The sequence below is a fragment of the Sardina pilchardus genome, chromosome 3, assembly GCF_963854185.1.
Source record: "Sardina pilchardus chromosome 3, fSarPil1.1, whole genome shotgun sequence".
Lineage (NCBI taxonomy): Eukaryota > Metazoa > Chordata > Actinopteri > Clupeiformes > Clupeidae > Sardina > Sardina pilchardus.
This window is the reverse complement of record NC_084996.1, coordinates 40140759-40717474: the sequence shown is the minus strand read 5'-3', so window position 1 is coordinate 40717474 and position 576716 is coordinate 40140759. Positions and strand designations below refer to the sequence as shown.

General features: G+C 41.4%; 4 protein-coding genes across 6 annotated transcripts; 1 reads left to right on the top strand and 3 right to left on the bottom strand.

The window, feature by feature from the left end:
- Positions 1–126740: 126740 nt before the first annotated feature.
- On the bottom strand, positions 126741–396894 carry LOC134077594 (collagen alpha-1(XI) chain-like). The gene is made up of 67 exons (XM_062533297.1): positions 396605–396894; positions 392041–392205; positions 368203–368416; positions 348602–348764; positions 326151–326276; positions 324191–324283; positions 322552–322662; positions 321383–321661; positions 320715–320771; positions 320363–320404; positions 320122–320184; positions 313660–313734; positions 311067–311150; positions 309602–309658; positions 309320–309373; positions 309033–309086; positions 305989–306042; positions 305116–305169; positions 296553–296606; positions 296402–296446; positions 296203–296256; positions 296066–296110; positions 291489–291542; positions 291267–291311; positions 287621–287674; positions 286489–286533; positions 284556–284609; positions 284422–284466; positions 283376–283429; positions 281946–282053; positions 280337–280390; positions 252322–252375; positions 251998–252042; positions 251814–251867; positions 246490–246534; positions 245587–245640; positions 243352–243405; positions 241883–241936; positions 233032–233139; positions 228202–228291; positions 227975–228028; positions 226912–227019; positions 226645–226752; positions 226192–226245; positions 214453–214506; positions 214104–214211; positions 212096–212149; positions 211917–211970; positions 211767–211820; positions 200014–200067; positions 199036–199143; positions 198886–198939; positions 162497–162550; positions 162280–162333; positions 158570–158623; positions 156936–157043; positions 156802–156855; positions 156657–156710; positions 145877–145984; positions 145096–145149; positions 143921–143956; positions 143776–143829; positions 143346–143607; positions 141569–141681; positions 132611–132679; positions 127663–127896; positions 126741–127552 (listed from the first exon to the last, which is right to left on the bottom strand). The coding sequence occupies exons 1-67, from the start codon at positions 396723–396725 to the stop codon at positions 127406–127408; spliced, it is 5454 nt and encodes a 1817-aa protein (XP_062389281.1). The 5' UTR covers positions 396726–396894; the 3' UTR covers positions 126741–127405.
- A 53532-nt stretch (positions 396895–450426) lies between these two features.
- On the bottom strand, positions 450427–453028 carry LOC134076306 (uncharacterized). Its single transcript, XM_062531290.1, has 4 exons — positions 452957–453028; positions 451823–452017; positions 451657–451736; positions 450427–451515 (listed from the first exon to the last, which is right to left on the bottom strand). The coding sequence occupies exons 2-4, from the start codon at positions 451985–451987 to the stop codon at positions 451134–451136; spliced, it is 627 nt and encodes a 208-aa protein (XP_062387274.1). The 5' UTR covers positions 451988–452017; positions 452957–453028; the 3' UTR covers positions 450427–451133.
- A 40939-nt stretch (positions 453029–493967) lies between these two features.
- Positions 493968–496536, bottom strand: gper1 (G protein-coupled estrogen receptor 1). Its single transcript, XM_062531289.1, has one exon. It carries the CDS (start codon positions 495808–495810, stop codon positions 494746–494748), a length of 1065 nt encoding a protein of 354 aa, XP_062387273.1. The 5' UTR covers positions 495811–496536; the 3' UTR covers positions 493968–494745.
- Positions 496537–529813: 33277 nt separating this feature from the next.
- On the top strand, positions 529814–557242 carry elovl1a (ELOVL fatty acid elongase 1a). Of its 3 annotated transcripts, none has more exons than XM_062533294.1 (8): positions 529814–529953; positions 544038–544119; positions 544297–544487; positions 544591–544671; positions 547770–547826; positions 549965–550070; positions 556381–556520; positions 556630–557242. In XM_062533294.1, the coding sequence occupies exons 2-8, from the start codon at positions 544059–544061 to the stop codon at positions 556939–556941; spliced, it is 948 nt and encodes a 315-aa protein (XP_062389278.1). In that variant the 5' UTR covers positions 529814–529953; positions 544038–544058; the 3' UTR covers positions 556942–557242. The 3 variants fall into 3 exon arrangements, with proteins under 3 accessions (XP_062389278.1, XP_062389279.1, XP_062389277.1); XM_062533295.1 differs by lacking the exon at positions 529814–529953 and adding an exon at positions 542937–543106; XM_062533293.1 differs by lacking the exon at positions 529814–529953 and adding an exon at positions 542937–543116.
- The last annotated feature ends 19474 nt before the right edge of the window (positions 557243–576716 follow it).

Sequence of the window (576716 nt, the reverse complement as noted above, 5' to 3'; positions counted from 1 at the left end):
ATGAATTATGGTGCAGCCTATGCAAGTGTATTATTCTTGCGAGTAGGCCCTAGCGTAGCCTATTTTAACGTGCGGTTTTTGATTGTCATTTAGCGATCACGTTCATTTTTGAGAGCACTGTAGCTATGCAGTAGGTGTTTACATTTCCAGGTAAGGTAAGGTAAGGTAATTTTTATTTATATAGCGCATTTAACGTGCACTGAGTGCAACCCAAAGCGCTTTACAGAACACAGAGCCTGTTCACACTAGTCATTAGAATGCGTTTTGGGCAAATCTGATTGCAAGTGATCAGCCAAGACGCATTTCGTTCACACCAGTATTCTAATATGCGTCTCAGCTGATCACTTGTATTCGGATTTACCTGTAGAATGTACCTTTAGAATTTAGAATGTTTATCTATTGTCACGCGTCATTTGGTTATGGTTATGGCTATGGTTATTTAGCAGACGCCTTTGTCCAAAGCGACATACAAATAAATAACAATACAAATTAAAATAACAGTGAACAATTACAAACTAGGGAGAATAGTAATATTATCAGTAAAACAATAATTTTAAGCACTAACCTAATGAGAAATAAAACAGTGAAATGAGAATAGCAATCAAATAAGTCACTCAGTTAATTATATATAATAATAATAACTAAAGCATGGTATTGCTAAATTTAAGGACAATAGCAAAATAAATTTCAAATTCTATCAATAGACAAATTATAACAAAACAATACTATTATACAAACCATAACACATCACAAACTCAAAGGACTAAGTGCATATTAAATAAATATGCCTTAAGACCCCTCTTAAAAGATCCAAAGCTGTTGCTGGAACGGAGAGCACTGGGCAACTCATTCCACCAACACGGAACCACTGAAGAATAGGATCTACAATTTGACCTAGCATGTATGGTTGGTCGACATAACAGACGCTCCTCAGAAGATCGCAATGGGCGGTTGGGAATGTACATCGTGATTAAAGAACTGAAGTAGCTGGGAGCAGATCCAGTCAGTGTCCTATAGGCCAGAGTGAGGGATTTAAATTTAATTCTGGCTACTATAGGGAGCCAGTGGAGAGTAACTAGGAGAGGGGTTACATGTGTCCTCTTTGGCTGATTGAAGACCAGTCGTGCTGCAGCATTCTGAATCAACTGTAGTGGTCTTAATACACAAGCAGGTAGGCCAGCTAACAGAGAATTACAGTAGTCCAGCTTGGAGATAACCATTGCCTGTACAAGAAGCTGAGTGGAATCTTGTGTCAGATAAGGTCTGATCTTCCTAATGTTGTACAGGGTATACCGACATGACTTTGCAATTGAGGCAACATGCTCAGAGAAAGTAAGTTGGTCATCAATTATGACACCCAAGTTACGTGCCGATCCGGTTGGAGTCAGTGAGGATGAATCAAGCTGGATATTGATCTGTTGGGGAATAGCTGTTTTTGCTGGAAACACCAAGAGCTCAGTTTTGGAAAGATTAAGCTGAAGGTGCTGATCCTTCATCCAGATTGAAATGTCCTTCAGGCATGCAGAGATTCGATGGGAAACACTAGAGTCCTCAGGTGGGAAGGATAGGAAAAGTTGAGTGTCGTCCGCATAGCAATGATATTCAAATCCATGAGAGCGAATAATCCCACCTAAAGAAGTGGTGTAAATAGAGAAAAGGAGGGGCCCTAATACTGATCCTTGGGGGACTCCTGTAGTGAGGTCATGAGACTTTGATATCTGTCCCTGCCAAGACACGCTAAAAGAACGCCCTTTAAGGTAAGACTTGAACCAGTCAAGAGCTTTCCCAGAAATTCCCAGTTCATATAGTGTAGAAAGGAGAATGTCATGGTTAACCGTATCAAAGGCTGCAGATAAATCTAACAGAATTAACACTGATGACTGAGCAGAGGACTTAGCTACTCTCAATGCTTCAGTCACAGATAGAAGAGCAGTTTCAGTAGAATGACCACTCTTGAAACCAGACTGCATTTACGTTGAAACTACCGTAGCCTAGGTCTATCGAAAATGTTATCGCTACTGCAGTTAACTGTATTGCTTTCCCTATTCCAACTAATTAGAGCTTCAGGTCAAAATAATTTAAGAGTCGCGATTGCAAACCGGAGGAGGAGACGGAGAAGGAGAGTGAGGAGAGCACTCGCTTTTGCTGCTGCTCTAATCAGCGATAGGCCTAGATCGAGATCTATCTTTGATGCGCGAAAGGTCTCAACACTGGTGGGATAGCGTAGTAAGCCGCTTTAACGAAGACCAATGGCTTTCGCATTTTCGTATGCGCAAAAATACCTTCGTCCAGCTTTGTTCGTGTGTCCGACCACTCATCGAGAGACAGCAAACGCAACTACACTCACCCATCTCAGTTGAGATGAGGGTTGCTGTTGCGCTCTGGTACCTGGCAACAGGTACTGATTTCAGAACCCTCTCTGAACTGTTCGGCATTGGCAAATCCTCTGTGCACGTATGCGTCTGGGAGGTGTGTCTGGCGATACAGTCAATGAAGAGCCAGTTCATTAATGTTCCGAAGGGGGATAGGTTACGAGAGGTGTAAATGGGTTCGAGGAGATGTGGGGATTTCCCCAATGCTATGGGGCTATACATGGTTCACACATTCCGGTAACTGCCCCAAGACAAAACGCGAGAGATTACTACAACAGAAAAGGCAGCTACTCAATTGTACTGCAGGCACTTGTGGATCATCTTTCTCGGTGAGCAATAGTTACGCCGACACAATGTAGGCATACTGTCTTTCTTGCATTCTATTTGTTCTTGCAAGTTGCAAGTTGCAACGCATCATCTTGTATCATTTACAGTTTTACTAACATCAACGTGGGTTGGGCTGGCAGTGTACACGATGCTCGAGTGCTCAGAAATTCTGTCGTGTTTGAGGCTGCTCAGAGTGGGACGCTTTTTCCTCAGGTGAGAAATAGCTAGGCCTACTGCTTCCCCCTACACACACACACACACACACACACAGAGAAAGAGAGAGAGAGAGAGAGCGCGCATACGTGTATAAATCATAGTTGCCAACCCATGCGTATTCGGTCTGTTCGCAAGAAAAGTATAGGTCGCGATTGCGCAAAACAAACAAACAAACAAAAGAGTAAGATGCATGTGACACCTCTTTTGCCAGATTTCAGATCTGGTATTACTGTGGTATGCCTCAAGTGGAGACCATCACTATCGTGCGTAATGCTGCAGAAAGTCTGCACAGAATACACGGCGGGTCACAGGAGGGTACGCTTATGTTTGATTTAAAAGCATGTAAATTCCCACCTTTATGGAACTTTGAAGCACCCTTTGGTGAATTGCAGTTAATGCAGACGCTTTTTAACAGTAGGCTAACTTTGACATTGTAGGCCTGGTCGGTTTTATAGTGTAGGCCTATAGGCTACAATGCGCCTCTTTATATAATGTAGGCTACACATTTTCCCCACTGAGCTCGGTTTTCCAACATTGTCATATACAGCAAAATAAATCACGCAGCTTTATAGCTTTATATCTTTGAATGGTTAATAGTAGGCGAGCCTAGGCTATGAACTGTGAGTGATTTCGTAAAAGATTAATAGACATAGTAATTTAACGAAGCCTCAAGGCAAAGCCTAATCAAAATGACTCGAGTAATTGTTTCAGCCATAATGTAGGCTAGAGAACTAATTCAATAACATACTATTTTTAGTCTACAGGATAATGAGTTTGATGAAATGTTGTAGTTGTTTCAAAAACTTTACGCTACCCATATCTCCTCTTGCGTATCGAGCACTAAACGACGCATGCTACAGTTTACAGATGAAATGTCTGTGAGAATGTCCCGGACCAATCAGAGAAATTGTTAGAAAGCAGAGGCGATTGGCATAACCAACACTCAACCTACAGCCTGTAGATCTTAAAACATATATATATAAAAAATAGTTCTCACACATACACACACACACACACACACACACACACCCCTACAGTATTCATCTCTCAAATCAACTTCCTCCATCCAGGGTTGAAAAATGAATATTGGGGAAAAGTCCATTTCTTGTCATTCATTTCAAAAAAGGAAACTTGCATGTTATAGGCTATTGTTTCATCACACTCGAAGTGAAATATGTTGTTGAAATTGATGATCATGACTTAAAACTCCAAAATTCAGTAGTTAATAGAATTTTTACACTATTTTAATTGAATGTACACTTATTACATCACATACAAATACAATGACTTGTCCTCAATGCATTCATTTTTGGCACATACCTGTATTGTTTCAGAACAGAATTAAAAGTTTTTTAACAAAAGTTGATTTAATTTGAGAGGTGTGTAGGTCTGACCCTGTTTGGTCTTGAAGGGTTTTTGTAACTTTTTGCCATGTAGGAAACACGGGATGGCAAAACATGCTGCATATTGCACAATTTATGTGCTCAGCAAGGGTACGAGGGTTTGGCAGCTTGGTTTCAGGACGAGTCTGCAGAACCTGTAGAATTAGCACCTGATGCTCCAGCAGAGGAAAGAGAGCAACCGATAGTTGTAAGACAAGCCCTTACAAGGTACTTTGCCACACAGAATGATTAGGCAACATTTTTAAATGTTAGTATTTATTACAGATCTCTTACACAGTGGCAAATACATTTTAAATACATGTACATGTTGATATCAATGTCTTTTTCAATGTGTGTTTTATGTGTCTATCAACAATAGTAGAGAACTAAATTCATGAATTAATAGGCATTAGACTACAGTTCTGTGTACGAAGGATTATCAAATTGCTGGGTTGTGGCAGGTTGTGGGAGTTGCAGAGGATACCAGGGGAAAAGGCCTGTGTGAGGTTGCTGGGCAGGAACTTGCTGAGCAGGTGAGAGACAGGTTATGGCCTGCATCATCATGCCGAACAGTCTCTCTTCGTGCCTGTGTTGGGCCTGCTGCATTGCAATATTCGCCTGGTCATCTTTATCATCCTTAAAAGTGCAGGAGAGTAAAAAAACACAGAAAGGGCTGTTCCCATCAAGTCTGTTACATTTCAGCAAACATGTGGTTAAACTAAACTTATAAATTCACCAGCCTACCTTTTTAAGAGCTTTAGTGAACTCCTCTATGGTGCTCTCAAACCGGGTTTTCTTCCCCCGAGTGCTGAAAGCCTTCTCTGCCATCCTTTTTGGAGGCTCTTTTCGACCTGAAGTTGGCGCTGAAACACACAAGACACACCAAAAAAATCAACATGTTGGAGCCAAAGCCTTTGGTTGGAGCATGCTAAAGACCACTACAGTTAATACAAAATAGAATAGAGTAGCCTGCTTAGTAGATCACATACAACATCATGCAGTGAGCTACTTTAATAAAAATAAATATGGTTGAGAGCTACACTATTCTGTATTGGAAGTGTGACCCACTCCTGGGTGAGTACACCTTCGCACTAGGTTCGTAAGGAGGGGAGTTCAAGTGCAATAAGCAGACACACACCAGGTTAAAGTTACTGGTACTTTAGTAACCAATTTGTATGATTGAAACAAGTGCAATTACATTTACACATGTAAACATGAAATGAGCTCTTTGAAATAAAACAAAATGAATTGAATTGTCCTTTATGTTGACTCGTTGTGTTTCCTTAAATGTAACAAAGTCCTTTTTCAATCCTCGATGTGTGTGTTAAGTCAAGTCAGTCTAGTCAAATAGTCAGTTGTATGGATATCCAAGAGTGATGACCAGTGGAGTGACTGGTACAATCCTACCACAAAGCAGATAGGGCATCTGGCTCCTTCAGTGGACAGGGTTCAATGAATCAAATTGGGTTGGCTCGCCATGTATTGAGATCGATGAATCATCCAGGAATTTCGAATCCAACAAAAAACTTGACCTGCATCATAATCAGGTTTTAACCTTTTGTTAAGTTGCATAAGTCCTTTCCCTAATGCAGGTTGCTTTTACATTCATCTATCACATACTCTCATGTTCAAATGTTGTACAACAATAACTCCAGTGTGAGTGTCGTGTCTGGGAATAAGGGGTTGTAATTGTTATGTGTACAATGATTGATTGTCTGTATTGCAATGTATGTTATGTTGTATGTATGCCCATTGACTTTCCATGGACGGGGGGAACCCTGTGTTTAATAAGGAAGTGTGCTTGGTGACATAGGGCTGATTGACTGTTTGCCAGCCAGACGTATGCAATTGGGACTGGGCTGGTGGGCAATCAGCTAAAGACACTTAGATTGGCTGGCTGCCTGATAAATACGGCCAGACACTTCGGGAAGGAGAGCGGGGTGAGGAGACGCACCGTGTTGGGGGAACGCGGCGGTTGTGCATGTCTTTCAGTAGCCCTGGACCTGTGCCCTGGCGATCGCCGACAGGAGGACCCGGTGTGGACGTTCGCTGCAGGAGGACCCGACGTGGACGATTGCTTGCCCGATACACTCCTCCTAAGGAACGTTGGAATTCTACGTGAGTGGCTGGGGCTAGCTACGGGCTTGGATGGTTGCTCAGTGTTTGTTTACCTCCTTTCCAGGCAGCGGTTCCTCGAGATGGTGATCGGTCGATCTACTGGTGGAGCAACGAGAGAGAACGAGACTACGCGATCGTACTACATCTGAAAGGAAAGTAACTGTGCCTGCTGTTATGTGTGTGTGGATTCTGCTGTGATTCTGCCGGTGTCTTTGGCCCTGAGAATCCTCTCTGCCTCCTCCAGACGATTCGCTGCCGGATGTGTGGACTTCCTGGTTGACATCACGACCAGCTGACTGATCCGGAGTGGGAGCGTTCGGGAAGAGCCGCTTTGTGCGTTCCCGCTGCCGCAAGAGCACGTTGGACGGTTGGTGGACAATTGGGAGTCACTGCAGACTGACTTCGGGTTATATCCTGTGGAAGGGTGGGTTATTTGGGTTGAGTGTTTGCTTTTGGGGGTCTAGCAGTAAGCTGTGGCAGAGCCAGCTGACCCCCCAGAATTGTATTTTGCTTTCCTTGTTTGTATGTCTTTTGTAGCCTTTTCCACATAGACTGTAGAGGGCTGTAGCAGTGGGCCATATTACACTGGGGAGTTGCTGGTTTATTAGTGCTGGCCATGTGTGGGGATTCTGGCCAGAGTGTGTTGCAGTGTAATGTTGCTCTGTGATGAGATGTATCCTGTTCTATACTAAGAGCCCTTTTGGTCACGTGTGTCCCTTAATGCAAATTATTTATCTATGCTATGAACTGCTGTGTTTTGCTGTGATTTACCCCTGCTGCGGATGGACTGTTGAGAGTGTCGTGGAGGCCTTAATAAATAACTGTTAAACTGTATTACGGTCTGGTTGTCTATGGTCTGGGGGTCCTAAAAAATGTTCCTGTGGGGGACAGTCTGGTGACGGACGGAATAGGTCTATTCTGGGGTGGTGAATCCCCCCAAAAGCAAAGTGGTTGTTTGGCCACGACATGAGTAGCTAGAAATGAACAGAACATCATTTTCTTCTAAATTGCTGAAAAATAGTGAATACCAATCAGCTATCAAGTACTTCAAATCACAACTGCAACGAGCTTACAATTGTAACAAAAGATAATAGTTCGTTTTGCATAATAGTAGGGCGGCTAAGCGCGAAAATCGACCACTTTGCGATAAAAGCATGACATTTGGTACAAAGGCTCACAAAGGGGGTCTGATCAGATTTAGGACCGTAGGCGCTCAAAATTTGACCCCTGGGGGTCATGGCAAATATGGATTTTGTAATGGGAAAATGGATTAAAAGCTGCCAGAAACTTAAAATACAATTCACCATAATGCATTTAAATATGAGCACTTTCACAAAGAAGGCCTTTCAACTTTAAAATATGAAATATGTTTTAAAAAAAATTGAAAATGGCTTTTTAATGTAGGCCTGCATAACAAGAAACAGAACAAAGAACCAGCAGTTAAACTATTTTGCAGTTGAACTTTGAATATTTACACAATTTGATTAATAACATAACATATAAGATTCCATGCTGAATTCAATGACCACTTTTGTCTCGGTCAAGAAACAAAGAAATGATTAACACAGCTTTACACTCTCTGACATTCTCACTCACAGAAACATCAAGCAGTAGGCTACACTGCAGTGATGCGTCCCTGCATTTGCATTGGTTAATACAACTTTTTGTACATTTGCAGGCAATAAGTTCATAGAAGGCTTTAGATGGTTCAGCAAGTGAGGTCCAGTATGGTTCAAAACTGCCATTCTCTGTTTTGACCCACCCCCTCTCTAACTTAAAAAGCAGGGCCACAAACACTGATCCTGGTGCTTCACATGATAATGAACGGTTCTCTATCAGTCAAACTACTCAGCGTTAATCAATGGGAATACACTCCTGATCACCACTGAAGTCCTCTAATAGGTCCTGTTAAGGTTCTGCGACGTCTATTTCCACTGGTCCGAGAGTGGAAGAATAGGATTTAAAACAACTGACAGAAGACAGAAGAATAAACAGTTTCTCTGACAAAAATGAATAAAATCACAAAATAGTAAGTATGTCCGAGGGCGCCCAAATGAAGCGGTGTGTCCAGGAGTGTGGGCAGTTCATCTCCACCCTGGACCCACATTCCATTTGCAAGTTGTCTGGGTATATCTCATGCCAGGACAGAGATGGCAGTACCGAATTCTGCTCGCACTGCGAGAGGCTGTCCTCTTCAGGGCTCACTTGCTTAAGAAGATGGAAGCCAACAGCCCCCTCCCATCCCAGAGCCACTCGCGCTTCCTGAGCAGCTGCTGGTCGAGCAAGGGGAGGCAAATTTGCCGGTCTGGCTGGCTGCAGAGCGCCTTGCTGGCAATTTTGCTGTGGCCTCTCCAGACAGCTATCTGGGGTCTCACGATGATGACCAGGTCAGACCAGATCTATCATGGCCTCTGAGAGCAGCTCGCTGGAACAGAACCTGGAGGAGAGTGTCAGGGACGATGCTGAGCAGGAGTCTGTCCCCTCTCCCGGGAATTAGCTATAGTGCTTGAACATACCACCCAGCTGCTGTCATATCATGAGCAGTGCCTGGAGAGGCGACACCACCCCCTTCTCAGCCTTCCCTGATTTCCTTGGCAAGGTGCAGCGCTCTTGGGGGAAACCCTATTCAGCACAATCACCCGACACCGTCCAGGGTTTTGGGCCTTTCTCTGCCCTACACGGGGCTGAGGAGCAGGGAATGACCCACCTGCCCGAGGTGGAGGAGGCGCAGGCAGCCTACCTTGCCCCCATCAGCACATATCCCAAATTGCGTTCAAGATGCTGAGACTGCATCGCATTGTTCAGAGCGTGCAGCAGGGGGATTGGATGGTCACAATAGTTGTAAATAGTAAAGGATGCACATTTCCATGTTCCGATTCACCCTTCACCCTCGGCACAGTAAGTATCTTCATTTTGCGTTCGAGGGCAGAGTTTGGGACTTCTCTGTCTTCTCTGCTTCGGGCTAGCGCTATCACCCCGCACTTTCACCAAAGTCATTCAGGAAGCGTTAGCCCCTCAGGAGACGGGGTATTAGCATATAAAATGACCTCGATGACTGCGGTCTGTTAGTAGGCTCCAGGTCCCTCCTTCCATTCCATGCACACCCTATCAGGGACAGGAACAAACGTGTTCGAGTGGACAGGAGATGCTGGAGGGCTCTTGCCTATTGGCACATCCCCAAGAACCTCTCCATTGGGGAGGGTATCTCACAGGCACGTGGTGACTATGGATGTCTCCCTCCTAGGTCGGGGAGCAGTTTGCGAGAGGCAAGCAGAACAAGGAACATGGGACAAGCAGTTGCAGCAGCGGCACATAAATGGGTTGGAACTTTTAAGGGTGCATCTAGCTCTCAAGCATTTTCGCTGGCTAATCATAGGCATAGCTGCGGGAGCGAATACTGCCTTGGCGAGCCTATATGAATCGCCAAGGCAGTATTCGCTCCCGCAGCTATGCGGTCTGGTGAAAAGATGGCTGTTATGGGCGAGGTGTCACCTCTTAGTCCATGCAGTTCATGTTTCGGGAGAACAGAACAGGGCAGCAGATATGCTCACAAGAGACCCCCAATCACTAGCCTGGCTTCGCCTTCCTACTTTCTTCCCCTCAATTTTCATTTCCCTTCAGTAAGTCGCCCGGGTCTGCGGTATATTCATGGGTTTTCTCTGCCCAAAAATGAGCAGGCCCAATCAGCAAACAGAGGGAGTAGCTGAGAACGATGTGCACTAGTTTGAGAATTACATAAATCAAGACCAAACATTAGCGATTGGTTATGGCATATCCAGAGTGGCTCTGGGCAGATTCAATAGTTTTAAACTTCAACAGAGTACCCAGATTCAAGGAAGTCAATGCTCGGCAATAGAAAGTGGCCAGACTCTCTGTGTATTATGAAGTATGTACCAGAGTTTGGTACCCTATCATCAGGAGTGGCGTCTTCACCCACAGGTGGTGGAGGGGATGTGGCAGAGCTCGGGAAAGCTCATGTTGATCTCTTTGCCTTGCGTGAGATGATACACTGTGTGAAGTGGTTTTCCCTGACCGAGATGCTCTGCTTGGAGTGGATGCTCTGGCACATGAATGGCCGAAGGCTTGCTGTATGCTGCCTAAGGCATTGATCCCAGCGATGTTGCAGAGCGTGAGGAGAGGGTGGCACGTAGTGATTCTGATAGCCCCTCATTGGTTTCTGGTGCTGATGGCACTGCCACACAGCGAACCGTGGAGGGACCTGCTGTCCTAGGTGAGCATGGTGATTTGGCACCCAACTCCGGAGAGATGGCAGCTAACTGCACTAGCCAACAATTCTACAACCAAAGAAACCATTCATTTTCATGTGAAGCACCAGGGTCAGTGTTTGTGGCCCTGCCTTGAGACTTTTTGAGTTTCAGCTTTGACCCTGGTTTGGTCTCAACCTCTTTATGGACAAGAACTTATGTTCAACTTCACACAAACAAGAATACATTTGTCTCTGTCTGAAGCTCAGGCAACAGATGCAGATCAAATAGAAGTGGTCAGACAGTACTGACAGGGCCAGCAAAAGCAATAGCAAAGGAAACCTCAGAGGTTGGCAAAACTACCTTTCTTCGAAAAAGTGGCATGCCTGATATAAATTGCAGTGTTTGCATTTCATATGTCTGATGCTCCCTGATGCCACATGATTAAAAGTAAAAAATATGATTTTGGCAAAAATGGCAGGAACATGTGTGTAATTAAAAGTTTGAAGAGCTCCAGGGTCGGCTGTATTTGTCCAAAGTGTTGACAAAAGGATTTGAAAGATTGTCCTCTGTAAAATGATACCCAACATTTTAAAATCAAATATGTAAACATGTGTATAACAAAGGCCAATAGCAAGATAAAACACATTATCTATATTTTAAAGTTTAAAGACCTTCTATGTGAATGTGTGCTCATATTTACATGTATTATGGTGAAATGTGTTCTTGCATTTTATGTTTCTGGCAGCTTTTAATCAGAGAATGTCTAATAAGGGGAGAAGGACCACTAGCGAAATACTTCCGCATGGTACTGCAACTAGAGGGCGATCGCGAGCAAGTGATGAATGAATGGGTAGCAATGGAGCTGAACCCCCCAGTACCACATTTCTCGTTATATATTTTTTTCTCCTAAAATTGCATTAATGCATGCGATGCAGGATAACTTGACTTGACAATCAGCTGACCAATACAATTTTCAATATGTGTTGTTATTCCTAAAAACCCTTTCAAAGTTTTCATGTCACGTGACACAAGCGAACCACTTTACGGCCATAGACCTAAAAGAAGGTTCAGCTTCACGACGGTCGTAATCGGTCGCGATTGTCGCGAGCATCCATGAGCTAAATGCTAGCATGTTACAGGGAAAACGGCCCATCCTATGAAAAGCAGAAAGGACATGAGTGCCTTTTTATTTCATTTCCAGTGGAAAACCTATACTCGGGTAGCTACTACGACAATGTACATTAAGAAATGAAGTTGTCAACTGTGAAAAAAACGAGTTCTAGCCGCTTAGCCCCATAGACCACAATTCATTTATCACTTGCTCGGCAACGCCCCCAGCGGAATTTCAACAGATTGCATGAACAATCCGGTACAATGGAGTTAATAGGAAGTGGACCGGCTCTCCCTAAAGGGGCTCTGTTTTAATCCATTTTCCCATTAAGAAATCCATATTTGGCGGCCATTTTGAAAAATGGCCGTCATGACCCCCAGGGGTCACATTTTGAACGCCTACGGTCCTAAATCTGATCAGACCCCCTTTGAGAGCATTGGTATAAATGTTTCACATTAGCAACTCATATGCATTTCACACATGAAACATACACTTTGAATTAAGTTTAATCTTTCAAACAAAAGTACACGCTTATATCAAACAAAATATATTTCCGTTTACTTAGTAACTTTACAATTACCATACCACTCGAAGTAAAAGTATAACAACATAATACACATCTTTCACCTTTTAGCAAGTATTTCTTAACATACATTTAAACTAAAACATGATATAAATGATTCAAGCCGTTATCTACCGTAAGAATGAACAGGCTAGCTTACCGAGACAGGGTTGCAACAACGAAAACTCGACGAATTCGGCACCCGTCTTCATCAAACACCTTTCAAAGGTTGAAACTTATGATACTGAATGTTTCCGTGAAACTATTACAATGTTTTAATTAACTTATCTGTTACTTTTCTTAAGTTCAGCTCTTCTCAAAACTAACCAAACATGACGATTGCAAAAATGGCTGTCTTCTTCTCTATTGCTTCTTCTCCAACTACAGGTTCAGCTAGAGAGCATCGCGAGATTTCAAAATAAAAGTCCTACTCGCAACTTAAGGCAGTAAAAGTACCTCTATGGTACTTAATGTTTTAAAAGTACCTCTATGGTACTTAATGTTTTTTTTTTTTTAACATAGTTAATGTTTTTAACTATGACAGCTTAATTCCTATGAACTTTCTTATCACAATTATGATCTGTACCTATTTAATTACTTATTCTATTTATGTATTTATCACCTGGGTTACACCCTCCCCCTCTAAATAGGCATGAGTCCCTTCATGGCAGTCTGTAATGGGAAGGATTACCCTCAAATGTTTCAACTAGAACCTTATTAAAGCTTTCTAGAATGGTCTGGGCAAAAGAAATTAGGGGTTTACCTAACTGGGGGTAAGTAAACTTTCCTGGTGCTCTTCTCTGGCGTTCAGACCTACGTAATGTGTTATGATCTTGCTCACTAACACTATCTGTACTTTCTACAGGATCAGTGTCAGTAACTGTAGGGGCTTGATCGTGTATCTGAGAGACATCTGCCAGATCAGATGGACTTGGCAGGGGACAAGGGATGTCAACTCTTTCAGTTTGAGCATCTTCTATTGCATGATCACTCTGCTCTTGAGAAGAAGGGCTTGTCAAACTCGGCTCACTCGCAATCACTGGGTCCTCCTCTCTCTGTTCAGTGTGCAGCTCAGTTTCAGTACTGATGTTCTCATTTTCAGGTTCAGTTGAGCATTCAACATCAACAGGAGGATCATCAGCTGAGTGCTGAGTGAGGTTTGCATTTCCTTCTTCTGCAGCGGAGTTCAATGAATCAGTGTGTCCAACATCAGGTGCGCCATCAGGTGAGTTTCCTGACAAGCTTCCTGAAGCTGGTGAAGAATGAGAACTTGTTTCATTCCCAGTCGGAATCAAGGAAGAAGGTTGAAGAATTCTTGTCTCCATCTCAAATCTTAGAGGATACGACTACGAATAGTCACAGTCCTCTTTATCAGTATCGAGAGGTTGCTCGGCAGACTGAGGATAATTCTGTCTGGTTCTAGGCCTAGAGACTCGAACAGGCTGTTCGGTTTCCTCTTCTTCATCAGCAAGGAATCCACACGGAAGCAGCAGATCCCTGTGCAACGTACGAGTGGGTCCGTCCTGACCCGCAGGACATACGGTGTACACTGGTAGCTCTCCAGCTCTCTTCTGGACAACATACACAGTCGGCTCCCATCGATCAGCAAGTTTGTGTTTGCTGCGAAGTCTGAGGTTGCGTACGAGTACTCTATCGCCTACATCCAGACAAGACTCTCTGAAATCTTATCTGACTGAAAGCTACAATCTAGCTGTTAAAAACACCAAGAAGGTGGCTGACAAGAACAAGAAGAGGTTTGACACGAGAGTAAAGTTTTTCACATATTGTGAATGTGACGTTGATGAAGCTCCTTTGACGGGTAATCCAAAAGCTATGTCGATCGGCAATCTGGGCTGCCGCCCAAACATGAGCTCATATGGGGAATACCCAGTCACCTCATTCTTAGTACAGTTATATGCGTGGGTCAAAGGCTTGACATATTCACGCCATCTTGTCTTTTCATTCTCTCTCAGAGTACCCAACATACTCAATAGAGTACGATTAAAGTGCTCTACTGGGTTACCTCTGGGATGATAGGGCGTTGTTCTGACTTTCTTCGTACCCACTAAGGCACAAAGCTCTTTGATTAGCTGAGAATAGAAATCACGGCCTTGATCGCTATGCAGGCGCTGGGGAAAGCCATAGTGAACGAAAAACTGTTCCCATAGACAACGAGCTACCGTGATGGCCTTCTGGTCTTTAGTGGGTATCGATACAGCATATTTTGTGAAAGAGGCCCTCAAAACTTGGCCGAGACCCCACACCTTGAAGGAACTCCGTTCTTTTCTCGGGTTTTCCGGTTATCCAATCCAATCCAATCCAATCCACTTTATTTATATAGCACAATTTAAGCAAACACAGGGTTTCCAAAGTGCTGTACAACACAACAATAATGACAACAGTAGAACAGTAGAACAAATAAACAGGATAAAAGTAATACAATAAAATAAAACAACACAAATAATAAAATAAGAAATAAAACAAGTAAAAAACGAATCAGATAAATAAGTAATTAAATAAGGACCACTGCCCACACAACACATATACATCACAACAATAAACACGCTACCTGGTGTTAAAAGCTAGTGAAAAAAGGTGGGTTTTTAGTAGTGATTTAAAAAGAGAAAGTGAAGGGGCTTGTCTAATGTGGAGTGGCAATACATTCCACAGTTTTGGAGCGGATTTATTACCGGAGATTCGTGAAGAACTATTCGAAAATTGTCAAACCCATGACCAATCTTACTGCGGGTTATCCTCCAACTCGTAAGTCCCCTGTGAAAGCCAAGTCTGATGCTAAGTATTTCCATCCCAAAGAGCCATTCGGAGAAAGATGGACATCAGCTTGCCAGAATGCTTTCGAGCAGATCATTGAAAAGCTCACTTCGTCTCCAGTCCTGGGGTTTGCGAATCCGCAGTTACCATATATCCTGCACACCGACGCAAGCACCACTGGACTTGGAGCCGCTTTGTACCAAGAGCAAGATGGACAGACCCGAGTAATAGCTTACGCCAGCCGAGGCTTGTCACGCAGCAAAGCCAGATACCCAGCCCATAAACTGGAATTCTTAGCCTTGAAATGGGCTGTAGTGGAGAAATTCCATGATTATTTATATGGAAATGTTTTTACTGCAGTGACTGACAACAACCCGCTTCGGTACATACTGACAACGGCTAAGCTAGATGCCACCAGCTATCGTTGGTTGGCTGCTCTGTCCACCTTTTCTTTTGATATTAAATATCGCGCTGGTTAGCAGAATCAAGATGCGGACGGTCTGTCAAGGAGGCCGCACGGAGAATTGACTGATGACAGCTCATCACAAGAGGAGAGTCTAAGGATTCACGAATTTACATCTCATCACTTAGCTCCAGTGGATGTTGTCAAGGCAACGTGTCAGTACCATGCAGCTGTGCGTGAGGAAGCACCATCTCACTGCCTGGTAGAGTCTCTTGCCATCCACCCGGATGCTGTTCCTTCTGTGTTTGAGGATGCTGATTCGTCTTTCCATGGCCTTTCTACAGTCCCGAAGCACAGTGACACTGACTTAGCCAGACTACAGCGAGAAGATCCCTCAATTGGCATTATCATCAAGTCACTTGAGTATGGAGAATCTGCACCTGAACTCGAAGTGAAATCACCAGAGCTTCTCTTGATGCTCAGGGAGATGAGTCGCTTCAAACTCAAAGACTCAGGTCTGCTATACCGGAAACGACAGAGTGAAAACAGGACAGAATACCAACTTGTTCTTCCACGTGTGTTGAGGTCATCCGTTCTCACCAGTCTCCATGATGAGATGGGTCATCTCGGAATCGAACGCACACTTGAGCTGGCAAGGTCCAGGTTTTATTGGCCGAGGATGTCATCAGATGTTGAATCCAAGGTCAAAACCTGCCCAAGATATTTAATATTATATATATATATATATATATATAGTATATATATATATATATATATAATAGATACAGTATATATATATATATATATATATATAATAGATAAAACCAATCTTACAACATTAATACGTATCAGAGCTCACCTTGAGGTTGTGATGTAGTAGGAGTAGGTGTAGGTGTAGATGTATGATGTACCTCATCCTCAACATCAGCCTCAGAACCATCCTCTGCACCATCCTCCGCACCATCCTCCGCACCATCCTCTCTTGAGGTGTTGGCTCCTCTATTGATTTTTCAATGAGCTGTCAAGTTCAAGTTTCAAGTTTCAAGTTCAAGTGACCAGTGTGCGGAGTATGTGGGGAGTTACTGTAGGTTAAGGGGGGTAGAATGGCAGTCGCGCGTGTGCGTGAGTGAGGAGGAAGAAGGTAATAAATAATAAAGTAAATGAAATAAACGCACGCACGCACGCACGCGCGCGCACACACGCGCACACACACACACACACCCACACACAAGAAGATAGTAGATAGTACAAAATAATATAAAATAGTACAAAATAATATAAGCATATAAATCAATTCACACAATAAGGTATCACAACATTAGTTTTTCTATAAATTTACTTGCAGACTGTACTTACAAATCTCCGATTCATCCTCATCTAAACTAGTACCCCTGTCCATCCGGTTTGGTCCAGGATTATTCATGGGTCTACAACCTGAAATATAATTGGAAACCACAAAAAGGTGTGTTTTTCAAAAATAAACGCATCTTACAACAGATTATCTCAAACGAGATTGCCATTCTGCTTCTATCAGGTAACATCGCTAAACATATGGTTAAGTTATCCTTAGCATTAAGTGAAAGTAGCATTAACGAGCTAACAGCTAGCTGCTAGCAGCTAATTTGTAAGCAGCTGAACCACAATGTTATAACTTACCCAAAACTTCATCCAGTTCCTCAAAATAAGGACACTGAACAGGCGCGGACCCAGTCTTCCTGTTATTTTTCAGGCTGTCTCTGTATCGTCTTTTCAGGTAGTCCACGCAATCTTTTATTTTGGTCCAATCGCCAAAATCCTCCACGGTGGGGCACCGCGGCACAGGAGGTCTTCATAAATTCGCTCCCAAACCGTATGGTTACCATGGACTCGAACTGCCTCTGGTATCTAAGCTCCCCCCACACAGAAATTAAATTAAGCGTTTCATCCCGCGTCCAGTGCCTGCTCTTTTTTTGCCTTCGTGCTCTACCCATGGTTCCAGGAGGATTAGCTGCAGCCATCTTGAGTAGCCTGAAAGCGGATGTGACGATATGACATATCCGGCTGTAATGTCGGTGAAAAAAGAGTAATTTCTATGGTAATTACAGACTTCGCTTATCCCGTGCGAATGCGCTGCAAGTAACACAGAGGTGGGGCGGTAATTTGAAAATTACCAGAGGTCCACAGGTAATACTAATCCCGTGCGAATAAGGCTCTTGGCGGAGATAATAATTAGGCCTATCAAATTAAAGGCACACTACAGCCCTATTCGCATGGGATTAGTATTACCTGTGGACCTCTGGTGATTTGTGATAATTGCGGAGGATGACTGAGATCTTAGTCCCGTGCGAATGTGCCATGTCTGTAATTTGTAAAGTAAAAATTCTGCCGCAAATTACCTACTGTATTTCGCAAACACAGACGTCCGGTGATAATACTAATCCCGTGCGAATCTGCATCTCAGTGATTGCCATTGCAATTGCATATCTTTTCTACTTTCTGCGTTGTTTTGGAACGTTAGGATACGACATATCCGTGTAATGTCAGTGAAAATAAAGTAATTTACAGACTTTATTCTTACTTACTTATCCCGTGCGAATGCGCTGCAAGTAACACAGAGGTGGGGCGATAATTTGAAAATGATCAGAGGTCCACAGGTAATACTAATCCCGTGCGAATAGGGCTTACGACAGGTATACTTGTGTGATCACGCAACACAAGAGAGCATTTAGCGATGGGACAGTTGTGAATGAGTGCTTAACACCCTGGAGTCTAAACTCCCCGGGGGATTTGAAAAACTGTTCCAAACACACATCTCAATCTCTGCTTTTATCATATTATAGAAACACCATTAGAAACCTTTAATCAACTCGTTTTCAAATATATAGCCTATGTTTTAAGAGAATATGGCAATGATAATGGCACTTTGTAAAATCAATAAATTCTGTCGGTCCGCGGTTGCTTGGTCAATTGCGCAGCAAATTATCAGATGAAGCACCGGACCTAATTTCACTCCATGTCTCGCGGCCCAGCAGCAGTCTCCACATTTCGCGGCCCATAGTTTGAGAAACGCTGCATTAAAGTGTCATTAGGTTGTAGGCTATATGTTTAGCGTTTTCTTTGTGTGTTTTTCATTGTAGTGTGTGTGCATTGAGTAGTTCCTTAAAAAACGGAACAAAGAGCGTCCCGTATCTGTTCAATACGGAAGAAGACTTTAACTATTACTTATATATTTCTTATAACGAAACATGAAGCAAAAATACGAGGACTGACCATCTCGTTTCCCCCAATACCATGGCGACAAAGAGAAATAAATATGATTTGACATTTAAGCTGATTGTTGACAAATTTGCCAAACACAATTCGGGAGAAGCAGCGGACAGGAGCGCCACCACAAGCAAGGACTTCTAGCCCAAATTAACATGGCAACGTGCCTATATGACTAAAGCGTCTAAGTAGGCTAGTCCTACTAATATTACATTTGATTGGTAGCATGTTTGTAGCGCGCCAGTTTACCCATCCCCTACATCAAAACAGCTTAGAATCAATGAAAGAATCAGCTGTGTCGGCGTTAGGCTGTAGGCGATTTTCTATAACCATTTTCATTATTTCAACAGTGGTTTATTGAAACGTCGTTTGATTAATTTCGCCAGTCATCACCTTCATTTTAATGATTAAATGAGATTAAGGAGTCGACTATTGACGGATATGCGATATGTCTTCATCATTAAATGCATGTGGGTTGAAACTTTCTGCCACTTGGTGGTTGTTTGGGTACATTGCCTTAGCCTCGAAAAAAATCGGCTTGACAGCCTGCAGGATCTCTTCGGGAGTCCCGCGGGAGAAGGTGCATTCTCAACCCGTACCATCTGTAATTTGCGTGTTTTCCAAAGACATCTCTAACACTTGATGGATGCGTTGACAGTGTTGAGTGATAACATCATTTTGTTGGGAGATTTTAATGTAGATGTGAACAAACCTAATGATCACATTATGTTCATGGAAACCAATAATTACACCCAACTGGTTTCAGGATCAACCACAGAAGCGGGTACATTAATAGACCATGTGTATATAAAAACACATCCACATATAAAATACACACGAAAGTGATGCCTTTATATTTTTCAACTCATGAAGCTATTTTATGTAATAGGTGTTAGAATTGCTGGATCTTTCTAGCCTGGGTTTTCCCATACTGCCTTGCGCGGTGATTTCAATCCCGCTGCTAAGCCAGTCTGGAAACTAACGCCCATATGTTCGCCTGATGTTGGCGAACCAATCACAGAACATCCGAGAAGTTTCCGTTGCCTTCTTGCGTCTACATTCGACGCCAAAGGAACACTGATGTCAATGGCAGCCCTTAGCGTTGCATACGAACGAGTTGGGTGAGCTGTGCGCATTTGATAGATATCCGTGGCGCCCAATGAACGGATCTGGGCATTTTTTCAAATACGAGAAAATGAACGTCTGGTTGCCAGACCACGTCTCATTTGAGAAGTGGTAGGCGTTAGCCACAGGCATGCAAACTCCTCACCTTTTGGCGAAATTCGCCGTTTTGAATCAAAAATAGGTGACTTACATGGTTCGTGCAGATCCGATGAGAAAATATTTAGGGGGGGGGGGGGGGGGGGGGTTCAAGGTGAATTGAATTTACAGCTGAGTTTAGAAATCATGCGCAGACGCTAACGCATCTTGAGGTGTTTCTAGAGCCGCATTTAAAACGTCTGATCAGCAAGGGATGTGAATGTAGCCCCTATGCGTTTAATAAACATTAGTGGAAGCTAATGGTTGACAAAGACGCAACGCGAACAGAACGCGCATGCCAAGTATAGCCTCTGTTGTGAGCGCAGATAGATGCGTCTGAGATGTCAGGTGGAATATAGTGATTCTGGCGAGAAGAGATGCCAAGGAATTTCACAGGTGGGCTAGTTAAAACGTTCAACTTCTATTACAAAAAGACGCTGAGATTATGTAGCAAAGCATAGGTTGTTTTCTTCTAATGATGAAAGTTCGCGAAATTAGACAAACATGTAGGCTAGACATAACGAGTTCTTTTGATGAAGAATGCGTGCAGTTTGAACCATCTAGATCGGCAAAAGGTGAAGCAAATAGGCAGACTTTATCAGCAGGCTATATCAAAGGCTAATGTGACAGTTGAATTAAATGCTCATAAACTGGGCTGGTTCGTTTTGTCCGGAGACGTAGTTGATTGACATGATAATGCTGTCTGTCTTTAAGAAAAGTGGGCCCTGTTACTCGAAGCACACTGCGCATAGACCTTACGCAAAGCCTACGCAAAAGATATGCAACTCAAAATGATTCGCTATAGTAACGTAGCCAAAAAAAGTTGAGACTGCTTCAGACCACACGTAACGCACGTAACCGTTTGAGTTATGTGTGTGACTTGCAACAATTTTCAGTAACACCCGGATCATTACGAGTTCGTAAGCCATGCGTAAATTAAATTTACATTTCATTGTCGAGTTACAGGAGGACATCAGTAGCCTAGTCTGTGCCTACAGGTAGCCTACAGTTTAACATGTAATATGAAGACAGTTAACTTTATTGGTTGGTTGCCTAAAAACCACAATCTGTAGCCTAGGCTGCATATTAAAACGTTTTAAAACAATATGAAAAATTAAAGCCTAGCTGCCCTATTTTATATTATAGGCCTAATATTAGTTTGAAATAGTGTGTCTCAAGCAAGATTATTGATTACCTGGTTTGGTCCAACAAATATTCAGACTTTTCCTTATTCTGATAGTTTAAGTGTCCATTAGGCCTATGAAATCATCAGAAATGTGTAATAAGTACATAATAAGTACATAAGTACATAAGCACAGAGAAAGAGAGAGATAGTAAGAAAGAAAGAAAGCGTGTCCCTCTCACTTTGGAAGATTTCTTTTTTTGTTTTTTGTTTTTTTTTCGGGGGGGGGGGGGGGGGGGGGGGGATGTCGGAGAAGAGTCTCACCTTTTTCACCCCTGACCAGTTTGCATGCCTGTAGCCAGGCTAGGATCTTTCTGAAATCTCTCTGAATTCAAGTTGAGACTGTCATTTTTATGACACAAATTGACTGTGTGCAATAAAACACGTAATAATGACCAAAAATGGTCAATTACCTCTGTTGCTGCCATGAAATGAAAAAAAGTCAATAGCCGCCATTTTGAAGATAAAATTTGTGAAATCTGTTAACCCAACCCACATAATTGTGGTATCACCAGAAAGCCCAGGATGTCCTCTTGAGAGTACAAAAGGATATGAATAGTTGGCATGAATGGTATTTCATTTATAAGACACAGACTGATGTCCCCTACAGAGGACAAAAATGAATGACCGGGTCTCAGGAGGATATCCAAATGTTAAGGTTGAATCATATATATATATATATACACAGTCTTTGTTGAATAGTTTAACGAAGCCGTTTTAAAACAGTTGTTAAAGAAATAACCCGTGAAAGGCCGTGGTTTATAAGCAATAATCCCCGATAGGTCCTGGTAAGCCTATATGAGGTACTGTAGGCTATAATCGAACACCAAGTTGCGTTGGCACAACGCGAAGCTGTTCGATTATACAGTTAACAACTACAGGCTAAACCACTTACTCGAGTGGCTTATTGATTTTCATAAACGGTTACTACATCGATCTAGCAAGATTTCATGAAACAAAAACACAGCAACGACAAATGTGACCATTCATAGCGAAAGCAGTCGTTTTGCGCACAATGTTATTTTGAGAAAATCAACAATAACAAACTTCCGGGTTAAAATGTTGAATTTCACGTTTTCGCCTAATTCGATTGTATACAGTCTACAGTTTCATATCGTGAACGCATTTCACGGAAAAACATACGTTTTGACTGTTAAACCCGGCGAAGATTCAACACATTTGCTGTCATTCCCGTTGTGCACGCGCCACTTAAAAAGGTGATTTCTCCTCTTCTGGCATATCGTGACAGGAGAACCATGTCAACTTCGGATGCTGTTATCTTAGCGATAGTTTGTGTAATACCCTCGATATACATATCGTTGGAAAGCTTAGTTTATGGCCGTTCATGTGAGCACAATAACTTAATTTAATTAATTTTACCGAAACGACTGGTTCCGCTTTACAGGGTCACAAATATTAAGCATTCTTCAGCCAAGATATATTCCCTCTATAGGCCTATGAATGATTACCATGCAACAACCACACGCAACCACTCTAACTTTTGTGCTAGTAGTTGTGGTAGCGCGTTACTACAAAATGCAGTCAAGTTTATTGCCAAATTTACAACGGCATCGAACCATGCATCAAACACAATTCAACCAGCGACGGTTGACCAACTACATAATCTTCGATTAAACCATTCATAATCAAGGACGAGAACTATCCGTTTTAGCTACTTGCGCAAGCCAAAAAGGCATCCTAATAGCTAGCTTGGGACAAGATTTAAACCAGGTCGAATTTACTACGGCTGGCCCTGGGTGCCTGTTCTCTTTTCCGCCAGACATTTTCAAACCACACCAACTAGGCTATTTGGCGTTCGTTATCGCACTGGGACTTGTTTATTACCGAACGTGTCAAACTCTGGTTAATGTGTTCGCCTAAAAACCTGCCTAGCTATAACTTTAGCATACTCCCAAACGGTAAGCTACTCCCAAACAGTGACACATTTGAACTTCACGTTACATTTTACAACTGTCGAAAGTTTGGATTATGTGTCGGTAGGCCTAGTTAGGCTGTGACGAAGGCTATCAAGGCTCTATTTGTAAGCTAAGATAAACTAGCTAGTAAACACCATTATCACTAACGTGCATCACTTGGAGTTAGCTAAATGAAGGAAACGAGCGCTTTAGCCTTATGGAACCGGATCAAATAGCTTGCAAAGTTGTGCTTATACAACTTCAGTAGCGTTTCAACAAAACTTTACCTGACTTTCAAGAATAACTCCGTACAGAAAAAGTAAAAATGATTGCACGATTTCCACGATAAGTCCACGAAAACACTCAGTGTAGACCTACATTGAGTCTTCTATCAGATCGCCTGCATTTCTACTGACTAACAAAGCAGATGGTAGTGGGCGGGACAGTGCCTCGACCACAGAATGTCAAATGATTGAGAGACATTACATAGTGACTTCATTCCCTAGGCCTAGGGCATCAAACAAATAACCCTAAATAACTCACTTTCTCATCTCATAATACTTTAGGTAAAACTATGTGTCAACCACAATCATTAATATGCTATTAAGTCACAAAATCACAACCACACCAAACATCAAAACTTGAATGTGACTGTCACTACAAGCACACTATCTAATACATCCAAATTAGTCACTGCTTTTTGCCTATAACACCAACTCTCTCTTTCTTGTATAACACACCTGGATTCAAAGCTTCGCCATTTCAATATACTTTGGAAATTCAAAAATCTGGTCGCAATTCCTCTTGGCCAACCCCTCAAGATCATTTTACTGCTCATATGACATGATTACAATAAACCCTCTAGGAGTTTTCACAATACATGATGTGCAAAAATCAAAAAATCTCACATAACTTCAAATCTTTTAATATTCACTATATAGTTTAAATGTAATACTTGTTCATATGCATACAACACACATGTCCACCAAATCTGGAATTTATGTGTCGACCACAACATACAACGCGCTAGGTGGCGCTACAGAGTCCCTGAGCCACACCCTAGACCAAAGCTCTGTCTCTGACTAGTGTCACAGTTCAGCTCTCAAACCATGACAAAAGGGAGACAACACGGAGGGTAACAATAATAGTAAATATTTATTAAAGATTAGTAGATCTACCAAAAGGAAATAGTTAAGAAAAACAAGACGCCTCAGCCATCATCTGGCTTGCTTGAACACAAGCCATCCAGACAGCTCTCACAGGCGGGGTGAGCAGAGAGACTGAACACTCAGCAGACTGGCCATTAAGACCAACACCGGGCCCAGGTGCAGCAATCAGCCAGCCTGCAAAACAGACATGAACAAAGACAGGGACACCTAGTGCCCCGGTGGAGCCCTGCGGACTCTGGAGAGAGTGGCACAGGCGCCCATGGTAGAGGGGCCGTGACATACCCCCTCCCTTAAGAGCAGGGTTCCCACCAGGCACTCAGAACAATTATTAAAACAGTACAACCCCCAGACATTAAACATTTACACCCCCCCCCCCTACAAAGTTACAATAAGAACATTTAATATACCAACTGGCATTTAATACTGACTATGCAAGACTCCAAGACTCACCAGATCCGAGAAAGTTCCCCATTACCAATCTACCATGTCCACCAACTACTCAGCAACCCCTGGCGCCTGGGGAAGCAACGTTTAAGAATAGGAAGAGGTAAAGGCAGAAACGGTTCAGGACAACTTCAAGGACATGCTGCCCTTGACAGAGCATCGGCCACAATATTTTCGGAACCTTTAATATGGCGGATATCCAGACAATATGACTGTAGGAACAAAAACCAACGCATCAGTCTTCGGTTGGGGCAAGGCAAAGAATGAAGGAAAGTGATGGGGTTGTGATCGGTGTAGACCACCAGAGGAACACCAGAATCAACATAAACATCAAAGTTTTGTAATGCCCACACCAAAGAAAGTGACTCCTTTTCAGTAACAGAATAGTGCAACTGATAAGAATTAAACTTTCGTGAAAAATAGCTCACGGGACGTTCCACACCATTACCATCAGTTTGAAGTAGCACAGCTCCAGCCCCAACATCACTCGCATCCACCTGCAGTGTGAATGGCTTATCCAGACGAGGAGCTGCTAGAACAGGAGGAGCACACAAGAGAGCTTTCACATTAACAAATGCTTGCTGACAGGACACAGACCAGATGTACTTGGCTTTAGCTTTCAAGAGATCTGTCAAGGGTGCCACCACAGTTGAAAAGTTCTTGCAGAAACTGCGGTAGTAACCTACCAACCCGAGGAAGCGCATAAGCTCTTTCTTGGTTGCAGGCGCAGGATACAGCTCAATTGCAGCAACCTTGGCCTGCACCGGACGCACCTGGCCATGACCAACTTGCTTGCCGAGATAAGTGACAGTGGCCTTGGCGAACTCACACTTCGCCAAGTTTACAGTCAGATTCGCCGCACGCAAGCGATCAAAAAGCTGCTGGATACGTTCTAAATGCACTTCCCAAGTATCACTGTGGACCACCACATCATCTAAGTACACAGCGCATCCCCTGAGACCAGACACCACCATGTTCATTAACCGCTGGAACGTAGCGGGCGCGTTCCGTAAGCCAAAACTCATCACAGAATAAGAAAACAAACCGAAGGGTGTGATAAACGAAGAAATCTCTCTGGCTCTGGAAGTCAAAGGGACTTGCCAGTAGCCTTTGAGTAAATCAAACTTACTGACGAACTGAGCAGCCCCCACCTGGTCAACACAATCCTCCATCCGAGGCAGCGGGTATGCATCAGGTTTGGTGACCATGTTAACTTTGCGATAGTCGGTACAGAATCTGGGACTTCCATCAGCTTTGTCAACAAGCAGACAAGGCGATGCCCAACTAGAAGAGGAAGGCTGTGCGATATTGTTTTCAAGCATATAGTTAACTTCACTCTCCATCACACGTCTTTTGACCTCAGATACCCTGTAGAAACGCTGACGAATTGGCGAAGACTCACCTATATCAACATCATGCTCAATTAGGTGTGTGCGAGTTGGAACATCACTAAATAAACACATATAATCCCTAATCAGAGCAGACAATTGAGCAGAACGCTCTGGAGACAAGTGCCCAAATAAAGACTCAAGGCTAGACAAAGTTTCGGAGTTCCTGAGTCTACCCCGCAACCGACTCTCATCAGGTGCGGTCACACCGTCATCATCCAGCACAGCCAGACTGCTAGACACATACCCTCTCACTGTACCTGCCATCAACACTGGATTAGCAGTCTGCTGCTGCACACTCCCTCCCGCCATTGAAGACTGTGCCACCCGATTGTAATATGGCTTCAACAAATTAACATGGCACAGTTGAGTTTTCTTCCTACGCCCTGGTGTCTGAAGCAAGTAATTATAATCAGTGGTCTGACGGAGTACAGTATATGGACCATGAAACTTTGCTTGAAAAGGGGAACCAATAATCGGCAGTAAAGCTAGAACCTGGTCACCTGAGCTAAACTTAGGAACCTCAGCCTTTCGATCGTAGAGATGTTTCATTTTAACCTGGGATGAGGCCAGCTTCTCCTTAGCCAACTCACCAGCCATAAACAATCGATGGCGAAACCCATTGATGTAATCGATCTAATTCTGCGGTGGTTCAGATACAGTCACAGAGTCACAAAGCAGAGCCAGAGGACCACGCACCTTATGTCCAAACACCAAATAATTTGGCTGAAGCCAGTGCTGTCTTGAACAACTTCTCTAGCTGCTAACAACAACCAGGGCAACCCCTCTTCCCAATCACCCTGAAGCGCAACACAGTAACTACACAACAAAGCCTTCAGGGTCTGATGAAACCTCTAGTGCCCCCTGACTTTGTGCATGATATGCCGAAGCTTGGTTATGTTTGACCCCGAGCTGCTTTAACACTTGAGCAAACAAATGCGATGAAAAATTTGAGCCTCGATCACTCTGTATAACCTTTGGAATCCCAAAGATAGCAACAAACTGTGTAAGGGCCTTAACCACTGACTTAGTAGTAATTACACGAAGTGGGTATGCAGCTGGATATCTAGTGCTTTGACACATCACAGTTAACATGTATTTACTACCCGACTTAGCCTGAGGCAAGGGACCAACACAGTCTATTATGAGATGCTCAAACGGCTGTGCTAACGCAGGAATAGGAACAAGAGGAGCTGGCTTAATAACCTGATTAGGCTTTCCTGTGACCTGACATGTGTGGCATGTTTTAATATACTGAGAAACATCCCGTTTCAATTTTGCCCAAAAGAAATACCTGAGAATGTATTCATACGTCTTTCGGACGCCAAGATGTCCTGATTGATCATGTGACATTCTCAGTACTTCTTGCCGGAACTTGCCTGGAAGCACAATCTGGAATACAGGATTCCCCACAAAATTCTCCCCATGTGGCACCCATTTCCTTACCAACAGCCCATCTTGCAGAATGTAACCTTTGACAGCACTCTTCCCATCAACTTCGGACAACACCTGATCGAACAGCTCACCAAGAGTAGAATCAGCCCTTTGTTCTGCTGCTAAATCACTACGTGACACAGACAAGAGAGACTCCGGCACAGGCACAGAAACACTCACACAATCTTCAACACCGCTCTGCTCAGGTTTCAACTCAGACTCTGCACGACACATAGCACGGGTAACAGCGCAAGCTGTAAATACATCAGGAAAATTCTGTGAGCTACTGTCAGGTATAACCAAGACAGGAGAAGTGGTTACAAGAGGAGATGGTAAATCAGCCCATACCCGGCTACCTGCCAAGCTGTTACCCTAAAGGATATGCACCCCTTCGATAGGCAGTGCCGGTCGGACACCCATAAACACTTCACCCTGAACAAAGCCACAGTCAAGTACAAACTTATGCACTGGAACAGACAACACATTCAGACCCATGCCTCACATCAAAAACAGGTCCCCTGTATCAGAACTCTGAGAAAATGGCAACACAGAACTCACCACAAATGAATCAAATGAACCCGTATCTCTCAGTATTCTAACCGGTACCTTAACATCACTTCCCACCAGCGATGAATACCCGTCAGATAAAAATGCTGAGAAATCTGGTCGCTGCAGAACACCATCCTCCTTAAATAAGTAGCTATGTGACCGGGAACTGAGTTTTTAAATTGTTCCAAAACAATCAAATCACATAGTGCCTCATATGACTGAACCTCTAAGGATAAACACCACCTATTGAAGTGCGTTGTTAAATCCCTGGCAAACTCCATGTGCGTTTGCTTACCTAATTTCTCCCAAGTCCTAAACTTTAAACGGTAAGCCTCTGGAACTAATTCAAACGCCTGCAACACCGCTGCCTTCACTGACGCATACACACGGCTTTCCGCCACAGTGAGAGAAGAATATGCAACCTGAGCTCTCCCAGTCAACATACACTGTAACAACAAAGTGCGCTCTGCATCGGACCAATGCCTATCAACAGCTACGCGTTCGAACAGGGAAAAAAAGGTATCCGGGTCACGCTCAGAAAATGGCGGAACCAAGCGTAAATTGGTTCGGACATCAAAAGACCGTGCAAAAGGCTCATGCTGCCCATTACCAAGTTGACGCACCCGCTCTTCGAGTTCCAGCCTTTTAACTTCTTGCTCCCTCATTTCAACTTCAAGCTCCAGCAATCGTTTGCATTGCTCATATGTCAAACCTGAACTCTCTAATGCAGCAGCTGCCCCTGAACCAGAACCAGACGGCTGTGCTTCAGTTTTAAGGACCCCCGTTTCAAGCAGTTTCTCTATTAAGATCTGCCTCATATTGTCCTTCATTCGCTTATCCCCAACGTTTACCTGAAAATGCCCAGCTAGTTCAATAATCTCCTCACGAGAGCACAACTCCAACAATGCCACCGACGGCGTTCTCAAAAATTCCTGCACAGACGCCATAACTAACAAAATTGCACTAACTTGCCTTAACTCGAAAACTGATGGAAACCAGCACTCTGAAATGATAGGCCCACTAGACCAAGCGTAACCGAAGCCCCGATAACTTGTCTACAGTCAGATATCACAGTCCAATCCCTCTAAATACCTAGCCAAGAGAAAAAATAACTAACTTACCCGCTAGCTCTTCAGGCGCTCGGCGGTGGGTACTAACACCAGATACCGCAAGCCCGGTTGGCAACCAGCAATTGGCGACCCCCCTGCAGCCTCGGCTGTGCTCCCGAGTAAAACTCTAACCACCGATAACGCCAAACTAAACCACCCACCAGGACGAACACCAAAGGGAGTTCGCCCCTAAACCTAACAGAGATGGACAGTGACAAACAGTAACTGAATAACAAGCCTCGGAACCCAATTACAACTAGATAGGCCTATCGCCTTACAAAACTCAGTACAGCGATACAAACTTGCACAATCAAACTTTTATCTGCCAGATTACATAGCTTACTCACTTTAAATAACAAAGCAAAATGTTTCACTTACCCTCTCGATATGTCCCCAAAAACAACCAGACACGCATGTTTCCCTGAACAAACGCTACAGCTGACCGGCTACTACTACGCACTGACGTCACGCGGCCTGCTACTCCTTTCATAAATTTAGCAAACTACTAACACAAACAGACCGAGTTCAACTCTACGAGCCCCCATCTGTCACAGTTCAGCTCTCAAACCATGACTAAAGGGAGACAACACGGAGGGTAACAATAATAGTAAATATTTATTAAAGATTAGTAGATCTACCAAAAGGAAATAGGTAAGAAAAACAAGACGCCTCAGCCATCATCTGGCCTGCTTGAACACAAGCCATCCAGACAGCTCTCACAGGCGGGGTGAGCAGAGAGACTGAACACTCAGCAGACTGGCCATTAAGACCAACACCGGGCCCAGGTGCAGCAATCAGCCAGCCTGCAAAACAGACATGAACAAAGACAGGGACACCTAGTGCCCCGGTGGAGCCCTGCGGACTCTGGAGAGAGTGGCACAGGCGCCCATGGTAGAGGGGCCGTGACACTAGCCATAGCAATAACACACAAGTCCACCAAATTTGGTTCATTTTCGGGAATGTTTGTGTCAACCACAACAGATAACGTGCTGCTAGGTGGCGCTATATAGTCCCAAAGCCACACCTTAGGCCAGAGCTCTGTCTCTGACTAGCAGAAGCAATTCCACATGTAGCTGCCAAATTACATCCAATTCATAACCTTTTTTCTGCCTATAACACCAACTTCCTGTTCCTTAATAAAACGCCATAATTCAAACCTTCGCCATTTCAATATACTTCAAAAATTCAAAAATCTGGTCGCAATTCCTCTCGGGCAACCCCTCAAGATCATTTTAGTGCTTATATGACATGATTTCGATAAACCGTCTAGGAGAAGTGTTTCAAAATATGTGATGTGCAAAAATCATAATCATAATCATAACTCAAATTCTTTTAAGATTCACTATATAGTTTAAATGTAAAAATTGTTCAGATTCATAAAACACACATGTCCACCAAATTTGGTTAATTTCCGTAAATGTATGTGTCAACCATAACAGACAACGCACTAGGTGGCGCTATAGAGTCCCTGAGCCACACCCTAGGCCAGAGGTCTGTCTCTCAATAGAGGTATCAGTTTTAGAGCATGCCAAGTTGGTGAAAAAGGGCAAAACATGTCCGGTAAGAGGAAAATACTATAAATATAGCCGCAAGCGGCGATGGCGGGCCCGAGCACCTGCGGTGCGGACCCGTGACATTTCGGAATCTAACAAAGCAACACGTACTTGTTGGATGGCATGTGCATGAGCAACACACATGCCCACCAAATTTGGTTAATTTTCATCAATGTATGTGTCAACCACAACAGACAACAAGCTAGGTGGCGCTAAAGAGTCCCTAAGCCAAACCCTAGGCTAGAGCTCTGTCTCTGACTAGCGATAGCAATAACACACAAGCCCACCAAATTTGGTTCATTTTCGTGAATGTATGTGTCAACCACAACAAACAACACGCTAGGTGGCGCTATAGAGTCCCTAAGCCAAACCCTAGGCTAGAGCTCTGTCTCTGACTAGCGATAGCAATAACACACAAGCCCATCAAATTTGGTTCATTTTCGTGAATGTTTGTGTCAACCACAACAGATAACGTGCTGCTAGGTGGCGCTATAGAGTCCCGAAGCCACACCTTAGGCCAGAGCTCTGTCTCTGACTAGCAGAAGCAATTCCACATGTTCCACTGCCAAATTACATCCAATTTATAACCTTTTTCTGCCTATAACACCAACTTCCTGTTTCTAAATAAGATGCCATAATTCAAACCTTCGCCATTTCAATATACTTCGAAAATTCAAAAATCTGGTCGCAATTCCTCTTCAGCAACCCCTCAAGATCATTTTAGTGCTGAAATGACATGATTTCGATAAACCGTCTAGGAGAAGTGTTTCAAAATACATTATGTGCAAAATTCATAATCATAATCATAACTCAAATTCCTCTAAGATTCAGTATGTAGTTGAAATGTAGAAGTTGTTCAGATTAATACAACACACATGCCTACCAAATTTGGTTCATTTCCATGCATGTATGTGTCAACCACAACAGACAACGCGCTAGGTGGTGCTATAGAGTCCCTGAGCCACACCCTAGGCCAGAGCTCTGCCGCTGAGTAGCGTTACCAATTCCACACATAGCTGCCAAAAACTTTTTGGTGAAAAAAGGGAAAACGTGGCCCAGAAGAAATTTAAACTGAGCAAAAACAATAGGGCCTTGCACCTATGGTGCAGCCACTTCAGTGGCCGTACCTCGGTGCTCAGGCCCCAATAATAATAATAATAATCTGAGCAAAAATAATAGGGCCTTGCACCTACGGTGCAGCCGCTGCTACAGCGGCCGCACCTCGGTGCTCGGGCCCTAATAATAATAATCTGAGCAAAAACAATAGGGCCTTGCACCTACGGTGCAGCCGCTGCTTCAACGGCCGCACCTCGGTGCTCAGGCCCTAATAATAATAATAATCTGAGCAGAAACAATAGGCCCTTGCACCTACGGTGCAGCCGCTGCTACAGCGGCCGCACCTCGGTGCTCGGGCCCTAATAATCTGAGCAAAAACAATAGGGCCTTGCACCTACAGTGCAGCCGCTGCCACAGCGGCCGCACCTCGGTGCTCAGGCCCTAAACATGCAGGTAGGAACACAATGGAGCTTTGTAGCTGCACAGCTTTGCTGCTTGGCCCCCAATTAAATCCCATGTATACTTTGTATAGACAAAGAGGGCCAATACCTTTTGGTTGGAAAAATAAGGGGGTTTTGGCATGCAGGAGAATGAAAGATAATACTACAAAAGAAACATAGTCTTTTTTATTAGTTATATATCCAGGTTCATAAACCTTACAATGTATGTCTTCTGAATGAATAGTATAATGAATAGTAAGACCTGCTGTTCTGAAATGAGAGATATTTTAGAAAACCAAACCAGGCCCACCACTTCTCTGAGGGGTCCTGTATCTAATCTGTTTGCACTATGCCCTGTTTTTCTGGAGTAGAAGCAAAGATGGTAGTAAATACACCAAAGGTTTGCTTTGAGTGTTTAATAGCTTTTCTCTGTGCATGTCTGATTAGCATGATTAGGTGAAATCAAGCTTGAATTTGAGCACTGTACAACATGATGAATTAAGTGGGAAACAGGAGCCCTTGTGTTTAAAGATGCATGACCAATCTTGAGAAGGCTCTGAGCCTGCAGTTTGTGTGCCTGTGTCAGTGAGAGTGAGAGTGGTAGGCTATATTTGTTTTTGAAACTCCTGGAGTGAAAGTCATTGCAGACCATTTAATCTGTGCATTCTCTATTGTGGCCATTTGTGTATTTGCAGAACCCAAGCAGGTGGGGGTTCCACCTGCTGGATGAACGCGGTCAGCATTGGGGAGTACCATGGCCTACGGGTGGGCTCTGCCCTGCTCAGCATTGTGGCAGGGTGCATCATTATTGGCGTCTCTAAAGATTGTGATGCTGATGCTGTAGGAGGCATCTTCCTGGGTGCAGGTGGCCTGGGTAAGTTTTCAGTTTTCATGATTTGTAGAGCCTATTGGGACATCAACATTATATGTCCATAAACCTATGGGCAACCTGGTGTGAGTGCTTATTGTGGAATTTCTAATTGTTCCGTCTTCTGTTAATGAGAATCAAAATCTTTCTCTTGAGAAGATTGCAGTCGTTTTTTCTGACATGTTTTTTGTGTGAAGAGAATATTTATTGTTCATTAGCAGGGCTATAACTTGAAGTGAGTAGGACTGCTCTTTCCATGAGATTCCATCTGACACAGACCTCAGGTTAACATATGATCCCACGCTGTAATCTAAGATCCACAGTTGGCAGTGGCGGTGATCCCCAAAGAGCACTGATAAATGGACAAAAGACAATTCTTCTGGCAATACCAGGGAAACAGTGTTGAACAGTTCTCATAAAGCAAGGCATTTGTGAAATGTCAGCTCTTAAAAACTGAAAATACAGGCAGATGACTGCACCATAAGCTACATGAAAGGCACAGTGTCATACTTTTATAATTAAGTAGGTCACCGGACAAACATCTCCTCTTTGCTTTGGTGCAAATTCATGTAGCTGACAAACTTATTGTTAATTAAACTAATTTGTTTGTCCAACATTGTATAAAGCCCACCCTGTCAATTTGATTTCGCCACAACAGAGCAATGGCAGACCAAACATCCCAACCTAAAACGTTGTGGGAGGGGTTAAATTCAGCTGACACTCAGGCTAGAGAACAGCCTGGATATTTAAACTATTTATCATTTACTGTCTGACAAACTACTATCATTATATCACTCTATCATGCTATCCCTCCATCACTCTATCCTTTCATCATCCTATCACTCTATCCCTTCATCATTCTATACATCCATTACTCTATCCCTCCATCATTTTACAGTATATAACCCTATCATTCTATCCCTCCATTACTCTATTCCTTCATCATAATATACCTCCATCACTTATCCATCTACTATCCTGGAGTGTGTTTCCCGTACAACTACGTAGGTTAGCTTCTTACCAACATGGTACGATGCATCGTTCAACTAACCAACATCCAAGTTACGACTGTTTCCCAAAACTGCTTTGTTAGTTTGAACGAAGTTGGTTGCTACCAACATAGTTCGGACAACAATAGTTGCAGATGTTTTCGGAGCATGTCGGGTCCTATCGGCTAGAGCCGAACGCATGAAGTCTAAATGGTAGGCTAACATTGCCTGACATGAGTTATGATTTCTTGGGCCCAGCCTAGTTATGATATCATAGACCTACTGTAACCCATTATTAATAATAATCATTAAAATAATTTGTATTATAAGAGCTAGAATTTTTCATATGCTATGTTTTCATTATTATTATTGATGATGATAATAATTAATAATAATAATGATGACAATAATGGGTTAAAATGAATAATAATAACCCCAGCGTGTATCCTATTTAAAGTAGGCTAGGCTACTTGATCAGTGAAGCCTTCAAATAACCAAACGAGGAAATGTAAACAAATAATTTATGCATTCATTGAGACACACCGGTTACATTGGCCGATAAAACATTAACTGATTGTATTACTTACATTTCCATATGGTGGCATAAAAGGATAGACATTAGTGCTTCTGACCAAACAGACGTAGGTTCCAACCTGGACGACGCTCACTGCATTATAATGTTGGGATTTTGATTTTCATTCAATCATTAAAAAGGTCTATTGATTGCAAACTATAGTACTGGTGTTAACTAATAATTGGAGCCCTAACCATATGCTTACTACTTACCTTATAGGCCAACATGCAGGAGCCTAGTTCTGTTGTCTAGGGCCTAGGCTAAATCAACAGTGTACATTATGTTCTACTAAAACTGGCATGGTTGGATTAGATTACATTAAATTGTATCGTCGTACAGTACAAAGACAACCAAATGCAGTTTGCATCTAACCAGACGTTGGGGGCAGAAAAAAGCAGAAAAGTGCAATGTCATAGACAAAGTGTAAGTGGTGCATAGACCGAAGAAAAAATATAGTGCAGTGTAGACAGTATCAGGGTGTCTGCAGGTTTTAACAAGTGCAATTTTAGACTTTTTTAGACCTTTTTTAGACCATCATGGGTTAAATTTAAGACCATCACGAAGTATTAAAAAAAAGAAATAACAAGCCAGATTGCGGCCAATTGACATCCTGTCATCATCCTGCATCTTGTGACGACAGCAGGGGGTCAAAATGAACTTTTTGGCTTACCAGCCAATGTGGCTGGTAACTGGAAAAAGTTACCAGCCAAGCAGATTTTTTACCAGCCAAAATTAAAAAACTTATTTTAAAGCTATTGTTAAGTACTAATGATATAGTACCTTTAACTATTGCTTGTTTTCATGTCATTATACACTATATTTGGAAAAGATTTAACAAAGACCATTTTTTTTACTTTCCAGTCATTATTACACTAACCATTTTTATACCTGCAGTATTTTATAATACCTTAATTTTCATTTACGTGTATCTCATTCATACTTGCTCAATCATAAGGATGAAAGAACTGAACATATGAGGCAAAGTAATAAAATTAACTAAATTCATGTGTCTGTTCTTCATCCACTATGCCCTCCCTCATTCGAACACCATTTCACGTGACTCTCAGCAGGATATAGTTTTCCGCCTCACTTATGGATACAATGTTTAATTCGGGCTCTATCACTCCCTATCACTGACACAGAAGTTGCACGATTGCTGTCTGTTTTATTTACTTTAATTTTGCGTCATATATCACGCCAGTCAAGAAGTCAATAATTTAATAGGCTACAGAACGGAAAATGGCAGGGGTGGACAGGATTAGCGGACAAATCTGTGATGCTCGCTTATAGTTCTTGAAGCTACAAGCTCAACTAACTCTGCAGTTTTCGAGCGGCCAGATCAGACCGCTGTCTAGCATTCACTGCCACTGGACAGAGCAGCCACCTACTCTTTAAAAGCACGCGGCTGCCTGCGAGCTAGCAGCCGCTGCCGCGGGAGAGAGACGGTGAGCCAAGGAGGGGCTAGCGGCAATCACACACACACACACACACACACACACAGTAGGCTAGGCTATTTCGTTGATGACTAGTGGCCGTTTTACACACGCCAAAGTGGCGGATTACTTGTCATAATTCACTCGCCAGAACAGAAATCTACACATTGGCCATTGGCGCTTGGCGGGTACTAATTTTGAGCCCTGTAGGCTACATTTCCGTTTCACATCTGTAGTTTTATTATTACGTTCAACTAACAGCAACATGTCATGTAGAACTACACGGACCATAACTGCCACCATAACAGAAAAAGAAAAAAACAGAACGGCGTGGAAAAAGACGTAAAACAAAACAAAAAAAACATTAATCCTTTGTCGATATTTTGAATTGAAACGTAGGTCTTAAATTACTCAAACTCAATTTTAGACTTACAGTGTAAAATATCTCTATATTTTAGACTTTACCTTATAAGAGCAGAATAAATATAGTATAATGTTGAGCATGTGTTTTCATTGTGACACTGAAAAAAAAAGATTACTGCTACACACATATTTTAAATGAACAGATACAATGTTTTATCTATGAGTATTATTCATTCATTGTAGTTATGAAGTTGTGTGTTGAACACACACACACACAAGTGTTGCCCATGTTGTTGCCCTGCCTCTCTGCTGCTGAGATAGTAGCAAAGTCTATAATGTTGTTTTCAGCCAGTGATGGGCAGTAACGCGTAGGGTTGGGTATCGTTTGGGTTTAGGGATGTAACGGTGTGAAAATGTAACCCCACGGTTATGACCAACATTATCACGGTTTTCGGTGTTATCGCGGTATTTTAGAAAATGTGTGTAGGGCCTACAATATGTTAAGAAAGCACTGATAGGTGTACACAAGCTGAAATAGTTTAAAGAAAAATGTGACAGTGTTTATTACATTAAATATATAGGCAAACCCTTACTGCCTTCATCAGGATACCGATCATTCACAGCAGTGGCAATCCTAGTCTCTGCTCAACCCTCCACACACAGAGACAATGGATTGTCTTGCTTCTATTGCATATTTTGAATTCATAAACTTTATATATTTTGCTAATAGTTTATAATATTTTAGGATCTGCATAATTACTTATAGCTAAACATATATATAAAAGTATCTTGAATACTTCATATTGATGTTTAAACTATTACACTTGTCTTTAATGACATTACAGGGGTGTTGTGTAGGTCTAATTGAGTGCCTGTCACTTTAACAGATACATGGAGTAGGCTAATTATATTAACCTTCATTCGGTTTTAGGAAAGTTGTCGTGCATAGTTCAAGGATATCCGTTTTCATTGAATAAAATGAGTGCTCAAAAAATTAACAAGTCAAAGAAAATATTGCGGGAATCATAGAAAAGATAAGTGTCTTGCAATGTTAACTTCTATGATTTTGGTGAGCACTAGACTACTGTAGGCTACTGATAGACATGACGCGTGAGCTAACGGGATAGTTACCTAGATGGAATTCTCTCAAGATGTAAAAGTTTGCCAATGGGCTGTGTAGCTTTTTTCGGAAATTTTATTAAACACAACAAGGCCTAATGAATTAAATTCCATAGCTCACTGTAGGTAGGTTACCGTGGCATTGTGCTCACTTTTCCTTGGTTGGAAATGTTAAATTGGCTGCTTATAGCTTAAAGCAACACCATGGAGTTTTTCAACCTTTTGGGGTTCGGGTACGAACCGGTACGAACCAAAGAACTACAAAATTCGACTGCTTTACGGCATATAGGGCACACTTCCCCCACCACTTCCTCAAATTCTGTGCGAGCGTTGAATAGACAGTTGATGCCTTATAAACATGAGCTACGTGATCTTTTGGCGTTTGAAAAAAATAAAACCCATGAAATTATATTCATATGATGATATGCTGAAATGCATGCTATGGGCTAGGCCAGGGGTCGGCAACCCAAAATGTTCAAAGAGCCATTTTGGACCAAAAAAACAAAAAACAAATCTGTCTGGAGCCGCAAAAAAATTAAAAGCCTTATGTAAGCCTTATATGAAGGTAACACAGGCTGTAAGTGTATATTATCTATATTAGCCTACTATCAAAATGACTAAGTAGGCTACAACGAGGCTACATAACGAGCTTTCATGATTAAATGTTTTTCCCTACAGCGCATCTCGGAGAGAATGACACACCACGTGACTACTCCGCTGGTGCTTTAAGTTCAACTTCGTGTAATCACCGTCCGTGAACCGTTGTTTTCCACGTTTTAATATCTCTCAGGTTGCAACAAAATTTCTCCAGAAGTAGGCTACTGCAATCGCACTTTTTCCCTCAGTCCCAACTGGGTAGTCGGCTGCAAATGTAGCATGCCTTCCCTGAAAATGTCTTTCTAAATGTCTCTCTTTTTGTTGTTCGCCAACTTCTCATTACAAAGCAAGCAAACATGCAGGCAATCCTTCCGCAATGGCAATGAAAGCAAATGATTCGGTCCATTCTGCCTTAAATTCTCTGATCTCATCGGCTATCTTTCTCTTTTTCCCTTTGGGATCCATGCCATGGCACGGCGCCGCTCTGAAACGTGTGTCGTAGGCTATCAAATCTTCGTTGACAGAAATGTTGAACTTTAATATTTATTATGCACATTTTTACAACATTGGAAAACGTTAAGAATGTTTGTCCTGATACAGAAACCATATTAAAACAAACAAACAAAAATCCCCCCATTCATTTTCATACATTGTTGAAGACGCTCAGGGAGCCACCAGGGTTGCGCTAAAGAGCCGCATGCGGCTCCAGAGCCGCAGGTTGCCGACCCCTGGGCTAGGCTACCTGGAATAGCTATAGCCTACATTTCACACGCAACGCAGGCAGTCCGAGTTTGCCCAAGACGTGAGAACTCCTGCAGAAATCGGCTTATCAACAAAAGCACGTGTATCCTAGCTCTGTCATCTAGTGTCATCATGCTGCCAACCAAACTGCACGGAGCTGGTTATGTGTGCTAGTTATAGCTCAACGTGTAAATCTACCACCTATAGGCTACTGACCAAACAATTATCTTGAAAAACAAAGTTATCACGTGTAAGATTCTGTCATCATATTATAAGAGCTCTGCCTCTGCCAAACATTTTGGGCGTGCAAATATATGCCACTATGGACGTGAATACCATAGAATACAATATCTGGTGACCATCGATTTTTTTTATGTTATAAAGACACTAAAAATGACCACCCTAGATTAGGCTACGCTATTGCTCATAAATATCGTAATCGTTTTTTAAAAAAAATAAGTATTTGACCAACAATGACCAACATCATCCCAATACCGAGAACGTGCACAGACCTGAGCTGAAAGCCTAGTTTTACAAATGTATCACATAACTGGTATCATAGGCTACCACATAATTTAATATTTAATGTGCAGCCTCAAGTCTAGCCTACTGCACGCTATGTCTAACTTGCTTCTGGTGTAACCGTGACAGATTTTACGACATATATAAGAAATGACCGTCTCCCAACTGTAGGGGGACCCCGAGAGCAAAACTTACATGGTGTTGCTTTAACTTATGATTTGGAGTTTGGTATCTGTTATATCCAATGAGTGACACCCAGCACTCAACATAAAACTTCACAGCATTCTCCTGATAACGTTAGTGGAATAGATTTAATGTGAACATGTAGGCCTACATAAAAGACGCAGAGTGGCTACATACAGCGCACGTTTTGGGGTGAAAATGTTGCGCCCTTTAAAAGCAGGTGTAGCCTAATCCAAATCGTGGTTAAATCCATAAATTAGTCAACAGAATTAGTAAGGTAATGTTTTGTTTCATAGTAGCCTACCAACTTGTGTCAAAAACAGGCTCGGATGAAGCTGGGAGGAATTAAACACACGGTTACCATACCGTAGTATCAACCGTGCTAATAATGATATTCGAAATGAACACGGTAATTGTTATCGTCAACATTTTTATCATGGTTTACCGTCACACCGGTAATCATTACATCCCTATTTGGGTTTTATCCGATACCGGTGCCAAATCGATACTTTTAAAACGATGCCGGTGCCAAAACGGTGCCTGAACCGGTACTTTTTTTTTTTTTTTTTACAATGAAATGGACTAGCATGAATACTTAGGCTATATGCACGGAAGGCTGTTCAAGTACCTCATTTGTTTCCGGCATTAGCTGTGTTGTATCTGCATCTTATCTTATATTTAGCTCCCTATATGTTCACTCCAATAAGATATGGTTACCCCAATAATAACAATTTTATCACACACAAAATATGAAATTGAACTGTTATACTCAATTTACTATCAATATCTCATTGCTTCTATGCATAATATATTTAAATGTTAAAACAGTTTGCCATGGGTGCACACACAATGGTAAGCTCTGCTTTCATGTTCATCCAATTTAGGCCTAGGTGGCTTGCTATAAGGTAGGCTATGTTAAAATGGCTTGCCATAGAACTGCCAGGTGAAACGTTCTAAGTAATCTAATGTAACGTTGAGGGACTCTATGTCAAAATTGAACGTTTTAGGAAAAAACCTCTGGCGCCTAAAGGGTTAAGGCATTATTTATTCGTAATTTGGTTAATAAACCACAATTTATTGTTTAAACATCACGCCTCCGTCCTCCCTTATTGTATGGCTCCCTAGGCCATTACACAGCTAATTAGCTAACAGCTAATAACTGACATTAAAGGGACACTTCACCGATTAGCATTAAGCTTTGTATCTTTAGAAAACCAGTCATGTTTTTGAATGGCCGTGCAACATTCCCTCAGTTTGCCTTGAGACGGGAGAAATACGGTTTTCAATGTTGGACTTCCTGCTTTCAATGATGTAAAAATCATTGAAAGCAGGAATCCTATATCTTTGTCGAGTAGATGAAACTACAAACACTTTCCTCATTTTTCCAAGAGGGGGCGCTAGCAGTGAGACTTCACTTGCAGAAACTAAAATATATAGTCGCCATCTTTTTTGGAAGCTATAGGCTCCCGGTCTGTGGAGAAAGCTGATAAGTAACTACGATTTAATATTAAATACTAATTCATTGAATGCTGATATTGAATCTGATATGCACAGAACATCAAGGCCTCCATCAAGGCCTGCAGCAAGCCTGGACGTCGATTAGGATCATTGGCTGTCGATTAGCCTTTTCCTGGGCTACCTCCGGCTAGCTCAAACTAGAATGGACTAGCTCTCACAAGGTCAGTTATCCTAATGTTATTCACAAGTTATTGCACAAATAGTATTAGCGAAACTAATACTTGTTAAAGGTCGGGTATTCTAGCATATGCTGTCAATTTGCGGGACATTTGACATGGAAATATGTTAATTAAGTTTTGTTTTTTTTTGTGATTTTTTCGCTAATTCCTTTTGAAGACCAGCAACATTGATATATGGCCACAAGATTGAGTACAACATAAAGCAATGATCGTTTTAATTTTAGAATCGTTATTAATGCCAAAATGTTACATTAATGAGTCCTTCTGTGTACTTGTCTACTTTCTGGTGGGTGCTGGTAGTGAAGGCAGTGAAAGGCAGGGAATTCTGGGAGTTGTTGGATTTTATCCACATGACCCAAAAATACATTTTTGGCTTTTTTCTCCCATCTCAGGCGAAAATGAGTGAACGATGCACGACCATTCGAAAATATGACTGGGTTTCTAACAATAAAAAGCTTAATGTAAATGGGTGAAATGCTCCTTTAAGCATGCCAAACTCTTAGTATGTGAAGGGTATGGTGTTGATGTGGGGCGGAAATCTTGGCAGTTGTACTAGAATCTCGGCGCGCTCCCGTCATCTAAATTGTTTAGTGTAAGGTGGCAATCTTAGCGGTTTTAAGTCCGTTGGAGTCAGTCTTTTTCTAGTTTTGCCGTTATGACAATATCAAACATGTTTGATATTATCGGAAGTCTTTTCAGTCGTGGCTCATGCAAATAGTGACGTGAACATTAAAGACCAAATGTGACCTAGCTCCAACACGAAACAGGAAAGGGCAAAATAGGCAACAGCTGTAGCTTATGATTTTTTGTTATTTCATTTCTTATAAATTATTAGTCTAATTATTCTACGTGACAGAACAGCTTTATATCTGTTAGGGATGTCACACATGAAACAATGCTGCAGAAACGCGAAAAAATGACTTTGATATGAGTAGGCTATCACGTGAGTTCCTGCTGATGATGACGTGTAGCCTAGTGCACGATGGAAATAATTTGAAGGAATCTAGCAGCAGTCTTGTAAATAGTGACCCACAGTCTTTGCAAAATCCTAATCTGAGACTGGCCTGTGACTAGTCTGTGACTAAAAACTCAATGAATTGTCTTTAGATGTGAGAGGGTCTGAGACTGTAGTCTTTCAAAAATCTTTTCCAAATCTTTGCAAAGTCTGGCAATGTAAGGTAGGCTTAAATCGTTTAGTGTAAAGCCTACCTTACACTGACAAGATTTGGGAAAGATTTCTGAAAGACTGTAGTCTTTTAACTAATGCACCTCATTCAAGCTTTACTCAAAAGACTACAATCTTTCAAGAATCTTTCCCAAATCTTGCCAGTGTAAGGTAGGCTTAAGGCTGGCTTACATTGCACGATTTTGGTCTGTTTTAACAGTCGGCGACTACTTTTCCAAAATCGGGCGGAAATCTTGCAAGTTGTACTAGAATCTCGGCGCGCTCCCGTCATCTAAATCGTTTAGTGTAAGGTGCCAATCTTAGCGGTTTTAAGTCTGTCGGAGTCAGTCTTTTTCTAGTTTTGCCGTTACGACAATATCAAACATGTTTGATACTATCGGAAGTCTTTTCAGTCGTAGCTTATGCAAATAGTGACGTGCACATTAAAAACCAATAGTGACCTCGCTCAAACACCAAACAGGAAGTGGCAAAATAGGCGACAGCTGTAGCCTATATGCAGAGGCGATTGCTCATTGAGTGCAGGGGAGGCTCAGCCTCCTCTAAAATATCACAGAAAATTGCATGAAATAATGCCTATTATGAGCTACATTAGCAAGCCTAATATTCCAACTAGAACATGCTAAAAACGTGTTCAACTTCATGGCTTTATCGTTATAGTTTCGTTTTGCAACAAAGTTTTGCCTGTCATTGTGGTGGAAAATTCCACGCTCCTGGACTTCTCGACTATTAGCACTCTGGAACCAATTAACTCTTGTAAAGAAACCAATTATCACTCTGGACCAAGCATCCGAAGAAGACCACGTAGACAGAGACTTCCCAACACTGAAGATCTTTATTCACTGTATCACAATGATATTACAATCCAAACAATGTCTGAACTGCACTACCAAGCAATAGAGTGAAGGCGGCGCTACCAGCTGGTACCTCGACGAGATCGATCTGAAGTTCTGGCTGCTCTGCTCCCCCTTTTATTCTGTTCAGAAGCGCCTCCTTCTGAGACGTCACCAGATCGTGTTTTAGCCAATCAGAAAGGCGGAGGAGCAAGAGGATCCAATCATAATGGTGGAAGTTTCACCCTCCTCCATTTTTAAAGAATACGAGCACACCTCTCATTAGGTCACTATGTTGAGTCATGGTTGTTTGTGCTCTTTTGCTATAGTTTGGGTTTTCTGGTTCTTTCCAGTTTTCCAGTTTGCATCTGTTTTACCCTTTCAACCAGCTGGCACATTGCCCTCACTCCTGCTTGAGTGGAAAGTCCCCTTTCCCCTATTTCACTCTGATCCAGCACATGTCCGTACATGCCTGTACATGCCTATAAATGTTGTTTCATGTTGATCCTTTTCTTATGAGTATATGGCATTAAAGGTTATTAATGTATCTTACCACTATGTATTATTTAAACAATAGTCAAGGAAAAAAAACACCACATATTCCCCCCTTTGAGGCTAAATTAGCCTCACCTATGAATTATGCAGCGAAGCAGATTTAAACATATGGGCGTGTCGTGAGCTATTATATGGTCCCGGCACCCTATGACTAGTGGCACATGAGCATGTTAACTCTAAACAATAAACACACCACTTAAGTAGTACCTATGCAATGAGCATGTAAGTATATTTGTGAGTATACAAGTAAAGGAAATATGAGTATATAACTGAGTATATAGGCGTGACTATGTGAGTGCATTTACATGTAGAAGAAAATATCCAGACAGAGCGACAGAGGAGACCAATCGTTACTATAAATATAAGGCTAGGGCCCGAGACGGTTTTCGCCCCTAGGGTAACCACCAGACGTGATTCCCTAACGCCTACGGGTCAAACAACCCAATGTAAACGCAACGGCCACCATGCCAAATAGGAGATATATAGCAACATGCTTGATTCTGCCAATAGACCTCGCCTTCGTGTACGTAATGGTAATAATAATAATAATGATATGTTATGGACAGACTGCATTGTTGGCCGTCGAGCCCTCCCCGTACACTGACCCAGCCCCCTTTGTTGACACCTAGATCAGGTGCGAATCGATCCCTTCCGGACCTCGTGTGCGTTACTGGCCGCAAGTACACGCCACACTGGGGTGGGGCGCTTGTGACGACCTACCCTGCCTTAGGTTGCCCCTGCTGGCCATAAGGGTCTTACCCGTCGTTGGATATCGCCTGGGCCACTCACCCCGCCACGCCCTTCGGGCGGGCCCAGGGGTGGTCTGTGACAAATGGGGCAAGGCTACAGGCATCATAAACAAGCAGTACTGTCGTGGGCAAGCATCTATCCAGGTTTTTCTAACGTTGGATGGCCTTGCTGGTGAGGGCTAATCCTCTATTACACTAAGTTACCTATGCTAAGCGTGTATGCCTTATGGGCGACATTGTGTCGAGCCACAGCCTTGATTTTGACCTTGTCTTGTCTCCATCGCTCGGTGTGGACTGGTATGTGTCTTTGCAGTTACTTGTTAGTGTACGTGTGTGTGTATGCGTAAGTTCCAGTGGGCGTATGTTATGTCAGAAAAACCTTAAATTCCCAAGCTCTCCCATTCAGGAGACGGCCACGGTGGGGGTGGGGGATAGCCGGCCCCACCCTCCTTCTCGTAGTCAGGCAATGTGAGCATCTCGTATTCCTCCTCCATTCCCTGGACGAGGAATTGTTTGGCAATTGCCTTAGAACAGACCCTACTGCAACACTGCGTGATGCAGCAGAATAGTCCCACTACTAGGGCTATTCCCAGCAATACTTTCAGGAGGAACGCCACTATAGTTCCCCCTATTGACCCGAAAGTGTCCCTAAACCATTGGCCCACAGAATCAAAGAAGCCCGTTATGCCCGTCATATCCGGAAGTTCAAACGTAGGCCCTTTTCCTGAAATGGAGTGAGCCTCCGTACTTAGATTCTTAAGTCTTCCTAATGCGTTGTTGAAGTCTGCAACTTCGTCGTCTGGTCCTGGGATATATGTGCAGCAGGAATCCTTCCCCACGATTGCACACACGCCACCATCTTTGGCTAATATCCAGTCCACAGCCATTCTTGTCTCCATGGCCATTCTTGCTGTGGCATTCAAGCGGCGTTCCATTGCATCCATTCTGCGGCCCACGGCAGTGAATGTATCTATAGAAGTGTTCATGAACCGCAAATAGTTGTAATTGATCATATTGATCCAGTATGCATTTTTCGTTGCTGCTATGGATGGTCCGATCCACCAGATGGCGGCTTCGAGTCCCGCCATCACTTCATCTCGTACTTTAAATTCCTTGGGAATTTTCTTAGGCTGACCGAATTGGTCCAGATACACCTCTCTTTTTCTTCTTTTTGGTGGCCCTGTTACCGTTGGGGGTCGTTTGGAATCCTTCTCATTCCATGGAATGATGTGAGTTCGCTGGGCTAGCTCCACCTTAGCGCACATTCCTCGCCATAGTTTTGGTAGGGTGTTACGTATCCCCCACTTCCTTCCGCAGGCCCACCATGAGCCTTCCACTGGGATGTCCTGGCCCTCCATAAGTAGGAACGTGCTCACGTCCTTTTTGGGCTTAGTGCCGTCACTCCTCTTTTGTAGGTGGAAGTCATAAGGATGCTTCGAGCGGACCCATTTCGTCGCACAGAGTCCTTCAAACATCCCTACGTCTTCTCCTGCACCTATGGGCCATTTCAGTTCCGGGGAGCCCCCCAGAGAGATGACGTCTTCTGGTCTTGGGACCCTGTCGTTAATCTCAGCAGAGTACTTTACCATATCTTGATCGGTTAGGTTGGATATGGTGAGTTCACCAGATGTCAAGTTCACCATTGTTCGTCCTTTGAAGGTTCCATAATACATCACTTCTCCAGGTTCCTCGACTCGGGGATCGTGCTCGGCGACAAGGTTCCATCGTACGTCACTTTTTCCCTTGACCCTCCACCTAATGCTCCTAATTGGGCCGTGTTTTCCTACAGGGGAGAGAGTAATATTTCCAGACACATTTCCAGACAGCATCCCGCCCTCTTGAACTACCTCTCCTCCTTTCCACATGCTTTCAAAGCATTCGAACTGTACTCCTTCCGGTATCTCATAGGACCAGTGAGTCTTTTTCATCGTTCTGAACCCCATGCTTGGGTATTCCCGTCTGCATTTTTCCGAGTTGTTCATGCGCTGCTCGTATCGTCCCGTTGTCATATCTAGCCCACGCCACTGGCTGCCTCCCATGTACATGTAGCATTTGAATGGGGACCATAGAGCATTTGCAGGCGGGTTTCCTTCAGGCGGGTAGTCCTCTTCGAGTTTGGCGGATGCTGGTACGATTGTTATTTTGGGCCTGATTGCCGAACACACATAACAATGTCCTTCAGGGTGTATCGACTTTCCAGTGAATTCAGCCCACTTCATCCAGGCATTGTTTTCGAAGGCCTCATAGGTGTTGCTGAGCGACCTCTTCCGTCTTCCTTTACCCTGTTCTAAGGGTGTCAGCGTGCTTTCCGGGGGAGCCCGCGTACTATTGGTTACAAGTGTGCCCCTTATGTTAGGCGTGTCTTTTGTGATTATATATACATCGTCTCCTGACCCTTCGCTGTACATAATCATTGTCCCATCATACCCTTCAAGGGTACTTCCTGATTTGTTAGTTGGTCTGTTATTCAGTTCTTTGTACATTGTATCATTCAGTCTTTGTTTTTCTTTTGGACGAGGAGGCAGGGAGCCTCCTCTCTGTCCTCTTCCTTTGCTCTTCCTATTCCTCGTCTCCTTCGCTTTCTGGGTGTGGAGGGAACCATTCACCTTCGTATGGGTCTTCGTAGTTACCCCAGTCTCTTCCAGGATAGTTATACCGGTAGAGTTCTGTGTCTTCTTGCCCAGCGCCTTCGCTGGTGTCTGGGTATCTGTAGCTAACGTAGGGGCTACTCTGAGAGGGGCGGTCTCGGTTGGGTGTATTTCCAAGAGGGCTGAGTAGGGGGGGAAGGGGTTTGTAGGCCAAGACATCGTCAAGGACGTCCTGGACCTCGGTTCGTTGCGTCGTGCTGTCCATCCTCGGTTCTTCCTCAGCTGGAACACTGGTACTGGGGCGAAGGTCTTCCCAGTTGATAGTGCCGTAGTCCTCGTAGTATGGGGGTAGTCCGTGGGAGAAGGGTAGCGCTGCTTCTTCTTCCCTCCTCTGCGGCCCTTCCTCGGCTTCGGCGTAGCCTCCTTCGTCAGGCGTGGTGGCTGAGGAGTCGGTTGTGGAGCTGTCCGTGTAGTCAGCGGCGGGGCGTGCTGCTGCTCCTCCGGATACCTGGGGTTGGGAAGCGGTCTCAGCCTTGGGTGGTCGCCGCTCGCCAGGCCCCATCCTCCGGCTTGGTCCTGCTTGGTTCTCATCAGCGTCACCACCTGTAGAAACAGATAGGGGAGAGAAAACAATATCCCTCCCAGGCACACCAGGCCCAGGGCCATGATCAGGAGCCGGCATTGTCCTCCTCGTCGTACTCCCACTCGTACTTGGTTCTCCCCTGGGCGGCCCACCACCATCATCCTCCCCTGGGGGGCTTGGGGGTCTCCCATCTCCGTCGTCGCCTTCCGGTTCTCCTGCTTCTCTCGGTGGAGGTGCCCTGTAACAAGAGTTAAGGTGATACCACAAATCTGACCCCTCAACCCTTACCGACCTGGGAGTGGTGTGAGTCACTTTGTATGGTCCCTCTGCCCTGGGGTCGAGGCACGATCTCTTGAACACCTTTAGGTACACCCAATCTCCCACCTGTATGGGTCCCCTTTCCGCCTCTCTCTTCAATCTCTCCTCCCTCTTCCGTTGTTCCTTGTAAATTGCCCTGTGAACTTGAGAGAGTTGTTTAATGTAGTTGCCCACCTCTCCCTCTAGTATTGCTAGAGGGGGTCGCCCATCCGTATGGTATCGTGGAGTGGGCATTGCCCTTCCTGTCACCATCTCGTGTGGTGTCAGGAAGGTGGTTCGATTTTTCTCACAACGCATTTTCATCAGAGCAATGGGCAGTGCATCCACCCAATTTAGCCCTGTATGCTGGCAAATTTTGCAAATTTTGTTTTTCAATGTTCCATTTGCTCTTTCTACCATTCCTTGGCTCTGGGGGTGGTAAACGCACCCAAAGCGAGTCATGATCTGTAGTTTCTTAGCAATTTCCCTCCATGTGTTAGCTGTGAATGCTTTGCCATTGTCACTGCTTATTGTCTCTGGAATGCCAAACCTGCTAATCACTTCCCGTGTGAGGAAGCGAATGACAGTTGCCTCATCCTGCCCAGTGGTTGGACAGGCTTCCACCCATCTTGAGTATCGACATACTATGACCAGGACATGTTTGAATTTCCTGACTGTTTTGCCCATGTCAATGTAATCCATTACTAAGTGTTTGAATGGGCCGTCTGGGAGTGGGATGTGTCCCAGAGGTCTTGGTCCTATGCCTTTTCGTATGTTATGTCTTGCACAGGTGTCACAATTTCTGAGTACAAAACTAATACGATCCTGCAGTAGTGGTGCCCAGAACCCCATATTAAGGATCTGATCCTTGACCTCCCCCCTTGCGCAATGATCAATGTCATGCGCATCCTGAATGAGGAAATCTAGCAGCCGGTTCGAGGCCACCACTCTGCCGTCATGGGCCCTCCATAGACCGTCCCTGTCCTGTGCCGCCCCCCTGTCTCGCCACCTCTGCTTTTCAAAGTGGGGGGCATTCTCCTGCATTTCCTTAATTGTGTCTAGTTGGTGTATGGGATTGAGTATAACTACTCTCACCTCATCTCCCCCTGGCATTGCTGCTGCAGCCGGGACCATCATGCGCCCCACCTCAATGGCAGGAGCCTGTAGTGCCAAATGTGCCATGTTTTTGTTCTGCTGTAGTACCAACTTATCGTATGTCATGATCCGATCCATCAGTCCCGCTGGGTACCTAGTGGCACAGGGCGCATCCCAACAGATAGGGCAGCTTGCCCTCTGACATAGGGCACAGCAAGAGGGGTCTGGCTGGTGGTGATGCTCAGGGTCGTACCACTGGGAGCACCACAGGCACTCCATGTAGGGATAGGGGCAGGGGGCGGGGCATGGCATTGGCCGTGGCCACGTGCCATGGCCTACTCTGCTGAGCATTACAGTGTGAGGTTCATTCTCCTGAGGGGGCTTTGGAGCCTTGTTCTGAAGCCTAGCCTGAAAAGCTGCTTCTTTTGCTTCCTCATCTGCTTTTGCATTACCTAGGGTAATATGGTCCTGCCCCTTACAGTGTGCTTTGCATTTGCATATTGCTAATCGTGTTGGTCGCATCATAGCCGCTAGGAGTAGTTGAATTTGTTCGAGATGTTGGATAGGTCCTCCATCTGATTTTTTGAAACCTCTCTGTTTCCATTGTGCCCCATGCACATGGCAGACGTTATGTGCGTAGGCACTGTCTGTGTGTACTGTTGCTTCCTTTCCTGCTGCAAGTGAACACGCTGCTGTAAGAGCTTTGAGTTCTGCCAACTGGGCAGAACATGGTTGTACGCATGGTTTGCACATGACTGTGACGAAGTCTTTTGGTCCTAGCATTTGCACTACACTGAACCCTGCATGTGTTTTGTTGTCATAGTTGTGACTAGATCCGTCCACAAAATAGGTAACTCCCTCTGACAGGGGTTCACTCTCTAGGTCTTCCCTAAGTTTAGAGAACGCTATTGAGTCCGTCACGCATTCGTGTGGGCTGCCTTCATACTCGAGCGGTATGAGGTCAGCTGGGTTTCCGGCGGTGTCGCATGTTTTTATCGTGACGTCAGGACAGAAGGATAGGTTGTAGTATTTGAGCTGTCTTTGTGGAGTTAGGCAAAACTTTCCCTGTTCAGCTAACTGAGCCACTGCATGGCTGGTGTAGATCGTCACAGGCCAACCCATTGTTATGCCAGACGCTTTGACATAAGCTAAGTATGCCGCCTCTAGTCCCTGAAAACATGGTGGGTAGCCTTGTGCTACTGCGTCCAGTTTGGAGCTGTAGTATGCCACTGCTTGCTTCCTTTTTCCATGGCATTGTGCTTGAGAGACAATGGCTGCCATGTACGCATCCTGTCCTGGTTCCTTCTTCACTGTCACATACAGATGGAAAGGCTTGTTGTAGTCAGGTAGCGCCAGTGCTGGCGCCCTCTGCAGCTCTTTCTTGATTCTCTCAAAGGCCTCATCTCCATCTAGAGCCCATGTGACTCGATTCTTGAGGCTGCTGGTCCCTGCTCTGACAATCATAGAACGTAGTGGAGCTATCTTTTGCTCATAGCATTCCACCCAGTCACTGCTAAACCCTATGAGACCTATGAATGACATCATCTGTTTCACTGTGTTTGGTTTTGGGGCCTTGGTGATGGCCTCAATGTGTTCTGGGGCAATGCCCTTGTGTCCATGAGTGATCAGTCGCCCCAGGTAAATGACCTGGGGCTGTGCAAATTGCAACTTCTTCCTTGACGCCTTGTACCCCCCTTCGGCCAAGACAGTTAGTACAAGGACGGTATCCTTTTCACATGTTTCCTGGTCTGGTGAACATAACAAAATGTCATCCACGTATTGTAGGATCGTACTTTGGCATTTGACATGTTTCAGATCCTCCTTCAGAGCTTGGTTGAAAATATGTGGGCTGTGTTTCATGCCTTGTGGGAGGCGTGTGTATTGGAATGTTTTCCCTTGGTATTGGAAGGCAAAGAGCTCTCTGCTGTTTGGTGCCACCCTTATGGTGAAGAATGCCTGAACCAGATCAATGGCAGAGAACACTGTTGCATCCGATGGGATGTTGGTCATCAACACATTGGCGTGCGGAACGTCCGCTGGGTAGTCTTCAATCCGTTCGTTCACAGGCCTGAGATCTTGTACCATTCTCCATCTTACTCCATCTGCTTTCAGTACTGGGAAGATGGGCGTGTTGCATCTCGCCCTTGGGACTTCCTCTAGAACTCCCGCCTTCAGCAGCTCCTCAATCGTTCCTCTGATTCCTTCTGCTGCTTCCGGCGATATTGGATACTGTGGCTGAAACGGCAGTGTGGCCCCTGGTTTTAGTCTGAACTCCACAGGGCTTGCTGATTTGACCAACCCTATGTCTCCATCCCCCTGAGACCACACTGAAGGTGGGACTTGCCCTAGTATCCTGCTGGTCCTTTCCTCGGTTGTCTCCGTCACTTCCTGTATCAGCATCATTTTCCAAGATCGTCGGTATTCCTCCTGTTCCGCGCAGTCGCTCACGAATCTTTTCCAGTCTGGGTCAGATATGGTGAGGGGTACATGATTCTTCCTGTCCCAGCATTTGTATCCTGCTCCTCCTATCAGGCCATGCATGCAGTACGGGTTACCGTATGGACAGTTTTTTACATAGGGTATGTTGGCCACACCCTGTAAGGTCTGTTCCTGCTCTGTTAGCTCCCGTTCCTCTGCAACAGGCTCTGGCCCTGTAAGAGGTGTTGAGTCTTTCTTTGAGCGCCATGACAGATGCTGCTTGTATGTTTCCCATTCAATGTCTTCACTGCTGAAAGGCTTGTGTCGCGTCTTGTCCCAACATCGTCGTCCTGCTCCTGGGAACAATCGCCACAAGCAGAACTCATTTCCGTATGGGCATCCCTTCACGTAGGGTACTTCCTTTTGTTCTTGGCACTTTGTTTCTGTTATCTCAATCACCTGCGGGACACCCCACACCGTGATTGGGTTGTCCAGTTTTATTCTGAACATTGGGCCGCTTCCGGGATCAATGGCTGTTTGGAATCGGTCGTTCATGGTGTATTTCCATTTAGCACATCTGGCCCTGAGCATTGCTGGGCCCATTTGTCTTGACCTGTACCCTACTGCCACTCTTAGGGTAATGTGGGGCATTGTTCCGGGCATGTCAAAGTGCATGCCCATGTCCCATCCTTCCACAAATTTCACTTGTGCAGCCACTCCTTCCTTGGCTACTATTATTGCGTGTATGTCCATTGGAATACGTTTCCACACACCCACTTCCTTGTTCCATTTCTTTTCTCTTTCCTCATTGGGTGTCGTGTCGAATTTTACTGTACAGTGGAGAGGGCACCTTGGTGTCCTCAGGCGACCATGGAGGTCATTGATTTGGTGTCCGTATTGTGCACAGATTCTTCGTTCAAGGTCTGGTTCCAATTGCCCAATCCAATAGACCTGTTGGATATCGTTTTTTGGGGGTTCACTTATCATCAGGGCCATTTGTGTGGCCAATCCTGTTATCTCCACTCCATGGGGAGAGCATTCGATTTGGAGTTTTAGGTTGCACAGGGCGTCTCTTCCTAGTAGGTTAACAGGCGTATGCTCTGCTACTAGGACTGGTATTCTAATTTCCTTATCTTCGATTTGAATTGACACTGGTATCGTCATTGGAATGAGCTGCGTTTGTCCCGAAAAACCCACTGTCTTCATAAACTTTCCCGAAGATCTGGGGAGGTGTTGGGCATCTTTTGGGTGAAGACAAGTGTACGTTGCTCCTGTGTCTACTAAACATTTAACTTCTTTGCCCTGTATTAGAACCTGCAGCATTGGTTCCTTATCAGCTCCCCTCGTTAAGATGGGAAACTGACCCTCCCCTGGGTTTTCTGGGCCTCGTCAATTTTGGTAGAAGCCTCCCCCATAGGGAGAGACTTGCATCTGTCCCTGTGGTTGGGCTCCTCCCTGAGTTTGTCCTTGCTGTGGTGGCATTGCACCACCTTGGCCTCCTCCCTGACCTCCATTTTGGGGTCTGTTTCGGCAGTCTCTTGAGATGTGTCCTTCACCCCAACACACCCAGCACCTGTTATCCATTGGCTGGTTTCGGTTTTGTTGTCCTCTTCCATAGCCTCCTCCTCTTCCTTGTCCATATCCTCCTCGACGAGGCCCTCCACGGCCTCTTGGTGGGTACCACTGTTGCTGTGGTTGCTGCTGTCCTTGCCCATACCATCCCCCTGGTCCCTGTTGTGTGGGCATCATTGGTGGCGCTGGTTGGGGCTGCTGCATGACCACAGGCTGCTGTATTACTGGTGCTGCCATCTGTACTGGTGCTGGGGTTGGAGCTGGCATTGCTGGGGCTTGGACCGCTGGCATCACTGGAGCTTGTGTGGCTGCCTTCTTTGAGCCTTTTACCTCCTGAATTTGCATTTGGGTTAGTTTTCGCAGGGCCTCCTTTTCCTGCTGTTCTTTCTTATCCTCCCCTTGTCTGTACAGAGTCACGTGGTGGGCGACTGCCTGCCTAAATTCGTCCTTTGTCATGCAGGCCCACCTCCAGTCATTCTCCAGCTGTGTTTTTACTGGTCTTGGCAGTGCATCCATTACTGCCTGCCTGAACTGTACTGTGGTTGCGTACGTTTCTTCCGGCCTCTGTTCCATTCTGGCCGTCCAGTCCTGGGCTGCCTTTTCCACAAAGGATGCTGGATTTTCACTGTCTTTGAGTTTTTCCACATGGACAGCTGTGGGGCTGTACTGATTAGGGTAAGCTGCTCTCAAGGCCTTCCATATCGCATTTCGATGCTGGTCGAATCTGTCTTCATCTGTACGAGGTGTCAACATTAGTCTGCCCAAGTTCTCGCGCTCCAGCACTGTCTCGGTCTCGGCTTTGCCCAATATCATGCTGAGTACATATTTGATGTCTCCCACAGCCAGGGTTCTCCCCTGGGTTTCATTTTCGAAATGCGTAATCCATCTGCCGGCCCCTTCGTGTAACACTGGGAGCCTTGCCAAGAGACCACTCACATCTGAGTGGGCCCATGGCTGGTAATGGGAGTTGATACCCTTGTATATTAAGGGCGCCATTATGGATGTTTCTTCAGGGTCTGACTCTTCTTGGACTTCTTCCAATGTTCTCCCCTTCTTTCTGACCCTTTCCCTCTCCTTTTTCCTTTCTCTTTCCATCTTTTCCAGCTCTTTTCTGCTTTCTCTCAGACTTCTTTTCACTCCTTCTTCAATTTCGTCCAGTCCTTTCTTCATCCCTTTCCGAATCTCTCCTATGCCCTTTTCAACTCCTTTCTTGACTTTGTTGATTCCCAGCAGTCCCTTGGTTATCATTCTGGGTGGAATTAGCATTGGGCACACCTTTACCACGAATCCTTTGTTTCTACAGTTCTTTTTCATGCCTTGGTGGATCCTTAGGCCCTGCATTCCCTTACATGCCCTGTGACAGCCTGCACATTCCTTTTCGTTCTGTGTTGACTCGTTCAATTCCTCGAGCGAGTCTTCCAGCTCACCATAACGTTTCCTCATGTGTTCTGCCCTGTCTCTGTCCCCTTCCTCTGTCGCTGTGTAGTAAGCCTTGCTCACCTCGCCCATGGTTTGTTCGAGGTCATTCAGGGTTCTTCCCGCCTCTTCCTGTATTTTCCTTGAAACGTCGTCTTCTTCACTGTCTTCACTTTCTTCTGCACTCTCACTGTCACTTGCCACCTGGAATCTCACCTGGCATTCCCCCTGTTTCCTTTTCCCTCCTAGGGTCCTCTCTTCTGTTTTCCCTCTGGCATGACTTCTGGTTTTCCTTTGCTGGGGGATTTCCTCTTCATCCTCTTCCCCTCCAGGGGTCCGCTCCTCCTGACCTGTTATTTTCTTTGTAGGCTCAGAGGAGGCCTTTTTTAGTTTGTCCTCTTCCTCTTCACTTTTCCTCTGGATGCTGATTTCCCCCAGGGTTTGCTGTACTTCCTCCTTTACCTTCTTGAGGAATTCTTCCCAGTCCTGTCTGTATTCCCTGTATCTTTTAGTCTCACCCAGGCTCCCTTCCCTTTCTGCCCATCTTTCCAGTGGGTCTATTTCAGCCAGTATGTGGTGGGCTATTTCTTCTTTTTTCTGTCCCCGAGTCATGGGACTTCTTAGTTCTGTCAGTTTCTGTTTTATCCGTGTTCTTCTTCTTTCACAATCTTTCTCAATCTCTTTCTCTTGCTTCCTTATCCCTGGGTCTTCTGATTCTCCTTGTTCTCCTTCCTCTTGTGTTTCCTGTTGGTGAGTTTTCCCTGCCTCCCCTTTTTCAGCGTAGACTTGATTCAACTGCGCGGTGGCTTCTCCCTCAGCCGTTTCCAGGAATTTCAAGTAGGGTGTCATATTCTGGCCCCCCCGCTTCTCCCTGGTATTTGCTTCTTCTATCTTATCCAGGATGCGGCAGGCCAGTTTCTCCTTCTCGTGTCCTCTTAGGTCTCCCAATTTCCTCAGGCTCTGTTTTAGCCATTCTTCCTCTGTTTCACACAGAAGGCTCTCGCTTTCCTCCGTTTGTTCTTTAGGGGCTCCTTCTCTTGCATGTGGAGTGCTTGCGCAGCTCACTCCCTTTTCCCATCTTGGCCCCCCTCTCCATTCTTCACCCACTCCTCCTGATGCTGCTGCATGTTCTTCCCTCGTCACTCCATTCTCACTTGCTCCTCCCCCTGGGAATCCAACTATTATGGGGGTGGAGGGTGACTCTGGTGATGACGGCTGTGACGCCTGGGGCGACCCCTGTGGAGATCCATGAGGGCTGATCCTCCTCAGCTCCAGTATCCTCATTGCTTCCTCCATTACCTCGTCACGAGATCCTTTCATTATGATCTCTCTCAGCATCAGGGCTGCCTGTATTGCGGGGAGCGTGGGGCTCCCGACTTCTTGGACTGCTTGCAGTGTTGGAGCGTATGGACCTCCTGCTTTGATATGTCTGATTGCTTCCTGTAAGCTTGGAACTTCTGGGTACAGCCTTTTTGTGTCAGAGTATGGCGGTGGTCTTTCCTCCAATGGTGGTGCCTCTGGAGCTGAGGCTGTATCCTGTGATGTCACTTCCTTCTGGGTTGGTTGTGGATAGTGCATCTTCTCTTTTTCTCCTGGGTTTGGCACATGGTCAGGAGGGCTCTGCTGATCAGCCTTTTCCTTTCTTCTCTGCTCGGCTATTTTTGCGAAAGCTTCCCATACTTGGAGCTCAGTTTCCCTCTTTTTTCTCCTTTCTTCTCCTTTCTTGCTGCTCTTGTAGTTCATGACCTTTTCTCTCATTTGGGTCAGGACTATGGGGTCGAGTGTTCCCCTTTGCGGCCACGGGGAGGCGTCTGATTTTGTCCGGCTGGCCCATTTCTGGCTTACCTTCTCAATTTCTGGTTTTGCTATCTTGTTCTCCCTTACCACCTCCTCCAGTGGAGTCGGCTGTCTGGTTGTCATTTTGTTGACTCTCTTTGTTTTTCTTTGCTGATTTTCACTGTTCTTCAGGATCTGCTTTGCCACTTCCTTCCTTGGGTTCCTGATCCTTGCTTTCTCTCAGTTCTGGATATGACACCCACGTGCGGATGTTGGGGTGTTCCACTTCTTCCCACTCTGGCAATTCCCCTGGTTCTTCTTCCTCGGGCACGTTGAACCCTCCTCGTCTGGGGTAGCGCTTATACTTGTATGTCCCTTCCTGGACCTCCTTTATGATGCTATCTGCAGTGTGTATAGAGCCTTCTCCCCTGTTCAGGCCTGGGATCCACCCAGTACGGCTCCCTGGGACCCAACCTCGGCGTATGGCTTCCTCTACTTCCAAAGGGTCTGTTTCTCCTTTGTGGTATCGTTTTAGGGCAGTGTTAATATCTTTATATAGGAGATCTAATTTCCTTTCTTCTTCGTATTCCTTCTGGTATATTTCGTGATGTAGTTTGTAATACTCCTCCTCCACTATGCGCATATGGTTGTGTCTCTCTCTCTGGGCGACACTGTCAGCCTTGTACTTGCAGCAAATGTTCTTTTTGTCCTCTTCTAGCTCAGCCTGGTGGTGCTCTTCTTCTACTTTATTTCTTCGTAGCTGCTCGGCGAAGCTCTCGTAGCGCGCCCCTTCCTCTTCTGAGCTGTCTTCCCCTTCTGGCTCGTCTTGCTCCTCAGGTTCTTCAGAGCAAGCCCAATCTGGGTACAGGTCTCCTACTGTGTATAGGACGGCGTCTATCAGGTAGCTCCAACTCTGACAGTGAGCAGGAAGTGACACTCTTTCTCCTGCAAAGTGTTCCCCTTTTTCGTTTGTGACGTGTAATCTCCACCTTGTCCCTGTTCCCTGAGTAATTTTTAATGTCCACTCCCTTCTTTGTTCGCTTTCTGCCATACGCTTCCTATAGTTATCTTATTTTGCTTCTGATTATGTTATTTTATTTATTTGTTTATTCCTTATGTTTTACCTTTTTTTGGTTTTATTTAGTAATGTTTCACGATGTCCATACACACTCCTGATTCAAAGATATAGGCTCTCTCTACCAGCCGCGCTACTATCTGTGTAAGTTCTGCGTAACTGTTGCACACATGTATCTCACAACAAATATCTGCGCTATTCCCTATCATCAATTGCCACTTTCCTCCTGGTAGTCGGGCGAATACTATGGACCACTTATCACTCAGGTCCATGTATTATAGTTCCACAATTATATTTTGGTTGTTTTTGTTATTTTGGTTGTGTTTTTCTTTCTTTGTCCACTAGATGTCCTTCCGTCCTTATTTTATGTCGCCTAAGGGGTGTGTGGGCGTGTAGTTCCCCTTTCCCCACTTTGGCCGTGTCCTCTATTCTGTATGTGTGTGAGACTCCTGGTGCTTTGTGGACGCGTTTTCCTTTTGTCTCTATTTCCTTGTTTTCCTAATTTGAGGTAAGTCCTAGTTTTTTACAGGTAACGTTAGTGGTCTAGCTGTTTCTTCTGTGTCGTCCTGACTGCCCTTTTCCAGTTCTATGTAGGCCTTAACCCCTTTGTATGTTTTAAAATTTATGTTGAAATCTGTGCCTGTGTCTCGATCCTTCACTTCCACGAGGTACTTGCTACCCTTTTCAGTTGTTTTTTCAGTGACGGTGATGGTTTTTGCCTTAACTTGTATTTCTACACTCCCAGTATTTATAAATGCCTTCATATATGTTTCTCTTATTCTAAGCTATGTGTCTTTTAGACTGTATGCGAGTAGGGAGGAAGGGGGGCCACTTCTCCCTTTTTCTGGGCAGTCAGCCAGCTCACTTCCTGTTCTCTGTGTCTACTTTTAATAACTTTCAGACTAAGGCTCCGATTTCTCTTTACTTCTTTATTTTATTTTTGCAGTTTTAACATTCAGCAATTATTTTCAAAAATGTCGTATTTATTATTTTATTCAAGCAAACAGTTTATTGATCATATACTTTATTCAGCAAAGCGGCTGTATTACAACTTATTTGCAAAGCACTTGTAAGGTCTTATCAGGCCCACCACTCTCTGGCTCTCTTTCCCTGTTCTGTTCTAACTCTCCTCCCACGCTTTCTGCTCTCAGGCTGCAGTCTGAACAGTTGCTCAACTATAGGTTGGAACTTGTATCCCACAAACTGAGATGCGTGTTGGATCACCTCCTGCACTACTAATGGCTCCGCACCTGTAAGGAGTTTGGACGAGATTGTTCCACTTTTTTCCACTACTATTGTGTCAACCTGAAATCCCCCTTGGTGTGGCTGACAAATTGTTATTTCTAACACCTTCTCTATGCACCTTGGCAATGGGCGGGATGTTCTTGGGTCTGGCCGTCGCCACTCACTAGAACGCCACTCCGTCCACAAGGACCTCTCTCTTTCTCGGTCGTCTGGGACAGTTGGGGAGTAGTCTTCTGGCTCTGAGGGTCTATAGGGGTGTTGTTCTAACTCGTCCTCGCGTTCCTGCTCAAAATCTGGGGTCTTTGGGGAGTAGATCTTTTCTGAATAGGGGCTATAAGTATCTGGGGACTGTCCTTTCCTCTCGTACCCAGAGTTGTGACTGCTATTCCAGCTGCAGCCTACGTCTGAAGACTGAACTATCTCTTCCTCTTCCGCCTCAGACTCTGATTCTTGTTCCTCTTTGTTTTCACTGTCTGTCACCGGGTCTGCTAAGTCTGATGCTTCTGTCTCCCCTCCTGCCTCTATCCACCCTGGATCCTGACTAAACCCACACTTCCACTGCTCTTCTCCCTTTTCTCCTGTGATTCTCTTAAAGTAAATCTTTGGGGGTGGCTCTTTTATTTGAACATGGGGACACTCCTGTCTAGTAGATGGATCACCTTCTGCTTCCCAGAAAGCCCCTTGACTGAACGTTAATATTTCTATCAACAGGTTTACATCTAATGCGTGTGATGTCTGTAGCGATTGGACCACTGCTCCCACTGCTGCTTCTATGGATGTGCACTTTTTTCCCAGTTCCTCTATGTAGACCTCTCGCTGGTTTCCCAAGCTTTCCACAATCCTCAGTGTGTGTGTGCACTCTGGCATCTACATGGGCCCACGCCCCACAACAGAAACAAGCAAAGATGGTATGCACTCAGTATTTTACCCAATTATCAAACAGTTTAGAATAAAAAATATTATGTTCATGCCTCTTGTATAGCTCGCAGCTATTTTCCACGGTTTAGTCGCACTTCCCGTTTTCTCTGTCGCACAGAGTTAACACTTTTTAATATGCAGCTGTATTTACATCCAGCTATCACACAAAACCACCATAAGTGTCGCACACTTTACAGACTAGTTTCCTCACTATCTGTCTTCTCTGTCGCACAGAGGAAATACCATATACTCATAAACGCAAACGCTTTTGAGATCAACAGTATAACCCAATCTCTGTCTTTGTGTCTTCACTATTCTTTGCAGAGTGTTAGGTGAGACAACCCGTCCCAGGCTACCCACCAGCCCCAACAGTACAGTTCTCCCTAAATATAAGCAAAAACTGCTTACCTTGGGCCCGTTGGAGAACTGAACTGCCGGAACCTGCTTCACCCGGGGCGGAACTGCTCTCCTGGTTGTCTTTCCTCAAATCTCGGTAGGAACCTCCAGATCTGTGGTGGAAAATTCCACGCTCCTGGACTTCTCGACTATTAGCACTCTGGAACCAATTAACTCTTGTAAAGAAACCAATTATCACTCTGGACCAAGCATCCGAAGAAGACCACGTAGACAGAGACTTCCCAACACTGAAGATCTTTATTCACTGTATCACAATGATATTACAATCCAAACAATGTCTGAACTGCACTACCAAGCAATAGAGTGAAGGCGGCGCTACCAGCTGGTACCTCGACGAGATCGATCTGAAGTTCTGGCTGCTCTGCTCCCCCTTTTATTCTGTTCAGAAGCGCCTCCTTCTGAGACGTCACCAGATCGTGTTTTAGCCAATCAGAAAGGCGGAGGAGCAAGAGGATCCAATCATAATGGTGGAAGTTTCACCCTCCTCCATTTTTAAAGAATACGAGCACACCTCTCATTAGGTCACTATGTTGAGTCATGGTTGTTTGTGCTCTTTTGCTATAGTTTGGGTTTTCTGGTTCTTTCCAGTTTTCCAGTTTGCATCTGTTTTACCCTTTCAACCAGCTGGCACATTGCCCTCACTCCTGCTTGAGTGGAAAGTCCCCTTTCCCCTATTTCACTCTGATCCAGCACATGTCCGTACATGCCTGTACATGCCTATAAATGTTGTTTCATGTTGATCCTTTTCTTATGAGTATATGGCATTAAAGGTTATTAATGTATCTTACCACTATGTATTATTTAAACAATAGTCAAGGAAAAAAAACACCACATCATCTATCGCGATTTCGCACGTTTAATGCATTGCTGTGACGACACGATCCATTAAAATCCCCATAGAGGCTCGGCCTCACTTGACTTCGATGGCACTACGGAGTGGGCTGGTCTTAGTGCAGGAAAGGCTAGATTAATATTGGATAAACGCCGCAAAATCGTCATATCCAGGGAAGCCCAGCCTCTCTGGGGGTGAATGGGACAGTGGGATGGCTCGGATGCCGAGCTTCTGTATGATGATTGGAGGAACAGTCATTTTTTTTGATTGACAAGCATATTTCGCGATTGCACAGGAAGTTTCAACAGAGACGGGCTCTGGTTTCAAGTTCAGGGATGCGTGAAAGTTACGGAACCTTACAGGGTTGGCAGATGAACTCGAGAGGCAAGGCTCACATTTTTAATTTTATTGCATGTTGTACACATCATATCCTATCAATAAAACCGTAATGTGGAGTTACAGAGTTCGTGATTTGCATTTGTTTCAGTTGTGTATTTAGGCTAAGTTGTAGGCTAGCCACATAGCTCGCTATAATAACTGTGTTGCTTGGCTAAATTGCTAATGTTTACTTCAATTTTATAAGCTATTTGATAGCATTCCCCACCATGGGAGATTCCAAATAAAACAGCAAGGCATATGAACGTAGAATAGTCACGTACTATAACTCCAGTAGGCTACCAAATAGCATATTTAACCCCCCAAAGTGAACTGGTAAAATGTAAGCTTAGTTCTAATCTAACCAAGCCAGCTGCAATGTCTCAGAACCCTACGTATCTGTCGAATCCAGCGCCGGTGAAGCACCCGATTTGGTTCCCCCCCAGTTCGTGTTTCCCCCTAGTAGGTCTTTCTGCAGAAGCTCTAGTCGGCTACCGTAGCTGAAAACCGGAAAACGCAATTCAGTACTAAGAATACGTACGGTAACCTAGCCACTACGCAAGAACTTTAGTATAGTGGCGTAAAGGAAACACGAATTGGGGGGGAACCAAATCGGGTACTTTACCGGCTACTGTTTGGTCTATTCTGTTTTAGGATATATTTCCCCCTCAAATAACAATATTGCAGCAATAATATTAATTTAATAGTTGACCATTTTTATCAGAGCTTCCCCTATTCCAATGAGCAGCAACCGCCACTGCCTATATGATTATTTGTTATTTCATTTCTTATAAATTATTAATCTAATTATTCTACGTGACAGAACAGCTTATATCTGTTAGGGATGTCACACATGAAACAATGCTGCAGAAACGCGAAAAAATGACTTTGATATGAGTAGGCTATCATGTGCGTTCCTGTTAATGAATACGTGTAGCCTATTGCACGATGGAAATAATTTGAAGGAATCTAGCAGCAGTCTTGTAAATAGTGACCCACAGTCTTTGCAAAATCCTAATCTGAGACTGGCCTGTGACTAGAAACTCAATGAATTGTCTTTAGATGTGAGAGGGTCTGAGACAGTAGTCTTTCAAAAATCTTTTCCAAATCTTTGCAAAGTCTGGCAATGTAAGGTAGGCTTATCACGTCTTATCAGGGTCTGCTAAGTTCCAGATGAACACCTAAACCCTATTAAACATTTTTCATAACACTGACATTAGGCAAAGGATCCACGTTTGTGTTTGGAGTGACTAAACTCTCACGTTGTCCAGCTGCATTACTGCTAGACAGAGACGCATGAAGCATGGTATTGATATTCATGATATTCTCCTTCAGAATCACTGTCAGCGAACAGAAGACCCAATACTTCATTCCTGGTAAACTTTTTTGATGGGTTTAGACGATTATCTAATGCTAGGCTCTATCACGTTTCCGTTCTCGCAATTATGGAGAGGCACACGGAGGACGGAGCAAAATGGCTAGCGCGATAAATAAAAGGCAGTCCCCCGACGCTATTTTCATTCTCTACATAACTAACACGTCTTATGAGGGTCTGCTAAGTTCCCGATGAACACCTAAACCCCGTGAAACACTTTTCATCTAATGCTAATAGTCGTTTACGTTAACAATACCGCTCTGGTACAATGGCTCACAGCAAACTAGCTCAGCTGATATTTTGCACTGATTTAAAGCGCCCTTGCTCGAATATTTTGTATAGAAGCATGACGTAATTCTGAGTCAGGCACGTAGTATGACATGTCTGCCAACTAGTGGCAGGAAGTTTGAACGAAGTTTGACACCCTATTTGACTAAATCGGCCGTTTTATTCAGTACCGCATCTTGTTGACTATATCCGCCTGTGGCGCTTAGAGGGTTAACACCATCTTGAGTTTTTTTTTTAATGGTGTTCATATTTTGAGTGTTTCATGTAGCCATTAATCAACAGTAGTTGTTAACCTGCACTATGGCCTTTAAATTCTGTGAGGTGGGGTTCACACACAGGGGTCAATATTAGGCCCTATGCTATTCTCCATCTATATGCTATCCCTGGGTGCAGTCATCAACAAATTAGGCATAAACTTTCATTGCTATGCCGATGACACACAATTGTATGTTCCCGCACTACAGAATGACTCCCATCTCCTGAAACTACAAGCCTGTCTTTTAGACATTAAGAAATGGATGTGCGAGAACTCTATTACTCAATGCTGACAAAACTGAGCTTCTTTTAGTGAGACCACCTAAATCTAACAACCACCCTGAACTGTCTGTCACTAGGGGTGTGCAAAAAAATCGATTCGCATTACTCTACCGATTCAGAATCGATTCATAAGATTCAACCCCCCCCCCCCCAACGGTGTTTAAACTATTGTTCTAAAATTAGTTTAGTTCGCCATTCCCATAAATGGCGCCGCGTCTATTAGAAACTCCAGATGCCTGAGCACTCTTTACTTGACAGCCTACTGTAGATTAATGAAAAGAGTTCAGCTGAAGCGCTGAGGTAGCCTAGTCGGCGCAAACGCCAATTTTAGTTTTCGGAGGTCCTTCATTAACGGACCGCGTTAACAGACCGCTGTCAATGGCAACAGGTTTTGAAAGTGAAAGCAGACGGGTAGGATCATTCTAAAGAACATTTGAGTCAAGCTCAGTGTTGTGCATGGCAAACTATTTGCAACAAATCGATCTAAAAAGACATAATTTATGCACTTGTGTTTTCATGTGTTGTTTGTCCTGTCGGTATTTTCCGATAGGCTAATGATAGCAATCTTCTGCCGTGTAGCCTATTGGCTTACCGTGCTTGAAGTTAGCTGTGGCAGACTAGGCTCACTGATTTTCATAGTTTTAACCACAAAGTCTGTTTAGGCGTAGGCTTATTAAATAGTTTAACATCTTACCATTTCACGTTAGTCCAGCCCTTCACCTCAGTGAACCAGGCACCCCATGTCATTTCAATTTCAATTTATTTATTTTATAGAGCGCCAAAACATTACACATGTCTCAAGGCGCTTCACAGAGCGTCAAACCTTCAGAGAGAGCCCATGAGCAACAGGGGCAAGGAAAAACTCCCTAGAATTGGAGATACATATAGGAAGAAACCTCAGACAGATCCACGACTCAAGGGCCCAACCCATCTGCCTAGGGTCAGTTAAGTAGAGTAAAGTCATTTGTAGTATCAGAAGGTTCAAGCAGTCCAGTATAGGGAATAAATAGTCCATTAGTAATCCATTAGTAATTTTGGAGGGTAATGGGTCGCTAGGATGTGTGGGCCAGGGATCCTGGCAGGGAACCACAGCAGGCGATGGTAGGGCAATCATAGGGATGATGATGGCAATGGCACTCAGGGGGATGGGACTTCAGGTGTGATGAGGGCCAGGCCCAAAGATGGCTGATGACTGGTAATGGTTCACCTCACAAGTGAGGTATAGGGGAAAGGGAAGAGAAATAAAGTGTGTTAGTATTACTATAAGTCATAATGGTTGGTATTAATAAGTATATAAATGGGGATATAAATTATTATACTATAGAGGGAAAAGGCAGAGGGGAGAGGGAGTTGAACTAGAAATGCAATTCCAAGGAATTACCAGTGCATGAAAATGCAAAAATAGATAGATAATGTAGATATGCTTACTAAGGTGTAGCTAGGGTAAACATGGTGGTTGCATAGTTTACAGAGAGTTGATAGTGTGAAGGTAGACAGTTTAATGATGAAACATTCCAGTTCTAACTTAACTAATGATTTCTATTCATGTTAAAATGTTGATTAGCTAACTTAACTAATGATTTCTAGCAGTTACGTTAAAAATGCTAATTATGCTAGCAATGCTAACTTTACTAACAATGCTAACCAGGTTGATTAGCTAACTTAACCGATGATTTCTAGCAGTAATGCTAAAAATGCAAACTATGCTAACAATGCTAAATTTGCTAACAATGCTAACCAGGTTGATTAGCTAACTTAGTTGATGATTTTTTGCAGCTATGCTAAAAATGCTAACTATGTTAACAATGCTAACTATGCTAACCATGCTAACTAGCTAACTTGCTAGTGAGGACTTTTATTTTGAAACATTTGTTGCTAGGGTATCCATGGTGGCCACTATCAGGAAACAAGAAGTTACTGCAGTATAATCATGTTGGTTGCTATGGAAACAGTCATAAACACTTAATTTTAATGGTTGCTATGTTGGTTGCTAGGTACATGGAGGTTTCATGTAGTTGACTGGAGGCATAGTGGATGATAACTGACAGTTGGAATGGTTGAACAGTTCAATAGTTGAGTAGTTTCAATGGTTAAATGATTTAATAGTGTATTATTGCAGTGAGGACCTTTATTTTGAAACAGTTGTGGACAGAGGAAGTAGTGAAACAGGATCTGTAGTCTTAATGAGATTGTATGCTTAAAGCCTGAGACAGAAGGTGCCTCTCATAGCGTTTACGCGTCCTCTCTCGCTCCTCACTGATCTACATAAAGAATGATGGAGCGGCAACAATGGGATAGTCTAGCCCTTCTTCTATCTTTCTTTATGTAGATCATTGAGGATCGAGGAGCGAGGGAGGACATATAAACGCTGCTTGAGAGGGACCCACAGTAAATACTTTAAAAGTTGTATGTAGATAGTCTAATTAATGTTGATAGACAGAATGTTTAATGGATGTTGATAGGCAGATTGTTTAATAGATATTGATTGACAGTTTAATGGGTGGATGAGTGAATGGTCTGAAGAAGATGAATGGATAGAAGGTTGGATGGAATGTGCCTTATATTCTTGTTAAGAGAGACACTGATACAGCTCTCTGAGAGTAGTTGACACAGGTGTAATCAATTTAACTGGCTAGTCTTAAGAGAGCCAGAGTACTCTTAAAGCCTGAGACAGAGTAAATAATTTAAAAGTTGAATGTAGATAGTCTAATTAATGTTGATAGACAGAGAGTTTAATGGATGTTGATAGACAGATTGTTTAATAGATGTTGATAGACAGTTTAATGGGTGGATGAGTGAATGGTCTGAAGAAGATGAATGGATAGAATGTTGGATGGAATGTGCCTTATATTCTTGTAGAATGGAGAGAGACAGCTCTCTACTGAGAGTAGTGGATACAGATACAGGTGTAATCAATTTAACTGGCTAGTCTTAAGAGAGCCAGCCTGAGACAGAGTAGATTGTTTAAAAGTTCAATGTAGAGCGTCTAATTGATGTTGTTGATAGGCAGACTGTTTAGAATGGGTGGATGAGTGAATGGTTTGAAGAAGATGAATGGATATAAAGTTGGATGGAATTAGGAGGACTTATTTTGATACTGTTGTGCGCAGAGGATACAGGGGAACAGAATATGTAGTCTTCAGAGAGGAGCCTGAGAGAAACTGACAGTTGGTGCCCAGGTGGCTGACCAGCTGGGGTAACATTCTAATTGCTGCCGTGATGTCATAATGAGCAATGTTAAGTCTATGGGGAAATTGTTAATAGTTTTTAATTCATAGTTTAAAAAGTATAAAAGTTACAAAGTTAAAAAATACATTGCGCTGATGTCCTAAGCAAGACCTTCGTAACACAGTTTGAATGAAGTTTCTACGTTAAACGGTTCAAGCTGAATTGCGTGCGTTAGAAGAAGAACTAGAAATGCAATTCCAAGGAATTACCAGTGCATGAAAATGTAGATATGGCTACTAAGGTGTAGCTAGGGTAAACATGGTGGTTGCATAGTTTAAAGAGAGTTGATAGTGTTAAGGTAGACATTTTAAAGCTTAAACATTCCTGTTCTAACTTAACTAATACTTTCTAACAGGTATTCTAAAATGTTAACTATGCTAACAATGCTAACCAGGTTGATTAAGTTAACTTAGCTGATGATTTCTAGCAGTAATGCTAAAAATGCTAACATTGCTAACTATGTTAACAATGCTAACCAGGTTGATTAGCTAACTTAGCCAATCATTTTTAGCAGTTATGCTAAAATGCTAACTATGCTAACAATGCTAACTATGCTAACCATGCTAACAATGCTAACTTGCTAGTGAGGACTTTTATTTTGAAACAGTAGTTGCTAGGTTATCCATGGTGCCCACTATCAGGAATAAAGAAGTTACTGTAGTATAATCATGTTGGTTGCTATGGAAACTGTCAAAAACGCTTAATTTTAATGGTTGCTATGTTGGTTGCTAGGTACATGGAGGTTTCATTTAGTTGACTGGAGGCATAGTTGATGATAACTGACAGTTGGAATGGTTGAACAGTTAAATAGTTGAGTAGTTTCAGTGGTTAAATGATTTAATAGTGTATTATTGCAGTGAGGACTTTTATTTTGAAACAGTTGTGGACAGAGGAAACAGTAAACAGGATATGTAGTCTTCACAGAGAGATTGTATGCTTAAAGCCAGAGAAACTGACAGTTGGTGCCCAGGTGGCCGGCCACCTGGCGTAAGATTCTAATTGCTGCCGTGATGTCATAATGAGCAATGTTAAGTCTATGGGGGAAATTGTAATAGTTTTTAACTAATAGTTTAAAAAGTATAAAAGTTACAAAGTTGAAAAATACAAAGCCCACATCGCGTAAGCAAGACCTACGCGACAAAATTTGAATGGAGTTTCTACGTTAAGCGGTTGAAGCTGAATTGCGTGCGTTAGAAGAAGAATAATAACTAGAAACGCAATTCCAAGGAATTACCAGTGCATGAAAATGCAAAAATAGATAGATAATGTAGATATGGTTACTAAGGTGTAGCTAGGGTAAACATGGTGGTTGCATCATTTACAGAGAGTTGATAGTGTGAAGGTAGACAGTTTAAAGCTGAAACATTCCAGTTCTAACTTAACTAATGATTTCTATTCATGTTAAAATGTTGATTAGCTAACTTAGCTAATGATTTCTAGCAGTTGTGTTAAAAATGCTTATTATGTTAGCAATGCTAACTTTACTAACAATGCTAACCAGGTTGATTAGCTAACTTAACCGATGATTTCTAGCAGTAATGCTAAAAATGCTAACTATGCTAACAATGCTAGATTTGCTAACAATGCTAACCAGGTTGATTAGCTAACTTAGTTGATGATTTTTTTGCAGTTATGCTAAAAATGCTAGCTATGCTAACAAAGCTAACCATGCTAACTAGATAACTTGCTAGTGAGGACTTTTATTTTGAAACATTTGTTGCTAGGGTATCCATGGTGGCCACTATCAGGAAACAAGAAGTTACTGCAGTATAATCATGTTGGTTGCTATGGAAACGGTCATAAACGCTTAATTTTAATGGTTGCTATGTTGGTTGCTAGGTACATGGAGGTTTCATGTAGTTGACTGGAGGCATAGTTGATGATAACTGACAGTTGGAATGGTTGAACAGTTAAATAGTTGAGTAGTTTCAATGGTCAAATGATTTAATAGTGTATTATTGCAGTGAGGACTTTTATTTTGAAACAGTTGTGGACAGAGGAAACAGTTAACAGGATCTGTAGTCTTAATGAGATTGTATGCTTAAAGCCTGAGACAGAAGGTGCCTCTCATATAGCGTTTACGCGTCCTCTCTCGCTCCTCACTGATCTACATAAAGAATGATGGAGCGGCAACAATGGGATAGTCTAGCCCTTCTTCTATCTTTCTTTATGTAGATCATTGAGGATCGAGGAGCGAGGGAGGACATATAAACGCTGCTTGAGAGGGACCCACAGTAAATACTTTAAAAGTTGTATGTAGATAGTGTAATTAATGTTGATAGACAGAATGTTTAATGGATATTGATAGGCAGATTGTTTAATAGATATTGATTGACAGTTTAATGGTGGATGAGTGAATGGTCTGAAGAAGATGAATGGATAGAAGGTTGGATGGAATGTGCCTTATATTCTTGTTAAGAGAGACACTGATACAGCTCTCTGAGAGTAGTTGACACTACTCAATTTAACTGGCTAGTCTTAAGAGAGCCAGAGACAGAGTAAATAATTAAAAAGTTGAATGTAGATAGTCTAATTAATGTTGATAGACAGAAAGTTTAATGGATGTTGATAGACAGATTGTTTAATAGATGTTGATAGACAGTTTAATGGGTGGATGAGTGAATGGTCTGAAGAAGATGAATGGATAGAATGTTGGATGGAATGTGCCTTATATTCTTGTAGAATGGAGAGACACAGCTCTCTACTGAGAGTAGTGGATACAGATACAGGTGTAATCAATTTAACTGGCTAGTCTTAAGAGAGCCAGCCTGAGACAGAGTAGATTGTTTAAAAGTTGAATGTAGAACGTCTAATTGATGTTGATAGGCAGACTGTTTAGAATGGGTGGATGAGTGAATGGTTTGAAGAAGATGAATGGATATAAAGTTGGATGGAATTAGGAGGACTTATTTTGATACTGTTGTGCACAGAGGATACAGGGGAACAGAATATGTAGTCTTCAGAGAGATTGTGTGCTTAAAGCCTGAGAGAAACTGACAGTTGGTGCCCAGGTGGCTGACCAGCTGGAGTAAGATTCTAATTGCTGCCGTGATGTCATAATGAGCAATGTTAAGTCTATGGGGGAAATTGTAATAGTTTTTAACTAATAGTTTAAAAAGTATAAAAGTTACAAAGTTGAAAAGTCATAGCACACATGTCCTAAGTAAGACCTACGTAACGCAGTTTGAATGAAGTTTCTACGTTAAACGGTTCTAGCTGATTTGCGTGCGTTAGAAGAAGAACTAGAAATGCAATTCCAAGGAATTACCAGTGCATGAAAATGCAGAAAAAGATAGATAATGTAGATATGGTTACTAAGGTGTAGCTAGGGTAAACATGGTGGTTGCATAGTTTACAGAGAGTTGATAGTGTGAAGGTAGACTGTTTAAAGATGAAACATTCCAGTTCTAACTTAACTAATGATTTCTATTCATGTTAAAATGTTGATTAGCTAACTTAGCTAATGATTTCTAGCAGTTACGCTAAAAATGCTAATTATGCTAGCAATGCTAACTTTACTAACAATGCTAACCAGGTTGATTAGCTAACTTAACCAATGATTTCTAGCAGCAATGCTAAAAATGCTAACTATGCTAACAATGCTAAATTTGCTAACAATGCTAACCAGGTTGATTAGCTAACTTAGTTGATGATTTTTTGCAGTTATGCTAAAAATGCTAACTATGCTAACCATGCTAACTAGCTAACTTGCTAGTGAGGACTTTTATTTTGAAACATTTGTTGCTAGGGTATCCATGGTGGCCACTATCAGGAAACAAGAAGTTACTGCAGTATAATCATGTTGGTTGCTATGGAAACGGTCATAAACGCTTAATTTTAATGGTTGCTATGTTGGTTGCTAGGTACATGGAGGTTTCATGTAGTTGACTGGAGGCATAGTGGATGATAACTGACAGTTGGAATGGTTGAACAGTTCAATAGTTGAGTAGTTTCAATGGTTAAATGATTTAATAGTGTATTATTGCAGTGAGGACTTTTATTTTGAAACAGTTGTGGACAGAGGAAACAGTTAACAGGATATGTAGTCTTCTGAGAGACTGTATGCTTAAAGCCAGAGAAACTGACAGTTGGTGCCCAGGTGGCCGGCCACCTGGCCTAAGATTCTAATTGCTGCCGTGATGTCATAATGAGCAATGTTAAGTCTATGGGGGGAATTGTAATAGTTTTTAACTAATAGTTTAAAAAGTATAAAAGTTACAAAGTTGAAAAATACAAAGCAGGCATGGCATAAGCAAGACCTACGCAACAACGTTTGAATGAAGTTTCTACGTTAAACGGTTGAAGCTGAATTGCGTGCGTTAGAAGAAGAATAATAATAACTAGAAATGCAATTCCAAGGAATTACTAGTGCATGAAAATGCAGAAATAGATAGATAATGTAGATATGGTTACTAAGGTGTAGCTAGGGTAAACATGGTGGTTGCATAGTTTACAGAGAGTTGATAGTGTGAAGGTAGACTGTTTAAAGAAGAAACATTCCAATTCTAACTTAACTAATGATTTCTATTCATGTTAAAATGCTGATTAGCTAACTTAGCTTTAGAATGATTTCTAGCAGTTACGCTAAAAATGCTAATTATGCTAGCAATGCTAACTTTACTAACAATGCTTACCAGGTTGATTAGCTAACTTAACCAATGATTTCCAGCAGCAATGCTAAAAATGCTAACTATGTTAACAATGCTAAATTTGCTAACAATGCTAACCAGGTTGATTAGCTAACTTAGTTGATGATTTTTTGCAGTTATGTTAAAATGCTAACTATGCTAACAATGCTAACTATGCTAACCATGCTAACTAGCTAACTTGCTAGTGAGGACTTTTATTTTGACACATTTGTTGCTAGGGTATCCATGGTGGCCACTATCAGGAAACAAGAAGTTACTGCAGTATAATCATGTTGGTTGCTATGGAAACGGTCATAAACGCTTAATTATAATGGTTGCTATGTTGGTTGCTAGGTACATGGAGGTTTCATGTAGTTGACTGGAGGCATAGTGGATGATAACTGACAGTTGGAATGGTTGAACAGTTCAATAGTTGAGTAGTTTCAATGGTTAAATGATTTAATAGTGTATTATTGCTGTGAGGACTTTTATTTTGAAATAGTTGTGGACAGAGGAAACAGTTAACAGGATATGTAGTCTTCTGAGAGACTGTATGCTTTAAGCCAGAGAAACTGACAGTTGGTGCCCAGGTGGCCGGCCACCTGGCCTAAGATTCTAATTGCTGCCGTGATGTCATAATGAGCAATGTTAAGTCTATGGGGGAAATTGTAATAGTTTTTAACTAATAGTTTAAAAAGTATAAAAGTTACAAAGTTGAAAAATACAAAGCAGGCATGGCATAAGCAAGACCTACGCAACAACGTTTGAATGAAGTTTCTACGTTAAACGGTTGAAGCTGAATTGGCTGCGTTAGAAGAAGAAGTTTAATAAGAAGACTTGGAATAACAGTACAGTGCATTTTCATGCACTGTAATAATAATAAGAAGAAGCCTAGGAAGAACAGTACAGTGCATTTTCATGCACTGTAATAAGAAGAAGACCGAGGAAGAACAGTACAGTGCATTTTCATGCACTGTAATAATAAGAAGTAGTAGAAGAAGAAGCCTAGGGATAACAGTACAGTGCATTTTCATGCACTGTAATGACAGGACAGAGAGAGAGGGAGGAGGGAGAGTTGAGAGAGACAGAGGGAGAGGGGAGAGAGTTGTACGGCATGACACATGAGAAGTCCATGACAGTGCTATGCTATAGCAGCATAACTAAGGCATGGTGGAGGGTAGTCAGCACCAGCACAGGTGTGGTCGGTAGCCACCATGGGAGGCATGACTGGAGCACCAGTCACACAAGTCCACAGCAGAGGTGGTCCGTTCCAATGAAACCCTGAAGTGGTTGCAGTTCCACACTGCACCATACCTAACTATAGGAAGCACTAAAGAGATATGTTTTAAGTCTAGACTTAAAAATAGGGAGGGTGTCTGCTAAACGGATTGAGGGAGGAAGAGGGAGGAAGAAGAGGGAGGGCTTCAATATTACGTGAGAAAACTTGTGGTGACAGTGCCAGTGGTGACAGTGCTTAGAGAAAAAAATAACGTTGCCATGCTCGGAAAACGTCAGTCTTGTATGTTAGCCTGGATGCCAGACCGAAGTTTAGCCCCGCCTCCATTCTTTTTCTGCAGGGAACTTCGGTCTGGCACTGCTCCGTTCAGCCAAAGATCCTTAAGGCGGAGCAAGATACGTCGTCGTAATTCATGTCTATGGGCGCAAAACGGGGATCACTTCCTCTGCATAAAGGGGGTGTGTCATGCGTGTCATGTCCATAGACTTCAATGGAAAAGAGGCGGAACAGCTCTGCATAAAGGGGGATTTTGCCCCCCTCCCTCTTGCGATTCGGGTTCCAGGAAGTGGCTTCTCATGAAGTATCTTGCTCCGCCCTTAATGATCTTTGGTTCAGCTGCTACTATTCGAGATACAGATCTGTTCGGACCAATCACATTGTCAGGGCTGGCTTTACGTGATGATTGACAGATGAACAGCAGTGACGTTCACGGCTGCATGCGTCCTCGTTCGACGAGTTGGGTGTGAGACCGTGTTGATTTTGATTGCAACAGAAACGCTATGGCTATGAATGCATAATTTGTTCATGCAGTTTGGCCTTTCGTTTATCTTAGCTATTGAAACGGAGGTTTTATCACGGATTCACACAACTATTTCTGAACACATAGACCAACGTGGATATGTGGGAAAACTTCAGTTTCACTTTCACCAAGTTAAAACAGCATGTTTGGGTGATGTTGTTCCCGTTTGTTTAAAAATGTCTGTTTGCTCGTTGGGTAAACGACACACTTCCCCAGCTGTTCATTGCATACAGTTTGAAGGAATTATTTTTAAAAACGAGGGAGGATGTTTTCCATATAGCCTACCCTGCTACATATTTCGTTGTCTTAGATTTCGCAGATACTGACAGCCAATAACTTGTTCTGTTTGGTTTGGGCTATCCAATGAGTGCAGAGCTATCCCCTCCGCCCTGTATCAGTTGAATCACGCCCCATAATCGCAGCTGAATGGAGCAGTTTCAGACTCATATTCTGACAAGAATTGAGTATGACGTCGTCAGGCTACTTGTATGTAACATTGAGCTGAAATTTTGTGAAAACAGCCCACAGCGCTTGTAAAACTAGTGATGTAGCCTACACAACCCTGGCGCAGTATAAAAACAGTTAGGGCCAACCATTTTACTTTGGGGGAGGTGTAGGCTAGGATCCACAGTGTTACTTTGACAGCAGAGGGAAATGTGTCATTTGATTCCATTTTCAACTGAAGTATCAACAACCTTCAAGCTGCATACTCTTCTATCAGCATCAACATCAGAAGGTTATATCATATGATTTCTTATTTTATAAATTGGCCCAGATGACAGGGGGCAGGCTATATAGTATCATTAAGTAGGTTATAGTAAATAATGTAGTCAAAATTATAACTTCATGTTGCCCATCCTAATGAGTGGACAGAATGAAAGCAATACATCTTACCCAAATAAGCTGACATTGAATAGAATTAAACTTATTTAATGTGTTGTGCTTCTTTTCTTTTAAATTGTATGTCTACTGCAATCATATGGGAAAAGTAACTATACTGCGAAACGTTTTCTGAGTCGAGAATCGTCTTTGAATCGAAAATCGATTTTAAATCGAATCATGAAATTCTCTGAATCGTGCACCCCTATCTGTCACTATTGATAATTGCACCATCACTGAGAATCAAACTGTGAGAAACCTTGGCGTCCTGTTTGACTCTAACCTAACCTTTCAGCCATACATCAAAACAGTCACAAAATCTGCTTTTTATCATCTCTCAAACATTGCAAAAATCAGAGCTATGCTGTCCCGACATGATGCTGAAACATTAATTCATGTATTTGTTTCATCTAGGCTCGACTACTGTAATGCCCTGTTGTCTGGCCTTCTGGCTAGCACGACAAGAAAACTTCAGCTAGTCCAGAATGCTGCCGCTAGAGTTTTAACACTAGAAGCGCCAAGCGGCGGTCATTTGACCGCTGACGCATATTACTAGAAGCGCCGTGTGGGTTTGACCTAGATATACCTAGAACTGCCGGGCTGCGGTCTTTTGACTGCAGCGATTACAAAAAAAAAAAATCTTTTCACTCGATTAAATTCCAGAACCCTACGTTCACAACTTTTCTTAAATACGCGTGTTTTGTCACCAAGAATTTTTACATGATCGAAAGCACACCGGTACAAGCTAGTTTAGAGCTATTTTGCGCTCACTTATGTGACAACACTATGTTGTCTCGCGTTCGGCCATGTTTGTCCAGGCTGCTATTCTCTTTTCTCATAGCAGATGTCGCAAGGGTTTCCTGTCAGTCAGCCTATTTATGTACGTAGGGCGCGTATGCCTACGTTAGGGTGCATCAAAAAATAAAATTTTTGAATTTTGATATGGCTGGGTGCTAATAGTGTTCCAATATAGGTAGAAACAACACATGCAAAATATTTTTCCATTACATGATGATTTAGGGGTGCCACCACACATCTGTTTTTGGTGGATAAAGTGGCTGTGGAGCTCAATGGTCGCCATGGCGACCTGAGGTAAAAATGCTATAGCTCACTATTATAGCTTATTATTACATTACTACTATCATATTGTTAGTTGTGTCTTTGTATACTTATTTATCACAAGTTATTTAAGTCATATTTATAGGTATTTGGTGCTCATTACATCTAGCTAACGTGAACTAGCAACAGTTTGCTAACCACACCACCTCCATTGTGCACCCTACACTGGGACAGCAAGTTAACACTGATGCTCAGCAATGTGTGCCAGTTGGAGGAGCGTCCTACTGCACAGTGGAAGTTGGAGATACAGAGCGGCTTCAACTGCTTGGTATCCTGGCGTATTAGAAGCAGACCAATAAGTCATGCCCAATGATCATTGCCCGGTTGACATGCAAGTTGCTGCAGGACTGGTGCTGCATTGACCAGGGCCGGTTTCCCAAAGCCTTCTTAACGCTACGTAGTTCGTAACCTCTATCTTAAGCTCTACCTTAAGTACCTCACGCATTTCCCGAAACCTTCTTTGCTACGAATGTCTTTCGCACGTCGTTCGTTGGTAAGAGTGGTCTGGAGCACTCCCAGACCTCTCTTAGCTGCACCTTAGCAATGTTTCGACTCGCGACGCTAGTCGCCGCCACTGTACCCTACAGCAATTTCCGTTACGCATGCAACTCATATGATACAAAATCACTATTTTGGTTCGCCAATGATTTTATGTAAGTATGCTAATTTAGAAAATAGTTTCTGGAAATGTTTTCATGCAAATATGAAACGTGCACGCATTTGAAAATAGTTAAAAGCGCTTTATTCTTTGCTTCCCCACACCGTCCTACAATGTGTAGGCCTAATGTGCGGGCTTGCTGTCATGTTTAATGTTAACCAAAGGCACACAATATTGAATGAGGATGTTGGTCAGCTGTGATTAAAAAAAAGTCTACATAGCCTATTTCAACTAGAAAAGCACAAACCTCCCCCAAGCAAACACATGTAGCCTACGCCTCCTGCATCCAGACGGTGATACGAATCACTCACAAAATTAAATAGTTTCTTCCTTGGGTCATTTCAGATCTTTCCTGAAAATTTAATCGAAATCCATCTTTAACTTTTAGAGTTAGCCTATCTTGCAAACTAACGGACAAACAAACAAACAAACAAACTAGAAAAGCACTCAGAGAGCGCAGACCTCTGCTTTCAAACATGAAGCGTTCGAATCTTTTTATCCATGCGGGAAACAAACCAACACACCAACAAACAAACCCAGATGAAAACATAACCTACTTACCTACGTAGATCATTTAATTTCTAGACTACGTTTTTTATCATTGTGTGCTAATAAGTTCATCCACGTTGAAGTTGCGTGAATGTTGTGGGGGCGATAGGCTATTATAAGCAATGGTTTTGGTGCAAAGAACGCTTTCATAAGTCTGTCAAGCCTCCGCGTGAAATAAAAAATCGATTTCTGAGCAATCGATGTCACCTAATTCAGCACCTTCATGGTGGACAGTGCCTTATACGTCGGACGTAAGGAGCTCTTCGTAAGAAGACTCCTAAGTGATAGTTCGGGAACCACAACTAGAAAGGTAAACAACTTTGGTAAGTTATACCTTTGGAGTCTTCGTAGCTCGCTAAGAGTGAACGTTATCGGGAAACCGGCCCCAGGTTGTCAACATGGCATTTGACACCACTGCGTCAAACACCGGCCATCTCACTGCAGCCTGCATTGCCATACAGCTCTCAAAGGGCCGAGCACTGCTTTGGTCTGGGTGCCGGCACCACATGTGTCAGTATCACCCCATGTGTATACCAATGAAGTAAATTAAACTTTATATCCCTGCTGAAAAAAAAAACGCCTGACCAGCATAAGATGGTTTGCTGGTTAACCAGCTTGTCAACCAGCTTGTTTGACCACCCTATGATGGTTGACCAGCTAGACAAGCAAAACTCTTGTGAAAACATATTACCTTCAGCTGGTTTACCCAGCTTAAATGCAGCCCTGCTGAAAAAAACAGTTACAATAGAAGTCAGCTTATGCTGGTAGCTGGTTTTAGCTGGTCTTTGCTGGTTTTCTTCCAGCTATTGCTGGTCTTTGATGGTGTAGCTGGTTAGGCCACCAGCTAGACTGGTGGCGTGACTATCTGAGGAAGCTGGTTGTGATGGTATGACCAGCCTGTCGTGTGGGATACAGCTGGTTTAAGATGGTTATGCTGGTGACCAGCCTGCCAAGCTTGACAGAGATGGTCAAGCTGGTTTTCTATAATGACCAACATAAGCTGGCATGGCCAGTAAAAACCAGCAATGTAGACCAGCAACACCAATTAAAATGACCAGCTTGAGGTGGTGGTACGACAATCAAAACCAGCTGAATTACAATTGTAAGATGGGTAAACCAGCTAAAGGTATGTAATAGTTTTCGCAAGAGTTTTGCTGGTCTAGCTGGTCAACCATCATAGGTTGGTCAAATAAGCTGGTTAACAAGCTGGTCAACCAGCAAACCACCTTAAGCTGTCAGGCTGTTTTTTTCAGCAGGGCAGAATGACCATCTTACACCAGCTGTCCCACACAACAGGCTGGTCACACCTGCACGACCAGTCACGCCAGCATGTCTACCTGGTGGTCTAATAGCTACACCAGCAATAGCTGGAAGAAAACCAGCAAAGACCAGCTAAAACCAGCTACCAGCATAAGCTGGTTTCCTGCTGGGTTTTTTTTTCAGTTGGGATGTGTGTCCGACATCCATCACTGCTTTCACAAAATTCAGGGTAAGGCCATGTGAACAGGTCCCATTGACTTCCATTCATTTTGTCCATAGGACATTCATTCCAAATGAATAGAGACTCTTCAAAGTTGAATTCTGAGAAATGCCCAAGTTGTAAAAGCAGACAACTTTTACTTTGATAACCCTACAGAACATGTTACTGTATAAAAGTTCACTCTATTCAACATTTCCAGGTCAACCTTTTGCCAATTAGGCGAAAATTGCGCATTTTTCGAAAATTCGCCAAAGTTCATGTGTTAGGTGGCACCCCTAAATATCAATGAAATTCCTTAAAACTTTGCAAAAGTCATTTTTTTCTTGATTGGAACAAAATGCAATGCCAGCCAAATTGATATTTTGAAATTAAAATTTCCCATTCAAATTTGATGCACCCTAGCCTACGTACATTCATAGTTGTATATCTTATCTTCTATTTGTAGGCTATCTTTTAAAGCTAAGACTAATGTATAAACATTTTCTTACATGCTGGACTGACTGTGTTACGTCGCGTCAAAAAGCTATGGTATTTCCAAATAAACAGCGTATAAAATGTTTAGTGGCGCAGCGTTAACTCCCTTGACTGCTACGCAGGAGAACCGGGTTCGCACCTCAGCACGAGTGAAATGTTGTATCTCACATTGACTGACTTCACTGACCATTTTTCAACGTCGACAAACAATTATTTTTTTGTTCATGGTTTTTAATAACAAACTATCTGAAATAAACGGATGAATCACAATACTGATTAGGCTACCATTAACAAAAAATAATTTCGCCAGCCAATAATTTTCTAAGCCAAATTGAGCCGCCATCTGACAAACTTTGGCTAAGCCAGTTAGACTTTTTGCATCTAAAAATAATGATATCATAGAGACACACGCGAAAAATAAACGATAGCCTATAACCGATTACCACTGGATACACCACATCAGTATTGTGCTCGTTGCTACGATAGGCTACACAGGACTCAGTTGCATGTTCTGTAGACATGAAGTGGCAACTAAAGCCATTATCATTCAGCCATGAAAACTTTGGCGGCTGCAGCAGCATTTAGCTTTTGGCTGAGCCAGCTAGCCAGCCACTAACTTCATCAGCCAGCCGTTATTCTCAAAGCAAATGGCTTCGGGGTCTATACATAACACACTATCCATTGCAAACATAGCCTATTTGAAACCGATCATTCTCCCTCCCCCATACATGTCTAACCAGTCATTTTGCTACGTGTGGACATGATCTTAGGATACAGACATCACTGCTGCATTGACAACTGCCTCCCCACCCCCACCCCCTCTATCTGCCTCCTGCATAGGCTGTAGGCTGGCTGTTTGTTGTTTACATGCAACTCGTGGAAAAATGCGCAATCATGTTTCTTCGCATATGCGCGTTTTAGAATGTTCGAATTCGCCAGCGTGCTTGTAGTTGTGTGAATAGAATAGAATAGAATAGAATATACTTTATTGATGCCTTGCTCAAAAGAACTTCTGCCATACACAGGTCGGGGATCAAACCGGGAACTCTTGGGCGTAGGGACTGAAGCTCTATCCAGTGGGCTACGGCTCTGCCTCCTCATGATGTGAATGTGTGTCAAAATGCTGAATCACGAATTCACATAGAAGTTAGCTTAAATTGTAGAAACAATAGGCCTATAGCTTTTTTTCAGCAGACATCGAAACATAGCCTACACATTCGCAAAACGGAGAATATCTTTTTCACTCATCATTTTTAATTAGCCTACTTCTCACGCCTATGCCTGCTCAGCATTTCTGCTCTCTGTATCTCCCTCCCTCCGAGGTAGCTAGACCCTACAAGATGCTTCTCCCTAAATGAATGAACATTGTTTTAGAAAGTAGCCGCGGTAGCCTGTAAAATGCGGCATGAAATCCTGGCTACTGTGTAATTGAAACCAGACTAGGTTAGGCTCTTTGTTCCAGGTCCGATTATTTTCGGCGGCGCGAACATAGCCTATAGGCTACCTTAAACTGCGGGTTACTGATCTCAAGATCCAACAACACCGGTGTTGGGTCGATACTTTTCATCCTTCCCCTCCCGTCGGGTCAGGCTCCTAATCACAGAACGCGTATACCTCCGTTGTAAAATAGCCAACATTTCTAAGTAGCATACAAAATGTAAAAACTCTTCCAGAGTTTTTACCTCAAACAACACAAATCAACACAAATAAATGAACAGATAACTCAAACGTGCTGTATGTCATAATGAAACAACCACGGTCTGACAAATTTATGACCAAACGATTTGATTCGTGCATGAAGCGCCATCTAGCTATCATTATGTGTAAGTAACAGCCTCCCAGTCTAAGGACTCAGCGGTCTTTTGACCGCCTCGCCGCGCTTTAAGTAGTTCACACCAGCACGGCGCTTCTAGTAGGTTGTCAAAGTGGTCAAATGACCGGGGCGCGGCGCTTCTAGGTATAAGTGGGTCAGAACGGCACAGCGCTTCTAGTGTTAAAAAGGTCAAAGAAATTTTAACACATAACTCCTATCCTGGCTGCAGCTCCACTGGCTGCCTATTCAAGCCAGAGCCGATTTTAAAATTATTTTGCTCACCTATAAAGTATTACATGGGTTAGCGTCAACCTATCTAAGTGAGCTTCTGTCACCATATATACCAGCACGCCCTCTACGACCTACAATAGCTGGTCTTCTGACCATCCCAGAGGTGCGGAAGAACTCCGCCGGCCACAGAGCTTTCGCCTTTCGCACACCCTATTTATGGAACGGCCTCCCACTCCATGTTAGGGAGGCTGGCTCTGTTGACATTTTTAAAACTAAGCTGAAAACTTATTTGTTTTCCATACATTATGGCAAGGCCTAGATGTATATTGTTATGTAAATGTGGTGTTTATACATTTTTATTTCTTCATTTTATCTTCATTAGAGGTTTTATTTTATCATTACTGTGTCATTGTATTTATGTGCATCAAAGTGTTTTGAGACCATTGCCAATGGTGATATTGCACTATAAATACATTGAAATTGAATTGAATTGATATTGTAAACTTGATGATATAAACTTGTGTGTGTGTGACGGTGTGTCCACCGTCATTTTGTATGCTGAACATAGTTTTAATAGTAATCTCTTCTTTTTCAGGGCTCCTGATATCCGTTTACCCTTTCATAAGAGCTTGGTTTAACTTTCATCACATCCTCCCCACTGTGGGTAAGATATGCCTCATGAATACAAATCTAGCTGTATAATTTGCAGTGTTTCCCCTATATGCATTCAACAGAAGCATACCACTGCATTATATTATTAGGAGCAATCCCGTCGAAATTTAATGTTTATTGAAGAAACTTAGCGTTAACGTAGAAACGCTACAGGCTTAATCTATGGGGGCAAATAACTGATGCTTGTTAGAAGTTAATTTAGTGAGAAATGTGTGTGCCAGCAATGAAGTGGGAAATATTAAAGGGAGATATTAACAGTGAGTCTAAGTGGTACACACACACACACACACACACTAGTTGTTCACCACACCCCTTTAGAAGACATTACATTTTTTTTTCATCTATAATGCTGCGTTCCAGTGCCAATCCAAACCAGTGGGACGTACTGTAGGACTTATCCTACCTCCAACTAAGAAAAGTGCACTGGAATGCTTGTCGAAGTGGAACCTCCTACCATCAAATTCAGGAGAGCTTTCAGTGGTTGCTGGTTATTAGCACACAATGTTAAGCAAATTCACTAACTGAGACTTCAAGGATCATGGATAGATATTTTCTTTATAATGAACAAAAACAGAAAGGAGGAGGCAGCAAACCTAGCAGAGTTATTTAATATAGGCAAGGTGGGCAAAATTGGTGTGCTTGTCAAAACGCTAGCATTACAGCTTGATAATGTTAAAGCTGACGCGCTGTTTAAAGCCATACACAACGGTAAACTAGATCTAAGTTAGATAAGTGTACGTAACACATTAATTCCTGCATGCGGTACGTCCCGAGCTTCTCCTCAGCCTTCCTCACTCATGTCGTCAACATATCCACGTCCACGAATATGGATATGCGCTGACAGGAGCTCAATAGCGCCCCCCTACCGCCCCATATAAAACAATGTTAAACGGTGGCTAGATAGTGAACTGTTTTTGAGTTTTTTAGTCGACACAATGTTGAGACAGAATGAAAGAATGACCAGAGCGCGGGCCAAAAAAAATTTGGGCAGCCCTGTTTCAGACACTGTAATTTTAATCTTTAATCTTTAACAATATCGACTGCTTTGTAGTCACTACTCAAGTTCAAATTCCAAAAATAACTTGTAATATTAAAGGGGACATAGAATGGATGAATTGAATATTGTACTGTGTTTTCTGATGTTAAAATATGATGTATTCAACTTTGATTTATAACAAATCAACTCAATTGCAATTTTACTAACTCAGTAAAAAAACATATATTTTGGCTGGATATTGAAATGGTCCTTTTGACTAAATGACGCCCTCTTTGGCAAACACAATTGAACTTCAATTGCTTTGCAATATTGATATTTGACACATATCAAACACACATTTGTATATTTAATCATTTAAATCAAGCTTTCAAACAGTCTTTCAGAGCTACTAGCTCCTGACCTGCAGGTTGTTATGAAAGACAAACCGTGGATCGTCAGGATTCCTGAGAACAAATTTGGCATAAAACACAGACATAGAAACAACCTTTCTCAGCTGTTGTTGCTTTGGATGCTCAATCATTGAGACAGTAACATGGCAACAAATGACATACACTGAACAAAATTATAAACACTTTTGTTTTTGCCCCCATTTATCATGAGCTGAACTCAAAGATCTAAGACTTTTTCTATATATGAGGCATATGACAATGAAAACTTGAAAGTCAGGATCAACTTGAGAAAAGGTTTCTGGATCTGGACAATTTTCGACCTCCTCAACTCATAACTCACATTCTTCTTAGATTCACTGTAGAGTGTAAATGTAAGTTGTTTTAATGCAACACACATACACACACACACACACACACACACACACACACACACACACGTGTTGAGACCTTTTTAATGCCCTCTGAGCTTTATTTTGTGATTTCACCATTAGATGTTGCTTATTTTCATGTGTGAAAAACTTTGTGTAAGCTTTACGGACGGTCGAACGGATGCGTAGAAATGCGCATCTTTTCCCGCATAGATTTTCTTTATAAATCCCGACGTTGGCCCCAGCCGTGGCGCAGCTGGCTGGGGCACCTGCACCGCACGCCGGCGACCCGGGTTCGATTCCCGCCCCGTGGTCCTTTCCGGATCCCACCCCGACTCTCTCTCCCACTCGCTTCCTGTCATTCTCTCTACTGTCCTGTCGAATTAAAGGCATAAAAAGCCCAAAAAAATAATCTTTAAAAAAAATAAATCCCGACGTTGACGGAGAAAGATGCGTACGCAAATTTCAGCCCCGTTCTTGCAACTTGAGGCCCCTGGTTCGCAGAATATTTTGAACTCCTTATTATGAACTCCTACAGCAGTGGATCAGCATTGTGTCAGGCGTCTCATGTGACATAAGTCCTCCCTGGAATCTTCTCTCATAATTAGGTAATTGACTGTAGTCTGTAGGGTCCCACACATTTAGGAGCCAATTTAGCAGAGAAACTATGTGATGCCTATGACAAGGAATAAGCCCTCATCCAGACTTATCAGGACTGAGAAAACGAGGGTGAATGCAGTTGTCGCGCAAACATGTAGTTTTATTGACCAAAGAGTGACCCCAAACACAAAAGGCAAAAGCAGGACACAGTTCACAATTCACAGTTGCACAGTTGCACAGGTCACAGTTGCCTAGAACAAAGAGTCAGGTGAAAACTAAGCACTCAAGATCCAAGAAAAGGTTACAGCAGTTAAAGCTTTTTAAAGAAGTCATAAGGTTAACAGGTCAATCCACAATCGTTGTCGGGCAAGCAATAGTTCATTAGGGGGAAGACAGGTGTGTCAAAAGGAATCCATGAGCAGAGTTGAGAGAAAGCCAAAGTTCCCAAACCAGAGATCCAAAGTCAATGCAGGTAGAGTCCAAAGTCAATGCAGGTAAAGTCCAAAGTTAATGCAGGTAGAGTCCAAAGTTCAAGTAAGTAATCCACACCACAGCAATCGTTAAGAGCATGTGCGTTCATGACCCGAGGACTGTTGCAACTGCGCCAAAGATCATTAAGGGCGGAGCAAGATACTTCATGAGAAGCCACTTCCTGGAACCCGAATCGCAAGAGGGGGGTCTAAATCCTCCTTTATGCAGAGCAGAGGCAGCAAGTGTTCCATTGAGGTCTATGGACATAGATCAGAATTTCATGTATATGCTAAGATCTTGGTTCTCTAGAGTTAGTAATGTGAATTTTGGGCACGGTTTCATGGCCCTCAACCACTTTAGGTACATTTTGAGCATTTTTGAGCATCCCTGTCTGGAGAAAATCGACTTTATATCAGGTGTGCCCCTCTTGTTTATTCTGCTGATGGCCGGTTGCTACGTACGCTCTACCTTGACAACACACCAAATCCTGATTTGTGCTAACGACGATCAGATGGCGCTGGGGTAACTTAATGAGAGCAGCAACATATTTCCATTATTCCATTGATGTTTTTATTCAATTCCTTGAAAGTGTACATGCATTCTGTTACTTTCCATATCAGAATTAATAAATGTAGAAGGCTTGAAAGAGCAGCAAGATATTTTGGAACATCATCAAGCAACTGATAGCAATTGCATTGATAATTGACCGTTTGCAAAAGCCGCGCCCCCTAGTTATTGTTACTACGCCCGTCAAACAAACGAGAGCAGATGTTCTACAGGGCTCAAATGCGCCCAAAATGTATTAGAGTGAGCCTGAAAAAAATCTAGGTTGCACTGGTGCACCTGACGCTGCTTGGGTGAAAGCATACATTTCTTTCGCAAGTTTCATTGTAGACTATGCCTGCAACTTCACCAAACAGTATAAATCACCTCTCCTGGGCCCTCTTTCCCTCGCTCTCCCTCTAGATCTCTCATGCGCGCTCAATGGACGCGCCCCTCGACATGCAGTTTTAATCCAAACATTCACAATCGTGAAAGCAAATGACGCGTAGAAGACGACTAGCTACACTATTGTTAAATCGCGGTTAGCATCAGCATGCTGCACAAATGTGATTACAATTATTGCATTCAAGTTGACTGATCATCTCAATAGTGTTTTTCAACTCCTAGACTCAAAAGGTTCAGATGCAAAACCCTCTAAATCCGTCTAACCACTTTTCTTTTAAATGAACATTTTGTATCAGGCTCCTATAGGGTTTTGCATACGAATCAATATTTCAGACCAGGAGGACAGCTGTTTAGCGAGTTTTGAAGCTAGATTATTGAATTAATTTACAGCCTAGGCCTATGTGAAGGGCATTCACTCACCATTATTGTCTAGCAGTAATTTTTGACAAACGTGGGCAGAGGCTTTTACAGCTGAACTCTCCAGGGCACGACAGAAAGGGCTGCAATATGCAGTGGAGGGATGTGTTGAAATGTTAAAATAAGCAAAGACGGGAATATTACAGCAATCGAGTCAAAGGTGTACCGATAGAACCGATCTTGCAATGCAATCAGCATAACCTTGTGGGCCAGTAAGTTCCTGCACTGCCGGGTAAGTAGCCCACTTTTTAAATTGGGACCATAATGTACATATGCCAGATAGCTAAAAGTTGACGATCAACTACCTAAGCAGCAAAACACGTTATTTGAACCAAAACAAACGTTTTATTTAGGTTGTATTTTGGTTTCAAATAAAACAAATGTGCATAGTACGTTCTTTAAATGTGTTTTCTGGCACCAGTACAAATAACCCTGTTAAAAACGTCCATTGCACGTTGTAACCTGGTGCCAAAAGACAAGTGCAATATCCAACGCACCTAGCACTGATTCCAACGTCAACAGAAGATGCATATTTGGTTTTAATTTACACTAACTATTACCAACTAAAAAACAACGTAAATTACACATTCAAAACGGGTGTAAATAACAACGTTTTATAACGAACGTATCTGACACTTACTTTCAACAATGAATGAAGGTGCTGGTTAACACCAAATACTAACGAGGGGGAAAACGTGTGGAAAACGTGTCAGACACGTCTGAAAATATAAGCTGATATCTGATAACTTCAATTACATTTCGTGTAAGGCTATTGAGATTTGCTTCCCAGCATGCATTGTAATTCAGTTGCTTAGTTTATTGGCTATACTATTAGTTTGAAACAACGTTGTTGGGACATTTTAGCTTAGGCTAGCCTACTCAGTTGATGTTGTTATCTCCGGATAAGACCACTGATGTAATTGTTTATTAGGAAAAAAATACACCGTAGACATGAAAGTATTATACCTACACCGGTTTAAATATCCAGCTGACAGTTATGAATAATATCCGATCATGGTCGTTGAACTTCAAGACGTATGGAACGGTGAGTTAGCACAACGTAATAATTCAAATCTAATGTCGAATCTGCCATCATGAAGACGTGCGGTTGGTTGTTTCCCTCCCAGGGTTACCAAGGTAACAACATTGTGAAATAGCCAGTCAACAGCAAAGATTCTACAGTGAACAGATGGCATTGCGGTGTTGAAAACTAACAGATATGCACGTTCATTGAATGTTTTTTTCACAACCATTGTGTTTAACACCCTTTTTCAACGTGCCCAGAATGTACATGGACACTTAATATGAACTATTCTGGAACGTGTTAAAAGCGTAATCGGGAACCTACACATTTACCAAAAATGAACGTAATTCTGAACCAATTCTGAACGTGTCTGAAACCAACTGAGCACCGGAAAAAAACGTGTACAACACGTATGTTTGCTGCTTGGGTAACAACCACCACCCGAGAGCAAAACGCACCACCCCCTTGTTGCATGGTACAACAACATGGTTACCGCTTGATAGTTAGCAAGTATGTTACTTTGCAGACAACACTGATTTGTTGGTGAAATGTTAAGCACTGCTTTCGCAAGGCTAGATGGAACCTCAACTACGTTCAGTTTTATAGACTTCAGCCTCTAATGACCGTCAACCTCTTGCTAAAAATTATCTGTGTGCTAGCAACATAATCAATCAGTGCATTGACAGGCGAACAGCTAGCAGGCTGCCTGCATTTCCTACTACGGGATATTAAAGGTTGGGTACGGAATTAGCAAAACGGACGGCAGAGTTTGAACATATACAACCTCAAGTCCCGCCCTCCATGCACCAGCGACAATTCAAATGCGCAGCGCGAGAGCGAGCCAGGCTAAATGAAATGCCAGCCTGGCGTCTACAGCACTATGAGCTCTAGTCTCCATACAATCACTCACATCAACTTCCCCAATTACATTCTTTATTCACCTCCAAAGGGTTGTAGTACATATGGTTCAGTAGCCATAGGTGTGTATATTTGAACAGAATCTGGTTTGTTCTTACCAGGGCGATTATCTCCTGAAATATCCGAGTTTAGTGCTGGCCCGTTGGTTCGCCTATTCCACCGTAGCTCCAAGCTGTTAAGTTTCGATTTCATGTTTACAGCACTCTTCATGTCACGGTAAAATGTAATTTTTGCTACATAGCTTATTTATTGCGTGGGTGATTGAGTTTCCGTAGGTATCCGCTGCCTTAGTTAGTTTGTATAGAAATGAAGTGACACATACAACAAGAGGGGAACATGGACGTGCAGCAGCAGGCAGTTGGTTTCGTTTCAGCACTGACTCGCGGTCACCAGCTTTCGAAAGGGTCGCGCGCGGTGGGGAGGAGTAAGACGTTAGATTGACGAACGAGCTGTGAAATGATGGTATGGGGTGAGGAATTCTATTGGCTGGAGTTTTTCGAGCCCTGCCCGTTCCGCAGATGATTGACGTGTTTAATTTCCATTTCAGTGCTTCCAACTTAGTGGCTATAAGTGGGTTAGGAATAGGATTTCAAGTGATTTTGCAAAAATGGCCAACAAAGCTCATTCCATACCCTACCTTTAAGTAGGCTTTAGGTATGCTGATCAGTTAGTGTTCTAACTTTACTACTTTCATATTGTTATAAAGAACCACTGTTAACTTAAATCCAGTTTTACAGATTGTATGTACTTAGCTACTTAAACTACTTATTGATAATTAATATGCTAGCTTTGCTTACCTTCGAGCGTAACCTCCAAGCAGTTTTGTAGGCTACAGGCATCTTTCAACACTGTGTTCGTCACGGTAAATTGTCATTTTAGGTAGGTAGCTGATTTAGATACACTTGATGTGTGGGTGCTTGTGTTTCTTTACGAATCCGCCGTCTTGGTGTGAAAAGACATTAAATGTTAAGTGCCACATACATGTAAGAGGGTGATAGTGTCGCTGATATGTAATGAGTGCCACATGTAGGAGGGTGGGTGTCGTTCCGATATGGAAAGTTATGAATCTTTGAGGCATTTAGCTGTGATTAAGGCAGCGTTTCTCAAACTGTGGGGCGCGCCCCACTAGTGGGGCGCAGAGACATGCCAGGTGGGGCGCGAGCTGACGTGAAAAACCGGAGATTTCTTTTTAATCTGTAGCCTGTGCCTTCCTTTATTGATAATTACGAGAATGCACCTCCATCTCACAAAACAAACACAAACAAGGTAATCTAGACTCTTGTAGGCCTATCATTGACCAGATGAGAATGTCTGTCCTGGAACCATAGTCCGAAAAAAATGATTGATGTCGGATTTAATTGCAGCGGGAAAAAAAAACCCGTTTATGTTCGAGACGAGCGCAGTAAAATTGAAGGATATCTTGGCTATCTGTCCGACGACACAATTGCTGTTCTGCAATCTCGAAGAACAACTGCTTGACAAACGCAAACACTCATGTTTTGCCTTGCAAGTGGACAAGGTCACCACAAAGGTGGTTTAGTTATTGCTTATGTCCGCTTTGTTAACTTGACAGCGGGCGAAGATATTCTATTCTGCGAGTATGCCAAAAGTAGGGCCACTGCAGATGAACTATTCAACATTGATCTCAACAATTAGTCTACCTGGCAGAACAGGACATCAAATGGGAAAACTGTGAGGGACTTTGCTCGGTTGGCGCACAGACGATAGCAGGTAAAAGAAATGCTATCGTCGTGATAAAGAGGGTAGTGCCCGATGCGCAACAGACGGACTGTTTCATTCAGGGAAGCGCTCGCGTCAAGGCTCGACCTGAATAAGATTTTGAACGAGGTTGTGAGAGTGTTGAACTTCATTTATAACACAATGGTAGCATATAGTTGGCCCTTTTGCTGTATTATTGGAAATCAGCTTGATTGTCAATGACAAAAAACTGACGTTATTGGTCATTGATTTAGATTTTTATTTTCTCTATTTTTGAACTGATATTTATCTTTAGTAGCCTAACTGTTATTTGTTAGGCCTACTGATGTATATTTAGCAAGTGACGTTATAAATATGACAATTTTGAGCTTGACCTATACTTTCTATAGAGCGATGATGGACAGGTGGGGCTCGAGAAAGCCCCCTTGATCAAAGTGGGGAATGAAAGAAAAAGTTTGAGAACCACTGGATTAAGGTCTCCCACACTGCTTAAACAATTGTCGGCATCTTTCCACTTGGGTTTTGGGCTTTGGAAAAGCAAAAAAAAAAACGCCCCTTCCCTCTAAACTTTTGGGGTACCTGGTATGACTTTCTCGTGCCATAGGCGCATCATTGCACCGTGTGGCTGAATTCTCAATGTTTGACGGGCGTCCTTCTACTTAGTTACCGTTGCTGAGCTAGGATTGGACAATGGCCATTCGAGGGCGGGGTTTTGCGAACGGTCAATTGAGTGCTTGATTTTATACACCTGTGGAAAGGGACCTGATGAAACCCATGAATACGTCTGACACGCAATGACGCACCTCTTTATGCAGAGGAAGTGGTCCCCGTTTTGCGCCCATAGACATGGGGTGACTTTCATGTAACGATTTATCGGTCCTTCCTTCCTCCCTCGATCCTCACCCCGGTCATAGCCCCTCCTACTAGTGCATTTTGCGAAGGAAACGACGAAGGAATGAGCGGAGGATGGAGGAACGAAGCTCAATGAACTGCGCAAATGAGCCGTCCTCGCCTGCGTACACACCATTTAGCAAACGTGCGTCGTCAGTGTAATGGGGCGGATCAAAAAGACGCGCCGACATCTGTATGCAACTCGTCAGCTCTTCTGCTGATAAAAAAGGACATTCACAACATTGTGTTTTGAACTCAACACATAGGCCTAACAAATAATTAAAAAATCACTAGGTCCGATCATGCTTTTTTGTGCAGATACACACAATGTTTCAATGGCAAATGTTGATAAGGACGTTCAATGAAGTTATTGTTCATTAGGCTACATTTATGTTTCTTCATGAGCCCCTAACATAATCCCACTATATAGCTTTTAGCATCAACTTCACACGCCATAAATAACAGACAACATTTCTATATTTCTATATTTTTAAACGTTATACAGGATACGTCATCCATGCGTAGCCACAGAACACCCATCTCCGAAATAACACTTCCGTGTAGGATGGTCTTGTGTTTCCTCTCGTATCGGGATTGCCACTTCCCTCCTCTGTCCTCGGTCTTGCCTCCTCTGGTTGCAATTACATGAATGAGATGTCCTCGGGCCCTCGACTGTGAGTGATTTCGAGGTGAACAAGGATCGAGGGAGGAAGGAAGGACCGATAAATCGTTACATGAAAGGCACCCATGAACTACGACGACGTATCTTGCTCCGCCTAAAGGATCTTTGGGCGCAGTCAAAGATCATTAAGGGCGGAGCAAGATATTTTGTCGTAGTTCATGGCCCTGGTAACACTCCATAATAAGGGTCCTTAATAAATAGCAAACTAGCCATTAACACTAGAAGCGCCGCGCCCCTCTGACCCACTTATACCTAGAAGCGCCGCGCCCCGGTCATTTGACCGCTTTGACGACCTACTAGAAGCGCCGTGCTGTTGTGAACTACTTAAAGCGCGGCGAGGCGGTCAAAAGACCGCTTAGACTGGGAGGCTGTTACTTACACATAATGACAGCTAGATAGCGCTTCGTGCACGAATCAAATCGTTTGAATACATTTGTCAGACTGTGTTGTCTGTGGTTGTTTCATTATGACATAGGTCTACAGCACGTTTGAGTTATCTGTCCATTTATTTGTGTTGATTTGTGTTGTTTGAGGTAAAAACTCTGGAGGAGTTCTTGAACAAACCTTGAGCAAACTTTACTTTCAACTTTTTCATAGTATTTCATTTTTTATATTTCGTTTTTACATTTTGTATGCTAGCCTACTTAGAAATGTTGGCTATTTTAAAACGGAGGCATAGCCTACGCGTTCTGTGATTAGGAGCCTGACCCGACGGGAGGGGAAGGATGAAAAATGTCGACCCAACACCGGTGTTGTTGGATCTCGAGATCCGTAACCCGCAGTTCGGGTTTGGGCAGATAATCTAAGCTCTAAAATGAATGGATGGCTAGTTCTAATTCACTCCCCAAATTCACTTCTATTCATTTAATAGGTCTATGTTCGCGCCGCCGAAAATGAGCGGACCGAACAAAGAGCCTAACCTAGTCTGGTTTCAATTACACAGTAGCCAGGATTTCATGCCGCATTTTACAGGCTACCGCGGCTACTTTCTAAGACAATGTTCATTCATTTAGGGAGAAGCATCTAGGGTCTAGCTACCTCGGAGGGAGGGAGATAGAGAGAGCAGAAATGCTGAGCAGGCATAGGCGCGAGAAGTAGGCTAATTAAAAATGATGAGTGAAAAAGATATTCTCCGTTTTGCGAATGTGTAGGCTATGTTTCGATGTCTGCTGAAAAACAGCTATAGGCCTATTGTGAATTCGTGATTTTGAATTGAGACACACATCCGCAATTTGAAGGGATAGAGCCGTAGCCCACTGGTTAGAGCTTCAGCCTCGGAGCCCAAGAGTTACTGGTTCGATCCCCGACCTGGGTAGGCTATGGCAGAAGTACTTTTGAGCAAGGCATCAATAAAGTATATTCTATTCTTTTCTATTCACACAACTAGCCTACACGCATGCTGGCGAATTCGAACATTCTAAAACGCGCATATACGATGAAACATGATTGCGCATTCTTCCACCAGTTGCATGTAGCCTAAACAACAAACAGCCACCTTACAGCCATGCAGGAGGCAGAGTGGGGGTGGGGAGGCATTTGTCAATGCCACAGTGATGTCTGTAGCCTAAGATCATATCCACACGTAGCAAAACGACCCCCCCCCCCCCCCCCCCCCCCCAGTGAACTGGTTAGACGTGTATGGGGGAGGGGGAATGATCGGTTTCAAATAGGCTATGTTTGCAATGGACACTGTGTTATGTAGCCTATAGACCCCGAAGCCATTTGCTTTGAGAATAACGGCTGGCTTCATGGCTGATAATGGCTTTAGTTGCCACTTCATGTCTACAGAACATGCAACTGAGTCCTGTGTAGCCTATCGTAGCAACGAGCACAATACTGATATGGTGTATCCAGTGGGAATCGTTTATAGGCTCGCGTTTATTTTTCGCGTGTGTCTCTGATATAATTATTTTTAGATGCAAAGTCTAACTGGCTTAGCCAAAGTTTGTCAGGGCGGCTCAATTTGGCTTAGAAAATTATTGGCTGGCGAAATTATTTTTCGTTAATGGTAAACAAATTTCAGAGAGCTTGTTATTAAAAAACATTAACAAAAAATAATTGTACGTCGACGTTCAAAAACGGTCAATGAGCTATTATATTACGCCCCTGCAAGGATGTGAACCCAGGTCTTCCGCGTCGCAGTCGGGGAAGATTACGCTGCGCCACTTGCCGTTTCACTGGCCCTGCGAAACCCATTCAGTCCAGCAAACAACTAATGTCTCAGTCATGCTCTCAGCAAAATCTTGCTGGTGTTGCTCTTTACATCCACCAACGACAATGAGAGTGGTTGTGTGGCGATGACGTATTTTGACAGTTCAGTCACTTGTGCGAAGTCGTAGCCTACTCATAAATGAAAGCCTACCTGTAATTTTTGAATTCGTATTTTTTCCCCATCCGTATTCTGATGGATAAAATAGGCTACACACAATATATTTTATGCACGACTGGACTCATTTGAGAACTCACAAATATTTATTTTATGCACGACTACAGACAAATACGAACGTGCATCAAATCTATGACACAAATATATTGACAGCTATCTCACTCCATACAAATAGAAGATAAGACAACTATGAATGTACGTAGGCATACGCGCCCTACGTACATAAATAGGCTACGACGGACGAATTTCAGCTGAAAATATTGTTTACACAACTCGCATTTTACCACTGTAAATCGCCTCCATAGACTATGCCATGTAAATGAAAAATAGTTATTAAAATACATCACATGTATAATACATATTGCACATATATAACTATATGTTTTATGGTAAAATATTATTCTCATGCCCGACTGTCAGGAAACCCTTGCGACATCTGCTGTGAGAAAAGAGAATAGCAGCCTGGACAAACATGGCCGAACGCGAGACAACATAGTGTTGTCACATAATGAGCGCAAAATAGCTCTAAACTAGCTTGTACCGGTGTGCTTTCGATCATGTAAAAATTCTGGGTGACAAAACAGGCGTATTTAGGAAAAGTCGTGAACGTAGGGTCCTGGAATTTAATCGAGTGAAAAGATTTTTTTTTTTTTGTAATCGCTGCGGTCAAATGACCGCAGCCCGGCAGTTCTAGGTATATCTAGGTCAAACCCACACGGCGCTTCTAGGAATACGCGTCAGCGGTCAAATGACCGGCGCTTGGCGCTTCTAGTGTTAACTAACCCTTTGTTAATATTTGTTAACTGTTACTAAAACATCTATTTGCCACAAGTTAATGTTTTTTTCATCATTAATTAAATATTAGTTGTTTGCATATAATCTGTATGTTAATGTTTTAACAAATAGAAAACAATCTATTAACTAATATTTAATATTTGTTAATAGTTAACTAAATGTATTTTTTGGCACAAATTAACAGTTATTTCTTCCATCATTAAATGTTAAATGTTTATTTACAAACGATATGTTAATATGAAAGTTAATGACATATTATTATTTAACTAATTGTTATTAAACTGTGTTTCTACCTATCCCAATATTAACCACTCCTTATAGGACCCTTGTAGTAATTGGTTAAGCTTAATTAATATATTAGTAATATATAAATCAGTATGGAGGACCCTTATAATAAAGTTGGTTAAGCTTAATTAATACTTTAGTAACATATAACTATCAGTATGGAGGACCCTTATAATAAAGTTGGTTAACGTAATTAATGTATTAGTAATATATAACTATTAGTATGGGGACCCTTATAATAAAGTTGGTTAAGCTTAATGAATACATTAGTAATATATAACTATCAGTATGGGGACCCTTATAATAAAGTTGGAACAGTAATTATTAATCATTTACAAATATTTATTATAACATTTATCAACGATAGCAAACATTTTACACTGGATCTCTCTCACTGGAAATGAATGATCTCATCAGCACACATTGTTGGGAAGGAGGATGAAAATGCTTTATACAACAGTTAGGTCCGGTCGAACGATTTAGCAATATCTGATTGGACGAGACGCGTTCTATCAGTGGTGATATTAACCGATATCACCACTGGTGACTCTTCACAGCTAATAATCACTCCGCGACGTTGATTCTTCGCTTTGGAGACGGCATTCCATGTTCTTTGACTTAGCAGTTGCATAGCAACCACAAGCGTTCTGAGCTAGGCCTACTTCGCATAGCGGAGGAACTGGGCTAAATAAAACGATGGCAAATAATAATTATCCTTCCTAAAAATGCACTCGGGTATCTTTTTTTTGTTGGCAATGGAACTGTTGTATAAAAGCATTATCGCACGAGTGGGAGTGGTGTTGTTGGCCAATATCGCCACGGCTGTAGTTACCTACGGCACTCAGCCTTCGGCTTCGTGCCTGCGGCGAACCACAGCCGTGGCGATATTGGCCAACAACACCACTCCCACTCGTGCGATAATGCTTAATTATTCATAAAGTCAAAGAACTCTCAAATAGCTTTTTGCTTTCTACTGGAACACTGACCACTGATGGTTCACCTGATGGTCTCCTGGAACACTGACCATGTAAACGCAGTCAATGATAGTTAAACTGATCAAAAAAGATTAACTAGAATGACAACAGAATGTATAAAATATTAAATAAACAGAGAAAGAGCGAGTGGGTTCAACCAGAGAGTGAGAAAAAGAGAGAAAGACAGAAAGTGTTAGTGAGGAAAGGACTTGGAAATGGAAATGTTGGTTTTGGATGGAGTTGATTAGGCTAAGTGGCGTCGGTTAGCACACCCGTGATCGAAGCAGTTTCTTCCTTTAATTTCTTTTATTGCGTTGCCTTCAACAATTGCCATACAACAATAAAGTTATGTGTGGTCTGTAAGGAACCAAAGAAGCCATCATTAGTAATACGGTCACTGTACCACATAATCACTGTCTAATAAGGCAGGCCACATGTTACACTAAGCACCCCATTTGCATCCAATGCTCATTGGCAATTTACTGTCACATAAAGATAGCCTAAATGAACTGAATAGCTGATATCTTTGTTATATTCTATGAACATAACCATATTTCAATCACACACACAACATAAGACAGGATACATGCATTGACATTACTAACCAAAGTGAAAGTATAAGTTTCCCTTAAGGCTAATCTCCGCTTAGCATAACTAAAGTTAGCATTCCAAACGAGCATGATACACATCCATATCCCACAAACAACAGGCCCTACACATGACTCAGCCTAAGTATCTCGGTTACTTTCACTTAGGCCTACTTCGTGTTTTGCACGCACACAAGGTGTTCACACAACTCAAACTGTAGGCAATAGGCAGCAAACTCGTTCAGTGATAGCTGCTAACATAATGGCATGGACTCCACCAATGCTGTAACTAACATGAGGCTAAAGTACACAGGAGGACGTTTCTAGGCAACCACACCCTCTACAAAATAAGAGTCTTTCATACAGAGTGAGAGAGACAGAGCACAAGAAAGAGATCGAGGGAGAGTATGAGAGAGAAAGACAGAATGAGAGACGGGCAAAAATAAAATAAAAATAATAATGTCCTCTTTGCGCACAGGATTGATTTGCACTGACTTCTTTAGTGTAGGCTAGTTTTCGCAGCAATTTGCTAGCCTACATCTTTCAGGACCTTGGTGAACCTTGTGAGTTTCCAGTGTGAGAGACCCATACATAGATTTCTCGAAAACATGCGCGTGCACGCAAGGGGCAGAAAGCACCATGAACAGCATTAAGCAGCTGCTCTCCGTGAAAAGATTAAAATGAATTTTAGTGCCGAAAACAGCACTATTCGAAATGACGATGGTTAGAGAATGTTCAGGAATGTAAAGTAATGCATATTTGCCAGAAACCACCAAAACCGCCAAAAAGACGATGTTTTATAAATAATGAAAACGAACGACAAACTCTGAAATAAGCTCATAAATGAGATGTTATCATCATTTAGACAACAGTGGCATACAAAAAATGCCGATTATAGCGTACAGCAGCTGGTTATTAGGTTAACTTTATAACGTTAAGACCGGCCATTCGGCGTCTTCTGCCCCGTGGGTGCGCGCGCATCTAGTTTTGTTAGTAAACAGGAAATCTGTCTTATAGTTAGTTACTAATATATCAATTAAGCTTAACCAACTTTATTATAAGGGTCCTATGAGGAGTGGTTCATATTGTGATGAAGGCAGAAACACAGTTTAATAACAATTAGTTAATAATAATATGTCATTAACTATTATATTAACATATAGCCTAGCCTAGTTTGTAAATAAACATCTAACATTCTAATTTAAGAAATATAACTGTTAATTAGTGCCAAAACAACATTTAGTTAACTATTAACATAATATTAGTTAATAGATTGCTTTCTATTTGTTAGAAACATTAACATACAGTTTACATGCAAACAACTAATATTTAATTAATGATGAAAAAAACATTAACTTGTGGCAAATAGATATTTTAGTAACAATTAACAAATATTAACAAAGGGTTAGTTAATGATTAGTTTGCTATTTATTAAGGACCCTTATTATGGAGTGTTACCGAATTAAGATATTTCTCAATGTTGTAATTCACTAGTTACGAAATGAACTGCAAATGTCTTTACATGAAAATTTGTCTTTAAAATTGACAAACATCATGTGTAATTCATGGCACAAGACGATTGGGACCAGAAAATCATTTATATTTCTCCATAGACTCTCATTTATTTTTTTTCGATCTTAGGTCCAGTGGACCGACCGGAAGGGGCAGTCACTTAGGTTCCCTATAGACCTCTGAAGTTCACCTACAAAAAGCTACCATCTTTGCCCATATAAGGAGATACGTTATCTGGCGATTTTTCCTATGGGAAATTAACATGGGGATTAGGAATTATCACACCTGTTAAACTCTCGCGGGGATGACAAAATCGAAAATTCAGGTGTTTTCCTTAACACACTTTTGTCCTCTGCCTTCGAGAGGATACTGGGATCTCCAGTACGCGAAGGCGACAGACTTTTATTTTTGCTACCAGCTAACTTGCGATGCAACTTGCCAGTAAGTTAGCTCTGGGGTAGCAGAAATTAAAGTGTGCCGGCTTCACATACTGGTGATCACAGTGTGCACAAGAAGGCAGAGGACAAAAGTGTGTTCAGGAAAACGTCTCCATTTAAGACTTTACCGTCCCCACGGGAGTTTAACAGCGCGATAATTCAAAATCCCCATGTTATTTTGCCATAGGAAAAATCGCCAGATACCTAATCTCAAAAATGGCATCTTTTTTGTAGGCGAACTTCAGAGGTCTATTGTCATACGTAATCCAGACTCTTTCCTAGTTGTCATTTCCTGATGAGTTTGGTCATAGTTTCTTTGCTGCTTTTCTTTATGCAAATCTTGCACTCTGCACAATGACAATAAAGTTGAGTCTAATCCAATATTTTGATTATAGTACTACTAATAATGGCATCGAAATATTAAATTGAACAAAAGCATTGAGGGTTCAGAACTGTGGGATAACTGATCATATGTACATCACTGGTGCTCAAAACTAAAAATTAAATGTGGGGGAAACACTGCTTTGCATGACCTAGACAATACTCACCTTGTACATAAAGTTGTTCATATTTGAAGGGACACTTCACCGATTAGCATCAAGCTCTGTATCTTTAGAAAACCAGTCATGTTTTTGAATGGTCATGCATCATTCCCTCAGTTTGCCTTGAGATGGGAGAAATACAGATTTCAATGAAGCCCATGAATAGGACTTCCTGCCTTCAATGATCTAAAATGATGATTTTTACATTATTGAAAGTAGGAAGTCCTACTTTGAAATCCGTATTTCTCCCATCTCAAGGCAAACTGAGGGAATGATGCACGACCATTCAAAAACATGACTGGTTTTCTAAAGATACAAAGCTTAATGCTAATCTGTGAAGTGTCCCTTTAATATCAAATCATTTTACACATAATAGTTACTAATAGCGCAATCTTTCACCACCAGGGAACTTCAGAGTGCACCCAATGCCTTCAAATCCAGTCCTTGAACAAGCAGTGGAAACCATCAGACGAGAAGGTTGGTAGTCTTTCGGTTAACACTTTGAATGCCACGCTGTTTTCGGAAGCTTTGGCCCAGAGTGCCAGCAATCTAGATCATTGTTGATGATTTTTGTAGAGCCACAGTGTATTCTATGTTATAGCTATGGACACATGCTGGTTTGTTTGAAAGGTGAGACTTAGGGTGTTTTCACACTTGGTCCCTTTCAGCCATCTAAACGAACTCAGATCGATGACTCAGCATTTTTTTGCGAATATGTGAACACGCCAACCGTTCCCAGACCCCTTTAAATCGAACCGAACTGAGACCACCTCGGGAGGGGGTCTCAGTACGGTTCGCTAAAAAGTCAGCGGTACAGTTCGCCTAATGCAGGCATTGTGAACACAAAGCGCACCGGGTTCCCTTCGCGTTTTTGCACTGTGGTTTAACCTTCTCCGTTTGCCGTAGCTTGGTCACGTGACCATCGCAGCCGGGAAATTCGCCGGTCACCAACAAACACAGAAATGAACATGGCAGCAGCCGGTCGCGGCCGAGGCAATGGTCGTGGTCTTGTCAGACTTGACCGAGAAGAAGAATATTCTCAAAGCCCTTCTGCAACAATTCCTGGACGCGGCGTAGTTTGGAGAGAAGACGAGACGGAATGTCTTTTGGACATCTGGAATGACGACAGCATAAAAGCCATACTGTCTACGACCCACCGTAATGCCAAAGTCTTTCAGGAATTTGCAGACAGGATGAAGGCAGCCGGATACAACAGAACACCAATACAGTGTAGAATTAAAGTAAAAAAACTAAGGCACTGTGTCTCAAACCGCGCACTTCTGCACTTAAAATACTTAATTTGAGTGCGTTTACACTGAAATTTCGAACGAGACGGAGGGCACTGCAAGTCCCCGGATGGTGCACTCATAACGGTCAAAAAGTTGAGTGTGGAACGCTGGACACTTCTCGCCCTCAACGGACGCCATGTTGGCTAAATAACGGAAGGGGAGGAGTATTTTCAAACTCGTGGAAATCGCGGTAGAGAAATCTGAAGCAGCAGCGGTGGAAAACACACTTTACAGAGGTACAAGCAAGTTACAACATAAACTGTTCATGTTTTGACACAGTACGACCATGTCACGGTGGAATTGAGGACACCAATAAAAACATATTTAAACGTTACGATCGTCATTTCCGTGAAGTGCACGGAGGTTAGCGTTTGATATGAGACGACACTATTCTGGGGATACGACACTATTCTGGGGAGACGACACTGGGGATATTAAAGACAGCTGCCCTTACTACGAGGAACTTGACGACATTCTTGGAAATGGCGCTTGTGCAAATCCACCAAACATAGTAGAAGGAGGAAGCGTCGACATAGAGAAACAAAGTGATGAAGGTATGGCAATGTCTATTTGTCTCTTGAGAAGTGTTGATAATGTTGTAGAGGCAGACTACAACTACAGTGTAGGCTACAACGAACAATGTAGTTGTTTTTTTCTGCAGGACTGTAGTGTTGTGACCAAAATATTGTATTCACTGCACTAATACTGTAGCGTAGGCCTACTGCAGTAATACTGTAGTGAAAACTGCAATTTTGATACAGCAGTACACATAGGATTTCTTTCATGACATTAGTAGAACCCTCTCTTTACACACACACTCACACACATCAATTTTCTCTGTTGTGAAAAAGAAATGAAGATGTTTTTTTGCGTGTGTTCTGATTTTCACTAAAGATATCATGAAAAGCAGCAATGATGATGCCATAGAGGAAACTGCTTCAGCAAGCCCCACTGACCCCTCAGTACCAAATACATCCAGATCCCCCAATGCCAACATTTCTGGTAGAGCTTCCCGTAGCTCCTCCAAGTCCAATAAGAAGACCATAACACAGGAGGTAACAAGTCTTGTCTCTTCTGTCTTGGAGCAACAGAGAAAGGACCATGAGATCTTCATGCTGAAAGAAGACCAAAGGCTTGAAAGAGAAATGGAGATGGAGAGGGAGCGCTTTAGGCTCCAAATGGAAATGGAGGAGAGGCGAAGGCAGGCACAGATTGAAAGTGATCAGGCGACACTGCGACTACTCACTCAAGTCCTAACTACAGCTACTGCACAAACCAACCAGTCAACCCACTCATTCCACACACTAACACCAGTACAACGCACAGACACCGCAGCAGGTGGTGATGGTGCAGAGCAGCCATTGTCCTCAGTTCTTCATGAATTCAACAGGTTTTACTAGCCTAAAGCAATTCTCACAAGTAGTTCACCCATCAAAATTCTCAGGGGATGTGTCAATAGTGACCAGATATATTTTTCAGTTGTATGTACAATGCACTTTAGTAAGGATTTGTGTCATTGATAGGCAAGCTAGCCTTTTTTTGTTTACATACATGACAGCTGCTTATAAAGAAAATGAAGAAACTTATTTATGTAACTGTATTGTGGTTTATGTTCATAATATCACAGATTTGTCATTGATAGGCCAGTTTATCTTTTTTGTTTACCATTTATGAGAAAACATTTTAGTGTAACAATTATGGTTTATTGTTAAACACAGTCAAACAAGCCGCAACAAAGAATATGTGTATTTGCAAACATTTTGACAGTGTTCAGTAGTTAACACATAATAACACACAAAATACTTTCAAGTGAAAAAAAAAAAATCTGCAAATGTGGCATATTTTGCCCAATTCTTTTGTTCCTTTTGCAGCTCTGTAAATGAGGCAACATTGAGCAATAAAGTGTGTCCAAGAAAGACAGTTTTGCCTTGTTCTTTTACATGATTGTCTAAACTAAGGTAAACCGAACCCACTAATGGTAATGGAAAGCTAAATTATATAGTCACCACAACTGTGGCCTAAAAAACTTCAGCAAAGTATGAGGTCAGTGCCCTCCGAATTTGATGTCCGGTTCCATGGTCAGGGATGGGCCCACCCCCCTCCATTACCTCCTCCATTTCCTCAGCCACATTTTCTAGAAGATGTGGCTCCACTCCTTCCCCCCTGCTCTCACATATGTTGTGAAGAATACAACAAGCTGTCACCACCTGAGCTATTTTATTAATATTGTGGTCATTTATTTTCAGTAAGCATCGCCAGCGAGCTTTTAGCCTCCCAAAAGCCCCCTCCACACACATTCTTGCTTGACTCAATTTATGGTTATATTGTCGCTGATCATTGGTGATACCATATCGTTCAGGATAGGGTTTTTGAACCCAAGCCAACAGTGGGTAGGCTGCATCAGCAATTATTGAGATGGGGATGGCAACTCCCTGGAATTCTTCGGTAATGGGTGGGAAGAGTCTACCCGATTGGCCTTTCTGGAAGAGAGATGAGTTTGCGAATACTCTGGCGTCATGTACTTTTCCTGGCCAACCTACATTGATATCCCAGAAATGCAGTTTGTGGTCAACTACAGCCTGGAGGATCACTGAGTACTGACCCTTATGATTATAGTAATCAGCTTTGTTGTCATGAGGGGCTATGATGGGCACATGTGTGCCATCAATAGCCCCAGCACACTGGGGAAAACCCCATTTATCCCTGAAGCCATTGACTATGTCCCTCAAAGCAGTGTTACTTGGAACACAGATGAAGCGTGCCTTGAGTACATGGACAATGGCAGATACTGTGTCATGCGTGATCATGCAGGCAGTGGAGACACCTATACCAAAGAGATGTGAGATTGAGCGGTATTCTATATTAGTGGAGAGCCTCCATAAGGTAACAGCAAGGCGGTGCTCCACTGTCAGAGGTATATCCTGTACCGCGTTCTCTGCCTCTCCTGGAATCAAACTTAATTTACACTATATATTTTCTGGTTTGATCATATCTCTCATATCCAATGAAACATAAATCAATAAACTAAACAATGTTTTAATGTTTATTATTATTTGCACATCTTTAGGCTCTTTTAGGTTAGTTTGTAAACCTGGGTTACAATTGGTTTATATTGTTATGTAGACTTCTGGAATGTATGCGATTAGCTTAAGAAATTTAGCAAGTAATTGTGACAAATCACAGCCTTAAAGGAGAATTCCGGTATGCTATTGACTTAAAGCGTGTTGAAACATGTTACCGAGTGTGAGCGTTTGTCTCATAGCTGATCTCGACCTGCCCCCTGCACCCAGAAATCTGCCGAAAGTTTTCCGTTCGCCGCCATCTTGAATTTAGTCACGTGACTGGTTTGTGACTAGTTCACGTCTTGAATTTAGTCACGTGACGAGCCGGAGCAAAACTATAGCTGTTACGGGAAATAAGGTGCGTTCAAGATGGCTGCACAGCACAAGATGCACGTGGTTAAAAATCTGTCCACGATGGTCTAGATGGGTGTGTTTTCGACTCGGCAGTCGGTATCACATGGCCTCAACTTATCGCGGGAGCAAGGCGTGGCCAGGCGGCTGCTCAGCAGCGGAGCAGCAGCTCTAGAAGTACTGCGGAGCGCAGCGGAGCCTAGACCCTGCCTTCATGACGTCAGGACTTTGCCCCAATTGGTTTTTACATCCCTGACGTATGTGCAGGTGTTTAGATGCCTCCTCACATCCACAAGGGTCCGTGCGGGTCCGTGCCTCGTGATTCGTCACATGGTCAAGTCTACACTACGGGAAGTAGAGTGTACAACTTCATAGCAGCGTTTGTATCCCCTCCCCTGCTGCCACCGGCAGCTCTCGCTGCTGCAAGAGGTCATTTGGAGTTGAACTTGAACGCGCCTATAGTCACGAATCAGTCACGTGACTAAATTCAAGATGGCGGCAAACGGAAAACTTTCGGAAGTAACTGCCTGAATAAACAGTCATGTAAGTAAACCAACAGTGCTTTTTCAAAGTTCTCGATGTCTCGTTTTAAATGTCAGGGCCCTCAGAAGTCTACCAATAAAGTGTGGAGCTACTTTGAGCCTCATAAATGGTGTAAAACCGTGATTTATTTGCATGGCTAACCCGATGCCGAGGCATTTCCATTGAAAACCTGTTGCTATCATCGGCTAACGAGCGGCAGATTTCTGAGTGCAGGGGGCAGGTCGAGATCAGCTCTGAGACAACCGCTTACACTCGGTATCATGTTTCAGCACACTTTAAGTCAATATCACATCGGAATTCTCCTTTAAATCATATTGATGTGTGATACCTTTACTTTGACATATTTTCTGTCTTGTATTTCTTTCACTCCAAAGGTACACAAAGTCAGTTAAATCTGGAACGCTCCAAGAGCAGGATAGGAACATGTGTAGATTCTGGGACAGTTCCTGATGCATTACCTGAAGACGGGTAAGGCAAACCATGAGACCTCTGAAGAAATACAATTCTATTCATTGCTTTTTATTAAATATGACATATTACATAACAAAATAGGTCAAATTAACTTTGAAATGAAACTATGAATTTACCTAACACCTTTATGCAAAGAAACTAGGTAGGCCTACAGTAACTACCAGTGAGTGAGCCGCAGCCCACATAGACACTGGTGCAGTGATACCGCTAGACCTACCAAGAATCTGTCGCTATGCTGTCATGTGCCGCTGCTACGCTTATTTCAGGATGAGGTAACACTTTAGAATAACGGGTGCTTATAAAGCATTAGTAACACTTAGTAAATAATGAACTAATCATGAACAAAACATGTACAAATATTTGTAAATGAGTAAGAAATACTATGTTAATGTTATATATGAATGTAATTACTCATTTGAAAAACATTAGTAAAGGGCTATGTAATGATGAAATAGATAAGAAGTAAACATTTATAAACAGTTAAGTCTTTCAGCAAAAACAAAATAAACAACTTCAGTCTCTTCAAATGAACTGTGCATTATTTGTAGACATTGTAAGATCTTCAAAATATTATTTGCAAATAGTTTGTATGCTATTTTTATGTAGTTCATAGCTATGTTGTTATTGCATTAAGATTAGCTTGTAAATAATTTAGTGTGATTGAAATAAAAGCCATTGTATGTATTAAATAACATTGGTTGAATATCTATATCCATTGTATCCAGGAGTATTAGACAATATACTAATTATGAACAAAACATGTACGTAGTTTTTATAAATTATTAGGACATGCCCTGACAATGTGCAGGCAATACTTCCAAGAAGAAGTACAGAAGACATTAAACATTTATTGATAACTTGTTCATATGTTACTAAGCTTTCGTTTATCATTTATATACAAGCCTTATGAGAAAGACTTCAAATGAACTGGGTAGCCCAGATTCACTTCTCTTGTTACTAATTATTTGTTAAGATTTTATCAATGATGTGCAACGCATCTACAAAGTTAATTGCGTCAACTAATCTGAATTTGGATACAAACACTTACCTCAATATCTGTAACTCACTATTAGCTATTATAAACAATTACTTCCTGCTTAGATGTCATTTACAAAACTTTTTGCACCCCTTAATCTAAAGTGGAAGCATGTTCTCATATTGAAACATTAGGCTACTTCACTGTGTGTCACTCAGCCACATATTTTACAAATGATCTGTAATGTTAACAAATTATTTACGAAGCTTTTCGAACCCGTTAATCTAAAGTGAAAACATATTCTCATACACAAAAACTTAACTTAATATGTGTAACTCACTACTACCTTTTACAAATGATCTTTTATTGTTTACAAATTATTCACAAAGTTTTTTTAACCTGTTAATCTAAAGGGAAAACATATTCTCATACACAAAAACTTAACTCAATATGTGTAATTCACTACCTTTTACAAATGATCTGTTAATGTTAACAAATTATTTACAAAGCTTTTTGAACCCGTTAATCTAAAGTGAAAACATATTCTCATATACAAAAACGTAACTTAATATGTGTAACTCACTACTACCTTTTACAAATGATCTGTTAATGTCTACATATTATTAACGAAGCTTTTTGAACCCGTTAATCTAAAGTGAAAACATATTCTCCTAGGATCATGTTTCAATGATTCTACCTACCTTCATTTTAATGATTAAATGAGACGGATATGCGGAGCATTTCTCTCCCTCTCCATTGACCAAAACGTTGCTCTGGCATCTCTGCTGGACTGACTGAGTTATAGGCTACGTCGCGTGAGAGAGCTGTGAGGTAGGCTGTAAAACATTCGAAAACTCAGCAGCTGAAATCTGACATGCCGAGCGTCATGTCTCTTCTCCGCTTGTCACCAGCGCGGTGTCTTCGGGTTTTTCCGTGTTTTCCGGCATGAGCCGAACCTTCATGTTATTAGGGCGGTCTTATGTTGCCCCCTTGCGGTTGCAGTTTTAATTACAAAGTCCCGAACCTTCGGGATTCCCGATGTGCGGCAAAGAAAGGAGCATTCTCAACCCGTACCATCTGTATATTTAGGGTCTAACCTATTGTTATGTGTGTATACTAAACGTAACGTCTCATTGTAGGCCTAAATTAAATTGAATTGTTCCTCCTCTTTGCGAATGTAGGCTACGTGCTTTCATACAGATTCATTCAAAACATGTTAGCCTACTGCTCCAATTTGTATCCGCAATAAAGTAGCTCAACGGGTAGCGTTGCACACCATGACTTGAAGATTCGTAGCTCGACTCTCACTTGAAGCGCTCTTGCATGGTGTAGGGGAAACATGTCGTTTTCTGTTATCATCTGACTTGGAGAGAAAACGCAAATCATGAATAATATTAGGTTAAAGGCATATCACCTGCCATAACCCTATTCGGGCGGGATTAGTTTTATGGGGTGACATGAAGTAGGTAGCCTAATAATTACCAGGGAATTTAGTCCCGTCCGGTGTTACGGCTCTCGATGGGATCCTGTTAACTGGGGATAAACCATAGATAAACAAATAGTCATCACGAGCAGGCAACCTAAATGAAACAGCCAGATGCCTCTGCATACAATTTTGACAGTCCATAAACAAAAGGCAACATGAGCCTTTGGCAAAAAAACCCCACTGACGATTTGAACTTGCGCTCTCATCGTGAGCATGCAGAGTAAGAGACTGACGCACTACCAACACACTACCTAACAATTTCAAGCTTATTGTGATTACTTAGACACTAATTCATAGGCAACGTTGCCATGTTAATTTGGGATCGAAGGCTTTCACAGAGATACACGTTTCCCGCAGACGCAACAATTGTAACGTTGCATTGCATTATGTTGATGGCTGTAGGCCTAGAGGGAGAGTCCAACTCTTCCAAAGACGAAATCAAGTGCCGAAAAATTTGCCTCGCTGTAGGCTATCTACTAAAATCGCCAAAGTTAGGCTACTGCATTGCCCACATTTGAATGATGTAGGCCTATGAAAAAGAGAGTTTGTCCTACAACTTAAAATGCATGTGGTGGTGCTCCTGGTAACCTGTCCGCCTCGCATGCATGGTCGGTATTCTGCGCGGCGTTGGTTCAAACCCAGGTGATATCTGTGGTGTTTTTCCTAGTAGGCTACATTTGTTTATGGTAATTCAAACCCTTTAACTTACACACTGTAATGCAACCATTCAAAATTATAGTAGCCTACTCACTAGACCTACCAAAGCGAGCTATCTCTCCCCAAATCAGTATGAGCTGCAGGCTGCACTCTCCCAAATCAACACGAACTTAGGGCTGTGGAGCAATAACTGGTCTTCAACAGATCGCAGAAATAAGGTTCGTTTTTGTAAATTGTATTATTGACACGTCAATACCATATATGTTTGCGCAGACTTCTGTATCGCGCAGAAGTAGGCTTGTGGTTTTATGATTGACTATTTGTCCTAACTCTGCTCACACGTGCCACCTGGTGGTTGTTTGGGTCATTGCAGCTTCACTTGGGAAAAATCAATAAAATAAGCGTGATTCACGCGTGAGGTCTCGTGAGGATCTCACGTGAAGCCGGCCAATTGAATCCAACACCTACTGTACAACTTCTACCGTTTACCACCATTCAAACTCCGTGTGAACTAATTAGTTTATCGTGGGGAAATTGAGGGACCGTACCACTATGAGTAATAGAGGGGTTTCGCGGGTGACACCATTTCAGCAGGGGTGTTTCAATGTATGTCACTAATATGGGATTTTTATCTGCAAAATTGTTTTGATGGGAGAAAATGATGCATTGTTTCATGTCAGCTCATTAGATTTATTATTTAGTAATAACAGTGAATTTGAATGCTGTTCCAAGTTGCTGCTGGTGCACAACTGTTTATTTTTAATACTAGTAATATAATCACATGGATTAAAGTTTTCCATTGCTACGACGGATTTCCGTCAACCGGAGGCGCTAGATGTCAATCATGAGCCTATGTTAAAATCTTCGTTGTGCGCAAAATAAATAAATAAATATAAAAAATAAAAATGTGTTGTTGCACCTGCGTTGATGAACATTAGGCTACTGCTACTACCACTATTAGGCTGCTACTACTACTACAGTTGTTTCGCCGGTTGTAATAGTAGGCTATAGAATAGCATCAGGACAGACATCCACGCACTAGCTGCGCAAAGGTCTGCGTTGTTTGCGATGACTTCTTGTCCACACTTGCTGTGTAGTTCCTCGATCTCATCAAATTATAGTATAGCCTACTTTCGGTCATTATTCATATTAATAGAGTCGGGTGCGCCCAAAACGCAGAGACAGACTACGGGAAAGTGTGTGTCTGCGCCACGCCACTATTAGGCTATCCTACTGTTTAAGTTAACTGGTAATTTCTCTAAAAATAATTATAATAAGCCAACAAGGCTAATTTATACAATTCAAAAGGATCCAGTAGCTTCAGGGACGTGCACAGGGGGGTTGCTCAGGTTGCTCGGGCAACTGCCCATATGCCCTTCTCGACTCATGTTGCCCTTCCGAGGGCAAAAAATAATAATAAATCGTAGGCTACAATGGATGCAGAATTTCACGTGGGCCTAGATTTTTTAAAAATCACAAAGTAAAAGTAACCTCATTCACTCCATTGGGGCACCGAGAGCGAAAGTCAGGAGGGCAAATTCTGTTTACGTAGGCTACTGTAGTTGAAGCGCTGCACGCGACCAGCACCTGGGTTGAGCCTGCATGACAGTCTATTGCGGCCCTAGACGAAAGATATTGTCGCGGTTGTCTGGTGAGACCGACTGCCTCCTCAACGTTGTCGGAAAAGGTTCATTTGTGATGTACAGTATGACAAACGAACAATAATCATCATGAAGTTGTATGATATTAATTACAATCTCCATAAATCCAGGCTGAGTTTGCTACGTTTAGCCTAAATAATCAGACAGCCTGCAAGCAGACAAGCAGCCCGTTGTCCCATAGCAGGCTAGCCAACTATTTTTTTGGTATAGGCATAATAGTTTGTTTCTCACATTTCGTTTTAGCAAGAAGAATGAATGATGGAAGTAGCCTAATGCATCACATTCATTATTTCATTCAAAATGGTTGAATGCCTAAATCCTATCACTATTTGGGGTAGGCCTATTGAAGTAAAAATTATCACTGAAAAAATTCAGGAGAGGGAGAGACAACTCAAGTAGGCAGCAAAGGGCAGCACATCAATGCAGGGTTGGCTACGAAAAAGCCAACCAGCAGGTGAGACAGAGACCATGCACTGTGATAAAGATGACATAAAGATGACACTGTGTAGGTGAATTGATTAATTAATCAGACTCATATTTTAGCCTAGTAATGACAATTTTTCATAGGCTACGTTACATCTAAGATGAGGAGCAGCCACAAGCCCCCAGACCCTAGAAAATGTGGACCAGGATGAGGCATATAGGGCAGATAGGCCAAGAGATGAGTTGTGTGTTTTTTTTTTTTTAGGGGGGTGCCCTTTTTTCAGGTCCGAGCAACTGCCCCTCAAAATTCCTGTGCACGTCCCTGAGTAGCTTAGTCTATGTCTATACAGTTTGCCTAATTTGTCTTCTTCAAAGAGATAGTCGTAGGTCCGTTTCCAATAAACGAAACTTATCTAATAGGAGTACTATGACTGACGCGTGTTCTTATAAAAACGTCTTGTCTTCCAGTTAATGTTCTTGAATGTCTATTGTAACAAACAGCACAGTTCATACTCATATAATTGACACGACCAACACGGTCAGAAAAACCGTGGAACTCCTAACATTCATGCCGTGCATCACGTTTTCACCCAAAAACTAAAACCTCTTAAAGTGACATGCACCTAATTAAACAACATGTCACATATTCGTAATCCCCCCCTTTGTCTCAGTCCACAGAATTAAGCAAAACAGTACATATTCCTTCCGATCCTCCCCAGGATCGGGCTATAGTCTTTAAATTCTATCCAGGAAACCGGGCAGGCCGCGCAAATATTCCACAGTCAGAACGCAACGAAAAAAAGTAATCCACAACAAAAAAGGGAAAAAAGATGAGCGCTGTCTTTGTGGTATACCACGCCAAAGAATACAAAAAAACAAATAGATCCTACCAGATCCGCTGTGTGTTGTATGGAAAGTTTGGTCAGCGCGTGTCCTCTTGTTGGAGAGTTGCGCAGGGGAAAAACTAAACAGTCGATGCGGTTGTTTTTTTATCGTCCTTGTGATTTCGTTAAACCATTCTCTTAATGCACTTCGGAATAGCCATTAAATCAGAGAAAGAGCCTAACTAACAAACTTTGTAGCTGCAGTTAGCAACACTGGCACCACACATTCAAAATCACATCCGCACTTGCTGTAATTTTTCCCGGGCCTCCCCACACCCCCAACGCACCCACCTATGTAAACTTAGGTGCGCGGTAGGGTTGGGTACCGACACTCGGTACAAGTACGTAATCGGGGCGAATGTCAACGGTAGTAACCATCCCGAAATACAATGTGAATTTCGGTGCCTCATTTCGGTATTAGATATGCAGCTGCTTAATCGCGCCCTCTGGTATTCACTGTTAAAAACGGCAGCGTCAGTGCACACACCACTGAACTGAAGGCTGTTTTCCAACGACAGCGAGTGTTGAGCTGGTGCAGCCGTTCGAAAGTCTTTGAACCGGTTACATGTCGGCAGTCCGACATCCTGCCAGTCCGACATCCCTTTCGTCCGACATGCCGCTATTCAGACATGGTGTTATTCCGACATGCTGCCAATCCGACACATTTTAGTACCCCCATTCCGACAGTTTACAAATCCTATTTTTTTCCACGTCAATTTAACGGACCTATATGAGCCCGACGGATGCAAAGTGCGTCAAAAAACACACCCATTCTTCTCTGTTACATTGCTCCACGATTATTAGTCACAGCCAGATGAGACCTATATTGCATGAAAGAGCTCAGAACCGGGGCTTTCCAACGAGACTAGACACGTGTATGTACGATCAAGTATGAAAATAAAAATAAAATCATGAATTTAAATGAAAGTATATCATATTTACAGTCTATGCTCTGCGTTCACCCACGCAGCCACTGCTCTCGCTTGAATCACTCCGGGACCAGGCATCGCACAGACATAACACGCATATCAAATGAAAGAGGAGAAACAGAGCATTGATACCAAACACATCGATCCTTTTGTGTTATAGAAACAGACGAAGTGACAAACAAATAAGAATCATATAGCTTCGGCTACCGTTTGATTTACTCGTGAAACCGTGGTTAAAAAGATACGGCTTGCATGTCAGATAAAAGACGAGAGCTAGAGCTATCCACAGATACCAAATACAACCTTCTTGGCCATAAAACAGACGAAGTGACAGCAAAATAATAACTTAATTTAGCTCCACTTAGTCCGCGAATAATGAGACAGAAAAGAAAACTTGCCATGCCCATAGAACTGCTTTCACTTCCCCGAGTCGTGCACGCAACAGACACATAACCATATCAAGAACAGACACATAACCATATCAAGAAGTCTTCACAATGACATTTTAAATGTGAATCTTTATTATTTTACACAATTGGATATAGTTATGACATTAATAGCCTATTAATGACCTCATGTCGGAATGGCACGTTGTTTGAAAAAAAAGTTAAATACCGCCACTGCGACCATGAAAAAAAAAAATGTCGGAGTGGTGGGACTTTCTCCCAGAAAGAGACATGCCTCCACTACGACAATTGGACGTCAATGTCGGAGTGCTGGTATGTCGGAATGAACGGCGGTAGCCCCTTTGAACCATGGTGCTATCTAGTGAAACAGCCTGCATTTCCACCAGTTATGAACCGAACCAAGGATGCGACATCAACAATGGGTGTTGCATGCAAAAGCAAACGTTAATGAGATGCATAAATGGGAGAATGATATGATCAGTTGTCCTATAAAAACGGCAGAAACTAGCTATTTAAAATGCTAGTCAACGTCTGCAGTGCATTGCTAGTTGAATCGTTTTGTTTACTCATGGCAACAGTTGATATCGGAAAACTCATGCTTTTAGCAGTGATACTGTAATACTGTGGTACTCCAGACACTTGAGTTGAGGGAAACTTCAAAGCTTTATTTATTAATCAAATAGCAACCGAGTTGCTGTTAGTCACAACTCACGCTAGCGCTATGTCCAACTTCACTCTCGGAACCACAAACACACACACACGCGCATAAACGTACACACGTAAACTCCACCCCCCCCAGTTCCTTTTAAAGGGACACAACCATTTTGTGAACTCAAGGTAAAAGGTAACACATTTAACAGGATATCACAATATTCACAATTAAACATTGGGTTATTTATTTTGTGGGTTTCAAGGTAGGCTACTGCTTGCTTAATATGCTGGTGGTCAAATTTGACCTAGGCCTTATATTATGTGTAATAATATGTGATTTTTTGTTTTATTATTTGTATATTATGAAAGCTTTTAGATATTGTTGGTTTGCCTCAGAAAAAAAAAAATCATAAAAACTTGTTTTCTTTTTTTTTTAAAAGTACCGATTTAATTACCGTTTAGGAACCGGCATCGTTTTGAAAGTATCGATTTGGCACCGGTATCAAAATATACCCTTTCAATACCCAACCCTAGTGCGCGGTGACAGGTACTACAGACGGCCGAGGCCTTAAAGAGATATCCCACATTTATACCCGACAACATAGTGGACAATACATAATTACACAGGTATACATATGAACGTCATTCAACATATGTAAACACTACATGTACTCAATGTAATATGTGCTTGTGTAATATTACTGCGTCAAAGTTTTGACGGGACACTTAAATTAATGTGACGGTGTCACAGATCCCCCACCCCCAGCCGGAGGTACCGGAGGTTGAACCCCGAAGTAGGGCTTCAAGTTGACCACATTAACAGTGTCAGTCTTCTTGCTTTGGTCATTCCACTGTATATGGTAGTTAATGGGACCTAGTTTTCTCATCACAGTGGCTGGACCCGACCACTTGGGCGCAAGCTTGGATGAAAAGTTCTCAGATGCTTTAGAGAGCGGGTGAGTACGGACCCAGACCAGGTCTCCCGGCAGGAGTTGTACACCTCTCCTGTGGGTATTGTAATACCTGGCTTGTCTGGACTGACACGCCTCAACTCTCTTCTTGACTTGATCGGTCATTTGTTTCTGTCGTTCCAGGAGCGTGTATGGCGATTGTTGCGGAGTAGGAGGGGAACAAATTAGTCTCTCCAGGGGGCCTTTTAGGGACCTCCCGAGCGCCAGTTCTGCAGGTGTTCTGCCGGTGGTCTCATGATGTGCAGCATTGATGGCGAAACGGAACTCCCGGATCCACTGGTCCCAGTTTCTATGTTGGCTCCCCACATATGACGCAATCATCGTCTTGATGGACCGGTTAGACCTCTCAGTGAGTTTAGCTTGGGGGTGGTAACTGGTGGTAAACTTGTGTGTCACTCCCCAGGTCCTGCAGAGGTTAGCCATTTCATGGCCAGTGAACTGCTAGCCTGGCACGCCATCCCAGTGACGCAACGCCTTCAGGCTTTTGCTGCTGGTCTGGTCAACTGCTCATTGAGAAGGATTTCTGAGTTCCCGAAATCTGCGGAACTGCCCCCTTTGGTCGAGAACCAATCAACTTTGAGCAGCTCCAACAGCTCTGGGTAGAGGCATGTTCAAGGCAGCGGAAAGAGTGTTGTTATTGGTTTAAACTCGGCAATCCGCTTTCTGACATCTACCAGTAGCAAACCGAGGCACTTAAAGGAGGCGGGTCAACCAGCGCTGGCAAGAAACCGTGTTAGCACAGACTGTTGGTCAGACTAAAGTCTCGCAGAGCCTTTGAAAGTCGATGGTAATCAGGCTAGTGAACTGCGGCCCTCGGTCAGAGACCAACTCCCGTGGGACACCAAAGCGAGTGAAGATTTCATCCTTTAAGATGGATACAATGCGGTGTGCCTTAGCATCTTTTAAAGGAAACATCTCCACCCATTTGGTGAAATAATCCACAAGCACGAGAAGGAAGGTGTGTCCCTTTTTGCTGCGGGGAAAGGGCCCCATGAGATCCATCCCAAGCTTTTCCCAGGGATCCTCCACTGGAGTAGGCTGCATGAGGCCAGCCGGCTTTTGATTTTCAGCCTTGTAGACCTGGCAAATGGCACAGACCTTGATGTAATTCCACACATCTTTGCGAATGGAAGGCCACCAGGCTACCTCCAGGATTCTCAGGAGCGTTTTCAACCTGCCCAGATGCCCGCTCAGAGGACTATCATGGAAGTATTCCAGAAAGACGGGGACAAGGGACTTTGGGACGACCAGCTGATATTTATCTCCGCCTTCTTTCACAGGAGACCGTCGATACAGGAGGCCTTGCAGCTTTGTGAAGGTCTGTGATCTCTGAATCTTCTTCTTGCGCCTCTCTTATTTCAGAGAGAGAAGAAGGTAGATCGGAGGAACTGGAGGCATTCGATGCAGTATACACTGCCACTGAAGAGGGAGGTGTAACAGCTCGGGACAGGGCATCCGGCACGATGTTATGGAGACCTTTCCTGTACTGGACTTTGAATTTAAACTGTTGAAGCCGCAGGATCCATCGGGTCAAGCGAGAGGAGGTTTTTGGACAATTGAAAGCCCAGGTCAAGGCAGCATGGTCTGTGTAGACAGTGAAGTCCACTCCCTCGAGATAATGCCTCCATTTTTCCACAGCCCAAACAACTGCAAGACACTCCTTTTCGGAGGTGGAGTAATTGCACTCAGCCCCACGTACCCCCCTGGAGGCGTAAGCAATCACCTTCTCCCCTTCCGCTGTTCTCTGTACCAGCACGGCCCCCAAACCCACATCACTGGCGTCAGTGTGGACTTCAAATGACAGGGAGGGGTCAGGCTGCATGAGGATAGGCGCGTCCGCCAGCGCCCTTTTCAACTGATTAAAACTCAGCTGACATTCCTCCGACCAGACCCAGTTCACATCCTTCCTCTTCAGACGATTCAAGGGAGCAGCCAGGTCTGCAAAATGATTAATAAACTTGTGGTACCACCCTACAAGTCAAGTCAAGTCAAGTTTATTTATATAGCACATTTCATACACAGAGGTCATTCAATGTGCTTTACATAAACAAAAACCAAACAGTAATAGCAGATAAAAGCATAGATGAGCAAGACCTAGGAAACGCTGGAGGGACTTGATGTTAGTGGGCGTGGGATACATTGTCACTGCCAAAGTCTTTTCTGGATCCACCTGCACACCCTCGTCCGAGACTATGTGGCCCAAAAACTTCAGCTCCCGCCGGAAAAAAACACACTTCTTCAGGTTAAGCGTCAGTCCAGCCCTGTGGAGCTTCCCCAGGACGGCATGGAGATCCTGGAGATGTTGTTCAGGCGTGGGTAAAAAGATTATGACATCATCAATGTACACACAGCAGATCTTCCCTCTTAGTTCCCCCAGAACCCTCTCCATTAGCCGCTGAAAAGTGGCTCCGGCATTAATGAGCCCGAAAGGCATACACCTGAACTGGTAGAGGCCCATGGGTGTTATCAAGGCCGTCTTGGCTTTACTGTCTTTGGACATGGCAACCTGCCAATACCCGGACTTCAGGTCAAGGGTGCTGAAGAGCGCTGCACCATGCATAGACTCCAGTAGCTCGTGGATAAGAGGCATGGGGTAGGCGTCTGAGTGGGTCTTGGCATTGAGACGCCGGAAATCCACACAGAATCGCATGGAACCATCTGGCTTTTTGACTAAGACTACCGGAGCACCCCAGGCAGACTGTGATGGCTCAATGATACCATCCTTAAGCATTTGCTCCACGTGATCAGCAATGATTTGCCGCTTGAAGGGTGACACCCTGTATGCCTTACAGCGGACAGGCACCTCGTCAGTGGTGAAGATACTGTGCTCCTCAACCGTGGTTTTGCCCAGGGTCCCAGAGCACACCATTGGCCAGGCCTGGAACAATTCCCTGACTTCTGGAGGATGCTCCATACACACAGGAGGCGCCCCTCCTAAGGATGGAAATGAACTCAAAGAGCCAGGGCAAGGAACCGCAACATACAGGCTGGCATTAGAACAAGCTGCAAGCTCCGGCCTTAAGGTTCCCTCCAGTGGGTGGGACAGAAAGGGGTGGAAAGTATATCCCCTGGGTTCCTTCACTCCATAGGTCTGATCTCCCATATTAATGGGAAGTGGAAGTGGACGTTTTACTGAGGAAGTCCAGACCCAGGATGATGGGGAAAGCCAGGTGGTTGTCATCCATAATGAAAGTCTCTAGAGACCATATCACCTCGTGCCAGGTATAGAGAATCTGTGTCTTCCCCACAGCACCATAAGTCTTCCCATCAGCCAAGGCGAAGCTTTGATTGTCACTCAGCTTCAGTCGTTCACCCTCACGAGCCAGCTCCAACCAGAGACTCTGCTGCATGAGTGAGTATGTGCACCCAGTGTCGAACACAGCACGACACTGCTTTCCTCTCACACCAATTGGGACATGCAGGAGCACCACGGGAGGCTTCCGTTCCACCTGCACTGCAGTCACCACATCAGCAGGTTTCTTGGTTTCCTTACAGGTCCCCTTGTCTTGGGTTTTCTTTAAACCTTTCTCCTTAGCCTTCTGCTGGTCCACCTTTCCCCAGTACTCTTTAGAAGAGGCGCAGTCTCTCTCCACCTGGCTGCCAATCTTCACCAGCTGTTCCATAGTTGTGACAGTGCCCCGGAGACAGCCAGCAATCCGAGGGTTGCAATTGTTCAGGATTTTGCGCACCATCTCGGTCTCTGTCATATCCGGTTTCCACTGCAGACAAAGAGCACAGTAGTCAAAAGCAAAGTCCCTCAGACACTGCTCCGGCAACTGCACCATATCCCGGAGCTTTTCTTCTACCTCATTGAGGTAATCAGGAGGGAGGAACGCCGCCCTAAAGGCATGCACAAACTCAGGCCAGTTGTGAATCTTGTTTCTCGCCACCATCCACCAGCTATGTGCTGGCCCTTTAAGAGTATTGGAGAGTGCACCCATCAGCTCAGCATCCGACAATGGGCGCACTGCAAAAAAGGTTTCGCAGCGATCAACAATGTTAAGAATGTCGGCCAGTTCTCTGGATCCCTCAAAAGAAGGGAATTCCATATGGATAGCTGGCTTGGAATAAACCACCCGAGGTTTAGCAGTGGCTTGGCCCTGTGAAGCCCCCAACGGAGTGAAGAGGCTGGTGATTGGTGCCAACAGCTGCGTAGGTGGTTGAGAAAGTACTCCAGTAACTGGAGTCTGAAGCTGGACATCTACTATATTATGAGCTGGTTGACTTGGAATGAGCACTGGGACCTGAGGAATAGAGGGCTGACCAGCACTGTCCCTACTAGGCGCCATGTCAGGAGTGGCCATGTTGGTGAGGAGAGGAGGAGTGATGCTACTGATAGGAGGACTCATATCGAGCACATCTGGGCTAAGGAGAACATGAGTCTGAGTGAAAACACTGGAGGCAGTAGGTGCCAATGGATCTCTATAGGAAGCTGGAGCAGGAGTGGAGCGGTTCTGAGGTGGATGTGGATCATTAGCTCCTGGGCGTGAAAGAGGCCTAGGTAGGGAAACAAGGCTGGCGCGCTTCAGGCGTTCAATTTCTGTTTTCCACTTGTCGTCACATCTCTGTAAGCACTCCACTAACTTTTCCTCAAACAGTTTCAGTTTTGAAATCATGCCTTGCTCAATCGCTTCAACACTTCGGTCCACATAACCCCTTATGCATGCTTCTCTGTTCAAGGCGCTATCGACAGAGTCCCTGAAGTTAGTCTCCAGGGTATTTAGCCTATCCATGACTGAACCTACGTCAGTAGTAAGGGTGGTGAGAGCAGGAAGTGCGAGGTAAGATGTGTTTCCCTCGTCTCCAGTGCTTTGCTCACTCATCTGGATCTGATATGTATAGCGAACTAATCAGGGATGTTACTTCACCCACCGGATTCCTTCTGGTAACTCAGGCATCTCCCCTTGGTTCATGGTGCTGTTCACTAGGCCCAAGCACTGGTGTAGGTGTAGAAGCTCGGGTACCATGCTCAGATACATCCTCCTGGATTTCATCCAGCTCCACTAGGGGTGCATCCCTTGTATCATACATATTTTTTTTAATATATATATATATATTGTTTTAAATAACCGTGCTTGTGTGCAATGCAAACAGTTCAATGTGTGTTGAAAGTATGGAAGTGGTTGCTAGGTTGTTACTAAGTAATTATAGTGGTTGCTTTGCTATAAAAAGTGTTATTTTAAATATAGTTTTAAAAGGTTATTGAAATTGGGAGAAAAAGAGAGAGTGATAGAGAAAGTAAGAGAAAGTGAAGAAAAAGAAGTGAAAGAAAGTGGGGATGACAAGTGAGTTATCCAGTTCAATGGAGAGACACACAGAGAAGAAGTTCCATTGAAGTTGCTGAAGTCAGTGAGAGAACACCGGCAAAGTAGATTCCATTCTATTTCTGTAAAAGCCAATTATGATGTCACAAAGCCAATGTTAAAGGGATAATCCGGAGTGAACTGCACTTTAGATCAATTTTTCGGACTATTGGGAGTACATACGTTGAGTTGACACCAAAATCATGTCATTCGGATGTATTTTGAGAAAGTTCGAGCTCACCGTTTTTAGACAAAACTCTTTAGCCTGGAAGTGACGTGGGCATGTCCTTTCGCCGCTACAAAACTCTATTTTTATACCTCTTCTACTGTTCCAAACAACACTACACTTACGTGGTAGTGAGTAGAGGGTCCCTAAAGCCAAACCGAAGTATCCCCACGTCTTTATGTGGTCGGATAGAGAGTCCAGAATGAATTTAATCGAGTCCGTACCTTTCCGGAAATGTTAATAAAGTGTTGTTATAGCGTTGCTAGCTGCAGCAGAAACAATTCACCTCTGTACATCAAGTCGTTTTTGAGAAAAACAATGTCCTCGTTTGAGGACATTGGGTCTCTATTACCATAAAATACAATGAGATTGCCAATCCAGAAAGAATATGAATATTCATGTGTGTACTACAAGTGCCGAAGATTCAACTATTAAGAAAACAGTTTGGTTTTATTGAACAGAAATGTCCTGTTATTAATTTGGTTAGTCTATCCACAATGAATTGAAGCAAAACACTTCTGCTCTATTTGTTTCTTATTTGTTTATTTATTTATTTTTGTAATTCCTTCAATGGATTTATTTATTCAGGCTACTCTATTATGTCTATATCCACACTTTCACTTCCATTATTGCTTTACAGTAGTTTGATATGGCCAATGAACGACAATTTTCAATGTAATATGTAGCCTAAAAATGAAATTATGCGTACATTTCAGTCCCGATGTCCTCGTATGAGGACATGAAAGTTAAACATGTCCTGGTCTGTTTGCAATGATCGAAATGGGGGAAACGTGATGCCTTATCATACTACAACTGTTCACAAACATATACAAACAAAATTAAATATCATAACGTTCACTGGTACATTACCATGACAATAGTTCTCACGCGTATGCCGGTAAAGTGTGGAGGTGGATATTGACGCCATATTGCTTTTTCCCATGATATTGTATTGTGTGTCTGACAACACTAGAGGGTAAAATGAAGTGTCCACATATGAGGACAACAAGTTTTTATTCAGAAAAAGTAAGCACAAGGTAAAGCAGAGCCTAAATGGATTTGAATATCATTGCTATGCGGACGACACTCAACTTTTCCTATCCTTCCCACCTGAGGACTCTAGTGTTTCCCATCGGATCTCTGCATGCCTGAAGGACATTTCAATCTGGAAGAAGGATCAGCACCTTCAGCTTAATCTTTCCAAAACTGAGCTCTTGGTGTTTCCAGCAAAAACAGCTATTCCCCAACAGATCAATATCCAGCTTGATTCATCCTCACTGACTCCAACCAGATCGGCACGTAACTTGGGTGTCATAATTGATGACCAACTTACTTTCTCTGAGCATGTTGCCTCAATTGCAAAGTCATGTTGGTATACCCTGTACAACATTAGGAAGATCAGACCTTATCTGACACAAGATTCCACTCAGCTTCTTGTACAGGCAATGGTTATCTCCAAGCTGGACTACTGTAATTCTCTGTTAGCTGGCCTACCTGCTTGTGTATTAAGACCACTACAGTTGATTCAGAATGCTGCAGCACGACTGGTCTTCAATCAGCCAAAGAGGACACATGTAACCCCTCTCCTAGTTACTCTCCACTGGCTCCCTATAGTAGCCAGAATTAAATTTAAATCTCTCACTCTGGCCTATAGGACACTGACTGGATCTGCTCCCAGCTACTTCAGTTCTTTAATCACGATGTACATTCCCAACCGCCCATTGCGATCTTCTGAGGAGCGTCTGTTATGTCGACCAACCATACATGCTAGGTCAAATTGTAGATCCTATTCTTCAGTGGTTCCGTGTTGGTGGAATGAGTTGCCCAGTGCTCTCCGTTCCAGCAACAGCTTTGGATCTTTTAAGAGGGGTCTTAAGGCATATTTATTTAATATGCACTTAGTCCTTTGAGTTTGTGATGTGTTATGGTTTGTATAATAGTATTGTTTTGTTATAATTTGTCTATTGATAGAATTTGAAATTTATTTTGCTATTGTCCTTAAATTTAGCCATACCATGCTTTAGTTATTATTATTATATATAATTAACTGAGTGACTTATTTGATTGCTATTCTCATTTCACTGTTTTATTTCTCATTAGGTTAGTGCTTAAAATTATTGTTTTACTGATAATATTACTATTCTCCCTAGTTTGTAATTGTTCACTGTTAATTTAATTTGTATTGTTATTTATTTGTATGTCGCTTTGGACAAAGGCGTCTGCTAAATAACCATAGCCATAGCCATAGCCATAGCCATAAATGTAATGTCCTCATACGAGGACGCAGGGTCTCAGGGGGTTGAGCGCCACGGCAGTAGGCCTAGTTCTAAATACATGTAGTCCACAAAGAACATTACGAGTTGACATTAAAGTAACAAATGTGATGCTTTATAGGTTGATTCGGCTCATGTTTTTCCCCATTACAGTGTCACATGATAGCATATTTCCCAACATTAGCTTAGCCACGGGGCTACATTGTTAAATAGTGAAAATCCTGTTATAATCAACCAATTTGGATATTGGAACTTACTGACTGTACATCTTCAGCTTTAACTTCATGACGTGAAGTCATAATCCCATACTCTACTTCGTTTGAATCTGTCCATTTCTTTCCAACTTCACCGAAGTAAGGATACATTTGCATAGACATCGGCACTATTGCCGAGCAGCATAGTGTATACTGTATTCTCCTGGCTCTTGATTCGTCTGTAATGAAGGTTGACATTGTTAATGCCAGTCTCTCTACTGCATTCGAAGCTGCAGGTGTCGTCTACAGAATCGTTAGCATAGATACATTGATAGTATTAGAAGCAGCTGCCAGTGACACGTTCTTTCTCAACACTGAGTTTTTAAATTATGAATCGACACAACTCAAGCAGGTCTTGACTCTTTACAAACAAACATCAAACCAAAAGTCATATTTACGCTTGACACAGAGGTGTGTAACTTCAGCACGTGAAAAAACACGTGCTTTACGCACGAATGGGAGCATGGGGGCAACATATTCCTATTTCGCCTAGGGCAGGATTGCCTTCCGCCGGCCCTGCTCATAAGAGGTGTAAAATGTACCGGTAATATAGAAATCCATATGAAATTGTCTTTTTCAGGCCATCTTCAGATGTCCCGGATATCTTGGCTAGAAGGAAGATTAAACCCCCTCTCTCAGACCCGGATATCCCCTAAGTCCAGTGACACTGTGTTTTTCTTTTCATTTAGTGTACAACACATTGTAACTCTCCATAACTTCAGAAACCTGGTACTTTATTATTTGTCTGCCTTGTTAACAAACAAGTAGCCTATTATTATGAATTAGTTCAATTAAGCTTAAGATCATTAGTAATCTCTGCAGCTCTACTATCTGTCAATATAAACTGTTAATGAGTTGGAAAATACTCATTAAAAGCTGTTTTAAAAATCTTTTGTAGTGAATCATTGTACACACAGACATTTTACGAAGCCTTTACTTTACAAACTATAGGCATTCTCTTCTTTATTCACCTAAAATTTAATTCAGAAAACGTCAGATTAAATGTGTCACTTAGTGAGTGTCTCTTCCAAATGCAAATTAAGGTGAATTAGTCCGGCAGCCAAATGCCATCATTTAGGTGAACCTGGTTTTGTCGGTAAAAGTATTTTTTTCAGAATCTAGTAGACTAGGGGTACCTCTTTAAGATTTAAGAGGGTGCCCGGTGATATCCCTTGGGCAATTTCGTATAATAAGCCTTTCTTGTCCAATGTGTTGACTATAAGGCGGATATACTACAGGTGTATAGGGTAAAAAATTAACAAGCAGATATCACTATGAAACTTCACCAGTTGATTACTTAGATCAATATGAAAAATAAATGCATTACAAGTTTTCTGAAATTGAATGTTTGAATATGCAAAGTAGGTATTATGTAATTAAATATGTGCTGATTTGCATAAACTCAAAAAGATCAAATCTGAACATTGGATAAAGCCAGTTACAATGTTTGTCTTTTCATTTTGTTGACATATGGAGAGGGAATTATGGATATCTTGTTTAGTTATTCAGTAAATCAGAAAATAATGTACCAGCCTTTAAAAAAAAAAAACATTTTCGCCATTTTTTTTTAAATAAAATGTCATGTAAATCAGGCTACGAATAATATATCAACAAACCCCTCTGCAAAAACCTTCTAAACATGGTTAGGTATAAGACTGAAAAGTGTGGTGTATGTAGATGCTTGTGAAGTGGAGATTTCGTTCTCAGAGTGAGAGAGGAAACTCATCCATATCCGCCTTATATTCAACACATTGGACAAGAAAGGCTTAATATACGAAATTGCCCAAGGGATATCAATTATGAATTATATTATTATTATTATTATTATTATTATTATTATATGGTATTTATATTGTAATTTATCATTTAGAAATGATAAATGATCTGTATTACAAAATGTGCATGTATTTAGACAACAAGAGAGAAGGTTTACATATAGAATATAAATAATATAAATAGATACATAGTATAAATAGAGTATAAATAATATAAAAATATAATATATTGTAATTTAGATACGGTACTGCTATGAATGATATTAAGACAATTCATTTGTCTTACCATTTATTTATTTTGTTGATGTTGATAGCCAATCCATTTGCTTACACCAAAATGGTATTTGTTGTATTCATTCATTTCATGATTGAACAGCTTTATTTTATGTTTTGGTTATACGACATGATTAGATTGTTGATTTGACAGAGAAGTCATAGTTTAAAGATCCTAGATTAATTTCTTGCATTCTGCACTATGTGTAGATTGTTTTTTTTGATTGACTCCGGACCAGGACCGATTCTGAACCGTGCGGTTCAGTGGCGAGCCATCCCAGATCAGAAGACAGTAGACAGACCCCTACCCACCGGTGTGGCCAACCGGCGAGCGAGGAGTTGCCTCAGGGATGCAAACGGGTTTATTATGACCGCCGCTAGCGTAGCTAGCGAAGCGGTCATATAGTTGTTGTCAAAGTTTTTTTTTTTTTTTTTTTTTTTAAATTCTTTTTTCCCGTCATTTTTCGTCAACGATTCCCGGGACACCGTAACACCGGAGCGCATGAAACTTGGTGGGCATGTCGCCCCAGTAGAGTTCTATGGAAAATTTTCGTTTCGTCCCCAGGGGTCACTCCACCCCCGCGCTGCCCCCGCCCGAAGCCCAAAAATGACAGTTTTTCCTACATAACTACCTGAACCGTGGCACCGAGGATGACAAAATGTTTATGGTATGTTGTTCTCTAGAGCTTGCATCAACTTAGCTTATAACCAGTCATTTGTGATTTGCCCCCCCATCGTAAAAATTGAAAATGCAATGTAATATTGCTTTAATTGCCCTTATCTTCAGATGAGATGTTATGAACTGCACCAAATTTCATGTGTATGATTAACCTGACACCCTCTGGGAGTATGCCAAGTTTTGTGGAATTTCATCCATGGGGGGCTATAAAATAAATGGATTTATGTGTACATTCAGGACTGTATACCCATCGGCCAGTAGATGTTGGTATTATCTGGAGTCTAAATCTCCCCCTGGGGATTTCAAAAACTGTTCCAAACATCTCAATCTCTGCTAGTTTTTGTCCTAGAAACATATAAGTGACACCATTAGAAACCCACACATAAATACACACACACACGCACCACTACATACACACATGTACATAAAACATTATACAAACACATGCACAAACACGCCCACACGCATGCACACATACACCCTTACACACACACACACACACACACACACACCTACACACACACACACACACACATCTTTGAGTACATTTTGTGAGACCACCGGAGCTGAGAAGTGAATGTGTGTGTGATGTACTATAGCCTGTGTGTGTGGGTGCGTTTCTGTGTGCCCATCTGTGTGTTTGCATGTGTGTATATGTGTGTATGTGCATGTTCTGTGTGTGTTCTCTTTCTTTCTCTCTCTCTCTCTCTCTCTCTCTCTCTGTGTCTGTGTTATCTGTGTGTATTCTGTGTGTGTTCTCTCTTTCTCTCTCTCTCTCTCTCTGGGTGTGCCTGTGTGTGTGTGTGTGTGTGTGTGTGTGTGTGTGTGTGTGTGTGTGTGTGTGTGTGTGTGTGTGTGTGTGCGTGTGTGAGTGTGTGCCTGTGTATGTGTGTTTGTGTGTGTGTGTGCACACGTGCGCATGTGAGTGTGTGTGTGTGTGTGTGTTATCTGATATTGGAGTGACAGTGACGGCAGAGAACACAGTGAACATATACTCAGAGACACATTAAACACACACACAAGCAGACACACACTCACACTAGACAGAGAAGCACTCATACACAAAAGCAAGCGCACACATGCACACACTCATTTACATACATAAAAGTTGCAGTAGGGATGGAGTAGGCGATGGAAACACAAGTGTGATTGATATTTGCGGAGAGAATGTGCAGGACTGAGCGGCGGTCATATTGTGTATCGCTTTGCGGTACATCTAGTTTTTAAGGGGAGCAGCGCGCGCGCGCACCATAGCCTACTGCATTGCATTCGCACTGAAAGGGATATTTTACACACGCCTTACGCATGTCCACCGCTTGGCATATGGATAAGGTTCGTTCATTATGCACACCACTCGATGGCTTATAGAAGCTGGCTCTGCTGACATCATCAATAAAATCAAGATTATAGTCAGATCATTCGGCTCGTTATGTCTCCCGCAACATGTCCAAAAATAGCCTTGTCTTAAAAGTGTCGGAAAGAGTACACATCTGTCCGCTGTGTGGAGCATAACAGAAGTTTCAATGACTAGCCTACTTTGCCCATTATGGCAAGACAATTGCGTGAGTAAAGTTAATTTCAAGCAATGTTCTGTTGTTTATGTAGTTGTATAGGAAATTATGGCCTTATTGCAGTAGCTGTCAGCACCGTTTGCATTGTAGTTATTAGCAACGTGGCTAATCGCAATTAGCATAATTTTGGTTTAGCCTTTGGTTTGCATTTGGATTACCAACCAACTAGAATAGATCCTATTATTGTTGGCCTTCTATGTTTTGAATTAGATGTAGCTGGCAGTGCAGCAACTTGCCTTGACAAAAAACTTGTAGGAATCTATTAGGCAATAGTACTTGCCAGAAGTGCTACAGTAGGCATGTAAATTAATTGAACCAATATATTAGTAATAATGATAGAAAAAAAAACACATCATACCATCATACATGTAGCCTAGTAGCTTAAAATATAGGCCTACACAAATAATGTGTTGACATGAGCTGTCGTCTTAAGAGCCAGTTGGACATAATAAATTGCCTATATTTAAAAATGGTATTCCCAGCATTTGTTTGTACTTGGCAGCAGTCATTGTTTTGTCTACATTATTATTGGTGTGCCAATAATTCACCAAAACTTTAAAAGGCATATAGGCTACTGAGTATCTAAACAGCTGGTTTAGAGAGAATTTGCAATTTATTTTGGACAAAAAGAGGGTTACACTGTGTGTACTTTCAAGACATTTCAAGATGCAGTAAGAACAGCAATACAGTGGCTATGGCATACAGTGTATGCTCAAGGTAGGATAGTTTACCAAGATGATGGTTGTGCAGCAACTTTGAAACAGGATAAAGGTACTGTATATCATGACCCCCTACATTGACCGTAGTGACCATATTAGGCCTATTCCTCCAAAAATTTAAGGAGCACAAGCGCTACACTGGCTTTATCCAATGTTCAGATTTGATCTTTTTAAGTTTATGCAAATCAGCGCATATTTAATTACATCATACCTAATTTGCATATTCAAACATTACATTTCAGAAAACTTGTAATACATTTATTTTTCATATTGATCTAAGTAATAAACTGGTGAAGTTTCATAGTGATATCTGCTTGTTAATTTTTTTACCCTATTTACCTGCCTTATATTCAACACATTGGACAAGAAAGGCTTATCACCGGGCACCCTCTTAAATCTTAAAGAGGTACCCATAGTCTACTAGATTCTGCACAAAAAAAAACCTTTAACCTACAAAACCAGGTCTGACCCCATGGCTGCCTGACTAAATGGGCTTTTTGAATGGGCCTGCTGCAGGTGAGAGGACTGAAATCCTAGGATTTTCTTTTATTGTTTTTTTTTAAGTGGCACTGATGCATATATTTGGAAACTAGTTGATTAAAGGATTCTAATGGTGTCACTTATATGTTTCTAGTATGAAAATTCACAAAGATTCAGATGTGTGTTTGGAACAGTTTTTCAAATCCCCAGGGGGGGGGGGGGGGGGGGGGGATTTAGACTCCAGAGGGTTAACTAACCCAGTAATTTCATTAATCAAGTCATTATGGCATTGTTCAAAATCACATTTTAATAATGATGCACTTTTCATCACAAAATACTTCATGTTCTGTATCATCAGATGACACTGATCATGGTTAATAAACAACTTCGTAGATGAATTATTCCCAATCCTCCATATTAAATTCTTGCTGAACATGTCTAATATTTACAAAAGATGTTTTGTAAAAGTAGATTAACTGGCTTTGGGCAACTCTGTTTTCCACAGTCATTAAAAACAACAATATGACAAATATATGTAAAATAAAAAACAAACAAACAAACATGCACAAGTCTAAAACCTCTTTTCACTTCTTATCTGCCTCTTATGCCAAAAAAATACATTTGTCAAAAGCATTTTCAATAGCACCTTTTACATATACTGTAGATCACCTTACCAACGTTTTAGGGAAAAAGGCTGGACAAACACATATGAAAGGGTTTTGATGTGTATCAAATTGTTCATTGCTCTTTGATGTGAGGGTACTCCATCACCCTTTCTTTAAGTTGCCCTACAAGGGCAATGTACTTTCCACATTAAAAAAAACTACAATAAAACAATAATACAAATAATACATCAGCACACTCTCTCTATTGGATTCTTCAAAAAGACAAATCATACATGTGGTAGGTGGTAATGGTTGTCTTCCTGTACAGCATGGTGAGATGACATACTTTTTAGCCAAGGAAACAGACAGGCCCCACTTCAAACCCAAATCGCTGGTTAGGATCCCCAAAGTCATTCAGCATGATGTCAATAATTGGTACTTGATCAATTCGTGGGGTGTTTATCTCCATTACTGTCTTTGAGTACCCTTGTCGCAGCTGAAAGAGGAAATTAGTGCATCAAAATTTTTGAACAGCTAAAATGTTTTGGTAAGTAAAAATCATGTGGCATTATAGTATGGATGTTATATTGCTGGGTGTAAGATTACCGAGCAGCCATCAGAGAGGGTCTTGATGAAGGGATTGTTGTCATAGGACATCTCTTCATCATTGGAGCCAAGGAATCGGACAGCCTTGTCATAGCTATCAGTTTTAGCATCATACCACGCAACTGACTGGTGGCACATATAGGTAAAGTTCTGTCGAGCAGACGAACTTAGAAGTTTTAGGAAAGTCATCTGAACCAAATTGATGGTGTTCTCCGTCACATCCACATAGGACAGCTATGGAATAAGAGAGGATAAAAATTGTTTTATGATGTTTGAAATTTCCACTATGTATCAAAGTATACTTATGTGTACTTCATAAATGTACTTAAATATTTAACATTTCTAGGTATATTGCAATGATACTGGAAACTGTAATGTCAAATAATCTCATAATAATCTAAGAATGAATTCAGTTTTTCATTTCAATGAAGTGGATACATCATCGGTGCTAACAGAGCAGGACCTCAGAATAAATAGCAGGTTTTGGGCCACTTCAAAGGAATGGTTGAACCAAGCGGGTGCCACGGTTCGACGTGGACAGCGTCTTCATCAGAGTCAAACAGTGATGGTTAAAATGTACAGAAACTAGATGTACTGCAATGTGTTACAAAATATGACCGCCGCTCAGTCCTGCATTCTCTCCTCAAAAATAAATCATGCCAGCCAATTTGTTTCCATCTCCTACTCCATCCCCTGCTGCAAATGTTATGTATGTAAATGAATGTGAGCATGTGTGCGCTTGCTTTTGTTTATGTGTGCTTCTCTGGCTGTGAGTTTTCGCCTGCGAGTGTGTGTGGTGGGGGCAATGGGGTGTGTGTGTGTGTGTGTGTGTGTGTGTGTGTGTGTGTGTGTGTGTGTGTGTGTGTGTGTGTGTGTGTGTGTGTGTGTGTGTGTGTGTGTGTGTGTGTGTGTGTGTGTGTGTGTGTGTGTCTGCTTATGTACACATTCATTTATTGTATGGTCCCCCATGAACCAAATTACACAAAACTTGGCACACATTCAGAGGATGTCATAATGATGCGACACTTTAAATTGTGTGCAGTTTTGAACCTGTCAACCAAAGATACCTGTGATTACAATGCCTAATTTTTGATGATTAGGCCTAGGCCATACAGTTCTCGAGATATTCACAGAAAACTGTGTCTAGCCATCTACAAGCCAGGTGGTGTACAGTCACTCCCCCCATGAACGGAGTTCCACAAAACTTGGCGTGCATTCAGAGGGTGTTATAATCAGAGGTGGAAAACTCCAGCTTCAGTGAGTAAAAGTCCAATCATGTATTGGTTCTACCTGTGCACTTAGCACAAGTGATCTCATCAATTAGCTGCTCTACCTAGCTGAAGAGTTGTGCTAGTTAAAATCAACTGGTTTAAATGAATGGTTGGCACAGATATATGGTAGGATGTTTACTCACTCAAAAACATTTCTGCAACATTGAAAGTGCACAGTAGCCTCCATCATTCTCAAATGGAAAAGTTTGGAACAGCCAACATTATTCCCAGATCTGGCCGCAATGGACCCCACGGTCACTTATGAATGAGATCCAGAAATCCTTTTCTTCCACACACTGTTTTGGGAATTGTTGCCAAAAAGTTCAGTCTTTAATTCATCAGACCAATTGATTTTACTTGTCATGGTCTTAGAGTCGTTCAGGTCTTTGGTTACCTGCCTGACCAAGGCCCTTGATTACTCAGTTTGGCTGAGCAGCCAGATGGAGGAAGACTGTTGGCTGTTCCAAACTTTTCATTGAAGAATAATGGATGCTACCGTGCTCTTGGGCACTTTCATTATTTTTTTTTTATCCTTCCGCAAATCTGTAGCTTCACACAACCCTGTCTCACAGGTCTATAGACAATCCCCTCATAGCACTACTAAGTGTTTTCACACTTGGTCCCTTTCAGCCATCTAAACGAACTCAGATCGATGACTCAGCATTTTTTGTGCAAATGTGAACACTCCAACCGTACCAAGACCCCTTTAAAACGAACCGAACTGTACGGTTCGCTAAAAAGTCCGCGGTACAGTTCGCCTAATCCAGGCATTGTGAACACAAAGCGCACCGGGTTCCCATTCGCCTTTTTGCACTGTGGTTTAACCTTCTCCGTTTGCCGTAGCTTGGTCACGTGACCGTCGCAGCCGGGACCCAGGATTCAGTCAAAGATCCTTCATTACTATCAAGATACTGCAACACAATACGTTACTATGGGAGCAAAATGGGAGTGTGAATGTAGTCACTAAATAAACTCTCTCAACTTATTAACATGATAAGAGCAGATAAACATAATTGTGTTTACAGTATTACTGTCTAAAATCATGCATGACACCAATGAATCATTCTATAGGACACGGACTGGATAATTTAATTAGTCTGTGAACCGAGCTAGCTAGCTAGCAAACGGCAGCTTAAAAAGCTATGTAAGTGAATGGCATTAACCATAACAATACAGCTATGCGCTGCCAGGTCACTATAGTTGAAAGACTCCGCTTAAACTGTATACCGTTGCAAGTTCATTGGAGTATAAACTACCCACTTTAACTAATGTCACTAATGTTATTCAGGTAGTTGTCACTTCAAAGAAATTACACTGCGCCGTTTAAAATGTTACCTTAGCTAAGCGGCTAGCTAGCTAGCTAGCAACCAGACAGTAACCGGCAGCAGTATAGTCTGAAGTTAAGTTATTTTCTTAACAGATCCATACGCTAAAAATGACACTATTAGGCTTGAAATGATCGGAACAACTTACAGATTATGACAAAATTGTCCAAAATACCGTCAACAAATCCAGAAATCCATAATGACCAATTTATTGATAACATTCCACAAGTCTCCCATTGACATTAATGCAGCGAGGGCTTCCCCTGGTCTGCATAGGGGAATTCCCCCCAAACCCCAATGCAATAATAGAACGCGGAAATGGTTGAACGTTGGGGCCTCTCGCTCCGCTTTAACCCTCTCTGATTCAGTGCAGTAGGGGTCTGAGACCTCTAGAGGACCTGGTGTGAACAGAAAGAGGACTGAGGCCCCAACAAAGCTTAACTGGACCAGGAAGAGAACCCAGTCCTCTTTCTCATAAACTCACAGTGTGAACTGAGTTCTTTTTCTGTTGGTCCACTTTTTGGTCCACTTAAAGAGGACTGAGTTTGGTTCTTTTAAAGGGGACCAGGTGAGAAAACACCCTTACAACTAGTCTTGCTGATCCTAGACTTACCACCTGACTATAACTGACAGTAGACAGTTTAAAAACAGCACTCACTGATGTACTTATACGTACTGCACTCTACCTCTTTTAACATTTTTCCTAGAATTGTTATGAGATTTGCTTTAAAAAGCTAAAAATACCTAGCCTGGGTTTTCCCATACTGCCTTGCGCGGTGATTTCAATCCCGCTGCTAAGCCAGTCTGGAAACTAACGCCCAAATGTTCGCCTGATGTTGGCGAACCAATCACAGAACATCCGAGAAGTTTCCGTTGCCTTCTTGCGTCTACATTCGACGCCAAAGGATTTACGGCAGCCCTTAGCGTTGCATATGAACGAGTTGGGTGAGCTATGCGTATTTGATAGACATCCGTGGCGCCCAATGAACGGATCTGGGCATTTTTTCAAATACGAGAAAATGAACGTCTGGTTGCCAGACCACGTCTCATTTGAGAAGTGGTAGGCGTTAGCCAGGCTAAAAAATACCATGTTGTAAGCTAAAAAGCATCAGCCAAATGTAACGTAATGTAATGTAATTTTCTCGAACTTGTGGCTTGGTTTTCACTCTGATACACCATCAACTATGAGTGGTGGACTCTAATCAAGTTGCAAAGGCATCTCAAGAACCAGTGATGGGAATAACAGCGTTACTAACGGCGTTAGTTTTTTCAGTAACGCGTAATCTAATTGATTACTCTTTCCATCTTGATAATGCCATTACCGTTACTGCCAAAAAATGTTCTTCGTACAGAACTTTCAGAATCTTATGGAAGTACAGCAAACAAAGATGCACTTCAAATGCACTCGTTTACTCAATTCCAAAGAAGATACAAGTCTTTGTTATTTATGATGATGATGATGATGATGATGATGATGAATTTATTTGTCCTATGCGGAAAATTGTTCTGTGCCATACAGTACATCTGATACGTTTATACAAAGACAGTAGGACAAACAAGACGAAATACAAGACAGGATATACAACTGAAATTCCCTCACCCCACCCACCCCCACCCTACCATACCCCCCACACATACACAACATCAGGACAGAAGACACAGACCCCACTACACATAAATAGAATAATAAAGTGCAGTTGTGCATACTGTGACAGTCCGGCTGGAAAGAAAGTGCATGGTGCTATTTAAAGTGCTGTCCTACAGGTAGCTTATTATTCATCAATGTAATGCTAGTTGGTATAAATGACCTACTGGCTCGATTTGTCTGGAAAGAAGGTGACCTGAACCTCCTCCCTGATGGCAACACCTCATATGCCTGGTGTAGGAGATGGGACAGATCTTCTTTAATCGCTTGACCTTTCTTAAGCACCCTTCTTTCACAGGTCACAGCCATACTGTCTAGTTTTTGCCCCGCAACCTTACTGGCCATGTTGACTATCTTGCTTAATTTGTTAATTCACAATTTAATACTCAGCGCCACCCCTGGTTGAGTTCAACAGCACATACAAAGCCCACCCCATGCTAGACAAGCGGTTATGATTGGTTCCTATGTTTTGGAAATTGCTGTTAATAAAAGAATTGCCAGATGGATCACAGATTCATTTGGATTTACTCAGGCTAGTCAGACTTAATGTTATTACTCGACTCTAAGTTCAATTCAACCTTCATTCTGAGACTAGCTTTATTATAGAAATGATAATTGCATTGGAGCAAAAGTACTTAATGATGAGATTTGAGAGAGAAAATGTATATGATGTACTCAAGGAGAAAAACAGATGCATATATGCTTACAATTTTTCCACGCTTAAATTCGCTGAACCATGATCCTGGAGATTCTTTTGGCCAAGAAGAAATTCTAGCCTGTTTCAGAAACAAAAAAAGTACATTGACATGGAATGATGAACATCACATACATAATACAGTGCATATAACTCACAAAATCACTTCACTTCATAAAGCTATTGTTAAAATACCTTATGCCACAGCTTTGTTAAATTTGTGATTTTGCTGATTGAATGTCAGTTAAAATGAACAGTTTGCCCATAGCTGAAGATACAGTTATTTGACCATGCAACACTTACATACAATTTTTTTAATCTTCAAAAAGAATGTAATGTAATTCTATAAAATCATTACTCACTGCTTGTTTGTTCAAAACATTTCTGTATTCCTTTTGAATTTTGAACACTGGACACAGGCATAAAAACGGCATCAAACGTTTTGATGTGCTTGTGTCCGTTGTGTGTTTGGAAACTGTCACTATGAGCATACCCTGGCACTTTGAAACTGTTCATAAATTCATGTTGATTAAATTATTTTCTGTTTATTCTTAGCGCACACTGACATTGAAGGGACAGAGTAGACAGTGTGATAGATAGATAGATAGATAAATAGACAGACAGACAGATAGATAGATAGATAGATAGATAGATAGATAGATAGATAGATAGAGATAGGCAGATAGAAATATAGGGCCCTGGTATTCATCTTCGATGAGAAATGACAGAATTACAGTTTTTAGGAAATACGTCAGATTACGGATTTGTTTAAGAATTATAGAAACTGTTAACTAAATTCAACAAACTTGCTTGCAAGTCACTATGAGCATACTCTGGCACTTTGAAACCGTTAATAAATTCATGTTAATGGAATTATTTTCTGTTTATTCATAGTGCACACTAGCCTGGCTAGCGCCTACCACTTCTCAAATGAGACGTGGTCTGGCAATCAGACGTTAATTTTCTCGTATTTGAAAAAATGCCCAGATCCGTTCATTGGGCACCACGGATGTCTATTAAATGCGTCTGTGCATAGCTCATCATGGTCTTACTTTCTACCCTGTTCTATGATTGGTCGCCAACATCAGGCGAAAATGTGGGTGTTAGTTTCCAGACTGCCTTATAACCAGCAAGCAAATAACGTTGTAAGGATCTAAATTCCCAGGCTGAGGACATTCATTTCAATCATAAGTAAACTCTTCATTCCCAGGCTGATGACATTCCTTTCAATCATATATGGACTCTTGATTAGCTACTAAGTGTGGGCCTATTGTGGACCTCCTGTCACATGTTTGTCCAAAGTCCTCAGAAGTCAACTTGGACCAGGAAATGTAACCAAATGTATTGTCATGTCTTGATTGATTTACTACGGTGGCCCTGAAGTGCAAAACACAACACAAATAAGACAACACAACACAAAGAGAGAAATCACGGCCCCAAAGTGCACAACACAACACAAAAAGAGACAACACAACACAAAGAAGAGAAAAAACGGCCTCGAAGTGCACAACACAACGGCAAATCACACAACACAACACAAAAAGAGACAACACGGCCCCGAAGTGCACAACACTACGGCAAATCACACAACACAATACAAAAAGAGAAAACACAACACAAAAAGAGAAAACACAGCCCCGAAGTGCACAACACAATGGCAAATCACACAACACAACACAAAAAGAGACAACACAACACAAATAAGACAACACAACACAATCAGAGAAACCTCGGCCCCGAAGTGCACAACACAACGGCAAATCACACAACACAACACAAAAAGAGACAACACAACACAAAAAGAGACAACACAACGGAAGAGGTAGGTACCTTCGGGCCACATGAATCGTTGCTGATTGGACAAAAGAACTGGGACTCGTACGTACAGCCCGCAGAAAATAGCATGCTGGGTCTTCACATGTCCATAAGAACCCATAATGGAATATCCACGTTGTGTTTTATTCATAATATGTTTGTAGATGTATAATCCAACTCATACAAAAGCAACAAGTTATGAAACAAAACATCTGACTGCGAATTGAAATCAGGAAGTAAAACAGCTTGTAACTCTGTCACCGTTCTAGATACCGTCATATACCATATATGGTAATTTTCGTGAGATTCCCCTGGTTACCGTGGTAGCTACCCCACATGTCTTTCTGCGACGAGATATTCGAAACCGGAGGAGATTGGGCAAGAGAGCTGTCAATCAGACTCCCCAGCTTTGAATGACGACAGCACTAGTCAGCCACATGCCTTGTCATTGAAAACCGGATAATGTTGAAGCCAAAGGGTAGACGATTTCAGTGATATGCGACTTTACTTTATAAACCCTAGTAAAGTCCCCGTAACATTCATTAAAAGATGTAAAGAGACATGCAGGCTGAAATAATTCGAAGATTTAATGGTGCATAGGCCTACTGACAATAAAACTCTTATTACACAAGAACCCCTTTGAGTAGAAGCATAATATTGGTGTCAAATGAAAGCTAACATTCTGGAGATTGTATTGATATCCACACTTGCATGACACTGACTGTCATGGAATCAAAGAAAAATTATAACTTCACACATTAATTTGCTTATTTAGCAGTTCTTTTGTCCAATCAGCGACGATTAATGTGGCCCGAGGGTAGGCTACTTACCTCTTCCGTTTTGGTTAATGTCGTTGTGTTGTCTCTTTTTGTGTTGTGTTGTCTCTTTTTGTGTTGTGTTGTGTGATTTGCCGTTGTGTTGTGCACTTCGGGGCCGAGGTTTCTCTAATTGTGTTGTGTTGTCTTATTTGCATTGTGTTGTCTCTTTTTGTGTTGTGTTGTGTGATTTGCCATTGTGTTGTGCACTTCGGGGCTGTGTTTTCTCTTTTTGTGTTGTGTTGTCTCTTTTTGTGTTGTGTTGTCTCTTTTTGTGTTGTGTTGTGTGATTTGCCGTTGTGTTGTGCACTTCGGGGCCGTTTTTTCTCTTTTTTGTGTTGTGTTGTCTCTTTTTGTGTTGTGTTGTGCACTTCGGGGCCGTGATTTCTCTCTTTGTGTTGTGTTGTCTTATTTGTGTTGTGTTGTCTTATTTGTGTTGTGTTTTGCACTTCAGGGCCACCGTAATTTACTCAAGTGGTTTCACTACAACTAGTAGTCGAGTTGTTAAAAAATGGCAGGGGGGATGGTGGATTTTAAAATGCACATCTGGAAATTAGTCTTGCGGGGGGTATGGGGGTCCTCCCCCAGAACATTTTTAATTTTTAAGATGCAATTTCCTGTATTCTAGTCCATTTATAGCGTGACCTGCTGGACATTGGCAAATCCTACATTTCTTCCAATTCATGTACATTTTATGTGTCACTAACATTTTAGATCATGTCTACGTCGAGTTGCTAAAATTGATCCCAGTTCAGAGTAACATTATCACTTAAATATACTAAATATCTATCAGATCTGAATTAGTGAACCAGACATCAATTAAATAATGCATTCAACGATAACTTGTTATAATTACCAATCTAGCCAAGTTAAATGGAACCAACAAAAAAAGTTGAGACTTTTTGCTTTCACTCTGGAATTCTACCACCATACAGTAGCCTAGAACAGAAACTTTAATTGCCACACTGACAACAATGTTGGTGGGATACTTTGTTGCTCAGTCTTACGTTCTACCTTTAAAAATGCAAAACAAAAGCATATTCTTTGTGCCTAGGCTACCTGCACAGCGGAATAATAATTCTAAAGATGAAGAGATGCTCAGACGTTTGTCTCTTCAGCCACCTCGTGACATTGTCTTTTGCAGAACCGCACACTACAAAACTATTCTTTCGTGTGAGTGAGGATGCATTCATACATCACTCAATAAGATGACCTAAAAAGTTGGACAACATTGCGTTAGCTCCCCATGAGCCACTACGGTAGCCTATCTTTTCCAATTACATTATGGCAAGTTTGTTCAGAAACAGCTGGAGTGAACACCTAGCTCTCGCTAGCGGGCTAGGTAGTAGGTACCTTCACTTTAGCAAACAAGGGAGACTGGGCGTTTCAGGTCGCTGATTGCCGTGACAGTAGGAGGAGCATGCCCCTCGTCCTCAGTATTTTAGCCTCGATGTGCGCAAAAGCTAAATGTTGAAAATGAAATAGTGGTGATATTCCCACATTCATTGAAAAATTACAGGGGATGGGGAGGGGGATGGCCGTTTCAGAGGGGGGATGATTTTGACCATATCAATTCCGAAGGGGGGTGCCATCCCCCCTCATCCCCCCTCAACTCGACTACTGACTACAACAATGGTCTCAGTTTCACCCACAGTACTCATCATGGGATCTCCATTCATGTAACCTCTATCACTGTGTGAACCAATCACAAACTTTGTAGCCTATATAAGGGTAGACAACCCATCATTCGAGGAGTCTCTATTAGCTAGGGCTCCCACACTTAGGTGTGTAGTCATCTTTCTCTGAGCTGGTAAAGTATGTTTCATTCTCTGACTGTTTTGTATCTTAGCCTGAGTATTTCCTGAACCTGTTTAAGTAACTTTCACACTTTGCATTTAGATGTACTTCTGTAATGTATTGGATGACTAGCTTGTACCTGTCCAATAAATTTGTTATGCTGATCCAAGTAGCCACTGTGTACTTATGCGGCTGTGTCCGGTCCCAGGTAACGTGCTAGCGTAATGGATGGCTAGGGTTTAACTACCGCCGCCGTAGGAGTTAACCACTGGAAAGGGCAAGCTGTCTTTGAAATTGACTATAATATATGAAGCAGTGGGTCGTTTTGTTTACGGGGTCTGCATCGAGTAATTGCATCCTAGACAGTTGTGGGTCAGCACGTATGACAGTATAGTGATCCGAGTCAGCGGGGCAGCCCCTGAATCCTTTCTGGAACTAGTAACAATGATTACGTCGGGAACCGCCCGAATTAACCGGCAGTGGAGGAGAATAGGACCCTCAGCATATTCCTGACAATACGGTGTCGGTAAAAATGACAGGTGAGCATACACAGTAAACAGTAATGGTCAGGCCCTTATGGCCCACATAAGCCTGATCCCGGATAATTCATAATGTTACTTTCGAAGGCACCACCAGGCTCACCAGCCTGACCCCTGAGAATAATGTTACTTTGAACTAAACCTTTTCATATTTGCCGGAGTCAGCTTTATTAGGATTCAACAGGGGTTATAATCAATTAATGTCTCAAACAGCGCGCGGCTGCTTCACGGATTTTCCTTCGACCGCTTTCTGTTCCCTCATTGGTCCAGATAAGTGACGTCTTTACAACGTCCTGCAACTTTAAGTAACGTTAGCTTTTCGTTCCCCTGTGGTTAGTTTTTCAGTAACCTACTAACAACTTTTAGAGAATGTTATCTCCAGGTTGTCAAAAAAATGAACGTTTCCCTAACGTTTTTACAACTAAAAAAAGAAACGTTATATTATGGTTGAATCCCAGCAAGCAAATAACGTTAGCCGTTGGTTCTCCTGTGGTTAGTTTTTCAGTAACCTTCTAATACCCTGGAGAGAACATTAGCTCCAGGTTATCAAAGTTCCCCGAACATTTTTACAACTAAAAAAAGAAACGTTATATTCTGGTTGCATTTCTCTTTTCACACAACGTTGCTACTTAGTTGTTTTTTGGTATCTTATTTGTATAACCATATAGAACGCTATTTCTGGTTCTGTGCTTGGGTTATTGTTGATTAAAATCGCCCCAGAGTTTCTATGAGTTCCATATTGCACACGGCCAGCAGCCACACTGCAACTTAGTCGGATATATTTGTTGCAAATTCGACATCAGTATAGGCCTATTCTATTCTTCCCCCCTCTGTTGGATTGATATGCCTACCAGAGCATCTAACTAGCAAGAAGGGGCAGCTAGCGCGAGAGGTTGAGAGGAGCTATTTCCATCATCTCGGGTCCGTGAAAAAAAGCAGCCAGCTCTGGTGTGTTGGTGTGACTCTGTACCTCGCTAACTTTAAGAGATTTGGATAACAGATGTTACTCACGTAGGCTACTGGCTGTATGGTATCGAATCATGTTCTTCACATCGTTTTCCATGCACTTGTTCCCTTAAATCCAATACAAAAAAAAACAAAACAAAAAAAAACACTGCTACAGGGTAAACCGGATGGAAGAGCTAGCTAGCCATAGTCCCTAGGCAAACAAATTCTGCCCTGCAGTCAACTCTCGACTCGCACTGGTTTCATTTCATTTGGGAAATTCAGTCTTTCAGAATGTCAACAGTTGGGCTGAGCAATCAACCCAATCCACCAGCCAGTTTGCTTACAAAAACAATTGTCTGTCGCAGTGCGAGTGGCTCCGGCTGTCCAAGTTATAGCCTACGAGATTACTGTTTTGTTAGTTTATAATAACGTCAAGCTGGGCTAATATTTAAGGATCTTTGGTCGTATCAACCAATGTTAGATGTGCATGTTTGTCGACTCCACACACAGCAACGGGTTGACTCCGCCTTCACCTTGACACCGCCTCTGGCCCGACCGTAGCCCCGATTTGGCCCGCAGTTAGCACCGCACCAAGAGTGAAAGCAATTAGCCCCGGCACGGCACGGCTGACTCGGCTTTGGCCCGAAGGTGTGAAAGGGGCTAGTGTGATAGAGATAGATAGATAGATAGATAGATAGATAGATAGATAGATAGAGATAGGTAGATAGATATACTGTATAGGGCCCAGGTATTCGTCTTCAAAGAGAAATTACAGAATTACAGTTTTTAGGAAATACGTCAGATTAAGGATGATTTGTTCACGAATTATAGAAACTGGTAAGTAATTCAACAAACTTGCTTGCATAGTGCTAATCATCCTCACCATTGTCAAACTCTCGAATGAAACATAAAGTCTTATTTCAATCTGCGGTTTGTGTTAATGTTAATGTTATTGTCAATTTGCAACTATGATAAACCGTTTGATGCTTCATGCTCGTCTTTTTCGAAGTACAGAGCGTTGTGAGCATTTTCAGAGAGCCAGATTGAATTTACAAACACTCCATAACAATCTGTAACTGAATATTGCTACGCTAAGCTGAGTGTTGCAGTCTGTAGGCAAAGGCTACTATGGATTTCTTTAAGAATTTCTGAAGGCTCGTGAAATGTTTGTTTCTCTTCATTTCTGTCAAAGGTCACCATGATCATTATGTACATGGAAAAAAGCTATAAATAGCAGTCATTCAGTCTGGACGTCATACTCGCTAGAATTAAATGTTGATATGAGTTGTTGGTTTGATGAATAGCTAATGGTAGGTTTCCATACAATGAAATTTCGCATTGCCATCATTGAGGTTGAATGGAGGCAAAATCCCCTGATTGGTTGAAATTAGAGCGAATCACCAAACAAAGTAGATGAAAGTTTAACTTTATGCAAATGAGGACCACTCAAGGACCAATCAATTCAGCATGTTTGTGTTTGGAGGTGGGAGTTACAAAATAGTCTGACAAAGATGGCGGAGGCTACCTGAGCTGTAACACTGTAATTTAACATTTAACACTGTAACATTCTAGACGAACATTCATACTTGTATCAAGAAGGATCACCTATCGCTCACTGCAATTCAGCATGGTTTTATGTTGGAATAAAATGGATAGGATTCTCAAAGATTCTAGAGCACTTGGCGCAACATATCACTGGCTAAAAAATACATTGGATATGTGGAAGTACGTTCTCTTACACTGTGGACGCCATAAATTCAAGTGTCGTCACAGAGGTTTTCTACCATGGTAATCCTATGGTGCTTATCCTAAAATGTTACTTAACATATTGTTTGAACTAACGCAGTGAAAGTTTGAGTTTGCAATGTCATTCAAAATAAAAACTTGATTTACATAGTCTGCAATATGGGCTGCAGCAAGATCAAATGCAAGATCTTAACATTAGGTCAGCAGATTATCTCCCTAATTAATGACAGGTGCAAATAGTAGCCTACACTCACATACCGTATACAGCCAAAACCTCTCCTCGGGGTTTCCGGGCTAGTTCACTCATGTCTGCTCAGATAAGAGAGAATCCCTCAATATTAAGGAGTTTTGGATATCCTGGTGTAGCCACGTTTCTGTGAATTCCATCAGACTTGAGGTATATACACCTCAAATCGCCATACACACAACAAATTCAGGCAGAAATCGGTCTGACTGTGCTAGCAGTACATCTCGGGTATAGGTAACAGGTGGTTGAGCCTCTATGTCCGTAGATAGTGTTTGGCATAATGTACAGAGTCCCCCCATTATTTTTGCCATGTCAACTTCAACACATTGCTGCAGTGCAGCAACACTTTCACATACAGACAATTCCATAAACACAGACAATTCCACAAACAGACAGACACTTGTAGTGGACCATGAGCCTGGGTCACAAGCAGAGCAGCGCCACTGGAGGACAGTACATGCTTGTGCATATAGCCACTTCACTTTTCTCACTCAAATGTGACATTATGAATTTGCTGCTCTCTTGTTTTGAATGAATGGAATGTTCGTATCAGACAATTCAACGCAAAAAGCGAATAAAGCACCTACGTGGGGATGTCCTGTGATATCACCGCTTGTGATGACTCATTAAATATTTCTTAATTCAAAATTAAGAAATAGTTCAATTTAACCGATGTCTGAATACAATAAATTAGTAGAAGTTGATAGGAAATGAGTGTGTGGTAGAATTGAACCTGGCTGTGGGCCAATACTGTACCAAGTGTGGTATGGGTGCTGTTTCTTGAGCCATGACTTGAGCCTGTTTTCCATTTCACAAAAGGCTGTTAAAATCTGAGCTAAACATCCAATCAAATGGACAGATGGAATGACAGGGTGTTCTTCAATTGGCAAAATGAAAAATAATTTGAAAATTATACCAGAACCAGTAGCTTTTTAAAATGGGCAAACTGTTGTACAGGCTATTACTGTATGTCTTTAAGGCTCAATTATTTATTATAATAGAAAAATTATCACAGAAGATTGAGGTAATTTCTATCATGCAAACTATTATTAAGTGACATTTACCCCTGTGGACTTCCTGTCGGGGTAGATGCAAGTTTCACCACCTGCTGTGAAATTACAGTAGACCTTGAAGGAATCTCCTGTGCATCCCATGTTTGGATCAATCCAGTATTCACCTGTTTACAGAAAAAGGTCATACGTTATGAAATGTCCTTTACAGAAGCATGCCTTAGGTGTTAAGGCTTAAAAAGTGCACTTGCTTTTCAAAATGAAATACATCACTACTTAACATTGTTCACAGGCCTTTGAGATCTAGGCTATTGAATGTACTTTAGAGTAATTCCCAAACCAATAAAAAAAGATGCTTTTCAGACCAAAGAGCTAAACTACTCAATTAAAAAAAAAAAAAAAAATACACGCCTGTGTATTTCCCTCCTTTCATTCCTTCAATGGGTAAACTGGCTGGCGATTGGATTTCGGCCTGCAGCTCAGGCTAGAAACCTGCACATTTATCTCCTCTACTTCCTGTCCACGTTTACTAGAACCAATCACAGATTGACTTACCCACCAGGCACACGCTGCTAAATCCTGCTGTATAAGTGATTGTGACTGGTTCCCCCGTACCAGTCTGGCCTACAGCGCAAATTAACATTTGCCAAGAAGTTCATCTGGGTCCTCCGGGGCAAATTAATTATTACATTTGACATTTTTTTATTATTATTTATTTTATCTTTTTTTGAAATTGGGTATATGGGTATATAAAAATTGGCTTGTAATCAAAGTAACTCAAAGGGGTAATTTGGAATTTTATCAATGTAAATGTCTGTGTTGACAGAATAATGTTAGAAATAAAACTCAATGCATCTCAATGGTTGCATTACATTTTGAGGGACTATTTTCTCAGCAGCGACATAATTTTACTTTGCACACTCCAGTCAGGACACCTCGGTGATATCAGTCTGCCGCTGCCTTCTGCCACTGTACTACACAGAACACAGTATAACTATTGCAATGCAATGCAAGGCTAGTTGCAAGGCTAACACACTGATAGTCTGAGGTTATAATTTATTTGCCTCATGTGCTCTCCGTTCCAGCAACAGCTTTGGATCTTTTAAGAGGGGTCTTAAGGCATATTTATTTAATATGCACTTAGTCCTTTGAGTTTGTGATGTGTTATGGTTTGTATAATAGTATTGTTTTGTTATAATTTGTCTATTGATAGAATTTGAAATTTATTTTGCTATTGTCCTTAAATTTAGCCATACCATGCTTTAGTTATTATTATTATTATATATAATTAACTGAGTGACTTATTTGATTGCTATTCTCATTTCACTGTTTTATTTCTCATTAGGTTAGTGCTTAAAATTATTGTTTTACTGATAATATTACTATTCTCCCTAGTTTGTAATTGTTCACTGTTAATTTAATTTGTATTGTTATTTATTTGTATGTCGCTTTGGACAAAGGCGTCTGCTAAATAACCATAGCCATAGCCATAGCCATAGCCATGTGTACTGTTATGTGGGCAAGACTGTTTTTAGTGGCAGGCGAGCACATACCGTCAACAAATGGCAGTTCCAACCATATTACGAAGATACAAACAGTTTCAAAATGTGAGGCTATGATTAATTATCATATACAATTTGCTGCCCATACCACCATTATTTTTCTATTGTTGCTGGTTTCAATAGGATGTTATAGTTTGGTAAAAATAGAAATATCCTTGCAAGTAAAACATTTGAGCAAGACCCTTCTGTTTTTCCCATATACAATCACAATCACAATTACACAACTGGCTCCATAATCCAAAAGTAAAAAAAAAAGTTCAATATCATACCATCAGGGAAGTCTGGTTGGCTAATTTGCAAGTCTTTACAGGTCCTTGCAGGGTGGTCCTGGGTACCCAATGGAAATTTAATGTGCTCAACATTCTGTTTGAGGCTCTTTAGCGATTCAAATACATTCTCCAAGCCCTCCTGTCCCTCAAGACCATAGTCCATCACGCCGGCAGCTTCTCCATCTCCTTGAACATCAGAGGATCTTCTAGTCTTTCCTGCAGATTGTATGGGCAGGGGCTGAATAACATCTGCAGCCGGACCCTTTATCAAATAAATATTATAGATACAAAAACATTAGAGGCAATCATCATAACAGTTTCTGGCAATATGGAGTTTTTTTTATCAAATGAATCGTACTGGTTGGTGAGTTAAACCTTAAACCACAACCTACAGTATTTGCATTATAATTTTAAAAAAAGTGTTTTTTACCGGAGGACCAGGGGGTCCAATCATGCCTGGCTCTCCCTTCTGACCAGCAGGACCCTGAAAGAAAGCAGTGTGACATCGTCCCTTTAGAGACAGAGGTTGATCTTAATATTAACAGAATCTCATGAAATTGAATTATGTCACTTACACTTGATCCTTTGGATCCCTTAGCTCCTGTGGGTCCCTAAATAGAAAGAAAATATTGGGTGAGTACTTGATTTGAAAGTGAAGATCTAGCCTCTATGAAAAATAATATCATCACTGTCTGATGAAAACAACTTACAGTATCTCCACTTCTGATGATTTTGACTTTTTACTATGAATAGAATGTACACCTTCTCCTCTGTCTACAGTTAGCTTTTTGTATCTGAATGACTTATGAAAATATGTTATTTCATGTCATCTATTTTGTACACCCTCCACTAGTAGCAGTGTTGAACATTAATTGTTCATAGACTATTTCGTTCAACTGCAGAAGGAGCTTCTATCAAACGTAGCAGTTTGAACTACAACGGTGTTTGAAACCTCTACAATGCAAAAAAAAAAGGAGAAAGGAGATTTCTTGGAGTAGATAAGTGCGAGTGCAGGGACGCTAAAAGACTAAAGTGGGAAAAGTGATTGTAAGCTTTACATTTTTTATAACTAGACATTTCGGCAAGGTGTATTCAACATCAGGAAAACCTGAGCACATACAAACCGTGCATTCATAGTTTGGCTGGTCCTGCAACTTATAGTCAGGTGTACTGTAACTTAATTAAGTTAATTAAGTACATTTTCATGTACCACATCAGCATCTTGTAAATTACTTTACAATTACTGTCGGGCCCTCCTCGTTGGCCGCCTGGGTTATCGCCCGGCTCGCCTCAGCTTGTCACCATTCACTCGGTCTTGGATTTTGTGAAATAAATTTCTGAATAAATGTGACCGGTGTGACTTGTATATGTTTTTTCCTCCTCAGGACACATTTCCTGACTGGTGCAACTATGTAGGCTAATGCAGCATGACTATTCTAAACAATTATTAAATAGATACTGTTTTTTTTTTTTCATTTCCTGAAAATTACAGATTTTGGACATGTTATTCATCAGACAATGACGATATAATGCTGCTTTTACAAGCTGACCAACTTAAAAAAAATGTACACATATAAAATATTGGTTCAAAAGACTTAGATAATAACAACCACAAAGTACTGTACTTAATACAGCTGAATTTAAATGTAACTACATGAATAATGCCATATGGTCCCATATATGTATGTGTTGATGTTAACTGTCTTGACATATAATGGTATCTGTAATGTTGGAACAGAGAACATCTTACAGAAATACCAGGAGGACCAGGAGGGCCAATAGGACCAGAAGCTCCACCAAGACCCTGTGAAACAAATCAATCAATAAATCTGTACCCTGGGAAAATGTGTAGTATGCCACATCCTCAGATTTGATAAACATTAACTATGTTAGTAATACTATTCTATCTGGGTTCTAACCGAATGTTACGTTTTGACATCAGTGAAAAATATCATATACAGTGCCCTCCATAAGTATTGGAACATATGCTCAAGTTGACTATAAAGAGGAATATATATATATATATATATATATATATATATATATATGCGTATATAAATATATATATCAAATATAAATAATCTTTTGGAAATTGATCTTAATTTGAAAGAAAATGAGGAAATATCCAACCTTCAAGGACATCCATTTTCTTTGTGAATGAATAATGCATTGTAAATAAATAAGCGTTTTCCTTCAAATACAGGGGTATTAAGTAATTAGGCATTCCAATAAGTATTGGAATAAGTATTGGAATGCCTATGTTAACCCTATTTGTCAAAATTCCCATAGAGGCAGGCAGATTGTTATTTTGTTTATCTTTTAAATGCCAGTTATTTCATGGATCCAGGATACTATGCACCCTGATAAAGTTCCCTTTATTCATTCACAGAGAAAATGTATGTAGTTAAAGGTTGGATGTTTCCTTTTTATTTAAGGCAGATCAATTTCCAAAAGATTAGGATTATAATCTTAGGATTATCTCACAATTATGACAGGTTGTCTTATCTTTTGGTTTTGCTATAATTACTTACAGGCTCTCCTTTTCCTCCTGCTGTCCCTTGTGCACCAGGTAAACCACGGTCTCCCTTCTCGCCATGCTCTCCTGGAGGACCAATCAACCCAATCAGACCTGGATGACCCTGGGGATCAAGAAATAATCTAATTATGTCTTATTTTGACTGAAATTACTAACCATAACCAGAAGGCTGAATCTAAAACTGTACAATGTTCTGATATTGAGTTGTGATAGCCAAGACCAAGCACAGTGAAGGTAAAATTATGTTGATAATCATATTGCTCATAGCACATAGCTATTTTATGCAAATATCCATCCACTGCAAGCATACAAATGTACCACAGGAACCTTTGCCCTCATTAGGGTACGTTCAGACTAAGCGTCTTTTTCTCAGCTGCCGGCGTCTGTTTTACATTTTAACCCTATGGAGACCGTGTTTTCAAAAAAGTTGCCGGCTTCTTGTAAAAGGCGACGGCAACCGAGAAATTTTCAACTTCTAGCGGAAAAACCCCTTACGTCATGCTGTCTTTTTTACAATTGACCAATCACAAGCGGATTAACGAGACCTGTGGTTTCCCATGACAACAGGTAAAAAATGGAGAAGGTGACAGAACATTGGTCGAGAGACTCGTTTTAGAACTAGTTCTAGCTGCTAGGTGTCTGAGCTTTGGGAAATGTTTGACATGACTTCACAACTTTGCCATAACATACTAAAAACAATAGTCAACCCCATTTTTTTTATTTCGCGATATTTTGTGTCCAGACGTACGTTAGTCACTTTGCCTATCGCAATAAAAAACGCTTCCGGCTGCTTTCGGAATAAAAACGCTGTCAGATTTTTTTTCAAAATGATAAAACGGTCAGCACAACTTCTTTTGTCAAAAAAAGACGCTTAGTCTGAACGTACCCTTACTGTGAGCTCTTTAGTTTGAGTAGTCTAGCAGTAGGCCTACCTGAATCCAAACTTTCAAAAGTTCGCCTGAGATCTCAAGGTCTTCTTTATCTCTTACCTATCCCTAATTATCTCTGTGACGGGGTGCATACCCTGATTGTTCAAGCAGCAATATAAGGCAAAGGTCTGGCTCTCCACCTGAGACCTGCCCAACAGGGTTGATCTAAGAAGCTGGTCCCAAGGTTTGTTGACACTACAAAAAATAAAATCTAAGCAAGCTTTATTAATCATACTAAGATCGCCTACACTACAAAAAATAAAATCTAAGCAAGCTTTATTAATCATACTAAGATCAAAAACTCTATTTGGTATTATTCTTTAGCTTGAAGAGACTTGCCCTGTGCTTTCTCAAAAGATCATTTTGACTTAATTTAAGAACTCTTTGACTTATTTTATTTTAAGGAGTTTCTAGAACAAATTTGCTTAATGCACTAACAGACAAATTTGCTTGCTTTCAGGATGAGATGTCTTAAAATGAGTCAAACTCTCCTCAAATAAAGTCAATTTATTTTACGAGAAAGTGTTATGTACAGTTAGTCTCTTTATACTGAAAACAAAACTAACCAAATGTTTTGATCTTGAGATAAGACACTTGACACTTGCAGTGTAAAAACGATTGTTTGAGGGTTTTTTTTGTACCGACAGTACTCAGTGATCTTGAGAAACAGAGAAGTGGAAATTCACTCTTTAATAATGCTTGGTTAGATTTGATTATATAAGCCATTTTGTAGTTCTTCTATTTCTGTTGTCTTTCAAGGTAAATCCCACTTCCCATGCTTCTGGTCCCTGAGATCTACTGTCCTCTTACCCCATGCACTGAGCCCCACCAACGCCAAATTGTTTAAGGAAAGCCAGTATTCTGGTGGACACGTCTGGTCTGCAGGTCCCTCCAATCACTAATAGGAAGGGAGAGTTATGGACCTGAACAACAGTTCTGGGTCCCAGCCACAGTCATTCTCTGGATCTAAGCCCTGCTTTCCACCGCACACAGCCAAGCGCTCTGGTGGGAACTTAAGGAATCATTCCTAGAGCGGGCGACTTGTGAAGTTCTGGTGCTTTGCACATAACACCATTAGGCCCATCTGCTTTAATAGACTGTTTGAATGTCTCAATGATCCTATTATCTCAACTGCTACCTATTGTCTTACCCTCACTTCTGTCAGCTTCCAGCGTTTGTCACCCAGAGTTCTGAGTCTACCTAAGCTAGCAATGTTGGGAGTACCTGAAGTCTGGTGTTATTCTCAAGTCCTACAAGTCCTGTTTCTTTGTCGCTGTCTTTTTTAAAAACTTAATTTCTTTTTTTTGACAGCCTTTTATTTTGCACCTTTGCCAACTTAATTAGTTTCAGTTGATTTGAATCTCTGTGCCCTGACCCTCTCTGCCAGTATCCTTGACCAGTGGTAAATTGGTACAATTCCTGATTGTAAATAAAACGACCTGTGTTCCACTCCAAGTTGACCGTAACTTTGTTTGTGGATGGATAGTAATGGCACTTGTTTCTGATAGGCTGCAACCATGTTGTGTGCCTACTGTGCAAATATGGCCAAACTTAGCGGGCTGATATCAAAACATGATTTAGAAAAACTCATTCATGTATTTATCTCCAGCAGGGTTACTGCAATAGACTTTTCACAGGCCTTTCTGGAAAAGGCAAATACTATCAAGGTGATTCAAAATGCAGCAGCTAGGGTTCTCACAAAAACAAAAGGAACTGACCACATTACTCCAATTCTTAAGTCCCTGCACTGGCTTCCAGTAAGTCATGGGAATTGACTTTAAACGACTACTGCTTGTTTATAAGTCAGTAAATAGAGCAGGACTTAAATAGCGATCAGACATGCTTCATCAGTACACACCCTCTCGTCCTCTCAGGTCTCAGGAGGAAAACCTGTTTGTAAAACCTGTTGTTTAAACTAAACGTGGTGAAGCAGCTTTTAGCTGCTTTGCAGCTCAGCTCTGGAACCAACCTTCGGATGACATACAGTGGGTACGGGTTGAGAATGCACCTTTTGCCGCGGCACTCCCGAAGAGATCCCGTAGGCTGTCAAGACGATTTTTTTTCGAGGCTAAGGCAATGTACCCAAACAACCACCAGGTGGCAGAAAGTTTCAAGCCGCATTTCAACTGCATTTAACCCTATGAGCCCTAGGCTGTGTTAAGGGCATTTTCACTACCTTTATTTAGAAGCATTTATCCTGGTCATTGTAAGTGCCATTCACACACGCTACATATCGTGTTTTTCAGCACAGTCTAGGCTACCCAGATCTGCCACAATTTCATGTATAAATGCTTGCATTGATTTGATTTAGATTTTTAAATAATGAAAATTAAAAAGTCATACTATAGAAATTATTACATTTTGACGTATATCTCACCACAACAAGCTGAGCTCATGATTGTGTATGCCTGACCGCCCTGAAAATGGCAATATAAGAACCATGGTGGAGGTATACTTTGGGGCTGAGCAATTTACAGAAATATGTGGTGTGTGCCTTCCAGAAATAAATGGCAATTTTTATTTAGTGATGAGAAATGACTTTTTGGCACTTTTTGGCACTTTTTACACTCCATATTTGTGACCAGTGCTTGAAGTGGGAAAAAATAAGTGCAGGAACTCTAATTTTCCAACATTTGACATTGTGCGGTGAAAAAAAATCAGTTTTTAGGATGTGTTGGTTCAAAAACTATTTTAATGTAATCATTCTTTCAAGCAATAGCCTAACCTATAGGCCTAGGCTACTTTTTTCTAATTCACAAATGGAATACTGAAAAACCATTAAAACAACATGAACCAGACCAGTGTGATAGGCCTAACAGACTGGGCTAAAGGCCCTAGAACCTTAAAGAAACCTTTGGGCTAAAGGCCCAGTTGAAGAAAACTGTGAAATAGGCTGTAGCCTACTTGTTACATTGATTTAATTAACAATATTAACAACTGGCCAAGAACAGAGATTCAAAGGTCAGAACAGGAGAGTAAAGAGACTGTAAGTGTTCTTTCTATTGCTATTTTGGGTCCTGAAATGGCATAGCATCTGCCAAGGCTATACAGTATGACAAACACGGGGTCTGAATACAACTTCTGATATGACAAATAAATTATTTTGAAGTGGGGAAAATGTGAAAAAATGCAGAAATTTGATGTGATTAAAAAAAAAAAAATCTTGTGATTATCGATAATTATACAGAGACATCCTATACGCCATTGGAATCAGTAGGATCTCCTGTTTATTTTGATATGTAGTTTGCCATAGGGCAGTTACGAAATCGTGAAATATTTCACAGAGAAGAATGGGTATGATTCAAAACTGAATGTGACATTCATTTTTGTATGTAACAGTAATTTTCAACGCTAATTATCTCGCGAACCGTTCATCATAGAAACTAGCAGCTAACGCCATTGGAAAGGTCAGGTTCTGCAGTTTCATATGACATGCTGTTATTTCTGTGCGAGAAATTCTTCGCGCAGCAATATGACCGAGAAGAATGGGTGTGGACGCGGCCAAATGGTGCGTCTCTCGAAGAAGGCAGAGAGGGTCGGCCGGCGGTCCGATGTTAATCTTCTCACAGGTAGGCTACCGGGCCGCGACCCACAGATTGAGAAATACTGATAGGGATAGGGCACTGTCGTAGCTCGTGGGTAATGTAGTAGTCCAGGACACTATGTTCAGACCAATTCATTCGTTAAATTTTTTGGGGGATTATGAAAACTATATATTTTTGGAATCCTTAGAACCTGAAGAATCAGAAAATCATTAAAGCAGTCATTTTGGGTCTTGAAAATGGTGTACTATTGCATTAAAAACGCCATAATGCTATACTGGTAGATAGGGTAACATTTTAAACTTGTATGTATCACCACAAAACTTTCCCAGTTATTCACTTACATTAAGACAAGATTTTTTTGTATTACAAGTTTTCTGAAATATAATGTTTAAATATGCAAATGTATATGCAAATGAGGCTTAATATACTGAAATAGGCGTTAATTTGCACAAACGTCCAAACCTGTACATATAATAGTAGCTATCCTTTATGGAGGATTAAGGTTTTAGCCCTTTATTATTAAAATACTTAATAGTTCCTGATAAAAAAACAGTATGGTAACTATTAAAAACAATGATACAAATTAAAAAACTGATGGGTCATATGAATAAGCAGGGCAATTGTGTGGAAACAGCTCTTATAGCATTATATATGGCGCTTTTAATGCAATAGTACACCATTTTCAAGACCCAAAATTACTGCTTTAATGACTTCTGAAAATTGTCAAACAAAGATTTCCTGATTCGTCAGTTTTCATAATCCCTCAAAAAATTTAACGAAATTACAACTGTACAAATTACAATTGAGCGCTATTACAAGTAAACTGACTATAGTCTTTCATCGGTCTTGCGATATCGTCTATTCTTGGGCCACTGTCGCTGCGTCGGATCAGTTTCAGTAAGTACCGGAACGCAGAAAAAAGTGGCGGAACCCAAAAGACGAAAATACAGAAGTTCCGGAACTGCGTTCCGCTGCGTTCCAGCCCACTTCAAGCACTGTTTGTGACACTAGCTGATCTGACCTGACTTGTTTGCATGTTAGCACACATGACGTGCACAGATGGTGATTCTCTATAATATTCTTTTTACTGCATTGCAATGAACAAAGTAAAGGCAAAAAAAGTGTTTATTTGTCAAACAAATTTGGTTGCAATATGAGTCTTGAATTGGATACCATACCAGGAGTTTTCTATGATCTCAAAACCGTATTATGAACGTGACTTGCCATAGAGAAACACATGATAACATTGGATTATGAACATAGGCTATTATGCCACACAAAAACATGGGGTAAGTGGAGCTAAATTAAGTTATTATTTTGCTGTCACTTCGTCTGTTTTATGGCCTAGAAGGTTATATTTGGTATATATGTGGATAGCTCTAGCTCTCCTCCTTCATCTGACATGCGTCCCATATCTTTCTGATTGCAGTTTCACGAGTAAATCAAACGAGAGTAATGGTAGCCGAAGCTATATGACATTATTATTTGTTTGTCACTTCGTCTGGTTTTATAACACAAAAGGATCGATGTATTTGGTATCAATGGAAAGCTCTGTTTCTCCTCTTTCATTTAATATGGCTGTGCGATGCCGGGTTCGAGAGTAATTCAGGCAACAGTACTGGCTGCGCAGGTGAACGCAGAGCAATATAGACTGTAAATATGATATACTGTACTTTGATTTAACTTCATGATTTTATTTTATTTTCATACTTGATCGTACAGACAATTGTCTAGTCTCGTTGGAAAGCCCCGGTTCTGCTCTTTCGTGTGATATAAGTCTCATCTCGCTGCTAATAATCGTGGAGCAATGTATGTAAGGGATAATGTATAGAACGCCGGTCATTATCGGAAAATAATTCCCGACAGGATGAACTGAACCCCGACACGCAGCGGAGGGGTTTTGCTTCGTCCTGAAGGGAATTATTTTCCGATAATGACCGGCGTTCTATACATTATCCCGCTTATTATACGGCTACTTGCCAAAACGAGAAGAAACGTACCACAATATGTCTTTAGCAATGACTTAGCTACCGTTTCGTGGCTTCCGTTAACAAAATAAATAGTTCGCCACACAGATAGAATGTGACTGTTGCCATTGACAGCGGTCATTATTTTTTTCAGAGGTCCTCTATCAAGAAATAATGACCGGTACGTTGGGAAATCCCGTTCAAGTCAATGGGGCGTTCTACTTGCATTGTGAAGAGCCGTATAATAACAGAGAAGAATGGGTGTGTTTTTTGACGCACTTTGCGTCCGTCGGGCTCATAGGGTTAATGATGAAGACCGCATATCCGTCAATTAGTCGACTCCTTTAATCTCATTTAATCATTAAAATGAAGGTGATGACTGGCAAATTAATCAAACGATGTTTCAATAAACCATTGTTGAAATGAATGAAAATGGTTTTAGAAATTTAGTTTTTTTTGTGCTGTCTGAATTCATATGTCCGTATATCTACCACCGGAACCTTTCCTGCTGCCGACCTATGTTGCCGCCAGCTGTTATGTGAATGCAATTGCGGACAAAATCTGCACTTGTCAGTGATGATCAAGGGAAGTGTTGGCCTATGTTTATTTAAAGCAACAGTTCGATCTCACACGCTGCATGTAATGCAGCAAGGCATACAAGGCTAACTCTTCCATAGCCTATACTCTCGGGGTGACTCTCAAGCTCTCTCCTCGATCCTCGATGCTCATCCCACTGATCTATAACAAACACTGGATAGACTATCCCATTGTTGAGACTGCCACCTTGTGACGAACCCACAACATTATGAAATGACCTTGTATTGACTTGACGTGCCTGATTCGACACAATTCATGCGGCAATATCAATCAAATGCCACGTTGTGATATAATGTCCAGATAAAATGTCCGGATTGTGAGATTTCATGAGTTTTCGATCGTCACCTACTTCAGTTCTCTTCATAATAGACTTCTAAAAATCACACATAAGGTGAGTTAGAGTGTCTAGTTTTGTAATAAAAAAAAAAGCTAAAAACGCGATATCGCGTTTTTGGCACTCTGCGCATGGGAGCTAAAACCGCAATATTACGTTGTTGGCACTCAATGAGTTAATGACTAACGTCAGTTTAACATGTCAGAACTTTTGATCGGCGTTTCAAATGCATGCCGCGAATATCAAATAAACTCGACTGACTGAATCCCTTATATTTGTTGGCAACTGTTAAAATATTCAAAGCCATGCACTGGTAAGGCATGGTAAGCTGTATTTCGTAGAGGGCCTAGATATTAACTTTGAAAAATGTCTCTGCCATACTAAACAGGCATACGCGCAATTAAATTAAAAGACCCCAGCTGTGGCGCTACTTTTTGGGGCACCTGCACCGCACGCCGGCGACCCGGGTTCAATTCCCACTCCGTGATCCTTTCTGGATCAATAAAAGGCATAAATTGCTCCAAAAAATATATATTTATAAAAAAAATGAAAGATGTTCTCAGTTTTGCGAAAAGTTTTTATGTTTGCGATGTCTGCTAGAAAGAGCTACATTTGTTTCTACATTTTAAGTTAACTATGTGAATTCGTGGTTCAGCATTCACACACATATTTTCACATTTACATAATTAGTGTCAGGCTCAGTCAGACCAAGTCTTTCGAGAGAGAGGGGGGGGAGGGAGGCAGTCGTTTTCAATGCCGCATATACTGTAGGTGATGTCTAAGTGAACTGGTTAGACGAGTGTGGGGGAGGGGGAATGATCGCACAAGACAATTGCTCTTCATGAAGCTGTTACAATGGATAGTGTGTTATGTACTGTAGGCCTAAATTGCTGCGCCGACATCGGCCATCTGTAGGCCTATAGTCTAAGGCAGCGATTCCCAAACTTTTTATTTTAACGCACCAACTTCAACATCTTCATCTAGGCCTTAAGTAACACGCTAAAAGGCAACACGGGTAAAAAAAAAAAGGCCCTCGTTTAAGACACGACCACACAACAGCATATGCTCATTCCCATGCAACATTTAGAATTTATCATTCTGAACATGAGCTAGATTGAGCGCTATGAAACGTCAAGTCAGGGTATATGCCCTATGTGGGACATTCTATTTCTAGGCTCAATTATATCCTCCTGAGTTACGGCCCCATAACTATAGCCATCAGTGCGCATTGGAGGTCTTTCACAGAGTGTTGAAGAATGTTTCCTGAAACAAAGCCCGTCACAATAATGCAGCACACTGATATGGAGCACCTCCTCACCTTGAGTGTCTGAAAGCTGCTGTAGGCTAGGCTACTCTCGCAGTCCACATCTTTAGTCTACTGCCTTCTTTCATTCTTTTCGAAAAAGTGGAATTGTGGGTGAATACAGTAGCCTAGGAAACTTTGTTAAGCCGGCTCCATACATAACAATAGCTGCCGTGCGCTCTCCCCGCGCCTCCATTTAAACTAAGGGCAAACCCATTAATTCGTGCCCAAAACGAGTTGGGAGCATCGACTGGCTGTGTCGGCAGACTGCAATACAGTCGATCTCGAGGGGTTAAATAGCGCACGTTAAGGCTGGCTTAAATTGTACGATTTTGGTCTGTTTTAACAGTCGGCGATTAAATTTCCAAAATCGGACGGATATCTTGGGAGTTGTACTAGAATCGCGGCTCGCTCCCGTCATCTAAATCGTTTAGTGTAATGTGCCAATCTTAGCGGTTTGAAGTCCGTCGGAGTCAGTCTTTTTCTAGTTTTGCCGTTACGACAATATCAAACATGTTTGATATTATCGGAAGTCTTTTCAGTCGTGGCTCATGCAAATAGTGACGTGAACATTAAAAACCAATAGTGACCTCTCTCCAACACGAAACAGGCTAGAAACTCGTTGAATTGTCTTTAGATGTGAGAGGGTCTGAGACTGTAGTCTTTCAAACATCTTTTCCAAATCTTTGCAAAGTCTGTCAATGTAAGGTAGGCTTTACTTGAATTTTAAACCAGCTCTTCTCTTACCAGTAGCCTATAGCCTATAGCCATACTTTAATAATCAGATGTTATGCTCATTTTTGTAGGCTACACCTCACCGGCAAGCACGCACGCAAAAGCTATCTACAATAGGCTATTAATTGGCCAGGCTATATAATAGGCTTAGGACTGTATTTTGCCTTCACGCAACTTTAGTTGTGCTCAATCTAAATCATTTTCAGTAAGGATAGGTCATATTACCAAATGGCGAACCTCAAAAATTATTTAGGATTGAGCCGTGTCCATTACGCACTACAGCTATTTAGGCTATTGTTTTATTTTAGTGTTTTTTGTCCACCATGGTAAACATAGTTGAAATGTTCGTTCTTAACCTATGTATTTTCAATCGGCTTTCACAATCAGCTACAGCTGCGCCGATGATCACCATGAAAATTTGCAATGTCTATACAGAACTGCTTTCACTTCCCCGAGTCGCGCACGCAACATGCACAACAATATACCGATATTTAGCAAACACATGTATTTCCAGCTCTCAAAACTGATGAGGTCCAGATCTCAGTGGCCTCATAGCTGCCTACAGCCATGCCTAGTAAGCCTAATGATAGCCTAATAGTTATGACATTAATAGCCTGTTAATGACCTAATTTTGGAATGGCACGTTGCTTGAAAAAAAAAGTTAAACACCGCCACTGCGACCATGAAAACAGAAAATGTCGGAGTGGTGGGACCTTTTCCATAAAGAGACATGCCTCCACTACGACAATTGGACGTCAATGTCGGAGTGGGGATATGTCGGAATGAACGGCGGATACCAGCTGGGTTGTAAAACATTCGAAAACTCTGTAACTGCTATCTGAGATGCCTAGCGTCATATCTCTTTTCTCCGCTTGTGACCAGCGCGGAGCCGAATCTGCATGTTATTAGGGCGGTCTTATGTTGCCCCCTTGTGGTTGCAGTTTTAATTACAAATGCTGCACCTTCGGGATTCCCGATGTGTGGCAAAGAAAGGAGCATTCTCAACCCGTACCATCTGTACCCTCGCTGTAACTAAATCTAGACTTCAGACCATACTGTTCTCAGATGCTTTCTGCTAACTGCACAAGTTACAAATTATGAATCTGCCTTGAAAATTATTCTACCTTGTGTCTTTTATTCTGTCTTTTTAGTCATTCTTTATTTTTAAATGATTTTACCTTGTGTGTTTTAAGTTTTCTCTTTTATTCTGATTTTACTTTTACCTTTTAAACTATTCTTTGACCATTGCCCTTCTATGCTTTTATTTGTTATTACTGTATGCATTTGTTTATGTAAAGCACATTGGATGACCTTTGTATATGAAATGCACTATATAAATACACTTGACTTGACTTTGCATTTTACCTTTTCTCCTTTTGAACCTGGATCACCTCGCAAACCGGGGAGGCCAGGGGGGCCCTTGATGGAACAAGAGGATGGAAAAAAGTATGACATATGATTGACGTCATATTAAACCATTTAAAAACTACTAACAAGACAGCAATCTTACCATTGGTCCTGGGGGTCCATCTTTACCAGAAGCACCAGGGAGTCCTTGTTCACCCTGGAAATTGTATACTTTCATGACACTCATCATCTATGTGTAACTTTAGTTGAACTGGTGAAGACAGACTCTTTTCTTACCACAGAGCCAGGGATACCGCGAAGGCCCTCTGCACCAGGCTTCCCTGGTGGACCCTGGGGGCCAACTGGACCTATTTTTCCAACGTGTCCCTCAGGACCAGCTTCACCCTTAAAAGACAAAAAATAATTTTGTTTATGTATTATTGTCATTTTCCTTCCCTCATGTTTCCATTTTCCAGTGCTTAATTTGTAAAGTGGGAGGTGCTGGAACGCAGAGGGGGGATGTAGATCCGGCGACCCAAAACCAGGGTCAGAGGTAACAGAACAAATACAGCCCATACACATATTTCACAATATTTACAAACAGCCTATTCATCAGTCCACGAGTGCTTACTAATATGGAACGCAATAGGATAGCCCAGCTGACTTTGTGCATAGCTCTCTGCCCGCATTTCAATGATGCGCTTTTGTGCCGCTGTCTGGAACAGATAGGCCACCTTGAAGGTGCAGCTCAGTCTGGGAGGCTATAGCGCCGTCTGATATTCTTTTCAAACAGCGACACAATTGCATATTCAACACCAAAAGCATGTCAGGTACACAGGCTTGAAGATGAACGCCAGATTTTCTTCCGTCTTAGACATTTTGACCTTTTCTCCCAATGAACTCCTATAGTTCGCTCCTCACTCGGCAAATAATAAAGATGTCAGTGGTAGAGGTTTGCCAACCAAGTATTCAAGAATAAAAGTAGGAGACTTAATCCAAAGATGTTAGAATTGGCTAGGTTATGTTATAACATCAGGCTCTGTGTTAAATAGTCCATCGCCAAAGTGATTGTAGCCGTATTTAAGCCATTTGCTATTACCAATATTGAAAGAGGAGATAAAACAGAGTTAATCAAGACCATTTAGGAGGACAACAATGGACCCATGCATGGTTTATTTTTTTCACAAGTTATTTTTTATCCATTCTACGTGTAGATGCGTGTGGACTAATGGAGCTGCAGTTAAATATTAGACTATAATATTGGGCATGAAAAATACTGTCTCGTGACCAAAGTTAGCCAATCCCTGCTCTAGCTCTATCCTGTCCGGTGCAGTTCTGACTATGTCCCTGCAATGAACTTGCGTAGGCTATGGAAAGTGGTTGAATAGGGTAAGCGGCGGGCTGTCAAGGCATTTAGGTGATTCGTTTTTCATTGTGATACAGGAGGTGTCCAATAAAAAAAGGTTCCGGATCCAACGTTGGAGGCTCAAATTATGCCCTGCTCATTTCCAAAAAGTAGTTGAATGGTTGCCATTTGTGACGCTATGCCCTGACAGTGCTAAAGCAGAAGAGGAGATTTGTTCTGAACATGCTGAAAACCAATTTTGTTCTTTTTTACCATGATTTACAAAAACTCTTAAATGTCAGAGTGAAAGCAGATTTATACAAAGTAATGTTCAATTAATTAAAAATAAATGACTACGTTTCACTTTAAGTAACTGACCTAAATCAACAGCAACCGCATTTAGAGAAATGGAGATGGTCTAATTGCAGTGAATGTGTATAGTATAGCAATACCCCGATGGTGGATCTGCCGTGTCCCATCAGAGTAGGGGCGTCCCCTCACAAACCTAATACACACTTTCCACGCTATACCGATAAAGTGTAATGAAAAGTAATTAAATACATAGAGATGCTCTGGATAAACATACCTTTGATCCCTTCTCTCCTTGCTTTCCCAGTTTCCCCGCAGGTCCTGCTGGCCCCTATGGAGCAAAACAATGTAAATGAATCACCTTCACCACAAAAGAGACTCTTGTATAGCCCCAAAGCTCAATAGTTCCAAGCTCCTTGTATAGCACCATTACCATATCTTATGATAAGGATAAAGATGTGGCATTTTTTTGCATTCGAACATCAAATATAAGTTGATTCTGGCTTTCATCAACATGGTTTCATACAAGCTACTTATTTCTCCCATATCAGCCCTTGGGCTGCAGTACATTCTCAGTTGTAGCCACAGTAGCTATTGATCAGATGGTCTAGTTCAGTTCAGTTTTATTTTTATTTTTTTTAAATATATGAAAAAAATATATATTTCCCCCCTATTTCTATGGAATTACATTTGTTTAATTATTGAGCAAACTGTAAGCAAAAGCCCTAAGCAAAAATAAGACTTTAACAAAAATCTTGCTACTGAATTTAAACACTGATAAATTACTCATTTCTACCACAAGTCAACACTTTTGCAATTGAAAAACACTTTTGCGTTTGAAATGCAAAGGTGTTGACTTGCAAATGTGGTAGAAATTAGTAATTTATCATTAAAACCAAAATCAATATTTTTTTGTTTTAAAAGTTATATCTTTTTAGCCTGGGTGTTCCCATCCTGCCTTGCGCGATAATTTCATTCACGCTGCTAAGGCAGTCTGGAAACTAACACCCACATTTTCGCCTGATGTTGGCGACCAATCACAGAGCAGGGGAGAAAGCAAGACGCTTGGCAATGTTTTAAAAAAGAATTTGTTTCACCGCTTCTATAGAGCCTTATTTGTAGAAGCTGACAGTTCATCAGTATTGGAGAAGGCTTATACTAAGTACATTAAATGGCCTGTTCCCCCCAAGGTTAAAGAAACTCATTTTTAAAATGATTAATAAAATATATCCAGTTGGTGACTTTCTTAAAAAAAGATTTAAATTTGAGGTTGAACTATGTAATTTTTGTAGCTTATCAGATGATACACTAGAACACATGTTTTACTCTTGCCCTGCTTCCAGTATTTTTTGGATTAATGTTTACAGTTGGATATCTGTGAAGATTCATGACCTTCCGCCTTTTATGTCCACTGATGTACTTTTCTGTAATGTAAACACTTCCTTTTTTGATTTAATTAACATCATTATTATTATGGGTAAATATCATATACATTGTTGTAAATGGAGAAATACAAAACCCTCCTTTGTATGTTTTTTAAATGAGTTTAAAATGTTTCTATCGTCACTCCAAAAAGTTAAATGAAAGTGTCTTCAGACATGTTAAAATTATTGCTATTGTGAATTATATGGTTTATGTTATTTCTTTTATTATTATAGTGCATGAAAATGCACTATACTGTTCTTCCTAGACTTCTTATTATTATTACAGTGCATGAAAATGCACTGTACTGTTCTTCCAGTCTTCTTCTTCTTCTTCTTCTTCTTCTTCTTATTATTATTATTATAGTGCATGAAAATGCACTATACTGTTATTCCAAGTCTTCTTCTTATTATTATTACAGTGCATGAAAATGCACTGTACTGTTCTTCCTAGGCTTCTTCAACTTCAACTTTTTATTATTCTTCCTCTAACGCACGCAATTCAGCTTGAACCGTTGAACGTAGAAACTTCATTCAACTTCATACGTAGGTCTTACTTAGGACATGTGTGCTATGACTTTTCAACTTTGTAACTTTTATACTTTTTAAACTATAAATGAAAAACTATTCAACATTTCCCCATAGACTTAACATTGGCCTTTATGACATCACAATAGAGTCATTAAGCAATTAGAATCTTATGCCAGGTGGCCAGCCCCACCTGCAGCAGCTCTCTGTCTCAGGCTTTCTTGCTCTCTTAAGACTACACCCTGTTCAACTGTTTCGTCTACCCACAACTGTTTCAAAATAAAAGTCCTCGCCATTTTTGCATTTTCATGCACTAGTAATTTCCTGGAATTACATTTTCTAGTTATTTTTATTATGCTATTAATTGTATAGCTTCACTAATTACTTCTGTATTGTTTCTTCCCCCTAACGTCTTGTATAACTTGATTGTCCTTATGTCTTTATGACTGAGTTGTATGTTGAAATTTCATTAATAAAAAAAATAAAAAAATGCACAGACGGATTTGATAGACATCCGTGGCGCCCAATGAGCGGATCTGGACATTTTTTCAAATACGAGAAAATGAACGTCTGGTTGCCAGACCACGTCTCATTTGAGAAGTGGTAGGCGCTAGCCAGGCTACATACAGTATTTTTGCTTACAGATACAGAATATTTTTTTGTTTGCTCAATAATGAAACAAATGTTATTCCATATATTTCTATACACAGCCTTTTCTGCTATGCATCTTAGGCACCATTTACCTCATTCTCATAACAACAGGACTAATTTGCTTACAGTACCTGCTGACCTTAAAGGTGGGGTGGGAGATGTTTGGAGCATGCTCTCTGGAGCATTTTTAACATATTGCTTGAAATGCTCTTCACACCCCCATCGCAACCAATTAATTAAAAGTTTTGATACAAAAATTAAAAGTTTTAGTGGCCTCTAGAACGAACAGGAAAAACACTATCCAATCATACTGAACGGACTGTTAATGATGATTGGATTCTGATGCATCTATCAAACTGCAATCTGCTCGTCCCTCCCGCTTGTGAACAAGCATTGCACATTCCTGTACTCTGGAGGCGTGGCTTCGGGGGGAAGTCTGAAGAAAGGGGTTGGGAATTTTGACCTATGTATTTTCAAAATGCAGCTTTGCTGGAATCGTTTTCCAGGATCTTCTACCCTACCTTTAAGCTTGCATGATGTTAACCTAGACATTTTCTTCATTTAAAGAAAGTAAGACAAAATAAGACAAAAAAAATACTATGTCATTTGTAGACCTACAAGGACCAACAACATTCCTAACTATTGGGAAAGCCATTATTTAATGTCCCATGTTATCTTGTTCTGTAATTTATGCATACATCATCAGTATCTATGATGAACTTTGAATACATTATAGGACCTTTTATGAATAGCAACCATGGTACAATTGTGACATACTGAATGTCCTATTCTGATATACTTATACAGTACATACACTAATACACTTATGTCACATGGTCATCCTTTTCAACATTTCTTGTGAGAAAACAAGGCTTTGGCGGAAGAAAGTTCTGTAAGTGCATGGAGTAGCATAATAGCTTACTGCTATGTATTTATTAACGATTCCAAGAAATACAGACATCCATTGGCAGTGGATTGCCCAAATAAAACAAGGTGTTAGACAATATTTTGACATTATGCTGAGATAGCACACTATTGTTGTCTTTCCTTCTGGATGATGATGTAGCCCTTTATTCTATTAATCCTTTATACTGATCTTAGGATCCGATCTCCTTCATAAGCCCACTTTTTGACATCCATTGTTAACTTTGATCCAAGCCATCAGGATCATTACCACAGCAGTGACACTGTAAGTGAATGTACTGTGACAGCGAATGCACCACCAAAGCCTCTTTCTCATGCAGAAAATGTTCAAAATGGCGCTCAAATGACATAAGGGTATAGCAAACAAAGCACTACATTTACAATGAGTGTGGTTATGGCTTCCTACAATTTATTATTTAGAACTATAAATGGGTCTGTTCTGACATATATGTTATGTACTTACCCTTTTGCCTGGAGTCCCTGGGGGACCAGCTTCACCTGATGGACCAGCGGGTCCCTAAAATTAGTTGAAATATATTAGTTTTAATTCCAGTGACTAAAAATATTACAGTATCCATTATTAGACTAGAAAAGTGTAACATTTGCATACTTCATATGACATGGTTCTGCATAATGTGCACAATATTTCTGATGGATTATAAACATTCAAGATAACTCACAGGGTGGCCTGGTTCTCCGTCATCTCCCTTGTCTCCTGACAAACCATCCAGTCCCTGTAAAATAAAAACAATACTTTTCAACAATCTTTTCAACCTAATCTTTATCCACTGAATTGATACAGAATGTTTGCTAATTAAGGTTAGCTGTTGAAAGTTAGCTATTGAAAAGGTAGGCTAAGGAATTGTTTGGGAAATATAAACGGTGAGTAGTCATTGCTAACGTTAGCAATGCATTATCAGTGTCATTATGCTGAGACGCTGAGGAAAACAACATTAGCACTTGCCATTGAAAGCTGTAGCAGCATACGCTGCTGGATCCTGCAGCTAGCTGGTAACCGCGAGTCAGAGGGGAGGGCGAGGTGATACACCGCTCCACAGTATTTTGAAAATAATTGCAGTACACGTTTTGGCCAAAATCCTACAGTACATAGGGTTCCTTTAACATAAATTACTATCACTCCTCCTCTTCCGATTCTATCCAAGTCAAACCAAGTTTAACACAGAACAAGTATCAGTCTGTAACACTAACACATTTATATAATCTAATTTCTGAAGTAATCTTCTGAATTTCCCCTTGGGGATCAATAAAGTATCTATCTATCTATCTATCTATCTATGTTCAAGTGAATTAACCCACGACCATTTCTGTTCTGAAAGATGGGTTAAAAGTTTAGAAATGACATCAGAAGTGATGGGGGTGGTAATTAATGTAGATGCAGATGCATATGCAATAGGCATACGGTCAAAACATGTATTTATTTATTTACGTTACATTATTCGTTCATAAAGAAAATGCATGTCCTTAAAGGTTGGATATTTCCTCATTTTCCTTTTTATTTAAGGCATTTCCAAAAGATGATTTTATAGTCCTCTTTATAGTCAACTTTAGCATGTGTTCTAATAATTATGGAGGGCACTGTATTTGCCAGCAAATCATTAATTTCAACTCTCTTGTTCTCAAGCAAACCTACCAGTGACTTTATAACCTGATTAGATCTCTAGGTGTAGCGCTTCTGGGTCAAGCTAGTTACAGTGCATGAAAATGCACTGTACTGTTCTTCCTAGGATTTTTATTAGGGCCCGAGCACCGAGGTGCGGCCACTGAAAGTGGCTGCACCGTAGGTGCAAGGCCCTATTGTTTTTGCTCAGATTATTATTATTATTAGGGCCCGAGCACCGAGGTGCGGCCACTGAAAGTGGCTGCACCGTAGGTGCAAGGCCCTATTGTTTTTGCTCAGATTATTCTTATTAGGGCCCGAGCACCGAGGTGCGGCCACTGAAAGTGGCTGCACCGTAGGTGCAAGGCCCTATTGTTTTTGCTCAGATTATTATTATTCTTTTTTCCGTCTTACCTGTTTTTCTTTTTTCACCAACTTCGCATGCTCTAAAACTCTTGTAATTTGGCAGCCATTTGTAGAATTGCAATCGAAGCTCAGAGACAGAGCTTTGGCCTAGGGTGTGGCTCAGGGACTCTATAGCGCCACCTAGAGCGCTGTCTGTTGTGGTTGACACATACATTCACGGAAATGAACCAAATTTGGTGGACATGTGTGTTGTATGAATCTGAACAAGTTGTACATTTAAACTACATACTGAATCTTACAAGAATTTGAGTTATGATTATGATTATGATTTTTGCACATCACATATTTTGAAACACTTCTCCTAGACGGTTTATCGAAATCATGTCATATAAGCACTAATATGATCTTGAGGGGTTGCCCGAGAGGAATTGCGACCAGATTTTTGAATTTTTGAAGTATATTGAAATGGCGAAGGTTTGAATTATGGCGTTTTATTAAGAAACAGGAAGTTGGTGTTATAGGCAGAAAAAAGGTTATGAATTGGATGTAATTTGGCAGCTACATGTGGAATTGCTTCTGCTACTCAGAGACAGAGCTCTGGCCTAAGGTGTGGCTTTGGGACTCTATAGCGCCACCTAGCAGCACGTTATCTGTTGTGGTTGACACAAACATTCACGAAAATGAACCAAATTTGGTGGACTTGTGTGTTATTGCTATGGCTAGTCAGACACAGAGCTTTGGCATAGGGTGTGGCGTAGGGACTCTATAGCGCCACCTACTGCGTTGTCTGTTGTGGTTGACACAAACATTCACGAAAATTAACCAAATTTGGTGGGCTTGTGTGTTATTGCTATCGGTAGTCAGAGACAGAGCTCTGGCCTTGGGTGTGGCTTAGGGACTCTATAGCGCCACCTAGTGCGTTTTCTGTTGTGGTTGACACAAACATTCATGAAAATGAACCAAATTTGGTGGACTTGTGTGTTATTGCTATGGCTAGTCAGAGACAGAGCTTTGGCATAGGGTGTGGCGTAGGGACTCTATAGCGCCACCTACTGCGTTGTCTGTTGTGGATGACACAAACATTCATGAAAATTAACCAAATTTGGTGGGCTTGTGTGTTATTGCTATCGGTAGTCAGAGACAGAGCTCTGGCCTTGGGTGTGGCTTAGGGACTCTATAGCGCCACCTAGTGCGTTGTCTGTTGTGGTTGACACATACATTCACGAAAATGAACCAAATTTGGTTGGCATATGTGTTATTGCTATAGCTATTCAGAGACAGCGCTCTGGCCGAGGGTGTGGCTTAGGGACTCTAAAGCGCCACCTAGAGCATTGTCTGTTGTGGTTGACACGTACATTCACCCAAATGAAGCAAATTTGGTGGGCATGTGTGTTATTGCTATAGTTATTCAGAGACAGAGCTCTGGCCTCGGGTGTGGCTTAGGGACTCTATAGCGCCACCTAGTGCGTTTTCTGTTGTGGTTGACACAAACATTCATGAAAATGAACCAAATTTGGTTAGCATATGTGTTATTGCTATAGCTATTCAGAGACACGATCTGGCCAAGGGTGTCTTATGGACTGTATAGCGCCACCTAGCGCATTGTGTGTTGTGGTTGACACACACATTCACGAAAATGAACCAAATTTGGTGGGCTTGTGCGTTATTGCTATCGATAGTCAGAGATAGAGCTCTGGCCTAGGGTGTGGCTTAGGGACTCTATAGCGCCACCTAGCGTGTTGTCTGTTGTGGTTGACACATACATTCAGGAAAATTGACCAAATTTGGTGGGCATGTGTGTTGCTCATGCACATGCCCACCAACACGCACATGTTGCTTTGATAGATTCCGAAATGTCACAGGCCTCCGCACCGCAGGTGCTCGGGCCCGCCATCGCCGCTTGCGGCTATATTTATTATTATTATTATTATAGTTTTTTCCTCCTTACCTGTCCCACGGCCTTTTGGCCCTTTTTCACCGACTTGACATGCTCTAAAACTCTTGACATTTGGCAGATACGTGTGGAATTGGTAAAACTACTCAGAGACTGAGCTCTGGCCTAGGGTGTGGCTCAGGGACTCTATAGCGCCACCTATCGCGCTCTCTGTTGTGGTTGACACACGCATTCACAAAAATGGCCCAGATTTGGTGGGCATGTGTGTTCTATTAATCTGAACAACTTTTACATTTATACTCTATAGTAAATATTAGAAGAATTTGAGTTATGATTATGATTATGATTTTTGCACATCATGTATTTTGAAACACTCCTCCTAGACGGTTTATCGAAATCATGTCATTTCAGCAGTAAAATGATCTTGAGGGGTTGCCCAAGAGAAATTGCGACCAGATTTTTGAATTTCAAAAGTATATTGAAATGGCGAAGGTTTGAATTATGGCGTCTTATTAAAGAAACAGGAAGTTGGTGTTATAGGCAGAAAACAGTGACTAATTTGGTTGTAATTTGGCAGCTACATGTGGAATTGCTACTGCTACTCTGAGACAGAGCGCTGGCCTAAGGTTTGGCTTAAGGACTCTATAGCGCCACCTAGCAGCGCGTTGTCTGTTGTGGTTGACACATACATCCACGAAAATGAACCAAATTTGGTGGACTTGTGTGTTATTGCTACTGCAAGTCAGACAGAGCTTTGGCCCAAGGTGTGGCTTAGGGACTCTATAGCGCCACCTAGCACATTGTTTGTTGTGGTTGACACATACAGTACATTGAAGAAAATGAACCAAATTTGGTGGGCTTGTGTGTTATTGCTATCACTAGTCAGAGACAGAGCTCTGGCCTAGGGTGTGGCTTAGGGATTCTATAGCGCCACCTAGTGTATAGTTTGTTGAGGTTGACACATAATTCACGAAAATGAACCAAATTTAGTGGACTTTTTTCGTATTGCTATCGCTAGTCAGAGACGGAGCTCAGGCCTAGGGTGTGGCTAAGGGACTCTATAGCGCCACCTAGCGTGTTGTCTGTTGTGGTTGACACATACATTCACGAAAATTAACCACATTTAGTGGGCATGTGTGTTGCTCATGCACATGCACACCAACCCACACATGTTGCTTTGATAGATTCCGAAATGTCACGGGTCCGCACCGCAGGTGCTCGGGCCCGCCATCGCCGCTTGCGGCTATATTTAGGGCCCGAGCACCGAGGTGCGGCCGCTGTAGCAGCGGCTGCACCGTAGGTGCAAGGCCCTATTGTTTTTGCTCAGATTATTATTATTATTATTATTATTATTATTCTTTCATCGTCTTACCCCGTGCGCCCTTTTTTCACCAACTTAGCATGCTCCAAAACTCTTGTATTTTGGCAGCTACATGTGGAGTTACTGTGGCTACTCAGTGACAGAGCTCTGGCCTAGGGTGTGGCTCAGGGACTCTATAGCGCCACCTAGCGCGCTGTCTGTTGTGGTTGACACATACATTCACGGAAATGAACCAAATTTGGTGGACATGTGTGTTCTATTAATCTGAACAACTTTTACATTTACTCTCTATAGTAAATATTAGAAGAATTTGAGTTATGATTATGATTATGATTTTTGCACATCATGTATTTTGAAACACTTCTCCTAGACGGTTTATCGAAATCATGTCATTTCAGCAGTAAAATGATCTTGAGGGGTTGCCCAAGAGAAATTGCGAACAGATTTTTGAATTTCAAAAGTATATTGAAATGGCAAAGGTTTGAATTATGGCAACTTATTAAAGAAACAGGAAGTTTGTGTTATAGGTAGAAAAAAGGTAATAATTTGGATGTAATTTCGCAGCTAAATGTGGAATTGCTACTGCTAGTCAGAGACAGGGCTTTGACTCTAAGGTGTGGCTTCGGGACTCTATAGCGCCACCTAGCAGCGAGTTGTCCGTCTTGGTTGACACAAACATTCACGAAAATGAACCAAATTTGGTGGGCTTGTGTGTTATTGCTATTGCTAGTCAGAGACAGAGCTCTGGCCTAGGGTGTGGCTTAGGGACTCTATAGCGCCACCTAGCAGATTGTCTGTTGTGGTTGACACATACATTCACGAAAATGAACCAAATTTGGTGGGCTTCTGTGTTATTGCTACCGCTAGTCAAAGACAGAGCTCTGGCCTCGGGTGTGGCTTAGGGACTCTATAGCGCCACCTAGCTTATTGTCTGTTGTGGTTGACACATACATTCACGAAAATGAACCAAATTTGGTGGGCATGTGCATTATTGCTACCGCTAGTCAGGGATAGAGCTCTGGCCTAGGGTGTGGCTTAGGGACTCTATAGCGCCACCTAGCGCATTGTCTGTTGTGGTTGACACACACATTCATGAAAATGAGCCAAATTTGGTGGGCTTGTGCGTTATTGCTATCGATAGTCAGAGATGGAGCTCTGGCGTAGGGTGTGGCTTAGGGACTCTATAGCGCCACCTAGCGTGTTGTCTGTTGTGGTTGACACATACATTCAGGAAAATTGACCACATTTGGTGGGCAAGTGTGTTGCTCATGCACATGCCCACCAACACGCACATGTTGCTTTGTTAGATTCCGGAATGTCACAGGTCTCCGCACCGCAGGTGCTCGGGCCCGCCATCGCCGCTTGCGGCTATATTTATTATTATTATAGTATAATTATCTTACCAGTAACATTTTTCACCAACTTGGCATGCTCTAAAACTCTTGCAATTTAGCTGGCATATGTAGAATTGCATTTGATACTCAGACACAGAGCTGTGGCCTAGGGTGTGGCTCAGGGACTCTATAGCGCCACCTAGCGCGCCGTCTACTGTGGTTGACACATACATTCACGGAAATGAATCAAATTTAGTGGACATGTGTGTTGTATTATTCTGAACAAGTTTTACATTCAAACTATATAGTGAATCTTAGAAGAATTTGAGTTATGATTATGATTATGATTTTTGCACATCACGTATTTTGAAATACTTCTCCTAGACGGTTTATCGAAATCATGTCATATAAGCACTAAAATGATCTTGAGGGGTTGCCCGAGAGGAATTGCGACCAGATTTTTGAATTTTTGAAGTATATTGAAATGGCGAAGGTTTGAATTATGGCGTTTTATTAAGAAACAGGAAGTTGGTGTTATAGGCAGAAAAAAGGTTAGGAATTGTATGTAATTTGGCAGCTACATGTGGAATTGCTTCTGCTAGTCAGAGACAGGGCTCTGGCCTAAGGTGTGGCTTTGGGACTCTATAGCGCCACCTAGCAGCATGTTATCTGTTGTGGTTGACACAAACATTCACGAAAATGAACCAAATTTGGTGGACTTGTGTGTTATTGCTGTGGCTAGTCAGAGACAGAGCTTTGGCCTAGGGTGTGGCTTAGGGACTCTATAGCGCCACCTAGCAGCACGTAATCTGTTGTGGTTGACACAAACATTCACGAAAATGAACCAAATTTGGTGGGCATGTGTGTTATTGCTATTGCTAGTCAGAGACAGAGCTCTAAACAAGGGTGTGGCTTAGGGAATCTATAGCGCCACCTAGCAGCACGTTATCTGTTGTGGTTGACACAAACATTCACGAAAATGAACCAAATTTGGTGGGCTTGTGTGTTATTGCTATTGCTAGTCAGAGACAGAGCTCTAGCCAAGGGTGTGGCTTAGGGACTCTATAGCGCCACCTAGCATATAGGCTGTTGTAGTTTTCACATACATTCACGAAAATTAATCAAATGTGGTGGGCTTGTGTGTTATTGCTACCACTAGTCAGAGACAGAGCTCTGGCCTAGAGTGTGGCTTAGGGACTCTAGAGCGCCACCTAGCGCATTGTCTGTTGTGGTTGACACATACATTTACGAAAATGAACCAAATTTGGTGGGCATGTGTGTTATTGCTATAGCTATTCAGAGACAGCGCTCTGGCCAAGGTTGTCTTAGGGACTGTATAGCGCCACCTAGTGCATTGTCTGTTGTGGTTGACACACGCATTCAAGAAAATGAACCAAATTTGGTGGGCTTGTGCGTTATTGCTATCGATAGTCAGAGATAGAGCTCTGGCCTAGGGTGTGGCTTAGGGACTCTATAGCGCTACCTAGCATGTTGTCTGTTGTGGCTGACACATACATTCAGGAAACTTGACCGAATTTGGTGGGCATGTGTGTTGCTCATGCACATGCCCACCAACACGCACATGTTGCTTTGTTAGATTCCGAAATCTCACAGGTCTCCGCACCGCAGGTGCTCGGGCCCGCCATCGCCGCTTGCGGCTATATTTATTATTATTCTCTCTTCCTCTTAGCCCGTTTGGCCGTTTCACCAACTTGGCATGCTCCAAAACTCTTGTAAATTGGCAGGCATATGTAGAATTGCATTTGATACTCAGAGACAGAGCCCTGGCCTAGGGCGTGGCTCAGGGGGTCTATAGCGCCACCTACCGCGCTGTCTGTTGTGTTTGACACACACATGCACGAAAATGAACCAAATTTGGTGGGCATGTGTGTTGTATTAATCCGAACAACTTTTACATTGAAACTATATAGTAAATATTAAAAGAATTTGAATTATGTGAGATTTTCTGATTTTTGCACATCATGTATTTTGAAACACTTCTCCTAGACGGTTTGTCGAAATCATGTCATTTTAGCAGTAAAATGATCTTGAGGGGTTGCCCAAGAGAAATTGCGAACAGATTTTTGAATTTCAAAAGTATATCGAAATGGCGAAGGTTTGAACCTAGGTGTCTTATAAAAGGAACAAAAAGTTGGTGTTATAGGCAGAAAACAGTGACTAATTTGGATGAAATTTGATGGAGTATTAGTTAGTGTGTTTGTAGTGACAGTCATATACAAAGTTTTGAATTTGGTGTTGTTTGTGATTTTTAAAAGCGCATTAATGATTGTGGTGGACACAGTTTTAGCTAAAATATTTTGAAGCGAGTTGATGAATAATGATAATCATATCAACCTATGCTGCAATTTCGACGTAAACCACATTAACAGAAAGTGAGTTATTTAGGTTTTCATATGACTATGGTCTCTCCTATCCGCTCCTTGCTGCCCGCGCGTGTTACACACAGAACTACCTAGCCGCTCCCTCACTGTGGCTCACCCACTCTCCCCCTCCTTGTTTCTTTCCTTCCCCCCACAGTTATTCACACTTTCCCCTCTCTCCCAGCTGGATGTCTCTCTCTCCTCCCCCGCTCTCCACACAGAGACACAGACACAGACACAGACACACACACACACACACACACAGAGTCAAGAATGACAGTGTGATGCAAAGTAAAAGGTAAAAAAAAGATCATGTGTATAAAGATTTTATTCAGGTTAAGTCATTTTTGTGATTGAATTGGGGACTGACTGAGTAAGACCCAAGTTCTAATCCTCATAAAAATTTGTCTTTGCCTTGTGTGTTGCCACCTCTAGTCTGAGACAGAGCCCTGGCCTAGCGTGTGGCTTAGGGACTCCTGGTCACTCACTCACTCACTCACTCACTCACTCACTCACTCACTCACACACTCACACACACACACACACAATATTATTATTCTCTCTTCGTCTTAGCCCGTTTGGCCGTTTCACCGACTTGGCATGCTCCAAAACTCTTGTAATTTGGCAGGCATATGTAGAATTGCATTTGATACTGAGAGACAGAGCCCTGGCCTAGGGTGTGGCTCAGGGGGTCTATAGCACCACCTATCGCGCTGTCTGTTGTGGTTGACATGTGCATGCATGAAAATGAACCAAATTTGGTAGGCAGATGTGTTGTATAAATCTAAACAACTTTTACATTTACACTACATAGTGAATCTTAAACAAATTTGAGTTATGATTATGATTATGATTTTTGCACATCATGTATTTTGAAACACTTATCCTAGACGGTTTATCGAAATCATGTCATATGAGCAGTAAAAGGATCTTGAGGGTTTGCCCGAGAGGAATTGCGAACAGATTTTTGAATTTTCGAAGCATATCGAAATGGCGAAGGTTTGAATTATGGCGTCTTATTACGAAACAGGAAGTTGGTGTTATAAGCAGAAAATAGGTTATAAATTGGATGTAATTTGGCAGCTACATGTGGAATTGCTTCTGCTAGTCAGGGACAGAGCTCTGGCCTAAGGTGTGGCTTCGGGACTCTATAGCGCCACCTAGTAGCACGTTATCTGTTGTGGTAGACACAAACATTCACGAAAATGAACCAAATTTGGTGGATTTATGTGTTTTTGCTATCGCTAGTCAGAGACAGAGCTCTGGCCTAAGGTGTGGCTTAGGGACTCTATAGCGCCACCTAGTAGCACGTTATCTGTTGTGGTTGACACAAACATTCACGAAAATGAACCAAATTTGGTGGACTTATGTGTTATTGCTATCGCTAGTCAGAGACAGAGCTCTGGCCTAGGGTGTGGCTTAGGGACTCTATAGCGCCACCTAGTAGTACGTTATCTGTTGTGGTTGACACAAACATTCATGAAAATGAACCAAATTTGGTGGACTTATGTGTTATTGCTATCGCTAGTCAGAGACAGAGCTTTGGCCTAGGGTGTGGCTTAGGGACTCTATAGCGCCACCTAGTGCGTTGTCTGTTGTGGTTGAAACATACATTCACGAAAATGAACCAAATTTGGTGGACACATGTGTTATTGCGATCGCTATTGAGGGTGTGGCTTAGGGACTCTATAGCGCCACCTAGCGTGTTAGCCGTTTTGGGTTGACATTTACATTCACAAAAATGAATCAAATTTCATGAGCTTGTGTGTTATTACTGCCGCTAGTGAAAAACAGCTCTGGCCTAGGGTGTGGCTTAGGGACTCTATAGCGCCACCTAGCGCGTTGTCTGTTGTGGTTGACACATACATTCAAGAAAATTGACCAAATTTGGTGGCCATGTGTGTTGCTCATGCACATGCCCACCAACACGCCTCATGTTGCTTTGTTAGATTCCGAAATGTCACAGGTCTCCGCACCGCAGGTGCTCGGGCCCGCCATCGCCGCTTGCGGCTATATTTCTTATTAGGGCCCGAGCACCGAGGTGCGGCCACTGAAAGTGGCTGCACCGTAGGTGCAAGGCCCTATTGTTTTTGCTCAGATTATTATTATTATTATTCTTATTATAGTATTTTCCTCTTACCGGACATGTTTTGCCCTTTTTCAGCAACTTGGCATGCTCTAAAACTCTTGAAATTTGGCAGCTACCTGTGGAATTGATGCCTCTACTGAGAGACAGACCTCTGGCCTAGGGTGTGGCTCAGGGACTCTATAGCGCCACCTAGCGCGCCGTCTATTGTGGTTGACACATACATTCACGGAAATGAGCCAAATTTGGTGGACATGTGTGTTGTATAAATCTGAACAAGTTTTACATTGAAACTATATAGTGAATCTTATAAGAATTTGAGTTATGATTATGATTATGATTTTTGCACATCACGTATTTTGAAACACTTCTCCTAGACGGTTTATCGAAATCATGTCATATAAGCACTAAAATGATCTTGAGGGGTTGCCCGAGAGGAATTGCGACCAGATTTTTGAATTTCAAAAGTATATTGAAATGGCGAACGTTTGAATTATGGCGTTTTATTAAGAAACAGGAAGTTGGTGTTATAGGCAGAAAAAAGGTTATGAATTGGATGTAATTTGGCAGCTACATGTGGAATTGCTTCTGCTAGTCAGAGACAGAGCTCTGGCCTAAGGTGTGGCTTTGAGACTCTATAGCGCCACCTAGCAGCACGTTATCTGTTGTGGTTGACACAAACATTCACGAAAATCAACCAAATTTGGTGGACTTGTGTGTTATTGCTATGGCTAGTCAGAGACAGAGCTTTGGTCTAGGGTGTGGCGTAGGGACTCTATAGCGCCACCTAGTGCGTTGTCTGTTGTGGTTGACACATACATTCACGAAAATGAACCAAATTTGGTGGGCTTGTGTGTTATTGCTATGGCTAGTCAGAGACAGAGCTTTGGCCTAGGGTGTGGCGTAGGGACTCTATAGCGCCACCTAGTGGGTTGTCTGTTGTGGTTGACACATACATTCACAAAAATGAACCAAATTTGGTGGGCTTGTGTGTTATTGCAATCGGTAGTCAGAGACAGAGCTCTGGCCTAAGGTGTGGCTTTGGGACTCTATAGCGCCACCTTGCAGCACGTTATCTGTTGTGGTTGACACAAACATTCACGAAAATGAACCAAATTTGGTGGACTTGTGTGTTATTGCTATGGCTAGTCAGAGACAGAGCTTTGGTCTAGGGTGTGGCGTAGGGACTCTATAGCGCCACCTAATGCGTTGTCTGTTGTGGTTGACACATACATTCACGAAAATGAACCAAATTTGGTGGGCTTGTGTGTTATTGCTATGGCTAGTCAGAGACAGAGCTTTGGCCTAGGGTGTCGCGTAGGGACTCTATAGCGCCACCTAGTGGGTTGTCTGTTGTGGTTGACACATACATTCAGGAAAATTGACCAAATTTGGTGGGCATGTGTGTTGCTCATGCACATGCCCACCAACAGGCACATGTTGCTTTGTTAGATTCCGAAATTTCACAGGTCTCCGCACCGCAGGTGCTCGGGCCCGCCATCGCCGCTTGCGGCTATATTTATTATTATTATAGTATAATTATCTTACCAGTAACATTTTTCACCAACTTGGCATGCTCTAAAACTCTTGCAATTTAGCTGGCATATGTAGAATTGCATTTGATACTCAGACACAGAGCTGTGGCCTAGGGTGTGGCTCAGGGACTCTATAGCGCCACCTAGCGCGCCGTCTACTGTGGTTGACACATACATTCACGGAAATGAACCAAATTTGGTGGACATGTGTGTTGTATTATTCTGAACAAGTTTTACATTTAAACTATATAGTGAATCTTAGAGGAATTTGAGTTATGATTATGATTATGATTTTTGCACATCACGTATTTTGAAATACTTCTCCTAGACGGTTTATCGAAATCATGTCATATCAGCACTAAAATGATCTTGAGGGGTTGCCCGAGAGGAATTGCGACCAGATTTTTGAATTTTTGAAGTATATTGAAATGGCGAAGGTTTGAATTATGGCGTTTTATTAAGAAACAGGAAGTTGGTGTTATAGGCAGAAAAAAGGTTAGGAATTGGATGTAATTTGGCAGCTACATGTGGAATTGCTTCTGCTAGTCAGAGACAGAGCTCTGGCCTAAGGTGTGGCTTTGGGACTCTATAGCGCCACCTAGCAGCATGTTATCTGTTGTGGTTGACACAAACATTCACGAAAATGAACCAAATTTGGTGGACTTGTGTGTTATTGCTACTACTAGTCAGAGACAGAGCTTTGGCCTAAGGTGTGGCTTCGGGACTCTATAGCGCCACCTAGTAGCACGTTATCTGTTGTGGTTGACACAAACATTCACGAAAATGAACCAAATTTGGTGGATTTATGTGTTTTTGCTATCGCTAGTCAGAGACAGAGCTCTGGCCTAAGGTGTGGCTTAGGGACTCTATAGCGCCACCTAGTAGCACGTTATCTGTTGTGGTTGACACAAACATTCACGAAAATGAACCAAATTTGGTGGACTTATATGTTATTGCTATCGCTAGTCAGAGACAGAGCTCTGGCCTAGGGTGTGGCTTAGGGTGTCTATAGCGCCACCTAGTAGCACGTTATCTGTTGTGGTTGACACAAACATTCACGAAAATGAACCAAATTTGGTGGATTTATGTGTTTTTGCTATCGCTAGTCAGAGACAGAGCTCTGGCCTAAGGTGTGGCTTAGGGACTCTATAGCGCCACCTAGTAGCACGTTATCTGTTGTGGTTGACACAAACATTCACGAAAATGAACCAAATTTGGTGGACTTATGTGTTATTGCTATCGCTAGTCAGAGACAGAGCTCTGGCCTAGGGTGTGGCTTAGGGACTCTATAGCGCCACCTAGTAGTACGTTATCTGTTGTGGTTGACACAAACATTCATGAAAATGAACCAAATTTGGTGGACTTATGTGTTATTGCTATCACTAGTCAGAGACAGAGCTTTGGCCTAGGGTGTGGCTTAGGGACTCTATAGCGCCACCTAGTGCGTTGTCTGTTGTGGTTGAAACATACATTCACGAAAATGAACCAAATTTGGTGGACACATGTGTTATTGCGATCGCTATTGAGGGTGTGGCTTAGGGACTCTACAGCGCCACCTAGCGTGTTAGCCGTTTTGGGTTGACATTTACATTCACAAAAATGAATCAAATTTCATGAGCTTGTGTGTTATTACTGCCGCTAGTGAAAAACAGCTCTGGCCTAGGGTGTGGCTTAGGGACTCTATAGCGCCACCTAGCGCGTTGTCTGTTGTGGTTGACACATACATTCAAGAAAATTGACCAAATTTGGTGGCCATGTGTGTTGCTCATGCACATGCCCACCAACACGCCTCATGTTGCTTTGTTAGATTCCGAAATGTCACAGGTCTCCGCACCGCAGGTGCTCGGGCCCGCCATCGCCGCTTGCGGCTATATTTAGGGCCCGAGCACCGAGGTGCGGCCACTGAAAGTGGCTGCACCGTAGGTGCAAGGCCCTATTGTTTTTGCTCAGATTATTATTATTATTAGGGCCCGAGCACCGAGGTGCGGCCGCTGTAGCAGCGGCTGCACCGTAGGTGCAAGGCCCTATTGCTTCTGCTCAGATTATTATTATTATTATTAGGGCCCGAGCACCGAGGTGCGGCCACTGAAAGTGGCTGCACCGTAGGTGCAAGGCCCTATTGTTTTTGCTCAGATTATTATTATTATTATTATACTTCTATTCCTCTTACCCTTAACTTTTTTGCCCTTTTTCACTAACTTGGCATGCTCTAAAACTCTTGAAATTTGGCAGCTAGCTGTAGAATTGATGCCTCTACTGAGAGACAGACCTCTGGCCTAGGGTGTGGCTCAGGGACTCTATAGCGCCACCTAGCGCGCTGTCTGTTGTTGTTGACACATACATTCACGGAATTGAACCAAATTTGGTGGACATGTGTGTTGTATGAATCTGAACAAGTTTTACATTTAAACTATATAGTAAATATTAAAAGAATTTGAATTATATGAGATTTTCTGATTTTTGCACATCATGCATTTTGAAATACTTCTCCTAGACGGATTATCGAAATTATGTCATTTCATCAGTAAAATGATCTTGAGGGGTTGCCCAAGAGAAATTGCGACCAGAATTTTGAATTTCAAAAGTATATCGAAATGGCGAAGGTTTGAACCTAGGTGTCTTATAAAAGGAACAAAAAGTTGGTGTTATAGGCAGAAAACAGTGACTAATTTGGATGAAATTTAATGGAGTATTAGTTAATGTGTTTGTAGTGACAGTCATATACAAGTTTTGATGTTGTTCAATGTGGTGTTGATTGTGTCACTCAATAGCACATTAATGATCGTAGTTGACACATAGTTTCACCTAAAATATTTTGAAGCAAGTATACGAATAGTCATATTCATATCAACCTATGCTGTAATTTTGACTTTAACCATGTTGACAGAAAGTGAGTTATTTGTTTATTTCAAATTTGCCCATGGTGGGCTTTTTGCTATCGCCCCCCTCTCTGCCCTTCTTTGTCTGTCTCTCAGCTGGAGGTCTCTCTCCTTCCCCTCTCTCCTGCAGCTCACACACGCACGCACTCTCTTATTAGCACATACACATTGACACACGCGCGGCTACACAGACACAGACACAGACACAGACACACACACACACACACACACACACACACACACACACACACACACACACACACACACACACACACACACACACACACACACACACACACACACACACACCCTCCCTCCCTCCCTCCCTCCCTCCCTCCCTCTGGGCAGCTGTGGCCTACTGGTTAGGGCTTGGGGCTTGTAACTGGAGGGTTGCCTGTTCCATCCCCGACCAGTTCACCACTAAGGTGCCCTTGGGGAAGGCACCTAACCCCTCACTGCTCCCCCAGCACCGCTGGTTGGGCAGGCAGCTCACTGCTCTGGGTCAGTGTGTGATTCACCTCACTGTGTGTTCGCTGTGTGCTGTGTATGTTCACTAATTTGGTTAAATTGGGTTACATGCAGAGAAATGAATTTCCCTCACGGGATCAAAAAAGTATATATTCTATTCTATTGATCCATTTGTCTCCACCCCATCTGTCTGTGGGTCTCTCTCTCTCTCTCTCTCTCACAGCTGCATTGCTTCCCCTCCCCCGTTCTTTCCACACAGACAGACAGACAGACAGACAGACAGACAGACAGACAGACAGACAGACAGACAGACACACACACACACACACACACACACACACACACACACACACACACACACACACACACACACACACACACACACACACACACACACACACACACACACACACACACACACACACACACACACACACACACACACACACACACACACACACACACACACTCCCTCCTTCCCTCTGGGCAACCGTGGCCTACTGGTTAGGGGTTGGGGCTTGTAGCTGGAGGATTGCCGGTTCGATCCCTGACCAGTCCACAGCTGAAGTGCCCTTGAGCAAGGCACCTAACCCCTGACTGCTCCCTGAGTGCCGCTGGTTGGGCAGGCAGCTCACTGCTCTGATATAGTATATTAAATAAAAGTATACAAAAGTATATTGAAATGGCGAAGGTTTGAATCTAGGTGTCTTGTAAAAGAAACAAAAAGTTGGTGTTATAGGTAGAAAACAGTGACTAATTTGGATGAAATTTGATGGAGTATTAGTTAGTGTGTTTGTAGTGACAGTCATATGCAAAGTTTTGAATTTGGTGTTGTTTGTGTTTTTTGAAAGTGCATTAATGATTGTGGTGGACACAGCTTTATCTAAAATATTTTGAAGCGAGTTGACGAATAATTATAATCATATCAACCTATGCTGCAATTTTGAAATTTTGACTTTAGCCATGTTCACAGTAAGTGAGTATTTAGGTTTATTTGTGTTTGCATGTGTCATATACTCCATCCATTTAGCTGAGCAGGAGTAGGTGCTCTCTCTCTCAGCTGCATGTCTCTCTCGTCCCCTGCTAATTCTCTACACAGACTCACAGACACTCTCTCACCCCTCCCCCGTCATTCTCTCTCTCTCTCACGCACGCACGCGCGCGCGCACACAGACACACACAAACGCGCACACACACACACACACACACACACACACACACACACACACACACACACACACACACACACACACACACACACACACACACACACACACACACTCCCTCCCTCCCTCCCTCTTTCCTCCCTCCCTCCTTCCCTCTGGGCAGCCGTGGCCTACTGGTTAGGGCTTGGGGCTTGTAACTGGAAGGTTGCCGGTTCAATCGCCAACCAGTCCACCACTAAAGTGCCCTTGAGCAAGGCACCTAACCCCTCACTGCTCCCCCAGCACCGCTGGTTGGGCAGGCAGCTCACTGCTCTGGGTCAGTGTGTGATTCACCTCACTGTGTGTTCACTGTGTGCTGTGTGTGTTCACTAATTTGGTTAAATTGGGTTACATGCAGAGAAATAAATTTCCCTCACGGGATCAAAAAAGTGTATATTCTATTCTATTGATCCATTTGTCTCTACCCCCTCTGTCTGTGTCTGTCTAGCGTTATTGCTATCGATAGTCAGAGATAGAGCTCTGGTCTAGGGTGTGGCTTAGGGACTCTATAGCGCTACCTAGCATATTGTCTGTTGTGGCTGACACATACATTCAGGAAAATTGACCAAATTTGGTGGGCATGTGTGTTGCTCATGCACATGCCCACCAACACGCACATGTTGCTTTGTTAGATTTCAAAATCTCACAGGTCTCCGCACCGCTGGTGCTCGGGCCCGCCATCGCCGCTTGCGGCTATATTTATTATTATTATTATGTCTGTGGAATCCTCTTACAGGTCATGTTTGGCCTTTTTTCACCAACTTGGCATGCTCTAAAACTCTTGAAATTTGGCAGTAAGATGTGGAATTGGTAACGCTACTCAGAGACAGAGCTCTGGCCAAGGGTGTGGCTCAGGGACTCTATAGCGCCACCTACCGCGCTGTCTGTTGTGGTTGACACGTGCATGCACGAAAATGAACCAAATTTGGTAGGCAGATGTGTTGCATGAATCTGAACAACTTTTACATTCATACTACATAGCGAATCTTAAAAAAATTTGAGTTATGATTATGATTATGATTTTTGCACATCATGTATTTTGAAACACTTCTCCTAGACGGTTTATCGAAATCATGTCATATCAGCACTAAAATGATCTTGAGGGGTTGCCCGAGAGAAATTGCGACCAGATTTTTGAATTTCAAAAGTATATCGAAATGGCGAAGGTTTGAATTATGGCGTTTTATTAAGAAACAGGAAGTTGGTGTTATAGGCAGAAAAAAGGCTATGAATTGGATGTAATTTGGCAGCTACATGTGGAATTGCTTCTGCTAGTCAGAGACAGAGCTCTGGCCTAAGGTGTGGCTTTGGGACTCTATAGCGCCACCTAGCAGCACGTTATCTGTTGTGGTTGACACAAACATTCATGAAAATGAACCAAATTTGGTGGACTTGTGTGTTATTGCTATGGCTAGTCAGAGACAGAGCTTTGGCATAGGGTGTGGCGTAGGGACTCTATAGCGCCACCTAGTGCGCTGTCTGTTGTGGTTGACAGAAACATTCACGAAAATGAACCAAATTTGGTGGGCTTGTGCATTATTGCTATCGATAGTCAGAGATAGAGCTCTGGCCTAGGGTGTGGCTTAGGGACTCTATAGTGCCACCTAGCGCATTGTCTGTTGTGGTTGACACGTACATTCACCCAAAGGAACCAAATTTGGTGGGCATGTATGTTATTGCTATAGTTATTCAGAGACAGAGCTCTGGCCTCGGGTTTGGCTTAGGGACTCTATCGCGCCACCTAGTGCATTTTCTGTTGTGGTTGATGCATACATTCACCAAAATGAACCAAATTTGGTTAGCATATGTGTTATTGCTATAGCTATTCAGAGACAGCGCTCTGGCCAAGGGTGTCTTAGGGACTGTATAACGCCACCTAGCGCAATGTCTTTTGTGGTTGACACACACATTCACGAAAATGAACCAAATTTGGTGGGCTTGTGCGTTATTGCTATCGATAGTCAGAGATAGAGCTCTGGCGTAGGGTGTGGCTTAGGGACTCTATAATGCTACCTAGCATGTTGTCTGTTGTGGTTGACACATACATTCAGGAAAATTGACCAAATTTGGTGGGCATGTGTGTTGCTCATGCACATGCCCACCAAGACGCACATGTTGCTTTGTTAGATTCCGAAATGTCACAGGTCTCCGCACCGCAGGTGCTCGGGCCCGCCATCGCCGCTTGCGGCTATATTTAGGGCCCGAGCACCGAGGTGCGGCCACTGAAAGTGGCTGCACCGTAGGTGCAAGGCCCTATTGTTTTTGCTCAGATTATTATAGTTTTTTCCGTCTTACCTGTTTTTTTTTTTACACCAACTTGGCATGCTCTAAAACTCTTGTAATTTGGCAGCCATTTGTAGAATTGCAATCGAAACTCAGAGACAGAGCTTTGGCCTGGGGTGTGGCTCAGGGACTCTATAGCGCCACCTAGCGCGAAGTCTGTTGTGGTTGACACATACATTCACGGAAATGAACCAAATTTGGTGGACATGTGTGTTGTATGAATCTGAACAAGTTTTACATTTAAACTACATAGTGCATCTTAGAAGAATTTGAGTTATGATTATGATTATGATTTTTCCACATCAAGTATTTTGAAACACTTCTCCTAGACGGTTTATCGAAATCATGTCATATAAGCACTAAAATGATCTTGAGGGGTTGCCCGAGAGGAATTGCGACCAGATTTTTGAATTTCAAAAGTATATTGAAATGGCGAAGGTTTGAATTATGGCGTTTTATTATGAAACAGGAAGTTGGTGTTAAAGGCAGAAAAAAGGTTATGAATTGGTTGTAATTTGGAAGCTACATGTGGAATTGCTTCTGCTAGTCAGAGACAGAGCTCTGGCCTAAGGTGTGGCTTTGGGACTCTATAGCGCCACCTAGAAGCACGTTATCTGTTGTGGTTGACACAAACATTCACGAAAATGAACCAAATTTGGTGGACTTGTGTGTTATTGCTATGGCTAGTCAGAGACAGAGCTTTGGCATAGGGTGTGGCGTAGGGACTCTATAGCGCCACCTAGTGCGTTGTCTGTTGTGGTTGACACAAACATTCACGAAAATTAACCAAATTTGGTGGGCTTGTGTGTTATTGCTATCGGTAGTCAGAGACAGAGCTCTGGCCTAGAGTGTGGCTTAGGGACTCTAGAGCGCCACCTAATGCATTGTCTGTTGTGGTTGACGTGTACATTCACCAAAATTAACCAAATTTGGTGGGCATGTGTGTTATTGCTAAAGTTATTCAGAGACAGAGCTCTGGCCTCGGGTGTGGCTTAGGGACTCTATAGCGCCACCTAGTGCATTGTCTGTTGTGGTTGACACATACATTCACGAAAATGAACCAAATTTGGTGGGCTTGTGTGTTATTGCTATCGGTAGTCAGAGACAGAGCTCTGGCCTCGGGTGTGGCTTTGGGACTCTATAGCGCCACCTAGTGCATTGTCTGTTGTGGTTGACACATACATTCACGAAAATGAACCAAATTTGGTTGGCATATGTGTTATTGCTATAGCTATTCAGAGACAGCACTCTGGCCAAGGGTGTCTTAGGGACTCTATAGCGCCACCTAGCATATTGTCTGTTGTGGTTGACACATACATTGATGAAAATTAACCAAATTTGGTGGGTTTCTGTGTTATTGCTATCGCTAGTCAGAGACAGAGCTCTGGTCTAGGGTGTAGCTTAGGGATTGTATAGCGCCACCTAGTGCATAGTTTGTTGAGGTTGACACATACATTCACGAAAATGAACCAAATTTGGTGGGCTTGTGCGTCATTGCTATCGTTAGTCAGAGACAGAGCTCTGGCATAGGGTGTGGCTTAGGGACTCTATAGCGCCACGTAGCGTGTTGTCTGTTGTGATTGAAATATACATTCACAAAAAATATCCAAATTTAATGGCCATGTGTGTTGCTCATGCACATGCCCACCAACCCACAAATGTTGCTTTGTTAGATTCCGAAATGTCACAGGTCCGCACCGCAGGTGCTCGGGCCCGCCATCGCCGCTTGCGGCTATATTTAGGGCCCGAGCACCGAGGTGCGGCCACTGAAAGTGGCTGCACCGTAGGTGCAAGGCCCTATTGTTTCTGCTCAGATTATTATTATTATTTTTCCGTCTTACCTGTTTTTTTTTTTTCACCAACTTGGCATGCTCTAAAACTCTTGTAATTTGGCAGCCATTTGTAGAATTGCAATCGAAACTCAGAGACAGAGCTTTGGCCTAGGGCGTGGCTCAGGGACTCTATAGCGCCACCTATCACGCTGTCTGTTGTGGTTGACACATGCATTCACGAAAATGGCCCAGATTTGGTGGGCATGTGTGTTGTATTAATCTAAACAATTTTTACATTTACACTCTATAGCAAATATTCGAAGAATTTGAGTTATGGTTATGATTATGAATTTTGCACATCATGTATTTTGAAACACTTCTCCTAGACGGTTTATCGAAATCATGTCATATAAGCACTAAAATGATCTTGAGGGGTTGCCCGAGAGGAATTGCGACCAGATTTTTGAATTTCAAAAGTATATCGAAATGGCGAAGGTTTGAGTTATGGTGTTTTATTGAGAAACAGGAAGTTGGTGTTATAGGCAGAAAAAAGATTATGAATTGGATGTAATTTGGCAGCTACATGTGGAATTGCTTCAGCTAGTCAGAGACAGAGCTCTGGCCTAAGGTGTGGCTTTGGGACTCTATAGCGCCACCTAGCAGCACATTATATTTTGTGGTTGACACGTACATTCACCAAAATGAACCAAATTTGGTGGACTTGTGTGTTATTGCTATGGCTAGTCAGAGACAGAGCTTTGGCAGAGGGTGTGGCGTAGGGACTCTATAGCGCCACCTAGTGCGTTGTCTGTTGTGGTTGACACAAACATTCACCAAAATTAACCAAATTTGGTGGAGTTGTGTGTTATTGCTATCGGTAGTCAGAGACAGAGCTCTGGCCTAGAGTGTGGCTTAGGGACTCTAGAGCGCCACCTAATGCATTGTCTGTTGTGGTTGACACGTACATTCACCAAAATGAACCAAATTTTATGGGCATGTGTGTTATTGCTATAGTTATTCAGAGACAGAGCTCTGGCCTCGGGTGTGGCTTAAGGACTCTATAGCGCCACCTAGTGCATTGTCTGTTGTGGTTGACACATACATTCACAAAAATGAACCAAATTTGGTTGGCATATGTGTTATTGCTATAGCTATTCAGAGACAGCACTCTGGCCAAGGGTGTCTTCGGGACTGTATAACGCCACCTAGCGCATTGTTTGTTGTGGTTGACACACACATTCACGAAAATGAACCAAATTTGGTGGGCTTGTGCGTTATTGCTATCGATAGTCAGAGATAGAGCTCTGCCCTAGGGTGTGGCTTAGGGACTCTATAGCGCCACCTAGTGCATTGTCTGTGTACGTTCACCCAAATTAACCAAATTTGGTGGGCATGTGTGTTATTGCTATAGTTATTCAGAGACAGAGCTCTGGCCTCGGGTGTGGCTTAGGGACTCTATAGCGCCACCTAGTGCATTGTCTGTTGTGGTTGACACATACATTCACAAAAATGAACCAAATTTGGTTGGCATGTGTTATTGCTATAGCTATTCAGAGACAGCACTCTGGCCAAGGGTGTCTTCGGGACTGTATAACACCACCTAGCGCATTGTCTGTTGTGGTTGACACACACATTCACGAAAATGAACCAAATTTGGTGGGCTTGTGCGTTATTGCTATCGATAGTCAGAGATAGAGCTCTGGCCTAGGGTGTGGCTTAGGAACTCTATAGCGCCACCTAGCATGTTGTCTTTTGTGGTTGACACATACATTCAGGAAAATTGACCAAATTTGGTGGGCATGTGTGTTGCTCATGCACATGCCCACCAACACGCACATGTTGCTTTGTTAGATTCCGAAATGTCACATGTCTCCGCACCGCAGGTGCTCGGGCCCGCCATCGCCGCTTGCGGCTATATTTATTATTATTCTCTCTTCCTCTTAGCCCGTTTGGCCGTTTCACCAACTTGGCATGCTCCAAAACTCTTGTAAATTGGCAGGCATATGTAGAATTGCATTTGATACTCAGAGACAGAGCCCTGGCCTAGGGCGTGGCTCAGGGGGTCTATAGCGCCACCTACCGCGCTGTCTGTTGTGTTTGACACACACATGCACGAAAATGAACCAAATTTGGTGGGCATGTGTGTTGTATTAATCCGAACAACTTTTACATTGAAACTATATAGTAAATATTAAAAGAATTTGAATTATGTGAGATTTTCTGATTTTTGCACATCATGTATTTTGAAACACTTCTCCTAGACGGTTTGTCGAAATCATGTCATTTTAGCAGTAAAATGATCTTGAGGGGTTGCCCAAGAGAAATTGCGAACAGATTTTTGAATTTCAAAAGTATATCGAAATGGCGAAGGTTTGAACCTAGGTGTCTTATAAAAGGAACAAAAAGTTGGTGTTATAGGCAGAAAACAGTGACTAATTTGGATGAAATTTGATGGAGTATTAGTTAGTGTGTTTGTAGTGACAGTCATATACAAAGTTTTGAATTTGGTGTTGTTTGTGATTTTTAAAAGCGCATTAATGATTGTGGTGGACACAGTTTTAGCTAAAATATTTTGAAGCGAGTTGATGAATAATGATAATCATATCAACCTATGCTGCAATTTCGACGTAAACCACATTAACAGAAAGTGAGTTATTTAGGTTTTCATATGACTATGGTCTCTCCTATCCGCTCCTTGCTGCCCGCGCGTGTTACACACAGAACTACCTAGCCGCTCCCTCACTGTGGCTCACCCACTCTCCCCCTCCTTGTTTCTTTCCTTCCCCCCACAGTTATTCACACTTTCCCCTCTCTCCCAGCTGGATGTCTCTCTCTCCTCCCCCGCTCTCCACACAGAGACACAGACACAGACACAGACACACACACACACACACACACAGAGTCAAGAATGACAGTGTGATGCAAAGTAAAAGGTAAAAAAAAGATCATGTGTATAAAGATTTTATTCAGGTTAAGTCATTTTTGTGATTGAATTGGGGACTGACTGAGTAAGACCCAAGTTCTAATCCTCATAAAAATTTGTCTTTGCCTTGTGTGTTGCCACCTCTAGTCTGAGACAGAGCCCTGGCCTAGCGTGTGGCTTAGGGACTCCTGGTCACTCACTCACTCACTCACTCACTCACTCACTCACTCACTCACACACTCACACACACACACACACAATATTATTATTCTCTCTTCGTCTTAGCCCGTTTGGCCGTTTCACCGACTTGGCATGCTCCAAAACTCTTGTAATTTGGCAGGCATATGTAGAATTGCATTTGATACTGAGAGACAGAGCCCTGGCCTAGGGTGTGGCTCAGGGGGTCTATAGCACCACCTATCGCGCTGTCTGTTGTGGTTGACATGTGCATGCATGAAAATGAACCAAATTTGGTAGGCAGATGTGTTGTATAAATCTAAACAACTTTTACATTTACACTACATAGTGAATCTTAAACAAATTTGAGTTATGATTATGATTATGATTTTTGCACATCATGTATTTTGAAACACTTATCCTAGACGGTTTATCGAAATCATGTCATATGAGCAGTAAAAGGATCTTGAGGGTTTGCCCGAGAGGAATTGCGAACAGATTTTTGAATTTTCGAAGCATATCGAAATGGCGAAGGTTTGAATTATGGCGTCTTATTACGAAACAGGAAGTTGGTGTTATAAGCAGAAAATAGGTTATAAATTGGATGTAATTTGGCAGCTACATGTGGAATTGCTTCTGCTAGTCAGGGACAGAGCTCTGGCCTAAGGTGTGGCTTCGGGACTCTATAGCGCCACCTAGTAGCACGTTATCTGTTGTGGTAGACACAAACATTCACGAAAATGAACCAAATTTGGTGGATTTATGTGTTTTTGCTATCGCTAGTCAGAGACAGAGCTCTGGCCTAAGGTGTGGCTTAGGGACTCTATAGCGCCACCTAGTAGCACGTTATCTGTTGTGGTTGACACAAACATTCACGAAAATGAACCAAATTTGGTGGACTTATGTGTTATTGCTATCGCTAGTCAGAGACAGAGCTCTGGCCTAGGGTGTGGCTTAGGGACTCTATAGCGCCACCTAGTAGTACGTTATCTGTTGTGGTTGACACAAACATTCATGAAAATGAACCAAATTTGGTGGACTTATGTGTTATTGCTATCGCTAGTCAGAGACAGAGCTTTGGCCTAGGGTGTGGCTTAGGGACTCTATAGCGCCACCTAGTGCGTTGTCTGTTGTGGTTGAAACATACATTCACGAAAATGAACCAAATTTGGTGGACACATGTGTTATTGCGATCGCTATTGAGGGTGTGGCTTAGGGACTCTATAGCGCCACCTAGCGTGTTAGCCGTTTTGGGTTGACATTTACATTCACAAAAATGAATCAAATTTCATGAGCTTGTGTGTTATTACTGCCGCTAGTGAAAAACAGCTCTGGCCTAGGGTGTGGCTTAGGGACTCTATAGCGCCACCTAGCGCGTTGTCTGTTGTGGTTGACACATACATTCAAGAAAATTGACCAAATTTGGTGGCCATGTGTGTTGCTCATGCACATGCCCACCAACACGCCTCATGTTGCTTTGTTAGATTCCGAAATGTCACAGGTCTCCGCACCGCAGGTGCTCGGGCCCGCCATCGCCGCTTGCGGCTATATTTATTATTATTATTATATTATACTGTATATTATTATATTATTACAGTGCATGAAAATGCACTGTACTGTTCTTCCTCGGTCTTCTTCTTCTTATTACAGTGCATGAAAATGCACTGTACTGTTCTTCCTAGGTTTCTTATTATTCCAACTTCTTCTAACGCTCGCAATTCAGCTTGAACCGTTTAACGTAGAAACTTGATTCAAACTTTGTTACGTAGGTCTTACTAAGGAGACCTGTGCAATATATTTTTCAACTTTGTAACTTTTATACTTTTTAAACTGTAAATTAAAAACTATTAAACATTTCCCCATAGACTTAACATTGCTCATTATGACATCACGGCAGCAATTAGAATGTTACGCCAGGTGGCCAGTCCAGGTGCAGCAGCTCTCTCTCTCTCTCAGGCTTTAAACTGGCTCTCTTGAGACTACACTTTCTGTTCCCCTGTATCAACGGTATCAACATAAGTCTTCCTAATTCCATCCAACTTTCTATCCATTCATCTTCTTCAAACCATTCACTCATCCACCCATTCTAAACAGTCTGCCTATCAACATCAATTAGACGATCTACATTCAACTTTGAAACAATCTACTCTGTCTCAGGCCTGGCTCTCTTAAGACTAGCCAGTTAAATTGATTACACCTGTATCTGTATCCACTACTCTCTCAGTAGAGAGCTGTGTCTCTCCATTCTACAAGAATATAAGGCACATTCCATCCAACTTTCTATCCATTCATCTTCTTCAGACCATTCACTCATCCACCCATTAAACTGTTTATCAACATCCATTAAACTCTCTGTCTATCAACATTAATTAGACTAGCTACATTCAACTTTTAAATGATTTACTCTGTCTCAGGCTTTAAGCGTACACTCTGGCATCTCTTAAGACTAGCCAGTTAAATTGATTACACCTGTATCAACAACTCTCAGAGAGCTGTATCAGTGTCTCTCTTAACAAGAATATAAGGCACATTCCATCCAACCTTCTATCCATTCATCTTCTTCAGACCATTCACTCATCCACCCATTAAACTGTCAATCAATATCTATTAAACAATCTGCCTATCAACATCCATTAAACATTCTATCTATCAACATTAATTAGACTATCTACATACAACTTTTAAAGTATTTACTGTGGGTGCCTCTCAAGCAGCGTTTATATGCCCTCCCTCGCTCCTCGATCCTCAATGATCTACATAAAGAAAGATCAGTGAGGATCGAGGAGCGAGAGAGGACGCGTAAACACTATATGAGAGGCACCTTCTGTCTCAGGCTTTAAGCATACAATCTCATTAAGACTACAGATCCTGTTTCACTACTTCCTTTGTCCACAACTGTTTCAAAATAAAGGTCCTCACTGCAATAATACACTATTAAATCATTTAACCATTGTAACTACTCAACTATTTAACTGTTCAACCATTCAGTGCATTCTAGTTATTCTACTTCTTCTAACGCACGCAAATCAGCTAGAACCGTTTAACGTAGAAACTTCATTCAAACTGCGTTACGTAGGTCTTACTTAGGACATGTGTGCTATGACTTTTCAACTTTGTAACTTTTATACTTTTTAAACTATTAGTTAAAAACTTTTACAATTTTCCCCATAGACTTAACATTGCTCATTATGACATCACGGCAGCAATAGAGATTGAGAACGTGACTTAAAACGCAACGCATTTTGGGAATAGGTGCCCCAAAATTAAGTTGTTTTACTGACGTGCGGGAACAACGAAGTGCAGTTGTCGAAATGCCGTTTACCTGCTGTGTTATAAAATTCAATAGAGTAACATGAAGCTTATCTTTTATAGTTTTCCAGCGTGGAAAAATAATAGTATACGTCATGTTTCAGAGGTGACAAAAAGGCGAGGAATGGCTTGGATAGCAGCACTAAGGAAGCGCGAGATTATAACTGTTTTTCACACAATTTTTTCACGCTTAGTTTTCATTATTATCATGCCAGATCATAGACCCAGACCCACTAGTTTACATGGGCTGGCATCAGGCGAGCCAAACGTACCCATAATTCTTTGTGTTTTGATGACTTTGGTCACATGTCTTAGCGATCTCTATTAGAATCTTACGCCAGGTGGCCGGCCACCTGGGCACCAACTGTCAGTTTCTCTGGCTTTAAGCATACATTCTCTCAGAAGACTACATATCCTGTTCACTGTTTCCTCTGTCCACAACTGTTTCAAAATAAAAGTCCTCAGTGCAATAATACACCATTAAATCATTTAACCATTGAAACTACTCAACTATTGAACTGTTCAACCATTCCAACTGTCAGTTATCATCAACTATGCCTCCAGTCAACTACATGAAACCTCCATGTACCTAGCAACCAACATAGCAACCATTAAAATTAAGCGTTTATGACCGTTTCCATAGCAACCAACATGATTACACTCCAGTAACTTCTTGTTTCCTGATAGTGGCCACAATGAATACCCTTGCAACAAATGTTTAAAAATAAAAGTCTGCACTAGCAAGTTAGCTAGTTAGCATGGTTAGCATAGTTAGCATAACTGCAAAAAATCATCAACTAAGTTAGCTAATCAACCTGGTTAGCATTGTTAGCATTTTTAACATTGTTAGCATAGTTAGCATTTTTAGCATTATTGCTAGAAATCATCAGTTAAGTTAGCTAATCAACCTGGTTAGCAATGTTAGTTTAAGTTAGCATTGTTACCATAGTTAGCATTACTAGCATAGTTAGCATTTTTAGCATAACTGCTAGAAATCATTAGCTAAGTTAGCTAATCAACCTGGTTAGAACTGTGAGCATAGTTAGCATAGTTAACATTTTTACCATAACTGCATGAAATCAGTAGCTAAGTTAACCAATCAACCTGGTTATCATTGTTACCATAGTTAACATTTTAACATGAATAGAAATCATTAGTTAAATTAGAACTGGAATGTTTCAGCTTTAAACTGTCTACCTTCACACTATCAACTCTCTGTAAACTATGCAACTACCATGTTTACCCTAGCTACACCTTAGTAACCATATAGTAACCATATCTACATTATCTATCTATTTTTGCATTTTCATGCACTGGTAATTCCTTGGAATTGCATTTCTAGTTATAGTGCATGAAAATGCACTATACTGTTATTCCAAGTCTTCTTATTATTATTAAACTTCTTCTTCTAACGCAGCCAATTCAGCTTCAACCGTTTAACGTAGAAACTTCATTCAAACGTTGTTGCGTAGGTCTTGCTTATGCCATGCCTGCTTTGTATTTTTCAACTTTGTAACTTTTATACTTTTTAAACTATTAGTTAAAAACTATTACAATTTCCCCCATAGACTTAACATTGCTCATTATGACATCACGGCAGCAATTAGAATCTTAGGCCAGGTGGCCAGCCACCTGGGCACCAACTGTCAGTTTCTCTGGCTTTAAGCATACAGTCTCTCAGAAGACTACATATCCTGTTAACTGTTTCCTCTGTCCACAACTGTTTCAAAATAAAAGTCCTCACTGCAATAATACACTATTAAATCATTTAACCATTGAAACTACTCAACTATTGAACTGTTCAACCATTCCAACTGTCAGTTATCATCCACTATGCCTCCAGTCAACTACATGAAACCGCCATGTACCTAGCAACCAACATAGCAACCATTAAAATTAAGCGTTTATGACCGTTTCCATAGCAACCAACATGATTATACTGCAGTAACTTCTTGTGTCCTGATAGTGGCCACCATGGATACCCTAGCAACAAATGTTTCAAAATAAAAGTCCTCACTAGCAAGTTAGCTAGTTAGCATTGTTAGCATAGTTAGCATTTTTAGCATAACTGCAAAAAATCATCAACTAAGTTAGCTAATCAACCTGGTTAGCATTGTTAGCAAATTTAGCATTGTTAGCATAGTTAGCATTTTTAGCATTACTGCTAGAAATCATCGGTTAAGTTAGCTAATCAACCTGGTTAGCATTGTTAGTAAAGTTAGCATTGCTAGCATAATAAGCATTTTTAGCGTAACTGCTAGAAATCATTAGCTAAGTTAGCTAATCAACATTTTAACATGAATAGAAATCATTAGTTAAGTTAGAACTGGAACGTTTCATCTTTAAACTGTCTACCTTCACACTATCAACTCTCTGTAAACTATGCAACCACCATGTTTACCCTAGCTACACCTTAGTAGCCATATCTACATTATCTATCTATTTTTGCATTTTCATGCACTGGTAATTCCTTGGAATTGCATTTCTAGTTATTATTATTCTTCTTCTAACGCACGCAATTCAGCTTCAACCGTTTAACGTAGAAACTTCATTCAAACGTTGTTGCGTAGGTCTTGCTTATGCCATGCCTGCTTTGTATTTTTCAACTTTGTAACTTTTATACTTTTTAAACTATCAGTTAAAAACTATTACAATTTCCCCCATAGACTTAACATTGCTCATTATGACATCACGGCAGCAATTAGAATCTTAGGCCAGGTGGCCGGCCACCTGGGCACCAACTGTCAGTTTCTCTGGCTTTAAGCATACAGTCTCTCAGAAGACTACATATCCTGTTAACTGTTTACTCTGTCCACAACTGTTTCAAAATAAAAGTCCTCACTGCAATAATACACTATTAAATCATTTAACCATTGAAACTACTCAACTATTGAACTGTTCAACCATTCCAACTGTCAGTTATCATCCACTATGCCTCCAGTCAACTACATGAAACCTCCATGTACCTAGCAACCAACATAGCAACCATTAAAATTAAGCGTTTATGACCGTTTCCATAGCAACCAACATGATTATACTGCAGTAACTTCTTGTTTCCTGATAGTGGCCACCATGGATACCCTAGCAACAAATGTTTCAAAATAAAAGTCCTCACTAGCAAGTTAGCTAGTTAGCATGGTTAGCATTGTTTAAATTAATCATATTCTGTTCCCCTGTATCCTCTGCGCACAACAGTATCAAAATAAGTCCTCCTAATTCCATCCAACTTTATATCCATTCAACTTCTTCAAACCATTCACTCATCCACCCATTCTAAACAGTCTGCCTATCAACATCAATTAGACGCTCTACATTCAACTTTTAAACAATCTACTCTGTCTCAGGCTGGCTCTCTTAAGACTAGCCAGTTAAATTGATTACACCTGTATCTGTATCCACTACTCTCAGTAGAGAGCTGTCTCTCCATTCTACAAGAATATAAGGCACATTCCATCCAACATTCTATCCATTCATTTTCTTCAGACCATTCACTCATCCACCCATTAAACTGTCTATCAACATCTATTAAACAATCTGTCTATCAACATCCATTAAACTCTCTGTCTATCAACATTAATTAGACTATCTACATTCAACTTTTAAATGATTTACTCTGTCTCAGGCTTTAAGAGTACACTCTGGCTCTCTTAAGACTAGCCAGTTAAATTGATTACACCTGTATCAACTACTCTCAGATAGCTGTATCAGTGTCTCTCTTAACAAGAATATAAGGCACATTCCATCCAACCTTCTATCCATTCATCTTCTTCAGACCATTCACTCATCCACCCATTAAACTGTCAATCAATATCTATTAAACAATCTGCCTATCAACATCCATTAAACATTCTGTCTATCAACATTAATTAGACTATCTACATACAACTTTTAAAGTATTTACTGTGGGTCCCTCTCAAGCAGCGTTTATATGTCCTCCCTCGCTCCTCGATCCTCAATGATCTACATAAAGAAAGATAGAAGAAGGGCTAGACTATCCCATTGTTGCCGCTCCATCATTCTTTATGTAGATCAGTGAGGAGCGAGAGAGGACGCGTAAACGCTATATGAGAGGCACCTTCTGTCTCAGGCTTTAAGCATACAATCTCATTAAGACTACAGATCCTGTTTCACTACTTCCTCTGTCCACAACTGTTTCAAAATAAAGGTCCTCACTGCAATAATACACTATTAAATCATTTAACCACTGAAACTACTCAACTATTGAACTGTTCAACCATTCCAATTGTCAGTTATCATCCACTATGCCTCCAGTCAACTACATGAAACCTCCATGTACCTAGCAACCAACATAGCCACCATTAAAATTAAGTGTTTATGACCGTTTCCATAGCAACCAACATGATTATACTGCAGTAACTTCTTGTTTCCTGATAGTGGCCACCATGGATACCCTAGCAACAAATGTTTCAAAATAAAAGTCCTCACTAGCAAGTTAGCTAGTTAGCATGGTTAGCATTGTTAGCATAGTTAGCATTTTTAACATAACTGCAAAAAATCATCAACTAAGTTAGCTAATCAACCTGGTTAGCATTGTTAGCAAATTTAGCATTGTTAGCATAGTTGGCATTTTTAGCATTACTGCTAGAAATCATCGGTTAAGTTAGCTAATCAACCTGGTTAGCATTGTTAGTAAAGTTAGCATTGCTAGCATAATAAACATTTTTAGCGTAACTGCTAGAAATCATTCGCTAATTTAGCTAATCAACATTTTAACATGAATAGAAATCATTAGTTAAGTTAGAACTGGAACGTTTCATCTTTAAACTGTCTACCTTCACACTATCAACTCTCTGTAAACTATGCAACCACCATGTTTACCCTAGCTACACCTTAGTAACCATATCTACATTATCTATCTATTTTTGCATTTTCATGCACTGGTAATTCCTTGGAATTGCATTTCTAGTTATATTATACTGTTCTTCCTAGGCTTCTTATTACAGTGCATGAAAATGCACTGTACTGTTCTTCCTCGGTCTTCTTCTTCTTCTTCTTCTTATTATTCTTCTTCTAACGCACGCAATTCAGCTTCAACCGCTTAACGTAGAAACTCCATTCAAATTTTGACGCGTAGGTCTTACTTACGCGATGTGGGCTTTGTATTTTTCAACTTTGTAACTTTTATACTTTTTAAACTATTAGTTAAAAACTATTACAATTTCCCCCATAGACTTAACATGGCTCATTATGACATCACGGCAGCAATTAGAATGTTACCCCAGCTGGTCAGCCACCTGGGCACCAACTGTCAGTTTCTCTCAGGCTTTACAATCTCTCTGAAGACTTCTGTTCTGTTCCCCTGTATCCTCTGCGCACAACAGTATCAAAATAAGTCCTCCTAATTCCATTCAACTTTATATCCATTCATCTTCTTCAAACCATTCACTCATCCACCCATTCTAAACAGTCTGCCTACCAACATCAATTAGACGCTCTACATTCAACTTTTAAACAATCTACTCTGTCTCAGGCTGACTAGCCAGTTAAATTGATTACACCTGTATCTGTATCCACTACTCTCAGTAGAGAGCTGTGTCTCTCCATTCTACAAGAATATAAGGCACATTCCATCCAACATTCTATCCATTCATCTTCTTCAGACCATTCACTCATCCACCCATTAAACTGTCTATCAACATCTATTAAACAATCTGTCTATCAACATCCATTAAACTCTCTGTCTATCAACATTAATTAGACTATCTACATTCAACTTTTGAATTATTTACTCTGTCTCAGGCTTTAAGAGTAGGCTACTCTGGCTCTCTTAAGACTAGCCAGTTAAATTGATTACACCTGTGTCAACTACTCTCAGAGAGCTGTATCAGTGTCTCTCTTAACAAGAATATAAGGCACATTCCATCCAACCTTCTATCCATTCATCTTCTTCAGACCATTCACTCATCCACCCATTAAACTGTCAATCAATATCTATTAAACAATCTGCCTATCAACATCCATTAAACATTCTGTCTATCAACATTAATTAGACTATCTACATACAACTTTTAAAGTATTTACTGTGGGTCCCTCTCAAGCAGCGTTTATATGTCCTCCCTCGCTCCTCGATCCTCAATGATCTACATAAAGAAAGATAGAAGAAGGGCTAGACTATCCCATTGTTGCCGCTCCATCATTCTTTATGTAGATCAGTGAGGAGCGAGAGAGGACGCGTAAACGCTATATGAGAGGCACCTTCTGTCTTAGGCGTTAAGCATACAATCTCATTAAGACTACAGATCCTGTTTCACTACGTCCTCTGTCCACAACTGTTTCAAAATAAAGGTCCTCACTGCAATAATACACTATTAAATCATTTAACCATTGAAACTACTCAACTATTGAACTGTTCAACCATTCCAACTGTCAGTTATCATCCACTATGCCTCCAGTCAACTACATGAAACCTCCATGTACCTAGCAACCAACATAGCAACCATTAAAATTAAGTGTTTATGACTGTTTCCATAGCAACCAACATGATTATACTGCAGTAACTTCTTGTTTCCTGATAGTGGCCACCATGGATACCCTAGCAACAAATGTTTCAAAATAAAAGTCCTCACTAGCAAGTTAGCTAGTTAGCATGGTTAGCATTGTTAGCATAGTTAACATTTTTAGTATAACTGCAAAAAATCATCAACTAAGTTAGCTAATCAACCTGGTTAGCATTGTTAGCAAATTTAGCATTGTTAGCATAGTTAGCATTTTTAGCATTACTGCTAGAAATCATCGGTTAAGTTAGCTAATCAACCTGGTTAGCATTGTTAGTAAAGTTAGCATTGCTAGCATAATAAGCATTTTTAGCGTAACTGCTAGAAATCATTAGCTAAGTTAGCTAATCAACATTTTAACATGAATAGAAATCATTACTTAAGTTAGAACTGGAACGTTTCATCTTTAAAACGTCTACCTTCACACTATCAACTCTCTGTAAACTATGCAACCACCATGTTTACCCTAGCTACACCTTAGTAACCATATCTACATTATCTATCTATTTTTGCATTTTCATGCACTGGTAATTCCTTGGAATTGCATTTCTAGTTATTATTACAGTGCATGAAAATGCACTGTACTGTTCTTCCTAGGATTTTTATTATTATTATTATTATATTATACTGTATATTATTATATTATTATATTATACTGTTCTTCCTAGGCTTCTTATTATTATTACAGTGCATGAAAATGCACTGTACTGTTCTTCCTAGGCTTCTTCTTATAGTTCTTCTTCTTCTATCGCAGTCAATTCAGCTTCAACCGTTTAACGTAGAAACTCCATTCAAACTTTGCCGCGTAGGTCTTACTTACGCGATGTGGGCTTTGTATTTTTAGGGCCCGAGCACCGAGGTGCGGCCGCTGTAGCAGCAGCTGCACCATAGGTGCACGGCCCTATTGTTTTTGCTCAGATTATTATTATTATTATTATTATTATTATTATTACTATTATTATTCTCTCTTCCTCTTAGCCATGCAGCCTTTTTTCACCAACTTGGCATGCTCCAAAACTCTTGTAATTTGGCAGCTACATGTGGAATTACGGTCGCTACTCAGAGACAGAGCTCTAGCCTAGGGTGTGGCTCAGGGACGGTCTGTTGTGCTTGACGAAAATTAAACAAATTTGGTGGGCATGTGTGTTCTATTAATCTGAACAACTTTTACATTGAGACTACATAGTGAATCTTAGACAAATTTGAGTTATGATTATCACTATGAATTTTGCACATCATGTATTTTGAAACTAGACGGTTTATCAAAATCATGTAATATGGGCAGTAAAATGATCTGGAGGGGTTGCTCAAGAGAAATTGTGAACAGATTTTTGAATCTTTGAAGCATATTGAAATGGCAAAGGTTTGAATTATGGCGACTTATTAAAGAAACAGGAAGTTTGTGTTATAGGCAGAAAAAAGGTAATAATTTGGATGTAATTTCGCAGCTACATGTGGAATTGCTACTGCTAGTCAGAGACAGGGCTTTGACCTAAGGTGTGGCTTCGGGACTCTATAGCGCCTCCTAGCAGCGAGTTATCCGCCGTGGTTGACACAAACATTCACGAAAATGAACCAAATTTGGTGGGCTTGTGTGTTATTGCTATTGCTAGTCAGAGACAGAGCTCTGGCCTAGGGTGTGGCTTAGGGACTCTATAGCGCCACCTAGCAGATTGTGTGTTGTGGTTGACGCATACATTCACAAAAATGAACCAAATTTGGTGGTTTAGTGTGTTATTGCTGCCGCTACTGAAAGATAGAGCTCTGGCCTAGGGTGTGGCTTAAGGACTCTACAGCACCACCTAGTGTGTTGTCTGTTGTGGTTGACGTGTACATTCACGAAAATGAACCAAATTTAGTGGACTTCTTTCATATTGCTATCGCTAGTCAGAGCTCAGGCCTAGGGTGTGGCTTAGGGACTCTATAGCGCCACCTAGCGTGTTGTCTGTTGTGGTTGACACATACATTCACGAAAATTAACCAAATTTAGTGGGCATGTGTGTTGCTCATGCATATGCACACCAAACCACACATGTTGCTTTGTTAGATTCCTAAATGTCACGGGTCCGCACCGCAGGTGCTCGGGCCCGCCATCGCCGCTTGCAGCTATATTTCAACTTTGTAACTTTTATACTTTTTAAACTATTAGTTAAAAACTATTACAATTTCCCCCATAGACTTAATAGTGGCTGGTACCACCTGGTAGTCAACTGTCAGTTTCTCTGGCTTTAAGCATACAATCTCTGTGAAGACTACATATCCTGTTAAACTGTTTCCTCTGTCCACAACTGTTTCAAAATAAACGTCCTCACTGCAATAATACACTATCAAATAATTTAACCATTGAAACTATTCAACTATTTAACTGTTCAACCATTCCAACTGTCAGTTATCATCAACTATGCCTCCAGTAAACTATATGAAACCTCCATTTACCTAGCAACCAACATAGCAACCATTAAAATTAAGTGTTTATGACAGTTTCCATAGCAACCAACAAGATTATACTACAGTAACTTCTTTATTCCTGATAGTGGGCACCATGGATATTCTAGCAACTACTGTTTCAAAATAAAAGTCCTCACTGGCAAGTTAGCATGATTAGCATAGTTAGCAAAGTTTGCATTTTTAGCATAAATGCTAGAAATCATTAGCTAAGTTGGCTAATCAACCTGGTTAGCATTGTTGGCTTAGTTAGCATTGTTAGTGCTTTTAGCATAACTATTAGAAATCATCAACTAAGTTAGCTAATCAACCTGGTTAGCATTGTTAGCATTATTAGCATATTTGGCATTTTTAGCATAACTGCTAGAAATCATCAACTAAGCTAGCTAATCAACCTGGTTAGCATTATTAGCATAGTTAACATTGCTAGCATAATTAACATTTTTATCATAACTGCTAGAAATCATCAGTTAAGTTAGCTGATCAGCTGAAAATAAAATAAAAAAATCACTCAATATACAGTATAATGTGCATCCCTTTTTAAGGTTTGAAACTTACAGCAACACCAGGTTCTCCAGGGGGACCTGGATCTCCAGGGAAGCCAGAAGGACCCTGTGTGGAATGAATGGCAAACATAAATAGCTCTCAGTAATAAGAATTACACATTCAGATTACATTGAGATTGGGTTATGGTTGAAATGTACATACAGCATTTCCTTTTGAACCATCATCTCCTGATGGTCCCCGCAATCCAGGGGGTCCAGCAGGTCCAGGTGCACCTGCTTCTCCTTTCTCCCCTATTTCACCCCTGAGCCCCTGCACATGTCAGAAATTGGTGTTACATTTTATTTAAACTCAACTGCTCCTATATGCCTAATCAAATAAAAACTAAACAATCAAATGCCCTGACCCCCATATAAAACATTTTATAAATCATATAAATAATTTCAATTAATTGAAAACATTATTTTTCTGAATTTCTAAAACTACACAGTAATTAGTGACAATGCCATTTTGACAGTGGCGATTACCAGTTATATGCGAAATAAAAACAAAATAAATAAAAAACAAAAGGGGAACAAAATTGTTGGGGAAAAGAAGCAACTATGAACTATCATCAACTATCATTAACTATGAACTATCATTTGCCTGCTTTCCTCACCAACTAGCCAGATGTATCCTGAAACAAATAATTGAAACCTGAACAAATAACTGATCACTGTTTAACTGGAACTTCTCCATAAGTCTTCCAAAAATAGTATGCCATCATTTTCCCTTCCTTGGCTTGACCATTTTTATACTTTTCTAGACCAAATGTTGGCAAACTAAGGCCCACAGGCCACACACAATCCATTATGCAGTTTCGCCCGGCCGATCAACAAAGCACGTCACAGAGCCCAGCTCACTGAACACTTACAGTATGAACTCTGTCTTATGAACTACATGACAACAAACTTTGATGCACAGGCAAAAATGGGTGAACAGTAGCAATGTCCTCTCTCAATTACAATCAAATCAAACACTTAATGGTAATGGTTTGTTTCCTTCACTCCTTAATAAATAGGTGTCATATATATGTAGGCCTTGTGACTCTGCCTGTCCATTTTTAAATCCCAATGTGGTCCTTGAGCCAAAAAGTTTGCCCACCCGTGTTCTAGACTATTATTCAGATAAGCATCCACATACTGGTATTCCAGTCTCTCCAGAGGGTCCAGGGTTTCCAGCTTCACCAGTCTCTCCCTGGAGGCATTGAAACAGGATTACTCAAAAACTACTGATTTTCAAAGAACTTGGTGAAGAGATGGCACATTGGACATGGTGACAGATTTTCAAGAACATTCATGCATTAATCCTATACTTAGAAGTCAAGAAGAAATGTGAAAAATGTAGCCTCTTTATCTAAACAAAGTGGTACGTAAGCGTAAATATCATATCAGCACCAACATTTTGACATGAATATGAAATCAATCTGCCACAATACACGTTCACAGGGTTTTATATCTCTTCAAACTCCTCAAATTAAATCAGAATTTGGTAAATTAGCTTTTACATTTTTTGCATCTAATAAATGGAACAAATTCCAAGAATTATTCAAATTAGATAGGTTTGTGTCACTAGACCATTTCAAAGGTATGATTGATGATATGGCTGTTGTAAAATGTTCTTGCTTTGACTAATATTTAGACCTTTTATTTTATTATTATTATTATTATTATTATTATTATTTATACATACTTTTCCCTCTTCTCTTCTCTCTTTTTTCATTATTATTGCTTTATAAATTGTTTATGTATTATTTTTCTTATTCTTGTTTTATTATTTTGATTATTGTTGTTATATGTTTTGTGACTCAGGGCATTGCTGTAAAAGAGCTTGATGCTCAGTCAATTTTCCCTGAATAAAAAACGGTTGATGATGATGATGATTTTAGTGGGTCCATCCCTTCATTCCTTGAGACAGTGAAATAAAGCATTAGGTCCAATATTTCTATATGTGGTTTTAACATCCTGCCTTTCTCATTAGTACTGTAGGACACTTTGACCCTAAAAGTACGCTCCTACTTCATGACCCTACATGATATCTGTCACAACCATGGATAATGTAACTTTACATTCACACCGGCGCCGACTTGAGCTTCCAAAGATTCCGGAAGTCATTAATTTTCAATGGAAGCCGGCTTCTCTCAGCTGCCAGCAGCAACCAATCCGTCGGCGTCGCGTTTTGGGCGTCTTGAGCGACTAGAGAAAGTTGAAAGTGGCTCAACTTTATGGTAATGAGCTATGATGCGGTTCAGCGACCAAATGACCAGCAACGAACATAGAATGCTACTACGTCAGAGCGGCCAAAGCAACCAAGCTTCCCACGGCGTCCTTGACAGGGCGTCCAGAGCAATCTTGGAAGCTCAAGTCGCCGGCGGTGTGTACGTACAGTAAGGCAGGGCACAATATTTTGTGGTGGCCCTTGAAGTGTAATGTTGATATGTGAGCAAATACACTTTATTGCTAAAAGTATTGGGTCACTTGCCTTGACCCCCCTAATGACTTAAATGACATCTCATTCTTAATCCATAGGGCTTAATATGACGTTGGTCCACCCTTTGCAGCTATAACAGCTTCGACTTTTCTGGGAAGGCTTTCCATACGGTTTAGGAGTGTGTTTATGGGATTGTTTGGCTATTCTTCCAGAAGCGCATTTGTGACTGTGCAACATGACTGTTTGGTGTGGATGAGCTTGACTAGCCTGCACAGAGTGCTGACTTCAACCCGATAGAACACCTTTGGGATGAATTAGAACAGAGGCTGAGAGCCAGTAGCCTCGTCCAACATCAGTGTGTGACCTCACAAATGCGCTTCTGGAACAGCGGAGGTACAGTGGTAAAACATTTTGTGTGATGTCTGTACCTACATACGCCAATATGTGTGCATATAAATAATGTTCTGTGTGGTGCGTTGACGTTTTACTGTGTATTATGCAAAGACTTTATATTTGTGCCTTGCTTCATTACCCAGCGCTCATCACCAACACGTTGACGTGTGCCAAATCCAAGTTGTTCTCCTCAAAGCATGAAGCATTTTTGGTGCATGAAATCTCACCGGTTCATAGCTACTGGAGTCAGTTTAAAAGTTTAAAGCAACACTAAAGCACTTCTCCTCTGTCACACTCACGCTATTTATTTATCCAGCAAATACTAATGTACACTGACAAGGTAGAGTATGTTGCATGATTTTATGAAAGTATGATGGATTGTGACATTGAAGCAAGTGAAATTTGTAGTTCTTATGTCTCATTTCATAGCTTTAACCATGGTGGCAAAACCACTAGTCCTGTTCTCTAGCATCTCTCGCTCGCTCGCAAGTCCTGCAGCCACTGCACCTCAGCCAATTGCACGTACAGATGGTACGGGTTGAGAATGCTCCTCTCTTTGCCGCACATCGGGAATCCCGAAGGTTCGGGACTTTGTAATTAAAACTGCAACCGCAAGGGGGCAACATAAGACCGCCCTAATAACATGAAGGTTCGGCTCCTGCCGGACAACACGGAAAAACCCGAAGACACCGCGCTGGTGACAAGTGGAGAAAAGAGACATGACGCTCCGCATGTCAGATTGCAGTTGCAGAGTTTTGGAATGTTTTACAGCCTACCTCACAGCTCTCTCACGCGACGTAGCCTATAACTCAGTCTGTCCAGCAGACATGCCAGAGCAACGTTTTGGTCAATGGAGAGGGAGAGAAATGCTCCGCATATCTGTCTCATTTAATCATTAAAATGAAGGTGATGACTGGCGAAATTAATCAAACGACATTTCAATAAACCATTGTTGAAATTAATGAAAATTATCTTAGAAAATCGCCTATAGGCCTATCAGAAGGAAATAGCCTTCAATTCAACCTGAAAGACTCGATAGGCAACCTTAGATTAACTCATTAATTCATTACGGTTACAAGACCGCATTTCCGTGAATAGGCTATTATTGTCAAGGCGAAGACGAAAGAGATGGACAAGATGGACATTTAGGCTACATTTACATGCTAGGAATACTTAGAAATGTGCATAGGCTATTTTAAAATGGAGGCATGTTCATTTTAACCGGCGACACTGGGTAGCCTACATGTACCCAGCACTTGTTATCACAGATTTTGTCCCCACCACTTTTGACAACTGAAAATAAAATGTATTTAACAGAAATATCTTTAATACATGCCTATGCTTGTCACTTTACTTATTAACCCTAGGCTACATGCATGGAGAAGATCGCGCATTTTGTAACATTGTAACAATGGATGGTCAGATATGCGATAGGGCAGTGAGGGTGATTCATTGTAACCATCGACTAGTAGGCCTAGCTCCGCTAAATAAGTTTCTAGCTACTTATGTATCGTATGCATGTTCATGTTGATTCAGAGATAGACATAGACTACCGTAGGCTGCTGTGCGTCAAGCTATATGACAGCATTTTATCATGTGGTGAATTAATAACTAACGTCAGTTTAACATGTCAGAACTTTTGATCAGCGTTCAAGTGCATGCCGCGAATGGCGCAACTGGTTAAGGCATATGCACCGTAAGCCAGCGACCGGGGTTCAAAACCCACTTTACGAACCTCTCCGAAACCCATCAAGACAAAAGGCATCGTTTTATTAAAAAAATGAAAGATTTTCTCAGTTTTGCGAATTTTTTTATGTTTGCGATGTCTGCTGAAAAGAAAAGTTAATATGTGGATTCGTGGTTCAGCGCACACTCACACATTTTTACATGTACATAGTGTCGGGCTCAAGTGTCTGTCGGGAGAGAAGGGGGGAGGGTAGCAGTCGTCCTCAATGCCGCATATAGGTAGGCTATAATGTAGTGAACTGGTTAGACGAGTGTGGGGGAGGGGGAATGATCGCACAAGACAATTGCTCTTCATGAAATGGATCTCACAGACGGCTGTCGATTTTCTCTCTCTTTCTCTGGGTTGGGAGCATCGCCTGGCTGTGTCAGCAGACTGCCATACAGTCGGTCTCGAGGGGTTAAATAGCGCACGTTACTTGAATTTTTATCTGAAGAAGACCACACAGTCGAAATGTCATTCCCTTGTGCTAAAGAAAAGAAAATAAAATCAAAAAAGAAGGATTTCAAGTGTGCGAACCTTTTTCCAATTTTTATGATTTACTCTTGTTCTGCACCTTGACCGGGGATGTGCACAAACTTTTTTACTACACTTGAATTTTAAACCAGCTCTTCTCTTATCAGTAGCCTATATCCTACAGCCATACTTTAATAATCAGATGTTATGCTCATTTTTGTAGGCTACACCTCACCGGCAAGCACGCACGCAAATGCTGGTTTTGCACATCTACAATATAGGCTAATTGGCCAGGCTTTATATAATAGGCTTAGGACTGTATTTTGCCTTCGTGCAACTTTAGTTGTGCTCAATCTAAATTATTGTCAGTAAGGATAGGTCATATTACCAAATGGCAAACCTAGAAAATTATTTAGGATATAGAGCCGTGTCCATTACGCACTACAGTTATTTTTTAGGCTATTGTTTTATTTGAGTGTTTTTGTCTACCATGGCATACCGATATTTAGCAAACACATGTATTTCCAGCTCTCAAAACCGATGAGGTCCAGATCGCAGTGGCCTCATAGCTGCCTACAGCCATGCATAGTAAGCCTAATGACAGCCTTGCCAAATAAGTCATCAGTCACACACCCCTAATCGCGGGGTTGACCTGTTCCTTTCACACTGAGCCCCGATGAAAACAACCCCCTTGGCGGAGATAATAATTAGGCCTATCAAATTAAAAGCACACTACGACAGGTATACTTGTGTGATCACACAACACAAGAGAGCATTTAGCGATGGGACAGTTGTGAATGAGTGCTTAACCAGGGTTTCCCCCAGAAAATTTGTTAGTTAAGGCGGTGTCTGTCCAGGGGAAGGGGGCGTCGCCGTAGCGTCCCCGCCGCATCGCCGCCACTGTCCTACGATGGGGGGGGGGGGGGGGGGGGGGGGAGGGGTCGAGACCGTTGGTTTAACTGCAGCCGAGACCGAGTGACAACGACCGAGTCTTTTAGGAAGCAAGTTGGAGTCGAATCCGAGTCTTAAAGGAGTCAAGGCCGCATCAAGACCAACCAAAGAAAGAGGTTTTCATAATTTACATCACCAAGGATCATATAACAGTTCAATTCCCAAAGGGTAGAGAGGGGATTGTTGGCTACAGGAGCAGTCTAGCACACACTTGTCTAAATAACTTCTTTTCTGATTTACTTTAAGACAAGGAGGTCAGCTGAAGTAAAAATTGAGTAGGCTGTCAGCATTTCATTAATGTTGAAAATGTTGAATTTTGACAGTAATGACAGCAATATACCTGGATTTCACATTCATTGTATCAGATTTAATTGTATCAGCAACCAATTAAACATCATTAACACAATTTAGACAATATTATACCTTAAAAGTGTAAGTTTACAACTCCAATACAGGGCCTTTTGTATCTTTCAAAACATTTGCACTGCTCAGCATAGCACCATAGGATATATTTTAAAGCCAGTCAATATTATAATATTCTATTAAAACCAAGAATATTTGTAATGGTGGATATTTTAGAATATACCATGAAATAAAGATGAAACTGTATGAAAATGTAACATTGCGACTGTATGGTAAAGTTAGTGAATTGTGATTTAGTAGCCTAAAGCTGCAATTCTTTGATTGAAAAGTTTTGAAGAAATCCAAGGCACTCTTCGTCTTCATTAAAAAGCTTTTAATTAAATTAGAGCTAGTTCATAATTGAACAGTTTGCCTAATTCTTTGATTGAAGCTGTATATTGTGCGTGCCTGTTGCTCATATAGCATAAGAGAGCCGGAACGTTTTTAATGCTTTTTAAAACATAATTAGCGAGATCGTACCGCATTGAACGCTAATATTTTGTCACTAGCACCCAAATCTGTCATCTGTCAAATACAGTTGCATGTTCAGCTCTGAACAAAAACATTCAGGAATTATTTCTACAAAACGAAACGTGCGTCCCGCCCGGTCGGGATGAATGAAACGGGAGACAAGAGGCTACAGTTTAAAGTTTAAACTAGCCTGTGTAAACCTCACAATTTCAGTATTTTACAACACGTGAATGAATAGCCGTCACAAGTTGTTGTTAGCTGTAGGCTAGATGGCACAAGTGTTTGTCACATTACAAGATGCAGTGGGCTATGCATTCATAGTAGACGAGTGATAAAAAAAAGTGTTGCGCTTTATCTTTTATGCCGCTCATCCCACACATTTGGTAGATTCAACGGAGAACCATTCCTGTGAGAGTCGTCAAATCTAGCTAGGTTTAGGCTATTTGTGTTCGCAGTCACTCTGAGATATGCGTGGCAGTGGCACCTGACCTGATATCAAATACTCATGCTGTATGAGCGCGTCGCCTGAGCGCATAGGCCAACTCGATTTGAAAAAAGTTTATTTTTTGTATGCGTTCTTCTACAGAGAAGGGAGACTAGCGGCTACGGTTTGGAATGACAGGGAGAAAACATGACAGAGTAATACGGCGAATATCACTATACATAATATATTTATTTATTTATTTATTTATTGAAGACGCTAGTTAAGGCGGCAGCCCTGTGTTGTTAAGGCGGCCGCCTTAGCAGGAAAGCGCTGCGGGAAACCCTGGCTTAACACCCTGGAGTCTAAATAACCCCCGGGGGATTTGAAAAACTGTTCCAAACACACATCTCAATCTCTGCTTTTATCATATTATAGAAACACCATTTGGTAAGGGATAATGTATAGAACGGCGGTCATTATCGGAAAATAATTCCCGACAGGACGGACAGAACCCCGACGCGCAGCGGAGGGGTTTTGCTTCGTACTGAAGGGAATTATTTTCCGATAATGACCGGCGTTCTATACATTATCGCGCTTATTATATGGCTACTTGCCAAAACGAGAAAATAAACTTATCTCAATGTGTCTTTAGCAATGACTTGGCTACCGTTTCATGGCTTCCGCAACAACTAGCGGAGTGAACCCGTTGCCATTGGCAGCGGTCATTATACCTTCGGAGCGGTCATTATGCAAATATAACGGACCGGTAGAACGTTGAGAGGCCCATTCAAAGTGAATGGGAGCTCCCTCAACATTCTAGAGAGCCGTATAATAAAAACCTTTAATCAACTCGTTTTCAAATATATAGCCTATGTTTTAAGAGAATATGGCAATGATAATGGCACTTTGTAAAAACAATAAATTCTCATAATAACAGACACACCTAATTGTATGGCTCTATGTTTAAACACATCAAATTAGCAAGCATTTCCTCCCGATAGCAGCAACGTTTGCCATCTTTCCTGTCGGTCCGCGGTTGCTTGGTCAATTGCGCAGCAAATTATCAGATGAAGCACCGGACCTAATGTCACTCCATGTCTCGCGGACCAGCAGCAGTCTCCATGTTTCGCGGCCCATAGTTTGAGAAACGCTGCATTAAAGTGTCATTAGGTTGTAGGCTATATGTTTAGTGTTTTCTTTGTGTGTTTTTTCCATTGTAGTCTGTGTGCATTGAGTAGTTCCTTAAAAAACGGAACAAAGAGCGTCCCGTATCTGTTCAATACGGAAGAAGACTTTAACTATTACTTATATATTTCTTATAACGAAACGTGAAGCAAAAATACGAGGACTGACCATCTCGTTTCCCCCAATACCATGGCGACAAAGAGAAATAAATATGATTTGACATTTAAGCTGATTATTGACAAATTTGCCAAACACAGGAGCGCCACCACAAGCAATCACTTCTAGCCCAAATTAACATGGCAACGTTGCCTATGACTAAAGTGTCTAAGTAGGCTAGTCCTACTAATATTACATTTGATTGGTAGCATGTTTGTAGCGCGCCAGTTTACCCATCCCCTACATCAAAACAGCTTAGAATCAATCAAAGAATCAGCTGTGTCGGCGTTAGGCTGTAGGCGATTTTCTATAACCTTTTTCATTCATTTCAACAATGGTTTATTGAAACGTTGTTTGATTAATTTCGCCAGTCATCACCTTCATTTTAATGATTAAATGAGATTAAGGAGTCGACTATTGACGGATATGCGGTCTTCATCATTAAATGCATGTGGGTTGAAACTTTCTGCCACCTGGTGGTTGTTTGGGTACATTGCCTTAGCCTCGAAAAAAATCGGCTTGACAGCCTGTGGGATCTCTTCGGGAGTCCCGCGGGAGAAGGTGCATTCTCAACCCGCACCATCTGTAACGTACTGAACGAGTTGAACGTAAGCTCTATCTTAGCTTAGTTTCAACGTAAATTGCCATTATGTTAGAGTTTGAGTTACTAATATTTAACAGGTTGCGCCGCTAAGTATGAAACTAAGTAAATAGTAAAAAGTAATAGTAAATGTTACATCCATCTCCTTAGATGCCATTGAAAGCAACATTAATTTGTGAAAACAGCCATCTCATTGAAATGGTGGGAACGTTAAATGTAACAAGTATATGTTGAGAAGAGTTACATGCTGTATGTGACCGATTGCGCACATTTAAAGGGAAACTATGCAGGTTTGCCGATTCGGTGGCACAAACTTGCATGCATGGTTTTTCCGCTCAGAGGCGCTAGCTAGGGGGAAGCGAGACAGCCGTCATTCAACCCAAAATAAGTCAAGTAACCATTCCAATGACTCCGAGGTTGATTAGTTAATACAAATTAAGTTTTTTTTTAAAAAAAAAACTGCACAGCTACAGTAATTACTCTGCTAAAGTTTAGTTACTTTGTTTTACAATTGCTAAAATGGAGGGGATGATGACAAACATCTGGCTGCACTAGTAAACGTCTTTTCACAACAAAAGCTGTTGGGCCTGTGATGTCAGACTTAAGAACCGAAAGAGAGTACTTCCGGCTTCCAGACAGTTTAACCTGATCCTGTGTGGGTTGTTACACAGCAATCACATTCAACTTCGTGCTCAGCTGCGTGTTAAACTCCAAAACTTTGGTTTTAAGGAGTACGGTTTTAAAGTGCAGCACAGCTAGCGCAATCAGAGAGGGTTAAAGCGGAGCGAGAGGCGCAAACGTTCGATCATTTCCGCGTTCTGTCTTCGCAAAGGGGAGGGGGGCTAAATCCCCCTTTAAGCAGACCCAGCAGACCTGTTAACATTCGAACTGAACTGCTTGCCAATCTGACAGAGATCGATATCCCACTATGAAGTCTTTGCGACACACCTCTTTAAGCAGACCGGAACTGTTCGAATTTTGCTTCCATAGAGATGCATTACGTTGCTCTATCTTGTCAATAATTAAGGATCTTTGGCGCAATGCCCTTTGTTCCCACAGTTCTATGTTCCCACAGCCGTGTGTTCCCACAGCCCTATGTTCCATGATTTCTCTAACCATAACCCTATTTTTGAAATTAGAAAAAGCTTGAGAGAACACAGGACTGTGGGCACATAGGGCTGTGGGAACACAGGGCCTAATATTCAACATTTTCAGTAAAATAAATAAATAATTCTTAGAAATGTAGGAACATAGGGCTATGGGAACATAGGGCTGACCCCACAGAATCAATTGGCCCAACATGTTCTTAGTATTTGTTGTGATTATATGAATCTACATACAAATGTTTAAGGAACAACCCTACAAGCACACCATCTGGCAACAGTGGCAAGGAAAAACTCCCATATTCCCGAAATGCCTTGAGCAGAATTTTTGCACCAAATAGAAGTGCATGTACAATCCAGTGCTACCTATTGTTACATTAAAAAACAAACAAATAAATAAAGAACTGTGTGAAAAGTGTTGTGATAAATTCCTTTTAGGATAGTCATGATTCAAAATCAATGTGTATTATGATACACATAGGTATGTGGCCTCTGTATCGTGATACGTAACCTATCGTATTGTGAGTTGTGCTAGCCAATGTTGGATGTAGACCACCGTGAAAGATTACTGATGAAAATTCACAAGGCAGGTAGAAGGTTATGGTTAGATGTTCCAGATGAGGTAAGCAGGGCCCAGAGAGAGCAGTAATGCTCTTTGGGTCACATTGCTTGTTATTTGTCATGACGCAGACTCCTCTGCCTTTAGACTTGCCAGATTCTTCCGTCCTGTTGAACCAGGCAGCAGAAAAGAACTCTGCGGCAGTGACTGCACAGTCTGTTACATTTTAAGTTAGCCATGTATCTACAAAGCATACTGTTGCAGTCCCTGATGTCTCTCTGAAAACGTATCCTTCCTCTGAGATGGTCAATCTTATTCTCAAGAGAATACGCAGATCTACTTGAATCTTACACTACAACCATGCATTACATTAAGCTAGATCTGCGCAACATTGGAAGAAGTTGAACATGCCCAAGATTTGAGGCTACCAGAACAGAAATAAGGGAATTTGTTGCCTTCAGAAACTTCTGAAGTATCTGATTATCTGTAAGAACCCTATGGACACTATCACTAATGCTAAAGACCCTCCTGGCACAGCGCACATTATGTGTGGCCCAATTAGACGACAATTGTTTTTGAATCAGAAGATGTTCCTCTGTCCAGCAACAGTAAAACCATCCACAAAAGCCACTGCGAATGTGAGATAATGCCTCCTAAAAATGACAAATCTTAGAGGGATGAAAATTCTGCTTTCAGTGGTGCAGATAACCCCCTAGTGCACCTTTTGGTCTTTAAAACTATTCTACCTAAGCTCTATGGAAACATAAAGCTCATATTCATATCTTTATCAGGATAATCAGGGTAGAAATGGCCATTTCAGTCATTTTCAGCCATGAATTGTTGGATTTTTGAGGTTCTCTGAGAGGGGCCCCAGAACTCCACAACAAAAAAGAGTTTGAGGGTTTTAAGTATATGGCTGTTCATAGTTCCACATACTTATCACATTTGGCCGACCCCCATCTTCCTACCTCCTGCTGGTTTTGCCTGGTTTTCTCGTGCAATGACTCTTAAGAACCATGGTGGAGGTATACTTTTACTTTTATTTGGTGTCGAAAAAATGACTTTTTGGCACTTTTTGCGCCCCATATTTGTGACACTAGCTGATCTGACATGACTTGTTTGCGGTAGCACACATGACGTGCACAGATGATGATTCTCTATAATATTTGTTTTACTGCATTGCAATGAACAAAGTAAAGGCAAAAAGTGTTTATTTGTCAAACAAATTTGGATGCAATATGAGTCTTGAATTGGATACCATACAGGAGTTTGCTAGGATCTCAAAACCGTGTTATGAACGTGACTTGCCATAGAGAAACACATGATAACATTGGATTATGAACATAGGCTATTATGCCACACAAAAACACGAGGTAAGTGGAGCTAAATGAAGTTATTATTTTGCTGTCACTTCGTCTGTTTTATGGCCTAGAAGGTTGTATTTGGTATCTGTGGATAGCTCTAGCTCTCCTCTTTCATCTGACATGCATGCCATATCTTTTTGATCGCGGTTCCACGAGGAAATCAAAAAAGGTAGCCAAAGCTAGCCAAAGGTAGCCAAAGCTATATGACATTATTATTTGTTTGTAACTTCGTCTGATTTTATAATATGACATGATCGATGTATTTGGTATCAATGCAAAGCTCTGCTTCTCCTCTTTCATTTGATATGCGTGTCATGTCTGTACGATGCGTGGTCCGCGAGTAATTCAAGCGAGAGTTCTGGATGCGCCGGTGAACGCAGAGCAATATAGACTGTAAATATGATATACTTTGATTTAACTTCATGATTTTATTTTATTTTCATACTTGATCGTACAGACAAGTGTCTAGTATCGTTGGAAAGCCCCGGTTCTGCTCTTTCCTGCAATATAAGTCTCATCTCGCTGTGACTAATAATAGCGGAGCAACGTAACAAATGTGTGCGCTTTTTGACGCACTTTGCGTCCGTCGGGCTCATAGGGTTAAGGAGCGGATAAAAGTCCGTAATCAAAGAAACCAGTTTGCAAGAAAATACACACCTTCTCTCCATTGCCTCCCATATGACCAATACCTCCTTGGGGTCCAGGTGCACCCTGTGAAGGTGCATTGGTTAATAACATGTAGCCAATGTAAGGTCAATAATTAAGAAAAACAATGGTTTGACATGTGAGACCAACAGCAACACATACATCAGCTCCACTGGGACCCTGGGGACCTCTTGGACCAGGTGGACCTGGTGGGCCCTAGTACAAATCACAATACAGAAGAACAGATGAATGGAAGAAAACTGAAGGAACAGTAACAATGTATAAGTCTATCTTACTGAACATAAAATTGTTAAATTAAATGGCTGACACCACAGTCTTACCATTGGACCAACGTCTCCATTCTCTCCCTTTTCTCCTGGTGGCCCAGGCAGACCCTATAATGATTACAGTGACCATGTATTTGTCAAATATGGTTAACAAAATATTTATTATAACAGATCATGAAAACATGGTAGTATGATGGTTTGTTTTTCTTCAATTAATTTACATTTTCCAAAAGATGAATACCTGCTTCAAAATAGCTTTTATAGTTGAATAAAAGTCGGTAGTGTATTGAGACGTGGATGGTTTAAGGTGCAGAACAGTTTTTTCTCTTTTGGTCAACTATAACAACTGTGACAGTTTAGTAAAACTGTGTCTAGGTGGTAGCGATGACATTGTGGAAGATGACCTGTCTGATCTTTTTTTTGGGGGGGGGGTTTCAGTAAGATAGCAAGCACATTCATTACTTTTTCTATGGAAAGTAGTTCTGGGGCTCACTCTTTTGAAATGAGTGGAAGCTTGTTAACCATGACAAAGGCATGATAGCTTGCATAACCCAGTTAGAGGAGTCACGGCACATTGTCAGTAGGGGATGTACCAGGCTTTTCTAAGTGGACTGTTCCCTTCCCTGACTATAATAGCCATAGAAAGGAAATGGTCAAAGAAGATGGGCCAATTAGAAAAGGGCTTGGTTTCCACACAACTGCTCTAATTTGTCAGACTATCGATGTAAATGTCTGTGTTGATACAATAATGTTAGATATAAAACTAACCTTGAATCCCATTGCAGTAGTTATACACTGCTCAAAAGAAATTCGGGAACACTGGTTCATAGGAGTATAACATCAAATCAGTCACACTTGTGACTTGTGATATTGATCTGGCCAGATATGTAACAGAGGTGGTTGTGAATCAGGCTCACCTGTTTTGATGTCAACGAAATTTACTACAGGTGTACTAGAGGGCCAACTGTGACACAATCCCCAAAACAGGAATGGCTTTACAGGTGATGGCAACTGGTTATTTTTTCCATCTTTATAATTTCTTTTCTGATTTTTCAGACCTGACTCCACTATTTCTGACAGTGTTTTTTCTGAGATCTGACTCCTTGTCATTTTATGTCTGAAGCCTGACTCTGATAACTTTTCATCTGAGACTTTTTTGTCTGACTGTTTTTTCTGACAGCATTTTTCCTGAGACCTGACTCCTTTTCATCTGATGTCTGAGAAATGAATGTGTAATTCCATAAACTCGACATTGGTTTTCCTGAGACCTGATGCCTTCTCATCTGATGTCTGACATCTGACATCTGAGGATGTCCTAAAATGGACACCGTACTCCACTGATTAACATCACACAGACTAAAGGCTGGCTTACATTGTACGATTTTGGTCTGTTTTAACAGTCGGCGACTACATTTCCAAAATCGCGCGCTCCCGTCAACGAAATCGTTTAGTGTAAGGTGCCAATCCTAGCGGTTTTAAGTCCGTCGGAGTCAGTCTTTTTCTAGTTTTGCTTTATGACAATATCAAACATGTTTGATATTATCGGAAGTCTCTTCAGTCGTGGCTCATGCAAATAGTGACGTGAACATTAAAAACCAATAGTGACCTCGCTCCAACACGAAACAGGAAGGGGCAAAATAGGCGAGAGCTGTAGCTTATATGATTATTTGTTATTTCATTTCTTATAAATTATTAGTCTAATTATTCTGCATGACAGAACAGCTCTATATCTGTTAGGGATGTCACACATGAAACAATGCTGCAGAAACACGAAAAAATTGCTTTGATATGATTAGGCTATCATATGAGTTCCTGTTGATGATGACGTGTAGCCTAGTGCACGATGGAAATAATTTGAAGGAATCTAGTAGCAGTCTTGTAAATAGTGACCCACAGTCTTTGCAAAATCCTAATCTGAGACTGGCCTGTGACTAGAAACTCAATGAATTGTCTTTAGATGTGAGAGCAGAGGCGTAGCGTAGTTGCGCAAGGCCCCGGTGCAAGTCTGGCGATGTGTTTGTATAATTCAGCACAGAAGAAACGTGTAAATAAGGATTGTTACCTGTAAACCGACAGGACCTGGAAGGCCCGGAAATCCTCGTGATCCTTCATCTCCTTTCTGGCCAAACATGCCCTGCTGACCTCTTGGTCCGGGTTCACCATCACTACCCTGAAAGACATATAATCAATGATACATATTGTGGGTTTTTACTAGCATACCACCAACATGTCCATACCCCTTAATTGTATGACAGTCCGGCCTAAGTGTGATGAGTCCTTCATACTGGTAACTCAGTAAATAACAAACGAAAAATGAGCTGCAACATCTACTGATGCCATAATAGAAACCATTTCACCATTTCATTCACCAAAATAACAGTTAACCGGTAGCTTTCCTACGGCATACTCACAGCTGGACCCGGCGCTCCAACTACACCAAGGAGACCTGCTGTGCCAGGGGGACCCTAAAAAAACAAGTAGTAAGTGAATAAAGACCACAAATGCAACTCAAAATACTTTAAGCTTACAGACCGACAGGCTTAAAGCAAAGAAAATGTTGGCCTGAAAAATTGGCCTGTAGGCATAATGGCCCTCATTTATGAAATGTGCGTATGGCATAAAACAGTTGTGCGATTGTTTCCACGCAAAGTATGGCATTTATCAATGTGAACGTGATCGGTGCTATACGCCCAAATCTCACGTCTAGTCTGAACTCGCGTACGCAAGTTTTTCAGGCGGCATAGCACTGTGCAGCAGGAAATCGCCGGTGGATTACAAAGTTAATGAGTTGAATTTATGGACTATCACGGACATAACACCTTTCCTGTACATGTGCAGCCTATTTGCTGTAATGTAGCATATATATTGACACATTTGATGGCTTAGAAAGTTTGATGAATCACACGTGAGCCTCGTCGTAAGATGGTTTCTGTGCTCAGATATACGCTGGTTTCTACGCTGGGTTGATAAATGAGGGCCATTGTGTATTTCCAAATCTTAAACGCCCCTGAATTATGGCATAGTGCCTGGAAACTTTTATCTCTCATACACTATATAGAATAGAAATCAAGTAAATAATAAGATTTATCTTGAGAAATGAATATATGATTTTGAAGTTGAATTTTGAAAGTTTTAGTTTTATTTTTAGTTTAAAAACAACATATGCTCCACTCTAACATATTAACTACGATAAAAATGTATACCATTTTAAAGGGCTACTGTAGTTCTCCTGATTACATTGGCAGGTGTATGTTATCTCTGTCATGAAGCATTATCACAAAATGAGCCTGTTTGTGCCACAAGAACATCAGTATGAAAAAATGGAATGTTCCACAAGTCTGCAAAGGGCTAGCAGTTCTGAAATCATGAGCTCTCTTAGTCCATCCAGACACCGACTCTTTCAATTGACGTACTTCCATGAGTACACTGTCATGCAAGGCACTGTGTATTACTGGTAGAGTGCATACACTTTAACAGAATAGTGTAGTCTTATATCGAAAGCCAACGCAGAAATCGCCAAAGAAACATTTAAATATAACTTCATTGGTGTCCTCTATTTGACAGTGACATGTTCTTACTGTGTGAAAACATGAACAGTTTCTGTTTTAATTTGCTCGTTCATTCAGCAGTGTATTCACTGCTGCTGCATCAATCTTCTCAATAGTTTGAAAATGCTCCCTCCCCTTCCACTATGTAGCCAAGATGGCGTACAACATTTGAGACAGAGTGACTGACTGGAAAGGCAGCTAGCAAGGCAGTTCAGCTGCAGCTCACTGGTCTTTTGGTAGTGACGGATCCCACACAGAGTTTCAAGACCAGTCTTTAAATCCTGAGCGATCTCTCTTGTCAGTCAATGCTTGTTAGTGTTGTTTGTCCTTCCCAATGATTGGCACACATTTCGCCCCTCTAGATTCAATGCACTGCTATAGACATTACCTTGGAAATGTTAACATTTAAAACCTGTTCTCTAACGCTGGATGATGTCACTCTGCCCCTCCTCCTTGACACAGGGGCCACTGTGTCACTTTTGAATTTGGTAACTTGGAAACGTTTCTTCTCCCATAAGCCACTGGGACCAGCCTCTACAACTTTGCGAGGTTATGGAAATTCTGAAATAGACATAGTGGGCTCTCTACAGTTGCCTGTACACTACGGGGGGAAGGCCCTACCGACATTCACTTTCCATGTGTCACGCCATGGGACCAATCTACTTGGCCTTGACCTCTTCAACGGCCTGGTTTCACCCTACTGGATACAACAGGCTCAGAAATCCACACTGTCGCCACCCCAGAGCACCAACAGTGGCCAACATTGTTTGACGGGGTGGGTTGTCTCACTGCTTTTGCCCATCAGCCCCTGGTAGACCATACTGTAACACCAGTGGTGCAAACACTCCGCCGTTCCCCTCTAGCACTGTGGGATGACATCTCATCTGAGCTACGGCACATGCTAGATGAGGACATAATTGAGCATGTAAATGCTTCGCTGTGGATATCCAACCTGGTGGTGGCGAAAAAGAAGACAGGAGGCCTGCATCTGCGTGGACCTCAGAGCTGTAGATAAGGCCATGATCGCTACCCTTTGCCAACAACAGAGGAGCTCACAGCTCAGTTCTATGGATCCACAGTTTTTTTAAAAGTTGACCTCCGCCAGGGCTACCTCCAAGTTTCTTTACACCCTGATAGCCGCAACCTAACCGCTTTCATTACCCATGACGGTGTCTTTCACTACAAATGCATGGCTTTCGGAATGAGCTCCGCTCCAACCTGTTTTAAAAAAAATCATGGCTTCCATCCTGGCAGGGATCCCGGGCGTGGCCGCTTATCTTCAGGGATGCAAACACACATGTGGTCAAAAAAGAGAGAGCCTCGGAGCGGGGGGGGGGGGGGGGGGGGGGGGGGGTAGGTGTGCTTAGGTGCGCAGTGTGGCGCCGGTGGCCGTGGGGTGGTGCATTATGGGTATCGAGCATCTTGGAGGAAGGCCTATATATGGTCACTACGGTGAATGTAGGGGGGTCATGATGTTCAGTACCTTTACTCTGAGTCAAAGTTGCTTTTTTTGGGGATTTGAAAAACTGTTCCTAACAGACATCTCAATCTCTGCTAGTTACAGTGCATGAAAATGCACTGTACTGTTCTTCCTAGTCTTCAACTTCTTCATCTTCGTATTATTACAGTGCATGAAAATGCACTGTACTGTTCTTCCTAGGATTCTTATAGTTCTTCTTCTTCTAACGCACGCAATTCAGCTTGAACCGTTTAACGTAGAAACTTCATTCAACCTTTGTTGCGTAGGTCTCGCTCATGCCATGTGTGCTTTGTATTTTTCAACTTTCTAACTTTTATACTTTTTAAACTATGAATTAAAAAACGATTTCCCGATAGATTTAACATTGAGCTATTTCCCCATAGACTTAACATTGCCCCATTATGACATCAGCAATTAGAATGTTATGCCAGGTGGCCAGTCCAGGTGCAGCAGCTCTCTCTCTCTCTCTCAGGCTTTAAACATACACTGGCTCTCTTGAGACTACATTTTCTGTTCCCCTGTATCAACTGTATCAACATAAGTCTTTCTAATTCCATCCAACTTTCTATCCATTCATCTTCTTCAAACCATTCACTCATCCACCCATTCTAAACAGTCTGCCTATCAACATCAATTAGACAATCTACATTCAACTTTTAAACAATCTACTCTGTCTCAGGCTTTAAGCATACACTCTGGCTCTCTTAAGACTAGCCAGTTAAATTGATTACACCTGTATCTGTATCCACTACTCTCAGTAGAGAGCTGTGTCTCTCCACTCTACAAGAATATAAGGCACATTCCATCCAACTTTCTATCCATTCATATTCTTCAGACCATTCACTCATCCACCCATTAAACTGTCTATCAACATCTATTAAACAATCTGCCTATCAACATCCATTAAACTCTCTGTCTATCAACATTAATTAGACTATCTACATTCAACTTTTAAATTATTTACTCTGTCTCAGGCTTTAAGCATACACTCTGGCTCTCTTAAGACTAGCCAGTTAAATTGATTACACCTGTATCAACTACTCTCAGAGAGCTGTATCAGTGTCTCTCTTAACAAGAATATAAGGCACATTCCATCCAACCTTCTATCCATTCATCTTCTTCAGACCAGATAGATAGATAGATAGATACTTTATTGATCCCCAAGAGGAAATTCAACCATTCACTCATCCACCCATTAAACTGTCAATCAATATCTATTAAACAATCTGCCTGTCAACATCCATTAAACATTCTGTCTATCAACATTAATTAGACTATCTACATACAACTTTTAAAGTATTTACTGTGGGTGCCTCTCAAGCAGCGTTTATATGTCCTCCCTCGCTCCTCGATCCTCAATGATCTACATAAAGAAAGATAGAAGAAGGGCTAGACTATCCCATTGTTGCCGCACCATCATTCTTTATGTAGATCAGTGAGGATCGAGGAGCGAGAGAGGACGCGTAAACGCTATATGAGAGGCACCTTCTGTCTCAGGCTTTAAGCATACAATCTCATTAAGACTACAGATCCTGTTTCACTACTTCCTCTGTCCACAACTGTTTCAAAACAAAGGTCCTCACTGCAATAATACACTATTAAATCATTTAACCATTGTAACTACTCAACTATTTAACTGTTCAACCATTCCAACTGTCAGTTATCAACTATGCCTCCAGTCAACTACACCAAACCTCCATGTACCTAGCAACCAACAGAGCAACCATTAAAATTAAGCGTTTATGACCGTTTCCATAGCAACCAACATGACTATACTGCAGTAACTTTTTGTTTCCTGATAGTGGCCACCATGGATACCCTAGCAACAAATGTTTCAAAATAAAAGTCCTCACTAGCAAGTTAGCTAGTTAGCATGGTTAGCATTGCTAGCATAGTTAGCATTTTTAGCATAAATGGAAGAGCACCCAAATATATTAAAGATCTTCTAGTCCCATATAATCCACCTAGACCCTTACGATCACAAAATACTGGACTTCTTATAATTCCAAGAATTTCAAAAACTACAGTAGGAGGCAGAGCCTTTTGTTACCGCGCACCCCTCCTCTGGAATAATCTTCCTCCCTCAATTCGATTAGCAGACACCCTCCCTATTTTTAAGTCTAGACTTAAAACATATCTCTTTAGTGCTTCCTATAGTTAGGTATGGTGCAGTGTGGAACTTCAACCACCTCAGGGTCTTACTGGAACGGACCACCTCTGCTGTGGGCTTGTGTGACTGGTGCCCCAGTCATGCATCCCATGGTGGCTACTGACCACACCTGATCTGGTGCTGACCACCCTCCACCATGCCTTAGTTATGCTGCTTTAGCATTGCGCTGTCATGGACTTCTTATGTGGCATGCCGTACAACTCCTCTTCTCCCCTCTCCCTCTGTCTCTCTCAACTCTCCCTCTTTCCTTCTCTCCCTGTCCTGTCCTCTATAGTGTAGCTTGGGGGGGAGGGTCCCGCGTGCTGTCTGTTGCGCGTGCGGGCATTTGTTCATTCACTGCGCATGCGGGCTTTTGTCCATTTGCGCCGTTTCGGTCATGGGCCTTCCCCGGGTGGGCTTGCGCATCATGTCTGGGCTGCGCGCCTGGGTGGTGTGGCTGGGTGCTCTGGGCCGGTCGGGGTCCGTTCGCGGGTGGCGTTGCTCGTCCGCGGGGGGCCTCCCGTCGCCGTCTGTAGATGGGGGGGGGGGGGGGTTCGTGTCGGCTCCATTCGCCAGTGGCTCTGCGTGGGCGTATATTGGCGGTCTGGCTGAGGCATGCAGTCTGATCAGATGTGCACGGCTGTGCATTTAGTGGGATGGGGGGGACGGGGGAGGTGGGAATGCTGGGAGTGGATGGCGGAGGGGAGGGCTGTTGCGGCATTGTATTTGGATTGGGCTCGCGGTCCGGGCCTTCTTGGGGTGGTGTTTCTAGAGTGGAAGTCCAATGGTTTTAACGATTTTAATTACATTACACCAATGTCCAATGATTTTAACGTTTTTAATTACACTACATCGCCTCCCTACGCCTCCCGACCCTGTCAACAGGATGACAGGATGACACGTCCAAAGACATGAAGCATTCTGGACTTTTGCTCTGGGGGCGCTGCTTCCGGGGGGCCTGGGCGGCGGGGCGGATCAGACTGTGTGTCCTGGTCGGGCCGTGGTGTGTGTTCGCGTGGTGTTGTGGTTGGGGTGGGGCTGGCGCGGGCCCCGTTCTCTCTGCTCGCGGATGGTGGTGGGGGGTGTCTGCGGATGGGTGGCGCCGCCTGTGGGCGGACTCTGGCTGGCCATGCTCAGCCATGCTGCTCCGACGCGCGGTTCAGGGGTGGTGTGTGGGTTCGCCTGGGGGGGGGGGGGGCATTGGGGGGGGCATTGTGGGTGGGTGGATGTTGCGTGCGTGGTGGGTGGGTGGATGTTTGCATGCGTGGTGGACGATGTGCGGGATGCCTCTTCGGGTTTAACTGGGTAACCTATTCCTACGCACCTGTCCCCACAAAAGAGGTGTGTAAAAGCGTTTTGTAAACCCTCTATAGTATAACCATTTATATCACCATTGATATACTTATTAATACTTAATATGACTTACAGTAATACTAACACACTCTATTTCTCTTCCCTTTCCCCTATACCTCACCTGTGAGGTAAACCATTACCAGCCATCAACCATCTCTGTGCCTGTCCCTCATCACACCTGAAGTCACATCCCTCTGACTGCCCTACCATCGCCATTGCCTTCGCCATCCCTATGACTGCCCTAACATCGCCTGCTGTGGTTCCCTGCCCGAATCTTTGGCCCTCGGATCCCAGCGACCCATCACCTTCAGAAATAACTAATGGATTACTAATGGACAATTTATTCCCTACACTGGACTATTTGAACTTTCATTGTCATTGTAACTTTCAAACTACAAATGACTGTACTGTAACTGACCCAAGGCAGATGGGTTGGGCCCTTGAGTCGTGGGTCTGTCTGAGGTTTCTTCCTATATGTATCTCCAATTCTAGGGAGTTTTTCCTTGCCCCTGTTACTCATGGGCTCTCTTTGAATGTCTAACACTCTGTAAAGCGCCTTGAGACATGTGTAATGTATTGGCGCTCTATAAGCGACATTAAATTGAAAAAAAAAAAAATTGAAAATAACTGCAAAAAAACATCAACTAAGTTAGCTAATCAACCTGGTTAGCATTGTTAGCAATTTTAACATTGTTAGCATAGTTAGCATTTTAAGCATTATTGCTAGAAATCATCAGTTAAGTTAGCTAATCAACCTGGTTAGCATTGTTACCATAGTTAGCATTGCTAGCATTGCTAGCATAGTTAGCATTTTTAGCATAACTGCTAGAAATCATTAGCTAAGTTAGCTAATCAACCTGGTTAGCACTGTGAGCATAGTTAGCATAGTTAACATTTTTACCATTACTGCATGAAATCAGTAGCTAAGTTAACCAATCAACCTGGTTATCATTGTTACCATAGTTAACATTTTAACATGAATAGAAATCATTAGTTAAGTTGGAACTGGAATGTTTCAGCTTTAAACTGTCTCCCTTCACACCATCAACTCTCTGTAAACTATGCAACCACCATGTTTACCCTAGCTACACCTTAGTAACCATATCTACATTATCTATCTATTTTTGCATTTCATGCACTGGTAATTAGAGTGCATGAAAATGCACTCTACTGTTATGCTGTTTATTCTTATTATCGATATTATTATTAGAGTGCATGAAAATGCACTCTACTGTTATCCGATTTCTTCTTATTATTTTTCCTCTAACGTTTTAGTGCGCGCAATTCAGCTTCAACCGTTTAACGTAGAAACTTCATTCAAACTGCGCTGCGTAGGTCTTACTTAGGTGACTTCAGCTATGTATTTTTCAACTTTGTAACTTTTATACTTTTTGAACTATTAAATAAAAACTATTAACATTTCCCCCATAGACTTAACATTGTGATTATGACATCATAATAGGGCAATTAGAATCTTATGCCAGGTGGCCAGGGCCACCTGCAGCAGCTCTCTCTCTCTCTCAGGCTTTAAGCATACAATCTCATTAAGACTACAGATCCTGTTTCACTACTTCCTCTGTCCACAACGGTTTCAAAATAAAAGTCCTCACTGCAATAATACACTATTAAATCATTTAACCATTGAAAATACTCAACTATTTAACTGTTCAACCATTCCAACTGTCAGTTATCATCATGCAACTACATGAAACCTCCACATACCTAGCAACCAACATAGCAACCATCAAAATTAAGCTTTTATGACAGTTTCCATAGCAACCAACATGATTATACCACAGTAATTTATTTATTTCTGATAGTGGCCACAAATGTTTCAAAATAAAAGTCCTCACTAGCAATTTAGCTAGTTAGCATGGTTAGCATAGTTAACATAGTTAGCATGTTTAGCATAACTGCTAGAAATCATCAGTTAAGTTAGCTAATCAACCTGGTTAGCATTGTTAGTATAATTAGCATAGTTAGCATTTTTAACATAACTGCTAGAAATCATCAACTAAGCTAGCTAATCAACCTCATTAGCATAGTTAGCATGGTTAGCATTGTTAACATAGTTAGCTAATCTGGCAATCAGGTTAGCTAATTCAATGTTAAACTGTATCTTCACACTATCAACTTTCAAAAACTATGAAACCACCATGTCTACCCTAGCAACACCTTAGTAACCATATCTACATGATTTATCTGTACATTTTTGCATTTTCATGCACTCGTAATTTCCTTGGAATTACATTCTCTAGTTCTTCTTCAGACACTTTCTGTGCGTTCAATTCAGCTTCAACCGTTCGACATAGAAACTTCATTCAAACTGCGCTGCGTAGGTCTTACTTAGGTGACTTCAGCTATGTCATTTTCATCTTTGAAAAATGTATCGTTTAATTTATATGAATTTTTTCTCCCATAGACTTAACATTGGATTATGACATCACAATGAAGTCGTTAAGCAATTAGAATCTTAAGCCAGGTGTTCAAAGCCACCTGGCAGCAACTCTCTGTCTCAGGCTTTCTGGCTCTCTTAAGACTATATATCCTGTTCAACTTTTTCCTCTACCCACAACTGTTTCAAAATAAAAGTCCTCATCATTTTTGCATTTTCATGCACTCGTAATTTCCTTGGAATTACATCTCTAGTTCTTCTTCAGACACTTTTTGTGCGTTCAATTCAGCTTCAACCGTTCGACGTAGAAACTTCATTCAAACTGCGCTGCGTAGGTCTTACTAAGTTGACTTCAGCTATGTAATTTTCATCTTTCTCGTAATTTCCTTGGAATTACATGTCTAGTTCCTTGGAATTGCTTTTCTAGTTCTTCTTCTAACGCACGCAATTCAGCTTCAACCTCTTCACGTAGAAACTCCATTCAAACTATGTCGCGTAGGTCTTACTTACGCAATGTGGGCTTTGTATTTTTCAAAGCCACCTGGGCACCAACTGTCAGTTTCTCTCAGGCTTTAAGCATACAATCTCTCTGAAGACTACATATCCTGTTACTGTTTCCTCTGTCCACAACTGTTTCAAAATAAAAGTCCTCACTGTAATAATACACTATTAAATCATTTAACCATTGAAACTACTCAACTATTTAACTGTTCAACCATTCCAACTGTCAGTAATCATCAACTATGCCTCCAGTCAACTACATGAAACCTCCATGTACCTAGCAACCAACATAGCAACCATTAAAATGATGCGTTTCTTACCGTTTCCATAGCAACCAACATGATTTTACTACAGTAACTTCTTTATTCCTGATATTGGCCACCATAGATACCCTATCAACAAATGTTTCAAAAGTCCTCACTAGCAAGTTAGCATTGTTAGCATAGTTAGCATTTTTAACATACAGTGCCTATAGAAAGTTATCATACCCTTTTGAAATAGTTACTTTTTTTGTCTTACAGCCTGAAATCAAAACCCATTTTAAAAAAAATCTTTTCCAGTTTTATTTACAAATGTAGCTGTACAACATCAACATAATGAAAAAAAAAGTCAACAGTTCTGAAAATTAATAAAAAATTAAAAACTAGAATAACAGGGTTGGAAAAGTCATCATACCCCAGACTTAATACTTTGTCAAGCTTCCTTTTGCTTTCATTACAGCCATCAATCTGTTTGGATATGTCTCTATTATAGCTTTGCACACCTAGATAGGGGAATATTTGCCCAATTTTCCGTGCAGAATTGTTAAAATTTAGTCAAATTATGTAGGGAATGGCGATGGACTGCTCTCTTCAAGTCAATCCACATATTTTCTATAGGATTTAAGTCAGGGCTCTGACTTTGCCACTCAAGGATATTCACCATCCTATCCTTAAGCCACTGCTTTGTTCTTTTGGCAGTATGTTTAGGATTTTTGTCGTGTTGGAAGGCGAATGACCTCCCCATCCTCAGCTGTTTAGGAGAGGGACGCAGGTTTTCCTGAAGAATTTTGGTGTACTTGGCAGCATCCATTTTCCCTTCTATCCTGACCAATTGCCCAGTCCCCGCTGAAGAGAAACATCCCCAAAACATAATGTTGCCCCCACCATGCTTCAAAGTAGGTATGGTGTGTTTTGGGTGTGTTTGGGTGTGTATACTGTGTTTGGTTAGCGCCTGGAGCTCAGTCCAAAAACTTCAATCTTAGTCTCCAAAAAGTTCGATCTTAGTCTCATCTGACCATATAAGCTTTTTCCACATGGTAGCAGAATATTCCAGATGTGTTTTTGCACTGAACTCCAAGCGCAATGTTTGGCGAAAACCAACACAGTACACCACGCAAAACACACCATACCTAATGTGAAGCATGGTGGGGGCAACATTATGTTGTGGGGATGTTTCTTTTCAGCGGGAACTGGGCAATTGGTCAGGATAGAAGGGAAAATGGATGCTGCCAAGTACACCCACATTCTTAAGGAAAACCTGCGTCCCTCTCCTAGACAGCTGAGGATGGGGAGGTCATTCGCCTTCCAACACGACAATAATCCTAAACATATACTGCCAAAAGAACAAAGCAGTGGCTTAAGGATAGGATGGTGAATATCCTTGAGTGGCAAAGTCAGAGCCCTGACTTAAATCCTATAGAAAATATGTGGATTGACTTGAAGATAGCAGTCCATCGCCATTCCCTACAGAATTTGACTACATTTTTTACATTTCTGTACGGAAAATTGGGCAAATATTCCCCTATCTAGGTGTGCAAAGCTATAATAGAGACATATCCAAACAGATTGATGGCTGTAATGAAAGCAAAAGGGAGCTTTACAAAGTATTAAGTCAGGGGTATGATGACTTTTCCAGCCCTGTTATTCTAGTTTTTCATTTTTTATTAATTTTCAGAACTGTTTACTTTTTTTTCATTATTTTGATGTTGTACAGCTATATTTGTTAATAAAACTGGAAAAGATTTTTTTTTTAAATGGGTTTTGATTTCAGGCTGTAAGACAAAAAAAGTAACTATTTCAAAAGGGTATGATGACTTTCTATAGGCACTGTAACTGCTAGAAATCATTACCTAAGTTAGCTAGTCAACCTGGTTAGCACTGTTCGCATAGTTAACATTGTTAGCATAGTTAGCATTTTTAGCATAACTGCTAGAAATCATCAACTAAGTTAGCTAATCAACCTGGTTAGCATTGGTAAACATATCTACATGATTTATCTGTAAATTTTTGCATTTTCATGCACTCGTAATTTCCCTGGAATTACACTCTCTAGTTTGCATTTGAAAGAGACACTCACTAAGTGACACATTTAGTCTGACTTTTTTCTGATTTTTTAATGTTCTTTTTACTGATATGGAGCCAACACCGTTGTTTTCAAGGTTCAAACTTCAAAAGTCTTAGCTCGATATATTTATAGTGGGCTTTTTTTTTTACCTTTGACATTTGACCTTGGAAAATCGTTTTTAAAATAGTTGTGTTTACACTGTATTATAGTAAAAAGTAATTTCATTACATCCACTTTTACTCTCATATAATTATTGTGGAGGACCTCTAGAAGATAACCATATGTGCCACTTCTGCATAGATGTTTTTAGTTAGATCTCAAGGTATAGCTGACTGCCTCAAAGTGCCTGAAAAGGCCCCGGACCTCCAAGTGTTAAACAAATGAAAAATAAACACTCACATGTTCTCCCTTTTCTCCCTTGCCTCCCTTCTGACCTGGTCCGCCAACCTCTCCCTGGCATAGGACAAAAGATATGCATGATATTTTTATTTATTTTTCTCGCAATGGAGTATCGTAAATCCTCAAATTGTGGCCGTGGTAATTTTATTTGGGGCAGGCTTCTATTCCAGGCAGGCCTTTATTTCTCATCAGGCTTCTGTTGTAGAATTTTATTCTTAGAAATACAGTAAACAGCTACTCTTGAAGTGGGCCAATGCTGTTCAACACTACCTGTGGGGTAGACTGAGCACAGTTGGGACGTGTGTTTGTCCAAATTGAGCAAGCCCCTGGCTATTATCCGAGGCCTGGCTTTAAATAGAATCCCGGCCAAAATTTGAGGATATACGTTACAATATTCAGCTACATTGTAGGCCTTTCATTATTCATTTCACAATGCTAAATAAGAAAATTCACCCTGTCTCCATCTTCTCCAGGTGGTCCTTGAGGGCCAGCAGGTCCTGGCAGACCAACTGGACCCTGTATTCCATCGCGTCCCGCAGGGCCAATAGGACCTTTCTCACCCTTATCATAATAAAACATACCATGTTTACATTTCTGACACTGGAGATACTGTAAGTAGCATGTAGTTCACCAACAGATGAGTTGCTAATGGTTCCTGAAAGGTAAACTATTCACAGGCAATACATTAATTATGCATTCATCAGAGCAGGTGTTACTCACTGGCCCACCCTTTTCTCCAGCTGGACCTGGAGGTCCTTGTGGGCCTGTACGTCCTGTGAGGCCAATTGGCCCTCCTGGACCAGCTGCCCCTCGTTCTCCCATTAAGCCCTTAAAAAACAACAACAAAAACATTATATATATATATATAATATATACATATACAACATAATATAACATTAAATCACCTAACTGCTAGTTTATTCTACAATTCAATTAGTTACCATTTCAACTTCTAAAGGGTAAAGTTGTGTGATAACACAGAAGGTTGGAGTTTGGTTAGCTTTATCCACAACTTTATCCACAACAATAGGCTGTAGTCATGCCCCTTGAAAAACCCCGTAGGCAACAGTTAGCGCATCAGCCTTTTACTGTCAGTGGCATCTGCACGTCTATGCTGAAACGGACTGTGTTTCACTCACCTCACAGTTGTCATAAACACTGAAATGAATACTAATTTTTGAGTCCAAAAATGTTTGTGGGACCAGGCTGTCAGTATATCCATTTTTAATGAAAAGTTGGACATTTTAACACCGGGGTCTATGGACATTAGGTCACTCTTGAAACCCCTGGTGGACATTTGAGATAGTGCAGATTTGAACTTCCGTACAGGCTTCATTGTTCAGAATAGAATACCGCTGCTTGATTGGAACATGCAATTTTATGTACCTTCTCTTCAACAGTGTATTTCACGAATACTACTTGCTATGTCTTTAAATAGACTTAGCACATGCTTTGTTTGAGTAATGCACTTTTTTACAGGTTTATTTGGTGCAGAGAAACCAATAATTTTTGTATCTATGTGTAATACAACACGTCTCAAAATCAAAGTCTAATGTTTTCCAAAATCAAATTTATGATTAAGGTGGAGGATCATGTTCTGCATTTTCTTGATAGCCAAAATAGATGAGAGAGTGCCCCAGTTTTCTTCTGTTTCCAACAAATCACATCTTCTGAAGGTGCTATGAATGATTCACATGTGTAACAGTACAACTCTTTTTTTGGTATAAAATGATGTCAAATCTTAAATGTTGAACATTTAGAAATAATTGTAGTGAATGCTTACAACAACACCAGATGGACCTTGTGGACCTTCGCCTCCCTTCAGACCAGCTATTCCCTACAGAAAATCAAGGAATGAAACACAGGATATAGTAGCACATTACTTAGCCTAAATGGCATTCACTTGAAGCCTTCAATGCTGTAAATCACAATTTTAATTTGATTCACAATTCACAGCATGTGTTTTTAGATAACTTGCAAATTAAAGGTGTTAGTGTGAGTAGATCTTACTGCTGCACCGGCAAGGCCCCTCTGCCCAGAGAATCCTTTCAGTCCAGAAGGTCCAACCTTCCCACTTCCTCCGTGAGGACCTGGATCTCCCTGAGGTAAAACAAATACATTTTCATAGATAAAACCTTGGACAGAACCCATTTCAATACAGGAACATTCCCGAAAATAGGGTAGAAGTTGACAGGATATTTGCAGTTAGCGAAAACTATCCATCCTTACCAGACAGAAAACCAACAAAGAAATTAATAGCAACTCCTTTTTAGTTTATCAGGGTGCGCAAGTCAAAAAAGTGCATAACGTGCATTTCTGCTTGCATGAATTCTCCCCTTCACAGACTAATGTAGGCTATAAGCATTTTCTCACATATTTGCTGTAAATATTTTACTATTGTAGAAACTATTTACTATTGTGATATTGTCTGCATTCGTACAGCGGCGAGTGGCGCAACACTAGCTCTCTCGTTTAGCACTCAAGCGATCCAGGTTCAATCCTTGTTGCGAGCGAAATATTGTACCTTACATTACCTGAATTCAATAACCGTTTTTCAACGTCGACAAACAATTATTTTTCGTTAATGGTTTTCATAACAAACTATCTGAAATAAACAGATGAATAACCAAACGTTTTAAAATAAAGACAAATAAGCAGTCCAACAATTAGTTCAAGGCAGGAATTGAACCCGGGTCTACTGATTACTAGGCGAGAAAGCTAGCATTACGCTACTCGCCACTGTACAATGTATGAAAGTGTTGGTTATTGGAGAGGGAGAGAAATGCTTATTACCCTCTTTCAATGAAACAGCAGTCTGCTCAACTTACCTATACCTTACTTGTATTTATAAAGCGCCTTTCTAGACACCCAAGGTTAGGACAGTTGCTTGAAAATCTATTTTTGGTGCTTACATTTGTCATTTTTGACATCCCATTTAAGAGCAAGACAATCGTTTTTATTATTATTATTATTATTATTAGCCTATTATTATTGTTCAGGCTCCATCGGATTCGGAGAGGCACAAAGACGCCTGATTGGCGCAGCACTTTAGGCCAACATAACACACTATCCATTGCAAAGATAGCCTATTTGAAACCTTCGCACATGAAGGCATTCAATAGACGGGCAATTAGCATAGTTGTCTTGTGCGATCATTCGCCCTCCCCCATACACTCATCTAACCAGTTTACAGACATCATATGCGACATTGAGGACAACTGCCCCCCCCCCCCCCCCCCCCCCTCTCTCTCTCTCTTCTCCCTGCATCTTTTAGTAGGTTAGGCCTACTGTATTAGTTGTTTGATTAGAACATTCACAAAACAGAGAACCTATGCCTGCTCAGCATTTCTCTCTCTATCTCCCTCCCTCCCTCCGAGGTAGCCTACAAGATGCTTCTCCCTAAATAAATGAAAATTGTTTTAGAAAGTAGCCGCGGCAGCCTGTAAAATGCGCCATAAAATCCTGGCTACTATGTTATTGAAACCAGACTAGGTTAGGCTTCGTCTTTGTTCCAGATCTGTGATCATTCTCGGCTGCACGAATATACAGTAGGCTACCTATTAAATGAATAGAAGTGAATTTGGGGAGTGAATTAGAACTAGCAACCCATTCATTTTAGAGCTTAGATTATCTGCCCAAACCCGAACTGCGGCCGGTGTTACGGATCGCGAGATCCAACAACACCGGTGTTGGGTCGAAATTGTTCATCCCTCCCCTCGGTTCCGTCGGGTCAGGCTCCTATCACAGAATGCATGCCTCCGTTTTAAAATAGCCTATAAATAACATTTCTAAGTAGCATACACAATGTAAAAACGAAATATAACAAATAAAATACTATGAAAAAGTTGAAAGTCAAGTTTGCTTAAAGTGCAAGTTTGGCGAAAATTGAAAAAAAAATTGAGATCTCACGTGATTTCTGTGCTTCAGATGGGGTTGCAGTCTCAAATTGATTCTATGTAGGCTACAGACTGATTGGTGCTTCGTTATAAGTGTAGACACCTAGAGCAAGCTACTGATGAGGTTTGGTGCTGTTTTGAGCAATGTTAGTGGTTTAAAAATGCGATTTTGAAAGCGTGTGGCTGTAAGCCCCATGCTAACCCACTGTTTGTGATTTTGGGCTGTAGCTCCTGCCCGTGCTAGCTCTGTACTGCATGATGAGCGAAAATTACTTCCTCCACGGCTTAGTTGATGTATTTTCATTCAGAAAATAGCATTTTTTTTTAAATTTTCGCCAAACTTACACTTTAAGAGGTTTGTTCAAGAACTCTTCCAGAGTTTTTACCTCAAACAACACAAATCAACACAAATAAATGAACAGATAACTCAAACGTGCTGTATGTCATAATGTAACCACAGACTATCAACACGGTCTGACACGAATGACACATGGCTTAGTGCAAACTGAATTTATGACCAAACGATTTGATTCGTTCATGAAGCGCCATCTAGCTATCATTATGTGTAAGTAACAGCGTCCCAGTCTGAGGACTCAGCGGTCTTTTGACCGCCTCAGCCGTGCTTTAAGTAGTTCACACCAGCACGGCACTTCTAGTAGGACGTCAAAGCGGTCTGATGACCAGGGCGCGGCACTTCTAGGTATAAGTGGGTCAGAACGGCACGGCGCTTATAATGTTAAATTTGTAATTTACGCATGATGGGAAATATTTCATGTGTACGTTTTCAGCTACACACTCCGGGGGCTGTTTTGTCTACTTTATTTAGCTAGCGACAGTTAGACTACAGCTAAACTATCAAAGTGTCTCCTGAGGTGGTTAACGTAATCTTTATTCAAATAGCAACTAGCAAGTATGCCATTATTTGTTTTGTCGGAAATTGCTTGGTTTGTTAACATTAAAGGGATAGTTCGGGTTTTAAGACACAAAGTTATATGGGTTCCCTGTCAGCAACGTTGTGCATCAGCACTGACCTACCCCGCAACAGCGTCCTGTGAGCCGAGATCCAGCCGGTTTTTGATGCTGAAGAAAGTAGTCCGGCAAGTTTCTGGGGTCACGAAAGTAAAGTGTTTTTCTTCTCAAAACCATATGCGTTCAAAAGAGTGATATATTTGTACCACAAAAACGTTGTCCACGAAAAATTCAAACCTCGTTATCACTTACTTATTTTTCGCGATTCCTATCACTGCGCGCTACTGACAGCTGGACAACGTTTTTGTGGTGCAAATATATCACTCTGTTGAATGACCGGGGCGCGGCGCTTCTAGGTATAAGTGGGTCAGAACGGCGCGGCGCTTCTAGTGTTAACTTCTGTCAGGAAGACTCAATTCTCATTTATTACTTTCAACACATCACCAGTCTGCATCAGTCTTTAAAATGACAAGTCTTTGCACCTGCTTTCTGCTTTCAGGTGCTGTATTTTTCGATATTCCCCCCACCCTCCCTCACCACCACCAGTTTGGCCTTGTCCAGTGTCCAGGGGGTAGGCTCCGCCCCCTGCCGTCATTCCAGCAGGATCTGCAAGGGTCTGCACACACCTGGACCGAAGACGGGGCCTATACCAAAGACTCTCATTGCTGCTTATGTCTTTTGTAAATCCTTTGATGGATTAAAACATGTGTGATAGAAGTATGTTTCTAGAGAGCATCGCAACTGTGTCGCAATTTGGCACTTCCGTCGTTTGAACATAGTTCAGACAACGTTGTTGATGACGCAGGGAAACATATCGGTAACACTTTACATGGGCTGTAGGAACAAGGAAGTGTTACCATTAAATTACATAGAAATTACCATACAATTACCACCTTATTAGTGAGCCGTAATGTAAAGTGTTACCGTCGACCTATTTCTAATTTAGACCCAAAGTGATTAATGCTGGCAATATCATTGCCTTCAGGAAAAAAGCTTTTGCGAGTTCAAACTACCCTTCCTAGAAACACCAAATCCAACAAAGATGGATCGTACTACCAAGGTTGCGATGGAAGTTAGCCAACTACTCTTTCTAGAAACGCACCCCAGGTTGGATGAGAGAACACTCCCACGATTATCTTAAGGCTATCTTTTATTAGGCCTATGAGGTAGAAACAGAGAAAGGAACATGTGGTTTTAGTCTGTGGTAGCTGGGTCACTTCCCACAATGCTCCCATAAAGGTCAAACAAGATAGAGGGATTAAACTAGACAAAACTTTACAGTCATTTTAAAACTTAATTAATATCTCTGCTCAACCAAACCATCTTGTAAGCGGCACTTCTGGGTATTCTTGTGCATTTCTGAAGAATTACTGTAAGTGAATGATGGATATTGGCATAATATATTCATCCCATCACTAATACACAATACATGTTTCTGTGCTTCAGACTGTGGTGTACTGTAAGTCCATTATGAATGGATTAATCAGGGAAAAGCATATGAGTATTCATTATATTAAATACTAGTGTATTTAATGACCTAATGACGTAGGGGCAGCCGTGGCCTACTGGTTAGGGCTTCGGGCTTGGAACCGGAGGGTTGCCGGTTGGATCCCCGACCAGTCCACGTCTGAAGTGCTCTTGAGCAAGGCACCTAACCCCTCACTGCTCCCCGAGTGCCGCTGGTTGGGCAGGCAGCTCACTGCTCCGGGTTAATGTGTGATTCACTTCACTGTGTGTTCACTGTGTGCTGTGTGTGTTCACTAATTTGGTTAAATTGGGTTAAATGCAGAGAAACAAATTTCCCTCACGGGATCAAAAAAGTATATATTCTATTCTATTCTATTCATCTGACTATAACAAAACAATAAATCTATCAATCCCCGGGATTGAAACTGGCATTAGCATGTTATCAACTGTGTGCAACTGTTTTCATGATAAAATAGGATTGGTGTACAATCTAAATGATATGCTATACCTTTCCACCCTCTTTTCCAGCTGCCCCTGGTAGACCGTGTTCACCTGGAGGTCCAGGAGATCCAGGATGTCCCCTTTCACCAACAGGCCCTGTCTCTCCAGTGGAACCCTGAAAGCACAAGTTGGTTTATGATAACACTAAAAGCGCTAATCAATTTTCTTCATAACATATAAAGCCCTATTTTAACAATCTAAAACAAATTCTGGAGTCATAAACATTTAGGGCTGAATTCACTACTGGGTCATTCCACGTCAAATCAACCAGAGCACACGCACTTGCGTCTCGAAAAAATCTGAAAAAAAACCCCATGTGTGCAATACTTTTCAAGTAACAGCCAGTTTTACGGGGGGAGGGGGGTGTCAAATTTGTTCTGCCTCTTTTTTTTGTCAAAGTTCACAAGCTCATTGCCCAAGAACTAGAATCTGTAGGAGGCTCAAATTTTGCAAGCTGGTGCATAAATAGGAAGAGTATGCAGTATAATCACCACGAGTAGTCTGGATGATCCTGCATGGTCATAGCAGTCCCTCAAAGTTGATAAAAATGTTATTGGAGTTCTTGGCTGGGCTCTGTTTAGGCTTACAGAAGACATCTTTTTACTCAGCATAGGCTCTTGATTTTGTCCCCCTTATTGAGATCAGTAAAAACACTCTCCGAAAAAGCAATGAAGAGAAAAGAAAATCCATCAGGGACTGAACAGCAGACCTCACAAGTTTGAAAAATAATTTTGGATCTCATATTCAGAGCACCCTAACACCTTGTGGGAATATACAAAGATTTTTTAAATATTTTTTTCTTTAATCTGCATCACCTCTTCTTTTTAAAAACACTAATTTGACTTCTCTTATGCGAATCTTTCTTTTTCATTTTCCGCCCTAAACATGGACAAAATGCCACCATTGAGATCAATATGTTTTGTCCCCACCCCTGCAATTTCAGTGATTCAGTGATTTTAGTGGCATCTAGTGGTTACTCTATACAAAACATATCTCTCAATAGATCTCAATGGTGCATTTTGCCCTGTTCAGGGTTCAGGGTGGGAAATGAAAAATAAAGATTTGCATAAGACAAGTCAAATTGGTGTTTTTAAAAAGAAGAGGTAATGCAGATTATAGAAAAAAATATAAAGAAAATCTTTGTATATTCCCACAAGGTGTAAGGGTGCTCTGAATATGAGATCCAAATTTATTTCTCAAACTTGTGAGGTCTGCTGTTCAGTCCCTGATGGAATTTATTTTCTATTCATTGCTTTTTCGGAGAATGTTTCTACTTATCTCTATAAGAAAAAAAAACCCAAGAGCCTATGTTGAGTAAAAATGTGTCTTCTGAAGGCCTAAACAGAGCCTTGCCAAAAACTCCAATAAACTTTTGATCAACTTTGAGGGACTGGTATGACCATGCAAGATCATCCAGACTACTCGTGGCGATTTTACTGCATACTCTTCCTATTTATGCACCAGCCTGCAAAATTTGAGCCTCCTACAGATTCTAGTTCTTGAGCAATGAGCTTGTGAACTTTGACAAAAAAAAGAGGCAGAACAAATTTGACACCCCCCTCCCCCCGTAAAACCTGTTACTTGAAAAGTATTGATCTTAGCGCAAAAACATTTTACAGAGTGTCTCCTGGGTAACATAGGCACGCAGATTTTTTTGAGACGCAAGTGCGTGTGCTCTGGTTGATTTGACGTGGAATGACCCTACTGCTATTTTAACAACCTTAAAAATGATCTCCTTGCCAGGGGCGTAGTTCAAAGGGCTTGTTCTTGAACTCTATCTTACACCTGTCATAGTGTGGTGCAGACAGCAGCGCTAGTCTTGTTTCTATGTTACACCTAAGGCACTGATGTTTTTTTTTTGAAAATAGGTGTGATCAGGCGCATGATCCAAAAATTTCTATCTTACACCCACTTAAAAATAATTGAATGACTTACAATTCCTTTATGAGTACATGACAATAAACTACTTGCACTTTAACTTCAACTAAAAACCATTATAGCACTGATCAAGAAAAATCTGGTCTGAAAAAAAGAGAGCATAGAAGCACAGCTATTTTGAAGGTGCACTTTCACGAAAGGTAAACAGCCCTTAGTGACGAGTCCCAGGCAATAACTCGTCTGCTGGATGAATATCCTAAGGATTTTTTGTCATTCAAACATTATTATTGGGGTAACGTGTTGCTTTTCTCATGTTTTCGATTGTAACCCCTTGTTCAGTGGAATCCTGGTGTTGTAAACACAGCCTCGAAAGCAAGCAGATTCCTTTAGATGCTCTGACTGTTAAAATACCATTGCACTCCTTGGGCCCTATCTTACACCCGATGGAAAGCATGACGTATGGCTTATTCTTATCTTACACTCAGTAAAGGGATGAATTTTCACCATCCGCTCCTGTGACAGAGCGCATTGCGTCTGTCACTGGCAAATGCGGCTTTCCCGCTGCAACGTGAACAATGACTTTCTAAACTTCGGTGCGAACAAAGACTGCGCTAGTAAATAATATTATGAGTGTGAATGTTTGCTTGTGTACTGTTGTGGTTGCAGACCAGATGCATGTTAAGACTGTGGTTAAGTGAGTTATAGAAATGTTTGTGTTAACGAGTTGATTCATACAGGACACCAATGCCGTGTAGTGCAGTACCGGGTTTAAAGCGTAATCTATATTTACAAGGTAAGCGTTCTCTAAATGCGCATGTTAACATCAATGCTTCCTAGTGGGGAAATAGAAATGCTTTAGCTGTAGGTATGCTTGGGTGTGAATGTGCTTGCCTGTTCTCAGTGCTGCAGTTACTTTCCTTGTGGCAGGGAGCAAACTGGAGTACTGGGCAAGGGGTGTTCAGAGAGGTAATTATAATTTGTGCTGAGTAATGTTTCTTATGGCATTGTAGATAAATAACATGAACGTTTATCAATAATGTGTATTGCCTATGTCATGTGTAAACTGAAATGTTGTGAATCTCAATTAATTGATTTGTGTTATGAGTGGTTCAGGCCAGTGTTTTATATGGTGTCTGCATAGCCCAGACGAGATAGAGGATTCCTCCTCAGGTGTGAGAGGTCCTGCTAGAAAGACCTCTGAGGTAGGCTAGTGAGACTAGGGGGCACTGTCCCAGTTTTTGTTTTCTTTTTTTGTATCAGTGTTTTGTTTGTATGTCTTTTCGCGTCACCTGCCGGCAGCTTACATAATAAAGAACATTTGTTTGTGGATAAAGACTTTCTGCATTTGTCCATCATTCAGCTCTGACCAATCCACCCGCTCAGGCACGGCGCATGATCCAAATATAGTTATCTTACACCCTCTAAAAATGCTCTATGACTAGCATTAGCTGCGCAGCCTAATAGTGAGTGAGTCTGAGGCTAACCAAAGCCCATTTGACACAACAGGGTCGTTTATAAGGGTTAATTCCGAAAGACTGAAACCTGAGTTCTGAGCTATAATTTAGCACACATAACCAATTCATTGCAGGAGTCTGGGAGCCAATCAGATTGCGGGATTCTGGGAGCCAATCAGATTGCAGGATTCCAACAACCAATCAGATTGCAGGATTCCAGGAGCCAATCAGATTGCAGGATTCCAACAGCCAATCAGATTCTGGTAGCCAATCAGATTGCAGGATTATGGGAGCCAATCAAATTGCAGGATTCCAACAGCCAATCAGCTTGCAGGATTCTGGGAGCCAATCAGATTGCAGGATTCTGGGAGCCAATCAGATTGCAGGATTCTGGGAGCAAATCAGATTACAGGGTTCCAACAGCCAATCAGATTGCAGGATTCTGGAGGCCAATCAGATTGCAGGATTCCAAAAGCCAATCAGATTGCAGGATTCTGGGAGCCAATCAAATCGCAGGATTCTGGTAGCCAATCAGATTGCAGGATTATGGGAGCCAATCAAATAGCAGGATTCCAACAGCCAATCAGCTTGCAGGATTCTGGGAGCCAATCAAATCGCAGGATTCTGGGAGCCAATCAAATCGCAGGATTCTGGTAGCCCATCAGATTGCAGGATTATGGGAGCAAATCAAATAGCAGGATTCCAACAGCCAATCAGCTTGCAGGATTCTGGGAGCCAATCAAATCGCAGGATTCTGGGAGCCAATCAGATTGCAGGATTCTGGGGGCCAATCAGATCGCAGAATTCCAACAGCCAATCAGATTGCAGGATTCTGGGAGCCAATCAGATCGCAGGATTCCAACAGCCAATCAGATTGCAGGATTCTGGAGGCCAATCAGATTGCAGGATTCCAACAGCCAATCAGATTGCAGGATTCTGGGAGCCAATCATATCGCAGGATTCCAACAGCCAATCAGATTGCAGGATTCTGGAGGCCAATCAGATTGCAGGATTCTGGGAGGCAATCAGATTGCAGGATTCCACCAGCCAATCAAATTGCAGGATTCCAGGAGCCAATCAGATTGCAGGATTCCAACAGCCAATCAAATTGCAGGATTCTGGGAGCCAATCAGATTGCAGGATTCTGGGGGCCAATCAGATTGCAGGATTCCACCAGCCAATCAGATTGCAGGATTCCAAGAGCCAATCAGATTGCAGGATTCCAACAGCCAATCAGATTGCAGGATTCTGGGAGCCAATCAGATTGCTGGATTCCAACAGCCAATCAGATTGCAGGATTCTGGGAGCCAATCAGATTGCAGGATTCCAACAGCCAATCAGATTGCAGGATTCTGGGAGCCAATCAAATTGCAGGATTCTGGGAGCCAATCAAATTGCAGGATTCTGGGGGCCAATCAGATTGCAGGATTCCAACAGCCAATCAGATTGCAGGATTCTGGGAGCCAATCAAATCGCAGGATTCTGGGAGCCAATCAGATTGCAGGATTCTGGGAGCCAATCAAATTGTAGGATTCTGGGGGCCAATCAGATTGCAGGATTCCAACAGCCAATCAGATTGCAGGATTCCAACAGCCAATCAGATTGCAGGATTCTGGGAGCCAATCAGATTGCAGGGTTCCAACAGCCAATCAGATTGCAGGGTTCCAACAGCCAATCAGATTGCAGGATTCTGGGAGCCAATCAAATCACAGGATTCTGGGAGCCAATCAGATTGCAGGATTCTGGGGGCCAATCAGATTGCAGGATTCCACCAGCCAATCAAATTGCAGGATTCCAGGAGCCAATCAGATTGCAGGATTCCAACAGCCAATCAAATTGCAGGATTCTGGGAGCCAATCAGATTGCAGGATTCTGGGGGCCAATCAGATTGCAGGATTCCACCAGCCAATCAAATTGCATGATTCCAGGAGCCAATCAGATTGCAGGATTCCAACAGCCAATCAAATTGCAGGATTCTGGGAGCCAATCAAATTGCAGGATTCTGGGGGCCAATCAGATTGCAGGATTCCACCAGCCAATCAGATTGCAGGATTCCAAGAGCCAATCAGATTGCAGGATTCCAACAGCCAATCAGATTGCAGGATTCTGGGAGCCAATCAGATTGCAGGATTCCAACAGCCAATCAGATTGCAGGATTCTGGGAGCCAATCAGATTGCAGGATTCCAACAGCCAATCAGATTGCAGGATTCTGGGAGCCAATCAAATTGCAGGAGTCCAACAGCCAATCAGATTGCAGGATTCCATTGTTACATCATCACTTAGAAAACGAATTAAATAAAAACTATTAAAATTTCCCCATAGACTTAACGTTGTGATTATGCCATCACAATGGCAATTAGAATCCTATGCTAGAACTCTCCCTCCCTCAGGCTTTAAGCATACAATCTGGCTCTAATAAGACTACAGATCCTGTTCAACTGTTTCCTGTGCGTCTTAAGCAGAAATGTCGTAATTCCCTGGAATTACTTTCTCTAGTTGTTATTTATTGTTATTTATATCATATTATTGGATTATGGGAGTGCCTCGGCATCGAGTTAGCCGTGCAAATAAATCACTATTTTACACCATTTATGAGGCTCAAAGTAGCTCCACACTTCTGAGGGCCCTGACATTTAAAACGAGACATCAAGAACTTTGAAAAAGCACTGGTGGCTTACTTACATGACTGTTTATTCAGGCAGTCACTTCCAAAAGTTTTCCGTTCGCGGGCATCTTGAATTTAGTCACGTGACTGATTTGTGACTAGAGGCGTGTTCAAGTTCAACTCCAAATTACCTCTTGCAGCAGCGAGAGCTGCCGGTGGCAGCAGGGGAGGGGATACAAACGCTGCTATGAAGTTGTACACTCTCTACTTCCCGTAGTCTAGACTTGACTATGTGACGAATCACGGGCCACGGACCCGCACGCACCCTTGTGGATATGGGGAGGCATCTAAACACCTGCACATACATCAGGGATGTAAAAGCCAATTAGGGCAAAGACCTGACGTCATGAAGGCAGGGTCTAGGCTCCGCTGCGCTCCGCAGTACCTCCAAAGCTGCTGCTCTGCTGCGAAGCAGCTGCCTGGCCACGCCTGGCTCCCGCGATAAGTTGAGGCCATGTGATACCGACTGCCGAGTCGAAAACACACCCATCTAGACCATCGTGGAAAGATTTTTAACCACATGCATCTTGTGCTGCGCAGTTTTTGTGCTGCGCAGCCATCTTGAACGCGCCTTGCAGCACGTCACAGCTACAGTTCTGTTCCGGCTCGTCACGTGACTAAATTCAAGATGGCCGCGAACGGAAAACTTTTGGAAGTGACTGCCTGAATAAACAGTCATGTAAGTAAACAACCAGTGCTTTTTCAAAGTTCTCGATGTCTCGTTTTAAATGTCAGGGCCCTCAGAAGTCTACCAATAAAGTGTGGAGCTACTTTGAGCCTCATTAATGGTGTAGAACAGTGATTTATTTGCACGGCACGCCGATGCCCGACCCACTAACGTTGAAAACCTGGTTTACTATTGCTAAGCTACCGCCGGGTTTCGGAGAACAGCTGACAGGTCGAGATCAGCTCTGAGACAATCGCTCACACTCGGTATCATGTTTCAACACACTTTAAGTCAATATCACACCGCTATTCTCCTTTAAAGTGACAGTGTACCATTTATAAGTCAATCACAATTACTTCAGAATTTCAAATTAATGGTTGAAAACACAAAAAACAGGCCTGTTATTTTAGATTGGGTGTTTGAGGTAGGTGTGGGGGCATCACAAAGCAATGCCGCTTGGGGCACTGAAATGGTCAGCAGTGGCACTGGGAGGTGGCGGGGCATCACAAAGTAATGCCGCTTAAAGCTGGCTTACATTGCACGATTTTGGTCTGTTTTAACAGTCGGCGACTACATTTCCAAAATCTTGGGAGTTGTACTAGAATCTCGGCACGCTCCCGTCATCTAAATCGTTTAGTGTAAGGTGCCAATCTTAGCGGTTTTAAGTCCGTCGGAGTCAGTCTTTTTCTAGTTTTGCCGTTACGACAATATCAAACATGTTTGATATTATCGGAAGTCTTTTCAGTCGTGGCTTATGCAAATAGTGACGTGAACATTAAAGACCAATAGTGACTCGTTCCAACACGAAACAGGAAGGGGCAAAATAGGCAACAGCTGTAGCTTATATGATTTTTTTGTTATTTCATTTCTTATAAATTATTAGTCTAATTATTCTACGTGACAGAACAACTCTATATCTGTTAGGGATGTCACACATGAAACAATGCTGCAGAAACGCGAAAAAATTACTTTGATATGAGTAGGCTATCATGTGAGTTCCTGTTAATGATGACGTGTAGCCTATTGCACGATGGAAATAATTTGAAGGAATCTAGCAGCAGTCTTGTAAATAGCGACCTACAGTCTTTGCAAAATCCTAATCTGAGACTGGCCTGTGACTAGACTGTGACTAGAAACTCAATGAATTGTCTTTAGATGTGAGAGGGTCTGAGATAGTAGTCTTTCAAAAATCTTTTCCAAATCTTTTCAAAGTCTGTCAATGTAAGGTAGACTTTAGCCTTAGAATTCTTTTGAATACGGGTCCAGGAGTCCTAAAGTTAGGAGTGACACGCCCATTATTTTTTGGAGTTTCTCCTAAATTCGCCAGTTAGGAGCTACTTTTAGCCTTAAAATTCTTTGTGAATACGGGCCCAGGCGTACCCAGATCGTTGGTCTGATTGGTTGAAGGAGTATCAAAAATCAAGAGTCATTTAAACTATGCCCATTGATCACACCTCTTGTGCAGTAGAAATAAAGCACAGACTCCCCAGACTAATGCTCAATCTTAAAAGATTGAAAGGCAGATGTACTAACGTTTTTGCGCCCACTTCAGGCGTATTTGTTTCGCAACATGCGTATTAAAAGATGGCGAGGTATGTATTAACAGGCCACAATGAGGTGAAGGCGCAGACTGCCTGTCGCGGGAGCTGAGAATGGCAAATTGCGCTTTTCCGTGTCATGCGTATGGATTTATGGGAGTGTCAGATGATAGTAGGAGGTTTGTGTAAAAAGATGGGAGGAGAAGCGTAAAATGCGCCTAATTATTTTTTCCCTCTATGTGCTAAAACTGCCTGTGAAAGCGCACGTCTATTTTGCGCCTAAATATTTCCGCCTTCCGTTAAATGCGGTTTGCTGTTAAATGCATCTATAAGAGAATCATTCAAAGACAACAAAATCTTGTAACAGTGCACCTTCAAAATAGCTGTGTACATGCACCTTTCACTTTAGACCAGGTTGTTCTCAATCAGTGGCTTTATCCTTTTTAGCGGCCTTAAAATAGCAAAAAATAGCAATAAAATAGTGCCTGATCACACCGGGAGTGTGCAGAGTTCATTTGACAGCTTGTGAGCTTGTGCGCTTGGCAAAAAAAATTACCACTGCGTTGGGTTTATGAAGGAACAAGGCTTGTATCGCTCTTGGTGCCACGATGCGGCAAGTGTAAAAGGCCCTGTAGGGGTTTTATAACGTACTTACCTGAGGACCAATGACACCACCTGGTCCAGGTGGTCCAGTTTTCCCTTGGAAGCCCTTGAGAAAAAGAAAATTATCTCAGTAACTCCTACAGTAAACACTGTATGGCATTTCAAGGTTCATCTAAGACTGTTGGACTGTTTCACTGTGGAAAAGTTCAGCTTCAGAGAGCAAAATATACTGCCTTGGACTATATTCATTTTTAATCCTAAACCTCAGTTTATACTGATATTGCACTATTGCACTATTCTTACCCTCTTCAATTGTATATTGCATCTTGCTTGTGCCTGTTGAGGTGTCCACAGTCATGGCAACCCGACAGGGACAACAAGAAGGCGGACATTCCCAGCCACACTTGCATTCCCACTCACAGTGTACACATTGTATTTACTCTTATACATAGCCTTATTCTACGTGGTGCATTTCTAAGCAGGTAAGAGGGATAACTATATTGTGTGACGCAGTAATATCCTCACTCTTGCACTTTCAGAATAGAAAAAATAATAGAATATATACTTTTTGATCCCGTGAGGGAAATTCAGTTCTCTGCATTTAACCCAATTTAACCGAATTGGTGAACACACAGCACACAGTGAACACACAATGAGGTGAATCACACAACCCAGAGCAGTGAGCTGCCTGCCCAACAAGCGGCGCTCAGGAGCAGTGAGGGGTTAGGTGCCTTGCTCAAGGGCACTTCAGCCGTAGACTGGTCGGGGATCGAGCCCTAACCAGTAGGCCACGGCTGCCCCCTTCCCTTCAGTTTCACTTTGGAGTGAGGATATTACTGCGCAGAGTCTAAGTGCTCCCAATATTATTTCGCCACACAATATACTGTAATTATCCCTTTTACCTGCTTAGAAATGCACCCCGTTTTATTTTGTCTAACCATATTTGGTCGTGTGACCTCTCGTGTAACTGTATTTTAATAGGAAAAACATGGAGGTGTTTGGTCGCTTCTAACTTCATCTCTGTTTGGATCCTAATGAATGCATTGGGCTAGCTAAGTGCTATCAAAGTTGCGCCGTACGTCAGAGTCAGTGAGTGCACGCATTGAAACGTGAGAGGTATGTATCAACTCATCTTAATTAAGCGAATAACGTAGTTTAATTATGAAAAAACGGTGAAGTGTTCCTTTAATTCTATTCTTACTGTTCTGTATTTGTATTCTTTTTATGTTATTGTGGAGTGAAAGTACTTTGAGAGCAAAGTTTCACCGTAGTCAAATTCCCTGTTTGTTTATTCAAACTAAGCCAATAAATCCATTTTGATTCTGGTTCTGTAAAGTCCAACCAAACATTGGTTTTACCTGTGCACTTAACACGTGATCTCAATTAGCTGCTCTGCCTGGCTGAAGAGTTGTGAAGTGGTTTGAATGGTTGGTTTGAAGTGAATTGGTGGCACAGATATGTGGTAAGATTTTTACTTTCTGAAGCTGAACTTTTCTCACCTTTGCTTTTAGGCCTACTTACCGTCTCTCCTCTCTGTCCAGGGTGACCAGGTAGTCCATCTTTACCAGGAGGTCCCTGTGAAAATTTCAAAACAATATTATGATATGCAATAATATTGACGAGAGAAATATTTTTGGATGCTTTCTAATGCATATTTGTGCATCCTCATTTTGAGATGTATACTTACTTATACAGTACTAAAGTTCCTTTGAGTAACCACTTTTGATGTAGCCCAGAGTTCATTTGGGCCATAGTTCAGCATACTTAATTAGTACCTAGTTTTCCGAACTCTGACTGTAACCGAGTCCACCAGAATAATAGTCAATAGTCATTTTGTGGGCTTGTTTTAACGTATGTTGGGTTATTTTTGTATTTCTGTAACCCACCCAGAGACATACTCATTGTGATATGAATCAATATTCTTCCTGTCAATTTCATTCAGCCTCAAGCATGTTATTCATGGCAGCTAAAATTAGCTAACAATAATGTTAACTTAAAATTACTGTTAATGTTAATGTTAAATCTACAAAACTCATAAAAACTTATTTCTGTGTTCACTGGGTGTGAACAGCTGAACAGAAACAAAACATCTATGCAAATTTGTTAATTTAGGGTAGCTTTGTAACTTACTTACATGTAACTTATGCCATGTAACTTACTGGGAGTTTTTAAGCAGTAACAGTACACACAACTCGATTTCACTAATTGAATAATGTGTTAACATTAGTAGGCTGACAAACATACTGTTAGCTAGCTAATGTTAGTGTTATCCAACTCATCTTCATAAATGCACGTTTTGTATTACTAGTATTATGTTTAAATCAACTCTATAATGTTAGGTGGTCATGGTTTCCGAGTGTGTTGTGCTGTGTGGATTTGTCAAAATGATTCACTGATAATGGTCATGAAAGTCTTGATATAAAGTTCTGTGAATAACAGTGATTAATGCAATCTTTGTTTCTTTGATTGACAGGGCTGACCCTCAACAGACCATGGAATCTGTCTGCCTTCATGGAAGTGTCACATGCTTTTTAGACTAGGCTACTGTATCTGTTAAAAAATAAACTAAACTGTCATATAAACAATTATGTCGATAATGGACCACTCTCCCTCAAACAGGTTGGCTTTAGCCCACACCCTACCCCTACCCAAATCAAAACAGCGGCTTGTGCAAGGACTGTTCATGCAGACTACAACCGGCGCGGTGTAGCCTACACAACTTTGTTTAAAAATGATTCAAGTTAACGTTGTAGTATAGCCTACTGATCACGTTGTCAATTGCGTTGTCAATCACAAACTGTAATTTATTCAAATGTCTCTTTATCGAACTACCTGTATCTAAATTTGCGGAGGACAAAGAGAAAGCACACATTTGACATATCAGCCACTAGTGGAAAAATAACTTTAAGAAATAATATTTAGTCTAGGGTAGGCTACTGCAAAAAACAATGTTCCAACATTCATCTCTTCACTGCACTGTAGCCAATTGACTGCTATTTATATTTTTCTATGCAAAAAAAATAAAAATCAAGCATTCTGTGTTAGTTCTGGCAGGCCGCGCAGTCAGCTGTCAGTTTCTTATTGGCTATTCCAAACCCAGTTGTTCACTCAGTTGTATCGTTCCCTTTGCTCACAAGTGGTCTCTCTCATAAGGGCGCCTTACAGTATTTAAGCTGCATCAGTCTACTATTATTTTTTTATGAATATAGAATTTAAAGGGTCTCAATGTAAACTCTATGGGAATTTTAAACTCTTTTATCGTAAATATCTCAAAAAGTATGAAGTTCACAAATGTCAAAAATACAATCGTTACAAGATCTTTACAAGATCTTTGTAGGAGTGCTTGAATGACGTCAAACGGTTAAGTGGTTTTAGCGTTATTAACCCTTGATTTTGGTCGGAAGAAGAATAATCTTAAGAAGAACAGTGCAATGTACACTTTTAACATTTAACATTTAACATTCAACATTTAACATGCAATGTAATAAGAAGCCTAGGAAGAACAGTACAGTGCATTTTCATGCACTGTAATAACAATACTTTGGAAGAACAGTATAGTGCATTTTCATGCACTATAATAAGAAGAAACAGAACAACAGTAGAGTGCATTTCCATGCACTCTAATAAAAGCAGCATGTTCCTTAGGTATTGATGACATGATCAATTGAATAATTTAAACTAAAAAGAAACCAGTGGGAGCAGAGGAAGTGGGGAATAATCCCAATGCAGTAAAATCAAATGCAAAAACAGCCTTACACTAGGGCCTTTAGGACCTGAGACCCCGACTGGTCCTTGAGGACCTTGTAGACCCTAAAAAGAAAGAAAAAATAACATCTAATTATAACACGATAGCTGACAGTGTAAATTAAATCAATGTTAAAGTTATCATTGCAGATCTTGCTGATCTGATGTAGTTTGTGTAATTTGAGTCATTCCACACCAAATCACCATGGACATGATTCTCCTATAAGCTTAAGTAATATTTATGCATATTCTTCATTGACTGAAGTCTGTGATGTCCATGTGTTGGATGTGCTTTTTAAACACCATTTACAAGTATTCTGCCTTTGAGTCATGTGCACTCTTCAGCTACATGCTTCAGAGGGCTCAAAGACTAACACCACTACAAAGTGAGTTATTTTTTTTTTATCATGAATCTCAACACATCTAACACCTCTTATCACACCAAATGTCTGATTTGATTGGTTAGATTAGATTGTTGAAGACCTGATAGATGAAAAAATATGCTATTTTTAGGTACTTAATACCCATTTTCATTTTCAAAATCAAGATGGGTGTGGGGTGACATCCTTATTGTTACTGCAGTTGTCTATTAAGGATTGACGGGGGAGTGCAGGAGCCTGATGGATGCCTTTGTTAAAGGGTGTACATCAAACCATCTCCATCTTAACACCTCTAAGACCAAGGAGAGCTTGTTGTAGGCTATCTGGTCTAATCCACTTTCAGCTTATTGCAAGCACAGTGAAGAGAAGGGTATGTAATGTGTCCTTTTGTGTTGTAGGAATCACTGTCAACTTTCAGTGTATCAGTTTCATGCTTTGTGTTAACATAATCATCAAATTAAATTTAAATACATAATAGAAGTACATTAAATAATAATAAGCATCCACTTTGAAAAAAAAAGGTGCTGTCACTCACTCTGTCTCCCAAACCACCGGGAGGACCATCATTCCCGGAGGAACCCTACAAAAAGCAAATCATGAATCAGGATGACTGGGACTGAAAGCCCAAATTTGACATTTTTTTTATTGTATAACATTAAATGAATGTGTGTATTAATACGTACATACTGCAGATAATACATAACACTGTATGTCTCTTAAGTGTAATGTTACTTATCTTAGTAGATTTTTCTTTTTATAAACAGTATTTACAGTATTTAAAGGCTGTGTTCAGACTGCAGACAAATCTGATTCAAATCTGATTCCTTCTCTTATCCGATTTTTAGGGCTGACTATCCAAACTGCTTTTAGCAAGTGTTCAAATCAGATATGGCTCTGTTCAGACTGGGCCACATAAACCGATCTGACAGGTTGCTGTAGCAACAAAAACAAAAGTTTCTGCCATCAGGAGGAAATACTTGCTAATTTGATGTGATTAAACATAGAGCCATAGAACTAAGTGGTGATATGAGCGTTCATTGAATTCATGCGTATGTGTGCGCATTTGTGCGACAGAAATTGAAACTACTCGGTGGCAAGCTCTGCTTCAAACTGTTGGAAGGAAATTCAATTATGTAACAACATTTAATAGAACAACGTGGATTCTTCCAACTTCCATGAAACAGAGCAGAGACCGTATAATGCACTGTTTAGCATTGAGTGTTGTTTAGTCAAATTTTAATATAACACCGTCAAAAGACATAGCCGTGACGTAGCTCCACAATTCGAAATAGGTGGGTGTTCAGACGTGTACAGTCACGTCACAGACAGACAAACCGATCTGAGTGTTGGGAGCTGTTCAGTGCATCTCTCCATACTGTATCCGATATTAGGAATGCAATATGAAACTAACTCCTGAATGTGGTTTTCAAAAATCTGATTTCATGTGATCTGTCACTGTTCAGACTTCAAAAGCGTCATCCCATTCCAATGTGGATGGGCTAATAATTGGATTTTGGCTGGCAGTCTAAACGCAGCCAAATACGTGTTCGGCAATGAAAATAATGCTCCATGCATTTGACACCAAAGACCATACCAATGCCATACACTTTTCAATTATTTTATAAAATAAAGACTTGTTTTGCCACTGTGCTTTTATTTTCATATTAAAACAGCAGCATTTTGCTCTGATTAGCCAACAACTTCCAGGTGTATCAGTAGATTGTTGATTGCTAAGGCTCCAGATTATTGATTGAAATTGCTATGGGAGGGTCAATGTTAACAGTGGAGGGAGCATACAAATAAAACTCTATAAGGAAACCATGCAGTTTTCTAATTTGCATATGCTCTATAAATTCATTACATGTGACTGTATGTCTCCTAGTCACATCAACATCTCCCAAAGCCAACAAAATGCTTTCCTGCAGCACGACTCCTTTACCACTAGAAGCGCCGCGCCGCGCCGTGCCGTTCTGACCCACTTATACCTAGAAGCGCCGCGCCCCGGTCATTTGACCGCTTTGACGAGCTACTAGAAGCGCCGTGCTGGTGTGAACTACTTAAAGCGCGGCTGAGGCGGTCAAAAGACCGCTGAGTCCTTAGACTGGGAGGCTGTTACTTACACATAATGATAGCTAGATGGCGGTTAGTGCACGAATCAAATCGTTTGGTCATAAATTCAGTTTGCACTAAGCCATGTGTCATTCGTGTCAGACCGTGTTGTTGATAGTCTGTGGTTGTTTCATTACGTTATCTGTTCATTTATTTGTGTTGATTTGTGTTGTTTGAGGTAAAAACTCTGGAAGAGTTCTTGAACAAACCTTAAGCAAACTTGACTTTCAACTTTTTCATAGTATTTCATTTTTTATATTTTGTTTTTACATTTTGTATGCTACTTAGAAATGTTATTTATAGGCTATTTTAAAACATGCGTTCTGTGATTAGGAGCCTGACCCGACGGGAGGGGAAGGATGAAAAATGTCGACCCAACACCAGTGTTGTTGGATCTCGAGATCACCGGCCCGCAGTTCGGGTTTGGGCAGATAATCTAAGCTCTAAAATGAATGGGTGGCTAGTTCTAATTCACTCCCCAAATTCACTTCTATTCATTTAATAGGTAATATGTTTGCGCCGCCGAAAATGATCGGACCTGGAACAAAGAGCCTAACCTAGTCTGGTTTCAATTACACAGTAGCCAGGATTTCATACCACATTTTACAGGCTACCACGGCTACTTTATAAAACAATTTTCATTCATTTAGGGAGAAGCATCTTGTAGGGTCTTAGCTACCTCGGAGGGAGGGAGATAGAGAGAGCAGCTATGCTGACCAGGCATAGGTGCGAGAAGTAGCCTAATTAAAAATGATGAGTGAAAGATGTTCTGCGTTTTGCGAATGTGTAGGCTATGATTGTTCTACAATTTAAGCTAACTTCTGTGTGAATTCGTGATTCAGCATTTAGACACACATTTTAACAGCCCACTGGTTAGAGCTTCAGCCCCAAAGCCCGATGGTTGCTGGTTCGATCCCTGACCTGTTCATGGCTGAAGTTCTTTTGAGCAAGGCATCAATAAAGTATATTCTATTCTATTCTTTTCTATTCACACAACTACACGCACGCTGGCGAATTTGAACATTCTGAAACGCGCATATGCGATGAAACATGATTGTGCATTCTTCCACGAGTTGCCTAAACAGCCAGCCTACAGCCTATGCAGGGGGCAGAGAGAGGGGGTGGGGGTGGGGAGGCAGTTATCCTCAATTCCTCAGTGATGTCTGTAGCCTAAGTGAACTCGTTAGACGAGTGTATGGGGGAGGGGGAATGATCGGTTTCAAATAGGCTATGTTTGCAATGGATAGTGTGTTATGTATAGACCCTGAAGCCATTTGCTTTGAGAATAACGGCTGGCTGATGAAGTTATTGGCTGGCTAGCTGGCTCAGCCAAAACCTAAATGCTGCTGCAGCCGCCAAAGTTTTCATGGCTGATAATGGCTTTAGTTGCCACTTCATGTCTACAGATGTCTATATTGTACTAGATCTCAACACACAATGTTATTGTATTGTTTTGGACAAAGTTCTGCACGTTTCACATCAATGTAGACTGCATGCGTTGTGAACAGTGCAGCAATCTCTGGAAACGGTGGAAGTCGCAGTAATATCGCGTTCAATGCTGTAAATCCGTCTGTTCCAGAATATTTGATTCATATCATCAATCTTTGGTTTTGGTGTTTGTGCAACCGGGCCCTGAAGATTTAACAAAAGTCTGAGTAGCCCTACGTGAGAATTAGGAAAGTATGTTATTGGCTGGCGAAATTATTTTTCGTTAATGGTAAACAGTATTGTGATACATCCGTTTATTTCAGATAGTTTGTTATTAAAAACCATTAACAAAAAATAATTGTTCGTCGACGTTGAAAAACGGACAGTGAATTCAGTCAATATAAGCTACAACATTTAGCTCGTGCCGAGATGTGAACCCGGGTCTACTGCTAATTAGTCGAGGGAGTTAACGTTGCGCCACTTAACATTTCCTACTTTATACAAGTGGAAATGGGTTTTTGACTTGACGTAACTCAATCAGTCCAGCAAATATGTAAGAAAATGCTTAGCCTATACATTAGTCTGAGCTTTAAAAGATAGCCTACAAATAGAAGATAAGATATACAACTATGAATGTACGTAGGCATATGCGTCCTACGTACATAAATAGGCTACGACGAATTTCATCTGAAAATAATTTTTACACACGTAGGCCTGTCGCAACGTTTTCAAAACAAACTTACATTTTACCACTGTAAATCGCCTCCATAGACTATGCCATGTAAATGAAAAATAGTTATTAAAATAAATCACATATATAATACATATTGCACATATATAAACTATATGTTTTATGGTAAAATATTATTCTCATGCCCGACTGACAGGAAACCCTTGCGACATCTGCTGTGAGAAAAGAGAATAGCAGCCTGGACAAACATGGCCAAACGTGAGACAACATAGTGTTGTCACATAAGTGAGCGCAAAATAGCTCTAAACTAGCTTGTACCGGTGTGCTTTTGATCATGTAAAAATTCTGGGTGATAAAACACGCGTATTTAGGAAAAGTCGTGAACGTAGGGTCCTGGAATTTAATCGAGTGAAAAGATTTTTTTTTTTGTAATCACTGCCTTTTGACTAATTCTAGGTATATCTAGGTCAAACCTACACGGCGCTTCTAGTAATACGCGTCAGCGGTCAAATGACCGGCGCTTGGCGCTTCTGGTGTTAAGAATGTCCCCGTCTTCAAGGGGCCCATGTTTTCTGGGTAGAATCTGGGTAGAATCTTTTAGGGTACATTTAGACCAGGCAGCTGCCAACATCCGCTTTACATTATAATCCTAAAGAGCAGACTGCATTTTCGAAAAAGTCCTTGGCTACTTTTGAAACGCGATCACGACCAACTCTCCCTTTACCAGCTCCTCTCGAAGCAAAATCCATATAAAGCGATTATGTGACATGAGATCTCAACGTTCCTTCCTAACTCCAGTTGGTAAGTGTCTGAAGTAAGTGTGTAACAGTCTTCTGTAATAAACTCCGGGTTTGCTACAGTATGTATGTTGTTGGTGCTTTGTTTTATGTGTACAGACCCTGAGCAAGCTACTGATGAGGTTTGGTGCTGTTGAACAATATTACTGGTTAAAAAAAATGCTATTTTGAGAAGTGCTTTGTTCGCCGCCTTTAGCTAATCCACTGTTTACTATTTAGGGCTGTAAAGTACACCGGTGCAAGCTCTGTAGTGCTTGATCAACAAAAAATACTGTCGCCACTGCTTATTTGATGTGTGCAGAAAAAGATCCTTGGGTCAATTTACAGCCAGAGTTACAGCTTCCCATTACCTCATCATACGTTCTTTCACAATTTCTTTTTCATCTTTTCAACTTTTCAATTTCTTGCAGTTAGCTATACATTATTAGCCTAGAAATCTAGACGCCCCTAGCGGCAGCAAATATAATTTGGTTGGCGGGGCAGTCTAGGCACGATCCATAGAGCTAGGGAGTCGGTGGGCGGGCTTAACATAATGGTGACTGACATGCGACCAGAAGTTGCGACGGTAACGCATCCTGCTATGTGAAAACAAGAAGCCGATTTGTTTAGCGTTATCCTATTGCGGAGAGGGAATTTGAAAGACAACTGTTTATACCACCCCTCTGATTGAGCCCTGCCTACGGTGAGTTCCAAGACCCTTCATCGTGATGTGGGTCTGGCTTGTCAGGCTAACACATTATACATTAGCTATACATTTAACAGGGAGATCATTTCCTGTTAAAGTTTAGAGTATTGCAAGTAAATGCATGTATACATACACTATATTTTTCCTACCTTTGCACCTGGCTTTCCTGTTGGCCCTCTTGCCCCTCTTCCACCCCGTGGACCCTGGGTACCATACACACACACACACACACACATTGAAATAATACATTTGGTTCTCAATAGATGTGCTTATTCCAAAACAATGTACAGAAAGATGATTAAGGTGGCAGAGATTCCAAACTGAATTGGGTACCGTTGGACCACGTTGACCCCTTGGACCAGACTTGCCCGCAACACCCTATGGAAAATGAAGAAATGAGCTTACTGTATATGACTGACCTATAACTAAATGCTATAAATGTGAAGTGACATAAGTTCTAGCTACAAAAATGTGAGGATAATTTCACTAAATATTGCAAAAATATAATTTGAATTACAACTGCTGAAAAAAAGCTCTCCAACACTCTCAAGCAACAAAAACTAGGCCTACTTACAACAACTGATACCTTACTCTTGATAGCATCATGTTTATGGTTCTAGTGTTTTCTTCATGTTTCCAATTCTGGCATTGTCTTACCCGTCCTCCCTTATCTCCACTGGATCCGGCAAATCCAGGAAAACCAGTGGAACCCTTTAAACGAAAACATGTGTTACTGGTACAGTACATGCACCCATCAATATTTCTGTGATAGTATAGTACACTGTATTGCCTAATAACACAGCGTTCATTTTCATTAAGGATGAATTTAGTCCTTCATAGCACCATAATGTTGGTATAATTACAGAAATATTATGTCACAATAAGTAAATCCTAAATATGTATTGCTTCGGTAAGTACATATTTACAGCAGTTATTACCATTTTATTTTACCCAAGTTATTTGCATTGTTGTTGTATGGTAATTACACAGTAATTGTCTAGAAATTACACATTAATTATTTGTAATATGTGGTTTAAAAATATTATTACCATGAAATTGCATATATATTACCATAACATTACCCACTTATCACTGATCTGTAATGTAAAGTGTTACCACATTACCTTACTTTACTTTAATTTCAAGATGAGGTCAAAATGAGTTTACGAGTGCTAGGTAAGTCTCTTTATATTGAAAACGTTACCAACTAGATTTTTTATCTTGATATGCTAGATAAGCAGTTTTTGCAGTGTATTCCATCAACCTTGCTAAAGGCTAAGCCTGGCTTATTTCGATAAGTCTCGCTAATTTTAATGAGAGTTCCATTCCATTAGTGTGGTTTACGTGAATCCCAGCATGGTAACTATGGGAATTTATGCAAGAGAACTAGTCTGGTCCATAGCAGGTTAACTTTCAAGATTGATCAAGCTGTGTTTCATAAAAACAAACAAACATACAAACAAACAAACAAACAAAAACATCTGTCGGAAAACGAGTCCCAAATGGTTCCGTCAACCTGTGCTTATTATTTTTCAAATATATTTCACAAACACTATAATATGTTAAGTTGATCCCAGTTTTATTATACTACTACACCTACATCATTTGGAGTGAACCATTTTAACCTACAAATGTAACCTTTTAACCAAAGTTGTTTTGAGGCTATGCTTTTTATTCATTCACTTGTTTTGTTCAAGAATGAAGACAATCAACCTTGCCATTGATTTCAATTCAAACCATGAACATTGTTGCTTAAATGTATGTAAATGTATGTAATGTTTTCAATAATCTCCAATTTACATAGGCAACTATGATTCCTTCCCCCCCCCCCCCCCCCCTCTATCTCTCTCGATGTTCAATATTATGACTATAAAAATCCTGTAGATAATCCCGTAGATGATCAGGAATCTTCTTGTTTTCCCTTCATTTAATGACATACAGTATATCCTTTTTTTTGTCAATCTACTGTTTTGGTCTACTCTTCTACCTCGTGCAAACATGAAGTTAACCTAAGCCTCGCTTGAATAAACAAAGGCAAGATGCAGCTAACTTGACCTAATAGAATGGCTTCAGCCTGAAGTGAAAGTTTACGCATGTTCAAGCAAGGCTATTTCGGTTAAGCGCCACCTTCAATAGGGTTGATGGAATGCCCCCCAGTAGGACATAGCAGAGAAATGATCATACAGAAAATATTTCAAATACATAATAGAAATGGTAGAAGAGAAAGGTCAAATGAAAAACTAGAAATGCAATTCCAAGGAATTACCAGTGCATGAAAATGCAAAAATAGATAGATAATGTAGATATGGTTACTAAGGTGTAGCTAGGGTAAACATGGTGGTTGCATAGTTTACAGAGAGTTGATAGTGTGAAGGTAGACAGTTTAAAGATGAAACATTCCAGTTCTAACTTAACTAATGATTTCTATTCATGTTAAAATGTTGATTAGCTAACTTAGCTAATGATTTCTAGCAGTTACGCTAAAAATGCTTATTATGCTAGCAATGCTAACTTTACTAACAATGCTAACCAGGTTGATTAGCTAACTTAACCGATGATTTCTAGCAGTTATGCTAAAAATGCTAACTATGTTAACAATGCTAACTATGCTAACTAGCTAACTTGCTAGTGAGGACTTTTATTTTGAAACATTTGTTGCTAGGGTATCCATGGTGGCCACTATCAGGAAACAAGAAGTTACTGCAGTATAATCATGTTGGTTGCTATGGAAACGGTCATAAACGCTTAATTTTAATGGTTGCTATGTTGGTTGCTAGGTACATGGAGGTTTCATGTAGTTGACTGGAGGCATAGTGGATGATAACTGACAGTTGGAATGGTTGAACAGTTCAATAGTTGAGTAGTTTCAATGGTTAAATGATTTAATAGTGTATTATTGCAGTGATGACCTTTATTTTGAAACAGTTGTGGACAGAGGAAGTAGTGAAACAGGATCTGTAGTCTTAATGAGATTGTATGCTTAAAGCCTGAGACAGAAGGTGCCTCTCATAGCGTTTACGCGTCCTCTCTCGCTCCTCACTGATCTACATAAAGAATGATGGAGCGGCAACAATGGGATAGTCTAGCCCTTCTTCTATCTTTCTTTATGTAGATCATTGAGGATCGAGGAGCGAGGGAGGACATATAAACGCTGCTTGAGAGGGACCCACAGTAAATACTTTAAAAGTTGTATGTAGATAGTCTAATTAATGTTGATAGATAGAATGTTTAATGGATGTTGATAGGCAGATTGTTTTATATTGATTGACAGTTTAATGGGTGGATGAGTGAATGGTCTGAAGAAGATGAATGGATAGAAGGTTGGATGGAATGTGCCTTATATTCTTGTTAAGAGAGACACTGATACAGCTCTCTGAGAGTAGTTGACACAGGTGTAATCAATTTAACTGGCTAGTCTTAAGAGAGCCAGAGTACTCTTAAAGCCTGAGACAGAGTAAATAATTTAAAAGTTGAATGTAGATAGTCTAATTAATGTTGATAGACAGAGAGTTTAATGGATGTTGATAGACAGATTGTTTAATAGATGTTGATAGACAGTTTAATGGGTGGATGAGTGAATGGTCTGAAGAAGATGAATGGATAGAATGTTGGATGGAATGTGCCTTATATTCTTGTAGAATGGAGAGACACAGCTCTCTACTGAGAGTAGTGGATACAGATACAGGTGTAATCAATTTAACTGGCTAGTCTTAAGAGAGCCAGCCTGAGACAGAGTAGATTGTTTAAAAGTTCAATGTAGAGCGTCTAATTGATGTTGTTGATAGGCAGACTGTTTAGAATGGGTGGATGAGTGAATGGTTTGAAGAAGATGAATGGATATAAAGTTGGATGGAATTAGGAGGACTTATTTTGATACTGTTGTGCACAGAGGATACAGGGGAACAGAATATGTAGTCTTCAGAGAGGAGCCTGAGAGAAACTGACAGTTGGTGCCCAGGTGGCTGACCAGCTGGGGTAACATTCTAATTGCTGCCGTGATGTCATAATGAGCAATGTTAAGTCTATGGGGGAAATGGTGATAGTTTTTAACTAATAGTTTAAAAAGTATAAAAGTTACAAAGTTGAAAAATACAAAGCACATATGGCATAAGCAAGACCTACGCAACAAAGTTTGAATGAAGTTTCTACGTTAAACGGTTGAAGCTGAATTGCGAGCGTTAGAAGAAGAAGTTTAACTAGAAATGCAATTCCAAGGAATTACCAGTGCATGAAAATGCAAAAAAAAATGTATAGATAGATAATGTAGATATGGTTACTAAGGTGTAGCTAGGGTAAACATGGTGGTTGCATAGTTTAAAGAAAGCTGATAGTGTGAAGGTAGACAGTTTAAAGCTTAAACATTCCAGTTTTAACCTAACTAATGATTTCTAACAAATGTTAGAAACAGATGCTGTAAACAGATGTTAACTATGCTAAGAATGATAACCAGGTCGATTGGTTAACTTAGCTAATGATTTCTAGCAGTTATGGTAAAAATGCTAACAATGTTAGCACTGCTAACTATGTTAACAATGCTAACCAGGTTGATTAGCTAACTTAGCAAATGATTTCTAGCAGTAATGTTAAAAATGCTAACTATGCTAACAATGTTAACCATGCTAACAATGCTAACCAGGTTGATTAGCTGAGTTAGTTGATGATTTCTAGCAGTTATGCTAAAAATGCTAACACTGTTTACTATGCTAACAATGCTAATTATGTTAACAATGCTAACTAGGTTGATTAGCTAACTTAGCTAATCATTTCTAGCAGCTATGCTAAAAATGCTAACAATGCTAATTATGCTAACCATGCTAACTAGCTAACTTGCTACTGAGGACTTCTATTTTGAAACATTTGTTTATAGGGTATCCATGGCTGCCACTATCAGGAATAAAGAAGTTACTATAGTAAAATCATGTTGGTTGCTATGGAAACGGTCATAAACGCTTAATTTTAATGGTTGCTATGTTGGTTGCTAGGTACATGGAGGTCTCATGTAGTTGACTGGAGGCATAGTTGAAGATAACTGACAGTTGGAATGGTTGAACAGTTAGATAGTTGAGTAGTTTCAATGGTTAAATGATTTAATAGTGTATTATTGCAGTGAGGACTTTTATTTTGAAACAGTTGTGGACAGAGGAAACAGTTTAACAGGATATGTGTAGTCTTCAGAGAGATTGTATGCTTAAAGCCAGAGAAACTGACAGTTGATACAGGTGTAATCAATTTAAGCCTGAGAGAGAGAGAGAGCTGCTGCACCTGGACTGGCCATCTGGCGTAACATTCTAATTGCTGCCGTGATGTCATAATGAGCAATGTTAAGTCTATGGGGGAAATGGTAATAGTTTTAAACTAATAGTTTAAAAAGTATAAAAGTTACAAAGTTGAAAAATACAAAGCACATATGGCATAAGCAAGACCTACGCAACAAAGTTTGAATGAAGTTTCTACGTTAAACGGTTGAAGCTGAATTGAGAGCGTTAGAAGAAGAAGTTTAACTAGAAATGCAATTCCAAGGAATTACCAGTGCATGAAAGTGAAAAAATAGATAGATAATGTAGATATGGTTACTAAGGTGTAGCTAGAGTAAACATGGTGGTTGCATAGTTTACAGAGAGTTGATAGTGTGAAGGTAGACAGTTTAAAGATGAAACGTTCCAGTTCTAACTTAACTAATGATTTCTATTCATGTTAAAATGTTGATTAGCTAACTTAGCTAATGATTTCTAGCAGTTACGCTAAAAATGCTTATTATGCTAGCAATGCTAACTTTACTAACAATGCTAACCAGGTTGATTAGCTAACTTAACCGATGATTTCTAGCAGTAATGCTAAAAATGCTAACTATGCTAACAATGCTAAATTTGCTAACAATGCTAACCAGGTTGATTAGCTAACTTAGTTGATGATTTTTTGCAGTTATGCTAAAAATGCTAACAATGCTAACTATGCTAACCATGCTAACCATGCTAACTAGCTAACTTGCTAGTGAGGACTTTTATTTTGAAACATTTGTTGCTAGGGTATCCATGGTGGCCACTATCAGGAAACAAGAAGTTACTGCAGTATAATCATGTTGGTTGCTATGGAAACGGTCATAAGCACTTAATTTTAATGGTTGCTATGTTGGTTGCTAGGTACATGGAGGTTTCATGTAGTTGACTGGAGGCATAGTGGATGATAACTGACAGTTGGAATGGTTGAACAGTTCAATAGTTGAGTAGTTTCAATGGTTAAATGATTTAATAGTGTATTATTGCAGTGAGGACCTTTATTTTGAAACAGTTGTGGACAGAGGAAGTAGTGAAACAGGATCTGTAGTCTTAATGAGATTGTATGCTTAAAGCCTGAGACAGAAGGTGCCTCTCATAGCGTTTACGCGTCCTCTCTCGCTCCTCACTGATCTACATAAAGAATGATGGAGCGGCAACAATGGGATAGTCTAGCCCTTCTTCTATCTTTCTTTATGTAGATCATTGAGGATCGAGGAGCGAGGGAGGACATATAAATGCTGCTTGAGAGGGACCCACAGTAAATACTTTAAAAGTTGTATGTAGATAGTCGAATTAATGTTGATAGACAGAATGTTTAATGGATGTTGATAGGCAGATTGTTTAATAGATATTGATTGACAGTTTAATGGGTGGATGAGTGAATGGTCTGAAGAAGATGAATGGATAGAAGGTTGGATGGAATGTGCCTTATATTCTTGTTAAAAGAGACACTGATACAGCTCTCTGAGAGTAGTTGACACAGGTGTAATCAATTTAACTGGCTAGTCTTAAGAGAGCCAGAGTACTCTTAAAGCCTGAGACAGAGTAAATAATTTAAAAGTTGAATGTAGATAGTCTAATTAATGTTGATAGACAGAGAGTTTAATGGATGTTGATAGACAGAGAGTTTAATGGATGTTGATAGACAGATTGTTTAATAGATGTTGATAGACAGTTTAATGGGTGGATGAGTGAATGGTCTGAAGAAGTTGAATGGATAGAATGTTGGATGGAATGTGCCTTATATTCTTGTAGAATGGAGAGACACAGCTCTCTACTGAGAGTAGTGGATACAGATACAGGTGTAATCAATTTAACTGGCTAGTCTTAAGAGAGCCAGCCTGAGACAGAGTAGATTGTTTAAAAGTTCAATGTAGAGCGCCTAATTGATGTTGTTGATAGGCAGAATGTTTAGAATGGGTGGATGAGTGAATGGTTTGAAGAAGATGAATGGATATAAAGTTGGATGGAATTAGGAGGACTTATTTTGATACTGTTGTGCGCAGAGGATACAGGGGAAGAGAATGTAGTCTTCAGAGAGGAGCCTGAGAGAAACTGACAGTTGGTGCCCAGGTGGCTGACCAGCTGGGGTAACATTCTAATTGCTGCCGTGATGTCATAATGAGCAATGTTAAGTCTATGGGGGAAATTGTAATAGTTTTTAACTGATAGTTTAAAAAGTATAAAAGTTACAAAGTTGAAAAATACAAAGCACACATGGCATAAGCAAGACCTACGCAACAACGTTTGAATGAATTTTCTACGTTAAACGGTTCAAGCTGAATTGCGAGCGTTAGAAGAAGAAGAATAAGAAGCCTAGGAAGAACAGTACAGTGCATTTTCATGCACTGTAATAATAAGAAGAATAGGAAGAACAGTACAGTGCATTTTCATGCACTGTAATAAGAAGAAGAAGAAGAAGACCGAGGAAGAACAGTACAGTGCATTTTCATGCACTGTAATTAAAAAAAAAAACACAGTCAGTCCCTCCTTGTTGACAAGAAGCAGATGTCTCACAACTAGAAATGCAATTCCAAGGAATTACCAGTGCATGAAAATGCAAAAATATATAGATAATGTAGATATGGTTACTAAGGTGTAGCTAGGGTAAACATGGTGGTTGCATAGTTTACAGAGAGTTGATAGTGTGAAGGTAGACGTTTTAAAGATGAAACGTTCCAGTTCTAACTTAACTAATGATTTCTATTCATGTTAAAATGTTGATTAGCTAACTTAGCTAATGATTTCTAGCAGTTACGCTAAAAATGCTTATTATGCTAGCAATGCTAACTTTACTAACGATGCTAACCAGGTTGATTAGCTAACTTAACCGATGATTTCTAGCAGTAATGTTAAAAATGTCAACTATGCTAACAATGCTAAATTTGCTAACAATGCTAACCAGGTTGATTAGCTAACTTAGTTGATGATTTTTTGCAGTTATACTAAAAATGCTAACTATGCTAACAATGCTAACTAGCTAACTTGCTAGTGAGGACTTTTATTTTGAAACATTTGTTGCTAGGGTATCCATGGTGGCCACTATCAGGAAACAAGAAGTTACTGCAGTATAATCATGTTGGTTGCTATGGAAACGGTCATAAACACTTAATTTTAATGGTTGCTATGTTGGTTGCTAGGTACATGGAGGTTTCATGTAGTTGACTGGAGGCATAGTGGATGATAACTGACAGTTGGAATGGTTGAACAGTTCAATAGTTGAGTAGTTTCAGTGGTTAAATGATTTAATAATGTATTATTGCAGTGAGGACCTTTATTTTGAAACAGTTGTGGACAGAGGAAGTAGTGAAACAGGATCTGTAGTCTTAATGAGATTGTATGCTTAAAGCCTGAGACAGAAGGTGCCTCTCATATAGCGTTTACGCGTCCTCTCTCGCTCCTCACTGATCTACATAAAGAATGATGGAGCGGCAACAATGGGATAGTCTAGCCCTTCTTCTATCTTTCTTTATGTAGATCATTGAGGATCGAGGAGCGAGGGAGGACATATAAACGCTGCTTGAGAGGGACCCACAGTAAATACTTAAAAAGTTGTATGTAGATAGTCTAATTAATGTTGATAGACAGAATGTTTAATGGATGTTGATAGGCAGATTGTTTAATAGATATTGATTGACAGTTTAATGGGTGGAGGAGTGAATGGTCTGAAGAAGATGAATGGATAGAAGGTTGGATGGAATGTGCCTTATATTCTTGTTAAGAGAGACACTGATACAGCTCTCTGAGAGTAGTTGATACAGGTGTAATCAATTTAACTGGCTAGTCTGAGACAGTAAATAATTTAAAAGTTGAATGTAGATAGTCTAATTAATGTTGATAGACAGAGAGTTTAATGGATGTTGATAGACAGATTGTTTAATAGATGTTGATAGACAGTTTAATGGGTGGATGAGTGAATGGTCTGAAGAAGATGAATGGATAGAATGTTGGATGGAATGTGCCTTACATTCTTGTAGAATGGAGAGACACAGCTCTCTACTGAGAGTAGTGGATACAGATACAGGTGTAATCAATTTAACTGGCTAGTCTTAAGAGAGCCAGCCTGAGACAGAGTAGATTGTTTAAAAGTTGAATGTAGAGCGTCTTATTGATGTTGATAGGCAGACTGTTTAGAATGGGTGGATGAGTGAATGGTTTGAAGAAGATGAATGGATATAAAGTTGGATGGAATTAGGAGAACTTATTTTGATACTGTTGTGCGCAGAGGATACAGGGGAACAGAATATGTAGTCTTCAGAGAGATTGTATTTTTAAAGCCAGAGAAACTGACAGTTGGTGCCCAGGTGGCCGGCCACCTGGCCTAAGATTCTAATTGCTGCCGTGATGTCACAATGAGCAATGTTAAGTCTATGGGGAAATAGCTCAATGTTAAATCTATGGGGAAATCGTTTTTTAATTCATTGTTTAAAAAGTATAAAAGTTACAAAGTTGAAAAATACAAAGCAGACATGGCATGAGCAAGACCTACGCAACAACGTTTGAATGAAGTTTCTACGTTAAACGGTTAAAGCTGAATTGGCTGCGTTAGAAGAAGAAGTTTAACTAGAAATGCAATTCCAAGGAATTACCAGTGCATGAAAATGCAAAAATAGATCGATAATGTAGATATGGCTACTAAGGTGTAGCTAGGGTAAACATGGTGGTTGCATAGTTTACAGAGAGTTGATAGTGTGAAGGTAGACAGTTTAAAGATGAAACATTCCAGTTCTAACTTAATTAATGATTTCTATTCATGTTAAAATGTTGATTAGCTAACTTAGCTAATGATTTCTAGCAGTTACGCTAAAAATGCTAATTATGCTAGCAATGCTAACTTTACTAACAATGCTAACCAGGTTGATTAGCTAACTTAACCGATGATTTCTAGCAGTAATGCTAAAAATGCTAACTATGCTAAATATGCTAACAATGCTAACCAGGTTGATAAGCTAACTTAGTTGATGATTTTTTGCAGTTATGCTAAAAATGCTAACTATGCTAACTAGCTAACTTGCTAATGAGGACTTTTATTTTGAAACATTTGTTGCTAGGGTATCCATGGTGGCCACTATCAGGAAACAAGAAGTTACTGCAGTATAATCATGTTGGTTGCTATGGAAACGGTCATAAACACTTAATTTTAATGGTTGCTATGTTGGTTGCTAGGTACATGGAGGTTTCATGTAGTTGACTGGAGGCATAGTGGATGATAACTGACAGTTGGAATGGTTGAACAGTTCAATAGTTGAGTAGTTTCAATGGTTAAATGATTTAATGGTGTATTATTGCAGTGAGGACTTTTATTTTGAAACAGTTGTGGACAGAGGAAACAATTGACAATTCACTGATCTACATAAAGAATGATGGAGCGGCAACAATGGGATAGTCTAGCCCTTCTATCTTTCTTTATGTAGATCATTGAGGATCGAGGCCCGAGGAGCGAGTGAGGACATATAAACGCTGCTTGAGAGGCACCCACAGTAAATACTTGTATGTAGATAGTCTAATTAATGTTGATAGACAGAATGTTTAATGGATGTTGATAGGCAGATTGTTTAATAGATATTGATTGACAGTTTAATGGGTGGATGAGTGAATGGTCTGAAGAAGATGAATGGATAGAAGGTTGGATGGAATGTGCCTTATATTCTTGTTAAGAGAGACACTGATACAGCTCTCTGAGAGTAGTTGACACAGGTGTAATCAATTTAACTGGCTAGTCTTAAGAGAACCATAGTGTGCTTAAAGCCTGAGACAGAGTAAATCATTTAAAAGTTGAATGTAGATAGTCTAATTAATGTTGATAGACAGAGAGTTTAATGGATGTTGATAGGCAGATTGTTTAATAGATGTTGATAGACAGTTTAATGGGTGGATGAGTGAATGGTCTGAAGAAGATGAATGGATAGAAAGTTGGATGGAATGTGCCTTATACATTGTATTCTTGTAGACTGGAGAGACACAGCTCTCTACTGAGAGTAGTGGATACAGATACAGGTGTAATCAATTTAACTGGCTAGTCTTAAGAGAGCCAGTGTATGTAGCCTGAGAGAGAGAGAGAGAGAGCTGCTGCACCTGGACTGGCCACCTGGCGTAACATTCTAATTGCTGCCGTGATGTCATAATGAGCAATGTTAAGTCTATGGGGAAATGTTTAATAGTTTTTAATTTACAGTTTAAAAAGTATAAAAGTTACAAAGTTTAAAAATATATTGCACAGGTCTCCTTAGTAAGACCTACGTAGCAAAGTTTGAATCAAGTTTCTACGTTAAACGGTTCAAGCTGAATTGCGAGCGTTAGAAGAAAAAGAAAAATAATAACTAGAAATGCAATTCCAAGGAATTACCAGTGCATGAAAATGCAAAAAAATGTAGATATGGTTACTAAGGTGTAGCTAGGGTAAACATGGTGGGTCCATAGTTTAAAGAGAGTTGATAGTGTTAAGGTAGACATTTTAAAGCTTAAACATTGCTGTTCTAACTTAACTAATGATTTCTAACAGGTATTCTAAAATGTTAACTATGCTAACAATGTTAACCAGGTTGATAAGCTAACTTAGCTGATGATTTCTAGCAGTAATGCTAAAAATGCTAACAATGCTAAAATTGCTAACAATGCTAACCAGGTTGATTAGCTAACTTAGTTGATGATTTTTTGCAGTTATGTTAAAAATGCTAACTATGCTAACAATGCTAACTATGCTAAAAATGCTAACCAGGTTGATTAGCTAACTTAGCCAATCATTTCTAGCAGATATGCTAAAAATGCTAGCTATGCCAACAATGCTAACTATGCTAACCATGCTAACCATGCTAACTAGCTAACTTGCTAGTGAGGACTTTTATTTTTAAACATTTGTTGCAAGGGTATCCATTGTGGCCACTATCAGGAAACAAGAAGTTACTGCAGTATAATCATGTTGGTTGCTATGGAAACGGTCATAAACGCTTAATTTTAATGGTTGCTATGTTGGTTGCTAGGTACATGGAGGTTTCATGTAGTTGACTGGAGGCATAGTTGATGATAACTGACAGTTGGAATGGTTGAACAGTTAAATAGTTGAGTAGTTTCAATGGCTAAATGATTTAATAGTGTATTATTGCAGTGAGGACTTTTATTTTGAAACAGTTGTGGACAGAGGAAACAGTTAAACAGGATAATGTAGTCTTCAGAGAGATTGTATGCTTAAAGCCTGAGAGAGAGAGAGAGCTGCTGCAGGTGGGGCTGGCCACCTGGCATAAGATTCTAATTGCTTAACGACCCGATTGTGATGTCATAGAGGCCCATGTTAAGTCTATGGGGACATTTTTAATAGTTTTTCATTTATAGTTTAAAAAGTATAAAAGTTACAAAGTTGAAAAATACATTGCACAGGTCTCCTTAGTAAGACCTACGTAGCAAAGTTTGAATCAAGTTTCTACGTTAAACGGTTCAAGCTGAATTGCGAGCGTTAGAAGAAGTAGTGGAATAATAATAAGAAGCCTAGGAAGAACAGTACAGTGCATTTTCATGCACTGTAATAACTAGAAATGCAATTCCAAGGAATTACCAGTGCATGAAAATGCAAAAATAGATAGATAATGTAGATATGGTTACTACGGTGTAGCTAGAGTAAACATGGTGGTTGCATAGTTTACAGAGAGTTGATAGTGTGAAGGTAGACATTTTAAAGATGAAACGTTCCAGTTCTAACTTAACTAATGATTTCTATTCATGTTAAAATGTTGATTAGCTAACTTAGCTAATGATTTCTAGCAGTTACGCTAAAAATGCTTATTATGCTAGCAATGCTAACTTTACTAACAATGCTAACCAGGCTGATTAGCTAACTTAACCGATGATTTCTAGCAGTAATGCTAAAATGCTAATAATGCTAACAATGCTAAATTTGCTAACAAAGCTAACCAGGTTGATTAGCTAACTTAGTTGATGATTTTTTGCAGTTATGCTAAAAATGCTAACAATGCTAACTATGCTAACCATGCTAACTTGCTAGTGAGGACTTTTATTTTGAAACATTTGTTGCTAGGGTATTCATGGTGGCCACTATCAGGAAACAAGAAGTTACTGCAGTATAATCATGTTGGTTGCTATGGAAACGGTTATAAACACTTAATTTTAATGGTTGCTCTGTTGGTTGCTGGGTACATGGAGGTTTCATGTAGTTGACTGGAGGCATAGTGGATGATAACTGACAGTTGGAATGGTTGAACAGTTCAATAGTTGAGTAGTTTCAATGGTTAAATGATTTAATAGTGTATTATTGCAGTGAGGACCTTTATTTTGAAACAGTTGTGGACAGAGGAAGTAGTGAAACAGGATCTGTAGTCTTAATGAGATTGTATGCTTAAAGCCTGAGACAGAAGGTGCCTCTCATATAGCGTTTACGCGTCCTCTCTCGCTCCTCACTGATCTACATAAAGAATGATGGAGCGGCAACAATGGGATAGTCTAGCCCTTCTTCTATCTTTCTTTATGTAGATCATTGAGGACCGAGGAGCGAGGGAGGACATATAAACGCTGCTTGAGAGGGACCCACAGTAAATACTTTAAAAGTTGTATGTAGATAGTCTAATTAATGTTGATAGACAGAATGTTTAATGGATGTTGATAGGCAGATTATTTAATAGATATTGATTGACAGTTTAATGGTGGATGAGTGAATGGTCTGAAGAAGATGAATGGATAGAAGGTTGGATGGAATGTGCCTTATATTCTTGTTAAGAGAGACACTGATACAGCTCTCTGAGAGTAGTTGACACAGGTGTAATCAATTTAACTGGCTAGTCTTAAGAGAGCCAGTGTACTCTTAAAGCCTGAGACAGAGTAAATAATTTAAAAGTTGAATGTAGATAGTCTAATTAATGTTGATAGACAGAGAGTTTAATGGATGTTGATAGACAGATTGTTTAATAGATGTTGATAGACAGTTTAATGGGTGGATGAGTGAATGGTCTGAAGAAGATGAATGGATAGAATGTTGGATGGAATGTGCCTTATATTCTTGTAGAATGGAGAGACACAGCTCTCTACTGAGAGTAGTGGATACAGATACAGGTGTAATCAATTTAACTGGCTAGTCTTAAGAGAGCCAGCCTGAGACAGAGTAGATTGTTTAAAAGTTGAATGTAGAGCGTCTAATTGATGTTGATAGGCAGACTGTTTAGAATGGGTGAATGAGTGAATGGTTTGAAGAAGATGAATGGATATAAAGTTGGATGGAATTAGGAGGACTTATTTTGATACTGTTGTGCGCAGAGGATACAGGGGAACAGAATATGTAGTCTTCAGAGAGATTGTATGCTTGCCTGAGAGAAACTGACAGTTGGTGCCCAGGTGGCTGACCAGCTGGGGTAACATTCTAATTGCTGCCGTGATGTCATAATGAGCAATGTTAAGTCTATGGGGGAATTGTTAATAGTTTTTATTTAATAGTTCAAAAAGTATAAAAGTTACAAAGTTGAAAAATACAAAGCACACATGGCATAAGCAAGACCTACGCAACAACGTTTGAATGAAGTTTCTACGTTAAACGGTTGAAGCTGAATTGCGAGCGTTAGAAGAAGAAGTTTAACTAGAAATGCAATTCCAAGGAATTACCAGTGCATGAAAATGCAGAAATAGATAGATAATGTAGATATGGTTACTAAGGTGTAGCTAGGGTAAACATGGTGGTTGCATAGTTTACAGAGAGTTGATAGTGTGAAGGTAGACTGTTTAAAGATGAAACATTCCAGTTCTAACTTAACTAATGATTTCTATTCATGTTAAAATGTTGATTAGCTAACTTAGCTAATGATTTCTAGCAGTTACGCTAAAAATGCTAATTATGCTAGCAATGCTAACTTTATTAACAATGCTAACCAGGTTGATTAGCTAACTTAACCAATGATTTCTAGCAGTAATGCTAAAAATGCTAACTATGCTAACAATGCTAAATTTGCTAATAATGCTAACCAGGTTGATTAGCTAACTTAGTTGATGAATTTTTGCAGTTATGTTAAAAATGCTACCTATGCTAACAATGCTAACTATGCTAACCATGCTAACTAGCTAACTTGCTAGTGAGGACTTTTATTTTGAAACATTTGTTGCTAGGGTATCCATGGTGGCCACTATCAGGAAACAAGAAGTTACTGCAGTATAATCATGTTGGTTGCTATGGAAACGGTCATAAACACTTAATTTTAATGGTTGCTATGTTGGTTGCTAGGTACATGGAGGTTTCATGTAGTTGACTGTAGGCATAGTGGATGATAACTGACAGTTGGAATGGTTGAACAGTTCAATAGTTGAGTAGTTTTTAATGGTTAAATGATTTAATAGTGTATTATTGCAGTGAGGACCTTTATTTTGAAACAGTTGTGGACAGAGGACGTAGTGAAACAGTATCTGTAGTCTTAATGAGATTGTATGCTTAAAGCCTGAGACAGAAGGTGCCTCTCATATAGCGTTTACGCGTCCTCTCTCGCTCCTCACTGATCTACATAAAGAATGATGGAGCGGCAACAATGGGATAGTCTAGCCCTTCTTCTATCTTTCTTTATGTAGATCATTGTGGATCGAGGAGCGAGGGAGGACATATAAACGCTGCTTGAGAGGGACCCACAGTAAATACTTTAAAAGTTGTATGTAGATAGTCTAATTAATGTTGATAGACAGACTGTTTAATGGATGTTGATAGGCAGATTGTTTAATAGATATTGATTGACAGTTTAATGGGTGGATGAGTGAATGGTCTGAAGAAGATGAATGGATAGAAGGTTGGATGGAATGTGCCTTATATTCTTGTTAAGAGCGACACTACAGCTCTCTGAGAGTAGTTGACACAGGTGTAATCAATTTAACTGGCTAGTCTTAAGAGAGCCAGAGTACTCTTAAAGCCTGAGACAGAGTAAATAATTTAAAAGTTGAATGTAGATAGTCTAATTAATGTTGATAGACAGAGAGTTTAATGGATGTTGATAGACAGATTGTTTAATAGATGTTGATAGACAGTTTAATGGGTGGATGAGTGAATGGTCTGAAGAAGATGAATGGATAGAATGTTGGATGGAATGTGCCTTATATTCTTGTAGAATGGAGAGACACAGCTCTCTACTGAGAGTAGTGGATACAGATACAGGTGTAATCAATTTAACTGGCTAGTCTTAAGAGAGCCAGCCTGAGACAGAGTAGATTGTTTAAAAGTTGAATGTAGATCGTCTAATTGATGTTGATAGGCAGACTGTTTAGAATGGGTGGATGAGTGAATGGTTTGAAGAAGATGAATGGATATAAAGTTGAATGGAATTAGGAGGACTTATTTTGATACTGTTGTGCGCAGAGGATACAGGGGAACAGAATATGTAGTCTTCAGAGAGGAGCCTGAGAGAAACTGACAGTTGGTGCCCAGGTGGCCGGCCACCTGGTGTAAGATTCTAATTGCTGCCGTGATGTCATAATGAGCAATGTTAAGTCTATGGGGGAAATTGTAATAGTTTTTAACTAATAGTTTAAAAAGTATAAAAGTTACAAAGTTGAAAAATATAAAGCAGGCATGGCATAAGCAAGACCTACGCAATAACGTTTGAATGAAGTTTCTACGTTAAACGGTTGAAGCTGAATTGGCTGCGTTAGAAGAAGAAGTTTAATAACTAGAAATGCAATTCCAAGGAATTACCAGTGCATGAAAATGCAAAAATAGATAGATAATGTAGATATGGTTACTAAGGTGTAGCTAGGGTAAACATGGTGGTTGCATAGTTTACAGAGAGTTGATAGTGTGAAGGTAGACGTTTTAAAGATGAAACGTTCCAGTTCTAACTTAACTAATGATTTCTATTCATGTTAAAATGTTGATTAGCTAACTTAGCTAATGATTTCTAGCAGTTACGCTAAAAATGCTTATTATGCTAGCAATGCTAACTTTACTAACAATGCTAACCAGGTTGATTAGCTAACTTAACCGATGATTTCTAGCAGTAATGCTAAAAATGCTAACTATGCTAAATTTGCTAACAATGCTAACAATGCTAACCAGGTTGATTAGCTAACTTAGTTGATGATTTTTTGCAGTTATACTAAAAATGCTAACTATGCTAACAATGCTAACTATGCTAACCATGCTAACTAGCTAACTTGCTAGTGAGGACTTTTATTTTGAAAAAAATTTTTGCTAGGGTATCCATGGTGGCCACTATCAGGAAACAAGAAGTTACTGCAGTATAATCATATTGGTTGCTATGGAAACGGTCACAAACACTTAATTTTAATGGTTGCTATGTTGGTTGCTAGGTACATGGAGGTTTCATGTAGTTGACTGGAGGCATAGTGGATGATAACTGACAGTTGGAATGGTTGAACAGTTCAATAGTTGAGTAGATTCAATGGTTAAATGATTTAATAGTGTATTATTGCAGTGAGGACCTTTATTTTGAAACAGTTGTGGACAGAGGACGTAGTGAAACAGGATCTGTAGTCTTAATGAGATTGTATGCTTAAAGCCTGAGACAGAAGGTGTCTCTCATATAGCGTTTACGCGTCCTCTCTCGCTCCTCACTGATCTACATAAAGAATGATGGAGCGGCAACAATGGGATAGTCTAGCCCTTCTTCTATCTTTCTTTATGTAGATCATTGAGGATCGAGGAGCGAGGGAGGACATATAAACGCTGCTTGAGAGGGACCCACAGTAAATACTTTAAAAGTTGTATGTAGATAGTCTAATTAATGTTGATAGACAGAATGTTTAATGGATGTTGATAGGCAGATTGTTTAATAGATATTGATTGACAGTTTAATGGGTGGATGAGTGAATGGTCTGAAGAAGATGAATAGATAGAAGGTTGGATGGAATGTGCCTTATATTCTTGTTAAGAGAGACACTGATACAGCTCTCTGAGAGTAGTTGACACAGGTGTAATCAATTTAACTGGCTAGTCTTAAGAGAGCCAGAGTACTCTTAAAGCCTGAGACAGAGTAAATAATTTAAAAGTTGAATGTAGATAGTCTAATTAATGTTGATAGACAGCGAGTTTAATGGATGTTGATAGACAGATTGTTTAATAGATGTTGATAGACAGTTTAATGGGTGGATGAGTGAATGGTCTGAAGAAGATGAATGGATAGAATGTTGGATGGAATGTGCCTTATATTCTTGTAGAATGGAGAGACAGCTCTCTACTGAGAGTAGTGGATACAGATACAGGTGTAATCAATTTAACTGGCTAGTCTTAAGAGAGCCAGCCTGAGACAGAGTAGATTGTTTAAAAGTTGAATGTAGAGCGTCTAATTGATGTTGATAGGCAGACTGTTTAGAATGGATGGATGAGTGAATGGTTTGAAGAAGATGAATGGATATAAAGTTGAATGGAATTAGGAGGACTTATTTTGATACTGTTGTGCGCAGAGGATACAGGGGAACAGAATATGTAGTCTTCAGAGAGATTGTAAAGCCTGAGAGAAACTGACAGTTGGTGCCCAGGTGGCTGACCAGCTGGGGTAACATTCTAATTGCTGCCGTGATGTCATAATGAGCCATGTTAAGTCTATGGGGGGAATTGTAATAGTTTTTAACTAATAGTTTAAAAAGTATAAAAGTTACAAAGTTGAAAAATACAAAGCCCACATCGCGTAAGTAAGACCTACGCGTCAAAATTTGAATGGAGTTTCTACGTTAAGCGGTTGAAGCTGAATTGCGTGCGTTAGAAGAAGAAGAAGAAGAAGAAGAAGACCGAGGAAGAACAGTACAGTGCATTTTCATGCACTGTAATAATAACTAGAAATGCAATTCCAAGGAATTACCAGTGCATGAAAATGCAAAAAAAGATAAATAATGTAGATATGGTTACTAAGGTGAAGCTAGGGTAAACATGGTGGTTGCATAGTTTACAGAGAGTTGATAGTGTGAAGGTAGACAGTTTAAAGCTGAAACATTCCAGTTCTAACTTAACTAATGATTTCTATTCATGTTAAAATGTTGATAAGCTAACTTAGCTAATGATTTCTAGCAGTTGTGTTAAAAATGCTAATTATGCTAGCAATGCTAACTTTACTAACCATGCTAACCAGGTTGATTAGCTAACTTAACCGATGATTTCTAGCAGTAATGCTAAAAATGCTAACTATGCTAAAAATGTTAGCAATGCTAACAATGCTAACCATGCTAACTAGATAACTTGCTAGTGAGGACTTTTATTTTGAAACATTTGTTGCTAGGGTATCCATGGTGCCCACCATAAGGAAACAAGAAGTTACTGCAGTATAATCATGTTGGTTGCTATGGAAACGGTCATAAACACTTAATTTTAATGGTTGCTATGTTGGTTGCTAGGTACATGGAGGTTTCATGTAGTTGACTGGAGGCATAGTGGATGATAACTGACAGTTGGAATGGTTGAACAGTTCAATAGTTGAGTAGTTTCAATGGTTAAATGATTTAATAGTGTATTATTGCAGTGAGGACTTTTATTTTGAAATAGTTGTGGACAGAGGAAACAGTTAACAGGATATGTAGTCTTCTGAGAGACTGTATGCTAAAGCCAGAGAAACTGACAGTTGGTGCCCAGGTGGCCGGCCACCTGGCCTAAGATTCTAATTGCTGCCGTGATGTCATAATGAGCAATGTTAAGTCTATGGGGGAAATTGTAATAGTTTTTAACTAATAGTTTAAAAAGTATAAAAGTTACAAAGTTGATATATACAAAGCCCACATCGCGTAAGTAAGATCTACGTAACACAGTTTGAATGAAGTTTCTACGTTAAACGGTTCAAGCTGAATTGCGTGCGTTAGAAGAAGAACTAGAAATGCAATTCCAAGGAATTACCAGTGCATGAAAATGCAAAAATAGATAGATAATGTAGATATGGTTACTAAGGTGTAGCTAGGGTAAACATGGTGGTTGCATAGTTTACAGAGAGTTGATAGTGTGAAGGTAGACGTTTTAAAGATGAAACGTTCCAGTTCTAACTTAACTAATGATTTCTATTCATGTTAAAATGTTGATTAGCTAACTTAGCTAATGATTTCTAGCAGTTAAGCTAAAAATGCTAATTATGCTAGCAATGCTAACTTTACTAACAATGCTAACCAGGTTGATTAGCTAACTTATCGATGATTTCTAGCAGTAATGTTAAAAATGCTAACTATGCTAACAATGCTAAATTTGCTGACAATGCTAACCAGGTTGATTAGCTAACTTAGTTGATGATTTTTTGCAGTTATGTTAAAAATGCTAACTATGTTAACAATGTTAACTATGCTAACTAGCTAACTTGCTAGTGAGGACTTTTATTTTGAAACATTTGTTGCTAGGGTATCCATGGTGGCCACTATCAGGAAACAAGAAGTTACTGCAGTATAATCATGTTGGTTGCTATGGAAACGGTTATAAACACTTAATTTTAATGGTTGCTATGTTGGTTGCTAGGTACATGGAGGTTTCATGTAGTTGACTGGAGGCATAGTTGATGATAACTGACAGTTGGAATGGTTGAACATTTCAATAGTTGAGTAGTTTCAATGGTTAAATGATTTAATAGTGTATAATTGCAGTGAGGACCTTTATTTTGAAACAGTTGTAGACAGAGGAAGTAGTGAAACAGGATCTGTAGTCTTAATGAGATTGTATGCTTAAAGCCTGAGACAGAAGGTGCCTCTCATAGCGTTTACGCGTCCTCTCTCGCTCCTCACTGATCTACATAAAGAATGATGGAGCGGCAACAATGGGATAGTCTAGCCCTTCTTCTATCTTTCTTTATGTAGATCATTGAGGATCGAGGAGCGAGGGAGGACATATAAACGCTGCTTGAGAGGGACCCACAGTAAATACTTTAAAAGTTGTATGTAGATAGTCTAATTAATGTTGATAGACAGAATGTTTAATGGATGTTGATAGGCAGATTGTTTAATAGATATTGATTGACAGTTTAATGGGTGGATGAGTGAATGGTCTGAAGAAGATGAGTGGATAGAAGGTTGGATGGAATGTGCCTTATATTCTTGTTAAGAGAGACACTGATACAGCTCTCTGAGAGTAGTTGACACAGGTGTAATCAATTTAACTGGCTAGTCTTAAGAGTGCCAGAGTACTCTTAAAGCCTGAGACAGAGTAAATAATTTAAAAGTTGAATGTAGATAGTCTAATTAATGTTGATAGACAGAGAGTTTAATGGATGTTGATAGACAGATTGTTTAATAGATGTTGATAGACAGTTTAATGGGTGGATGAGTGAATGGTCTGAAGAAGATGAATGGATAGAATGTTGGATGGAATGTGCCTTATATTCTTGTAGAATGGAGAGACACAGCTCTCTACTGAGAGTAGTGGATACAGATACAGGTGTAATCAATTTAACTGGCTAGTCTTAAGAGAGCCAGCCTGAGACAGAGTAGATTGTTTAAAAGTTCAATGTAGAGCGTCTAATTGATGTTGTTGATAGGCAGACTGTTTAGAATGGGTGGATGAGTGAATGGTTTGAAGAAGATGAATGGATATAAAGTTGGATGGAATTAGGAGGACTTATTTTGATACTGTTGTGCGCAGAGGATACAGGGGAACAGAATATGTAGTCTTCAGAGAGGAGCCTGAGAGAAACTGACAGTTGGTGCCCAGGTGGCTGACCAGCTGGGGTAACATTCTAATTGCTGCCGTGATGTCATAATGAGCAATGTTAAGTCTATGGGGGAAATGGTGATAGTTTTTAACTAATAGTTTAAAAAGTATAAAAGTTACAAAGTTGAAAAATATAAAGCACATATGGCATAAGCAAGACCTACGCAACAAAGTTTGAATGAAGTTTCTACGTTAAACGGTTGAAGCTGAATTGCGAGCGTTAGAAGAAGAAGTTTAATAACTAGAAATGCAATTCCAAGGAATTACCAGTGCATGAAAATGCAAAAATAGATAGATAATGTAGATATGGTTACTAAGGTGTAGCTAGGGTAAACATGGTGGTTGCATAGTTTACAGAGAGTTGATAGTGTGAAGGTAGACAGTTTAAAGATGAAACATTCCAGCTCTAACTTAACTAATGATTTCTATTCATGTTAAAATGTTGATTAACTAACTTAGGTAATGATTTCTAGCAGTTACGCTAAAAATGTTAATTATGCTAGCAATGCTAACTTTATTAACAATGCTAACCAGGTTGATTAGCTAACTTAACCGATGATTTCTAGCAGTAATGCTAAAAATGCTAACTATGCTAACAATGCTAAATTTGCTAATAATGCTAACCAGGTTGATTAGCTAACTTAGGTAATGATTTCTAGCAGTTACGCTAAAAATGCTAATTATGCTAGCAATGCTAACTTTATTAACAATGCTAACCAGGTTGATTAGCTAACTTAACCGATGATTTCTAGCAGTAATGCTAAACATGCTAACTATGCTAACAATGCTGAATTTGCTAATAATGCTAACCAGGTTGATTAGCTAACTTAGTTGATGATTTTTTGCAGTTATGCTAAACTTGCTACCTATGCTAACAATGCTAACTATGCTAACCATGCTAACTAGCTAACTTGCTAGTGAGGACTTTTATTTTGAAACATTTGTTGCTAGGGTATCCATGGTGGCCACTATCAAGAAACAAGAAGTTACTGCAGTATAATCATGTTGGTTGCTATGGAAACGGTCATAAACACTTAATTTTAATGGTTGCTATGTTGGTTGCTAGGTACATGGAGGTTTCATGTAGTTGACTGGAGGCATAGTGGATGATAACTGACAGTTGGAATGGTTGAACAGTTCAATAGTTGAGTAGTTTCAATGGTTAAATGATTTAATAGTGTATTATTGCATTGAGGACTTTTATTTTGAAACAGTTGTGGACAGAGGAAACAGTTAACAGGATATGTAGTCTTCTGAGAGACTGTATGCTTAAAGCCAGAGAAACTGACAGTTGGTGCCCAGGTGGCCGGCCACCTGGCATAAGATTCTAATTGCTGCCGTGATGTCATAATGAGCAATGTTAAGTCTATGGGGGAAATTGTAATAGTTTTTAACTAATAGTTTAAAAAGTATAAAAGTTACAAAGTTGAAAAATACAAAGCCCACATCGCGTAAGTAAGACCTACGCGACATAGTTTGAATGGAGTTTCTACGTTAAGCGGTTGAAGCTGAATTGCGTGCGTTAGAAGAAGAACTAGAAATGCAATTCCAAGGAATTACCAGTGCATGAAAATGCAGAAATAGATAGATAATGTAGATATGGTTACTAAGGTGTAGCTAGGGTAAACATGGTGGTTGCATAGTTTACAGAGAGTTGATAGTGTGAAGGTAGACTGTTTAAAGATGAAACATTCCAGTTCTAACTTAACTAATGATTTCTATTCATGTTAAAATGTTGATTAGCTAACTTAGCTAATGATTTCTAGCAGTTACGCTAAAAATGCTAATTATGCTAGCAATGCTAACTTTACTAACAATGCTAACCAGGTTGATTAGCTAACTTAACCAATGATTTCTAGCAGCAATGCTAAAAATGCTAACTATGCTAACAATGCTAAATTTGCTAACAATGCTAACCAGGTTGATTAGCTAACTTAGTTGATGATTTTTTGCAGTTATGCTAAAAATGCTAACTATGCTAACAATGCTAACTATGCTAACCATGCTAACTAGCTAACTTGCTAGTGAGGACTTTTATTTTGAAACATTTGTTGCTAGGGTATCCATGGTGGCCACTATCAGGAAACAAGAAGTTACTGCAGTATAATCATGTTGGTTGCTATGGAAACGGTCATAAACGCTTAATTTTAATGGTTGCTATGTTGGTTGCTAGGTACATGGATGTTTCATGTAGTTGACTGGAGGCATAGTGGATGATAACTGACAGTTGGAATGGTTGAACAGTTCAATAGTTGAGTAGTTTCAATGGTTAAATGATTTAATAGTGTATTATTGCAGTGAGGACTTTTATTTTGAAACAGTTGTGGACAGAGGAAACAGTGAACAGGATATGTAGTCTTCTGAGAGACTGTATGCTTAAAGCCAGAGAAACTGACAGTTGGTGCCCAGGTGGCCGGCCACCTGGCCTAAGATTCTAATTGCTGCCATGATGTCATAATGAGCAATGTTAAGTCTATGGGGGAAATTGTAATAGTTTTTAACTAATAGTTTAAAAAGTATAAAAGTTACAAAGTTGAAAAATACAAAGCAGGCATGGCATAAGCAAGACCTACGCAACAACGTTTGAATGAAGTTTCTACGTTAAACGGTTGAAGCTGAATTGGCTGCGTTAGAAGAAGAAGTTTAATAACTAGAAATGCAATTCCAAGGAATTACCAGTGCATGAAAATGCAGAAATAGATAGATAATGTAGATATGGTTACTAGGTGTAGCTAGGGTAAACATGGTGGTTGCATAGTTTACAGAGAGTTGATAGTGTGAAGGTAGACTGTTTAAAGATGAAACATTCCAGTTCTAACTTAACTAATGATTTCTATTCATGTTAAAATGTTGATTAGCTAACTTAGCTAATGATTTCTAGCAGTTACGCTAAAAATGCTAATTATGCTAGCAATGCTAACTTTACTAACAATGCTAACCAGGTTGATTAGCTAACTTAACCAATGATTTCTAGCAGCAATGCTAAAAATGTTAACTATGCTAACAATGCTAAATTTGCTAACAATGCTAACCAGGTTGATTAGCTAACTTAGTTGATGATTTTTTGCAGTTATGCTAAAAATGCTAACAATGCTAACCATGCTAACTAGCTAACTTGCTAGTGAGGACTTTTATTTTGAAACATTTGTTGCTAGGGTATCCATGTTGGCCACTATCAGGAAACAAGAAGTTACTGCAGTATAATCATGTTGGTTGCTATGGAAACGGTCATAAACGCTTAATTTTAATGGTTGCTATGTTGGTTGCTAGGTACATGGAGGTTTCATGTAGTTGACTGGAGGCATAGTGGATGATAACTGACAGTTGGAATGGTTGAACAGTTCAATAGTTGAGTAGTTTCAATGGTTAAATGATTTAATAGTGTATTATTGCAGTGAGGACTTTTATTTTGAAACAGTTGTGGACAGAGTAAACAGTTAACAGGATATGTAGTCTTCTGAGAGACTGTATGCTTAAAACCAGAGAAACTGACAGTTGGTGCCCAGGTGGCCGGCCACCTGGCCTAAGATTCTAATTGCTGCCGTGATGTCATAATGAGCAATGTTAAGTCTATGGGGGAAATTGTAATAGTTTTTAACTAATAGTTTAAAAAGTATAAAAGTTACAAAGTTGAAAAATACAAAGCAGGCATGGCATAAGCAAGACCTACGCAACAACGTTTGAATGAAGTTTCTACGTTAAACGGTTGAAGCTGAATTGCGTGCGTTAGAAGAAGAATAATAACTAGAAATGCAATTCCAAGGAATTACCAGTGCATGAAAATGCAGAAATAGATAGATAATGTAGATATGGTTACTAAGGTGTAGCTAGGGTAAACATGGTGGTTGCATAGTTTACAGAGAGTTGATAGTGTGAAGGTAGACTATTTAAAGATGAAACATTCCAGTTCTAACTTAACTAATGATTTCTATTCATGTTAAAATGTTGATTAGCTAACTTAGCTAATGATTTCTAGCAGTTACGCTAAAAATGCTAATTATGCTAGCAATGCTAACTTTACTAACAATGCTAACCAGGTTGATTAGCTAACTTAACCAATGATTTCTAGCAGCAATGCTAAAAATGCTAACTATGCTAACAATGCTAAATTTGCTAACAATGCTAACCAGGTTGATTAGCTAACTTAGTTGATGATTTTTTGCAGTTATGCTAAAAATGCTAACTATGCTAACAATGCTAACTATGCTAACCATGCTAACCATGCTAACTAGCTAACTTGCTAGTGAGGACTTTTATTTTGAAACATTTGTTGCTAGGGTATCCATGGTGGCCACTATCAGGAAACAAGAAGTTACTGCAGTATAATCATGTTGGTTGCTATGGAAACGGTCATAAACGCTTAATTTTAATGGTTGCTATGTTGGTTGCTAGGTACATGGAGGTTTCATGTAGTTGACTGGAGGCATAGTGGATGATAACTGACAGTTGGAATGGTTGAACAGTTCAATAGTTGAGTAGTTTCAATGGTTAAATGATTTAATAGTGTATTATTGCAGTGAGGACTTTTATTTTGAAACAGTTGTGGACAGAGGAAACAGTTAACAGGATATGTAGTCTTCTGAGAGACTGTATGCTTAAAGCCAGAGAAACTGACAGTTGGTGCCCAGGTGGCCGGCCACCTGGCCTAAGATTCTAATTGCTGCCGTGATGTCATAATGAGCAATGTTAAGTCTATGGGGGGAATTGTAATAGTTTTTAACTAATAGTTTAAAAAGTATAAAAGTTACAAAGTTGAAAAATACAAAGCAGGCATGGCATAAGCAAGACCTACGCAACAACGTTTGAATGAAGTTTCTACGTTAAACGGTTGAAGCTGAATTGCGTGCGTTAGAAGAAGAATAATAACTAGAAATGCAATTCCAAGGAATTACCAGTGCATGAAAATGCAGAAATAGATAGATAATGTAGATATGGTTACTAAGGTGTAGCTAGGGTAAACATGGTGGTTGCATAGTTTACAGAGAGTTGATAGTGTGAAGGTAGACTGTTTAAAGATGAAACATTCCAGTTCTAACTTAACTAATGATTTCTATTCATGTTAAAATGTTGATTAGCTAACTTAGCTAATGATTTCTAGCAGTTACGCTAAAAATGCTAATTATGCTAGCAATGCTAACTTTACTAACAATGCTAACCAGGTTGATTAGCTAACTTAACCAATGATTTCTAGCAGCAATGCTAAAAATGCTAACTATGCTAACAATGCTAAATTTGCTAACAATGCTAACCAGGTTGATTAGCTAACTTAGTTGATGATTTTTTGCAGTTATGCTAAAAATGCTAACTATGCTAACAATGCTAACTATGCTAACCATGCTAACTAGCTAACTTGCTAGTGAGGACTTTTATTTTGAAACATTTGTTGCTAGGGTATCCATGGTGGCCACTATCAGGAAACAAGAAGTTACTGCAGTATAATCATGTTGGTTGCTATGGAAACGGTCATAAACGCTTAATTTTAATGGTTGCTATGTTGGTTGCTAGGTACATGGAGGTTTCATGTAGTTGACTGGAGGCATAGTGGATGATAACTGACAGTTGGAATGGTTGAACAGTTCAATAGTTGAGTAGTTTCAATGGTTAAATGATTTAATAGTGTATTATTGCAGTGAGGACTTTTATTTTGAAACAGTTGTGGACAGAGGAAACAGTTAACAGGATATGTAGTCTTCTGAGAGACTGTATGCTTAAAGCCAGAGAAACTGACAGTTGGTGCCCAGGTGGCCGGCCACCTGGCCTAAGATTCTAATTGCTGCCGTGATGTCATAATGAGCAATGTTAAGTCTATGGGGGGAATTGTAATAGTTTTTAACTAATAGTTTAAAAAGTATAAAAGTTACAAAGTTGAAAAATACAAAGCAGGCATGGCATAAGCAAGACCTACGCAACAACGTTTGAATGAAGTTTCTACGTTAAACGGTTGAAGCTGAATTGCGTGCGTTAGAAGAAGAATAATAATAAGAAGAAGAAGAAGAAGACCGAGGAAGAACAGTACAGTGCATTTTCATGCACTGTAATAAGAAGAAGAAGAAGAAGACCGAGGAAGAACAGTACAGTGCATTTTCATGCACTGTAATAAGAAGAAGAAGAAGAAGACCGAGGAAGAACAGTACAGTGCATTTTCATGCACTGTAATAATAAGAAGACTTGGAATAACAGTATAGTGCATTTTCATGCACTATAATAATAAGAAGTTGAAGAAGACTAGGAAGAACAGTACAGTGCATTTTCATGCACTGTAATAATAATAAGAAGAATAGGAAGAACAGTACAGTGCATTTTCATGCACTGTAATAATAAGAAGATGAAGAAGTTGAAGACTAGGAAGAACAGTACAGTGCATTTTCATGCACTGTAATAAGAAGACTTGGAATAACAGTACAGTGCATTTTCATGCACTGTAATAAAAAGCCTAGGAAGAACAGTACAGTGCATTTTCATGCACTGTAATAAGAAGCCTAGGAAGAACAGTACAGTGCATTTTCATGCACTGTAATAAACAAATTATAAAAAATAATAAAAGGGTAAAAAATAGAAATACTAGACTGAAGAAATGGAGACATTAAAAATGAGAGCTCTCTTTCTCATCATGATTAAACACAATGTTACAGCATTTTGTCCGCATTGTAACCTGTTAAAAGATTTTCAGAGTAAATAAAAAAAATGGCATTACTCTTCACTTGTTTTTAGAGCGCTTTCTTCTCCACAGTTGCAAAGTAAAGCTCTCCAACCATGGTCACGTAAATTACAATCTCAGACCATCAGAGAAATCACCACATACCTTTGAACCCTGTCTTCCAGGGTAGCCAGGTAACCCTGGAACACCTAGTTTGCCCTAAGAGGAACAGGAAACACAATGTTTATAATGTTTTCTATGTGTCCATTGTTTACATAATGTTTATAATATTTACATGTTAAGAATGGTTCTATTTAGCTACTATATTGTATAATCTGTGTACAATCCCCTTTCCAAATAACTAAATAAATAAGATGCTGTGTAAAATAAAAACACAGAATGCGATGCTTAGCAAATCATGTAAACCCATATTTAGCTGCAAAACGACCTAGAAAACAACATCAAATCTCGTAAACCCATATTTAGTTGCGAAACGATATAGAGAGCATATCAAATGTTGAAACTGACAATCTTGAAAGGCTGGAAAGGCTGAAAAAATAATGTACTACTAAAGAGAACACAAGAAGGAACATTTCACAACTAATTAGGTGAACTGCCACCATGATTGGGTTTACAGTGCCTTGAAATAGTTACTTTATTTGCCATAACAGTCTGAAATCAAAATGAAAAAATCTTACAAATTTAGCTTTACAACATCGAAATAATAAAGAAAAAGACAAAGTTCTGAAAATTAATTAAAATAATGAAAAACTAGAATAACAGGGTTGGAAAAGTCATCGTACCCCTGATTTAATACTTTGTAGAGCTTCCTGTTGCTTTAATCACAGCCAACAATCTGTTTGGATATGTCTATATTAGCTTTACATAGGAATATTTGCCCAATTCAGAATTCAATTCAGAATTCAGTTGCAGAATTCAAATTCAGTCAAATTCTGTGGGGAACGGCGATGGACTGCTCTCTTCAAGTCAATCCACAGATTTTCTATAGGATCTAAGTCAGGGCTCTGACTTGGCCACTCAAGGACATTCACCTTCCTATCCTTAAGCCACTGCTTTGTTCTTTTGGCAGTATGTTTAGGATCATTGTCGTGTTGGAAGGTGAATGACCTGCCCATCTTCAGTTGACTAGCAGAGGGACGCAGGTTTTGCTCAAGAATTTGGGTGTACTTAACAGCATCCATTTTTTCTTCTATCCTGACCAATTGCCCTGTCCCCGCTGAAGAGAAACATCCCCACAACATAATGTTGCCCCCACCATGCTTCACAGTAGGTAGTGTGTTTTGGGTGGTGTACTGTGTTTGGTTTTCGCCAAACATAACACCTGGAGTTAGTATGCATTATTGCCTATGGCACAGGCAACTTGCACATCTGGAATGACACAAGTAATGCTGAAGGATGTACGTTCATGACATTTTTCTTAGCTAACAAACTGGCGGTTGTGTGTTCACTGAACACAGCTTATGAAAATATAGCACAACTTTTGCGTGAAATGAAAACATTTCTCTATGTCAACAATGTTTTCTTTGTACTATTCTCATTGAAAAAGGGTTTACATGCTTTGCATATCATAGCATTCTGTTTTTTGTCTTGCACAACGTCCCAACTCTTTTGGAGATGCGGTTGTCGATCAGATACCACTTATTGAACATTTGCATACCAATTCACAGAAATAATCCAAAGGAACAATCATAAAAACTAGTAAACAAAACCTATAAAATGTAATAGCATAAAATAATATATAGTATGGTGAGACCTTTTCTCCAGCTAGGCCTACTGGACCTGGTTCTCCACTGGGTCCTGCTTTACCCTTTGGACCCTCAGGGCCATCCTCTCCTCTGAGCCCAAGTACACCAAGTTCTCCCTGCGAATTACACCAAAAAATAATACAGAGGAACATGCAAGACATCACCAGAATATACTAACAACATCTTATGTCACAGTTCGGTTTATTTCCATTGTGGGAATATCAGTGTTACAATATCAAGGAATTGTTGATATTTGGAGACCTGTGAGACAGGTCCATTCCAATGTTTGACCATAACCAGTGCAATCAAAACATTTATGGGTCTTCCAGTCAAAGCAGAGTTCTATTGTAATGTTCTGAGGCATCTGAGGGACAACATTTGGTGCACACGACTTGAGTGGTGCACTGGCCTTTGGGTACAACAATCCTTAGGAACTGGAAATCTAGGAAAAAGGTTCATATTAAAAGATAAAAAGTATCCGCACACCAGTTAATAGCTCCCACTGAAATGCATTGACAATAAATACATTTCGCTGGGAGCTATACTGGTGTGCGGATAGCGGATACTTTATCTTTTTGTATGGCTTATGGCTCTTGAAGATCCTGCACCCGGGCAAAATTAACTACGGATGTGCGTGGGTATTCAACTTTTTATAAAAGGTTAATATTATACATTGGAAAAATCTACTAACAGTCATTAGACGATCCACCTACTCTCAACCTACATAACACTCAGGATGCACCTTTCCCCTGGTCCTCTTTTCTCACCTATTCACAGACCGATTCTCTTCGCCGGTGATCCAAACCCTAATTTGACACATCCTCCTAATTTGACATCCCCTCTCCCATGCAGATCATATGGCCCTCCTGTTGACATTGATTTCCCTTCTCTCTATTAGCTTCCTCATAACATCAATAACCAGTCTATGCACTTCTGTCCTGTGTCGCTATCTGTTGTTATTGGTTATGTCAGTGTTCCCGTGTTGTCATACATGTGTAAGCTTGTTATATTTTTTGTCCTTGTAACTTCTTGCTTGTATTTTTCTTGTTTGTATTCTTGTTATATTTTTTTTATCCTTGTAACTTGTTTGCACAATAAAAAAAAGAAGATAAAAGCATGTAAGCATACCTGCAAATTACATCATTTGTAGCAAATGTGGTAGAAGCAGGACAGTGGACTTCACATCATTCGGCTAGCAGACAATGCTCTCCACTTTGTGTCATGGCCATATTATCACCTCAGACATGCAGTATTTCTGTCGCTTCTATTCAAACACTGTGTGCTAACAGGACAAAAAGCTATATGGCTTTCTTGGAGGTGGTCAAGTGAAAACATGGAATTTCACCATCACATTTTAATTCAATGTGCAATACATATAATTAACATTAATATACATAATATCAAATAATATGTAATTTGATACAAAGGTCGCACTCACCTTCTCACCGCTAAGACCCATGTCACCTTTGAACCCAGGGAAACCATCCTCCCCCTAAAAAACAACTACTCATGAGTTCAGTTTATCTGAACTCTGCCTCTCACCTCTCCTTCACAGGATGAATGGTAGTCAGCAGGTAAAGAAATGGTAGTCAGCAGGTGCTTTTAGAAATTAACTGGTGAAACTTGGTGGCTATATTTCACTCAAACTAAATATGTGATCATTGTAATGTAGGACTCACATACTTAAAGGAACACTTCACCGTTTTCATATTAAACTATGTTATTCCCTTAACTAAGACGAGTTGACATACCTCTCACGTTTAAATGAGTGCACTAGCTGGCTCTGGCGCACAGCGCTACTTTGATAGCACTTAGCTAGCCCAGCTCATTCATTAGGATCCAAACAGAGATGAAGTTAGAAGTGACCAAAAACCTCCATGTTTTCCCTATTAAAATACAGTTACACGAGTAGACTCGGTGCAGTAATATCCTCACTCTTGCACTTTCAGTTTCACTTTGGAGTGAGGATAATTACTGCGCCGAGTCTAAGTGCTCCCAATTGTTATTCCACCACAAAATATAGTTATCCCTTTTACCCGCTTAGAAATGCACCACGTTTAATTTTGTCTCACCATACTTAGTCGTGTGCCTACTCATGTAACTGTATTTTAACAGGGAAAACATGGAGGTGTTTGGTCGCTTCTAACTTCATCTCTATTTGGATCCTAATGAATGAACAGGGCTAGCTACAGTAGGTGCTATCAAAGTAGCGCCGCGCACCAGAGCCAGTGAGTGCACACATTGAAACGTGAGAGGTATGTATCAACTCGTCTTAGTTAAGGGAATTACACAGTTTAATATGAAAAAAGTGTTCCTTTAACAGAAATATTTATAATTATTGTAATTACACACAAATTTAGATTGTACAAACCCACATAAATATCTGTATCTGACAAACTGCTTTACCAAAGCACACAAGGGTAAATTACAATTCACTGTCTAAGAATGCATCTAATTTAAAATAGTTGCATATTGCCTTCTTACCGGTTCTCCTTTGCCACCTTTCATGCCACGCACACCCTCTGCTCCCTTTTTTGACATAAAATTATAAATTAGAAAAGCTGCATTCTATCAAGTTTGGAAGGTAAACGGCAAAATCAAAATCTAAGGTATCTTACCTTAACTCCACGAGGCCCTGGATAGCCAATAGAACCTTGAGGACCAGGGTGACCCTATAAACACAATAACATTATGTCTGTATTTACCCCATCCGTGGAGAGCCATCTAACTGTGATGCTAGAGGCCTTTGTTCAATCTCCAAAAAGCAGAGACTAATCAGAGGTACTGACTATCCTGTAAATGTCATTCTAGCTTTATCAATTACTTTGTAAACTGGAAACAAAGAAAACAATTCTCTACTTCAACAGGTGGCAGTATTGCTCTGTAGAGTGAATGTCACAAAGCAGGAAGAAGTATGCTGACATCCAGTATGAAAATACATCATAGCAGTGTGGAGTAGCTATCTGTGTATTCAAGTATTGATGAACTGCCCCAAAACCTGGAACTTAGATTTTAGATTTACTTTTAGATTGTACACTAATAATAATTTAGCTTCACATCATAGACCTGCAGAAAAATACAGGAACTATATAGCATTTTCAAAAATGTCCACTGATTAAGCCTAGCTGGCTTAGCCTTAGTCCTAACAAATCTTAATTAGCTAACAGTAGATTTACAAATTCATCAATTGTCGGTAGTCAGCAGTGATGGAAAAAGATAGCTGGTGCTAATTTATGACACTAAAGGTGATGCAAGCTGGTATACTAAACAGTCTTTGTATCATTCATTGTGGAGAAAACAAAATCTAACATGTATTTTTCCTTCAGTAGGCCTAATACTGTTGGATCTCTAGATCTGAATTCAATATATCAATATAGCCATCATGATAACTGTATGGAAAGGTTACTTTTAAGTTGACGGACAACACAACACCCATTCTTAGAACACACCTAAGCAGGAACATGCACAAGGACACACAGTAATCCACTCTCAGAATGTCAGCTATTTCTGCCCTATCATCACCACCATCATCTACCAACACGTATTCATCCTACATACACTTACTACTGCAATACACTTAAACACGTCTCCTTCCCAATATGTCCTTCTATCTCGTCATACTTTAAAATATGAAATCTGATTATAAAAAGAAAAGTGCTTCCCATAGTTAGGTATGGTACAGTGTGGTACTTCAACCACCTCAGGGTCTTATTGGTATGAACCTTGTGTGACTGCTGCCCCAGTCATGTGTCCCATGGTGGCCACTGACCACACTTGTGCTGGTGCTGACTAGCCTCCACCATGCCTTAGTTATGCTGCTATAGCTTAGTGCTGTCACGCCGTACAACTCCTCTTCTCCCCCCCCCCCCCTCTCTCTCTCTCTCTCTCTCTCTCTCTCTCTCTCTCTCTCTCTCTTTCTCTCTCTCTCTCTCTCAACTCTCCCTCTAATCTCCTCTCTCTCTCTCTCTCTCTCTCTCTCTCTCTCTCAACTCTCCCTCTAATCTCCTCTCTCTGTCTTGCCATTCAACTCCATCTACTTCCCTCTCTCTCTCAACTCTCATTCCTTTGCCTTTTTCTCTCTATAGTTTAACATTATATATCACCATTGATATGCTTATCAATACTAACCATCATGACTTAATACTAAGCACTCTATATCTCTTTTTTCCCCTATACCTCACCTGTGAGGTAAACCATCAGCAGTCATCAGCCATCCTTGTGCCTGGCCCTCATCACACCTGAAGTCTGGACTATTTGAACTTTCTGACACTACAAATTACCTTACTGCACTGTAACTGACCCTAGGCAGATGGGTTGGGCCCTTGAGTTGTGGATCTGTCCGAGGTTTCTTCCTATATATATTTTCAATTCTAGGGAGTTTTCTTCGCCCCTGTTACTCATGGGCCCTCTCTGAATGTTTTAACACTCTGTAAAGCGCCATGAGACATGTGTAATGTTTTGGCACTTGAAAAGTTTGAGATTGTTTCACATCCATGTTGAAACTAAAATACAAAATAGAAACACCAATTTTTCAAATAGAATATCCCTTACAACCCCTCCTTTTTCTCCGTGAGGACCTTCTTTTCCAGGATGTCCCTATGTGAAAAAAAGACACATCTGTTCACAGCAAAACAATACTGGAGCTCAAACTAGTGAAATGAGAGTAGTTCATTTATTTTCATTTTACACATTCATCTAAAAAAATCAAATATATGTTGTTCCTTTTGCATAATTCCTTGTTCCTTTCCCCTCATTATTGGTTGTGACATAACTGCTAGATAACTATTAAATGTTTGTTTGTTTTTTCAGATGTGATATTATTGTTCTCATGGGTTTCACCTGGAAGTATTTGAGTAGTGCAAGCATTTCTTGGGCTCTGTGAGGGCCCAGTCTATGATCAGTGGCCCACATGGCTACATACAGGCCAACAAAGATGACTAACTAACTGAATGGTGTAATGGTGTAAAATATACATGAAGGTGAAGCATTACAAGCTTTTGCCAATAGATTAAAAATTGTATCTAATTCCAGTCTCCTATCAGTGTGTTTTTAATGTCACAACATACATTTTTCTCTGAATAAGCAATAAGAGAGGATAAGTACATTTTTCTATATTGGTTAATTATCATGACGCATGTGTAGTGCCAGCTGTTGCCAAAGCTTCCGTCTTTGCCCATATAAGGAGATCTGGGTTGTTAATTGAAGCTAACTAAGTATGGCAATATGTTGCATTGTAAGTTAGCTATGGGGTAGCAAAGATCAAAGTGTGTCTTCACCTACTGAAGATCACAGTATCCATTCGAAGGCAGAGAACAAAACTGTGTAAAGCAAAATGTCTGCATTTCCAATTTCTTCGTCCCCATGAGAGTTTAACAGGTGCGATAATTCAATATCCCCATGCTATTTTCTCATAGAAAAAATCTCAAGAAAAGATGGCAGCTCTTTTCATTAATTTAAAATTAGCATTCAATTTATGTGTGCTGAACAATGACTGTAAAAAATATCTCCATATAGAATTATGCGCTAACTTCTGGTTATTGTTCGTCCTAATTATCTTACATTCCCTTTTACCAATAGACATGATTTTTCTTAGTTTCATTTTAACATCACAGCATCCTGTATTTTAAGGGATTTTTTATAAACCCATGAGTGTATATTTCAATATCATTAAAACAATACTCACAGGGGGGCCATCTGCACCAGCCAATCCTTGCAATCCTTGTTGACCATTAGGACCCTACATAAAATACACGTGTCAAATTGAAGTAAAACAGTTTTATTGGGCTGACACAAGACAACTCCAAAGTTTATAGTGGAAGTGTAGGCTTCAATCACAGTGGTGCGAGAGGGCGCTACCGTCAGTCTGATGGAATAAGTCTGCTGGATACTGTGAGGGATCTCTGCCTGTCTGTCTGTCTGTCTGTCTGTATGTCTCTGTCTATCTATCTACGGTATCTATCAGCTCTGGAAAAAAAAATAAGAGACCACTGCACCACAAATCAGCATCTCTACATGTATGACAGACATTCCATTCCAGTGTCTGTTGAATTCCAACACAATCACACCTCATTCTACTTCATTTCATTAGGAAAAGAATATGTGGTCATCACTATGCTCTTGCAATAGGACCAGCTGGTTGTAAAAAAAACAGTGCCAGTAGTACCTCCAAAGTAATTGGAATAAAAAAAACTATTGATCATGCCAAAAGAGTTGAAAGAAAAACACTTGAGTGAAGAAAAGAAGGGTTCTATACTAGCTTTACTGGCAGAGGAATACAGAGAGTGTAAGGTTGCATCCATCCTTATATTCTAAGATGGTGGTTCATAAGAACAAGGCCAAACAGCAGACATTGGGGACAACAAAGCTACAGACTGGCAGAGGGTGAAAATGACTCCACTGACTGGGATGACCGTCAGTAATTAATAGTTCATTGCTTTTGCATGGTTGTTTGAGAGATACTTCTGAAAACAACAGCAACTATATAGGTGCTTGTTTTGGGATGTTTCATGCAAGCATCATAAATCGTTTTCAGACAGGTTTTCTGCACATTCTGCGATAATTGCTTGCCGCATTTCTGATGATAGCGGACATTCAGACACGAAGCATAGGCTATAGCGGAATGTACAGTATACGGCCACCTGTTGTTCACATCTAATTTAGAATTTCCCTTGGTTCGCTGGCCAGATAATGACGGCTAATAGAGTAAATGCAGCCGCACTGTCAGCTGTGCACGCCTGACAGTGGAAGAATGTAGTTTTTACACCGGGAGTATGGAGGTGTAGCCTTGCTGCATTATCTGCAGCGTGTTGTTAGAAATGGAACTATTCAGTGGCATTAGGGCGCTCATCACTTGTGTGGATTTCCCCCCGCGATTACATTCACATAGCAGCTGTGGCAGCAACATTACAGCAAAATTACTTAATTATAAGTAATTAGTTATGGTTTATAATGAATTTAAATTTGCATGCCTGACTGTTAGGATTCAGGAAACAATACAAACTTTTGTCTATGGTAAACAGCCGTGTAGACAGGCGAAAATCTTGAGATCTTTAAATGAAGACTAGGCTACAATCGTCTGACCATGCTATATTAAAATTTGACTAAACAATACTCAATGCCAAACAATGTGTTGTACAGTCTCTGCTCTGTTTGTATGGAAGTTGCGAGAATCCACGTTGTTCAAGTAAATGTTAAATAATAAAATAGCCTTCCGACAGGTTGAAGCGGAGCTTTGCCATCAACGTTATCGTTTAGTTTCAGTTTCTGTCACGCAAACGCGCACATGCATGCATTCAACAAATGCTCATACCACCGCTTAATTGCAATACGAAACAAGACCTTTATGTGTCAAATACGGGACGATTCTGTATTATACGGAACGGTTGGCAACCCTTAAAGGGGCACAAAGGCCACTGTGGCCGTACGATGGGGGCATGAAGGCCAAAGTGTAGGGCAACGGCGGCCATGGCCGCATGGCTGCGGTATAATTCCCACCCTGGTGCTTAAGCAAAGCTACAATCGGGCAGATGCGTTTTTGAGAAAGATGCATGAATCAAGCCATGTACAAGGTTATCCTGAAAGAAAACTGTTAGGGTTATTTCACCAAATATTGATTTTTGAACTCTTCCTAAGTTAAAGCACTAGTATTGTGTTGTTTATAAATGAACATGAACTTGTTTTATTTGCATTATTTGAGGTCTAACAACACTACGGCTCTATCTTGCACCTGGCACTAGGTGGCGCAAAGCATGATACGCAAGTCTTCATATTGTACAACCAGTCAGAGGTGCATTTTTCACCATGCGCTCCACTTTTCTTAAACCTTGCACCCAAAGCTGTGGCAATTAACAGCATGAGGTGTGATCTGGAGCATGATCCAACCCTTCTATCCCCAATATTACACCCTCTAAAAATCATCATGCCACTGACCATGAAAAAATCGAACATTACTAGGGTAAGTGTTTGAGCCCAGTGGCCAGCGTTTGATCATATAATCGCCATTAAATTAGTAAAAGTGCCTGATATGAGAATAAGCTATTCGCAAAACAAATGGGTCCAGGCAGCATGCCTAAAAGCCAGGATGCTGCATGAGGCAGGTACTGTAAGATCATCTGGTCACGTATGGTCGCGGGTCGAACAGCTGTTTGACTAAACTCCAAAATACGTTCACCTCACGGCAGCACACTCTCCACTGCTGATTCCATTGGGTGGCATAGCCCACACAAACACCTTCTGTACCAAACAGTGATAGGGACATCGATCTCTCTATTTCTTTTCTGACAATAAACATTGTTAATTAAATTGTGAGAAATTGACAAAGCGTGGATGGAGGAAGGGCATTACATGACGTTTGAGGCGTGGATGAGACTAGCGATTGGTGCTTGTGTATTGGTGAGTGTGCATTTCTAGCTCCGATTAGGACTGACACCATGTACTGTAAGTAAATAATGTTTTCAATCTTTGTCCCTCCTTGCTATTCTATGACAGCACGATTTTAAAAAGACTGGCTTGTTCCGTTATGTTATCCAGGTTAAGTTTACACCAGGCTAGCTTATAGCTCTAACTTAATTGACTGTGGTCCATAAAGAATTTGATGGTTTCAATATAGCTATATGCACAGTAAGAATCTAGCGGAGTATGTGTTGCTAGTTCCTCATATGACGTCATCACCCAATTATGTTAAAAATGCTATCAGAAACCCCAATCATTTTTTATTTGTAATGCTTTTTAAGACAATTTAAAATATATATGTTTATTTAGCACTTTATTTTAAACATTAATTGTTTGTGGTGGCCTGAACTTTACCCTTTAAACTTTGTGCCTCCGACTAGATGTTTCAGATCGCCAAGATAGGGCCCTACATCTTTTTTGTCATTTTCTGCAAAGAAATGCTCTGAATGACAATATTTCTATTTGGGAGAATGGTGTCAGTAGTTGATAGATTAAAACAAAACTGTTAATTTTACTCAAACACCTATAAATAGTAATTTTGCAGTAGTCTCTTATTTTTTTCCAGAGCTGAATGTCCTTATGAAGCCACATTGAATTAAACCTTCAGACAAATGATGACAAACTATCAGTCAGTGGTGAAAGAGGGTGTTGAAATACAGTAAAATAAATGTAGGGGGTGGGGGGAGTCTCTCTCTCTCTCTTTCTCTCTCTTCTCCCCCCCCCCCAGTTTATGGTTTCACTTCACTCAGCAGTACTCTGGTCCAAAAGCATGACAGCCCATGAAATCTGCTACATCACTTATTCCTGTGGCTGGAAAAAAAGCTCTTTGCAATAATAAACGACAGCTATGATTTAGAGGTTTCATGGGATCTACTTACTTTCTCACCAGGTGGACCAATTGGGCCTTGTGGGCCTAGCAGTCCCTAAAAGATCACACAGAACTTAAGAATAACATACTTTTTACAGATTTTTTGAGACTGTGAAGATCAACAATGCTACATAAGGCCATGCATCCACAATGTTATTTAATCCCCTCTTCTAAAGTAACAATTCATATAACAAATGGAGCCCTCTCTCAGAAAAATGAAAAACAAACATACTTGTGGACCAGGAATACCCTGCTGACCAGCAGATCCTGGCTCTCCTTGTACACCCTAGAAAAGATTAAACTTAAGTTTAATAATTACAGTCATCTCCTGTGTATTAGCCACATTGTGTGTAAAATAAATGTCAATTAAAAAAGCATGTATTACAGTTTTCTTGATCACTGTTGATTTCTGTTAAATATATTTTATTTTCAGTTGTCAAAAGTGGTGGGGACAAAATCTGTGATACAAAAAGTGCTGGGTACATGTACCCAGCGTCCCCGGTCAAAATGAACGCATGCCTCCGTTTTAAAATAGCCCATAAATAAAATGTCTAAGTAGGCCTAGCATATAAAGCCTAATGTCCATCTTGTCCACCTCTTTTGTCTTCGCCTTGACAGCTAGGCTATAGCCCATTCACAGAAATGCGGTCTTGTAACCGCAATGAATTAATGAATTAATCTAAGGTTGCCTGTCGAGTCTTTCAGATTGAATTGAAGGCTATTTCCTTCTAATAGGCCTATAGGCGATTTTCTAAAACCATTTTCATTCATTTCAACAATGGTTTATTGAAACGTTGTTTGATTAATTTCGCCAGTCATCACCTTCATTTTAATGATTACATGAGATTAAAGGAGTCGACTATTGACGGATATGCGGTCTTCATCATTAAATGCAGTTGAAATGCGGGTTGAAACTTTCTGCCACCTGGTGGTTGTTTGGGTACATTGCCTTGGGCTCTAAAAAAATCGGCTTCACAGCCTACGGGATCTCTTCGGGAGTGCCGCGGCAAAAGGAGCATTCTCAACCCGTACCCACTGTATAACCGTAGTTGTGTATTAACCACAGTGGCACATAGCCCAATGGATCGGAATCAGGTTGCGCTTTAATCAGAAAGAAGAATGAAAGTAAAAAAAATAAATGAATACATGGATTCTCATGTGTAGCCCGCCCCTGTGTGCCAGTGAAATGTTTGTATCTAACAATGTGCCCACTTTTAATGCTGTTTTAAGACATTTTATGTATAGATTCATGTGCAGACTGACAGTGTCTAAGAATGTGGTTATTGTCTCCATAGTGGATGTTTCTAAGGCTTAGTTCACACTGGCAGTCGAAATCGGATGTCTTGCATATCCGATCAGAACCTGATCTTTCTGACTGACTGTTCTCATTGCATATTGCAAGTGATCACATGCGATCACATCCGATCTTGGCGTGCAATGCTCAGATCCAATATAAATTACACACACCTGGATTCATTAGGTAGAGATGTACACAACCAAGTCGTCATGGATGAAAGTGGATTTATTGTTTATATTTTCCAATTTATTATGCGTAGCCGCGGCGCAAATACCTCGTCACCCTTAACGTTACAGTTTTCCATGTTTCACCATAAAATGATGACTTGAGTCTGACGTTGGTTTTTGTTTTGCTGCTAGCCCTGGCGCACGCGCTGAATCAATCAATCAATCACTTCCGTCACTCAGAATTACGTTGCAATTGTTTGTCGCAGTGCAAATGACGAAAGGGGCACTTTGAAATCCTATTCAAGTGGTTCGACTGTTCAGATTGAGTCATATCCGATAGTAAGTGATATTGAAACCACCTCCGTATGTGGAGCGAATCAGCATTGGAAAAATCGCATTTCATACGGTTTTGTGCCGTTCACACTACCCAAAATTGAAGCTAGATACAATCCAGATAAGCAAAAAATCGGATTTCGACTGCCAGTGTGAACAAAGCCTAACACCGTGTCCTAACCGGATCCAAGCGAGCGACTGTCAATATTGTCTGTCTACACTGAATCCGTTAAATATGCCATTGTGTTGCGTCAAGGGATTCCATATTTCTCAATCAGAATAGTAGAGCAATGCGAGCGACAAAAAGAAAATAGAAACGGGGCGTCCAACAAAAGTTCTCTTAAAAATGTCGCGCTGCTCGCGTCGCTTCAGTCTGGACACTCCAATTGAAAACAATGGAATTAAATGGATTTTATCGCTAATGTTCGCTCGCATCGCGTTCGGTTAGGACAAGGTGTAAGAGTGACACAAGGTACACATCTTGCTTTTGGAAACATTGGATCCATTGTCTGTATAGGTTGTATAAATGATGCATCATGCTTTATTCTTAAATGTCTTGCATTGTTACACGTATTTATTCTTATTTGTACTGTGTTGTCTCTATGGACCTTTGTGTCTTGAATAAAAGTTGATAATAATGATAATATTAACCTCATAGCTGAAGAGATTTTGCAAAATCAATAAACTTCTGTTAATAGTCAAGAAATTACAGGCAACTATTTCATATATAAAAAAAAATCAGATATTCCTGTGCAAGTGAAAATCCACAGTGTTCTCCTTTAGTTCTCCTGTTTCATGACATTGATCTTTTACCTTTCTATAGTATATATAATGTCTGGGTCAGTCACTATGTCATTAATAATATGTACAGTGAGGAGCACATGTATTTGATACCCTGCTAAAACAGGAATATAAAATCATCATTTGACAATTGATCTTAATGCCTTAACTCAAAAAATTAGTACAAATCAAACCGCCAAGGACACCAATTTTCTTTGTGATTGAAGAATGTATCGTAAATAGATAAATGTTTTCCTTAAATGCTAGGGGAAGGAAGTATTTGACCCCCTATGTAACCCTATGGGAATTTAACACATAGGGTTAACATAGGGGCAGGCAGATTTTTATTTTTAAAGGCCAGCTATTTCATGGATCTAGGATATTATGCATCCCGATAAATTTCCCTTGGCCTTTGAAATTAAAATAGCCCCACATCATCACATACCCTTCACCATAGCTAGAGATTGGCATGGTGCTTTTTCCAGTAGGCCTATTAGCCTGTTTGATTTGCATTGAGCTCAATGAGCATCAAACAGGCTAATAGGCCTACTGGAAAAAGCACCATGCCAATCTCTAGCTATGGTAAAGGGTATGTAATGATGTGGGGCTATCTTAATTCCAACGGCCAAGGGAACTTTATCAGGATGCATAATATCCTGAATCCATAAAATAGCTGGCCTTAAAAAATAAAAATCTGCCCGCCCCTATGTTAACCCTATGTGTTGAATTCCCATAGGGTTACATTGGGGGTCAAATACTTACTTCCCCCTAGCATTTAGGAAGAACATTTATTTATTTACGAAACATTCTTCCATCACAAAGAAAATTGGCGTACTTAGCGGTTTTATTTTTACTCAATTTTTGAATTAAGACATTAAGATCAATTGTCAAATGACGATTTTATATTCCTCTTTTTAGGCAACTTTAGCATGGTATCAAATACATTTTCTCCTCACTGTATGTTCATGCTGCTCTGACCCAAACAGACAGAAACAAAATATGGCTGCTAACAATAACAATTTAGCCAATGTCACACATTAATTCCGAAAACACATAGTTCCAGTCCTTGATCATGACTGATTGAATTTTATGTAATGGCTTTGAAAAAGCCCAACACAACCTCTCAGTTAGAGTTGCTTAGTTGCTTGGCAAGAAATATATTTGTATATTAATATCACTGGAACGTATGGCCTCAAAGTGTCCTTGAGTGAGACACATAATCCAAAGGTTTGTGTTTTGCCAGGCAGCCTCCGCCATCAGTGTATTTGAGTGTGTTAATGGGTGAATGTGAAGCAGGAAACTTTAACGCACTATAAAAATGCAGTCCATTTACAAACAGGACCCCAAAACACAGTGAAGGAATTCATTTTCAACGTCTTACATTACCTTTTGACTATAACACAATAACTATAACTACGTCTGACAATGGTGACGTTATTGTGATCATTTGGAATTATTAACAGTGGTTCCCTCGTGTTGACAATGAAAATAATATAAACTATAATCACGCAATGTGCGCAAAAATATAATCTAGTTGTAAATATATTGACTTGAATCTGTGTGAGCACATGTATTTGATACCATGCTAAAACAGGAATATAAAATCATCATTTGACAATTGATCTTATTGCCTTAATTCAAAAAATGAGTAAAAATCAGCTCAATGACCTCAATGAGCATCAAACGGGCTAATGGGCCTACTGGAAAAAGCACCATGCCAATCTCTAGCTATGGTGAAGGGTATGTGATGATGTGGGGCTATTTTAATTCCAACGGCCAAGGGAACTTTATCAGGATGCATAATATCCTGGATCCATGAAATAGCTGGCCTTAAAAAATAAAAATCTGCCTGCCCCTATGTTAACCCTATGTGTTAAATTCCCATAGGGTTACATAGGGGGTCAAATACTTTCTCCCCCCTAGCATTTAGAAAGAACATTTATTTATTTACGAAACATTCTTCAATCACAAAGAAAACTGGTGTACTTAGCGGTTTTATTTTTACTCATTTTTTTTTTTAATTAAGACATTAAGATTTATTGTCAAATGATGATTTTGTATTCCTCTTTTTAGGCAACTTTAGCATGGTATCAAATACATTTTCTCCCCACTGTAGTTAATTGCTGAATATTTTTTTGTAAATTGAGATGTATGTTTTACATGAATCCCATGTAAATGTATATTCATTGAGTGGTTTCCAGGTTGAGATTAGTCTTATATACAGTATTGTACCATATTTCCTTTGGGTCCAGGTTGACCATCTAGTCCTGGGAGACCCTGAAACAGGACATCAAAACTTCAGGTAAGGACACTGAAACATATAAACCTAGATATAAAAGTGATATAAAGTACCATAACATCTAACATACCCGCTGTCCGAGTGGACCTGCAGATCCTCTAGGACCCAACAATCCTCTAGGACCCTATACAAATACAACAAATAAACATAAACACTTTAAACACATTAAGCTTAAGAACACATCACTTAACTAATTATTTGAATGATGAAATTAAATGGCTGATGAACATTCTGAAAATGCTTGAGAATGTTGAACCCAAGAGTCTTACACTCTCTCCTTGAACTCCTCTCTGCCCAACCTCTCCATCCTCTCCCTGCAGATAAAATTGTATGGATAGATAAAAAGAGATTGAAGAGCTTAAACATAAACCAAACTCAATAGATGGGGTCGGAAAGGAGGTGAGAATAACAGACACTCACTCTGGGACCATCCTCTCCTGGAGGACCAGGTGGGCCAGTTGGACCTGCTTCACCCTGTCAGAAATGAAAATGGGTGTGGTCATCAGTTCCTGCTTAATTTTGGATGGTACTGTTACTCTGGCTTGTTTTTGAAGATTTGAACTTCACTGATAAGTAAGCTATCATCTTAATGTCACTGGATTCTTATGTCGTATAGCATATAGTGGCTTCTCAAGAGTGTTGCACTGTTGTAATAAGCAAATCATCTAAATATGTTGACTATATTATGTTATACAACAGTTAGGTCTGGTCGAACGATTTAGCAATATCTGATTGGACGAGACGCTTTCTATCAGTGGTGATATTAAAGGAGAATTCCGGTGTGATATTGACTTAAAGTGTGTTGAAACATGATACCGAGTGTGAGCGTTTGCCTCAGAGCTGATCTCGACCTGCCAGAGAGCTGCCGCTCGTTAGCCGATGCTAGCACCAGGTTTTCAATGTGAGTGCCTCGGCATCGGGTTAGCCATGCAAATAAATCACTGTTTTACACCATTTATGAGGCTCAAAATAGCTCCACACTTTATTGGTAGACTTCTGAGGGCCCTGACATTTAAAACGAGACATCAAGAACCTTGAAAAAGCACTGGTGGTCAGTGATGCCGGTAACTGTTACTGTATTTTGACCACTTTTTTCGTTAACGAGTAATCTAATGCGCTACTATTTCCAAACCAGTAATCAGATTAAAGTTACTTATCAAGTCAATGTGCGTTACTATTTTTGTCATTTTCATTTTGCTTTCTTCTTGTCGTGTATGCTCACGTTTTCAGCATGAGGACAACTAGGCTTCACGCAGCGACACAAACGTAAACAACAATGCAGGGAGAAGAGAGATGCGCGTTTTCTAGATGAAAATAGTCAGTAGACATATTTTGAGTTTGTGTCATCTACACATGACAACATTAAGGTAGGCCTACGTTGTACACTCTGTGTTGGCGACAAAGTGCTGTCTAGTAAGACATCCCGAGTTTGTATACTGTATAGCGGCTCCCCGACGGCCGCAACAGAGCGGGAGAGAGAGGGGTGCGTGTGTGTGCCCGAGACGCATCCAAAACAGAGTGCACCCTGACTAGGCTGTTTCGCTATATCAACCGATACGTTGTCAGTATAGGCGGGCTTTTATCTCTTTTCTCCCGAACTAAATTAATTAGTTCAATGTATGTTACAGTAGCGTAATGGCAGAGTCTTGCACACTGCACTATGACTTTAGCATCGCCCATGGTGGATTAAATGATTGCAAAAGACTTGTCGAGGTGAGTTTAACAAGTGTAATTTCATTGGCATATTCTAAAAGGCTGTAGAAGGATATACAGATATTTTATTACCAGTTCCTATCTATAGGCCTTCCTTATTTGGTAGCCTATAGGCTACTGACTAGACATTATTGAACAAACATAGGCTACTCATCTGATAGATAGATAAATAGATAGATACTGTAGATAGATAGAAGGGGAAATTCAAGAATCTGTAGGCTATTAGGCTCAGTAGGTTAAAGTATTTTTAGATACCTCCCTGAAATTACTTTTTGCAGGTTGTGATGTCTTAGCCTATATATTGTAAACGTTACTGCAATAAAGTGAATATTGGCAAAACCGGTTGCCATTTTTATGTTGAGGCGGCGGGGGGCTTAGTTTAAAAAGTAACAAAGTAATCTAACTTAGTTACTTTTAAAAATCAAGTAATCAGTAAAGTAACTAAGTTTTTAAAGGAGTAATCAGTAATCGGATTACTTTTTCAAAGTAACTGTGGCAACACTGCTGGTGGTTTACTTACATGACTGTTTATTCAGGCAGTCACTTCCAAAAGTTTTCCTTTCGCAGCCATCTTGAATTTAGTCACGTGACTGATTCATGACTATTTCACGTCACAGCTGTAGTTCCGCTCCGGCTCGTCACGTGACTAAATTCAAGACGTGAACCAGAGAGGGTGAAAGCGGAGCGAGAGGGCCCAACGTTCGACCATTTCCGCGTTCTACTATTGCAAGGGGGTTGGGAGGGAATCCCCCTTTATGCAGACCAGAGTAAGCCCTCGCTGCATTAATGTCAATGGGAGATATGTGGAATGTTATCAATAAATTGGTCATTATGGCTTTCTGGATTTGTTGACTGTATTTTGGAATATTTTGTCATAATCTGTACGTTTTTCCGATCATTTCAAGCCTAATAGTGCAATTTTTAGTGTATGGATTTGTTAAGAAAATAACTTAATATCAGACCATGCTGCTGCTGGTTGCTAGCTAGCTAGCTAGCCGCCTAGCTAAGGTAACATTTTAAACGGAGCAGTGTCATTTATTTGAAGTGACAACTTCAATAATAACATTAGTGACATTAGTTAAAGTGGGTAGTTTATACTCAAGTGAACTTGCAACAGTATATAGAGTATAAGCAGAGTCTCTCAACTGTTAGTGACCTGGCAGCGCATAGCTGTATTGTCATGGTTACTGCCATTCACTTCCATTGCTTTTTAAGCTAGCCTTCGCTAACTAGTTAGCTCGGTTCAAAGACTAATTCAATTATTAATTCCGTGTCCTATAGAATGATTCATTGGTATCCTGCATGATTTTAGACAGTAATACAGTAATCACAATTATCTTTGTATGTTGTTATTGCTTATTAAGACCGAAAGTTTATTTAGTGACGTCGACGTTATGCAGACCGGAACTGTCCCGTTTTGCTGCCATAGTAACGTATTGCGTTGCAGTATCTTGATAGTAATGAAGGATCTTTGCGTGAACTAGTCACGAATCAGTCACGTGACTAAATTCAAGATGGCTTTTTGTGTGTTTAATTCAGCTTCAACCGTTCGACGTAGAAACTTCATTCAAACTGCGCTGCATAGGTCTTACTTAGGTGACTTCAGCTATGTAATTTTCAACTTTAACTTTTATACTTTTTGAACTATTAAATAAAAACTATTACAATTTCCCCATTGACTTAACACTGGATTATGACATCATAATAGGGCAATTAGAATGTTATGCCAGGTGGCCAGCCCCACCTGCAGCAGCTCTGTCTCTCTCAGGCTTTAAGCATACAATCTCTCTGTGAAGACTACATATCCTGTAAACTGTTTCCTCTGTCCACAACTGTTTCAAAATAAAAGTCCTCACCACAATAATACACTATTAAATCATTTAACCATTGAAACTACTCAACTATTTAACTGTTCAACCATTCCAACTATCAGTTATCATCAACTATGCCTCCAGTCAACTATATGAAACCCCCACGTACCTAGCAACCAACATAGCAACCATTTAAATTAAGCATTTATGACAGTTTCCATAGCAACCAACATGATTATACTACCGTAACTTCTTTATTCCTGATAGTGGCCACCATGGATACCCTAGCAACAAAAGTTTCAAAATAAAAGTCCTCACTAGCGAGTTAGCATGGTTAGCATAATTAGCATTGTTGGCATAGTAAGCATTTTTAGCATAACTGCTAGAAATCATTAGCTAAGTTAGCTAGTCAACCTGGTTAGCATTGTTAGCATTTTTAGCATACCTGTTAGAAATCATCAACTAAGTCAGCTGATCAACCTTGTTAGCATAGTTAGCATTGTTAGCATTTTTATCATAACTGCTAGAAATCATTAGCTAAGTTAACCAATTGACCTGGTTATCATTGTTAGCATAGTTAACATTTTAACATACCTGTTAAAAATCATTAGTTAAGTTAGAACTGGAAAGTTTAAGCTTTAAACTGTCTACCTTCAGACTATCAGCTTTCTTTAAACTATGCAACCACCATGTTTAGATTAGCTACACCTTGGTAACCATATCTACCTACACATTTTTGCATTTTCATGCACTGGTAATTCCTTGGAATTGCATTTCTAGTTCTTCTTCTAACGCAGCTAATTCAGCTTCAACCGCTTAACGTAGAAACTCCATTCAAACTATGTCACGTAGGTCTTACTTACGCGATGTGGGCTTTGTATATTTCAACTTTGTAACTTTAATAAATGTTTAAACTATTAGTTAAAAACTATTACAATTTCCCCCATAGACTTAACATTGCCCCATTATGACATCACGGCAGCAATTAGAATGCTACCCCAGCTGGTCAGCCATCCGGGCACCAACTGTCAGTTTCTCTCAGGCTTTAAGCATACAATCTCTCTGAAGACTACATATCCTGTTAAACTGTTTCCTCTGTCCACAACTGTTTCAAAATAAAAGTCCTCACTGCAATAATACACTATTAAATCATTTAACCATTGTAACTACTCAACTATTTAACCCTATGAGCCCTAAGCTGTTTTAAGGGCATTTTCATTACCTCTAGTTAGAAGCATTTATCCTGGTCATTGTAAGTGCCATTCACACATGCTACATATTGTTTTTTTCAGCACAGTCTAGGCTACCCAGATCTGCCACAATATCATGTATAAATACTTGCAATGATTTGATTTAGATTTTTAAATGATAAAAATTTGAAAACCGTACTATACAAATTCTTACATTTTGACGTGTATCTCACCACCGCAAGCTGACAGCTCAACCTGACTGCATGGTTGTGTAGGCCTGACTGTCCTGAAAATGGCAATATAAGAACCATGATGGAGGTATACTTACACTAGCTGATCTGACCTGACTTGTTTGCGTGGTAGCACACATGACGTGCACAGATGATGATTCTCTATAATATTTTTTACTGCATTGCAATGAACAAAGTAAAGGCAAAAAAGTGTTTATTTGTCAAACAAATTTGGATGCAGTATGAGTCTTGAATTGGATACTATACAGGAGTTTGCTAGAATCTCAAAACTGTATTATGAACGTGACTTGCCATAGAGAAACACATGATGACGTTGGATTATGAACATAGGCTATTATGTCACACAAAAACATGGGGTAAGTGGAGCTAAATGAAGTTACTATTTTGCTGTCAGCAAAATAGGCCCTAGAATGTTGTATTTGGTATCTGTGGATAGCTCTAACTCTCCTCTTTCATCTGACATGCATGCCACATCTTTCTGATGGCGGTTTCACAAGGAAATCAAACGAGAGTAATGGTAGCCGAAGCTATATGACATTATTATTTGTTTGTCACTTCGTCTGATGTTATAATACGAAATGATATTTGCTATCAATGGAAAGCTCTGCTCTGTGTCATGTCTGTGCGATGCGGGGTCCGCAAGTAATTCAAGCGAGAGTTCTGGATGCGAGGGTGAACGCAGAGCAATATGTGACTCTCCACGGCAAAACCAGTCGCTTGTCGCAACAGGCGTTTCTGAGAAAAATGACCATTTATGTTACTTGTGCTAAACTTGTGGATTTTTTTTGTGTGTGTTTTTAAACAGTGGGAGGTCTGCACTGTACGGCCGTGAATACATTTCGCCGAAAAACGTACCTCTTCTAGTCTAAAAACGTGAGTTTATTGAGGTGAGAAATTCAATTCCAGCAGGAAGTAAGAGGCGGCTCGTTTTTGCCGCTCTATTACAATATTTACGGTAAATGCACTCATTGACAACCACCAAGCTATCCGCGTGCTGTGTCGTTGTATAAAAGTGAGTACCGTAATCTTAAAATAGCGGCGACCTTACAAAGCATTCGTGAGTGTTAAGCCGACGGTTAACTTCAGAGGCAGATTTCTCCGTTTTTCTCTTGGCATGACCGGATGAACTCAACTCCTTTGAATGTTTATATTTCAGTAATGTGATGTTCAATTCATTAGATAAAGGTATCGTTTTGAAGGTTGACTATGCCCCTTCGTGAAAACTTAATTTTGAAAATTTGAACAATGTGACTGATTTCGCCGTGGAAGGTCACATATAGACTGTAAATATGATATACTTTGATTTAACTTAATGATTTTATTTTATTTTCATACTTGATCGTACAGACAAGTGTCTAGTCTCATTAGAAAGCCCCGGTACTGCTCTTTCGTGCAATATAAGTCTCATCTCGCTGTGACTAATAATTGCGTTTTTTGACGCAATTTGCGTCTGTCGGGCTCATAGGGTTAACTGTTCAACCATTCCAACTGTCAGTTATCATCAACCATGCCTCCAGTCTACAACTACATGAAACCTCCATTTACCTAGCAACCAACATAGCAACCATCAAAATTAAGCGTTTATGACCGTTTCCATAGCAACCAACATGATTATACTGCAGTAACTTCTTGTTTCCTGATAGTGGCCACCATGGATACCCTAGCAACAAATGTTTCAAAATAAAAGTCCTCACTAGCAAGTTAGCTAGTTAGCAAGGTTGACAAAGTTAGCATTTTTAGCATAACTGCTAAAATCATCAACTAAGTTAGCTAATCAACCTGGTTAGCATTGTTAAAAGAGTTAGCATTGTTAGCATAGTTAGCTTTTTCAACATTACTGTTGGAAATCATCAGCTAAGTTAGCTAATCAACCTGATTAGCATTGTTAGTAAAGTTAGCATTGTTACCTTAGTTAGCATTGCTAGCATAGTTAACATTTTTACCATAACTGCAAGAAATCAGTAGCTAAGTTAACCAATCAACCTGGTTAACATTGTTACCATAGTTAACATTTTAACATAAATAGAAATCATTAGTTAAGTTAGAACTGGAATGTTCCAGCTTTAAACTGTCTACCTTCACACTATCAACTTTCTTTAAACTATGCAATCACCATCTTTACCCTAGCTACACCTTAGTAGCCATATCTACATTATCTATCTATACATTTTTGCATTTTCATGCACTGGTAATTCCTTGGAATTGCATTTCTAGCTATACTTTATTATTCCTGTTCACCCACTTTTTTAAGACGCCTCTTCTCCTAGAGCGTTTGAACTATCGACGCGGTTCCAACACTAAAAAATCAGGCCCGATCCTGTGTAGTGCACTTGTTAGTCGTTTTTCGGTCCTATTGAAATGAATGGGGAATTTTTGTTGACATAAAGTCATTAGCTAGGTTGCCATTGTTAGCATAGTTAGCATAGTTAGCATTTGTTGCATAAATGCTAGAAATCATCAGCTAAGTTAGCTAATCAACCTGGTTAGCATAGTTAGCATGGTTAGCAAAGTTAACATAGTTAGCATTTTCAGCATAAATGCTAGAAACCATCAGCTTAGTTTGTTCATCAACCTGGTTAGCATTGTTAGCCTAGTTAGCATTTTTGCAAGCCCACTCTTGCAGGTCCTCGGACATGCACCTTTCTAGTTTATTATTCCCGTTCACCCACTTTTTTAAGACGCCTCTTCTCCTAGAGCGTTTGAGTTATCGACGCGGTTCCAACACTAAAAAATCAGGCCCGATCCGGTGTAGTGTGCTTGTTAATGTCGGATGGCTGCCGGTTGTCGTTTTTCCGGTATACCCGTTTTTCGCCGGTTTTAGGTCCCATTGAAATGAATGGGGAAATTCTTTTTCTGGTATTTTTTTTGCAGCCTGTGTTTTTTAAGCAATGTTGACATAATAGAAGTCATTAGCTAGGTTGGCATTGTTAGCATAGTTAGCATTTTTGCAAGCCCACTCTTGCAGGTCCTCGGACATGCACATTTCTAGATCAGAATAGTTTCTTTTCAATAGTTAAGACGTTTCTTTGTAATGGTTTTATATCTATTCTGTAGTTACCCTCATTTTTACCAATTAGTTACCACATAATTACATGGTAGGTAACTGAATGGTTGAAATATTGAATGATATTACCAGGGAACATGGCCATAATTTCTTTCTTTTTATGTATAGTAATTGTGTCATAATTATTCTGTAGTTACCGTACATTCTCAGAAGTAATTAAACATTAATTCAAAATAGTTTCTTTGTAATAGTCAAGAAATTTCTATGTAATTGTTTATATTTTATATTATTATTTTATAATTATTATATTTACTCTGTAGTTACCCTCATTTTACCTAGATCAGTTACCACATAATTACACAATATTACCATGTTGTTACCTGGTACCTAGTAATTAGGGGACTGTAAAAGGAAGTGCTACCCTATATTCTAATAATTATGTGAGTTCGTAAGGGAGGAGAAAGGGCCACTCACATTTCCCTTAATCATTGCAAAATATAGATAGATAGATAGATAGATAGATAGATAGATACTTTATTGATCCCCAAAGGGGAAATTCAAGGTCTTGATATATACTTCATTGCGACTTCTGAACAGTTTTTGTGAGTGCTACTTCACTTTACTTCTATATATTTGGGAAACTTTGAGTAAGGGGCTGCTATCACACAGCCAAGGCTGCTGAAGTTCCGCGAGGGCGCAGCACATGCACTTCAGAAATATATTTAAGTTCACGATATTCAGAGCGACAGGGAATCCTGTCATAGACATAAAGACATAGAACCCTAGAACCCAATTTCAATGGTGAAATAAATGTGTGCCGGTCAGATAGGCATTTTGGCGGATAAAATTGCAACTATAAAAAGTATAGATAATTGCTGCAAAATGTAACAAAGTAACATTCAAAAGTAGACACTCTTTAATCTACTTAAGTAAAGTACAGATACAAGGAAAATGTACTTAAGTACACTTGTAGTATTTGTACTTCGCTACATTCCACCACTGCCAAACCCTTACCCTATGTCCCTTGTTACCAGGAAGCCCAGGTAGTCCGTCAAATCCACGATCACCCTGTCAGATTCAAACAATAATAATGGCAATACAAGGTGCATGATTTCAGTACATTCATACAGTATATGGATGTAAAGCATGCAATTTGTCTAAATTGTCTTGGTAAACATGGTATATATATATTTATTCCACTGCTCGGTTGAGTTCCCCATTGTCCTGCGTTCTATAAGGGTGTGCATTAACTTTAGATATACGCACGGCTATGAAGTAGTTCCATTGTTTTTGACCGTATCACACTTGAATATTAATTCGCCAAACTCGTTGTGAAGTTTAAATGCACTGTCACGTTACATAGAAGCTGTAAAATACAGACGTTCAGATCATAGTAACGTTTAGCATATGACAGAGGTGTCATTTAGCTAGTTAGGTGGCAGTAGGCTAAGAAAAATAGCAATCTTTCAAAGTTAACGTTCATCAGAATCCTGGGATGTGCCAGCTTGACAACGGGAGATTAGAACTAACGACTGGCTTTTGGCCATAGCAACCATCCATTTAGAACTAGTAACCGCAGTTTGAGAAATTAGTTGAAATGTGTCTGGGAAAAGTAGTTCTACAAACAATACCGTTCTAGCGATTAAAACAATTAAATTAGCACCGGAAACGAACTCAACGCAAGTGGCAACAGTGGAATAAGCGGGATAATGGACTTCACGCCGTGCGGTTATTCAAAGTTAATGCACTTTTCTAGACGGAACGTCCCTCCGCTTCGCGTCGGGCCGTATCACCGTCTAGAACGTGCATTAACTTTGAATAACCGCACGGCGTGTCGTCCATTATCCCGTACATAGACGGGTCATTTTGAAAGCATAAAGGAAATACCTTGGCCCCTGACTCCCCAGGAACACCCCGGGCACCATCAGCCCCTCCACGACCCTTTAACATGAACAACAATTGGAACAAAAATATATGGTTATGGTTATGGTTATGGTTATTTAGCAGACGCCTTTGTCCAAAGCGACATATATATATATATATATATATATATATATATATATATATATATATATATATATATCAGGAAGAAAGGAAATTAAGAGTAGGTGGAGCATTTGAATAAAAATCTACTTAATAGCTACTATTTTCACATAGATTTAACACTATAGGCTACTGTAATTGTTGAAAGTGGAGCGGCAACTTAATATTATAATATGCAAACCATAATGCATAAGAAACGCTTAATAAATGAAGTGCAAGTTGAACAGATATGCTTTTATAACCCAGTTGTTCAAAAGACCCAAAATTATCACAGGAACAGAGAGCGCTGACCTAATTTCACCAACAAGGAACCACTGAGGAAAAGAGTGTTGAATTTAACCTTGCATTTATGGCTGGTCAACACAAGAGACGCTCATCAGAGGACCGCAGTGGGTGGTTACAGAACATCTTGATCATTGAATTAATATAGCAGGGAGCAGATGCAGTCAGTGTCCTATTAAGGTTTTGCATCCACGAACGTCATAATGCCTTAATGTCATGTGACCGTTTGTTTACAACTGGAGTGGTAGGCAGAGTGGTAGGCAGAACCCTACATATCAGCGGGGTTACATTATGTTACACATAGGCCTACAGTACTGTATTTACTACGGTTACAAATATCTCCGAAATTTATTTTTTATGATCGAAACACAGATTAAGAGATGGCAACTACTTGCGTAGAATTTGTTTGCTAGCTACAATAATAGTCTTATACAGTAGTGCCTTTTGCAGTGGGTACACAAACCGGACTGAACCGTACCAAAAGGTTCCGTACCAAAACGTAACGTACTGAGCCGAACTGTACCATACTGCCTGGTGGAAACGTAGCTTTTAACATCCATTTTTAGAAGGCAGAACATGTATGAGGAGGTCATGTTCACGTGTGTCTAAAAACTAGGTGAAACTATGCCGGCTTGTTGTGCCTGTTCCATGAGGCGGCAGTGTGCTTAGGCTTATTGCCATATCTAGCCTGTTAATCAAATTAATGTATGAAAAAGTTAGGCTAGCCAACGAAGGTTCAGTGCGTTGACTCGCCAGCTTGCCTACCAGTTGACTACCAGTCGGCGATGGAACATAGAATCACGTGACCAAAACGTCACAAGCAAAACCTTAATAGGCAAAAGTTCATCTTTAAGGTGCTGTGTCCACCAAACGCGTTTTTAACAGCCAGAGCACCCTCAACCTCCTCCTCTCGGCGCTTCGATAAGTGTTTATTGTTGTTTAGTTACCAAAACCAGAGACGGTTTATAACGAGAAGTGCCATTGACGAGCCCGGCGCTGAACAGATTTCAACTTTGAGCGCTCTGAGCGCTGCGACAAGAAACGGTCGGCGCCGAGAGTTTTTTTCCACCGAGGGCGTTCAGCGCTGTGAACGCTGGGCTACATAGACTTTACATTGAAAATTGTCGCCGTCTGCGCAAAAAACGCGTTTGGTGGACACAGCACCTAAGTGTAATAGAGTGCGTAAGTGTGATCACTTTTCCTTAGCAACCAAAATTTCTGTTCTAAACAAACCAAACTCACAATGTAAAATCCTATGCCAGATGATTGTTTTACAGAAAAAGCCACGTTTTTGCGCAAATTAATTTGCGAGTTGACATCGGTTGACATTACCTAACTTCATGTAATCATAGATTAGGCCAGCTTGCCGTGACATTATAGACTTTTTTTCATGCTAGCGTGAACGTCTCATTTTATTACACCAGATGCATACATAAACGCCTTGACATCGTAGTGATTTTTACTATTTAAAATTCATTTATTTTCATTTTGAAAGAAACAACACGGTGAGGCAATGGAAAATGCCACTTGCAGGTTGTTTGTTTAGAACAGGAAATCGCGTTACCGGGACAACGTGACACTTTCACTTACGCACTCTATTCTGGCCACTATAGGGGTGTCATGTGTCCTCTTTGGCTGATTGAAGACCAGGCGTGCAGCAGCATTATGAATCAGTTGTAACAATCTTACTGCACAATAAGGTAGACCAGCTAGAAACTAGATGTACCGCATAGCGATACACAATATGACCGCCGCTCAGTCCTGCACATTCTCTCCGCAAATATCACGCTTTTGTTTCCATCGCCTACTCCATCCCCTATTGCAACTTTTATGTACTGTATGTAAATGAGTGTGTGCATGTGCGCTTGCTTTTGTGTATGAGTGCTTCTCTGTCTATGAGTGTGTGTGTGAGTGTGTGTGTGTCTGCTTGTGTGGGTGTTTTATGTGTCTCTATGTGTATATGTTCACTGTGTTCTCTGCCGTCACTGTCACTCCAATATAAGATCACACACTCACACACACATGCGCGCGAGTGCACACACACACCTACGCAGGCACACACTCACACACACACACACACACACACACACACACACAGGTACACACAGAGAGAGAAAGAGAGAACACACACAGAATACACACAGATAACACAGAACACACACAGACACAGAGAGAGAGAGAGAGAGAAAGAGAACACATACAGAATACACACAGAACATGCACATACACACATATACACACATGCAAACACACACACGGGCACACAGAAACGCACCCATACACACAGACACACACAGAAATGAGATGAGATGTATATGAATGTGAAATCTCTTCATCAATGTGGAAATTTGATGTACAAGCTCAGAAACAAGCTGAGAGCAATATTGAGACTATCATTATGATTTGCTCTCACCTATGTAGTTATAATATTATTATAATAATTACACACACACAACCATATTATTAAACCTTGAGAATGTGTTGGAACACAGCTTCAAATGTCCAACCTTTTTAGGCATCCATGTAAAACTACAAAAAGGAAACCTAATAGAATTATTAGAAAAGACATTCAAGGGGTCCAGAGTGCAAACGTGTTTTGAACTTACTCTTTTTCCTGCTTTCCCAGGTAGGCCAGTAGGACCTTGGATACCTCTGGGTCCCTTTCAATTTAAATATAGTAATAATGTTATGTTTATTATACACAATTATTTGTAGATCTTGTTGAATAACTTAACTGAACGTTTTTACTGGGAAACAACAGTTCAATACTGGGGCCAATCTCCTAGTAAAACGAGTCTAGCAATGTCCATGGTATTTACTATAAATTCAACTCACTCCTCTCAGATGCAGCAACAGCACTAAACATATTTTTGCTACTTTCATCCTACTGTACCTGCGGGCCAGAAAGTCCAGGGTCACCTTTATGGCCCGAGGCCCCTGGGCCACCCTGAAGACAAAAGCAAGCCAAACAAGCTTTATAATATTTATTATTATATATTAAAGCCAAGAACTTAATTAGTCTATTTGCACATTTACTGAGATTACTGGACTGATATCTAGAGATTATCCACAAAATAAATCTTAAAAGTGTAATGATTACAACCTATTTAGACATTTTAAGAAGTACTAGGTCAGGATCATATTTGGAAAAAAAAGAGAAAGCTCCAGAACTTACCACTGGTCCGGCTCTTCCTGTGAGACCGACTGGTCCAGGAGCGCCTCTCATGGTAAGCTGCAGTAAAAAAGAATGACATCTTTACTACCTGAAAAATGTGTATCTTTACGATGACTAACATGAAATTGTGGTTTGAGAATGTAAAACTCTGTTAGTTTATGGAGACCCTATGCAACTTTTTTATAGTCATAAAATCGCTCAGAAATCGTTGTTTTGCTTGACTGACCAGTTTAATCGAAAAAAGTAATATTTCCTCCCGCCCCCAGTGTCCCTATCCGCTATTGCAACCTTGCAGTTTCTGCAGGAGAGGATCGCTCCTTGTTTACATCTGGAAGTCTGAGACGCATAAGGAACAAGAAGAACCACGCTTGCAATTTATATACCCATATATAGCCTATATATGTATAAATATACACGCTAAAGCTGTCGGGGAAGCTCTGCAGAGAAATATGCAAGCATAAAACCAGCGAAAACGAAAAAGGAAAACGAAACCAGAGATGAAATCGCCAATCCTGCATAGTTCCTCTTTAATAGAGACAAAAATGTTGGTAGAGCGCTACTAGTGTCCTTTGAAACGACTGGTGCTCTTGGAGAGGTACAAAGCATGAACATCAAAAGGAAAAAATCCAGGTCCAGGCACACAGGTTTCCAAAAAAATATATCCCAAATCTTTATTGTTGGGCTATAAGCATTAAAAAACACCAACACGTATCGGCCCTACAGCCTTCATCAGGGTTTGTGGGGCGATACGTGATTTTTTCCTTTTGATGTTTATGTTAGTTTAATGTTGTCATTCATTTGTGCTAAAGTACAGTTAGACTTCAAAAGTATTTTTCAAAATGTTTACCCATTCAACTCACATTTGTACACAATTCAATATCAGAGACTCTCTTTTAGCACACTATGGGATACAGAAGTAAGTAATACTACTGCATAGTCTCATTTCAACCAGCCTCTAGTGTGTATCAGGAGCTGATTGGATAAAAAATAATCATGAATCAAGCTCTTCACTAACAGAATATCTCAACTGAGCAATGACTGTTGTATTAACCCATGGCTTTGTACTGTAAATCATAGCCATTCTTTATTTCTTTCTTTTCTTTTTTTTTTCACAATTTAGAAAGCGTCCCAACTTTTTCGGAATTCGGGTTGTAAAAGTGTATAATACAAAATACATGAAGGACCTATCTTGGCAGCCCTGCACAGTTTGTTTGTAAATAGAAAATGATCAAGTGTGACTAAATACACATTTAAGATATTGCATAATATATCAAATCCATATACATTGATATGTCCTTCAAACTATTATGAAAATAGAATTACTGTACTTGTTTCTTTCACCACAATATGGACACATTACTATTATATTGCATTAACTATGTCTGATATGCATCTTATATCATGTAAATGAATATCTGCATCTCTAACTGTAAGGGCACTTTAAGAGAAAGAGGAGGAGACTCACCCTGGCCTGGGATAAAATAGCTTGTGCTTGTGCCTCCTGGGCACTGATAACAGGACCTTTAGCAGGATTTCCACCAGCACGAAACTGAAAAGATAAGAATTATGTATATTTACAAGCCTTGCATTTCAATTTGACAGCACTATCGAAAACAGCCTCTGGAGTCCTAGTCCACAGCTAACAGTGTTTCTAGTTTGAATTCCCAATAAAATGCATAGGAAGTATAAGGGTGGTTCAAAAGTATGGCTGCCTCACTAGGGCACAATTTCCACCTCCAAGTGTTCTGCATAAACATTCAGGTTAGGTCCCATAGGTAAATTTGCTTTGTAGTTACAGTAAGAGTCTTCATTAGACACACATAATATAAAATAGACAGGCACTTGTCACACATCAGTCTTCTCTTACTAAGACCATGACTCCAGGTTCAGTCCTTTCTAAAACATTGAATGAATTAAAGTAAATTGAATCTATAATACTATATCAGGGGAATCATCTAATGGTGTGTGAGAGTGTGTGTGTGTGTGTGTGTGTGTGTGTGTGTGTGTGTGTGTATGTGTGTGTTGCGGGGGGCGGCAGGCTGTAATTGAGTGTGTATGTGTGGGGGGATGTAGACTATTGAGTGTGAGTGTGTGTGTTTTGGAGGGGTGTAATGGGGTGTAGGTGTAAGATTTTCTGATCATGTGTGTGCGTGTGTTTGCTCGTGAGTGTGTGTGAGGAGGGGTTACCAATGTGTGTGTGTGTGTGTGTGTGTGTGTTACAGTGAGTGTGTGAGTCTGTGTGCATGTGTGCATGTATTTGCGAGTGTGTCCTTATGTTCGCTGTGTAGTGTGTGTGTGTGTGTGTGTGTGTGTGTGTGTGTGTGTGTGTGTGTGTGTGTGTGTGTGGTGTATGTGTGAAGAGGGCAGAGGTGGGACAAAGTCTGTTTGGCAAATCACAAGTAAGTCTCAACTCTCAACGCTGAAGTCTGAGTCCAAATCAAGTCTCACCAAGGCCGAGTTGAGTCCAAGTCCTTATTTTCTTCTAACAAGTTACTGTTGTATTTTACAACTGCATATTAATATGTCTTATCTCCCTCAACAATGGAATTCTCTTCACTGATTGGCTGATGGGGTGGCCATTAACTTCATATAACCTGTTACCTTTGAAGTAGGCCTAGTTCCAATGTGTTGCCCGCATCAGACTTGAATATTAATTCGCCAAACTCGTTGCGAAGTTTAAATTAACTGTCACGTTGCATCCAAGCGGAAATACAGACGTTCAGAACATAGAAACATTGTAGCATATGACAGAGGTGGATTGTAGCTATTAGCGATCTTTCAAAGTTAACGTTCATCAGAATCCTGGGATATGCCCGCTTGACAACGGAAGAGATAGAATTAACGATTGGCCGTAGCAACCAGCCATTTAGAACTAACGACTGGCCTTTGGCCATAGCAACCGAACCATCCATTTAGAACTAGTGACGGCAGTTTTGTCCTGCAAGTAGAAAGTTGATATGTGGCGGAAAGTAGGCTAGTTCCACAATCAAGAGAGTTTTAGCGATGTAAACGTTTACATTGTAATAGGAAATTAACTCTGCACAAGTGGCAACGGTGGAATGAATATACAGGTAATAAATACAAACGGGAGATAAGCGGGATAACGGCCTTCGAGGTCAACCGGTGCTTCGCACGTCGCCAGAGTTCTAGACCTCCACCTAGCCATTATTTCCATCGAACCGGTCACCTTGTCGGCCGTTATCCCTTACATCAATCATACTTTCAATTTATCATTATATATCTTATCATACTTTACATATTGAAATGTTTTAAAACACTTATAATCACAAGCTCAAAGAAAAGCAATTATTCTATGATCTCTTGCAGAGGAAAAGAGGGAATTCTGGTTGATTGTAATGAGTTTACTAACTGGTAATACTATTTCCCAACAGTCATGCTAATGAAGCAACTTTAATTGAGTGAGGGGTGAGGTACATATGTGATTGTGAGGTTTAGTTCTTTTTAGTTTGCATTATTTGTTAACATTTGTTTTTTGTCTTGTTTGTCTTAGTGTCACAGGCATCTTGGTCTGAGTGTCATATTATTATTTTGTCTTGGTGTCACAGGTAGGCCTACTCTGGCGACTACACCGCTTGTCTTTTGTGTCGATGTATACAAGTATAAAGCATTTTGTGCTCTGTGCTTGAAAAGTGCTAAATAAATAAATCATTTTATTGTTGTTGTTATTATGATTAGGTGGATCTTCAGGTACACATGCTGTACAGTATAATGTGTTCCATAGGAGGTGGTTGAGGATGCAGACAAGGAAGGTGGCAGGGGACAACAGACAGGTTTTGAGGCCCTTTCAATTTTTTGTGGTGGCTCCTTTAAAGTACCCTGCTCCCCCAACATCAATCTCAATCCCAGTCCCTTTTCCAACCTCTGAACTTTGAAATAAAATAAAATATTGGCCAGCAATAAGTTATAAATAAACGGGATGGTTGACTCTAAACTACCTGATGAAGCAAAACAATTAATGAGCAGACTCATTGATTTTGGAATTTGGTAATAGCACATCAAACTACATCAATACTGATGGACAGTTGAGAGAGGCTTACCGGAAGCATCAAGACCGTCCCGGGAGGCCCAGGAATCCCATCTGCACCTGGAAGACCAGCTCGCCCAGCAGGACCCTAATGAGAATGACGGTAAAGACACAAACACAAATAACAGCTCAGGAGTGTCAAAACAGACTCTTGAGTTCTTGTCCTATTTGTTTAATGTATGTTTAATGTATGTTTAATTTACAACACTTTTGGTCCTAAATGTAGAAAGGGAACAATTTGCAGCTTTCATTGCAGTGCACCATTTCCAGAACCGCTGAAAATATCTTTGATTCTCAGTCTTCTAAAGAATACATCAATGACTCTATACTCTGTAGATGCATGTCATAATTTTGTGGAATTCTGTCCATAGGGGGCACTGCAATTGGCACATTTCCCTCTCATAACATGCCTGTGCCAATACTTAGAAATGTAAAGGCTCAAAGTTCCATATGGATTTCACCTTTTGTGTGGACAAACAACAATAAGAATAATAGTGATAACACAAAAGTGTTTTGATTAGTTTGTGCATCGTTTGTGCACGATTGTGCAGGCAAAATAAACATTTGTGCACAAAGGATAGAAGGATTGAAGGATATTAAACTGTAACTTGTTTTGTGACCTTCATCCAAATGACTCCAAAATAGTTGGAATCGTTTGTGCATTGTTTGTGCACGATTGTGCAGAGGAAATAAACATTTGTGCACTGTTGTTTTTCATTTTATTGAGCGTTATGTGCTGGCGAGTGACGTCACTCAGCACCCCATTAACACCTAAATGACTCGAAAAATAATGGATGTAATCGTTTGTGCACGATTGTGCAGACAAAATAAACATTTGCGCGCTATTGTGTTTTACGTTATTAAGTGTTATTTACTGGTGAGTAGAGATGCACCGATCCGACTTTTTCAGTCTCCATACCGATGCCTGGGCTCTGCGTATCGGTCGATAGGCGATACCGATCCGATACCATTGTTGAACTAATAAACTGTATACCTCACCATGTGGAAAAGACTAAAGGCATCAGGCTTGACTAAACATTCTTTCCCTAACTGAACATTAGCCTACTTTCTGAAGAACAAATAGCTGTAGGCTACTTGATTTGTTTATCGTTACAGTAACCGGTTTGCTCTCGGTAACGTTATCAACAGCTAAAGACAATCTAACCTAATGTCAACGTAAACACTGTATTTAGCTAACAACAACCAAATATAACTTGCTCCAGGCTAACGTTTCACGTTGGGGTCGGCTGCAGCCAACAGGGCTTACACAAGGGCTTTTAGACATCTCGACAGAGCAGCCTGAGCCTACACAACACCGATCTTCACCCAGCGTTTTAGGTGAAGTCCAACCTGATAGACATATAGATGGTACGGGTTGAGAATGCTCCTCTCTTTGCCGCACATCGGGAATCCCGAAGGTTCAGCATTTGTAATTAAAACTGCAACCGCAAGGGGGCAACATAAGACTGCCCTAATAACATGCAGGTTCATGCCGGAAAAACACGATAAAACCCGAAGACACCGCGCTGGTGACAAGCAGAGAAAAGAGTCATGACGCTCAGCATCTCAGATCGCAGTTGCAGAGTTTTCTAATGTTTTACAACCCAGCTTGTATACGCCGTTCATTTCGACATATCCCCACTCGGCGGTATTTAACTTTTTTTTCAAACGATGTGCCATTCCGACATGAGGTCGTTAATAGGCTATTAATGCCATAACTATTAGGCTATCATTAGGCTGACGCGACTAGGGAAAGTGAAAGCAGTTCGGTATAGACATTGCAAGTTTTCATGGTGATCATCGGCGCAGCTGTAGCCGATTGGAAATACATACGTTTATAAAAGTTTGTGCACATCCCCGGTCAAGGTGCAGAACAAGAGTAAATCATAAAAAATTGAAAAAGGTTCGCACACTTGAAATCCTTCTTTTTTGATTTTCTTTTCTTTTCTTTAGCACAAAGGAATGACGTTTTGACCGTGTGGTCTTCTTCAGATTAAAATTCAAGTACCGTGCGCTATTTAACCCCTCGAGACCGACTGTATTGCAGTCGGCTGACACAGCCAGGCGACGCTCCCAACCCATTCATTCGTTTTGGGTACGAATGAATGGGTTTGCCCTTAGTTTAAATGGAGGCCGGGGAGAGCGCGCGGCAGCTATTGTTGGAGTTGGCTTAACAAAGTTTTGTGCGTTATATATATAGTGGGTATAAGTATGCACACCCATGCTAAAGTTGACTAAAAAGAGGAATATAAAATCATCTTTTGAGAATTGATTGTAATGCCTTAATTAAAAAAATGAGTAAAAATCAAACCACTAAGGATACAAATTTTTGTATCCTTTGTGATTGAAGAATGTATCGTAAATAGATAAATGTTCTTCCTTAAATACAGGTTGCATAAGTATTTGACCCCTATGTTAAATTCCCATAGGAGCAGGAGGATTTTTTATATGTTTTTATTTTTAAAGGCCAGCTATTTCATGGATCCAGGATATTATGCATCCTGATAAAGTTCCCTTGGCCTTTGGAATTAAAATAGCCCCACATCATGACATACCCTTCACCATAGCTAGAGATTGGCATGGTGCTTTTTCCAGTTAGCCTATTAGCCTGTTTGATGCTCATTGAGCTCAATGCAAATCAATTCCAAAGGCCAAGGAAACTTTATCAGGATGCATAATATCCTGGATCCATGAAATAGCTGGCCTTTAAAAATAAAAACATATAAAAAATCCTCCTGCTCCTATGTGAATTTAACATACTCGTTGTACTTCTGGCGGGTTGTCCAGCTAGGCCCGCTTCATTCATTCATTAAACAAACAAGGCGCGCACATCGCACAACAATACATAATTCCCCAAAGCAACCCACAAAACAAATAAAAAGAAATCTTCCAATCATTAAAGACGCTGAACTTCGTTAAATGTCTGAGCACTGTCATGCAATCAAACAAACAATATAATGTCCTTTAGAAAGGGTGCTCAACCGCACGTTTATTTCAAAACATTGCGACGTGAAATGCCACTAAAAGCGGTTTGTGAAAACTTCTGTTAAGTCCTCTGGAGTTCTTTTAAGCTGTCCTAGACTTAGGAGCTACTTCTAGGCTTAAAATGCTTTGTGAACAACTTTTAGTGAAAAAAATTAGGAGTCCTAAAGTTAGGAGTGACACGCCCATTATTTTAGTTTATCCTAAATTCGCCAGTTGGGAGCTACTTTTAGCCTTAACCCTCTGGAGCCTAAAGTCCCCCCTGGGGATTTTAAAAACTGTTCCAAACACACATCTCAATCTCTGCTAGTTTTTGTCCTTGAAATATATGACACAATTAGACACCTTTAATCAACTAGTTTCCAAATATACTGTATATCAGGGGTCTCCAACGTGGTTAGCGAGACGCATATGAGGCGCCCACAGCGCACCTTCTAAAAAAAACCCACAAGTCGTCTGCAGATCACGCTCTAAAAACATCCTCTGTTGTGACGTTTTTAATCATTTAACTATAGACAAAAACCATTTTAAGAATGTATGTAGACAACAATCTGTAGCCTTAACTACAATAACATTAACTTGATATTGGTGGTGATACCTTAAGTTGTAGGCCTACTGTAGCTGGTTAACTTTTAGCCTTTGGCTCAGAATACTTTTCCCATTCAATCAACAATGGAAGTGGAGCGCATATACATGCTGCTCGCACACATGCAGAAAAAACAAGCTCGCTCGTCTGGTGTAGCAAATGGAAGCATGTCTTCGCGAAAGTTCTGTGCCCATTCCGTGTTTGTCCCATACGGTTCGTGCATGATTGTTCAAGGACTGAAAAGCGTTTGCTTTACTGTAGCACACGGGCCTTTTCTCCTCCATGTAGTGCTGGAAATCGTGTGGCATGATCCAATTAACCTACCGGGCGCAACATGTTGTCAGATCATGGAGACGTGCAATAACTATAAAAGGCGTCTTCATACAGTAAGTCATAAGAAGGTGGTGTTGGTGATTGCTATTGAAATGTTAAAAAAAAAAAAAAAAAAAAACAGTTGTCCACTGAAATCAGAACTTAAACAGCCTCAAAATTCTTAATGGTGAGTAATGCCTTAAAAATGTAGCTAACCTAAATTATTAGTTGCACAAAACATTTTTTTTGTTGTTGTTAAAAAATAAATATTAGGTTCCCCATGCAAACTTTTAAATTAACAAACTGAACAAGATGTTGGTAGTGTTGCATTAAAATATTGAAGAATCAGATGAAAATACGTTGTTTAAAATATATAAAGGCGTATGGGCCTACAGCACATAATATTGATAATTTGACATTGTAAATCACCCACTATTTAAGAGGGTTACCCTCGCATAAAAGGTTGTGAGGGGCTGTTCGCTTCATATGGGTAGCCCTCCATATGATTTCAAGTTCTTCCGGTAGCCCTCATCCCCAAAAAGGTTGGAGACCCCTGCTGTATATGTTTTAAAAGAGAATGTATCAATGGCACTTTGTAAAAACAATAAAAGAAAATCCTAGGATTTCAGTCCTCTCACCTGCAGCAGGCCCATTCAAAATGCCCATTCAACTTAATTTGCATTTGAAAGAGACACTCAAAGTGACACATTTAGTCTGACTTTTCTCTAATTTGTAGTAAAACTACTTAACATATTTGAATGTTCTTTTTACTTATATGGAGCCAACACCATTGTTTTCAAGGTTCAAAATTCAAAAGCCTTAGCTCAATATATAGGGTGATTTTGACCTTTGACCTTTGTCAATGATGGGAGAAATACGGATTTCAATGAAATCCATGAATAGGATTTCCTGCTTTCAATGATGTAAAATGTGACATTTTTAAAATTGAAATCCGTATTTCTCCCATCTTAAGGCAAACTGAGGGAATGATGCACGACCATTCAAAAACATGACTGGTTTTCAAAAGGTACAAAGCTTAATGCTAATCGGTGAAGTGTCCCTTTAAGGTGGAATAATTAGAAGACAGATACAGGTCTGTTCTTAACAGATAGAATTTGCCGGAGTCTAATTTAGCAAACCATTGATAGTGATCCTTCTCAAACACCCAGAGCTGTTGCCACTCTTTGGAGATTCATTCTTTGTTTATTTCAAGGTAGGATACCATAAAACTATGCTTCAGGTCAAAGAAAGTCTCTGTCCAGGGAAGCATATTTTGTAAGGTTTTGTAACTTGAAAAATGTATTCTCATACAGATGATATAACATTTCTTGATTCTTCAATGATTAGGTAAGGAAGTCTTGGCTCTGACCAGGATGTGATTTAAATGTGCTTTCCACTTTTAGAATACCCGTTTTTTTTTTCTAGGGCTCTTCAGCTCATACGCTTCTCTATAGCCCACTGCTACTCTTGCAGTTTGTATCAAAATTGGTCCCATGTGTGTGCTGTTCCTGTGCCATAACAGTAGGCCTGAACTCACTACTGCACTCTTTCACAGCTTCTGAAATACTGCCACCTAGTGCTTTTCCACAGATGGTGGGAGTCAGCTCTGATCTAGCAGATGAGTGGTCAGAGGAATCGAAGGACTGGATTGTGTTTAACTACACCCTACAAACACACAAATAACAAGTAATTTCCTAGAAAGAAAGGAAACATCAGGATGAATGATGAAGACAGTAACTATTGGTACAACTCACACAGGAGTTTGGGATTTGGTTGTGCTTTTAACTGATATGTTGTATGTATGTTGCTATATCTTTGAGTTCAAGGCTTTAGAGTAATTGCATTTAGCACTGGGTATAAAGCACCAAACCAATGTGAAATGGAGAATAACAGATATTGATTTTTTTATTTTTTATTGATTTTTTAAAAAAATATTTTTTTGATCCCGTGAGGGAAAGTTGTTTCTCTGCATTTAACCCAATTTAACCGAATTAGTGAACGCACACAGCACACAGTGAACACACAGTGAGGTGAATCACACATTAACCCAGAGCAGTGAGCTGCCTGCCCAACCAGCGGTGCTCGGGGAGCAGTGAGGGGTTAGGTGCCTTGCTCAAGGGCACTTCAGCCGTGGACTGGTCGGGGATCGAACCGGCAACCCTCCGGTCCCAAGCCCGAAACCCTAACCAGTAGACCACGGCTGATATCTCCATATCATGTTATTACTTGTGCACAACATAAGAGCAAATGCTTTAGTACACAACTTTAGTAGAAAGTAGCATATCAATATCTTAAATAATGGTATGACGACCTGTCATTCTGACTGCTCTGACTGTTTCACTGGCATAAATACTTGCTTTTGAGGCATAAACTAAACATTTGGGGCAAGATACACAGTTTGCAGGAAATCAACTATGTGGTGCAGTTTGCAATAATTCTTTGGATAAATGTACTAACTGCTGTGCGGATATTAATGGTGATTTGAGAAATACAACCAGAGACTGCAAAAAACTATCAAATCCTGTGCCTCAGTCCCAGTGTTCAATCAATACTGATATGCAATGACATTGCACACAGTCAGTTAAGTTGACCTACCCTGTTCCCAGGATCTCCATGGGAGCCTGGAGGTCCTTGCAAGCCTGGGGTTCCAGGGAGACCCTAAAAATATAGAACCACATGAGACACCAAACAGTCATGCATCAAGCAAAAGAGGAAGAAGGAGGGAATATCTGCCTTTCATTTTACTGGGCCAAAACTGCAGCACTTTCCATAAAGACATTCTTTCCCCTAACTTTCCACCATCTGTGAAAGGCATCTGAGAGAGGGTGATACTCACAGCGGGGCCTGCTGGCCCGGGGGCTCCCTCTATAAGCATTCCCTAGAAGAAATGGTGATAATATCAAACAATGGCATTCAGAAACACTAAAAAAAAATCAATAGAAATCCCAGGCCACAGTATAAACAATAAAGACATGTATTAATTCAGCATGCAGAGTATGAGCTTTTGTAAAGCTTTTGGTGGGATTACACATTTAGTAGAGCAAATCTCTATCTAGTGTGCTATACAAGATACCATGTGTGGGGGCATGAAGAATATTACAAAAAACAAATAAATAAATAACAACAACAACAACAACAACAACAACAACAGCAATTATAATAATAATAATAATAATAATTAAACTTACTGGCTCAATCACAGCTGGTTCCCCCTTCTCTCCCTTTTCTCCACCACTACTCCCAACCTAAGGTATAGTTAAAGTAAAAATAGTAAAATCCTGTATACAGTGAAGTGAAGAACACAATGACAACAACTGCTTATACACAGACAGTGAACACAATTTTTTTACTTATACTAACATCCTGTATACAGTGAAGTGAAGAATACAATGACAACAACTGCTTATACACAGACAGTGAACACAATTTTTTTTACTTATACTAACATCAACCAACTACATATTGTGACATCTGCTATCTTTTGACTTAATAATCTTTTGATAATGGGCCCACAGAGTGTTACTGTAGCTAAGGCATGGATTGCAGAGTTGATCTGTATGAATGCCTCCGTAAGTACAGTACATATTCACACATGTCCACTATTGTGACCTTTGGCCACAATATAGGCTACCCTTGTTTCCAGTTCATTTCACCCATCACAATTTTGAAAACCTTTATCATGCACTCCAGTCTATCAGAGATCTTTCTTCTTCAGAAATTATATATCAAGTTGAAGTGTGAGCTCAAAACAGAAATGCATGGAGGTGTACTTAGTTGTAAGACATTAATGAGGAATTGCAAAGCTTGTGAGAAGTATAACTGTGGAAAATGTACAAACATGCATAATTTCACTCACAGCCCTCTCTGTTTCAGCAGGGACTCCATGTCCAAATTCACTCTCATCTGGGGACATGTCAGTCTTCTTCTCATATGCATCATGTTCATCATATACTCCATACTGGTATGTGTCAACATTCTCCAGATCATTTGAATCATATTCATTAAGATCATACTCTTTAAAGTCATCCTGTGCGCCATGCTTTACAGTCATGGTCTGAGTGACTGTGGGATTATCTACCAAAACTTCATCCAGACCTGTAATGTAGTCATCCACTTCCTCCTTATAGTCTGTACTCTGGTGAAAAAGATCAGGAACATCAGTGTCAGTAAATGTACATCTATTTCCTTTATTTATTTGTGTACACCTCTGCTTATTCATGATACAATGCAGTTTAACACCCCGAACAAAGAATATAACATACATGTGTATATATACAGCATACTTAATAATGGATTGGTATACACCCTAACAGATATTTCAGGTTTCTGGCAAACAGTTGCGGTTAATTTTTGGCAACTCTGCAGCAATGTCATATGCAAATCATGCTCATCACCAGAAGTTCCCTTGAAGTTTGCTATTATTGGCTAACACCTTTAGTGGCCAACATTGGCAAACTTCTGGCAATATTTTCTAGTGAACTCATTTGTTTCCCATAAATCACCCACAAGTTTGCTGCAAATCTGCCGCAAACATTTAACTTTTATAAGGGGCAAAAAGACAGACAGACAGATGGATGGATGGATGGATAGATGGCTAGATGGATAGATAGATAGATAGATAGATAGATAGATAGATAGATTAGTTAGACTATTAGAAAGGTAGATAGGCACTTTATGGTCCCCAAAGGGAATTTTGGCATCCAGCACTTTAAACAATACATACAAAAACACTAGAATAATAATGATTAGAAAATGCAATATTAAAGAATTGGTCATCATTATACAAATTAACCCTAGAATAGAATTAGAGATTTTGCGCAAAGACTAATACAGCCAGTAACTAGTTGCAGGGCAGCATGATAGGAGCAGTAGTATGACTCCAGGCACGACCTTTCACCAGGGTTGTGGACCTCACTTTTAAGTCTTAATATTGGAATAAATGTAAGACTAACTGGAGTCATTGATGTGAAAGTCCATTTTCAATTAATTTGCTATCTGTCAAGACAAATGAAAAGAGAACATTACCTTATTGGGTGTGCTTGTCTTAGTCGGAGATTCAGAGCCAGCTAATGCATCATAAGCAAATTCATTATCAGTGTAATACTCCATATCAGTTGTCCCTGGTTGCTCCTGGATCTTCATTGTCACAAATATGACAATAGGAAAGCAAAAACATTTAATACAACAATAATCGTAAAGCTATAAAAAGCATTGACAATAGCTTTGATAATATCAGGCTACTATATTACTATAGGGAAAACATGGAGGTGTTTGGTCGCTTCTAACTTCATCTCTGTTTGGATCCTAATGAATGCATTGGGCTAGCTAAGTGCTATCAAAGCTGTGCCGCGCGCCAGAGCCAGTGAGTGCACGCATTGAACCGTGAGAGGTATGTTTCAACTCTTCTTAGTTAAGGGAATAACGTAGTCTAATATGAAAAAACGGTGAGGTGTTCCTTTAACAGATGCTTTTGTCCAAAACACTGTACATTACATTTTGATCAAGGACCAAATGATGCAAAACACCCTTTCAGTTTTACAGAGAAAAACTCCTGGGATAGCCTGGGGTGATTTTTTCACAGTTGTGGATTGTGAGGAGATGTTGCTGAATGTAACATTAATGGTGACTTTTAGTTAGTTACATGGCAGAAGGCTACTGTAAGTAAAATAGGGATTTTTCAAAATTAATGTTGATCAGAGTCCTGAGATATGCCTGCTTGACAATGAGAGAGATGGATCCAATGACTGGCGTATGGCCATAGCAACTATCAGTTTGGAACTAGTAGTGGCAGTTTGTCCTGCAAGTTGAGAATTTAGTTGCTATGTGGTGGAAAGAAGTAGTTCCACAAAAAGACAGTTTCAGCGATCAAAATGTTTTACAGCAAATGCAAAATTATAACAGCAAATGAACACACTGCAAGTGGCAACAGTGGTATAAGCGGGACAATGGACTATATGACATTCGGTTCACATAAAGAAATGCCCTTACAAGGCGTAAACGGTCCTCCACTGGTGTGTTGGGGCTGTTTTATCACCTTGAATGTGCATTTCTTTCTATGAACCTTTCTTTCTATAACCTCCATTATCCCTTGCCTACTCAAGATGGCTCATAAATAGGGCTGTCAAACGATTATTATTTTTAAATCATGATTAATCGCTGAATGTCTATAGTTAATCACAATTAATCACATATTATCACATTATTACATTATTTCGCATTTCTGAGCTCTCCAGAACTAACTGTAACAGAGTAGTAGTGTAACCAATGCTTAGTGTGTAGATTACAGCTTAAACTTGAAGTGCTTCAGTGATATTTTAATTTCATGTCAACTGAGCCGACACCGGCGCCGATATGAGTGCACTGTCACTTGCCACACACATCAGCGCATCAAGTTTTTAACTGGCAAACGCTGGATGAACGATGGATTTTATACAGCAGAACTGAGTGGTAATTTACACTGTGACTATATGTGATGCTGGTGTGTGGAGTTGATGGAATCAAATGTGGCCTAATTGAATGTCAAAAGCGGAGTGCATCACACTCATGTCGCCTCAGTGTCGCCATTCAGCACTTTAAGACCTGGAGTTTTGAACTACTTTGATGTTTATTATCTCCATGACTACAGGAGGAGAACTAGGCCTAGGTGGTAAAAGCAAACGTTTACCTTTGTATCTGCGCTCGACTCTGCTGTTGGATGCTGAATGTCGGTTAGGTCAGATTCTCCATAGTCATAGTATTCTGTGTAGTCTGTGGTATACTATGGATAAAGAGTTAGACAGTTAGTGGACAATCCGGAAGACCGATGCATACAACTTCATGTTAAACCATGTGAGATAAGATTTTTGGATACAAAGTTACATAAAAAGTTTTTTTTATACAGAACAATTCACCTAATAGGGTTCACCTAAAAGGTTCACACCTTTTTTGTTGAAAAACACTGACCAAAGTGTCACACTATCACAAAATGCACTAGAGACTACAATAAATACAAACACTTATCAGACACAGACGCCATTAGCTGCAGAAAAGTGAAGTGTGAACATAAGTAAGCCTAAGTCTGAACTGGTGAGCAATGCTGAGCAGCGTATTAGCCACAATCATAAATGAAATGAAATGGGGGAAAAAAACACACATGGGTATAACTTGCTCAGACCACGTCTCGGAATGAGTGTCCAGCAGTCTTAAGGCCTCTGGAGGAGCTTTATCTATTGTACAGTATACACTGCACAGGTACTTACCAGTTGGTTACCGTTACACATAGAATAAGAAAAAAAAAATCAAATATGGTGGCCAAAGTTAAGTAGGCCTAAATAGTAGTTTTATTTAAAAACACAAACATGCAGTATTTGTTTCCTCTGCTCTCTTTCTTTGTCCTTTTGGGAAGGCCTATGTGCAGCTGTATTGGCATGTTCCACGTGATCAGTATGTATGCACCACAGTTTAAACAACTTTCTTGAATAATGTTCAGGAATGGACAACTAACCATTTCTGATCTGAATGGCATATCAATATTGACTAATCTTTAAAGCCTTTTACGCATTTCAGTGTGACAACATTCCAGATAACAAATGGTAGCATCATAATGTTACTGTTCATTGATGGCAGTCGCAGATCAACCCACTTTCAACAAAAAAACAAAAATAATATATACTTCATACAGTTATTGACACATTTAACAAAATATCTCCTCAATTACAATCCCATCACAAAATGACTTGACATTAATGTTTCAACAATTATTAGGTGAGAATGAAGTGAGGTATGTACATTTTCAGAATAGATATTGTAAAAAAAGAAAATAAAAGCTGAACGTTAACACAATAGATTTGCCCTTTTACATTTACATTGGATTTATTCCAGTACACCTGCATTGCATAAGTACAATACAATAAAATCTATAACAGCTAGAATATAGTTGTGAATTATCGCAGTCATCTCACATTTGCTTTCTATGTTTTGACTTCTACCTTTAGTAACATCAGTAAGAATGCTACAATGTACCACAGACACAAAATGGTTGCTATAATCCGAGAAGCCAGATCTGGAGGATACATCTGCATAAGTACATCAGCCCTGAGTGACACAGTAGTACTTAATAATGTCCTCATCTCAGTACCAACAAATAGAAACAAACAGATTCAGTATGGAATTTACATTTACAGTTAATACTTTACAGTTAAAATGTTAAACTCTTCATAATTAGAAACATTAAAGATCTATTCAGGTGTTTTAGTGATAAACTTGAGACAAAACCTGGAAAAATCATTAGTGAAAAGAACTCTTCCAGAATGGGCCCCAACTTAGTGAGACGGAGAAGAAGAAAAACATTTCCAGGGTGAGCTCATCAGCTATTTCATGAAATACTTCTGGAAAAATGTAAGGCTTGCTGGAAAGGTTGAAATTCCGAAAGGGACACATGCAACCCTGAATTGGAATAGCAGAGATGTGCTTGAGTTACAGATCTCTCAAATGCATGTGATAGAAAAGTAAGAAAGGAAACTTAGGAATAGGGTTAGGCAAGAATGTATATAAAGAGCAGTGTATACTTTTGAACAAGTGCTATATATTCTCAAAAGCTTCAAGTAAATCCAAATAAATAGTGTTCTTTTGTGTTCTATACTCACCTCATCTTCAGGTTCTTGTGCTTGTGGTGTGTTCCAGTGGGGAGTATTGCAGTCTGGACTAAAGTGTTCACAGTAGTCATATGCTGCTTTAGGGTCAGTCACAATCAGTAGTTGTTGAATGTCACCCTAGAAGGTAGAAATGTATATATGTCTTAAACACAACAGTCATGACGAATATGTGCACTGAGTTTTTATTTAGGTTTAAATATCTTACCCAATAATGATCTGAAGCAGACATGTATTAACTTCTGAAGAATATTTAGTTAGTAAATTGTATATTTCTTTTTATATTTGCTTCCTACTTAAAGGGATATTCCGCCATTTTTGGAAATACAATCGATATTTACCTTGTTCCCGTTCATCCAGCCATTCTGTGAGTCTGGCGAAACATCTTTTAGCTTCAGCCTAGCATAGATCATTGAATCCGATTAGACCATTAGCTTCTCGCCTGCTAGCTTCATGTTTAAAAGTGACTAAGATTTCTGGTAATTTTCCCATTTAAAACGTGTCTCCTCTCAAGTTAGAAAGTGCAATAAGACCAACTGAAAATGAAACCTGGTGTTTTTCTAGGCTGATTTGACATGGAACTACACTCTCATCTGGCGTAATAATCCAGGGAAGTTGCAAACGTACCATGGGCACAGTGATATCTTGCACTCTTATTGCACTTTTTATCTTGAGAGGAGACACGTTTTAAATGGGAAAATTACCAGAAATCTTAGTCACTTTTAAACATGAAGCTAGCAGGCGAGAAGTTAATGGTCTAATCCGATTCAATGATCTATGCTAGGCTGAAGCTAAAAGTTGTATCGCCAGACTCACAGAATGGCTGGATGAACGGGAACAAGGTAAATATCAATTGTTTTGCTCGAGGGGAGGTGGGAAATTAGTGTATTTCCAAAAATGGCAGAATATCCCTTTAACATATAGGTTGTATATCCCTGTGATGAATGTCAAATGAGGAAATGAGAAATGTTCAACAGATGGAATGTGTAAAAAGTGAAAAAAAAACAAGGAAAGCTAAACAAAACAACAACCAAAAAACCTGTCCACATTCAGAGTCATCTATCAGAAGAATGTAGCAAATAAACTTGATAAGAATTGGCATGGCCACATTAGCTACATCTAAAAGTACCGGCATGAAGATTATTTGTATTGCCCATTTACCAAACACAGAAATGGTTGGGCCATCCTTCGTTTAGCAGAGATACAGGGGCATTGGGTAAAAATAGGCAACACAACACTGTATCCATGTGCCTAACTGGGATGATATTGCCTTCTTCGCTGACATAAAACTGACTGACTTGAGCGAAAATTCTACATTGTTTGGGCGGGGACAACATCAGACCACATTTTGGACAATAGCAACATAACCTTCACTGGTAACTGGCAAATCCATCAGTGCACTTAGTACAGTCTCTCTATGAGCCTAATAGACATGTGGTATCTTTTAAATCCCACCACACTTTTTATTCACTCTTCCACACACCCCGAATGCTCTCTCTTTCATTTCTTCTAAGATGTCCTCCTCAATTGTGTCAAGCATTGACATTGAGATAGTGTCAAACTCTACTCTAGACTCTCCGACATTGTCAAAAATACATAGTTGTTTGATATTTTTGTAATTTATGCATCATTTATTGCCAAAAATATGTATGGTGATGGTAATGACACTGCAGTTCTGGTAATGACATGACAAATCACTGATGAAATGTGCTGGTAATAACTGTGCTGATAATGACATTTTTGCCAAAAAAATAGTTTTCCAAAGCAAAGATGATGACTAAGCAAGTATAGCTAGCTTTCTATGTGTAATGTACACAATTTAACTTTTAAAGTGACAAAAAATAATCAAAAAATTATTTAAAATACAGAAATACAGCACATATGGTAATGACGCATAATAAGTGTACATGCCCAACACAAAGGATAAAGAGTGGATTTAGTTACTTTTCTTGACATTAAGGCATCTGTCATGCAGCTTGAGATCCATGTGCTCCACTATGATATTAGGTTACCATGGCTACCAAATAAATTTTTGATGAAAAAACAGGAGGGAAATGCCTTTATGCAGAGTGTGCTGGTAATGACGGCAATACCATGGGACAGATAGAAATAGCGCAAAATAGAGTACAAAATGCATATATTATATATGCTTAATCTGTGCATGTAGTCTATTAGTTCAGGTAACATTTAATTCATATGCATCATTGTTTTTATTAATTTGGGATAAATAATGTTTGAGATATGACATGACATCTGAAAACTCTAGTTTGGGACACCAAAACACTGATTTTGGACCACAAAACGCCAATAAAATGTGTTAAAATCATTAGTATGAGCAACCATAAAAAAAAGGTCTATGCTTGGTTTTGTTTATACTAATTAATGGTGCTAAAATGTATTAGATTTAATTTGTTTTTAATAGAATTACACCCTGTGGACAGAAATAGGCCCGAATTCTGGGAAATGCAAACTTTCCCAAACAGTAGAAGTAAAGCCCCATCCCCGCAGTTTTTTGGTAAACAAGCCTACTCATAGCGCTTTGACAGTGTGTGTAGTCAGATCTTTCCATAACACTTGTTGTAACACTAATAAGACTACACAATATTTCTCAAGTGATCCCAGATTTACTGTAAATCTACAACACGCCTTGCAGCAAGCCCACTAATGAACATTCTGAAAACTAAAGGAACTTCAGTGACACAGTAAAGCTACTCGGAAGGTACAGCTAAGAAAATATTCAAACAGCAATATCATGCATTTGTTGGTTGAGAGTACTAGGTCTGGAACCAAAACACCACCAACCCACCGGGAATTTGTGAATTCTTCTCGAGCTTAAAACCGAAGGGTTGCCAGTTCAAAACCTGACCAGTAGGGGAAAAAATGGAGGGTGGGGGAAGTGGTTGAGCACTGCTCTCCTATGCCCACATCCACGACTGAAGTGTCCTTGAGAAAGGCACCGAACTTCTCACTACTCTCGGAGCGCCGCTGGTTCTGGGTTAGTGTGTGCTCTGAGGGCCAGATGTACTAAGACAGAGCTAAGACCGAGTTTTCGTATGCGCAGAATGCGAATGCTGTGCTTTACTAGCCTGATTACCATCGACTTTCAAAGGCTCTGCGAGACTTTAGTCTGACCAACAGCCTGTGCTAACACGGTTTCTTGCCAGCGCTGGTTGACCCGCCTCCTTTAAGTGCCTCGATTTGCTACTGGTAGATGTCAGAAAGCGGATTGCCGAGTTTAAACCAATAACAACACTCTTTCCTCTGCCTTGAACACGCCTCTACCCAGAGCCGTTGGAGCTGCTCAAAGTTGATTGGTTCTCGACCAAAGGGGGCAGTTCCGCAGATTTCGGGAACTCAGAAATCCTTCTCAATGAGCAGTTGACCAGACCAGCAGCCAAAGCCTGAAGGCGTTGCGTCACTGGGAGGGCGTGCCAGGCTAGTGCTTTACTATATTGAGTGGAATTTACTAAGCTGTCACTTCATTACGTTAACTGCGTCCAACACCGCCCGTTCCCGCCCCCTGTACAACGCCAATTGCATTGTGCAGAGCTGAACCACAAGCGCAGTTGAATATTGCAACATTAAAAAGAATCAAAGTTTAGCGATCATACATGATACAAAGACATGTCAACGAGCACCAACAGACAGAGTAGGCCTAGTAGTTCTACTAATCCACTTAAAAAAAATACTTGAACTATTTACTACACGTAGACCAGGGCTATGACTTAGTCTAACAGATTGAGAAGGGCTATGTTGTGAAAGAGACAATACGATATTACAGAGGCAAACAAAAGTTAAGGTTGCTTTTGACATAGTACAATGAAGAAAACTGATGCTCTGAATACTGATTCAGCTGTCTCTAAACGGTTTTCTAAGAGAAGCAGTCAACCGCAATTTGGATTACACCTGTTTTTAGCAGGCGGAAGTTTTTCAACGCAAAATAGACGTGCGCTGTTTTCATACAAATGGCAGAATACTTAATCAATCGCTATTAGCACCTCTCCTCCCCTGTACTTGCGCGTTACACCCATTTTCAGCTGATCCTCCCAGGAATTAATATGCATGACACGGAAAAACGCAAATAGCCATTCTCAGCTCCCACGGCAGGCAGTCTGCGCGTTTCTCTCATTGCGGCCTGTTAATACATATCCTCCCCATGTTTTTACGCGCAAGCTACGCCTGAAATGGGCACAAAACGTTTGTACATCTGGCCCTGAGTGTTTCACTAATTCACAGATGGGATAAATTTAAGCAATAAGCCCCGAGAGGCCGTGTGTTATACTGTATAATCGAACAGCTAAGGGGCGTTGTTAGGCACGACGCGAAGTGGAGTGCCTAAAACCCCATTAGCTGTTCGATTATACAGTATAACGCACGGACTCGAGTGGCTTATTGCTTTTCTAAAACGGTTACCACGTCGATCTAGCAAGATTTCATGAAACAAAGGCACAGCAACGAAAAAGTAACGATGTATTCATAGATAATCATTCTTCCGCCAAGAAATATATTCCCTCCATATGAATGGTTGCCAAGCAACAACAAGACGCAGCCACTGCTAGTTTTGTGCTAGCGCACTACTATAGAACGAAATACGGTCAAGGTGTGTGTTTATCCAGAGACACTTATATATGAGGAGACACTGCACTGGAAAAATCGCCCATTGAAAAGCATGGGGTAACTTCGTAACGCGAAAGATGGCGGTTGTTTACACCGGTTGGCTATGGTTTGCACGTCCCGCCTCTTCCAGTGCCGTTGCTCCAATCATTTGGCCGATCCTTGGCGGTCACGCTTTTTGAAAGCTGCGTCGTGAAGAACAGAGCATGCGCAGTCCAAAATTACCAGTAAGAAAAAGGCTTTTAAAGCGTTAATTTGATACAAAACCACCAAACCTTTTCAGCGATTTTAGTCAGATTTTCATCGCGATTTCAAACATGTGATTTTTATGTCTCTTACACCTCGGAACACGGACATCCAGCTCTCTCCCCATTCATTTAGATAGAGCCTGGTCTTGTTCCGGTCAAAGTCGCTGCCCGACCCCATGGCCAATATGGCTGCCGAGTGACGTGACTTGCTTTAAAAAGACTTTGGTTTATCGTCCTATATACAACGGCATCGAACGCGATTCAACCAATCATAATCAAGGACCGGAACTATCCGTTTTAGAAACAGAGACCAAATTTCCCTCACAGGATCAAAACTGCATCTATTATACTAATACCCATTGGTAACACTTTACATTACAGATCAGTAATAAGTGGGTAATGTTATGGTAATATATATATGCAATTTCATGGTAATAATATTTTTAAACCACATATTACAAATAATTAATGTGTAATTTCTAGACAATTACTGTGCAATTACCATACAACAAAAATGCAAACAACTTGGGTAAAATAAAATGGTAATAACTAACTGCTGTAAATATGTACTTACCGAAGCAATAAATATTTAGGATTTACTTATTGTGACATAATATTTCTGTAATTATACCAACATGATGGTGCTATGAGGGACTAAATTGCATAGTAACTTCTAAGTATTATGGCACAATTACACAGTGGTCAAAGTTTTTGTAGTAGTTAGTTTGATGGTGAAATGTGACCTGTTATCTGTTATTATGATGAAATAAATGTATAAATAAACATATATATTAACATATTATTACCCACTTATTACTGATCTGTAATGTAAACTGTTACCCTCATACTTATTGATCAAGGCAATGAGGAGCAGGATAGCAGTGGACGACCTTCCTGTTGCTGTATCAGCAGATGAGAAGGGCCTCAGTGTCATAGCTGTCAATCCTCAGGTTTTTTCTCACACATTATAGCTGTGTTCCTGCTGTCTTCCTGTTCTAGCATTTTCCCATAAAATATCCTGTATTTTAATATTCTCAACATTAACCAGTCTATCTACTGTTGTCCTGTTGCTACCTCCTTCCAGCGAAACAGATGTTTTTCAAAGCATCATGTTGCTTGCCTGAAGGCAACCTTAGATTGATGTTGACATTTTTATGATAACAGTGTGGTTGTTGTGAGAGCATGATTTGATGCCAATCTGTGAGTAAAGTCATGTTAGACCTAGCTTCACAACTCGGTTAGTTAATGCAGCAGTTTTGTAGTTCTGTCAGCAGAGGGCTAGCAACAGAAAGATGAATGTTGAAATGTTCCTGTATGTTGGGTGAGTAACCCGGGAAATTTCCCTTATTTTCAATGTTCAATGTTGAAAGCTATGCTAAGAGTGCCACTGACTGACTAGCTAGGCTCAGCTAGCTAGTTGAGCACTGTGATTCTATGCTTTTGTGAGAAAGCACACCATTTATGAAAGCAATAAATTCCCTGGCAGGGACAGGTCAGGGGCTGGACAGGTCTAAATCTCAGGGGCTTTTTTAACACTATGATGTATGCGCCTGCTAATTTGACGGTACCAGACCAGGAAGCTATGGAATTTTCTTCTTACAGATACAGGTCTTGATATAGGTAGGCTACTGCTTAGGTGATCACCTGAACCAAACCTTATTTAACACTAGAAGCGCCGTGCCGTTCTGACCCACTTATACCTAGAAGCGCCGCGCCCCGGTCATTTGACCGCTTTGACGACCTACTAGAAGCGCCGTGCTGGTGTGAACTACTTAAAGCGCGGCTGAGCGGTCAAAAGACCGCTGAGTCCTTAGACTGGGAGGCTGTTACTTACACATAATGATAGCTAGATGGCGCTTCGTGCACGAATCAAATCGTTTGGTCATAAATTCAGATTGCACTAAGCCATGTGTCATTCGTGTCAGACCGTGTAGATAGTCTGTGGTTGTTTCATTATGACATACAGCACGTTTGAGTTATCTGTTTTGATTTGTGTTGTTTGAGGTAAAAACTCTGGAAGAGTTTTTGAACAAACCTTAAGCAGACTTGACTTTCAACTTTTTCATAGTATTTCATTTTTTTATATTTCGTTTTTACATTTTGTATGCTACTTAGAAATGTTATAGGCTATTTTAAAAGCCTGACCTGACGGGAGGGGAAGGATGAAAAATTTCGACCCAACACCGGTGTTGGATCTCGAAATCACCGGCCCGCAGTTCGGGTTTGGGCAGATAATCTAAGCTCTAAACTGAATGGGTGGCTAGTTCTAATTCACTCCCCAAATTCACTTCTATTCATTTAATAGGTAATATGTTCGCGCTATAAAAAAAAAGCTATAGGCCTATTGTTTCTACAATTTAAGCTAACTTCTATGTGAATTCGTGATTCAGGATTGACACACACATTTTAACATTAAGTTGGGGCAGAGCTGTGGCCCACTGGTTAGAGCTCCAGCCCCAAATTCCAATGATTGCTGGTTCAATCCCCGACCTGTTCGTAGCTGAGGTTCTTTTGAGCAAGGCATCAATAAAGTAGATTGTATTCTATTCTATTCTTTTCTATTCACACAACTACACGCACGCTGGCGAATTCGAACATTCTGAAACGCGCATATATGATTGCGCATTCTTCCACGAGTTGCCTAAACAGCCAGCAGCCTATGCAGGGGGCAGAGAGAGGAGGTGGGGGTGGGGAGGCAGTTGTCCTCAATTGCCGCATTGATGTCTGTAGCCTAACTGGTTGGACGAGTGTATGGGGGAGGGGGAATGATCGGTTTCAAATAGGCTATGTTTGCAATGGATAGTGTGTTATGTATAGACCCCGAAGCCATTTGCTTTGAGAATAACGGCTGGCTGGCTGATAGGCTGGCTCAGCCAAAACCTAAATTGCTGCTGCAGCCGCCAAAGTTTTCATGGCTGATAATGGCTTTAGTTGCCACTTCATGTCTACAGATGTTTATATTGTACTAGATCTCAACACACAATGTTATTGTATTGTTTTGGACAAAGTTCTGCACGTTTCACTTCAATGTAGACTGCATGCATGCGTTGTGAACAGCGCAGCAATCTCTGGAAACGGTGGAAGTCGCAGTAGCCTAATATCGCGTTCAATGCTGTAAATCCATCTGTTCCAGAATATTTGGTTCATATCATCAATCTTTGGTTTTGGTGTTTGTGCAACCGGGCCCTGAAGATTTAACAAAAGTCTGAGTAGCCCTACGTAGGAATTAGGAAAGTATGTAAAGCGATATCAAAATTAGGCTACCTTGTTTGCTTCTTTCCCTCATGTCATCTCAGCGCAAGAAAAAAACATTGCACTTTTAATTGGTCGTCAACCATGTCGTCAACTCACTGTGAGTCCTGTGTATCGTAGCAACGAGCACAAAACTGATGTGGTGTATCCAGGCCTAGTTTCTTAGCCTGGATCAAAGGCATCGATATCGAAGGCTTTGGCCTGGATGCCAGACCGAAGTTTAGCCCCGCCTACATCCTTTTCTGCAAGAATTGAGTATGACGTCGTCAGGCTACTAGTTTCTAGCCTATCGTTTATTTTTTGCATGTGTCTCTATGATATAATTATTTTTAGATGCAGAAAGTCTAACTGGCTTAGCCAAAGTTTGTCAGATGGCGGCTCAATTTGGCTTAGAAAATGATGGCTGGCGAAATTATTTTTCGTTAATGGTAAACAGTATTGTGATACATCCGTTTATTTCAGATAGTTTGTTATTAAAAACCATTAACAAAAAATAATTGTTCGTCGACGTTGAAAAACGGACGGTGAATTCAGTCAATATAAGCTACCACATTTCGCTCGTGTCGAGATGTGAACCCGGATCTACTGCGTATTGGTCGAGGGAGTTAACGTTGCGCCACTTAATGTTTCTTTACCCTGCATCAATGGAAATGGGTATTTGACGCGACGTAACTCAGTCAGTCCAGCAAATAGGCCTATGTAAGAACATGCTTATACATAGTCTGAGCTTTAAAAGATAGCCTACAAATAGAAGATAAGATATACAACTATGAATGCACGTAGGCATACGCGTCCTACGTAGCCTACATAAATAGGCTACAACGTAGGCCTGTCGCAGCGTTTTCAAAACAAACTTGCATTTTACCACTGTAAATCGCCTCCATAGACTATGCCATGTAAATGAAAAACAGTTATTAAAATAAATCACATATATAATACATATTGCACATATATAACCTATATGTTTTATGGTAAAATATTATTCTCATGCCCGACTGACAGGAAACCCTTGCGACATCTGCTGTGAGAAAAGAGAATAGCAACCTGGATAAACATGGCCGAACGTGAGAGAACATAGTGTTGTCACATAAGTGAGCGCAAAACAGCTCTAAACTAGCTTGTACCGGTGTGCTTTTGATCATGTAAAAATTCTGGGTGATAAAACACGCGTATTTAGGAAAAGTCGTGAACGTAGGGTCCTGGAATTTAATCGAGTGAAGAGATTTTTTTTTTTTTTGTAATCAGTTCTAGGTATATCTAGGTCAAACCTACACGGCGCTTCTAGTAATACGCGTCAGCGATCAAATGACCGGCGCTTGGCGCTTCCAGTGTTAACAAGGAAAGGTATAAAACTGCTGCTGAGGTCATCACTATACTCTTGCAGTAGGACCAGCTGGATGGTAAAAATAGTGTGAATAGAACCTGAAAAGTATTTTGAAACAGAAAATATTGACCATGCCAAAGAGTTGAAAAGAAAACTTTTCAGTGAGAAAAAAAGGGTCCAATTCTTGCTTTACTGGCAGAGGGATACAGTGAGTGGTTGCATCCATCCATCATTCGAATGTCACTCAGCAACCGTAGGATGACATCAAGTGACCAACAAAAATAATGGCAAATGGCAGCTGGGTGAAGTGCACAGCGAGAGCAGCTCGAAATAGGCTCCTATGGGCAGGGTTCAAGTCATGTAAAGCTAGAAAAAAACCTTCATCAATGAGAAGCAAAGAAAAGCCAGGCTGATGTTTCCAAAAATCATAAGGATTGGACTATCGAGGCATGGAGTAAGGTCATCTTCTCTGATGAGTCCAATGTTCAGCTTTGCCCAACACCTGGTTGTCTAGCCAGAGTGTCTCACACCCACTGTGACAATTGGTGGTGGTTGTGTGACAATTGGTGGTGGTTGATGGTCTGGGGGTGCTTCAGCAAGGCTGGAATTAGGCATATTTGTCTTTGCAAAGGACGCATGAATCAAGCCATGTACAGGGTTATCTTGGAAGAAAACTTGTTTCCCTCTGCTCTGACCATGTTCCCCAAGTCTGAGGATTGTTTTTTTTTTCTTTTTTTTTTTCAGCAGGACAATGGTCCATGCCACACAGATAAGTCAATCAAGGTGTGGATGAAGGACTACTAATTCAAGACCCTGTCTTGGTCAGCCTGATCTCCACACCTGAAACCCATTGAAAACCTCTGGGATGTGATCAAGAGGAAGATGGATGGTCACAGGCCATCAAACAAATCTAAGCTGTTGGAATTTCTCTGGCAGGAGTGGCATTAAGTCACTCAACAGCAGTGTGAAAGACTGGTAGAGAGCATGCCAAGACGCATGAAAGCTGTGATTGACAATTACGGATATAATATAACCAGGCTTATAATATATTCATTTCTGAATTCTGACACAGAACTTGTTCCTTTGCATTATTTGAAGTCTTTTTGTTATTTTGATAATTTGTCATTTTCTGCAAATGCTCTAGTCTAAATTACATTAGTAATTCTAAAAGTCTAGTCTATATATTTGGAATTTGGGAGAAATGTTGTCAATAGTTGGTAGAATAAAACAAAACCATTAATTTTACTCAAACACATATCTTTAAATAGTAACATCAGAGAAACTAAACATTCTACAGTGGTCCCTTCATTTTTTCCAGAGCTGTATTTTCCAAAAAACTGATATAATGTTTTTTTTTAACTATTCTCAATTAATATAGGGTTAAGTTGATTTGTAAATCATAGCATTCTGTTTTATTTACATTTTCCACAGTGACCCAACATTTTTGGAATTGGAATACAGTGAATATAATGCTTAAGTCAATGTATTAAGTTTTAGCTTTGCTTTGGATGATCAAATATAACAAATCTATCAAGTAGGTCTCTTAAGATCATCTAAAAGGAAACTTAAGATAACTTAATCGAAGCACTCCGCTCCTACTCTTAAACTAAAAATGTATGCTAACTGATTATTTTATCTTTCTACACATATCCTTCAAAAAAAGCTATACACCAGACAATAAAAACATACCAACTACCATCTGCTACTGTAATAAGCCCACAGTGTAACACTGATACAAAGTACAACAAAGGGAAAATCAAATTAATAAAATCAGTTTGTAGCCATTAAATGAGAAGTTGTTTATGCACTCTCTTCTTGAGGTCAATTCTGATCTTTGTACTTTGTGCTCATTCAGGAAAGTCATTCACATTGTGTTGCATAGTGGTGGTCTAACTGATGAGGAATGGCAAGAAAAATAACCATATCCACAGCTCATGTGAAATGTCTTATGCTCCGTCTGTTTTCCATTAAAAGTTGGAGGAGGAAATAAGAGCCCTGCTCCCACTCCTACCTAAAGCCGACAATTTTGTGCATGATCTTATTCCAGGGAGTTTCTTACCAGGAACTGACTACTGCCATTAAAAATGCCAACTAGTCAGCAAAATGCATATTGCTGGACCATGACATTCCTCTGATAAAACCATTAACAGGATACGATTACAGTACCCTTAGTGAATGGCATTTGTATGACATATTTGCACGTGCGTGCGTGTGTGTGTGTGTGTGTGTGTGTGTGTGTGTGTGTGTGTGTGTGTGTGTGTGTGTGTGTGTGTGTGTGTGTGTGTGTGTGTGTGTGTGTGTGTGTGTGTGTGTGTGTGTGTGTGTGCATGCATGCGTGCTGATTCATAAACAACAGTATAAACAACAGGAAATAATAATCAAATGCCAAAACTGTGTGCACATAGGGTTCATTTGTTCTCTCTTCAATGAATCCCTGAAATGCTTCTGTATATCTAACAGAATCACTTTTAGGGCATGCCTGGCAAGTCTTAAGACTACTGGAATAATATAAGCATAGCTGGACTGGGAGCCTGAGTGGAAACTTAGTGTCATAAATCTGTTTTTCCCCTTCTTCTTCTTCTATGCTGTACAGTGGGCTTAGGTGGAATGCCTGTCTGGCAGGTTACTTAGAGAATATTTAAAGCCATGAGCAGATCACAAAACAAATGATGACATTAAGACGTAAATTATATATTTTTAAAAACTAATTACATTTAAATATATGCATTAACCATATAGAGTAGAGGCCATATTGTGGCACTTTAATAATCATGAGATCTTTGACATTTTAAGCAATCTTCAACTTGGTTGGTTAATACAATTAGTTCTACTTTTTTTAATTATTATTAAACTTGCATTGAGTTGAAGTCTATGTTAGTAAGATTTTCCTGGATATTTTAAATGCTAAAAATGCTTTATGACCAAATAACAAAGGCCTATCATTTTGTTGATCATTGTTTTGATCATTGTCAAAACGCACACCTGTACCTTTTTATTACAGAGCTGAGGCAAGTGCAGGGTGGAACTCAGTCAGGCTGAAAGAGGCAAAGGAGGATTACAGGAAGTAGGTGGAACAGAAGCTGCAGGAAAACAACATGAAGGAGGTCTGGGATGGAATGAAGACCATCACTGGCCTGAGGAAAAGCAGCAGCTCTGTGGAGGGAGACCTGGATAGGGCGAACCAGTTGAACCAGTTTTACAACAGGTTTGATTGCCCTGCTCCAGCTTCAATGGAAGTGGCCTGTCCCATATCACCCCCGGACGCTGCTCTTGCTAGCTTAACGGCCCAATTCCCCCCCCCCCCCCCCCCCCCCCATTCACGTCTCCTCCTCCCCTCCCCTCCAGGGTGACCAAGACCATGGTAACCCATCACCCCCACCCCCTCCCCTCCCCTCCCCCCTCATCATAACGGCAGATCAAGTCAGAGGACAGCTGAAGAAACTCCACCCCAGGAAAGCATCTGGGCCTGACGGACTATGTCCAAGACTGCTCAAGGCCTGTGCTGCTGAACTGGGAGAGCCACTGGAGCATATCTTCAACCAAAGTCTACGTCTTGGGAGGGTCCCAACACTGTGGAAGACATCATGTCTCATCCCCGTCCCCAAGAAACCACATCCACGTGAGCTGAATGACTTCAGGCCAGTCGCTCTCACATCACACTTGATGAAGACCTTGGAGAGACTGGTTCTGGGGATACTTAGGCCACAGGTGTGCCATGCACTAGATCCGTTACAGTTTGCATACTAGGAGAAAGTGGCCGTCGACGATGCCATCTCATACCTCCTACATAGGACACACTCTCACCTGGACATCATCAGTCATGTTCTTTGACTTCTCCAGTGCGTTTAACACCATTCAACCCCCCAGACTGAGTGAGCTCCTGCAGATGGGTGTGGATGCCCACCTAGTATCCTGGATTGCAGACTACCTGACAGAGCGGCCACAGTTTGTCAGACTGAAGGACTGCCTCTCCAACACTGTAATCAGCAGCACCGGTGCTCCACAGGGAACAGTGTTCTCTCCAGTCCTGTTCACCCTGTACACGTCTGACTTCTGCTACAACACGGAGTCATGCCACATGCAGAAGTTTTCAGACGATACTGCAATTGTGGGATGTATCAGGGATGGGCAGGAGGAGGAATACAGGAGCCTGGTGGAGGACTGAGTGAGCTCCTGCAGATGGGTGTGGATGCCCACCTAGTATCCTGGATTGCAGACTACCTGACAGAGCGGCCACAGTTTGTCAGACTGAAGGACTGCCTCTCCAACACTGTAATCAGCAGCACCGGTGCTCCACAGGGAACAGTGTTCTCTCCAGTCCTGTTCACCCTGTACACGTCTGACTTCTGCTACAACACGGAGTCATGCCATATGCAGAAGTTTTCAGACGATACTGCAATTGTGGGATGTATCAGGGATGGGCAGGAGGAGGAATACAGGAGCCTGGTGGAGGACTTTGTGCAATGGTGCAGACTCAACCACCTACAACTCAACACGGCCAAGACCAAGGAGATGGTGGTAGATTTCAGGAGGTCTAAGCCTGCTCTGCTGCCAGTCACCATTGAGGGGGTCAATGTGAAGGTGGTGAACACATACAAGTACCTGGGCGTACATCTGGAAGATAAACTGGACTGGTCAGTCAACACTGAAGCAATATACAAGAAAGGGCAGAGCAGGCTGTACTTCCTGAGGAGGCTGCGGTCCTTCAATTTCTGCAGCAAGCTCCTCTGGATGTTTTACCAGTCTGTTGTTGCCAGCGTCCTCTTCTATGCTGTGGCACGCTGGGGAGGAAGCACTAAGAAGAGGGATGCTGGGCGACTAGACAGGCTGGTAAGGAAGGCTGGCTCTGTTGTGGGAGCTGATCTGGAATGCATCACTTCAGTATCAGACAAAAGGACCCTGAACAAGCCACACAGCATCCTGGACAATGACTGTCATCCACTCTACAGTACTATCATACAGCAGAAGAGCTTGATCAGCTGGAGACTACGCTCCATGACATGCACAACAGACAGACTGAGGAAGTCATTTGTACCCAGGGCCATACAACTGTACAATGCTTCACTGAAGGGAAAAGGGGAGTTGGACTTCTATGCATAGTATATCTGCGCCTCCACCCTCTTATACACTTACATGGCATGGCTTACATGTCTACCCTCTTTTTGTCCATATACTGTATTTGACCAATGACTAATGTCTGCACCCATATCTAACTATCCTTGCACTGCTGCTATAACTCTTATATTACTATGTTAGGTTTATTTAATTGTCCATATATTTATACTAGTACTGTTATTATTATTACTATGCTTACATTTTGTACTGTACATATTTATTGCTGGTCACTAGAATTTAATCTTGCACTGTTGGACTTATTTGCACTACCAACTTGACACACACCTCATACTAGATCACAGTACCAATCATCAGTACATTCATGCATCTTATCTATAGTATTTTACTGCTCCTTTAGTCATGTTGATTTGTTGATTTGCTTTGTACTTTCCTGTTTACATTGTATTGTATGTTGTGTGTGGTGTCTTAAGCTGCTGGGACCTTGAATTTCCCCTTGGGGATCAATAAAGTATCTATCTATCTCTATCAGTGGTCTGTAACATGCAGACTTCAAGGACCAAATAATGAGAAAGTTGATATTTTGTAGGTACTAACTTGTTACATTGTAACATATGTCGTATAGGCCTAGCTTCCACAGTTGTCCATATAAGCATCAATATAACTATTTGCATAGTACAGAACCAACGAAATGTAAGACAGTGTTATATTCAGTGTTGCATGGTCCGCTCATTATAAGCTACTTTATGCCTGTTTTTTGTAAAGTCGCGGGTTGTGGTTTTGGGGGGCTTTTTATGCTGAGGCTGAGGACTTACTGGCTACCAACTGCGGGCGATGTGCCTCTACCGCCAAGCTACTGCTGGCCTGCGAGCAGCCATGATCTGCTGCCTAGGGTTGGGTATCATTTGGGTTTTACCCGATACCGGTGCCAAATCAATACTTTTAAAACGGTGCCGGTGCCAAAACGGTGCCTGAACTGGTACTTTTTTTTTAAAATTTATTTTTTTACAATGAAATGGTCTAGCATGAATAGGCTACATGCACGGAAGGCTGTTCAAGTACCTCATTTGTTTCCGGCATTAGCTGTGTTGTATCTGCATCTTATCTTATATTTAGCTCCTTATATGTTCACTCCAACAAGATATGGTTACCCCAATAATAACAATTTTAACACACACAAAATATGAAATTGAACTGTTATACTCAATTTACTATCAATATCTCATTGCTTCTATGCATAATATATTTAAATATTAAAACAGCTTGCCATGGGTGCACACACAATGGTAAGCTCTGCTTTCATGTTCATCCAATATAGGCCTAGGTGGCTTGCTATAAGGTAGGCTAAGTTAAAATGGCTTGCCATAGAACTGCCAGGTCAAACGCATTTCTAAGTAACGTTGAGGGACTTTCAAGTTCGTTCAGTGTGTTCCCAAATGCTTCAAGAAATATGTCCTCCCTCATAACACGGAATAGTTTTAAACATGTTACATGTGCTGATGTTGATTCCCAGCGCAGGCATTTTTTTTAAAAAGCAACTAGTAGCCAATGCGCCAACATAGGCTACCCCTGTATGAGCAGCTTAATTAGCGATACCTATGCCGGAGATGGTTAGCCTGTTTGACAGCTCAGGGATATCAACGCAGAGGTATGTTTGCAACCTGCATATTATGGTTTTGCAAGCTAACATTTAGCGTGATCTTCATATTCATTGTGATACTATATTGGCCTCATGCATAATATGAAAAAATAGTGTAATGTAATTATGTTGTAAGGAACACACGTGAAACAATTAACGTTTTCACATTATAGTTTGCTGATAACATTTCAAATAGATCCCAGTTAGCTCATTAGCAAGGTTATTGAGTAAAGTAGGCTATACTGTTGATGTTGTTTCATAGCCTTTTGTGTACTGCGAGATTTTGACAAGAGCTACTTGACATGGGCTCACGTGAGCTCTCAAACACTTTCCACTAATCTACCTATGTGCTGCATCCGTGTCATCTAGTGTTTATGTTGGCTAACTGTATCTGGATGTGGTGCTATCAGAGCAAGAAGTTAGATATGGCGCATGACGTGCAGTGATGCATCGTATTCGTATAAAAAAAAACGGGAAAAAAACGCCATTTAAATGAAGCACCGAAATGAGGCACCGAAATTCACGTTGTTATTCGGTATGGTTACTACCGTTTGCGTCGGCACCGGTTCCATACTAGAACCGTGTTTCGGTGCCCAACCCTACTGCTGCCTGGAGTCTGGATCGAGCAGATGCTAACATCAGAAGCTAAAAACAAACTGTCGCTGTCAGGGATCACTGAGTTGCTGATCTGCAAGATCGGCCATGACTTCGGACTGTTCTGTGCTTCTGCTGCTCTCCAGCCGGCCTGCCTAGCACTGTTGAATCCTCCAGGTTGGTCTACAAAGCTGTGCACCATCAATGCCATGGGACTTTTCTCAGCCGTCTGATTTGGATGCAGTGAATTGGACTATGTTAACGTGGACTTTTCTGGTTTTGTTTGCTTTTTTAATTTATTTTATTTTTGTTTGTTTGTCTATCTTGTATGTCTTGGTGTCACAGTCTTTTGTTTGTCTATGTTATTTTATTATTTGTTAATTTTTTCTTTGGTGTCTGTCTTTGTATGTCTTAGTGCCACGGGCACGCTGGTGATTACGCCGCTCCGTCCGGCATTATTTGTTTTGTGTAGCGACTTGTTATTTTTAAAATGTGTTTGTTTACTTGGTGTCACGGGAACTCTGGCGACTACGCCGCTCCGTCCTCTTCTTGTCTTATGTATGTTTCTTGTTTGTCTGATTCTTTGTTTTACAGCACTTTAGTCAACTGCTGTTGTTTTTTAAAGTGCTATACAAATACATTGACATTGCTTCGTATCTGTCGTTTCTGTGTAGAATCCGCACAGTACCTACACGTACACAGAGTGCATTTTAATCCATGCCTCTGTGACTTGGCACTATAACTGTAGGCTCCTCTAAGAGACCTCCCCAGAAATGTAACATCAGGGGTTCCCCATATTACATGGGTTTTTCACAAGAGTCATACTGGTAATGAGTGTTTGGTGTATGGTAAATGCTTTGTCTAGGCTTAAGTGCAAAACAGAGGAAATAGTCAGAAGAGCAATACTTGATATTCAGAAACATTTAATTCCAATGAAGCATAACGTGGTCTAAGCTAGAACCTGAGGTGAGTAGGCTAGCTATTGGCTGCAAGGTAATCAATTATTCATATTGATGTCCCGAAAACCATCTGGGGACCAGCCTAATTATAATGTTATAATTGGGCTTGTAAAATAACATTAATAACTAGAAAACGTAATTTCGAGGAAATTACCAGTGCATGCAAAAGCAAGACATAAGATAAAATGTGAAACAAACTTAAATTTACAAACAGTTGTGGACAGAGGAAGGTGAGGGAAGGGGGGGGGGGGCAGTGTGTTGTATGTATGTGGCTTAGGGGCAGAGGTGGAAAAGTCCAACCAACCAGCTGATTCTCAGTAGTAACTCTTCAGCCAGGCAGAGCAGCTAATTGGTGAGATCACCTGTGTTTAAGTGCACAGATAGAACCAATACGTGATTGGACTTTTACTCTCTGAAGCTTGACTTTTCCACCTCTGAGTGTGAGTGCGTGTGAGTGTGCGTGCGTGCGTGTGTGTGTGTGAGTGGATGTAAGTGGATGTAAGGAGCATGGCTTTCTTTGATGCAGTGAAATGGGAGAGTTAGGTTAAGGTGAGAATGTTGTGGAGTGCATGGAGAAGTGTGGTATATATGAAGTGCTGCAGTCAGGTGTGTGTGTGTGTGTGTGTGTGTGTGTGTGTGTATGAGTGAATGGGTAGACAGAGAGAGCTGATAATGCAGGTTCAATTTAACTGGCTGTCAATTAAACTTGATAGGGCCTTGAGCAGCTGGCTCTTGACACAGGTGCAAATCAGCTTAATCAGCAGTGCAGTGCGATAGACCTCTGAAGTTCGCCTACAAAAAAGCTTGCCATATATGGGCAGTTGGCTTCAATTAACTCCCGGATCTCCTTATATGGCCAACAGGGCAGCTTCAGAGGTCTATGAAAAGTCAATGGGGAAAAATATTTTGCTAATATTTCAAAAAGTATCAAGTTTACAGAACTGAAATATACATAGACTTAGTCTTATTTTCAAGACCTACGTAACCAAGTTTGAACCAAGTTTCTACGTTAAACGGTTGAAGCTGAATAGGACCTGGTTAGGAGAATAATAATAACTAGAAATGCAATTCCAAGGAATTACCAGTGCATGAAAATGCAAAAAAAAATATAGATAGATAATGTAGATATGGCTACTAAGGTATAGCTAGGGTAAACATGGTGGTTGCATAGTTTAAAGAGAGTTGATAGTGTTTAGGTAGACATTTTAAAGCTTAAACATTCCTGTTCTAACTTAACTAATGATTTCTAACAGGTATTCTAAAATGTTAACTATGCTAACAATGATAACCAGGTTGATTGGTTTACTTGGCTAATGATTTCTAGCAGTACTGTTAAAAATGTTAACTATGCTAACAATGCTAACTATGCTAACAATGCTAACCACGTTGATTAGCTAACTTAGCTAATCATTTTTAGCAGTTATGCTAAAAATGTTAACAATGTTAACTATGCTAACAATGCTAACCAGGTTGATTAGCTAACTTAGCTAATCATTTTTAGCAGTTATGTTAAAAATGCTAACTATGCTAACAATGTTAACTATGCTAACCATGCTAACTAGCTAACTTGGTACTGAGGACTTTTATTTTGAAACATTTGTTGATGGGGTATCCATGGCTGCCACTATCAGGAATAAAGAAGTTACTGTAGTAAAATCATGTTGGTTGCTATGGAAACGGTCATAAACGCTTAATTTTGATGGTTGCTATGTTGGTTGCTAGGTGCATGGAGGTCTCATGTAGTTGACTGGAGGCATAGTTGATGATAACTGACAGTTGGAATGGTTGAACAGTTAAATAGTTGAGTAGTTTCAATGGTTAAATGATTTAATAGTGTATTATTGCAGTGAGGACTTTTATTTTGAAACAGTTGTGGAAAGAGGAAACAGTTAACAGGATATGTAGTCTTCACAGAGAGATTGTATGCTTAAAGCCTGAGAGAGAGAGGGCTGCTGCAGGTGGGGCTGGCCACCTGGCATAAGATTCTAATTGCTTAATGATCCGATTGTGATGTCATAGAGGCCAATGTTAAGTCTATGGGGAAATTTGTAATAGTTTTTAATTTATAGTTTAAAAAGTATAAAAGTTACAAAGTTGAAAAATACTTAGCAGCCTTCCCCTATTTAAGACCTACGTTGCGACGTTTGAATGAAGTTTCTAAGTTAAACGGTTCAAGCTGAATAGAAAAAATGAATTTGATCAGCGGAATAATAATAAGAAGAAGAAGCCTTGGAAGAACAGTACAGTGCATTTTCATGCACTGTAATAAGAAGAAGACGAAGATGCCCAGGAAGAACAGAACAGTGCATTTGCATGCACTGTAATTAATAGCATTTTTTTAACAAGCCAAAGTGCAACCTGGTCTCATTAGCAAAACATTTTCGCAGACCCAGCAAAATGCGCAGAAGTAACGAATATGTCTATGTCTCGCTAAGTTTTACAAAATATAAGAGCACAAACCCTGAACTACCATCAATGAGTTAGCTGCCCCATCTTGATTACTAATTCTTTTGAGTGAGCAGCCCAGGGTTGTAAACACACTCGATTTCCGCTCCAAGGCCCAGCTGTTCGCAGGCTCAAGTCCGTTTGTATACCTTGTGGTACATTTTGCTGGGTCTACATGTTCCCAGCGGAACGTTTTGCTAATGAGTAGGTTGCCTAAGTTACATACCTTCTGTTTTAAAGGTACACTATGCAATATGTTTACTTTAATGTAATCTCTACAAAGATGCTTTGATATTTTTGCCTGTTGCTAGTCCTTCACCTTCATAACAAAAGCATTTTCATTGCGTACAGGAGGAACAACCAATGGGAAGTATGCTATTTACAATGGCAAAGTAAAATGTATATATATCACAACTCTAGGGGAGCTTTAGTTAGAGAATAAAATACCTGAATCGTGCATAGTATTTTATATCACAGAGCAAGGTAAATTCTCTTATCATCCATTCTATCCCTCCGTTAACATTGGACAATTCAATGAAAATTGAATAGAATGATTACTAGAGGAGAATAGTTTGAGTGAAAATATTCACTCTCATGGAATGCCTCATGTCCAATTATAATTATTTATTATACGGCTCTCTAGAATGTTAAGGGAGCTCCCATTCACTTTGAATGGGCCTCTCAACGTTCTACCGGTCAGTTATTTTTGCATAATGACCGCTCCGAAGGTATAATGACCGCTGCCAATGGCAACGGGTTCACTCCGCTAGTTGTTGCGGAAGCCACGAAACGGTAGCCAAGTCATTGCTAAAGACACATTGAGATGAGTTTCTTTTCTCGTTTTGGCAAGTAGCTGTATAATAAGCGCGATAATGTATAGAACGCCGGTCATTATCTGAAAATAATTCCCTTCAGGACGAAGCAAAACCCCTCCGCTGCGCGTCGGGGTTCAGTTCATCCTGTCGGGAATTATTTTCCGATAATGACCGGCGTTCTATACATTATCCCTTACGTAAGTTGTTCGACTGGACCTTACTAGTGTGTAATGTCAGATCTACTGTCATTCTGTCATACTTTAGTTTTCACATTTGCCATTTGATCTGGTTTTCAGAGACTGTATTGCAACTTACTCCTTGGGTTTAAATCTGAGCAGATCTAGACAATCTAGAAACCACCAAGAGCCTTATTTACACTACCAGAAGCTTATTTTTGCTTGAATGGCCATAAAACATTGCAGCCAATTTTAGCAATACAAACACACACACACACACACACACATACACACACACACTCTCTCTCTCTCTCTCTCTCAAGGAGAGGTTAAAGCAAAATAAAATGACATGGGGTCCATCTTCTTATGAACAAAAGGACAGTCAGAACCTTTTGAACATGCTAACGTGTCTTTTGGTGGTATGGTCAGCAATGTTATGATGTGAAATGTTTTCTGCATAGTGCATATCCTGGATGGCTGATGGGAATGACACATTTGATTTACCATTACAAGCTGCAGATGATTTTAAACCAAATTGCTTGATGAACGCTTATCTCAATTAGTAGCAGATTGTTGCAGAACGTTACACTAACATAGTGGGCCATATCGTACATCCAGCACAAAGTGTGACACAAGTTTGTTCTTATCTTACACAGAATTCAGTGATGATTTTTTTTTATCATACCCTCAATTATAATTAAAAATTGGTGGGTGTGTCAATTAACAAAAAAGGTGTGGTCTGGTGCATGATTGAAAAATCACTATCTTACACCCTCTAAAAATCACTACGCCACTGACCAAAAAAAACCTGCTCTAAAGATAAAGGTGCATATAAAGCACATAGCAACTCGATAATTATCCTTAAGATTTTTATTCAGTCATCCAAACATTCAGGTAAGTCTTGCTGTTTTCTGTTAACAAAGTGAAGGTAAATAACTGTGTAGAACGGTTTTGTCGTTGCCCACAAGACCACAGTAAAGTTAGTTTCACTTTGTCTATGAGTTACAATAATAGGCAAGTGCATTTGTGAGGAAAGTTGTTCTCTGCATCTTACCCAACCCTAAATCTGGCACCCAGAGATTACTGACAACTTGTTCATGCTGGATGTGAATGTGGGAGGGATTTCACTCCCTCCTCCCATCCCTAAGCTGTAAGGCAAGGCAAGGCAAATTTATTTCTAAAGCGCATTTCATACACATAGGCAATTCAATAAGCTGTAGGAAATGGCTGCCCCAAACCCTCGCATCTCTGACCTAGTGCTTCCGATAGCTAAAATGACCCCAATAAGTGTCTCAACCTCTCTTACCTCATACACATTGTCATCAAGGATTCTGGTACCGAACACCACAATTCCATCTGTACTGATAATGGCATGGTCACTTCTGTCCAGGGCTTTGGATATCTTCTTTTTGCAGTCTACAATCATGGTCACAATATTCTTCTCCACACTGAGGGCTACACGGTGCCATCTGAAAAGATATGGTTAAGAACAAAGTGGTCTTTATTTCACATTAAACATGGATATTATGAAACACAGGGTTCCCACCTTCAGTCAAATGTAAAATTCTATGACTATCCCTACCTTTCCCTGACAAAAAAAAACTGAATATCCAAGACTTACTATATAATGAATGGTACAATAGTACAATCAAAATGGTACTTTTGAGAAGCGGGAGACATGCACCGATTCTGCGTGGAAATGGTGGGTGATGAAAACTGGGTGGTATAAACTGGCCAACGCATCACCGGTTATAAGGGCGTGTTCACACGAGGAGGTGTTTCCTCCGGTTGCGGGTGGATGTTTTACATTATATTCCTATGATACAGAGAGGTTTTCAAAAAAAGGTCCTGGGCGCTTTTTAAACCTACCTACCCTGGGTGGTTTTCAAGTTGAGAAATTTCTACTCTCCAAGAAAAAACACCCTGCGTCAAGTGTTTTTTTGACAGCTGACCAATGAACGAGAGTTTGCGTCATAGTGAAACTTTATTGAAAGTCCTTTTTTCAGAAAAAAAAATGGCGACCAAAACAAAGAAAAAAGATGCCAGCCGAACAGCTAGCTGTTCTTGTGAGTGAACATGTAGAGCTATACGACATGACCAACAAGTTATACCACAACATTTACCATAAGGAGACCATCTGGAGGTCAATTGGTGGGATTTTGGGCCATAATTGTAAGAATTAAGTTTTCATCCGCTCACCTGGCAAGCTAAGCTAAACAGTAGCAATCAGGTAGCAATGAACATAACGGTACTTGTGCTCTAGAACGGCAGTTGTCATGGGAATTGAAATTAACGTTCAGTGCTGTTTTGGGGGAATAACGCCCTAACTCCCCTCCATTCAGTGCATCCAGGTCAAGTGATGCTTGAGCAAGGAGCAGAATCAGCAGCAAGGATGATGAACAGCATCATCAATGACTGTTCCCACCCCAACCACAGACTGTTCACCCCACTCCCCTCCAGGTAGCATTACAGGTCTCTCCACGCCCGAACCAGCAGGTTCAGAGGAAGCTTTGTCTGACTGTCACCCTACTGAACTCTAGCTCTGCATCAACAGACGACCACCAAACCCTGATATTCCATGACTTTGCCCCAAAAATGATTGAATTCCCTGACTTTCCATGTCTGGAATAGACTTGCCAAATTCCATGATATTCTAGAAACTCCATGAGTCTTGTGAACCCTGTAACTTCAGTGGATTTCTGCACAACACACAGCATAGGCATTTTTGACATTTCATCTGAACAGGATTTTTTTTTGGATCCATATGAACAACGACGGAACAAATCAATCATTAGAGTGCATGCAAATGCACTGTACTGTTATTCCAAGTCTTCTTATTATTACAGTGCATGAAAATGCACTGTACTGTTCATCCTAGGCTTTTTATTACAGTGCATGAAAATGCACTGTACTGTTCTTCCTAGGCTTCTTCTTTTTCTTATTATTATTATTACAGTGCATGAAAATGCACTGTACCATTATCCCTAGGCTTCTTCTTCTTCTTCTTCTTCTTCTTCTTCTTCTTCTTCTACTTCTTCTTATTATTAGAGTGCTCTACTGTTCTTCTGTTTATTCTTATTATAGTGCATGACAATTAAACATACACATTTCAAAAACTTGTAATACATTTTTTTCTCATAGTTGTGTAAATAATCAACTGAGGAAGTTTCATGGTGATGCCTATTATTTAAACCCTATTCACCTGTAGTGTCTCGCCTTAAATAAAAACTATTAAAAATTCCCCATAGACTTAACATTGGATTATGACATCATAATAGGGCAATTAGAATCTTGTGCCAGGTGGCCAGCCCCACCTGCAGCAGCTCTCTGTCTCTCAGGCTTTAAGCATACAATCTCTCTGTGAAGACTACATATCCTGTTCAACTGTTTCCTCTGTCCACAACTGTTTCAAAATAAAAGTCCTCACTGCAATAAAACACTATTAAATCATTTAACCATTGAAACTACTCAACTTTTTAACTGTTCAACCATTCAAACTGTCAGTTATCATCAACTATGCCTCCAGTCAACTATATGAAACCTCCATGTACCTAACAACCAACATAGCAACCATTACAATTAAGCGTTTATGACAGTTTCCATAGCAACCAACATGATTATACTGCAGTAACTTCTTTATTCCTGATAGTGGCCACCATGGATACCCTAGCAACAAATGTTTCAAAATAAAAGTCCTCACTAGCAAGTTAGCATGGTTAGCATTGTTAGCATAGTTAACATTACTGCTAGAAATCATTAGCTAAGTTAGCTAGTCAACCTGGTTAGCATTGTTAAAATAGTTAACATTGTTAGCATTTTTAACATAACTGCTAGAAATCATCAACTAAGTTAGCTAATCAACCTGGTTAGCATTGATAAACATATCTACATGATTTATCTGTACATTTTTGCATTTTCATGCACTCGTAATTTCCCTGGATTTACATTCTCTAGTTATCGATATTATTACAGTGCATGAAAATGCATGAAAAGTCTTCTACTTCAACTTCTTATTATTCTTCTTCTAACGCACGCAATTCAAAATAAACGTCCTCACTAGCAAGTTAGCTAGTTAGCATGGTTAGCATAGTTAACATAACTGCTAGAAATCATTAGCTAAGTTAGCTAATCAACCTGGTTAGCATTGTTAGCATTGCTAGCATATTAAGCTTAGTTAGCATGTTTTGCATAACTGCTATAAACCATTAGCCAAGTTAGCATTATTAGCATAGTTAGCATTAGCTGTGTCCCATTTCAGGGGTTGGATGCTTCGGAGCATTCGTGCTACCTAGCACTGGTCTTCTGTGACCGCATAGACCCGACCTAGCTGGACAAACGTTTTTTTAAACGGGACGGTCTAGCCGAAAAGAACGGCTCTGTAACATCATGAATCCGAGCTTGGCCTACTGATCTGTCAAACTCATGTAGGCTACATGAGAAGCATCCTTTCAACACGCCCATGTCATCAAAACATGTTACATTTACTGTAACTCATAGGCTACAACGATACAACATGCTACTACTGACTGAGAACAATCATCTATTCGATTTTTCATTTTTATTTAGCAGACGCTTAGAATAACATTCAGTGCAGAGGAATCGTTATCAAGGAATTAATGTGGCATAGGCAATGCCAATCTTATTTTATTATAAGACTATCAAAACAGTGATAAGAGGATAGCCTATTTGGCCATATTCTATGCTTGCCTTGTCCATCTCCTATTTAAAATAATTTGTTAAGCCACCGGCTAACAAGCAATCACACAACTGTCGCATTAGGCTACTTTTCAAGAGATGGCGATTTCAAAGGGAGTTGGATAGCGTTCACGTGAGTCCTTGCCCTTTTTCTTTCTAGCCTGGTTAAAACCAAACTTTACAGGTAGGGTACAGATGGGCATGGCTAGCGTAATTGCTTTCGCTGCTTGATATAATTTCAAAAACATCGGAGGGAATATAACAGGAGTTTAGATAACTGGCTATGGAATTGCAGGATAACGAGCTGTGTTTGCAGGCTTAAACGCATAGCTATTGGATGGACTTTGTCGTTAACTGACCTAGCTTGTAGCTCCATTGCAATGTTGACAAACGTCATTGAGGCTCAGCTGATGATCATATCCATGTTATCCATTTAGCAGAAGTTGATCGTCTCTTGCGCAAGTGCTGTTTGTAGGTTTATTTCATGCTTATAGGCTATCTCTTTTCATATCTCGATCATGCACAAAGCATCACATGCATTTGCCACATAAAATAGATCGACAAAGTAGGTTACGCTACTCTATTGGATCGCCCTGAGGAAGACAGCCTAGTCGAAACGCGCTAACTTTATCCAGTGATAAAGTTTGTATATTTCATCTTTGAAAACGTTATCGTTGAATTTATATGAATTTTTAAAACCATTTTTTCTCCCATAGACTTGGATTATGACATCACGATGGCAATTAGGGCAATTCGGTTGTTAAATCCGACGTCACGGACCCAGCAGCTATTTTGTGAAAAGACGTTAATTAGCGCAGCCAGACAGGTTTTGCTACTTGTAAACTTTGTCATCACCACCTTTGTTTTAGCGGTTTTAAAACAAAATCGCTAAACTTTAACAAAGTAATCTCTGTAACTATATGCAGAGCCAGATGATGAATGGGTAACGTCCAGGCTTCCACGAAAAATATAGATTTGATTAGGTTGAGGCAACAAGTCCGTATAAGATGACAATTTTCTTAAAGGCTAGTAAGAATAGCGGAAAATAATAGTTTATTTTACTGTCTATGGAGAATAACATGTTTGAAAGCCGTTGGACCCAGAAAACTATTTATTATCCCATTATTACATCATCATTTAACAACCGAATTAGAGTCTTGTGCCAGGTGTTCTGGCCACCTGCTTCTCCAACTGTCCAAAGCCTTCGATTTAACAAAGTTGCGACAATTCCATTGACTCCCGTGTACAAACAATGGCGGCACATCCGGTATGTCATGGTCGTTGAAAGAAATTATTCCATTGAGAATTAATGGATATCTCAGGTGTTATAATAAGACTTTTCTACATGACTTATGGTCGTGTGCATAATAATGCATTTTCATTGAGTATGTGGAAATGCAGTTTATAGTAATTTTCATAGAGTATTTACCGTAAATATTAATGTGATCGCTGCCGTCAATCCCGTAGTAAACCAGGGACCAAGGGAACTATTGAGGCTCCCCACTAACCATGTGACCGCTCTAATCTGGCTTTAACATGGAAGTCAACGGCTGTCGCAACTTTGAGATATCGATGGCTTTGCAACTGTCATTTCTCAGGCTTTAAGCATACAATCTCTCTCTGAAGACTACATATCCTGTTCAACTCTTTCCTGTGCTCAAAGAGGTTAGAATTGGTCTCTCCCAAATTGAGCCGTTTCTGGGCTGGCCACGCCTCCGGCTGCATGTATTGATTACGCTGCTCGTTTCACAGGTGAAAATGACTAAAACAGAGCCGGCATCCAACCACATATGTTAGACCCTGGTGCTAGGGTTGGTCTATGCAAATTCCCTTAGTATGACATCAGAATAAGGGAGCCATCCAAATGGCTCACAGCAGCATACTTTCTTGACACCAAAGTCTTTCTACTGATCTACAGAAAACGGATGGATGGGTTTTTTTCACGCTTTGAGTGTTTATAAGAACAGTAGAGGCCTAAATATGAACACAAAGGCCCGCAAAAAGTGAGTTTTGCATGATATGTCCCCTTTAACCATTTAAACTACTCAACTAATTAACTGCTCAACCATTTCAACTGTCAGTTGTCATCAACTTTGACTCCTGCCAACTGTTTCCTCTGCCCACCACTGTTTCAAAATAAAAGTCCTCAGTACCATAATTCCCTATTGAATAGTATAACCATTTAAACTACTCAACTATTTAACAGTTCAGCCATTTTACTTGCCAGTTGTCATCAACTATGACTCCTGCCAACTGTTTCCTCTGCCCACAACTGTTTCAAAATAAAAGTCCTCAGTACCATAATTCCTTATTAAATGATTTAACCATTTAAACTACTCAACTAATCATATCTTCAGCCATTTTAATTGCAAGTTGACCAAATATGACTCCTGCCAACTGTTTCCTCTGCCCAAAACTGTTTCAAAATAAAAGTCCTCAGTACAATAATTTACTGTTGAATAATATAACCATTTAAACTACTCAACTATTTAACTGTTCAGACATTTTACTTGCTAGTTGTCATCAACTATGACTCCCACAACCATTCAAAATTACAGTGATCATCAACTATGACTCCCGCCAAGTTTTTTCTCTCTCTGACCTCTATCTTTGTGCTTTGATCACATTTGAAACAATACAGTATTTAACAAAATGTTACTCCACAGCATTGGCATTTTCATGCACTCGTAATTCCCCGGAATTACATTCTCTAGTTACATTGCATGTAAATGAAATGTACTGTTATCCCTGTTCTTTTTATTATTATCGGGATAATTATTCTTCTTCCGACCAATAATAACAATAAAACCACTTAACCGTTTGACGTCATTCAAGCACTCCTACAAAGATCTTGTAACGGAGATTTGACGATTGTATTTTTGACATTTGTGAACTTCATACTTTTTGAGATATTTACGATAAAAGAGTTTAAAATTCCCATAGAGTTTACATTGAGACCCTTTGGCGGCAAAGATTAATTGTTACGTCAGTGCTCAGCTGTCAGTAATCAAGGATCTTTGATCCATGTCACCGCTGCAACCTGAATGCTGCTAACAGCTATGAAAACATTCTACCACAGCTGCTGTAAACCAGGACGTTATCGTCTTGTCCCCTGTTAGGCTACTCCTACATAAAACATCCTACTGTAAGCTAGATTGCTAGATATCCTACCTATTGCTGCATCATCGTTGATTGGCGTTCTTTGAGATTGTATTCCGTATTCCAATGGCCTACTTTTAACCTGCATTAGTGTAGATATGAAGGCTATAAGCTGTAACAAACTCGATGTGAGTCGTCAACAAATTTTCTAAGTTCATGAAACGCACGTGCAAATTATCTTTCAAAGTGAGTATTTATTTGTGTGAGTGAATTGTGAGAAGGTAGAGAGAGAGATAGCAGCCCAATCGGGCAGAGTCTTTTAGTCCACACACTGCGTAAGCAGCGAACTCCAAAGCAAAAACCCCGCGCGCAGCCGTGCGCTTTCCAACAAAAAAGCAAAGCTTCCAACAGTCCATAAAATCCAAAAAACAGGTAATCCGTAAATTCGGTCAAAAAACAAGTAGACAATTTCTCGGAGATCCCACCAGCAAAAAATAGAGAGAAAAAAGGAGCGATCTCACCTCTTCGTAATTCAGTTAATTTGCGAAAGCCCGACAGTAGATTCCATCGCAAAAAGGGCGTAATGATGAAGAGTAATCCATAGGAAAATAGCACAATACATGACATTCATTAAATCGGACTTTGTAAAGGAATTCTGAAGGATATCAGACCATTGCGTTACCGGCATTCGTCTACCCCCATTCATTCCTCTTTCCGCGTCTCATTCAAAAAACGGAGCATGTGATATAAAGGGTCTATGGCCATAGGACAGAGAGTGAGAAGGTGGGTGCGTGCGACGGTGACAAGGTGAGTGACAGTGAAAAACCCTATAGACTTCCTAGGCTGCATGCTCACCCTATATTTACGCTAACGCCCATATATTCTTTAAAGGGAGAATGTAACAAAACGGATCAGCGCCTGGCCAGGCTTTCTATGTGTTCATTTACATAGACATTTTTATCATTTAAGAAATAGGCTATAAATAAGCCTACTTGGCTCAAATGTAAACATAACTAATTTGTTAGTTCATTTCAAGTTATTTTGAAAACACTTTATGTGGCTGAGGCTACATAGTCCCCCCCCCCAGACTGGATATGTCGAGAGAAGGACCAAAGTAGGGCTTGAGATTCACCACATTGATATTGTCAGTGGACTCATCAGGGAACTGAACTCTGTAATTTATGGCTCCTAATTTCTTTTTTACAGTGCATGGTCCAGTCCACTTTGGCGCCAGTTTGGCAGTGAATCCTTTTGAGGCATCGGACAATGGATGGGTTCTGACCCACACCAGGTCCCCTTCTGAGAACTCCACGTTCTTCCTTTTTAAGTTGTAGTACTTGGCCTGTTTGCTCTGAGCACATTTCACATTGACAGCGACTTGTCTTGACAATTCTAACTGTCTTTCCAGGAGAGCATGTTGTGAAGACGTTGGTGGCGGAGCTGTTGACAGAAGTTGGTCAAGAGGGCCTTTGAGAACACGTCCCAGATGGAGAATGGCTGGCGCAAAGCCAGTGGACTCTTGCCATGAGGAGTTGATTGCAAAACGGAACTCATGGACCCACTGGTCCCAGTTCCTATGTTTCCCATCAACATAACAGGCAATCATGGTCTTGAGTGTTCGGTTGACCCGTTCAGTCTGATTTGTCTGTGGATGGTAGCTCGTGGTGAACTTATTGGTCACTCCCCATGATTTGCAGACTGCTCTCAAAAGGTTACTGGTGAACTGGCTCCCCCTGTCGGACAGGAGATATTTTGGCGTACCCCATCTGGTGAATATCTCCTCTGTGAGAATCTTCACTAGCTTAGGGGTCCGGCTATTACGGATAGGGAACAGTTCTACCCACTTGGAGTAGTAATCCACAAGGACCACCAGATAGTAGTTACCCTTGCGGCTACGAGGAAATGGACCCATGAGGTCAATGCCCACCATCTCGCCGACTTCGGACACTTGGGTCGACTGCAGCAGACCACTAGGCCTCGAGTTGGAAGGCTTATGTTGCTGGCAGACAGAGCACTCTTTGATGTGGGCCCAGGTGTCTTTGCGGACATCTGGCCACCAGGCAACATCCAGGATGTGAATTAGGGTCTTCAGGCGCCCAAAGTGCCCACCCAGAGGGTTGTCATGGTAATACCACAAGAAGGCGGTCTTCAGTTCTTGTGGGACCACCAGCTGGAACTTATGTCCGTCCCGGGCGATTGGTACTCGCCTGTATAGCAGCCCCTGCTGGTCAACAAAGGCGATGCGATTTGAAGGAATGGCCTCAGGGGAAGGCATTAGCTCCCGGACGCCTGTGATGTAGGGGTCTCGTCCTTGGGCAGCAGAGATCTCGTCCAAAGAGTTAGGCAGATCAATAGCCCTCTTTGTAGACACAGCGCACACAGCAAGGCTTGGTGTCATCATGGTGGTATTCCCAGTAGGCACCGGGCACCGTGATAAGGCATCCGGGACGACATTTAATGTACCTTTCCTGTATCGCACTGTAAAGGTGAAGGGCTGAAGCCTCAGGGTCCAGCGTGTGAGACGTGACGAAGTTTTGGGGGTGTTAAAGACCCATGCCAAGGCTGCATGGTCTGTCACCACCTCAAACTGGACTCCTTCCAGGAAGTGCTGCCATTTCTCCACGGCCCACACAACAGCCAAACACTCTCTTTCAGAGACGGAGTAGTTCCTCTCCGCTTCATTCAGTATGCGGGAGGCAAATGCAATGACATGCTCGCCATCATCGTCGTCCTGTGTCAGTACTGCGCCCAACCCGACATCACTGGCATCAGTGGAGACTTTGAAGGGTTTCGACAGGTCTGGATGAGCAAGCACTGGAGAAGACTGGAGTGCCTCTTTCAGTCCTTCCCAGCTCCTCTCACAGTCCTCGGTCCACTTCCACTCAACATCCTTCTTCTTGAGGTTGTGCAGAGAGGCGGCCAGATCTGCGAAGTTCCTGATGAATTTATGGTACCAGCCGGCAAGACCAAGAAACCTCTGGAGCTCTTTGATGTTTGTAGGCCTGGGGTATTCACGTATAGCCTTAAGCTTCTCAGAGTTGGCTGCAATTCCTTGACTGGACACTTGATGGCCTAAGAAAGTCAAAGAGGTCTTGAAAAAATGACATTTCTTTAGGTTGAGAGTCAGCGAGGCGTGATGGAGCTTCTCAAACACCTTCCTCAAGTCAGCGATGTGGTCAACTTCTGATTTTGAATAAATAATAATATCGTCAATATAAACAAAGCAACAAACACCCTTCAACTCTGCCAACACATTCTCCATAAGCCTCTGAAATGTGGCTCCCGAGTTCTTAAGGCCGAAAGGCATGGAAAGGAAGTGGAAGAGACCAAATGGCGTGATGAAGGCGGTCTTCTCAATGCTGCTTTTGTCCATTGCGACTTGCCAGTAGCCCGAGCGCAAGTCTAGCGTGCTGAACACAGATGCGCCAGAAAAGGACTCCAGGATGTCATGGATCCTTGGCATGGGATAGGCATCAAACAGTGTCTTCTTGTTCAGGCGTCTGTAGTCAACACAGAATCGCCATTTCCCATCAGGCTTGGGGACTAGGACAACTGGAGAGGCCCATGGAGAGGAGGATGGTGCAACGATCCCATCAGCTTCCATCTCCTTCAGCTGCTGTTGGATGATCTCGCTTTTGAGTGGTGACACCCGATAAGCTGGACATCGCAGAGGGATGTCATCAGTCAGGCGGATGGTGTGTTCCACGACGGTCGTTCTTCCCAGCTTTCCAGAGCAGACGGACGGCCACTCAGTCATCAGCTGTAGAAGTTCAGGTCTAGGCTTCTGGGGTAAGTCAGACAGGATGTTTAGACTGACAGGGGTGTTAGGTGCTGGGTCTCTATGAGGCAAGGCATAATAGAGCTGAATATTTGCTGGTTTCACTGTACACCATTCATTTTCCCACTCATTCTGGTCAGTGTGTGGATAGTATGTCATTTTTGCTCCACTTCTCACTCCATAGGTACCCTGCATGAAGTCCAGGTGCACGCCACTCTTTTGTAAGAAGTCCAGGCCTAAGATGAGAGGGAAAGCCAGATCTTCATCAGAGAGGACAAACATGGAGTGAGTCCAGTAGGTGTTATGGAGGCCAAGGGTACAGTTAACTTTGCCTAATGCCTTCTTAGCTGTTCCATTGGCCAGGGCAAACTCCTGGTCACCACAAGGTGTCAGGTGTTCCTGTGGCTTCTTAATCTGCTGCCACAGTTTATCTCGCATCAGAGAAAATGTGCTCCCTGTGTCCAGCAGAGCGGCTCCCTGGAGGCCTCTGATAGAGATTTTAACAGCAAGGAGAGAAAGTGGATGTTTGGGCGGAGTGTGGGACTGTGTTTTAGACTTCACAACAACCACTTCAGCTTTCTTATTCTTTGGTTGCAATTTAGTTGTTTTATCGTTATTGACTCGTGTCCAGTAATTTTTCATTGATGCTATATCATTCTCAATCATGCTGCCAACTTTTACCAACTCAGCCACCGTGCTCACTGTTCCACGTAGGCCTGAGGCAATCTTTGGATTGGCGTTACTGAGAATGCGGCGTACAAGAGCAGTTTCCTCAATGTCCGGCTTCCATTTTAGACAGAGGGCTCTGTAATCATAGGCAAAGTCCCTAATGGACTCATTGGGATTTTGGATACGAGTGCGCAACCGTTCTTCAATTTCCTGAACGAAATCAGTGGCCAGAAATGCAGCTAGAAAAACACTTTTAAATTCCTCCCATGTGTGGATATTCTTTCGCTCGGCTTTCCACCAGCTTTTGGCTGAGCCTTTCAGAACAGAGGACAGTGTGGCCACTATTTCATTGACTGGTGTAGGTCTTAAATCCAGAAATTCTTCACATAATTCTATGTAAGTCATGGGGTCTTTGGTTTTACTGTCACCGCCAAATTCAGGAAAGTTCAATTTAATGGGGAGTTTGGTTGTTCTTACACCAGTGAGGCTGGAGGGACTTTGAGTGTCATACTGAAACCTTACAGTTTGATCTCCACTCTGACTCAGGGGAGACAACTTGGGGGTGCTGGTGAGTTTTAATTGATTCAGCTGTGCTGCCCACTGTTGGTCTCGTCTGTGTAAGCAGTGCACAACAGCATCCTCCAGTTTTGCCACAATATCAACAGCAAATGTTTTAACATTCTCAATTTTATTGTCCATCATTTGTCTTAATAAACTCTCTCTGTTAATGATACTGGTGTTTGATTCAGACAGTTTAATTTCAAGTTCATTCACACGAGTTTTCATTTCGTCAAGTGCGCTCTTAAGTTCGTTCATTTCCACCTGCTGAACAGACACATGAGACACAGTAACGTCAGTTTCCTCTTCACCGTCTCCCTCTTCACCGTCATTAATCCCTTCTTCCTCCTCTTGTTCATTACCGTCTTCCTCTTCTTCTTCATATTCATCACCCTCCCCACCTTGACTATTAGAGTTTGTAGCCCCACTGTCCTCAAGATATAGGTCACTAAGGGATGCAGTGAGATTATCTACCCGATCTCTAAAAGTAACGTGAGGGCGCGCCTGGTGCGCAGTGTCAGAAACAGATATTTGTGAACTGACTAAACTTTCCCCATCTGTCGGCTCACGTAATGGCTCTAAAGCCAATTCAATAAGCTGTTCTTCCATATGTGACATAAAGGACAGAAAGGCGTTTAATGATCAGAGGTTGATGATGTTAGATATTGGTGCAGAGAAAACCGAAGTTAAATGAAAGAAAGTGCGTTCAATCCCCGTACGTACTGGCCACCACTGTAACAAACTCGATGTGAGTCGTCAACAAATTTTCTAAGTTCATGAAACGCACGTGCAAATTATCTTTCAAAGTGAGTATTTATTTGTGTGAGTGAATTGTGAGAAGGTAGAGAGAGAGATAGCAGCCCAATCGGGCAGAGTCTTTTAGTCCACACACTGCGTAAGCAGCGAACTCCAAAGCAAAAACCCCGCGCGCAGCCGTGCGCTTTCCAACAAAAAAGCAAAGCTTCCAACAGTCCATAAAATCCAAAAAACAGGTAATCCGTAAATTCGGTCAAAAAACAAGTAGACAATTTCTCGGAGATCCCACCAGCAAAAAATAGAGAGAAAAAAGGAGCGATCTCACCTCTTCGTAATTCAGTTAATTTGCGAAAGCCCGACAGTAGATTCCATCGCAAAAAGGGCGTAATGATGAAGAGTAATCCATAGGAAAATAGCACAATACATGACATTCATTAAATCGGACTTTGTAAAGGAATTCTGAAGGATATCAGACCATTGCGTTACCGGCATTCGTCTACCCCCATTCATTCCTCTTTCCGCGTCTCATTCAAAAAACGGAGCATGTGATATAAAGGGTCTATGGCCATAGGACAGAGAGTGAGAAGGTGGGTGCGTGCGACGGTGACAAGGTGAGTGACAGTGAAAAACCCTATAGACTTCCTAGGCTGCATGCTCACCCTATATTTACGCTAACGCCCATATATTCTTTAAAGGGAGAATGTAACAAAACGGATCAGCGCCTGGCCAGGCTTTCTATGTGTTCATTTACATAGACATTTTTATCATTTAAGAAATAGGCTATAAATAAGCCTACTTGGCTCAAATGTAAACATAACTAATTTGTTAGTTCATTTCAAGTTATTTTGAAAACACTTTATGTGGCTGAGGCTACAAAGCTATCCTACCAGTCGTTTCACTGTAGGCTACTAAAGTGTCAGCTCTTGCAACTCGTTTGAAGTTGCCAACTTCATTTCAGTCTTTTAAATTCTAATAAATGAAGAGTTATTTTCCATAATAGCCTATATCCACAATGTTGATGCATTTTCATAAATCAATAATAATTAGAGTGCATGAAAATGCACTCTACTGTTATCCGATATCTTCTTATCTTTATTATTTTTCTTCTAACGTTTTTGTGCGTGCAATTCAGCTTGAACCGTTTGTTTCAGCTTGAAACTTCATTCAAACTGCGCTGCGTAGGTCTTACTTAGGTGACTTCAGCTATGTATTTTTCAACTTTGTAACTTTTATACTTTTTGAACTATTAAATAAAAACTATTAAAATTCCCCCCATAGACTTAACATTACGATTATGACATCATAATAGAGCAATTAGAATCTTATGCCAGGTGGCCAGTCCAGCTGCAGCAGCTCTCTCTCTCTCAGGCTTTAAGCATACAATCTCTCTGTGAAGACTACATATCCTACATTAAACTGTTTCCTCTTTCCACAACTGTTTCAAAATAAAAGTCCTCACTGCAATAATACACTATTGAATCATTTAACCGTTGAAAATACTCAACTATTTAACTGTTCAACCATTCCAACTGTCAGTTATCATCAACTATGCCTCCAGTCAACTACATGAAACCTCCACGTACCTAGCAACCAACATAGCAACCATTAAAATTATGCTTTTATGACCGTTTCCATAGCAACCAACTTGATTATACTACAGTAACTTCTTTATTTCTGATAGTGGCCATCATGGATACCCCAGCAACAAATGTTTCAAAATAAAAGTCCTCACTAGCAAGTTAGCTAGTTAGCATGGTTAGCATAGTTAGCATTTTTTGCATAACTGCTAGAAATAATTAGCTAAGTTAGCTAATCAACCTGGTTAGCATCGTTAACATAGTTAGCATTGTTAGCATAGTTAGCATTTTTAGCATAACTGCTAGAAATCATCAACTAAGTTAGCTAATCAACCTCGTTAGCATAGTTAGCATGGTAAGCATTGTTGGCATAGTTAACATTTTTACATAACTGTTAAAAATCATTAGCCAGGTTAGCTAATCTGGTAATCAGGTTAGCTAATTCAATTTCAAACTGTCTATCTTCGCACTATCAACTTTCAAAAACTATGAAACCACCGCGTCTACCCTAGCAACACCTTAGTAACCATATCTACATGATTTATCTGTACATTTTTGCATTTTCATGCACTCGTAATTTCCTTGGAATTACATTCTCTAGTTCATTTATCTATTCTTCTGTGTAGCTAGTTGTCTTTTTAACTTTAGGCCTAATACAATGTTTTACACTGTCAGCAACCTTTTTGCATTTACATGCAATGGTAATTCCTTCCATGGAATTACATTTTCTAGTTTGATTTGATGTCCATAAATAATCAATCTAATGAAAAATACACATAATTTGCCAAAAGTATTCGCTCACTTGCCTTGACTCACATGAACTTCGGTCACATCCCATCCTTAATCCATAGGGTTTATGAGGACGTCGGTAGACCCTTTACAGCTATAACAGCTTCAACTCTTCTGGGAGGGCTTTCCACAAGGTGTAGGAGTGTGTTTATGGGATTTTTTACCATTATTTCAGAAGCGCATTTGTGAGGTCACACACTGATGCTGGACGAGGCGACTGGCTCTCAAGATCATCTCTAAAGGCCTATACGGACGGGATTAGTTTTATGCTGTGATATCAGGTAAAGTAATAACTACCAGGGAATTTAGTCCCGTCCGGACGTGCCATGTCAGTAAACATAATGGAGTATATCGGTGAAATTTACAGCCACTTTTCCCTTCTGTGAAACGGTCCGGAGAAATGACCGTAGGTAATATTAATCCCGTGCGAACTTCAAATAGGACGTTAGCTAGACTGGTGCACAGTCATGTTGGAACAAGAAGTGGCCATCCCCAAACGTCCCACAAAGTTGGGAGCATGGAATTTTGTCCAAAAGCTCTTGGTTAATGCTGAAGCATTCAGAGTTCCTTTCACGGGAACTAAGGGACCAAGGGACCAAGCCCAGCTCGGAGGTGACCCCTTCCTGTTCCAACATGACTGCACCAGTGCACGAAGCAAGGTCCATAAAGGCATGGAAGACAGAGTTTGGTGTGGATGAACTTGACTGGCCTGCATAGAATCCTGACCTCAACCCAACAGAACACCTTTGGGATGAATTAGAGTGGACCCTGAGAGCCAGTCGCCTTGTCCAATATCAGTGTGTGACCTAACAAATGTGCTTCTTAAAGAATGGTCAAAAAATCTCACTCATAAACCTTGTGGAAAGTCTTCCCAGAAGAGTTGAAGCTGTTGTAGCTGCAAAGGGTGGACCAGCGTCATAACGTGACCGAGGTTCATACTAGGGCTGCACGATATATCAAAAATATATCGTTATCGCGATATCAACGCTTGCGATAGACATACCGCAAAGATTACTTAATTTTCGATAAAATTCGATATATTTTCTGTGCCGTGCATTCCATACAGTCTATGGCATAGGTGTCAAATGCGGCCCGCAACCTCATTTCATATGGCCCGCGAGAGCTTAAAGGATCAGATACAGTAGGCTATGTGGCCCGCAAGAGCTTAAAGGAGAATTCCGGTGTGAAATTGAGCTTAACTGTACCGAAACATGTTAAGGTGTACTCACACGTGTTTTAGACGCACTTTCACTCACCCCCAGCATTCCGAACTCCTCCGTTTTCAGCCTAGCTTACAGTAGGCTTGAAGCTATTAGATTGGGCATTACGTAGCCTATGCAGCTAAATCGCTATTTTTAAACCATTAAAAAGGTTCCAAGTAACTCCACACTGCATTGGTTGACTTCTGAGGGTCCTGACATTTAAAACGAGATACTTAGAACTTTGGAAGTGCACAGGAAGTTTATTAAAAAAGACTGTTTATTCAAGCAGTACCTTCATAGAATCTCTCCGCTGGGCGCCATCTTGTGGTGAAGTCGCGATAAGTCGACTGACGAGCACAAACGAACAGGAAAGACAGGGGGACATATTGCAAACATTTTGAGCTTTGTTACTCATCATGCTCATGTAGACAGTATAACTATATATTTCCTATGGAATTACTTTAGCAATATGTTCCCCTGTCCTTCCTGTTCGTTCGTGCTCGTCAGTCGGCTTATCGCGACTTGATTCCAAGATGGCGCCCAGCGGAGAGATTCTATGAAGGCACTGCTTGTAAACAGTCTTTTTTTTAATAAACTTCCTGTGCATTTCCAAAGTTCTCAGTATCTCGTTTTAAATGTCAGGACCCTCAGAAGTCTACCAATGCAGTGTGGAGTTACTTGGGACCTTTTTAATGGTTTAAAAATAGCGATTTAGCTGCATAGGCTACGTAATGCCCAATCTAATAGCTTCAAGCCTACTGTAAGCTAGGCTGAAAACGGAGGAGTTCAGAATGCTGGGGGTGAGTGAAAGTGCGTCTAAAACACGTGTGAGTACACCTTAACATGTTTCGGTACCGTTAAGCTCAATTTCACACCGGAATTCTCCTTTAAAAGGTCTGATACGGTTTTTGCGTATAGGCAATAATACACTGCAATACAATGCACGCGTGTGAGACTGACAGGGAGGCCACATCAACCACCTTCCATGATCAGTGCAACTGGCTACATCAGATGTGATAGCAACGCGTAGGCTACGTGTGAAAACAAAATAGAGTAGCCTATTCTAAACTATTTTAGCAAACGGAGCGTCTAAATTACGCGCTCGGTTTAGCCTGCCTGTGAAACGCATAATAGTTTGAAGAGCGTGTGCTTCTTTGAGAGGGGAATCGATGTAAGTTACTTTGATTTCAATTGGTAGTTGTAAACTACGTGATACGTTTACGTCTATTGTATGTAGTCCTATTATCCAAAAAATCCAACTCCAAGTCCTTGCGAATCGAGCGAGTGATTGTTTGGCCAAAAGCGAAAGTAAGCCTATCTTCCGACCGAGAAGAGGTGCATTCAGATCAGGCAAGCAGAGGTAGGCTTAAAGTTTGTGGTAATCGCTGTTGCTTTGCATTTTCATTTCAGTTAAAAACGAACAACGCAGAATCCACACAACACCTTTCAACTTTAAAACTTCAAAGAAAAAGTCCACCGGGACCGGTTCGCTTCTATGTGTATGGGACGTTGTAGTGACGCATTTCATATGGATGGACTTTGACATGTCAGTTAGCCTACTCGTTTGCATCACTGGCTAGATGTCAAACTGAATTTCGTTACTGGTATTTCACTTGTGCAATGACAGTAAAGTTGAATATACTCGAATCTAAACACTCAGATATATGAAAAAAAAAAAAATGGCATGACCTATTCCTGACTGACCAGTGACCCTCATTGAAAGTCAAACTGGAACTGACAGTGTAAAAACATGAAATATTGAAATATCGCAAGTTATATCGTTATCGCAGTACTCAATAATGTTATCGCATATCGCATGTTTTCCTAATATCGTGCAGCCCTAGTTCATATGTGAGTCAAGACAGGTGAGCGAATACTTTTGGCAATATAGTGTTGTCACGACACCAAAATTATGACTTCGATACCTGCCATAAATACCTCGATAGCCGATACTGAACCGATACCACGGTGAAATTTTAAAATATCTGGAAAAGAGATCCATAATGGTCTGGTTCGGTTTCACTTTCACCAGCTTATTCCTGTCCTTTTTGTTTTGAGCAAATTACACTAATAATTATTATTATTATTAATCCCCAGAGCTAGTATGATCATAATCTCTTGTTTGTTAACATACTGTATTTGCTGGCCACTTTTCTTTAAAATTATCTGTAAAGAGAGTGGACAAGTCAGCCTATTCAATATTTCATGAGTTTGATTGTCTGACTTTCAGAGACCATATTCTTTATAATTGTTATACCCAGACAATGCTCAGTAGGAGGCAAACCTCCACCAGGTGTATAGAGAAATGTGAGTTTAATTTAATGTAACAATCGGCCCGCATATATAGAGAAATGTGAGTTTAATTTAATTTTTGTAGTGTGCAGGTCAATTCTAGGGCTAGGCTCATCATAAAGTCACTGCATGTTCATTATTTTTAGTCAATCATTTTTAATTGTTTGTTACAAATTACACAAGTTAAAATAATAATTTACATTTAAATTACAATAATTTGGTCGAGAACCAATCAACTTTGAGCAGCTCCAACGGCTCTGGGTAGAGGCGTGTTCAAGGTAGAGGAAAGAGTGTTGTTATTGGTTTAAACTTGGCAAACCACTTTCTGACATCGACCAGTAGCAAATCGAGGCACTTAAAGGAGGCGGGTCAACCAAGCGCTTGGAGAAACCGTGATAGCACAGGCTCTTGGTCAGACTAAAGTCTCGTAGAGCCTTTCAAGTCGATGGCAATCAGGCTAAAGCAAGTTAGCCTACCACTATGCTATTCAGTGGGCCATCTGATGATGCGTAGGCTACACGAGGTCTAGCCTGCTGAGTTAATGGAATGTCATTTCATGGCTAATAAATTAACGTTTGGACTCAATACATTCTGGCTATGGGCTCAACTAAGAGAATTTCAGGTAGGCTAGCTTATATCTAAGAAATAATATTTGATGAAAAAAGGCAGTCTACATGCCATGATAAATATTACCAGAACTGATTGAATGTTAAATAGATCGTTTGCAAGTTATGCTAAAGTTACAATTATCAGCATGAACATTGAGTAATCTTGAGTAAACAGACAGACAAACTAGCAAACCCCGATGAAAACATTAGCCTAGGCCTACCTCCGTCAAGGAGGTTTCTATGATCATCACTGTCGCTACGTCTCGTCAAAATTCAGTGTTGAAAGAACTGTATAGAATACACCACACTCGATTCACTTAGGCTATAGTTGGCGGATACGATTTGGGCTGATCATGTAATTGTGTTTTCAATCACATTTGCTGAGCTCTGTCTTTGAATTCTTTGTAAATGTCGGGATGTCTGTCCGCAAGGTGCTGTGCGAAGTTGGACGTTGCCTGCATGCTTTTGTTTACATCTCTTGCAGATGGGCCTTAGTGTGTGTGTGGGCTTGACTTCACTGTCGACATATGCAAAATAGCTCCAGACTTCACTTCACCCGTCTTTTTGGTCAGCAAGCCGAGGACGGTAGGCAGGCGCTCCTAAACCTGTAGCCATCTCTCTCCCTCTCACTCACAGCCTGCTGCTGCGTGCACTGCACACATTGTGGCTGCGTGTGTGAGAGGGGAGAGTTAGCCACGCCCACTAGCCTCTGTTTTCAAGGAGCATGACTGATAGTTGGAGCAGCTCGTTGCACAGACACGGAAAGTTATTTTAATAAAAGTATTGATTCTAAAAACGTCGGAAATCGTATCGTTTTTTGCGTTAAGGTATCGTGATACCTTTCTAGTATCGGTATATCATGCAACACATATAGCGCTACTTACTTTCCGTCAGCCAAGTTGATTCTACGGAATAAAGGGTAATCCTCAGCAGCAGGTTTCCCATGTTGATCTTCATACAGGAAAACTGGGGAGCGCCCAACTTCCACACCCATCTGCTGAATGCCATGTTCATTGTAAATTGAGAACAAGAAAGACTGCACCCCAGCATTGGGCTTGATGGTCATGAGAATGGAGAAGTCCTGGGGAAACTCTTCTCCTGAAAGATATGCACAATTATTCACAATTTAGGGCTATAACACAACATATTAAAAGACATTGAAGAAATATTCAATTATTTTCTTCATCTCCACTTAAAGTTTATTATGACCGCCGCTAGCGTAGCTAGCAAAGCGGTCATATAGTTGTTATCAAAGTTTTTTTTTTTTTTTCATCTTTTTTCCCGTCATTTTTCGTCAACGATTCCCGGGACACCGTAACACCGGAGCGCATGAAACTTGGTGGGCATGTAGCCCCTGTAGACTTCTGTGGAAAATTTTCGTTTCGTCCCCGGGGGTCACTCCACCCCACGCTGCCCCCGCCCGAAGCCCAAAAATGACAGTTTTTCCTACATAACTACCTGAACCGTGGCGCCGAGGATGACAAAATGTTTATGGTATGTTGGTCTCAAGAGCTTGCATCAACTTAGCTTATAACCAGTCATTTGTGATTTGCACCCCCCTGGTAAAAATTGAAAATGCAATGTAATATTGCTTTAATTGCCCCTATCTTCAGATGAGATGTTATGAACTGCACCAAATTTCATGTGTATGATGAACCTGACGCCCCCTGGGAATATGCCAAGTTTTGTGGAATTTCATCCATGGGGGGCTATAAAATAAATGGATTTATGTGTACATTCAGGACTGTATACCCATCGGCCTGTAGATGGTGCTATTAACCCTCTGGAGTCTAAATCCCCCGCTGGGAATTTGAAAAACTTTTCCAAACACACATCTCAATCTCTGCTAGTTTTTGTCCTAGAAACATATAAGTGACACCATTAGAAACCTTTAATGAACTAGTTTCCAAATACATATGTTTTAAAAGAGAATGGTTGATCTGGGTGCTGGATGCTACAGTCATACACACACACACACACATACACACACAAACATGCAGGAACACACACAAACACAGACAAGCACAGGCACATACACACACACACACACACACAAATACACACACACACACACACATAAATACACACACACACACACACACACACACACACACACATAAATACACACACACAGACACATACCTACACACACACGCACCAGCACACACATGTACATAACAAATTACACAAACACATGCACAAAAACGCCCACACGCATGCACACACACACCCTCACACACACACACACACACACAGAGATGCACAGACTAGTACACACACACACACACCTACACACACCTTACAGACACACAGATGCACAGTGCGCGCACACACACACACACACACACAGATGCACAGTGCACACACACACACACACACACACCTTTGAGTAAGTTTTGTGAGACCACCGGAGCTGAGAAGTGAGTGTGTGTGTGATGTACTATAGCCTGTGTGTGTGTGTGTGTGTGTGTGTGTGTGTATGGGTGCGTTTCTGTGTGCGCGTGTGTGTGTGTTTGCATGTGTGTATGTGCATGTTCTGTGTGTATTCTGTATGTGCTCTCTTTCTTTCTTTCTCTCTCTCTCTCTCTCTGTGTCTGTGAGTGTTCTGTGTTATCTGTGTGTATTCTGTGTGTGTTCTCTCTTTCTCTCTCTCTCTGTGTGTGTGTGTGTGTGTGTGTGTGTGTGTGTGTGTGTGTATGTGTGTGTATGTGAGTGTGTGCCTGCGTGTGTGTGTGTGTGTGTGTGTGTGTGTGTGTGTGAGTGTGTGATCTGATATTGGAGTGACAGTGACGGCAGAGAACACAGTGAACATGTACACATAGAGACACATAAAACACACACACAAGCAGACACACACACACACACACACACACAGACAGAGAAGCACTCATACACAAAAGCAAGCACACATGCACACACTTATTTACATACATAAAAGTTGCAATAGGGGATGGAGTAGGTGATGGAAACAAAAGCGTGATTGATATTTGCGGAGAGAATGTGCAGGACTGAGCGGCGGTCATATTGTGTATCGCTTTGCGGTACATCTAGTTTTGATCAATTGTTCTGTCTCTCATTCACAGGAAATTCATCTGGGGGTTAATAAGACATATTATATAACACTTTTGTCTTTTGGCCCGGAATGAAAGCTAATGTGGTGGGTTTTTGTAAGACTTGCAGCACCTGTCAAATTGTAGGGAGTCCAAATCAAGAACCTCCAGCCCCCCTGCACTCCATTCACATTTTTCTCCTGTAACTGTAATGTATTACTGTTACATTTATTTTGTAATTAAATTACGTAACGCAATTACATGTAATTTGATACTCCCCAACACTGTGTAAAATATGATTGTCACTTAGAGGAGACTCGTAGATAACTAACGTTAGCATAGTTAGCTAACCGCTGCTAGCATGCTAATATCACCTCGTCAGAAAAGCATGGGGCTGTGCACAGTAGTGTAACATTTATTCATCATAGATTAATAATCAAGTTGTACCTCCAGCCCCCCTGCACTCCATTCCTGCAGTAGGTGAGCCCTTTGATCATGTCATTGTGGACTGTGATGGCCCTTTACCTAAGACGTGTCTGAAATGTTGCGCTGAGCTTACCACAATGGCGCCCTGAGCGTACTTCATTCTTTTGACGCAACTGATCCATCTTGCTCTGTTCTAGAATCTTTGGTTTCCAGACTGCCTTAGCTGCGTGATTGAAATCACTGTGCAAGGCAGGATGGGAGGCTAGGATTGTATAGTGATGTAAGTTGAAAAAGGACGACCAAACAAAATGTGTGGGATTAACGCAACACCAATACGCAGAATGATGGCGTTCAATCTTGATTATGCTTTTTTGTAATTATGTTAAATTAGATTAAATTCTCTCCACCCAGTTGTCCTATTTTAAGCAAAGGGTTACTCCTTAGCAAACCATAATGAAACAGTGTTCCATCACATCTGTGGATTAAGCCACACAATCAACTCAATGTAAGTAAGATAAACAAGGATGTTTACTGTTCTCAGCACGGTCAGCATTGTGTAAATATGATTGTCACTTAGAGGAGACTCGTAGATATTTAACGTTAGCATAGTTAGCTAACCGCTGCTAACATGCAAATATCGGCTCGTCAGAAAAGCATGGGGCTGTGCACAGTAGTGTAACATTTATTCATCATAAAGTTGAAGTCACTCTGCAATATAGACTATGGCTATGTCTCATTCCGCCTACTTTCGTCAGTGCCCTACGAATGTGCACTGTGCACTGACCACTTACTGCCGTAGTGCCCACTTTCGATGATTAGTACTGTCCCAAAATCAACACTTTTGATAACACACTTACAGGAAATGACAGGCGGAATGAACGTTACAAACGTGACGTGCTAGGTAGCTAGGTAGCATTAGCATGTAAGGTTACGTTAACTCTCCCAATGATTGTTGGCTTTAGTCAGTGATGTCATGTAATTGATGCATTAGACAACAGTAAACGTTTTGTGTTTCTGCTGTTACTTACATTAATACCATAGAGTTAACATGTCAGTGTTTCCCACACATAGACAAATTTGTGGCGGTGCGCCACAGATTCAGCACCGGCCGCCACATATTGCGTTTCGTTATTTTTTTATTTTTTTATTTATTGTGCGCTATTGAAACGCTATTGAAAAACGCGCAGCATTCGATAAGTTGAATTTCCTTTCCTTGCGCTTCCTCTCTGTCACTCACGCGTCTGTCTCTCATACACACACACAGGCACACACAGCCCATCCCCTCCGTGCACACCGCGTCTATCTCCATGAAAACCAACAAGATCATCCCTGGAAGCGTGGTCGGTGGTCCCACTGATGAACCTGACGCTGCTCGGGTAGAAGCATAAAGTTCTCCCGCAACTTTTGTAGACTATGCGTGCAACTAAATTACCAAACAGTAGAAGTAAACTCATTCTCCTTGGCCGGCTCTCGTGCGCGCTCAATGGACACCCGCCATCGACATGCATATTTAATCCAAATAAAACATTCACAATCGTGAACGCATTGACGCACAAAACTAGCTAAATTACTGTCAAATTCGGTTAGCATCATTAGTAGGCTATGCTGCAGGTATTTGATTAAAACTCTTGCATTCAAGTTGACTGACCATCTCATCATATTTTCAACTCCAAGACTTAATGGGTCTGTCCCAAGGAGAAAAGTATTAGCTTACCTTGAAACTTAAACACATGTGGGGAAACTGAACAGTCCAACCAGTAGAGTATGATAAGCTTAGCCTGCTACTTTGTTTACAATATTTTGAGGCTTCAACCAGACAGCTGAATTTAAGAAGTGGAGTTGTAATATGAATAGCCTAGTAGGCTATAATCTGCATAAAGTTTGCTGTTATGTATACCAGAAATATCAGTATATTATATAGAATGTAAATAATTACATAATGTGTGTGTTTCAAATAAAGACAAGCTTTAGGCTACATCTTATTAAAAACATAATTTACATTATATGAACGGAGAGCGATAAAAAAACGATGCAATAAAAATATGGGTGCTGCCCCCCGCCCCCCCCCCCCCCCCCTCGAACATGGGGCGACCACCACACATTGCCTTCCAATCTGTGGGAAACACTGCATGTATAACATGCTCATCCCAGTGGCTGGCTGGCTTAACGTGCTAGGTAGCTAGGTAGCATTAACCTGTAACTTTTAGGCTAATTAACTCGCCAAATAATTATGTCGGCTTCAGTCAGTGAGGGACATGTAAGTGATGCATTAGACAACAGTACAATGTCTCGTTTTACCACCATTACATTTAAATATGAAAGCAGAGACAACCGGACCTGCGACGATACAGGCTCGGTTGAATTGTCCGCCATTGTTTTCAAATTTGAAAAACCTCCACGACGTCCTTTGGTCCCTCCCCTTCCGCTTTTTAGTCAAGATGGCGTCCGTTTAGTGCGAGTAGGGTCCATCGTTCCACACTGAACTTTTTGACCGTTTTTAGGGGGTCATCCGGGTACCTTCAGTGCACTGACTTTTTGTGTTATCTACACTATATACTTAAAACTAAGTGGTCGAAGGGTAGAAGTGGGCGGAATGAGACATAGCCTATGTTTCCATTTATTTGCAGTACCATGATCCTTATATGACATGACCAAGTGTCCTTGTAAGATGCAGGCAGTCTATGTAGCATAGCTAGCTATTAAAATCAGTGAGTCTGATTTGCCCCCTGTCTTAAGTGGTCACGCAACAAACCTAGATATTAATTTGTATTCATGTGTCTCCATGTTGTACTGGAGTTGTTCAACAGATTTTAAATTAAATCAGGTCCTAGGCTCTGTAAAATAAGCCTTTTGGGTTGTAAACTTTTACAGGCGGGCATACGGCTTTCATTGAAGTTCTAGTTAACTCTGGTCTGAGCTGGGTCTGAGACTGCCGGACTTCGCAACAATAGGCACGTTCAAGTTCAACCCCAACTGACCTCTTGCAGCAGCGAGATCTGCTGATGACAGCAGGGGCGGGGATACAAACGCTGTTATGAAGGCTGTTATGGACGCTCTCTACTTCCCATAGTCCAGACGTGACCACGTGATGAAACAGGGCCTTGTGGATATGAAGAGGCATCTAGGCCGGTCTAGGGTCCGCAGTACCTGAGAGCAACTGTGCTGCTGCGCAGCAGCTGCCTTGCTCCCGCGATAAGTTAAGACCATGTGATATCGACTGCAGAGTCGTAAACACACTCATCTAGATCATCGTGGACAGATTTTTAACCACGTGCATCTTGTGCAGTTCTGCGCAGCGCTGCTAGAAGCTGCACCATCACGAACTCGCCTATTAACTATGGGGGGGCCGGGCTTAGTCAAAGGTGAATTGTGCAACCCTTAAAAAAGCCCTCAGATGGCTACCTGGCACCTCTTGGGCCATGTAACTGTTTGGCGGACATTTGGTTGTGTTGTTTTTTGGTGCTTGTGGAGAGTTTTTGGGTAGACTGTGGTTGCTCATTTGGCTGTTTGTCGCTAACTGTGTTACTAGGACTTGTCAGGTCTTTAAACTATGGCAGACGTGACAATGAGTAAGGAACATTGAGGTTAATGGTGTACAAATAACCAATGTAAATTGTTCAAGCATTAATAAAGTCTATGAATGCAAATATCTTTCTTGGTATCTGGCTCGATGAGAAACTCGAAACAAAAAAGGGTTTCTTCTACAGACACAAAACCAGCCTGCCTATGACAACAAGTTGTTGAAGCAATTGTTATGATAGTTCTAGACTACAGTGATGTGTGATATATAGAAATGCTACTGCGTGTTCACCTAAAGCCCTGAACCACTACCACTCTGCCCTGAGATTCATCACTGGTGATGGCAATAGCACTCATCATTGTGTCCTCTATGGTAAAGTGGGTTGGTCATCTTTGACAGAGAGGAGGACATATTTATTGATATTTACTAATGTATTGTTGGGAAATTACCAGGTTTTATTTCAAACTATTTGCTTCTTTGGAATTCTGGTCCCTATCAGACCAGATCAAATGACTGTTTGATGCTCAATGTTCCCTGTATCCATTCTGAGTTGGGGAAGTGGACCTTTTGTCATGGCAACACTACTTCCAGGAATAATTTTCAATGAAATGTAAAAATGAACTCTCTGCTTTCTTATAATCAATTTTGATGCATCTGTTACAATGACAAATAAAGATATTCTATCAATTCAGATATGTCACAAACATGTCAAATTGTAACTGTTTTAAGTAAATGTTATGTTATCATTCATTTTTATGCATTTTTATTTTTCCCTAGATATAATATTATGCGGGCTATCTTATTAAAATGTTATTTCTAGACTTATATTTTTTACCACAATTATTATACAATGGCCGCGTTTCCCAAATGCGATCTTTCTTAACTCATTGGCTGCCAGCCATTTTCAGTGCAGAGCGCTCCATACTGCCAGACGTTTTACAGCATTTTGACTGTTTTTTCAAGATCCACTGAACGGTGAGCTTTATGACTATGTAAACACTGAAGGTACCACATGAAAGAGTAGACTCTCGTCTTTCACCAGGAAAAAACGGTTTGTTTCTATCGTTTTTCGTTCTTTAGTAATCGTCAGTAGAACATGGGTTAGTTTGGCTAAAAACACCTGTTTCTGACCAAAACATGGAGAAAACGATCTTTTTGTGAAAATCAACTTTTTAACATTAGCGTTTCAGTAGTATGTCAACCACGATTGCACTGTTATCTCGTCAGTCTCGTCAAGGTTGCTAGGGACTCTGATGGTCGCTACCCAGTAAGCACAAGAACGTCTGCAAGGCGTCTTGCAGATGTGTTCGAAAGGTCTGCTGGACGGCTGTAAGATGTATTCTAGAGAGTGTTTGCTCATCTGGCAGACGTATCTGATACGTCTTGCTAAGATCTTCAAACAGTGTTTAGCAGCCGTATCCCAGATGCTCATCAATACGTCATAATAGCCTCCTGAGACCCGGAAAAAAATATATTTTAATTTTGTGATTTTTTTTAGATGATTTAAGTATTTTGGTCTAAAGAAACATGTTGCAGCAAAAAAAATTCCAAAAATGTTCTTAGTTGCTGTGTTATCAGATGTCCTCTGCAGTGGACATTGGGACTATCCGAATGTCCTAACCCTATGGGAATTATGAATGTGTAGTAATAGTATTGCATTAAAGTCAATGGAGTGTTAGGGTATGTGAGGTATTACAGGCAAATAGGTGGCCAAGAATGGCTTTGCTCCCCTTCAAGTGTTTTTAACATAGCTTTCAGAGATGGCTACTATAATGAAGTATTGCCATAATGTCTGAATAAGCATTCAGACGGCCATAATAATGAGCCTGGCTCAATGGTGTTGCAGCCAGTCTGCATACATGGCACACTGTAGAGCTAGGTTTTAGAGTAGGAGGGTTACTACACTCTCCCTTTAATAAACATGTGTTGAAGAAGTGCAATGGCTTGCTGTGAGGGCATCAGAGAGTATACACACCATGATAGGGACTCTCATAATTTGACCTTTGACCCCTGTGCCACAGACCCAAGAGATGAATGAAACGTTAGTGGTCAGGGCATCCTAGGATGGCAGAGGTACACTGAAGGGAAGCTTGATGGATAAATTGCAAATGTGAAAGCACTTATAGAAGTGGCAAATAATAATTTACAGGTAAATGGAGTAATCAGTTACCCAAAATACACCTTTTTACAAATTGGGTAATGTACATTGAGGCAAATTCACCTATGATGTACCTATTTCTTAATAAACCTTAAAGCTCTAGCTTACACACTGCTTCTGGGGCTGTATTGTACCTTAAGGGATCTCCTTTTATCCTGTATCTCCTTTTATTTATTAGAAATAAGTAGAAAAGCCCTTGTTGCCTCACTCAACCCTCTACCTTCTAAAACTTAGAAATTGGTTAAAAAGCAGGGGGTACTAAGTCCCGATGTCCACTACAGAAGACATTGAACAAAAGTGGTGTTTTGAAGGTGTTAAAATTGCTGGATCTTTCTGAAATCTCTCTGAATTCAAGTTGAGACTGTCATTTTTATGACACAAATTGACTGTGTGCAATAAAACACATAATAATGACCACAAATGGTCAATTACCTCTGATGTTGCCATGAAATGAAAAAAACTCAATAGCCGCCATTTTGAAAATAAAATTTGTGAAATCTGTTAACCCAACCCACATAAATGTGGTATCACCAGAAAGCCCAGGATGTCCTCTTGAGAGTACAAAAGGATTGAAATAGTTGACATGTATGGTATTTCATTCATAAGACTTAGACTGATGTCCCCTACAGAGGACAAAAGTGAATGGCCGGGTCTCAAGAGGATAGGACATCCATCTCCCTAACGTCTTAGGTTGCTTTCACACTAGGTCCGTTTAACTGGACCGGACCTGAGTGCGGTTACTTCTACCATAGTTGGTCTGTGTTCACATTACATGCAGTGTTGTGCACGTTCACACTCTTCAGTAACTAGTTCAAAGTTCAGTTCACACACGTGCAAAGTGAACTGTTCACGTTCATAGTTCACCATTTTTAATTTTGAACTAGTTCAAATTCAGTTCATTTGAATGAAAATCTGTTTCTGACGGAATATAGGCTACAGCCACCTGTTGTTCTCATCTAATTGAGAATGTCCGTAATCGGGCTTTATTTCGCTGGGCAGATACATTTATTTTAGGTTTATGGCAGATACCGACGCCTAATAGGCCTAAATGCGGCCGCGCATTTATTAATATTTAATAATAAATGTGTCAGCTGTGCATGCCTGACAGCGGACGAGTATAGTTTTTACACCGGGAGTATGGAGGAGGCTGCCTTGCTGCATTACCTGCAGCGATGGAACTGTTCATAGACTGTGAGCCAGGGCCTCAAATTATGGAAACCGTTACCGAAAAGGTGGCAAAGGCTACTATACCTTTTCTGAAAGCCTGGAATCTCAGCTTTTCAATGATGTATGATGGCCATCTGACAAGAGTAGCTGTTTTGAGTTATGACACATAATGTAAACTAAGGTTAAAGAAATAATGTGTATAAATCAAGCAGAACACTGGAATATTTTATTTTGTTATGTTTGGTATCATTTTAAAGGGGAGACTCTGAGCTTTCATTTAAATCCTTTTGTGAACATTTTGGATAAGTACAGCCAACCCTGGAGCTCTTCAAACCTTTAATCACACACATTTCCCTACCATTTCCCTGCCATTTTTTGTCTTTTAATCCTGTGGCACCTGGGAGCATCAGAGAAACAAAATCCAAACACTGAAATACTGGCATGACCCTAAGGATTCAGGAAATGTATCATTTACCCATATTATCTGATTTGGAGGGGGTGATTTACAGTCTTGTATCAGAGATGGCGTTTTTTCATAGACATAAACAGTAGTGTACTATTACCCTTAGGCTAATTTGTTGATATGTCGAGTTGAAAGTCTGAGGTAAATATATTTGAAATAATAATTATTGATACAGATAATTTTGAAAAAGTTGTTATTCAGCATTCTCAGCATTTTTAGATAGTTAAAAAGGTCCTTAATACATATCCACCACATATCATTTATATCAGGTCCCCACTTTCTTGGAATTTACATGTACATTAAAAAATGAATGCCTTGTTCTCAGGCAAGAAAATACACGTATACACAGGCTGCGATACTGTAAGTGCATTTGCAGGCCATGGTAAAGTGTCAGCCCTAAAACTTTTTCAGAAGAATGAAAACTTCTGTGAGACCTTTCAGAAGGTTGGGGCAGACTGGGCAATGACACCTGAGTTGTATGCAGCCTTACAGCTCCAAGTCCAGAATCACCAACATCAATGAAATGAAGTATGCACTTTTTTGTGCAAAGAAAGGCGTAGAATCCTGGCAGTTAACTCCATGCTCGGATTCTCTCAGGAAGCACAGTCTCAGAGCTAACAATCAAGGTGCTATCTGGAGAAGATGCCTCGAGAACAACCCTGAAGTTCCTTCCCCAGTTGAGCATGGGTGGTCTAGACTGGACCAAGATGGTGACTTGCAGCTCTCTATATGGTTCAATGTCTCCATTGGTCCACAAGCAATACTTGAGTTTCTGTCCTGCTCATGCAAGAGGGACTGTGTCACTCCTCATGTCAGTGTGTTGCACTGTATAACAACTTTTTCAAAATTATCTGTATCAATAATTATTATTTCAAATATATTTACCTCAGACTTTCAACTCGACATATCAACAAATGAACCTTAAGGGTAATAGTACACTACTGTTTATGTCTTTGAAAAAACGCCATGTCTGATATAAGACGAAAAATCATCCCCTCCAAATCAGATAATATGGGTAAATGATACATTTTCTGAATCCTTAGGGTCATGCCAGTATTTCAGTGTTTGGATTTTGTTTCTCTGATGCTCCCAGGTGCCACAGGATTAAAAGACAAAAGATGGCAGGGAAATGGCAGGCAAATGTGTGTGATTAAAGGTTTGAAGAGCTCCAGGGTTGGCTGCACTTATCCAAAATGTTCACAAAAGGATTTAAATGAAAGCTCAGAGTCTCCCCTTTAAAATGATACCAAACATAACAAAATAAAATATTTCAGTGTTCTGCTTGATTTATACACATTATTTCTTCAACCTTAGTTTACATTATGCATCATAACTCAAAACAGCTACTCTTGTCAGATGGCCATCATACATCATTGAAAAGCTGAGATTCCAGGCTTTCAGAAAAGGTATGGTAGCCTTTGCCACCTTTTCGGTAACGACCAACCCCTCTGGCTCACGGACTATCAGTGACATACTGTAGGGCTCCTTGAACACGTTATAAATCCCTCTATCATCACTGACAAGTGCAGCATCTTTCCGCGATTGCATTCACATAGCAGCGGCTCTGTGTACAATGTATCATGCGTAACGTGATCATGGCTAATGTAGTAAGGTAATGCAAGCTAGTTTAGGAGTGGCGCCCGCCCCGTGGGCAGTGAGTGTGACAACGACATACTGTTTCTAAATTGCCAGCAGATAGTGTCACTCGACTTCTCAGGACAAAATAAATTCCATAAAGTTTAATTGGAACTCAACAGTGACGTTCGTCGTTCATGTCACATAATCTGAGCGAATTCACGTTCAAATTCATTATTTACAAATGTGTTGCGTTCAGTTCAGCGTTCACAGAAAAATGAACGTGTTCTATGAACGCGTTCTTTTGAACTCGTTCATGCACAACACTGATTACATGTTTGTCTGCGCACCCGGGTCCGTTTGCGTCATAAGCACCATGCTTCTAGGTACGAACTTCGAGAATTCTGTTTACAAATATCACTTGGCAACACAGCAGAAGGCAGTGCAATGAAGAAGACAAAGGTAAAGATTCTTTAGATTCTTCAGAGCGTTTGCTTAGCAACCTGCTCCAGCGTTCTAGCGAACCGGACCCGAGACCACCTTTTCAGGCGGACCCGGGTCCGGTCCCGGGTCTGCACCCGAGTTCGGTACGGTTGCGTTCACACTATCAAAAACAACCGAACCATCGGACCAAACGAACCCGGGTCGGGTCCAGCGGACCTAGTGTGAATGTGCCCTTACAAAGATCTTATAAAGGTATTAAATATGATAAAGATCTAGAACTACGACACACATTCTCAGTGAGATGCCGCCGCTGTTTGTAAGATCAAAATAAGACGTTCTAAATGGAACGCGATGTATTTAAGCTGTTCAGATCTTTTCCAGGCGTCTTGGAGACGTATTTGTCTCTATTTGTGCTGACTGGGTATAGACTCTGAACAGGACGGTAGACTTAGCAAGCTAGCACTAGCAAAGTTGTTGTTAGTCTATACAGCAATATCCAATGTAAATGGATCATACCGTTCACATGTTTTCCATCCTTCATGTAAGAAGTAAGCATATTTATTCCCTGCACCGCGTGCAAACTAGATCCACTGTGGTCGATCTTCAGTGCGTTAGCTTGTTGTATGTCCACATGTGCTACAGGCAGATACTCTGCAGGCAGATAATCATCCAAATGGCACTGCTGTCATCTAGCGGTTCGGATCGCTACTACAGTCTGTTTACAAGCCTGAAACTCTGCCAGATCGTTCCCAAGCTCACCCATGAGCCCTCCCCATAAAGACGTCAATGGCAGTGAACGTATGTGTCTAAATTGACGTTTAAAGACGTCAATGGCAGTTAATGAGTTAACACTAGAAGCGCCGCGCCGTTCTGACCCACTTATACCGCGCCGTTCTGACCCATTGCCATCCCTATGACTGCCCTACCATCGCCTGCTGTGGTTCCCTGCCCGAATCTTTGGCCCACGCATCCTATTCAATTCAATTCAATTCAATTTTATTTATAGAGCGCCAAAACATTACACATGTCTCAAGGCGCTTCACAGAGCGTCAAACCTTCAAAGAGAGCCCATGAGCAACAGGGGCAAGGAAAAACTCCTTAGAATTGGAGATATATATAGGAAGAAAACTCAGACAGATCCACGACTCAAGGGCCCAACCCATCTGCCTAGGGTCAGTTAAGTAGAGTAAAGTCATTTGTAGTATCAGAAGGTTCAAGCAGTCCAGCATAGGGAATAAATAGTCCATCAGTAATCCATTAGTAATTTTGGAGGGTAATGGGTCGCTAGGATGTGTGGCCCAGGGATCCTGGCAGGGAACCACAGCAGGCGATGGTAGGGCAATCATAGGGATGATGATGGCAATGGCACTCAGGGGGATGGGACTTCAGGTGTGCATCCTAGCGACCCATCACTTTCCGAAATAACTAATGCATTACTAATGGACAATTTATTCCCTACACTGGACTATTTGAACTTTCATTGTCATTGTAACTTTCAAACTACAAATGACTTTACTGTAACTGACCCCAGGCAGATGGGTTGGGCCCTTGAGTCGTGGATCTGTCTGAGTTTTCTTCCTATATGTATCTCCAATTCTAGGGTGTTTTTCCTTGCCCCTGTTACTCATGGGCTCTCTTTGAATGTTTAACACTCTGAAATTGAAAGTTATACCTAGAAGCGCCGCGCCCCGGTCATTTGACCGCTTTGACGACCTACTAGAAGCGCCGTGCTGGTGTGAACTACTTAAAGCGCGGCGAGGCGGTCAAAAGACCGCTGAGTCCTTAGACTGGGAGGCTGTTACTTACACAAAATGATCGCTAGATGGCGCTTCGTGCACGAATCAAATCGTTTGGTCATAAATTCAGTTTGCACTAAGCCATGTATCATTCGTGTCAGACCGTGTTGTTGATAGTCTGTGGTTGTTTCATTATACAGCACGTTCGAGTTATCTGTTCATTTATTTGTGTTGATTTGTGTTGTTTGAGGTAAAAACTCTGGAAGAGTTCTTGAACAAACCTTAAGCAAACTTGACTTTCAACTAAAATGCTCTAAAAGTGAATGGGTGGCTCCAATTCACTCCCCAAATTCACTTCTATTCATTTAATAGGTAGCCTATATGTTTGCGCCGCAGAAAATGATCGGACCTGGAACAAAGAGCCTAACAGTCTGGTTTCAATTACACAGTAGCCTAGCCTGGCTAACGCCTCCCACTTCTCAAATGAGACGTGGTCTGGCAACCAGACGTTCATTTTCTCGTATTTGAAAAAATGCCCAGATCCGTTCATTGGGCGCCACGGATGTCTATCAAATGCGCATAGCTCACCCAACTCGTTCGTATGCAACGCTAAGGGCTGCCGTAAATCCTTTGGCGTCGAATGTAGACGCAAGAGGGCAACGGAAACTTCTCGGATGTTCTGTGATTGGTTCGCCAACATCAGGCGAACATTAGGGCGTTAGTTTCCAGACTGGCTTAGCAGCGGGATTGAAATCACCGCGCAAGGCAGTATGGGAAAACCCAGGCTAACAGTAGCCAGGATTTCAGGCCGCATTTTACAGGGTACCGTGGCTACTTTCTAAAACAATTTGTATTCATTTAGGGAGAAGCATCTTATAGGGTCTAGGCTAGCTACATCGGAGGGAGGGAGAGCTATGCTGAGCAGAAAGATATTCTCCGTTTTGTGAATGTGTATGATATGTTTGCGATGTCTGCTGAAAAAAAGCTATAGGCCTATTGTTTCTACAATTTAAGCTAACGTCTATGTGAATTCGAGATTCAGCATTGAGACACACATTTTAACAGATCTGTAGAGGAGAACTGTAGCCAACTGGTTAGAGCTTCGGACTCATATCCAAAGAGTTGCTGGTTCGATCCCCGACCTGTCCATGGCGGAAGTTCAATGAAGTATATTATTGAAGCAAGGCATCAATAAATATAGGCTATATTCTATTCTATTTTTTTCTATTCACACAACTACACGCACGCTGGCGAATTCGAACATTCTGAAACGCGCATATGCGATTAAACATGATTGCACGTTCTTCCACAAGTTGCCTAAACAGCCAGCCTACAGCCTAGCCTATGCAGGGGACAGAGAGAGGCGCTGGGGGTGGGGAGGCAGTTAATTGTCCTCAATGCCGCGGTGATGTCTGTAGTAGCCTAGCCTAGACGAGTGTATGGGGGAGGGGGAATGATCGGTTTCAAATAGGCTATGTTTGCAATGGATGGTGTGTTATGTATAGACCCCGAAGCCATTTGCTTTGAGAATAACGGCTGGCTGATGAAGTAGTTGGCTGGCTAGCTGGCTCAGCCAAAACCTAAATGAGGCTGCAGCCGCCAAAGTTTTCATGACTGATAATGGCTTTAGTTGCCACTTCATGTCTACAGATGTCTATATTGTACTAGATCTCAACACACAATGTTATTGTATTGTTTTGGACAACGTTCTGCACGTTTCACTTCAATGTAGACTGCATGCGTTGTGAACAGCGCAGCAATCTCTGGAAAGGAAACGGTGGAAGTCGCAGTAGCCTAATAGCCTATCGCATTCAATGTTGTAAATCCGTCTGTTCCAGAATATTTGGTTCATATCATCAATCTTTGGTTTTGGTGTTTGTGCAACCGGGCCCTGAAGATTTAAAGGGATAATCCGGAGTGAAATGCACTTTAGATCAATTTTTCGGACTATTGGGAGTACATACGTTGAGTTGACACCAAAATCATGTCATTCGGATGTATTTTGAGAAAGTTCGAGTTCACCGTTTTTAGCCAAAACTCGTTAGCCTGTAAGTGACCGGGGCAGGTCCTTTCGCCACTACAAAACGCTATTTTTATACCTCTTCTACTGTTCCAAACAACACTACACTTACGTGGTAGTGAGTAGAGGGTCCCTAAAGCCAAACCGAAGTATCCCCACGTCTTTATGTGGTCGGATAGAGAGTCCAGAATGAATTTAATCGAGTCAGTACCTTTCCGGAAATGTTAGTAAAGTGTTGTTGAAGCGTTGCGCAGCCGCCGCAGCAACATTTCCGGAAGGTACTGACTCGATTAAATTCATTCTGGACTCTCTATCCGTATGTACTCCCAATAGTCCGAAAAATTGATCTAAAGTGCATTTCACTCCGGATTATCCCTTTAACAAAAGTCTGACTAGCCCTACGTAGGAATTAGGAAAGTATGTAAGGCGAGATCAAGATTAGGCTACGTTGTTTGCTTCATTCCCCCATGTCATTTTCATTGGTCGTCAACTCACTGTGAGTCCTGTGTGTCAAGTGGGAAAATCTCATGTAGGCCTAGTTTCTAGGCTCGTTTATTTTTCGCGTGTCTCTATGATATAATTATTTTTAGATGCAAAAAGTCTAACTGGCTTAGTCAAAGTTTGTCAGATGGCGGCTCAATTTGGCTCAGAAAATTATTGGCTGGCAAAATTATTTTTCGTTAATGGTAAACAGTATACATACAGACAGCATCTTGTCATAATCGTGGTTACCGCCCCCAGTTACCGTGTTAACCATGGCTGAAACACCCCCCGTGGGGGAAAACATTTGTGTTCTGCTAACGAGTTAGCCCATTGACTGTCATGTGTGATGTTAGCATGTTTTCCCCCACAGAGGGGGCGGCAACCTTCTAACCGTCTGTATCTATTGTGATTCATCCGTTTATTTCAGATAGTTTGTTACTAAAAACCATTAACAAAAAATAATTGTTCGTCGACGTTGAAAAACGGTCAGAGAATTCAGTCAATGGCCACGTTTACATGATGTTTTTAATTCCGAATTAGTTTATTCAGAATTAAATAGATCGGAATTAAAATATTCTCCATCGAGTTTACATGGAAATAATAATTCCGAATTGGCGTTTACATGGAACATACGTTAATTACGCTTATTGTATTCCGCTGAACATCTGGGGGTCGGGAAGGGTTCCGATTGGACAGGCGGCGCATGAACGTAGCCTAATAAGGTCTACCAGAAGAAAACAAACTTTAGCTGGCTAGCAACTTTTTTGTCATCTCGGGTTAACGTAACAGCATGGACAATAACATAATGAAAACGGGGTTCACAGTCATTCTGATAATAGGCCTACTATTTAACCAGCAGCTCGAAAATATTGTCAAGCTTCACGTTTGCTAGCTGAGGAGGAGAAGACTGTCGGAGAAGGGGGGAAGAAGACGAAGCCGAATTAGCAATGAAACGAGCATGCGCTTATTCTTCCTCCTTGTACGAGCATGCACCAAACAAACGGAATAAACTTTTAATCGGAATAAAGGTTTACATGATCAAGGAGGGGAGTTAATTCCGCTTTAACATCGGAATAAACCAACCACTTAAATCGGAATTAAGTTTGATTCCGAATAAATCATTTTCAAGCGGAATAAGCGTTTACATGGTCTCTTTTAAAGCGGAATTAACTTTTATTCTGAATTAACTTGGTTTTATTCGGAATTAAAGCTCTCATGTAAACGCAGCAAGTATAAGCTACTTTATTTCGCTCGTGCCAAGTTGTGAACCCAGGTCTCCTGCGTAGTAGTCGAGAGAGTTAACGTTGCACCACTGAATTAATGTACCGCAACCAATTGGAAATAGATTTGTTTGTCCAGCAAATATGTAAGAAAATGCTTATACATTAGTCTGAGCTTTAAAAGATAGCCTACAAATAGAAGATAAGATACAACTATGAATGTACGTAGGCATACGCGCCCTACGTACATAAATAGGCTTCGACGAATTTCAGCTGAAAATATTTTTTACACACGTAGGCCTGCCTAATAGAACAACGTTGCATTGTTTTCAAAACAAACTCGCATTTTACCACTATAAATCGCCTCCATAGACTATGCCATGTAAATGAAAAATAGTTAATAAATAAATCACATATATAATACACATTGCACATATATAAACTATGTTTTATGGTAAAATATTATTCTCATGCCCGACTCACAGGAAACCCTTGCGACATCTGCTGTGAGAAAAGAGAATAGCAGCCTGGACAAACATGGCCGAACGCGAGACAACATAGTGTTGTCACATAAGTGAGCGCAAAATAGCTCTAAACTAGCTTGTACCGGTGTGCTTTTGATCATGTAAAAATTCTGGGTGACAAAACACGCGTATTTAGGAAGTCGTGAACGTAGGGTCCCGGAATTTAATCGAGTGAAAAGATTTTTTTTTTTGTAATCACTGCGGTCAAATGACCGCAGCCCGGCCGTTCTAGGTATATCTAGGTCAAACCTACACGGCGCTTCTAGTAATACGCGTCAGCGGTCAAATGACCGGCGCTTCTAGTGTTAAGGACTTACAGTAAGAAGGCTCCAAAGAAGGAATCGCTAAGAAGGAGCGCTAAGATACGGGTGTTTCCCAAACGCGTTCTTAACTGCCTTCTTAGAAGAACCTTAAAGTGTAAGTTTGGCGGAAATTGAAAATAAAGCTATTTTCTGAATGAAAATACATCAACTAAGCCGTGGAGGAAGTAATTTTCGCTCATCACGCAGTACAGAGCTAGCATGGGCAGGAGCGACAGCCCAAAATCGCAAACAGTGGGTTAGCATGGGGATTAGAGCCACACACTTTCAAAATCGCATTTTTAAACCACTAACATTGCTCAAAACAGCAGCAAACCTCGTCAGCAGCTTGCTCTAGGTGTCTACACATAAAACGAAGCACCAATCAGTCTGTAAACTTTGGAATAGTCTGTATACACGTAGAATCAGTTTGAGACCGCAACCCAATCTAAACCACAGAAATGTCACGCGAGATCTCACACGGAAGCACGGGAGCTATTCCTACGGGTAGTCAAAATCGCATTTTTAAACCACTAACATTGCTCAAAACAGCGCCAAACCTCGTCTGAAGCTTGCTCTAGGTGTCTACACATAAAACGAAGCACCAACAACTTGGCTCATGAACCCGACGTTTATAAAAGAAGACTGTTATGAACACTTTCCCCTTCCAGCTCCTCACGAAGGAAAGTCCACGACCTCTCGTGTGAGATCTCGCGAGACATTTCTGTGCTTCAGATGGGGTTGCGGTCTCGAATTGATTCTACGTGTATACTGACTATTCCAAAGTTTACAGACTGATTGGTGCTTCGTTTTATGTGTAGACACCTAGAGCGAGCTACTGATGAGGTTTGGCGCTGTTTTGAGCAATGTTAGTGGTTTAAAAATGCGATTTTGAAAGCTTGTGGCTCTAATCGCTCCTGCCCGTGCTAGCTCTGTACTGCGTGATGAGCGAAAATTACTTCCTCCACGGCTTAGTTGATGTATTTTCATTCAGAAAATTAGCCTGACGAGCCAGACCCACATCAAGATGTAGGGTCTGGACACTCTCTGTAGACAGGGCTCAATCGGAGGGGTGGGATACTGTTGTCTTTCAAATTCCCTCCCCGCAATAGGATAACCCTAAACGAATCATCTTCTTGTTTTCAAGTAGCAGCAGGATGCGTAACCTTCCCTCTCCACGCAATAGGACAACGCTAAACGAATCATCTTCTTGTTTTCAAATAACAGGATGCGTTACCGTCGCAACTTCTGGTCGCATGTCAGTCACCATTATGTTAAGCCCTGTGATTGGCCCGCTGGTGCTGGGGGTCCTCAGCTCCCTGCCTCAATGGATCATGCCTAGACTGCCACGCCAGCCAAATTACATTTGCTGCCGCTAGGGGCGTCTAGATTTCTAGGCTATCAGAAAATAGCTTTATTTTCAATTTCCGCCAAACTTACACTTTAAGATCAAGCCAAAGAAGCTTCTTAAGAAGCTCTTAACGAGAGCTGTTCACCACGGTGGTGCTGAAACTGAATCAATCGTTGCCAGGCAAATCGATCACCCACCCCTTTATAAGCGCACAAGTCACACACAGCGCCCCGTGTCCCCCCTACAGGTGCAATTAGGCTACGCATGTATCGTGTGTGCGCGTGCGTGCGTGCGTGCGTGCGTGCGTGTGTGTGCAGGCCCGGGTGGCTATTCGGGAGATTCGGGAGGATTCCCCGTGGCCGCGGTCGCGGCTCCTTACGTCTGCCAAAAAACTCAAACTAACTGATGAAACAGGGTGATTATCAATATAGCCAAGGCCTATTTTTTATTAGCTCAGGCCAAATATTAACTCATGTAAGACACATCCCATCTTTCTTATAGATAGTGTGGTAGTAGGCATGTGATGTAGGCTAGTCTACTTTAATATATTCGAGAAGATGTAACCCTCCAGCCCATGTGGCCTGCGAGTGGGGTGCACGTATCGTTAATGTAAACCGGACTTTTACATCGCGGACTTTGGCAACGCCTAGAGTAGCAGGTGAAGCCTCATTGGATTAGGTTCAGCTGAGTTCAATTACATCTGTTTCCTTGATATCTGTGAAATGCCACAGGGTTGTTGATGTTTTTTGTATGTGAAGTATTATAAACTCATATGCAGATGTGTAGAAAACTTCAACATGTTTCAATATTATTTTTCAAGTCTATGTTTCTTGCACCAGTGGTCCACAGCCACGAGTGCATTGCAACATTGAAAATTGTTTTATTGTTTAAAAAAGTGGAGGATATACATTTCCCTGACGCAGCTTGATCACTAAAGCCTAGAAATCTACGTGCCCCTAGCGGCAGGCTATGATCACTGAGCATTTGATCGCTAAGAAGGCTGTTAAGAGTGGGTCAGCTCGATCTTACGTTTCCTTCTTAGTGAAAGATCTTCTTAAGCTAATAGTGACTCTGGGAAACACGTTCTCCTTTCACAGCGTTCTTAAGAGCGCTCCAAAGAAGATCTTAGCGTTAAGAGCTTCTTAAAGTGTAAGTTTGGCGGAAATTGAAAATAAAACTATTTTCTGAATGAAAATACATCAACTAAGCCGTGGAGGAAGTAATTTTCGCTCATCACGCAGTACAGAGCTAGCACGGGCAGGACCGACAGCCCAAAATCGCAAACAGTGGGTGTGGATGGGGATTGGAGCCACACGCTTTCAAAATCACATTTTTAAACCACTAACAGTGCTCAAAACAGCGCCAAACCTCATCAGTAGCTTGCTCTAGGTGTCTACACATAAAACGAAGCACCAATCAGTCTGTAAACTTTGGAATAGTCAGTATACACGTGAATCAATTCGAGACCGCAACACCCCATCTGAAGCACAGACATGTCTCGCGAGATCTCACACGAGAGGTTGTGGACTTTCCTTCGTGAGGAGCTGGAAGGGGTTATATTCATAACAGTCTTCTTTTATAAACGTCGGGTTCATGAGCCAAGTTGTTGGTGCTTCGTTTTATGTGTAGACACCTAGAGCAAGCTTCTGACGAGGTTTGGCGCTGTTTTGAGCAATGTTAGTGGTTTAAAAATGCGATTTTGACTACCTGTAGGAATAGGTCCCGTGCTTCCGTGTGAGATCTCGCGAGACATTTCTGTGCTTCAGATGGAATTGGGGTCTCGAATTGATTCTACGTGTATACTGACTATTCCAAAGTTTACAGACTGTTTGGTGCTTCGTTTTATGTGTAGACACCTAGAGCAAGCTACTGATGAGGTTTGGCGCTGTTTTGAGCAATGTTAGTGGTTTAAAAATGCGATTTTGAAAGCGTGTGGCTCCAATCCCCATCCACACCCACTGTTTGCGATTTTGGGCTGTCGTTCCTGCCCGTGCTAGCTCTGTACTGCGTGATGAGCGAAAATTACTTCCTCCACGGCTTAGTTGATGTATTTTCATTCAGAAAATAGCTTTATTTTCAATTTCCGCCAAACTTACACTTTAACGTGTTTGGGAAACGCGGCCAATATCTGTTGTTATTTCATTGTTGCATTCTCTGGTTCCATGACAATGAGGACTACCCTAAATGAACCTCTGAGTATAAAAAGGTTGAATGAATGAATGAATGAATGAAGGAATGAATGATTGAACGGAGATTGCAATGATGTTGCTCATGTAAACTCACTGTACAGAGGTGAAAGATCTGAGGGGAGCATTAGCCTTGAAGATGACAGTCAGATGGTGTTTACACGACAATGTTTTTTTCAAAAACTGTATTTTTTTTCATCAGTTAGGCCTTTCGTTTATAGGAGTTATAGTAGCCGTAATCAACTTAATGCAGAGCCTACAGGAGTTATAGCCTAGTCTAGGCTAGCCTACTTGTGGCCGCGATGCAAATAACTCAATTTAATTCAGCACAGACAGAGCATGTTCAACGCATTCTTTCCCAAACAGCTGGTGGAAATCCCGACACTTTCAACGACATACTTGATAATCCAAACGAAACATCTCATGCACAAATGCCTCGAAATACACTGCCCCACAGACTGCCCTGTGCTTTGCGTAGCCCAAGTAAATAAAATAGCCTACACTATTTGTAGTGTCTGATACCACAATAGCTAGTGGCATGCTGGCATCCTACATTTCAGTAAATAATGTAGGCGAATGTTCGTCGCCTATATTAACCCTGCATGCGAAATACAGGGTTGCTTCAGGTGTTTGGCGGCGGGCAATTCTGATAGACATTCGATATTAATCTAGGGGGCCATACAATATAACATTAGGCCTACAAGACAGTGTGTGACTGTCACTCTCGCGTGACACTTGGCAGCTCCGATTAGTATGATCCATTTACATTGGATTTAGACTAACAACAACTTTGCTAAGTCTACCGTCCTGTTCAGAGTCTTTAGCGACCATCAGAGTCCCTAGCAACCTTGACGAGACTGACGAGATAACAGTGCAATCGTGGTAGACATACTCCTGAATCGCTAACGTTAAAAAGTTGATTTTCACAAAAAGATAGTTTTCTCCATGTTTTGGTCAAAAACAGGTGTTTTTAGCAAAACGAACCCATGTTCTACTGACGATTACTAAAGAACGGAAAACGATAGAAACAAACCGTTTTTTCCTGGTGAAAGAAGAGAGTCTACAGTCAAAATGCTGTAAAACGTCTGGCAGTATGGAGCGCTCTGCACTGAAAATCGCTGGCAGCCAATGAGTTAAATGTGGGACTCGGCGCTCAACGCCAAGACCCGCCTTACGTTGCTTCTGATTGGTTTATATTGCGTTTTGCCTTCCGTGGTTGGTTATTGCGGTCAGTCAATCAGAGTTGCCGAACTACGGCAAGGCAAGACAAGGACCAAAGTTTATTATCCTGAAAATAATAATATATACTGAAAGGGGAAAATAAGCGTGATAAATGTCAAGTATGGCGTGTTGTGTGAGAATGGGTCAAATTACGTGACTGTCATGCTCAAAGCGTGAGACTTGGCAGCCCTACTTGCTGTTTAGATTTTGAGCGCGCTCATTGACGAGGAAGGGCATTTGCATAGCTACGGTCGGGAACACCCACTGGCGTGCTTCTTCTGGCCAACTTGGAGTTTTCACCTCTGTGTGTAAACGCAAATGTTTTTTTGACCGGTATCGTTAAAGGTGTGAAAGCGGTGAAGACAAAAACGCCCTGCGTCGTCATGTAAATGGGGTCTCAGTCTGGAAAAGCTTTATTGACTTACATTTTCCGTTTGAGAGGTTCTGCAAATCTTTTTTTTTTTTGTAAACTAGGGTTTTAAATACAGTTCTTTACTCAAATCCAAAGAAAATACACATCCATATCTGTATGACCCTCTATAGGTTATAAAGCCAGGCCATGCTGGATAAGTCATTGTGAATGGTGCCTGTGTTTTTGGAACATTTGAAACGGATGTCAATGGTGTCCTTGCCAGACTGACCTGCAGAGCAAATTCAAATCTGCTAATAGGTTCATCTGGGTTCTCCCAGGCTATGGGAGTACAATAAATACAAGAATATGTGTCCCTTATACTATAATTTACATGTAAGCTTTGGTTAAAAGAATGTGATAAATCAATATTATGTAAATAAATGTAATACCAAGAAGTTTGACTAATGTGTAAATGTACATTATGTTAGTCTACTATGTATGTGTTGAAGTTCTTATAGGATTATCACCTGGGAAAAAGTGTTTAGTAGGAGTGCTGATCTGGGCCTCTTTGTCCACTCTGAAAGCAATGTCAGGTTTGGATCCTCTTCGGACGGTGCAAAATCCTGGTACTTTTGTAACACCATCTGGAGTGCTGTGAAAGTCCAACAACTTGAGTACATCCACTGGTTCAGCTGTGGGAATATAGAGGACACTGTCATTCATTAATACATCACTGGCTTTGACATTTGTCGAAACACCGTCATATTTACTACTGCATGTAGCCTTAATTACCAATAGTTCAAACAACCCCATGTTAGTTAAAGGGATATTCCGCCATTTTTGGAAATACGCTCATTTTCCACCTCCCCTCGAGCAAAACAATCGATATTTACCTTGTTCCCGTTCATCCAGCCATTCTGTGAGTCTGGCGATACAACTTTTAGCTTCAGCCTAGCATAGATCACTGAATCGGATTAGACCATTAGCTTCTTGCCTGCTAGCTTCATGTTTAAAAGTGACTACGATTTCTGGTAATTTTCCCATTTAAAACGTGTCTCCTCTCAAGTTAGAAAGTGCAATAAGACCAACTGAAAATGAAACCTGGCGTTTTTCTAGGCTGATTTGACATGGAACTACACTCTCATCTGGCGTAATAATCAAGGCAACTTGCAAACGTACCATAGGCGCAGTGATATCGTACGCAGCATTTGAAAATAGTCCCCATAGACAACAAGCAGTAGTAGTGCCAGTAGCTGCAAGTTGCCTTGATTATTACGCCAGATGAGAGTGTAGTTCCATGTCAAATCAGCCTAGAAAAACGCCAGGTTTCATTTTCAGTTGGTCTTATTGCACTTTCTAACTTGAGAGGAGACACGTTTTAAATGGGAAAATTACCAGAAATCTTAGTCACTTTTAAACATGAAGCTAGCAGGCGAGAAGCTAATGGTCTAATCCGATTCAATGATCTATGCTAGGCTGAAGCTAAAAGTTGTATCGCCAGACTCACAGAATGGCTGGATGAACGGGAGCAAGGTAAATATCGATTGTTTTGCTCGAGGGAAGGTGGAAAATGAGCGTATTTCCACAAATGGCGGAATATCCCTTTAACCTAGAGTTGTTCACGTTCACAGCAAACTTTACAATTTAATATTAATACAAATGTAAACACTTTGTTTATGGTAGCCTACACATTTTCATGAATTTATAAACGAATGTCTCTTGGAATAGTTGTAATAAAATGCTACTATAATGTGAAGTGTTATCACACAAGATGAATTGTACCAATAAGTTTTGACGCAGTTTTGAAGGTGCATGCAACTGGAATGCTGACTGCAGGGATATCCACCAGAGTGGTTGTGAACGGTGCAGGTTAACTGCTCCTTAATATCACATTTGTGAAGAAACCTTTGATGTGTTTTTAGGAAGTAGATCTTTTTCTTAAACCCACAAGAAATGAGAGTATTTTTGTTCAGCATCATTTGCAGATGCACAACATGCACAAAAGGCGACCACAATGCAGGGCTGTAGTACTCGAATCCGGTCTTGGACTCGAGTCCGGACTCGAGTCCGTTTTTTTATGGTCTCGGACTTGTCTCGGACTCGCTGGTATTTGACTTGGACTTGTCTCGGTCTCGGCCACTGGTCTTGCCAAATATGGTTCTTGGTCTCGACCGAGTCCAGGCGTCTTTATTATATAAATACTATTCAAGGGAAGTAGGAGTACACCAGGGATCGACATTAACGGTTGCCCAGTAAACTTCTGAAGTAGCCAAACATGCGTGTGCGCAAGGCACCCCCAGAAGCTAGCCTGTGGCTGTGCGTCTTTTTTTCTCTCACACATACGTATGTGCAGCAGTGCCATAAACAGCTAAACATGGCTGCTAGTTTAAGTGATGCTATTGCAATGCATAATAATGGCTAATATCAAGTTGATTTGCTCTCTTGCATCTCTCAAATTTGTGTTGCTAACCTATCTAGGCTATGGGATTTAAGTTTTTTTGGGTTTAACGTCAAGAAGAACGTTTAGAAGGCTATGCAAGCTTGGCACATTTTTACATCTGGAGAGAGCTCCTGCCATGCCGCTAGCTCAGGTCATGTATGTCATTCGTGTAGTGGTCACTAAAATCAGTAATGAACATTAGAAGACACTTATCTCTTCTATGATCCCAAAAAGATTGTCTTCGACTTGTTATATTTTCAAACATTTATTTAATCTAATGATATAGAAAATGAATTGCACCTCTGATTCCATCCGTATACGTGTTATGCGCAACTATTATTTTATTCACTAGTGTAGACTGTGTAGGCTAATTACTCTCACCACTTATTTCTTAAAGTGACAGGCACTCAATTACACCTACTGTACACACAACCAATGTGCACTCAATTAGCCCTACACACCACATTTAAACATACTGTAGATACTGTATCCAAGACATTAAAGATATGCCTTATTTTAGTGCACAGAGAAAACTGAAATAACAGGCCTTTAATAATGGGGCAACCATTTTTTTTGCATTTGGCAACCAAAACCTCATGCCTGGTTGCCCAGTTAGCAACCACTTTTAAAAGCTAATGTTGAGCCCTGGAGTACACTAATACTGGTCATTCTTGTCTACTGTATGTCTGGAGTGAAGCTGTATTGTAATTCAGTTGCTCAAATGCTCAGTACTACTGTAGTACCTAGCAGTTGTAATAGTAGTGGATTTGTGTTTGTATCTACAGGCATCACCTTGTATCATTCTATTTTCTTTAGATTAGATTATGTTATATTAAAGGAATACGCCACCCAAAAATGAAATTAAGCCAGTCTCGGTCACCCCCAAAGTTAAACAGTGAAAAAAACCCGGTTAAAATCCGTCCGGGCATTGTCCTGCTTTGGGAGCAGCGTTTTTAGCTTTAGCTTAGCACAGTTGCTGTAAATGAAGGGTGTCAGTTAGCACGTCCTTCAAAAAAAGTGACCCAGACATCTACATTTTTTTCTAAATATATCTTGGGAGCCATGTGTTAAAAACGAGTACACATCATAATGCAAAATCAAACGAGGCTATTATCTAGGCAGATATTTACTTGGAACTATATTCGGCCTCATCACAGGCAAAGCACTGCTAGATAGGCACAAGGTTCTCATGCGAAAGCACTTGAATCCCATTCTGTGAAGTTCCAGTCGAAGTTAGGAGTTTTCAAGTGCTACGTGAGACTAGCGGTGCTTCATCTAATTAATTTCATTTTTGGGTGGCGTATTCCTTTAAGGGGAATGGTTATACTTACAAAATCCTGGGTGTTGTGACACTTTTTCCCAGTTTTTGCTTTTAGATCCGCAAATAATAACCCAAAATGATTGTATTTATACTGTCATGCATACAAATAGATTTTCTGTCCTGGACTCGGTCTCGACTCGGACTCGAGTCTTTTGGACTCGGTCTGTCCTGGACTTGAACCTCTTTGGACTCGGTCTTGACTTGGTCTCGACCGGTCCTGGTCTTGGACTTGTCTTGGACTCGACAAAGGTGGTCTTGACTACAGCCCTGCCACAATGAGAGCCCACATCAAACTTTTTTTAAGGCCCCCCACTGCTAGTTTTAGAATTGACTGATTGGATTGTTTGTTGTTGTTATTGACTTGAACCATCAAGGCCCCTTTCAATTGCTGTGAGATCTTTATCTCTAAGTTCACTGCAAAAAAATGAAATCTAACCAAGTGTAATTATCTTATATTACGGTAAATAATCTATTTGGTATTGCTTTAAGTATGAAAATACTTACCTGGCGCTCTCTCAAAAGATAATTTCACTTAATTTAAGAAGACTGACTTATTTTAAGGAGTCTTATCAAGATAAATTGACTTACTGCACTGGCAGATAAATTTGCTTGTTTTACGACAAATTCACTTACTGCACTGGCAGATAATTTTGCTTATTTTCAGGAAGAATTGACTTAAAATAAAACAAACTTTCCTTAAATTAAGTGAAATTATATCAAAAGAAAGCACTAGGTAAGTGTTTTCGTAGGCTACTGAAAACAATACAAACTAGTTCTGTCTTGATATAAGATTAAAACACTTGGTTAGATTTTAATAGACAAGCCATTTTTGCAGTGAATTGATGGTTATTTCACAAAGGGCAGGGGTAATGGTAGCCTATTCAGTGTGAAATTTGATCTTCAACTAAGCGGAGGTCTGCGGAAGATAGGCTACCACAGAAATTCGTTTGGTTAAATCAAATAGCAAGAAGTTGGAAACCTGATTCATTAGCCTATTTTATTTTCAGCTGTCTCAGACAATCGCGCACTGACATTATTTTATAGCGCTGGGAGGGAACCTGATCACTATACGATTGCCGATAGTTTTTTTTGCTCACACCTTTAGTAGGCTAGCCTATGTGAGACGGAGAGTTTCAGTCCAAGGTGGCACTATTGCATCCAAAGGCAAAACGCTATCAGCAGGCTATCACTCGCAGGTCGGACAAACTCGAAGACAACGTAGAAAAGTAACCAGATTTTGTTGTCACCCTACAGACACAGGTATACTTCTGTCGTAGACCAGTGGCATAGCCTACGATAAAGAAGTCCATAGTTCTCTGACACATCTTACCTGCAGTCACTTTAGAGGCGTGCAGTAGAAAAATCAGAGTGACGATTGTGGTTGCAGTAGGATGTAAACACCATCTTTTCGTTCTCCACCTGGTGGACCACCTTGAAAAATCCATTCGCATCTTCGTGAGGGGACAGTTCGTTTCCTTGTTTCAAAGTTGTCCGGTGCTCGAATAGGCCATTAATAAAGGCCTGTATGCACACGAACACACGTTTCTTCAGTTGCCGTTTTTGCAATGAACTTCATCAAACGCGTGAACCACTTCACTGTTCAGGGACAAAAGAGAGAGGGGTTGGACAAACGGTCCGAACCTGCCCTGAACTAAAGAAAACTGACGTTCATCCCTCGGCAACCTGGACTCTCTCTGGCTGATCCCTCCCTTGAGTTTGATGTGAAGTTTGGACGATCTTGATGCTTAATGTCATATTTAACCTAGGAAGATGGTTTTAGAACGCAGATAGAAGGCTAGCTCTCCATAAGTGGCAAATTTGCAGCAATGGATAGTAGGCCTAGGTTTTTTTTTACGTTTAATTGACAGGGACAGCTACACAATATATAATTGGGCATAGCCACAAGGCCAATTTACATCTAGACCTGGACAGGAGTTGATGTTATAATCAAATTAAAATACAAAAAGTATGATTGGGGACAATGAACCAAACACACAGTAAAATGTAGGCCTACAGAATAACATTGCACAGAGTTTGCACAGAGACAAACATCATTGGCTAGAAATGTTGACAACATTGGTTTGCTTTCAACCATTTCTTAAGGCCTAATTTAAAGGTGGTGAGTGTAGCGCTTTGTCTAATATTGACAGGGATGCTATTCCACTGCTGTGATGATGTCTTCACTGAGTGTTTTGGCCAAAGGTGGAATGCCTAAACACACTTTGCAATTAACACACATTGCTCCGGCAGCAAATTAATTTTAGTATTAATTGTTGCTTCTCCTGAGTGGGATTTATGTGTCGTTTGTCACCATTACCTGCTTTCACCATGCCTTCGATAGTAGGCCCATACTTTTTTATTACAATGCATGAAAATGCACTGTTCAGTTATCCAAAGTCATTATTATTATTATTATTATTATTATTATTATTACTACTGTGCATAAAAATGCACTGCTCTGTTATCTGAAGTCTCCTTCTTCTTCTTCCTCTTCTTTTTCTTCTTCTTTTTCTTCTTCTTCTCCTCCTCCTAACCAAAATTTCTGCATCTAATTCATCTTCAACCGTTTAAGTAGAAACGTGGTTCAAACTTTGTAACAAAGTCTTGGAAAGGACACATGCGCAATGTACAGTATATTTCATTTCTGTGAACTTTATACTTTTTAGTAGGCTATATCAACAAAAACAAGATTATTTATCGCCATAGACTTTGTATTGCCACTATGACATCACACTGGGCACATTCCATTCAACTTTATCCATTCATCTTCTGCAAATGATTCATTCATCTAGTCACTAAACTATCTATCAACATCGATTAAATCAATCCCTTGGATTTTACCTGCAACCGGCCTGCAAACTGCCTTCAAATCTGCCTTTCATAACTATGCTATAATCAATAAAATAAAGTGACAGTAGTGATTGGCTGAAAAAGTAAACAATATTGCAAGGTTGGCGCCTGTTACACTGACCTCCAGAGTGTGTTCGTAAATTCAATCTGACACTCTGAAAATAGAATAACGCATGGTTAAAAGGTTTCAGTGTACTACGAATGTTTGGAGTGGCAATTTATGAACATATTCCATGACCTGCACATGAATTCCTGCTTTGGCAGCAGTAATCCCAATATTAACTAGAAAAGCACTCAGAGAGCGCAGACCTCCGCCTGTATTGTTCTTCCTAGGTTGTCATTCATTTGAACCTAAACTATTCCGATCGCCACCACTTGGCCATACCATGCCATTACACCACTAAGCGAAACACAAACGGCTCCGGAATCCCGACGGTGTTAAAGGAGAATTCCGGTGTGATATTGACTTAAAGTGTGTTGAAACATGATACCGAGTGTGAGCGATTGTCTCAGAGCTGATCTCAACCTGTCAGCTGTTCTCCGAAACCCGGCGGTAGCTTAGCAATAGTAAACCAGGTTTTCAACGTTAGTGGCTCGGGCATCGGCGTGCCGTGCAAATAAATCACTGTTTTACACCATTAATGAGGCTCAAAGTAGCTCCACACTTTATTGGTAGACTTCTGAGGGCCCTGACATTTAAAACGAGACATCGAGAACTTTGAAAAAGCACTGGTTGTTTACTTACATGACTGTTTATTCAATTTCAATTTTTCAATTTAATGTCGCTTATAGAGCGCCAATACATTACACATGTCTCAAGGCGCTTTACAGAGTGTTAGACATTCAAAGAGAGCCCATGAGTAACAGGGGCAAGGAAAAACTCCCTAGAATTGGAGATACATATAGGAAGAAACCTCAGACAGACCCACGACTCAAGGGCCCAACCCATCTGCCTTGGGTCAGTTACAGTACAGTCATTTGTAGTTTGAAAGTTACAATGACAATAAAAGTTCAAATAGTCCAGTGTAGGGAATAAATTGTCCATTAGTAATCCATTAGTTATTTCGGAAGGTGATGGGTCGCTGGGATCCGAGGGCCAAAGATTCGGGCAGGGAACCACAGCAGGCGATGTTAGGGCAGTCATGGGGATGGCGAAGGCAATGGCGATGGTAGGGCAGTCAGAGGGATGTGACTTCAGGTGTGATGAGGGACAGGCACAGAGATGGTTGATGGCTGGTAATGGTTTACCTCACAGGTGAGGTATAGGGGAAAGGGAAGAGAAATAGAGTGTGTTAGTATTACTGTAAGTCATATTAAGTATTAATAAGTATATCAATGGTGATATAAATGGTTATACTATAGAGGGTTTACAAAACGCTTTTACACACCTCTTTTGTGGGGACAGGTGCGTAGGAATAGGTTACCCAGTTAAACCCGAAGAGGCATCCCGCACATCGTCCACCACGCATGCAAACATCCACCCACCCACCACACACGCAACATCCACCCACCCACAATGCCCCCCCCAATGCCCCCCCCCCCCCCCAGGCGAACCCACACACCACCTCTGAACCGCGCGTCGGAGCAGCATGGCCGAGCATGGCCAGCCAGAGTCCGCCCACAGGCGGCGCCACCCATCCGCAGACACCCCCCACCACCATCCGCGAGCAGAGAGAACGGGGCCCGCGCCAGCCCCACCCCAACCACAACACCGTTTATTCACACAATAGTTTATTCAGGCAGTCACTTTCGAAAGTTTAGCGGTCGCAGCCATCTTGAATTTAGTCACGTGACGAGCCAGAGCGGAACTATAGCTGTGACGGGGGGGGGGGGAGCAGTTTGGAGGAATTGGCCTTCAGCTGTTGGTACTGCTTTGCCATTGCCATCAACCCTGCAGCAAATGTTGGGTCCTGGCTTTGGCTCTTGAGGTCGTCAAACATGTCCTCCACAAGAGACATGTTTGGTGACTGTATGATGTCTGAATAGGAAAATAAATGGGATGATATATTTTTACTTGCATTTTGTATTGCAGTCATATTGTTAGAGATTTATGAACCAAGTTATGTGACTATCAAGTTTCTCACTCAGAACTCACCCTCTTGTAGCCAATCAGCATCACTGTTACAGGTCTGGGGATGCTGTAATGTCAGTCCTAAAAGATATTTCATAGCAACAATACATTAAAATAGTTTGCGTGTGTGCGCGTGTTTGCATACGTGTGTGTTGGATGATAACTAACCAGAATCTGACTGTTGCTGCACAGGACCATTGCTTGGTTCTGAGGTGGCTAGAAATACAACAAACAAAAAAATCAATCCCATAGTCTGGTTATCAACATACTAAGGTAAGTCTTTCAAGATTGAACATTTGTATGGGGACTTGGGGAGTCTGCACTTTATTATTACTGCACTAGAGGCGTGGTCAGTGGGCATAGTTCAAATGACTATGTACGCTTGGATAGTCAAACAATCAGACGAATAAGAGTTTGTTGGTATGAAATGCTGGCATACTCATTGACTGTATTTCCTTTAAAATCAACACTCTTATTTCACAATTACTCACCCTTGTGTGACTGTGATGGTAACATCAGGGGTTGCAAAAACTCTAAGGAGACTGCTTCTATAAAGGATGTTGTTACAGTATAATTTACACATGTTGAACATATCGCAGCTGTGAGAGTAGTAAAAAAAGTTATGATCATTGCCTTTACCTCCTGAAGTTAATTTTAACAGCTCTGCCCTTGACTCTGTTGAAGGGAGAAAGGAGTTGGAAACAGGGTGCGAGTTAGGGGGGAGCAGGGGGAGCCATGGCTCCCCTAGTGGCCACCTGAGCTCCCCTGGAAACATGGTTTGTGAAATTTTGGGGGAGCTCTAAAATATTAATGATTGCCAAATAAATTATATTTTGACCATGGTTTTCCCTCAAAGGTGTAAAATCAGATAAATAAAATTGTATTTTGAGTTCATGATTCATGAAAAAAGTGCCTGCTTTCGCGCTTGAAACGTGGGGACCCTGCCCGCAGCTCCACCCACAGTACTCGCAATAGACTGCGTGAAGCCAGCATCTCATCAGTACTTTTTGTGGACCTTAATGGACCTCCATTGGAGAGATTCGATCCAATGCCATTCATCACATCTTGGCTTAAATCAGGTCATCGCCTGTCCACATCATGGGTTACTGGACCTCGAGCAAAAGCAGCTGAACCCAGGGTGCTGTGGTCGCTTCTGTATTAGGTAATACCTGTTTTTACTTACATTTTGCTGTGTTGTAGGCCTATGGATTGCTGTGATGTGATAAGCCTACTTATGATAATGGCTCTGTGCATCGTTGTGTTGTGTATGGCGTTGCGTCTCTCCAGGCAGGGAGAGGGTTGTGTTGTGCCCTGTATTGTAAAGGCTTTGCCATAATTTGTTCATAGTCTTAGTATGTTAAGGGTATAGTGTTGGCATGGGGTTATTTGAATTCCAAAGGCCAAGGGGACTTTATCAGGGTGCATAGTGTCCTGGATCCATGAAATAACTGGCCTTTAAAAATAAAAATAAAAATCCCCTATGGGAATTTAACATGGGCGTTCCAATACTTATGACCCCCTGTATTTTAAGGAAAACATTTATTTATTTACGATACATTATTCATTCACAAAGAAAATGAATGTCCTTAAAGGTTGAATAGTTACTCATTGTTTCATTTAAGGCATTAAGATAAATTTCCAAAAGATGATTTTATATTTAACTTTAAGCATGCGTTCTAATACTTTTGGAGGGCACTGTATCACTACATTTACAGTACAAGAATTAGAAGAATTACAAGCATATCAAAGAAAATATCAACACTCAAAGTATCTAATCACATCAACTCTCTGATCTCTGAGTCTCAGCACTAACCTGACTGCAACCGGGTGTTCCCTCGCATGAGTGTAGATGGTGTCAACCTCCTCCACATTTCTCGAGTAGAGCATGTTTTTCACCATCGAAAACAGAGTCTGTCTGTCCCCTTTCTCGATCCCACTCTCCTTACTCCACAACCACCTCCAGACAGCTTGGAGGAGATGGAAGGAGCAAAGGAGAAGTGTGGCACCAGGGTAGACCCGTCTCAGAGCTCCCCTCTCTGCTCGGCAGTCATCGGTCACAAAGACCTGGGGTCCTGCCTGTCCTCTGCCAGCAAATGCTCCTTCACTGGCAATTCTTTTTAAAAGCTCCAGGCCCTCAAAAACGGTCTCCTCATCCTCTGACTGGCAGAGGAGAATGCCAAGTGGCAGACCACCAGCACAGCTGTGGGTCAAGAGGAGGAATACTCTGCAGATAAGTTCTTGTGGCGTGGCTGTGGCCGACAGCAGTCATTATTAAAAGTACTGGTTTGTGATAAACTGTCTCATCATTAACACGGAACGTTACAACTGGTGTCAGAAGAAAACTTGATACTAGTCGACCTCTCGAACATTAGTGTTGTTTAGTCAATGATGCGTCCGTGTTGAAGTTTAATTATTCTTTATTAGGCTAACGTCCATCAGTGACAATCTACACACATCAGGTTCGCGCTTAGAATACAATCAACTGAAGTCAGTCCCGCGAGACTTACTCATAGTACGGTAACACCTTAGGGTCAAACAGTTAAACAGTACCATTATCTACATCCCCCTTCTTTAGCTCTGGCTCCTGAACATGAGAACACAGAATCACTTACTTATGCATTAACAGCAGTTTTTCTTTACAATGAAAATGCAAATACAATCTGGTTTACTTAAATGAACTCTGTGAGTGTCCCACAACTAAATTATCAACAGAATGAAACATTATCCAGATCCCAAAGAACAAAATATACACTGCTCAAAAAAATAAAGGGAACACTGGTTCATAGGAGTATAGCATCAAGTCAGTCACACTTGTGAGATATTGATTTGGCCAGTTATGTAACAGAGGTGGTTTGTGAATCAGGTTGACCTGCTTTGATGTCAACAAAATTTTCTACAGGTGTACTAGAGGGCCAACTGTGAGACGACCCCCAAAACAGGAATGTTTTTACAGGTGTTGGCACCTGGTAATTTTTCCATCTTCATCCTTCTTGACTGATTTTTCACTAGTTTTGCATTTGGATAAGGTCAGTGTTACCACTGGTAGCATAAGCCAGTATCTAGAGCCTACAGAGGTTGCACAGGGTAGTCCAACTCCTTCAGATTGGCACACCAATACGTTCCATTGCCAAAATGACTGCTGTGTCTCCCCCTGCAGTCTCGAGAGCATGGAAGAGATTCCAGGAGACAGGCAATTGCTCTAGGAGAGCAGGGCAGAGTGGTAGAAGATCCTTAACCCAGTAGGAGGACCAGTATCTGCTCCTTTGTGCAAGGAGGAACAGTAGAAGCCCTACTAGAGCCTTACAGAATGACCTCTAGCAGGTCACTGGTGTGAATGTCTCTGGCCACACTGCCAGAAACAGACTTCATGAAGGTGGCCTGAGGGTCCGATGGCCTCTAGAGGGACCTGTGCTCCCTGCCCAGCACTGTGGAGCTCAATTGACATTTGCCATAGAATGCAATATTGGCAGGTCTAACACTAGTGCCCTTTACTTTTCACAGATGAGAGCAGGTTCACCCTTAGCACATGTGACAGACACTGAAGGGTCTGGAGATGTCGTGGAGAACGTTATGCTGCCTGCAACATCATTCAGCATCATTCAGCATGACCGGTTTGGTGATGGGTCAGTAATGGTCTGGGGAGGCATACCCTTGGAGGGATGCACAGAACAGGGCAGTGAACACAGGTCCCTCTAGAGGCTATCGGGCCCTCAGGTCAACCTCATAAAGTCCGTTTCTGACAATGTGGTCTGAGACATTCACACCAGCGGCCTGCTGGAGGTCATTCTGTAGGGCTCTAGCAAAACTTCTACTGTTCCTCCTTGCACAAAGGAGCAGATGCTGGTCCTGCTATTGGGTTAACGACCTTCTACCACTCTGCCCTGCTCTCCTAGAGCAACTGCCTGTCTCCTGGAATCTCTTCCATGCGCTTGAGACTGCAATGGGAGACACAGCAATCTTTTTGGCAATGACAAGTATTGGTCTGCCATTCTGGAGGAGTTGGACTACCCTGTGCAACCTCTGTAGGCTCCAGATACTGGCTTAAGCTACCAGTGGTAACACTGACCTTATCCAAATGCAAAACTAGTGAAAAATCAGTCAAGAAGGATGAAGATGGAAAAATTACCAGTTGTCACCACCTGTAAAAACATTCCTGTTTTGGGGGTCGTCTCACAGTTGGCCCTCTAGTACACCTGTAGTAAATTTTGTTGACATCAAAACGGGTCAACCTGATTCACAACCACCTCTGTTACATAACTGTCCAGATCAATATCCCACAAGTGTGACTGACTTGATGCTATACTCCTATGAACCAGTGTTCCCTTTATTTTTTTGAGCAGTGTAGTTTCTGGCATTTTCAGTTCAATGTTCTAGTTCAGTTCATGTATTTTGTATTTGGCCTAGAGACTCTGCCGGACCTAGTGATATGCATGGAAGTAGCGGCTTGAACTGGGTTTTTGGCCTGCGGCTCCACGTCTTGTTGGGATACACTGGTGGGAGACTTTTCTGGACTGAGTTGCCTGTGACACGGTTCTGGTGGTGCATGTTCGGCTTCTTCAGTCCTTTGTATTTTGTCCATGTCCGGGTCAGGTGTGTATCCTGTTGTGTTCAACTCATCAGCATCTGGGGTGCTCTTTGGAGGCTGTGGCTCCATCACTGGCAGGATGTGGCGTCGGTTACGCCTATATTCTTTCCCTTCAAAATCTACCACATATGAGCGTGGCTCAGTACACTTTCGCTTCACAATCCCCACTTTGTCATGACCCCTTTGTGTTTGGAGTCTTACCACCTCGTTTGGTGCCAGGGGGCGAAGTGGTTTGCTGGTCTTGTCGTAGTAGTGTTTTTGTGTCTGCCGCTTCTTTGTTAATTGTGCTTTGATGATGGTCGGGGCTCTTGCTGCTGGTTTCAGCAATTGCTTGCAGATGGGCAGAACAGTCCGTGTGCGACGAGACAACAGCCTTTGTGCAGGTGAGCCCAGGATGTTGTCTCGCGGCATGTTTCGTATGCCAAGCAGATTCAGGTAGAAGTCTGACCCGTCTCTCTCTGTGGTCTCTAACAGTTTCTTTGCACTCCTTACGGCCCTCTCACTAAGTCCATTGGACTGCGGATACTCTGGACTGCTCGTCACATGCTGGAAATCCCAAGATCTGGCAAATTCATGGAAGGCCTGGCTTGTATACTGGGTGCCATTGTCGGAGTACAACTTCTGTGGTATGCCATGGACTGAGAAGTGACGCTTTAACTTATTGATGATTGTCAATGATGACAGGCTGCTGAGCTGGTCAATTTCAAACCACCCGGAGAATGAATCAACGAGCACCAGGTAGTGGTGATTCTTCCATTCAAATATATCTGTGGCGACAAGAGACCATGGCAGGTCCGGGACTTTGTGTAGTTTTAGTGGTTCTTTCTGCTGGTGTGGTCTCAGGCTGTTACAGATGCTGCATGTCGCAATGACAGCCTGTATGTCTTCATTAATTGATGGCCAGAAAACACTTTCCCTCGCCCTTCTCTTTGTGGATTCAACCCCTGGATGTCCCATGTGTAGCACCTTCAGGTATTCAGAGTGCAGAGCAGGAGGCACAACTGCCCTGTTTCCTTTCATGATGACCATGTCTTCGACGGTGAGCTCATCGCGGAAATTGAAGAATGGTCTCACCTCCGTAGGCACACTGCACGGACGTCTGGGCCAGCCCTGTTGAATGAAATGGGCAAGTTTCTGTAACACTGTGTCTGCAGCAGTGTATTGGCGAAGTTCTTCAAGGCGCCGTGGAGATATTAGCTGAACTGTCATCACCTCGAAGTCTGGCCGTTCTGCTCTCTGGGGGCTGATGTCTGATCGTGGCGCGCGGGAAAGGGTGTCAGCTAAGTAGAGGTGCTTTCCTTTTTTGTAGGTGAGAGTCAGGTCAAATTTCTGCAACTGTAACATCATGCGTTGCAGGCGTGCTGGGATGGTGTGAAATGGTTTGTTGTGAATGGTGACCAAGGGCTGGTGGTCAGTCTCAATCGTGACCGGCTTGCCATAGATGTAGTCATAAAACTTGTAGCAGGCAAAGACCACTGCAAGGAGTTCTTTTTCTATTTGTGCATATCTCGTCTCCGTCTGGGTCAGTGTGCGAGACGCATACGCCACAGGATTCCCTTCTTGTAGGCAGGCAGCCCCTAAACCGTATTGTGATGCATCACAGGTGAGTGTCACTGGTTGTCTCACATCATAGTAGTGGAGTACAGGCGGGCTACTGATGCAGGTCTTGAGCCTGTCAAAAGCATTCTGTTGATGCTCTGCCCAGTTCCACACCACTTCCTTGTGAAGCAGCTGACGCAGCGGTGTGGTAAGTTCACTTAGGTTTGGAATGAATTTGCCCAAGTAATTTACCATTCCCAAAAAGCGCTGAAGAGCTGGCTTGTCCTCTGGGGGTGGCATTTCACTGATTGCTTTTATTTTTTTAGGGTCTGCTTTTAGTCCTTTATCTGTGAATTTGTGCCCAACATAGCACACTTCGTTGAGTCCAAACTTGCATTTGCTTGGATTCAGTCTCAGTTTCACCTGTCTAGCACGATCCAGTACCATTTTTAGGTTTCTTTCATGCTCGTCAGGGTCCTTGCCACCAATGATGATATCGTCCACGATTATGGCACATGGGTATCCTGCAAAGATTTGTTCCATGGCTCTTTGGAACACTTCTGAGGCTGTACTAATTCCGAAAGGCATCTTTAGGAACTTAAATCGGCCATACGGAGATGTGAATGTGGTGCGGAGTGATGAGGCATCGTCCAGTCTGACTTGCCAGAAGGAGCTTTTGGCATCAAGGACAGAGAAGATAGTAGCACCTGACATCTGAGCGGCAACCTCTTCCACCGTGCGCATGGGATGGTGGGGGCGCATGAGGGCCTTGTTCAGGTTTCTGGGGTCTATGCAGATGCGCACGTCACCCGTCTCTTTCTTATGTGTGGCCACCAAATTTGAAACCCATTCTGTAGGCTCATCCACGGGTTCAATTACTCCCAGGGTTTGCATTCTTTGGAGCTCTTGTTCCACTTTTTTCTGCATGGCAGCTGGGACACGGCGGGGAGGGCTGACGACCGGTGTTATTTCTGGATTTACCTTCATTGAGTATGTCACAGGTAAGTCACCAACTTCATCTTTGAACAGGTCTGCATATTCCTGAAACATTTTCTGTGACAGGGTGTTATTCTTCACACAGTCTAGGTGGAATACCTCACTGCTGAAGGTGACCAGCTTCATCATTAGGCTGTCCTGTAGGCCAAGAATGGAGTGAACATTTTCTTTTACTACTTGAAACTGCAGGTTGTACTGCCGTTCATTTAGTCTGCATGATAATGTCACCGCACCGATTGGTTTGATCATAGATCCGCCAAATGCAACAAGATTGACCTGCTTAATTGGTTTGTGCAGTTCTTCAGCGTGCCGGAAGAGTTTGAAAGTGTGCAGCGACATAACATTACATTTCGCCCCTGTGTCCACTTTCAGATTCAGTTGTTTGCCATGAACAGTCACAAAACAATGTCCTTCCTTGTGACTTTTCTCTATTTCGTCATGCAAAGATAAGCCTTCAATGGTGAATGTGTCTTCACTTTCACTGGCAGAGTCGGTTTCGGCATATAGCTGGTTTATCTGACTGTGTGGCCTGTTTGATTTGGCAGACCTGCACTGGCTTTTGAAATGGTTCTGCTTCCCGCAGTAGTGGCACTGTTGGCCAAAAGCTGGACACTGGTCACGTTTTGCTGGATGGGTTCCCCCACAATTTCGGCAGCTGGAAATTGATGATGAATTTTCCTTAGTGGTGCGTTTCATTTTGTTGTAGACTTTTTTATGTTTTATTTGTACAGCATCCACACTGGCAGTTGTTGCAGTTTTAGGCGTGGAGAGGGTTTTGGTATGCTTTTCTGTGAGTTCGCTAATTTGGCAAATGCGTACAGCTTTAGACAGTGTTAGGTCAGTCTCTTTTAGCAATGTGCATCTGACACTGTCACTGTTTATTCCACAAACCAGTCTGTCTCTTATTAATTCGTTTTCCAATGCACCAAAATTACAGTTTTTAGCCTGATTTCTCAGTGTACTCACATATGCCTCGATTGTTTCGCCAGGTTTTTGATGTCTGATATTGAAGTTGTGCCTCTCCATTATCACGTTTGTTTCAGGGTTGCATATTTCTTTAAACTTCTTTTTAAGACAATCCGGGTCTTCTCTCGTTTCTGCTGGAGTGAGGACGTTGCCATCTACTCGTATTTCGGGTGCATAGTTGAATGACCGTTCCCTCTCTATAGCCTCTGGTCCTGCGAGGTTGAGGAGTATATAGGCTCTGGTTCGGGCAGGCTTATCGCTATGTGCGGCGGCAATGAAAATATCATATTCTCGTTCAAACTTGCGCCAATGCTCAGCCACATTCTCGTCGAAAACTAGGGGGTCCGGGCGTCTGAATCCATCTGCCATTTTGGTGTTATCACTTACTTGTGTTCGAGACTTTAAATGTTACCGTGGGCTTTTTCCTAGAGTCGAAGCTGTCTTCGGAATGTTTCCACAGACAATCCCACTTCTGTCACCATGTTGTTTAGTCAATGATGCGTCCGTGTTGAAGTTTAATTATTCTTTATTAGGCTAACGTCCATCAGTGACAATCTACACACATCAGGTTCGCGCTTAGAATACAATCAACTGAAGTCAGTCCCGCGAGACTTACTCATAGTACGGTAACACCTTAGGGTCAAACAGTTAAACAGTACCATTATCTACAATTAGCGAACTAGCCTGTTGTTGGAGGACGTTTTTTGCTGGTGGAGATGAAGCGGTCTTTTGGCAGAGGCTTTGAGGTCAAGAAGGAGGAGGAGGACGAGGAATACGGATATCATCATCCTATTCAAGTGCTGGGAGGACAGAGTTTTTCCGTGGACGGTCGTCTAAGAGGAGAGATGAAACGTGAGTTACAGACACCAACATCCTTTGGGGCTTCCGAGTTGGCGACTGCTAGCGCTGCCGCTGAGGTTAGCTATAAGGCCCGCGCAAAAGTGGCAGCCGGGAACATGCCGAGGCAGGATGTAAACAACAATGGCGGCGCCCCTGGACAGCAAGTGCCGGTAGGCATAAAAACGCCGAAATATGCAGGGAAGTCGGACTGGGAGGCGTTTCATGCCCAGTTCGAGCTTTTAGCTTGTGCAAACAACTGGTCAGATTAACAGAAAGCCCTCCACCTTGCCCTTTGTTTGACGGATGATGCACTGTCTTGCCTTCTGCTGCTAGACCCGAGTGAGAGGGGTAATTATGGAGCCCTTGCTGGTGCTCTTGGGCGCCGGTTTGGACAATGTTTTCGTTCAGAGCTGCTGCGCTCAGAGCTGCATGGACGTCAGAGACGAGCTGGGGAACTCCTGCGTGCCTTGGCGAACGACATTGAAAGACTGACACGGCGGGCTTATGCACATATGCTAGCCTGTGATCAGTTCATCAGGGCACTGTCTCCATCTGATCTGCGAGTTCACACCCAGCTGGCCCGCCCTCAAACCCTGGCTGACGCACTGGAGTACGCGCTGGAGAGGGAGATGGTCATAGGGGCCGCACAGCACGACGCCTCTCCAATGGTGAGGGCAGCGGGAGAGACAACGGTAGAGCGGCCGCTGTGGGTGGATGAGGTGACTGAGATGATCAGGGGGCTGGCTATGCCTCCAGCCAGGCGTCAACAAACACAAACCCCGGCGCGGCCGCAACAACAGCCGCGCCTCTGCTGGGGGTGTGGTCAAGCTGGACACCTGGTGAGGAACTGCCCTGCTTTGCCTAAAGCTCCGGGAAACGGCAAGGGGACGCAGTAGGCGGGACGCTGCGTGCCCCCACCCCAAAGTCCCGTTCATCTCTGGGTGAGGACAGCCGGGCCTCTCAGTGCAGCATGGGCCGGGGGCAGAATGTGGTTGTAGTGGGAAGGACTTCCATATCAGACTTTTGCCACATTCCCATTTGCATCGAGGGTGTTTCATGCACCGCCCTAGTGGACACGGGGTCAACGGTCACAGTGGTCCGGCCTGAGGTGGTGCCAGTGGGTACACAGCTGGAGGACACAGCAGTTCAGCTCCGCACAGTAACTGGTGAGCTAGCACCAATGAAAGGGAGAGGGAGGCTGATATTGACTGGGGGGGGGGCGGAAAATGAGACACCCTGTGTGGGTAGCTGAAGTGCAAGATGCCTGTATTTTAGGCTTGGACTTTTTGTGGGAACAGGGCTGTCAGTTAGACCTGGGGAAAGCCACACTGAGCTTTAGTGATGGGCAGGTGGTGCATATGAGACCGCTGGATCCTCCGCGTGCAGCTACACACACAGCTGGGACTCACAGGTGCTGTGTGGGGGGAGGTGAACAGACGAGGGCAGCCAGTTCGTACCTGCTGGAGCCTCGGCTATGCCCTAAGCCCGCCGCACATAGCCTGGACTCTCCTGACGGCATCTGCAGTAGAGGGCTGTGGGAGTCTGCAGAAGAGCGAAGCAAAGAGAATGACAGTTCTGCGCGAGGTCTGGCAAAGGAGTGCCGGAGACTTGGATGCTGAACAGCAGGAGCGACTATGGCAGCTACTGATAGAGTTCCACGACTGCTTTGCATGTGATGAGGAGGAGCTGGGACAGACCACTCTTGTACAGCACGCCATTGACACAGGTGATGCTGTGCCTATACGGCAGCGCCCACGTCGCCTCCCCCTGGGCCGACAAGACGCAGCAGAGCAGGCTTTGGAGAAAATGCAGCGAGCCGGCATTATAGAGCCCTCTGAGAGCCCCTGGGCATCACCAGTCGTGATGGTGCCGAAAAAAGGAGGTGAGTGGCGCTTCTAAAGTCTCGTTTCCACCGAGCAGTACGGTACAGTTCGGTACAGTTCGGTCCGCAATTATTTGTGTTTCGATTGTGAGAAGTTCTAAAGCGTACCTAAATAAGCGTACCGAACCGTACTGTTTTAGGGGACCCTTCTGTTGAGGTACCAGTTTGTGGTACGGTATTGAGGATTCCGGGCGCGTCACTATTCCTCACTGTTCCCATAACAACCAGCATATAGATATTAACCCCGCCATTTTGGGAGTCAAAAATTAGCGGAGTCCAATAGCGACACACGTGAGATTGAATCAAAGTTTGCTTCATTGAGTATTTTAAATGACCTGGTGCAAGGTGATCGACTTCCTAGACCTCAAGTAAGATACTGTGACACTGATTATTTAGTTAACACCACGTCTTGATGACGCTTGACCATTAAAGCTTAGAGTTTGAAGATTTTCAGGCTGGATTTACGTAGGCTTTAGATAACGCTGCAGGGAACAGCTTCTATTATCGGTCCTAAACAGTGCTATTTGTTCCTCAGGCTTGAACGTGACAGGCAGTCAGCCTACATGAATAAACAAAAATATGTGCCTAGGTATATTGCCTGAAAGAGTGGACGTGCTAGCAGTGCATCCAAGCTGCCTACCACAGATCCTTCAGCGAACTGTTTTGACTGGCTATCAAGCATATCAATGGGAGCTACAGTAGCCTGGGCCTATCTGGATTACATCTATTTATTTCGTTTGGCAAATGACAACGTGTTAACTACGCTACCGGTCGCTAGGATTACATTCGTTTGGCAAAATGACGACGTGTTGGTCGTAGACGCTAGTTAGCAGGAGTTAGTAATTAGCCCACTGTGTTTCTAAATTAGGCATAGGCTACAAGTTATCTTAACTAAGTTTACAGCACACTTGGATTAACTCTGAAAGACAGCATGACATTTACTGGATATCTGAGGATTTTTCTCTGTGGACAACTAGAAAGCAGGAGAGAAGAACAGCTAGACTGGCCGTCAGTTTAGCTGGCTAGCTTTCAAGCAAGGTAAGAAATTTTCCCTCCAGTGCTTGCAAAAAAGGGCAGGATATTGTTATTCAGTTGTGGTTATCATTTGCCTTTAAATTGAGTGAACGTATCTATTCAAAATAAACTAAACGTTTCCCCAATATGGACATACGTTTTAGTTTGGTGCCACCGATTCATGAGCAGTCGTGCAATGTGTGTGGTCCCTGCAGTGAAACCATACGAAGCTAGCAACGATATTTAACATACGATTGATTCCTGCAACTATATCCATGCAAACATCATAGGCAGACTGCCTAATCCTTGTTTTTGAAACAATTTAAGATGATATGATGGTGAAACGATTTAAGATGGTATGAACACAAATATCCCTTTGCATAGGCCTACATTTGCAAACATGCGTTGGGTAGACAAAACGGAACAACTGCTATCCCGCCTGTCATACAGTAGTGCCTTTTGCAGTGGGTACACAAAGCGGACCGAACTGTACCAAAACGTTCCGTACCAAAACCTAATGTACTGAACCGAACTGTACCGTACTACTCGGTCGAAACGTAGCTTAAGTGGATTACAGGAGGCTGAATGACGTCACCAAGAAGGACTCCTACCCCCTCCCACGTGTAGACGAATGCCTGGACCTAGTAGCTACTGGCAGGTCCCCCTGGCTGAAGAGGCCCGGCCCAAGACAGCATTCTGCACGGGAAAGGGGCTGTGGCAGTTCAAAGTCCTCTGGTTTGGACTTTGTAATGCGCCTGCCACCTTTGAGCGCTTAATGGAGAGGGTGTTAGCGGGGGTCACACACACAGAGTGCCTGGTGTTTTAGATGACATTCTAGCCCATGGCAGCTCATTTGATTCGGCTATGGCAGCACTGCGCAAAGTTATGGGAAGGATCAAGGGGGCGGGACTGAAGTTACACCCCGACAAGTGCCAGCTGCTGCGCAGAGAGCTGACCTTCCTGGGACACCGAATAGGAAGTGACGGTATTGGCACAGTGGAAGAGAAGGTGCGTGCCATACGTGAGTGGCCCACCCGACAGACCAGAGGGGACTGAAAAGTTTTTTAGGTTTAGCTTCCTATTACAGGAAGTTTGTACAGGGATTTTCAGGCATTGCTGCCCCCCTGTACAGGCTACTACAGAAGGACCAGCCCTTTGTGTGGGCAGAGGACTGTAAAATTGCATTCAGCACCCTCCAGGGGGCTCTGTCAAGCGCACCCATACTGGCAGCCCCTGACCCCGAAGTGCCCTTTGTCCTTGACACGGATGCGAGTGGTGAGGGGGTGGGGGCAGTCTTATCACAGGCCTGGCCGGGAGGAGAGAGGGTTGTGGCCTACTACAGCAAAACCCTGAATAAAGCTGAGCGGCGGTATTGCGTCACACGTAGGGAGTTGCTCGCTGTCGTCTTTGCCGCACGACATTTTAAGTACTACCTGTGTGGCCGCCCCTTCACCGTATGCACTGATCATGCCTCATTGCAGTGGCTGATGACATTCAAAGAGCCCGAGGGGCAGCTGGCTCGTTGGCTGGAAGAACTGCAAGGCTACGAGTTCACTGTGATTCACCGCGCAGGAGAACGGCATGGCAATGCTAACGCACTGTCCCGTCGACCCTGCAGTGAAGACGGCTGCCGGTATTGTGACCGCAGAGAGGCCAGAGAACAGCAGCTGGCTCTGGGGGCAGACACGCGGAACAGAGAGGGGTGTGAGGAGAATGTCATGGCATGCAGAGAGCTGCTGGTCGTAGACAATGCTGTCTGGGCCGCCGAACAGCAACAAGACCCGGACCTGCAGCCAGTGATGCGGTGGGTGGAGGCAGGGCAGCGGCCACCATGGGAGGAGGTGGCAGCTCTCTCCCCATGGACAAAAGGGCTGTGGGCTAAATTTAATTCTTTGCAGCTGGTTGGGGGGGTCCTCCAGCGAGCATGGGTGGAACCAGCGTCGGGAGAGAGAAAGTGGCAGACGGTGGTACCCAGGGGGATGCAGGGAGCTGTTCTCAAAGCCATGCATAGCTCTGCAGGCTCCGGTCACTTCGGGGTGACCAAAACTCTCCGACGGGTGCGTCAAGCCTTCTACTGGGGACAGCTGAGGAGAGACGTAGAGGATTTTTGCCGGTGCTGTGATCTCTGCACTGCTCGCAAAGGGCCACAGGGCCAGTCCAGGGCTCAGTTGCAGCAGTTTCCAGTGGGGGAGCCCATGCAGCGGCTGGGGGTAGACGTTCTGGGGCCTCTCCCACTCACAGACAGAGGTAATCGCTACATACCCGCTGCTGTGGACTATTTCACCAAATGGCCTGAGGCCTATGCCATTAAAGACCAGGAGGCCGAGGCCATCGTTAACGCCCTCGTAGAGGGGATAATCAGTAGGCTGGGGGTCCCAGAGTCAATTCATAGTGATCAGGGGAGAAATTTTGAATCTCAAGTTTTTGCCACTATGTGCACACGTCTGGGCATCACAAAGACCCGTACAACACCGCTCCACCCCCAGAGTGATGGGTTAGTTGAGAGATTTAACCGGACTCTGGGCGTGCAGCTATCTATCCTGACAACCACCCATCAGCGTGACTGGGATATGCACTTACCCCTGGTCCTAATGGCGTGCCGCACTGCAGTCCATGACTCCACTTCATGCACACCGTCCCTCCTCATGTTGTGGAGAGAGTTAAGAACCCCGGCAGAGCTGGCCTTTGGACGCCCCCCGGATGCGCCGCAGGTCCCTGCGGGGCCGGACTACGCCAGGCGACTGCAGGACCGCTTGGACTCTGCACATGCGTATGCCCGGAGGCAAATGCGTAGTGCAGGGGTGCGACAAAAGAGGAATTATGATACCCGTGCCAAGGGGCGACATTTTGAGGCTGGGGAGCTGGTGTGGACCTACACTCCTAAGCGGAAAAAAGGCAGGTGCCCTAAGCTGGACAGCCATTGGGTGGGACCGTGTCTGGTCCTGGAGCGGCTTGGAGAGGTCGTCTACAGGGTGCAGATGCCTGGGAGGGGGCGCCGGGTGGTGTTGCACCGGGACAGGCTGGCACCTTACCGGGGCATCGCTTCCCCCCAGACAGCAGGTGGAGGTGGGGAAACACCTTTGATGCCTGTGGAGGCATCACCTGACCGAGGAGTCGTTGCAGATAGCATGGGAGACAGCGCAGGTGCACACAGTTTGCCCCCGGCGGTTGTGGGGCCACCTGTCCTAGGACACATGGGGGGGCTACAAGATGATGCTACGCCCGTGGGCCGTCCGAGGAGGGTGCGCCGTACGCCACTAAGGCTTAAAGACTTTGTCCTCGGGGACGAGGACTTGAGAAAGAGGGGGGTAATGTAGCGTGTCTAAGTTCTGAAAAGTGTTAGTTGTTCTGATAGGCTCTGTTACTTGGGCCAATGGTTGGGGTGCCACCCCCTTCCGGGGGGTGATATGTGTGTTTTAGAGGGAAATCAGTGTGGAGATACGAGGAGACGTGTGAGAGTTGGGCTCCTACTCTCTGTGTATGCAAATAAGTTCTTGTGGCGTGGCTGTGGCCGACAACAGTCATTATTAAAAGTACTGGTTTGTGATAAACTGTCTCATCATTAACACGGAACGTTCCAGTATGTTTTAATCGTTAATGTAACACAAGTAGTGTATTCTGAACAATAAGGGTTGAAGGTGTAAGTACATATAATGAAGGCAGTTTTGCTATCAATGGAATCTTCTTTTTATGTGCGGTAACTTCAGAATTTCAGGTGCCTTCAACACCAAAGGGGTTTAAACTTCTTTATTGAACTCAGTTCATCGCTATAAAGCTTACAAATGCTGTTTGGTCCAAACAATGTTCAAAATCCAGTGTAGATGTGTTACGCGCTTACTTGGTTTGTATGATGGCAGGGAGAGGGCATGCGAGTCATCGAGATGGTAGGCAAGGTAGTAGACCGGCAGACCGGCAGGCGGGCAGGCAAGAAGGCAGGCAAGCAGGGCAGGCAGACAAGCAGGCCAGAGGACAGGGAAAGGGAGGCATGCAGGCAGCAGGGGGAAAGGTAGCAATAATCCAATAATAGTCCAGAAAAGGTATCAAAAAGATATTCCAAAAAGGTTCTTGAATGTCCAAAGTTTAAGCTATAAGGTAACAAAGTTTCTAGTAATTAAGTGCAAGCGTTAAGCGGTAAAAAACTGTTTGTCTACAGCATCTTTCCATTGTCTAACTAAGACCACATGGAAGACGCCATTTTGACAGGTGAACAGGTGACCTAGCAGCCTGAGACCATGTCAAAATAAAAGCTCCTCACAAAGAGTCAGCAAAAAGCAAACTAGGAGTGTTTTGTAATTCATGGGGCAATTTGGCTCCTACATCTCCAGCCCCTTATAGCAACTGCGTAAAGCATGCTATAACAAATGTCCAAGAAAGGAGCTAAATATTTTATATTCATAAAATGAAATTCTAGTTTAAATTCTAAAAAGGGTGAATGCAAATATCAGTAGATATGTATGTGATGCAGAAAGATGCACATGCACACTCCACGAGTCATTTCATTTTTCATCTTTGATGCCAGCTTCGACTAAGAGGCATGTCTTGTTGATGGGTCTTTGGAGCTGATTTGTTTCAGTCTGGAGTCGTACACTACGAACCAGGCCCTTGGAATCCTTCATAGCTTCAATGACTCGTGCCATTACCCATGAGCCTCGTGGTGCTGTAGCATCGGCCACCACAACGTCTCCCACACTGAAATTCTGCTTGACACGAGACCACTTCTGTCTTTCTCGCATGAGTGGAAGATACTCTCGTATCCAGCGTGTCCAGAAAAGATGTATTGTATTTGTCGCCAGCGTCTCCTGACATATAGATCTTCCTTTCTAAATAACCCTGGTGGTAGTACGGGTTGGACTTTCAGCTGAAGTAAGTATTGGGTGTCAATGGTTCCAAATCAGTAGGATCATCTGAAAGAGTTGTCAAAGGACGGCTGTTCAAAATAGATTCTGCTTCACACATCACTGACAAGACCCGCGTCATCCAAATGTTGTTGATTGGAGAAAGACAACAAAATCCCTTTGACCATTCGGATTAGTCGTTCCCAAACACCTCCATGATGGGCACCAGCAGGGGGATTGAACGTCCACTTCACACCTCTTTGCAAGAGACTGCGCTCAATTTGTTCCATATTCCAAGACTTCAGTGATTCCCTTAATTCCTTTTCAGCAGAGATCAAATTGGTTCCATTATCTGACCTTAGTTCCTTTACTTGACCTCGTCTGGAAATGAAGCGCCTGAAGGCATTCACGCAAGAGAGAGTGTGCCACTTCCAGATGAACTGCCCTACTGGTCAGACAAGTAAAAATCACACCATATCGCTTTACTGTGCTGCGCCCTCTCCTCACTTCAATCGGTCCGAAATAATCTACTCCGACATGTGAAAAGGGAGGAAGGTCAGGTGTTAAACGGTCAATTGGCAGGTCAGCCATCTTTTGTTCCCCTGCACATGCATGTTGCCGCCTGCATGGCACGCATTCATTTATGATTTTTCTTGCCAGGGAATTGGCACAGGGGATCCAATACCTTTTCCGTAGAGTTGACAGCATGTGGTTTCTTCCCCTGTGCCCAATGTGATTGTGGATATGACGAAGCAAGAGCTTTGACACATGATGTTGCTTAGGCAATATGGCAGGATGTTTTTGCTCTTCTGGCATTGCCATCTTGCTAAGGCGGCCACCAACTCTTAAGATGCCATTGTCAATTATCGGATCCAGCCTGATGATGGAGCTTTTCTTGTCTATATTCTTTCCATTGCGTAGACTCTCCATTTCCTGTGGAAATCCTTGATTTTGGCAGAACTTCACAATGGCCTCTTCAGCATCGTCGATGTCCTGGATGGACAACATCATACGACCAGACTTTAATGTTTTAATTGTGTCTTTCCTTTTCAGGACATGCTGAACAAGCAAGTTCTTCAATTTGAGCATCCATGCAACGGCATTTCGGAGTTTGCTCCAGGTTGAAAAGTAATTAAGTAGTGTGCTGGTGGGATTGCATTCACTTGCGGAAGTGACATGTACCTCAATCACCTTTCTCCTCAACTCAGAGTCATCAGATGGTGAATTTGGCAGCTCAGATGGTGAATTTGGGCAATGCTGTGGCAAGTCTTTCAAGAATTTGGGTCCACTGATCCAGATGTTATTCTTCAGGAACTCAACTACATTCAACCCACGTGATGCATAATCTGCTGGGTTCTTTTTGCCAGGAATGTGTTTCCATTGAAAGACATCAGATGCACTCCTGATGAGATTGACACGGTTCGCAACGAATGTATGAAACCGTCTGCTGTCATTTCTTATGTACTTCAAAACAGTTGTACTGTCCGTCCAAAATACAGGTGGTTCCAGTTGCAGCTGCAGTTCAGTGGAAAACATCTGATTTATGTGAGCAGCCAAAACTGCAGCAGTCAGCTCAAGACGTGGGATGGTCATTAGCTTTAAAGGAGCCACTCTTGACTTTCCCATAACAAAGGCTATGTGCACTTGATTACGGCTGTTGGTCAACCTCAAATAGGTCACCGTGCCATATCCGGACTCACTTGCATCGCAAAAATTATGCATTTGCGCACATTCCACATTTCCAAAGTCCTTTGGTTTGAAACAGAGGGTGATGTTGAAGTCTGTGAGAGCGTTAAGACCATGCCGCCACTGTTTCCAAGATTGGACATAAGTGTTAGGGATCTCCTTGTCCCAGCCGAGGTTAAGCCTACAGAGTTCCTGCAAGATCTGCTTTGCCGGGAAGGTCAAGGGTGCAAGAAATCCAAGCGGGTCATATATTGAGCTAACCATGGATAGAATTCCTCGTCTGGTGCATGGTTGGTCCTTGAGGGAAACATGGAACTTAAAGACATCCTCTTCAGCACTCCATTGCACACCAAGGGCTCGTTCCATAGGTAAGTCCTCCAGATCTAGATCCAGATCTTTCATCTCCTTTGCTCTCTCAGCCTCAGGAATGTGAGCTAAAACCTCACGGCTATTACTGGACCACTTTGTCAAGTTGAAGCCTCAAGTTGCACACAGAGCTTCAATTCCTGGTATAAGCGAATTGCGTGGGCCTGGGTGTTCACTGACTTAAGCAAATCATCCACATAAAAGTGGTTCAAAACAGTACTGACTGCTTCAGCTGAAAAGTTGTTTTTGTTGTCCTCAGCAGTTCTTGTCAGTGCGTAGCTGGCACAGCTAGCTGATGATGTCGCTCCAAATAGATGAACTGTCATCCTGTACTCCATGAGGGGTTGAGTGACATCTCCATCATTCCACCACAGGAAACGAAGGAAGTCAACGTGCTCTGGCGGGATCTTGACCTGGTGATACATTTTCTCTACATCAGCCAACAGAGCCACATTCTCAATGCGAAAGCGTAACAGGACTCCAATCAAAGAGTTTGTAAGGTTTGGGCCCTGTATAAGCTCACTGTTGAGAGATGTTCCTTGATACGATGCAGAACAGTCGAAGACTACTCGCAAGGTTCCCTTTTTAGGATGACGGACCCCATGATGAGGTATGTACCAGCCTTTGCCATTTTCCAACTCAAGTTCATCTTTGGGTACAAGCTCAGTATGTCTACACTGCAGAATGGTATCCATGAACAGCCTGTACTCATCCTGAAAGGTTTTGTCCTTGCTCAGCTTCCTCTTTAGAGACACTACTCTGGGCTCTGCCAACTGCCGGTTGTTGGGCATGCCAGGATCTCCTTTGAATGGCAGTGGCAACTGATAGTGTCTGTCCTTAAGCTTCGCAGAGGTGTCCATCATCCACAGAAACCGCTGGTCCTCTTGAGACATTTCCACTTTCTCGTAGCTGTTCTCAGGGAAGTCATAATTGAATTGCCGGATCAGGAGCTCATTCACATCTTCAATTGAAATCCGATTGACATAAGCATATGGCTTACTTTGCGTATTGAGACATGTGTGCTCACCATGGAGGAGACCATTCACTACCCAGCCCAGCAGGGTTCTAATTGCGAAAGGCCCAGTGCCTGTGCTATTTATAATCCTCCACGGTTCCATAAGCTTGGGCACGTTCATTCCAATTAGCAGGTCAATGTCTGCATAGATCCTCGGCAAGCACACGTCTTTCAAATGTGGCCATCTCTCCACATCCTCCTGTCGTGGGATATGATCTTTGCTGACTGCAGGCTTGTGCACAATTCCGAATTTTGGAATTTGAATTGAATTGGCCGCACCCCACAGGAAGTTGAATTGGAATTGGAATTGGAATGACAGGAAGTGGAATTCAATTCATGGCAATTCAAAACAAATTCACAGTCACATCAGAGAATGTCTAATAACGGGAGAACTGCCACTGTCGTTATTCCGGTTTTGAAATGGTTGCAGTTTTACGCTAGTTCCATTAGAGGCGCTCGCATTTGGAGTGCAGAATGCATGGAGGTCTATGGAGCAATACCCCTCAAAATCCACTTTTCTCAAAATATAAATTTTTGTCAATTCATTTGAATGTTGATTTCGAAAGGGGATGCAAAGAAATTACGTATTGCGTGGTGTTTGATTTTTTAGAGTCACTTATTTGCTTTAAAACGTCTTTTAAAATGTAAATGACGTCATACACTCAAGCTTCATTAGCAGAATGCTAGCGTGGTATGGGCAACAACAACTCAACCTGTAAGAAATTGGAAGGACATAAGTACTCGTTCATTCAACTTTTGACCTACTAGTGCAGTGCCCGTGCAAACAATGTTTTCCAAGAAACGTGTTGCCCAATGACGTTGATGCAGGTAGATCATGTTAGATTGGTGATGAGAATCAGGCCCGTGCTGTTAGAGCTTTTTACTCTTTGCAAGGTAATAAAAAAGTGAAGGGGAAAGGCGTTTGAGTTGCAGCTAATGGCTATTAGACACATTACATACCCGTGCGTTTTTGCTGTTGTTGGGAAATGATAGCCTAAAGCTAACCGCATGCATGGCCCGTCTATGCCATGGCCATGCCAGTGCTATGAAGCGCAAGGCAACCGCGGTTGTTGAGGAGTAGCCTATGCAATGTTACGTGACTAACAGCCTGCTTACCAACATGGGTGCATGTGTGTCGGACTCAGCATGTTTATCCAACATGAACAATCTTGAAACGGTCCGTTGTTTACATGAGACATCGTAATTTCCATGAACACGGAGTTTGTCAGCGAAATGGGCTTTTTTGTTTCTATGCTGGAGTAAGTGAGAGTGAGGGGGAGTGGCTAGTGCAGAGAGCGGTAGAATTGTGGGATTGCGGCAGAGTTGTATTTTGTTTAATTTAACGATATCTTTGTCACTTTTTGTCCGAACATGACCAAACTTTGCACTGCACTCACGCATGTCATTAGCAATACATGTGTCAAATTTTAGGTCAGTTGGATGAGTGGTTTGAGAGTTATGCGTGGAACACACAGACAGACAGACAGACAGACAGAGTGACACACAGACAGACGTTCCTTGCATTAATAGATAGATAGAAGATAGATAGATAACCCATGTTGAACTTGCAAAAACTACAATCAAATCTGAGATCTCTCAACGACAATTGGGTGAAAGAGCCAAATTTAGCCGTCTAGCTCCATAGACTCCCATACATTCTGCACTCAGGCGACCGCCCCCAGTGGAATTCTGGTGGAACTGCAACCAAAAGTCGTTACAATGGGACTTAATAGCGAGTGGCAAGGCTCTCCGTAGACGGGCTCTGGTCACATAACAGGAAGAATGTGTTGAATCTCACATACATTCAGTTCAGGAAAAATTACATTGGAAATGTCATTGATTACTGTGTTCAATTATAAATTGTGTGTTTGTTGAGATCATATCTGACATATTTTGTGAAACGTAATTGTTAAACACTGCAAAAAAGGGTGTCTAAAAACAAGATAAAAACACTAAATCTGAGGTAAAAGGTACACATTTTCTGTCCATGCAGCAAGATAATTTCACTTGACAAGATTTAAAGATTTAAACATCATTTTTACATCCCCAAAATAAGTAAAATATACTTAATATAAGCATAAAATGAATTTAAACAGCCTCAGATTATATTCCTTTTTTTTTGCAAGTTTATTTTCTGGACTTTTGCCTTCCTATTCAGATAGGAATTGGGATATGACCGTAGGTAAGATTTGAACCGGGTCCCCATGGGTACTTGAACGAGTACATGGTACTATGCTGTAACCTGTTGCGCCATAGTGCCACAGCTTGTGTTAAGTCTATTTAAAGTTATTACAGCCTCAGAATAAGTTAAATATAAATATAAGCATAAACTGCTGTTTTTAAGATTATCTTTCATCGTAAATGTCATCTTAAATGAAGTCAAATTTTCTTGTTACTGAATCTTAAAACAAGCTTCATTTTGATGAGAATTTGAGGGAGAGATGTAAAAGATCTCATTTTAACAGTATTTACCTCATTTTAAGATTTCATGCCTATTTGAGACAAAAAAAAATATGTGCTTGATTTAAGAGTGTAAAGTTGAGTAAAGTAAGAAATTCACTCTTAAAACAATATAAATGATCTAACACTTCTAATCTATTTTTTTTATCTTGATAAGAATCGAATAATTTGCAGTGTACCCTTAAATGTATATGAATTGATTTGAATTTCATTGAATTTCAATTCTACTTCCCTTAATTCAAATTCAAATTGTAATTCTGCATCCTGTTTTTGACCTCAATTCAAATTCAATTCAAACTCAAGAATTGAATTGGAATTTAGGAGTCATTCTCAATTCAATTCTGAATTTTGCACAAGCCAGGGGGGTATTTCACAAAACCAAGATAGGGGATTTAGACAGGCTTACTGGGTTATCCTGGATGAACATAGCCTTGACTTGGTTTCACAGAAGAGATCACATATAAGTTACCATGGGAATTTATACTTGGAAGCTAGCCTGCTCCCGACCAGGCTAACAGCCAAGCTAAGTTAATTCTAATGGTAATTATATTATCTGATTGGTTCTGCTAGCTGTAAGTCAAATCAGACCTCCATGCGATGTTTTCAAAGAGCTGTATTCCATTTATATATTATTTGCTACTTGTATTTACTCGCAAAACACAGCAGAATGGCTGCCTATACCATGGTGTCATTTAAATTATGGTGGCCTTATAATTAATAACATACTCGTTGTTTGCTTCTTTTTTGACGGACGTTTGATGAATAGCCTAGGCCTACTGTAGTAGTTGGTTGGAAGTGGAGGGGACATTTTTCGAAGGTGTTTTCAACTAATTCGGCTTTAAAGACCAATTAAGATAATATAGGACATACTTTGTGCATCTTTGCGGTGGCAAAGAGCTTTCTTAATGACGTTGCGTGCTGAGACAAGGAAGCTCTCACACGTGGGTGCATACGTAAATTTGCATTCAGTTGATCTGCCACACCTACTCCCGCTATGTAACAGAAATACTCATGATTCCCATCCAAAAAAGTACAACTTTACCTCGTTGTTAGTCTATATCAAAAGCGGTTGTTCACTTTGTGTGCAAGACGCTATTTTTCGCGTCTTTTGTATTCCCACCGTGAGTTATTTGGGGGAGAAACGAGAACGCGCACACATACCGAATAACTTACACCTGTCTTGACCTAGCCGCCTCAACTCATCTGCGCTCAGCATTAGTGAAACGTATTTAGCATGTTTACTTTGACCAGGCTTGGTCAACCGCGTGTGTCGTCACTTATCTTGGATCTACTTACTCTGGTTTTGTGAAATAGGCCCCTGGCTGACTGGGATTTCTTCCTGGGTGTAAACATCAGGCAATGCATAGAAATCTTTCCCGTCCAGACTGCTTACTTCTAAACCTTTGATGACCAGGCTGTCAATGGGTTTCTCCTGGCCCATTGTACGCAGAAGGAGCCGGTGTTGTTTACCCTTTGCATTCAAGCGTTTTCTGAGATTTTCAGTACAAAATGAGGCAGAACTACCTGGATCAAGGAATGCATAAGTTTGAACAATTGCTTAGCTTCACTTGAACAGGTACGATTGCCAGTGTGCAGTGACTATCGCTGGAGCTAAGGCCTTCTTTTTCCAGAGAGACTAGCCCACTGCTCACAGCCTTGTGGAATCCACTGGTACTACCACCATCAGACGTCTGAATGTGCAGGATGCTTGGATGTTTCTTGGAGCACACTGAACAGGTGATCCGTCTCTTACAGTCTCTACTCATATGGCCCTTTACCAAACAGTCAAAGCAAATACCCTTTGCCTTCAGTAATCCTACTCGGTCATTATGAGACTTAGACAGCAACTCTTCACAAGAATCAATGACATGTGTACCATTACAAATGGGACAGAGATTTGAAATCACTGATTTCTCATTTACAGGTTGTGCCTTTAATTTCTCCTGTGTGAGAATCTTAGTTCTGACTGGTGCGTCTGCAACAGTTGTCACAAAGCTACTGCCCTTGCTATTAATTTTAAAGGAAGGTTTGGGATCTGGAACAGACTTGCTCTGATACACTTTCTTACTGGAAACTGGTAGATGGATATCACCAAAAAGAGGATCTTGCATGATTCTGGCCTGCTTCTCAATAAAGCTGACCGGGTCAAGGAAAGTCGCTCTTCTTTTCCTGTGTTCCAGGATATCAAAGGCTATAGACCTCCACTTCTCCTTTAACTTGTGGGGGAGCTTTGAAACAAGAAGCTGCAGGTTAGAAGGCAGGTTGAGCTCTTCCATGCCAGTCAGGTTCTGTGACAGATTACAGCATCCTCTCAGAAATAATGCAAAACTGGATAATGCCTTTCCATCCTCAGGTTTAATGTTGCTCCAATTTAATGCCTTTTCCATGTATGCACTAGTGAGTTTTATTTCATCACCAAAGTGATACTCCAACAGTCCTTTTGCTTCTTCGTATCCCTTATGAGCATCCATGTGTAGACAACTCCTGACCAAATCCCTTGGTTGGCCGGAGGTGTATTGCTCCAAGTAATACAAGCGGTCCTGGGTACTGATGATCTTATTTTCAATGCCATGTATGAATGCTTGCATGAAAGGCCTAAAGTTCAGAGGCTCTCCATCAAACACAGGGATGTCCCTACTGGGAAGTAGAGACAACCTTTGCTGCTGAACAATAAGTTTTGCAATGTCAAGCCACTATTTGGGGGCCAAGCAGCGAAGCTGCGAGGCAACCCATAGTGATTGTACGTATTCTTATTATTATTATTATTACACATTGCCCATTTCCCAGCCAACCATACACTCCAGAGTTCTGAAATTTGGCACACTCATTCAACTTCAAATTTGCCCGAATCTATTAAATTTACAGACAACAAACCCCAAAACTCCAGCGCCACCAACAGGTCAGGCTGAATTTTTCTAAAAGTTACCCAGGTCTCAAATTTTGTCCATTTCTTACCAAACTTGTCACACATGACCTTCACACAAGGCCACTCAAGACTTATCAGTTTGTTAATTAATATTCAAAAGCGTTTGCCTGTCACAGCCAATCAAAGTTGGCAACGCACCAAAAAACAGCATGTGAACCTATACTCTATGTAACCAAAGAACCATACAGTAAAAAGTTGGGTAATTTGGTACACTTATTCTCCCTGAGCCAATGACCACTTACCTCAATTTCCAGACCCCAGAGCCCAAAACTCCAGCGCCACCAACAGGTCAAAATTCATCAATTTTTCAACAACATTAATGCAAATAACTCTAAAATGCTTAGACCTATCAAGCTGAAACTTGCTCAGTGTATTAAGGCAAAAGGTATGGCCCCACCCACCAATTAACAAGACTTTTCCACAAACGCTGTAGCGCCACCAATAGACCAAGGTCAAAACTTTCAAAAAGTTTCACAGGTCAGAGATTTCATCCGATTCTCACCAAACTTGTCACACATGACCTTCAGACAAGGCCACTCAAGACTTATCACTTTGTTAATAAATATTCATAAGCGTTTGCCTGTCACAGCCAATCAAAGTTGGTGACGCACCAAAAAACAGCATGTGAACCTATTCTCTATGTAACCAAAGAACCATACAGTAAAAAGTTGGGATATTTGGTACACTTATTTTCCCTAAGCCAATGACCACATACCTCAATTTTCAGACCCCAGAGCCCAAAACTCCAGCGCCACCAACAGGTCAAAATTCATCAATTTTTCAACAACATTAATGCAAATAACTCTAAAATGCTTAGACCTATCAAGCTGAAACTTGCTCAGTACATTAACGCAATAGGTATAGCCCCACCCACCAATTAACAAGATTTTTCCACAAACGCTGTAGCGCCACCAACAGACCAAGATCAAAACTTTCAAAAAGTTTCACAGGTCGGAGATTTCATCCGATTCTCACCAAAATTTGCACAGACCATCTTCAGACCATGACTTATCATTGCATTGCTTTATGGAACAATTGACGGAAGTGCTCGTCTGTAACAGCCAATCCAAATTGGCGGCGAAGCCGCCACACAGGAAGTGAACCTATATCTCTGCAAGGCTTTCACGTATCAAGACCAAACTTAGAACATGGGCTCAGAACCCAATTAAGAGAAGCCTCAACAACTTTGGTGCCCATTGACAACTGTGGGGGCGCTATAGTAACAGGAAGTAGGCTCATATCTCAGCGATGCTTACACGTATCGAAACCAAACTTGGTATATGGACTTGGGACCCCACCCTGAGGACGTACAATACATTTGGTGCACTCTGACCACTAGGGGCGCTATAATTAGCAAAGCTTTCTCGTATCAACACCAAACTTGGTATGTGGACTTGTGAGCACATCCGGAGGACCTACACTAAATTTGGTGACGTTTGAACACTAGGGGCGCTATAATAATCAACACTTTCACCTATCGACACCAAACTTGGTAAGTGGACTTAGGAACACATCCCAAGGACACACACACAAAAACAAAAAAAATAGAAATTAATTTTGCCTATTTTCTTCATATCCACTCTCTCTCTGTCTCAAACCCAGACACAAGCACACACACTCTCCTCTATGGTGGTCGAGGGGGGGGGGGTTCCATTTGCACACGCCCACTCTCCCATGTCATGTCTTTTGACCACTAGGGGGGCGCTATAATCACAGGAAGTCAGCTCATTTTTCATTAATGCTTTCATCTCTCTCTCTCAAACCCAGACACAAGCACACACACCCTCCTCTATGGTGGTCGTGGGGGGGGGGGGGGTTCCATTTGCACACGCCCACTCTCCCATTTCATGTCTTTTGACCACTAGGGGGGCGCTATAATCACAGGAAGTCAGCTCATTTTTCATTAATGCTTTCATCTCTCTCGCTCTCTAACCCAGACACAAGCACACACACCCTCCTCTATGGTGGTCGTAGGGGGGGGGGGGTTCCATTTGCACACGCCCACTCTCCCATTTCATGTCTTTTGACCACTAGGTGGGTGCTAGAATCACAGGAAGTCAGCTCATTTTTCATTAATGCTTTCATCTCTCTCGCTCTCTCACCCAGACACAAGCATGCACACCCTCCTCTATGGTGGTCGTGGGGGTGGGTTCCATTTGCACACGCCCACTCTCCCATGTCATGTCTTTTGACCACTAGGGGGGCGCTATAATCACAGAAAGTCAGCTCATTTTTCAGTAACGCTTTCATCTCTCTCTCTCTCTCTCAAGCCCAGACAAAAGCACACAAATACTCCTCTATGGTGGTCACAGGGGGAGGGGCGGAGGGGGGGTTGTCTTTCCAAATTTCCAAAGCTTGGCCCCCACATTGCTGCTCGCAGCTTTAATTGCATTTGTGTTTGTGTATACTGTGTGCGGTGAGGAAGTGGACACAGTTGCTGTTGCTGTTAGAACGGAGATAGCTGTGGTTGTAACTGGTTGATGCGAGGTTTCTTCTGACATTGATCGGTAAAAGTCAGACTGCTTTTGTTTAGCTGCAAGAAGCTGAAGTGGAGTTTTTGGAACCAGGTGTATGTTTGCATATTCAATTGATATTCAAGTTGTTGTCCTTGCAGTTGTTTATTATGCGCCTTTAGATAAGAATTCATTCCATCTTCAGGCTTTGACTGGGACACAGATCCAACACAAGAACTCTCAAGTTGGTTCTCATAACTCTCAAGAATTTGGACTTTGGCATTTGCAGCAGCTAAGTCAGTTCGTAAAGCATTTTGTTCAATTTCATTTTGCAGTTGCACCTTTTGCATCTCCAGAGTATGTTTCCTTTCAAGTCCAGCAGCACGTTCCACAATAGCCGCCTTTTCAGCTTCAGCCTTCATGCGTGCTGATGATATTGAAGAAGCACTAGATTATAATGATCTCCTTGATTTTCTTGACACATTTGAAACGCTGTCCAACGAGGTAACAATTAGCTGGGGTTCAGCTTGGTTACTTTTCCACATTTCAACATCCTTTAAAAATGACACGAAGGTACTCATTTTTGGTTCATACCAGTTAGCATTGTCATTTTCCTTTTCTTGATTAATCAACAGCTTCTGCACAGGCACATGAGCTTTCTCGAATTCTTCCAAAGCAAGTGTGAAATCTTGAATGCCCTTTTCAACATCAGCAACATCGCCTTTGCTCATAAGTTATTATGACCGCCGCTAGCGTAGCTAGCGAAGCGGTCATATAGTTGTTGTCAAAGTTTTTTTTTTTTTTTTTTTTTTTTTTTTTTAATTCTTTTTTCCCGTCATTTTTCGTCAACGATTCCCGGGACACCGTAACACCGGAGCGCATGAAACTTGGTGGGCATGTAGCCCCAGTAGAGTTCTATGGAAAATTTTCGTTTCGTCCACGGGGGTCACTCCACCCCCGCGCTGCCCCCGCCCGAAGCCCAAAAATGACAGTTTTTCCTACATAACTACCTGAACCGTGGCACCGAGGATGACAAAATGTTTATGGTATGTTGTTCTCTAGAGCTTGCATCAACTTAGCTTATAACCAGTCATTTGTGATTTGCCCCCCCATCGTAAAAATTGAAAATGCAATGTAATATCGCTTTAATTGCCCCTATCTTCAGATGAGATGTTATGAACTGCACCAAATTTCATGTGTATGATTAACCTGACACCCTCTGGGAGTATGCCAAGTTTTGTGGAATTTCATCCATGGGGGGCTATAAAATAAATGGATTTATGTGTACATTCAGGACTGTATACCCATCGGCCAGTAGATGGTGGTATTATCTGGAGTCTAAATCCCCCCCTGGGGATTTCAAAAACTGTTCCAAACATCTCAATCTCTGCTAGTTTTTGTCCTAGAAACATATAAGTGACACCATTAGAAACCTTTAATCAACTAGTTTCCAAATATGTTTTAAAAGAGAATGGTTGCTCTGGGTGCAACAAACATGCAGGAACACACACACACACACACACACACACACACACACACACACACATAAATACACACACACACACGCATACCTACACACACACGCACCACTACATACACACATGTACATAAAACATTATACAAACACATGCACAAACACGCCCACACGCATGCACACATACACCCTTACACACACACACACACACCTACACACACACACACACACACACACACACACACACACACACACACATGCACACACACATCTTTGAGTACATTTTGTGAGACCACCGGAGCTGAGAAGTGAATGTGTGTGTGATGTACTATAGCCTGTGTGTGTGGGTGCGTTTCTGTGTCCATCTGTGTGTTTGCATGTGTGTATATGTGTGTACAGTATGTGCATGTTCTGTGTGTGTTCTCTTTCTTTCTCTCTCTCTCTCTCTCTCTCTCTCTCTCTCTCTCTCTCTGTGTCTGTGTTATCTGTGTGTATTCTGTGTGTGTTCTCTCTTTCTCTCTCTCTCTGGGTGTGCCTGTGTGTGTGTGTTTGTGTGTGTGTGTGTGTGTGTGTGTGTGTGCGCGAGTGTGTGTTTGTGTGCGTGTGTGAGTGTGTGCCTGTGTATGTGTGTTTGTGTGTGTGTGTGTGTGTGCACACGTGCGCATGTGCATGTGTGTGTGTGTGTGTGTGTGTGTTATCTGATATTGGAGTGACAGTGACGGCAGAGAACACAGTGAACATATACTCAGAGACACATTAAACACACACACAAGCAGACACACACTCACACTAGACAGAGAAGCACTCATACACAAAAGCAAGCGCACACATGCACACACTCATTTACATACATAAAAGTTGCAGTAGGGATGGAGTAGGCGATGGAAACACAAGCGTGATTGATATTTGCGGAGAGAATGTGCAGGACTGAGCGGCGGTCATATTGTGTATCGCTTTGCGGTACATCTAGTTTTAATTCATTTTGTTTGCGTGTACAAACACCCAGTTTTCCTCTTCGGGTTGCAATGAACTGACTTAATCTTTTTTCCATTATGATGCCTATGTCAGTAGCCTCGGTCTGAGCATCAGGCTCGATCACAACTGACACGGATTGAGACATTTATGAAATTTCCAACAAATTCGAGCAAGCACACAGCAACACACAATGCGTGCTCACACAGAGTCCAAAATTCAACAATCCAGAGCAGCAAGTTGCAGCGCAGATGAAGCACACAGTCCAAACAATTGCAATTCAAACACATCCAAAAGCAGAGCGGCAAAGGAAGTTGCAGCAGAGGTGAAACACAGTCCATATAATGACAATAGAAATCCAAACTTCACACAAACAATTCCAGTTCAAACAATTCCAAGTCCATTCTAGTTGTAAGCACTCCAAGACATAGTTTTTTACTAATGTTTGGTCCAAACAATGTAAAAAAATCCAGTGAAGACGCTGTTAGTGTTACGCGCTTACTTGGTTTGTATGATGGCAGGGAGAGGGCATGCGAGTCATCGAGATGGTAGGCAAGATGGTAGGCAAGGTAGTAGACCGGCAGGCAGGCAGGCAAGAAGGCAGGCAAGCAGGCAGGCAGGCGGGCAAGCAGGCAGGCAGGCAGGCAGGCAGGCAGGCAAGAAGGGCAGGCAGACAAGCAGGCCAGAGGACAGGGAAAGGGAGGCATGCAGGCAGCAGGGGGAAAGGTAGCAATAATCCAATAATAGTCCAGAAAAGGTATCAAAAAGATATTCCAAAAAGGTTCTTGAATGTCCAAAGTTTAAGCTATAAGGTAGCAAAGTTTCTAGTAATTAAGTGCAAGCGTTAAGCGGTAAAAAACTGTTTGTCTACAGCATCTTTCCATTGTCTAACTAAGACTGACTAAGACCACATGGAAGACGCCATTTTGACAGGTGAACAGGTGACCTAGCAGCCTGAGACCATGTCAAAATAAAAGCTCCTCACAAAGAGTCAGCAAAAAGCAAACTAGGAGTGTTTTGTAATTCATGGGGCAATTTGGCTCCTACAAATGCCATACAACACATTAAGACATTGCATTTGTTTGTGACCCTACGAAACCTTGACCTTTGACCCCCACAACCTCATCATTGCATGTCACTGCAAGGAGCCTTACTACTTAGTACAATGTGTCCAGATGTTATACCAACCTTTGTACATAAGGGAGGTCCAGACAAATCTCCCTGTTCGCAGAGGCATACAAAAGCCTCTCATGCTCCATCTGGAGATCATGTTTTACCACAGCAAGTGCAGATGTGGGGCTGTGGCCATTTTCAAAAAGCCCTATTAGGGTCTCCTGCACCTTTCTCTGTGACGGAGAGCATCCGCAACATACAAGTTGTGGTTATGCATGTTTGAGGTACGAACTTCTAAAGGGAATTCGGGCATGTGCAGGTCTTTGGTCCTATGACATATATATATATATATATATATATATATATATATAAGAAAACACTACTAAATATTGCTTCTGAGACACACTAACATCATGAATTACTGGGTCAATGCACTCACTTGCTCATTGTGCTAGCAGACTTCAACAGGACATGCATTTTTGCTGGACAGCAGGTGTTTTTCCTGCTGTTTGCGGCCTTTATGTTCACCCTATGCTGACACTTCTAACTTGCCTGAACAAATATGTAAAACTGTTACATTATAGTTTTTGAACGCATTTTGCAAAACTTTGCTCATTGTGCCAAAACTCTACACACAAGTTACAGTTTTTCTCAAATGCTAAAACACAATAGCCAATCCTCTAAACCAAATTACCAGTTGTCTAAACACATTTACTAAATCTAGCCTCAATTTTTCAATACCGTCAACACATTTCACATGAAGACACAATTCACAAAACACAATCCTCCGTTCTCATAAATCTAAGCACATTTTTCCTTGCTAAAACACATGTTGCAAAACATATTCTCAAATGAAAGCTCATGTGATGCAAAATGCTTGCCACAGTCAGCAATAACTGAACACAATGAACACACCTGGCGTCATTCATTACACACAACGACTCAAAAATGAAGACACTTGTTGCTAATGCGCACAGTGACTGTGGTGTGTGTGTGTGTGGTGTGAATGAAGAAAATAAAAGAACTTAACACCCTGATCACGTTTTCTGTTGTGTACTGTTGTGTGCAATAGATTCTGTTTTTTAGCATTTAGTTGTGTTACAGTAGTGATTTGGAGAATTTTCTGTACTCTTCATATGAAACTCACAACTCTAAAAGAAGAGCTCTTCTCCAAAACGCTATAAATCCATTTTATAGACATTACTGTACTGTATCAAATCATGTTGCTGTATTTACAGTAATTGTGTGTTTCAGGTAATAAAAATGCAGTTGTTTTGTTTTTATTGAGTAAAGATAAATTACTGTAACTAAACATAACCCAATACAGTTTCACTGAGATTACTTGAAAAACAAAATGTAAAAAATATATTTATGAAAATTCATTAGTAAAATGGTGGATATACAGTAGCGTGTTGGAAAAGAACTCTTCAAATGCCTAATCCTCTGCAGAGATCTAAGAAGATCCGTTACTCTAAAGTTTTTAAAATTGGCATGCATTGGCAGTTATGAAACAAAGAACCTTCTCACAAATTGAGCATTGTGTTTTCAATTGTTTTGCTGTAGTGTGTAATGATGTTTATAGTGTTTACATTTTTGAAAGCTTCGAGCTGCTCTTTTGGTGTGAAAGTTTGAGTTTTGAAGTGAGAAGGTGTGGTTGTGCTTATGTAGCTTTAGAAAAGGGTATTGTGTTTAAACATTGGGGAACATGGAGGAAACGTTTGTGAAATGTGTTTTAGCATTTGAGAAAAACTGTTACATGGTACAACACTGGGAAATATACCAAATTGAAACTCTACTATCAGTACCTAAACTCTGCTATCAAAACCTAACAATCCTTTGTCAAAATGTAACTCTGATGACAAAATGACACACACTTGAATCATATGCATACACTTCAGTTCAGGGGGACCACACTAGTCTACTGTATATAAAACACAGCAGCCTTTGTTTTTTACTGTTTATTCAGAAGGTTATTGCTGCACTGCCCACAATTACCCGATGTGTTTTGTATTTTGAATACGTGTGTTTTCCAAACAGCACCCTGAGATTTCATTTAAATAAAGTGTCTTATGTATGAAATAGAGTGTAGTATGCAGGACCAAGTGTGTTGCAGAATTGCAACTAGTGCAAAGCAGCACTTGTGTTTAAGGTATTGGTACGTGTTTGAGGTATGGTAAACAAAGTTTCAAGTTCTGTTTCTTTTAGTCTGAGCATGGGTCAATAGTGCTCAAGCAACAGGCAAAAACTGTAGAGGAAGGCTTAATGGCAATTTACTTTTAGATTCTTTTTGACTCTTACCTTTAAAAGCACACGGCGTCCCAGCCTAGGTCGAGTGACATCGACCCTCCATGTCACCCCCGATGACACCTTGAGCTTAGTTAGCCACTCCTGGGCATGTTCAGGAGTGCCAACATTGTGCCTCACTCTGCAAATTGAATTCCTGTACTTCTTTCCCTCCATATTTGAGAGGACCTCTGTTTTCATATTTGTATATTGAAAATTTCATAAATAAATCATAAAAAAAAAAAAGGAGTGCCAACATTGACCCGTACAGTAGCATCGAATGATACTCAATACCCAATGACTCAGTAGTATCATCAATGTAGCAGACATGATACCTGTACTGACTTGGTAGCCAAGCCTTTGAAATAAGAGTTGATTGGAAAAGGGAAGCATTCCAGTTGAGTGAAACATTTTGTCAGCTAAAAATAAACAAAAAATTGTAAAACTAGATGTACCGCAAAGCGATACACAATATGACCGCCGCTCAGTCTTGCACATTCTCCCCGCAAATATCAATCACGCTTTTGTTTCCATCGCCTACTCCATCCCCTATTGCAACTTTTATGTATGTAAATGAGTGTGTGCATGTGTGCGCATGCTTTTGTGTATGAGTGCTTCTCTGTCTATGAGTGTGTGTGTGTGTGTGTGTGTGTGTCTGCTTGTGTGTGTGTTTTATGTGTTTCTATGGGCGTATTCACACCAGGAAGGTCCGTTAGTTCACTTATTTGGTCCGGACCAATTTTTTTTTCTTTTTTTCTTTTTTAGTGCGGTTCGCTTTCACACCGTGATTAATTGCAACCGGACCAGAATTTATAAACAAAAGCACATGTGCTAAGGTCGTTCAACCATTGGCTGGTAAACGTGTAGGTGGGGTGAAGAATAGGAAGCCAAAGTCAAAGTTGGCCCACGTAAATACTATGTTTGCGTACTGTACTCGTTATTATCCTAGCAATATAGTTTATACAGTTACAGCTTTGCAGAAGTGCTTGAGCGTCAAGACCGTTTGATGCAAGTTTAACAATATCATGCTCGTAATTTTGCAACAACGAAGACGTGCAACAAAACAGCTGAGAAGAGCTCTCATGTGTGTCCAACATGCTAACAGCAGGCCTACGGAAGACGGAACGGGTAGGAGATGCAAAATCAAATTATTGTTGGCAAAAAAGCGTTAGCCCACTGCTGCTTACAGCTGTTGTGCGTCACGGAGCTATCCTACATTTCCCATAATGCGCAAAAACTACGGGAGCTCGTCAAATCCAAAAAAGGTAGATTTCTGTAACTGGGTCGGATCGAGGTCGGTCTGCTTTCACACCATAAACGAACCGCACCAGGGTTCGATAGGAACCGCTCCGAGACCACCTCCTCAGCTGGGTCTCGGTCCGCTTGTTTGGTCCGCACTAGAGTTCGAGTGATTGTATTCACACCAGTCAAAAAGGTCCGAACCAAGCAAGAAACGAACTTGAGTTCGTTTTAATCAAACTAAACAAGGCAGGTGTGAATACCCCCTATGTGTATATGTTCACTGTGTTCTCTGCCGTCACTGGCCGGGTTTCCCAAAATCGCTAAGAAGCTCTTAAGTCCCAAGAACTTCTTAGGAGCGTTCTTAGAACATTCTTACAACGCTCCTAAGAAGTTCTTAGCACTTAAGAGCTTCTTAACAATTTTGGGAAACCCGGCCACTGTCACTCCAATATCAGATCACACACACACACGCAGGCACACACTCACACACACACACACGCATGCGTGCGAGTGCACACACACACATATGCAGGCACACACTCAAACACACGCACACATACATACCCACACACACACACACACACACAGGCACACACACAGATACACCCACAGAGAGAGAGAGAGAGAAACAGAACACACACAGATAACACAGAACACACACAGACAAAGAGAGAGAGAGAGAGAAAGAAAGAGAACACACACAGAATACACACAGAACATGCACATGCACACATACACACATGCAAACACACACACGGGCACGGGTGTGTGTGTGTGTGTGTGAGGTGTGTGTGTGTGTACTGTGCATCTGTGTGTGTGTGTGTGGGTGTGTGTGTGCATGCGTGTGGGCGTGTTTGTGCATGTGTTATGTACATGTGTGTGCTGGTGCGTGTGTGTGTGTGGGCGTGTTTGTGCATGTGTTATGTACATGTGTGTGCTGGTGCGTGTGTGTGTGTGTAGGTATGTGTCTGTGTGTGTGTATTTATGTGTGTGTGTGTGTGTGTGTGTGTGTGTATGTGCCTGTGCTTGTCTATGTTTGTGTATGTGTGTGTGTGTGTGTGTATGACCGTAGCATCCAGCACCCAGAGCAACCATTCTCTTTTAAAACGTATATTTTTGGAAACTAGTTCATTAAAGGTTTCTAATGGTGTCACTTATATGTCTCTAGGACAAAAAACTAGCAGAGATTGTGATGTGTGTTTGGAACAGTTTTTCAAATCCCTAACTCCAGAGGGTTAACACCACCATCTACAGGCCAATGGGTATACAGTCCTGAATGTACACATAAATCCATTTATTTTATAGCCCCCCATGGATGAAATTCCACAAAACTTGGCATATGCCCAGGGGGTGTCAGGTTAATCATACACATGAAATTTGGTGCAGTTCACAACATCTCATCTGAAGATAGGGGCAATTAAAGCAATATTACATTGCATTTTCAATTTTTACCATGGGGGTGCAAATCACAAATGACTGGTTATAAGCTAAGTTGATGCAAGCTCTTGAGACCAACATACCAAACATTTTGTCATCCTCGGTGCCACGGTTCAGGTAGTTATGTAGGAAAAACTGTCATTTTTGGGCTTCGGGTGGAGTGACCCCCGGGGACGAAACATTTTTTTTCCACAGAAGTCTACTGGGGCTACATGCCCACCAAGTTTCATGTGCTCCGGTGTTACGGTGTCCCGGGAATCGTTGACGAAAAATGACGGGAAAAAAGAATTAAAAAAATAAAAAATAAAAAATAAAAAACTTTGACAACAACTATATGACCGCTTCGCTAGCTGCGGTCATAATTATCTATAAAAAAAAAACAATGGACACATTTCAAGAATACATGATTGTTTATTGTCATTTTAGCATACACTTGCATACAAGCAATCATTAAAACAGTTTTCTTCTACATCAACAGGTTACATAAATAATTGATACGACATAGTACGATAGTGTCTATAAAAAGTATATATCCCATTGGATATTGTGTTTTACGATGACCATGCTGATATGTTGGAGGCCGATTAGATTAGATTCAACTTTATGGCAGAGAACAGGTACAGTGCCAATGAAATGCAGTTGACATCCAACCAGAAGTGCAAAGAAGCAGTTGTGCAGACATATCAATGTATAGTATTGGGTGTAAGCGGTGCAAGGGTGAAACAGTGTAGGAGTAAATGTAAACTGATAAACTACAAACACTTGAAAGTATTCGTCAATGAAAATGGCAGGTGTCATCATGCATACAGAAGGGTGGAATAGGGTGACCACCTCCAGTCAGACAAAATGTGGGACAAGTAGCATGGTAAAGAGGGACAATGTGGGACAGACGCAATAACTTTAAACTTAAGATATATTGCCAGATCTAATTTACTAAGCAAAATTTTTTTTAATCTACCGACATAAGATTAAGACACTACCTAGGCTAAAAGACAAAACATTAATTTCGCAACATCTCATCTTTATTGGGACTATCAAAATTGTCAGCTGTCCAAGGGACCAGGCATTATGCAGCTGAAAGAATGCACTCAGTGAATCAAATTCTTAAAATCCAAAAAAAATATTAGACCCACCTAGCCTAAGTTCAACCAAATATAAGGCCTAGTCTATAGCCTAGTTGAGGCTTGCATAGAAAGTTGAACTATTTCAGTGCAAATAGGTAAACCAGAATCTTTTATGATTTGCATGTTTCTTTGATGTGTTTTTTTTCATCGGGGCTTGTTTGTCTGTTTGCTTGTCTGTCTGTTGGTTCGCAAGATAACTCAAAAAGTTAAGGATGGGATTTTCAGGAAAGGTCTGAAATGACCCACGGAACAAACGATTAAATGGGAGTTATCCAGGAGGCGGTTGTGTTTTCGCTTGGACTATAGGTCTGCGCTCTCGGAGTGTTTTTTTTAGTTTTGTAGGACTCACTTGCACCATGTCGCTTCACATCGTATTCTTCACCATGCCCCAGAGAAAAACGCAAATGCAAAATGCCCTCTCTGCTTCGCCGTCTACAGCTCTTTGCCAAGAGTATATGTTGCGGTCCATTCGCTAAAAGTGCATCTTCTCTTTCTTGTGGCCACACTGGCCATGTCTGCTTAACCTGACCGAAGAGCGCGCTCTCCAATTTGAGATCTTTGACAACGTTGAGGAGGCGTTCGTGCACCAGGCAACAGTTTGATTGACGTACGACTCAGCCTATCGACTACCGATTTTATTGCTCTCCTTTGAACTATTGGACGTAAGTTAACACTACGCCTGTGGGCGTATCTGTGTGTTTATTTTCAATTGGCCAGGTTCGAACGAAAAAGCGGGACAGATGCTCAATTTGCGTGAGGCGGGACAAAGGGTAAAATTGCTGTACAGTACAACGTAAAGCGGGACAGGTGGTCACCCTAGGGTGGAATCAAGCTTATTATAGCATAAATGACATCTACACTCTGCAAGCTTTCCAAAAATATATGATTTAGGCTACTTTAGATGATCTGTCCTCATGTAACACCCTAAAAACTACAAACGCTTGCAAGTATTCGTCAATGAAAACGGTCACATCTTCCTGGCATATGGTGTCATGTCATCATGCATACAGAAGGGTGGAATCAAGCTTATTATAGCATAAATGACATCTACACTCTGCAAGCTTTCCAAAAATATATGATTTAGGCTACTTTAGATGATCTGTCCTCATGTAACACCCTAAAAACTACCAACACTTGAAAGTATTCGTCAATGAAAACGGTCACATGTTCCTGGCATATGGTGTCATCATGCATACAGAAGGGTGGAATCAAGCTTATTATAGCATAAATGACATATACACTCTGCAAGCCTTCCAAAAATATATGATTTAGGCTACTTTAGATGATCTGTCCTCATGTAACACCCTAAAAACTACAAACACTTGAAAGTATTCATCAATGAAAACGGTCACATCTTCCTGGCATATGGTGTCATCATGCATACAGAAGGGTGGAATCTTAGCTTATTTCTACACAGTATTTACAGTATTTTACTATTTGTTTGGCAGCTGAAAGATTACCAACACAAGGCCTTCTGTCTCTTGAACAGGAAACTGAAATCATGAACACGGTCCTAGAAAATAACGCCATAACATTAGGGCAAATACAACGAAAAATAATAGAAAGCAATGAGATCTTTCAAATTATTGATAGGGTAAGTGTATCAACTTACTGTATCAGCTTATCTGTTTGTAGTACTGTACTGTACTGTACTGTAGTACTGTTTGTGGTGTAACACTGAACAAACAAAAAAGGCCTTAGTCATTATGATGATTTAAGTAAACTTAACGCAGATAATCAAAAAGCATACTTAAGTGCAGTAATCAAGTAAGGTACTGTCCACTGGTACAGGTCTGAATGCTCTTGGACCTTCTACCTTCTACAAGATGGAAAGAGGGTGAAGAGACTGTGGCTGGAATAACTGGGTTCAGCGAGGATCAATGCTGATCTGGCCCAGCTTCTCTCTTCTTCTCCTGTAGTTGAGATTTTGTTCTTTGATCTTGATGATATTGAGATGAGATGAGGTAAAACACCTGTTTCTTCGTCCCAATAGCCAGTACCACTCTCTTTCCACTACTCTGATTGAGTTTTCTTTCTACGTAGCTGTTCTTTCCTTGTCCTGTAACTCATTCACTTCTCCCTCGGTCCCTCTGTACTCTGTATGGGTCAGGTCTGTTGTGTTCTCTGTGCGGGTGCAATATTTTGTGTTCTCTATAAGGGTGGCCTCCTCTACACGGGTACCATCTTTTGTGTTCTCTGTACGGTGGCGCCTTTTGTATTCTCTGTTGACTACGGGTACCGTCTTTTGTGTAATGTAACCTGAAATGTCATTGACAATATTTTAACCAAAGGCTTGAAAATGTGCGTACATGCATTTAACTGTAATTTGGTCCTGTCACGCTCAGTGCTTAATTTGAGCCGGAACAAGCCGGAACAAGATCCGGAACCTCCGACGTTGGATCCGGCAGCTATTCAAGGCTTAATTTGAGATCCGGAACCTGGCCTTACTTTCCTTCTCAAACTATGTTGAAATCGCATCTTTCACAGCCCAATTTTAAAATTTTCCCGGGGGAAAAAAACCCCGGACCCCCGGGAAATGGAAGGGTCAGCCGAGGTATAGCCCCTTATCTTTTGAACACCTATAGCGACGCGCCTGGTGCTGTCGCATTTGTAGAACATTAGAATTTGTGGTTGCAAAGGACAGGCTATGAAACGTCTTGCCCTCAACCGTACACTGCGCTAATGACGTATTTAGCAGTCAAAATCCAAAACATGTATAGCAGGGAGAAATCGTTGGACATTCTTCATTATTTTGTTATTCAGCACCCCTGGTCAAAAAGAGGTTCCCGCGCGCCTGGTTCGTTCGGACCTTTTGGCCGCGGTCAACACTGTCCCCATCTCAAGTGCATGAGCGGGGTTTTTCGCAGATTAACTTGATTTGCGCAGCAAATAAAGCATCTCTTTCCCCCTCTACCATCTCCTCAAAACTCTCTATTGGCCTTGTCGGCCCACTGCTTAAGCTACCCGGTTCAATCCCATTCCCTACGTGAAATCATGGATTGCCAAAGGACATCTGCACGGGATCTGAGGAGTAGGGAAATAGAGGCAGGTGTCTATCTATGGATACTGTATGGGCTGTTTTGGACAAATAAGATATATGTGTAAGTAAAATGAAGTCATAATTATTCTCTGCTGGTACTCTCAATATGTTGCGTTTGGAGAGTTAACGGGCGAACTTTGAGTGAGTAGGCCTATTGTGTGCTTGTTTGGAGTTCATCCTTTTACTCTGAGCGTTGTCCGTTGTGGTTAAAATAACCTTGGCTAGCTTACTGTCTTGCAGTGTTGGCGAAATAAAGCCTTAAACATGCGAATCTGCACTCTGTCTCCGCACTCGGTAACTGGTTTAATTGTAGGCTAGTGCACACAGAATCCTTGTGCGTCGTCGTCCCGCGTACCCTTTATTTATTTAATTATTATTTTTTTATTTATGAATTTATTTATTATTATTAAATGTATTTATTTATTATTTATTATCGCCGGATCCGCCCATCATCTGCGTTCCGGCACCTCCCACTTTACAAATTAAGCACTGGTCACGCTCAATCTGTCATGCCCTGTTCCAATGTTTCGAACACTGTCAGGTTAAGTGCGACAGCACTGTTTTTATTTTTTAAATAACATGAATATACCCCATTCATACCTTCAGTTGTGGATATTTGTCTAGATTGGTAGACTTCGGTCCAGAGCAGATCGGACGACCACTTTGCCTGAAATAAAAGCAATCAAATTATAGTATTAATACACTGAAAACATGCTGTCTCTTCACAGAGAACTTTGCGATCTAAAATTTATATTAGTTGCATTTGTGTTAGTTGATTTTTATTTTCTTAGATCAGAAATACTCCAAAGGAGAGAAAAGCTTGAGCAATTTGTTTCTCACCAATTGGTAAGGCAGCTACACAAATCAGTCAGTAGGTGTCAGTAGTAGGCTACCAAATGGATAGCTTCATTTTGTCTAAATACACGAAGAATCTCGCGAAGTAGCCTAGCTGCTACAGTAGTTGAGTTAAGAGAGACTTACCTGGAAATTCACGCTTGAGAAAGTATCTTTGAGTGATGGTGGAAGTTTGTCTTTTCACTTATTCTGCAGGTGAGGTGCATGCATAGACTATCTGAGCCAGATGTACTAACGTTTTGCGCCCATTTTAGGCGTAAGGTGAACATAAAAACATGGCGATTGTATGTTCAAACCAGAGCGGTAGATATAACAGAGTGGCGACACTCCCATAGACCTCCAGAGGAAACAATGGCGGACGTTTTTTCAGGCTACTTCCGCGTTATGGAGAGCTCAACAGTTCTTAACAGTGACGTTCGCGGAGTTTGCCTCATTCACTTCCATTGGTGTCTGCCTAACTTTGTCAGCGGTAAGTAAACGAAAGCACGACCTTTTTTGAAATTGTTATATATTTCCTATATAAACTGTACCAGTATGTACTCGTAGTGTTATTCGAGTTGTTTGTGCTGCTCGTTTAACTGTTATTTTTGTATCTTAGTTATGACCGAAATTTCAGAGCATAACGTTACGTTAGCCTACAAAGCTAACCTTAGACGTGGAGGGAGGCTAGCTTAAATGTAATGCTCCTATGTCAATAAGGAATGTCAGACATATCACACTTGGTTACGCTACTGTAGTAGAGCAACGTTAGATAATATATGGGGTTATCAAGGAGTTTGTATGACATTTATAATCCTATTTGCTGAACCTGATGGCGTTAGCTATGTTAGCTAGTCAGCTCACGCACATTTCGGAATGCAATGAAGGGGGAACAGTAACGTGATCTTAATGCATGCAATGGCATCAGATGTGCTCGTTATCAACGAGTTTGTGATTAAGTTGTTCTTCAGATGAACAGTGGAACTAATTAATGGGATGACATTTCATTTAGACCTGATCTAGCTTGTTAGCTGGAATGTTTCATGGCACTATGAAGTGAACCTAAAGCTAAACTTGAGATCAGAGAGCATGATATGAACTCGGGTACATCTCTTCACAACAGACATTTCAGTTATGAACTTCAGGGAGCTGTAGAAGCAAAAACTGTACTATACTCTCCTGCCGTGTGTCACTTATAACTGTCCTGTCCTGCCCCTAGTGCCACTACTGTTCCAACTCGGGAGTCGGGACAGTGGCAGGAGACTAGAGCTTGGGATAGGGGCGCGTGTACAGCGCAGTACTTCTTTTTGTCTCAACTGCTGTTGGATGTCAGGTTGCAGTCAATATTATTCTACATTGAATGTACATTTCTGAGGTCTATATCACCACAGCAGGTCGATATATTTGATGGAATAATGTTGATTGCAATGACTATCTTGCAGATGCTGAAAGTGACGTGACAAGACATTGTCTTCAATTAAGTGGTCCTTGTAAGTATAATAATTTTCTTACTTTTTTTTTACCTTGTATGGATAACTGAAAAGTGTAGGTTAATGATGCTCTAAGGGCAGAATTAGGTCCATCCATAGAATAAGAACAATGTTTGCAATGATGTAGCCTATCTAGTTAGCTGTAGTGGGTATAGGCTACTGTAATCAATTCCAACTGTTACTATTTTAAGTGGGTAGAGATGGTAATGTGTTTAAGTGGGTATACTATATCTCTCTGTAGCAGTGCCACTGCTTTGGTTGACACCATAAGGGATTCGGTCGTCCTTGCCCGGACCAACTGCTCCACTTTACTGATGATATTGAAGGCCTCCTGCAATGGACAGTAAAGGGTACCTCTCTTAAATTCCTTCAGTTGTAGCAGTACACTACATTTGCTGCCAGCACAGTCATTGTTGTCTGTACAGCATGCTGGCATTCCTCACAAAGTCAGTTACTGATTACCCTCAGTATTGTTCTTATTACAATAAGAAAAGTCTCCTTGTGTTGATGAATGCAATGGCTAAAGTGCAGTGATTTCTTATAGCCTGTCAGCTTTTTATTCTCAAAATAACTATGAAAGATATTGTTGGGAATCATTGGTGTTATAAAAGTTATAAGGTGTGGCACCCCCAACCAACCTTGAAGGGGTCGGCCGTGTATGGGTATGTAAAACTCTTGCTGGCCTTTTGCTTTTGTTTATGCTAATACCTTGATGTGGCATCTGTGAATGTATTGTACCAAGTATACACTGACTTTTACCTGCTCTCTCCATTTTCCACTGTGCCTGTTCTTGCCTAGGACCAAGGATGCAGAGTATGCAGAGTATGAGTATGTGTAGTATTGACTGAAATTATCAGAGAAGGTCATTTTTTATGGTTTAGGTCCAAACGAAGTGACCCTTCCAACCTCAGCATCTCCAACACCTCCTGTCACACCTCCAGCCAAATGTGCTACACCTTCCTCAGTTAACCTTCTTGTAGGTGTGCATGTCCAGCATCCTTTGCACATTAATGTCTTTAGTTGTTCACACACGGTACGGTTGTTCAGATTTGGGAATCTGAAATGTTTTTCAGAATGTCTTTGAAAATATAAATGGGTGTTAACCCTCCTTTTTATATTGCAGTCTCACCATATCTCCCTTACGCCTTTTCTGTGTGTATTCCTGTTCTTGATGTTGTTAAAACACACTTGTTCTACACATTAAAAATGTAATAAACAAATGTATTGAAAACTCAAAATGTATCAGTCATCCTTTTTATGCTGTTCTAAGTGCTTTCTTGAAACAGATGATTGCTTATTGAGTTACAATGTTATTGAAACAGTGGGTGTCCTGAACAAACTGTTGAACAAACTTAACTTTAACATACTGTACACACTTTTAACATTTTGGCTGTTATTTATCGTTCTTTGTTAATGTATTTTTATATGTTTATGGCTTAATCTGAAAATATTACTAAGGCTGTGTGGTGGCCATATTTAGGCTATTCCTTAAAATAAACAAATTAACAGATTGACTGCATTGATCTGACTTTTAACGTATAACCTGTTACTGGTTACCATATATTATTTGCTAGATGTTCATGGCTTACTCCTAAAATTGTGAAGGCTGTGGGTGTGTAGGCCTAGGCCTATATAGTTAGGGTGGCCACCTTCATCTCATCAAAATAACTGGAGAGGACACTGAACATCTCAAATACCCACGGTAACATTGGATACAAAATACATACATTTCAACCATGTAAGTTTATTATGCATGACGACAAACTGGCAAATCACGGAACCAGGAATGGAGCTGATGCCGAGACTGAGGTAGGCTAAATGGCAGTGTCAGCTACCATAGAATAGACTTTCAGAACGATGTTTGCAGAGCAAACTTGCGATATGTCATGGGCACTAATGTAAACATGCTAACCCATGTTATAGCACTTCAAATTGAACTCGTGTTTGGTTTGTTTCGATGTTTCCCGTGATCATTGCTGTCTATCCCATAGAAATAACATGGCAGCGCCAGGGCTGTTAAGAACTGTTGTAGCGTACATGAACCACGTGACGGCGCGGCAGCGACTTCAAAGAGTGTCGCAACTCTCTCTATCTATGGCTCTGGTTCAAACGAGCCGCAATGAGGGACCGTGGGAGCTGAGAATGGCTATTTGCGCTTTTCTGTGTCATGCATATTAATTCCTGGGCGGATCAGCTGAAAATGGGTGTAACGCGCAAGTGCATGGGAGGAGAAGTGCTAATAGCGATTGACTAGGCGCGTTCAAGTTGGCTGCGCAGCACAAAAACTGCGCAGCACAAGATGCACGTGGTTAAAAATCTGTCCACGATGGTCTAGATGGGCGTGTTTTCGACTCGGCAGTCGGTATCACATGGCCTCAACTTATCGCGGGAGCAAGGCGTGGCCAGGCGGCTGCTCCGCAAAAGAGCAGCCGGTCTGGAGGTACTGCGGAGAGCAGCGGAGCCTAGACCCTGCCTTCATGACGTCAGGTCTTTGCCCTAATTGGCTTTTACATCCCTGACGTGTGTGCAGGTGTTTAGATGCCTCCCCATATCCACAAGAGTCCGTGCGGGTCCGTGCCTCGTGATTCGTCACATGGTCAAGTCTAGCCAAGTCTACACTACGGGAAGTAGAGAGTGTACAACTTCATAGCAGCGTTTGCATCCCCGCCCCTGCTGCCACCGGCAGCTCTCGTTGCTGCAAAAGGTCATTTGGAGTTGAACTTGAACACGGCTATTAAGTATTCCGCCATATGTATGAAAACAGCGCGTCTATTTTGCGTTGAAAAACTTCCGCCTTCTGAAAGCAGGTGTAATCCAAATTGCGGTTAAATGCGTCTATTAGACAAACTTTTCGAGACAGCTGAATCAATATTCAGAGCATCAGTTTTCTTCATTGTACTATGTCAAAAGCAACCTTAACTTTTGATGCCTCTCTAAAATTGTATTTTCTCTTTCACGACATAGCCTACACTTCCCAATCTGTTAGACTAGGGCATTAAGTCATAGCCTATCCCTATACGTGCAGTAAATAGTTCAAGTATTTTTTTTTTCAAGTGGATTAGTAGAACTACTAGGCCTACTCTGTGTGTTGCTGCTCGTTGACATATCTTTGTATCATGTATGATCGCTAAACTTCCTTTTAATGTTGCAATATTCAACTGCGCTTGCACACGCAATTGGCGTTGTGCAGGGGGCGGGGACGGGCAGTGAAGAACGCAGTTAACGTAATGAAGTGACAGCTTAGTAAATTCCAAGCAATATAGCAAAGCAAAGCGTTTGCATTCTGCGCATACAAAAACTCGCTATTACCGCTTCCTTAGTACATCTGGCCCTCTGTATTTTAGGTGATACTGCTGGAAATTCGTTTAAATTTGTCTCATGGTGTTTGCAATGCTATAGCCGACTGTGTCTAGTATGTGTGTGACATGCTAGCATCTTGGAGACTTCAGTGCTAGCTAGCTTCTCACTGTTGATGTTTTTTTGGTATGTTGATGTGACCGACTGTAACTTATTAACTTTAACATGAAACAAAACCTTACCTGCTGGTATCGGTGTCTGAGTCTGTTTGTAGACTGAAAAAAAGGAGGTGATACAAAAGGTGATAGAAGAATAAATGTTAAACTTATCAATTCAATTTTTGGTAAAGTAACATTTGGACAAGTTATACTATGTTAAAGCAATAGTTCGGAATTTTGGACATACTGTAGGACCTCATTTCCAACTTAGTCGGGGTGATATTGGTCGGTGAAGACCATTTTCAGTGAATTTCTGCCCTTCCTTAAGTTGCAGCGTTCATCTCGTGCTAACCTGGTGCCGAGATAACGCAAGTCAACGGTAACATCCAGCCTGCCACTGAAAACACTCCACAGAACACCCGAAACAAATAAATTATAACTTCAGACTATCGATGCACATGCCTGTGTTGATAGAACAATGTTAGAAATAAAACTAACCTTGCATCGCATTGCAATAGCCTACTTTGATCCCTGTATGGCAGTGGCGGATTGATATTGAGAAACTAGTCCCTCAAAATGTAATAAATCATTGAGTTGCAAGGTTAGTTTTATTTCTAAAATTATTCTATCAACACGGACATCTATATCGATAGTCTGACGTTTTAATTGACTTGTCTCGGGTGTGCTGTGGAGTGAGTAAGACTGTTGTTGATGTCAGACTGATGTTACTGTAGAAATGTGTTAGCTCAGAACCAGCGTTAGCAAAGGGGAGCGCTGCAACTGAAGGAAGGGGTTAAACGCGATAAAAACGGTCTCCACCACATACATTTAAGTGATATAAATTACAAGTTTACCGTGATTGCAATCAATTACTCACCTGGATTGCCTACTAAAGTGTCAAAAGATGTCAAAGTGAGGATACCCCCGATAAGTGACAGTCAAAGTGAGGAAATCCCGCCAGTGACAGCTCTTATCATTCTAGATTCTAGCCGCGAGTGGCAGCCAGTGACCGCTATAACGCTCTATCGCTGTTTCCATGTGAACGAACGCCGCGTCATGCTGAAGTTAATGTAAAGTGGGTTGGAAAAACGATAGACGCGACCCGATCTGCCTTTCTCGCCGAGTGTTCTGAGAATTCTACACGTTCCAAAAGTGCCCGATCGTAAAATCAGGGTTATCAAACATGTTTGATATTTCGGTCGGGACATAGAACGTACTGCAGTGAAGTTAGTTTCATGTTGGATATTCGACAGATATTCACATATTCGCAAAATCGTGCTGTGGGGCCCCAAACTTTGCAGCATGCTTAAGCTACATGGAACTACTAAGACACACCACAATTTATTTGGATTTCATGCCCCCTTCTCTGTATATCCACATACAATTAAAATACCATTGTTTTCAATGGGGAAAACACCTTTTCGTCAATAGCTTTCACATTAAGTGACACTGGGGCCCCAAACTTTGCAGCATGCTTTGACTACATGGGACTGCTAAGACACACCACAATTTATTTGGATTTCATGCCCCATAATATGGATATCCACGTACAATTAAAATACCCTTGTTTTCTATGGGGAAAACACACTTTTTTCAATAGCTTTCACAAAAAGTGACGCTGGGGCCCCAAACTTTGCAGCATGCTTTGACTACATGGGACTGCTAAGACACACCACATTTTTTGGGGATTGTATACCTCCTTCTCTGTATATCCACATACAATTAAAATACCATTGTTTTCTATGGGGAAAACACCTTTTTGTCAACAGCTTTCACATTAAGTGACACTGGGGCCCCAAACGTTGCAGCATGCTTTGACTACATGGGACTGCTAAGACACACCAACATGTATTTGGATTTCATGCCCCCTTCTATGGATATCCACATACAATTAAAATACCATTGTTTTCTATGGGGAAAACACACTTTTTTCAATAGCTTTCACAAAAAGTGACACTGGGGCCCCAAACTTTGCAGCATGTTTTAGCTACATGTGACTGCTAAGACACAGCAACATTTATTTGGATGTCATGCCCCCTTCTATGGATATCCACATACGAAGAGTTCAGATGCAAAAGCCTCTAAATCCACTTTTTGTCAAAAATGAGATAATGATGGTGAGTGAATGCTCTTCGCATATAGTGTAAGTTAATTCAATAATAGCCTATATGCCAACGCTAGTGTGACGTACTCCCGTTTCCAAGTAAACCACCGTTGCTATTTCCGGAACGCTACGCTACCTGTCAAACTTGGTGCTGATCATGGTGCTGATGTTGAAGTAGTTCACGGATCGAGTGTAAACAATGAAGAAAACTTTTACATATCAGCGATCGATTGGTACAACGGCTGAACATTGTTGTGTGCCTATGTGTCAGGCTTCTGCTAAATACAACAATGTACTTAGTTTTCACACTTTCCCTACGAATGATGAGTTAAGACGAAAATGGGTTATCGCCATTCGTAGGGATGACTTCGTGATAACACCTCACACTCGGGTGTGTAGCCGGCATTTTAAAGAAGAGGATCTTCGGGAACCAACATCGGACAAAGGACGACGACGGTTGAAAAAGGGAGCTATTCCAGTTTTATTTACGTGGAATAGCTTCTCCCTCCCACCTGTAAGAACAAGTGTTTGGGAGAGGAGAGAGAGACCGCTGCCGCTGCCGCTGGAGAGTGACGACCCGGGACAAGATGAAGACATGGAAGATTCCGGTCCTGATCTTGCCTCCGCAATCGCCGACGAAAATACAGCTCTACGAGAGGAGGTTCGCCTACTGAGGGAACAAGTTGAAAGCCTTACGATGAAGCAGAGGTTTGGGATCCATCACTTTGCTGCCTCAGACAAGGACATCCGGTTTTTCACCAGGTAAGAGGAGTAACGAGTTACGAAAATGCATGGGCAGCAAACTATTTTCTCAGAGTATTAGCCTAGTTATTTTAATTGGTGATACTGAATACAGTGTTAGAAGTTTTGAATTAAAGTAATTAGGCTACTGTTTATTCTGTTGCATAGTTATTTGTGAAAATCATTTACACATATTCAATAAAATATCTTTATGTTATTTCTTAAGGTTTGCCTCATACACCTTGCTGATGCGGTTCTGGGCCCTGATTGTACCTGCGGTGCCATCCATGGTTAGTGTGAGGCAGGCTCAGAGAGGAAATCACACAGAGTCCAAGCCTGCAACCCATTCCCTCCAGCCCATTGATGAATGCTTCATGTTTTTAAACTATCTCGCCCTGGGCTCCAAACAACGGGACCTCGCTGACCGCTACAATGTCCATCAATCCACGGTCAGTCGCATTATCTCATCATGGAGTAATTTCTTATACACGGTACTCGGTTCAGTCAGGATCTGGATACCACAGGAGCAGATAGTTGAATGTTTACCTGCGGATTTCAAGGACTACCCTGACACCACTGTAATCCTTGACTGCACCGAGCTGAAGTGTCAGTGCCCATCCTCCCCTCTCCTCCAGAGTGAGGTTTTTTCCACCTACAGTCCCATTGCACACTTAAAGGTCTTATTGGTATTGCTCCACATGGAGCAGTGACATTTGTGTCTTCTCTCTTTGCTGGCTCCATAAGTGATAAGCAGATCACAAAGGAATCTGGTATCATCAACCTCTTAAAACCTGACATGGCGGTCATGGTAGATCGTGGTTTTCTGATCGAAGACATTGTACCGTGCAAGATTTACAGGCCAGCATTCCTTGCTGGGCGGTCTCAAATGTCTGCTGCAGAAGTTAGGGAGACCCAGGCCATAGCACGTGTTAGGGTGCATGTGGAGCGACTCATTCGTCGAGTGAAAGAGCACAAATTTTTTGACACCGAAATCCCTCTACGGCTTTTTGGGAGCATCAATCAACTGTATACTGTTGCGTGTCTCCTCACCAATTATGAAAATGGGCCTCTTGTAAAAGCATGGGTTAAGAAGCCTGAAGCCTGATCCATGGATAGTATTTATCCTTACTTTACCAGGGAAAAGAAACATGTTGGTTGCTAAATAAATGAATTATTATTATTACTATCTAAAACTGTGTCCCTTTGTTTTTTACATGTTCTAAGAAGCAGGTTATTACAAAAATGATTTGAAGATGGTCAACTTATTTTGAGCTTACTTTAATGCACCATTTCCATGTCTTACCATTAAGTATTTGTGACCTGCAACAGTAGCAAAAATACCATCACACCAAATTATTTCAATTCTACTAGTTTTATTAGTCAGCCATTTTATTAAACTCATGTTCATGTGTTTCTTTAAATGTGGACATTAAATAATAATAAAAAAAAAAAAACATAAAAAACATAACATCTCACTCTTTGCTACACAAGAAAGTGCTAAGAAAAACATAGAAAAAAAAGTGATCAACCCTCTCTCTGATGATGTCTGTGATTTCATTGTCACGGGGAATCCTTTCCACGAACATGTCTTCCTGTGTGTAAACAACAAAATCACACCACTCACATCCAGAAATCAGCATCTGGCCCTGTATCTGCCAGAAGTAAGGATGGGTTTTCCTTAAAGATGGTGTTCCATCAGAGAGTGCAATGTATGGACAGTCCACATAGCTTGGAACGTTTGGACACTTAACTTCAACCAGTCCAAAGACAGGCTGGCTCTTGGGGTCATAGACTATCCCATCAGGGGACGAGCCCATCCATGGGGCATCAGGATGAATAAGAAACCCGCACTGATAGTGGTTAACTTCTCTTACTCTACAGTATTCCTCTATCGCTGTACATTCCATTTCAAGCCCCCTCCTCATGTCAGCTGTCTGATGGCAAGGTCTGAGAAGCCGTTTGGCCAGATTTTCAGCAGATGTTAGTGCTTTTGTGTGACAGACCTCTCTAAATCTGGTCGAGGTGATGCGGGGGTGTCGAAGTTGGTGCCACTCAGTACAGGTACTCTATTTTTTAGTAGAGACTTCTATTTTGTGTGCCATCTCTAGTGATGTTTCTAGGGATGCCATGTGATGATGTTGCTGTTCAGTGTAGACAAAAGCACAGTTTGATGGCTGAAGTCTGTAATCACTGAGTGGCAGCTGTGGGGGTGAAGGAGCATCTTCATGTGGAAAGGTGCGGGGCACTACCTTTGCGGGCATCTGATATGACAGCACACTTCCCTCCTGAACTCTCCCGAACATGGAGTCAACCAGAGGTACATCCTTTGATATCGACATCGTTGTTATCATGGGAGCCAGATCAGCTGGAATGTCCTGGTACACTGCTCCGACATTAAGTGTGGCTGGTACAGGCAAAGGGGAAGTTACTCCCCTATACAGGTTGCTTCTGTGAAAAAGACAGAACAGAACAAAAGGCGAAATAGAATAGAATAGATCTTTATTTTCAATGTCACAGGTACAATGAAATTTAAGTTTGTAAGCATTTCAGTAATGTAATAGCAATATAACAATGCAGAACAATACAAACCTGATTCCTTCTACAAGCCTTCTTTCTTTTGGTCGGGCTGAGAGGACCACCATCTTACTCACCGGACCAGGTTTAACACCCTGCAATGAAACCAAACACGTTTTAGTACAAGTAAACCTGATATCCATTAATGAAATTGTTAACTTAGGTTTAAAAGGTAAGTTACCATGGTTCGTGGTTTGTGCCACCTCTGCTCTGTCTCTGTGCAGCTGTGCACTGGTGGAACGGCCTTGAGCTCCAGCTGTGAATAGTGCGCTGTTTGATACATTAGAGCTGCCACGTGGTTGCACAGGGCAGTGCCAGCCACACACGTACACGAACAGCTTTCCATCGTCACAGGCTTTGAATCCCTCAGAACAATCTGTTACAGATAGATAAATGTGTTAGATAGAAAAATTATCAGTTGCAAGAGCAATTCAACATTGCAGGTGCAGTGAGTGAAACTTTAATTAATTAGACTAACCACATGTCCCCATGATTAACTTGCCTTATATTCTCTTGAATACCCCATAAAAAGGTGTTGGACAACAGCTTTTGTAAACTAATGTACTAATATACATATGCATAATTTCATCCAGTATCACTAACTGCACCTATATGACAGTCTTGAACACAGTTTGAGAACTGTTTTGAACTGTAATTAGACTAGGCTGGGAACTTAAGAAGAAATGAGAAAAGTGAGACACTATAAAAGTGCAACTTATGTGTAGTAGGCCTAGTCTACAGCCACTTTATTATGCATAATTTAAAGAGTCCAATATATGTTTACGCTCTCTGAACTCATTTACTTAAAGAGTGAAGTAGTAGCAAAGAAAGTAAAGAAGTAAGAGAACTCTGAACAAAATCTAGTTTCTGTGAGATTTACTTCCTTTTTTTCCAAGGTCAGATCATATGGAACAAGGGTGACAATACACATTATGAAAAATATAGCCTGTAGTTGTTAGGTAGCGTTGTTTAGTGTTGTTTTAGTCATCATTTAATTTAAAGCAATGCCATGACTCACAGAAACTTGATTTGAACAACTCATTTTTCATGAACCTGATCTGAACCTGCGTGATCCCTTACACTTGGACTGTGAGATTTTTTTCTCTTCTCCATACTCCTGAAGCAATCTGACTTAACCGTAACCTCTCCTGCCGGACTCTTGTTTGAAACTGAGATTAATACCGGGGTTAATACATTATATTGTACACAAATAAGACACAAAATACTGCTGCTGTTACCATTAGCCTATCGCTACTTTGCTAAGTTAATGTAAGAAAACAGATACGCTAGGCTAATAACAACATTGTAAACTTACCTTCGTAGTTGTGTATGTAGTTTGTTACATACAGTCTGAATCCTTTATTCTTCATTGCTGCTGATGTTGAGCAATGATGAGCAATGATGCGACTCACATCGCTAACGTTTATGCGGGGTAAATCCTGCAGGGACCGGGAGAAAAACACTGCCATATTGTTGGCTTTACTAGAGATTCATTAACGAACGCTAACGCACGCACCGGAAGTACAGTGGCTGGCTAATATTTAGAGCGTAGGTCGTGTCATAAAGTCTATTAAGCTTCAGAACTCACTAAATACCATTCTCTTCCTGGTCTGAAATATTGATTTGTAGGCGAAACCCTATAGGAGCATGATACAAAATGCTCATTTAAAAGAAAAGTGGTCAGACGGATTTAGAGGCTTTTGCATCTGAACCCTTCAAAAATACCATGGTTTTCTATGGGGAAAACACACTTTTTTCAATAGCTTTCACAAAAAGTGACACTGGGGCCCCAAACTTTGCAGCATGCTTTGACTACATGCGGCTGCTAAGACACACCACAATTTATTTGGATTTCATGCCCCCTTCTCTGTATATCCACATACAATTGAAATACCATTGTTTTCAATGGGGAAAACACCTTTTTGTCAATAGCTTTCACATTAAGTGACACTGGGGCCCCAAACTTTTCAGCATGCTTTGACTACATGGGACTGCTAAGACACACCACAAATTATTTGGATTCCATGCCCCCTTTTATGGATATCCACATACAATTAAAATACCATTGTTTTCTATGGGGAAAACACACTTTTTTCAATAGCTTTCACAGAAAGTGACCTTGGGGCCCCAAACTTTGCAGCATGCTTTGACTACACTGGACTTCTAAGACACACCACAATTTATTTGGATTCCATGCCCCCTTCTATGGATATCCACATACAATTAAAATACCATTGTTGTCTATGGGGAAAACACACTTTTTCCAATAGCTTTCACATAAAGTGACACTGGGGCCCCAAACTTTGCAGCATGCTTTGACTACATGGGACTGCGAAGACACACCACAATTGTTTGGGAATGTATACTTTTTTACACACTTTTTTCAATAGCTTTCACATAAAGTGACACTGTAGCACCCTGTGCTTTGCCCTGGGCCACTGTTCGCAGTGGTGGGACTAGCCTGCACCCATTGTGTGTTGTCGTCCGCGGGCGTGGGCCTTAGTAATACTGTGTGCTCATTGTTTGATCACTGCAGTGCTCCTCTGTGTCGCCTCCCCTGCCACGCCCTATACCCCTGTTCGCAGCTGGTGGGGCTAGTGTGCGCCTGCTAGGTGCATTCGTGCGCTGGTGCGGGCCACCTCTCTGGTTCTGTGGCACCCTAGACCGCTGTTTGCAGACGGTGGGGCTAGTGTGCGCCTGCTAGGTGCATTCGTGCGCTGGTGCGGGCCACCGGAATACCCTGGTGGACTAATCGAGGAGGGCTCAAGGCATCAACACCGTGTAGGCTTCTTGGGCCTACGATGGCTTCACACTGCTGCAGGATCTGCAGCGCCTCCATGAGTGCCAGTGATGGGCACAGGGAGTGCCCCATGTGTCTTGGGGCCGCGCACGTCCTGGAGGACGTCGACAACCCCTGCAGCGCTGCCTGCGACCTCTCCAGGGGTGAGAGACAACGCCGGGCCGCCCTGATATGCGGCCACGTGCATGGGGGCCGACGAGAGAGGCGACTGTCCCGTCCAGCCAGTCCCTTTCAGTGGGCATGGCCGTAAGCAGAGTCACAAGTGGGACAGACAGTGTGGGTCCCCCCACAGGCCGTCCCAGAGAGCTGCACCCACTCCAGCTAAGCGTCCGGCTGAGTGTCCGGCTGAGCGTCCGGCTGAGCGTCTGGCGACAGTTGCAGTGACTGAGGGTGGTAGCGCGATGTCGCTTCAGATCCTCTCTGCTCTCCAGGCTCTGGCACAGAAGATGGACAGGCTGGTAGATCGCCAGGCCTCTTCTTAAGATACCCTGGCCCCTGGCCAGGAGAGCGCCCTATCATCCAGGCCTGAGAGCCATGGTGAGGAGGAGGAACAGGGCGATGCGGATGTGCTATCCCTCTATGCTCCCCGAACGGAGTCAGACTACACAGGAGACGACCTCATGGGCGATCTGCATACGGGCTCTGCAGTGCTGGGTGACAGCTCCGTGGGGGCGGGAGAGGCCCCTGTCAGCTCCCTGATGTCACGGGTGCTGAGCGCTGCGAACATCCTGGGCCTTGAGGCACCTGCTCCGGCTCCCATGGGAGGTATCTGGGAGGGCATCCCTTGTGCTACCCCACCGCCCCCCGTGCCGGTGCCGCCTGACTACATGGCAATGCTGAGGTCGTCATGGGGTAAGTTGACGCAGCGCCCACAGTTCAATGCAGGCTGCTGCCAGCTACGTACCCCGTGAAGACTGGACTCGGGGACATGCCACCAGTCGAGCCGTCAATGGCCGCATTGACATCTCTGGGCCTTACAGGTGTGTCACGCCTGGCCACTTGTACTTTTAATGCTGCTGCACGAGCGGCCCGGATGGGTAACGCTCAGGCCATTACGCTGGCGTCGCTTCGCAAGACGCTGAGTCGGGACGACCAGGACGGCAGGGCCCTGCTGGATGCAGCTCTGTCATCCCACGCCCAGCTGACACGTGATGTGGGAGACGCTATGGGTTCCGCGGTGTTGTGCCGCAGGCAGGTTTGGCTGGCACAGACCTCCCTACCAGAGCCCATCAAGCAGGAGCTGCTGAACCTCCCAGTTGCCCCTTGGCATGTTTTCCACCCAGGATCCCAGGAGGTGCTCGACCGCGCTGAACGTGCTGCTGCGTCGAGGGAAGCTGTGCAGCGTGTGTGCCGTAAGCCTGCCTCAACGGTCAGCAGGCGTCCTACAGGGCTGCCTACAGGGCTGCCGGGGTCGACAGCGAGGCACAGGTAGGGGTGCGGGCCGTGGTAGTGGTCCCGCATAGCATCCCAGGGGCGCCCGTCGATTGTCCTTCCCAGTTGTCACGGACCTCCTGGGAGGGGATCGTCCCAGACCCTTGTCGTGGCTACCGATTGCAATTTCGACGGCAGCCCCCTATGTTTTCAGGGGTCAAGGTAACGTCTGTACAAGACCCGGTTTTAATGTCCGCACTTGCCAAAGAGGTTCAGGAGTTACTTCTGAAAGGGGCCATCTCAAAAGTACCGCCCAGCGCACAGCTTGCTGGGTTCTACAGCAAGTATTTTATCGTCCCAAAGAAAGATGGCGGTCTTCGGCCCGTTCTCGACCTCAGGCCCTTGAATCGGTATCTCAAGGTGCTGCCCTTCAAGATGGTCCACACAAGGGTGGTGATTCAGTCCATCCGGCAGGGGGAGTGGTTCACATCTTTGGACTTAAAGGACGCCTACTTCCACGTTCCGATTTGCCCGGAACACAGGCCCTTTCTGCGCTTTGCCTTCCAGGGCAGGGCGTTCCAGTTCCAGGTCCTACCTTCGGCCTTTCACTCTCCCCACGAGTTTTTACTCGCGTGGTGTCAGCTGCGCTGTCCCCCCTTCAGGCTCGCGGTCTCAAAATACTGCCGTATTTGGACGACTGGTTCGTTTGCGCCCCCTCCCGAGAACAGGTAGTGCGCGACACGGAGACTGTTCTGGCCCACATTCAATTCTTGGGCTTCACGGTCAACCACAAAAAGAGCAACCTGCAACCCCGCCAACAGGCAGAGTTCCTCCATGTCCTCCTCGACTCGGTCGGCATGACGGCGTCTCTCACTCCACGGAGAGCAGACAGCCTGCTCGGCATGCTGGGTCATTTCCGCTTGGGTGGTCTCGTGACTGCTCAGTCCAGAAGCTGCTGGGTTTGATGTCAGCAGCTGCGGCGGTAGTTCCTCTTGGCCTGCTGAGGGCACGCCCCCTGCAGTGCTGGTTCAATGCCTTCGGTCTTCACCCGAAGAGCGACAGGCAGGTGAGGCTGCGTGTGTCCCGGGCTTGCATCAGAGCCCTGCGCCCTTGGAGGGACCGGGAATTCCCACTGGGGGGCCTTCCACACAGGAGACAGGTCCTTTCGACGGACGCGTCCCTGACAGGCTGGGGAGCCGTCTGGGAAGGACGGACGGCGAGGGGCATGTGGCAGCCCCCATGGACGTTGGAGCACATCAATGTCCTCGAACTGAAGGCCATCCTGTGACGGTTCGCATACCCACCATCATGGTAGCGGTAGCTACCTTTGTTATACAAACAGACCGTGTATTTGTTACCTGTGTGTGCATTTTTGTATGACGTGTCTATGTTTTCATTTCACCCTCATACTGTCTTAAATTCATTTGTTAACATTATCATTCATCACACATCTCTGCCGTAATCCCGTAGCTGTTATTATTAGTCGACATTACCATCAGACACTACGGTGATTTATTACACACTAGCAAACACTATCATTAAAACACTTCCTGTTTACAGCCATTAACCATCCACTTCACATATTCAGTTGAAATAATCACGCAACACAAATGTCTTTGTCTGTCCGTTTATATTACTTACAGATGGTACGGGTTGAGAATGCTCCTTTCATTCCCGCACATCGGGACTCCCGAAGCATCGGGAAAACTGCAACCGCAAGGGGGCAACATAGACCGCCCGAGTTTTCGAATGTTTACAGCCTACCTCACAGCTCTCTCACTCGACGTAGCCTATAACTCAGTCAGTCCAGCAGAGATGCCAGAGCAACGTTTTGGTCAACGGAGAGGGAGAGAAATGCTCCGCATATCCGTCTCATTTAATCATTAAAATGAAAGTGATTGGCGAAATTAATCAAACGACGTTTCAATAAACCATTGTTGAAATGAATGAAAATGGTTTTAGAAACCTATAGGCCTATCAGAAGGACTATTTCCTTCAATTCAACCTGAAATAGGCTACTCGAAAGGCAACCTTAGATTAATTCATGAATTCATTACGGTTACAAGACCGCATTTCCGTGAATAGGCTATTATTGTCAACGTCAAGGCGAAGACGAAAGAGATGGACAAGATGGACATTTTGGCAACATTTACATGCTAGGAATACTTAGAAATGTGTAAGCTATTTTAAAACGGAGGCTTGTTCATTTTAACCGGCGACCTTTGAAGTACATTTCCCTATTGAAGTTCATATCCAGCTGTGGCGCAAGTGGTTGATGCATAGGTATCGTATGCCAGCGACCGGGGTTCGAAACCTAGTAGAAGAACCTCTCCGGAACCTATCATAAGAAAATGCATCGATTTATTAAAAGAAACGAAAGACTTCGTTTTTTGAGATTCTTTTTATGTTTGCGATGTCTGCTGAAAAGAAAAGTTAATATGTTAATTCGTGGTTCAGCGCGCACTCACACACATTTTTACATTGACATAGTGTCGGGCTCAAGTGTCGTGTCGTCCTCAGTGCCGCATATAGGCTATAATGTAGTGACCTGGTTAGACGAGTGTGGGGGAGGGGGAATGATCGCACAAGACAATAATGCTCTTCATGAAATGGATCTCACAGGCGGCTGTCTGTTTTTAAATGTAGCCTACTACACCACTTGCGAAATCGGACGTGGCACATAGCCTAATTATTAGGCTACTGGATAGCAAATCCATAGACTTTGTTCATCCTATATCCTTAAAATGAAAGTGATGACTGGCGAAATTAATCAAACGACGTTTCAATAAACCATTGTTGAAATGAATGAAAATGGTTTTAGAAACCTATAGGCCTATCAGAAGGAAATAGCCTTCAATTCAACCTGAAATAGGCTACTCGAAAGGCAACCTTAGATTAATTCATGAATTCATTAGGCTACGGTTACAAGACCGCATTTCCGTGAATAGGCTATTATTCTCAACGTCAAGGCGAAGACGAAAGAGATGGACAAGATGGACATTTTGGCAACATTTACATGCTAGGAATACTTAGAAATGTGTAGGCCTAAGCTATTTTAAAACGGAGGCTTGTTCATTTTAACCGGCGACGTTCAAGTAGGCTACGGCGACGTTCAAGTACATATGCCGAATAAAGCCTTTCAAAATTCACATCCAGTTGTGGCGCATGTGGTTGAAGCATAGGTATCGTACGCCAGCGACCGGGGTTCGAAACCCAGTTGAAGAACCTCCGCGGAACCCGACAAAACAAAATGAATCGATTTATTAAAAGAAATGAAAGATTTCCTGTTTTGAGATTCTTTTTATGTTTGCGATGTCTGCTGAAAAGAAAAGTTAATATGTTAATTCGTGGTTCAGCGCGCACTCACACACATTTTTACATTGACATAGTGTCGGGCTCAAGTGTCGTCCTCAGTGCCGCATAGGCTATAGGCTATAATGTAGTGAACTGGTTAGACGAGTGTGGGGGAGGGGGAATGATCGCACAAGACAATAATGCTCTTCATGAAATGGATCTCACAGGCGGCTGTCTGTTTTTAAATGTAGCCTACTACACCACTTGCGAAATCGGACGTGGCACATAGCCTAATTATTAGGCTACTGGATAGCAAATCCATAGACTTTGTTCATCCTATATCCTTGGCGGAGATAATAATTAGGCATATCAAATTAAAAGCACACTACGACAGGTATACTTGTGTGATCACGCAACACAAGAGAGCATTTAGCGATGGGACAGTTGTGAATGAGTGCTTAACACCCTGGAGTCTAAATACCCCCGGGGGATTTGAAAAACTGTTCCAAACACACATCTCAATCTCTGCTTTTATCATATTATAGAGACACTATTAGAAGCCTTTAATCAACTCGTTTTCAAATATATAGCCTATGTTTTAAGAGAATATATGGCAATGATAATGGCACTTTCTAAAAACAATAAATTCGTAGGATTTGTCCTCTCACCTGCAGCAGGCCCATTCAAAAGTTTTTTTTGACCCCTCTAATAAATTGCCTATAGTCCTACTACGATAATGGAGGAAGGGCTGCCTAACTGTTCCCCCTAAGAGTTTTTTCATAAGATAAAATGTTTACTCTATTTAAGTTTAGGATTTGGTAGACAAGACAACCTCGGAAAAGTTCTTCAGATAAACAATGTTTTATTGAATTAAAGGAAAGAAAATGTATCGCCAGGGTTTCGGGGCTTGCGAAGGCATTCGTTGATCTTATCGATGCAGTCCTTGCGGCCACTTCTCCCCATCGTAGGAAACTTTCTGCTTAGTGTTGACAAAGGTCTTGACGTTGTGTGGCAGTGCTTGCTTGCCCTTCGATCCATCCCAGTTGGTGGTTTTGCACCAGGCTCTAGTGCTCCTTTGTGGTGATGGCTCTGAAGAGCAGGCATCCGTATCTACCAGTGATGCGCGGGCTGATCCAAATCGAGCGGGCGACCGTGGTCACCCGCGGTCACCCGCGGTTATGGGTCAAGAAAAAATATTTTTAATGATATGCGGGTCATGTTTGGTCGGGTCGGTAAAAAAAATAAATTGTCATTTATATCGTACATAATTGTCTTTAGAAGAAAAAGACATAAGTTGCAGCATTCCCACTGAAACGCGATTCTATCCCCCACATTTTGTCACGAACATGTAGAAATGCACTTGTTGTTTCTGCGTAGACAGACCCTCGGCTACACTTGACATGCAGTTGTGTTCTGTTCTCAGAGCATACCCAGCTAACAATTTCTGGTTAGGAGAACGTTTTTAGAACGTTTTTTTCCTGGTTAGGAAAACGTTGCCTGAAAGTTGCGAAAGTTGCCACAAGGTTCCCCAGGAAAGTTTTCTTGACGAAAATACTACGTTTTTTTCTGGTTGTTTATTTTGGTTAGCAGAACGTTCTCCTACCCTTTAGGGAACTTTACTATATTTGGTTGCATTAACGTTCCCCTAACCTCCCAGCAACAAAGTGTAAAGGGGGAAAAAAATATGTAGAATTATCGTGACATCGAGGCATGGCTCCGCTTTGCACTTGCCACTGCGGCGACAGCCTGTCTGCAACCTGGGAGAGCGAATGTCTCTGATGATTAAGGCAATGACAATATACCGCACGCATGTTTATTTACTTACCAGTATGCAGCTGCTTGTTGAACTGCGACGTATACGGCTTGTTATCATGATTTTGTGTCAGCTAAGTATTTAAATGCGGTTAGGTCTAATACTTTCTTGTCTACGGTGTCTTTTCCTATAATAAACGATTAGTCAGATCAAAACATAAGCAGAGCAGGCGCTAGCCTAACACACTGTTTCAACATTCAAAACAGGCTGTTTTTATTGCATCGTATGCCATTAAAAGTCCTCGGTTCAGAATTATGATGGATTTTGGTTTATTTTGTTTTAAATTGGGACTGGGAATTGTGGGATAGGCTGAGTGAACAGCACAGTAACATAGGCTATAACTTGGACTACGTGTTAATATAAAACAATTCTCCCCCGGGAACATTGTGCTGTTTAAGATGCAGTCTCAACGTTTGAGAAAGAATTCATTGGAGTCCTCATCATCATATTTTCATAACAAATAAAGCTTTAAAAACATGAATGCATTTAAGATGCCACTCTAATCGATTATGGACTAATCCAACACTATTCGTCAGATTAGTTAGCATGAAATCGTTGTGTGCCTGCCTGGGACTATGGCTAGCTAGCTCTTCCACCCGGTTTACCCTGTACAGTGTTTTTTAAAAGCCTGTTGGACTTAATGGAACAAGTGCATGGAGAACGATGTGAAGAATGTGATCGATACTATACAGCCAGCCTACGTGAGTAACTTTATCTCTGTGTTATCCAAATGTCTTAAAGTTAGCGAGGTTGAGTCTGCTAAAACAACACCCCAGAACTCACGGACCCGAGATGAAAGTTTCTCAACATAGCTTCTCGCGCTGGCCCCTTTAGCTGACGGGCTGGCTTTGGTCGGCCGAATATCAATCCAACAGAGGGGGGAAGAATAGAATAGGGCTATCGATTTTGCAACACATTATTCCGACTTTGCAGTGTGGCTGCTGGCCGTGTTCAATTGGAAACTCATAGAAACTCTGGGGCGATTTTCATCAGTCAACCCCACGCACATAACCAGAGAATACCGATATGGTTATACAAATAAGATACCTAAAAACAACTAAGTAGCAACGTTGTGTGAAAAGAGAAATGCAACCAGAATATAACGTTTTTTTCTTTAGTTGTAATAACGTTCGGGAAACTTTGATAACCTGGAGCTAACGTTCTCTCCAGGGTATTAGAAGGTTACTGATAAACTAACCACAGGAGAACCAGCGGCTAACGTTATTTGCTTGCTGGGATTCAACCAGAATATAACGTTTTTTTCTTTAGTTGTAAAAACGTTAGGGGAACGTTATTTGTTTTGACAACCTGGAGATAACGTTCTCTAAACGTTATTAGTAGGTTGCTGAAAAACGAACCATAGGGGAACCAAAAGCTAACGTTAGTGAAAGTTAGCAGAACGTTAATTGTTTGCTGGGTATGCTTTCTCTGTCTATGATCTGCAGCTTTTATCTCGAACTGCTGGCCTCTACAGAAAGTGGCAGAATCGTCTACTGAGCAGCGAAGTTGCCGATGCAATGCGTGTTTCTCAAGTCTGATAATTTCCAGCAAGATCGAATGGTATTATGGAAAGAAAAATAAACTAAAAGTTTCCCAAATCAGGAAATATTTCTTAATTTAATGTCATCAAGGCATATAGCCTACAATTGGTATGAGCATGCAATATTTGCGTCCTTGCGCAACTTATAGGCCTAGTGGCTCGTTGGAAAGCCCCACGTCTGCTCTTCCCCACGTCGTGCAATAAAGGTTTCATCTCGCTGCAATTTATAATCGCGGAGCAATGGACTTTTGGTCCATTGATGAAGACGTTAATAAAGAGTTTCTTAATAATATTCTATGCCTGCATTTCATGCTTGGGAGAGCTTCAAGGCATTCATGTGAGGAACGGCTGAAACAGAATTTGTATAGGAAAATCCTAGGCTAATTATGTTCAATGTTGAGTCAAACAGCCACATTTTTGGATGAATGCTGACACGGAACAAAAAAAAGGTAGACTAAATGCATGTTTCCCAAATTCTGAGCAATTATAGGCTATATATAATTAGGCAATATAGGCTATATTATTGTTTTACATGCATATGAGATACCAATTTTGCATAGCTCAATGACGCTACGACTAAGTTAGACTAGGCTACTTTTTACAATAAGCGGGTCGAGCATGTTGTTCTAATCTGGGCCAACAGCAAGCAAAGTCACGTCATCGTGCTGAGAAGGAACTTGAATGCTGTTGTCGAATGTGGCAGAGAATACAGAAGAAGACTTTAACTATTACTTATATATTCTTATGACGAAACGCGAAGAATAAATACGAGGACTGACCATCTCGCCTCTGCGCGTTTCCCCCAATAGGCCTACCATGGCGACAAAGAAATAAATATGATTTGACATTTTAATGTTTGTAGCGCGCCAGTTTACCCAGTGTGTGTGCATTGAGTAGCTCCTTAAAATACGGAACAAAGAGCGTCCCGTAGGCTATCTGTTCAATACAGAAGAAGACTTTAACTATTACTTATATATTTCTTTTAACGAAACGCGAAGAAAAAATACGAGGACTGACCATCTCGCCTCTCCGCGTTTCCCCCAATATCATGGCGACAAAGAGAAATACATATGATTTGACATTTTAATGTTTGTAGCGCGCCAGTTTACCCAGTGTGTGTGCATTGAGTAGTTCCTTAAAATACGGAACAAAGAGCGTCCCGTAGGCTATCTGTTTAATACAGAAGAAGACTTTAACTATTACTTATATATTTCTTATAACGAAACGCGAAGAAAAAATACGAGGACTGACCATCTCGCCTCTCCGCGTTTCCCCCAATATCATGGCGACAAAAAGAAATAAATATGATTTGACATTTTAATGTTTGTAGCGCGCCAGTTTACCCAGTGTGTGTGAATTGAGCAGTTCCTTAAAATACGGAACAAAGAGCGTCCCGTAGGCTATCTGTTTAATACAGAAGAAGACTTTAACTATTACTTATATATTTCTTATAACGAAACGCGAAGAACAAATACGAGGACTGACCATCTCGCCTCTCCGCGTTTCCCCCAATATCATGGCGACAAAGAGAAATAAATATGATTTGACATTTTAATGTTTGTAGCGCGCCAGTTTACCCAGTGTGTGTGCATTGAGTAGTTCCTTAAAATAGCCTACGGAACAAAGAGCGTCCCGTAGGCTATCTGTTTAATACGGAAGAAGACTTTAACTATTACTTATATATTTCTTATAACGCTGGCTGTAGGCGATTTCTATAACCATTTTCATTCATTTCAACAATGGTTCATTGAAGTGTCGTTTGAATAATTTCGCCAGTCATCACCTTCATTTTAATGATTCAGTGAGATTAAGGAGTCGACTATTGACGGATATGCGGTCTTCATCATTAAATGCAGTTGAAACTTTCTGCCACCTGGTGGTTGTTTGGGTACATTGCCTTAGCCTCGAAAAAAATCGGCTTGACGCACTGCGGGATCTCTTCGGGAGTCCCGCGGGAGAAGGTGCATTCTCAACCCGTACCCACTGTAATAGATACATGTGTTATCATAGCGTTTGTCTTACCGGTGTTTCGTCTTGTCTCGTCTTGTTTGTATTATGTCTCTTTTCGACTGCCAAACTAGTCCGACTCTACACGGTACGGTACAGCGCGGCTCTACACGGCACAGCTCGGTACCAGTACTATTTGCCTTTCCACCTAAACCGTGACCTGAAAGTGGGTGGAGTCGGCGGGGTTCCCACTGACGTTACGTCGGTTTCAGGCCACTAGAAGTTGTCACACCGCAGTCAGTAAAAAGTGAACACAACTGTGGAAACTTTCTCTCTTAATAATCAGTAACAGCATACAAACACAATTGTGATTACAATGTTACTGTCTAAAATCATCCATGATACCAATGAATCATTATATAGGACACGGAATGAATAATTTAATTAGTCTGTGAACCGAGCTGGCTAGAACTAGCTCGCGAACGCTAGCTTAAAAAGCTAACAAGTGGATGGCATACTACAGCAATGTGCTACCAGGTCACTAACAGTTGAGGGACTTCGCTTAAACTGAATATACTGTTGCAAGTTCATTTCAGTATAAACTACCCACTTTAACTAACGTCACTATAATGTTATTCAGGTAATTGTCACTTCAGAGACATTACACTTCTCCGTTTAAAATGTTACCTTAGCTAGGAGGCTAGCTAGCTCGCTAGTAACCAGACAGTAACTGGCAGCAGCATTGTCTGATATTAAGTTATTTTCTTAACAAATCCATGCACTGACCATTACACTAGGCGACCATGTTAGGACACCGCACACCGTCTGTTTAGACGTTAAAATGATCGACCATCTGTGCAACAAACTACGTCCAGCTAGGTCTCGTTATAACTGCAGTTCAAATGGCATGCTAATCGCGATTAGCATTTTGCTAGTTGGTTTTAACTTTGCAGAGCTGTTTTAATACTGATTGCAAGGCAGTGAAAGGTAGGCTAATTAAATGCATGGTCCTAGCAGAATGAGTGGAGAATGTCCTGTGTTACTATTATCGTTTATCGCAACTCATCGAGCTAGCAAGTCAAGCAGTGCATAGATATAATTGGTGGTGGCACTGGTCAAGATCCTGGGCCTTCATTGCGTGCATGACGTGATTTATCTGACCAATCAGTGGACATCACTGTTCACTTGACATTTTAGTATCGACTAGTCCCGAGTAGACCCACCTCTGAAACAGCTACGAGGAGGTACTAAAAATAGTAACGGCTCCACCCGCTAATCCGCAGTGGAAATGCTCCCAAACAGAGTAGAGTCGCACCGAGCCGTACCGTACCGTTACGAAAATGCCCAGTGGAAAGACGCTATTAGAGAGTGTTTGCCGCGAGTGGTCTGTTTAAGTTTCAGGGATGCAAACACACATGTGGTCAAAAAAGAGAGAGCCTCGGAGCGGGGGGGGGGGGGGGGGGGAGGCGGGGTAGGTGTGCTTAGGTGCGCAGTTTGGGTATCGAGCATCTTGGAGGAAGGCCTATATATGGTCACTACGGTGAATGTAGAGGGGTCATGATGTTCAGTACCTTTACTCTGAGTCAAAGTTGCTGTACCATCATCATCATCTTGGCAAACTATTGCACCTTGAGCATGCAGTGTATGCCGAGAAAAGCCATTGTAGTAATGTTTGGCCACTGAAATCTTGAAAGAACACCCAGTGCAACCTTTTTTTGTTTTGTCCAAAATGATTTCAGTGAAATATTGGCACACCACTAATAATATAGACAAAACAATTACTGTCAAGTACAAACAAATGATGGGAATACTATTTTTTATATAAGCTAATGTCCAACCAGCTCCTCTATAAGACTAGCTCTTCTCAACATTGCTTTATTGTGTTCTATATTCTATACTATAGCTATTCTTTATGCAAGTCCCACACTCCTACAAGTTTTTTTTTTTGTCAAGGCAGGTTGCTGCACTGCCAGCTACATCTAATCCAAACATAGTAGGCCAATAAAAAAAGAGGATATAGTTGGTTGGTAATCTAAATGCAAAAAATGATAAGGGCTAAACCAAAATTATGCTAATCGCGAGTAGCCACATTGCTACAATTCAAACGATGTTGACATAAATTAACAACTACTACAATAAGGCCATGATTTCCAATACAACTACTAAACAACATAACATGACAAATTAGCCTCACTCACGTAATTGTCTTCCCATAATAGGCTAAGTAGGCATAGTCTAAAAAACAATTCTAGGTTATGCTCCACGGTAGACAGATGTGCTCCTCCCGACACTTAAAAGACAAAGGCTATTTTTGGACATGTTACGGTAGACACAGAGCTGTTTGATCTGATCTTAATCCTGATTTTATTATTGATGATATCAGCAGAGTCAGCTTTTATAACCCATCCAGAGGTGTGCATCATGAACTAAACTTTATCCACATAGTAAACGGAGGACATGCTAACGGTGCGTAATCTGGTTATCCTTAAGGCCTATTCGGACGGGATTAGTTTTATGGGGGGACGTACAGTAATGCAGGTTTATCATATGACCTCTGTAATATAAATGTCCAATTCGGACGGGACTAGACATCTCTGTCATTTTACTTGACATGGGAGGAGTAACTACGTTTACGTTCTGCCGTCACATCTTCGTCGCTGTGCACGTGATACTTTGCGTCAGGTACGTGCGGCATTTTCAGATTTGAAAGACTACAAGTTGGTTAAACTAGCAAACGTTAGCTTTATGTTATGCCACAAGTAGTTTGAAATGGCTAACAATATCAAGCTAATAGGCAAACTAGCTAACGTCCTATTAGGAGCTACACAGCATGTCATGTTTTCATTCAGACTATGGTGGAATTGTTTTCCAATCAGGATGTGACGAAATATTACAGACATCTTTACAGAGGGTCGCGTTCGCACGGGATTAATATTACCTAAGGTAATTTCTCCGGACCGTTTTACGGAAGGTAAAAGTGTCTGTAAATGTCACCGACATACTCCGTTATGTTTACTGACATGGCGCGTCCGGACGGGACTACATTACCTGGTAATTATTACTTTACCTGATGTCACCCCATAAAACTAATCCCGTCCGAATAGGCCTATAGGCAAAGTAGGCTTAGTCCGTTCTCCGTCACTGCCCTCATGCAGTGAATTCTCTGATGTCATTAGCAGATGTTTCCCCTTGTCACATGCAATTCAATGGACAACTTCGAAGTAGAAAGAATTGTTTTCTTCTTCATTTACTGCATGTCAATTATCTACAGACCACCCCCCCCCCCCCCCCCCCCCTAAAAAAAAACTCTTCGGATCTGCACGATTCACACAAGTCACCCGAAATTACGTGAAAAAAGCGGGAGGCGCCGAAAAGCGAGCTGTTTGCATCCCTGAAGTTTACAGTGGAACTTCGGGGTCTATCTGAAGTGACCCGAAGTTTTCGGATTTGTTATTTTTGCTGTTTTTATATATTTTGGCTATGCCAAAATAAGCACGGTACTAAATAATAATGCATACTGGTATTTCTAGAGTAATAGAATGTTTATTTATAGCTGTATTAGCTTTTTCCTGTTTAGGTACCTGAGACCCCCCCTGCCAGTCATTTTGAGTTGGTATGTGCCAATTCTAGGTGTAATCCTCAGGCCTATTTGTATGGTGTCTTGTCAGTCATTCGAGAGAGCAGACGGTGACAGGACGTATGTCCTATTGGCTCTCAGTGAACTATTGTTGTGACTTGTTAAGGTCAGTCATTATTGCCGGCTATTATTGCATAATTATCCTTTTTGACTCTCATGTCAAGTTTTGTTTCATTTTTTGAAAGTATTTTCTTTTCCATCTTTTTTTTCCTTTTGTTTATTTGTTATTATTCATATGCCAACATATTGGCCTTATTTGGGAACAAATAAAATCCCATCATACAACACCTCCTGTGTCCTCCTGAGTGTTACCAACTAGGCTCCAGACCGCACTCCTACATCTACCCTCAACATTTGGTGGCAGCAGTTTTCCGGGTACCCAGTGTCGGAGCAACACTCAGCAAAATATGATGGCGGATCAAGCTGGAGGTACAGCACCCTCCAGAGGCGGTTCAGCAACGGGGACCAGGCCCAGGTCTGCACCATTGTCCAGGCCTCCTACTCCCCCTGTTGAGGACCGTACGGAACGGTTGGAGCGGCTCATGAAGTCTGTGGTCGAGGCTCAGCGACGTCAGCAGGACCAGCTTGAGACGGAATCGCTACGTCAAGACCAACGGTGGAAAGCCATGGAGCACCAGTTTCAGCAGTTGCAGAGGCTGGTGAGAGACGGGCCGACAGCGACGCAGGCGACAGGACTCACCGGGCTCATCGGTTTGGCGCCCACCAGCGCCCGCCCAACTTCTGCAGCGTCAGACCCTCTTCTCAGCTTGCCTTTGTTGGATATACCAACTCCGCTGATACCCTCAAATCCGCAACCAGCACCCAGGTTGCAGAGTTCCCTGAACTCCACCGGTCTTGGCCTCACCACACCGCCGAACTTCCAATTGCGGTGGAGACCCCCGAGATTGGTTCCTTTTGATGAAGATGATGAAAATTATTTAACTACCTTTGAGAGGCTAGCAGCAGCTTCACATTGGCCTATTGACTCTTGGGCATTTTACCTTGTGCCCTTGTTGAAGGCCAAGGCCAGAGCTGCATACATAGCCATGAGTTATGAAGACAGCCAAGATTATGGCAAATTGAAACAAGCCGAGACGTATCGCCAGCGCTTCCGTTCAAAGACCATCCTTGAGGGGGAAACGGCTAAAGAACTTCAAGCCCGGCTGTAAGACTTGTTGGAGAAGTGGCTTGTTCCCGGAGACCCTAAACAAGGACCAGGTGTGTGACCAGATCGTGCTTGAGCAGTTCCTGGGCATGCTGAACCCAGAGCTACAGGTGTGGGTGAGAGAACGCATCCCACACTCCTCAACACAAGCAGCTGAACTGGTGGAGACTTACATGGTTGCCAGACCCTCCAGAAGAGGCTACCACATGGGTCCACAACAGGACTCCTGGAGAAGACCCCATTGTGAACCAGAGAAGACCTCAGTGCCTGGTAGGTCTGCGGGTGATAGTACTCGGGTGTTTAGGGCATCTAACTACCCCAATAGCTCCAGTTTTAGCTCCAGTGTCAACCCCACCTCAGCTTTAGCATCCAAAAGCCCTGTCTGTCATGGTTGTGGTCAACTAGGTCATATCAGGCCTAACTATCCTCTTAAAAAAGTATCTGATGCTAGACTGTGTTACCTCCCTGGCCCTAGCATGCACTTCCCTGTTGCGTCTGATGTCACTGTCCCAGTAAAGGTGAAAGGAAAGACTCTGCAGGCTTTGGTTGATTCTGGTAGTAGTCAGTCTTTTATTCTTAAATCCTGTTTGAAGTCTGATTTCCAGCCTGCGGGAAAGGTCAGGGTTCGCCATACTAAATGGTCAGGGAAATAGTAAATCAATAGTGTAATAAATAATAAATGGAAAGATGATGGGAATGCAAATTTCTGTAGCAGGCTTTTTATTGTAAATATAATGAATCCCTATTCATCCAGGTGACACTTCTTGTAGTGTTTCATGGTACTTCTCATTGCAAGGCATAACATAAAAAAACAGCCCACACTGCCTACACCTGTTGCCTATTTTGTCTGACGACAGCCTGTAGGTCTGCCACGCGCGCCTCCCGATTGGACTGAATCAGCATGGCTTTCATTCTCATTCTCATTGTGACTACCCACACTACTGCTGCACAAATTCTCCATCACGTTACCTGTCCTCGCAATTATGGAGAGGCACAAGGAAAACGAAAGGGCAAAATGGCTAGCGTGATAAAATGGCAGTGCCCCAACCAATCCTGTCGTTCTCTACACAAATAACACGTCTGATGAGGGTCTTCTAACTTCCCTATGAACACCTAGACCCGTGAAATAATGTTCCTAACACTGACATTGGGCAAAGGATCCACGTTTGTGCTTGGTGTAGGACTTATCTCTCACGTTGTCCAGCTGCAGCATTGCTAGGCAGAGACGCGTGTGAATAAACAAATCCCTGTCACTTTCTGAACGCAGATATTTCCCTTCAGAATAACTGTCAGCGAACAGAAGACCCAACACTTCATTCCTGGTAAACTTTTTCCATGTGTTCAGACGATTATCTAATGCTAATACTTGTTTACGTTCACAATACCGCTCTGATACAATGGCTCACACGCAAGCTAGCTCAGCTGATATTTCGCACTGGTTTAAAGCGCCCGTGCTCAAATATTTTGTATAGAAGCATGACATAATTCTGAGTCGGGGACGTAGTATGACATGTCTACCAACTAGTGGCAGGGAGTTTGAACGAAATTTGACACCCTATTTGACAAAATCGACCGCATCTTGTCGACTACATCCGCCTGTGGCGCCTAGAGGGTTAAGTCTTCTACTTTATTCTTAAATACTTATTGACCAATGTCTAATACTGACATGTTTATTATTTGCCTACAAGAAATAGGTGAGCGAGGAGTTCATTGGGAGAAATTGGGTCAAAAAGTCTATAAGCGTAAGTTTGGCGGAAATTGAAAATAAAGCTATTTTCAGAATGAAAATACATCAACTAAGCCGTGGAGGAAGTAATTTTCGCTCATCACGCAGTACAGAGCTAGCACGGGCAGGAGCGCCAGCCCAAAATCGCAAACAGTGGGTGTGGATGGGGATTAGAGCCACACGCTTTCAAAATCGCATTTTTAAACCACTAACATTGCTCAAAACAGCGCCAAACCTCATCAGTAGCTTGCTCTAGGTGTCTACACATAAAACGAAGCACCAAACAGTCTGTAAACTTTGGAATAGTCAGTATATAGGTAGAATCAATTCAAGACCGCAACTCCATCTGAAGCACCGAAATGTCTCGCGAGATCTCACACGGAAGCACGGGACCTATTCCTACGGGTAGTCAAAATCGCATTTTTAAACCACTAACATTGCTCAAAACAGCGCCAAACCTCGTCAGAAGCTTGCTCTAGGTGTCTACACATAAAACGAAGCACCAACAACTTGGCTCATGAACCCGACGTTTATAAAAGAACACTGTTATGAACACTAACTCCTTCCAGCTCCTCACTAAGGAAAGTCCACGACCTCTCGTGTGAGATCTCGCGAGACATTTCTGTGCTTCAGATGGGGTGTTGCGGTCTAGAATTGATTCTACGTGTATACTGACTATTCCAAAGTTTACAGACTGATTGGTGCTTCGTTTTATGTGTAGACACCTAGAGCAAGCTACTGATGAGGTTTGGCGCTGTTTTGAGCACTGTTAGTGGTTTAAAAATGCGATTTTGAAAGCGTGTGGCTCTAATCCCCATCCACACCCACTGTTTGCGATTTTGGGCTGGCGCTCCTGCCCGTGCTAGCTCTGTACTGCGTGATGAGCGAAAATTACTTCCTCCACGGCTTAGTTGATGTATTTTCATTCAGAAAATAGCTTTATTTTCAATTTCCGCCAAACTTACACTTTAAGGCGAGACACGGCAGGTGAAAATGTTGTTTTTCCATGCATCGGCCAATTTTGAGATTTTGTGCTAGTTTGCTACCTTAGCATGTATTCTTTCACCCTACTACAACAACAAAGTCCGATTTGCACATTTAGGTGTTTATTTCGTGACATTTTGACTACTCGCGCCTATATATTTTTCCTAATTTCACCAAAAGTTCCCATTCTTAAGTGTCATGTCCTACCGCGACCGTGATCCGAAGCATATCGTGTGTGACACCGTTGGAAAGCCCTGTTCCTTGTGCATGACGCTATGCATCCAAATATGGGCATTTCCTTTGTATTAGCAACCAATCGCGAAAGTTCATAGGTGGGTCTAGGCTTTAGAACGGTATCTCAATGGCTGTGTTTCTATGATTTCAAGGCTGTTTTCTCGAAACGAGTTTCCTCCGGATTCCACTCTAAGCTCAAAAACTCCACTTCTGTATCACCTACATACACCGAACTTTCCAGTTTTATTCCTAAGTATATTGTGAAGACTTCTTCAGAGGGGTTTGTTGATTTATTATTCTAATCCTGATTTATATGACGTTTTATTCTTAATGAGGCAAAAATCAAGTTTTTATGGGTATTGACAGTAATTTCAGGTTTACTGGAAAACTAAATTAAATATCCATAAACCCCTCTGGACATGTCTTTGGATTTACTATACTAGGGCAGTGCCCGTGCAAACAATGTTTTCCAAGAAACATATGTTACCCAATGACGTTGATGCAGGTAGTAGATCATGTTAGATTGGTGATGATGTAGAATCAGGCCCGTGCAGTTAGAGCTTTTTACTTTCCTTGCAAAGTAAAAAAGTGAAGGGGAAAGGCGTTTGAGTTGCAGCTAATGGCAATATTAGACACATGTTACATACCCGTGCGTTTTTGCTGTTGTTGGGAAATTATAGTCTAAAGTTAACCGCATGACCATGGCCATATGCCAGTGCTATGAACTCGGAGTGATGTTTGAATGAATGTTAAGCCTGTAGCCGATGTCCAGATAGAGTGAAGAGCCGCTGTTTTAAATGCAAATTTTAACAGAATGGTACCGACGTGTGTGTCGGCCTGATAAGGCAACAGAAGCGCTAGGCAACCGCGGTTGTTGAGAAGCCTAAGCTATGCAACGTTACGTGACTGTAACAGCCTGGTGCATGTGACTGTAACAGCCGGGTGCATGTGTGTCAGACTCAGCATGTTTATCCAACATGAACAATCTTGAAACGGTCCGTTGTTTACGTGAGACATAGTAATTTCCATGATTGGCAACTTGAGTGTCAGCAAAATGGGCTTTTTTGTTTCTATGCTGGAGTGAGTGAGGGGGAGTGGCTAGTGCGAGAGCGGTAGAATTGTGGGATTGCGGTAGAGTTGTATTTCGCTTAATTTAACGATATCTTTGTCATTTGTTGTCCAACAACAACCAAACTCCGCACTGCACTCACGCATGGCATTAGCAATACCCGTGTCAAATTTTAGGTCAGTCGGATGAGCGGTTCGAGAGTTATGCGTGGCACAGACAGACAGACAGACAGACAGAGTGACACACAGACAGACGTTCCTTGCTTTAATAGATAGATATACAACATGAAAAAAGAATTTTGGACCTGGCTTTGTCTAATGTTGAGTTTTTGAGGTTTGAAATATATGCAAATTAGCGCATAATTAATGAGAACGCCTAATTAACATATTCAAACATTAAATTACAGAAAACTTGCAATACATTTTTTTCACACATTTATGTGAGTAATCAGCTGGTGAAGTTTCATGAGGATATCTGTAAGTTAATTTCTTTACCCTATTCATGTAGTGTCTCCCCTTAAGAAGGAAGGAAACCCGGCATTCACCTTAGGCTACTCAGTTCACAAATGCAAAACTTGTGTACCTGACATGCTTTTGATGTTGATTTGCGGCTGTCTCGTTGTTTGAAAAGAATATCAGACGGCACCATAGCCTACCAGACGGAGCGGCACTTTCAAGGCGGCCTATCTGTTCCAGACGGCGGCACAAAGCGCATCATTGAATTGAAACGTGGGCAGAGAGCTATATGCACAAAGTCAGCAGGGCTATCCTATTGCGTTCCATATTTTGAGCACCTGTGGACCAATGATAGGCTGTCTGTAAATATTCAGGGTTCGTACGGGTGCTTGAAATCCATGAAAATGCTTGGATTTTAATGTGGTGTTTTCAAGGTTTGAAAAATACTTGGATTTCGGGTTAAGTGCTTGTGAATGCTTGAAAGTGCTAGGCCTACATATTTCTCGACAGTCTGACCTAAATAGACCAATAATTAAATGAAGGGAAATAAAATTAATTTGCTGTCTATGCGCTGCGCTGACAATGACGACGGGTTTGGTGCTTCTCATTCATCACTCCGCAAACATGTCCGTTCGCTATAGTCTTCTTCATTGAAAGTGAAAGCAGACGTGTGTTGATGAATGTTTGATGCAAGTTCGATGTGTGTGGTGAACTATTTGTTTCTTAGCAGAAGCCATGAAACGGTAAAGGTAAAATGATTTATTTAAAGAGACATCAAGTTGTTTTGGCTTTGCCACGCGTTCGCGTCCAGTTTAACGTGTCTGGATTTTTCGATAATAATGACAGCAGCAATCTCGTGATGCTGATAATTGACTTTTAATTTATGCGCGTGTAAGTCTAAGCTATTGTGCTTGAAGTTAGCTGTGGCCGACTAGCCTACTGGTTTTCATCGTTTTAACCACAAAGCCTGTCGACCTTAGGTCTACTAAATTGTTTAGTTAACACCTTGTCATTTCGCGTTTGTCTAGCCGTTCACCGACGTGTGCCCCATGTCATTCAAAACATATTTCGGGATAGCCATCTCACTATGAGAAAACGTATGATTGTGATAAGATATTAACACGCTGGCATGCTTGGTAAACATCAGTCTTGCACATAATATTGAGCTGATTTTGTAGTGGAAATGGCTTACTGTCGCATTGTGCTGATAGATGAAAAAAGTCGCCTATTTAAAGGCACAGTCTGAATTTTAATCATAGCTCTCCATTTAGTGTGTGCACTTGAACAACTAGTGATGAAGCATATAACAGTAGGGCCTGCCATTTATTTAATGAGGAGGGGTGTATGACATGATACTTTGGAAGGAGAGGGAGTGGTGCAATTTGATTTTCTTCGGAGCAACCTCTTCAAACAGCATCAATATCTATAGGCCTATGGTTCACTATCAGGACTAGAGGACTGTAAGGGGGCAGGCTATATGTGATCAAGTAGGCCTATATTAAAACATGTAGTCAAAATGTTAACGTTATGTTGATTTAAGTTGAAACAAAACATGTTATGAACTGAGAAAATCCATGGTTCTACATCATTGTTGGCAAAATGATCATGATAGCCTACATATTTCAGCCATATCTGGTTGAGTCTTGAGTAGGCCTAGGCTACTTTGCTATACATTAGTTATAGACTTATATATAGACTATATTGTGGTTATAATGTTTGAAATATATGTATCACAGTTTATCAATAGTTCTCATAAAAGTCATCAGATGTTATCATTTAAGGGGTTATTTTTCAAAAATTTCTCCCGGGGGTGCTGGGTATATTTTCCTCTTTTTTGTCCTTTGCCAATCACACCCCTGAAATATGGTGTGAATCAATCCATGCTGTTCAACACTATCGAGTGCTGTCAGTAAGAAAAAGAACAAGGAAATTTGATATGACATAGACCAAATAGAGCAGCAGCAAACACTAATGAAATGGTTCCATTTTCTATGCCCCATTCAGTTAACCTAATGATAGCTGCTGGTTGGCTTAGGTTGTATCAAATTTTCAGTTTTTATGTCCTACAGTGACCTCAAACAACAGGGCTTTGGATTTGTTCACACTCGATTTCGATACTGGAAAACTGGTCTTGAAAGTCCTTAAAAAGTGCTGGAATTTGGCCATGAAAAAGGTGTACGAACCCTGAATATTGTTAAATGTATTTGTTCCATTGCCTCCGACCCTGGTTGGGTCGCCGGTAGGGTTGGGCACCGAAACACGGTTCTAGTATGGAACCGGTGCCGACGCAAACGGTAGTAACCATACCGAATAACAACGTGAATTTCGGTGCCTCATTTCACTGGCTTTTTTTTTTTTAATATGATGCATCACTGCACGTCATGCGCCATATCTAACTTCTTGCTCTGATAGCACCATATCCAGATACAATTAGCCAACATAAACACTAGATGCTTAACCCTATGAGCCCGACGGACGCAAAGTGCGTCAAAAAACGCACACATTTTCTTTGTTACATTGTTCCGCTATTATTAGTCACAGCGAGATGAGACTTATATTGCAGGAAAGAGCAGAACCGGGGCTTTCCAACGATACTAGACACTTGTCTGTACGATCAAGTATGATTTAACTTCATGATTTTATTTTATTTTCAAAGTATATCATATTTACAGTCTATATTGCTCTGCGTTCACCGGCGCATCCAGAACTCTCGCTTGAATTACTCGCGGACCACGCATCGCACAGACATGACACGCATATCAAATGAAAGAGAAGAAGCAGAGCTTTGCATTGATACCAAATACATCGATCATTCCGTATTATAAAATCAGACGAAGTTACAAACAAATAATAATGTCATATAACTTTGGCTACCTTTACTCTCGTTTGATTTCCTCGTGAAATCGCGATCAAAAAGATACTGTATGGCACACATATCAGATGAAAGAGGAGAGCTAGAGCTATCCACAGATACCAAATACAACCTTCTAGGCCATAAAACAGACGAAGTGACAGCAAAATAATAACTTCATTTAGCTCCACTTACCTCGTGTTTTTGTGTGGCATAATAGCATGTTCATAATTACAGTGCATGAAAATGCACTGTACTGTTCTTCCTCGGTCTTCTTCTTCTTCTTCTAACGCACGCAATTCAGCTTCAACCGCTTAACGTAGAAACTCCATTCAAATTTTGACGCGTAGGTCTTACTTACGCGATGTGGGCTTTGTATTTTTCAACTTTGTAACTTTTATACTTTTTAAACTATTAGTTAAAAACTATTACAATTTCCCCCATAGACTTAACATGGCTCATTATGACATCACGGCAGCAATTAGAATCTTACACCAGATGGCCGGCCACCTGGGCACCAACTGTCAGTTTCTCTGGCTTTAAGCATACAATCTCTCTGAAGACTACACATATCCTGTTAACTGATTCCTCTGACCACAACTGTTTCAAAATAAAAGTCCTCACTGCAATAATACACTATTAAATCATTTAACCATTGAAACTACTCAACTATTGAACTGTTCAACCATTCCAACTGTCATTTATCATCCACTATGCCGCCAGTCAACTACATGAAACCTCCATGTACCTAGCAACCAACATAGCAACCATTAAAATGAAGTGTTTATGACCGTTTCCATAGCAACCAACTTGATTATACTGCAGTAACTTATTGTTTCCTGATAGTGGCCACCATGGATACCCTAGCAACACATGTTTCAAAATAAAAGTCCTCGCTAGCAAGTTAGCTAGTTAGCATGGTTAACATAGTTAGCATTGTTAGCATAGTTAGCATTTTTAGCATAACTGCAAAAAATCATCAACTAAGTTAGCTAATCAACCTGGTTAGCATTGTTAGCAAATTTAGCATTGTTAGCATAGTTAGCATTTTTAGCATTACTGCTAGAAATCATCGGATAAGTTAGCTAATCAACCTGGTTAACATTGTTAGTAAAGTTAGCATTGCTAGCATAATAAGCATTTTTAGCGTAACTGCTAGAAATCATTAGCTAAGTTAACTAATCAACATTTTAACATGAATAGAAATCATTAGTTAAGTTAGAACTGGAATGTTTCATCTTTAAACTGTCTACCTTCACACTATCAACTCTCTGTAAACTATGCAACCACCATGTTTACCCTAGCTACACCTTAGTAACCATATCTACATTATCTATCTATTTTTGCATTTTCATGCACTGGTAATTCCTTGGAATTGCATTTCTAGTTCATATTGAAGCTGCGGTGCTGCGTGGTGTCTTAGAAAAAGCCCACCTGTCACTGCCTAGTAGCAGAAAACTTTGTAGTCACGCTAGTGTATTGACGGAAGTTGAGGGTTTTCAGATGCTGGTGGTGTCTTTGCGCCTGGCAGCTGTGCTTTGACGGTGCTATGCCCGAAAATAGTTCCACATCTAAATTGGTCTAGTAAATACCTTCGTGTGAATTTGCATTGGTATTTGCACTCGATGTGAATACAGGTTACAAGAAATAATTATAAAAAATCTTGAGTTATTTTATTCACTTTTGCAACGACATGCTAACTGGACACTTTGGAATACAGCGACTATGCTAAGATAAGGCTAACGGGGCGTTTCTAGATTAGGACAGTGGCTGGGTCGGCTACAAAACGCTTTGGCTCACTCATCCAACTCTAGGGACTGCGGGGAGTGACCCAATTTCACCTTGGGGTGGCGTGTTCCTTTAAAGTCTTCTTCTGTATTGAACAGATAGCCTACGGGACGCTCTTTGTTCCGTATTTTAAGGAACTACTCAATGCACACACACTACAATGAGAAACACACAAAGAAAACACTAAACATATAGCCTACAACTTAATGACACTTTAATGCAGCGTTTCTCAACTATGGGCCGCGAAACGTGGAGACTGCTGCTGGTCCGCGAGACATGGAGTGAAATTAGGTCCTAAGAATTTATTGTTTTTAGAAAGTGCCATTATCATTGCCATATTCTCTTAAAACATAGGCTATATATTTGAAAACGAGTTGATTAAAGGTTTCTAATGGTGTTTCTATAATATGATAAAAGCAGAGATTGAGATGTGTGTTTGGAACAGTTTTTCAACTCCCCCGGGGGGTATTTAGACTCCAGGGTGTTAAGCACTCATTCACAACTGTCCCATCGCTAAATGCTCTCTTGTGTTGCGTGATCACACAAGTATACCTGTCGTAGTGTGATTTAAATTTGATAGACCTAATTATTATCTCCGCCAAGGAGGTTGTTTTCATCGGGGCTCAGTGTAAAAGGAACAGGTCAACCCCGCGATTAGGGGTGTGTGACTGATGACTTATTTGGCAAGGCTATTATTTGGCTTAAGCCTACCTTACATTGCCAGACTTTGCAAAGATTTGGAAAAGATTTTTGAAAGACTACAGTCTCAGACCCCCTCACATCTAAAGACAATTCATTGAGTTGTTAGTCACAGTCTAGTCACAGGCCAGTCTCAGATTAGGATTTTGCAAAGACTGTGGTCACTATTTACAAGACTGCTAGATTCCTTCAAATTATTTCCATCGTGCACTAGGCTACACGTCATCATCAACAGTAACTCACATGATAGGCTACTCATATCAAAGTATTTTTTTCGCGTTTCTGCAGCATTGTTTGATAGTGTGACATCACTAACAGATATAGAGTTGTTCTGTCACGTAGAATAGCCAACTAATAAATGATAAGAAATGAAATAACAAATAATCATATAGGCTACAGCTGTCGCCTATTTTGCCACTTCCGTTTTCGTGTTCGTCGACCGAGGTCACTATTGGTTTTTAATGTTCACGTCACTATTTGCATGAGCCACGACTGAAAAGACTTCCGATAATATCAAACATATTTGATATTGTCGTAACGGCAAAACTAGAAAAAGACTGACTCCGACGGACTTAAAACCGCTAAGATTGGCACCTTACACTAAACGATTTAGATGACGGGAGCGCGCCGAGATTCTAGTAAAACTCCCAAGATTTCCGCCCGATTTTGGAAATGTAGTCGCCGACTAATAAAACAGACCAAAATCGTGCAATGTAAGCCAGCCTTTAGCCTACTATGCATGGCTGTAGGCAGCTATGAGGCCACTGAGATCTGGACCTCATCGGTTTTGAGAGCTGGAAATACATGTGTTTGCTAAATATCGGTATATTGTTGTGCATGTTGCGTTCGCGACTCGGGGAAGTGAAAGCAGTCCTGTATAGACTGCTTTATATATATGGTGATCATCAGCGCAGCTGTAGCTGATTGTGAAAGCCGATTGGAAATACATAAGTTTAGAGCGAACGTTTCAACTATGTTTGCCATGGTAGATAAAAACACTCAAATAAAACAATAGCCTAAAAAATAACTGTAGTGCGTAATGGACACGGCTCTATATCCTAAATAATTTTCGAGGTTCGCCATTTGGTAATATGACGTATCTTTACTGACAATATTTTTTGGACACGAATGAATGGGTTTGCCCTTAGTTTAAATGGAGGCCGGGGAGAGCGCGCGGCAGCTATTGTTATGTATGGAGCTGGCTTAACAAAGTTTTGTGCGTTAGGCCTATATATAACGCACAAAACTTTGTTAAGCCAGCTCTATATAGAGAGAGAGAGAGAGAGAGAGAGAGAGAGAGAGAGAGAGAGAGAGAGAGAGAGAGAGAGAGAGAGAGAGAGAGAGAGAGAGAGAGAGAGAGAGAGAGAGAGAGAGAGAGAGAGAGAGAGAGAGAGAGAGAGAGAGAGAGAGAGAGAGAGAGAGAGATTCATGCATGCTGCATTACCGTGACCCGCGTACCTGGATGTTTTTTTTCTCATTGGAATACAGCAGGACAGGATGCCTTTTATCTATCAAACGCAAAAGCTGAGATTGTTGGAAGGACTAGGCTACTCAACAAACTTGTTTTTCGTTTCTGGGAGATCTCGTTATCGTTTTGGATTGTCGGATTTTATACTTATTGTATATATAGGATGAACAGTCTATGGATTTGTCTATGGATTTGCTATATTAAATCCAGTAGCCTAATAATTAGGCTATGTGCCACGTCCGATTTCGCAAGTGGTGTAGTAGGCTACATTTAAAAATCGACAGCCGTCTGTGAGATCCATTTCATGAAGAGCAATTGTCTTGTGCGATCATTCCCCCTCCCCCACACTCGTCTAACCAGTTCACTACATTATAGCCTACCTATATGCGGCACTGAGGAGACACTTGAGCCCGACACTATGTCAATGTAAAAATGTGTGTGAGTGTGCGCTGAACCACGAATTAACATATTAACTTTTCTTTTCAGCAGACATCGCAAACATAAAAAGAATCTCAAAACAGAAAATCTTTCATTTCTTTTAATAAAACGACGCCTTTTGTCTTGATGGTGTAGTAGGATGGACTGACTGCTGCCCCTGTGTCTTCCCTCTGGCCTGTCAATTGGCTAACGCGGGGCGGGGCAGTGACCTTAATTGGTTAACTGGCCAAGTGCAGCCTATTTAAAGAGCTTGGTGGCTAGCAACAGTGGAACAGTGGATTTGTCTTAAAAGCCGAATAAAGCCTACCTTACATTGCCAGACTTTGCAAAGATTTGGAAAAGATTTTTGAAAGACTACAGTCTCAGACCCTCTCACATCTAAAGACAATTCATTGAGTTTTTAGTCACAGACTAGTCACAAGCCAGTCTCAGATTAGGATTTTGCAAAGACTGTGGTCACTATTTACAAGACTGCTGCTAGATTCCTTCAAATTATTTCCATCGTGCACTAGGCTATACGTCATCATCAACAGGAACTCACATGATAGGCTACTCATATCAAAGTATTTTTTTCGCGTTTCTGCAGCATTGTTTGATAGTGTGACATCACTAACAGATATAGAGTTGTTCTGTCACGTAGAATAGCCGACTAATAAATTATAAGAAATGAAATAACAAATAATCATACAGGCTACAGCTGTCGCCTATTTTGCCCCTTCCGTTTTCGTGTTCGTCGACCGAGGTCACTATTGGTTTTTAATGTTCACGTCACTATTTGCATGAGCCACGACTGAAAAGACTTACGATAATATCAAACATGTTTGATATTGTCGTAACGGCAAAACTAGAAAAAGACTGACTCCGACGGACTTAAAACCGCTAAGATTGGCACCTTACACTAAACGATTTAGATGACGGGAGCGCGCCGAGATTCTAGTACAACTGGCAAGATTTCCCGATTTTGGAAAAGTAGTCGGCGACTGTTAAAACAGACCAAAATCGTGCAATGTAAGCCAGCCTTTAGTTGAAAACACCTTCGAAAAATGTCCCCTCCACTTCCACTACTAGCCTACAGCAGCCTATTCATCAAACATCTGTCAAAAAAGAAGCAAACAACGAGTAGGCTATGTTATTAATTATAAGGCCACCATAATTTAAATGACATCCATATGGTATTAGGCAGACATTCTGCTGTGTTTTGCGAGTAAATGCATGTAGCAAATAATATATAAATGGAATCTACAGCTCTTTAAAAAAAATCACGTGGAGGTCTCATTTGAATGACAGCTAGCTGAACCAATCAGATAATGTAATTACCATGAGAATCAACTTATCTTGGATGTTAGCCTGGTCAGGAGCAGGCTAGCTCCACAGAATAAATCGCCATGGTAACTTATACCATAACATATCCTGCTGCCCCCTATCCCGCTTTTGTGCAACTGGATCACGGATAAATTGAGCCAGGATAACCAAGATATCCCGGGTTAATCCCTTATCCTAGTTTTGTGCAATAGGCCCCTGGTATGCAATCTTTTTGAGTGTTTGTTTGTATTAGTTTTTGTCATTGTGGTTAATGTTTATCGTTTTATGTACTGTAGCTGGGTGCCCTGCCTGTCCGGACCACGGCAGGGGTGATGTTGCCTGCTTCTCCGGACTGCTACAGTTGGTCAGGCTGCTGTCTTGTCTTTATTTAGTTACATTGCATGTTAAATGCAATGTACTGTTATCACTGTTCTTCTTCTTATTATTATTATCGGGATAATTATTCTTCTTCCGACCAATAATAACACTAAAACCACTGAACCGTTTGACGTCATTCAAACACTCCTACAGAGGTCTTGTAACGGAGATTAGTCCAATATATTTTTCACATTTGTGAACTTTATACTTGTAGAGATATTTACGATAAAAGATTTTAAAATTCCCATAGAGTTAACGTTGAGACCCGTTGGCGGCAAAGATTAATTGTTACGTCAGTGCTCAGCTGTCAGTAATCAAGGATCTGGTCTAACGTTGAAGTAGGCCTAGCCTAATATCACAGCTGCGCTAAACCTGAATGTTATCGGCTTGTCCTAGGCTAACCGGTTAGCTCTGGGTAACGTTATAGCCTACTGTATTTAGCTAACGACAATCAGTCGCCAGTTGCACGTTTAAGCATTCTTCTGTCGTTTCTGACAGAAGGCTACAAGCTCATTTCTAATAGCTTACATCTGTGAAAACATTAGGCTACAACACTAGAAGCAATCTGACGCTGAAATACAGTCCACCACTGCCGTGAAACCTGAACGTCTAGGTGGCGTTGCAACCATTGGAAACGTAAACGATCTGTCACACTGGGCCTACGATGGACCGCACAAGTCCACACTGTCCCAGTTTGCGGTTCGGAATACCCTGTTGGGGTAGGCCTAGACTACCGTGCCGCGCCTCCATTACATTGTAACCTATATCCAACACATTATGTCAATATTTAAATCCACAAAGCTTGCAGCCAGTTAACGTTGATTGTAATTTGTAGCACAGAATGCAATCTTGCCAATTCTCCAGCGATACCAACAAACAGTCTCACGGGCGTCTGTCAAACAAATTTGGTGGAACACTTTGGTGCATATTTAACTTGAACATTGAAACTGCACATAGGCTAGGTGAACTTCAGTAGGCTACTAAACAAAGTGTCAGCGCTTGCAACTCTTGTTTGAACTTGGCAACTTAATTTCAGTCCTTTAGTGTCATCTATTGTCTTTTTAACTAATACAATGCTTACACAGCAACCTGTTTGCATTTACATGCAATGGTAATTCCTTCCATGGAATTACATTTTCTAGTTTTGTTTGATGTTTGATTTACTATTTTGTCTGTTACTTTTGGTTTGATTGTCTTTGTCCATTGTCTTTCTTTTGTGAGCAGGCAGAGTGTTAATGGGGGGGGCCTAGTCACCTGCTGGGGAACTATAGTAATTGCACGTGTGTGTACTAAGAGTTGCTTGCTGTGGAGAGCTGCATTTCTTCTTAACACTTTCATACTGTAGAATTGCTGTGTTGGGTACAAACGTATCACCCTTGATATTAGCCTGTCCCCTCAGGCAAGCTCTGCCTGCCTCCGTTATTTGTTGCCCTTCCCTCCTTTGTCAGAGAATGTCTGTGTTGTCTCTTTTGTTTAATAAATATGGGTTTAAGGAATTCATGTCTCCATATGCTTAATCGAACCTGTGCAGCTCGGTTGCAATAAAAGTCTCAATCTCCTAAAGATTCCCTGAGGCGCTAGGCCCCAGGGTGGCGTAGTCAGGCTACAGATATGGGGTGGTTGCCCTGACCACCCTGTTACAATGGGTTCCGGAGAGGTTCTTCGAATGGGATTCGAACCCCGGTCGCTGGCGTTCAATGCATATGCTTCAACCACTTGCGCCACAGCTAGATTGTCATCTCCGCCATGCTTTATTCGGCACATGGACTTGAAACGCCGATCAAAAGTTCTGACATGTTAAAGTGACGTTAGTTATTAATTCACCACATGATAAAATGCTGTCATATATGATATAGCTTGACGCCCAGCAGCCTATGGTAGTCTATGCCTATCTCTGAATCAACATGAACATGCATACGATACGTTGCTAGAAACTTATTTTGCGGAGCTAGGCCTGCTAGTTGATGGTTACAATGAATCACCCTCACTGCCCTATCGCATATCTGACCATCCATTGTTACAATGTTACAAAATGCGTGATCTTCTCCATGCATGTAGCCTATGGTTATAAGTAAAGTGACAAGCATAGGCATGTATTAAAGAGATTTCTGTTAAATACATTTTATTTTCAGTCGTCAAAAGTGGTGGGGACAAAATCTTTGATAACAAGTGCTGGGTACATGTAGGCTACCCAGCGTCGCCGGTTAAAATGAACATGCCTCCGTTTTAAAATAGCCTATACACATTTCTAAGTATTCCTAGCATGTAAATGTTGCCAAAATGTCCATCTTGTCCATGTCTTTCGTCTTCGCCTTGACATTAACAATAATAGCCTATTCACGGAAATGCGGTCTTGTAACCGTAATGAATTCATGAATTAATCTAAGGTTGCCTTTCGAGTATTTCAGGTTAAATTGAAGGCTATTTCCTTCTGATAGGCCTATAGGCGATTTTCTAAAGCCATTTTCATTCATTTCAACAATGGTTTATTGAAACGTCGTTTGATTAATTTCGCCAGTCATCACTTTCATTTTAATGATTAAATGAGACGGATATGCGGAGCATTTCTCTCCCTCTCCATTGACCAAAACGTTGCTTTGCGAGCGTCATGTCTCTTTTCTCCGCTTGTCACCAGCGCGGTGTCCTCGGGTTTTTCCATGAGCCGAACCTTCATATTATTAGGGCGGTCTATGTTGCCCCCTTCTGGTTGCAGTTTTAATTACAAAGTCCCGAAGCATCGGGACTCCCGATGTGCGGGAAAGAAAGGAGCATTCTCAACCCGTACCATCTGTAGTTTCAGTGTGAAACTAATACACATCCATCGCCTTGATGTCAAATCCACTGTAAGTAACATTGATTTGTGAACACGTTCATCCAATTTAAATGGTGGGAACGTTAAATGTATGTTGAGAAGAGTTACATATGCGACCGATTACGCACATTTAATTCATTTAAACACTGTTTGAAACCACTGTGGTAGTCTGGGCCTGTGGCAGAAATATTCCCAAAACACAAATAACCACCAAAAAACGATATTATCAGAGAATGTCTAATAAGGGACAGGCTCTGATATTATGCATAAACAAAATGCAACATTTGAACACCCATATTGGTGCTGTTGTAGTTTATTGTATCTACATTTGTACGTAATTACTCATATTTCAAGCGGTATTTCTCCGGCCCCTCAGTTGTGATACTTTTCATGAACTGGCCCCTATTACAAACTAATTGAATAGCCCTGGGCTAGGCTATCGTTTATTTTTCGCGTGTGTCTCTATGATATAATTATTTTTAGATGCAAAAAGTCTAACTGGCTTAGCCAAAGTTTGTCAGATGGCGGCTCAATTTGGCTTAGAAAATGATTGGCTGGCGAAATTATTTTTCGTTAATGGTAAACCGTATTGTGATTCATCCGTTTATTTCAGATAGTTTGTTATTAAAAACCATGAACAAAAAAATAATTGTTCGTCGACGTTGAAAAACGGTCAGAGAATTCAGTCAATATGAGATACAACATGTCGGGTCTCTTGCGTAGCAGTCTAGGGGGTTAACGCTGCGCCACTCGACATATAGTAGGCCTACACTGTTGATTTGGAAATAAGATAGCTGTTTGACGCGACATAACTCAGTCAGTCCAGCAAATATGTAACAAAATGCATATACATTAGTCTGAGCTTTAAAAGATAGCCTACAAATAGAAGATAAGATATGAAGAGTTCAGATGCAAAAGCCTCTAAATCCACTTTTTGTCAAAAATGAGATAATCATGGTGAGTGAATGCTCTTCAAATATAGTGTAAGTTACTTCAACAATTTAGCTTCAAACCTCACTAAATACCATTCTTTTCCTGGTCTGAAATATTGATTTGTAGGCGAAACCCTATAGGAGCCTGATACAAAAGGCTCATTTACAAGAAAAGTGGTCAGACGGATTTAGAGGCTTTTGCATCTGAACCCTTCATATACAACTATGAATGTACGTAGGCATACGCGCCCTACGTACATAATAGACTATGACAAATTTCAGCTGAAATTTTTTTTTACACATGTAGGCCTGCCTAATAGAACAACGTGGCGACATTTTCAAAACAAACTCGCATTTTACCAAGCTGTAAATCGCCTCCATAGACTATGCCATGTAAATGAAAAATAGTTATTACAATAAATCACATATATAATACATATTGCACATATATAAACTATATGTTTTATGGTAAAATATTATTCTCATGCCCGACTGACAGGAAACCCTTGCGACATCTGCTGTGAGAAAAGAGAATAGCAGCCTGGACAAACATGGCCGAACGCGAGACAACTATGGGTGCGTGTCATGTAGCGTTTATACGTCCTCCCTCGCTCCTCGATGCCTCGATCCTCACTGATCTACATAAAGAATGATGGGGGGGAAACAATGGGATAGTCTATCCAGTGTTAGTTATAGATCAGTGGGAACGCCCCTCGAGGATCGAGCATCGAGGATCGAGGAGGCATAATGAGAGGCACCCATAGTGTTGTCACATAAGTGAGCGCAAAATAGCTCTAAACTAGCTTGTACCGGTGTGCTTTCGATCATGTAAAAATTCTGGGTGACAAAACACGCGTATTTAGGAAAAGTCGTGAACGTAGGGTCCTGGAATTTAATCGAGTGAAAAGATTTTTTTTTTGTAATCGCTGCGGTCAAAAGACCGCAGCCCGGCAGTTCTAGGTATATCTAGGTCAAACCCACACGGCGCTTCTAGTAATACGCGTCAGCGGTCAAATGACCGGCGCTTGGCGCTTCTAGTGTTAAGTGATGATGTAATAATGGGATAATAAATAGTTTTCCGGGTCCAACGGCTTTCAAACTCACATGTTATTCTCCATAGACAGTAAAATAAACTATTATTTTCCGCTATTCTGACTAGCCTTTAAGAAAATTGTCATCTTATACGAACTTGTTGCCTCAACCTAATCAAATCTATATTTTTTGCGGAATCCTGGACTTTACCCATTCATCATCTGGCTCTGCATATAGTTACAGAGATTACTTTATTAAAGTTTAGCAATTTTGTTTTAAAACCGCTAAAACGAAGGTGGTGATGACAAAGTTTACAAGTAGCAAAACCCGTCTGGCTGCGCTAATTAACGTTTTTTCACAAAATAGCTGCTGGGTCCGTGACGTCGGACTTAACCGAATACCACCATTAGGGGTGTCACGATTCTCCAAATCCTCGATTCGATTTCATTTTCGATTTTAAAGCCACGATTCGATTCGATTTTCGATCTTTTTTTATTAATGCATTCCTTGTGTCATTATTATTATTATTATTATATTCATTTTTATTTTTTGCCCTCTTCCTATTCTGTTTCAGGGGGCTTTTATTTTGAAAGCAATTTTTATTTGAAACCGTTCCATCCGTGAGGTTGTAAACAAAAAAAAAAGTCAAACATAGACATGTGAACATAGTGAAATGAAGCAACACAGAATGATACTTTGAATGTTTGTGCACACTCTGAAGAGACCCAAGGTTAGTGTTAATGGAATAAGTACTTATCAATGTGCATTTTAAGCCTTAAAGTCATTTTGAACTGTAGGCTAACTAAATTGTTTTTTTACTTGCTAAGTTGAGAAGGCTAAATTGGTGTTAGGCTAACTGACGTGAAAGAACCATAGACCTAAAATGCTTCCACACCTGTGATTTCAGAGTAACAAGAGGTTGATGTGCATTTTTTAACTGGCTGCAGCCTAAAATTAGAGGAGTGTTGATGCTGCACGTGTGTGGTTTTGCGTTTTGGGCATACATGCTAGACGTCACGTTGGGGGTGTGGCTGCATCCTCGATTCTACTTTTCAGTTCGAAGTTCGAGATTGAGATGTAATTTCGATCGATTTCGATTTAAAATCGAGATCGTGACACCCTTAACCACCATCTACAGGCCGATGGGTATACAGTCCTGAATGAACACATAAATCCATTTATTTTATGGTTATGGTTATTTAGCAGACTTTATAGCCCCCCATGGATGAAATTCCACAAAACTTAGCATATTCCCAGGGGGTGTCAGGTTAATCATACACATGACATTTGGTGCAGTTCATAACATCTCATCTGAAGATAGGGGCAATTAAGGCAATATTACATTGCATTTTTAATTTTTACCATGGGGGTGCAAATCACAAATGACTGGTTATAAGCTAAGCTGATGCAAGCTCTTGAGACCAACATACCATAAACATTTTGTCATCCTCGGTGCCACGGTTCAGGTAGTTATGTTGGAAAAACTGTCATTTTTGGCCTTCGGGCGGGGGCAGCAGAAGTCTACTGGGGCTACATGCCCACCAAGTTTCATGCGCCCCGGTGTTACGGTGTCCCGGGAATCGTTGACGGAAAATTCAGGATCGATGACGGGAAAGAAAAAAAATAAAATAAAAAATTACAACAACTATATGACCGCTTTGCTAGCTATGCTAGCGGCGGTCATGATGAACTGGGAAATTCTGTCGATATATTTCCAGATGACAAAGCCAAATTGTTGATGGTTCCTCAGACTGTTTCTAGAAGGGATGTTTATTGAAACGTCGCTTGATTAATTTCGCCAGTCATCACCTTCATTTGAATGATTAAATGAGATTAAGGAGTCGACTATTGACGGATATGCGGTCTTCATCATTAAATGCAGTTGAAATGCGGGTTGAAACTTTCTGCCACCTGGTGGTTGTTTGGGTACATTGCCTTAGCCTCGAAAAAAATCGTCTTGACAGCCTGCGGGAGCTCTTCGGGAGTCCCGCGGGAAAAGGTGCATTCTCAACCCGTACCCACTGTAGTAACCACTTTTTATAGAATAGTAACCACTTTATTTAGCCTAGCAACACCATAGTAATCACTTTAAGTACCCTAGCATAATCCTAGCAATGACTTTCCATGCACTGGTATTTCCTTCAGGAAATGCTTTTCTAGTTATTAATATTATTGCTTATGAGAAGTAATATAAGAGAAAAAATTGGTGATCATTGGTCGTTGTTTGCCAACCTTATTCCACAGGATACACAATAGCCCTATATGCTTTATGTCAGATAACGTCCATAATTATTGGAGTTTGGGTCTGAGTTTTTGAGAGTTTATGTGCTTATGAGAAGTAATATGAGAGAGAAATGTGGTGATCAATGATCGTTGTTTAGGTGCATTAAACCACGTTAAGCTTTTTTCTCGCCATAGCGCCAATGAAGAGGAAAACGTAAATGTGAGATCTCTTCTATAATCGTTGGATTACTGCTTAGTTTTTTTGACAGGTTTAAGTGTCCATGACTCCCCTCGGTTTGGTCGGGTCAGGCTCCTAATCACAGAACGCATGCCTCTGTTTTAAAATAGCCTATACATAACATTTCTAAGTAGTTGAAACTTTCTGCCACCTGGTGGTTGTTTGGGTACATTGTCGTAGCCTCGAAAAAAGTCGGCTTAACAGCCTGCGGGATTGCCGCGGCAAAACGTTCATTCTCAACCCGTACCCACCGTAGCAAATGCCCTTTGGTCCAACTCTAGCATTTCACTGGCAAGGACAGGTGTCAACATGCAGCTGATGTTTGGACACTTTAGCTAGATTTTTAAAAAATGAAATTAGATGGTAGATGGCACAATGCTGGTTCCAGAAGCCTATGTGAACACATGCACACTGGGGTATCATTTTTGGATTAATGAAAACAAGCCAGGGAGGCATAAAAAAGGCAGCTTCTCTTGTGATTATTGTGGCATCTTTAGCTAAAACAGCCAAATATCTTCTCTAGTAGCCTATAGTATAGGTTGCTACCAGGAGGCAATTGTCACCTATAAAGTCAGTTTATTCACAGTTTAACTTAACCTAATTATCGACTGCTATAACCTAGATTTGTCATGGTTTGTATACTCTAGTTTCCTCAATAATATTCACGTGTCTTTTCAGTGTTTGTTTTTCATCTGCATTATTAATCTGACATAACCTCCACTGTTTTTTGACAAAGGCATGCATTCCTTTGGGAATATTGAACTTTCTGTAATCATCACAGTTTCAATTGGTACAGTTTATGACAAAAAAAACCCTCTGTCCTTTTCATCTTTTCATGCAGAGTGCTGCTGTATGCTGTTCTGTGGTCCTGCTGCTTTCTGCCCCAAAGATGTGCATGTGGGTGATTGACATGACATGGCCTTTTTTTGGTCCAGAGTGTCAAACTTAAGTAAAGAAAATATAATCTGCGAATAAATGTGATTATATTGTTCAGCCAAACCATGAAAAGCTAATGTGGCCTGACTGTCCAAAGCCCATTTCATAAAGTTTGATTTTGAATAAAAACAATAAAATGAATATATTTTCCCATTACTTAAAAACAATTGATGTCTACTTGTAAGTCTGTGGTGTTTAAAGTCCAGGCATAATATTTTTGAACAAGCATATCAAATATTTTGTCCCAAAAATCAATATCATGGTGTGACCCTAAATTATGTTTTTTAAATGGACAATTGTGTGGAGACCGTTAGGGATTGGGGGTCCTTCTTCTTTCCGGAAGTATAATAACTTCTCAGAAGGACATTAAAAGTTAACCTGGTGAGTTATCTCTCATATTTCTTTCAATAAAGCCAGTATTTCCAGCACTCTTATTTCAGTTCCACTTTTCACTGTCTTTTGGTGTGACCCATTTTTAGGAAAATGTCAAAAGTAAATAGTCTTTTGAATTACCTTTAAATATATGTTACCATACCAAGTGAGCATATGATTTTGGTCCTAGCATGTAGCCACAAGACTCATTGTTCTGTTAAGTACAGTACATGAAACCTCATATGGAGTGACCTCATATCATATGGTGTGATTGGGTTTTGCAGTCACACCATATGATTTATTTGTCACACTATATGATATAATCTGTATTTTCCTACATAAATAATGTTTGTTTTTTTTTCAAACATATGTTTAACTAATAAGTGTTATACATATTTTAACATATTTTATATTGTTTGTGAAATGTATATTCACATTTTTGCGTTAACAGATTGTTATTTGGTGTGATTTATCATATGGTGTGACACCATATCCTTTGGTGTGACATCAAGAAATTATGAAAATAAAAAGGCTTTGGGAGTCTTAATCATACAAATCTGAATGGGACAGGTAGGAAATAGGGTCAGCAAACATTGTATGCATTTTATTTCTTTTGTATCAAGATATGTCCAAATTAATATGAAGGTTATTGAAAGATTGGGGACAAATGCCTTATGATTAATAAATATACTGTAAAATATAATACATTTCCACAAGGAAAAGCTAGATCTTGATGAAGTAAAGATAGAAGATTATGATAAACTGACTCACACAAAAAATATATACCTCATCATAGTTTTACACACAATAACTTTCATGTCACACCATATGACAATTAAAGTCACTTACACAAGACATTAGTGAATAAATATGAATTCCAATACAAATTCTAAAAGATCATACATATTTTGGAAATGGGAGAGTCCGTACAACAGAATTGAGTGATTTCCAAGCCAAATATGTGATTTTTTTTTTTCAAAAACTTTTTTTTTTGGCCTTAAACATCAACCACCCATATATGTTTTTGTGATGCTGTATATTTCAACTCATTCTTCATGATGCACGATTTGGAAATCATTTGTATGTGGAAATAGATATGTATTGACTTGGTTCAACACAACTTACTATAATTTACTTCATATATTAAACATAGCAGCAGACAGGTGTTCAAAATATAACGCCTGTTCCATTTCAATGTGCAAATGTAATTAGCCTACAGGTGATATTCATTATTCAGCTTCCCCTATTGCTGAACACACAACTATTCATTCAGTTTCTCTTCTTTTAATTGCCTTTCAACAGCTGTCTCATCCATGGTGTTGTGATGAGTTTTATTTGAACTAGCCTAAATAAATCAAGCCAATGGTATATAACTGTGAGTGTGCAGACTAATATTGTAATACTGTTAACACCTTAATGGTTCTCATTCACAAATATACTCTAAGGAGAAATATTGTCTTCTCACAAGCTGGGATTGATTTAAAAAAAAAAAAAGAAAAAAAAACATTTTATAGGCCAATCTGTTTTCACCACATCAAAATTGAATATGTTTATCTTCAGTGACGTCAGTCACTCCATGTCCTGAACATTCTCCAAGAATTCCAGCTGCACGATCTTGAGTCAACCTCATTATGGAGTTGATATAGTTTCAAAATAATTTGGCATGTAAAAACCGTAATATTCAGTTGTTTTGGAGAATAAAACTTAGATCAGAAGAAAAGGTAACCTTTGTAGCATTTAGTATATATATACACACACACATGTAAGTCCTTCTTGGGCCTCAGTGGATTCTTTTCCATACACTGAACTTGAAAGTTACACTCTTTAAGGTATGTGTTTTTATTCAGTTTCTGAAACATGTACACATTTGACAGTAACATTATGGTCCCATCACATTGTGCCTAGAAAGTTTTATTCATATCAATTGTAAATCAATACAGTATTCACCATTTCCTTAAGCCAACGTTGCCATCATTTTATATAGGCTGTGAACTACACACATTCATCTCATCAATTGACTGTAGTAGGCCACACTGTGTACAGTATGTGACCCCACAAATAAGTTTGCAAAGGGAGTCAAAATGTTCACCACTGCACAGTTGCAATGAGTAAAGTAACATTTTCCATAAGAAAATGTTCACCTATTTTACTAATGACAAATGTAAATGACTAGCGGTGACATTTTCACCTATGTTCACTCTTTTCTAAGCAATTATTTAAGCAATGGTCAGTGTCCATTTCCCAGGCTGGACCATCACAGCTGGAAAAATAAATCTTGGTTACTGAGTTTCCCATACACAGCAGGGGTCAGTACTGTATACACAAACATCTACTCTAACCTCATTGGCAGAACCTATAATACAATCATGTCTATGGAGATGCAAGCAAAAATTCTGGAATAATTTATGTTCATAATAGTTGACAGATGACGTAGTTTTGACCACCTTTATACATCTCGGATGTATGGGAGTAAAATAGTGGAAGCTACTAGAAGTCCTCATTATCTACACAGCATGTGCCTGTGTTAAATTGCTTTAGCATGTAGTTATACTAATTTCAGTTAATGCAGTGCTATTAATAGGTATTGTTTGTTTGAAGTGCTAGGTCTGTCATATACCGTTGTTGACTGTACACATGTATATCATTAAAACCCTGATGTGATAACCTCAGGTGTAAGATTTTAACATAAGGATAGTTCAAATAAGGTGAATCTGAAAACTGAGAATTAAACATGCATGGTTCACAAAATAAAGGAAATGAACATGATCCATAGAACATCTTAAACAAACGATTGGGAGCTGTAAGCAAAGGTCACTCAGTATTATGCAGATGCAAGCAACAAAAATAAACTGTTAGCGAAGCATGGACTCAAGGCAGACACATACTGCAGTATTACAATTTAGATCAATGTTTCAGTGTTTCCATGATGTGGAAGGTTATTTGTTAAGGGAAAAAGGTGAATTCATAGATGCATTCATCACAGCCAGCACTTTGAATAGTTTGTATCCTGCCATATTTCCTGCTTGCCACCAGACCTCCTAGTTCTCTTGTGGAAAATGCAGACTGACATCTGAAATTAGAACCTCATATACTTCCTCATTGAGGAGGTTGTTTTACATTATATTATTTTCAAAATAACATTTATGAATGAGTGGAGTGTCTATGGCAGTGCATTTCTGATTTAAATCAGATCAGGCTAGCTATAGGCTAATTGGTGTAACCCACACACACAGAGAGAAGAGCAGGGTGTGTATCCTGTCATTTCTAATAAGATAAGTAAGATCATTTCCCAAAAGGTTGGTGTGTTCCTTACCTATCAACTGTGTTGTTTAAATGGTAGTAAACGTATACGTTATACTTGATACTTGAGTGTAAGTGTACACTTTTGCATAACCCTCTTGCAGTGCAATATCTAATTTAACAGAGTGGAAAATAAGGTCTGTCATCTAATAATCAATTTACCATCTCACTGCTCAATTTTGTCACATTTTACAGTGTCCATCTTACATTCAACCACATCTATAAATCTTTACTTTTGCCTTTGTGAACATGGTCAACTCTTTGTAAACTGGTAATTGTTTTTAGCACAGTAAGCCAATGCTAAACCTCAGAGACTTCAGTACTCCTTACAGGGATGTGCAAATCCAGGGTATGATGGCATAAACGATAAAGCACAGACCAATTGGCCTTCTGTTTAATGAAAAGCCGCAACTTGTCCCTAAAGGTCTCCCCCAGAAAGCTATAAATAATTGGGTTCAGACAGCTGTTTGAAAAAGCTGCAAGGTTGACAATGTGACCTGTCAGTGGGTAGTCATGCCACAGTGTGGTGCCACTTCGTTGTGATGGGTCTGCAGTGCCCTGGAGAAGCTGGATGCTGATGAAAACATTCTCGGGAAGCCAACAAATAAAGAAGACCAGTACAACCACCACAATCATACGGAGTGCCTTCTGTCTACGTGGCCATAGCCCACGGTGCTTTTGTGCTCTCATAAGAATGCGTACTATTAAGGAGTAGCATAAGCCAATGACTGAAAAGGGAACCACAAAACCAATGGTGACTTCTAGCCACTGAATTTCAAAGACATTGGCAAAGCAGAAGTGCACCTCACCTGTATGCTGTGTCTGGACAATGGTAAAAGGTAGCAATGTGGCCAGGATGGAAGCCATCCAGATGAGACTGCAACTGAGTTTGGCATACTGCATTGTCCGCAAAGGACTGCTGCTCATGGAGCTTGCAAGAGCTACATATCGATCAAAGCTCATCCATGTCAAAAAGAAAATGCTACTGTACATATTTACCTGCAAGAAGAGGGACATGAATGTACACAAGATTGCAATGTCATAGTACTTTTCATTCAGATTGAAGACCTCAATTAGTGAGTCAGCAACTAGTATCAGGTCTGCCACAGCTAGATTAACAAAATATAGATCTGGAATGGTCATCTTGTCCCTGTGGTTCAGGGTCACCACCAGGATGAGGATGTTACCAATGAAACCAATCGGGAAAAGAAAAATGGTGTAGAGACAGGAGAGGAAAAGGCTGATGATGTAGAACTGATATGTATCTGGGGTCCCCTTTAAATGTGTTGAGTTGTAATCATATGAGACATTAAGCTGATCAGTGCCATTCCCATTCACATATATCTGAATCATCTGCTCTTCCATATTGGCTTAGTCCTTGAATTAGAGACCCTGAAGCATTAGTCACATCTTCGGTTGCAGCTACATATTTCATTTGTATCAGCACCAGATCCTGGGGAGAGTTTTAGGTGTTCTTTCTATTGCATTTCAACTCTTGACAGTTTTTACCTCCAGTGCAATCAGAATAGATTATTGGGCCAAAAAAGAAGACTCAAGGAAGCTGTATGTCAGGGATTGGTAGCATCCATTTTCTTTAGAGATTTCCATTATTTTTTGTATTATTATCCTTTGTGTCTGATCCAGAGGTGTCTTCATGGGCTGTATCATTCCCAAGTCTGCTCTTTGTACTCTTCACATTTTTCAATTAAAGTGCTTTCTTGTTTCTTCCCGTCCTTGACCATGATTATTTGTTCACACCAAAGTCTGTGATGCTATTGCAGTGACACCTGAACTGGGAGAAGAGGCAAATAAGTTACAACATAGCTAGAATTTTGTTGTTGGTCGATTATCATACATTCATTGTATCAACTTTAAATCTAGGTTATTGCAATGACACTTATTATTGTATAAACATGTTTTTATAGTATGTTTCCCCTCTCCTGCCTTTCTGTACTGAGTAATAGACTGTAGGTAATTGTCACTCATTTTAAAATGCTATACTAGCTAAACACTTGTGAACTTTGTGAACACATTTTCAGACATCCTTAATGCGGAATCCTAGTTTTATGAAATAGACACACTGAGAAAGGCATGAATAGTAGTATAAAACTGTTTGCATAAGTATAAAACTGGTTGAAAAAAACATGACAAAATACAAATATAACAAATAACACAGGATGCACAGAATGTTTATCTGAACTTGTCAAGAGACATAAGTACACATAAAACAGCATAAACAAAGTATTAACAGACTCACAAATCACAGATTTCAACCGTCTATATCCAACCATAAACACGATTCTAAAAATGATAGTATGAAACATACAAACATAAAGAATGGATTGATGCCATCAACAATGTATGACACATGCCATTTACAGTATGTGTGACATGATGCCGTGTCAATAGTATAACAGATAATGATACTGAGTAGTTAAACAGATAATGCTTAGTTTAGCAATACAACCTTTTATCCATTTTGAAAATTGCATCTTTATACTCATGATCAAACTGCAGATTTTATCCGACAAATCTTAACATCACACAAAATCACACTCATACATGCTGAAATGCCTTGTTGAAAACATCCCTCTTCTTTTTCAAAGGAGAACACACAATATCAAAAAAGAAAACAACTTACTCTAGCGAAAGGAACATATTCTGCAGTATGTATGAAGTTTCAGTCAAGATGTTACAAATCTGTAATCACATTTTCAGACAGATCTGGGCTCATTGTGTCTGTTTAATCCAACCTAAAAGCATGCTGCCTCAACTACATCCACACAATGAAGAGAGGGAGTAAACCCACCATGTCCCTCCTTCCTCCTTGATTATGCGGTTTTCAGATTGGATTACTTTTGTCGGGTGAAGTGCCAAAATAATTTTCTAACAATTATAGAGGTTATAATTGAGTAAATTGTAGCCTATGGAGCCCCTGAAGTGACTGACATGGAGGGACAAAAAAAACAAAGAAAAAACATGTACTGGGGACAAACACTGACTATAGTTATGCAAGATTTGTAAGATATCGCAAATCCAACAATGCGCATGAGAAGCGCTAGAGCCATCTACGGAGAGCCACTGACATGAGGTTGCAGTTCCTTATTTTACCAGCATGAGGCGAACAAGTGCAAAAAATATCCTAGAGAAAACGGACTCTGGCAAAATCTAAGCTATTGTCGAGGTGTAACTCGGGCGAAAATGGACAAAAAGGTTTTTCAACTAAGCTGTGGAATAAGTGTTTTTTGTTGATCACGTGCTACAGAGCTAGCACGGGCAAAACCTACAGCCCAAAATTGCAAAAATAGCATGGGGCCAAAACCTCATTAGCAGCTTGCTCTAGAGTCTAGAGTCTGATTCAAATCCGATTCCTTCTCATATCCAATTTGTAGGGCTGACTGTCCACACTGCAAGTGTCCAAATCTGACAGGATGCGGTAGCAACGCACGAAAATAAATGTTTTTGCCTTCAGAAGGAAATACTTGCTGATTCGATGTGATTACTGCATAGAGCCATCCCATACAAAAATGTAATATATGGCAATATAAATTACATATATAATGTATATGTTAGTGTATGCCTCACACATAAGTCACATATACACAAACATGTCAAATATATTTCAAAATATAGCAAAATTGCCCGTTTTTATATGTCACATGTATTTTGCCAGTTATACAAATATTATAAATATATGTCTGTCGCATATATGTTAATATATGATAAGTTATGTATTTGTACTCATACTTGGGATACCAATATATTACAAATATATTGTATATGTGTGATCGGGTGCTCTTCATGTAGTGCGATGTCAGACTTGGTTCACCGGGTCGGTGAACATTGAAAGCTGAGGTGGATGTGATCAGGTTGCGTTCACGAGCAATTGCAAGCACCTGGGTGTGCAGCACGTAACTTCCCCTTTGAGCAGACACAAAAGAGACTCTCTCCCAGGTTGTTTGGTACGCAAGTTGCTCGTCGCGGTCTGTCCAAGCCATGCAGTTTATGGCTTGGGTCCGAACAACTCCCTCGCTGTGGTCTGGAGTGTGGTCTGTCTTGCCTCCGGTTTCCTTGTGACTATCAAGGGCCGGGTTTCCCAAAATTGTTAAGAAGCTCTTAAGTGCTAAGAACTTCTTAGGAGCGTTGCAAGAATGTTCTAAGAACGCTCCTAAGAAGTTCTTAGGACTTAAGAGCTTCTTAACGATTTTGGGAAACCCGGCCAAGGTGAACACTGAACGCGGAGCCGATGCACCTCTCTGCTCTGCTCCCGTTCCTCTGGACTTGTTCGTATTGTGGAAAAGGCCGAGATCACAGCTGGCTGTTTAATACAGTTTGACCGCTGCTTTCCCCCGCTAGAATTTATTTGGGTAGTAGTCAGTACTAGCAACAAGGTAGCGCCTGACGTATGGTATGTCTATTTGTATTGGCTTATTTCTGTTTTGTTTGGTTTCATTTACATTAAGTTCTTTGCACTGTTAGAATCTGTTCCTGGACCGCAACAGATTGTAATAGCAGCAAATTAGTGGATTCACACACTCTAAGAAGTGTCCTGTAAAAACTATAGTAAAGTACAGGCAGCTCAGCTTTTTATTACAGTGCATGAAAATGCACTGTACCGTTCTTCCAAAGTCTTCTTATTATTACAGTGCATGAAAATGCACTGTACTGTTCTTCCTAGGCTTCTTTTTCTTCTTATTACAGTGCATGAAAATGCACTGTACTGTTCTTCCTAGGCTTTTTTATTAGAGTGCATGAAAATGCACTCTACTGTTATCCGATATCTTCTTATAACAGTGCATTAAAATGCACTGTACTGTTCTTCCTAGGCTTCTTATTATAGTGCATGAAAATGCACTATACTGTTATTCCAAGTCTTCTTATTACAGTGCATGAAAATGCACTGTACTGTTCTTCCAAAGTCTTCTTATTATAGTGCATGAAAATACACTATATTGTTCTTCCTAGGTTTCTTATTATTACATTGCATGTAAATGCAATGTACTGTTATCCCTGTTCTTCTTATTATTGTTATCTTTATTCTTCTTCCGACCAAAATCAACGATCAAAGGCTTTAAAACCACTGAACCGTTTGACGTCATTCAAGCACTCCTACAAAGGTCTTGAAACGGAGATTTGTTCTATTATTTTTCACATTTGGGAACTTTATACTTTTTGAGATATTTACGATAAAATAGTTAAAAAATCCCATAGAGTTAACGTTGAGACGCTTTGGCGGCAGATGGATTGTTACATAGTGCTCATTAAGCTGTAACAGCTGTGAAAACATTCTACCATGCCACAGCTGGTAAACTTGGACGTTATCGTCTTGTCTCCTGCCTACTCCTTACTTGATTTGCTTGTCGTCACCGTAACCGGTTAGCTCTAGGTAACGTTATCAATAGCTAAAGACAGTCAAACCTAACGTTAACGTAGCCTAAGCACTGTATTTAGTCGACAACAACGTTTGCTTTGCTCCTGGCTAACGTTTAGCGTCGGGCCGGTTGCAGCCCTATGGTTGCAACCAACAGGGTACCCGTCTGTCAGGAAAATCTTCCCAATAACATAAGATACAAGAACCACAAACAAGTAGCATAGTTTTCAGCAACTAGGCCTACTCTGGCGCCAAGAGGAGAGAGTGACCAGAGAGGAGAAGTCTCCCCTCTCCAAAACAGTCTCTGAGCTCTTCGACACAAGAAAGCTCTTTTATTTAACAAGCAGATCAAAACACATGAGAATGACCTTCAGTCAGGAGTTCCATCGTAACTCCCTAAATTCATCCTCTCGCTCATGCCCAGTTTCTTATCAGCAGGTGCATACTGTAGCTTTGTGAGGCCTCTATGTTTCTGTGAATAACAACTTTGAACACACATATATGAAACTGTGGATTATAACTTTTACGCACACAAGTGAAGTTAATAATGATAATATATAAATTTCTTTGTCACCGTCTTAACTCAGCGTTCTAAGTGAAGTCCAACCTGATAGATCATGCCAGTTGTACCATTTAGCTAGGCACGTTGACTAAGACAGCCAGGCAATCATTTAAAGCTTTCGATATCATTCACAAATTAAAAACCTTTGTTAACAGCTTATTGTACATTCCTAGGATAGTAATACACTTGGACACTCTTTGAAGAACCTACATACTAGCTCATCCTATTGAGGTTTCCTAGCTGATGTCACAGACGCGAGAATTCTAGGTTTCGCCCCCGTTTCGCCATGACGGGAGTCAACAATAGCATTATTGTAATTTAACACCAATGATAGTGTCACACCGTGCAAAATGTATGTCTTCACGAGTGTAAAATGTAATGTTTTCAGTTGCCTTAATGCACTTTTGATTTTCGGTTGTTTGTGTGTTGTGATGTGACTTTTTGGGTTGCTGTGCTTTTGCATGTAGACTTTTTACCCTGTGACTTGGCCCAATCATGAACTGTCAATTAACGAACTCCAGGACTCCACGATTGAGCCTATGGGAAGGGACTGCTTGATTTACTGAGGGGGGACAGGTGTGTGTGGGGATATTGGTCTTCCTATATATTGCAGGGACAATGGCTTAAGAGCAGAAATCCAGTCGGGTGGCGAACCGTACCAGACACGGCGACCGAACCAGAAGCAGCCTAGTCGGAAACAACAGAGGCAACCGAACAACGGAGCAACTCCGCGACCTTGAAACTACAACGCACACAAGCCATATCCGGGCGGCAGATTGGGTCTGCCCCCGGCCATGTGAGTAGCTCTTTGGCCTTGATTAACGTAGCGTGTATTGTCTGTTAGTCAACTCCACACTGCCCAAAGCCTCGTCTCGTTTCAGCGAGACGACCGTGAAGCTGCTGGTGATCGGGGAGGAGAACTGCAGCCTGTCGGAGACCTTTCGGGACGGTGTTGGGCTTGGGATTATCCGTGAGTTCCTCGTTGACTGCTTGGCTTGGCTAACACGGAAGCTAGGCTACCTGCTCGCTTGCTACTGCTTGCTAACTGACTGACTGGTTTGACCAAAGATCCTTAAGGCGTAGCAAGATACGTCGTCATAGTTCATGTCTATGGGCGCAAAACGGGGATCACTTCCTCTGCATAAAGAGGCGCGTCATTGCGTGTCAGACGTATTCATGGGTTTCATCAGGTCCCTTTCCACAGGTGTACAAAATCAAGCACTCGATTATCAATGCTTGCATGATGTTCCAAAATAATCTTGCTGCTCTTTCAAGCCCTCTACATTTATTAGTTCTAATATGGAAGTAACACACACAAAGCATACATTTCAAGGAATTGAATAAAAACATCAATGGAATAATGGAAATATGTCGCTGCTCTCATTAAGTTACCCCAGCGCCATCTGATCGTCGTTAGCACAAATCAGGATTTGGTTCAGCTGGCTGGCTAATGTGTTGTCAAGGTAGAGCGTACGTAGCAACCGGCCAATAAGCAGAATAAACAAGAAGGGCACACCTGATATAAAGTCGATTTTCTCCAGACGGGAATGCTCAAAAATGCTAAAAAGGTACCTGAAGTGGTCAGAAGGGGTTGAGGGTCATGAAACCGTGCCCACAATTCACATTCCTAACTCTAGAGAATGGAGATTTTAGCATATAGTTGAAATTCTGATCTATGTCCATAGACTTCAATGGAACAGTTGCTGCCTCTGCTCTGCATAAAGGGGGATTTTGACCCCCCCTCTTGCGATTCGGGTTCCAGGAAGTGGCTTCTCATGAAGTATCTTGCTCCGCCCTTAATTATCTTTGGTTTGACTGGCTAACGCAGAAGCTAGGCTACTCGCTCGCTTGCTGCTTATTGACTGTTTTCACCACTGGCTTGCTTGCTGCTGTCGGACGGGGACTGCTGTCGTATCTGGCGCCACCGGTGGTTGGCGGCGGCATTGCTGGCTCTTACTCTGCTGTGCTTTGCTCTTGCTCTGCTGTGCTTTGCACATACTGTGTTTAATGTACATTTTACTTGTGGGTTAGTGAACTAACAAATGAATTGCAACCTATTTATTTTATCCTAAATAAATGTATATTAATATTAAACCCCTCTGCCTCCTCGATTGATTCCACTGCCTACCACCAGGGACCTCGAATTAATTAAGTCAATCTTTATTGCTGTCTGGTCACGGACAGCCTTATTCCTTTTAATCTGGTGACATCTATCTGGCGCTGCGAGCAAGGGTGTGGTGGACGGCAGTGTGTTTAATCTAGAGGCATTGGGTTTTGTATTTTTTTTTTAATAAGACATTGTTTTAAACTGTACTTTTTGTCAAGATGATGCCTATTTTTGCTGGGGCACCTTGGATCCCCAAGTTTGATGGCAGTAACCAAGGTTTGAAATATAATGAGTGGAAAGACCAGATAACTGGTTTATTAGATGCAGTTGCAGGTAATGAGAGTCAGGCTGTTAATTTGCTTTTGGGGGCATTACAGAGAGAGGCTAAAAGGGAAATTTTGGTCTTGGATGAGAAAGAGCGTGACAAGGCTTCAAAGGTTTTGGAGGTGTTAACAAAGCTATATGGGGACCAGCTACCGCCTTCTGTGTTACGCTCACAGTTTTTTAGTTGCAGGCAACAAACCAGTGAGTCTGTGCGGTCTTTTTCCTTGCGACTGAGGGAACTACATCGCAAGCTCCAGAGACAGGATGATGACGGGGCCCCATCTGATGAACAGCTGCGAGACCAACTGCTGCTTGGCCTGAGAGAAGGTAGTCTGTGTCTTGCACTTAAAACCTATGTTCGCAGGAGCCCAGAGCAGACCTTCGCCCAGGTATACAAGGAAGCTTTACTGTTGGAGGAAGAACACCAGGAGGTGGAAGCACGAGGTGCTGCTTGCTCACGGGTAAGTGATACCAATACCCCCCAGTCACGTCCACAGGAGAGTCGCTGGAAGCAGACCCTGAAGGAGGAGCTCTTAAGCGATCTGAAAGCCCAGTTGAAGGAGTGGACCCAGGAGCTTTGGAACGAGCGACAGCCTGCAACAGCTCGGCCCCGGATGGACCCTGCTATCAGTATGCAACCTCGTGAGAGAAGGAGGACCCAGTCGCAGTCACAGCCACAATCTCGCTTTATGTGGGATGCCGAAGGTAAGCCTATATGCCACCGCTGTGGACAAGCAGGCCATGTTGGACGTCACTGTCGTGGCCATTCTGAGTCTCAGTCGCCTTTAAACTAGCTACCCCTGCCGCTGAGGTCCAAGTAGCAGGGCTCACAAGTGAAGCTAGCAAGACTAGGACCAATTCTGTGTTTGTGGGCCAATGCCCAACAGTAGATGTTAGCATCAATGGTATTATACTAAAGGGGTTGCTTGATACAGGCTCCCAAGTAACATTAATGCAGCAGGATTTGTTTGACCAACATTTCGCTAACCAGGTGGGTTTAGGGTCAGAACCCACATTCCTGGCACTTAAGGCTGCAAATGGCTTGGACATTCCATACGTAGGGTATGCCACACTGAACTTTATCATAGAGGGCATCCAAGTGCCCGACCGTGGAGTAGTCATTGTAAAACAAGAAGGACTTACAACTCCCCTCATTATTGGCATGAATGTGATCTCTGCATGTTGGGAAGCTGTTTTCCAGGGGCCAGGCCAATTTCCATCTTTGCCACATCAGGACCCACGCACTCAAAGAGTATGGAGCCAGGCCTTTGCGGTTTGTCGACAGGCTGTTGCCACACAGAAGGAGGAGTTTGTGTGACATATCTGGCCTGCGTCAAGGGGAGGAATTAGAGTTCCAGCAAGGACCGAAGTGGTGACCTGGGCGAGGGCTCGACGCGACCCGAAGGCTGCCATCTACTGCGGACTAGTAGAGTCCCTACCAGAATCCCACTCTGTTGGTGTGGCTCGGGCTGTTGTTAAGGTGAAGAATGGACGGTTTCCTATACGACTTTGTAACCTGAACCCATTTGATGTCTTTGTAGGCCGTTACCAGAAGCTGGGGCAGCTGTATAAGGTGGATGAGACTGAAGTCCATGGACATCGAGATCTGTCCTTGACAACGGACGCGGAAGGTGTTGTGGAGGTACGAGTGGTGGAAAGCATTCCAGACAGGGAACAGCCAGGGCCCTCTCCAGACTTGTGTATGGATCGAGAGGACCTCAATACAGAACAACGAGGTGAGCTCCAAGCCCTGCTTACCAAGTGGAACATGCTCTTCGCAAGAGGAGAGGAAGATTTTGGGAGGACTGACATAGTACAGCATCAAATCCCCACTGGGAGTGCAGCACCCATCAGAGACAGGTTTCGACCTTTGCCCCCAGCCATGTACAAGGAAATGCGAGCGCTGCTGGCAGACATGCTGGAAAAAGATATAATCCGTGAGAGCTCAAGTCCTTGGGCTGCACCCATAGTGATGGTGCGTAAGAAGACCGGTGATTGGCGCTTTTGCGTGGATTACCGAAGATTGAATTCAGTCACGCACAAGGACGCTTTCCCATTACCAAGGATTGAAGAAACCTTGACTACGCTCGCAAAGGCTGAATGGTTTTCTACATTAGATCTCGCCAGTGGGTATTGGCAAGTCGAGGTAGACCCCCACCACCGTGAAAAGACTGCCTTTGCCACTCCCCTTGGCTTATACGAGTTCAATAGAATGCCATTTGGCTTATGCAACGCGCCTGCAACATTCCAGCGATTGATGCAGCGTTGTCTTAGCGGGCTTACAGTAGAGTCTGTTTTAGTGTACTTGGACGATATTATTATTTACTCCCCTGACTTCACTACTCACCTTCAACACCTTGATCATGTCTTCCAACGTCTTGGGCGATATGGGCTGAAGCTTCGTGTGGACAAATGTAAGTTTTTGCAGCCAGAAGTGGGGTTTTTAGGCCATATTGTCACTCGTAGCGGAGTGAAGCCAGATCCAACTAAAGTTCATGCCGTACAGAACTGGCCCGTCCCTACAACCATCCGGGAAGTCCGTGCCTTCCTAGGGCTAGCCGGCTATTATAGGCGCTTTGTTGCTGGCTTCGCTAAATTGGCCCGGCCACTCAATTCCCTCCTGGTTGGCGTTTCGGCCGATAAGAAGTCTGGGAAACGCCCGATCCTTTGGACCTCGGCTTGTCAAGACTCGTTCCAACACCTAAAGACTGCCCTAACTCAAGCTCCTGCATTAGCATACGCCGACTTTACACTCCCATTCCGACTATACACTGATGCCAGCAATCAGGGGCTTGGGGCTGTACTAGCGCAGGTACAAGACAGTGAAGAGCGTGTCATAGCCTACGCTAGCCGTAGCTTGCACCCGACGGAACGTAACGATTCCAACTATAGCTCATTTAAGCTAGAACTATTGGCGTTAAAATGGGCTATAACCGAAAAATTCAGAGACTATTTAATGGGCTCCAAATGTATCGTGTTCACTGATAACAATCCTGTAGCGCACTTACAAACAGCTAAACTTGGAGCAACAGAACAGAGGTGGGTTGCTCAGCTTGCCTCTTACGACTTTGAAGTAAAATATCGTTCCGGACGTGAAAATGGCAATGCCGACGCTTTATCTAGAGTCCCAATAAGCCATCCAGTTGTTGCAGTGTCCCAACTCTGTATGCTATCTGATGAGCCACCACCATCTCAGAGTGAGGCTACAGTCCAGGGGATAAGCGACAATTGGAAAGCTGATCAACAGGCCGATGCTGATCTCCAAACAGTGGCAAGGTATGTGCTGAGTCAAAATATACCAACGCCTCTGGGGAGGCGGGGCTTGTCATTAGGCATCAAACGGCAGGCTGACCGCCTGGTCATACATGATGGGGTCCTTTGCCGTCAGATAACCCATCCAAAGACTAATGAGTGTATGTTCCAGGTTGTCTGTCCAGCCGCTAGGAAGCACGACGTATGGGAAAAGCATCACCAGGCAGCTGGCCATGCTGGCGTGGAACGAACAACAGCCAACATCCGCAGACACTTCTTCTGGCCCAAAATGGAATCCGAGGTGCGTGAGATGCAGTCAAAGTGTGTGACCTGTAGCCTACAGAAGGATCGAGTTGTAACAAAGGCTCCTCTTCACCCGATATCTGTGTCCTTTCCCCTAGAAATAGTGGCGATGGATTTTCTATCTTTGGGCAGAACTCAAGACACCTATCCCAATGTCCTGGTCATGACTGACCTCTTTACCCGCTACTCCTGGGCTGTACCTACTCGCGATCAAACTGCAGTCACAACTGCTAAAGCGTTATGGTCCTCTGTCCTACTCCCATTTGGTTGCCCCATGCGACTACACGCAGATCAGGGCCCAAACTTTGAATCTGCTGTGATGCAGCAATTGTGTCAACTCTACGGAGTGTCCAAAAGTAGGACTACACCCTACCACCCAGCCGGGAATGGTATGGTTGAGAGAATGAATCAGACACTTTTGGGAATGCTGCGTACGCTAACGGATGAGAAACAGAGTAATTGGCACCAGTACCTCCCTGAGTTATTACAAGTTTATAACAATACCCCACATAGCTCGACTGGATTTGCACCAGCCTACTTAATGTTTGGCCGACATTTACGTCTCCCAGTTGATGTGTCTCTAGGGGTCGACCAACAACAATCCAAGTATGACTGGGGGAATTGGGTCACTAGCCACCATCAAAAACTTACTTATGCCTTTCGGTTGGCAAAGGAGAAAATGTCCCATGCAGCATCACAACAAAAGCAGCGCTATGACCTCCAAGCCAGGGCAGCCCCCCTGGTTATAGGCGAGCGAGTCTGGCTTCGTAATCGGAACCGACAAGGACAAGGTAAACTGTGTGGCCAATGGCACCCCGAGCCCCATGTGGTAATTGAGAATGTAGGTAGTACTGGGTTGGTCTATAAGGTAAAGCCAGAGAGGGGTGGGAAAGAAAATACTTTACATCGGAACTCTTTGAAGCCTTGTTCTACTCTGCTAGATGATGTGTCTGTATGTCTAGATAGGCCTGCAGCGACCGAGGGTTCCCCGACAGACACTCCAGTATATGGGTTTTACGCCTGGAGACCCGCTGCTGACGACCCAAGGGACCCTGAGCCGGTAGGCCCCCGACGGTCTGCTAGGGACAATTTAGGTCAGCCACCACAGCGTTACTTGATGTGAGTTACTGTGTGATAGTTATTTGTCAGAGACTGACAAAGGAAAAGTCTGGGGGGATGTCACACCGTGCAAAATGTATGTCTTCACGAGTGTAAAATGTAATGTTTTCAGTTGCCTTAATACACTTTTGATTTTCGGTTGTTTGTGTGTTGTGATGTGACTTTTTGGGTTGCTGTGCTTTTGCATGTAGACTTTTTACCCCGTGACTTGGCCCAATCATGAACTGTCAATTAACGAACTCCAGGACTCCACGATTGAGCCTATGGGAAGGGACTGCTTGATTTACTGAGGGGGGACAGGTGTGTGTGGGGATATTGGTCTTCCTATATATTGCAGGGACAATGGCTTAAGAGTAGAAATCCAGTCGGGTGGCGAACCGTACCAGACACGGCGACCGAACCAGAAGCAGCCTAGTCGGAAACAACAGAGGCAACCGAACAACGGAGCAACTCCGCGACCTTGAAACTACAACGTACACAAGCCATATCCGGGCGGCAGATTGGGTCTGCCCCCGGCCATGTGAGTAGCTCTTTGGCCTTGATTAACGTAGCGTGTATTGTCTGTTAGTCAACTCCACACTGCCCAAAGCCTCGTCTCGTTTCAGCGAGACGACCGTGAAGCTGCTGGTGATCGGGGAGGAGAACTGCAGCCTGTCGGAGACCTTTCGGGACGGTGTTGGGCTTGGGATTATCCGTGAGTTCCTCGTTGACTGCTTGGCTTGGCTAACACGGAAGCTAGGCTACCTGCTCGCTTGCTACTGCTTGCTAACTGACTGACTGGTTTGACTGGCTAACGCAGAAGCTAGGCTACTCGCTCGCTTGCTGCTTATTGACTGTTTTCACCACTGGCTTGCTTGCTGCTGTCGGACGGGGACTGCTGTCGTATCTGGCGCCACCGGTGGTTGGCGGCGGCATTGCTGGCTCTTACTCTGCTGTGCTTTGCTCTTGCTCTGCTGTGCTTTGCACATACTGTGTTTAATGTACATTTTACTTGTGGGTTAGTGAACTAACAAATGAATTGCAACCTATTTATTTTATCCTAAATAAATGTATATTAATATTAAACCCCTCTGCCTCCTCGATTGATTCCACTGCCTACCACCAGGGACCTCGAATTAATTAAGTCAATCTTTATTGCTGTCTGGTCACGGACAGCCTTATTCCTTTTAATCTGGTGACATTGATAGCGTCCAAGCTTAGAGGTTTCACTCTCAATTAACTTTAGCCTAAGTCTTCAAGTCTTTATTTTTCAACCGATTTCATTTAAATATGCCGTATACCAACGTCGTGCGCACAGTGTTTTTCTTTCAGAGCCTATAATTTAGCATTAAACGAAGCTATAAAAGCAGCAATTTCGACACTATAAGGTAGGCTTTCACAATTTTGTCTGTGAAATGTCTTCGTGTAAGAAGGCGTACACCCTAGGCTACTTTCAAGTTATGGGTTTTTAAATGTTCCTCATAGAAAGTCTTTCTGAAGTCCAAATAAAAGAAAATGTTGCTGCAGTTGCAAGACTGTTAAAATTGCGATGTACAGCGGACAGCAAATGTCAGGGTGTTTCGAGGTAGCTTATCAGGCTAGGTTATTTACGAAGGCCTAAAATATAGCCTAATTAAACTAGGCTATGCTAGGCTAAATGATGACAACTGTAAGATCAAACTCAAAAACGTTTTGTCTACCCAACGCATGTTTGCAAATGTATGCAAAGGGATATTTGTGTTCATACCATCTTAAATCGTTTCAAAAACAAGGATTAGGCAGTCTGCTGTTTGCATGGGTATACTTGCAGGAATCAATCGTATGTTAAATATTGTTGCTAGCTTCGTATGGTTTCAGTGCAGGGAACACACACATTGCGCGACTGCTCATGAATCGGTGGCACCAAACTAAAACGTATGTCCAGATTGGGGAAACGTTTAGTTTATTTTGAATAGATAGTTCACTCAATTTAAAGGCAAATGATAACCACAACTGAACAATATCCTGCCCTTTGCTAGCGCTGGAGGGGAAAGTTCTTACCTTGCTTGAAAGCTAGCCAGCTAAGCTGACGGCCAGTCTAGCTGTTCTGTCATCTGCTTTCTAGTTGTCCATGGAGAAAAATCCTCAGATATCCAGTAAACGTCATGCTGTCTTTCAGAGTTAATCCAAGTGTGCTGTAAACTTAGTTTAGATAACTTGTAGCCTATGTCTAATTTAGAAACACATAGTGGGCTAATTACAGTGCATGAAAATGCACTGTACTGTTCTTCCTAGGCTTCTTCTTATTATTCCGCTTACCAAATTATTTTTTTCTATTCAGCTTGAACCGTTTAACCTAGAAACTTCATTCAAACGTTGCAACGTAGGTCTTCAACAGGGGAATGCTGCTATGTATTTTTGGAACTTTGTAACTTTTATACTTTTTAAACTATAAATTAAAAACTATTAAAAATTTCCCCATAGACTTAACATTGGCCTCTATGACATCACAATCGGGTCGTTAAGCAATTAATGTGTTGTCTGTCATGTCCATGTTATATGTACTGGGTTGCTTTGCTTTGATGAGTCCAAGACAAATTTCCCCGTGGGGACATTAAAGTATATTCTATTCTAATTAGAATCTAATGCCAGGTGGCCAGCCCCACCTGCAGCAGCTCTCCCTCTCTCAGGCTTTAAGCATACAATCTCTCTGTGAAGACTACATATCCTGTTAAACTGTTTCCTCTTTCCACAACTGTTTCAAAATAATAAGTCCTCACTGCAATAATACACTATTAAATCATTTAACCATTATAACTACTCAACTATTTAACTGTTCAACCATTCCAGCTGTCAGTTATCTTCAACTATGCCTCCAGTCAACCTCCATGTACCTAGCAACCAACATAGCAACCATTAAAATTAAGCGTTTATAACTGTTTCCATAGCAACCAACATGATTATACTACTGTAACTTCTTTATTCCTGATAGTGGCAACCATGGATACCCTAGCAAAAATGTTTCAAAATAAAAGTCATCATTAGCAAGTTAGCATGGTTAGCATTGTAAGCATAATTAACATTGTTGACATAATTAGCATTTCTAGCTTAACTGCTAGAAATAATCAGCTAAGTTAGCTAATCAACCTGGTTAGCATTGTTAGCATAGTTAGCATTTTAAGCATAATTAGCATTTTTAACATAGCTGCTAGAATTCATCAAGTAAGTTAGCTGATCAACCCGGTTAGCATTGTTAACATAGTTAGCATTGTTAGCATTTTTACCATAACTGTTAGAAAGCATTAGCTAAGTAAACCAATAAACCTGGTTACCATTGTTGTTAGCATTATTATCATTTTAACAAACCTGTTAGAAATCATTAGTTAAGTTAGAACTGGAATGTTTAAGCTTTAAACTGTCTACCTTCACACTATCAACTCTATTTAAACTATGCAACCACCATGTTTGCCCTAGCTACACCTTAGTAACCATATCTACATTATCTATCTATACATTTTTGCATTTTCATGCACTGGTAATTCCTTGGAATTGCATTTCTAGTTATTATTCTTCTTCTAACGCACGCAATTCAGCTTGAACCGTTTAACGTAGAAACTTCATTCAAACTATATTACAGTAGGCCTTACTTGAGAATGGCCGTTTCCCTCACGCGTCGCCTGATTCACGCTCTGCGTGAAATGTATTACAGCTGTATTACAACTTACCGCCACGAGGTGGCAGTACAGTCCGCTGTAGCATTGCTGAGGTGTGATTGATACTGTAGCACAGTTCTATTCATTCAATAGGCGGCCAGGAAGCAACCTCTAAGTGGCCCAGCCCACAGTTTAACTGAAATGTAAGCTAGAGAAAAAATATTTTGCGAGCTTTCGGAAATGCCAACAGAAATCCCTATATTAGCCTACTCACCTACAGACTGCAACACTACAACTCTTTTATTGTTTCGTTTTTTTTCGGGTGTTTGTAAATTCAGCCTGGCACTCTGAAAATGTTCGCAAGGCTCGAAAAAGACGAGCATGAACTAACAAACTATTTGTCATAGGCCTAGTTCAAAATTGCCATTAACACAAGCAGCAGATTGAAATAACTCTTTATGTTTCATTCGAGAGTTTGACAACGGTGAGGATGATAAGCACTATGCAAACAAGTTTTATTGAGTTAGACTGCGTCTCTATAATAGTTCCGTAATCTAACTTCCTCAATCCTCATGAATGTAATTCTGTAATTTCTCTTTGGATAGCTATCTATCTATCCAATGGCGTCAGTTTAGTTTTCAGGGGACAAAAACGCTATTTTACAACTTGGTTTGATAAGTGCTGGGGACATACATTTTATATGATCTTAACGATGTTGAGGACTGTTGCGTTTCTGACTCTGCTGCGCCGTTGCCGCCAGAACCAGTTTTAAACGCACAGGCCTACTAGGCTATATTTAGGTTACTTTATCAGCTTCGTACTTAAATGGCTCATTCCGAGGAGAATGAAGGCTAGTTCGCTGGCTTCTATCATGTCCTCAGGACTCAGGACTGTTGAAATCGCATAGGCCTACCGGTCTGTGTCCCAAGTAGTTCATTCTACCACCGCTGGTCAGTTTGCTTTGGTTTGTGGAGTAATCCATATGGATTGGTGAAAATGTAGGCTTTAGACTTACTTTCTCGGGGGGCAGAGACATTTTTCAAGGTGGTCTAGGCCCTCTATGAAATACAGTAGCCAAAGCATAAATCTTTTAATCGTAGTTCCGTCCCAGCTAGCAAAAATTGTGCGGGCCGAACGCGGCCCGATTAAAACGAAAACACTCGGCCAATCCTCGGGCGTGAATCTAGGTCTGATTGCTCTCCGAGCGCTCGGCTGTAACGCGGCCCGATTAAGGCGAAAACACTCAGCCAATTCTCGGCATGAATCTAGGTCCGATTGCTCTCCGAGCACTCGGTTGTAATGCAGCCCTTTTGTGGAACCCCGATGTAAAGCCCCCGTCCAGTTCATAGCCTGGGTTTTATTGATTTCCATTCGTGTCAAGTCAATTCTAGAATTGCTAAGCTGCCCCAGACCCCGTCCACGCCGCGGCCGCACGTGGCCTACTCGCCGGTGGTGCGCAAGCCGCCGTACGGCTCGCAGCCGCGCCTGCGCTCGCCCTCGCCGCGCCGCGCCACTACTCCCCGCCGACGCCAGGCCTAATCTGCATATAAATCATAGGCAGTTTTCAAGTTTAAAGCATTTTTATTGGACCATACATCACAGCATTCATGTAAAACCAACAAGGGTTTCAAATACTTTGAAACATTTAACTTTAGTCCACTGCATTTGAGTTTGAAACTTATCTACGATGTCTACCGGTTTGCTCTGGCTTCACCATCTCTGTCGGAGGTCAGCTGTATCCACCTGGTGATGAAGAGCTTTTCTGTGGAGTCTTTTGTCAGGGAATTCCGGCGGACTGCATCTGAGAAAAAAACACAAGAAGAGGGCAGCATGTCAGTCGACTCAGTGTAGCACGTCTCTGTAACCGTAATATGCTAGCCTACTGGACCAGTACTAAAGTATGAGAAAGAGACACGAGACACCAGTTTACAGAATTAAAATGAAATAGCCCAAGATTTTGTTCCACAAGTCGAAGACTGAGCTCGTAAATAATAGGCCTAGCCTACCCATAAATTGCATCCCAGCTGCAAAGAAACCATGAGCTAACACCCCAGCTAGTTTTAGCCCCTTAACAGAGCCCGTCTATGGAGAGCCTTGCCACTCGCTATGAAGTCCCACTGTAACGACTTTTGACTGCAGTTCCACCAAAATTCCACTGGGGGCGGTCGCCTGAGTGCAGAATGAATGGGAGCCTATGGAGCTAGACGGCTAAATTTGGCTCTTTCACCCAATTGTCGTTGAGAGATCTCAGATTTGATTGTAGTTTTTGCAAGTTCAACATAGGTTATAGGTCAAAAGTTGAATGAACGAGTACTTATGTCCTTCCGATTTCTTACAGGTTGAGTTGTTGTTGCCCATGCCACGCTAGCATTCTGCTAATGAAGCTTGAGTGTATGACGTCATTTACATTTTAAAAGACGTTTTAAAGCAGGGCTCTTCAATTAGCGGCCCGCGGGCCGGATCCGGCCCCCGGGATACTTTGTAGTGGCCCTTGAAGTGTTGGCTGATGTTATATATGAGCAAATCCTTATGATCGGTAGAGACGTAAATAGCTGGTGGAAAACACGATAATGGAGGTGTAGTGATAGGCTACACTGCGAGTATAGCGCCTATAAATAATGTTCTGTGTGGTGCGTTGCCGTTGTAGGTTACTTTGTTGCTGGATATTATACAAAGAGGTGCCTTGCTTTGTTTTTTCGCAGCGTCACCAACATGTTGACGTGCGCCAAATCCAAGCTGTTTTCCTCAAAGCATGACAGACATCCCAAGTCTCCCGGAAGTTCCCGCAAATTACTTAAAATCTCCCGGAATCTAGAGCGAGCACGCAAACCACGCACACAAGACTGTTCTCCAAATCGCGCGTGCATCCATGTATCGAGTCGCGCGCACGACAGAGAAGGAGAGGGACCTAGAGCCTGTTCATGTGTGGCAGTGTGCGTGTGTGCCTCATGAAACATCCTGATTGGCCTGTGTCTGTAAGTCAACCAATCAATTTTCAGTGTGGGCAGGCTTTTATTTATTCTCCCGAAACGAATGAATCAGTTCAGCTTATCGAGGAGCAGGATCACCATGGCTGAGGGAGAAAGCTCCAAAAAACGAAAATATAAGACACATTTTACAAGTGACTATACAAAGGTGTACCCCTGTCTAATAAAAGTAAATCACAATGACAGCCTTGCACGCTGTACTGTCTGTAATAGCGATTTCAGCATTGCCCATGGCGGGTTAAATGACTGTAAAAGACATGTTGAGGTGAGTGTTTGAAGTTGCATTGGAATAAAAATAAAAGCAGTTAGTATAACTAGTATAAGCAGCATAGGCTATACATGAAGAGATCTTTTCCAAAACGCTATAAATCCATTTTTGAAAACATTAAAAAGTCATATTATTTAGCCTAATTGTGTATTTCAGGTAATATCAATAAAAATGCAGATGCTTTGGTTTGATTTAGTAAAAATAAATCAACTGAACATAATAATCCAATACAGTTTCACTGAAATTACTTGGAAAACAAAATAAAAAAAAATGATTTATGAAAATTCATTAAAATGGTGGATATAGCGTTTTGGAAAATAACTCTTCACATATAAATGTGATCTGCATATTTTAACATTAGGCCTACAAAGAATTGCATAGGGCTGTAACCTTTATAATGATAATACTTTTATATATTTTAGGGACCACAACATGTTAGGGAGGCGAAGAGCAGGGAAGGCTGCTCTAATATATCTCAGTTCTTCAGCTCAGACAAGCAAAGTCTCAGTGAGAAGGTGACTAAAGCTGAGGTGTACTTCACATCCTTCATTGTGGAACATAACATGCCATTCAATGTGTGTAGGCACACAGGCAAGTTATTTAGGAAAATGTTTCCAGACTCTGACATTGCAAAAAATGATGCCTGCTCTTCCACTAAGACGGCAGCTATGATGAACCTGGCACTGGAACCTGAATGTTCAGAGGATTTGTACAAGCTAATTCAGACAGAAAGAAGGCCATACAGTATCATGGTTGATGAAAGCAATGACATCATGTGTGAGAAGGAGTGTGCCATTTTAGTCAGGTACTACAGTGAAGCACAGGATAAGGTGACAGTTGGATTTGTAGACATGCCAGTGTGCAATGATGCCAAAGCTGCCAACATATTCAATTGCATTGCATCATCCATGCATGACAAAGGACTTGAATGGTCTAATTGCGTAGGATTCAGCAGTGACAATTGCAATGTCATGTTGGCAAGAACAACTCTGTCTTATCAAGAGTGAAAGCACAGGCACCTTATATATACAGTGTTGGCTGTCCGAGTCACTTAGTTAACATATGTGCCAAAACTGCAGCTAAAGAGCTCTCAATGTCACCTGAGGAATTGCTAATTGACATTTACTACTACTTTGAGAAAAGTGCAAAAAGAAGAGAAGACCTTAAGCAGTTTCAGGACTTTTGCGATGTAGCCCAGCAGAGAGTACAAAAACACTGTCCAACACGTTGGCTTTCTTTAGGAAAATGTTTGGACCATCTGCTCAACCAGTGGCCAGCCTTTAGTTCTTATTTTGAATCAAATAGTCAGAATCAGAAGTCCTGTGACATTCAAAAGAGGTTGACAGACCCCACTATGAAACTTTACACTTCTTTTCTCCACAATGTCACACAGTGCTTTGATAAATTTAATTTGATTTTTCAAGACAAGACCCCAGTTCTTTTCAAATTAAATGACAGTGTGGAAGAACTCCTGCATGATATAGCAAGCAGATTTATTGTGCCAAAGGTACTGAGGGAAATGAAACTGCAGGAGATAGACGTGACCAACCCTGAAGTTCACTGTCCCGATGAGGAGCTTTTTGTTGGCTTCTTGACGAGGAGGCATTTGCAAAGTGAGGAAGCACTCTCCCCTCCAAAGTCTAAGCAATTCTTCAAAGATTGCAGAGCATTCTATGTTAGAAGCTTTCTGAAAGTGAAGGAAAATTTCCAATGAGTGACCAAATATTGACAAATATGTCAGTGATGTGCCCAGAGAACCAAGATGATGTGAAACCAGAACAAATGTTGACTTTGGCAGAGAGATTTCCAAATGTGATGAAGGCAGATGCCAGAGAACAACTCCATTTAGAGATCCTGGATTATGTCTCAACTAACCTGGAAGCAGTGGTGCCAAATTACAAGGATTTACCAATGGATGAGTTCTGGGGGAAGCTGTCCAAAGTAAAATCTGTAAGCTCAGGGCAGTTGAGATTCAGGGAGATCTGTCAGCTGATGAAGGTGCTGTTGGTGCTGCCCAATTCTAATTGTGACGTGGAAAGGGCATTCAGCATTGTGCGTCACATCAAGACAGAATTTAGGTGTCAGATGTCACACCAAACACTCGTTAATCTGATGTCCTGCAAGATTAACAAATTCATTGACACAGAGTGCTATGAGGTTGAGGTGTCAGGAAAATTGCTGAAATCTGCAAAGCAAGCAGCTTCAAAATACAATGAAAGCTTGCAACAGCAAAAGTAGAAGGCATTTAGGAAATTAGGTTGGTAGGAAATAGGCCTATGCCAACATGTAAGCATGTAAATAGTTGTCAGATGTCACACAAAACACTTGTTAATCTGATGTCCTGCAAGATTAACAAATTCATTGACACAGAGTGCCTTGAGGTTGAGGTGTCAGGAAAGTTGCTGAAATCTGCAAAATACAATGAAAGTTTGCAACAGCAAAAGTAAAAGGTATTTAGGAAATTAGGTTGGTAGGAAATAGGCCTAGGCCTACATGTAGGCATGTAGTAGTTATTTAATTTAGTCTTTATTCTGTTCTACATATGTACTGTTATGTTGTATTTCGACATACAGTGGGTACGGGTTGAGAATGCACCTTCTCCCGCGGGACTCCCGAAGAGATCCCGCAGTGCGTCAAGCCGATTTTTTTCGAGGCTAAGGCAATGTACCCAAACAACCACCAGGTGGCAGAAAGTTTCAACTGCATTTAATGATGAAGACCGCATATCCGTCAATAGTCGACTCCTTAATCTCATTGAATCATTAAAATGAAGGTGATGACTGGCGAAATTATTCAAACGACACTTCAATGAACCATTGTTGAAATGAATGAAAATGGTTATAGAAATCACCTACAGCCAGCGTTATAAGAAATATATAAGTAATAGTTAAAGTCTTCTTCCGTATTAAACAGATAGCCTACGGGACGCTCTTTGTTCCGTAGGCTATTTTAAGGAACTACTCAATGCACACACACTGGGTAAACTGGCGCGCTACAAACATTAAAATGTCAAATCATATTTATTTCTCTTTGTCGCCATGATATTGGGGGAAACGCGGAGAGGCGAGATGGTCAGTCCTCGTATTTGTTCTTCGCGTTTCGTTATAAGAAATATATAAGTAATAGTTAAAGTCTTCTTCTGTATTAAACAGATAGCCTACGGGACGCTCTTTGTTCCGTATTTTAAGGAACTACTCAATTCACACACACTGGGTAAACTGGCGCGCTACAAACATTAAAATGTCAAATCATATTTATTTCTCTTTGTCGCCATGATATTGGGGGAAACGCGGAGAGGCGAGATGGTCAGTCCTCGTATTTTTTCTTCGCGTTTCGTTATAAGAAATATATAAGTAATAGTTAAAGTCTTCTTCTGTATTAAACAGATAGCCTACGGGACGCTCTTTGTTCCGTATTTTAAGGAACTACTCAATGCACACACACTGGGTAAACTGGCGCGCTACAAACATTAAAATGTCAAATCATATGTATTTCTCTTTGTCGCCATGATATTGGGGGAAACGCGGAGAGGCGAGATGGTCAGTCCTCGTATTTTTTCTTCGCGTTTCGTTATAAGAAATATATAAGTAGACTAATAGTTAAAGTCTTCTTCTGTATTGAACAGATAGCCTACGGGACGCTCTTTGTTCCGTATTTTAAGGAACTACTCAATGCACACACACTGGGTAAACTGGCGCGCTACAAACATTAAAATGTCAAATCATATTTATTTCTCTTTGTCGCCATGATATTGGGGGAAACGCGGAGAGGCGAGATGGTCAGTCCTCGTATTTGTTCTTCGCGTTTCGTTATAAGAAATATATAAGTAATAGTTAAAGTCTTCTTCTGTATTAAACAGATAGCCTACGGGACGCTCTTTGTTCCGTATTTTAAGGAACTACTCAATGCACACACACTGGGTAAACTGGCGCGCTACAAACATTAAAATGTCAAATCATATTTATTTCTCTTTGTCGCCATGATATTGGGGGAAACGCGGAGAGGCGAGATGGTCAGTCCTCGTATTTGTTCTTCGCGTTTCGTTATAAGAAATATATAAGTAATAGTTAAAGTCTTCTTCTGTATTAAACAGATAGCCTACGGGACGCTCTTTGTTCCGTATTTTAAGGAACTACTCAATTCACACACACTGGGTAAACTGGCGCGCTACAAACATTAAAATGTCAAATCATGTGTATTTCTCTTTGTCGCCATGATATTGGGGGAAACGCGGAGAGGCGAGATGGTCAGTCCTCGTATTTTTTCTTCGCGTTTCGTTATAAGAAATATATAAGTAATAGTTAAAGTCTTCTTCTGTATTAAACAGATAGCCTACGGGATGCTCTTTGTTCCGTATTTTAAGGAACTACTCAATGCACACACACTGGGTAAACTGGCGCGCTACAAACATTAAAATGTCAAATCATATGTATTTCTCTTTGTCGCCATGATATTGGGGGAAACGCGGAGAGGCGAGATGGTCAGTCCTCGTATTTTTTCTTCGCGTTTCGTTATAAGAAATATATAAGTAGGCTAATAGTTAAAGTCTTCTTCTGTATTGAACAGATAGCCTACGGGACGCTCTTTGTTCCGTATTTTAAGGAACTACTCAATGCATACACACTGGGTAAACTGGCGCGCTACAAACATTAAAATGTCAAATCATAGGCTATTTATTTCTTTGTCGCCATGGTAGGCCTATTGGGGGAAACAAAGAGGCGAGATGGTCAGTCCTCGTATTTTTTCTTCGTGTTTCGTCATAAGATAAGTAATAGTTAAAGTCTTCTTCTGTATTCTCTGCCACATTCGACAACAGCATTCAAGTTCCTTCTCAGCACGATGACGTGACTTTGCTTGCTGTTGGCCCAGAACAACATGCTCGAATTCACCAACAGAGTCACGGCAACGTTGGTAGATACGGATGCCTGCTCTTCAGAGCCATCACCACAAAGGAGCACTACAGAGCCTGGTGCAAAACCACCAACTGGGATGGATCGAAGGGCAAGCAAGCACTGCCACACAACGTCAAGACCTTTGTGTTGACAACACTAAGCAGAAAGTTTCCTACGATGGGGAGAAGTGGCCGCAAGGACTGCATCGATAAGATCAACGAATGCCTTCGCAAGCCCCGAAACCCTGGCGATACATTTTCTTTCCTTTAATTCAATAAAACATTGTTTATCTGAAGAACTTTTCCGAGGTTGTCTTGTCTACCAAATCCTAAACTTAAATAGAGTAAACATTTTATCTTATGAAAAAACTCTTAGGGGGAACAGTTAGGCAGCCCTTCCTCCATTATCGTAGTAGGACTATAGGCAATTTATTAGAGGGGTCAAAAAAAACTCATAAAGTAGGCTAGACTAAATGTGTCACTTTAGTGATTGGCTCTTTCAAATGCAAATTAGGTGGATGGGCTTAAAAATCGACAGCCGCCTGTGAGATTCATTTCATGAAGAGCAATTGTCTTGTGCGATCATTCCCCCTCCCCCACACTCGTCTAACCAGGCACTGAGGACGACACTTGAGCCCGACACTATGTCAATGTAAAAATGTGTGTGAGTGCGCGCTGAACCACGAATTAACATATTAACTTTTCTTTTCAGCAGACATCGCAAACATAAAATGAATCTCAAAACAGAAAGTCTTTCATTTTTTTTAATAAATCGATGCATTTTGTTTTAATGATTTCCGGAGAGGTGCCTCAACTGGGCTTCGAACCCCGGTCGCTGACGTACGACTCCTATGCTTCAACCACTTGCGCCACAGTTGGATGTCAACCTCAACAGGCTTTATTCGGAAGATGTAGGCCTACTTGAAACGCCGATCAAAAGTTCTGACATGTTAAACTGACGTTAGTTATTAATTCACCACATGATAACATGCTGTCATATAGCTTGACGCCCAGCAGCCTATGGTAGTCTATGCCTATCTCTGAATCAACATGAACATACGATACATACGTTGCTAGAAACTTATTTTGCGGAGCTAGGCCTGCTAGTCGATGGTTACAATGAATTACCCTCACTGCCCTATCGCATATCTGACCATCCATTGTAAAATGCGCGATCTTCTCCATGCATGTAGCCTACGGTTATAAGTAAAGTGACAAGCATAGGCATGTAGCCTATTAAAGAGATTTCTGTTAAATACATTTTATTTTCAGTCGTCAAAAGTGGTGGGGAAAAAATCTGTGATAACAAGTGCTGGCTACCCAGCGTCGCCGTTAAAATGAACATGCCTCCGTTTTAAAATAGCCTACACATTTCTAAGTATTCCTAGCATGTAAATGTTGCCAAAATGTCCATCTTGTCCATCTCTTTCGTCTTCGCCTTGACGTTGACAATAATAGCCTATTCACGGAAATGCGGTCTTGTAACCGTAATGAATTCATGAATTAATCTAAGGTTGCCTTTCGAGTATTTCAGGTTGAATTGAAGGCTGTTTCCTTCTGATAGGCCTATATGTTTCTAAAACCATTTTCATTCATTTCAACAATGGTTTATTGAAACGTCGTTTGATTAATTTCGCCAGTCATCACTTTAATTTTAATGATTAAATGAGACGGATATGCGGAGCATTTCTCTCCCTCTCCATTGACCAAAACGTTGCTCTGGCATCTCTGCTGGACTGACTGAGTTATAGGCTACGTCGAGTGAGAGAGCTGTGAGGTAGGCTGTAAACATTCGAAAACTCTGCAACTGCAATCTAACATGCCGAGCGTCATGTCTCTTTTCTCCGCTTGTCACCAGCGCGGTGTCCTCGGGTTTTTCCATGAGCCGAACCTTCATATTATTAGGGCGGTCTATGTTGCCCCCTTGCGGTTGCAGTTCTCCCGATGCTTCGGGAGTCCCGATGTGCGGGAAAGAAAGGAGCATTCTCAACCCGTACCATCTGTACAATTGAAGTAAAGTCATGCTTCGCAGTGAAAGATATCTGATGTCCATGGCATTTTTTTCCCTTGCTGGGGGGGGGGGGCAGGCCTCTGGATACCTCCCTGAAATGACTTTTTGCAGGTTGGGATGCCTGGCATGAAGCATTTTTGGTGCATGAAATCTCACCGGTAGTGTGCCTCTCCAGTCCAAGCAGATCCTTGCGAAAACATTCGCCACTCGTAATGTAGCTATTGGAGCAAATAGGAGTCGGTTTAAAAGTTTAACTTTGGTGCCATCAGTTCTGTTGCATGCTCTCACTCGCTCTGAAGTCCTGCAGCCACTGCACCTCAGCCAATTGCACGTAACGTTTTGACCGAGTTGAACATAAGTTCCATCTTAGCTTAGTTTCACCGTAAATTGCCACTACGTTTGAGTATTATAAGCTACTAACATTTTAACGGGTTGCACCACGCAAATAGTTTCAGTGTGAAACTAATACACATCCATCGCCTTGATGTCAAGTCCACTGTAAGTAACATTGATTTGTGAACACGTTCATCCAATTTAAATGGTGGGAACGTTAAATGTATGTTGAGAAGAGTTACATATGCGACCGATTACGCACATTTAATTAATTTAAACACTGTTTGAAACCACTGTGGTAGTCTGGGCCTGTGGCAGAAATATTCCCAAAACACAAATAACCACCAAAAAACGATATTATCAGAGAATGTCTAATAAGGGACAGGCTCTGATATTATGCATAAACAAAATGCAACATTTGAACACCCATATTGGTGCTGTTGTAGTTTATTGTATCTACATTTGTACGTAATTACTCATATTTCAAGCGATATTTCTCTGGCCCCTCAGTTGTGATACTTTTCATGAACTGGCCCCTATTAGAAACTAATTGAATAGCCCTGATATAGGCTACAGCTGTCGCCTATTTTGCCCCTTCCTGTTTCGTGTTCGACCGAGGTCACTATTGGTTTTTAATGTTCACGTCACTATTTGCATGAGCCACGACTGGAAAGACTTCCGATAATATCAAACATGTTTGATATTGTCGTAACGGCAAAACTAGAAAAAGACTGACTCCGACAGACTTAAAACCGCTAAGATTGGCACCTTACACTAAACGATTTAGATGACGGGAGCGCGCCGAGATTCTGGAAATGTAGTCGCGGATGGGTGGCGCCGCCTGTGGGCGGACTCTGGCTGGCCATGCTCAGCCGTGCTGCTCCGACGCGCGGTTCAGAGGTGGTGTGTGGGTTCGCCCGGGGGGGGGGGCATTGGGGGGGGGCATTGTGGGTGGGTGGATGTTGCGTGCGTGGTGGGTGGGTGGATGTTTGCATGCGTGGTGGACGATGTGCGGGATGCCTCTTCGGGTTTAACTGGGTAACCTATTACTACGCACCTGTCCCCACAAAAGAGGTGTGTAAAAGCGTTTTGTAAACCCTCTATAGTATAACCATTTATTTCACCATTGATATACTTATTAATACTTAATATGACTTACAGTAATACTAACACACTCTATTTCTCTTCCCTTTCCCCTATACCTCACCTGTGAGGTAAACCATTACCAGCCATCAACCATCTCTGTGCCTGTCCCTCATCACACCTGAAGTCACATCCCTCTGACTGCCCTACCATCGCCATTGCCTTCGCCATCCCTATGACTGCCCTAACATCGCCTGCTGTGGTTCCCTGCCCGAATCTTTGGCCCTCGGATCCCAGCGACCCATCACCTTCCGAAATAACTAATGGATTACTAGTGGACAATTTATTCCCTACACTGGACTATTTGAACTTTCATTGTCATTGTAACTTTCAAACTACAAATGACTGTACTGTAACTGACCCAAGGCAGATGGGTTGGGCCCTTGAGTCGTGGGTCTGTCTGAGGTTTCTTCCTATATGTATCTCCAATTCTAGGGAGTTTTTCCTTGCCCCTGTTACTCATGGGCTCTCTTTGAATGTCTAACACTCTGTAAAGCGCCTTGAGACATGTGTAATGTATTGGCGCTCTATAAGCGACATTAAATTGAAATTGTATATTACTGCTACCGGACGAACTGATACCCAGCTGCTGACATCACGTAAAAAGGGCTAATAAGGAGAGAACCACACTCTCAAAATACTTCTGGATGGTACTGCAACGAGAGGGCGATCACAAGTAAGTGGAGAATGAATGGAGGTGAATGGAGTTGTACTCCATCTTTCCACTTTTGCTCCATCAAATCCACTTTTCTCTGGATATAATTTTTGTGTAGAAATTGGAATATTGCATGCGAAAGGAATTAGGCCGCGAGCTAGATAGGCCTACCGTGCACCCCCACCTCCCAACAAAACCATACTTTTTTGAAAGGTCTGGGTGTGTAGAATATGAATCTGAATGTTAACATTGAAAATTTTGGGATGCACTACCTGTTATAGCCCTGAGAATAGGGAAACCCTAAAAACCGATTATAAGCGATTCTAACACATCAAGATGGTCCTAGTCAATCAGAAAACAGCTTTTAAGTGACCAATTACACACTCAAACTTCAAATATGAAGACTTAGGTCAAATATCTACTATGCTGATTATTGGTAGGTGTCTTAAATTAACATAGGTAAAGCCTTATATTGATATAATGAGCCCATTTCATGTATAGGCCACAAAGTGGATACGACTACCATACACCCCCTACCCCCTAACAAAATCATGCTTTTGTGAAAGGTTTGGATGTGTAAAATATGAATATGAATGTTAACATTGAACATTTTGGGTGGCACTACCTGTTTTAGCCCTATGAATAGGGAAACTCTAAAAAATGATTATAAGCGATTCTAACACATATTAAGATGGTCCTAGTCAATCAGAACAGCTTTTAGATGACCTGTTACAGACTCAAAGTTCACATATGAAGACTTAGGTCAAATATCTACCATGCTGCATATTGGTAGGTGTCTAAAATTAACATAGCTAAGGCCTTATATTGATATAGGGAGCTAATTTCATGTATAGGCCACAATCTACTGTAGATACGCCTACCATACACCCCCAATCCCTCTGCTTTGGGGTTGGGGGTGTATGGTAGGCACAAATGCACAATAACTTAATACAAGAGAACTATAAAGCATTCTCATTTCTCTCTCTCTCACACACACACACACACAAATGAACCACAGCATGTACACAGACACTATAACTACACTGAACAAACTTATAAAAGTAACACTTTGGTTTTATGCCCCCATTTATAATGAGCTGAACTCAAAGAGTTTATACACAAAAGGCCTATTTCACTCAAATATTGTTCATACATCTGTGCTAGTGAGGACTTCTCCTTTGCCAATATAATCCATCCACCTCATAGGTGTGGCCTATTAAGATGTCAGGTGTGCCTTAGGCTGGCAGGCTCACAATAACAGATCACTCTAAAATGTGTAGTTCCATAACACAGCACAATGTTACAGATGTTGCAAGCTTCAAGGGAGCCTACAGTTGGCTGCTCCCTCTGACTGCAGGAATGCTCATTTCTCTACCATAAGCCGTCTCCAAAGACATTTCAGAGAATTTGGTAGTACTGTATCCAACCAGCCTCACAACAACAGTAGACCATGTGTAACCACACCAGCCCAGGACCTCTACATCTAGCATCGTCACCTCCAAGATCATCTGAGACCCACCACCCGAACAGCTGCTGCAACAATCGGTTCTGCACAAAGTGTCAGAAGCCGTGTCAGGGAAGCTCATCTGCATGCTCGTCGTCCTTATTGGGGTCTCAACCTGACTGCAGTTTGTCATCATAACTGACTGGAGTGGGCAAATGCTCACATTCGAAGGCGTCTGGCACTTTGGAGATGTGTTCTCTTCACAGATGAATCCCGGTTTTCACTGTACAGGACTGATGGCAGACAGCATGTATGGCTTTATGGGATGGGCAGACGTGTGTTATGGACAACGAACATAGGTGCATTTTATTGATGGCATCCATCCATAGCATCTCATCCACCACCATCACCTCATGTTGCAGCATGAATGATGATGCACAGCCCCATGTTGCAAGGATCTGTAAACAATTCCTGGAAGCTGAAAACATCCCAGTTCTTGCATGGCCAGCATACTCACCAATCATGTCACCCCCATTGAGCATGTTTGGGATGCTCTGGGTTGGCATATACGACAGCATGCTCCAGGTCCTGCCAATATCCAGCAACTTTGCAAGAGGAGTTGAAGAGGAGTGGACCAACATTCCACAGGCCACAATCAACAACCTGATCAACTCTCTGCGAAGGAATTATTGACATGCCTAGAACATCGGTGTCAAAAGGCAAAATCACTGTATGTGAAGACAATACAGTGAAACTGCATATTTTAGAGTGGCCTTTCATTGTAGCCAGGCTTAAGCACACCTGTGCAATAATCATGTTGTCTAATCTTGATATGCCACTGTGAGGTGGATGGATTATATTGGCAAAGAAGAATTGCTCACTAACACAGAGTTGTGAGCAATATTTGAGAGAAATGTTGTGAAAGTGGTGTGTTTATAATTTTGTTCAGTGTAGTTATTGTGTGTCTGTATGCATGCTGTATTGCACATTTTTGTGTGCGCATGCTGTATAGTTCTTTTCCATGCTGTATGTACATAGTTATTGTATAGTCATTGTGTGTGTACAGTATGTGCATGCTGGGTAGGAAATGGGCTAGTTCATGTAAGATAATGATTCTTAGATAATGTGCCAGACCCGTTCTTAAGTCATTAATTCCCACACCCCTCGGCACATTGCTCAATAAAAGAGACGCGCGTGGCGAAAAACTCTACGATAGGAATAAGCTTTGCGTTGTTATTATTACACGCTTTCTGTCAGGTTTTGCATCATGAAAATAGGGCCCAAGGCCTTAACTATATTAAATGTAGTCACTTACCAAGAAGCAGTATAGAGTGTTCTTTCACCTAAGTCATCATATGTGAAATTTGAGTGTGTAATGGATCATCTAAAAGCTGTTCTGATTGACTAGGACAACCTCTGTTAAAATCGGTTAAAATATTTTTCCCCCCCCCTATTCAGAGGGTGAAAACAAATAGTGCAACCCAAAATGTTCAATGTTAACATTCAGATTCATCTTCTACAGACTGAAACTTTTCTAAAAAGCTGGATTTTATTAGGAGAGGGGGTTGGGGGTGTATGTAGGCGTATCTAGGTTGTGGCCTATACAATTAGCTCCCTATATCAATATAAGGCCTTAGCTATGTTAATTTTAGACACCTACCAATATGCAGCATGGTAGATATTTGACTTAAGTCTTCATTATGTGAAGTGTTAAAATCGCTTGAAATCGTTTTTTAGGGTTTCCCTATTCACAGGGCTAAAACAGGTAGTACAACCCAAAATGTTCAATATTAACATTCAGTTTCATATTTTACACATCCAAACCTTTTAAAAAAAACATGGTTTTGTTAGAAAGGGGGTTTGGGGGGTGTATGGTAGTCGTATCTACTTTGTGGCCTATACATGAAATGGGCTCATTATATCAATGTAAGGCTTTACCTATGTTAATTTAAGACACCTACCAATAATCAGCATGGTAGATATTTGACCTAAGTCTTCATGTGTGAAGTTTGAGTGTGTAATAGGTCACTTAAAAGCTGTTCTGATTGACTAGGACCATCTTGATGTGTTAGAATCGCTTATAATCGTTTTTTAGGGTTTCCCTATTCTCAGGGCTAAAACAGGTAGTGCATCCCAAAATGTTCAATGTTAACATTCAGATTCATATTCTACACACCCAGACCCTTCAAAAAAGTATGGTTTTGTTGGGAGGTGGGGGGGGGGGGGGGTGCACGGTAGGCCTATCTAGCTCACGGCCTATATGTAAAAGAAAATACACACGGCTGAGTATTAGATTTTTTAAGTCACTTAATTGTTCTAAAAATCCTTTAAAACATGTCAATGCCTGTAAGAAACCAAAGGGCCATAAGTGATTGTTCATTCACCTTTCAACCTACTGTATAATCCATATTGAGCTAGCAGAAACTAACATCCAATCTTCAATTTTTCATTGACAATCAGGTGAAACAGACCATTTAGCTGTCTAGCCCCATAGACCCTAGCGGAACTGCAACAGATTGCAGGTAAAATGCCTTTACAATGGAGTTAACAGGGAATGAACCGGCTCTCCCTAAATGGGCTCTGCACTGGTTGAAAGCAAAGATCCTTAAGGCGGAGCAAGATACGTCGTCGTAGTTTATGGGTGCCTCTCATGCAGCGTTTATACGTCCTCCCTCGCTCCTTGATGCCTCGATCCTCACTGATCTACATAAAGAATGATGGGGGGGAAACAATGGGATAGTCTATCCAGTGTTAGTTATAGATCAGTGGGAACGCCCCTCGAGGATCGAGCATCGAGGATCGAGGAGGCATGATGAGAGGCACCCCATGTCTATGGGCACAAAACGGGGATCACTTCCTCTGCATAAAGGGGGTGTGTCATACGTGTCATTAGGCGCGTTCAAGTTGGCTGCGCAGCACAAAAACTGCGCAGCACAAGATGCACGTGGTTAAAAATCTGTCCACGATGGTCTAGATGGGTGTGTTTTCGACTCGGCAGTCGGTATCACATGGCCTCAACTTATCGCGGGAGCAAGGCGTGGCCAGGCGGCTGCTCCGCAAAAGAGCAGCCGGTCTGGAGGTACTGCGGAGAGCAGCGGAGCCTAGACCCTGCCTTCATGACGTCAGGTCTTTGCCCTAATTGGCTTTTACATCCCTGACGTGTGTGCAGGTGTTTAGATGCCTCCCCATGTGTTGATCCACAAGAGTCCGTGCGGGTCCGTGCCTCGTGATTCGTCACATGGTCAAGTCTAGCCAAGTCTACACTACGGGAAGTAGAGAGTGTACAACTTCATAGCAGTGTTTGCATCCCCGCCCCTGCTGCCACCGGCAGCTCTCGTTGCTGCAAAAGGTCATTTGGAGTTGAACTTGAACACGGCTAGTAGGCGCGTTCAAGTTGGCTGCGCAGCACAAAAACTGCGCAGCACAAGATGCACGTGGTTAAAAATCTGTCCACGATGGTCTAGACAGGCGTGTTTTCGACTCGGCAGTCGGTATCACATGGCCTCAACTTATCGCGGGAGCAAGGCGTGGCCAGGCGGCTGCTCCGCAAAAGAGCAGCCGGTCTGGAGGTACTGCGGAGAGCAGCGGAGCCTAGACCCTGCCTTCATGACGTCAGGTCTTTGCCCTAATTGGCTTTTACATCCCTGACGTATGTGCAGGTGCTTAGATGCCTCCCCATATCCACAAGAGTCCGTGCGGGTCCGTGCCTCGTGATTCGTCACATGGTCAAGTCTAGACCACGGGAAGTAGAGAGTGTACAACTTCATAGCAGCGTTTGCATCCCCGCCCCTGCTGCCACCGGCAGCTCTCGTTGCTGCAAAAGGTCATTTGGAGTTAAACTTGAACACGGCTATTGACATATTCATGGGTTTCATCAGGTCCCTTTCCACAGGTGTATAAAATCAAGCACTCGATTACCAATGCAATTGCTATCAGTTGCTTGATGATGTTCCAAAATAATCTGGCTGCTCTTTCAAGCCTTCTACATTTATTAATTCTAATATGAAAAATAACACACACAAAGCATGTACACTTTCAAGGAATTAAATAAAAACATCAATGGAATAATGGAAATATGTCGCTGCTCTCATTAAGTTACCCCAGCGCCATCTGATCGTCGTTAGGACAAATCAGGATTTGGTTCAGCTGGCTGGCTAATGTGTTGTCAAGGTAGAGCGTACGTAGCAACCGGCCAACATCAGCAGTATAAACATGAGGGGCACACCTGATATAAAGTCAATTTTCTCCAGACTGGAATGCTCAAAAATGCTAAAAATGTACCTGAAGTGGTCAGAAGGGGTTGAGGGTCATGAAACCGTGCCCAAAATTCACATTCCTAACTCGAGAACCAAGATCTTAGCATACATGTAATTCTGATCTATGTCCATAGACTTCAATGGAACAGTTGCTGCCTCTGCTCTGCATAAAGGGGGATTTTGCCCCCTCTTGCGATTCGGGTTCCAGGAAGTGGCTTCTAATAGACCTCTGAAGTTCGCCTACAAAAAGCCACCATCTTTGCCCAAAAAAGGAGATCCGGTATCTTGAGATTTTTTCTATGGGAAAATAACATGGGGATTTTCAATAATCGCACCTGTTAAACACTCGCGGGGATGATGACATTTGAAATGCAGACGTTTTTCATACACAGTTTTGTCCACTGCCTTCTAGTGGATACTGTGATCTTCGGCAGGTGAAGACGGCACACTTTGATCTTTGCTACCCCAAAGCTAACTTACAATGCAACTTGCCATATAGGCAGTTAGCTTCAATTAACTCCCGGATCTCCTTATATGGACAAAGATGGCAGCTTTGGATCCTTTTTGTAGGCGAACTTCAGAGGTCTATGAAGTATCTTGCTCCGCCCTTAATGATCTTTGCTGAAAGTGAGGGAAGACTAATTAGCCTCCTGTATGGAGGATGGGTGTGCCCTTTAATTGGGAATAGGTGATTGGGCACATTCAGATGCAGGCAGTGGCTTACAGGAATACCCTAGAGCAATATGTTGGACTTGCATTGCTTTAAGGCAGTGCAGGTGCAAATCTAAGGATGAATGTGCTTGATATCATCAAGAAGCAGGGCAATGTGTTACACCTGTGATAGTTGTTGGAGTAGGCATCACATTAAAAGGTGAGAAGCAATTAAGTTCAAATACTTCGTTGTGCTACTAAAGGCTGGCTTACATTGCACGATTTTGGCCTGTTTTAACAGTCGGCGACTAAACTTCCAAAATCGGATGGGAGTTGTAGGCTACTAGAATCGCAGCGCGGTCCCGTCATCTAAATCGTTTAGTGTAAGGTGCCAATCTTATCGGTTTTAAGTCCGTCGGAGTCAGTCTTTTTCTAGTTTTGCCGTTACGACAATATCAAACATGTTTGATATTATCGGAAGTCTTTTCAGTCGTGCCTCATGCAAATAGTGACGTGAACATTAAAAACCAATAGTAACCTCTCGCGAACACGAAAACAGGAAGGGGCAAAATAGGCGACAGCTGTAGCCTATATGATTATTTGTTATTTCATTTCTTATTAGTCGGCTGTTCTACGTGACAGAACAACTCTATATCTGTTAGTGATGTCACACATCAAACAATGCTGCAGAAACGCGAAAAAAATACTTTGATATGAGTAGGCTATCATGTGAGTTCCTGTTAATGATTAGGCTACCTGTAGCCTATTGCACGATGGAAATAATTTGAAGGAATCTAGCAGCAGTCTTGTAAATAGTGACCCACAGTCTTTGCAAAATCCTAATCTGAGACTGGCCTGTGACTAGACTGTGACTGAAACCTCAATGAATTGTCTTTAGATGTGAGAGGGTCTGAGACTGTAGTTTTTCAAAAATCTTTTCCAAATCTTTGCAAAGTCTGGCAATGTAAGGTAGGCTTTAGATGTGAGAGGGTCTGAGACAGTAGTCTTTCAAAAATCTTTTCCAAATCTTTGCAAAGTCTGTCAATGTAAGGTAGGCTAGGCTTAAAACAGCAGTTTCAGGTATCTGTACTTCACAGGAGTATTTTCTCAGCAATGTTTCTCCTCTCACTCCCTGACATTTTAACAGAAAAATATGTACTTTCTACTCTACATATCCAACACATATGTAGAGTAGAAAGTTACTTTCCTTTTAGAGCATTTGAGGGAATTATTATGAAGTTATCAGTTATTTTCATTTTGCCTTGTTGCACTTTCCAGATAAAGACTGATATCAACCTTAATGGATGGTACAAGGCCATCACACAAAGGTACCAGGGGTGTCAAAACAATGGTTACAATGGAAAGCTTTGCTTTCATGTATCTTTTACTTTACGCTCTCGATCACAATTCCCTATTGTTACATGGACTGTTATGTGTAGGTTATCCTTTATTAGGCCTTTAATATGCCTTTATTAGACTGGTGTCTAATCTGGCAAAATATTATTTGGTCACCGCTATCTGAGATTTATGGCTCCCATTGGCTCCCATTCATCCCAAAAACTATATTTCCAAAATGTGCTCAAACTAATGCCAGTGAATTTTTACAGCAACCATATCACTTTGATAATAAATTACACTTTTATACAAGATATATACAGCTAAAAAAACAGAAATCTAAATCTGCTAGAGCAATGTAGATGAATTTTGTGAAATTATCATCTCCTGAAAAAGATTTACAATATGGCCACCAGATAGAGCCATTTCACTGCACCTCAGGCCTTGTCAGGTGCCATCTGCTGGCCATGAAATATTTAATGTCTGAATGTCTTACTGTCTGTTTAAAGGCAAGGCACTCTTGTAACTCCTTACCAATTATTCTTCTAATCCATCTGATCGATTGTGTTTTTCTTTTACTAAACGATTTTGTTTATTTATAAATTATGTAAAAATTCTGACATTCTGACTTTATTATTATATTGGGTGGTTGCTGTCAAAGTTCACCGGCATTAGTTTGAGCAGTAAGCACATTTTCAAAATGTTGTTTTTGGGGGGTGAATAGGAGTCAATAGGAGTGGTATATCTCGGAGCAGTGGCCAGTGTATATTTTGCCTGATTGCATGACACCGGTCTTTATTGGGTACAGTTGCACATCATGCTTGGAAACTGTCTCCAGTGCCTAGGAGTGCCAACAAATTACTGTTGTATCACTGTAAAAAGTGTATAAGCACCAGTGGAGATGGATATAAAAACAATTGTGGGGGGCATTTTCACATTTTGCAAGGAATTTCATTTTCCCCTCAGTAAACCCGATCAAGTCATAAGCCCTTTTTCCATTAAAATGTTAATTCGCTTAAAAAACAATGCACATCAAAAGTTAGTGCGACACATGTGATGGAAAATGACTTCTATCACTCTAACGTCGGTTTTGTCGTGATAAGTTAATTCGCTCGCCAGGGGTGGATTAAGGAGAGTTAAACTGATATACTGTAAATGTGATGGAAAAGGTTTGTAGCGATATAAGTTACTGTGACGCCTGCTCAGAATGTTTACAAAGTCTGCGCTAAAATCTGAATTCTATCTCGCGCAAGTCATAAGCCCTTTTTCCATTAAAATGTTAATTTGCTTAAAAAACAATGTGCATCAAAAGTTAGTGCGACACATGTGATGGAAAATGACTTCTATCGCTCTAACGTCGGTTTTGTCGTGATAAGTTAATTCGCTCGCCAGAGGTGGATTAAGGAGAGTTAAATTGATATAGCCTACTGTAAATGTGATGGAAAAGGTTTGTAGCGATATAAGTTACTGTGACGCCTGCTCAGAATGTTCACAGTCTGCGCTAAAATCTGAATTCTATCTCGCGCATTCAAAGACGTTGAGCTCACAATGGTGTACTATTTGCTACCTTTAATAAATTCGCTAGAAGTGTTCATTCGGAAAATCATCTAGCGCAGTAGAAATATGCGCATTAACAGGGCTCTTGTGACATCATTTTGATTCGCTAGAATTGTTCTTTTGAATGGAAAACCGTTTGAGCACTTCTTGTATCGCCTAAAATTACATCGACTTATGAGTTAATTCGCTTGAAAATCTTATGGAAAAAGGGCTATAGGCCTAGTCAGAAATAAAATTAATGAGAAAGGGAGAAATATAAAAGGTATATTTTTTTATTTTATGTTCAGCTCTTCATTTTTAATTACTTTTAGAAAATGTAACATAAGACCACTCTGACATTGGCCTTTTTCTAAATGATCAAAATAACAGTAGTCATTCTGACTTGTAAACATAATGGACCTTAAAGCTATCAAAGTACCAGACCCACTTCAGGAATAACTGAGTCAAAGTCTCATGTCTTCATTGAATCACCTCAAGAAAACAGAAGTGCCTCAGATTTATAGAGATCAGCTCACATTGCCATTGCCCACATCTATCTATAACATTTCAAACACTAAAAATAATAGGCTACTTTGTTTTGTCATGCCGCCCCCTCTGTGGGTGAAAACATGCTAACATCACACATGAAAGTCAATGGGCTAACTTGCTAGCAGAACACAAATGTTTTCCCCCACGGGGGGGATGGTAACCACGGTAACTGGGGGCGGTAACCAGGATTATGACAAGATGCCGTCTGTATGTATACTGCTCCATTGAGATGTGTTTAGTATTTTCCACCTGTATCAGTTGAAACATCCCCCATAATCTTGCTATCACCAGACTAAGCTCAATCTTTTGATTGATCATTAGTCTGGGGAGTCAGCGCTGTATTTCTACTGCACAAGAGGCATAGGGGAGCGCTGAGTCGATTGAGACATGGGGCAATTGATACACAGCGATTTCCTCGAAAACCATGCAAGCTTGAGCCGTCAGATTTTGACACTACGTCCAGCACATAACACCATACCAATCCTGGCAAAGCTCGTGAAATTACGTCACTCCATTCAAAAGTTATTAGCGGGAACCGGTTTTCGTCTACGGTAAGTAAAATCTTACATGCGGTATTTTTTTTTGTGATCAAAAGTTGTATTTTGGGTGCCATGCAATAATAATATGCTCAAACAACAGATGAATTCGTACTTAAACAGGCCCTAAAGTATGCAATGTCATAGTTTTGAAGTTTAGAGGCAAAACAGGTTAAGTGTCAGTAGTCGCTGCAGGTTCGATTGGTACAGCTGTTTAAATGTCCTCTAACCCGGAAGTGGCCACATTATACAATCAATATCTGTATAAATCACCAAATTAATAACTGTTTTGCAATGAACAACAACTGATGAGTTAACAACGACTTATTTGAATGAACAACATATATTTTGAATGAACAAAACATGTTTATGACATGAATCCACAGATATTCAGCGAAGTGAGGGAAACATTATTACATGCGGTAGATTTTTTTTGTGATCAGAAGTTACGCACGGGACAAAAATATTTGTTTGACCTATTTATATTGCGAGAAATTATGTGAAATTTTCGGGATGACGAATACACTAATATGTTGTCCGATATGCTTCATAAAAACTAAGGTAAGTCAGTAAGGTCAGTAGTTTCTGTTTAAAACCTGAATCCTGTTGTCAACTTACTTTCAAAGTTTGAAAACAGCGCGATCATCCAACATATGTGTTAAATTACACTTGTAACTAAGACACAACACATGTGAGTTGTTGATCACATGATAAAAATGTTTGTGTACATAACGTAATCTTTGAAAAGATTGTTTAACTGAAAAGTGTCTCAATTGACCCGGCGCTCCCCTAGTTCAAATGACTCTATATATAACAAAAGTGGAACGCGCCTATAGTGATGGTCAAAAGTATTGGCACCCAAGTTGACTAAACAAATAACAAATCTTTTGGAAATTGATCTTAATGCCTTAAGTAAAAAAATGAGGAAACATCCCTGAAAGTTCATTGAGGGTCACACAAAATTAAATGTTTAGAGGACTGTTAAGTCGGTTGTGGCAGAGGAAGAAGGCGACACCAGGCTTAATGTTCAGGAACGTTTACTGAAGTTACGTGCATCATTACAGTCAGGAAAAACACATCAGCCTAGCTTGTCCAGACATGCATAGGCTACAACACTAAGCACTAGAACTTCCTAACTACGGTGGCCGGCATATCAAAACTAGAATAGTGCAATTCCTAAGTACTAAGGTGGCCAGCAGATCAGAACGACCTCAGTACATAACAAGGACGTTCCCAGAGCAGTTGCTTTTAAGAGTTAGTCAGTTGTCTCATTTATAGGCTATTATTCTTGCTGTTTAATGTAGGCTAAATTGCTTTGACCGATTTGTTCATTCTCCTCTGCGAAGAGTTATCCTCCATCGTAGGCTACCAACATCTCAGTTGTATTCTCAGTTATGAGATTTTGAGGGGTCTGAAAAATGACTGTTACACTGAATACTTTTCGTTGAAAGCAGCAGGAGCACTGACAGTGATGGTCCATTTCTGATGTCATATCAGTTTTTCCAGACTCTTCTCATGTAGTAGCATTTTATTATATGAAGTAATCAATATGAGAACTCCCTAACCCCAAAGAGACAGGAGACCTATTGCAATTAACAAGAGACACATTTGTACAGAGACACCCTGATAATTTACCCTGATTTCCGAAGGGATGCAGGGTGAAGCCAATGTTTTTTTTAACCCCCTCACTCCTTATTCTCCTCCTTCTCTTGAGATTTGGTAGGGTGAAATTTGCTAGATGTTTTGCTGTGTGACAAATATCACATGGGAAAACACTCAAACAATTACAAGCCACATTCTGTCTATAATGGGATGCTGCTGCTGCTGCCCTTCTTGTCTTTACACATGTATTTTTGCCATTATGATAAATAGGTCTATTTGGGGAAAAGTTATTTCTACTGTCTACCTTTCATAGAATGGCTGGTCTTATACTGTGTGTATACAGTGTGTGTGTGTGTGTATGTATATATATATATATATATATATATACAGTACAGGCCAAAAGTTTGGACACACCTTCTCATTCAATGAGTTTCCTTTATTTTCATGACTATGACTATGAAAATTGCAGATTCATACCGAAGGCATCAAAACTATAAAGAACCTAGAATATAAGACATGTTTTCAGTTGTTTCACATTTTTATGTTAAGTATATAATTCCACATGTGTTAATTCAAAGTAGCCACCTTTTGCTTTGATTACTGCTTTGCACACTCTTGGCATTCTCTTGATGAGCTTCAAGAGGTCACCTGAAATGGTCTTCCAACAGTCTTGAAGGAGTTCCCAGAGATGCTTAGCACTTGTTGGCCCTTTTGCCTTCACTCCGCAGTCCACACGGTGGTTGGAACCAAAGATCTCAGATTTGGACTCATCAGACCAAAGCACAGATTTCCACTGGTCTAATGTCCATTCCTTGCGTTCTTTAGCCCAAACAAGTCTCTTCTGCTTGTTGCCTGTCCTTAGCAGTGGTTTCCTAGCAGCTATTCTACCATGAAGGCCTGATTCAGGCAGTCTCATTTTAACAGTTGTTCTAGAGATGTGTCTGCTGCTAGAACTGTGTGGCATTGACCTGCTCTAATCTGAGCTGCTGTTAATGTGCGATTTCTGAGGCTGGTGACTCGGATGAACTTATCCTCTGCAGCAGAGGTGACTCTTGGTCTTCCTTTCCTGGGACGGACAGTTTCTTTGTAGCGCTTGATGGTTTTTGCGACTGCACTTGGGGACACTTTCAAAGTTTTACTGGCCTTCATTTCTTAAAGTAATGATGGCCACTCGTTTTTCTTTACTTAGCTGCTTTTTTCTTGCCATAATACAAATTCTAACAGTCTATTCTGTAGGAATATCAGCTGTGTATCACCCCTGACTTCTGCACAACACAACTGATTCCCAACCCCATTTATAAGGCAAGAAATCCCACTTATTAAACCTGACAGGGCACACAATGTGAAGTGAAAACCATTTCAGGTGACTACCTCTTGAAGCTCATCAAGAGAATTCAGAGTGTGTGCAAAGCAGTAATCAGAGCAAAAGGTGGCTACTTTGAAAAACTAGAATATAAGGCATATTTTCAGTTGTTTTACACTTGCTTGTTAAGTACATATTTCCACATGTGTTAATTCATAGTTTTGATGCCTTCTGTGTGAGTCTACAATGTCAATAGTCATGAAAATAAAGGAAACTCATTGAATGAGAAGGTGTGTCCAAACTTTTGGCCTGTACTGTATATATAAACCTTTTGAAATGTAGTAAGGAAAAGTAGCCTACTGTCACCCCCTCATAATTTTATTACAACCAAGACAATGTTGGGTTTCTGCCACAAGTATACAGTGGGCGTTGGTTGACATTGGCCGCTTTCAAGTGAGAGTCTCATGAGACCTCACGCGTGAATCACGTGTATTTTATTAATTTTTCCCAAGTGAAGCTGCAATGACCCAAACAACCACCAGGTGAGCAGGGTTAGGAATGTCGGCATTTACCACTAGCCAAACAATCCAAAAGTGAATTAAATCCCGAAGCAAGCTGAACATTTTTTCTGATTTTAACAGCCTAGTCTCACGATAAAACGTGTTATTGTTTATGAAGGTGTCTTCTGTTGGCCTATTGTATGAAGAGGCATCTGGCTGTTTCGTTTAGGTTGGTTTTGCTGTCACTAACGGTTTCATAAGATCACGAGGCCAGTTTCCACTAAAAGCATAAGCCTATGTCCTTGTGTTCTCGTTTTTGGGTCAATTCATACATTTTATTTCAAATGTGCGGATAGGCTGATGGTACGCTTGTTTTTATGCTGGCAACAAAACAAAATGGTTCACGAATGTTATTCTTGATTCTAAATGCGAGAAAGAATTAAAAATAAAATGTCCCATTTTCCGACGCACCACAAACCTCTTGCCTATGTATACATTAGGCTATATGTTTATTTGAAATGTATAGCTGGCTGTTGTCAAATTTGTCAAATTGCCTAAAATAGGCCTACAGGAGAAACTATTACCCCTTTTCCACCGACGCGGTTCTGGTGCTGGTTCGGAGCCAGTGCCAAGTCTGGAACCGGTTCTTTGCTTTTCCACACAAAATAACCTGGCTCTGGGCCAGGAAAACTGGTTCCAACTCAGCACCAACTTTGAGCTGGACCAGAGATAAGAACCAGTTACATCAGCAAATCAGAAGCTTGCGTTGTCCACAGAGGCGGGAGTAACAAAAAAAAATCTGAAACAATGGCGGCAGCTCCGGGGGTCGTAACTGGAGATATTCAATGTGAAGGTTTCTTGACCACTTTTAATGGCTAATTTTGATATGGTTTATTGTTTATATGCGACACACATGTGTCCCGGACACACAGATCATTGCAGGTTGCTGTAAGCTCCAGAACGGTAAAGTTAGATTGTTAGCTTGTTGACCAAAACATAGCAACCTAGCATGCTGATATAACTACTGTGGTGTTTCTGGTCAGGCTAACGTTAGCAGCAAAAAAAAGCAGCGTAGCATGGTCATAACCATAACAACGGGTGCTAATCAAGTGCTAATGTTGGCTAACATGCTTTTCTAGCGACTGCAATAAATACACATGCAACATAGGGCACGTCCGGTTTTATTCCACAAATGGATACAGTGATACAGTTGAACTCTCTCGACATTTGAGCTTTTTGTGCTCAAAGTTAATCGTAATAAGTTTTTCCACCGCATCTCCATTTCTGCTGGTTGTTTTGGGATACAAAAGCGCACGTAAACAGTGACGTAGCAACGCAGCACTACTCTTGAACTCAGTCTGTGGAAAAGCGAGCTGGTTCTTGGATAATCGGCAGGTAGCACCAGCACCGAACTGGCACTAGCACCAGCCCGGAAACAGCACCTGGTTCGTGGCGGTGGAAAAGGGGTATATATGGTTTATGCTCTCTGTGGTTTCATTCCGAACCGAAAGCAAAGGAGGGAGAATGAATTACGAACGTTTCACTTTTGCATAAATAATTCCTGAACGGTTTTGATCAGGCGGGAAACAATTAGGCACCACACACATCTTGTCTATTTAAATATTCTATTATTTGGGCCTATTATAAAAGGTAGGACTTTTTCGTTAGAAAACAATTTCATTTGAATTATGGACTGCCTTTGAATGAAGTTTGATCGGACTTTCAGTTCACAGAAGAAAGTTTCAAGACGCTAAGAAACACATGTTTGCCCCGTTGCATTAACGGTGACTTAATTTATTTCAAAAGGATATGACCTCATGAATCCTATGTTTGTTTGTGTGTTCTACTTGTCTTTTTGATCTATAATGATTATAGGGGATGCATCTCAGTTGTTAGATTTGCACATAATATGGTCACCCGCGGTTATGGGTCAAGAAAACATATTTTTAATGATATTCGGGTCATGTTTTGGTCGGGTCGGTCTAAAAAAATATGCCGTTCATTTTTTGTCATTTATATCGTACATAATTGTCTTTAGAAGAGGAAAACATAATTTGCAGCATTCCCACTGAAATGCGATTCTATTCCCCATATTTTGTCACGAACATGTATGCACTTGTTTCTGCGTAGGCAGACCCTCGGCTACACTTGACATGCAGTCGTGTTCTGTTCTCAGAGCATATGCTTTCTTTGTCTATGATCTGCAACTTTTTTCTCGAACTGCTGGCCTCCTCGATTCGGCTACTGAGCAGCGAAGTTGCTGATGCCATGCGTGCTTCTCAAGTCTGATCATTTGCAGCAAGATCGAATGGTGGAACCATGGACTGAAAGACAAATTTAGTGTCCCCAATCAGGAGATACTTCTTAATTTAATGTCATCAAGGCATATAGCCTACAATTGGTATGAGCATGCAATGTGTGTCCTTGCGCAACTTATAAAGTGGCTCGTTGGAAAGCCCCACGTCTGCTCTTTCGTGCAATAAAGGTTTCATCTCGCTGCAATTTATAATCGCGGAGCAATGACGCACTCAATCGGGCTCTATGGGTTTTGGTTTTGATTTTTGTTTTGGTCCATTGATGAAGACGTTAATAAACTTAATAGTAATAGGCCTTCTGTAATATTCTATGCCTGCATTTCATGCTTGGGAGCCTCAACGCATTCATGTGAGGTAGGGCTGAAACAGAATTTGTATAGGAAAATCCTTCAAATAGCCTAATCAAATAGCCTAATTTTTTGATGAATGACACGGAACAAAAAAAGGTAGGCCTAGACTAAATGCATGTTTCCCAAATTCTGAGCAATCATAGGCTATTAGGCCTATATTGTTTACATGCATGAGATACCAGTTTTGCATAGCTCAATGACGCTACGACTAAGTTAGACTAATTTTTACAATAAGCGCGTCGGGTACAGTATTTCATTAGATAGAGTATATTTCATTCCCCTTTGGTAACACACAATGCTGAAACATCTATATTTTCTGTCTCACAGCCTAATGCCAGTAAAATGTGTCAATTATGCAATGTTGATGGCATTAGTATTCATGTCAAAATGACAATTAAAAAATATTGTCTTTCTCTTTTGGCTGAAAACCCTTTCAACATGCTTGCCTCTTTCGTGAAAAATAGGTGCCTCTCCAATGAGCCAATTTCACAGTGTCCAGGTGTCTGGCCTAGGTGATGTTAATGATGCCTTAATTGGCAGGGTAAAACATCTTCCTGTTTCTGTCTTTCCTAGACTGAGCTGTTCAAGAGGAAGTTAGTTTACACAGTGGCGACATCTTTTGAAATAGGCTTATTGTGTCGTTGGCACATGGTTGCAGCTGGGCTCGAGCCATGCCTGAGATGTGTGTCTCGTGCAAAAGCAGTGCACAGCCCCTAACCTGCTAACATGAACACAGACAGATAATGGCCGGGTTTCCCAAAATTGTTAAGAAGCTCTTAAGTGCTAAGAACTTCTTAGGAGCGTTGTAAGAATGTTCTAAGAACGCTCCTAAGAAGTTCTTAGGACTTAAGAGCTTCTTAACGATTTTGGGAAACCCGGCCAATGTTAGTTGCCATGTACATGCCACACATCCGATATGAATCGGACTTGAGGCACTGAAGAAGGTTAGAAAATAGTACGATCCACATTACAGGTGTCTGAAATTATTACATTCTTCCTGGCATTATGACTGAATTGTTTTTACCTCTTTTGGGATCTACACCTTTGCTTTGGTTGTAAAGACAGTCCAGGAAATAAGTTATTTCTTGTTATTTCTGTTATTATTGGAGAATACCACCCTTAAACTCTACCTCATCAAAAAAGTCTGTTGTTACCAATCTGCTCCACTCCCCTCCATGGAAATGTATTTGTTTTTAACCGGTGAAAATACAAAGTCTTGATTGAGATCACACAAGAATGTGATGCAACAGTGCATGCTGCTGACATAAACAAAACTCTGGTATTGAGAGTTCATCCAAGCAGCAATGCATTCACAGCTGTGTCCTTGGAAACTAATCAAATGATGAGCAGTCTTCTGTCTTCCCCTGAGCTCAGTCTGCATTCTTAGCATTAGACAAAGTGGTTTCTTATGGTAATGTGGAAGAAACTTTAGGCTCAGATTAACCAGATTTAACCATGACAGAACAGCCTATTGTTATAACAATAAAACTATATGGTTTTGCTGTCTGTTTTGGAGTTCATGCCTTCTAGCCGTTGCCACAACAAGATAATTGCAATCTTGACACTTAACAGAAACTGTGTCCTGTCAGAGCAAGCAATAAAGGAATTTGAGGTTTAATTCGGTATTAATAGGGTATTTTCTCAGTGGCCATAGTGAAAGTCTTTTTTTTTAATTACATTTAAATGTAGCTCTTATTTTCTGTTAAAGCAACGCTAAAACACTTCTCCTGTGTGGCACGCATGCTATTTTTTTATCCAGCAACCAGCAGCCACCCGAAATTAACAAGCAAGCTACACCGGATCAGGCCTGAGTTTTAGTTATCCGTTATCCGTCGGCCATTTTTTTTAATACGCCTCTTCTCCTAGAGCGTTTGAGCTATCGACGCAGTTTAAACACTAAAAAATCAGGCCCGATCCGGTGTAGGTTGCTTGTTAATGTCGGATGGCTGCCGGTTGTGGTTTTTCCGGTATTCCCGTTTTTAGACCCTTGTAATTCCGCCATGCTCCACCAGAGGTGTTTCCCCATTGAAATGAATGGGGGACTGTTCAGGCATTTACATCACTGCCCCCTGGTGAGCAAGCCCACTCTTGCAGCTCCTCCACAGAGATGCACATTTCTAGTTTAATGTTGGAACCGCGTTGATAGCTAAAACGCTCTAGGAGAGGAGGCGTTTTAAAAAAGTGGGTGAAAGGAATAATAAACTAGAAATGTGCATCTCCGGGTCAGAGTTGTAATTTCGATCACACAATTTTTTGCCCAACAAAGATAGGAAATACCAAGGAATTGATTGTAAATAATTGACGAATAGACACATATTCAGACTTTATGGCCACCAAGTAGTCACATTTGCCTCCTCCTACCATGCTAGTAAATCTGAATTAACTATACTGTAGCCTGCACGGTTTCTTTGAAATGAACTGAACAATTGAATTGTGGAGAATTGAACTGATCTAATGATGTGTACAGCATGTCCATTTGGCAACTCTGGCTTTAAACAACCAAAACAACTTCCATAAAAACCAGACTAGGCTTCTATTGGGACATGTCACTTTCAAGTTTGTCAAAAGTATGAGTAATCTGGCTATTACAACATCTCTATCTCTACCCTTGACAGTTGAATTGAATGAATAGTTTTCATTCCTGTCCGGGCCCCCTCCCTTTGTCATACTGGTGATGTGACCACTCTAGAGGCTTTGAGTCTATTCGATCTGGAAAACCAGAGGAACCAGTTTTACTGGAATGCAGTGAAACTCACTGGGGCACTGTGACAGTGTGGGTGGGTATGGCTCACCCAGAGACTGCCAGTTCTCTGCAGTTTAAGGTAAAGATATGTATTCTCCATGTTGAAACCAAAGGGGAAACTCACATTTAAACAGCTGTTATACTCCTTGATCTTCGTCACATCACATTGCGCTGGTTGTGACTTTTAGACCAACTGAACACACTCTGTGCTCATCCAAACAAAGAACCTTTTGATTGTTTAATTCTAATTATGGACAAGTAGGCGCAAAAGACCAGCCCTTACAACCACTCTAGCAGCCAGTGTCCAACCAGCTCTCCAACATCCAATCACAACAGTGGGGTGGCTAGAGTGGGTGGGTCCAAAAACACTAAAACCAGGGTGTGCCCCAGAAACTAAGTGGGTGTTGGCTCCAATTTGTGTTCATCCGCTTCTCTTAAATCAAGGAGGTAGCGTGACCCTCCCTGGGTTTGTCGCAACACGACTTAGTCTTTCAGTGTTACACCTATTTCTGAACCACACAGTACACCTTTTTGTGGAGTAAGATTGCAAGGATTTACACACTCATTCATTTGGTTTTACAGCGACAATTTCTTCCGTCTTCATGTGAGTTTAGGTGAGTGGCAAAGTGGAACTCTGTTCAGGTACCTGTGGAAAAGGTTGGGAATATATTAGGAGATCTATAACAGGTGAATTTTCAACAAGAACAGTACCAATCATTGGTCACTTATCTTTGACGCTCCCTATTTCACATTCAAACCATTGTTTTTAACTAAAAATAAATCTTAAATGTATTGTTTTTTCAATGTTTCAGCTTTAAAAATTGACCTCTATACTTTACATTCATTGTGTCCAGATTTCTAATCTTCATTCCACTGGTTGAACCTGCTCTGCTGTCACAATGTTAAAGGTTGCCTAATGTTTATGCAAGATTTATAGACCAGCCTTCGAAAATATGTTACTATTCTCAAATGAATGTATTAACATAGCACCACCTCAACTGGCTGTCCTATTTTTCTATATTCTGACTCAGCTTTCATAGTAGGTTGACAATGGTCATCCAACGATTTAAGGTTTTTTTTTCTTTCACTCTTGGTCAAACCTGCCAGCAAGGGTGATTCAGGGCACAATGATTCCCTTGTAGACATATGACTTTCATTTGTAAAATTGAAGTTATTGGAGCAATGTTTTCTACCTTAGTGTGAGGAAGTATATTTTCATCTAAAATCAAATGCGTAATGAAGCAAAATGTTTGAGTTATGAGTCTCACACTTGAGAAATCGTTCAGTCATGCCTACCCATACCAGTACGATCATCCCTTATCAGTTGAACATTCTCTGGCTCAACATTTTCATCATGATAATCTGAGAAGAGGCATATTCTACATACCTATTCAGCCTATTTTCTCTGGTTGTGTTGAATCAGAACCATGCTTTTACTCTTTCTTGAAGACTGTGCTCAACCAGTTTTTCCTAGGATTGCATGTGAAATTGCCCATTTTCAAAAATTCTTTTCAGCCATATTTTCATTTTTCCAGATATCCATCCAAAAACAAAAGATGATCCAAGAGGTGATATCAAATATCTTGCAGTTCCATGACTATCTGCTCAAAAGAACGGGTAAGAGACCCATTACCCAAAACATGTTATGTTATTGTGCTTTGTTGTATTCCACTCAAGTCTTAAGAAAGGAATCCAATTCCAGTTATTGTCAAACTTTCCAAAACATATTCATTCACTGCTGCTTTCTTGCAATGTGATATATTTTATGCTAAATATCTGCTACTTAATGCCCAGATCATCGTGTTCGAGACTATCCTTTGATGCAGAGCCCCATCCAGATGACCCTCATCTTATTGGGTTACATATTCTTTGTTCTCTATGCTGGGCCACGCTTTATGGCAAACCGTAAGCCTCTTCATCTCAAGACAGCCATGATTGTTTATAACTTCAGCATGGTGGCTTTCAATGCCTACATTGTATATGAGGTGAGTGGGTGAATGTTTTCACTGAAAAAAAAGTTTTTGTATTTGAAAAATTGCATTTTGAAATTGTATTGATTGACATAACATGCTTCTTTCTTACTAATAGTTTTTGATGTCTGGCTGGGGAACTACATATACCTGGAGATGCGACATTTGTGACTTATCCAGCAGTCCTCAAGCCCTTAGAGTAAGTATAAGGTCATCTGCCCTCAAGCTAACTGGTCAATCACACTGATTTAAACAGTAGGCTATAGCCACAACTACACATGTACTTTTCTTTTGCACTCCATATCTCTATGATTATGATTATGTTTCTTTATGCAAGGCCATTGGTCTTCTACAACCAATGACATGACCATCACCAAAGATAAGGCAGTATTTGTCGCTGTTACATATCAACATTTCAGAATCCGATTATCATGTCAAAATATGTCACAGTGACAATATTATCACAACATCAATATCATTATACAGAAAGCAAACGCTTAAAATATATTACATTTATTATTTATGAAATTTCTCTCTATTCAAAAACATACAATTTTACAGTAGGCTACAACTCCCACTTTTTCTCATAAAACAAAATTCCCAAACCAGGTCAACAACATTTAAATATTGCTATTTTCGACTGAAAAGACCAATTTGAACATGAAATTCAACTAGTCCCCTCCATAAGTGTTGGCACACATGCTAAAGTTGACTATAAAGAGGAATGTAAAATCATCTTTTGGAAATTGCTAATGCCTTAAATGAAAGAATGAGGAAATAGCCAACCTTTGAGGACATCAATTTTCTTTGCCAATGAATAATGTATTGTAAATAAATACATGTTGTCCTTAAAATACAGGGGTCATAAGTATTGGAAAGCCTATGTTAACCCTACAGTATGTGTTAAAATTCCTATAGAGGCAGGCAGATTTCTATTATTTATTTATTTTTTTAAAATCTTTTGAATGCCAGTTATTTCCTAGATCCGGGACAATATGCACACTGATAAAGTCCCCTTGGCCTTTGGAATTAAAATAACCCCAAATCATCAAATACTCTTCACCATACCTAGAAATAGGCTTGGTTTTATTTCAGTTAGCCTATTAGCTGCATTGAGCTCTATGAGAACGAAACCAGCTAATAGGCTAACTGAAATAAAACCGTGCCAATCTCTTGGTATGGTGATGGGTATGTGATGACGATGGAAATACAGTAGACTAATGTCTCGGCGGAGGCAACTCTAACTGAGTTCTAAGCCTCCGACCTGCCATTATTTCCATCGAACAGGTCACCTCTTCTGCTGTTATCCCTTACTTAGTATGATCTTCAAATTCATTGTGATGCTATAGGCCAGGGGTCGGCAATTAAGTTTGGCCTCGGGCCAGATATTTTCCGAGCCATTACATAGCGGGCCACAAGTTCACAACCAAATAATGGCTAATTTAATTAATTAATATCGGAGGAGGTAAAAATGATAGGCGCGCTCTTGAAATGACAGAGCAGAGACATTCAAGCAGGCTGATGTAGGTTAAATTTGTCGACTGGTCATTGGGGGCGCTATTATATGCCTGTGTCTTTAAAGAAAATATTAAAAAAAACACCAGAAAAAACATTTCCACGCGTTGCTGTTAGCTGTCAAAAAATGGCACAATGAAAACATCTGAAGAGAAAAGTTAACAGCGAAAACAGGATCTTTAATGATGAATGGACAGAGAACTATGCCTTCATCCTCCCTAATTGTATTAATGCAAAGCCCACATGCCTGATCTGTAACAACTAACGAGGGTTTCTCTGCATGCAAAGAGTACAAGACGGCACCACGAAAGTAAGCATGCTAATTTAAAGGTTGCGTTCCTAAATAACACGCACGCTATTAATGTTTGAAACTCGTGTTTTACTTTTCACAGTTCTATGTGCGTAAATTGCCTGTTTGATGTCAGGCCTGTTTAAAAGAAGTCGTGTTTTAATTATCACCATAAGCCTATGTCCGTTGTTTGAATGACAACATGTGTTTTAGGGACTAGCTTGGAATTTGAGAACCAGCGCTGTCCACTGACTTCATTTTGATTTTGCATGTTGTGCGTTCACGCTGCACCTCGCTGCGTGCTTCACTCGTATTCAGATGAGACAAATATCTAAGCATTTAGATTGATTGAAATTCTTCTGTTCTGGAAAGTTACGTTTCAAAATAAAGAGCATGTTTGAGACTGGCAGTCCGATTTTTAAAAAGTTTTCTGGTTCAAAAGATCTCACGGGCCAGATGTTTTTCGCTTGCGGGCCGCATCTGGCCCGCGGGCCGCCTATTGCCGACCACTGCTATAGGCTATGAGCATCATCATGTGAATGAAAGATGGGAAAACTCAGAGCCATATATAGTAATTTCCTGCATATAAGCCGCATTGTGTATAAGCCGCAGGACAGTTTTTATGCAAGTTAAAAGAAACAAAATTAACACCATATTAACTGCCCTCTTGTATTAACCTCATAGCGGAAGACATTTTGCTAAATCAATGTATAAGCTGCGGCTAATAGTCTAGAAATTACGGTAGATACACAAGCTGCCCATGATGTGAAAAAATGGAACATTAGTGTCAATGGAGTTGTCGCAACTCTGTATCTATATGGCTCTGGGAAAACTTGTCAGTAGTTAGGAACACACCGTGTGGTTCAGGTTAACATGTATGACATTGAAGGGAACAAGTGAGGAGGAGAGAGAAATCACAAGGAAGTAGTACGGAAGATACACAGGCGCGTAACTGAAGCGTTCTGTTTATGATCTGCATAATTACTAATAGCTAAACATCTTTAGTAATTTACTCCATTGTTTAGATCCAAGATCCATTGTTTATTGCGACTAGTAGCCCAATTAACAGTCAGTGACATGGGGACTTCTATTTTATGTTATATGACTGTCCGTGCAGCACACCCCTATTCAATATGACTCCTAATCTTGACTGAAAGATTACAGAAGCCAGGTTTAGCTGTGACAATGTCCTGTGTACCATCCTACATATTACTCTGAATTCTATTCAGAGCCTGAAGATCATGGAGAGAGAATTCAGTGCCACAAAAGCATATTCTCTCCAACATGTAAATGGAATGGATGCCTCAATGCTGAACAGCCCATTGGTCCATTGTACAGAGAAGATTAGCACTCCACAGGAAAGCAGAAAAAGATTACAAAAATCATATATTTCAATATTCCAGTTCTGCTGGGCTGCAAACTACTTATTTAACTGCCTGCTTCGTTATACATATTTTGTGTCAGATGTTTAAGTGGTCTTTCTTTCTTTCCAGATGGTTCGAGTGGCATGGCTTTTTTACTTTTCAAAATACATTGAGTTAATGGACACAGTAAGTGACCCTTTTCACAATTCCAATTGACATACGTGACCTTCCACGGCGAAATCAGTCGCATTGTTCAAATTTTAAAAATCATAGTTATTAAGTTTTCACGAAGGGGCATAATCAACCTTCAAAACGATACCTATATCTAATGAATTGAACGTCACATTACTGAAATATAAGCATTCAAAGGAGTTGAGTTCGTCCTGTCATGGCAAGAGAGAAACGGAGAAATCTGCCTCTGAAGTTAACTGTCGGCTCAACACTCACGAACGCTTTGTAAGGTCGCCTCTACTTTAAGATTTACGGTAGCCTACTTACTTGTATTTACAACGGCACAGCACACAGATAGCTTGGTGGTCGCCAATGCGTCCATTTACCGTAAACATTGGAATAGAGCGGCGAAAACGAGACGCCTCTAACTTCCTGTTGGAATTGAATTTCTCACCTCAAGAAACTCACATTTTTAGACTAGAATAGGTAAGTTTTTCAGCGAAATGTATTCACGGCCGTACAGTGTAGACCTCCCACTGTTTCAAAAACACACCAAAAAAAATTCCACGATTTTAGCACAAGTAACATAAATAGTCATTTTTCTCAGAAACGCCTGTTGCGACAAGCGACTGGTTTTGCCGTGGAACGTCACATACAGTCTTTATCCAGCATTAGATTAGTTGTTTTTGCATAAATTATAATAAATTGGGGAAGCTGGTAACAAAGGCAGTTCGTCCTGGTTCTGACGAATTATCAGTGGGAAATGGATGATGAAAATAGTTGAGACCATGTTGAAAAGCTACAGCTGGAGTTCATTGCTCTGCTTAAAGGCGCAGTCAGGGATTTTACACCATTTCAAGCCCATTTTGTCACATTCAGTAATCATCTTTTCAGGTCTGCTAGCTGCCCATTCCATGAGTACACTGTAACAAAACTGATTTCTGTAGGTAGCCCAGGTTCCATAAATTTAAAACAAAGTGGGGGCAGCCTGTCCCCCAAACAAAACCGAAACCTTGCATGTAATTTCTCTGGGAATACTGAAGTAAGCGTGGACAGTTCCAACTTTTTGCACAGCACTAGCCTGTTCAGTTTGTCAGATAAGCTCAGTTCCATATTTACTGTCCACAACATTTGAGGTTAACACTTTCTAGAGAATTAATTTGAAAACAATAGTAATGCTTAATGTTGCATACGGTATTAGGCTGTATTCTGTTCAGATTTTATTTTAAAACAGAGAGAGAGAGAGATGTTATCAGAAAGTTACCTATTTCCGCCCATGCCCTATATTCACATTTTTACATGTATGTGTCACTTGATATTAATTTCCATACAAACCAAGATGCCAGATTCCAAAAGAAACGCAAGCGCCCACCCCATAACGGTATCTCAATTATCTCTGTACCAAATGACCATGTACAGTGACTTGAAGACCTGTAAATGATATTGTAAGGCTAGTGGAATTTTGATTTTGGGACGAGAATTCTCGGTCTTACCGTTGATGTGCCAAGTGAGTGGGTGGAAACAAGACACCCACAAGCCCAGCACCAAACTTTAGGCAGTAAAAGCTCCCATTAAGAGCTAAATCAGATTGTGTTCAAATCTACACGCTGAAAAATAAGGTTCATCAGCTATTATTTTGAATGATTAAAAAAACATCTTTGAAATGGGCGGAAATTGGTTTTACAATACAGTATATACAATATTTGTTTTTGTTTTTTTGTTGTTAGCATTGTTCGATAAGATGGTCATAATATCGGGTGACCCTTCCACATTAACGAGGCAACTTTTATCAGCATAGCTTGGCCCACCATATCGCTGGCCATCATATCATGACACAACATTACATTTGTCTGGCTAAAGGTTCCCTTGAAGATGGGTGAAAAGACTAATGTAGACTTTTAAACATCAATTCATTTTCAGACACACTGAAAGATATCAAAGTGAAAAACGTAATGCACTGTACTGAATAACTGAATGAAAAAGAATCTGCTATGTAGATAGTACACAGCAAAAAGTAATTACCAGCAACGAGCAGCAAAGTTAACATTTTCTGTTTGTGGCCAGAAGTATTTCAGCTTCAGTTCTCATTCAATAATGTTTGTTTGAATTCTATTAGTGAACAGAAATGATAAATCTGACATTTTATCCAACAGGTGTTCTTTGTGTTGCGGAAGAAACATAGCCAAATTACATTTCTACATATTTTCCATCACTCTTTCATGCCATGGACCTGGTGGTGGGGCATCACACTAACGCCTGGTAATCTACTTCTCAATATCTACCGTAAATCCTCAAATTGTGGCCGGGGTCTTTTATTTACAAAGCACAGGCCTTTATTTGGGGCAGGCTCTTATTTGAGGCAGGCCTTTATTTCCTGTTGTATAATTTTATCTTCAGACATAAAGTAAAAGGCTACACTTAGTGGGCCAACACTTTCTGTATCTGTTCAGAAATCAATTAGTGCATGGTATGCTAATAAGGAACACCATTTAGTAAATCATAATGTCAGTGTTCACAGACTTGGCTTATTGAAAAATTCTTAACACTAGAAGCGCCAAGCGCCGGTCATTTGACCGCTGACGCGTATTATTAGAAGCGCCGTGTAGGTTTGACCTAGATATACCTAGAACTGCCGGGCTGCGGTCTTTTGACCGCAGTGATTACAATTTTTTTTTTTTTTATCTTTTCACTCGATTAAATTCCAGGACCCTACGTTCTCGACTTTTCCTAAATACGCGTGTTTTGTCACCCAGAATTTTTACATGATCAAAAGCACACCGGTACAAGCTAGTTTAGAGCTATTTTGCGCTCACTTATGTGACAACACTATGTTGTCTCGCGTTCGGCCATGTTTGTCCAGGCTGCTATTCTCTTTTCTCACAGCAGATGTCGCAAGGGTTTCCTGGCTGTCAGTCGGGCATGAGAATAATATTTTACCATAAAACATATAGTTTATATATGTGCAATAGTATTATATATGTGATTTATTTTAATAACTATTTTTCATTTACATGGCATAGTCTATGGAGGCGATTTACAGTGGTAAAATGCGAGTTTGTTTTGAAAACGTTGCAACGTTCTTTTAGGCAGGCCTACATGTGTAAAAAATGTTTTCAGCTGAAATTCTTCGTAGCCTATTTATGTACGTAGGGCGCGTATGCCTACGTACATTCATAGTTGTATATCTTATCTTCTATTTGTAGGCTATCTTTTAAAGCTCAGACTAATGTATAAGCATTTTCTTACATATTTGCTGGACTGACTGAGTTACGTCGCGTCAAAGACGTATGCTATTTCCAATTCTAAAGTGTTCAAAACGTTAAGTGGTGCAGCGTTAACTCCCTTGACTGCTACGCAGGAAACCCGGGTTCACAACTCAGCACGAGCGAAATATTGTAGCTCATATTGACTGAATTCACTGACCGTTTTTCAACGTCGACGAACAATTCTTTTTTGTTAATGGTTGTTAATAACAAACTATCCGAAATAAACGGATGAATCACAATACTGTTTACCATTAACGAAAAATAATTTCGCCAGCCAATAATTTTCTAAGCCAAATTGAGCCGCCATCTGACAAACTTTGGGTAAGCCAGTTATAATTATTTTTAGATGCAAAAAGTCTATCATAGAGACACACGCGAAAAATAAACGATTCCCACTGGATACACCACATCAGTATTGTGCTCGTTGCTACGATAGGCTACACAGGACTCAGTTGCATGTTCTGTAGACATGAAGTGGCAACTAAAGCCATTATCAGCCATGAAAACTTTGGCGGCTGCAGCAGCATTTAGGTTTTGACTGAGCCAGCTAGCCAGCCACTAACTATATCAGCCAGCCGTTATTCTCAAAGCAAATGGCTTCGGGGTCTACACATAACACACTATCCATTGCAAACATAGCCTATTTGAAACCGATCATTCCCCCTCCCCCATACACGTCTAACCAGTTCACGGAGGGGGGGGGGGAGATCGTTTTGCCACGTGTGGACATGATCTAAGGCTACAGACATCACTGCGGCATTGACAACTGCCTCCCCACCCCCACCCCCTCTCTCTGCCCCCTGCATAGGCTGTAGGCTGGCTGTTTGTTGTTTACATGCAACTCGTGGAAGAATGCGCAATCATGTTTCATTGCATATGCGCATTTCAGAATGTTCGAATTCGCCAGCGTGCGTGTAGTTGTGTGAATAGAAAAGAATAGAATAGAATATACTTTATTGATGCCTTGCTCAAAAGAACTTCTGCCATAGATATATAAAGCTTTATATATCTATGACTTCTGCCATACACAGGTCGGGGATCGAACCAGCAACTCTTAGACGTAGGGGCTGAAGCTCTAACCAGTGGGCTATAGCTCTGTCTCCTCCTCAAGATGTTAAAATGTGTGTCTCAATGCTGAATCACGAATTCACATAGAAGTTAGCTTAAATTGTAGAAACAATAGGCCTATAGCTTTTTTTCAGCAGACATCGAAATGTTGCCTAGGCCTACACATTCGCAAAACGGAGAATATCTTTCACTCATCATTTTTAATTAGCCTACTTCTCGCGCCTATGCCTGCTTAACATAGCTGCTCTCTCTATCTCCCTCCCTCTGAGGTAGCTAGACCCTACAAGATGCTTCTCCCTAAATGAATGAAAATTAGAAAGTAGCCGCGGTAGCCTGTAAAATGCGGCATGAAATCCTGGCTACTGTGTAATTGAAACCAGACTAGGTTAGGCTCTTTGTTCCAGGTCCGATCATTTTCGGCGGCGCGAACATAGCCTATAGGCTACCTATTAAATGAATAGAAGTGAATTTGGGGAGTGAATTAGAACTAGCCACCCATTCATTTTAGATCTTAGATTATCTGCCCAAACCCGAACTGCGGGTTACGGATCTCGAGATCCAACAACACCGGTGTTGGGTCGACATTTTTCATCCCCCTCCCGTCGGGTCAGGCTCCTAATCACAGAACGCGTATGCCTCCGTTTTAAAATAGCCTATAAATAACATTTCTAAGTAGCATACAAAATGTAAAAACGAAATATAAAAAATGAAATACTATGAAAAAGTTGAAAGTCAAGTTTGCTTAAGGTTTGTTCAAGAACTCTTCCAGATTTTTTACCTCAAACACAAATCAACACAAATAAATGAACAGATAACTCAAACGTGCTGTATGTCATAATGAAACAACCACAGACTATCAACAACACAGTCTGACAAATTTATGACCAAACGATTTGATTCGTGCACGAAGCACCATCTAGATATCATTATGTGTAAGTAACAGCCTCCCAGTCTAAGGACTCAGCGGTCTTTTGACCGCCTCGCAGCGCTTTAAGTAGTTCACACCAGCACGGCGCTTCTAGTAGGTCGTCAAAGCGGTCAAATGACCGGGGCGCGGCGCTTCTAGGTATAAGTTAGTCAGAACGGCACGGCGCTTCTAGTGTTAGGCAACATTAACAACAGGCATGAGGCTATCCTCAGCCAGCAAAAATCAAGCTGAAAAGACCATTCATTTTTTTTAAAACATTAATCACGTAGCTTAGCCTATGTAGGCTGTGGCTAGACCTATATGTAACAGGGTGGTCAGGGCAACCACCCCATATCTGTAGCCTGACTACGCCACCCTGGGGCCTAGCGCCTCAGGGAATCTTTAGGAGATTGAGACCTTTACCGAATAGAGCGTCACAGGTTCGATTAAGCATATGGAGACATGAATTCCTTAAACACAGTATTTATTAAACATTAAAAGATAACACAGACATTCTAACAAAGGGCAACAAATAACGGAGGCAGGCAGAGCTTGCTTGAGGGGGCAGGCTAATATCAAGGGTGATAAGTTCGTACCAAACACAGCAAGTCTATGAAAGTGTCTCACACAGTAGTGCAGCTCTCCACAGCAAGCAACTCTCAGTTAACACTCAGTTACACCAGTTCCCCAGCAGGTGACTAGCCCCCCCATTAACAACACTCCGCCTGCTCACAAAAGAATGACAACAGACAAAGACAATCAAACCAAAAGTAACTGGGACAAAATCAATCAAACATCAAACAAAACTAAATGAAGACAAGACAGCAGCCGACCAAGTGTAGCAATCCGGTGACGCAGGCAACATCGCCCCTGCCGTGGTCCGGACAGGCAGGGCCCCCAGCTGGTGGGAGGCTCTGGTGTGCTCCCACGCACACCTTTTCGCAGCAGAGCCTACATTGTAGCTAGCCACCAAGCTCTTAAATAGTCTGCACAGAGCCAGTTAACCAATTAAGGTCATTGCCCCGCCCCTCGTTAGCCAAGACAGGCCAGAGGGAAGACACAGGGCCAGCAGTCAGTCTACCCTACTACATATAGCTACAAAATAAACATTTGGTCCTGTTAACATTAAAGGACAATCGCAGAACGGGCATGAGGCTATCCTCAGCCAGCAAAAATCAAGCTGAAAAGACGATTATTAAGCAAACTTCATGCAGCGCAAACTATCAAATAGCATACCGGTAACATACTAAATCTGAATGTATCGTTAAAATAGCTTGCCTGAATATTAGCATGTTCAAACCTCCCGGTAAACCTCAGCGTCCCCGCTGCCGCAGCTGTGTGAGCGCATCCCTACCTTCGGCGCATGGCTGTCCCTCTCTGAAGCAAAGGATCAGGTCGTCTTCACTCCCGTCTGTTTTAAGTGACAGTCCACAAACAGGACTTGCGGATCATTTCCTTGTCCAGTTTTTCCCAGGCGGCAGTTTACCTCCGGCAGTGTATTCTTTATCTGCGTCCCCGGCCATCCATAGGTCCTAGGCATCATGTAGACTCTGCTTAAAGGGCTGATTCCACATCACATCAGGGGCCTGGATGTGTTTAGTGCAGCCGCCCGGTATGACTGCTGTTGTAACATTATAGCCACGTTTCAGTTCAGCTTTAGTGGCGCCACTGATGTGACATCGGTATGCGTCCCACGCAAGGAGCCGTGGGGTGAAGTTGAATTTTCAGAGTGTCGTTCATCCAGCCATTCACAGAAGTTGCAATCACAGTGCTAGTTGCCTGTTGTTGCATTCGTGCCACCTCACGCACAACGATGTAAGGCTTAAGTTTAGTCCCGTCCGCTTTGGCTGCCAGGATCACAGTGAGGTGGCTCTTTTCATGGCCCATAGTTTTTAAAGCCACGCTCTTTGCACCTCGTCTGTCCACAGTTGTTGGTGACACCATGTCAAATCAGACTGCAGTCTCGTCCATGGCAATGATGTCACTTTGTGCAATTTTGTTTAGAAGCGACAACTTTGCCCAACGTAGTCAACATAGGAAACCAATTTCTCTATGAGCTGGTTGGGGTCTTTTTGAGCAACAGTGGTGCGACGTCTCACTGATAATCCATTGCGCTCAAGAAATCTCTGTAACCAGCCCCTGCTAGCTGCGAAGCTTTTGCCTCCATCATCACTCACAGAGGAGAACATTTCCATTGCTTTGTTTTTAATCATTTTTCTCGACACTCTGTGATGTTTATCGCGTACTGCAAACATCCATTCTGTAAGCCTTGTTTCCAGCTCCAGGCTAACTTTCTTCCTACCTCCACCGGCGAGTCGGGCTCATCTGGTCTTGTTGGCTAACATCAATCCATTCTTTTGTTTCTTCCAAGCTCGAATTCGTCTAGGGTCAATATCAAAGTGCTTTGCCGCTTTCTCTCCGAATGCTCTTCAGCATATTTCAACACCTTTTCTTTGAATTTAATATCAAATTTACGCCTGGGTGCCATAGTGTGGCCTACTGTTCATGCCTCATGTCTCCTTCTTGCAAAACATAACTTGAATACGGTAGCTAAACAAAAAGCCTAAACAATCAGATGCGTTTTCATAAAATAACAACTGGCCATGACTCCTTTATGAACAATAACAAATGAGCGTAGACAGCAGAAAGAAGTAGGTAGAAAGTTAAAGATATTTTTCTCTGATGTGAATTTTATTGTGATTAGGCTATTAAAAGCAGAATATTTTTGGTTTGTTTGGGATTTAATTTACTTTTGGGCCGTTTGCAAGCTCAGAAGGGGCAGCAAGCGACTGAGAGTGACGTGTAAGAGACCCATGGTGTAAACATCTTTTGGTTGGCAATTATTACCCCGGCTTATATTTGGGGGCCGGCCTTTATTTGTCCGAATCAACCACGCCCCCGGCTCTTATTGGAGGCCCGGCTATAAATAGAATCCCGGCCATAATTTGAGGATTTACGGTATGTCAATGTCAAATCAGAATGGCTAGAAACAAGTTGTTTTGTTAGAATGATTGCCGTTTTAATTTATCATAGCAGAAGCTAGTGAATCATTATATTTTTTTTTGGGGGGGGGGGGTCTATGTTAGACCTTAGACCTTCAGGACATGTCAACTTCATTTCTTGCTAATGGCAATAGTGTAACATGTAAGCATAAAAACATATTTTATCTTTTAAACCTGGAATTCATTTTACATCATATTGACAGAACATGCTGCAAGTATTCTAAAGTGAAACTAGAGTGTTTGTGTTTGTCTTACTCTTGTAATGGTTACAAATCTTGATTTCAGTTTGAAAATGATAATTGAGACTAATGCTCTCTTCCATGTAGTTGCGGGAATGGGTTCATTTCATGCCATGGTGAATGCTGTTGTCCATGTCACCATGTACTTTTACTACGGATTATCTGCTGCCGGGCCTCAGTTCCAGAGGTTCCTTTGGTGGAAGAAATATATGACTGCCATCCAATTAGTGAGTATCACACCAGGACTGAGGAGATGATCATGAACTGCTACACATTTTTTTGCATTCTGTATTTCATTTCTAATTCTTTGTCCATTTGTTTTTCTCTTCTCCTCAGACGCAGTTTGTCCTGGTTTCTGTCCACATATCTCAGTACTATTTCATGGAAAAATGTGACTACCAAGTCCCTGTTTTCATCCATCTTATTTGGATCTATGGTACCTTCTTCTTCATTCTTTTTTCCAACTTCTGGTTCCAGTCCTATACCAAGGGCAACAGACTCCCTGTTCAGAACCAAGAAAGGCAAACAACAAATGGTATTATAAGTGGTGGAGAAGCAATTGCATCCTCTTGTGATAAACAACTAGAAAATGGTTCCACACACCAATTGAATGGATTTGCCCACCAAGGGAAAGTAAAAGAAGTATAAAACTTGAAAGAAGTTACTGGACTTGATCAAAGTTAAGTATCAAAGTTTCCAAGAGCCCAAGTCTTTGTATTTCTAAATGTGTGTCAACATGGTTCCTTTTTACATGCACCTTATGCACAAGAGATGAAATGACAAAATTTGGCAGTTGATTCCTGTTCTTACCTTGTATTTATTAACTGGTCTGGGGCTATCTATTGACACTGTCTTCATCTCATGTATGAATCTCACTGTTGCCAAATGTATGTACAGTTCCATCAAAAAGGTTAGTTTTCATTTATAATAAAATGCACTGAAAAACTGAGCAGTTTTGTTCTTCTCTTGATGTCAGGGAGCCATGGGGTCAGACCTTGTTTTGTCGGTTTTTTTTTTGCAGAATCTAGTAGACTAGGGGTACTTCTTTAAGATTTAAGAGGGTGCCCGGTGATATCCGTTGGGCAATTTCGTATATTAAGCCTTTCTTGTCCAATGTGTTGACTATAAGGCGATACAGGTGAATAGGGTAAAAAAATTAACAAGCAGATATCACTATGAAATTTCACCAGTTGATTACTTAGATCAATATGAAAAATAAATGTATTACAAGTTTTCTGACATTTAATGTTTGAATATGCAAATTAGGTATGATGTAATTAAATATGCGCTGATCTGCATAAACGTAAAAAGATCAAATCTGAACATTGGATAAAGCCAGTTTCATTTTTTTTCTTTTCATTTTGTTGACATAAGAGATTAAAAGTATTTTAGAGAGGGAATTATGGATATCTCATTTAGTTATTCAGTAAATCAGAAAATACTACACCAGCCTTTAAAAAATCCATTTTCGCCATGTTTTTTGGAATAAAATGTCATGTAAATCAGGCTAAGAATAATATATCAACAAACCCCTCTGCAAAAACCTTCTAAACATGGTTAGGTATAAGACTGAAAAGTTTGGTGTATGTAGATGCTTGTGAAGTGGAGATTTTGTTCTCCGAGTGAGAGAGGAAACTCATCCATATCCGCCTTATATTCAACACATTGGACAAGAAAGGCTTAATATACAAAATTGCCCATTTGGCATTTGGCTCCCGGACTATAACCAGAGTAGTAAGGGGTATGGAGGAAGAGGCTGTAAGCCAATCACAGTAGCCTGACTACGCCACCCCAGGCTTAGCTGCCGCTCCAAATGAAACGCAGTTACAATGCGCCCTACAATGAAACGCACCTACTAAACACTCAGGGAGCGCAAACCTCCGCTAAGCGAACACATACTGTAACCCCTGTATCTCTGAGTGCTTATGTGCGTTTTATTGTAGGCTAAGGCATGCGTTTCGTTTGGAGCAGCATAGCCTACCTATGAAAAGCAGAAGATTTTCGGTTTCTAATTTATGGTTTATTTGATGGTTCATGTGTCACGTTATGGTTTATTTGATGGTTCATGTGTCACGTTGAGTGTCGGGATATCCACCCGATGACAAGCCATGAGACAAGCCGCTTTCATTCATGGATGGAATGGAAACGGTATAGTAGACTAAATTGAGTTATTTTACAATTATGCATGATTTAGGGAGAAAAACATTGTCTAGTAGCCTTGGCTAGTCCTATTCTTTTCTGTAAGCTAATATATTTTCTGCAACTCAGTATTTTTATGTGTCCCCCCCCCCCCCCCCCCCCCCCCCACAGCCACTGTCCGGTGTGTCTGGGTGTCCCGGGACAGTGCTTAGGTTTCCCGGGACAGTGTCTAGTGTCTCAGGACAGTGTCTGGGTGTCCCGGGACAGTTCTTAGGTGTCCCGGGACAGTGGCTGGTCATCCCGGGACAGTTCACAGGCCACCAGCAACAGTACAGTACAGTTCTTGCTCCCACTGCTACTGAGCTGGTGGGTAGTAAGCGGCAAAAGGGTGGCCCTTTATCTGGAGCCGCTTCTGAGCCGCCGGTGGACCGCCAGAGAACCGATGAGCAAAACTCCAGCGGGCCACTGGTGGGTACCGCCGTTGGACCGCCAACTCTGCCGCTGGTGGGCCACCAGTGGGCCACTGACCTATTGCTATCTGGGCTGTTGCTGCATCATCGTTGATTGGCGTAGTTTGAGATTGTATTCCGTATTCCAATGGTGTCTAAGTCTATACTTTTAACCTGCATTAAAGTGTAGGCTACAGTAGATATGTAGGCTATGTAGCCTAAGCTTCCTAGTACCAGTCGTTTCACTGTAGGTGACCTTCAGTAGGCTACTAGTGTCAGCGCTTGCAACTCGTTTGATGTTAGCAACTTCATTTCAGTCTTTTAAATTCTAATAAATGAAGAGTTATTTTCCAAAATACTATCCACAATTTTGATGCATTTTCATAAATCACTTTTTAAATGTAGGTTTCCAAGTAATTTCAGTAGAATTGTAATTGGGTTATTATTTATCTATTCTTCTGTGTCATAGTAGCCTATGTTGTCTTTAACTAGGCCTAATACAATGTTTTACACAGCAACCTTTTTGCATTTACATGCAATGGTAATTCCTTCCATGGATGAAGCCTCAAAATATTATAAACAAAGTAACATAGTCGGCTAGCTTGTCATAGTCTACTGGTTGGACTGTTCAGTTTCCCCATGTGTGTTTAAATTTAAAAGTAGAGTAATACTTGTGTCCTTCAGAGAGGCGCTTTTGAGTCTTTTGAGTTGGAAAACATTGGTATTGAGATGATCAGTCAACTTGAATGCAAGAGTTTTGATCAAATGTGCGCCGCTTGCTAACCGGATTTTATAATAGGCTAATTTAGCTAGTCGTCTATATGCATCACTGTTTTCACGATTGTGAATGTTTTATTTGGATTGCATGTGCTTGTCGAGGCCGGTGTCCATTGAGTGTGCACGAGAGAGAGAGAGAGTGAGAGAAAGCGGGCCATTCAGACACGATATGCGGATTGTATACGCCACCTGTATGTATACGTACATTTCTGTCAAATGCGGCCGCGCTATGCCTGACCGCGGAAGAGTGTCGTTTTCACTAGCCTTCGAATGTTTCCGCGACTGGATTCACATAACAGCTGTGGCGGCAACATTACGGAGAAATTACTAGGTCAGCAACAGGAAAGTAGATATACGGATATGAATTCAGACATCACAGCAAAGACAACCCTACCGTACACACCGTGGACATTGTGGAAATATGCGTCTGTCTGAAAACGGCTACATTTTGGTAAAGTTGCATGCATTGACTACAATGAAAACGTACATCCTTCCACCCGAGCAGCGGCAGGTGCACCAGTGCGAGCCTGCCCATATAATTTAGTAGCACACTAACGTATTATTTTTTTCCATAGGAGCGGTACGCAAGTGTCCAATGACAGCCCAGGCAAGGGATACCGAGATTCAGTGCTGGCGCATGACCGAGAAGGCGGGACGTCGCAAACGCCAGTGTGAAGGAGCAAGCTAGATTCATTGATGATCATCATTTCTTTTTTTAATAAAGTTTTTTTTGGAAAAAAAAAGTAAACATTTTCTTCGATTCTGATTATAGTGGGGTACGAATTGTCATGGAATATGGTCCCGTAGGATTTTTTTGCTAAAATTGTTTTTTTTTTTTTTTTTGCTTAATTTTCTGACCCCGTTTTGCCCCTCCTCTGGGGGGCACTTTCTCACCTTGGCCAGAATACTGACTGCACACATAGATCTACTAATAATGATCACATTTTCACAATCTTGGTGTCATTTTAGGGGCTATTGAGGATGCTGAGTCCATTTATGACAGTTTCGTTGTGATCAGAAGTTGTTATGACTCATTTTGTCATAACATTGCAGTAATAAAGGCAAATCCAATGGGGCAAAGTTGCCAATCAGTAAGTGAGCTCATATCTTGGGAACGCTTTGATGTATGTTAACAAAACTTGGTCACATGACGACTGACCCACTCCCAAAGGTACACAACAAATTTGGTGTAATTCGGCCACTGGGGGCGCTATAATTAGCGAACCTGTGTTTAGGGGTTACAGTATATCATGATGACGTTGGTTAGCAAAAAAATTGTAATGGCTAGTCATACTCTTCATACTCATATTGATGATCATTGCAAATTTTCCCCACTCATTATAAACAATTGCCCATTTTGGATTTTCCAGAAAGAGAAACTAAATCATCACCAGTCACAACTTTGTTTGGCCCCCTCATTGCTGCTTACAAATTTTTGTCAAAGATAACTATTTCAACTCAAGATATGTCTTTTAATTCTGTCTAATGACACAAAGCTGAGAATCACATTGATAAGATACAGACAGAAGATACAAGAGGACAAAATTGTCAAATGATGCCATTTGCAATGGATCCCTTTTAACCCTATGAGCCCTATTGACCAAGTGCGTCAAAAACACACACCCATTCTTCTCTGTTACATTGCTCCGCAATTATTAGTTGCAGCGAAATTAAGCCTTTATTGCGCGAAAGACCAGAACTGGGGCTTTCCAACGAGACTAAACACTTGTCATGAAATTAAATCAAAGTATATCATGTACAGTCTATACTGCTCTTTGCGTTCACCCACACATTCATTACTCTCGCTTGAATTACTCACGAAACCGGGATCGCACAGACATGCACGCATATCAGATGAAAGAGGAGAAACAGAGTTTTCCATTGATACCAAATACATCGATCCTTCTGTGTTATAAAAAAAGACAAAGTGACAAAACAAATAATAATGTCATATAGCTTAGGCTACCATTACTCTCGTTTGATTTAATCTTGAACCCAAGATCAGAAAGCTATGACACACATGTCAGATGAAAGAGGAGCTATCCACAGATACCATACAACCTTCTAGGTCATGAAAGAGACGAAGTGACAGCAAAATAATAACTTCATTTAGCTCCACTTACCCCATGTTTTTTTGTGGCATAATAGCCTATGTTCATAATCCAACATTATCATGTGTTTCTCTATGGCAAGGCACGTTCTTAATCCAGTTTTGAGATTATAGCAAACTCCTGTATGGTATCCAATTCAAAACTCATATTGCATCCAAATTGTTTGGACAAATAAACACTTTTTTGCCTTTACTTTGTTCATTGCGACCCAGTCAAAAGTTATTATAGAGAATTATCATGTGTGCATGTCATATGTGCCACGCAAACAAGTCAGGTTAGATCAGCTCTTGTCACAAATATGGAGCACAAAAAGTAATTTCTCAACACTAAATCAAAATTGCCATTTATTTCTGTAAGGCACACACCACATATTTCTGTAAATTGCTCAGCTCCAAAGTATCCCTCCACCATTCTTGTATTGCCATTTTCAGGGCAGTCAGGCCTAACCTGACTCTCGCCAGATCCTGTAGTTCGCTGTCTGCTTCACACAAGGATCTGGGACTTCTCGATAGGAGATGTATTTATGAAGGCGGGTCCTTGTAAAACATCCTTGCATGTGATTTGATAAACCACTTGCCTGTTATTTTGAATGACGTGCTAGGCTTCTTCAAGCTCTTGCCAAACCCGGTCGGAAGAAGAGTAAAAACATCCTTGCCACCAATAAATGTCTTCAAAACTATTCTCTGTTAATCTTTTAAAGAATGAATACTCGATAGATTCGACAAAACGGTTGAAATAGCAGAATCAATGTCAGCACAAGACTCCTCGCTGCGTGCCGCCATTGTTGTTTGAATCAAACACTCGCTTCGGCGCTCCTGATTGGTTCATCATTTTTTGCTCCCTGGAAGGAGTTTGGATTGCCCTCGAGTCCAGACCCTTGTGTGGAGTAGTGCCCTATATTGGAGAGTACCGCCAACTGTGTTTGGAACGTTCAGAGCAGTTCTGCCAAGGATTGGTTCAGAGGTGGTCACATGTTTTATGGGCGCCATCTTTCCTACAGGAAGTAGAATGCTTTCAAATGCTTTCGAATGGCAGTGTTTGAGTATCGTTGGCATTAAGTCTAATATCTTCGCCATATAGCGACCCATTTTCTTACTGAAAACTTTTCTGATAGTTAAAATTATAACGTTTACGTCATAAGCCTTTTTAGTCGTATGACTTGTTAAGACATTTGCAGCACGGATTCTGTTTCTAACTACCCGGAGAGATGTCACTTGTGGAGGAGCAGCGGATACATCATACATCGTTCATCTTAACCTTGTCTAAAAGGAAAACGGTCGGAACAACTCTGGTAAATAAGGTTTATCATCTCATACTGTTATCATTTATGGTCTTAATTTCCTTGTACTGTATATTGCGTTTTTGAAGCACTAAAGTGGCTACTAAGACAAGCAGCCAGTAGTGTCGTTGCCGTGTGTGTTTACTACTACAGCTGCTTAGCAGGTAACATGTAGCGATCTGTAATCATTGATAAACTTGTTCGTTTTGCATTTTCTTTCTTGTCGAGCAAAATAAGACAACGTCTTGTTTGCCTATTTTAAGAATGTCCTCCTGCTTGACTGAAATAGCTGGTCAAATAATTGCAGTTTTCCAAGGTAGCTAGGTACAGTAGGTTCTATCGACAACTAACTATCGGTATGCACTGTCAGCGCTTGCATCGCGTTGTTAGAAACTTTACTAGTAGCCTAGGCACAGTATTGTCCAAATCTGTTGAAATACACAGCATAGTTTGAAGATATATAGTTTGCTAGCTATCTGTCAAACTTGGTAGGTGGTGTGCTAATCACAACATTAGTAAGTGGTGTCACACACACTTCAGCTCAACACTGGTTTTGTAGGCTATACTTCAATCTGTCAACCCTCTAGTGAGTGTGCCATGCTTTCTTGAATCATGATTTAAAGTGATGAATTATGTCTATTATAAAACAAAGCAATATAGTAAATATTATGCTTCCTATTTGTCTTTTTCGTTATTTTAGATGGAGGTAGAGAAGGGTTAGTGGCTGGTGAAGTAAGAGGGATCCAGCTGTCTGCTGATTCAGGGTCCCTGCCCCGTCGCCTCAACATCCTCAAGATCCTGTAGGCTACTGCTGCTGCTCCTTGCTTCAGCACCTTTCTCCTGATGCCTGACACCCATTGGGGGAAAGCAGTCGGCCTTGCCAGAGGGAGAGAAGCAAGAGGCAACGCATCAGTCGACCTCAGCATGGGACAATGTTCTGATGACGCCACATGGCTCCGTGCTGCCCTCCCAGTGGCATAACAATAGTAGGTGCAGCAGGTGCAGTCGCACCAGGGCCGTGACCTCCCGGGGCCAGTCACTACCCCCGCCCTGCCTTTTTTTTTTTTTTTTGAACTTCACCATTAAGAATCAAACTATCAAATAAAAACGGCTAAATCAAATTACCATCTTTCCTTGTCATCATACTGTTTCGCCAGAGTATCTTTCTTTCTACTGAGATACAGCAAGTATTTCTGGGTAGGCTAAGTAATTTGTTGCGATTTTTTTAATAGATAGTGCGGCGGCACGTTTCAGCCATCGTTCCGAGCAAAATGCCCTTCAAACACAAAAGTGGCTGCAAGAAGCGGCAGGAGTGTAAGGAGCAAGGGGAACTAACACTAACATCTATTTTTCAACTTGCCAAAATGCTGCTGGTGGTAGATTATTTACGACAGTGTAACATCCACATTCGGGGAAGTGTGCCTACTACTCTGTTGTTTCTGACATTGCCTGTGACTGTGACAGCTGAGCGATTTTTTTCAAACTCAAATTTATTAAGACTTAGGCCTACCTAAGGAGCAGCATAGGGCAGGAGAGGCTCAGTGGGTTAGCTATCCTGTCCAAAAGGATACGAGAGCCAGCGCATTAAATACGAGAGCCAGCGCATTAAATATTGGGAGCATCGTTGACGATTTTGCACAATGAAAGGCTCACAGCCTAATTAACACATAGGCTATTGGGTATTGTATGCATATTAATGATTTTATTTGGTTTCTGCACGGTTGAATAAGTTAGGATAAATTAAGTTTCGTTTCTGCGCAGTGCGAGTTTATAAGCAAGCAATATACGCTTGCAGTTTCAGCAGAGAGTTGAAGAAGTTTAAGCGCATTGAGTGGTCCCATAATTCCATGCGAGTTGATGTTAATGCAGTAATATTAGATTTCACTGGCCTGCAGACTATTAATATATATATTTTTTGAATTTAATGGTCCTATGTAGTCGTGTGTTTTTCAGTATATATCTGTAACTACTAAACTACTTCGTTTCCAGAGGTCCTTTGCATAGAGTATTGAAGTCACCCTTAATGTGTATTGCATCCTCAATCATTTCTTTAATGAATTCTCGCGAGAGGGCCCGATTAGCCATGTCGCACCAGGGCCCGCACCTGCCTTGTTACGCCACTGTGCCCTCCTCATCACCAAATCAGGCCAGTCAACATGGACCCAAGTCTGAGGCTGAGAGAGGAGCTTCACGGTCTGCTCCCTTTGTGTCCCATGTGTGTGTGTGTGTGTGTGTGTGTGTGTGTGTGAGTGAGAGAGTGTGCGACAGATAATGAGTGTGGTGTAGAAGCAAACGAAAAGAGGGATCTCCCTTCATCCTGAGCCAGGTAAGTGTGTTTAGCTGCAAACCTGTGCACATTTCAGATTTTTAGAATAGCAATCCTTTCTACAGTGGTAGAAATAGTTTTGGTCTTTGGTCTTTTTTATGTACAGTACATCTACCCATTTAATGACAAGAGTTTCATTATGCAGGACGAGAACAAAGGTACAACTGGTGAGAAGGGAGGACACCGCAGACAGCTGATCAACTCCATGTCATCTAATTAGGCCATGTAAATGACGGGATGGACTTGGTATGTGTCACACCTGAAAAGAGCACATGGAGATCTCTCATGCTCATCCTTATCCCTCATGCTTATATTGCATTTCATATACAGTAGGCCTAGATTCTGATGATCTTGTACATGTTTGTTATACAAGTCTTAAATTGTTGTCTTTGATTATTTAATGATTATTTAATTGCATTATAATAAATGGAAATATATTTTATTGAAAAATATTTTTGAACACTTAGCATGTTTGTGTGCTTTAGTATCAGAATGAGCTTTTATTGGCCAAGTATACTCACAAGGAATTTGACTGGCGGTCGAAACAATTAGACATGCAGTAGTATACAGTCAGAAGATGCATACTATAGAGCACCACAATATACTTAAGGCACCTACCAATAGATTGAGTCCAAAACATAATTGCAAAAGATGTGCAAGATGCATGTGATTTAGTCTGTAAAAATTGAACTTATGGCCACAGGTTTTGTGCACAGGGATAAGTTCTTATTTAACGGAAAAGTTTGAGATCAAACTAATGGTGACCTCCATGTAGTTATTGTAATAATAATAACTTTCTATAATAACTATTATATTATTTTTAATAACTTAAACAAAAAAAGTGTTAAATAAAAACTATATTCTTTTACTGTCCCAGAATATATTGAAACACCATACTTATTGATAATAAAAAAGAAAGAAATAGCATATTTAGCCTTGCCTCATGCATGGTCAAAATATATTGTATGTCTGAATCTGGAGGTCAGACGTCAAATCTGACAGTGATTCTAAGAGTTGCTGCAACATGTAGGGATCGCTGGCTTAAGTAAGGTAAGATGTTTGTGCCGTAAACAGGTTTATTTCACCAAAATGAAGCTTTCAGCTTTCTCCTACTGCCTTATTTCAAGTATTTCCCTCAGACTACAATATAAAGCTGCTGTAGAAATGGGATAAACAACGTTAGCCTCGTAGGTGCTTAGAGCTTGCTGGCTCCAACCAGGCAACATTTATTGCTATTTATCTGGTCTTTGCTAATACGTTCAAAATGCATAATGCAGCGTATTTGTAACAGTATTTACATCTTAATGAAGTATGATACACATTATAACATTTATAGGCTTGTTTATGACGATGTTAAGCTATTTGTTTCAACATGGCATATTCGCCCTATTGGCCGTCAGTGTAGAAAGATTTCACTTCCAGTAGGAAACATGGCGCCCGTGATTTGAGTTGCCGATACCAGAGCCCATTTATGGAGAGCCGATCCACTTGCTATTAACTCCATTGTACCTGCATTGTACCTGCAGTTCCTGTTGCAGTTCCTCTAGGGGCGATCACGAGCAAGTGATCAAACAATGGGAGTCTATGGGGATAGACAGCTAAATTGGTCTGTTTCACCTGATTGTCATTAAAAAATCGAAGATCGGATTTTAGTTTCTGCAAGCTCAATATAGGTTATGGGTAGAAAGTTGAATGAACAATTACTTATGGCCCTTTGGTTTCTCACAGGCTTGGTCGTTGTTGCCCATAACACACTAGCACCCTGCTAATGAATGACATCATTGACACGTTTGAAATACTTTTTAGAGCAATTTAAGGGACTTAAACAATCTAATACTCAGCCGTGTGTATTTTCCTTGACCCCCCTTTCACATGCAATATTCCGATTTCTACACAAAAAATTATATCCAGAGAAAAGTGGATTTTAGGAGAAACTCCATTCACCTCCATTCATTCTCCACTTGCTCGCGACCGCCCTCTATGGCTATGGCTATGGCTATGGTTATTTAGCAGACGCCTTTGTCCAAAGCGACATACAAATAAATAACAATACAAATTAAATTAACAGTGAACAATTACAAACTAGGGAGAATAGTAATATTATCAGTAAAACAATAATTTTAAGCACTAACCTAATGAGAAATAAAACAGTGAAATGAGAATAGCAATCAAATAAGTCACTCAGTTAATTATATATAATAATAATAATAACTAAAGCATGGTATGGCTAAATTTAAGGACAATAACAAAATAAATTTCAAATTCTATCAATAGACAAATTATAACAAAACAATACTATTATACAAACCATAACACATCACAAACTCAAAGGACTAAGTGCATATTAAATAAATATGCCTTAAGACCCCTCTTAAAAGATCCAAAGCTGTTGCTGGAACGGAGAGCACTGGGCAACTCATTCCACCAACACGGAACCACTGAAGAATAGGATCTACAATTTGACCTAGCATGTATGGTTGGTCGACATAACAGACGCTCCTCAGAAGATCGCAATGGGCGGTTGGGAATGTACATCGTGATTAAAGAACTGAAGTAGCTGGGAGCAGATCCAGTCAGTGTCCTATAGGCTAGTTGCAGTACCATGCGGAAGTATTCAGCAAGTGGTCGTTCTCCCCTTATTAGACATTCTCTGGCGATACTCTCCACATATAGGGCACTAGTGTGGAGCTCAGCGAAACGCCTCTGGTGGAGCATGGTGGAACTACAAGGGTCTGACGAGAGTCAGGCTAAGTCAGGCCTACACAACGATGAAAGTCATGTCGAGCTGTCAGCTTTCTGTGGTGAGATACATGTCAAAATGTAAGAATTTGTATAGTATGCTAAACTAGATGTACCGCAAAGCGATACACAATATGACCGCCGCTCCATCCCTTACTGCAACTTTTATGTATGTAAATTAATGTGTGCATGTGTGCGCTTGCTTTTGTGTATGAGTGCTTCTCTGTCTATGAGTGTGTGTGTGTGTGTGTGTGTGTGTGTGTTTGTCTGCTTGTGTGTGTTTTATGTGTCTCTATGTGTATATGTTCACTGTGTTCTCTGCCGTCACTGTCACTCCAATATCAGATCACACACACACACACGCAGGCACACACACACACACACACACACACACACACACATACACAGGCACACACTCACACACACATGCACACACACAGATACACCCACAGAGAGAGAGAAAGAGAGAACACACACAGAATACTCACAGATAACACAGAACACACAGACACAGAGAGAGAAAGAGAACACACACAGAATACACACAGAGCATGCACATACACACATTTACACACATGCAAACACACACAAGGGCACACAGAAACACACCCTGTGTGTGTGTGTGTGTGTGTGTACACTGTGCATCTGTGTGTGTGTGTGTGTGTGTGTGTGTGTGTGTGTGTGTGTGTGTGAGGTGTGTGTAGGTGTGTGTGTGTGTGTGTGTGTGTGCACTGTGCATCTGTGTGTGTGAGGTGTGTGTAGGTGTGTGTCTGTGTGTGTACTGTGCATCTGTGTGTGTGTGTATGTGTGTGTGTGTGTGTGTGTAAGGGTGTATGTGTGCATGCGTGTTGGCGTGTTTGTGCATGTGTTTGTGTATTTTTTATGTACATGTGTGTATGTGCTGGTGCATGTGTGTGTAGGTATGTGTCTGTGTGTGTGCATTTATGTGTGTGTGTGTGTGTGTGTGTGTGTTCCTGCATGTTTGTATGTTTGTTGCACCCAGAGCAACCATTCTCTTTTAAAACATATATATTTGGAAACTAGTTGATTAAAGGTTTCTAATGGTGTCACTTATATGTTTCTAGGACAAAAACAAGCAGAGATTGAGATGTGTGTTTGGAACAGTTTTTCAAATCCTCAGGGGGGATTTAGACTCCAGAGGGTTAATACCACCATCTACAGGCCGATGGGTATACAGTCCTGAATGTACACATAAATCCATTTATTTTATAGCCCCCCAAGGATGAAATTCCACAAAACTTGGAATACCCCCAGAGGGTGCCAGGTTAATCATACACATGAAATTTGGTGCAGTTCATAACATCTCATCTGAAGATAGGGGCAATTAAAGCAATATTACATTGCATTTTCAATTTTTAGCATGGGGTGCAAATCACAAATGACTGGTTATAAGCTAAGTTGATGTGAGCTCTTGAGACCAACATACCATAAACATTTTGTCATCTTCGGTGCCACGGTTCAGGTAGTTATGTAGGTAAAACTGCAATTTTTGGGCTTCGGGCGGGGGCAGCGCGGGGACAGTGACCCCCGGGGACGAAACAAAATTTTTCCTTAGAAGTCTACTGGGGCTACATGCCCACCAAGTTTCATGTGCCCCGGTGATACGGTGTCCCGGGAATCGTTGACCAAAAATTCAGAACCGATGACAGAAAAAAAACCAACAACTATATACAACAACATAATAAGAGTATGCAAAATCAGATCAATGTAAGTATTAATACATGACAGTGTGGCAGATCTGGGTAGCCTAGACTGTGCTGAAAAAACAAAAACAATATGTAGCATGTGTGAATGGAATTTACAATGACCAGGATAAATGCTTCTAACTAAAGGTAGTGGAAATCAGGCTTGTGCAAAATTCAGAATTTCAGAATTTAATTCAATTCAGTGAATGAATTTGAATTTGAATTTGAATTGGCTCCACCCCACAGGATGTTGAATTGAATTTGAATTGGAATTACAGGAAGTGGAAATTCATTGCAATTCAGAGAAATTCATTCTAACCAAATATCAGCGTGAATGTGATGGTTTTAACCCCTTCAGACCCGCATTTTTTCTGTTGGGCAAAACAAATATTATTCAGCAAATTCTTACTCCTAATGTAGAAATAAATGTGAAAAAAAATTGAAAAATGATTTCTTTCTAAGATTTTTTTAATGTCCATTACAGTGGAAATCTCATCTAAACGGGTGTAAAATGACATGAGAACTTAGGGGGGAAACAGGTCTGTGTATGCTTCGTTCATTTGATATTCAATTGAGAATCCAAAATCAAAAAATCAAAAAAATTACTTGTTATTTCATTATGTGTTTATGAATGTGATACGAAGAAGCAAATAACGCTTTGTTTTTCAGCCTTTTGATTTCGTGGTCAGATCAAAAGTAGAAAATTTAAAAAACGGACTCAGGGCTAACTGATTTTGATATTTATTTTTTTCCGATTGCTGTGACCTGGAAGTCAATTCAAAGTCACTTTATTGGTCTTTCAGTGCTCAGTGTTGCCAATTTAGTGACTTATTTTTTGCTAGCTTTAGCGACTTTTGGCAATTTTAGCGACAGAAAATATTGTCTGGCAAACCCTTCTCGTGCCTGGTTTCTTTGCGCATGCTCGCGTTGCTCACAACAGCTGCAGGAGTTTTCACGGTTTTCAGGCCGCATTTTATATGCGGACCCATCACAACACAACAACCACTCGGACTAAAGACATGTGAAATATAGGCTATAGGCTATTTTAGCAAAAAGTGGACCACAACTTCATTCACAAGAAGAGCAAACAATTCAAATGAGAAAAAAATAGATTGTCAGCTGAGGGGACGTTTCAATAGCCTAGTCTAGGCTAACCATAGTCTTTAGGTTGAATTGTGTATAGCCTATGGTAAAGTTATATTCGGACTGGTCTGACAGAAGCAGCAGCTGGCAATGGAAGTCAATAAATAATTTCCGGGGTCACAACATTCGGAAAAAAATAAATATCAAAATGATTTTTGTCCCTAAGTCATTTTTTAAAATGTTCTACTTTTGATCTGACCACGAAATCGAAAGTCTGAAAAACAAAGCGTTATTTGCTTCTTCGTATCACATTCATAAACAATTAATGAAATAACAAGTCATTTTTTGATATTTTGATTTTGGATTCTCAATTGAATATCAAATGAACGAAGCATACACGGCCCAAAACACAATGGGCCAATTGCTCTGTCAGTTAGCATTGTGCTAGCTGTGCTACGATTTAAAACCGTGCTCCTTAAAACGGAGGTTTTGGAGTTTAACACGCAGCTGCGCACGAAGTTTAACGTGATTGCTGTGTCAGAAATGAAACAGGATCAGCTGATTCCTAGTTACTGGGGTTAAACTGCCTGGAAGCCGGAAGTACGCTGTTTTGAGTTTTACCCCAGCAGATGCAGTCGTAATTCAACGGTCTTAACGCATTTCAGGATTTTGACGGGATACTTTTTATGACTCTTGTGGCTAAATGCGCTCTAAGTGCCAAAACACTTTGGAAATGTAAAGTACATTTTAATAAAACGCAAATAATGTTGAAATATATCATGAAATAGTCTAGGCTACTTTTGTGGAAATCTGAATCTGAAATCTTATCCAGTAGGCTATGCTATTTATAACATTAAATCAGTCAATCAATAAATTGTCACGAATTAAATAGAACATTACACGGAGGAGCAAAAATAAGCCTTTTAATCGCCACACTTCAGCCCAACTATGGACAAATTATGCTGGGCACTAAACCCACATTCCATGGCTCCGTGCGCATAGCTTTACGAATCCATGTGGGACTAGGCTACGTATTGTGTCAGCCTAAACAGGCCTACACCATTGCCAGGCAAAATGCATCTGTGCGGTGTAGGCTACATAATGTCACAACTGTCTTTAATGCCTGTGAAATGCATGTTACTGTGTCGGATAGGGGCAGACGATTTCAAATCATGCTGCTCCCGAGCGCCGCTGGTTGGTTGGTTCTCTCACGGGATGAAACAAGTACCTATTCTCTTCTATTCTATGCTATTCTATTCTATTCTATTCTATTCTATTCTATTCTATTCTATTCTATGTAAGGGATAATCAACGACGCGCCCTGTGCGTTTCTAGGAAAATGATGCACTTATCGAAGTGTAAAGTCCCCTCCGCCTGCGGCGTCGGGTCCTTATTACCACTTCGAACGTGCATTATTTTCCTATAAACGCACGGCGCGTCGTTGATTATCCCTTACACATTCTATTCAGTCATTGAATGAATGAAAGCGCCTCCCGCAAACAGCGGGTGGAAATCCCTTTCAACGACATGAAACGTAATAGTGAACCTTCAAATATAATAATATTTCAGTGCCCATCAGTCTCTACATTTAGCAACATCACCAAACAGTCCAAAAGTAAATTAAACCCCAAACTAAACTGAAAACTACTGCTTTTAATAGCCTGCCGGTGCCGCTATCAAAACGCATGTAGGCTATCTCTGGTCTCACAATAAAACGCACGTAACAAAAGTTCTTGCCTGGAAGTCTGCCTCAAATAAATGCTTTGCGCAGCCTAAGTAGCCTAAATAAAGACCATAGTCGAGGGTTGATGGTACGATCTACCGTGCGTTAGGCTATTTTACGAATAGGCATACTCGTTCTTTGTACATTTGTAGTTAGGCATTTGCCAACTTAAGCAACTGCTATCCTGTAGCCTTTATTGTAGCCTACTGTGTAATAAGTACAAACTAGCCAACAGTGTGTGTATGTGTCGGTTTATGAAGCGTAAGCTGTCACCTATCTTGCTATCCTGCAAACTATGGTTTAGTCTACCGCAAAACCATGTCCTTTCTGAGATTAGACTAACACGCATTAAATGCGCCCTCTAGTGGGTGATTTGAATTTCCTTGAAGACACAGCAATTGAGATCAAGGTAAAACGCAGCAGCAGGTTAAACCACAGGTGCATATGACACAGCAATGGAGCTTAAGTCGTCACGTGACTTCTTGCGTCACCACCGAGTTTAAAACCGTGTTAAACTCCAAACTAGCGACAGAGCAATTGCCCCAATGTTTTTAACATAGTAGTCTTGAAACAAACAATCCCACATGACTTACACATTTAGAACTGAATATTTTCATGTGTCTTAATGTTTTTATATGTCTGAGAGCAGGTCAAAATATGCACAAAAATGTATGATTGTGTTTAAACTCTTATGCATATGCCCCATTGTTTTGCCCAGCATTGCACATCATCTACTTAGGAAGGCATTGCTCCTACATACTTTGGCCTATCAAATGACCTCTTTGGAAAGCTGAGACCCTTTGGTTTCTTAGGAAACAATCAGGATAGCTGTGTGATCAAGTATGTGTGTTTACAGTATGTGTGTGTGTTTATGTGTGTGTGTGCTTGTCTGTGTGTGTATGTGTGTGCGTGCGTGCGTGCGTGTGTGTGTGTGTGTGTGCATTTATCTTTGTATGTGTGTGTGTGTGTGTGTGTGTGCATTTATCTTTGTATGTGTGTGTATGCGTGTGTGTGTGTGTGTGTAGTGTACAGTCACTACATGTACACTACATGTTCCCCCTTGAACCAAATTGCACCAAACTTGGCATACATTCAGAGGGAGTCATAATGATCCTACACTTTAAATTTCATTACAATGCCCCATTTTTGTTTTCTCAACTTTGACTAGGTGGCGCTATACATGAAATTAGTTGTTATGGGATGGGTTGACATGGCCCCTAGGCCCTACAGTTCTCGAGATATTCACAGAAAACTGTGTCAGGCCATCTACAGGCCAGTTGGTGTACAGTCACTAAATGTACGCATAAAATCATTTATTATATGGCCCCCCCATGAACGGAGTTCAATGATTCAACATCTCAATTTTGCTTTATAATTTTTAATAGGTTGGTGAGAGTTGGCTCACCAAAATGAATGAGCACAGATGACTTTTTATCATTTTGCATATTGCTGTTAATACAAAACTCAAAAGTACAAACCAGCACTGGCCCTCAAATAGTTTAGCACAGAGTCTACCCCAAACAAAATGTCTGAAATGTTTGGACAACCATTTTTGAAGACTTGGATAAAGTAAAGCATTCTGGGAAATGAAGTGCTGTCCTTTAATTTTTTTTCCACAGTTTCAAAGTTATTACAATTTTAATGATCCGTTTTATGCAGCACATACCGTATTTGTAATGCCATTATGTGGTACAAATTACTACAAATTTGTACTATTTTCTGTACAAAAAAGTGTTGTGTACATAAAGTATGTCCATAAAATAATATCTGTATGAAATACATGTTGCGATCATATATACATTCTGTGAAGAATCATTATTAAATACAATTTAAATGTAATGAATTTCTCTGAATTTCATGGAATTCCAATTCTACTTCCTGCAATTCAAATTCGAATTGCAATTCCACTTCTTGTTTGCAACCTCAATTCAAATTCAAACTCAAATTCAAGAATTGAATTGGAATTTTGGGGTCATTCTCAATTCAATTCAGAATTTTGTACAACCCTGGTGGAAATGCCCTTAAAACAGCCTAGGGCTCATAGGGTTTCTCCTATCCTTTGGATTTGAAGAACAACCTTATTTAGAGAGCAAGAATTTTACATGTGATTTTTCCTCGGTTTAGATTCTCTTGCTCCAAATTTCAAATTGATATCGAGACTTTCATATAACACTCACACTCTTCAGTTTAATAATAATAATAATAATAATAATAATAATAATAAATGTTATTTATATTGCACTTTACATCAAATAAATGATCTCAAAGTGCTACAATGCATACACACATACACACACACACAAAAGGATAAAAGTAACACCATAGAGGAAGTTAAAAGTAGCATAAAAATTAGGCTAAGACCAGCATAAAACAGATAAAAGTATTTAGTTAAAAGCTTTGCTAAAAAGATGTGTTTTTAGGCCTTTCTTAAAAGAATCCACAGTCTGTTAGTTGGTCAGGGAGAGCATTCCACAGACTGGGAGCAGCAGAGCTGAAAGCACGGTCGCCCATAGTCCTTAGTTTGGTTCTTTTTTGCTGGAGGAGATGTGATTGTCCGGACCGGAGATGACGTGAGGAGGAGTGGGGGGGGATGAGTTCTTTGAGGTAAGGGGGGGCAGAGCCATGAAGACACTGATGGGACAGAAGGGAAACCTTATATTCAATCCTGAATTGAACTGGAAGCCAATGGAGGGATTTGAGGATGGGTGTGATGTGCTAGAATTTCCACACCCTCATCAGGATCCTGGCAGCGCAGTTTTGGATGTACTGCAGCCGCTGGATGTTCTTGCTGGGGATCCCGATGAGGAGTGCGTTGCAGTAGTCCAGCCTGGAGGAGATGAAGGCGTGGACAAGTTTCTCAGCATCGGGGAGAGTGAGTGAAGGGCGGAGTTTCGCAATGTTTTTGAGGTGAAAGAAGGAGGTTTTGCACAGATGTTTGATGTGGGCCTCAAAAGTCAGGTGAGGGTCCATTTTGACACCCAGATTTGTGACTGAGGGTGAGAGGTGGATGTTGTGACCGGGGAGGGTGATGCTGGTGATAGTGGATGACCGGATCTGGTGTGAAGTGGCAACAAGAATGGCTTCCGTTTTTGAGCTGTTTAGTTGCAGGAAGTTTGCCTTCATCCACGCCTTTATCTCCTCCAGGCAGGTGGAAACTGTGGACAAAGCTGTAGAGGGTGTTGGGTTTGTTTTTATGGGTGTCATCAGCATAGCAATGGAAAGTTTACTGATAGTGAAACATTTCTGGGGTATTTTGTGTCATACTGCTTGTCATACTTAAGTTGTTTACAAAAAAAGATAATTTTCTCATTTCATCCGATATGGAATTTCTTAATTTTTTACATACCGATTTTTAGCAGCCATCCATTGCAAATGGCATCATTTGATAATTTTGTCTTCTTGTATCTTCTGTCTGTATCTTAGCAATGTGATTCTCAACTTTGTGTCATTAGACAGAATTAAAAGACATACATCTTGTGTTGAAAAATAGTTATCTTTGACAAAAATTGGCAAGCAGCAATGAGGGGGCCAAACAAAGTTGTGACTGCTGATGATTTAGTTTCTCTTTCAGGAAAATCCAAAATGGGCAATTGTTTATAATGAGTGGGGAAAATTTGCAATGATCATCAATATGAGTATGAAGAGTATGACTAGCCATTGGATTTCTTTTGCTAACCCAACATTATCATGATATACTGTAACCTCTAAACACAGGTTCGCTAATTATAGCGCCCCCAGAGGCCGAATTACACCAAATTTGTTGTGTACCCAGGGATGCAAACAGCTCGCTTTTCGGCGCCTCCCGCTTTTTTCACGTCGCTTTGTGGGACTTGTGTGAATCATGCAAATCCGAAGAGTTTTTTTTAGAGGTGGGGGGGGGGGGGGGGGTCTGTAGATAATTGAGATGCAGTAAATGAAGAAGAAAACAATTATTTCTACTTCGAAGTTGTCCATTGAATTGCATGTGGCAAGGGGAACCATCTAATGACATCAAAGAATTCACTGAGGGCAGCGACGGAGAACGGTAGAAGGCTACTTTGCCTATGGATAACCAGATTACGCACCTTTACGCATGTCCTCCGCTTGCCATG

Bases quoted from the DNA above. Each gene is read 5' to 3' on its own strand.
- LOC134077594 (XM_062533297.1), bottom strand. From the start codon at position 396,725: ATGCGAATGGATTTTTCAAGGTGGTCCACCAGGTGGAGAACGAAAAGA. The intron at 241,937-243,351 runs GTAAGTAGGCCT...CTTTTTCTCAAG, and splicing joins CTGGACAGAGAGGAGAGACG to GGCTTCCAAGGGAAAACTGG. The intron at 162,551-198,885 runs GTAAGTTTCAAA...TTTATTTTACAG, and splicing joins CTGGAGAACCTGGTGTTGCT to GGACTGGATGGTTTGTCAGG.
- LOC134076306 (XM_062531290.1), bottom strand. From the start codon at position 451,987: ATGGAAAGCTGTTCGTGTACGTGTGTGGCTGGCACTGCCCTGTGCAAC. The intron at 451,737-451,822 runs GTAACTTACCTT...GTTTCATTGCAG, and splicing joins GGCACAAACCACGAACCATG to GGTGTTAAACCTGGTCCGGT. The intron at 451,516-451,656 runs GTTTGTATTGTT...TCTTTTTCACAG, and splicing joins AGGCTTGTAGAAGGAATCAG to AAGCAACCTGTATAGGGGAG.
- gper1 (XM_062531289.1), bottom strand. From the start codon at position 495,810: ATGGAAGAGCAGATGATTCAGATATATGTGAATGGGAATGGCACTGAT.
- elovl1a (XM_062533294.1), top strand. From the start codon at position 544,059: ATGATCCAAGAGGTGATATCAAATATCTTGCAGTTCCATGACTATCTG. The intron at 547,827-549,964 runs GTAAGTGACCCT...TTTATCCAACAG, and splicing joins ACATTGAGTTAATGGACACA to GTGTTCTTTGTGTTGCGGAA. The intron at 556,521-556,629 runs GTGAGTATCACA...TCTTCTCCTCAG, and splicing joins ATATGACTGCCATCCAATTA to ACGCAGTTTGTCCTGGTTTC.